The 567527-nt window shown below is 45.8% G+C and overlaps 6 protein-coding genes and 1 long non-coding RNA gene across 29 annotated transcripts; 4 read left to right on the forward strand and 3 right to left on the reverse strand.

The window, feature by feature from the left end:
- The first annotated feature begins 844 nt into the window (after positions 1 to 844).
- Positions 845 to 122201, forward strand: CRACDL (CRACD like). 7 transcript variants are annotated; one of them, XM_033401831.2, is made up of 12 exons: positions 845 to 1140; positions 18069 to 18257; positions 76174 to 76253; positions 82642 to 82810; positions 84193 to 84252; positions 89676 to 89811; positions 90162 to 90326; positions 96068 to 96295; positions 100077 to 101649; positions 118806 to 118978; positions 120012 to 120156; positions 121389 to 122201. In XM_033401831.2, exons 3-12 carry the CDS (start codon positions 76184 to 76186, stop codon positions 121529 to 121531), a joined length of 2862 nt encoding a protein of 953 aa, XP_033257722.1. In that variant the 5' UTR covers positions 845 to 1140; positions 18069 to 18257; positions 76174 to 76183; the 3' UTR covers positions 121532 to 122201. The 7 variants fall into 7 exon arrangements, 6 of the variants coding, with proteins under 6 accessions (XP_033257722.1, XP_049552162.1, XP_033257721.1 ...); XM_049696205.1 differs by lacking the exon at positions 18069 to 18257; XM_033401830.2 differs by lacking the exons at positions 845 to 1140; positions 18069 to 18257 and adding an exon at positions 59986 to 60603.
- A 71600-nt stretch (positions 122202 to 193801) lies between these two features.
- On the forward strand, positions 193802 to 302675 carry MGAT4A (alpha-1,3-mannosyl-glycoprotein 4-beta-N-acetylglucosaminyltransferase A). Of its 2 annotated transcripts, XM_033401848.2 has the most exons (17): positions 193802 to 193935; positions 198118 to 198446; positions 199164 to 199190; positions 242740 to 242907; positions 245025 to 245165; positions 256799 to 256932; positions 273601 to 273647; positions 274432 to 274545; positions 276291 to 276366; positions 281295 to 281409; positions 282517 to 282647; positions 286208 to 286315; positions 286431 to 286624; positions 288503 to 288581; positions 289252 to 289318; positions 296490 to 296602; positions 296732 to 302675. In XM_033401848.2, the coding sequence occupies exons 2-17, from the start codon at positions 198353 to 198355 to the stop codon at positions 296756 to 296758; spliced, it is 1635 nt and encodes a 544-aa protein (XP_033257739.1). In that variant the 5' UTR covers positions 193802 to 193935; positions 198118 to 198352; the 3' UTR covers positions 296759 to 302675. The 2 variants fall into 2 exon arrangements, with proteins under 2 accessions (XP_033257739.1, XP_004277812.1); XM_004277764.3 differs by lacking the exon at positions 199164 to 199190.
- On the reverse strand, positions 297212 to 311824 carry UNC50 (unc-50 inner nuclear membrane RNA binding protein). Of its 3 annotated transcripts, XM_033401852.2 has the most exons (7): positions 311682 to 311824; positions 310334 to 310617; positions 309496 to 309616; positions 305742 to 305881; positions 305552 to 305653; positions 303217 to 303258; positions 297212 to 298252 (listed from the first exon to the last, which is right to left on the reverse strand). In XM_033401852.2, exons 2-7 carry the CDS (start codon positions 310611 to 310613, stop codon positions 298209 to 298211), a joined length of 729 nt encoding a protein of 242 aa, XP_033257743.1. In that variant the 5' UTR covers positions 310614 to 310617; positions 311682 to 311824; the 3' UTR covers positions 297212 to 298208. The 3 variants fall into 3 exon arrangements, with proteins under 3 accessions (XP_033257743.1, XP_004277814.1, XP_033257742.1); XM_004277766.3 differs by lacking the exons at positions 297212 to 298252; positions 303217 to 303258 and adding an exon at positions 303281 to 303626 and having other exon boundaries at positions 311682 to 311820; XM_033401851.2 differs by lacking the exons at positions 297212 to 298252; positions 303217 to 303258; positions 311682 to 311824 and adding exons at positions 303281 to 303626; positions 310709 to 311097.
- An 82-nt stretch (positions 311825 to 311906) lies between these two features.
- On the forward strand, positions 311907 to 320410 carry LOC101285285 (cytochrome c oxidase assembly factor 5). The gene is made up of 3 exons (XM_004277767.3): positions 311907 to 312091; positions 317649 to 317732; positions 319885 to 320410. The coding sequence occupies exons 1-3, from the start codon at positions 311993 to 311995 to the stop codon at positions 319924 to 319926; spliced, it is 225 nt and encodes a 74-aa protein (XP_004277815.1). The 5' UTR covers positions 311907 to 311992; the 3' UTR covers positions 319927 to 320410.
- Positions 320210 to 468235, reverse strand: INPP4A (inositol polyphosphate-4-phosphatase type I A). Of its 13 annotated transcripts, none has more exons than XR_004475663.2 (27): positions 467968 to 468233; positions 393188 to 393258; positions 392050 to 392258; positions 391417 to 391461; positions 384484 to 384602; positions 382347 to 382463; positions 381992 to 382071; positions 379715 to 379826; positions 378880 to 378970; positions 378376 to 378523; positions 375416 to 375546; positions 373455 to 373559; positions 372852 to 372960; positions 370897 to 370914; positions 368340 to 368523; positions 366915 to 367133; positions 365883 to 366126; positions 362326 to 362358; positions 357915 to 358087; positions 356991 to 357114; positions 356128 to 356254; positions 355696 to 355836; positions 353397 to 353494; positions 351025 to 351137; positions 348837 to 348991; positions 333264 to 333418; positions 320210 to 321183 (listed from the first exon to the last, which is right to left on the reverse strand). XR_004475663.2 is itself a non-coding variant. In XM_033401840.2 (26 exons), the coding sequence occupies exons 3-26, from the start codon at positions 392153 to 392155 to the stop codon at positions 340100 to 340102; spliced, it is 2820 nt and encodes a 939-aa protein (XP_033257731.1). In that variant the 5' UTR covers positions 392156 to 392258; positions 393188 to 393258; positions 467968 to 468232; the 3' UTR covers positions 337583 to 340099. The 13 variants fall into 13 exon arrangements, 11 of the variants coding, with proteins under 11 accessions (XP_033257731.1, XP_033257729.1, XP_004277816.1 ...); XR_004475662.2 differs by having other exon boundaries at positions 333260 to 333418; XM_033401840.2 differs by lacking the exons at positions 320210 to 321183; positions 333264 to 333418 and adding an exon at positions 337583 to 340232 and having other exon boundaries at positions 365988 to 366126; positions 467968 to 468232.
- LOC117195823 (uncharacterized) lies at positions 371248 to 373601 on the forward strand. The gene is made up of 2 exons (XR_004475664.2): positions 371248 to 372162; positions 372802 to 373601. It is a non-coding gene; the product is annotated as an uncharacterized LOC117195823 (long non-coding RNA).
- A 35068-nt stretch (positions 468236 to 503303) lies between the features above and the next one.
- CNGA3 (cyclic nucleotide gated channel subunit alpha 3) lies at positions 503304 to 546662 on the reverse strand. Of its 2 annotated transcripts, XM_049695926.1 has the most exons (9): positions 546081 to 546662; positions 531706 to 531845; positions 524369 to 524482; positions 521929 to 522108; positions 518377 to 518430; positions 511834 to 511896; positions 510409 to 510516; positions 509509 to 509615; positions 503304 to 506303 (listed from the first exon to the last, which is right to left on the reverse strand). In XM_049695926.1, the coding sequence occupies exons 2-9, from the start codon at positions 531807 to 531809 to the stop codon at positions 504913 to 504915; spliced, it is 2121 nt and encodes a 706-aa protein (XP_049551883.1). In that variant the 5' UTR covers positions 531810 to 531845; positions 546081 to 546662; the 3' UTR covers positions 503304 to 504912. The 2 variants fall into 2 exon arrangements, with proteins under 2 accessions (XP_049551883.1, XP_049551884.1); XM_049695927.1 differs by lacking the exon at positions 511834 to 511896.
- Positions 546663 to 567527: the final 20865 nt, after the last annotated feature.

Here is a 567527-nt window from a genome sequence, read left to right on the forward strand (position 1 = left end):
GCTGGCATGGAAGTTTCTCAAGGGTCAGCTGTCGTGGTCTCGGTCTCCTGCGGGTCACAGTTCACGTGCGTCTTCCCTCCCTGCCGGGAAAGCTCCCTGCTCTGGGGGCACATGGTTGGAGTGGAGGTGTCCCGGGCTGTGCGCTCCGCAGGCCCAGGCTTAAAGGCCGGCTCTCTAGTTGACTCGCTGAGCGACCACCCGAGGCCACGTTTCCTAAGACGCTCTCCTTACCTGGACCAGCCCGTCTCTAAAAGAAGCAAAGGGGAGCCAGTGAGGCTGGGAAGCTGTCAGCAGCCTTTCTTTCTTCCACCACTTGCAGTGTCACAACCATGATTCAACCCAAGACAGGGCGGCAGCTTCCCTAATTAGCCCGGAGACGCTCCGGACCCAGACGGTTATAAAAAAAAAAACAACTTTTACTTTTATTCAAACGTACAATTCCCATCCACGGCGCCCTCCCTCTGGACCCGGCCGTCGGGCCGCTGACCCCCAGGTGACCCCCGAGGTCGAGGCTGGAGTCGGGGCCGCATCCCTCTCGGATGGGGCGCGCAGGGGCGCGGGGCCAGGGCGCCTCGTCTTCTGGGTCGTCTGGGTCTCTGGCGGACCCCGGCCCCGCTCAGTGGGGGCAGCCAGGCCTGGAGCCCCGACAGCGCCGCCGCACGGGCCGGCCCAGGCGGGGTCGCCGCAGGCTGCTGAGGGGTTCCCGCGGGCAGCCAGGCCCGCACCCGGCGCCCTCCCGGCCTGCGGGGCCCACATCCCCCGCCCCTCCCCGCGAGCTCGCGGCCAGACTCGGCCCGGCGGCGGGAGTGGCGCGCCGCGGGGGAGGTGCGCGCGACTGGCGGGCGAGCGAGCGAGCTGAGCGGCGTCCGCCCCCGCCGCGCCGAGAGCAGCCGAGCCGAGCCGGCGCGCCCGAGGCGGGGAGCGCGCACGAGGCCGGGCGAGCGCCGGCTCCGGAGGGTCGTGCCCCCGCCCGCGTCCGGGTCTCCGGGCCACGACCCGGCGGCGGCGAGGCCGGGCGGCCACCTGCAGTGCCGCGTGCGGAACGGGCGTCCGCGCTCCCGGGGCGGCCGCAGTCCCGCCGCCCCCACTTCGCCGACCGAGCCTCCGGCGCTTCGTGGAGCCACCCGCGCTCCCGTGCAGGTACCGGGGCGGGGGGACCCGAGTGGAGCGGCCGCGGGCGCGCGTGGGCCGGGGACCGCGGCGCGGGGACCCGGGCGGGGACGGCGCGGGCCGGGAGCCGGGCTTGGCCGGCCAGCCAGGGGTCGGGGCGCCGAGGGCTGGGCGCGGGCCTCCAGGTGCCCCTCGGACCGCGGACAGGGCGCCTTGCCCGCGGCCGCCTCTCGGGGCAGCGCTGGCCCAGGGCCGAGTCTAGCCGGACGCGCTCCCGCAAGCGCCCGAAGTTTCCCTTTGCTCACTTTGCCGGACGACTTTGCGTCGTGAGGGGAAGCCTCGCAGTTGATCGTGTTCAGAAAATAGAAAAGAGGGAAGACGGTCTGCAGGGTTGAAGTTGTTAGTAGACGGAAGTATTTGTGCCTCCCGTCGCTAATGGCCACGGCAGGAGAAAATAGTGGACAGAGTCATAAACTATTTTCCTCCTGCTCCAGGTAATGGTTGATTTGTTATACAGGTTTTAGGCTTTGATTACAAGCCGCTAGTACGAGGTTCTGGGTGTGATCTAAGAAATGTTCGAATTTTTAATCAACACATATTTGTTGAACAGAGACTTCATCTCAGGCGGGGCTTTAATATGAGGTGAACAAGTGATCAAAGCATAAGTAGCTACGCCAATGTAGTAGTTACCAACTAAGCTTCGGCTTTTGAAATGCAAAGTGAAAAGGAATGCCACCGTTTGGATTGGACTTGCGTAGGTACAGGCGGCAGCTGGTATCGTGTCACTGCTGAAAACTTAATTTTGAGCCAGAAATCCATCCAGTGGGAGACAAGCAGCTGTGTGATCGAGCCCACCCCACACCTTCCCCAACTGATATCTTAAAATATCCCACCCCGTTATTCAAGCCTGCACGCTTCCTTCATTTACATAACATGTGCACGTGACCATGGAACAGAATCTGTTTAGACCCCGGTCTCCCTGGAGCTCACACCTGCGATGATGGAGCCTCCTGATCACTCCTTACAGCCCTTTGAGGTCATAAAATTGTGAGGAGAAACATATCTAGAGGCAGTGCAGGAGCATCAGGGGTCTCTGCCTTTGGGGGCCGGTGGAGAAGGGTTGAGCTGTGCTGGTTTCTTGGCACTGCCCCAGTGCTGTGCTGAGCCATATTGGAGCCTAAGGCAGAAGGAAAAATCAGTAATACGGATCCTGTCTTTATTTAAAATTGTGATGTTTTGTACAATGCGGATTTTGTGTTAATTTTGATGTTTTAAAACAGTTCATTATAACATTTATCTTCTGGAGTTTTTGGTACCGCCTTACATTTTGTGCCTGGAGCGAGGGCCTCGCTTGCCTCACCCTCGGTCTAGACTTGCCTGTGCGTCAAGTTTCTTAGCCTCTCTGAGCACGTTTCCTCGTTGATAAAATTTTAAAAAGTGGCCCCTCCACGGGTGTTGTGCAGCTCACGTACAGCATGTGGCCGCTGCGTGGGACCAGGCACGTGGGGCACACGAAAGGGTGGCTGTCCTGTTCGTATTGTCACTCAGCTTGGACATCTTGAGCTGGTCACCGAATCTTGCTGAGTGTCAGTTTGACTCAGCAGAATGGGAGTGGTGATCGCCAGCTCACAGGGTTAAGTGAGAAGACTGTGGGTGAAGGTGCCTGGGCCTCTGGGGGGTGAGTTTTCCGCGATGGCTCAGGGGGCCTGGATTGCCTTGGCAAGCTTGCAGTCACCTGCTCTTCCTCTGGAGGTTAGCCATGTGCCTTGTGCACAGACACGCTTTTTTTTTTTAATTAATTTTTTTTTGGCTGTGTTGGGTCTTTGCTGCTGTGTGCGGGCTTTCTCTAGTTGCAGCGAGCGGGGGCTACTCTGGCACACGGGCTTCAATCATTGTGGCCCGCGGGCTCCAGAGCACAGACAGGCTCAGTAGCTGTGGCACATGGGCCCAGTTGCTCCGCAGCATGTGGGATCCTCCTGGGCCAGGGATCGAACCCATGTCCCCTGCATTGGCAGGCGGACTCCCAACCGCTGCACCACCAGGGAAGCCCCCAGACACACTTTTATAAACGCTGTTTGTGTTGCATGGAGACCCTGCGGAAGCATTTGAATCCGAGTAGAGATGTTTCTTGCCCAGCTTTATCGTGGAAGGGTGAAGGTCACCAGCCACCAGTTGTGATGGGCAAAGATTTTTATAGGTGAGCTTAATTTCGCTGCCCTGAATGGACTTTGGTTCCCGTTTGATATATCTAGTCCTAGGTCATGATCGTGATTTTCCTGAGCCTAATTCTAGTGAGTTTCTCTCAGCCGCTATCTAGCTTAAAGCAGCTTAGTCCCTCAGAGTCAGTCTCTGTCTCCCCACGTCACCCTCTGGGGCCCCTTCTCACCACAGGTGGTCTCTGGGCTCCAGGAGAAGGTTGCAGTTACATCGGGGCATGGGGGAGAGTGGCCCCTTGCTGTCCTCTGATGGGTTTCCCACGACTGAGCCTCCTTTTTCTGTTTCCACTGCCTATTGTCCAGCCGGGTGTCACTGGGGTGAGCCACAGCTGGGGACCCGGCTCCTGCATCTGGTCCTGAGGTCCCCACCCCCTTGGGTCTCCACCAGGTCCCTGCTGGGCACCTGGGAACCTGCCCAGTCTGTGTGGAACAGCCCAGGCCCCCATACCTGCTGTATTGAGCAGTCCCTGTGCTACCAGCAGGAGGAAGGACAGACTCCCCCCTGCCTTCTCCATCCCCCTCCACCTCCTGGGGGTTTTTCTTCCCGCACCGCCTCTCCTCCTCCAGGCACGGTGCAAAGGGCCAGGGGGCTCCCAGGCTCCTCTCTCCCGGTACCAGAAGAACTTTTTTCCACCTGCAGGGCAGGAATCTTTCTTAGGTTGTGTCTCCTGTCTTCTGGACATTGTGGCTTAGAGTAAAGCTCTTGATGTGTAAAGGGAATTTCAACATCTTTTTCTCTTAACTCCCCCATCCCTGGAGAAACCAGATGTACTCTGGCAAGGTGGGAAGGAAGCAGGGTGGGGAGCAAGCTGGGGAAATAGACTGGAAACTCCCTCTCCCCCCGCCCCATCTTCTGGGTCGCTGACCTCGGTTATGTGCACTGGGCTTCTTAGTACCTGAAAAAGACTGGAAAGGCTGTAGGGCCTGTTGGAGTTGCCAGTCTGGGGCTGGGAGGAAATGGAGAAAGAGCAGTTTTGAAGCTTTGGTGGTGGGGGGAGAGCAGAGCTGTCTGCCTACACACTACTGAGCCCAGCCCGGTAGACCAGTTTCACATGCATTAGTGTTTTCCGAACAGTCACCCTATTTCTGCCGCTGCTGCTTCATCGTCAGAACGACCCACTGTATGCTTGGCATTTTACTAAAAGCAGCAGGAAAAACACAGAAAAGTCCAAGTCATAATTGATGCTTCAGGGTCCTTGGGAATTGTCTGGAGAATATGATTAGCTCTTATGAAACCTAAAGCTATACACCCAGAGCCCTGGGTTTAGTTCACACTCCATGCGTGGAAGGTTAAGTGGCCAGTGAAGGCTTCTCAGAGGAGGTGGGACTTTAAGTAACATTAAGACTTGGCCACACAGACGTGAGATGAAAGAGAACTTCCCCTGGGAAGGAGCTCTTGAATTCCTAGAGACAGAAGGCTGCCCCAGGAGTGGCCTTTCGGGTCCCACCTGTGACTTGACCCTTCCTGGTGTTGTGCTTATCCGTTTTGTTGTCAAGGGTACCTGTAAACCCTGGTACAGGTAGTGTCATCTGTACAAAGGACAACAGGCACGGTCAGCTTTCTAAATGCCTGGTCTTTTCCCCCAGCTGAATGGAAATCAGAGGAATTCTCATCTAACCCTGTTATTCTTAGTTATCTGCACCTGGAAACTCATTTCAAACTTTCAGCTCAGGTAAATGGACCTTTAAGACACATCGGTGATTCTTAGGAGTTACGGCGGCATCCTTTGTATTGCTTTAACGTGCTATGACCCATAACCCTGAGCTCAGTGGGTCACAAACCAGTAGATGCCATGGGGTGGGGGGGCGGATGCTCAGCAAACTTAGCAGCAGATTGACAAGAAATGATCAGACAGGTGTGGCCACACCACTAGGGATGCCCCCTCACCGGTGTTGGCCACTAGCTCCGTGCAGACACTTGCACTGTTCCTGTGTAGATTCCGGGTAGGAAGGGCTCCCAGTTATTTTTCTTATGGTTAAGCTATCCGTGAAAAGAAATTACAGAAGAGCCTTTTGAAAGGTGAGGAGTAGGAAGTTATTTATTTGCTCAAGTGTCTTCCTAGCCCTGATGTGTGGGACGGGCTTTTGAATGTATGAAGTTTGAGAACTTCTGGAGTACCCACCTTCACCCCTGGGGTCCAAACACCAATCTGACCATTGTTTCTATCCCCAGATTCTCACATCTGTGGGAGACAACAGAAGCATCAGCTGAGGTGTGCAAGTTTCCCAAGAAACTGGTCTCAGAACAGCTGTCCCAAGTGTGGACATGAAAATGTCAGAGGTGTTTTGCTTTCTTAAAGCAGGTTGTCCAGCCAAGGCGGGCAGTCAGGGCTTTGGTTTCCGCTCTGCCACTTAGAGTCCCTGCGACCCCATAGCCTGGGGGTAGGGACACACGTGCTCACACACACACACACACACACACACAAGCATCACTTGAGGTACTGTATCAGCGGAGAAAATGCTTCATAAATTATTTGTGGCTGTTACTCTTCCATTGTCTTTCTTAGAAGGCAAAAGGGTGTTTATTATAGTTCTCAATTAGGAACCCCTAATAAAGTCTCCTAAAGCAATAAAGGGTCCTTCCTCAGCTGAGATCTGATGGCGTTCCAGGGAAATGAGCAAGTGTGCTCTACAGAGCACCCCTGAGCAGGGCTAAGTGGTCGATGTCCTGTGGGAAAGGACCTTGATGCAAGTTAAAGCAAAGAGCCAGGGCAGAAAGACGGGGAAGGTAACACAGGTAGGAGAGGGTGACACAGGTGGGAATTCCTCTGATTTCCATTCAGCAGGTGGGAGAGCCTCCGACCCTGAGTCCTGGGGCGTGCAGGGTTCGCGTGGCCCATCTCCCTCTGCAGTGTCAGCTTTCCCCGCTAACGTGTGCTTACAAGTACTAGCAGCAGGGCCGCAGATGGGAGGTGCCCTGGGCCAGTGACGTGCGCGCGCACACACACACACACGTTCTGCTGGGAGCCGTAGGGACAGTTCTGCCCGGCCACATCTGTGGCCTGCCGGTGAGCCTCATGAACAGCGTGGATCAGAGGACCACAGTCGGTGTCACCAGTGGGTAACCGAATGACAGCCAGTATCAGGTTCCTGTTGTATATTTAGTCTCCTGCCTGTGAATATATTATGAATATTTAGAACCTTTTCAACATTAGTGTATCATGAATATTTACTGCCCAGCTGCCTGGGTATATTTAGCACCTCATGACTATCGGGTGTCTGTCCGTCCTTCCCCACCTCTCTGTGTTGGATGCACACATGCCCTCCTTCCTGAGTTTTTATCTCCACTTAACATATCTTGCGAGCGTCATCCATCCCCTTTGCTGTCCTTTCTGTAGACGCTGCTGCGAGCCTGTGCAAGCTGCTCTCAGCTCTTCGCTCTTGGTCTGCTTGCAGCTCTGGGGCAGGCACAGCCTCAGCACCTCGTGGGTGCAGGGGCAGGTGCGGTGGCCATGAAGGCTCTGACCTGGGTCCCTTGAGTTCTCCTCACGGCTCTGCAGCCCACGTGGGAAATGCAGGGAGCTGCTCCGAAGCAGCGTCTGCACTGGCACCAGCTATTCTAACCTGGGTTTGATACCTAACTCCTAATCCCGAGGTTCCATCAGCTTGCCTGTTAATTATTCATCCTTTCTCCCTGACCTCCTCCGCAAGGAGTGGTAGCAGGAGCTTTCTTATGGGTCCGTCTGCGTGGAAGATTCCTGACTTAGCAGCTGCAGTGCTAACTCTGCTGATGGAAGTGAGGAGAAGGAGGGTGGCGTTTGCTGGGGGGTCGACGTCTGAACCAGGCGGCCACGCCACTCCACCTGGTGGTTCATCCTCCGTGCCCTGGGGTCATTTCCATGGGGATAGACTCGGCCCTGTATATTTGCTAGGTGTCAGCTGCATGGTCCATTGGAAATCAGATCTCTAAATCATGATGTATTAGCATTTCCAGTGTACTTTCAGGGTGTGAATGGGCTCTTAGTGTACGAACACAGAACATCTTGCAGATGTGCGCCACCTGCTTTCCGAGGCTTAGCTGGTATCATCTTGCTGCTGTGTGGCCTTCGCGAGCGAAGACGGGTCTGTGCGTCAAGGGGTTCTGGTAAGCAAGGCTTATCCGGTACCACGTTCTAGAGCTGAAGTCGCTGGGAGCGTTCCATGGGTATCCCGGGGTCTCTAGGTGGCAGAGGGACCATTGCAGACAGGACTTGGCCAGGCCAGCAAGCGGGTAGGGCCTGGAAGGTGGTGAACCCGGCGTGGGACAGGTCGTCCAGCCGCCTGGGGCCCCGACCAGACTTGTGATTCGGCTCCGTCCTGGCAGGCTGCCCCCCTCGGGTGGCCCGAGGCCAGGTGCTGCATAACAGACAGACTCTCCCATCCAGCAAGCCAGGGGGCAGAACACGAGGCAGCTCGGTAACATTTGGGGGCGTATCCTTCCAAACTTTGTCCCTGCTGCTCCGAATACACATACATACGTGTATGCACAAAAGTATATATTAATACAAAGAGGTAATGCCTACACTGTTTTCTGGGCTGCCTTTTCAAAATGAGTAGCTCTTTTCCACGTGGTCGGATACGCTTCCTTAGCACCAGCTGTCATGGCTGCGAGGGATTCCATGGTCCGGGTGGCCCCCACTTACTCACCAAGCCCTCTGTCGGATGGACGTTTCCTTAGGTCATTTTCAGTCTGTCACCGTTTAGCAGCACGACAGTGAAGGTCGCTGTCAGTGCTCTTTTGTACGTTGTCTGGTCGCTTCCTTTGACGTCCTGTCTCATAAGTAGATTTCCTGTCTCTGTCCAAGCCTCCTCCTTTGAGGTGTCCTGCCCAGAGTCTTTTTTTTTTTTTCCACACTAAAGTTTTTTTTCCCCACGAGATTTCATGGGTCTTGGTCGACGGCATCGTCAGCATCTGTGCTATTCAGGATTTGCTCTGGTTAGTTTAAGGAGAAGAGGATTTAATGCAGGAAATTCAGGGATAACAGAATCATTGAAAGTTCAGCCCTGGGCCAGACCCACAGGGGTGACCTCCAGAGCAACACTGCAGAGCTGTCCCGCCGGGAGCTGCCTCCCACCCCAGACCCACCGCGTGGAGGGTCCCACCTGCTGCTCAGCGATTGTCGCGGAGCTGTGGCCAGTGGATCACCTGGGACCCCCATCACCACCCATGGGAGAATCTGATGCCTCCGTGGTGGTGCCTGTTAGCAAAGAGGCACAGGAAACTCCACCTCGTGGGGAGCGTGGCCTGGATGGAGGCCGGGAAGTGTGGTCTTGCTTTTCTAGCTTCTAGCAGGCAGTGAGCAAGCCTGCTGGTGGGCTGAACTGTATCTCAGCCCTTCTCTCTTTCTTCTTAAAAAAATATTTTGTACTTTTTGTGTTCTATTTGATGCAGATGGGTGAAGTTCACAGAGTTTAGCCATGGGTTCTGTGGGCCTGGTCCCTGCCTTGCAGAATCAATCATTTGTCCTCTCCAGAGAAGGTCAAGGTCGTTTCCCTGATAAGGTTTTCATTTCAGTCCCCTTCTCTTCAGACCCCTTTTGACATGACCCCAGCCCCCTTCCTGCTCAGTCTTAGAAACCAGATTGGCAGCCTCTCCAGCCTGAGCTTCAAATAGGTAAAAAAAGAAACACTATATATCTGTCTCTATATATCAGTATCTATCTCAAGGTGAAGCCACATACGAATAGCGCCTGCAGACTTGCCTTCTATACAGACCATGTATTTGAAAATCAGGCCCCCTGAGGCCTGCCTGTGGGAAGCTGTGGGCTGGCTCTTTTCTCTCTGGGGGACCCTGGGTTCTGTTGCCCCTTCACACTGAGCAGCCCTGAGCTGTCAGGCGTGGGTAGGAAGCAGGAGTTAGCTTATGCTAAGTTAATAGCCAATTTTTTTTCATGACCCATAATTGACCAGCAGGTAGTTTATGAACCGTATTTCTCCCTGCCTCTTCCAACGGCCTTTATGTGTAATTAGTGTGAATTCAGGTGTTTGTATAGCTCCAAGCTCCCCCTCTGCGTGGTTTCTGTATTTTCAGTTGTTCCAGGAAAGCATTGCCGAGGAAGGATTCCAGAAAAGACTGTGTCCTTAGCAACCCAGAGCCGTGGTGGTGGGGGGGTGTTTGGGTGACAGCAGGGGGGCAACCCCAGCCTGGGGGTGCATGCTCTCCTGACCCTCAACAGGTTCTCTGGCCCTCATGGTGTGTGCTCCCCCTTTAGAGATGGACTGTTTAAAACAAGCCGGTGCTCCCCAGCTCGAAGCTCTGAGGGGGGTGGTAGGGGTGAGAAGGGGGCTCGGCCCCCTCCATCTCCAGGTGGGCCGACACAGCCCTTGGGACTAGTCCTTGGAGGGTCCAGCAGGTCATGCTTTCAGCGAGGCGCATCAAAGGAACCCATGTCTTTTAAAAAAGAGAAAGTGATCGTGATTTGCTGTATCCCAAGTGATGTGCCTTAGGTTTCCACAACACCTTCTTTCTGTGGTTTATATGTAACAGACATTTGCCTTTCTTTAATTTTAGGGGGTTGTACATTGATTGTATATGATGAAGTAAACTGAAATAATTGTTTTACCAGCAACAGGTGTTTCTTTCCGTTTTTCTAAGCACGTACGATGAGATTCTGAATTTTGTGCATGTGGCATAGATACATTGGATAATCCAGGCTGCCTATTGCATAACCTCCCCCTCCCCGAATCTTGTGCTTTCAAATAGTTACTAAGCTGTGAGTATGTGTGCGATTAGATGAGTCCCTTTCCAGATTAGATGAGTCTCTTTCCAGCGCAGAGAGCAGGTGATGTTGAGGCCACGCATCATTTTGGGTCTTTCATCTTCAGCATCTCATTTTGTCCTTACGATCACCCTGTGCATTTTACAGATAAGGAGACTGAGGCCCAGAGAAGCCAAGTAACTTGGCCAGGGCCCCTCAGCTAGTGAGCAACAGAGCTGTGGACCCACCTCCACCCCCTCGTCTCTCAGGAGAAGATTTCCCCTTGAAAACAGACTGTTTGTTCCTTAGGTAACACGCCAGGTGCTGCCAGGACTGCTTTACCCCCACCCCCATTTTTATTCCCATTTTCTGGAGGAGCAAACTGAGGCACAGAGCGGTTATGAGACTTACCTAGACAGCCAGTCCACGGTGGAGCAGGGAATTGAACCCAGTGTCCTTTCCTTGTTGCCTGTTGAACTCTTCCTTGTCAACCTCTTGAACTGTTAATGTGGAAATGGCCTGGAAGTGTCCTTATAACTGGCCCAGGGTTTCTCTTAGTGGGAGTGAACTTGGCAAGTTACTCCCCAGGGTGTGCACGAGGCCTGGGGCACGGGAGGGGCTCCTTGTTCCAGGCCACTTCCCCCCAGAGCTGCTTCCATGACACCCACGCGGGGCGGGAGTCTCTGGGGACCCTCCTGCTTCCCTCCTGCATCCGCCGCCTGCAGCAGCTTCTGCAGGAAAGCAGAGGAGGGGAGGTGGCAGGTGGGGAGACAGCTGAGGGCACGGGCTGGGGGCTGGGCTGACCCAGTGGGCCTCAGGCTCACTTTCCTCCAGGGTTGTTGGGAGAAGCAAAGGCAGTCGTTTGTGTGGAAGTGGCAGGTATGCTGTAGCCAGTGGACAAGAGTGAGTTAAAAAGGACGTGTTATTATAATTAAGCCTTACTTACCTCTCTCTCTTTTTTAATGTTAGAACATTCCTAGTTAAAATTGAACGAGGCCTCGTGACTGGGAGCTCTGGGTGCAGAGCCTGACTCTCGCATTCTCCAGCCACGTGGCCTCTCAGCGCCTCTGTTTCCCATCTGGAAAATGGGATGGGACGAGCCCCTACCTCTGAGGGTCGTTGTGTGGACCAACTGGGGTACTGTTGCCTGTAACGTGCCATCTGAGAGAATAAAAAGTGTAGTGTCGAGTGAGGGGGACGGGTTGGAGCCCCAGTGGGCTGAACATGGGCTGTGTTCGAGGCACTGTTGGGTGCTTAAGGAATACATGATCCCACTGGTTCTGGCAGCAACCTTAAAGAGTACAAACAATTATCCCTGTTTGGAGGTGAGGAAACGAAAGCTCAGGAGGTGAAAGTGGTGTGTGTGCCTGTCCCCATCCGGGGACACCTAGGTGGGCAGAGAGGGAGGCGGTCACCTGAAGCCCCTGGGGGTGGGGGAGGGGGTCCAGAGCGACCGGTGCTGGGATCCTGCCTTGTCACCAGGTCAGTGGTTGGCTGGCACACCAGGGTGGCTGCATCCTGAGTCTCTCGGGCTCCACGGGGCAATCCCAAGTGAACGGTTCACCATGTGCCGGCAGGATTAGCCAAGGGAGCAGATACTTCCCAAACATCCTCTGTTCTTGTTTCTCCCCAATTCCCAAATAAACACTTCTGCTGTAATATCAAAACGACATTACAGCAGTTCTTTGCTCTTCTCATGGATGTGTAGTCTTTTGTGTGAAGTTGCAGTTTAAGCTCTTCACTGTCAATCAAAGTGGAATTCCCATCTGAATTCAAGACACAACATCCAGGATGGTCTGCCATGGTGTTTGGTTTCTTAAAGGCTGTCAGTTCTCCCCTAAAGCCAGAGTTCCTGGTCTTTCTGAGTAGGAGTGTACCTTTGTAACATTGGACAGTTAGGGAAACCTTCCACATGACAGCAGTTATATTTTTAATATATCAGTATATAAACAAAAAGACAGTATGAATTTTGAGGCTCATCTAGATGACATATTTTATTAATCACATCTACACTTATTTAAAAATAATAACCTACACAGGGAGATCCGCTCGGTGCTTTGTGACCACCTAGAGGGGTGGGATAGGGAGGGTGGGAGGGAGACGCAAGAGGGAGGAGATGTGGGGATATATGTATATGTACAGCTGATTCACTTTGTTATAAAGCAGAAACTAACACACCATTGTAAAGCAATTATACTCTAATAAAGATGTATAAAAAAAGTAAAATAAAAATAATAACCTGCATATGTATGTGACATAATATTGATACCATTTCTATATAATGCTTCTTTATCAGGGATTCACAGGTAAAGAACTAAGGATCTGTGTTTGGAGATTTCATATTTGTAGCCTTTCAAAAAAGTGGATATGCCCTTTTGCAGTTTGCTTTTTCCTCCTGGGTACTTTGCTTGCAATTTCAGTAGGTTCCACCAGGGGGTGCTTCTGCAGTGGATGAAGCTTCACTCCAGCTATGAGACAAAGTGTAGTTTTCTACTCCCGAATGTTTTCTTTTTAGGACAAACATACCTTAATTAAAAGAAAACATATGAATTAAGAAAAAATGGTCTAAAAGAGGTAACCAAACATGAAGACAAATTTAAGAGATGTAATAGGCTGAATAATACCAAAATTCCAAGTATTAATTACTGCTTAGTTTTCTCTATTTCAGGATTTCAGAATTAATTAACTAATTTATTTATTTATTGGTCATGCCACGTGGCTTATGGGAGGGGTCCCCAACCCCCGGTACCACTCTGAGGCCTGTTGGGAACCGGGCCGCACAGCAGGAGGTGAGTGGCAGGCGAGCGAGCGAAACTTCATCTGCCGCTCCCCATCGCTCCCCATCTCTTGCATTACCACCTGAACCATCCTCCCCCACCCCCCATCCGTGGAAAAATTGTTTTCCACGAAACCAGTCCCTGGTGCCAAAAAGGTTGGAGACCGCTGGCTTATGGCATCTTAGTTCCCTGACAAGGGATCGAACCCGAACCCTGGCAGTGAAAGCGCCAAGTCCTAACCACTGGACCTCCAGGAATCCCCAGGATTGATTTTTAAAAAGCAATCCCCAAGCATCAGCCACTGCACTAACTTCCAAAGGGTCTGAAGTGTCACAGCCCAGGAGAGCTTTAGCATTAGAAGTACACAGGATGTCTTAACCACTTAGGGACCATGAGGCACCAGGACCCCACTTTTATACCTGGACCCTAACAGAAGGATCCAGGACTCTAGCAGGCACGTTGTTCCCTCAGCAGCCTGGTCTCACAGGCCACCGTGGCCTCTTATTCACCTGCGAGAGAGAGCTGCATGTCAAGCTAATTTGAATATGAAACACAGAGCCAAGAAAATCAGGCAAAAGTCCTCAAACAAACCTATCGTTTCATCCAGTAGTCCCACTGGTAAAAGTTCCCTGCTGTTTGTTCTTTTCAGTGTGCCTTCAGTACACATTATCAAGGTCCATGGAGCCCACAGTCTAAACAGCACTGAAATATAAGCATAAGTGCAATGAATGTGACAGGTGAGGGCAGCAGATCCTCTGGGGTGGGGTGCCTGGGGCCTGGGTCCTAGAGGCACTGGCCGAGCTTGCGCCAGTTTCCGTGGGGAGCGTCCAGGGAACCCTGTGGGGCTCACGGTGGGGCAGGGCCCACCGGCCCGGTGGACACAGGACGCACAGTGCTGAGCGTCCGTAATAGCTTTAGGGGCCCACAGAAATGTCTTAATTTCTTCTAAAATCAGAAGGAAAACATGAACTTTAGGTTCAAGAAAATGTTTTAGTATACAATAATATATTCATCTTTATACCAATGCAATTGTAAGACCTGGCCTCCAGGCATTGTCAAGCGTTATTTTCTTCTCCTTTGTTGGTCCACCTTGTCATTCAAGGGAGGCCAAGGAGGCGGAGGGTGATTGCCTGGGCTGTACCTTGGCCTGATATCAGCCTGCTTGAGGCTGCCGTCGCCTCACCTACCCTGCTGACTCAGGAGGTCTGGGTGGGACCGTACTTTGTGTTTAACAAGCTTTTGCGGGTGAATCTGCTGCGTGGCCAGGGTTGAGGGCCTTGGCCTTCACCTGAGTGTGTCTGGGCCACGGTTGGGCAGATCTGATTTCCAGGACCCGGGCTCCCACCTTCCTGCAGGAGGGAGGAGCCCAAACAGTTGTTGGGGAAGATTCCAGGTGTGCAGGGTTGGGCTGGCCTGCACCCCATCTGCTCTGAAGAGGCACAAACGCTCCTTTGTCCTCAGCCCCTCGGGCCTCCCGGTCTTCCTGGAATCATTCTTCCTTTTGGCTTCTCCGTACCCAAGGTGCACATTTCCAGCTTCCTTCACCCAGTTTATCAGCACACACTTGCTCCACCCGAGTGCACGGCACTGGGATTGGGGCAGGACAGCTGACTGTGGGCCGGGCCTTCCCAGCATCACCTGACAGGGCACAGACGTGTGAATAGCTTATCAGAAAGTAAACTGGATAAGTAAGGGCTCCTCCACAAGGTGCAAACCCAGTGGGGATTTTTAAAAAAATTCCTAACATTTTATTTTACTTATTTTTGCTATTTTATTTTATTTTTTATTGAGCTATAATTGACATTAGTTTCAAGTGTACAACATAATGATTCAATATTTATATATAATGCAAAATGATCACAATAACTCTGGTTAACATCCGCTACCGTACATATTTACACAATTTTTTGTAATGAGAACTTTTAAGATCTACTCTCTTAGCACCTTTCAAATATGCACTACAGTGTTCTTTTGAGGTGCGGTAGACATAGCAGTGGATGGATCTAGAGGAGTGAAGGTCGTTGCTACAGGGAGCGACACCTCCAGTTGGGAGAAGGGTCTGGTGTGTGTGGGACAGGCTGTATCTGATGGGACAGGGCATGGGCTGTGTAGAGGGCTGTCGAGGGCGGAGGGGTTTAAAAGAGGAGGCTGCCGTGAAACAAACCGAGGAGGAAAGCGCGGGCGCCCCTTAGTGGTCACAGCCCTGGGGGCCTGCAGGGGCGACCACTCACTCAGTGAAGGCTTTGGAACCAGCTGTGCTTGGCTGGGGGATATTGCAGAGACAGCGCCTACGTGTGGAAGTGTTCACAATTCGCCTGTCTGCCCCTAAGATAGTCGGGAAATGTGATGGGGAAGCTTTTCCACCAATGACAGAATCAAAGATGGAATTCCTGGGAAGGGTGCTGATGGGAAATGTACAGAACCTGCATGAAGATGGAGTTAATGCAACTCCCAGCTAGGATCTTGGTGGATAACCTATCAGATATTAAAACATATTATAAATTTATAATGCTTTAAACATTTTGATTTGGGGCTGGTAATTGAAAGTGTATCCATGGAGCAGACTAGAAAGTCTGGGAAATAAGAGTTAATAGATTTAGTTAATATTTAACCACTAGGAAAACCATCAGGTTTCTCACTCATGTCAAACCCCAAAATGTATTCCATGTGGATTGCAATTTTAAATGTAAAAATGAAGTCATTAAATTTACTTCGGTTGAGAACTTAAGAAATGATGGGATGAGGAACATCTTTCTACATGTGATACCAGAGGCAGAAGCCACAAGGTCAAAATGGTTTTGTCTCACCAGGGGGAATCAAAACTTTAGTGTGCTAAAAGGAAAAACCCCCAAAACAAAATAAAAAGTCAGTTGATAAACTGAGAAAGAAAAACTCCTGCAACACGTATAGAAAAATACTCTTACATAAACAACTCTGATAACTGATATGAAGAACTCTTTTTGTGAATGAACTTGCCAATAGGAAAGTGGCTGAACGATGTGAATTCATTCACATAAGGAGAAATAAATGGCAGTAAATCTGAGAAAGTCAGTCGTAAAGTAATAAAATAGGTGCATATTAAAATTAGATACTATTTTTTGCCATCAAATTAGCAAAATTTGGGGTGTGTATCGTTTGTGTTTGTTTTCGTGAATGATGGTACTTGGTGCAAGTGGAGCCGTGTGGAAGATACAAGCTTTCTGTCAAGCAGTTTGGCAGTATGTCCCAAAACCCTTAAAAGAATTCACCCCTTCATCCTGGGGATTCCACTTCTAGGAAATTTTCCCAAGGACACAATTAAATCTGCAGTCAAAAGATTTCTATGCAAGGATGTTCATCACAACATAAGTTACAAAGATGAGAACTTGGAAGCAATTTAAACACCCAATAATAGGGAGTGAGTCATTCATACGCCAAGTGTGGTTGAACCCTTAGGAACATTTCCGAAGGATGCTTAGTCACAAGGGCACTTCGTGATCTAGGGCTAAATGAAGTAGGCGGGAGGGATGGTGGGCCGGGGCTGGAGGGGGAGCCGGGGACCCGTGGGAAAGAGCTGGGGGGCCAAAGTGAAGATGGGAGATGTGTTGGGAGAATAGGCCGGTCTTCACTTTTTTCAGAGCAGATACTGGGTGCAAGGCACTGTCATTTAGGTGTGATTTGGAGAACAGGAAAGTTTGAACCAAAGGAAGGGGTGCTGACACTGGGCAGGCTCTCAGAGTAGTGGACCGGCTTTCTGCCCTGGGGTCTGGGGTCCACCTGGCCCCTCCAGAGGCTTTGCTTCCGGGACTGAACCCCCTTCTGGTTGCACACCCTCCCCCCGCCCCCGAGCTGCTTGTCCCCGGCTCCTGTTCTCAGTGTGCCTGAAGGGTGGAGTTCAAAACTAAACAAAAACTCAGTATATACAGTTTTTTAAAAATCAGAATATAAAAACTTTTAAAAGAGGGATTGTAGTCTATATAAAAACAAGTTTAGGGCTTCCCTGGTGGCGCAGTGGTTGAGAGTCCGCCTGCCGATGCAGGGGCATGGGTTCGTGCCCCGGTCCGGGAAGATCCCACATGCCACGGAGCGGCTGGGCCCGTGAGCCATGGCCGCTGAGCCTGCATGTCCGGAGCCTGTGCTCCGCAATGGGAGAGGCCACAACGGTGAGAAGCCCGCGTCCCCCCAACCAAAAAAAACAAAAACAAAACAAGTTTATATGTTATTTGTGTGTGTGTATAGGGAGAAGATTGAAAGAAAACATTGTTTTGGGTCAGCTCTGATAAAATTATGGGAGATTTAATATTTTTCTGTATTTTTTCTTATAATCAGCATGGATGACTTTTTTTAAACAGCTTTATTGAGATGTAAGTGACGTATAATCTTCTGAACACATTTAAAGTGCACAATTTGATAAGTTTGGACATATTTATGTATCCGTGAAACCAATACCACAGTCGAGACAGTGAACATATCCATCACCCCCAGAAATGCCTCATGCCCTTTCTAATCTCTTCCCTCCATCCCCCTCCCTTCCCACTGGTCCACTCTCTGTCACTGTTACTCAATTTACATTCCCAAGAATTTTATATAAAAGGAATCATGCAGTAGATCCTCTCGTCTGGCCTCGTTCAGCCTGTAATTATTTTGTGATTCATCCATGTAGTTGCGTCAGTGGTTTATTCTTTGTCATTGCTGAGTAGTATCCCATCGTATGGGTACAGCACAGTGTTCTTACAATCCAATGAATTACTGTTATAATTAGAATCCCCATTTTTCTAGGTGTATCCTAACATTGGATGATGTCGTGGGAGTTTGGGCTCCTGCCGTCCGGCCCTCTCTGGAAGTTTGGGGCAGTTTTCCAGGCCAGTGCCCTGGGTGAGCCCGGAAGGGACACCTGCTGTCATTCACCAAACAAAAGGCTCGGCCGCGCCTTTGAACACTTGCACTGTATTCGGTCAGTGTTTTGATTTGGGTTCCAGGGAGACGGAGAGCTGGTTAGTAGACATTAGGAAGATTTGCCTGTGTGCTTCCTCTCGGTCATAGAGTTGGAGGGAACTGTGTCGAAAGAGCTTGACCTCTGGGACTTCCCTGGCGGTCCAATGGTTAAGACTTCGCTTTCCAATGCAGGGGGTGTGGGTTTGATCCTGGTTGAGGAGCTAAGATCCCACATGCCTTGCAGCCAAAAAACCAACATGTAAAACAGAAGCAGTATTGTAACAAATTCAATAAACCTGATGACTGCTGGACAATGCGCCGGACCGGCCCTGGGAGCAGCCTTGGGCTAAGATTCATCCTTCCTGCTCTCTCAGGGGTCTAAATTACAGGGACGAGACTGTCAAGAACGGAACCAGGAGGAAGGGCAAGTGGCTGTGTCCCCCCCGCCCCCCGCAGGAGTGCTGACTGCCGGGCGCGTGCACCCAGGGCAGCCCGCCTCCCCCGCGGACCCTCCAGCTTGAGCAGAGTTGATGAGGGGCCTGTGGTTCCAGGGCCCTGAACTGGTGAGCTCCGGAACCCGATCCCCGGGAGGCGGGAGGCGGAGGAGGGGTCAAGACAGGGCTCCACCTCCACCCCGCGACTCCTGGTTTTTAAAAAATCTCCTTGGAAGCGGACGGTAACCAACAGCAGGTCTGCCTGGACCACGTCCGGCCCGTGTAATCGGAGAGCTACCGTGGGGTGGAGACGGCACCCAGCCTCTGTAACCCGACGTGGGAGGGGTGAGCCCGGAGCAGCCCCGCCGTTTTCTGGAAGCGCCTGCGGGCTCAGCCCCGGACCTTTTCAGTTGCTGTGGTCCCGCAGCGGTGGCGGAGGAGCTGCGTCAGGGCTGGAGTCCGTGAAGCGCCTGGGGACAGGCCGGGGGTGGGGGTGTGTGCCGGTGGGGCTGCCCGTCCTTAGCATCAGGGGTGGGCAGGACCCTGCTGGTTTCTTGGGACCCCCCTCCCTGTGTGCGCCTTTTCTGCGCGTTTTCACTGGTGGCGTCCACGTGCGCGTGGGTGTGATGCCCAGCAGAGAGGGGCGCCGTCCCGCTGGAAACCTGGCTCTCGGACGCTTCCTGCCTGAGGTGGAGGTTCCGAGGCCGCCTTGAGTAAATGTCCGGGCTGCTGTTGGCACTGGCGGGGTTGCTGTGCGGTGCCGGAGGAGGTGGAGGAGGAGAATGACTTCCCAAGTGGAAGATCCGTTGGAAGAATTCCAGGACTGCAGGGCCCCCCTGTTGGTTCTTGCCTCCTCCCATAGCGTATTTAATCCTGAAAACAGCCCTGCAGTAGGGTTTGTTATGTTTATTCTGATTCTCGTGAGGCTCAGAGTGTGTAAGTAACTTGCCCGACCACATACATTGGTTAAGGTCCTTCTTTTTTTCTTTTCTTTTCTAAGAGTCAGACAGATTTCATTTTATTTATTTTTATTTATTTATTTTATTGGCGTATAATTGCTTTACAATGTTGTGTTTCTGCTGTACAATGAAGTGAATCAGCTCTATGTATATATATATATACATCCCCTCTCTCTTGGACCTCCCTCCCACCCCGCCCCCCCATCCCACCCATCTAGGTCATCACAGAGCACCGAGCGGAGTTCCTGTGCTATACAGCAGGTTCCCACTAGCTAGCTATTTTACACATGGTAGTGTATTCATGTCAAATCTAATCTCCCAATTCATCCCACCCTCCCCTTCCCCCCGCTGTGTCCGCACTTCCATTCCCTATGTCTACGTCTCTATTCCTGCCCTGGAACTAGGTTCACCTGTACCATTTTTCTGGCTTCCACATACATGCGTTACTATACGATGTTTGTGTTTTTGCTGCTGCAGAGCGTGCTCTCCATGACTCCTGGATGCCCAGACCTGCCCTCTGATGGGAGGTGTGGTCCTTAGTGACTAAGGGGCCCCCCACATCTGACCAGCATTCCTTGCATCTAAGCATGTCTGATACCTGCCCCTCCCCTCACTGCCCACAGGTTCCAGCCTTGAAACTCCCTGTTCCCCAAACCTCCCCAGAGGCTGCAGGCCTGTGTCCTCACTGCCCGTGGGCTGCCCACAGGTCGCTCTTCCCCCTCCCTCGCCTCCTGCGCAGAAGTAACTGTTCCGTGTTGCTTCCCCTCCGTGCTGTGTCGTACCCCCGCTACAGGTAGGGCGGAAACAGCCGACTCTGAGATTTCTTGATGGTGGAGACTCTGCCTGAGGTCCTGGGGACGTGGAAGAATAACGCAAAATAGGTGTTCAGGAGATGGTTTTGGAATTAGGTTGAGCTGAGCTTTTAGATGTAAATTCTCCCTTCTTTTCTGATCTCTCGTCTTTAAGGTTTGAGAACGTTGGCAATAGTGTGAGAATTTTCCACACTCCAAACGGGTCTCGATGGTAAACAGTAAGACAGGTTTAATTTTTAACTCCAGATTTTAACTCCATGGTTGTGTACCACGAGCATATGGCTGGACGTATCAAGACATCCATCCGTGGAGTTCAAAATCGGGGCTCGTCCCCACCAGTGTCATTTGTGGAAGTGATGAGAGGCCTCCCCGCCAGGCCGAGGACCCCTGGCCCTGAGCTGATGGGGTGCTCGTGGGCGCCTTGTGGCCTGTCTCCTGGCCCCTGCTTCTAGGCGCCTCAGAAATGAGTCAGAACATGTGCGCGTGGGCTTGTGCGGGTGGCAGGGAGCCCAGAATTAGCTCAGTTGCTTCAGCAGGGCTGCCGAGGGGAGGGGGCGGCCGTGCCAGTCGGGGGCAGGAGGCAGGCGGCCCCCAGCCGCCGCGGGGGGGCGGGGGCATCGCTCTCAGGAGCCATCACGGGCCTGGAGCGGGGACAAGCCTGTCTATGCCTGGCACACGCCCCGTTGCAGACGAGCAGTGGGTCGGAGCAGCAGATCTGTGCAAGCACAGCTGGTGTGAGCCCAGCGCCTGAGACAGAGCGGGGGTCAGACGGGCACGGCCAGGTCGCCCCTGAGGAGCAGGTGGCAGACAGGAGTGGGCATCGCCATGCTCGCTGTTGACCTCCAGCCCAGAGCCTTTACCTGCCTGCAGCATACCTGGGCCACGTTGTACCCACCCCGCCCACCGCCTGACAGCACGGCCCCCTCCTCCATTTGTTGTTCTTTTACTCTTTGCAGACTGCCTTTTTGTTCGAAGGAATGAGCAGTTAGCATGGCTATTTCAATCAATTGCAAAACGCTGTGGTCTCCCTTGCCCCTTTCCCGCTCTCCCCAATCCCGGGCACAGGTGTGTCGTCCAGGACGCTGGTGGCTGTCACCAGAGGAAACACTCCCGTCGCCAGTTAGGGCCAAACAAGGGGCGGGGAGGGGCCTGGCACGTGTGACACCACCGCATGAGTCAGCCAGCTGGGACAGTAAAACAGTTAAGCACACGTGTGTCAGTATTGTTCTCGAAAGAACATTTCTCCACTGTCACCTCTGCGGTTTTCCTGTTGCCATGTGAGACGCATGCGAGCAGAGCAATCGGTGTGCTTGGGGTTTCTGTGGGTTTAATCATGTGAACTGACGGTTTGGGGAAGAAAACAAAGCATCCACAGGTTTTCAGGGTGGCCCAGCTTTGAGGCTCAGCAGGTAATTTCTGCCTGGGAGTGCCAGCCTTGCCTTGGGCCCCAGCGCTTGGATTCAGGAGGCCACAGCGGGCCACCGGCACCCTGTCCCGCAGAGGCTCGGCGGCTCCCGTTCCTGCAGGTGCCTCCCCTTCTGGCCCTGGCATCGATCTGGGCATCCTCATGACGTTGAACACACCTGGACCTCGCACACTAAGGGGGCGGATCATCATCTGTGGGAGTCTGAGAGCAGGGACTGCATCCTGTCAGCTTTGGCCATCAGTGCCTGACCTCGTGCTCTGCCCACGGAGGCCCAGGACCCTCAGTCAGTGCTTGTGGGCCGGCACCTGGGGCTGCGGGGTACATCTGTGCAAAGTGTCCCATAGTCTGGAGAAACCTCCCCATCTATAGAGCCGTCTGTTTTTTTTTTTTCAAAGCACAGCTTGCACACAGCAGTCTTATTTGGGCCCACCATTAACTGCGAGGTGGGCAGGGCCAGAATTCACATGCCCCTTTGAGCATTAGGGACGTGCCTGTGTAGGAAGCAGAAGCACAGGCACTGTGGGTCTCCCGCCTCTCAGATAGATACCCGGCCCAGGTGCCTGGCCTGGGGACAAGCCCCCCCTACCCTGCCCCGGCCCCACCCAGAGCTCTGGGTGTAAAGACCCCCTCGGCAAGCCCCGACCTGGGGGGTCTTGGAGCACGAGTAGTTCCAGAGTTTGGACAACTTCTGTATTTTCCAGAACCGGTAGCCGAGAAGAGCGAAGTAGTTTGCAGTAGGCTAAATGTTGGAAAAATTATTTGGGGAAGATTTTTTTTTTTTTTAATCCCAATCCAGGTTTATAATGCCTGGCCAGCAACATCGGTGTGATATTCGTCCCATAGCTGCTCTGTGCGACCACAGCTACTGTGACCCCGGCCTGCCTCAGGCCCGAGGGGTTAGACGTACACTGCTGTATCCTCCACTTCCTGGCAGCCATAGAGGGTTGAAGACAACTTCTCAACCTTTCTTGAAAAATAAACGGTTTCTTAGATTTTTCTGGTTCTTTGTGTCCAGCAAGCTCACTGGAACCTGAGTCCTGAACACCCCTTTTGTCCGAGAGGTAATTGCATGCACCCTCGAGCCGAGCAGTTGACCTGTCTCACCTGATTTAATCTTCCTGTTGATCCCGGGCGTAGGCGCAGTTATCAGCTGCACTTTGCAGAAAATCAAACGTGTGCACTGGGGACAGACCCCTGCTGGGGTCCCCCTGTAAACGGGCCCAGGCCCGATGGCCTCTAAGCCCACACTCTGGCGGGGGGTGGGTGTGGGAGGGAAGCACACCTTAACCCTGACCCGTGTGGCTTCCAGGCTGCTCCTTGTTTGGGGAGAACGGTTGTCATGTGAGCCAGAGCTGACTCTGCTTCTGGGGTGTCCTCGGAGCAGTGGTTTGGGAAGCAAAGAACTACTCAGAATGCATCCTCAGAGAAAAATGCTGCCCTGCGCTGTTCGCAAAAGGTGTGCGGTGTGTCCTGCCTGAGGGTGGTCCTGACCCACAGCCCGTTGGCAAGAGGTCTCTGAAATCTGCTCCAGCAGGTGGAGCAGCTGCAGGAGGGGCTGGAGCCGCAGTGGGAGGTGGTGCCAGGCCGGTGGGCAGGGAACAGCATTCCCCCCTGCCCCCCGTGCGATGCTGGGGAGAAAGGACACGATGACAAGACGAGCTTATTGCTGAAGGGTGTTTTATTAAGCCCGGAGGGTTGAGAACCTGCACGGAATGCAGGCATTTCCTCCTTCAGGATTCAGTTACCCCTTTTGAAAGCCGCCAGAGCCCTGATACCCGTTCATTTTACTGTCGTTGTCCCTCAGCCATATCGCTGCCCCTTCATCATGCCCGCTGATGGGCTTTGGACCTGGGGACAGGTTCTGTGGGTTTGCAGGTGGCCCGGGAACAGGATTCCTCTGACCAAAAGGGAAGCAGGGAAACGAGCAGCTGGCCAGGTGGCTGGGGGCGCCCTAGCAGGTGGAGCGTTCGGTGCCAGGTCCATGCTCCCCCGGGGGAAACCGGCTCAGCCTGGCATCAGATTGCAGTGGGCCTTTGCAGGTCAGAGCAGGAATAAGCGGGAGGGAGGCGGCTTCCTCGTGCACGGCTGCTGTTTGCTCGTGTCACGCAGCCTGGCAGCTCATTTCCTTTGCATCCGCAGATTTCCTGAACAGTGGTTTGATGACAGTTGCCTGGGTCCAAATTGCATGGAAACATTCTGAACCTCCTCTGGGATCCTGTATCTAAGAATCATGACTGCTTTCTCAGACATTTAATAGGAATTCTTCCATACCTGCCCACCTCTTCTTATGAGCGGTAGCTCTTACATCACACAGCTGCTACATGTAAATCAGCAGACAATTGAACCAAATAAAGAAAATAACCTCATGAACAAGAAAGCCCCCCCTGAGAAGCCCAGGGAACCTAATGGGAATATTGTACGGGAAATGTAAGCATTTGCTACTGCCGTCTAGGGCTCTGGAAAATATGAATTTCGTGGCGTGCGCAGAAACCTTACACAGAAATTGCCTGACAGCCCTCCTCCAATCTCTTATGAAACTTTGCCGGAGAGTTCTCACAGGGTCTCTGAGGGAGCAGAGTTTCTGAAATGCTGATTCACTGTGTGAGGCTTAAAATCAGGACGTCTTTGTACAGCCCCTGCTATTAGCATCTGCATTATACTTTTAAAGATAGGGTTAGGGAAGTTTGGGGCAGTGAGCTTCCTCTGTGTAGACCTCTGAACCTTTAGGATTCTTCTGGCTGGTTCTGCAAATAGAGACTCAGTCCAGGCTGAGAGAAGACAGGTGAGGTGTAAATGCCATTCACTTCCGCACACATGGACTTGCAGTGGAAATTGTGATGTTCAGGCCGCTTCTCAAGTGGATTCTGGACGTTGCTGCTCTCCTGCAGCGGTGCCGGGGTGTGGAGGGGCTGGAGGGAAGGTCCTTGGATCTGTGAGCCGCCTGACACCCAAGCCTCGGTCTGTTGTCCGGGGCAAATGGCAGCTTGTCCCAGGGAAGGAAGGGGAGGCTCTTTCACGTATTTATCTGCCTGGTAGACATTCACAGCGATAGGGTGAGTTTGAGTTCGGGTTTTTCTTTGGGCTGATAACATCTTCCTGTTCCCTGACAAGCTGTTAGCGTGACAAGCCGTCCACAGGCTGTGGATGGGAGAAACCGTGGCGTCGTATAGCTGGGTGCTTCCCCTGATCCAGATCCCCATTTGTAGTGAGGGGCGGGCATTTGCTAAGAAAATAACTGTTGTTGGAGGGTTGACTTGGTCCTGCATTTGCGAGAGTAACAGCGTGTGACCTGTTTGCTGCCCCACAGCTGAAGATTTGGAAGTGTCTAAATGAGACCCAATGCTTGAGGGCGACCTCAGAGCTCCCCAGGTCACACACTTGGGTTCCTCTGCCCTTGTGGCTGGTTTCCCAGATGAGATGGCCCGTCAGTCCACTGGTTACAGCTTCGAATGGGAAAGGAGCACTGCCAGCTCCTGCTCTGGCTGTGGCTGAGCTCAACCAGAAGAACTATGGAAGGAGGTCCTTTTATTCCAGCCTTCCAAACTGCAGGTCTCTACTTGGTGTCAGAGATGAGAACCGGCCTCATGTTCCCATGGGTTTATCTGAAAGTACATTTTACTCGTGATGCCTTGCCGGATTTGCACAGGTGTTTAACAGGTGTCAAAGCATTCGCGTTTTCTGCTCCAAGAAAAGCTCCATCATCAATCTTTTTTTATGTGGTCTTAGGGTAGGTAGTTCATTTTGCAGTTTCTTCCATACAGCAGCCAGAGTCAGAATATAATCAGACTTCCAACCCCAGCCACAGTGGGATAGTAATTGCTGGATTTCCTCTTTTTCCAACAATTTTGATACAGGGCAAAATATATGAAGCAACTGTTTTCAGGAATGGAACAATGTTCAGTGGTCTGTGATCCAAATGGAAGCATGTGAGGCACGTTCCACATCCATCCTGGCTTTCTGTGGGGGAGTGCCTTCAAAACCAACACACAGGGCTTCCCTGGTGGCGCAGTGGTTGAGAGTCCACCTGCCGATGCAGGGGACACGGGTTCGTGACCCGGTCTGGGAAGATCCCACATGCCGCAGAGCGGCTGGGCCCGTGAGCCATGGCCGCTGAGCCTGCGTGTCCGGAGCCTGTGCTCCATAATGGGAGAGGTCACAGCAGTGAGAGGCCCGTGTACCGCAAAAAAACAAAACAAAAAAACCAAGACACAGGGGAGCAGAGACCAACAGAGAGATGGGCAGAGGAAACAGAGGTCAGAATTTGGGGGCGCTGAGGCATCCGGAATTTGTGGGGCACAGTGTACTGGAGACGAAGCTTCTGAAATCTTCAAAGTGGTCGCCTAGTCTTGCATAATACTAAGTTGTGTTTACACAGGACAGGGCTCCTTGAGGCTCAGAAAAGAACAACTACTAAGGAGCAAGTAGTGAGCTAAAACAGAGATTCTGGAGGTGACACAGTGCTGAGAGACAGAGCTCTAACCTGCCAGAGTGAGGAGCTCTTACTGAACAACTGAGGCCACAGAAAGGCCACACCTTAGGAATAGGGTTTCTTTAATCTGGAGTAAGGACCACGCTAAACCCACAATAACAAGACCTAAAAACAAGCCTCATCAGGATCAGGATGATATGCCAGTCAACTAACTGTCTGCCAGGATCAAACTCAACACTATTTAAACGAAGTGTTATCTACAATGTCCAGCATACAATAAAAACATCACTAGACACGTAAACAGTGTGACCAGGAACAAAGAGAAAAAGGTCACTAGATACACCCCCATAGAAACATAATGAGCAAGCAGATGGGAATTTCAGTAGGGAAATGGAAATTTAAGAAACAACCAAACAGAAATTCTACAACTGAAAAATACAGTATCTGAAATGAAAAATTCACTAGATGATTCAACAGCAGTTTGGGGACTACAGAAGAAAATATCAGTGAACGTGAAGGTCAATAGAAACCATTCAAGCTGAAGCACAGAGTAAAAAAAAAAAATTGAAAGAAAATGACCAGAGCCTCAATGTCACGTGAGAGATAATATCAAGTAGTCTAACGTCTGTGTAATTGGAGTTCTAGAAGGAGAAAGATGGGGCCAGAAAAACATTTGAGGAAATTTCCTCAAATTTGATGAAAAAAATCTCAACATACAGATGTTAGAATTTCAAGTAACCCAAGCAGGGTAAACCCAGAGAAAACCACACCTAGGCTCGCCGGAATTAGATTGCTGAAAACAAAAGATGAAAAGCAGCCGGAAGAAAAGACATACACAGTTGACCCTTAAACAATGTGAGCTTGAACTGTGTGTGTCCATTTATACACTGATATTTTTAAATAGTAACTACTACGTACGTGGCCCGTGGCTGGTTGAATCCGTGGATACATGGCTATGGAAGGCTGACTCTAAGTTATACACAGATGAACCCCCACGTTGTTCAGGGGTCAACTGTGTTACATATAGGGTGACACAAACAAGGATATAGTTGACTTCTTACCGAAAGCAATGCAAACTAGAAGACGTGGAATGCCATCTTTAAAGTTCTGGAAAAAAAATTATCTTTCAAAAATAAATGTGAAACAAAGACATTTTCAGATTGACAAGAGTTGAGAGAAATTGTTCCCTGCAGACTTACAGTGCAGGAGTCATTAAAGGAAAGTCTTCAGCCTGGAGGGAAATGCCACCAGATGGAATATAGATGCATATAAAGGAATGAAAAGTGCCAGAAATGGGAACTATGTGGTAAATATAAAAGAATTTGTTTTCCCAGTTTAAAATTTCTTTAAAAGACAATTGATGGTTTACTCTATGACATAAATCACAGAAAGATCCTTTTTGACCCGCCTCCTAGACAAACGGAAATAAAAACAAAAATAAACAAATGGGACCTAATGAAACTTCAAAGCTTTTGCATAGCAAAGGAAACCATAAACAAGACGAAAAGACAATGCTCAGAATGGGAGAAAATATTTGCCAATGAAGCAACTGACAAAGGATTAATCTCCAAAATTTACAAGCAGCTCATGCAACTCAATATCAAAAAAACAAACAACCCAATCCAAAAATGGGCAGAAGACCTAAATAGACATTTCTCCAAAGAAGATATACAGATTGCCAACAAACACATGAAAGGATGCTCAACATCTAATTATTAGAGAAATGCAAATCAAAACTACAATGAGGTATCACCACACACCCTTCAGAATGGCCATCATCAAAAAATCTAGAAACAATAAATGCTGGAGAGGGCGTGGAGAAAAGGGAACCGTCTTGCACTGTTGGTGGGAATGTAAATTGATACAGTCACTATGGAGAACAGTATGGAGGTTCCTTAAAAAACTAAAAATAGAACTACCATATGACCTAGCAATCCCACTACTGGGCATATACCCTGAGAAAACCATAATTCAAAAAGAGTCATGTACCACAGTGTTCACTGAAGCTTAATTTACAATAGCCAGGACATGGAAGCAACCTAAGTGTCCATCAACAGATGAAAGGATAAAGAAGATATGGCACATATATACAGTGGAATATTACTCAGTCATAACAAGAAATGAAATTGGGCTTCCCTGGTGGCGCAGTGGTTGAGAGTCCACCTGCCGATGCAAGGGACACGGGTTCGTGCCCCGGTCTGGGAAGACCCCACATGCCGCAGAGCCGCTGGGCCCGTGAGCCATGGCCGCTGAGCCTGCGCGTCCGGAGCCTGTGCTCTGCAACGGGAGAGGCCACAACAGTGAGAGGCCCGCATACCGCAAAAAAAAAAAAAAAAAAAAAAAAAAGAAATGAAATTGAGTTATTTGTAATGAGGTGGATGGACCTAGAGTCTGTCATATAGAGTGAAGTAAGTCAGAAAGAGAAAAACAAACAAATACCGTATGCTAACACATATATATGGAATCTAAGAAAAAAAATGGTTCTGCAGAACCTAGGGGCAGGACAGGAATAAAGACACAGACGTAGAGAATGGACTTGAGGACATGGAGAGGGGGAAGGGTAAGCTGGGACGAAGTGAGAGAGTGGCATGGACATATTTACACTACCAAATGTAAAACAGATAGCTAGTGGGAAGCAGCTGCATAGTACAGGGAGATCAGCTCAGTGCCTTGTGACCACCTAGAGGGGTGGGATAGGGAGGGTGGGAGGGAGACGCAAGAGGAAGGGGATATGGGGATATATGTATATGTATTGCTGATTCACTTTGTTATACGGCAGAAACTAACACAACATTGTAAAGCAATTATACTCCAATAAAGATGTTAAAAAAAAAAAAGACAATTGATGGTTTAAAGCAAAAATAATAGCAGTTTTACGGAGGAGTTTCTAATATGTAACAGTAAAAAGTATCAGAAAAAAGAAGAGGAGGGTAAATGAAAGAATACAGACAAGGAATAGAGAAAAACCAGTAAAAACAAAAGTTGGTTCTATAAAAGATGAGTGAAATTGATAAACTCCTAAGAAGAATATTCAAGAAAAACAAGAGGGAACCAAATTGCCAATATCAGGAATGAAAGAGGGCCTATTACTATACATCTTACAGACATTAAGAGGTTAGTAATGGAGTATTAAGAATTACTTCATGTCAATAAGTTCAGGAAAAAATTAGATGAAATGGACATAAATTCCTTGGAAGACCCAAATTATCAAAATTAACACAAGAAGAAAGTGACAATCTGAATAGCCCTGAATTTTAGTTTTTAAAAGAATAAAATTTGTAATTTAAAACTTGCCCGCAAAGAAAACTCCAGGCCAAATGGCTACAGTGGTGAATTTTAGAAAACACTTAAGGACGAGATAGCACTAGTCTTATACAAATTCTTTCATAGAGGAAGAGGAAAGAGGAAACACTTCCCAAATTTATGAGACCAGCATAACCATGATTTAGAAAAAGGAAAAGAAGTTACAGATCAGTATTTCTCATGAGCATAGGGACACAAAATATAACAAAATACTAGCACATTGAATACAGCAATGTTTAAAAAGAATAACACCTCGTGACCAAATGGGGTTTATCCCAGGAACGCAAGGTTGGTTTAACATGTGAAACTCAAGTGTAATTCACCACATTAACTGAATAAAAAAGAAATATTACCTGTTTATTAGATGCAGAAAAAAAAGCTTTTGACAAGTCTCACAGCCTACTTATCATTAAAAACTCTCAGCAAACTCAGAATAAAAGGAAAATTCCACAGTCTCTTAAAGGACAGCTTCCAGAAACCCACAGCTAAAGTCATTTTAAACTGTGAAGCATGGAATGTTTGCCCCTTGATCAGGAAGAAGCCAAGGGAGCCTGCTTACAACACTGTGCAGCCCAGCCCTGGAAGTCCAGTCAGTGCAAAAGGGCAGCAAGAAGAAATAAAAGGCAAGAAGGTTGGATGGAAAGGAAGAAGTGAAATTATAATAAAAGGCAAGAAGGTTGGATGGAAAGGAAGAAGTGAAATTATCTTTGTTTGCAGAAGGCGTAATTCTCAGTAATCTATGCAAATGCTACTAGAACTAATAAGTGAATTTAGCAAAGTCATAGGATACATGGTGAAGGTGCAAAAACTAATATTTGTGTATACTAGCAAGATTAATTGGAAAATGAAACTTAAATGTATGTCATATTGTGCCAGCCCTCTGCTTGGAACCTGCCGATGGCTTTTTACTTCCCTTAGAATAAAATTCAAAGTCTTGTCCATGTGCTACAAGGCCCTCCTTGCTGTGTCCCCTACTCCCCACCCAGCACCCAGCATGGCTCTGATCTCTCTTGATCTCCCCTTGATCCCTCTGCTTTGAGTTTGCTCCCCCCCCCCCACAGGTGCCTGCAGGCTCTTCCCCTCCACATCCCCATGGCTCACCCCCTCACTTCCTTCAGGTCTCCGCTCAACTGTCAGCTTCTCGGAGAAGGCCTTCCCATCACCTGATATAAAATAGCACTTCCTTTACTGCGCTTTGGGTTTTAAAGCCCTCACCTCCACCGGCATATTGGATACCTGTTTGTTTATTGTCTCTCTCCCCCTTAGAACAAGGACGCAGTCTTTTGTGGTTGTTCACGGCTGAATCTGCAACGCCTACCACAGTGCCTGGAACTTAGCGGTAGTCAGTAAATATTTGTTTTGTGAATGATTGAGAACAAAATGTAGTGCCGACAAGGACAAGGCCTGGGGGGTCGCCATACTGAAATGACAGTGGTTGGTACGGTAGGCCCTTGAGTTCACCTTGATCTTTTTTGAGAACCTGTGTAATTTTACTGTGAAAGCAACATTTCCATTCAAAATTGTGATGTCGTGCGGAGTCCTGAAGCAGGACAGGGCACCTCTTGTTTGCATGGCAACCCCTCATTTGCAGGATGCTTTCCTGGGCATTGCCACACTGGATGACACAGGGCCCGGTGGTATAGTGGATAGCGTGGGGAGATAGATTCACTTACCTGCCTACGGCCGTGCAGACAGACTGAAGCCAGGAGTCTGGATTTCAATCGCACGTTCCTTACCACTGTGTCCCATGATGGGAATCAGGCCCTCTAATGAGAGTTGTCGCGTGGTCATTTGTGGACGAGGCTGCCCCTGGGGTCTGATCTTCACGAGGATACGTGTTCTGCTATTTCAGTTCTGTGCACATGAGGCAGCAGGTGGAGGAAAAGAATTCTCCAGATTTTCGAGGTCTTTTGGAGGCAGGATCTGTGGGAAGAGAGACCAGGGCCGGCCCGACATCAGTCAGGCCTCAGATGTTTTCACTGTATAAAAAGGCACAGAAAGGGCCCTGCTGATCCTGGGGTGGAGTGAGGGTCCCACAGACCCTCCCGAGGGCTCTGGAATGTGGGTTGGCTTCAGCTGCAAAGAGGAGAGGCCTGGAGGGGCCTGTGGATGTGAGCAAGTCCACTGGGGCCCCACTCTTGTCACATATGCCACCTTGAGCTGTGGGAGAGGGGCAGTGGGGAGAAATAAAAGTGGCCTTTTTCTGCTCTGATTGAAATTTGTGTCAGTAAACACGGCAGATGAAAGACTGGGCATCCATGTGCCGTATCCCACTGTATCCTCAAAATGGACCAGAAAAATGCCTTCTCCACCTTCCCAGATGAAGAGGCAGGCAGAAAACGATCTTGTGGGTTTCCCAAGGTTATTCCCATGGTAGGTGGCACGTCTGGGGCAAGGACCCAGGTCTTGGGCTAGAACTCCAAGTGAGGTGCTATCCGGGGGACTTCCCTGGTGGTCTGGCGGTTAAGACTCCGCGCTTCCGCTGCAGGGGGCACAGGTTCCATCCCTGGTCGGGGAGCTAGTAATAATAAAAAAAAAATGCTCTCCGGGAAGGCTCCTACCAAGAGGCCTTGTGTGTTGAACAAATCTCCACGGGGAGTGAGTGGGACAGAGAGCAGTGTATGGCGACTGTAATACTGTAATCACGCAGGGGGTGGCTTCCCGTGGACTGTTCTCAAGAAAAGCATGAATGAGGGGGAACCTAAGTGAGGACAGGGCTAAAATGATCTCCAGCGGGTGCGTGTGAAGGAGTGGGTACGTCAGTTCATCCTCTTTCGCATTTGGTACCTGCCTTCTCGGTGGCCCCTCACTTTGTATAACTCTCTCTCTTGGGGATTGTTTCACTCGTCCTCACTGGGTTTGAGGCTTCGGCTCCACCGCGAAGCTACCGGGAGCTCAGGGTATCGTTGGCAGTGGGATGAGGGTGGCTCCGGGGACTCTGTTTTGCAGATGTCATTCCGGGCACCAGAGATCAGACAAGGCAGCACCCCCTGGACAGAGGGCTGGGAGAGCAGGACTGATGGTTGCAGCAGCATTTCTAATCTCAGGACCACACACCTGTGTGTGTGCGCCTAGGGATAATGCCGGAAGAATGTTTTTTTTTAATTAACTCAGTGACGTATCAGAAATAAAACTTACTACTAAGATCCACTTGCAGAACAATTACAGGGTGAGGCATGTTAAGAAGCCTTAGTTCATTCTCAGCATTCGGAGTTAAAGAGAGTGCAAATGTTTTTCATCATGGTATATCGTTGCTTTAGAAAAAAAAAAACCTGTCCCTTGATTTAAGTGTTCGCAGTGGTTTAAACTTATCTCTTGTCTGGGTGCCTGCAGAGCTGTGGCCTCTTCCCGCAGGTGGAATTGTTTGACACGGTGAAGCCCGAGGACTCCTTTATTTTTTTCCTAGATGGGATTTTTAAAAAATAGGGGGGTGAACAAAAGGGATTTATAATCAGGGAATTCTGAACATGGTGTGGCCCGAGGTGGGCATTTGGCGGGTTCAGGAAAGCTGGTCCCTCAGCTGCCCGATGGTGGCCAGGTGCCCTTGGCCGCAGCACTAACTGCTCCTTTGTCCTGGCACTGGGTCTGCAGGGCCTGGGGTGGGTGAGGCAGGCGTGAGCGCCTCTGCTCCAGGCCACCTGGACTCAGGGTGGATTCAGGGTGCTGGCTCTGCCAGTCTCCATGAGGGCCAGGGGCACAGAGGGAAGGGCGCTCACTTGGCTTCCTAAGGGAGCCCACCGCTAGGCTGTCTCTTGTGTGATTCAGGACTTGAAGTAGAGACAGAAGGAGTCCTTGCAGATTGGGGGCCCTGTGGTCTGATGTGTGGTCCCATCACACAGATGAGCATCCCGGGTGAGATGCTCAGTGGAGGAACATCGGCCTGTGGCCGCCTGCGCCGGGGTGCTGGCGCTATGTCAGGACCCCCAGGCCACCTGTGCTGGTCCCCCTGGGATGTCTGCTGTGCCCCCAGGGCTCTGGGCTCAGGAGAGAGGGAGCCCTGGGGTGGTGCTTTCACCCGTGCCCTCTGTGCCGTATGTATAGGATCAGGGCTCCCCGAGCGTTGGGGATGAGCAGACCTTTGGTGGGAAGGGTACTTCCTGTCGCTTGCGGGAACCCAAACTGGAAATCCTTTTGCATGGTGCTGATGACATTCCCGCTGCAGCAGAGGCTCCGGGGCCTCATGAGACCCAAAACGGTCACTGTTTATTAGCCTTTCCCTGGCCAGGTCCTGTGCCAGCCTAGCTTCATTTAGTTCTCAGCAGCCCTGCAAAGAGGTATGGTCCCATTTCACAGATGAGGGAGTGAAGAGAGGCCACGAGGGGTCACAGGACTTGCCCTAGGTCACCTTGCTCTAAGTAGCGGAGCCCCTTGCTTTGAACACCCTTCCCCCTGCCCTTTACCTCTTTATTTTTTTTTTAATTTTTATTTATTTATTTAGGCCGCACCGGGTCTTAGTTGCGTCATGCGGGATCTTTTTTTTTTTGTTTTTGGAGTTGCAGCATGCGGACTTCTTAGTTAATGCACATGGGATCTAGTTCCCTGACCAGGGATCGAACCTGGGCCCCCTGCATTGGGAGCGTGGAGTCTTACCCACTGGACACACCAGGGAAGTCCCTACCCCCTTTACTTGTTGAATCACTTCCTGTCCTAAGGAAGCGGGGGGTGCTCAGTCTTCCTTTCGGTGGAACTTAATTCATCCTCTGACTGCCACTATCACTGAAGGTGGAGCTGGAGGACCTGATCCTTCTCAGATGAGGAGGTGCTGTGTGGGCAGCCAGCACCGGCCCTGAACCCAGGCCGTCTCTGGTCATTCCCTGTGGCTGGTTTGCTCTGCCCCATGAGGCTCCAGGAAGAGGCTCAGATCTCCCCCTGACTGGGCTCGTGCCCTCACATCATTTTGGGACGCAGATCAGGATGGGATGGCTCTGCGTGGTCCTCTTGGGAGGCCTGCCCTCCTCTGCTTTATGAAACAGCCCACCTTCCCCGCCCTGTACACCTGCGCAGCTGACAGTCCCTGAGCCCCACCAATGCATTTTTTTTTTTTTTTTTTTTGCGGTACGTGGGCCTCTCACTGTTGTGGCCTCTCCCGTTGCGGAGCACAGGCTCGGGACGTGCAGGCTTAGCGGCCATGGCTCACGGGCCCAGCCGCTCCACGGCATGTGGGATCTTCCCAGACCCGGGCACGAACCCGTGTCCCCTGCATCGGCAGGCGGACTCTCAACCACTGCGCCACCAGGGAAGCCCTCACCTCTGCCATTTTTCTCTCCTGCTCCTCAGCCCCCTTTGGAAAGCTGGGAGCGGGTGGGGGGCCACTGGGGGAATCATTGCTGGGCAGGTTTAGTAACCTGGTTCTGGCCGCAGGGGCCACCAGGGCACTCACACGTGGAGCCTCTAGTCCCTCCCCCTCACTTCCATTGGGCCAAGATTTCCCAAACACACATCCGGGGGTCTCGCCCTCAGGCCCTCCATTATCAGGCAGCACCAGCCTTTCAGCCTTTTTCCCCTCATTTCCTCCTTAGCCACGTTTTTCCCTCCAGTCCGTTGGGGCCAGTCTGTCTGCTGATGCCTTGCCTGCGCTCAGGGGCATCCCCTCCTGCAAGGCCACCCGCCCTGTCCCTTCACCTGGACGTCCCCTCCCTCCCTGCCCTGCAGAGCTTGGCTGCGGTCCCCACATCACAGCATCCTCCCCGGGCCTCCAAACCCAGAGTGTTGGCAGCCACTGGACCGTCCATTTGGCACCTGCCCACGTTCTGCCTTAGGGATGTGATTTCCTTCTCGTGTGGACTCGTGTAACTTATCATGTCTGTCCGACTCGCTCGCGAAACTACCAAGGTTATGTGAGGACTCTTGTCCTGTAGATTTTTGTCATTTTTAGGTGCTGATTACATATTTGAAGATTTCTTTAAGTTGAAGTGTAGTTATTTACAATATCGTGTTAGTTTCAGGAGTAGAGCATTCGGCAGAGTGATCCAGCATTTTGCAGATTGTATTCCGTTATGGGTTTTTACAATAGATTGCGTGTAATTCCCTGTGCTATGTAGTAAATCCTTGTTGCTTATGAAATATTTTTCAGTGTGAAAGAAAGGATTAATGGCTTGAGGTTACGTGACCTTGTCTCATCCCTCTGTGTTGCCCGGTGGCCAGTGATGGACCCTCGGCCACTTCTTGCCACTGGACCATCAGGCTGTGTGGGGAAGAGTGGCCAGGTGGCCTTTTGCTAGGACTGGGATCTGGGTGGAGTGGGCTGGCTCCCGTGGCAGCAGGTGACTGTCATGTTCAGGGGCTGCCACCTCTCCTGCCCACAAGGCCCCTCCCGCTGAGCTTGGGGGGGGTCAGAGCGGTGCTTCCAGCATCTTGGCCTTGTGGAGGCCTGGCAGTCGTGAATTGACTGGGGCCTTTGTAGTCACCACAGAGGAGCCTGTTCATCGTGCCTCCTCTCTGGATTTCAGCCTCTGTCTTCCTCTTTTTGGAAAAACACACCCTTTCTGGCAGAAACTGATGCATCCTTCTACTTAAGAAAAAAACAGGTGGTCTCGTGGGAATGGGCCTGGGCTGCCCCCGTGTTACCTGAGCACAGTGGCGGTGTTTCCGTTGCCCTTGGCCTTTTCGGTCCGCCGTGACAGGCTACAAGCCCTCCGTCCACGCATCCTTGAAGGCTCCGTGCTGTGTTGCCCTAGGCCCAGAGTGCACCCGCTCTGGCGGGGTAAGAGGGCTCAAGGTGTGCCCTGCCTGACCGACAGCCGGGACGGCTGGCTGGCCATTCTGGACCCCCCTTTCCTAAACGTGGTGACGTTTGTCACCTGGTCCCACGTCGCCACTCATCAGGTGACGCCATGCTCTGATGCTTGTACTGTGGGCATGTCCTCTCTGCCCCTGACCTTAGGGAAGTGAGGACTCTGATCTCCCTCAGACCCCCACGTTGCCTACCATGTAGACTTGCTCATGGCCCTTTAAATGAGCACTGACTGTTGACTGTTGTTTCTTTTTGGTGTGGAGAAAAAAGCAGTAAAACTCCACATTCCAGCAGAATGACCAGCCGAGAGTTTTCCTTCAGCTGATCCCATAGTCTTTGTATCTGGATCTAAACCCTCAGGCAATCAACTATTGATCAGTTACACGTGGATTCACTGTTCGGGGCTTATAGGTGACAAACAGTAAATTTCACGTCAGCCTCCCCAGCTGCTCAGCAGGCTTTGGGGCCCCCTGACCCACCCCATTGATGATGAAAGCTTGGGGGGCTGTGATTTCAATGGAACCTCAGCAAGCTTCAGTGAGGGAAGAAAGCTGGCTGAAGGAACCCTCACAGTGGGCTCCACAGTTTGGTGATCATCTGGAACTCCTCTCTCCCCTCGAGGGCAGGGCGTTCTCCACCTCTGTTCCCAGTGCTGCGCTGAGCACATACATGCCGGAGTCCACTGATGTTTGCTGGCACAAGGGTGGCACAAAGTTAGTGTGCCGTACTGAGTTGCCTTGTAGCTCAAAAGTCTGTGGCGAGCTGAGCACAGGATTGCTCTGCACCCCTCCTCTCTTATTTTTATGAGAATGGTAAGGAAAAGCAATAGGTGAGGCTTAACTGTATCTCCCAAGTTAGGCTTCTTTTTTTTTTTTTTTTTTGCAGTACGTGGGCCTCTCACTGTTGTGGCCTCTCCCGTTGCGGAGCACAGGCTCCGGATGCACAGACTCAGTGGCCATGGCTCACGGGCCCAGCCACTCCGCGGCATGTGGGATCTTCCCGGACCGGGGCACGAACCCGTGTCCCCTGCATCGGCAGGCGGACTTTCAACCACTACGCCACCAGGGAAGCCCCCAAGTTAGGCTTTTGAAGAATTATAGGTTAATTTTTCTTTTTTTCATTGGGTTACCTGGAGCATCCCTACTTTAGGAGTTAAACATGACTCCCCCCGCAGAGTTATACCAAACGGAACCTTCAGGGCTGTAGTGTTTTCTAATCTATTTCAACAAGAGGCACTGATTGACTGCGTACCCCATATGATGAATTTGGTTTGCTGCTACCAGGGCCCCTGTGACAAAGATGATTTCTTTGGCATCCGTGTAAGAGAAAAGTATCCACGTAGGTGATAAAAGGAGCAAAGCAAATAAATGTTTGCAATGCTGTCAGTGCTTTGTGTTTAATACCAGAAGGCTAAAAGGAACAAACTATGGGTACACGCAGCAGCTTGGATGAATCTGAAAATCATCATGCTTAGCGAAAGAAGCCAGTCTCAAAATGTTACATACTGTGCCATTCCATTTTTGTGACATTCTCGAAAAGACAGGACCACAGTGGCAGAGAACAGATCAGTGGTTGCCAGGAGCTGGGGGAGGGGGAGGGGAGGATAACGGAGAGGCGCTGGGGAGGGTTTGGGGGGCGATGGAACAGTTCTGTGTCCTGGCAGTGGGTGGCTACGTGACTCTAGGCATGGGTCACAACTCATGGGACTGTGCACCGAAAACAAGTCAGATTTACTGGATGAGAATTTAAAAATAGAATAATTCCTGAAGGGTGAGGAGTGCCTGAGTTGTCCAGTCCCTGAGGACAGGTTCAGGTCCCCTCCTCTCCTGAAGTAACAACGTCTGTGCTGAGAGGTTTAGAGAGATCCCCAACCCAGGCTCACTCTCATGTCGCAAGTGTCCTTTGGCTGACGGTTGTCAGGACGCACCCAAGGTGACGATCTGGTTTTCTTTGTTGTATAAAAGGTCATGGAGTTTGCACCTCTGCTCCAGACTTGCCCCTTAGAATATATGTAGGATGCAGGTTTGGGTGATTTTTTTTTTTTTTTTGACCACTCTCAAGATTTCCTTTTGTGTATTTATATGAATGTTTGTATGATTATAAGTGTTTCCATGAAATTGATAAACTTAGAACAGCGATTCCTTTTCAGCTGTTAATTTATTCCCTTGAAGTGGTTTCTCCTCTGGACACGTGTCCGGAACTGCAATGATATTCACTTCTCTCTCAAAGCCGAGTCTCCTGCCTCAGGAATGGACTCCACTGTCCACTCACTTGCCTGAATCTGAACCCAGGTTCCATCCTCGTTCTCTCTCCCCAGCCCTTCTTGAGGCACCGTGTCTTGAAAATCTGTCTCCTAAATAGCTCTCAAATGGGCCCATTTCCTCTCCACCCCGTGCCACCACCGCAGCTCCACCTTTTAGCCAAAGAGCTAATAGAGTCCAAACACTTTGACATGGCTTCATGTCTATCCTTGAACCATCTGGTTTTCCTCTGCCTGTTTCTCTAGCTTAGTCTTCGTACCCACCCCCAATCCGACGCTCAATGTCTTACCGTGCCCTTGCAGAATGCTACTCCCTCTACTTGGAACTGTGCCCCCAACCCCTGACCACACACAGTATTCGTCTGGCAAGTTTTCCGTCCGCCTGTCCATCCTCTACCTACATGCCACTTTCTTCTGGGCTGAGCCTCCCTCCCTCCTGGCCCAAGAGTTGCCTGTTCTTCTGTCCTGGCACCTGACACGCTGTATCATCATTGCCCCCAGATCTCTGCAGACAGCGTCCTCCCTGTGTTGTCACTGTTGTGTCCTGGGCACCGAGCACAGTGCCTCGAGTTAGAAAGTGCTGAGGGAAGATGTTATGATGAAGGGACAGAGTCATCTGTAAAATCCCAGAGCCAGCGGCCAGCAGGAATGTAATGGCCTCAAGGTGCCAGTCCCTGCCTTCTGATTTGCCTACAGTCTGGTCAGGGAAATAATAACCTTTTAAATACGTGAATAGTAATTGCGTTAAACCATGCAACATGGACTCCAAATGCCGCTGAGGAAGAGGACGGGAGCTGGAGCAGTTGAGGCTGTTGGAGAAGCTACACAGCACTCCTTTTGCGTTACGTCACAAATCTGCTGCTTCTTCACATCATGTGGATTTTCTCCCTTCTCACACTATACAGGTTGCTGCCCACTCACCAAAGCTGAGCCACTAGGGCCCACCCCACTCCCTCCATGGGTGACGTCGGGTAGCCCCGAGGGTTTTGTCACATTTCAGGGGAAATCTCACCTACTGCTGCGTCGTGTGGCCACTCTCCTCCACATGACCCTCACGTGATGTGCTGGTGTTGTCCCTTCTCTGCCCTCTTTAACTTTGAAACACGTCCCAATTCGGCCTCTCCCCAGCTGTCCCTCCCCTGCAGCATGGTCCTACGGGCAGACTGTTTCCAGAGGTGGGGGGGGGGTGTCTTCTCCCTCCTCCTCTTTCCAACCCCACTCTGGTTCCAGGGACCAGAACCTGCTGTATAGGACAGGGAACCCCACTCAGTCCCCTAAATGGGAAGGAGATGACCTAAATGGGAAGGAAATCCAAAAAAGAGGGGATATATGTATACGTATAGCTGATTCACTTCACTGTACAGCAGAAGCTAGCACAGCGTTGTAAAGCAACTATACTCCAATTAAAATTAATAATAATAATAAAAAATGATGGCTTTCCACTTGGAAAACAAGGTGTCTTGAGTCCACGTCTGGGCACAGGTGTTGCTGATTGGACCCTAAGATGGGTCTGAAGGCTGTGGGCACGTCCAGCTGTAGCTGGGAGCGCCTGTGTCCTGCTCATGTGCTCAGGCCCTAGACCCAGGGAGCTGGAGGGATGTGGGCTGGGTGACCCTGTGGTCCCCCACCCCCTGCCCCCAGCTAGGCAGGGGAGGACTGTGCCTTGTGCCCAGGGCTGACTCGGCCATCTTTGAAGTCCAGCCAGCCTGGTCTTTGGGACCCTCGGGGACAGTTTGCCCTGCATCCCACAGCCATCCAGACTGCCACGAGGGCCCCAGAGTGCTGACGGGCTCTGCTGGTTCACAGCCCTGCCAGGTCCAAGGGCACCTACCTGTTCTTGTGTGAAGCCTTGTCTGATTTCCTGATTAAAGCAAACCTCCAGCAATGGGGACGTCTCACGGTCTCGGCTTACGGGCACTGCCTGTGTGGCCCGGCCTTTGGTTTGTCCTGGCTTCCCACTGACCAGCAGATGTGGCACAGGGACAGGTTACTGGCTTTTCTGGGTCTGTTTCCTCGTCTCTCTAATGAGGGGTTTGCATGCGGTGATCACTGTGATTCTCTCTGGAACTTTGATTTAATAGAGTTACTATCCTGAGGGTTTGGGCTGGTAGGTGAGGCACACATCCGCTTTCCTCCTTCCCTGGGTCCCAGTGAAATGAGAGACAATGAGGCGAAAAGAAGAAAGTCACAATACCCTCAGCAGACCAGAAATGCAGAGGAATGCCTAGAAGGTAAAAACGGAATGGGTTGACGAGGAAAGCAGAGCAGAGGCCGAAGCAGCCCAAGACCCTGGAGAGACACGTGAGTGAGTTTTTCACGGAGCCGCGGGGAAGCCCCAGTCTCCACATGGTTAAACACGAAGAATGAGAACTTATGTGGAACGAATGCCCCCCGCCACCCCCCGGGAGCCCCCACTGACGCTTACTGCAGATCAGAGTAGCCCAGAGCAGATCTTGCCTCCAGGATAAAGCCAAGAGCGTTCTCTGAAGAAGGTGGGCAGTCTGCCCGGACAGGCTCCTGGCGGTGGTGCTGGGCTCTGACCGAGAATCATTGCACAGCCTGAGGTGACCTGAGACCTCAGAATGGACATGGAGGAGAATAAAAGAGGAGAGATGATGCTCTCCAGGAGTGAAAGACCTCCCACGCTTTGCACCCAGGGTAAAGCTTTCTTATTTTCGGCAGTTGTGAGAGTCCCAGGCTGCCAGCCTGTCCCACTTACCCAGCTTCTCATCCGAAGGAGAAGAAGGCCTGGGGGAAATATATTCTAGCCAAACTTCAGAATTCTAAGGGTAAGAAAAATATTACTAAACTTCTGGAAAGAAAAAGCAGGTTGCCAAAAAGAACAGAAATCAAACTGGCAGCAGACTTCTCGTCAGCACCAGTGCAGTTGTATCTGCCAGGTTTGGTGGAGATGATCTCCAACGTAGAATGCTACTCCCTGCTAAACTATTAGTCAAGCGTGAGGACCGATAGAGGTATTTTTGTGCCTGGAGGGGCTCAGAAATACACCTTTACATCCCATATGGGGGGAAAAAGAAGAAGTCAGTCAAAGGGGTCTTCCAGATAAAGCAAAAAAACCCAACACTCTGTAACAACAAAAACAGGGATTGCTTGGTGTACAAGAAACAGTGGCAGCCGATGATCCAGAAGAAGGGAAGAAAGCTGTAGAAAGTGGAAATGCTTTAACAGACCCTCTGCCTCGTGCAGGTTCTCAGGTCCAGGGGAAAGGTTTCCTCGCCAGTGGGCTGGCCATGCCCTTTGCTGTCCAGTGAGTGGTCCTGCAGCATGATGTCAGCCCTGCCAGTCCTGGCCGTGGGCTCCCACCTCGTCCTCTGCTCACCAGGTGCCGCTGCTTCTACCTCTGCAGTGTTTCCAGCTCCCCTGGGAGGACGAGGTGGTGTTGACACAATGAGGGGAGTGGAGGGGGGGGGCGTGGGAATAGCTGGGCATGGTTTGGGCCCCAGAAAAGGAGCAAGCCCATTGCTGCTTAACCCAGCTGCACTTTGGAGCCACCTGGGGGGCTTTAACACTGCCTGATACCCAGGCCCATTCCTGGCTGATTACATCAGAACCTCTGGGGATGGTGCCCAGGTGACTCCGCTGTGCAGTCCCTGGGAGTTCAGGTGAATTCAGGTGGACGTGAGGATACAGGGCCTTCTGCTGATGGCATGGGGCTTCCTCAGTAAAAGACAAGCTGTTCACACTGAGAAAGTCAGAAATAGACTTGGGAGACTTTTTTCTTTTTAATTATGTTTTCATTTACATGAGTAATTAAAAAAAATCATACACTGCAGTAACATAAAGAGTAAACAGCTGTCATCCCTTCCCCAGAGATAAGCCATTGTGTGTCCCTCCAGATCTCTTCTGTACTTTGACACAGCGGGATGTGGAAGTAGAGCTCCTCTGCACTCTGGACTGAGGACTGTTCTGTGGTGCTTCTGCAGCCCCTGTTTCCACGGTGCAGGGAAGGCAGGGGGCACACAGGCCCCAGCCACCTCCTCGCCTGAGAGCTGGAATCGTAGATGGCGAAAAGTTCTTTGGAGGTGTGATCAGCAAGTCCATTTCCTTCCCTGAACCTAACCCCCTACCCTGTGCACCTGGAGGTTGTAGGAAGCGCCTGGGAAGCACCTCTCTGGATGGGTGGCACTCCTGCCAGGCTACGGCTAGCGTGAGGGCTGCCCAAGTGGGACCTGGCCAAAGGGGTTCCCAGAGAGTATGTGGGCCTGCAGGGGGGAGGTGGGCCCAGACCACCTGGAGGGCCCTGGCCCCACTTGGACGGGGCCTGTCCTTGGGGGCCTTCGTCCAGGTACAGGCCAGGTGATAAGCCGGGCAGGTGTCCACACAGCTTCCCCCACGGGCCTCTGGGCCTCCGTTAGCCAGGGAGTAGAGACACTTTCTTGTGGAAAGGACTCTACCCTCAAGTCCACTGGACTGGACTGGAGTGTTTCGTGCCAAAAGAGATGGGCTATTCATCTACTATTTCAGAAAGGCCCGAAAAGCTATGGCTGACGTGCATGCAGGTGGCGGGAACAGGTCCACAGAGCAAGTTTAGTAAGAATGTGAGGAAGGATGCGGATGGTTTCTGCTTCACTCTAAGGTGTCCAGCTTGGTCTGTAACTGGTTACATTTATTACACATATATATGTAATACATATAAGTTATAGATGAAAATATATAACACACCTTGCATGTATACATACATATACACACATACATGCATATTGGGGTTTACATTTTTTTTTGCAAAAATGAAGTCATACTATGTTTGCATATTTTTCTGCAGATCTTTATTGAAACTTCATAATGTATTTTATAGACACTTCCAAGTCAGTAAATAGATCCACCTCATTTCTTTTAACCACTCTTTATTATCGTGAATAATTGGTTAACCACTCCCATGTCAAGGAGTGTTTATGAGATGACTGAATTTTTAATACAAATCTGGCTTCAGGGAACATATTTGCTCATTTATCTGTATGTGTCTCTGAATATTTCTATAGAACAAATTCCCAGAAGTTAATTGCTGTGTCATAGGATGAATACATTTAAGATTTTGATAGAAACTTCCAAATGGCTGTCCAGAAAAGGTGTACCATTTTTAAACTACCAGCAGCATATGGGCATGCCCATTTCTCACACTCTGCCAAAGATGACTAGTATCTACCTTTTAAAATTTCCAGGAGCCTGATGGTTACATTTGGTTATTAGTGGGGCTGACCATTTTTTATGTGCTTACTGGCTGTTTCCTATCGTTTGAATTGTTTTTCCATATCCTTTGCCCACTTTTCAATGGAATGTTTGCATTTTTCTTATTGCTTTATAAGAGCTCTTTATAAATCAAGGATATATATTCCCATTCTTATGTATATTGCATATATTTTCCCCTAGCATGACTCATGTCTTCAATTTTATTGAAAGCTTTCACAGTATAGAAAAGGAAGAGATGAAATAAGAAGCCACCTACTTTAGGATTGAAAAAAAAAAAAAAAAAAGGAAGGGGCTTATGACTCACAACTTTTCAAATAATGTTTAACTTTACCAATAAGAAAAAAAAAAAGTTCCAGGAATCCCATTGTTATAACTGTACTAGATTCCTTTTGTTTTGCTTCTCCCCCTAATTTTAAAATACTTGAGATATAATTCACATATCCCCAAACGAGGTTGTGAACCACTGACAAAATCTAATTCCAGAACATTTTCATTGCCTCAAAAAGTAACTACAATCCATTAGTAGTCTCCTTGAAACATTTGGTGGAATTCACCAGTGAAGCTGTCTGGGCCTGGGCTTTTCTTTGTGGATGATTTCAAAATTCCTAATTCAGTCTCTTTAGTTGTACTAGGTCAATTAACAATGTCTTCTTGAGTCAGTTTTGGTAGTTTGTATCTTTCTAAGAATACGTCCATTTTGCCTAAGTTATGTAGTTTGTCTGCATCCAGTTGTTCATAGAATTCCTTTATAATCATTTTTACTTCTGTACGGTCAGTAGTGATGGCCCCTCTTTCATTCTTGATTTTAGTAATTTGAGTCTTTTCTCCTTTTCTCTTGGTTAGTTAGTCCAGCTAAAAGTGTGTCAATTTTTTTTTTTTTAAATAACTTTATTTATTTATTTATTTTTAACTTTGGCTGCGTTGGGTCTTCGTTGCTGCGTGCAGGCTCTCTCTAGTTGCAAAGAGTGGGGGCTCCTCTTGTTGCGGAGCACGGGCTCTAGGCGCGCGCGGGCTTTAGTTGTGGCATGTGGGCTCAGTAGCTGTGAGCTTGTGGGCTGCAGAGCGCAGGCTCCATAGCTGTGGCGCCTGGGCTTAGCTGCTCCGCAGCATGTGGGATCTTCCCAGACCAGGGCTCGAACCCGCGTCCCCCGCATTGGCAGGCAGACTCCCAACCACTGTGCCACTAGGGAAGTCCCAAAGTGTGTCAATTTTGTTGATCTTTTCAAAGAACCAGCTTTTGGTTTTGTTGATTTTCTCTGTTATTTTTCTGTTCTCAATTTCATTAATTTCTTCTCTAATCTTTATTATATTTTTCCTTCCGCTTGCTTTTAGTTTAGTTTGCTCCTTTTTAAATATCTTAAGGTGGAATGTTAGGCAAGTGATTTGAGTTTTTCTTCCTTTTTAATATAGGCATTTATAGCTATAAATTTAGCTGCTTTAGCTGCATCCATAAGTTTTTGTTTTTATCGGTTTCTAAATATTTCCTAATGTCTCTTGTGATTTTTTTTCTTTGACCCATTGGTTACTTAGGAGTATGTTATTTAATTTCCACATATTTGTGAATTTCCCAGATTTCTTTCTTATTGATTTCTAATTTAATGCTGTTGTAGTTGGAAAACATACTTAGTATGATTTTAATCTTTTTAAATGTATCAAGGATGTTTTATGGCCTAAGAAATGTTCTGTGTCTGTCAGGTCTAAGTTGGCCTATCATGTTTTTCAAGTCTTCTATTTCCTCATCGATCTTATGGCTAGTTGTTCTACAATTACTGAAATGGAGCACTGGAGACTTCAACTATTACTGCTTGTCTATTTCTTCCTTCAGTTCTGTTAGTTTTGCTGCATGTATTTTGGAGCTCTGTTATTAGGTGCATATATGCATGTAATTGTTAAATCTTCATTGATTGACACTATTATCAATATATAATTTCCCACTTTGTCTCTAGTAATTTTGTTTTGAACTATTTTGTCTGATATGAACATGGCCACTCCAGGTCTGTTTTCGTTTGTTTGCATGGTATATCTTTTCTCCATCCTTTTACTTTCACCCTATTTGTGTCTTTGAATTTAAAGTGTATCTCTTGTAGAGAGCATATAGTTGGATCATTTTTTAATCCATTTCATCAATCTCTCTCTTTTATTTGGAATGTCTAACCCATTTTCATTTAATGTAATTAATAATAAGGTGAGATTTACATTAGCCATTTTGGTCTTCAGTTTCTGTGTGTATTAAGCCTTTTTCGTTTCTCTTTTCCTCCATTACTGCCTCCTTTTGTGTTAAATAGATGCTTTCTAGTGTACCATTTAAATTCCCTTGTCATTTCTTTACCTTTTTGAGGATTTATTTTCTTTGTAGTTGCCCGTGGGGATTACAATTTTAACTTATAACAACCTAGTTCAGATTAATACCAACTTAATTTCAATAGTATACTGAACATTTGCTTTTATAACTCCATTTCCTCACCCCTTTTTAATGCTGTTATTGTCAGACAAATTATATCTTCATACACCATGTGCTCATTAGCACAGAGTTGTAGTTATTGCTTCATACAACTGTCTTTTAAATTAGGTAGAAGGAAAAAGGAGTTACAAACAATAATACACTTATGCTGGTTTTTATGTTTACCTATGTAATTACTGGTGCTCAATTTTTTCGTCTGGTTTTGAGTTACTGTCTAGTAACCTTTAGTATTTCTTGTAGGGCAGGTTCGCTAGTGACAATTTCTCTGTTTTTGTTTATCTGGGAATGTCTTAATCTGTCTTATTTTTTCCTTTGTTTTTTAGCAATTGAGGTGAAATTCATGTAACATAAAATGAACCATTTAAAGTGAAAAATTCAGTGGCATTTAGCACATTCACCACCTGTCTCTAGTTCCAAACATTTTTTTTTCACTCCAAAAGGAAATTCTGTACCTGTTAAGCAGTTGTTCCCCATTGTTTCATTGTTGAAGAACAGTTTGCTGGGTCTAGTGTTCTTCATCCACAGTCTTTTGCTTTTAGCACTTTGAATAGTTCATCCCACTGCTTTCTGGCCTTATGGGTTCTGATGAGAAATCAGCTATTAATCTTACTGGGGGGGGGACTTCCATGGTGGTCCAGTGGTTAAGACTTCGCCTTCCAATGCAGTGGATGCGGGTTCAATCCCTTGTCAGGGAGCTAAGATCCCACATGCCTCGCGGCCAAAAACCAAAACATAAAACAGAAGCAATATTGTAACAAATTCAATAAAGACTTTAAAAATAGTCCACATCAAAAAAAAAAAATACATCTTTTGGGCTTCCCTGGTGGCACAGTGGTTGAGAGTCTGCCTGCTGATGCAGGGGACACGGGTTCGTGCCCCGGTCCGGGAAGATCTCACATGCCACGGAGCGGCTGGGCCCGTGAGCTATGGCTACTGAGCCTGCGCGTCTGGAGCCTGTGCTCCGCAACGGGAGAGGCCACAACAGTGAGAGGCCAGCGTACCGCAAAAAAAAAAAAAATCTTAAAAAAAATCTTATTGGAGATTCCCTTGTAGGGTATGAGTCCTTCCAAGATTTTCTCTTGTCTTTGACAGTTTGATTGTGATGTGTCTCGGTGTGGATCTCTTTGAGTTTATCTTGCTTAGAGTTTGTTGAACTTCTTGGATGTGTAGATTAATGTTCTCAAACTTTGGCAGTGTTCAACTATTAGTTCTTCAAATATTCTTTCCGCACCATTCTCTCCTCTCCTTCTGAAATACCCATTATGTATATGTTGGTGTGCTCAATGATGTTTATTTTTCTTCATAGTATCTCTTTCTGTTTCTCAGGCAGGCTAATCTCAATTGATGGGTCTTCAAGTTCACTGAATCTTTCCATTTAAATCTGCTGTTGAGTCCCTCTAGTGATTTAAAAATTCTTCAGTTATTGTACTTTTCAACTCCAGAATTTCTATTTGGTTCTCTTTTATAATTTCTGTCTCTTTTTTCATGTTATGTATTCGGTGAGACATCATTCTCATACTTTGCTTAATACGTGGTTTCTTGGTTTTTTGAATATATTTAAAATAGCTGATTTGAGTTCTTTGTCAAATAAGTCCAACAGCTGGGCTTCCTGTGTATGGATCACACTTTTTGTTTCTTTGTATGTTGTGTAATTGTCCGTTGAACATTTAAAATATATAATGTGGCAGCTTTGGATATGGGATTCTCCCTGACTCCCCAGCATATGTTGTTTGTTTTGACTTTTCTGAACTAATTCCATAAAGCCTGTATTTTTTTATCATGTGTGGCCACTGAAGTCTCTGCTTTGGTTGGCTTAGTAATCAGCTAGTGATTGGACAGAGACTTTCTTAGACATTTAGAATCAGCCGTCCTCCCAGTCTTTGCTGCGGGACTCTGTGTGCATGTTGAGGCACTCAGACAGGCAGTTGACAGCTCTGTCTAAACCCTCACTTCCTATTTTCACAGAGCTTCAAGGTCAGCCAGAGGTGAGAGGCTAGGGGCTTCTCAGGTCTTTTCCTGAGTATGTGCATAGCCCTACATGTGGTCTTCTAGATTCCCAGGAATATGTTGGGCTTTTCTTTTAAGCATTTTAGCTAGTCTGTCATTTACCCCAACTGTTATCCGCTTGCCTCAGTGAAGTTAAATATTTCCCTTTAGGGGGAAAACGGCTTTTCACACCGAGAGAGCTCTAACTCAGGTCAGACTAGGCTTTTTCCCCTTGCAAGTGAGGTTTTCTGGGGAACCACTAAACAGGTTAAATAATGACGATTCTCTGGAAATGGAGCTTTGAAGACGTTCCAATCCAGTTCTTCCCCATCTGGTGACTGCCGGGCTACTCATTTACACAGTAATTGTGAAGTAATTGGTTTTCAAGGCTCCCAAGGAGCTGGAGAGCCGAGGGTTGGAGTAAGGCAAGTTAAAATGCCACAACATTCACTGATTTTACTGAGATTTAGCCGTGGAATACATGCTCCACGGAGTGCTAAAGCCTTTGGTTAATTTCTAGAGTTCTGACAGAGTTGATTCTAACCTTTTTGGGGGGGGGGCAGTTTTTAAATTGCTTTTATGGAGAAGAGTTTTTCCTTGGAGGTCCTTATTCCACCATTCTTCCTGATGTCATTTGCTTTGGGTTTTATCGTTAAAAGTGTTTGGCATCACGCTCAATGTTTGGCATCATCATATTTGGTTAGCGAAGACAGCTCCGTTTTGCCACTTATTCACTGTGTCCTGGGGCACGTTCAGAATCTGCCAGCCTCAGTTCTGTGGCTTGAAAAATGGTTGGTTGTCAAGCGAAATCTCTAGTTTTTCCACCTCTGAGATTCTGAGCTTCTAAAGGCCACATTTTCATCTGCATTTTCAGTTCTTTCTTATGCAGCTTTACTGAGTTAATTTTTAAAAATTCTAACCACACCTTGTCAGTCATCTTCTTATGATAATTATTTCACTCTGAATTGTAAACGTTCTTCCAATAACATCGTTATGGCTCTTGGCTGTTATTTATTCCTGCGGAGAAACTTTAAAAGTGCAGTTGCTATCTTACCATTAAAAGAGGGGGTTACTCTTCTCTCTGTCGCCCGCCCCCTCCACCTTGGGTTAGCAGCTCCTCGGCATGAAGTAGAAGAAGAGGCCTTTAAACGGGCCCTGGTACAGGAAAGTGGTACCCAGGTCTGGAGGTAAGATGCCATAGCAACCGAGCCACACATCTCACGCCCGTTTACAGTTGCTGATGTACTGACCCCAGCAGCAGATTTCAGCCCTTGTCTCAAATGTATCATCTTCGTCAACCACAGCCTCTGTGTTTGGGCTTCTCCTTCCTTATGATGCTACAGATGCCTAAATGCCGCGGACAGCCACCGCTCCCCACACTCCTGTGCCTTTTGGTGCCAGGCACTCTCTCTCTAACCTCCTTGTGCCCAACTCAGTGGGCACTTGTTTCCAGGGTTGGAGGATGGGGCACAGCATCTGGCACTACTCTCCGGAAAGCCCAGCTCCATCCTCCCATTTCTCAGGTGCCTGCAGGTGGGGACCAGATCGGCATCCGTGCCTCCCTCTTTGCATTGAAGTCTGCCCCCTCGTGCCCCCTGCTGGCCCATGTCTCCAGGTGGATGGGGCACCTGTGGGTCTGTGGCCCCCACCTCCCAGCACTGGCTGCTCCCCAGCCACAAAGCGTCTCCCGTGGGCACACTGTTTCCACATCCCAGGGAGCTGGGGATGGGACAGCCAGAGCAGGCCTTGTGTGGAGGTGGTGTGTGGGCGCCATGTGCTGCATTCCGAGAGATGCCAAAAATAACGGTGAGCCAAGAGCCTTCCCGTTAACTCCATGCGCCTCACACGTTACATCATCTCATCCGGGCCTGCACGGCGGCCTGCACAGCAGGTCCTGTGACAGGTGAGACACTGAGACTGGGCTGGTGAGTGACAACCAGGACTCCCGTGCAGAGAGCCACGCGGGGCTCTTCCTGTTCTACTCAGGCCCGGGTTTATCCCTCTATTTGGCGTAGAATTTTATCGCCTCTGGTTGGCCGCACAAGTTGTGCTTTGTGTTAGTGTACCAACGTGCCCCTTTCATGGTGGTGCGGGGCCTGTGAGAGCAGCGGGCCTGCTGGGAGCCGAGCCCCGGGCCGGACTCCCCACATGCAGGTCTCAGGCCACCAGTGTAGGTGCCCGAGAAACAACTTGCTTTCCCGACAACTCGGCTTCATTTGTGCTCTGAGCCCCCAGAGCACAGGGCCACCCGTCTTAATCTCAGCCGGTGTGGTGTTTCCTCCGGCCCTCAGCACCCAGTGGGTTGCACCTCAGTCCTGGGAGCTGGACTGTGGTGCGTGATGTCTGGGAGGGAGAAATGCTGCTGGCCTCGGTGCCACTGGCCGCTCCATCCTCCCGCCTCTGCACCAGGGGCTCTGGGTTGGCTCGTCTGCCCTTCCTGTGATCCCTCTGAGTTTGGTGCACTGCCCCGCCCAGGCCTCCCCTGAAGCCCAGGAGTCATCCTGCTGCTCTGCTGCTGCTGGGCCTCGGGTTGCCAGTGACACATCTACGTCTGGCTTTCCTGAGCACCCCACAGCCCTTTTCACCCAAGGATCTTGCTCTCACTCCCTGGTTCCACCTGGCTCTGTCTCCCTCCAAAGCCGTAGCCCTTCATCCTTTGACAGATTGTTTTCCACCTACTGGAAGAAGTGATTCCATGAGGGGACACAGGGCACATACAGGGAATGGGACAGAGCTTGGAGCTGGCTTATTCTGCTGATTACTGAGCTGTTCAGAGGTGACTCCGATACCGAGGGGTTGCACCTCCGCCCTGTGTAAATCTGCAATGAACATACTCTTCCTTTACTGATACCTGCCTTTACGTTTGCCCCAGCCTGTCCTGGGTGCAGCTGTCCTGAAAGTATACCAAACCCCTTTGCCCTAAAGATCTAAAAATGGAACCAAACAAATTGTGTCCGGGTGGCTCCGGAGGGTTCAAATGGTTTGACATCACTCACACAGCCCCTGTTTGCTCAGGGAATTAGTTGGGACTTTTTCTTTTACAGATAAGGCTTGCAAAGGTTTGTTTGGTTTTAAAAAAAAAAAAAACAGAGAGATGGACTTTGTAGCTTAGGTAACTGGAAAATCTCTGGTAGCTGGCTTCAGGAACAGCTGGATCCAGGACTCTCAACAGAGTCCCCAGGTGCACTGCTTTTCCCCTTCACCTCTTGGTGTTTCTTTCCTCTCTAAACTCACATCCTCCCAGACCCAACAGAAAAGAAATATTCTGTTTCAACAATTCCATAAAAGCCCTGAGCCTCACTCCCCTTGGCCTGAAATGAGTCACATGCCTGTCCCTGAAACAACCACTCTTGCCAGGGAATGGAACTGCGTGGACCAGCTTGGGCCCGGGCCATGTCTGTAGCTCCTGTCTTGGGCCACATCATGTATTAAGAGTCAAGCCTTGGTACGTTCTTACCGAGTTCCTGGGTGCCTGGGCCTGGATGACTCAGTGACTCAAAGGAAAACCTTTTGTTACAGAAACTGCAGCATTGAAAGCAGAACAGTGTTCTTTAGAGCCATCACCCCTGCTGTACAGACCCTCCCCAGGGGCTGGACAGCATCCCACTCCTTCCCCAGAACTCCAGTTGTCCAGCCCTTCTTTTTTTTTTCTTAATTTGGCTGTGCTGGGTCTTCTTCATTGTGGCACGTGGGCTCTTCATTGCGGGCTTCTCTCTAGTTGCGGCACGTGGGCTCTCTAGTTGTGGTGCGCCGGCTCTAGAGCGCATGGGCTCAGTAGTTGTGGTGTGTGGGCTTCTCTCTAGTTGCGGTGCATGGGTTTAATTGCCCTGTGGCATGTGGGATTTTAGTTCCCCAACCAGGGATTGAACCTGCGTCCCCTGCATTGGAAGGCGGATTCTTAACCACTGGACCACCAGGGAAGTCCCTGTGCAGCCCTTCTGAGTGCAGCCGAGCCGTGATCAGTGGGTGGATCTTCCTAGGCTGCCCCAAGCCTGTATTGTAAGAGGCATCTCTCAGAAGGGGACTGGATCCACGTGACGAGCCCTCTCTCCCCAACCAGTGATGCTGTGGGCCCGGCTCCTGCCACTAGATCACAGACCAGGACACGCTGGTGGCCACGAGCACTTCCACTGCCTGCACGGTGCAGGCAGCAAGCTTGCAGCAGCTCCTTGTCCTTGTGGGTGAGCACTGTGCTTGGACCCCCAGCGAGTGTTCCTGCAGGTGCCCCAGCTGAAGGCTCACCTGCTGACGTGAGGGCCATGCTCAGAGTTGGAGAACTGCTGTCCTCCAGTGTGGCTGCATTGGAAGTCACCCGGAATCCCCTGCCAGTTGGGCTGGGGCGTGACCCGAGGATCCCAAGGTTTTTAAACCTCCCCAGGGGATTCTGATGTGCACCCAGGGTCGAGAACAACTGCTCTAAAGCCATGGTTCTCAAACCTTCACATGCAAAGGGATTACCCGGGGACCCTGATTCGGGGCAGATTCTGAGACATAGGTCTGGATGGAGCCTGAGAGTGTCTGCGCCTCTCACCAGCTCCCAAGTGATGCTGAGGCTGCTGGTCCCCAGGCTGCACTCTGAGTGGCAGGGGAACTGGCGTTCCATCCTTGAGGCCTCGGAACATCCTCTGGCAGGTGGACACATCAGCCCAGGCCTGTGTTTGCCATCAGACGCCATCCCACTGGAGAAAGAGCCGCAGGCTGCTCAGACGCAGTGCCCGCAGTAGCACTGACCGCCGTCCCGAGGGTGGGCTTCTGGGCAGGTGAGGCACAGGTGTCCCAGGGTGGTCATCCTGTCAGCGCCTCAAGCCGTGAAGCAGAACACGCGGCAAGGTTTCTTCTCCGAGGGGGAGAGTCAGTAGGCCAGTTTCCTCTGATACTTTTTGCTCGGCAGTCGGCTTATCAGACTGGGCCACAGGGTCACCTGACACACCTGCTCTAGAGCTCGGAGCCCTTCGCGACTGAGTGTCTATCAGGCACTTAGGGCTGCCCTTCTGGGTCACATCTGGCTGCAGCACCCTTGCCCTAGGGGAGAAATTTGACCGGATGGAGATGGAAGAGGGCCCCCTGGCTGGGCGGCCACCTGACCTCGCTGCCACCACCCCAGGAACAAGGCACCCGGCGGACAGGCGCGCTCAGCAACGGGAGTCCCGCGTCCCCGGGCTCCGCCCTCCACCCCACGCCTGTGCTGGTGCCTCGTGGTGCTGCTGCCGGCTGCCACCTGGTGACGCTCCTTCTCCGATGAACGACTCAGAGTGGCCTGGCTTGGATGAAACGCTCGTAATGTTCAGTTCAGCCAGCATTTAAAGAGTAAATGTATATGAAGTATTTACAGCAGTTCTTGGCACTTGTGAGCTGCTGCCAGCATCATGCCGCGGCTTTACTAGAAGGTAAAGTGTGAGAAATCCTCAGTCGTTCACGGGATCCCGCCTGTCTGCCACAGCCTGCCTTCCTCTGGCCACGTTCCTGTGCATCAGTCAACTTAGGACTTCACGGGTGCTCCCTTACTGACGCTAGTCCCGTGCCCAGTGCTGTGTCCACTGATGGCCCTGGCCAGTCCAGGAGTACATGGTTTATATGTTGCACTGTATGAATCACTGTGCACTTATGAAGCACCTGCTGCATACTCGGCTCCTTGGAATATACAGAAATAATCAAATTTACTGGCATTGTTCTCAAAGACTTTGCAGTCTGATTGAGGAGGCCAGTTATGACCCATTAAGCGCTAACTGGTGTGGGGCATCTATCTACGACGCCCCCCTCCCCATGGCAATATTGAAGAAGATGGGAACTTGGTTGCTTTTCTAAGGTCTTTAAAATACCAAGAGGCTGGGGCTTCCCTGGTGGCGCAGTGGTTGGGACTCCGCCTGCCGATGCAGGGGACGCGGGTTTGTGCCCTGGTCCGGGAAGATCCCACGTGCCACGGAGCGGCTGGGCCCGTGAGCCATGGCCGCTGAGCCTGCGCGTCCGGAGCCTATGCTCCGCAGCGGGAGAGGCTACAACAGTGAGAGGCCCGCAAACCGAAAAAAAAAAAAAAACCAAGAGGCTGGAATAATTTGGAATATTAGATATCCTTGCGTGATGAGCCAAATGTGTGTTCATACTGCTCCATGTCCCCAGTCTCCAAATGTGATGTCTCCGAATTACAAAATAGGAAGATATTTATGTCAAACCCAACCAGCCCACACATCTGAATCACACAGGAGCACTCTGTCAGAGCATCTTACCAAATGGCTCAAACGAAATCAACTATTTGAGGATGTTATTTTCCTTAGGGGAAATGTAATAAAGCAAAAGACGTTATTACAAGTGATTTCTGCCCTTGGATTTTATAAGCGCAGGTGATACGTCTCACTCATTCATAAAATATTTCCCAGCATCTACTGTGTGTAGGTTATCAGGGCTACAGAGATGAAAAGAGCTTGTCTCTGCCCTTAATGAAGCTCAGACTCCAGGAGGGGAAATGTGTACACAATAATGTGGGTGGGCAGGGGCTCAGAGGAAGGATGCAGGGTGCCCAGCAAGTGCAGAGATTTCTCAGGGTCAGGGTGGGGCAAAGACGCTGATGTGTGTGAGCGCGGCTCCCTCGGGAAGCAGGCGTGCAGTGTCAGGTATGGCTGCGTGGCGGAGGCGGGGATGGCAGGAGGTGAGGTGGTGGCCAGCACAGACTGGAGGGACTTTCTGTGATATTGCCATTGCCACTTCGTTTTTTCGGATCACAAACGAGCAGTGTACTGAGAGCTAGATTTTGAAAATATATTTCCAATATATGTTGTTCTCAGCTCAAACATGTCTTGTCCTCTGCTGGCTAACTAAAGCATCTTCACACAAAAAGAAGTTTGGGCCAATTTTACAGACCTTTGTTTTTCTGAAGTACTCTAATAGACTGTCAGATATCAGAGTCCAAATCACTCGTATCATAATTGAGACAGAGGCCCAGAGAGGCAAGTGATTTGTCCCAAGTCACTCAGCTGGTTAGCAGCTAGTTAGTGGTAGGCAAGGCGAGAACCCAATTCTATAGATTTATTGCAATTTCTGCCAACAGTGCTGGCAGGCTTCTAGCCAAGTGCTACTCCAGGCAACTGGCAGTAGCTGTCTGGAGTACTGTGTGGTGGGCAATTCTGAGAATGATGCTGTGGTTGATTACTGATGTCTGCCCAGGGCAGGTAATGGGAGAGTGGCGATACACGTGCCCATTGTTGCCGTTCTGCCTTACCTTTCCTTACCGTGATAAAAATGAAGCAGTAGGGAAAGCTGGTCACCCATGCTGTCAGTGCTGTGAACACAGAGCTGCCTTTTCCACAGACTGGTCCTTCCTCAGCTCACAGTCTCAGGGCAAAAGGCGGGTTTAGCAAGGAATGTCAACGGCTTGCAACAGAATGGAGAAAATGTGAAAAGCAATTTCACAGATCTGTGCTCTGCAGTGCATGTGTATTGTTTGTCTAAACTATTTTTAAGTTAAAGTGAAAACAAAGTTAATACCTCTTTAGTTACTGAACTAGCCAGGCGATTTTAGACCTATTAAGTCATTAAAATGACATTAGCTGTGTTTTTGCTCACTTAAGAAAATAATGGCAAACGAGTCCATACCTAGAATTTGTTTTCAGTAATTTTATAGTTTCCTCAAATCTCGCTAGGTCAGGGAGATCCCTGGAGCACCATGGCTTTTGCTCCCAAGTACAGGAAGCCAGTTTTGGGTGCCTGTGGCCTAACCAGGGTCCAGCTGGCTGATGGGTAATCTGGGAGTTGACCAAGAGGCAAGTGAGTGGGCGGGCAGGCCACATTTCTGTGGTGACACACAGTGTCCTGCAGGCCCAGGAGGCAGATCCTTGGCTGAAGTGCTAGCCCACCATGGGTGAATGTGCAGTTTCATTAGCTGCCTGGCTTCTGTCTTTACTGAGGCCAAGCTCGTACCGCTTGCTGCGTGCCAGGCCACTAAATCGAGAGAGAAGGTGTCGCGGCAAAGAGCAACGACTTTATTCGGAAAGCCAGCAGACCAAGAAGGTGGCGGACCGGTGTCCCAAAGAACCATCTTCCCCGAGTTAGGATTCAGGCTTCTTTTATACTAAAAGGGGAGGGAGTGCAGCTGGTAGTTGCAGACTTCTTGGTGTCAGCATCCTTTGTTCTTGCATCTTTTCACGGAGGTCAGGTCAGGACGTTCCTGTAAACCTTCAACAAGACAAAAGGTATTCTCTGTTCTGCAACTTATTGTCTCTATATGAATGGGAAAGTGCTATACCTTTAAAGGTCAGAGCCTCGAGAATGGGCTGTCCTGTCTATTTCAGGCTATAGGTAACATTCTTGTAGCAAAAGCAATAGAATACAGAGGTTAAAACAAAAGAAACAGATCCAGTATGGAGGCAGCTTTGTTCTTCGCTCTTCCACTGTTTGATTGTTTTATGAATGCAGACACTGGCTCTGTGTGGCACCTTTTATTTCTGTCCTCAGTTGCAGCATGTTACTGCCCAGTGATCCCTGATGCCCCGTGTTGAATCATGTGTGTCTGTGTGTTAGTCCTCAGGCCGCGTGGTTCTCCAGCACAGTTCTGCCTCACTCTCCCAGCTTTACTACCCTCTCTTCTGCTGCCTCCCTGCCAGCTGGGACCTTCCCCTCTTCCCTCCATCACAGACAGCAGGGACCTGCCTTCTCACACCCGGTGACTTCCTTGTATCCCTTGAGTTGGGAGGGTGGCTGGCCCCATGTGGCCAGAGGTGGAGAGACTTCTGCCCAGCAGTATGTGCAGAATTCCTGCTGACTCCCAGCTAGGGGGCTGCCCTTCTGTGTTTTTGTCTTTTTTGTGTTTCCGTAGAGTTGCGTTTAACTGGGAAGAACTGTGAAAAACTGTCAGTGTGGCAGTTTGACCTATGGCTGTTCTTTCCATTTTGGGGGGCGGGGAGGAGGGTTGGTTAAATATCAATATAACTCACGATGGCCGTTGTGCTCTTTATAATGTCTCTTTGGGCTACTAAGCAAGTAAAGGCCACATAGGTGACAGGTGCCACTTGCAAAGGTTAACTCTGAACAACACACAGCAGAGAGAAGACCTAAAGTTGTCTCACTCATTCCTGACCCTTGTAAGTAGCCACTCTAAGTAACTGAAGTGCTCCCTTGGGCTCTGGGGGCCTGGTGGTTTGGTTTGATTGCCTTTGCAGCTGGAAAGAATTCATCGCTAGTGAGCCCATCTCTTCTAGGGCTGTTTAAGCAGATCAGAATGTTACAGGGGGAAAAGCACACCGTGATGTGTTTGAAATCCCAGGAGTGAGCAGGAAGGGCCGCTCGCAGAGGCATGGATGGGCCAAGTGGCATGAGGTGTGGGGTCTCCCCGCCTTGATTCCCGACGGAGACCCTGTTCTGCATCCCTGCTCCACCCAGGCCCTTTCAGCTCAGGGGACCGTTCTGGCCCGGGGCAAGCACAGCGGGCTGGTCCTGTGTGTGTAGGGTGGGGTGTTGGGATGGGGGTGTGAGAGGGTCGTCAGAGGTAGTGGAGCCACGAGGGCATGCTGCGTCCTGGCACCGAAGCCCCCTGTAGGCGGCCGGCGCTGACCCTGGGCAAGTTGCTCGCCTTCCTTGCAGGTCGGTGCTTGTGAAGCTTTACAGCGATCATTCCTCCTCCAGCCTGTAGTCAAAGAAATGGTGTACAGACGAACAGGGAAGCAAATGTGAAAGTACCTTGGAAGAATGACAGAAACTGCTTGTCAAAGACTCAAGCTCTCATTTCCAGCAGTGGAGAGGGCGGGTCCTGACACTGCTGAGATCCTGCCGTGTGGCCGGAGCAGGGCAGAAACTTACACTTGGAATCTGCGCTGGGGCAGCAGCCCAGCCACTCCTCAAGTTTACCAGGTTAGGAAACTGAGCCTTAGAGAGGAACAGGAACTTAAATCCCAAGTTCCTCAGTCCTAAGTCCCAGCCTGTTTACCACATACTGCTTGGTATTTAAAAGAAACTATTGGAGCGTCTCCTAATTATCAGCAAAATACATGTTCCATCAGAAAATTTGCAAAACATAGAAAAGCGCAGAGAAGAAGTTTAAAATACACCTAATTCTGTGATGTAGAAATAACTGTAGATCACATCCTTTTGCGGCCCTTCCTGAATTCCTTTTATGCATTAAGACACTTGTAAAAAAAAGTAACGATGGGTTTCATGCACACGCCATTCATAGCATGGTGATCATCAGAGGAGGGTCTATGGGCGACATCACTGGTGTCATCCAGAAGCTTGTTAGAAATACCAGAATCTCAGGCCCCACCCCAGACTTACTGAGGCAGAATCTGTGTTTAGCAAGCTCTTCAGATTCTGGGGTGCGTATTCCCTTTAGAAGTACTGTTGTAGCCTACTCTTTCCCCTTGCAAGGTATCATGGGCATTCTCCCTTGTCAATCAGTATTTTCATGGAACAGGGTTTTTAGTGACCTCGTGACATGTCCCAACACCATAGCCAGTCTCCCGTTTCTGTCTCCTACCGATGAGCCTTTAGAGTGTTTCCAGGGGGCTGTTCTCAGGGGATACTTGATGACCTCCTGAGGACAACTTCCCAGAGCGCAGTTCCCAGGTCAGCAAGGGTTTTGAAGGCCTTTGATGCTTGCTGGCAGATTCCAGCCCAGAGAATATCTAACTTGACTGGTCACCTGAAATCTTGACCAGGGCTTCTTAGTAGGCAGCTGCCCTCGTGGGGAAGAGCTCACAGCTGGCAAGGTACAGGCCTTGATTTGAGCGTCAGATTTTCCACTTACGCCGGCTCAGTGATCTTGGACCGTTTGCTTAACTTCTCTGATCCTCTGTCTTCTCACCTGCAGAAAGGAGATGTGCCATTTAATTCAGAGCTGGTTGTGAGCACTGAGTGAGAGAGAATATAGACCATCGTGGACCTGGTACCTGCTTCATTCTCTTCCCTCTGAATAAAACGAGACCAAAGGCCTGAGGAGGTCCTATCGCAAAGCCTTTTGATTTTCTTTCAGAAAAGATTTTCTGTTGCAGGTGATAAATTGCATTGTAATAGGAATGCACCAGGGGTGTCACTGGCCTTTTCGTTTGGTTCTCCCATGTCCTGAGGGATGTATGGCTTCGGCACGGCAAAGAAGGGCAAAGAAAGCATCAAAGAGAGGAAATTCCTGAAATTTTTTCATAACATTGAGCAGAGATTTAAGACGTGCGAACGGTGTGCCGTGCCATGGGGAGCACGCTGGGACGTGGTAGAGGGACGGTGAGAAGGCATGTGCGCGTGAGCGGGTGGTGGCAGGGCCGTCCCTGGTCTTCAGGGTCCCTCTCGGTCCCTGGGGCCTTCAGTGTGACCCCAAGATGCGACGCCGCATCCCCTTGTGGTGTTGTGTCAGTCTGAAGGGTGTTGTCTTGAGCTGGGCACCGCCCTGGACTGGCAGGGAGTGCTGACCAGGCCCAGAGCAGAGCCGGCCGTAGCAAGTGGCAGGGTGGCTCCAAGTTCAACGCCGCTGGCTGCTGAGCCGGCCTCTGGTGGGGTGAGTTGCAGCTGTGGGTCTGTTGGCTTTGGCCTCTGGGGAGAGAGGAGTGTTGGCTGGGACCACTCTTTAGAGACATCCGCCCCGAGGCTGAGGCCCGTCCCTGAACCTACAGTGGTCCACTCTGCCTCTGGATCACCTCACGGGAGATGGGAACCCCCTGCCCGCCCGTTGTCTTTCTCCCCGGAGAAGGCTGTTCTGTTAGCAGCATTCAGGCAGCAAATATTTAGACTCTAAAGCATACAAGGGCAAGTGGATGTAGGCTGCCGTCAAAAAGCACTCAGGGGTCATTTTCCAAGTTCGCTAAACTCACTGCTTTCTTTGTTCACCATCAGATACACTGGTTATGCTTTATTATTTAAATTATAAACCATTTGACCAGAACTTTATATATATGGATGCATTTTGGAAAACAGAAGAGGAAGCTAGGACTTTTTCTAAGATGGTTTCTAAGAACCATCTCCAGGAGTCACCCTGGCTGCCTGCTGCTCCTTGGTTTTAGTAATACAGACTCATGCTTGTCATCCAGAGCCTTCTGTCAACCCTCCAGACGTTGCCTGGAAACTGCTGACTGTGCAGGTTAGCAGCCTTTAGACCTTGGACGAACTCAGGTGGAGTTGCGATGCTGGACGGCAGGAGTCTATTATTTTGAAGTGGCAGCTGCCAGTCATCAGGGAGGCGGCTTTTTGTGGGCTGCCCCTGGTGATTTCTCTCCGGCGGGGGGCGTGGTCTGCGCACCTGCCAGGTGTGGTCTCCAGCAGGGAGTGCTGGAACTCTGTCCTTGCCACAGCGAGCTGCTGAGCAGGTGCCTGACTGAAAGGAGGAGCCTTTGGAAGGTCCCAGGAAGGCAGTTCACAAAACACATCCAGGACCCGCGGCAACATGCTGGCCCTTGAAGAAGGAATAAGGAGAAAGCCAGCGCAAGGGAACACACGTGCAGGGGTTGGATGTGCCCCCGGGGCCCTGAGCCCTTGCTCGGCTGCATGGGGCAATCAGTGCCCTTTGCCCGCCTCTGCTGGGAGCGCAGGAAGACGGAGCCCGGGCTTGTCACTTTCCACCCTCAGCAGTTGGGCAGCGACTCCGCTCAGAGGGAGGCGGGTGGCGGCTCCGGCCCCACCCTGGGCGTCCACGTGTTTGGAGGGAAGGAGGAAGTGCGTGTGTGTCTGAGCGTCCACTGCCCTGGCTGCACACCTGCCGGGGGACCCGCGGGGCCGCAGGAGTTGGCCGAAGCCCTCGGGGCCCGGGGGTGCTGCTCCGGAGACGGGGACGAAGCTCTTGATCAGCACCCAGGGGTGTCCCGAGGGCCCCAAGCCCCTTTGGGGAAGACAGGGAAGGCCCTCTGTTCTCCCAGAGGATGAAAGTGCCGGAGGCCCCCTCCACGTTCACGAAGATGGCTGCCTTTTACCAGTGTCTCAAGCCTGAGCCCAGGTGGGCCTCTGAGAGCCGAGAGGTGGTGGTGGTGGGGGGAGGCGGAGGGGCGGAGCGGGGGGAGGCCCGGCCACGACCCCCAGCCCCAGGGGTCCAAGAATTGACTTTCAGCATCTGTTGTCGTGTATGACCTTTTTCCTTACAGACGTCATTATGTATATGATATAGTTCCTTGAATTGTGTGAATTCCGGGACAAAATAATGATTTTCTTTATTTTCTTTGTGACACATGCATATATTGAAAGAGAGGGACACAGGGAGCAGAGGGCTAAGGTGAGAGGGTGGGGAGTGAAAGGAAGGGAGAAGGAGAGGGGCAGAGGGCTGGGAGAGCATTTTCCTCTGAACAGCCCATGCCTGTAAGTTGGATCCACATGGCGCAGTCTGTGTACTTCGGGTGGAGAGTAGACAGCGGAGGACAAAGTGAAAGACCATTAGAATTATTCCTGTAGCTCACTGGGACGAAGTGAGAGAGTGATATATACGCTACCAAATGTAAAATCGATAGCTAGTGGGAAGCAGCCCCATAGCACAGGGAGATCAGCTCCATGCTTTGTGACCACCTAGAGGGGTGGGATAGGGAGGGTGAGAGGGAGACGCAAGAGGGAGGGGATATGGGGATATATGTATATGTACAGCTGATTCACTTTGTTACAAAGCAGAAACTAACACACCATTGTAAAGCAGTTATACTCCAATAAAGATGTTAAAAAAAAAAAGAAAGTAAAGGGAATCAGGATATGTCACCCCAAAATATGCCACTTTGACAGAATAATTATTTTAAGTTGAAGGAATCTGAGAAATGGCAGGTATAGGAAGGGCTCGCTTCCCTTTCTACCCTGTAGCAGGTCATAAGACTCTCATGTGAGAGGTGTCCACCTGATACTTGGAGGAAAGGAGCATCCTTATCTCCAAAGATGGGGGGATACTGAGAGGAACCTGAAAGCACAGGGTTGCTGTTTCACCCAGTTTACTATCCTTAGCTCATATCCTTTATGTCTCCTATCATTTTTTCCCACAACTTTCTACTCTTCATCAAACCTAGAATAAAAACACTCAGGCTTAATCATTTCTTTGGATCTTCACTTCCTTATAAAGGCTCCTGTGCCATGTAAAACATAAATAAATTTGTATGCTTTTCACTGTTAAAAAAAAAAAGAATTACTCCTGTAGCTAAAGATCAGCACCAAAGGGCTTGTTCTTTTAATTTATGTTTTAATTGAAATATAGTTGCTGTACAATATTATAGAAGTTACCGCTGTACAGTATAGTGATTCACAATTTTTCAAGGTTATACTCCATTTATAGTTATTGTAAAATATTGGCTGTATTCCCCGTGTTGTACAGTATATCCTTGTAGCTTGTTTTATACCTAATAGTTTGTACCTCTTACTCCCCTCCCCCTATATTTCCCCTCTGCCTATATTTCCCCTCCCCCTTCCCTCTCCCCACTGGTAACCACTCATTTGTTCTCTATTATCTGTGAGTCTGCTTCTTTTATATTCACTAGTTTGTTGTAGTTTTTAGACTCTACATCTAAGTGATCATACAGCGTTTGTCTTTCTCTCTCTGACGTATTTCACTTCACATAATGCCAAAGGGCTTGTTCTTAACTGACAGATTTGCTGAGGGCAGTGACCTGCCCGAGTTCCTTTGGAGCAGAGGCCAGTGGACCTTCAGAGCCACCACCCCCTGCTGCAGGTGACCTCGTGCTTTGAAAATGTTTGGCCCTCGGTGCATTTTGCTTCAGTCGTGATAGTACAGAGGGAAGTAGACCTATGACGTGGTTGAAATGCATTTGCAAGTATAAGTAAACAAATTGCATGTCTCATATACCAAGTGGAAAGTTCCAGTATGACAGCCTCTGCTGATCCAAGTGGTGGTCACATCTGCCCATCACCTGGGCTGGGTGGACCGTCTTGGGAAACGGATGTTGCACCTTTGGCAGCAGACATCTGGTGGTGTGGGGATGCTGGGGGACCTGGACAGACTGTCCACCCTCCAAGCCTCACTTCCTTCTTTTGCTACCTAGGGACAGGAACCCAACAACCAGAGGAGTCCTCGGGAACATGGGCCTTTGTACTGTGTAAAGCCCTGTGCATGGACGTTCCCATCATTTCTGTGAAAGGTGTCATGAGTCACAGTCTGAGACATGAGCTTTGTTGAGGAGCATTCATGTAGACGTAGGCTGCATACGTGAACACAGGTTCCTGTGTGTGTGTATACATGTATACACGGTATATAGGTATATGCTGCATTGGCCAGCTATATGCATTCCAGCTGAGTAACTTATCAATGTGTCCATTCACAAGGACTCTAACTACCACAAAATCAACTGTTACATAAGTTTCAAAAAGTGGTGTAGTTTATCTTACATAAGATATTATTTATATGCTTATAAACTGTGCCGTTTGTCTTGCGGATGACTAAGTTTGTTTGAATGAAGCTCTGCTGTTTCTCTGCAAAGAAACAGCCCAGCCAGTTGTGGTCCACCGCCTTGTTCTCTTTGGGTGCCCCAACTGTCCCTGCCCAGCTGTGGCCGAAGGGAAGCCGGAGAATGGGAGCAAGGCACCTGGAGCAGAGACGTCCTCTGCATCCATATTCCTTGACTCCCAAAGGCTCTGCATGGTTATAGAGCACCTGATGTCTAAAGGGGGACAATGGACAAGAAGAACTCAGGCTAAAGAAATGTGACATTGTTTAGCTAAGTCATGGATTTAGAAGGACGTCTCTCCTCAAGACATTGGAGTACTATGTGGTCTTGGGAACAGTGATTGGGTAGTTGATGCTGTGTCATTTTTATCAGGAGGTGAATCCTTTCTAACAAGTGTTATAAATGCTTCTGGTTCATTCACTCACTCATTCATTCATTTAACAATCTTTATTAAGGACCTCCTGTGTGGCAGTACCATGCTGGTACATGGTCCCTATTCTCAAGGAGTTAGTCTTCAAGTTTTACATCCTTAGCCAGATAGGGGATGACTGACTTCTCTAGGCCAAGCCACATTTTAGTATTTTAATAAGATAATCAATTATAGGTCGATAGGAAACTGACCGCCCAGTAAGTTCCTTTGTTTCCCTCCTGCTATCCTCCGAGCGCTGTGACTCAGTGTCTGAGTTCTCGGCTTTCAGCCCTTCACTCATCCGATTTCCTTGCTACTTTTTAAAAAATTGAAGTATAGTTGATTTACAATGTTGTGTTAGTTTCTGGTGTACAACAAAGTGATTCAGTTTTTTATATATATATATATGTATATATATATATATATATGTATATACTTTTTCATATTCTTTTCCATTATGATTTATTATAGGATATTGAATATAGTTCCCTGTGTTATACAGTAGGACCTCTTTGTTTATTTTATTTATAGTAGTTTGTATCTGCTAATCCCAAACTCCTAATTTATCCCTCCCCCACCCCCTTTCCCCTTTGGTAACCATAAGTTTGTTTCCTATGTCTGTGAGTCTGTTTCTGTTTCATAAATAAGTTCATCTGCACATATAAGTGATATATGATATTTGTCTTTCTCTTTCTGACTTACTTCACTTAGTATGATAATCTCTGGGCCCATCCATGTTGCTGCAAATGGCATTATTTCATTTTTTATGTCTGAGTAATATTCCATTGTATATATATACACCACATCTTCTTTATTCATTCATCTGTTGGTGGACATTTAGGTTGCTTCCCTGTCGTGGCTATTGTAAAGAGTGCTGCAGTGAACACTGGGGTGCATGTATCTTTTCAAAGTATAGTTTTCTCCAGATTTATGCCCAGGAGTGGGATTGCTGGATCATATGGTAACTCTAATTTTAGGTTTTTAAGGAACCCCCATACTGTTTTCCACAGTGGCTGCACCAATTTACATCCCCACCAGCAGTGCAAGAGGGTTCCCTTTTCTCCACATCCTCTCCAGCATTTGTTATTTGTAGACTTTGTAACGATGGCCGTTCTGACCGGTGTGAGGTGGTACCCCATTGTAGTTCTGATTTGCATTTCTCTAGTAATTAGCGATGCTGAGCATCTTTTCTTGTACTTATTGGCCACCTGTGTGTCTTCTTTGGAGAAATGTCTATTTAGGTCTTCTGCCTATTTTTAGATTGGGTTGTTTTGTTGTTGTTGCTGTTATTGAGTTGTATGAGCTGTTTGTATATTTTAGAACTTACGCCCTTGTTGGTTGCATCATTTGCAAATATTTTATCCCAGTCCGTAGGTTGTCTTTTCGTTTTGTTTATGGTTTCCTTTGCTGTGCAAAAGCTTATAAGTTTGATTAGGTTCCATTTGTTTATCTTTGCTCTTATTTCTGTTGCCTTGGAGACTGACCTAAGAAAACATTGGTACGGTTTATGTCAGAATATTTTGCCTATGTTCTCTTCTAGGAGTTTTATGGTGTCATGTCTTGTATTTAAGTCTTTAAGCCATTTTGAGTTTATTTTTTTGTATGGTGTGAGGGTATGTTCTAACTGCATTGATTTACATGCAGCTGTTCAGCTTTCCCAACACCACTTGCTGAAGAGAGAGACTGTCTTTCCCCCATTGTATATTCTTGCCTCCTTTGTTACAGTTTAATTGACCGTAGGTGTGTGGGTTTATTTCTGGGTGACTTCTTTGCTTTCTTTTCTCCCCTATGTCAGAGTGGATCTACCCTTCCCGACAGGTGGACGGAGCAGGTTTTGCACAGAAACATCGAGGTGTCTACTCTGAAGGGCAGGAGGTCCCCTGGCACCCTCGAGGAGACACGACCGTGGAGAGGTCCACTGCCAATGCCCCTGCCACCTTGGGGTGGGAGCAGAGGTCAAGCCTTCTGCTCTTGAGGATAAAAGTATCTATCATGAGGCAGTAAAGCTGGCACAATTTTCAAGCAGAGATTTCTCACAGGAACTTTGCAAGCCTTACACATTCCGTTGCCTCAGTAATGTGAAACTTATTTTTCTAAAAAAAGGTACAGGCAGATCCTGGTGTGACTCACTAGAGAACAATAGTCAAGTCCCAGTTTATTTTCGTCTTTTTCCCCAAGAAAAGGAAAAGTTAGTTAAAGGTATAGGGAAGGTAAGCAGGCTTAAATCCAGAAAGGGGAACCAGATCACAGAATCGTGCAAACAGAGGTGTGATGAAAACTGGTGAGCGCTCTGAACAAAAGGTTCAGGGCTTCTCACTGTGCATTATGGGAGGTGCAGCCTCCTCAGATCAGACCCCTGGGGTGATGTGGAAGTGAAGCTGGTACCTGAGGGCCGAGTGGGAGTTGATAGAAGGAAGTGGAGTGTAAGAACAGGGAAGAGCATTCAAGCCGAGGGAGCAATGTCTGTAAAGGTCCTGGGCTGGAAGGAAGTGAAGCCTGTGGGTCAGGGAGAGCAGGGCAGGCACATTCCTGCCAGTTGTGTACAGGGCGTCTGGTTGAGATCCAGACAACCTGCTAGTCTCGTCCACGTTTAGGTTTGCTCACATATACTGCCCTCCATTCCTCCAGGCTTCCATCTGAGATCATATCCTCCTTCCCTTAATATCTGCTTTACTGTGGGATTGCTGGCGACACATTGTATCATGTCGTCTTTTCCAAAGGTGTCTTTATTTCACCTTTTTTTTCTGGTCACGCTTTTTTCCAGCAGCTTTATTGGCATATAATTTACCTACCGGAAAGTGTGCAGTCAATAGGTTTTAGTATATTTACAGAGTTGTGCAACTATGAACATAATCTAATTTTAGAACATACTCATCTCCCCCAAAGAAACCTTGTGCCCATTAGCTGTCACTTCCCTTTCTGCCTCCCTCCCCCAGCACTCTCCTCCCCAGTCGTAGGTGAACAGGAATCTGTTCGTCTTTCTCGAGGGACTTGCCTATTCTGGGTGTTTTGTAGGCATGGAATCGTTCAGTGTGTGGCCTTTGTGTCTGGCTTCTTTCACTTAGCATAATGCGTTCAAGGTTCATCCATACTGTAGCACGTATCAGCGCATCATTCCTTTTTACGACCGAATAATATTCCATCCTATGTATGTACCACATTTTAAATGTATCCATCAATTGTTGGGCTATTTCTACTTTCTGATTATTATAAATAATGCTGAACATTGGTGTATACGTTTCTGTGTGCGTTTTTCCCCATTTTTTTATTGTTGTAAAATACACATGACATAAAATGTAACATCTTAACCATTTTAAAGGGTACATAAAATGTAACATCTTAACCATTTTAAAGTTCAGTGGTATTAAGTACCTCCGTCCTGTGCAGCCGTCACCGCCATCCATCTCCAGAACTCTTTTCATCTTGCAGAACAGAAACTCTGTACTCATTAAACGACCCCTCCTTCCACCTTCCCCCAGCCCCTGGCAACCACCATTCTGCTTTCTGTCTCTATGATTTTGACTCCTCTAGACAAGTAGTGGAATCATTCAGCATTTGTCTTTTTGCAACTGGTTTATTTTGCTTAGCATAACGTCCTCAAGGTTCATCCACGTGGTAGCAGAGTACAGAATTTCCTTCCTTTTTACAACTTATAAAGAGAGACTTGCTTCTGTCATTTTGCTATTTGTTTTCTCCATGCCTTATAGATTTTCTATCCTTCATTTCCTGCATTACTGTCCTCTCTTGTGTTTAGTTGATTTTTTTGTAGTGAAACTTTTAAGTTCCTTTCTCGTTTCCTTCTGTGTGTGTTCTACAGCAATCTTCTTTGTGGTTACCATAGGGATTACATTTAACATCCTAAAGTTATAACACTCTAATTTGGATTTATACCAGCTTAGCTTCCATGACACACAGAACCTCTGCTCCTCTACATCTCTGTTCCTCTTGCTTTCAGTTGTTGATGCCACTAAATAACATCTTTAAACATTGTGTGTGCAGAAACATAAATTAATAATTTGAAAAAATACAGTAACCTCTTAAATTAGGTAGCAAATAAAATGTGAAGTCACAAACCAAAGTTACAATCATACTAGCTCTTAGACAACTAATTGCTGCTTTTTTTTTTTTAGCATGGATGGGTACTCCAGTGGCTTTATTAACTCTTTTCCGGGGATGGCAGGACCTTATAGCTGGAGATGAATTGCTTTTTAAAAATGTATTAGTCTCTTAAATTGTGTAGAAAACAAAAAGTGGAGTCACAAACCATTGTTACAGTAATACAGTTGACCCTTGAACAATGTTGGTGTTAGGGACACCAACCCTCCACGCAGTCCAGAATCCGAGTCTAACTTTACACTTGGCCCTTCATATCTGTGGCTCTGCATCCAGGAATCCAACCAGCCATGGATGGTGTAGTACTGTAGTACATACTTATTGAAAAAATTCACATTTAAGTGGACCTGGGCAATTCACACCCATGTTGTTCAAGGGTAACTGTACTAGCTTTTATAATTGCCCATGTATTTACCATGTATATAGTTACCATTTTATAATTGCCATGTATTCACCTTTACTGAGCTCTTTTAAGTTAGTTTTTTTTTTAATTGAAGTATAGTTGATTTTTAGTATTATGTTACAGGTGTACAGTATAGTGGTTCACAATGTTTAAAGTTTATATACTCCATTGATTATAAAATATTGGCTATATTCCCTGTGGTGTACAATATATCCTTGTAGCTTATTTCATATCTAATAGCTTGTACCTCTTAATCCCTTACCCCCATATTGCCCCTCCCCCCTTCTGTACTGGTAACCACTCATTTGTTCTCTGTATCTGTGAGTCTGCTTCTTTTTTGTTACATTCACTAGTTTGTTGTATTTTTAGATTCCACATATAGGTGGTATCACACAATATTTGTCTTTCTCTATCTGACTTATTTCACTAAGCATAATACCCTCCAGGTCCATCCATGTTGCTGCAAATGGCAAAGTTTCATTCTTTTTTATGGCTGAGAAGTATTCCATTCTGTATACATATCACATATCCTTTATCCATTTTTAAAATATGGTGTAAAGTTACTGTCTAGTTCCCTTTCATTCCAACCTGCAGGACTCCCTTGAACATTTCTCACAGGGCAGGTGTAGTGGTAACAAACTCCCTCAGCTTTTATTTATCTGGAAATGTCTTAATTTCTCCCTTACTTTTGAAAGATGGCTTTGCCATGTACAGGGTTCTCGGTTGACTTATTTTGTTTCCTTTTAGCACTTTGAATAGATTGGCCTCCTGCCTTCTACCCTCCAGAGTTTCTGATGAGAAACCTGCTGATAATCTTATTGAGGATTCCTTGTGTGTGATGATTTGCTTCTCTCTTGCTGCTTGCAAGATTCTTTATCTTTGGCTTTCAACAGTTTGATTATAACGTATCTCAATTCATTGAGCTCCTTAGATGTTTACATTCATGTCTTTCATCAAATTTGGGAAGTTTGGGGCCATTAAGTTTTCAAATATTCACTCTGCCCCTCTTTCTCCCCTCTCCTCCTTCTGGGACTCCTACAGTGTATTTTGATCCAACTGATGGTGTCTTACACGTCCCTTATGCTCTGTTCACTTTATCCATGTCCTATCTTCAAGATTTCTGATTTTTTCTTCTACCAGCTGAAATCTGCCTTTGAAACCCTCTAGTGAATCTTTCATTTCAGTTATTATTATTATTTTTAGCTCCAGATTTTTTTTTTGCTTCCTTTTAAGGTTTTCTATCTTTTTATTGATATTTCTATTTGTTCATACATTATTTGCTTCATTTTCTCTGCATCTTTAGTTCTCTGAGCATCTTTAAGAGAGTTGTTTTAAAGTCTTTGTCTAGTAGATTTGCCACCAGATCTTTTTCAGATTCAAAACTGGACATTTGAATCTAATACTGTGGTAACCCTGGAAATCGGATTCTCCCCCTTCCTCTGGGTTTGCTGGGCTTTATGTTTGTGCCAAGGATCAGCCTAAACTGTAATCTTAAGGTCTTCTCAGATCTTTTCTAAGCCTGTGCCTTTCCCTGGGCATATACAGTAACTGTCTCATTTGTCCCATATATACAGTTTGCTTTTGAATGCCCCAGTACTTAATGTCTGGCTCCCAAAAGGGGAAGAGAGAAAACTGAAGTGGGGGAGGAGACATGAAGCACCAGCCCAGGCCTTTAAAGCTCCTGGAAGTTAGTGCAGCTAGAAGGGGAGGGGCTTGCAACAGTAAGGGGAGGTGCAGCAATAGCGGCAGCCCACCTCTTTGTCTGCAACTCTGTGGTCATAAGCATTAATCACAGCACAGATCCCCAGTATTTGGAGAGCAGGGTCCTTTTTGCCCACCATGGTTCCTTCAAGCTGTGTGCAAGCTGCTCCAGGAACAGATTCGTGGCTGCCTGGCAGGGGGGTAGGGCGTGGGGGTGAGTAGATGCTATTGAGCTAAGAGCTGAAATTGACTGAAATTAACTGCAATTTCCATACCAACCTTCCAGGGGAAGTTGCAAGCCTTAAATGGACTCCAAAATAGTTACCTTAAACAGATTCTGCCAGTGTGGTTGTTTTCTAAGTGGGAGGCAGATTCCTGGTGCCTCCTACTCCACTGTTTCCCTAGAATCTTCCATGGACATATGTGTTTATTTCTCTAGGGTAAACACGTAGGAATGGAATTGTCAGACTGTATGGTATCTTTATGTTTTGTGGGGTTTTTTTTTAGGAACTGTTTTCCAAAGTGGCTATAACATTTTGCATTCTCATCAGCAATGAATTAGCGTTCCAATTGCTCCATGTCCTTGCAAACACTTGTGACTGTCTATCTCTCTGATTAGAGCCATTCTAGTGAGTGTGAAGTAGTATCTCACTTTGGTTTGGCTTTGCAGTTTCCTGATGATTAATTATGTTGAACATCTTCTCATATGCTTATTGGCCATTTGTTTGCCTTTCTTGTACAAGTATCTGTTTAAATCCTTCATCTGTTTTAAAATGGATGTCTTTTATTGTTGAGTTATAAGAATTATTTATATATTCTGGGTACAAATCCCTATATTGCAGATATATGATTTGCAAATATTTTTCCCAGTCTGTGAGCTGCCTTTACACTTTCTTGATAGACTAGATTTGAAACAAAAAGTTTATACATTTGATAAAGTCCAGCTTATCTGTCTTCCCTTTTGGTGTTGCATATGAGTAATCATTGCCTAACCCAAGATCACAAATTTATTCCAATGTTTTCTTCAAAGAGTTTTCTAGGTTTAGCGCTTACATTTAAGTCTATGATTCACAGTGAGGTAATTTTTATGTATAGTGTGAGGTAGGAGTACAAATTATGTTTTGGATGTGAATGTCCAGTTGTTCCAGCATTTGTTGAAAAGACTGATTCTTCCCACATTGAATTGTCTTGGCACCCATGTTGAAAATCTTTTGGCCATGAATATATTTTATTTCTGGACCCTGAATTCTGTTAATCTGTATGTATATCTCTGTGCCAGTACCATGCATTCTTTTTTTTTTTTTTTTTTTTTTTTTTGCGGTACGCGGGCCTCTCACTGTTGTGGCCTCTCCTGTTGCAGAGCACAGTCTCCGGACGTGCAGGCTCAGCGGCCATGGCTCACGGGCCCGGCCGCTCCATGGCATGTGGGATCTTCCCGGACTGGGGCACAAACCCGCATCCCCTGCATCGGCAGGCGGACTCTCAGCCACTGCGCCACCAGGGAAGCCCTACCATGCATTCTTGATTGCTGTGGACTTGTAGTCAGTTTTGAAACTGCGAAATGCGAGTCCTCCATCTTCGTTTTTCTCTTTCAAGATTGTTTTGGGCCCTTCGTATTTCCATACGAAATTTCAGATCAACTTGTCAATTTCTGCAAAAAGCCATCTGGGATTTTGATAAGGGAATGCATTGAATCTGTGTATCAATTTGGGGAGTATTGCTGTGTTAAACATATTCAGTTTCTGATCTGTGAACACAGGATAGCTTTTCACTTATTTATGTCTTCTTTAATTTATTTCAACAATGTTTTGTAGTTTTCAGAGTACAAGTATTCTGCCTCCTTGGTTAAATTTATTCCTGAGTAGTTTATTTTTGTATGCTATTGTAAATGGAATTGTTTTCTTAACTTCATTTTTGGATTGTTTACTGCTGGTAAGAGAGCAATGGATGTGACAGGCATAGAAGCTCACAGCCTTGGAAGTGAGGGGAGTGGTCGGCAGACGCCTAACAAGTTGCTGTTGACAGCTGTGGTGAGCATTGTGAAGACAGGTACAGGGGCTGAGACAGAATACCACAGAGATGCAGACAGGGCCTGGAGGGTGGTGTGGAATGAGTGGGTCTGTAGGGGTGGACACTAAGGTTTTTGTATACAATTATGGGCTCAGAGGTATGTAATCAGGATACAGATCTTTTTCTTTGCATTGCGTAAATAAGTGTAATGGATGGGTACCTTTAAAATACCATATTAAAATCTGTTCTCATTCTTCACGTGAATAAACTGTAGAATTTTTCAGTATAAGCTGCAACTAATGATGGAATTCTGCTGGAAGCTGGGGAGAAGCCTCTGGTGAGTTAGGGTTCAGAGAGAGGCGGTGGGGCAGCGCTCACAAGGATCCTTCTTTGGATCCAGAACGCCCCTGAATCCTGTTAGGCGCCCAGATGCACACTGATGAGTGCTGTGCAGAGGGGTCTGGAGGCTCAGCACCCTTTTGAGTTAACTAGAGCCCCTGAAGAGGCCCCCTCAGGTCCAGGTTTAAAGAACCAGTTTTCCTGTACTTGGACTTGAGCTGTCAGAGCAGCGGGGTGGGATGGTGGAGGGCAGAAGCTGGTTGAGGGGACATTGGGGCCACTTGACTTGAACTTTGAGTTACAGCAAGAAGCAGAAGGGGTGCTGGGAGATACTGGTTATTTGCCACATTGCCTTCCTAATTATGGTTCTCCTTCTGGGTTTTTCTTCAATTTTGCTCGGGTTGGGGAATATGTATTCAGCAGGGCAAGTTATTGGGCTCAACAGAGAAGACGTTCCCTTGTAACAGCTGCGGCGTGTTTGCACCTGGAGCATTCGAGTGCAGGGGACGGTCCTCCATCCGCACAGCCCGCAGTCCCAGGTGGAGGGCGCTCCTCCGGGGCCTGGAATATATTTCTGTCAGTTCCTTGGCAACAGTTTCATTCACGGTCCGTCGGGCTGCGGAGCCTTGCGAAGGTCAGGGGTCATCTAGGAGCCCAGGTGTCTTCATCTTTGATACTGGTGGCTCCAAAGTGAGCCGTTTGCCCAAGGAGACTGTGCCTGCGTGAGACAGCATGGCCAGCCCCTAGGGCGTGCCGGTGATGCGTGTTCTTGTCTGCAATCGTGCAGAGGCGTGAGCCCATGGTGAGAAACGAGATGCAGAAAGCGACAGCTCTTCTCAGCGGGTGCTTGTATGTGCTGTGTTCTCAGTCCCATTTCGTTAAAGTGTGACTGCCCCCATTTTGTAAACCAGGAAACAGAGGCTCCGCCCTGGTACGTGGTGGGATGCGGCTTCAGCTCCAGCACTGCCTCCCTTCCAAGTCTTTCCCGTTTCCTCCGCATCATACTGCACTCCTACGAGTAAGAAGCTGTTTGGAACCTCAAGCGTGAGCAGGCTTTCAAACCTCCCACGTGGGGCGAGGCTGACTTGTCGTCCCTTGGTCTGGGGGTGGCTTTTGCCTCTGAGCGCGAGTTCATCAGCAGCCTCGGCCTCTCGTGCTGCTTTCTGCTCCTGGGCCCCCGCCGAGCACGTACCTTCCAGCAAGGTGAGGACCGGGCCATCCTCTGGTGTCTCCCGCTCACCCTCCCACCTGCTCCTGAGCCCTCTGCCCTGTGCACAGGGCTTTATCACAGCCACATGGTTCAATCCAGGGAGAAGCGTTTCTGAGCTCCTGGGTCTACTCCACACTCAGCGGGATGGGCGCCCTCCTGTACACCCACCTCCGAAGCTTGTGCACACGCTCACATACGCTTGCATGTTCTCAGCACTTCCTGGCAAGGAACATTTTGTAAACTGTGCAGAAGTGGACATTTTGAAGGTAACCTCATGGTTTCTTAGAGTGTTAGCTGATAAATCATGGCAGCCTCAACCCACCCCCACCCCCTGCTGACTAAGATGCCCTGTCAGACCCCATGGATGGTCTCCTGGGGCTCCTTCAGCCTCTGAGCCTGGCCTGATGCTGGACAGGGGCTGCTTGGCAGGCAGAGCCATTTCCGTGGGAGATTGGTGTCCTTTGGATTTCCCAGCTTCCCTTAAGCCCCTCTGGGGACAGCTCAGGATGCTCCACTGCACTGGGTCAGCACGTGCAAGAGGCAGGGACCAAGTTGGTCTCATCCATCGCTGTATCCCCAGGCCTCATAAGTGCCTGCCCACCCTGCATATGCAGTCAGTATGGGTATATAGGTTGGTGTCTCTGCCTCACTACTTTGGGCCAGTTAATAAACTTACCTGATACATAATACATGTTCTCATTTCCAGAATGGGAATACTTAGAGTTCTTGGAGATTAAATGAGACAATCAGATGATATGCTGCATGCTTGATAAGTAATTGCAGCTGTTAACTCCAAATTCAAGCGATAGAAACCTCAAGCACTTGACCTTTCTAGCTCAGCGGCAACCATAGAAGATGGTATCCAGGGTAGTAGTTGGTGACTCTTAACCAAATCTGACCACTTTTACTCTCCTTGCTCCTTGCATTGCTCCTTCTCTACTGCCTCTTCCTTCAAATCCTCTGGTAGCCGCCCCATCCCCTATAGTAACATCAAGCGGCAGGATACTGTGGGATCAGGGATTCTGATAAAGATTGCATTAAATCTGTAGATTGCTTTGGGTAGTATGGACGTCATAACAACAAGAAGTCTTTCAATCTATGAACGCGGGATGTCTTTCCATTTATTGGCATTATTTTCAATCTTTCATCAACATTTTCTAGTTTGCAGGATATAAGTCTTTTGTCTCTTTGGTTAAATTTATTCCTTAGTGCTTTATTCTTTTTGATGCTATTGTAAATGGAATTATTTTCTTAATTTCCTTTTGGGATTGTTCATTGTTAGTTTATAGAGACAACTGATGAGTGTGTGTTCATTTTGTGTTCTGCAACTTTGCTGAATTCATTTGTTCTAACAGTTCTGTGTGTGTGTGGTGTGGCAGGGATCTTTAGGATTTTCTACATGTGAGATCATGTCACATGTGAACAGAGATCATTTTACTTCCTCCTTTTCAACTTAGATGCCCTTTATTTATTTTCCTTGCCTATGTGCTCTGGCTAGAACTTCAGTGCTGTGTTGAATAGATGTGGTGAGAGTGTCTTGTTCCTGATCTTAGAGGAAAAACTTTAGGTTTTTCAGTGTTGAGTATGATGTTAGCTGTGGACTTTTTATATATGGCTTTTATTATGCTGAGGTAGTTTTTCTCTATTTCTAGGTTTTTGAGCGCTTTTTTTTTTTTATCACAAAAGGGTGTTGAATTTTGTCAGATGGTTTTTCTGCATCAGTTGAGATGATTTGTGTGTGTGGTGTTTCTCTCCTTCATTCTGTTGATCCAACATTTTTGTAAAGCCAAATTATATCAGAATCAAGAAGCAAGGCTAATGAAGGTTTGTTCCCCTTTTAAGGAATTGGCTGGTCAGGGATGGGGCAGTTTGACATTAATATTAAAGGAGACCTAAATATTAGACCCAGCTCTAGCAAAGACCTGCATCTTCTTTCCTCTGTTAATTTTTTTTTAAATTTTTCCCATCATTTCCCATACGTACTGTGTGCAAGTGGTAAATGTTAATTGGTTAATTAAATATTTTAGCTCCCTTTTAAAGTAAGAGAATTCATAGTAATTGCCAATAAGGAATAGCTTTCCAAGGAAATGAGGAGTTAGTCTGTGTGGGATAGAATGTGCTGTTTAAAAGTCAGTTGTGGAAAGCAGGGACGCAGCTCAATACTCTGTAGCAGGAATACTGACCAGTAATCATTTATTTGATTTCCATGAAGAGTCAGAAATTTTTAATCTGGGGAGAAGGCAAGTCCCTATGGATGAAATGATACTGGTATGTGGAATGATTTGCTTTGAAATAACCTAGTTAGCGGGGAGTGGAGAAGGGGTAAAAATGAACAAGAGTCCCCATGTTTTAAATTCATTATACATTCTCTGTACTTTTATATCTGTTTGAAATTTTTCATAAAAAGTTCAAAAAAGAAACAATATAAATAAGTGATGGTACAGCATAATATCAAAACATTATGTAGCCATTACAATAACATCAAGAATTTTACTGATGTGGGATAAGAAAATCAGGAACTCAGTCTTACTAATAATATAGTGCATGTGTGCTTGTGCACATAAATATTTGCATAAAAGATATTGGAAGGAAATACATTAAAACGTTCCATAGTTAGTCATTCTTGGTTGGTGGGATAATGGGTGATTTTCATTCTATCTTCCAAACTTTCTACAGTGAACAAGAGAAAAACCTAATTTCTGAAAATTTTTTTTTTCAAAGAAAGGAATGAAATCTGCATTGTGTAAATCGGTGAAGCATTTTCCATTAAATGGCTCTGGTCAGTGATTAGATAAATGCTGATGTGGTTACTAATCTTGGACATGTTTTTGGCCTCTACTGACCTGGAATCTGTCTTTGCCAGGGACATGGGCAAAAGGCAGTCACCACCATTTCAGTCACTGATAACTTCTGTTAGACTTGCTCCTCTAACATGACTTTCTATCTGATTTTAGTGAGCTGGACATGATTTCCACGAGGGTGATGGACATTAAGCTTCGGGAGGCCGCGGAAGGCCTTGGGGAGGACAGCACAGGTAAGGCCCTTACTTCCCCTGTGCTGGGCGGAGCCCTTGTTGCGTTGTAGGGCTGAGAGAGGGGCTGCTAGAGCCAGGGCTTTAGGTTCTCTACGTGGAGTGTGGGTTCAGTTCACAGTGTGTTCAGACACATGTGGCTGGAGAGCACGTCCAGACTGTTGGCGGCCACCCGGGGGCAGTGCTCCTTGGCTTCTCTGTCAGACATGGCAGGGGGGGTGGGGGTGGATTACTCATTTTCCTCCTTCCTGGAGGTGAACATGTCCCAAAGTTTGGTTGACTCGAAAGCAAAGGAAGTGAGATGCAATGGAATCATTTATCATCCAGGAACATCCAAAAGTTTCAGCGGGACGTCGGGCAGAGTATTGGATGGTCTAATCATCCAGAAGAAATAATGATATCAAGGGAGAGCCTTTGAGTCCTCTTTTATGGCTTTTATCCTCCTTCAGGAGACCTTTATTGCACTTTCTACTGAGCTAAATTCCAAGCGCATCAATCATCATCTCATAACGCATTCCAAGAGTTACCCAGTTATGCGATTGGTTTACTGTATGTCTTTATAGAGTTGTAAAACTGACATTAGAAAACGTTAATCTCCCCACATGTGCCTTTTCCCGTATCAGCCATTTTTACTCACCTTATTTTGGTGACAGAGTTCTCCGTCTCTCTCTCTTGTTTTAAGTCAAAGTGCTAATAGTGATTGTCTTTGAGGTAGTTCAGGGGAACAGCTTCCAATAATATTAAATCCTAGCGCTTATCTCTTATCTCTTAGCTTCAGATACTAATTTCATTAGAGACTTTATTTCATATATTACAGATAGATTTTCCTTATTATTCCATATTAGGACTACTTTTCCTCTGTCACATTTCAGTAGATGCGCTGGTAATTGTCTTTTCAACAAATGGTGCTAAAGCAATTGGACATTCATATGTAAAAAAGTGAACTTTGAGAGTTCAAAGTTTATTTGAACTCAAATGAGTATAGAAAAATTAATTTAAAATATATCATAGTCATAAATGTAATACTATAAACGCTTTAAAAGAAAATATAGGAGAAAATATTTATGAGCAAGGATTAGATAAGAGTTCATAGATATGACAACTCAGTCCCTAAAAGAAAAAGTCAATAAATTGGACTTTATCAAAATTTAAAACTTTCGCTCTGTAAGAGACACTGTTAAGAAAATGAAAAGTCAAATCACAGACTGGGAGAAAATATTTGCAAATCACATTTGACAAGAACACTCAAAATTCGACAGTAAGAAAACTTAACAACCCAATTAAAAATAGGCAAAAGGTTTTTAAAGATGCTTTACTTAAGAAGATACACAGATGGCAAAAAAGCACATGAAAAAGTGCTCAACACCAATAGTCATTAGTTAATGCAAATTAAAACTACACCGAGATACCGCTATACACCTATTAGAATGGCAGAACAAAAACAGAAACAAATGCTGGTGAGGATGCAGAGCAACTGGAACTCTCATATATGGCTGATGAAAATGCAAATGGTACAGCCACTTTGGAAAGTATTTTAGCAGTTTCTTATAAAATTAAATACACACTTAGTCTATGAGCCACCAATCCCACTCCTAGGTATTTACCTAAGAGAAGTGAAACCTTATGTTTACACAAAAACCTATAACAATTTTCATTTTGTTTACCACTTTGTTTATATCTATACAATGGAACAGTACTCAGCAATAATAAGGAACAAGCTATTGATTGAGGTAACAACATGGATGAATCTCTAATGCATGGTGGTAAGTGAAGAAAAGCCAGAATCAAGAGGATACATACTATCTGAATCACTCTATATGACATTCTGGAAAAGGCAAAACTATAAGAACAGAGAAGATATCAGTGCTCTCCAGGGGTTAAAGGTAGGGGAAGGGTTTGACTACAAAAGACAGCACAATGATGATGTATCTTGATTTTGGTGGTGATCATTCAACTCTGTATACACCAAAAAGAGTCAATTTTACTGATGTAATTTTTAAAACAACTTTTAAATGAGGTACCAGATTTGAAAAACAATCAAGTGGATTTTTTAGAAATAAGTAAAACTATTACAATTAAAAATTAAGTGGATGAGTTTAATAGCAGATTATATCAGCTCGAGAGAGAGCACAAGAAAGTATACAGAATGTATCACAGAGTGGTAAAAAGAAGGAAAATACAGAAAGAGAACAGGAAGCATAGAGATAAGTGAAAGGGTGTAACATGCATTTGAGCACAGTCTCAGGAGAGGAGAGAATAGCTGAGAATTTTCTGGAATTGACTTAGGAAAAAAACACAAAAGACGCCCCAGTCCACAGATTTAAGAAACTGAATGAATCCCAGAAAGGATAAATAAAAGGAAATCCACATCGAATGAAAATGTAGAAAACCAAAGACAAAAATGAAAAAATCTTAAAATTAGTCTGAGGAAAAAAGATTACCTTCGAAGGAACAAAAAACTGACTTCCTGACCACACGACAGAAGCCACAACACAGTGAAATAATGTCTTAATATTACTGAAAGCATAACTTAGAAAAAATAACTGCCAACCTAGAATGTTAAACCTAGGGATACGATATTTTAGGAATGAAGGAGAAATAAGGGCATTTTCAGGTAAACAAAAACTGAGTTTGTCACCAGGAGACCCTCAGATTCTAAAGGAATCTCCCTTCGGGTGGAAGGAAAATCATCCTTGATGGAGGATTTGGACACAGGAAGGAATGATAAGCAAAGACAATGAGAAACAAGCAGACACATCTAAATGAACATGGAATAATATCTTTTGGGTTTTTAAAGATCAGAATGAAAACAATAGGGCATAAACATAGGATTAAAGTATTCTAACTTTCTTGTTTTGTCCCTTAATAGAATGTGGGGTATAATTTCTAGGGTAACCCGTGAAAGAACAGAGGTAAAAGGCAAAGTTTACAAACTAGAAGTGGAAAGATAATGGAATAATTTTTTAAAGTCAGTTAGTCCGGAAGACAGCAAGAAAGGAGATTAAGAAAAACCACAGAGATGGTAGACTTGTTTTTATTAACATATCAGTAATTAGAATAAGGGTCAGTAGCTAGTTACATTAATTGTTCCCGTTAGAAGTTTAAAGCTCAAATTGGCTTTCTAAAACTCTGTATCTCTTAAATATAAGGATTCAGAAAACTTGAAGGTAAAAGGGATAGAAAAAAAGGAACCTTGCAACACTGGGCCAGGGGAAGCTGGCATAGCTGTATCAATAGCAATCAAAATAAAATTTAAGGCAAAAAGCATTCCTAAAAATAAAGAGGGTCATTTCACAGTAGGTTCACTTCCCCAGGAAGATATTAATTTTACCTTTCTATGGCATTTATCAACATAATGTCAAAATTTATGGAGTAGAAATTGACAGTTAAATAACGATAAATCTACAATCAGAGTGGGTTATTTTTAATACACCTAATTGATAGGACAGCTGTATTAAAAATTAAAGACAAAGTACTTGGACAACACAATTAAAAAGAAAAAGGCCTGTCCTAATCGAGGTGTATAGAACATTGAAGAAAATACATTAATTCAAGTGCTCTAGGAACATTTACAAATATACGGTAGGCCATAAAGCAAGTCTCAACAAATTTGAACGGATTCAAATCACGCAGGGTATGTTCTCTGGCCACAGCGCAATTAAGCTAGAACTCAATAACAAAGATAAGAAAATCCCCCAAGTGCTTGGATATTGACATACTTTTCTAAATAACCTATAGGTCCCAAAAGGTATTATAATGAAAATTAGAAAATATTTTCAAGCAAATAGTAAGGAAACTATATATCAAAACATGTAGATGCAGGGACTTCCCTGGGGGTCCAGTGGTTAAGACTCCACACTCCCAATGCAGGGGGCCTGGGTTCGATCCCTGCTCAAGGAACTGGATCCCCCATGCGTGCCGCAACTTAGAATTCCAATAGCCGCAACTAAAAAAAAAAAAAAAAAAAAAGATCCCGCATGCCACAACTAGGAGCCCAGTGTGCTGCAACTAAAAGAGCCCGTGTGGTGCAAGGAAGATCCAGTGTGCCACAACTAAGTCCTGGTACAGCCAAATAAATAAAGAAACAAATATTTTTAAAAAGAAGAAAAAACATGTAGATGCAGCTAAAACAGATTTAGAAGGAAATGCATTGCCTTAAATGTGTGTATTATAAAAACAGAAAGCCTAAAAATTGATTAGCCAAGTATTCATCTCAAGAAGTTTAAAAAGATAGCAAAGTAAACCTGAAGAAAGTAGGAGGAAGGAAGGAAAAACTAGAACAGAAATTAGTCCAATAAAAAAATAAACATTCAGTAGAGAGAATGAACAAAGCCAAACTTTTTTTAAGGCAAAGGAAATTGACAAACCTCTTGTGTAATTGATCCAGGAAAAAAGGAGGGACAGATAATAGCAGGGCTGAGAAAAGGGGGCTTTATTATAGATAGTACAGATGCTAAGATAATAAGAGGATATTAACAGCTATATGCCAGTGCATTTGAAAATGTGGGAAATAAAGACAAATTTCTAGAAAAATGAAACAATAAAACAAATTCAAGAAATAGAAAACCCAAATAGTTCCTATAACCATTAAAGAAATTGAATGAAAAAGGCTAGCAGCCTAACAGATACAACACAAACGGGCCCCCAGTGGATGGCCAACTAATTATAGCAAATCAAACAAGTGTTCAGCGGCTGTACTCTGGGTGTTGGTAGCCACTTGCTTTAATCCTGAAGGAGCCTCTTTGACTGTAAAGGATCGTGAGGCTGCGTGTTTGTGCAGACCTTCAGGGGTGCGTGCCTATTTGTCAACTAGGCAAAGGCCATATGGTGTCCTGGCAGATGCAAAAAACTCTGAAGAGGCTTTCCAAATAATAAGCTCTCTTTGAGACCAATCAGTTAACAACATAAATGTTTTGAGATTATAAAGGTAAGGAAACTTCCACTGTAAGTTAAGAAAACTTGGCTGTAGAACTCATTTCCTTTTGGGCAGGGATCTGCTCCACCTAAGGTCATATAGGTACTCCAACTATAGAGTAATCCTAAGAAATTCTCCACATTAAGGCAAGATCATGTAAACTTCCCAAGGGGGGCATGAACATAAACCAAATGTAAAGATCCTGGTGTTTTAAAAAGGAATTCAGGGACTTCCCTGGTGGCGCAGTGGCTAAGAATCTGCCTACCAATGCAGGGGATACAGGTTCGAGCCCTGGTCCAGGAAGGTCCCACATGCCGTGGAGCAACTAAGCCTGTGCGCCACAACTACTGAGCCCGCATGCCTAGAGCCCGTGCTTTGCAACAAGAGAAGCCACTGCAGTGAGAAGCCCGCGCACCGCAACGGAGAGTAGCCCCTGCTTGCCGCAACTAGAGAAAGCCTGGGCACAGCAATGAAGACCCAACGCAGCCAAAAATAAATAAATAAATAAAAGTAAATTTATAAAAAAAGGAATTCAGCTTACAGAATGATTTCCTTATCAAACAAATCAATTGTTAGCAAATTTTCAGGATATATTAGACAGCAGCCTGGTAACCTGTGATGTTCCATCCTTCTGTTGTTAGTTCTCATATTCAGAAGGAAAGGAATGGACTTTGCTGAGCTGCCGAAATCATGGGCACTTGAGGATTTTTTTAAAAATTTATTTTATTGAAGTATAGTTGATTTACAATGTTGTGTTAGTTTCTGCGGTACAGCAAAGTGATTCAGTTATATATACATATATATATATGTATTAGCACTTGAGGATTATTTTGGAAAATAAGTTGGGTTATCATTTACGGGCTTTACCTCATCAGGAAAATTTGCTTTTGACTATTTTTATTTTAGGGATTAAAATCTGATTTCATTTATACAGTGGAATATTACTTAGCAATTTAGAAAAAGAGGAAGAATGCAAAATGCACACATCACGATGCAAAGTGTCAGAAGCGGTATATGGAGGGAAAGAAGCCACACACAAGAGTATATGCTGTATGATTCTACTCATACAGGATATGCCGTATGAATTCAAGAATGGGCAAAACAAATGTATGGTAATAGAAATAAAAAGCATGGTTGCATCAAAAAAATTAACTCTTTAGGAATAAATTGAACCAAGGAAGTGAAAGATATGTTAAAAAAGTGTTGATTTCAAGTAAGAGGGAAGTTGCTTGTGCCTTGGTTCTGTGATCATGCTCCAAAGCTTTCTAAGCTGTTTTATTCAATGTCCAAAATAGACAGAAATCAAGGTGTTTTCAGGTGTGCAAAAATGGTATGCTGTGTGCTTCACAACCTTCTGTGTGGTAAAAGGACTTTTTCAGGAGCGAATAATTGATGCACGGACAGAAATCTTACTTTCCTTCTCGTGCACATCTCATACATGTCTGGTAAATACTCACATGCATTCTTTTTGCATAGGAAAGAAAAAGTCCAAATTCAAAACGTTTAAGAAGTTCTTTGGGAAGAAGAAGAGAAAGGAATCTCCTTCTTCCACAGGAAGTAGCACCTGGAAACAAAGCCAGGCAAAGAATGAGGTCATTGCCATCGAGTCAGGGCCAGTGGGCTACGACTCAGAGGATGAGCTGGAGTAAGTTGCCTTTTCCATCCTTCAGGCTTGTGTGTTCGAAGGGGCAGGAGGGGTCACAGGAGGACCCCAATACTTGGGCTAGTTGTTGTGGTAACTTGGTGGGTTTCTGAGCTTACTTTCCTCCTAGGTAATTCCACTGGAGGTTCTTCCATAGATATGGTGTTTTCTGTCTTTTCATACTTAGGGATGGAGAAAGTTGGAGCGGGGGGTAGGGGAACATTATCAGGTACCCGCTATGTGCCAGGTGTGTATATTAAAAGTCTAGGGCTTCCCTGGTGGCGCAGTGGTTGAGAGTCCGCCTGCCGATGCAGGGGACACGGGTTCGTGCCCCGGTCCGGGAAAATCCCACATGCCGCGGAGCAGCTGGGTCCGTGAGCCATGGCCGCTGAGCCTGCGCGTCCGCAACCGGAGAGGCCACAACAGTGAGAGGCCTGCGTACAGCAAAAAATAAATAAATAAATAAATAAGTCTACATAACTATGAAAGAGGAGGTAAGAAATACCATTTTATAAATGAACAAACCAAGCTTTAGAGAAATTTCGGAAAATTTGCCCAATGTCCTACAGCTGAAAGTAGCAAGATTAGGAAGTAATCCCTCATTTAAGTTGACTTAAAACTCTTTTGAGGACCTGGATACTATACCAGAAAAATACATCTCTCTAAGCCTGAGTCCTCAGTAACCCAATAAGAAAATTTTCCACTGGAGAGAGAGAGAGGAGTAGGGGGAAGGCTTCTTGCTGTTCAGTCTTAGAAAAATCATCCAAAAATATTGTTAGGAAGAACAGAAACCCATATTTCAATAGGTATGAAATATGGGGAAGTCTAGGGAAGAAATCTGTATTTTTGTAACTTGTACTTCATCAGAATATAGTTATAATACATATGCTTTGGTTATTCCAGCAGTTATTTCTGTGAGTAAAAGGGAAAAAACAAAACCAAAACCAGATCTGTTGCCATGCCAGGTTTTGTTTCTTTTAAACAACATGGGCTCCTTAATTTGAGGATAAGGCATAATGACCCTGGGATTGGAAGACAGACCGTGCTGAGATGGGGTCCTGTCCCCTCCTTCCTCACCAGTCTACCTTGCCTGTTTCTAAAGGAGTAGAAATTACACTGACCGCTTGGTGGCGCCAAACGACTAAAGAGGAGAGATTTGAGCTTTGTCTTTCAGGTTGTTTTTTTTTTCTGGTGCTGGCTGGGAATAGGAGGCACCCACATGTGACCTTGTGAAGAGTGGAGAGGACGGGCTATACACGCATTTTTAAGGCAGCTCCAAACTCTTGGGGAGCAAGACATTATCGTATAGTACTAATCGCTCACTGTTACATGTCTTCACTGGGCCAGCCCCAGGGACAGTATAACACTCGCCTCTACCCGCCCAGTCTCTCGACCAGAACACTCAGCGGCCCCTCCAGCCAAGGAATAAGAACACAGCAGGAGGGGTGAGCTGGGCTGAAATGACCTGTCCACTGGTCCGTCATCTATCACCAGAGCCCATGGAGAGTGGGGACAGTGCCCCTTTCATCTTTATATTCTCAGCACCTGGCAGGGGCGGGTCTTCAGTTACTGGTGAAAGTTTGCTAGAGTGATGCTAGGAGCGGAAGCTTGGGGTGGAGTTCTGATGACACCCGGGAAGTGCAAATAATGTCCTTAGAGAACAGCGCAGAGGTGAGACAAGAGCTTTCTTTCTTTTTTTCCCAGCTTTATTGAGAGATCATTGACATATAATGTTATGGGAGTTTTAAGGCGTACAACGTGTTGATTTTACACGTTTACATGCTGCCACATGATTACCACCATAACATTAGCTAATACCTGCATCATGTCACCTAATTACCGTTTCTTTTTTGTGGTGAGAACATTTAAGATCTACTCTCGTAGCAATTTTCAAGTATATAATACAGTATGATTAACTGTAATCACTGTGCTGTAAGTCCCCAGAACTTACTCATCTTATAGCTGGAAGTTTTTACCCTTTGACCAACATGTCCCCATTTCCTCCACCCCCCAGCCCCTGGTAACCACCTTTCTACTCTGTTTCTATGAGTTCGGCTTTTTTAGATTCCACATGGAAGTGAGGCCATAGAGTATTTTTCGTTCTCTGTCTGATCTCACTCAGCATGATTCCCTCAAGGTCCATCCATGTTGTTGAAAATGGCAGGATGTCCTCCTTTCTCATGACTAAATAATGTGCTGTTGCATATATGTCCCACGTCTTCTTTATCCATCACCCATTGATGGACACTTCTGTTGTTTCCATGTTTTGGCTATTGTGAATCATGCTACGATGAACATGGGACTGCAGATATCTTTTCAACATCCTGTTTTCATTTCCTTCAGATAAATACCCAGAAGCAAGATTGCTGGATCATATGGTAGTTCTATTTTTAATTTGTTTGAGGAACCTCCATACTGTTCTGCATAGCGACGCCCCAACTTACATTCCCACCAACAGTGCAAAAGGGTTCCCTTTTCTCCACATCCTCGATACCACTTATCTCCTGTCATTTTTGTAAAAGCCCTTCTAACAGATCTGAAGCTTTGTCTCCTGTTTTTAATTTGCATTTCTTTGATGATTAGTGGTGTTGAGCTCCTTTTCATGTACCTGTTGGCCGTCTGTTGTCTTCTTTGGAGAAATGTCTATTTAGATCTTCTCATTTTTTAATTGGATTGGGTTTTTGCTGTTGAGTTGTATGAGTCCTTTAAATATTTTGGATATTAACCCCTTACCAGATATAGATTTGCAAATATTTTCTCCCATTCTGTAAATTGCCTTATCATTTTGTTGATGGTTCCCTTTGCTGTGCAGAAGCTTTTTTTTTTATTATTGAAGTATAGTTGATTTACAGTATTGTGCCACAGAAGCTTTTTAATTTGATGTAGTCCCACTTGTTTATTTATTTATTTATTTTTTGCGGTACGCGGGCCTCCCACTGTTGTGGCCTCTCCCGTTGTGGAGCACAGGCTCCGGACACGCAGGCTCAGCGGCCACGGCTCACGGGCCCAGCCGCTCCGCGGCATGTGGGACCCTCCCGGACCGGGGCACGAACCCGCGTCCCCAGCATCGGCAGGTGGACTCTCAACCACTGCGCCACCAGGGAAGCCCCCACTTGTTTATATTTGCTTTTGTTGCCATTGCTTTTGGTGTCAAATCCAAAAAGTCATTGCCAAGAGCAATGTCAAAGAGCTTACTCCCTATGTTTTCTTCTAGGAGTTTTACGGTTTCAGGTCTTATGTTCAAGTCTTTAATCCATTTTGATTTTTGTGTATGGTATGATAGTGGTCCAGTTTCATTCTTTTGCATGGGGCTGTCCAAGTTTTCCCAACACTATTTATTGAAGAGACTGTCCTTTCCCCATGATATATTCTTGGTTCCTGTGTCATAGAGTAATTGACCGTATAAGAGACAAAAATTTAAAGGTACTCTTTAGCCTCTTTGAAGAGTCCGTGAGCCTTCTAGACTCTGTAGCAACTTGTCATCCATCACCACGGGCAGAAATGTCCACTTACCAAGGTACATTAAGGCTGACACACCACATGAAACCCTGTGGGTTTAAAAAGTTGATGCCCATGTACTGTGTCAGTGGGGTTATGCTTCTTGAGTCTCTTGATCTATAACAATTTTCCTTCACCCTTCCTGCTTTGTTTCATGTCACTGATCAAATGGAGAATATCCCACAATCGGGATTTGCTTGCTTTTGGTATGATTGGACTCATGTCTGTATTCTCTGCATTTCTTGTAGAATGATAGCTGGATCTCGATATTTAATTAGATTTAGATTCAAGACGGTCCTGGATACTTACTGTCACATCTCATCACAAGGCACATGCTTTCTGTTTGTCCCACTTCTGGTGATGCTGAGACTGAGCGGTGGGTTCAGGGGGTCTCTCTCAGTGTGGTCCATCCACGAACCTTCACCTGATGGTTTTTACACCTGCTGCTGATCATTACTAGATCCATTATTTCATTGTAAAATGGTGGTTTTTCAAATTCGATCGTTCATTCTGCATATGTGCTAGCTAGCATTCGTCTATGCAGAAGACCTTTCCTTCATCCACTCCTTGGTTGCTCTGAAATACAAGTTGTACAGGAAAAGCAGGGTAATGCTTGGTTCTCTTTTTATCCATCTACCTTCAGAGTAATGACCTGGTACCCTAGCAAACTTCCAAAACTGAGTGATGAGTTTTATTTTTTTCTTTTCTTTTTTTTCTTGAGTATCATTGTGAATGCATGGATTTTTATATATTTGATGTGCCCTAACCCATGACAGTCTCTGTTCATTTTTATGCTCACACTGTCCCATCCTATTCTACTGAGAGTCACTTCAGACTAGCTCCTGGTTCTTTTGACATGACCCCATTTGTCTCTGGAAGATTCTTTGCTTTCTTGCATGATGAGAAATCCCAAGTTTGTTTGTACATTTCCTGCCGTAGACCTGTAATCAGCCATTTCCTTTTAGTGTGAAATGGTTTTTAGCGACCACAGTCTGCCTGCCTGGGCTGATGGTTGTTAGTTGGCTGTCATTGCTTCTAGACCTTTCCAGTAGATGTAGCTAGGAAATATGTTTTTTTAAGAGAAAAATAAATCATTAATTCACTGGTATTTCCAGTTCAAATTTATTTAGACAGACTTGTTGCTTCTTTGATTCTTTGTTTGAATTCACTTTTCTCTTTTACTGGAAATCTTGGTTCCTAATGATACTAACAAAATTATTTATTTTCTTCATCATTTAATGTACTTATAATAATCTCATTTCCCCCCTTCCCACCCGGAGGTTACATACTATAAAGATTGTTCTGCACTGTTTTTTTTAACCAATATTGCTACTAAGACTACCAAGTACAATTTGCTGTCTTTGTGCTTTTTGTTCTTAGAATTTATCCTATTACAGATGTAGAGTCAAAAGTCACTTGGATGTCAAGTGAAAGTCACTTGAAATCATTCTTTTCTCTGTGTTTATGCTGACAACCTGATATAAAATTAGACTTGTTTCCTTCTGTTTGTTTTCTAGTTTTAGAGGCTGATTTCCCTTTTTGTTTGATTTTGTCTTTTAACGATGCAAAATGTTTTCATAGTTTCAAAGACAACATTGTAAGTATAAGTAGAAACCTTGGTACCCTGAGTCTCGTCTTGTTCTATCCTTCCCCTTAAAGGAGACTTTTTTTTTTTTTTCGCGGTATGCGGGCCTCTCACTGTTGTGGCCTCTCCCGTTGCGGAGCACAGGCTCTGGACGTGCAGGCTCAGCGGCCGTGGCTCACGGGCCTAGCCGCTCCGCGGCATGTGGGATCTTCCCGGACCGGGGCACGAACCCGTGTCCCCTGCATCGGCAGGCGGACTCTCAACCACTGCGCCACCAGGGAAGCCCTAAAGGAGGCTATTTTTATTCATTGGTTCCTTATCTTTCTATTTTTTAAAAATATACGCAAACACACATATGTTTGTATGTGTTCATACCCCCTTTCCCACACAGAGCTAACACAGCACTGTCTGCACTCCGTTTTTATTTTTCACTTATTAGAGTCTGGTGCTACCTGCACACAGGGTTGCCCCTCACCCCTTTGGTCAGCTGCAGAGCCTCTAGTATATCACGTCCCATAGTTTGTTCAGGTACCTGCTGAGGGACGTGTGGGCTCTTTCCAGTCTTTTGCATCTATAAATGATGCTGTAGTCAATGGCCTTGAGCATATAGCATTTTGTGTCTTTGCAGCTGTCTTGAATTCTAGTTACACCCAGAGTGGAGGTGTTTGGGCAGTGATTATGGTTTCCAGAGGGTGTGGCCATGGGCTGCCCGCTGTGGGAGGGCAGCCCAGGTGTGCATATGATCTCTGTAACAACAGCTGCCATTAGCAGGAGGCCCTCCTGGTTCTTTCACTCGGCCTCACTCTCTCCCAGAAATATGAGGACATTTGTGAGCTGTGGGTTCCCCACTTGCAAACTTACTCTAGCGGCTGGAAGGAAGCTAGAAAACATCACTAACCGACATGGGGCGGGGTCACACCCAGGAGTCCCTAATGCCTCACAAAGGACAGGATGCCCAGGGCTGGGGTGGGGGAAGGGCTGTTGGTGCAGAAGGTGGCAGCGTCTTCGGACAGGCTTTCCTTCCTTCATCATCGTGTCTCAGTCACCTCCTTCCACCTATTGTTCAGGCCGCCAGCGCCGCTAGGAAAATCTGACGATAACTCCCACATCCTCTTAGCACGTTTTGTGAATGTCCTGTGGGTTCAGTTCCAAATTGGAGCCTTGAGCTCGGGGCTGGGGAAGGGGCTGGGATGGTGATGCCAGAAGGGGCCGCCATCTCCGCCCCAGGACCTTGGCACACAGGCTGGGTTGCACAGATCACATCAGGTAATGAGATGAGGATGTGGCTTTGCACATCGCAATTCTTTTCAAACCCAGCCGTGGACGTGTGTGTTTTGGACCACGTTGTAAGGATGCCTCCGTCTGGCAAGCCCTCAGCCTGCTGTGCAAACACGGTCTCCAGCCCACTGAGGGGCTGCATGTTTGCCCACAAGGAAAGACCTCACCCTCCCTGGGCACCCAGGACAGTCTGCACAGCCTGCCAGCCCGCCCAGGCCCCCTGCCAGCCCTTCCTCTCTGCAGGCCTGCTGTCCTAGACCTCACAGCTCGTCAGACCTTGGTTTTTCCCTTAACGAAAGGAATTCACATAACCTTCAGATCTGTTAGAAAAATCCCCCTCTCTACAAAGCTCCTAATAATTGACCGTGGTATTTGACAGGATGAACCAAAGTCGTAAGCAGTTAAAAAAAAATAAATGCAGCTGAAGGCTTGTTGTAGCATGTGCCCTTAGCCCCATCCCAAGACCCCCGGGACCAGCCGAGGGTCACAGTGCTTCTTTCGTCCTAGGGAGTCAAGGGGCACACTGGGCAGCCGGGCCCTCTCACACGACAGTATTTTCATTCCTGAGTCGGGACAGGACCCTCCTCGGCCGGTGCGGGTCTTTTCCCAAGAAAATGTGTGTGACCGGATTAAAGCTTTGCAGGTAAACTTTTCCCCGTGGCGACACTGGGTACGTATGTCAGGTAGGCATTGGGAAGTCTTAAGATGATTTCTGCTGGGTTTACTTGATCTATTTTAAAGCCCAATTGCATGCACGTCGCAGCTCTCCCAAGACTCACCCAGTTAGTTACAATTGGACCATACCTCATTCTCAGTTATAACCACTCATTTTCAAGATGACAGCGGCAGAGCTGGTGGCAGACTCGCAGTTCAGTTCCCTGCCCCAGGCAAGGGTGCTGAAAATATCTCTTGAATGAATGAATTGCAGTGGGAGCATTTGTTGAGAAAAGTTGCTGACGAAAACAACAGCAAATGTTCTTTATTCCGATCTAGTTAAAAATACAGTGTAATGTGAAAATGGGGCTGCCACCTCCTCCGGGGGGCCTTCCGGCCAGGCGGGGAGATGATGCTGGCATGAGCTCTGAGGACGACGGTCTGCCCAGGAGCCCCCCAGAGATGTCCTTGCTGCACGACATCGGCCCCGGCACCACCATAAAGGCAAGTGTAGCCTGCACCACCTCGACTCCATCCGCGCCTGCCACATAGGGCTGTCGGGGACTCCGGTGGCCCCTGTGTGTGTTCCCCTTAGACTCCCGTGCTGGGTCAGGCTCAGTGCAGCCAGGAGGGATTCTAGCCAGGTCACTGGAACCCGCTGTCAGGCCTTGGACTGTATTTGTTTTCATTCTTTGAGCAGAAATTCAGGTCTCTTTAGGAGATATGGTTTGGGGAACATTTTCCATGGTGGGTAGAGGGCTGATACAATCAACCCTATACCTCGTTTTTCCTGTCTGAGCAGATGACCAGACCGGGCATCTCATCTAAAAGAAGGAAAACGGCTTTGAATCTGTTTTCTGTCATCATGACATTTGGCTGGAGGGAGAAGGGAGTGGTAACATATATGACTTAGTCTAGGCTCCTGCATCTGAGTTTGGGACTCTGAGAACTTGTTAGCTTAGGGGTAGAAATGTGAGGCATGGCGCTGGTAGACAGGGCAGCAGGGAAAGTTTGACAAGCAGGAGAGGTGTCTCTGACCTCAGCAGGGCGGGGAACTGATCCCAGAAGTCCCCCACCCCCTTTGGAATCCAGGAGGAAGAATTGAACTTTTTTGTGTGTATACCAGCGGTCCCCAACCTTTTTGGCACCGGGGACTGGTTTCATGGAAGACAGTTTTTCCACGGACCGGGGCCGAGGAGGGGGATGTGGCGGGGTAGGGGAAGTGGGGGATAGTTCCAGCGGTAGTGTGCGCAATGGGGAACAGCAAATGGGGCTTCACTTGGCCACCCGCTGCCACTCGCCTCCTGCTGTGTGGCCCGGTTCCTAACTGGCCTTGGACCGGTACCGATCCGCGACCGGGTTGGGGTTGGAGACCCCTAGTATAAACAATATAGCTCGTGGTGCTGCCATTTTGAGCCCATACAGTGGGCTCAGTGATAAAATCCGTATCATTTATGTTACATGAGTACATAAGTGATGAAACAGCTGATCATTTCCCCCTTGTAGACAAGCCTTGCTGTGGGGTGGATGGAGTTGGAGTCATCCGTGTTACGACCCATTACGTATATAGCCACACCCCTGCCCTGTGTGTCCTTGGAGGGTCCCTGTGCCCTGGTCGAGGGCCATCCTCAGGCAAGTCCTGCAGGTTCCGTGCTGCTCTGAAATATACTCAGCCGTCACTTCCACTTGGACGTTCAGAAGCCCCCCTGCAAAGGCAGGAGGAGGAGTATTTACCTGACTTGTTTGCCGTTGTGGGTTCCCAGAGCCCCACGGATAAAGGCAGAGGAAGAGCTGTGGTGTAGCTGAGAGTGAACACGCCCAGGGTGCGGGTTTCTGCACAGAAGGCCAGAGAATGCCTCTCTCCAGAATTCTGCCCTAGGGTCAACCTGTCCCTGCTTGCTCTGCGAGCAGGTCAGAGGGCAGTAGGGCACCCACACCTGCTCTCCCACCTCGAGGAGAAAGCAGAGAAGACAAGGAGGAAGATTTGGCCCATTGCCTGGACTCCAAGCCCACCCTGCACCCCTTAGCACCTTAAAATACTGGAGGGGCAAGTGGACAGTCTGATGGCCGTGTTAAGGTGTCATCACCACGTGACACACGCATCTCAGCAGCTCAGTGGCCACAGCCTCAGGAGTGGATGTGACTGAGTGTGCTTCAGGCTGCGTGGTTGGGGGGATGTGTCTGGCGAGCCATTGTTGACTGACTCACCCTCCTTCCACCCCACAGTTCTCTGACTCTCCCGGCGTCGTGGTTCTCTGCGTTTAGCTGGGACAGACGGTACAGGAGAGCGGGTAGCTTCTAAATCTGTTAAGGATTAAAGAGTGAGCCCAGCTCCCAAACCCGCAAAGCACCGTAATGCACAAATTCCACAGTCCGCTGACTGGGAGCCACTCATACTGGGCAGGGCTGACCTTGTCCTTTTCAACACCCCTCCTTTGGTAGTGATGTCATCTTAAAAAAACGTTCTGAGAATTTATCAAGTATTGGGTAGTAGGAACAATCCACTAGCTTCATCGGAAACCAAAATTTGAGCCTTTAAGACTTAAAAACTATCATCTTTATCATCATGGTTTTTGAAGACACAGTGATCATATGTTGTGCCTTGATAGTTTTCTGGGTCCAGGGGGCCGATCGAGAGGGGGAGACAAAGCACCCTTTAAAATGCATTTATGTAACACATGCTATTTGATGTGATGGCACGTTAAACCCCAAAAGGATGGGACTGCAGGCTGTTGGGTTTTTTCCTGTGTGACGCCTTACACGGGCCCACATGCTTGACAGAGAACTTAATGAAGATTATTACGAAGAAAGGTCTTCATTAACAAGTATTTGATGACACTGCCAAGGTGACATTTTCTGATGGGATGAGTTTTTCAGGAAATACACGGAATTATTTTTAAAATCTCATTACCACGTGAGGTAACGACTGAGGAAATCTCTTTAGTGATGTTTAAGGTAGAATTACATCTAAGAGGTCCTAATCTAGGTTTCCGACCATGAAGTAGGAAACAAGGGGTCGAGGTGGCAAACTGGCAGGTCTGATTTGCTCTGGGTGACAAGGAAAGACAACAGGGGAGACGGTACAGCTCTGATGGCAAAAGAAGGCGAGGCCTCCTGCTGTGGGTGAGGCCGCGGGCTGGATCCCTCACCTCTGGGTCTGTGTCCTCGGGGGACCTGGGAGACAATTGAATGGGATCAGGGAGGTCAGTGCCTGCCCTGCTTCCCCCAGCCTGCCCGCCACCCCTGCCCTGTGTCTGGGGCCCATTCCCCATGAGCCACCCTCCCCCAGTGGCAGGGCCTCTCTTTTTGAGGACAAATGTGGTAAAGCAGCTGTCTGTCAGGGTGTCCAGGACCCTGTGTCCAGGGTCACCCCACAGAAGCCTCTGAATTCCAGGCTGCTTCCTCAGGGCTCTTTGAGCCATATTTTCCCCCAACAAAGGGCCACTTTTTAGACTCTTAAATCATCCACTTCCAGAATCATCCAGAAGCACAGACTCCAGGAAACTTGGGGGGCTGGGAGCAAGCAATGCAAACGTGAGCTCCAGATGCCGCCAGCCCGCAGATAAAAATGCAGGTCAGCTCTTCCTCCTCCTCCAGACCCCACCCCACCCCATCAGTGGTTGCTTCACTGATCAGAGACGGAACTTGGTTCTCGATCGGGAAGGTGTTGGTGTTTCCAGGCCCCAAGGACTCTCAGGACGACAGCTCAGAGAGAAGCGAGAGTCTGGTTCCCTATAGGGAAGACCAGCCGTGACGGCCAGTGCAGGGTTGTCTGGGGACAGAGGCCCTTGTCCAGTGTCAGGGACATTCAGCTCCTCCCGAGGCCCCCAGCCTCAGGGTCAGAGTGAACCATCCGCTCAGGCAGTGCAAATGCAGGGGGAGCCAAGTGGAGAGTAGGCAGGGAATGTTTGTCCTTTGGGTTTATAGAGGGGTGACCCAAGGCCCACATTGTCACAGAAGGAGAATTCGTCCTCATTGGTGGAGTCACTGCGTTTGCAAAGCAGCTCATCTTATCTGCTCTCCTGAGTCCCAGGCAGTAAGAAAAATAAAACCCCAAATCTCACCAAGTGTGGATATCCACTGTCCCTCCACACAGGGGTGAAAATGACGATTTTGTATGATTGTGAAATGGACCCATCCTGCTGTGACCTTATAAGGAGGACTCTCTGGGGAAGGTGTCTCCCGTCCAATCGCAGGGGGCCTCCTGAGTCATCAGCTACAGCAGTGAGAGCCAAAGCCACAGGCACGGAGGGAGTCGTGGCCAGGTGTCCTGTGGTTTATTTTCAAAATAATCTTTCCTGTTTTATTCCCGTAAGAACCCCGATCGCTAAAACCACAGAACTAAAAGAGATTATGTTCACTTAGAACCATTTTTCCTCTCATTTTGGTGATTGTCTTCTCCCCATCGACAGGAATAAGCTTTGTACTTGCACTGGAAAATACAAGGGACTTTATGTTAACAGGGAAAATGCGTTCCTCTGCAGCGGGTGGTCCCCGCGTCAGTGGCGCGCTTGCGAACAGCGTCTTCCTTCCGTTTCCTCCTCTAGTTTGGTGGGGGAGGCTGCTGGGCACGTGCTCCTGTGTGGCCCAGGGTTGTGGGAAAGACCCTGAGCGAGATGCACCCGGGCCCCTGGGAGCCCCTCACTCCTGTGTCTTCTTGTCACCGCTTCCTTCCTGAGGAGGGCATTTACTAAATCATCGTGCGGTGCATAAAAGTATGGTCTCAGGTTAAAATGTAAGCAGCGCACCACCTCACACCCATTCCGATGGCTACTGTTAAAAAGAAGAAAAAGAAAACAGAAAATAACAAGTGTTGGAGAGAGAACATGAAGACAGATGTTGGTACCCTGTGCCCTGTTGGTGGGATTGTAAAATGGTGCAGCCACTGTGGAAATCAGTATGCCTCGAAAAATTAAACATAAAATCACCTTATGATCTAGCCATTTCATTTCTGGGTATGGACCCAAAAGAACTGAAAGCAGTTTCTCGCAGAGATATTTGTACACCCACGTTCGTAGCAGCATTACACATAGTAGTTAAAGCGTGAAAGCAGCCCAGGTGTCTTGGGCTGGATGAGTGAACACACAAAGTGTGGTATATACCCACAGTGGAATATTACTCAGCCTTGAAGAGGAAGGAAATTCTGACACAGGCTACAAGACGGATGAACCTCAAAGACATTACGCTAAGTGAACTGAGCCAGGCACGAAAGGACGAGTATTGTACGATTCCACTTATACGAGGTACTTAGTCAAGTTCATAGCGACAGAAAGCAGAAGGGTGGGTGCCGTGGCTTGGGGGAGAGGGATCGGGGACTTAGTGTTTAATGGGCATGGAGCTTTAGTTTTACAAGAGGAAAAGTTCTGGAGGTGGTGGGTGGTGAAGGATGCACAATGACATGAATGTATTTAATACCAATGAACTGTACACTTAAACGTGGTTAAGACGCTTAGTAAAATAAACTGGAAAATAAAACACTTCGGGAAAAAGTGTGAACTTGACCCTAATATTAAGCACCATGCTGGAACAGAAAGCTGTGTTTGTTTGCAGGTGGCAGGGTTGTCACTAAAGCCCCGCCCCTCCCAAGGTCTCCCTCTGCACCTTGCTCCCCCGGGTGCGCGGTGGGTGCCTGTCTGCTACTTTATGCTGATAAGTGTCTTTGCAGGAGAACCCGGTGTTACCATCACTCTTCCACGTGACTCCCCCCAACCCCTTCCTCCCAGGCGACACTTTTGCCCTTTGCTGCCTTTCAGTTACTTCCTGCCGAGGTATGAACTAGTAAAATATTTGAGACTTAACAGGGGTAACTTACAGCCAGATGGTCCCAAGAGAAGGCGTGAAGATACAGAACCCTAGAGTGAGCAATGATGGGATGCTGAGAGCAGGGCTTGGCATGGGCTGTGCCCCAGCCTGTGAAATCACACCCTTGAGCCACCCCCCATGGCTTCCAGAGACAGGGCCAAGCCTGACTCCGCCCTTGGAGGAATTGGGCTGGTCGGTGTCATGGGAGAAAGGAGCACTTGTCTGAAGCACCTGTGCAGCTGCCGTGGGTGGGCGAAGGCAGAGTTACTGGCTACCTAGGACTCGGGTTCTTGGAAATGAGTGATGGGCCTGCAGGGTTTGGCTCGACACTTCAAACCCCCAGCCCAGAGATGAGCCCGGTGAAAGGGGAGGTTGATGTGCCGGCTGTACTGTTTCCTCGGGGAAGCTGACGGCCTGGCCTGTGTGTTCCTTGTGCCCTGAAGGTCTGTGTGGTTTCCTCGTCCCGGCCACAGTCTCCTGACCAGCTCTTCTCCAGGCAAGTGAGCGACACCTCCGTCTCCCCCAGGACCTCGGACGGCACCGTGGCCCCCGTGGCTGATTTCGATTATCCCCCAGAATTCTCCTCCTGCCTGGACAACTCTGCGGCCAAGCACAAGCTCCTGGTCAAACCCCGCAACCAGCGGTGCAGCAAAATGCGGCGTCTGTCCTCGGTAACCGGGCAGGGGCAGGGTGGGCGGGTCCCCCCCCCCGAAGTGCCGAGCTGGTCCAGGGTACCTTCTCAACACCCCACCATCTTGTCTTGAGAGAAGGAGGGAGGGGATGTTGGTCTACGAGCATCTCTTTCTCAGCCCCGTCATTCTCTGTGGCCAGGCGGACCCCACAGCCCGCTTCTCAGCTCCTCTGGGGATGACCACTGGGCAGTGGAGAAGGTGACAACCCTACATGGACCTCGAGCCCCTGGTCCCCTCCCCCCCGCGAGGGCTGTGGGACCATGACCATGCTGCAGGAGCTGGGGGTGCTCATGGTTTCAACCTAACTCAGATATGTCCCTCCCGTCCTAAGCACTCATTCATTCGGTCTTCATTCTGCAATGCTTACCAAGAACCTGCTCTGCGCCTTGCGTCCCCTACCTTCCCACTGTCTTCAGTGTGATGTCCACACTGCAGGCCTGGCGCAGCCGGGCCCTGCCCACCTCCTTCCATTCTCACTCAGCACGCTGTGGCCTCCCTTCTGCTTCTGGCACTCACCGAGCTGCCTCCCACCCCAGGCCTTGGGACCGGCTGTGTCCCCTGCTCAGTCCTTGGGGGATGGGTTCCGAGGCCCTCCCCAAAGGGGCTCCCCAGGAACGTCCTGTGGAAAGCAGCCCACCTGCCCATCACCCCGGGCACTTCCTCCACGGCACTGGCTATACACGGACGTGACCTTTGTAAATGGAGGTGCTCACTTGTTTATTGCCAGTCTTCCGTGAGCAGACTGTACTTCTAGCCCTGGGGTGACACTAGTCACAGAGCTGACATTTCGTGGACGTTAGTGGAATGCGTGAATGGATGAACAAACGCGTGAATGACCAAGGGAGAAGCTGAACAGCTAGAATGGACACTGCCTGGGGCGAGGACCTACTTAGCAGCACAGGGGTGGTGCCCCTGTAAGGACAGACCCTCCTTGGTGTGCTGCCCGGGCAGTCATCAGCTCGTCCCTCTGGGAGCTGAGAACTCGCTCGTGCAGTGCATTGTCTTCACGGGACCAGGGGCTCGAGGTCCATGTAGGGTTGTCACCTTCTCTGCTGCCCAGTGGTACCTGCGATGCCTCATCCCCAGAGGAGCTGAGAAGCGGGCTGTGGGGTCCGCCTGGCTGCAGAGAATGACGGGGCTGAGAAGCAGATGCTCATAGATCCAAAATCCCATCTGGCACAGGAAAACGAGCAAACAGAAAACCTTGGCTGTCAAGATTGTGATACTTATTACAAGTTTGAAAAACCTATTCAGGGCTGCATTTGGCTGGACCCGTCTGCCCCCGCCAAAGCAGGGGTTGGGGAAGAGGAACGCACGGAAGGCCAGCTTAGGTTTTGGTTGTCTCAGCATGTTTGTTACCCTGCTGCTCAGAACCGTGCCCCGTCGTGGCTCTGGCGCAGTAGAAGTGGAACGCCCGTAAATGTTTATACTGACATCTCACCACCCCAGCTGGTCCTCATCCCAACCCAGGCAGTGCCAGGAGAGGGAATGTTATTAACTCTGTTCTGTCGGGAGCAGCGTGATTAGATGACTAGCCCGAGGTCGCCTGGCTGGCAGAGCTGCCAGCAAGTCCCGGGTGTCAGAAACAGATGCTTCCTCTCCACACCGTGGATGGGAGAGGTGCCCATCGTGCCCGTCCTCTGCTCATAGATGATGTGCGTGCTGCCCAGAGACACTTTCTTTCTGGCGAGAGGAGGGTGATGAGCAGGCAGCCATGCTAGAGTCTCCATCTGGGTGCGGGCTGAGCAGTGGGTCCCCTGCTTCCAGTTCCTCGGGAGGGTCCCAGGGGGTGAAGCTGCTCTGAGGGCCCAGAGCGGGAGGCAAGGTGTGGGTGGCGGAGGTGGAGCGGGTATCCGCATCCTTCCTGCTGTCCTGGCCAGAGAGCCCAGGCTCGGGTAGGTGCCGCTTTGTTCCCTGCAGAGCCTCTGCTCAGCATCGGGGTCGGGGGGGCACCCTCTGGAGCGCACGCTCCGTGCCAGCCTTCCTTCTGCCTGGCCTCCCACCGTAACCCCTTGGAGCTGCCAGTGGCTCAAGCTGGATGTGCTCAAGCCAGGCCCGCTCCTCAGCTTTGTGTTGACCTAATGTGGGTTCCAGTAGTTTGAAAACATGAGCCACCGTCCTAAAGGGGTTTCCACATCGAGGATTTCCTGGAGTAACAAAAGGCCAGTCACACCTTAGGAACCTGCAGCTTTTGAAAAGTCTTCTGGGGATTTCACATCTTCCCCTTCTGGAATCCAGGGGAATAGCGTTGTGCATCTTGGCAAAGCTAGCTTAGGTGTCGTCACAAACATCCCAGTTATGTTGTGTTAGCAAGCAGATGCCAGCTGGAAAATGTTAAAACAACAACAACAACAATAACCTATTGCAAACACTTCTCTGGGTGTTTGCTAAAAAGAAGGAAGGAGGGCACTGCCCTTGTGCAGAAGCCTGGGTGACTCTATAAAGTCTAAAGACAGGTCTGAAATCAGGAACTTTTCAAAAACACCAGCCTCAGTGCCCTCAGCCTTTCGGTCATTTTCACATTTGCTTGTGAATGAATCATGACTACCTTGATCTCCTTTCCTTCCTAAGAGAGCAAGAACTGACTTTGTGGATGGTGGGGAGGAAGTGGACCAAATCTAGATTCCAGAGACCTTTCGGAAGAAAAATAGCACGAGGCTGTGACTTACTGCCAAGCCAGGCAAAGCCTCCTGTAGGAGTGGGATCAGAGCTAGCTCTGGGGGTGCTAGTGGAGCCCTGGAGGTGTGGGCTGGAGGGCAGCCGGCCAGTCACTCAGGCCCAGAGTCTGATACGTAAAATGGCAGGGGCTTGGCTTGACCAGAGCAGGGAGTGGGAGAGACCATTTAAAACGGCAGAATAGATTGTCTATTTTATGTATAGTAGTGTGTCTATGTTAATCCCAGCCTCCTAATTTATCCCTCCCCCCACCTGAGAATCTGAAAAAGAATAGATACATGTATAACTAAATCACTTTGCTGTACGCCTGAAACTCACACAACATTGTAAATCAACTATACTCCAGCATAAAATAAAAATTTCAAAAAGACAAAAAAAATAAAATAAAAAACGGCAGAATATAAGACTTCAAATTTAGCTGAAAAGTTTGGGCGTTATCCTGTCAGCTATGGTTTGCTGTTGACCGTGGTGGGATGATAGGAATCATGTTTTAGGCAAACCAGCCTCTGCCTTTGCTATGAGGGTGCATCCCTGCAGAGAGAAGGAATCGGCCGGGGACACTGGCTCTGAGGCAGCACAGGGGGTCAGAGAGGGCAACAGCTTTGCCCTTGGGCCACTTATTAGCTCAGCCTTGGCCAAGGCAGGGACCTCTCTGAGTTCCCAGTTCTCCAGGTGCAAGCAGGAAATAATAATCCTCTCCTCACTGGAGCCAATCAGGGAGTTAGTGAGGTAACCATGTCGAGCACAGAGCATGGCAGACCCGGCCGATGCTAGTCCCCTTCCCTTTGCTTCACTCTGTAGAGCAGTGTCCACTGGTTTCTAGCTTGGCCTCGAGAGCCTCAGGCAACGTTTATTTTAGGGGCATAGCGGCCTCAGTTCTGCTGAAAGCTGAACTTGGGAGGCAAGATTCCAGTAAGGGAGGATTAAGAAAAGACAGCTGTGTGTGAATGTCCACTTGAGTGCCAGCTTTAGAGACATTCTGCTTCCCTTAAACCTAATTAAACCTTGAACACGATGGGGAGGCCATAGGCTTCCTAATACTCGTCCTGATGATGCTGTCTTTTGTCCACTTTATTCCTCTTAGAGAGCACAGTCCGAATCCCTGAGCGATCTGACGTGTACCCCAGAGGAGGAGGAATACGACGAGAAGCCGCTACCCAAAGCCAGCACGGAGGAGAAGCCCAGTTCTGGGCAGCAGGAGGGGGGACAGGACAGAGGCGCTGAGCCTGGGGGGCAGGCGACCATGCTGCCACCTGTGGGGCCCCGTGCGCGGCGGGCGCGCCTGCAGCACTGCCCGGCGTTCACCGCTAGCACCGAGGATGAGAACCCCCCGGGGGAGAACCCCTCCAGCCTTTTGGCCACGCCGGGGGTCATGGAGGTCACAGAGCCCGTGTCGAGCCCACACCCCCGCTCGGAGTCCCCGACTTGCCCAGAAGGCTCCCCGCACCCTCACCCTAATCCCGACAGCGAAAACCCAAGGGAGGAGCTGTCCCTGGAAACCCGGTGTCCCCCCGGCGGGGACACAGCAGACGAGGTGGTTTGTGCTTCGGGAGACGTCGAGGGTCGATTATCTCCCTGCATCCCCGAGGGGGACACGACCCCTCCCGAGCCCGGACCCATAGCCACCTGGGAGACGCCCTCTGGTCCCAATGGGCCAGACCACACCGGTCCGAAGGAGGTGCGACTGACTCTGGACGCTCCGGGTCCCGAGGGCGCAGGGCCAGCAGCCCCGGCCCCCAGCCCGCCGGCCCCCAAGAGCTGCTTGAAGCACAAGGCCTCGGCTGCGACAGCGAACGCGAACCTCGGCGCGGCCCCCTCACCGCCTGCCTCGGAGTCGCCTGCAGAGGCGCCCGCGCCCCGATCCCTGGACCAGGAGGCGGCGCCCCCGGAGCCCCCCAGGGCCGAGCGGGAGGGATCCCCCACGGAGGCGGCGGCGCCGGAGCGCAAGATGGAGCGAGGAGGCCGCGAGGCGCGGGCCGCCAAAAAGTTCTCGGTGTCGTCGGGCCGCGAGTGGCCGCGCGCGGGGGGCCGCCTGCTGGAGCCCCGAGGCCCCGCCGTCCGGCTGCCGCTTCTCAGGAGCGGTCCGGCCTGGAAGAGCGAGGCCGCCCTCGAGGACCTCCCGGCGCCCGCCGAGCCCCAGGGCCTGAAGCCCGGTCCTCGGAAGCCGCCCGCCCCGGCCGAGCGCGGCTCTCCGGACGCGGCCACCGCGGACCCCGGCCCAGCCGCCCGGGAGAGGCCCGCGGGCGGGGACGGAAGCCCCTTCCCGGTCAAGCTCCGCTCCACGTCTCTGTCCTTCAAACACAGAGAAGCGCCCTGCCCGGAGGGGAGGGGAATCAAGAGGTACAGCGCGGAGGTCAGGCTGGAGAAAGGAGGGCTGACCTTGCTCTCCAGGAACGACAAGGGTCCGCCCGGGACGGGCCCCGCCGCCCGAGGCGCCAGGTCTCCCAACGAGCCGGGGAAGGCGAAGACCCGGTCCACCGAGCAGCTCAGCTCCAAGCCGCCCCTGCCCAGGAAGCCGCTACTGCAGACCCTCACCCTCCCCCAGCTGCCCGCGCCCCCCGACGCCAGCCCCCGGGACCCCGAGAAGGTAGGGCCGTCCGCCGACCCCAGGAAGGAGAGCCAGGCGGCGGAGAGGAAGTCGCCCCACAGGGCAGCTGGTAAGAGGCCCGCGTGGAGCAGCCTGGGGAGGGTGTTCGCGAAGGGTCAGGGCTGTGGGGAAATCAGGTCAGTGGACGTCCGGCAAGGTATTGATATATAAATGCATTGGGTAAAAACCTTGCCGGGGAACTGGAGGAAAAGTCAAAATTCCTGTTGGTACCACCAACATGTTTGATCAAGAGTTAGGAATAGAGACTGGGGAAGGGAAACAAATATCAAGGTTTTGTGTAAGTTCTGAGAAGTCAGGAAAATGTGGAAACTCGTTTCGCAGCGTCTTCCGAGAGGAGCTGGGCCTCTCAGTGGATCACTCAGACACTTTTTCCTCCAGAAGGGGTATCCCTCCTGGGTAATGTGTGCTCTCATGGGTGGAGGCCCTCCTGGGGCCTCACCTGGTTCTTGGTTATAAATGAAGCATCTGGCTCCACTGTCACTTAGGTTCATTCTGACCTTTTCCCCAAAGGAAGAATTTCATCCTGTTTAATAATAATCAGGCTTACAGGGCCCAGCCTCACACAGGAAGAGTCCCCTCTATTGGAGTCCTGAGTCTTCGTAAAATCTGAGTTCTTCATCAGGTGGGCCTGAACTGTCCCAAAAGGGAGATGGTGTTAAGATTGGGGCAGAATGTAAGAATCTTGTAAAGCAACTGTCTTTTAAAATGAGCAGAGACAAAATAGATGACCTTTCTCTGTCTTTGACATTTGTCACTCTATATAGTGTTTCAGATGGAATCTGTTGGAAACGGGTATTTTCAGTGGAGCTAAAGAATCTCTCGTTGTTGGTTTCTTTTACTGATGGAAGTCAGTGTACCAAAATGGAACTAGACATGCAAGTCGTGTGGGTGTGGGTGTGGGTGTGGGTGTGGGTGGGTGCGTGTGTGGGTGTGACGGGAGCACTAAGGAGAAATTTTCCATGGCAGATTTTATACAACAACACAACTTTCAGGATATTTTAAGTGGCTGCTCTAAGTTCAGGACTCTGTTTAATCACTGCATTGTGGAACGGAGAGGAAGTAGAACCCAGTTCTCTCAGGGACCCCACACCCTAAAAGGAGGACGAAGCACACACACGAAGACAGGTTTAAAGACGTTCTAGTCTTCTGTGTCTTCTTCCTAGGAAGTTAGTAAAAGTGCAGTGTATAAAGGGCTCTAAATTCTTAAGGCGATACCCAAAGATGCAGGCGATTCCAGGGAGAAGTTTCGGGAAAACGCCCCCAGAAGAGCCTACACGTGCAGCCTTCCTGATCCAGGCCCCTTGGCTCCGCTGCGATTTGCTGTTGCTGCTGCCGCTACATTAGGGTCATCGGTGAGGGAACTTTGGGGGAGGTTCAAGCTGTAGCTGATTATCCACTCTGCAAATTTCCAGGTTATTGAAGCTGTTACAGAGTGATTCAAAACGCCATTGCAATAGCCAGGGCGGAGGAGGGTGCAGATAAAACCCTGACGTCAGCACCGTCCGCCTTCGTGAGCTAGAATTGAAGATGTCTCTCTTGCTGAATGAACAGAACTTAAAGACAGGATACTCAGCTTCACGGTCAGATCTGGAAAAGAAGCTTCAGAGGGCGAAGCTCGACACGTTGATAATTTATAACTTCCTCAGCTTAAGCTGTGAGAGTCAGGCTTTGTTCACTGTCAACTGGCTGGAATGGTCTGTAGTTAGAGAGCTTCTGTTTTTTCTTTTGATTTGTAAAGTACAATATAATATTTATTAATGGCTTTGCTTAAATAGAAGAGAGTTGTGTTGTCCGACTTAGCACTCCCTAAGCCACAGAAGTAACCGACTCAGATGAATTCTGGAGTGGAAGAATCTAGGTTGCTTTAGGGGGCAAGGGTAGTGATTTTCATTTCGATGCAAAGAGAGGAGATAATTCTTACATTCTCTTGGGAAACCGACCCTCCCAGGGTGGATGGTATTTGAGGGCTGCTGTCTGGTGCCCCCTGGGACCGTGGGGTCTGGGGGCTGTCTCCTGCAGGCCAGATCAGAATCTCAGAGCCCCAGGCTCCCAGAGCCCATCAGTGAAGCAGCCTCCACCCCTTCCCCAGACCCTGGGTCTGCTTGTGGTTCAGTTCGTTATTATTTCTGCTCTCACCCTCATGGCTCCCAAATTATAGCAGCTGAAGGCAATTAAATTCGTGTAAAACATACAGATAATAAAACGTTGTAATAACAGTATTACCCAGTTTTCCAGGAAGGCCTAATTACTGCTGTTTATTATCTTGTGGTGGCAGGCGCTTTTAGCCAGAGCTCCCAGATGGGCTGCCATCTCCCCTGCCCCCCTTCCAGGGGTGCGCAGCATACAGTTGGGTTATGGAGGTGTCCCAGATGGGCACAGTTCCATCTCCGGGACTCCATCTAGTTTGTCCCAGCACTCCTGCTTCTTCCCCCACCTGTCCCCTACACCCTGTCTTCCTTCCTTGAAGACGGAGAAACCCCGGGGGTGTGGGATTCAGGGAGGATAAGATGGTTGTTGGCAATAAACAGAGGAGCCCAGCTTGCTGACCGGGCTGAGCCTCACAGGGCACCTTGGGGTGGTCGCTGTGAGCCCAGTATGTTTGTGCTCGTTGATGCAAAGGAGACCAGTCAGTCTGCGCACTTGCCATAGGAGGTGAATGGCCCTGGGTTATCAGCCCTGTTCACGTGTGCAGACGGTCCCCATCCTCCTGTGGGGCCAGTCCGTCCCAGTCTAAATCACCAGTCTGGAAGCAGCTTCCTGCGCTCAGGATTAGAATTGGAACAGGAAAAATGGTGAAATACACAAAACGTACAGAAAAAAGTAGTCGTCCGTAGGTCCACTCTCTGGATGTTATCCCTGTTGGCCTTCCTTCTAGTCTCCTCTGTGTGTGTGTGTGTGTGTGTGTGTGTGTGTTTTATTTTCTAGTGGTAGACACTTAGATATTTTGGAGAGTAGCTAGACAAAGCACTGTTCTCACCAGGGGCCTCATTTGATCACCAGCCCCTGCCTCTAGTCCATGCTCGTTCCCTCCAGACCAGGCTGGTGACAGTGGCACACCAGGTCCTGGAGCCAGTCCTCACTCATTCATGCATATTCGTTCTTCCAACAAACATTCATGTACTCCTGCCATGCACACTGCACTGTGCTGGCCCTAAAAGGTGGTCAGGAAGAGAACGCCAGCCCTGCTGTCCGGGAGCTTAGGGGCCCGGGGAGGCAGGTGGCGGCGACTGTAGGTAGATGCCCATCTTTCTTTGGATGGCAGGGAGATTTTCTGGAGGAAATGAGCTCGAAAAGACTGTCACTGTCTCTAACGACAAAGTTATTTCAGCGTATTCAAGTTCATTTGAGTAGAATACAAGGAGTTTGGTGGGATTTTGTGTTGGTTGGTTGTTTGTTTTTTTTTTTTTGTATATATATACAGGTCTTTTATTCTTAAAGAAAAGCAACTTTGTTCACACCTGCCCTTCTTTTTAGCCTTATCCATACCCTCATGGTCCCTTCCTGGCAAGTGTGGTCCACACCCTGGGCCTCCATTTCCCCGCCTTTCCTGTGCTCCTCAGACTGTGTACCTCCACTCATCCTCGCTTGCCTCCCAGTGCGATCACTCTCCTCAGCTAGGACACCGCCGTAGCAGAGCCCGTAGTGAAGCCACACCCCCTCAACAGTTGTGCTGGTGGTCCTGCAGGTTCCCTTCCCTCGCCACTCTGCCCCTCAGGTGGTCCCGGTCATAAGAGTGCAGAGCAACGCAGAGGCTGAATCCCAGCTTTCTAGCCAGAGAATCTTGGGGTGTGAAAAACCACAGAAGGGAAACACCTGAGAAGGGTCCTTCACAGACAGGTATGAAATCCTGGGCTTGGCCCTGAGATGCACCTGCAGATCAGCACAGAAGAACCTTTGAGAATTTTAACAGGACCAAGTCTCAACATAATACTCAAAATGTCTAGGATACAACCCAAAATTATTCAACCTACAGAGTACCATGAAAACCAAAAGAATTCTCAAAGAAAGAGGCAATCAACAAGCATCAACCCTGAGATGATCCAAAGGTTGGAATTATTAGAAAAAGATGTTAAAGCAACTGTTATACCACGGTTCCAACATGTAAGGGTGAGCACTCTTGAAACAAATGGGAAGATTCTCTGTAAACAAACAGAAGCTATTTTTAAAAGCCAAAGAGAAATTTTAGAACAGGAAAATATAACAGAAATTAAAAATTCACTGGAAGAGTTCACTAGGAGAATGGAGATGATAGAAGAAAGGGTCAGTGAACTTAAAGATGGATCAATAGAAAACATCCTGAACACAAAGAGAAAAAAAGATTTTTAAAAAAGCCTTGGGGGCCGGAGCAACAATATTAAAAAGTCTAACATTCATGTCATAGGAGTCCAAGAGAAGAGGAGAAATAGATTTGAATAGAAAAAAATACCTGAAGAAATAATGACTGAAAACTTCCTACATTTTGGAAAAACAAATTTACAGATCCACGGAGCTCAGGCAAATTACTTTTGCACCCTTGTAAAAAATGTGGCCATATCGTTTGGTTTTACTTCACCTTTTCAACAAATGGTTGTGGAGCATGTGAACATCCATATGCAAAAACGTGAACTTTGACCAAAGTCTCACATCATATACAGAAATTAACTCAAAGGATTCACTGACTTACAAGTAAAATGAGGGGACTTTCCTGGTGGTCCAGTGGCTAAGACTCTGCTTCCAATGCAGGGGGCCCGGGTTCAATCCCTGGTCAGGGAACTAGATCCCACATGCTGCAGCTAAGACCTGGTGCACCCAAATAAATAAATATATATTTTTTTAAAGGTAAAATGAAACTATAAAACTTGTAGGAACTTAGGAAAAAAATGTTTGGAGCATAGGACTAGGCAAAGAGTTCTTAGACTTGACATCAAAGCATAATCCATGAAAGGAAAAATTGATAAATTGGACTTAAGAATTTAAAACTTTTGCTCTGCCAAAGACCCCATTAAGAGGATGAAAAGACAAGCTATGCGTTATGAGAAAATATCTGCAAACCATATATCCAGTGAAGGACTGGTATCTAAAATATATAAAGTATTCTCAAAACTCAACAGTACAAAACCAAAAAATACATTAGAAAATGGGCAAAAGATATGAATAGTTATTTCACCAGAGAGAATATACAGATGGCAGATAAGCACATGAAAGATATTCATCATCATTAACCCTTAGAGAAACACCAATAAAAACCCATAATGAGATACTTTCACATTAGTATCTCATTTTAGCCATGTTAGAATGGCTGAAATTAAAAATGTTGATAATACCATGTGCCCAGGGGGTTGCAGGACAACTGGAATTCTCACTCATTGCTAGTGGAAATGCACAACAGTACAGTCACTTTGTTTTTGTTTTTATTATTATTTATTTATTTATTTGGCTGTGCCAGGTCTTATTGTGGCCAGCAGGCTCCTGAGTTGGGGCATGTGGACTCTTAGTTGCGGCATGCATGTGGGATCTAGTTCCCTAAATGGGGAGCTCCCTAAATGGGGAGCGTGGAGTCTCAGCCACTGGACCACCAGGGAAGTCCCTGGTACAGTCACTTTGGAAATTGGCAGCTTCTTACAAAATTAAAAGTACACTTACCTTATAGCTCACCAATCCCACTTCTAGGTATTTATCCTAGATAAAGGAAAACTTAGGTTAACCAAAAGCCTGAACACAAATGTTTATAGCAGTGTTATTCATAATCACCAAAAACTAGACACGACCCAAATATCCCTCAACTGGCCAGTGGATAAACAACCCACACAATGGAATATTAGTCAGCAGTGAAAAGGAATGAACTGTTGACACACACGATAACGGATGGATCTTAAATGCATATACTAAGTGAAAGTAGCCAGTCTCAAAAGATTATCAAGTGTATTATTCCATTTATATGATGCCTGAAAGAGGCAACAATACAGAGACAGAGCAGATCAGCAGGTGTCAGGGTTTGGGAGTAGAGGGTGGGGTCTGACTACAAAGGGGTAGTACCAGGGAATTTTGTGGGGTGTTGACATTGTTCTGCAGCCCATTTGTGATGGTTGTTAGAAGAATCGAAGCATGTGTTCAAACTCATAGAACTGTACGACAGAAAAGATGCATTTCACTACATGCAAATTTTAAAATAATCTTTTAAATGGCACAAAAAATAGGTAGTAGCCTCCTTTTCACCCACCTCTGAACCTCTCTAATCTCACACACACACACACACACACACACACACACACACACACACACACACAAGGAACCACACTAACAGATTCATCCCAGCTCTTTTCCCATGGCCATTGCAGTCGTAGGTACATCAATGTTGATATATAGGCACAGCAATCCTTTCTTAAAAATCACAAAAACGCATGTTGGCTTGCAATTAGATATTTTCAGTCCACAAGAAAGACTGGGCATCTTTTCTGATCAGAATGAGCCACTTGTCCTCATTCTTTTTAAGGGCTACAGAGTGCATGTACCATATTTTATTTAGCCATTCCCCTACTGAAGGGAGTTCCAATTGTTTTGAGGTTTTTCCCTTTTGCTAACAGTGGTGCAGTCACCCTCCTTGTTCGTTTTAGCTGTGTGTGTTCACACAGTTGTTTCTCCAGGCCAGATGCTTTTTTGTCTTCTTCTTTTTTTTCTTTTTTGACTGCGCTCTGCGGCTTATGGGATCTTAGTTCCCCGATCAGGGATTGCACCCCGGCTCTTGGCAGTGAAAGTGTGGAGTCCCAACCACTGGACGGCCAGGGAATTCCATATCTAGGCTAGATTCTTAAAAGTGGGTTTTCTGGCTCACAGAGCTTGTGAAGTTTTAATTTAATACACAACTTCAGATGACTCTCCGTAAAGGTCGTACCAGTTTACACTTCCAAGAGCAGAGCAGAGACTATTTCTCCGCCCCCTCATCAGCACTAGGTGTTATCAGTCTATTTTTAATTTCTTTTTTTTTTCAATCTGATGGATGAAGAATGTCAGTCATGTTTTACACCTTGGTCAGCAAGTCCTGGTCATCCTAATGTGACATGTCTTTATCCACCTGCACCCAGGCCAGCCCTCAGCAACCTCTAACCTGACACCTGCAGCACCTCCTCCCGCAACTCTCTCCTCACTCTCTCTTCCCAAGTCATGGGTCTAACAGCGGAGCTTTCCTCTTTAAAACGTCCCGATGCCTTCCCATTATATTTAGAATAAAATTCAAAGTCCTGCGTGAGGCATTTAAGGCTTCTTAGATTCTGGCCAAAATCAACATTTCTGCCTTCCCAAGTCCATCTCCCACTCCTTCCCTCCCTCTGATATCTCCAGCCCCACCCCTGCCACCTGGTCCCTGAGAACATCAGGGGCTTTGATCCTCTGCAGTGTCTGTGCCTGGGGGAGGGGCGGGGCTCCTGGCCTGCAGTGGGTGGCCCTCAGCCGTGTGTGTGTGTGTGTGTGTGTGTGTGTGTGTGTGTGTATGTGTGTGTGTGTGTGTGTGCGCGCGCGCGCGCGCGCGCGTGTGTGTGACCAGGTGCTGGGACAAGGCTGGGAAGCAAGCCAGGCAGGTGCTGGGTGGGGAGATTGAAGAGCCTGGGTTTGGAGGCTTGACTCTGAGGTGCACCCCTCAGGGGCTGTGGGATTCGGAGCCAATGAGTTTCTCAACCTCTGTGTCTTAACTTCCTCCTTTGTAAAATGAGGTTAGTAGTAACTCACGGGGCAGCAAGAGCATTTTCACTGCCAACTGTGATACAGTCTCACATGGTACAAGTCGTACTTCCCTAAGGAGGTACCGAAACCTCCTCTGGGCGGCGGAGACCAGCGAGCGGGCGTGGACTCTCCTGTCCCGGTTCTGCTGCAGGCACGGCTGCGTAGACGTGAGACCCCAGAGAGAACGTGTGCAGAATACTGTGGGAGCCACGGGCCACCACCACCGCCCTGAGTGTACACAGGGGTCCTAAGAGGGGAGAGGAAGAGAGAGCGTTTGCAGGGGTCACAGCTGCAGTTCTGTGAGTCCTCAGCTCAACAGGGTGGCACCAGGGGAGCCTCCCTCGTCCCGAGAGGGCCTCCCACGGGACAGGGACAGGGCACAGGGACTCTGGGGACAGGAGCCGGTGTGGGTGGAGGGGAGCTGAGCTAGCCGGGGAGGGTGGGTGGTGGGTGGGAATCTCTCAGAGTCAGTTTGGGACTCTGCCAGACGCACCCAGGACACAGCCCACCTGGACAGTGGCAGGCGCCGGTCACAGGAGAGCTCTGCCTATCCCCCACCCCCTCCTTCCCAGACCCCCAGCCCCTGGGGAAGGACCCGCCCCCCACCCCCAGCTCAGATGTCCTGCATTCGAGGAGGCAGGAGACAACCCTGACTCAGCCCAGAGGTGACGCCGTGTTCTGAAGTGACCGCGGTGAAACTTAGGTCAAAAGACTTGCCCAGAGGCACCTGGCATGTGACCCGGGGGGCTGGGGGGAAGCGGCATTTGGGGCCGTATAGACCATCTTTGCGGCCAGTGTCTTCACTATAATGCTCTGTTGGGGGGTTATCAATGGGGGGTGGCTGTGTGCTCCGGAGGACACGTGGCAGTATCTGGAGACGTGGTCGAATGTCACAACTACAGTGCAAGGAAGGGAGATACCACCAGCATCGAGTGGGAGGAGGCTAAACGTCCTACGATGCACAGGACAGGCCCCCAGCGCCCCCCAGCAGAGAATTATCCAGCCCCAAGCCTCAGTAGTGCCAGGGTGAGTAACAGTTGCTTGTTACTCCATGATAAGCAATGATGGGAAGGCATGACATGTGGGAAAGTTGTGGGGTCATTCCCCTTAATATGATACGGTGTGCGATGTAGTGAATGAAGGTTAGGGATCCAGAGGCCTGTGTCCAGTGCCCCCTTGGTGACACACTGGCCATGTCACCCTGAGCAAGTCCTCTACACAGTGAGACTCTGTGTTTCCGTCTCTGAAACGGGGATTGAAAGTATTCTACGTTGCAAGGCGAGTTGTGAGGGTCATTATGAATGTGATACTGCTCTGAAAACCGAGACCTAGTAACCATTAGCTGTTAACGTTTCTTGAGTGATGAATCGGGGAAAGGTCCCTACCTGTCTGGGGTTGGGAGGGGGAGGTGTAATAGAAGAGGGCAGATCCAAGCTCCGTGGACAAGAGCCGTCCCTCCACTGATTGGCCACCCGGTGGCCACTCGAGACAGAATCCCAGCTGTTCCTGGAGAGCCACCGGGAATCCAAGGTGGGGTGACTGTTTACATTCTGAATTGTAGGAGGATGCCGTGTAATATAATAGTTTCATTACTCTTCCTCCTTTGCTGAGCTCAAAGTTATTTTCGAATTACAGTGCCTTTCCATCCCCATCTGCTTATAAGGTCCCAGTTATATCACCTGGCAGGTAATGGAGACCAGCTGTCTCTGTACTCAGAGAAGGACTTTGGTCATTGCCTTCTGCTTGGAGACGGTCTTAATTGCATACACAGTGGTGCGTGAGCAAATGGACTTTCAATCTAAGCTCCTCCATCACAAGTCTGCACCCTTGGAGCCTGCCGCTGGCTTCCTGGTCGCCACCGTGAGGTGTGGGGTTCAGGCTGGACACTGGGACAAGGTCTGCCAGCCTTCACATGCTGAGGCCCAGGCTTAGCCCCTGAACTCAAGCAAAGAGCTTGGCCAAGTGTCTGACCCTTGGGCCCCACCCCCAGTACACGTGTCTGCCTGTGATCAGATGCCCGGCCCTGCACATGCAAATCAGGTCAATGAGTAGGTCAAGGGAAGGTAGATTTCAGGGGAGCTGGGGTGACGAGATCCCAGCAGTGCCTCCTGACTTAGAAGGAGGGAAAGGGGTAAGGACCGGTTTGCCCTGGTGGCGGAGAAAGAGACTCTCAGATGCAGTGGCTCTCCTCCCTGAGAGCTGCATTTGGCCACTGAGTTTAGAGAGGCAGGTTCTCTGCCCTTGCTGATCTGTGGTCTTATTTAGGAGAGGAAATGGAAGCAGGAAGAGGGATTCAGGGTAAGCCATTGGAGAATGGAAAAGCAACAGTAGGGGGGTGCAGGGCAGCAGTCGAAAAAGCAGGTGGTCCCGGAGGGAAGTGAAGCGGATGGTAGGGGAGCTGGATCCTTCTCCAGGTCACTGTCCAAGCACCGCGTGAGTTGTGATTCTCTTAGAGTGGCTTTTGTGTTTTTGTTCTGGTTTTTTACTTTTGATTGGAGAATGATATACATGCAGAGACGGGCACATGCTGCTCAATGAATTTTCAGACACGGAACACACTCCAGACCAAGAAACAGAATGAGACCAGTGCCCGGAGGCCCCTCGGTGCCCCTTCCAGTGGGCTCTAGAACTCGTTCCCGGACGGTGGCCACGTGTCAGCAGTGGAAGGACCCCTCTATCCCTGGTCGCTCTGGTAGGAGAGCCTGCGTGCCTGCGCTGGAGGGGTGCACTGGGTTAGAGACATCCTTCCTCTCCGTAGACTCAGCATCTCCCACGGGGCCTGTGCTCACCCAGTACAGTTGATTCTCGTTTTTCACGGTAGCTGTGTTCTATAAAGTCGCCGCAGACACTGAATTAGCGAGTCGTGAACCGTCGCTCCAGGGGGAATAAAGGGTTAGGTTCCTGTGAGCGCGCAATCACATTTTTCTCAAGTGATGGATACATAACCTTGTTTTATGTGTGTTTCTGTTTACAGACAGCTTATTTGATGTGTATTGTTGATTCACGAGCATCCAACTCCCAGCCAACAACAGTATAACTCACACCTGAGCGACGCTCGTGTGACACGCGTGTCTTCTCCATAACACACAGCACTGCCTTCTCGTGCTTAGGGGCCCCAGACAGCACTTCAGTAGATATGGGGCTATGTTAGACAGTAAAATCACCAAGAAAAAACACAAAAGTGCAAAAAATGTGACCCTAAGTACACTGTGAAAGGACCCTTGTTTACAGCCTGAGAGCAGAAACATGAAAGAAGCATCCCCTTGTTCCACATCCGCTGGGAACGTGTTCATCCCAGGACTCAAAGTTTTCATCGCTCTGTGCACGTCTGCAAATGACCATGAAGGGTCAGGACTGTTGATCTGGGGGGTTATAAATACGTTTTAGCGAGTAGGCGAATTGTCAAATACAGAATTCCTGGACGAGGGCTGACTGTGTTTGTTGGATGAACAGAGGAAGGAATGGTAAGTTTCCTTCGGAGGTGGAGCGGGGACACAGCCGCGTCGCCATTATTAAAAATGGGGGCTTTCTCTGCCAGAAACCCTTTCTCATTCTTAAAATGCTCGGCGCGGCTTTACAGATGCTCACGTGAGCGTTAAAAGCCCAAGTTCTCTGGTAGCACCGCACGGCCTGCCTCACAGCCAGAACCGATACAGCGCGACAGCAGGCTTTGCCCGCTTGTGTAGATCAGGAGCTGTCCGTGTAAGGTGAGACTGACAGTAGATCCATAAATACTCTTAAAAAAACCTTCAACTTTCATACAGGAAGCCCGCAGTGTGGGTGAGGCCCATGTGTGCCCAGGGTCCCCTTCCCACCCCCAGCAGTCCCCTCAGTGTCTCTCCGGGCACACGGTCACCTCCGTGTAAACCAGGGTCATGGCAGAGGGGCTGGAGGGGAGACAGAAACAGGGGACGGCTCTGGCCTCAGCTCGTTGTCACGAATGCTAGCGATGCTTGCACTTCAGAGCAGAAATCTTAGCAAACTCGGGCCTCTCCGTCCACAGAGGACATTGTGAAGAGCTGGGAATGAGCCGTGGAGATGCATTTTTTAAAAATTTTTTAACATCTTTATTGGGTTATAGTTGCTTTACAATGGTGTGTTAGTTTCTGCTTTATAACAAAGTGAATCAGTTATACATATACATATGTTCCCATATCTCTTCCCTCTTGCGTCTCCCTCCCTCCCACCCTCCCTATCCCACCCCTCCAGCCTGTCACAAAGCACCGAGCCGATATCCCTGTGCCATGCGGCTGCTTCCCACTAGCTATCTACCTTACTACGTTTGTTAGTGTGTATATGTCCATGACTCTCTCTCGCCCTGTCACAGCTCACCCTTCCCCCTCCCCATAACCTCAAGTCCGTTCTCTAGGAGGTCTGCGTCTTTATTCCTGCCTTACCCCTAGGTTCTTCATGACAGTTTTTTTTTCTTAAATTCCATATATATGTGTTAGCATACGGTATTTGTCTTTTTCTTTCTGACTTACTTGCATTTTTAAGATGACAACGTAACAAAAGAGACTTGAAGCTGTGTGCCAGGGTGTTAACACAGCTCTCTTGGGCTGTGTTGATTTATGAAGAACTTTTTTCTCCTCCTTTCTACTTCTGCTTTCTGAATTTGTACATTGTGCATGTGTATTTTTAGGAGCAAGAAAGATATTTTCTGAAAGGAAGAAGGTTCTTTAAAATTGCTGCTCCAGAAGCGGCAGCATCTACCAAATATTTGCGAGGTGTAAGAAGCCTGCCGTCCTACTGTAGGTTAGCTTAGGGCGGAGTGTCTGCTTTATTTTCTTAGCCAGAGGGCAAGAACCGGTGGTGGTTTACGTTGTACAGCTCACTGCCTCTCACTCAGAAGACGGCGTTCTTTTTGTTTTTAAGTTATTTTTTCAAGTATAGTTGATTTACGATGTTGTGTTAATTTCTACTGTACAACAGAGTGATTCAGTTAATACATTTATATACATTCTTTTTAATATTCTTTTCCATTATGGTTTATCACAGGATTTTGAATGCAGTCCCCTTTGCTATACAGTAGGACTTTGTTGTTTATCCATTCTATATATAATAGTTTGCATCTGTTAACCCCAATCTCCCACTCTATCCCTCCACCACCCCTTGGCAACCACAAGTCTGTTCTCTATGTCTGTGAGTCTGTTTCTGTTTTGTTGATAAGTTCATTTGTGTCATATTTTAGATTCCACGTATAAGTAATATCATATGTTATTTGTCTTTCTCTTTCTGACTTACTTCACTTAGTGTGATAACCTCTAGGTCCATCCATATCACTGCAAATGGCATTATTTCATTCTTTTTTATGGCTGAGTAATATTCTGTTGTGTATATACACCACACCTTCTTTATCCGTTCATCTGTCGACGGACACGTAGGTTGTTTCCACGAGGAGACGTTGTTCTTGACGAGTCCCAGCTGTGTCCTGGCTGTCACAGGGGGTGTAGATCCCTGTTAGAGTCCCACCCTCGGGGTCCCCAGCCTCCTCTCCCCACTATCTGTAGGAACGCTGCCTATGCCCTGTTCCATACAACTTTCTCCAGTGCGTTGTAAAATACTCTTTTTGGCTCAAATGGGTCATCCAACTGCATGGCGTAGGAATTCATCAGAGCCGTGTCAGTGCCGTCATGGTCAGAGTGACACCAGTGCCAGGAGCCCGACACTGAGCCCCCCGGGGGCCGGGGAGCCAGCTGGAGCGCTGAGATGCCGGGGCCGCCTTGGCCTCGCACAGCCAGCCACCATTTGCCTCTGATTGAAAGCCCAGGATGGAAATGTTGTCTCCAGTACACTTAGTCTTGACTGAAGCATTAGAATATCTTGTTGACTGAAGTAGTGAGTTTCAAACCCTAGTCGAAGCCCTCTCTCCAGTCTCCCTGTGCTGCAGCAAAGGCCAGCACGTGCTGGGTATTGCTGGGAGGACCGTGTGACCAGACATCTGGGGCCAAAAGAGAGCAGAGGGCACGACCAGCCACTGAGCATGGAGGAAAGATCTAAGAGGAAGTGAAAGGGCCCCTTTAAGAGAAGTCCAGAAAGACAGATTGTGAGGACCCTCTGGAATGAGGGATGGGAAATGCAGACTTTCTGTAAAATACGCAGCCACCCAGCCTGCCTTCTGTGTGCCGGGCAATCACTGGGTTCTCTAGACAAGAAATAAAATGTAAAATTACATTGTAGATAAGCTGATATTAGAACAGCACTTGGTATGTAGTCTGTGGCGTGTGTTTGTTTAGTAAATAAGTTCTAATGACCAGAAGCATATGTCAGGGCTTCCCTGGTGGTGCAGTGGTTAAGAATCTGCCTGCCAATGCAGGGAACACGGATTCGAGCCCTGGTTTGGGAAGATCCCACGTGCTGCGGAGCAACTAAGCCCGTGAGCCACAACTACTGAGCCTGCAAGCCACAACTACTGAAGCCTGCGCGCCTAGAGCCCGGGCACCACAACGAAGAGCAGCCCCCGCTCGCCACAACTAGAGAAAGCCCACGTGCAGCAACGAAGACCCAATGCAGCCAAAAATAAATAAATAAAATAAACAAATTTAAAAAATAATAATAAGGAAAGCATATGTCAGTGGGGTGGACCGTCATCTGGCAGATGTGTCAGGGCAAATGTCTCAATAGAGTTCCAGAGGATTAGGAGGGAGAGTATGTCCAGCTCAGTGACCAGAACAGGCTTCATAGAGGAGATGGCATCCGGGTGCCGACTTGGTGGACGTGAGGGGGTGATCCTGGTGCCAGTGTCCAACTGCAACCGAAAGCGGGGTCTGGCTGCTCTCCTCTCAAAAGCCATTAAAGAGGCCAGGTTGGTGGAAGGGAAAGTTTGCTTTATTTTGGATGCCAGCAACTGGGGTAGGGGGCACCTGTCCAAAGGCCGACTCCCCCCCACTGACAGTCAGGGGGCAAGAGCTGTTATAGACAGAGCACAGGGGCTACACGCAGAAATAGCACAGGCAGCTCTGACGGTCATTGAGAAATTGGTCATCAGTGGTCTGACCAGCGTCATCTTGATTATTTTAGGTACAGTTAATCTTTAGTTTTGGGGTCGGTTTGTTTCCATGTCTTTGAGGCCAGTTCTTGGAATATGGCAGCTTGTGTCATGGAACTTCTTCCACCTGGTGAGGGTTTCAGTATCTATAAGACAGCTCACAGGAGACAGCTCAGAATATTATCTGTAGCCCTTGAGGAGGAGCTATAGGTCCTTGGCTTTGCTTACTGACTCAACTATTACATTTGGTCCCCTTTGACTGCTTTCCTTTGTTTCTGCATTTTCTCACTTCTCAGAGTAAACTTATTCTTTGGCTAAAGGTTTTCCACAGACAAAAGGCAGGCGGAGGACATGGGGGCAAGGACCACAGGGCCCTGATCCAATTCACAGCCTGTCCTGGACCACAGCCTCCCTCCTCGCCCCCCGCCTCCAGCCCGCTGTCCGCCTGCTCAGACTTACTCCTCACGCAGCCTCCAGAGTATACCCAGGGTTTAAAGCCCTGTGGCTCCCCGTTACAGACAAGAAAAAGGCCAAGAAGGCCCCCTCGGTTGGCCTAGCCTGCGTTGCAGCCCCTCTGGGCCGGCGTGCTGGCAGTTCTGTCTTCTGCCCGCTCCACGTGGGAGGCCTTTCCTTACCCCTCTGCTCAGCCTAGAAGGTTCCTTCTCCAGGTGCCAACCACAGACAGCATCCTCAGGTCCTACCCACCGGTGTTACCCTGTGTCTACACAGCACGTTGTGAAGTGTAGCGTTTTCCAGTTTCCACTGAGTGACTTGTTTTTGCTTCGTCTCCTCCACTGGACTTGGAGCTCTTTGAAGAAACAGGTTTTTTATCTTCTTTCTTTTATCTTCTTTATCTTCTTAGCATTTAACACCATCCTGCCCATAGCAGACAGTGAGTGAATGAATGAATGGGAGGGAGGAAGAAAGGAAGGCGGACGGGGAGTAGAAATGCTGGGCTCTGGCTAAGAATAGACGTAGGGCTGGATTACACATTTGGAAGCAATCTGAGCAGACCTGAGTGTTGAAGGTCAGGAGTGGAACAGAGAACATTTGGGGAAGAAGAGAAAAAGGCTGAGGGTTGGGAACAAGGAGAAATTCCAGGTTTAGGAGCAAGAGTCCAGCAGGGACCTGCAGAGGGGATGCCCAAGGTGGACAGGCCTCCAGGATGGGTTATATGGCCACATCCGAGCTTCAGGGGTAAAGGAGCCAGAGGACGGGAGAGTCCTCTGATCTGTGGTCCAGGGGTTGGGCGGACGGAGAGCGTAGCGCTCACGTTGTGTCAGGATCCAGGATGAGCTGAAGAGACACGGGCAGGAGCCATTGGAGTTGAGGGCAGAGGAGGGTCGAGAATGGGGCTCCAAGGGGGTGGCGAGGCTCCTGGAGATGTTTTGTTGTTGTTGTTGTTTTGAGCTGTGGGAGACCCAAGTGTTTTGCAAAGCAACGGGGAAGTGGTCAGAGGCCAGGGAGAGCCTGAGAGGCCGGAGGGGACAAGGGGGTAAGTTGAGGAGATGGAGCAGGGTTTGCAGGGGCCAAGGACAGGTCAGTGCATGTGAAGCCCAAGGTTTTTCTCCACCTGCTGGAAGGCCAAAGCTCGCAGGGCGGTGGCTCTGTCCCTTGCCCTTCCTTGGTGACCAGGGGACTGGCAGAAGAGGACTTCCGTGTTGAACTGGAGGCAGAAGCCAAGCCAAATAGAGTAAAATTCTAAACAAGCCGGAACAAGGGGTGCCATCTGTCAGGCCACAAAGAATGAGGGCGCCGACTCGCCCGGGCCTCCCTTGCGTGTGGCTGTGACCCGGGTGTGGCCTGTACCTGCTGGCGGGGCTGCCCTGTGGACACGGGAAGCAGGAAGGAGCCGGGTGAGGATGGAGGTAACCGTCCACTTGCTTTGTGGGCTGGCTGGCAAGTATTCAGAGAGGGCAGCTCGTGGGGAACCCTTGGATTCAGGGTGCTTTCCAGAGACCTGTGAGAAGCCACTTAGTTAATCATTCCGTTTCCTTGAAATGTTTTGGTTTTAAAGGCATTATTTCTCTTCTCTCCCGAACATCAAGGAAAACAGCCACGGCTTACTTTTGGTGTCAGTCTCCACAAGGGAAGGTTGTGCTTATAATTTCTAAAAGAAAAGAGAAGACGAACGTCCCGAGTCAATCGGGTATTGGGTAGTATGTACTGGTCTAGCGTGACAGGCCTATATTAAAGAAACCTGACCTTATTATGTACTGACTCTTATCTCATTCTCTAAGGTATCCAATAGGAGGAAGGTGACTTTAAAATGTGTGTATAGGAGCAGTTGCATTTGATTCTTTGTGGCTCAGACTGGAGGAGCATAATCTCTTTGATTTGTCTTTAACTGAGAAAACAAAGTCCCTGAAAACAAAGTACTAGTGTCACCAGAGAGGCTCCCAGACCTCCTTCCCTGCCACTGTCTCCCAGAGCCCCTGTGCCGTGCTCTCTGGGTGGGAGAAGCCACAGGGGGGCTGAAGGTGACTAGGATTGTTTTGCATAACCTGTGTCTTTACCCACAGAGAAGGCAGCAGGGCCTGGGACCGACGGCCAGCCCGCGCCGCCCTGGATCACCATCGGGCGACAGAAGCGGCGAGGGGCCCCGGAGCAGCCATCCAGCCAGGAAGACAAGCCTGGGGCCGGAACCTTGAAGTCTGACACAGGAAGGCCAGCCAAGGTGCCCGAGAGAACCCAGGTGCTTAGAGCAAACATTCCCTGTCCCTGTGGATGCAGGGGAGAGCCCCTGGCGGGGCTGGGACCCGGGACCCCACGATGGCCTCATGCCCTGCACGGTCATTACGGGGACCGTCGCCTGTGATGACTGTTGCTGTCTGCCCTGTGCATGTGCTGGGCGGCTAAGGCGTCAGAGAAGCCATGGATCACTCAGGCAGTGGAGACAGCCCTGTGCTCCCGGCCTCCTTGGCAACGTAGCTCAGCATCTGGAGAGATGGACCGGGGTTAAAATAACTTCTCAGTTGGACGCTAGGCGACCATGTCAACAGCTCCATCTCGACTCATTTTGCAATAATGACCGAGTTCTGCTTTTGCTGCTATGCTGGCCACCCGCTGGGGTCCTTATTCCTCACCTAGGACTGCAGGGCTGGAACCTGGGGCTCCCTTTTACACTCCGGACTGAAAACAGTGTTACCAAACCCAAACGACTGCGCCTAGAAGCAGGCTGAGACTCACAGCTTTTGTGTTCCCCCAGTTGCCATGGTAAATCCCAAAGCACATTTCAGCCATGCGGGGAAGTGAGCCCGAGCCTGCAGTAGAACCTGCTTCTCTCCACTTTAACCAAAACCACAATCGTACCCCAGCTTGGAAACCCTCCTGCAGGCTTAGGGAGTTCATAAAACAAATATTCACCAGTGACCCCGGCATCCATGATCATACCAAGTGTCATAAAAGTCTCAAAAACTATTTCCAAACACAGTTCATTTTGCCTTTCCAATGGAACCCTGCTGCCTGACGTCTGGGGTTGAGGCCAGGGCTGGGGACAGGGCAGAAGCCAGGATGCCTGTGTGTGCCCAGGAGGCCTGCACGAGTGGACTCCAGCATCCTGGAGGCCAGATGGCAGCCAGTACCCAAAGCAGAGCTCCTTCGAGAAAGTGCCGGTAGCATGATTCACGTTGGCAGAAAAACCCCGTGGCTCATTGCCTTTGGTTAGGTTGGTCCCCATCTGAATCTCAGGTGACAGGACAGCGTGTGTCTTTCTTACATCCTCGCAGGAGTCCGTGAAGCAAGCCGACTTCGTCCGCAGCAAGTCTTTCCTGATGGCCCCTGCCAAGCCCACTGTGGACCAGAGGCAGGGGACAAAGCTCCACCTCCAAGAGGGGCTGCAAAGAGGGATCTCCTTGTCCCATCAGAACTTGGGTATGAAACCCGAAAATAGTACTGAACACTTTGAAATGCATTTCCGGGTTTGGTCCTGCCATGGTTCTTTTGTTTGTTCGTTTGTTTGTTTGTTTTTTGCGGTACGCGGGCCTCTCACTATTGTGGCCTCTCCCGTGGCGGAGCACAGGCTCCGGACGCGCAGGCTCAGCGGCCATGGCTCATGGGCCCAGCCGCTCCGCGGCATGTGGGATCTTCCCGGACCGGGGCATGAACCCGTGTCCCCTGCATCAGCAGGCGGACTCTCAACCACTGCGCCACCAGGGAAGCCCGGTCCTGCCATGTTCTATTCTATTTTGTTTTTCTGAATTACTTGCCACGTTGATTTTTTTAAAACAGCTTTTATTGACATAATCATTTACATGGCAAAAAACTCACCCATTTTAAGCACACAGTTCAGTGAGTATCTATTTACTGAGTTGTCCAACCATCACAGTCCAATTTTAGAACATTTCCCTCACCCTAAAAAGCTACCTCATGCCCATTTACAGTCATTCACCGTTCCCACCCCCCAGCTCTCTATTTTCTGTCTCTCTATTTGCCTCTTTTGGGACATGTCTTATAAATGGCATCATAAAGTATGTGTTCTTTTGTATCTGCCTTCTTTCACCGAGCATAATGTTTCTAGGTTCATCTTTGTTGTGGCATGTATCAGTATTTTTAGATTTCGTTTTCGTTGTGGTAAAATACACATAACAGAATTCACCATCTTAACGCTTTTTCAAGTGTACAGTTCAGCGGTGTTAAGAATATTCACACACAGAGTTCTGGCGGCTTTTTTTTGTGTGTGTGTGTGTGTTACGCGGGCCTTTCACTTTGTGGCCTCTCCCGTGCTCCGGACGCGCAGGCTCAGCGGCCATGGCCCACGGGCCCAGCCACTCCACAGCATGTGGGATCCTCCCGGACCGGGGCACGAACCCATGTCCCCTGCATCGGCAGGCAGACTCTCAACCACTGCGCCACCAGGGAAGCCCTGGCAGCTTTATTGTGAAAGTTTCTCTCACCTCATTGCATCACTGGAACTGTTTGAGCCTGCTCTGAAGTCTTTTTAGCCCATAAGTTATCCCACGCTGAAACCTTCTTTACAAGTTTACGGGCTTTATGTTTGAGACCACGGTTAAGACCTTGGACCTGTCGTTTAAAGGCGTGCAGGAGGCTTAAGTGCAAATCCAAACTCATTTCTCACGTTTCCGTTTGTTTTGTCTTCTCTCCAGCAGCCCAGTCGGCAGTGATGATGGAGAAAGAATTGCATCAGCTGAAGAGGGCCAGCTATGCCAGCACAGACCAGCCATCCTGGATGGAACTTGCCAGAAAGAAGTCGCAAGCTTGGAGCGACATGCCCCAAATTATAAAATAGGTTAACAGTGTGCTGGTAAAGAATGTCCACTATCTCGACGGGTCACTTTCTTTAAAACTGCCGCTAAATCAAGGCAAACAAACTGTGAAACTTGAGTGATTTTATCATCAGGTTACGGGAGAGCGCGCTCGGGGAAGAGGAAGAAACCAGGCAGACAAGTTGGACGGACACATCGCCAAGGGCCTGGGCCAGAGGTGCCCGAAGACAAGAAAACCATTGAAAAGGGCCAGGAACGAGGTTCTGTGCCCACAGGTATGAATGTGAGTCTTTCAGAATCCCCAGGGTAAAAAAGGCTCGGGCAGGGAAGGAATTGCAAATGAAGCGTGGATGCAGAGCTCGGAGGGCCTTCCGAGAGAACGTGTGTCTGCGCCTCCATCTGAGATCAGCTGTGTCTCTGGCCATTGTCCTGCCTGTGGAGCCCATCTTCTCCTTTCATGTTTACTGTTAGGCATGACATTCATGGTAAAACAGGGATGCCGTTTCCAAGAGCAGCTATAACACGGTCCGTTTTCCTGAAGGCAGCTACTCCAAGAAGGAGTGGAAGGAACACAGCAGGGTTCATCAATTCACAGACTCTTTCCAAAATTAATTTTTAAACTTTTCCACTTGGCATCTGTGTCCCTCACTATTGCACAATGCATTGCCTGTTCAATAAAAGGTTTCAAACCTGCTTCCGTGACACGTGTTATTTCCGTGCTGTTTCTACTCACGTTGAGAGAACGTCCTTCAGCAACTGAGTTAAATGCAATGTGTGGAATTTCATTTAATATAGATCTCATGTCAAATCTCAGTTGGGTTGATCTGGGGGTTTGGGTTGTATGAGATCTTTTTTTTCCCCAGTAAAATTTTGGTCTTTGTTTTTGAAAATCAGAAGCTACTGTAGGCTTTTTGCTCTTTACAACTATTTGGTACAACATATTAAAAATAGAAAATTTCCTTTAAAGTTGCCATTCTTTCACATCTCATTAATCTAACCTGTATGTTTCTGTTAAAAACTAGGTTATCAGTGCATTAACCAGGATGATCCATGAGTGGAGAATGTGGAGAAGCCAGGAGAGTAAGAGCATATATTTGGGATATCAGAATTATGTCTCAATTATATAATACCTCTATTTTTAAAAACCTTTCCGATTTGTTCCTTTGAACAAGCTAATCTCCATGGGAATGTGTATAGCTGGGGACATTTGGCCATCAGAATCAGTAAGACGTCATATATAATTTGATTTTATATACCCTGAGTTCTGCTCCTTTTATTGTATTTTCTAGCTGTTAGAACTATACAACGTGGTCAGGTCTACCTGTATGGAAAAAGTCCTGGGATAGTTGTTTTTTTCCCCAACCAAATTGATCTATTAACTGCATTCACTTAGAGAACATCAACGCCAAATTCCCTGGTGAACGTGCTCTAAACGAGAACTCCCTCCATCCAGCCTTGCTCCAAAAGCTCAGATGTGCATAGTTTTAACTAGGAAAAAATACATGTTGTCTATTATTACTCAACACCATCATTTCTCCTATTAGCAGAACATTTCAGATGAACAGTTTTGAGGCAGTGGATTTCACTGTAAGATCAAAAGTATTTGGTTCCATTTTGTTGAAATAGAGGTTGATATTCTCTGTGTGTTGCAGGACTGGGTTTCATTCTCTCTGGCACCAGGTAAGTTAGGAGGGTATAGAATTTTAGGACACTGGGAGAATTCCCTGCAGGGGGTGGGGGTGGTCCTGCAGCTGCCACCTCTCCCTGTGCCCTGCATGGAGGTTGTGAGCTTCTTCCATAACAAGAAGAGCTGAGACAGAGGCCAAAATTTGGAGATGATGTGGGAAGTCTAGACTGGAAATGGAGATGATAAAAGCCTGCAAGGAATTGTCAGCTTTTTTCAGGTTGTCAGGTTTTTCCTAAGAAGAGAGACAGTAAGCAATTACTGAGTTCTTCCTCTGTCCCGGGCACTGCTCTGAGTGCTTCGTACCTATTATTTGTAATCCTTTCCACAGTCCTTTGGAGATAAGTACCGATCTTTACCTTGCAGATGAGGAAATGGAAGCATTTCATTGAGATTAAGGTCACCTGCCCAAGACCTCATAGCAGAGCACCTGGTAAGTGGCCCCAGACCCCATGCTTTTAAACACTACCCTCAAGTGAATCCCCATTTTTAAAAAGCATTAGTGTGGAGGTGAATCGGTGTCCTCAGAGACGTAACACAGACAAGGGAGCTCTAAACTTGACCTTGAGGGCTCCTGCATGGCTATAGACTGAATTTTTGTGTCTCTCCAAAATTCATATGTTAAACCCTAATGCCCAGTGCAACAGTGTTAGGAGGTGGGGCGTTGGGGAGGTGACTAGGTCATGAGGATGGAGGCTTCATGAATGGGATGAGTGCCCTTATAAAAGAGACCCCAGAGAGCTCCCTTGCCCCTTCTGCCGTGTGAGGATACAGTGAGAAGGTGGCCATCTACAGACCAGGAAGAGGGCTTTCACCAGACACTGGGTCTGCTGGCACCTGGATCTTGGACTTCCTGTCCTCCAGAACTGTGAGAAACAAATTTCTGGTGTTTATAAGCCAACCATTCTGTTAACAGCAGCCCAACCAGACTAAGACATATATCCCGGAGACAAGCGTACCTCGTGATGTTTCCCTGGTGGCCATCTTGATTCCCACCCTAAAGTTCCTTAAAAGGACTGGAGAACGTGTGAGGGTTCTTTTGTACTTTATAATCATGAGCACCTACATGGACTGTGAGGTGTTCCCATTCATTCCTTCACTTCGTTCAGTCAACACCAGAGTGCAGGCGCTCTGCCAGGGCCTGGGGGCACCCTGATGAGCAAATGGGCAACATGCGTTCTATTTAAGTGGGGGCGCACTGAGTAAATAACCGTGAAACCTGAGAAAAACACGGAACAACAGCAGTAAGTGCGATGGTGAGCCTGAAACAGAGGGACTTGGTTGTGGCCAAAAGTCTCCTGAAGATTGGGTGGTTAGGAAAGGGTTTGCTCGAGAGATGACCTAATTATAAAAATGAACCCGCCATGCAGTGATCTGGGGGAGTACACTTGGAGAAGAGGGAACCGCTCAACCAAGTCCCAGACCCTTGAACTTGGCCGGTTCAGGAACAGTGTAGCTGGCATGTGCAGGACAAGGGGAAGAAGCAGGTGCAGACATCAGGAAGCAGGTCATGTGGGGAGACAGATTTTGTTCCGAGTGCTTTGGGAAGTCAGTGTGATCTTGGGTGGCCTCGGCCTGCAGTGGCTTGAAGGAGGATTTCGGTTTCCGGCCAGAGATTGAGGTCACGTAGTGGCAGTGAGAGTGCTGAATTCTAGCCACCAGACCACCAGGGACCAGTGGCCAGTGACAAGGCCCTGGCCTGTCAGCTGTGTAGAAATGAATTTCCACATAGAGATGGAAAGTACTGAAACAAGTAAAGTGTTTATTAGGAGGAAAAGAGTATAGTACGTGTGGATAGACACCCTGGTGGGCTGAGAGAGAGAATCATGCCCTTTTGTAGTAGTTTCAATCACTTTTATGGGACGTTTCTTCCAGGTTTCCTTTGACCAGTCATCTTGCTCTGCCTTGTTCTGAGTCCATATTTGATTTATCTCAGGGTCCTCCCCTGTGTGCGTGTGCATCTCTTAGCCAAGACGGATTCTAGTGAAGAATCTATGGATAGGTTGACATCACTTACTATGAGGTGGCACCCCCTCCCTGTTTGACCTCCAAGGAGCGTTTCTGCACATGTGTAGTCGAGGAGGTCTCCTTGACTTTGAGAATGAGGAATATATGGTCTTTTATCTGGGCAGAGCCCAGCCTCCTCCATCATCCTGCTTTTATGGGGTTTCTCCCATTATGGAGTTTCTGTCCACAGGGGAGAAACTGTTCAGCCTGGGGCCCATCTATCTCCTGCCTCAAGTGAAGGGGAGTGATGGGAGGGGATGGGATTTATATTTTAAGAAGCTGGCTGTAGCTGATGGGTGGGAATGGATTGTGCGGGGACACAGTGGAAGCAGGAGGCTAGAAGGCTGTTGCCGTGGTCTGTGTGGGATCATCATGGTCTAGAGTCATGAGGGAGGTGGAGAGAAGTGGATGGATTCAAAATACTTTTAAAAGGTAGGGTAAAATCCAATATGCTGGTGGGTATGATTTGGAAAAGGAAAGCGTGGCAGTGGAGATGACACCTAGATTTTTGTTTCGAGCTCCTGATGAGTTAAGTATCATTTACAGAAATGGGGACAGGGGAGATATGCCACAGAAGGAGTTCAGTTTTGCACGCCTTCAAGTTGAGATTCCCATTAAACATCTAAGGGGAATATCAAATAAAGCTATAAACTGGGACATCATCAGCTTTAGATGGAGTAGGAATGCAGGGGTCTGAAAGAGGGAGAGAAGGGTCCCTAGACTGAGCTGAGGAGAAAGAGGAGCCAGCAAAGGAGACAGGGAGGGTCTGTGAAGGAGGAGGAGGTGTTGGCAGAAAGAGGGAGGCATCAGATGTGCAGGCGGGGACGTACCAAGACATGGGGTTGAGAGTGACCCCCGGCCCTGGGAACATGGATGTCATAGGAGACCTTTTCGATTTCAGTGGACTGGTGGGGGGCAGAAGCACGGGTAGAGTGGGCCAAGACCAGCCAATGTGTTGACACATCAGCTACACTCAGCTTTCAAGAACTGTTACTGTGGGGGCTTCCCTGGTGGTGCAGTGGTTGAGGATCTGCCTGCTAATGCAGGGGACACGGGTTCGAACCCTGGTCTGGGAGGATCCCACATGCCGCGGAGCAACTAGGCCCGTGAGCCACAACTACTGAGCCTGCACGTCTGGAGCCTGTGCTCCGCAACAAGGGAGTCCACAATAGTGAGAGGCCCGCGCACCGCGATGAAGAGTGGCCCCCGCTTGCCACAACTAGAGAGAGCCCTCGCACAGAAACCAAGACCCAACACAGCAAAAAGGAATAAATTAATAAACTCCTACCCCCAACATCTAAAAAAAAAAAGTCCTTGATATCATACTTATTAAAAACAAACAAACAAACAAAAAAGAACTGTTACTGTGAATGGGAGCTGTGGAAATGGCCGTAGCTAGAGGTGGGAGAGGTGTGTAGCCAACAGAGGGTTTGTGGTTTGTTTTCTTCACAAGGGACATGCAAGAGCGTGTTCATGCGTGGATGGGAGTAAACTTGCAGGGGAGCGGGGAGAATTGATGATCTTTGTGAAGCACACCTCACTTTCCAGGGCTTCCAACAAGGATGAAATGCCTGCGCTTGTGGGCTGTTCTCGTTCCTGGAACCAGGAGCCCCCCGGTTTTGATCCAGCTGCCAGGGGAGGCCCCATGGTGATGGCAACATCCTGGTTACATCCTCCCCGCCTGCCCTGGGTCTTCCGTTCCCACGGCCCCCTTCACGCCTGGACGTGTGCATTTTGGGGGCTTGTTGCTGTCTTTCCCCAGAACTTGGCCCCTGAGCAGTCTGCAGAAGGAGTCCACGCGCACCTGGTGTTCTTTGTCTTGGTCAAGCCTGTTAGATATTTGCGGGTGTGGGGGGGTCTCCTGGAGGGGACGTTGCCTCTCTAGCTTCCTCATCCTATAGCCTGCCCCCGCCAGCGGGGCAGATCGCTCTTGGTTATCTCAAGCGCATCAGGCCTACCTTGACCCCTCCACGCACAACACCACTCCGAGCAGCTTAACAGAATTGCTCCAAAACAAATGGCGGCGTCTTGCTGAGGGGAATTTTGATGAATAAGTTTTTCTCCACTTCAAGCCGATCCAGTTGTTTGAAGAAAGAAGAGAGAATTGACTTCTTCTCACTCCACAGGGAGCAAACCAGGACCAGAAATGAATGTTCAAGAGAAGGACAGATGAAGAAAAGTTTTAACACTCACAGTTGTCTAGCATGGGACAGGATGCCCAGTCAGGGGTGAGCAAGCAGCGGGAGGATGGCCATCCCTCCGGGATGATGTACATACGTCCGCCCCTGGAAAGGACTTTGGACTGGGCGGCCTCCCCAGCCTGGAGCTACTGTGGGTCTGCAACCTGCAGTGGTCCAGGTGGGGCCTTTTACGTTCGTTTTATAATACGGTTACATTACATTGCTCTTAATCTAATTATTACCAAGAAGTGATCATCCAGAAATTCATCCAGGTGGGCTTTCATGCAGAATGTAGTTGTCCAGAGTGCTTTGGAAGCTTTGATTACCCGGAGAAGGAAGCCAGGTGGAACCAGCCAGTCGGAAGATGGTTCTTCCCAGTCCTCTCTAGAGATGTATGTGATGGAGAGAGGGATCCAGATCTGCCCCCCCCACCAAGTACTAAATCTTCTGGTCGGTTCTGTGTAACTCCCATGTGGACAGAGATACTTATTCCTTGGTGGATGAAAATAATCTCTAGCAAATAGGCTTTTCAGGGCCAAAGAGCAGAAGTAATGCAAGCTGAACGCATGTGTTTTGGGTAATAGCACAGGTGTTCAGACAGTGGTTGACATTTGCTTTATCCACGTGCTCTAGCTTCCTTCCTGCCTCCTCCGTAGGGAAGGTATCCTCATTAGCATGGAAATAAGGGAGAGATGTGTTTGTGATGCCCAAAAGATTCTCAAAAACAGCAACAGTCAGGCTGGTTGCAGGGTGTCCTCCAGGAGTTTGCTTATTGACTTCTCCTAAAAGCACCCAGAATTATCTGCAGGGAGGCCAGAGGCCTCCAGACCTGCACAGCCCTGAGCATGAGCAAACCTCCCTGCGGAGAGCCTAGCTTGACAGTTCCTATTACATTTTGAGAAAACAGAAAGTCACCATTTAGCTCACTATCCAATAAAGAACAAGTTGTCCCTGGAAGATTCCCCACAGGGATAAGAATTCTGGTATTGGGCTTCCCTGGTGGCACAGTGGTTAAGAATCCGCCTGCCAATGCAGGGGACACGGGTTCGAGCCCTGGTCCGGGAAGATCCCACATGCCGCGGAGCACCTAAGCCCGTGCGCCACAACTACCGAGCCTACACTTTAGAGCTCTCGAGCCACAACTACTGAGCCCACGCACCACGACTCCTGAAGCCCGCGCACCTAGAGCCCACGCTCCGCAACAAGAGAAGCCACTGCAATGAGAAGCCTGCGCACCACAACAAAGAGCAGACCCCGGTCGCCGCCACTAGAGAAAGCCTGCGCGCAGCAATGAAGACCCAACGCAGCCAAAAATAAATAAATACATAAGTAAATTTATTTTTAAAAAAGAATTCTAGTATCAAACTTAGGAAAATGCAGAATTGCTATCAAGACAAAGGAAACTAGAGGCAAGTCATTAGGGAGTCCTTTAGACAAAATAAACCCAATCCTTCAGAAGCTGAAGCCTTTAAATTGAGATGCTCCATCTTTCTTCCCAAAGGAGGGGGAGGAGGGAGATGAACAGATAATTTCCGCTGTCTACCACTCCCCCCACTTCATCGACCAGCTCATCCGTAAGGCTCAGGCCCTCCCATCAGGTGGCCTTCCCGGGCTCCCACGAGGGCGGAGCAGGGGGCAGAGTCCGGACGCTCACAACCGTGCTGAGTGCAGGGCAGCCCTCAGGAGCCCTCACCTCACATTGCCTTGCCTCTTGGAACTCTGTCCACTGCGGGTGCTGAAATGCTTCGAGCCCCTGGAAAATTTACGAAGGGTGTGGGCCTGGGCACTAGCTTCAAAGGCGCCAAGTTGGAGCCGACTTTCCTGGCAGTGGTTGGAGCCAGACATGTCTTGGGTCAGCCAGGGACCCTGGAAGTCCCAGCCGCTCCTGCCCTGATAGGCTGCCGTTCTGTGCATCCACTGTCCACGTCTGCACAGGCTGCAGCGGGTTTCCAGAGCTCTCTTCTGGTTATGGTCTCTTCCCAGTGGGTGCTGGGCTTCCAAGCTATTATAGGCTTAATTGTATCCCCTAATTCAAATGTTGAAGTCCCAACCCCCCAGTATCTCAGAATGTGACTGTCTTTGGCAATAGGCCTTTAAAGAAGGCCTGTCTTCATGAAGTTGAATGATTTCACTGTGGTGGGCCGTTATACAATACGACTGGTGTCCTAATAAGAAGAGATTAGAGCACAGACGCACACAGAGGGAAGACCGTGTGACCACACAGAGAGAAGGCACCGTCTACAAGCCAGGGGGAGAGAGCTCCGAAAAAACCAATCCTACTGGTACCTTGATCTTGGACTTGTGTCCTCCAGAGTCATGATAAAATAAATTTCTGTTGTTTAAGGCACCTAGTCTGTGGTGCTTTGTTATGACAGCTCAAGCAAACTAATGCACATAACTAGTGGGGTCTACATTTAGAGCTGGGGTTGCCTCTCTGGGTCTGGGCTGGGAGAAGTGACCTCTTGGGTCTCACCCGCTCTAAGCCTTTGTGGTGAGCCACAAACAAGGTCAACTTATTATCTTGAGAAAAAGCTTTGATACTTCTGGCAGGTGATTGTTTGTTTTAAAAAGAGAATAATCCTCAGTTTTTAATTCTTTCTCTCTAATTTCTGATACTTCGGTCTCTGTGCCCCTTACTGGTTCTCAGGACATTCCTTTGGTTCAGTCTGGAAGGTGCAGGTTCCATTTGCAAGGTTCCCATCAGCCCTGGCAGTGCCATCTTTTACTGGTGACTTTGTGCCCTCAGCAGTATCCAGCAGAGTGGTGTACCTGGTGCAGAGTAGATGCTTAGTTAATGTCTGCTGAATGGAGGAATAAACAAGGTATTTAGCAACACGGATGTTTCCGTGCAGGGTCAGTCTATCAGAAAACATCATTCTAGTTACACACACTTCACCTTCATTCATTCCCTGCTTGTCAGAGTCCAGCCCAAAGGTTCTTAGTTGGAGTAGAAGGGCAGGGGGAGATAGGTAAAAGAATCAGAAATTCCAAGGGGAGTTTTTCAGACTACCCAAGGCTGCTCTTCTCTGGTGCCTATCAGACCAAAACTACCCGGTATGTGGAATGCAGCCTTTATGTTGGCATTTGGTGGCCCCAAACACGGTGAATGTTCTTCATCAGTGTTCCATGCGCACGCAGGAAATGCTGTTGTTGGGTGGAATTTTTGTAAATGTCAATTAAGTCAAGTTGGTTGATAGTGTTGTTTGGATCATTTATATCCTTACAATTTTCTGCCTCCTTGTCCTATCATATGCTGAAAGAGGAGGGTTGAACTCCCCAACTCTAATAGCTTATTTGCCTATGTCTTCTTTCAAATCTATTTGTTTTGGCCTTGTGTGTGTGTGTGTGTGTGTGTGTGTGTATATATATATATATATATATTTTTTTTTTTTTTGCGGTACGTGGGCCTCTCACTGTTGTGGCCTCTCCGGTTGCGGAGCACAGGCTCCGGACGTGCAGGCTCAGCGGCCATGGCTCACGGGCCCAGCCGCTCCGCGGCATGTGGGATCTTCCTGGACCGGGGCACGAACCCACGTCCCCTGCATCGGCAGGCGGACTCTCCACCACTGCACCACCAGGGAAGCCCAATGGCCTTGTGTATTTTGAAGCTCTGTTGTTAGAGGCAGACACATATACGATTATTATGTCTTCTTGGATATTTGACTCCTTTATCACTATGTAATATCTCTTTAACCCTAATAATCTTCCTTGCTGTGAAGTTTACTTTAAAATTAATATAGCAACTCCAACTTGCTTTTGGTTGCTGTTTGTATATCTTTCTCCATCCTTTTACTTTTAACCAGTGCATGACTTTATATTTAAAGTGGGTTTATTGTAGATAGCATATAGTTGAGGCATGCTTTTTTTGTTCAATCTCAGTCTTTTAACTGATATGTTTGGACCATTCATATTTTAACTGATTATTGATATGGTTGCATTAAAATTTACCATTTTACTAGCTGTTTTCTATTTGTTCCACTTGTTTTTTGTTCTTTTTTCCTCTTTTACAGTCTTCTCTGGGTTTCAGTATTTTTTTATGGTTCAATTTTATCTCCTCTAGTGACTTCTTATTTCTTTTAAAAAAACAGATTTTTGAATTGATAAAGAGAATGTGATATATATGAAATCTTGACATTTGTGACAATGTGGATGGACCTTGAGGGCATTATGCTGAGTGAAGTAAGTCAGACAGAGAAAGACAAACACTGTGTGACATCACTTATATGTGGGATCTAAAACAAAAACAAAATAAAAGGGAGCTCACAGATACAGAGAACAGACTGGTGATTGCCAGAGGCAGGGTGTAGGGGGGAGTGGAGGAGGATGAAATGGATGAAGGGGGTCAAAGGGTACAAATTTCCAGTTATTTAAAAATAAGTCATGGAGGGCTTCCCTGGTGGCGCAGTGGTTGAGAGTCCGCCTGCCGATGCAGGGGACACGGGTTCGTGCCCCGGTCCGGGAGGATCCCGCATGCCGCGGAGCGGCTGGGCCCGTGAGCCATGGCCGCTGAGGCTGCACGTCCGGAGCCTGTGCTCTGCAATGGGAGAGGCCACAGCAGTGAGAGACCCGTGTACCGCAAAAAAAATAAAAAATAAAAAAATAAGTCATGGGGCTGTAATGTACAGCATGGTGACTATAGTTAATAATACTGTATTGTATACTGAAAGTTGCCAAGAGAATAAATCTTAAAAGTTCTCATCACAAGAAAAAAAATTGTAACTATGTGTGGTGATGAATGTTAACTAGACTTATTGTGGTGGTCATTTTGCAATATATACAAATATTATGTTGTACACCTGAAACAATGTAATATGTCAATTATATCTCAGATTAGAAAAAAACATTTAAAATCATTGCCCTAGAATTTATAATATTCATTTTAAATAATCTGAGTCTTTCTTCAAATAATATACTATTTCACAAGTATTATAAGGATTTTATAACAGCATACTTTCAATTCTTCCCTCCCACCTCTTGTGCCATTGTTGTCATACATTTTACTTTTACATATGTTATAAACACATATTTCACTGTTATATTTGCTTTTAACAGTTATCGTTTGGAGCAAATAAAAATAAAGAAAAATGATTTTACTTTACCTTCATTTATTTATGATGCTCTTTTGACCTTTATCATATTCTTTCTGCCTAAAGAACTTCCTTTAACAGTTATGGCTGGATAGGTTTGCTAGCAATGAATTCCTCAATTTTTCTGTCTGAGAAAGTTTTGATTTTGCATATCTTTCATTTTTTTAAGGCTATTTTAACTGGGTATGTAGGGTTTTGAATTGTGAGATTTTTCTCCCAGAACTTTAAAGATGTTAATACATTGTCTTCTGGCTTGCATGGTTTCTGACAAGTATTTTGTAGTTCTTACCCTTGTTCCAGTGTAGATAATATATTTATTTTCTTGACTGCCTTTAAGACTTTCCCTTTGTCTTTGGTTTTCAGCAGTCTGTATGTGATATATCTAGGTATGTTTGTTTGTGGTATTTATCCTTTTGTTTTTCTCTGATATTCTTGGATCTGTGATTTTGTGTCTGTCACTAATTTTGGACAATTCTCAGCCTTTTTTTCTTTTCAAATATTTCTTCTGCCCATCTTCTCTTTCTTCTCCTTCTGTGATTCAAATTACGCTTATGTCTGATAATGTCCCATGCTTTAGAATGATCTGTTCTTTTTTTTCCCCTTTGGGGCCATTATCTAGTGATGATATATTTCCTCTATTTTTTAATTAATTAATTGATTAATTATTTTGGCTGCACCGGGTCTTAGTTGCAGCACACAGGATCTTTGTTGTGGTATGTGGACTTCTTGCGGCATGCGGACTTCTTGTGGCATGTGGACTCTTAGTTGTGGCATGTGGACTTCTTAGTTGTGGCATGATCTGTTCTTTGTTTTCACTCTTTTTCTCTTTGGTTTCAGTTTGTGTAATTTCTATTAAATTTCTTCAAGTTCATTCTTCACTTAATTCAGTCAATTCTAATGATGAACCCAAAAGCCCTTTTTATTCCCATTACTATGGGTGTTTTTTTAAAAATTTTTAGCATTTTAAAAAATATATTTTATCCATTTATTTTCCTTTTCTTTCTTTCTTTTTTTTTTTTTTTTTTTGCTGCATCGGGTCTTAGTTGTGGCACACAGGATCTTTGTTGAGGCGTGCGGGATCTTTTCGTTATGGTGTGCGGTCTGCTCAGGTTTCTCTCTAGTTGTGGTGTGCGGGCTTCTCTTTAGTTGTGGCACATGGGGCTGAAGGGGTCGTGGGCTCTGTAGTTGTGGCATGCAGTCTCTAGAGCACGTGGGCTCTGTAGTTTGCGGCACGCTGGCTCTCTCGTTGAGGCACACGAGCTCAGTAGTTGTGGTGTGCAGGCTTAGTTGCTCTGTGGCATGTGGGATCTTAGTTCCCCAATCAGAGATCGAACTGCATTGGAAGGCAGATTCTTCACCACTGGATCACCAGGGAAGTCCCTTTTTAGCATTTTAATTTGATTCTTTTTCATGGTTTCTATTCCTCTGCTGAATTTACCTTGCATGGTATCTACTTTTTCTTTTAGGTCTTTTAAAATATTAATCATAGTTAATGTCTGCTAATTCAACGCATGTGAGTCTGGTTCTCATGATTGTTTCATCTCTTCAGACTGTGTTTTCTTGTCTTTTTGTGTGCACATAATTTTTTTATTGGAAGTTGGAAATGCTGAATAGGACAATAGATATTAAGCTAAGTATTTTTTATGTTTCAAGATGGACCTGCCTTTCCTTCTCCTCAGACTTAGGTTGGTGAGTTGTGTTAATCTAGTCAGGAATTGGGCTGGTTTGAAGTTTCTGATGGGTTTAGCCACCTTCACTGCACTAGAGGCTTCAAGTCCCTCTAGCAATCTATATTTATGCTGTGGGCTAATTTGCCAGTGAGTTTTTCTGAATATGTGCTCTCCCTTTGGTTTTGGATCTTCCTGCTACTCCCCAGAGAGACTCGATCTCATATAGTTCTCCCTGATGTATTCCACCATTAGTTTTTATTGGATGCTTGCTAGCATGTATGAGGGAACAGGGTAGGTGGGTCATTCCCTGATATTCTGATTAAGCCTCAGTCTTAGGAAACCCTGTAAACCTGGGTCTCAGAGGTGCAACCTTCACAAGAATTCCTGTCCCTCCCCCAGGAGTAGAGCGTTTTATTTTCTTTTCTTCCCTACCTGCAGCAGGTTTCCACTGGTGACCTTAGGGTACTGTTTTTGTCACCCTTCCCTCCACATATTAAGGCTTTTGTTCTCCAGGGAAGATATGGGATGTGGGTCAGCCAATTTCGTCAGTGGCTCATGTTCGCCTCTCTCAGTCAGTAACACAGGAGAGTTTTCTCAGAAATCTTTTCTAATCCTTTCTACAGTCACCTGGTGGAATTCCTGGGGGGAAATCCTGCAAGAGAAGCCTCTCTTATATTAGCTTCCATTCGGCTGTTAGCAATTTGTTCAGAATTTCTAACTGAATCATCATAGTGACCTGTAAGTGTTCAGTGGCTTCTGTTCTCGGTAAGCAAATGCTTGTGTCCTTTTTCTCCTAGCAAGCATCTGTCTCTCTCCAGATTTCAGGTAAATTGTTTGTCTTGCAACCTCAGTTCTCTAATGCGACCAAGATAAGTCATTAATTTGTAGTGTGCCTTGCTATTTTCTTATTGAAAGTGTGGTAACCACTCTCTTTCAAGCTCTCTACACCTCTGGGCCGAAACTGGAAGTCTGCATTGGCATTTTAATTAACACAATGCCCTGGGAAGAAAACAAACGAATCAGATTTCCAGTTTTTCCTGTCATCTTCATGCATCGAAAGCCAGAACTGGGCTTCCCTGGTGGCGCAGTGGTTAAGAATCCGCCTGCCAATGCAGGGGACATGGGTTCAAGCCCTGGTCTGGGAAGATCCCACATGCTGCGGAGCAACTAAGCTCATGCGCCACAACTACTGAGCCCGCATGCTGCAACTACTGATGCCCGCATGCCTGGAGCCTGTGCTCTGCAACAAGAGAAGCCACTGCAATGAGAAGCCCGCGCACCACAACCAAGAGTAGCCCCTGCTCAGCTCAACTAGAGAAAGCCCACGCACAGCAATGAAGACCCAATGCAGCCAAAAATAAATTAATTAATTAATTTAAAAAAAAACTGGAAAAAAATATTCTGTCAGAGTAAAGGCACCTCCACGTAGAGTTAATGCCTCCAAGACTATAGTTTTTACCTTTATATCTTCATTATGACTTCAGATCATGGTGTAGTAAGTTGTTTTCTCACAGTAAACAAGTGTTAGTCAATAAGTTGTTAATACTGTGGGCTCCTTTCAGCCACACTTGGAAACATTCCTATCCTTATGTCCTTAATCTACTGGGTTCTAGTATTTATTGTCTGGTTTCTGGGGAGTAGAGTCCTACTTACAATCCCTGTTTTCTTTAATTTCTCTCACTTGTACTTCCTTTTATTTAAAAAGACTTTTTACAAAGTTTTCATGAGGAAGAAATCAAAACCTGATTTTCTAAAGACCTGGAAAACTGGGCTTTTTGTTGGAAGAAGAAAATAAGCAAACAACAACCTAATTCCTCTCTGTTTCCACATCTTCTTATGGCTTCCATGGTAAATAATCCATTTCCAAGATCAAATGCATGTGATTAGAGACAATGTAATTTAGGAATAAAAAGAAGATTTTAAAATAACAGTCTTTAACTAAAAATAAAATGGAGATTTTTATGACCTAGAGTTCAAGTTTATAGCAGTTTGGAAATGGGTGTTGAAAACTAGGAAGTTTAGTATTTTCCCCCACTTGTGTTTTCTTTTTTACAACTCAAGCATGCACACAGTTTTAAAAATCAAAACTTATAGCAGAGGTCAGCAAACTTTTCCTGTAAAAGGCCAGATAGCAAGTATTTTAGGCTTGCAGGCCATACAACTTTTGTTACAATGACTCAGCTCTGCCATCATTAACACAAAATCAGCCATAGGTAATACAAATGAGTGTGACTGTGTCCTAGTAAAACTTCATTTATAAAAACAGGCAGCAATCCTGTGGATCACAATTTGTTGACTCTTGAGCTATAGAATAATTTGAAATGAAAACTCAAAGCCTTGCACTCCCAGAGGCCATCCCATTTTCTGTATTCTTTGGGTGGCTAAACCCCTAATTCTAGATAATATGTGTATAACTCTATTTCTTGATTTTTAAATTTTGCGTGGCATCTACTGAGTCCCCCCTGTGAAATACGGGAAAATTGCCTGACTCACATTATGTGTACCCTACATTACTCCCTAAGGCTTCTATCTTATAAACATATATATTTATAATTTTTCTTTTATAATTTTGCTCTTTCTTTTTCCATTAACAGGACACCATTTCTCTTGATCATCCCCTCCCCTATACTCCTCCCCATCCTTTCCTGATCACTGTCAGTTACAATGTTACTTTTACAATACCCTTGTTATAATGTTTACATTCCTTTTGTAAATTAATTTTATCTTTGGTGCTCTGCCAGATTCTAAAAATTACAAACTAAGAAATAGCATTTATAACATTTTAACTATGTAAATATTAATCACTATAGAACCAATTAGTGTGATTGGAGAAGTAAACATAATCCTCTGGGACTAAATCCATCTCTCCACAATGTTCCAAGCATCAAAGCCATGTGGATTGTTTTTTCTTATACTCCAGCAAACACTCTTTTGTGTGTGTTTACCTTGCACGGGCTTTCTCTAGTTGTGGCATGTGGGGGCTACTCTTCATTGCGGTGCACGGGCTTCTCATTGCAGTGGCTTCTCTTGTTGTGGAGCACGGGCTCTAGGCACGCGGGCTTCAGTAGTTGTGGCACGCAGGCTCAGTAGTTTTGGCACTTGAGCTCTAGAGCGCAGGCTCAGTAGTTGGGGTGCATGGGCTTAGTTGCTCCGCGGCATGTGGGATCTTCCTGGAGCAGGGCTTGAACCCGTGTCCCCTGCATTGGCAGGCAGATTCTTAACCACTGTGCCACCAGGGAAGTCCTATCCTTGTAGCTTATTTTATACATAGTAGTTTGTACCTTTTAATCCCCTACCCCTATATTGCTCCTCCCCTCTCCCCTCTCCCCACTGGCAACCACTAGCTTGTTCTCTGTGTCTGTGAGTCTGCTTCTTTTTCATTATATTCACTAGTCTGTTGTATTTTTTAGATTGCACATATAAGTGATATCATACAGTATTTGTCTTTCCCTGTGTGACTTACTTCACTTAGCATAATACCCTCCAAGTCCATCCATGTTGCTACAAAGGACAAATTTTCATTCTTTTTTATGGCTGAGTAGTATTCCATTGTACGTGTGTGTGTGTGTGTGTGTGTGTGTGTGTGTGTCTGTGTGTGTGTGAGTGTGTATCATATATCTTTTGTATCCATTCATCTTTTGATGGACACTCAGGTTGCTTCCATATCTTGGTTATTGTAAATAATGGAGCCATGAACATTGGGATGCATATATCTTTTCAAGTCAGTGTTTTCATTTTCTTCAGATATATACCCAGGAGTGGAATTGCTGGATCATATGGTAGTTCTATTTTTAGTTATTTTTGTTTTCCACAGTGGCCGCACCAATTTACTTCCCACCAACAGTGCACAGCTGTTCCTTTTTCTCCACAGCCTCACCAACATTTGTTATTTGTATCCTTTTTGATGAAAGCCATTGACAGGTGTGAGGTGATAGCTCATTGTGATTTTGATTTGCATTTCCCTGATGATTAGTGATGTTGAGCATCTTTTCATGTTGGCCGTCTGCATTTACTCTTTGGAAAAATGTCTATTCAGTTCTTCTGCCCATTTTTTAATTGGGTTGTTTATGTTTTTGATGTTGAGTTGTATGAGCTGTTTATATATGTTGGATATTAATCCCTTATTGGTCATATCATTTGCAGATATTTTCTCCCATTCAGTAGGTTGCTTTTTCTTTTGTGGATGATTTCCTTTGCTGTGCAAAAGCTTTCAAGTTTAATTAGGTCTCATTTGTTTTTTTAAATTTTATTTCCTTTACTTTAGGAGACAGATGAAAAAATATTGCTGTGATTTATATCAAAGAGTGTTCTGCATATGTTTTCCTCTAGGAGTTTTATGGTTTCTGGTCTTACATTTAGGTCTTTAATCCATTTTAAGTTTATTTTTGTATTGGGTTGACCAAAAGGTTCATTTGATTTTTTTCCATAAGATGGCTCTAGTAGCACTTAGTTGTCTTTAACTTCGTTCAAAACAATTTTGTTAGATTGTATGTAATAGCTGTCAGATCACTGTGCATTTAAAAAAAAAAAGACTTACCAACATTGGTGAATTTTTGTGTGGCCATTTTAATATTGAAGATGGAAGAAAAAGAGCAACATTTTCGGCATATTATGCTTTATTATTTCAAGAAAGGTAGAAATGCAACTGAAACACAAGAAAAGATTTGTGCAGTATATGTAGAAGGAGCTGTGACTGATCAAACACGTGAAAAGTGCTTTGCGAAGTTTCGTGCGGGACATTTCTCGCTGGACAATGCTCCACAGTCGGGTAGACCAGCTGAAGTTGATAGGGATCAAATCGAGACATTAATTGAGAACACTCAACATTATACCATGTGGGAGATAGCGGACATGCTCAAAATATCCAAATCAAGTGTTGAAAATCATTTGCACCTGCTTGGATATTTGAATTACTTTGATGTTTGGGTACCACATAAGTTAAGCAAATAAAACCTTCTTGACCGTATTTCCGCATGCTGTTTTCTACTTAAACGTAATGAAAACGTTCCGTTTTTAAAACAAATTGTGACGGGCAATGAAAAGTGGATACTGTACAACCATGTGGAATGGAAGAGATCGTGAGGCAAGCGAAATGAACCACCACCAACCACAACAAGGGCTGGTCTTCATCCAAAGCAGTTGATGTTGTGTATATGGTGGGATTGGAAGGGAGTCCTGTATTATGAACTCCTTCCGGAAAACCGAACGATTAATTCCAACAAGTACTGCTCCCAAATAGACCAACTGAAAGCAGCACTCCACGAAAAGCGTCTGGAATTAGTCAACAGAAAACGCATAATCTTCCATCAGGATAACGCAAGACCGCACGTTTCTTTGATGACCAGGCAAAAACTGTTACAGGTTGGCCGGGAAGTTCTGATTCATCCGCCGTATTCACCAGACATTGTACCTTTGGATTTCCATTTATTTCCATCTTTACAAAATTCTCTTAGTTGAAAAAATTTCAATTTCCTGGAAGACTGTAAAAGACACCTGGAACAGTTCTTTGCTCAAAAAGATTAAAAGTTTTGGGAAGATCGAATTATGAAGTTGCCTGAAAAATGGCAGAAGGTAGTGGAACAAAAGGGTGAATACGTTGTTCAATAAAGTTCTTGGTGAAAATGAAAAATGTGTCTTTTATTTTTACTTAAAAAACAAAGGCACTTTTTGGCCAACCCAATATATGGTGTTAGAGAATGTTCTAATTTCATTCTTTTACGTGTAGCTGTCCAGTTTTCCCAGCACCACTTATTGGACTGTCTTTTCTCCATTGTATAGTCTTGCCTTCTTTGTCGTAGATTAATTGACCGTAAGTGCATGAGTTTATTTCTGGGCTCTCTGTTCTGTTCCATTGATCTATGTTATGGCTTCCATTTCCTGAATTCTCTCTCCTTCCCCTGGAAACCATCCTCGGTTTACTTATCTTGGTTCTTTTCTTTGAGGCTGTTGCTTTTCCTCAAGGCTATCTTGGTTGTCCATTTGTATTTATGGATGAAAGCCAGACTGGTTGATCTAGGGAGTGTGTTGTGGGTACCTCTGTACTTGGATAACCCTTTTCTCCCCACACTCCCCTTCCAGAACAGATAGACCAACTGGTAGGTCTGGACGTGGAAGTTCAACTGGTAGCTTCCTGGACAGGGAAGTTCCTGGACAGGGAGGTTCAAATGGTAGGTTCAATTTTAGGGTGCACGGGCAGGAAACAGATGTTTAGTCCCTCTCACCTGCAGAAAGCTCAAGTAAGGAGGACTTTCCTCTGGGGTGGGGCACCAACATCCACACTGGGGCCTAACCCTAACCCACCCACTCCACCATGCAGTTCTTAGAGGGCAGCTCTCCTGATTTAGCAGGAATAATATTCAGAGTTGGCACTGTGACGGAACTGCTCAGTGGGGCTGCAGTTCTTCAGAGACCTTTGTAGAATCAGCCTAATTTCACCCCTCTTTCCACCAGTGTGGTTTGTGCCCTGTGAAATCTGAACCTAGAAGTCTTTGGGAGCCAAGATAAGGGCTCGTTTTCTCTTCTGCATCATCTGAGCTGTGGCTCACTCTGCTGTAGGTAATTCAGCAATGTCATCGCATCCACTTTCCACCTTCCAGAAGTATATCAACATCTGATCTGCTGCTGGCACTCCTGCTGTCGGCACTCCTGCTGTCGGCTCACTTGTGGAATTATTCTATTTTCGACTCCATTTTACAGTATTCTCAGGGGAATTGTGGGAAGGAGGCAACCTAGAAAACCTGAAGCTGGAAGGTACATTTCTCCACTGGATGAAATACACAAGGTGGATTTCCCTTTGGCAAAATTTTTTTTTTTTTTTTTAGGGCTGTAAATATGACTTTTAATGAAGTTATGACATGGTTGCCAATAAAAGTCATTTACTCTGCAGTATTACAGTTAATTATACACAGCTGGAGCCATTTATGGCCTGTCCCTTGTTAACTTTGCTTTCCCTGCATGTTAACCCTTTCAGCACAGTTGATCAACCAGGAACCAGGTAGTTTTAAACCTAAAGAAACCATGAAATGTTAATAAATGTCCCATATGACTCAGGATAATTCTCACTAGCTATAGGAGAACACTCATCTGTCCCTCCCCTCAGCATACCCTCCCTTCCAGGAGCACACTGTAAGAGGAACGCAGATAGAAAAAGAAGAAAAAGAGAATTATGGTTGTAATTCTTTTTTTTTTTTTATTTTTTTTAATTTTTTAATTAGGTTTTAATCTGTGTATTTAGAGAAGTTATTTCTGTGTGAATTCCACCCTGATAATTTTTTTTTTTAACATCTTTATTGGGGTATAATTGCTTTACAATGGTGTGTTAGTTTCTGCTTTATAACAAAGTGAATCAGTCATACATAAACATATGTTCCCATATGTCTTCCCTGTTGTGTCTCCCTCCCTCCCACCCTCCCCATCCCACCCCTCCAGGCTGTCACAAAGCACCGAGCCAATATCCCTGTGCCATGCGGCTGCTTCCCACTAGCTATCTACCTTACTGCATTTGTTAGTGTGTATATGCCCTTTGGCAAAATTTTAAGCCAAGTAATTCCTACAAATAATATGGATAATCTCATAAAACAGAAATATTTTTCCATTGCCTGAATAGAAGGAAGAGTACTTCTATAAAAGCGATTTGCTAGTTTGGAAAGGTTTCCAAGGCAGAATTTTAACCTGGGTTTCCCCTTCTCCAAAGAGCAAGTGATTCTTCATTTCCTAGGAGTGTTTGAAAGAATATTATTAGTCCATTAGGCAGAACTGGTTTCTCCTTCCTCCCTGTATATTGTTATCGTTGGTCATTTTATCAGCCTGGAAAGCTACACATGAGGTCAACAGCCTAAGTGGCACTGAGTAAGTGTCCCTTCTAAGGTGCTGAAGGAGTTAATCCCTTGACCTTCTGAGTTGGAGAAAACTGGGTTCAAGGGGCTGAACAGGATGCACAGAAATATAAGATGTGTGAGTCATTAGTTCCGGGAACTTAATGTTCTCAGTGAAAAAACATTCAGAGCAGCCAGATCTAATGAAGCATCTTTAAATTAATTGGATCCCTTCATAAAGTCAAAGGATAAATTAAGTAAACGAATTGGTTGAGGCCAATTGATTTGTAGTTCACATTTCTTCTGGAAAGCCTCGACTACAGACTTCTTTTTTTTTTTTTTAACATCTTTATTGGAGTATAATTGCTTTACAATGGTGTGTTAGTTTCTGCTTTATCACAAAGTGAATCAGTTATACATATGTTCCCATATCTCTTCCCTCTTGCGTCTCCCTCCCTCCCTCCCTATCCCACCCCTCTAGGTGGTCACAAAGCACCGAGCTGATCTCCCTCGACTGCAGACTTCTTACTGCATTTCTGAAGCCACTTGATTTAGTGCTGATGCCTTTTGGGGCCGTTGATAACTGCCATGATGATTGAGGCCTTGGAAGGTATACAAATGTGTTTTTCACAATATTTATTGATACATCCCCTGCCCACGAAACATGAACAGGCTGCTGAGAATGTTACCTAAAATAAGAAAGAAACCAAAGGGCATTTTTTTTCCCATAATGCACCAGTTAAATACCAGCTGCAAACTGTCACTGCTCAGCTTGCACTTTGATGACCCTTTGGGCCGGTGGCATGAAAAGCAGCTCCGGGTACTGCCATAGGGACATGCCAGGCTGGGAAATGGGCTTCGAAAATGCCAAAGCGTGTGCACGTTCACTCGTTTGGATTTCATGATAGTATAAAATGGACACGGCCTAACCTTTATTTCAGCCACTTTGAGGGAGAAAAAACACCATGACGTGTCAGTTTGATTGGATCATGGGATGCCTGGTCACGTGTGGCCATGTCTGTGAAGATGTTTCCGGGAGAGATTCGAATCTGAGTTGGTGGATTAAGTAAAGCAGATGCCCCCCCGCCCCCCGCCACAGTGTGGGCAGCATCCAGTCTGTGGAGGCCTGAACAGGGATAAAATGGCAGAGGGAGGGTTGATTTGGCCTCCCCGCCCCGCTCCTGAGCTGGGATGTGGCTCTGCCGGCCTCGGTGCGCCTGCTCTCAGGCCTTCAGACTCCGATTGGAAGCTACCCCATCGCTCTCCAGTCTTAGGCCTTCCAACTACATGCCAGCCTTTCTGAATCTCTGGTAGACAGCAGACTGTGGGCCTTCTCAGCCTCTGGAATCATGGGAGCCAGTTCCTTTTAATCAATCAATCTGTCACTCAATCAGTCAATCCTATTGGTTTTGTTTCTGTGGAGAAACCCTAATACACCCCCTAACAACGATTTCTAATGGTATATTCCAAGGGCAATAGCTGTCTTGTGCGTCCACACACATTTCATTTTGGAATGATACCTTGAAGGGGTTGCCCAGACGGATAGTTTACAAGCGATCATGCTCCCCACTTCAGAACAGGTTGGTGAAGCCTGGCGGACAAGAAGGTATGTTCCCTGAGGGGTGAGGTCAGCCACGCTTCAGACCTGTGGGTGGAGCCGTGCAGGCCCTGCGAGGACGTGACAGTGACCTCGGCTGTAAAACCAGAGGCCGGAGCAAGGCGGTGTGTTTAATTTGACCTGGGAATTGCCTCTGGTTCGCAGCCAGCTCTGAGAGGGGTAAGTGCTCACCCAGGGCTGTTGGGGGTTTGCCTCCAGCTCAGAGGAGAGGGCTTGGGAGGGGGAGGGAATCAGGACTGGCCCCTTCCCTCCCAACGTGGACAGCCGACCGTCGTTCTCCCAGATTGTATCTCGAGGCCTCTGAAGTGAGCCAAGTCTGTAAAACACACAGGGTCCTGGGCCTTCTCCTGTCCTACACCTTCACTACCACTAGACCACAGCCCTGCGGGGTTGCTCGGAGAGCCAGCCTTCTGGGGCCTAGGCCACGATTGCTTCCTCCTTTGCCAGAGGGCCGCCTGCAGGGGACTGCCCGGGGTGGGCCCAGGGTGGGGCGGGAGGGCCAGCAGGGTACCTGGACCTTCCTGGCCTCTCAAGGCCATTGTCGTCCCAGGGTCCTCTGCAGGCACTTTGACAGTGAGCGAGCAATCCAGCTTGATCAACCACAGGGACTGACATCTCCTATCCGATTTGAATAGCTGATACCTGGTTCTGGGGATGTGACAAGCTCTGTTCTGCTAGGCACTTAGCACGGCCCTACATTGTAAATCTGGAATGAAGGGACGTTCTTTCCTGTCGCCAGGGTTGTAACTCCCCCGAGGGAATCCTTGAGTTACACCAGAAGGCCCCAGGCCAGCAGCTAAATCCCAAAGTCACTTCCCTGCCTCCCTGCCAGAGCAGTTCACAGTCTGAGAGCTACGACACTCTCGTGAAGAGGCGGGTCAGCACTTTGCTGTGTGTCATCAAGCCGTAAACGGATGCACAGTACAAAAATAATACTGAAGTAGAGCCTGTGCTCCAAAGACAGTCCCGGGAGAGTGTCAGCGAGTGTGGGGTGGTGGTGGCTGTGTATTTGCCCAGGGTGGGGCTGGGGAAGTTCTCGCCAAGGGGTCAGGCTTTTGGGACACGTTTGAAATGTGGCCAGAAATGGGGAGGCTGACCCCGCCGAGGGGACAAGCAGGTTCGTGTTCATGGCGTCCCGGGGAGCCTGGCATCTCTGAACGTCCTCACATCTCCCTGAGTTCACAGCATCCAGGAGAGACTGGGACTCCAGGGACCAGACGCTTCCAACACCAGCAACCCTGAGATTTTCTTTTTTTTTAAAATTTTTAATTAATTTATTTATTTTTGGCTGCGTTGGGCCTTCTCTGCTGCACAGGTTTTCTCTAGTGGCGGCGAGTGGGGGCTAGTCTTCGTTGTGGTGCGCGGGCTTCTCATTGTGGTGGCTTCTCTTGTTGCGGAGCACGGGATCTAGGCGCGCGGGCTTCAGTAGTTGTGGCACGTGGGCTGGGTAGTTGTGGCTCGCGGGCTCTAGAGTGCAGGCTCAGTAGTTGTGGCACACAGGCTTAGTTGCTCTGCGGCATGTGGGGTCTTCCCGGGCCAGGGCTCGAACCTGTGTCCCCTGCATTGGCAGGCGGATTCTTAACCACTGCGCCACCAGGGAAGCCCAACACTGGGATTTTCATGCCAAGCCTCAGAAATCTCATTTCCAATGTCTTCTTTTGACAAATATTTACTGATCAACCACCAGGACCTGGGGACCAGATATGCCCCGGGGGACACACAGAGGAGAAAGTCAGGTACCGTGGCAGAGGCAGCGTGGCCTCCTGTGCGGTGACTCAGTATGACAACTGCTCTGAGAGACAGAGGACCCCGGGGGCAGGCAGGAGAGGCTCAGGGGAGGGCAGAGGGAGCGATGCCAGGCCTGTGGTGCCTGCGCTGAGACCCAGGCCCTGAGTGGGAGTGAGCTGGGGGGAGGGGGAGGGGGGCACCGTGGGAGAGGAACTTCACGAATTTAGAGTCGATTCCCAAATCCATGAAAAATCACTGGAGACCTTTTGTTTTAGTCTATGTGACGTGACCATCACCCACACGCGGACAACGTTATCCCTGCATTCCAGACCTCTGCTCGGACCCCATCTGCCTCTCCAGGGTCTCCAGAAGCCCAGTAGACACCTGCAGCTCTAGACAGCATCCCGGCCACAAGTCCGCTCTTCTTCCCATAATCCCTGAAATACTGTGATACAGTAAGAAATACATCTATTTGGTCTCTGTCGTGTTCCTGGCACAGGAGCTGCTAAAACTCTTGCAAGTTCCTGACAGGGGTGAGAGGAGCCGCTTTTGTTATTCATAAGCCCTGGCCCAAAGGTACCTGAGCTCATGCTAATAAAGTGACTTTTGGAGGCTGGGGGCTGGTTGCCACAAGAATGAACCTTGAGATTCAAGACTGGTGCTTTCAGCCGCACCCCTACACTGCCAGGGAGTGGGTGGGGGGTGGAGACTGAGTTCAGTCACCAATAGCACATGATTTAATCAACCACAGACCCTCCATAAAAACCCTAAGAACGGGTTCTGGAGGCTTCTGGGTTGGTGAACACATCAAGGTGTCGGAAGGGTGGGGCTCCCGGAGAAGGCATGGAAGATCTGTGCACCCCTCCCCATACTGCCTCCCACCCCGTGCATCTCTTCCATCTCCTGTTAATGAGTTGCAGCCTTCATGGGAAACTAGAAAACATGAGTAACCTGTTTTCCTGAGTTTGTGAGCCATTCTAGCACAATATTGATCCTGAGGAGGGGGTCGTGGGAAACCCCAACTGACAGCTAGTCAGTCAGAAGCGCAGGAGGCCTGAGACTTGTAACTGGCGTCTGACGTGGAGACAGTCTTGTGGGATTAAGCCCTGAACTTGAGGGCTCTGACTCTAACTCCAGGTAGACAGTGATGGAATCGAATTGAATTTTAGGACACCCAGATGGTGTCCAGAAAGTTAGAGAATAGGTTGATGTGAGGGAAAAACCCGCACATTTGGTGTGAGAAGTGTGGTGAGTAGAAAGCATTCAGAGTCCCTATTTCAGTTAATGGTACCTCTGCACCTGGCTGCCTCAGCCCATCACCTGTGAATCGTCCCTGCCCCCTCCCTTTTCCCGCCTTCCACATCTGTCACTCTAAAGATTCCAGTTCCACAATCGCTTGTGAATGCTTTCAGTTCTGTGCACCTCCACTCTCCCCGGGCTGGTCCCAGCTTGGTCTCACTGGACCACTTCAGAAGCCTCCCTGAAGGGTTCTAAGCAGCGTTTAAAACTTGCGCTTTAGAGAGATGGGTTTCTGGAAGTGGAGGATGGACTGGGGGTCAGTAAGAGTAGAGACAAGGGATTGTCTCAGTGCCATGAGTACATCGAGAGCACCCGCTGTGGGCAGAGGTCCAGGAGAGTGGATTGAAGATGGAGAATATACGTCATTCACACGTACAAGGTGATAGTGGAGCCGTGACAGTGCTGGATCACCCGGACAGGGCCCCAGGGAGAAGAGGCAGAGGCCAGAGCCACTGAGGGATGCACAGAGGAGGGGACCTGGGGAAAGGAGGGTGAGCAGGACCCGGTGGCCAGAGGGCAGGAGGAAGAAGTCCAGGCTTGCAGCGCCATGAAGCTGGAGGAATAGGGGCCCCGAGAACCTGACGCCCCTGGGGACCCAGGAAGGGAAGACGGAAGTCAGCAATGAGGAGGGGAAATGCACCTCTTCCATCTGGCTGTCCCTGAGTTGTATCCTTCATGATAAACTGGTAAAGACAAGTAACAGAGCCAGGCTGTGGTGGTTAGAGAACCAGAAAAGTGAGCAGTGAGAGTGACTGGCAGCAGGAGAGCTGAGTGTTAAATTTTCAGGAATTTTGCAAGCCACAGCCAGTATTAAAAATGGAATTGTGGGGCTTCCCTGGTGGCACAGTGGTTGAGAGTCCGCCTGCCGATGCAGGGGACGCGGGTTCGTGTCCTGGTCCGGGAAGTTCCCACGTGCCGTGGAGTGGCTGGGCCTGTGAGCCACGGCCGCTGAGCCTGTGCGTCCGGAGCCTGTGCTCCGCAACGGGAGAGGCCATAACAGTGAGAGGCCCGCATACCATAAAAAAAAAAAAAAATGGAATTATGGAAACTTACAGTTAAATAGATGATATTAATAAGAAAAGTAATACATGCTCAAAACTCATCCCTTCCTAACTATTGATATTTTAGTACATTTGACTAACAGCTGTTCTCTTGGGGCCGTTTACATTCACTGTATCCACAGGGTGAGAATAACATGGATGATGCACTTCTGTGAATCTCTTCCATCTCTGCGTTTAGAGATAGCGAGTTGGGAGCTTGAAATTGGCCATGATGGGAGTACTGACACCACAGAAATCAGGGAACTCTACACATCAGAGCTTTTTTTTTTTTTTTTGCGGTACGCGGGCCTCTCACTGCTGTGGCCCCTCCTGTTGCGGAGCACAGGCTCCGGACGCGCAGGCTCAGCGGCCATGGCTCACGGGCACAGCCGCTCCACGGCACTTGGGATCCTCCCGGACCGGGGCACGAACCCATGTCCCCTGCACCGGCAGGCGGACTCTCAACCACTGCACCACCAGGGAAGCCCCATCAGAGCTTTTGATACCCCCAGAGAGCCAGTTGTTAGACATTTTCCAGTACACCACGAGTGAGAATAGCACACTTATCAAGAGAGACGTTAATGTTGCGTCTTAGCATACAAGAAGGAGGAAAAGACAGCAAGCGCAGGCGGGTTTGTGGGATTCTTGGTAGGAAAATGAAGCCTTCTTTTCTTGCCGACTTCCATTTTTCTCTGTTCACTGGTGGTGAAGTCAGCGGCTTGTGTGAAGAAGCTGAAGAGGACAGAAGCCCAGCACCACGGATGCAAACCAGCTCGGCTAGAAGGTGAAGCGCGGAGAGGCAGAGAGCAGAGCAGATGGACGCGAGGCCCTCAGGACAGGTGAAATAGGAGCAGCTGAGAAGGCGAGGAAGCCACAATGCCTGGGAGTGGCGGAAGGGGCGGGGAGACGGATTTGAACGGGAGCGTTCAGAGCGGCCCATTTTTAAAGCCTTTGAGAGCTGATTGCGTGCAGGCCCTGAGCGGCAGACAGCAGGCACACAGTGGTGATGGAGACAGACCCGGTTCTCATCCTTCTGCACTCAGCTGAGGAAGACGAGCACCAGAGGAAGAAATGTAACAATTACAGGATCGTGGTGAGCACGCGAGGAAATCAAAGGAGGCCGTGACACCAGGTCATGGGGGTTTCCTTTACACGGGGTGATGGCATCGACAGAACTGAAAGCCGTTCAGATGGCACTCTTGTTTGTTTTGTTACCAACCAGGGTCCTCGGACGCTTTAATCAATGGAAATTGATAAGCGGCCCCACGAGGAATTCAGGCAAGACTTTACTGGGGCTCGTGCTGCAGCACGAGGGAGCGAAAACAAGTAACAGGTGCCCTTGCTCGCTCCCTGAGGCGGGGCAAGCCGGTCCCTTAAGTGGGGTGAGGGTAGGAGCGGATCAGTGGGTCAGGCCAGAGGGGGGGCGCTTAGGTGGCCTGCCCACCCCCTTGGTGGTGCTGTGCACGGGGTGCAGGGGCAGGACCCTGCTTTTGCTCCTGACACCTCAGAAGTGGCAGTTGGTTTGTGGCCTTTTTCTGTCTTATTCATAATTGCTTTGGCTGCCCATGTATGCCGTCATTTTTCGTCTCATAGTTTCTTTGTATTCCGTTGCTTGAGGAGATGAGAGTGTGTCCAGGGGAAAGCACTTCAGTAAAGGGTTCCAGCCTGTCTCAGATTGCAGGTGCACAGGAGTATATAATAAAAAGGAACTGCCCCTCCCATCACCAATGCCAGATCCCTTCTCTCTCCAGAAGCAGCTATGATTTGTTGCATCCGTTTCCAGAGATATTCTAGGAACCAGCCGTTTGAGGAGCCGGGATAAAGATCAGTATGTGGAAAGGCCCTGAGGTGGAAGGAGTTTGTTGTGTTTGTGAGCAGTGCTTCTCAAACTTCAATGTGTAGACAGATCACCTGGGGGCCTTGTAGAGCTCTCGATTCTGATCCAGGACATCTGGAGCGGGGCTTGAGCTTTCTAACCAGCTCCAGGTAACGCCGAGGCTGCAGATCTGGAGAGTTCACTGATAGTAGTCAGGTCCCAGGAAACCAGTAGAGGCTGGTCTGGCCAAAAAGTCCTGAGAGAGGGAAGAAAGTTTCATGCCCCTGATGGGGCTGCTCCGTCAGGGCCCTAGGGTACAATAAGAAGCTTGGGTGTTATTCAGAGGCAGCAGGAAAACCCAGTGAAGGATTTTGTGCAAACTAGGGGTGGAAGTGGCATCCCATGCTCTAATTTTTGTTTCTAAATCACTCCAGCTGCTGGTTGGGTTGGCAAAGTGACAGTGGGGTGACCTATAGGGAGGCTATGGTATAGCTGTCCTCCAGAGATGATGATGACTGGACCCGGGTGGTGACTGAGCAATGGATGAAGTAGGCAGGCTCCAAGGGGATTCTGGAGGTAGAGCTGAAAGAACTCCCAACTAGACTGGATATGCGGGTGAGGAAAGGGAGGAAGCGGGATGCCTCTTGGGGTCTTGTGTTGAACACGTGAGTGGCTGCATCCCCATTTACTGAGATGGAAGGAGGAGCAGAGGAGGGAGGGGATGAGTCTGAGAAGGCTACGCTTTAGGAGGTGGAGATGTCAAGGAGATAGATGTGAGTCTAGAGCTCAGAGAAGGGTCTTGGCTTGAGATACACATTGGCAATTGTCAGCATGGAGATCACTTAAGGCTATGAGAATGGAAGAAACCACCTAGGAGAGGGGTATAGATGGAGAAGAGCAGAAGCCCTAGGACAAACCCTGAGGGTATTTAGGGACTCAGTAGAGAGAATAGCAGCAGAGGTGAGAGACTGCACGTATCTACCAGCACCAGAGCTTCCAAGTAGGAAAGGCTGGGCAGCCCTAAGCACTGAAAGCATTTGCATTTTGGGACTTCCCTGGCAGTCCAGTGGTTAAGACTCTGCCCTCCCAATGCAGGGGAGAAGGGTTTGATCCCTGGGCAGGGAACTAAGATCCCGCATGAGGCGTGGCCACAAAAAAGCATTTGCATTTTACCTTTTTTTCTTCACAGAATTGCTTTAAAAGAAGGGAAGGACAGGAAGGTGTGTGAGGACCATGTGTGGAACACATCTCTCCGGTTTTGGTGAGGCTAGCCCAGCTCTTGCAAATCACAGCTGTCCAATGGACACGTGGTCACATGTCACTGCAGGAGACCGAGCGGGTGCTGGACGCCGGCCCCTTTCCCTTCCTGTCCCGTTCAGATTCTTCGTGTTGACCTATTACTCTAATACTTTATTCATTGTGTACCAGACGATCACTTTCTTATAACTTGTTTACTACTTTTTCTTGATTTACATGATCACATTAGATTTTCACACATGGGAGCCTACAGGGACATCTTTGTTTATTAGTTTATAACTTAAAATGAATATTTTATATATAGAAACATTTAAAACAGAGGCAGAAAAGCTCTTAACCCAGTTTTATCTTAATGCTACAATTTTATTCTCTCGAATTCTCTAGCCTCCGATCACCGTGGAAAAGCAATCCTTGAGGAACAGGTGTTATCAATTATTAACAACTGTTAAACTAGCGTAGAGTTCGGTTCTCCCTTAAGCGTGTTTCATAACTGTGGAACAGCGTTGGGCCTCCTGGGTGTCCTGCTCAGACAAAACTGAACCCAGTGCAGGCACCTGGGCCTCCTGGGGTGGGCCAGCCAATGAGCCCACGGTTGCTACCTTGCTCTGGAGGGCACCCCAGGCCGGGCCCCCCTCTCCAGGCCTAGGACATGGTCTTGGGTGAAATGATGAGCCCACCTCCGTGTGAATTCCTGGCAGGGACCTGTGACCCTGATGCTCTCCACAGGCTTGAGAAAGAGGCTGTTTGGTGTTTGTCCCCCTCACCCTCTGAATTGTAGGCTGAATTATGTCCCCCACCAAAATTCATGTGTTGATGTCCTAACCCCCAGTACCTCAGAATGTGACTGTATTTGGAGGTGGGGTCTGTAAAGAAGTAATTAAGGTTAAATGAGGTCATTGAGGGTGGGCCCTAATCCAATATGATTGGTGTCCTTATAAGAAGAGGAGATTAGGGAACAACACAGACAGAGCCCCTGCTAGCCAAGGAGCGAGGCCTCGGAAGAAAGCAAACCTGCAGACACCTTGATCTTGGACATCTAGCCTCAAGTTTTGTGAGAAAATTAATTTCGGTTGTTTAAGCTGCCCTGTCTGTGGCCTTTGTAATGGCAGCCCGGGCAGACTAACACACTATCTGTGCCCTGTTCCTTCTGCCGTGTTTGGTGTCCTCCTAAGTGTCTACCACCCAACTCTGCTTCTCACCCAGGCTTACCCTTGATCTCTCTCCTTTCTCCCTTTTAAAGCATGATCTGGGCCGCTGTGCTTTGGGGGCTCTTAAAGTGTAAAAACTATGAACAGCTTAATATATTACCTGATTGTGGCAGTGACCCAGCCCAGGGGATGAGAAACAGGTCAAGGACCTCATCAGCTGTCTTTGAGCAGAGACCAGATTGGGGGAAGCACAGGAGCACTTCCGTCCTATTCCCACCCATCCACAGCCATGCCTGGCACCTTGCCCTGTTCCCAGGGCATCCTTACCACAGCGGTCCCCAAACCCAGGTAGACACTTGTCTTCCCCAGAATTGCTTTGAATTTGACCCTTTGATTAAGGAGTCAAATGTCACGCACTGCTGGGTGCTCCTCAGGCCACGCCAGCTGTTTCCTGACCCTGGACCACCGCACCCTAATTAAAGGGGTTGGGGTCTCTTCTTGTAGTGGGGGACCTGGAGATGCCTGCAGTGGATTGGGGGAGAGGGGCTTGAGAACTGCTCCCCAGCCTGGGCTGGAATTGACGGAGGTACTCTCTTCACAAGAGTAAGTATCATGATTTTTTTTTTTAAATATTACATATTTGTGGCAGGAAGGTGCACAGGAAAAGCTCTAACAGTTATGTCCTGTGGGAGTTTCTTCCTGCAGCCAGGAAGGGACAGTTTGCAGGGACATTGAACTCCAACAAACTAAACCCCAGTCTGGAGAAAACACACCTCAGGAAGGTTCTGAATATGATAGTTGGAGTCATCTAGTTGTATCAGCCATGAAAAAGCATTTTAAAATATACTCCACTGGACTCCTCCACCCAAAAGTAAAATCAGTTAAATGCGGTTATCCTTAGGCTATGACAGCCTTGTCAAATGGGCCAGTCCCAGAGGCAGGGAAGGGAGAGTGGGAGGAGCCAGATGGTTTAAGGAGAAGGAGGAAGGTGCAGGGGGCCTGAGCCACGGTTGACTAAATCCAATGATGCAGAACTCATGGACGCAGAGGGTACCGGTACTAACCTACTGCCTGAGTCGTTGGCTGAGGGCACTGGGAACGGTCGGCCGCTGTCCTTCTTAACAAAGAAAATGCACCTGGCCCAGATGCTAGAGGTCTCCAGCATTGAATTAACCAAACAGCAGAGGCAGCAGACCAAGGACTGTTGCTTTCCCCACGCAGAGAGGCCTTGGAGAATAGGAGGCAAAGATCTAAGCAGAGTCCTCACCCTCATCCTTGTAGTCTACATGCAGACCTTTAAGACCAGCCTGGGCTTTCAGGTGCAGAACAGGGAGGCAGGTGAGGCCCCTGATTCTCAGAATCTACCTGTTCCTCTTGAATGCCCAGGGCTTTCCAGAACTTCCTCTCTTCTCTGCTATCAAAACCATGTGAGAAAAAAAAAAAATCCAGGAAATATTAGAAATTCAGCCACCCAGCAGCCTGGCAATGGCTAACAGCTGTTAAGAACCATTTTGACAAACTCAAAACCACAAATAGCCTTCAGCTGAAAAGTGGTTCTCTGTATTCTCAGGTAGGAAGGTTCAGAAGGGCCTGATGTAGCCTCTCAGTGCCCCTCCAGTTACCCCAAAAGAGCCAGCTCCCTGACTGAAGCCGGGCCCTGTCCTTTCCATTTGTCCAGCATCCCATACACTGCTCCTTCTGCAGCCTTTCTTCCTGTTAGGTATGCGGACCACTAGGACCCTCGGCTGTGTTCTTCGTGAACAGCATATACATGGAAGAGACAAGGGCTTTGGAATCAGTTGCTTCTGTTTGTATCCCAGATCTGCAACTTAATATATGTGACCCTGGGTGAGTTAGGTACCCTTTCTGTGCCTCAGTGTCTCATATGTAAAATGGGATAATCATGATAACTACCTCTTTCGGTGTTCCGTGACCAATTTCAATGTGGGAGGGGGTGGAGAGGATGCTCTGACAGCAGCTGGGTGTCCTATAATTCAACTCAATTCTGACACTATCTACCTGGAGATGGCATGAGGTTCCACAGGTTAATGGTTCAATCCTCCTAGACTGCCCCTCCCCCAACTTCAGACATCAGTTGCAAGCCAGGTTGTTGCCTATGTTTCTGACCCATTGGCTACAGATTGGAGGTTCCCACAACCCCCTCCTTGGGTTCAATCAATTTGCTAGAGCAGATCACAGAACTCAGAAACATTTTACTTACTAGTTTAGCAATTTGTTACAAAAGGATATAACAGGAACAGCCAGACGGAAGAGATGCTGTAGGGCAAGGGACGAGGAAGGGGTACAGAGCTCCCGTGCCCTCTCCAGGCATGCCGTTCTCCCCACATCTCCACATGTTCACCAACCCAGAAGCTCTCCAAACCCATCCTTTTGGATTTTTTTAAGACTCATGACATAGGCATGATTGATTAACTCATTGGCCATTGGTAACGGATTCAACCTCCAGGCCCTCTCCCCTCCCAGAAAGTCAGGGGCTGAGACTACAAGTTCCAACCGTATGGTTGGTTCTTCTGCATCCAGCCCATCCTCCCATCCTTAGGTGAGGTCGAAAGTCACCTCATTAACATTACAGAAGACACCTTCTTCACTCTCAACACTTAATTCCAGGGGGTGTGGGAAGCTCTGTGCTCCCAGAGACAAGACCAAGTATATACTTCTTATAAACACAGTATCACACTTCTTCCTAGGGTAGTGAGGATTAGATAAGTTAATACATGACGAGCACATTGTAAGAGTGTTTAGTGGTCTTGTCATAATGATTATCTGTATAGGTCTTGGTTTCCTCATCTGTGACATGGAACTATTGTTATAAGAAGCAAAAGAGATACTGAATGTCAAACACTTGGCACATAGTAAATGCTCAACTAATGTTTATTGCTCTCCCCCTTCTACTGTTCTCTGTGATGACATTTTCCTTAGAACTTGCTGCTCTTCTCTTCCCAGACACACCATTGTCTTCCGAACACTGACTGTGAGTCAGACACTGAGCAAGCCACATTCCTTCCGAGCTTCCTCTCATTAATCCTCAAAATAACACTATGAAGTAGATATTACTCCAGTCTTCCTGATGGGGAAACTGGGGCTTAGAGAGGGTACCGAATTTGTCCAAGATCACAGTGATGGTGTCACAACCCATCATTAAACCCAGGTCTTTCTGACTCCTGAGCCTGGCTTTGAACAACTCTGCAGTTTCCAGAACCAGAGCTGATAGGAAGCAACTGATACCATGGAGCCATCACAGGCAGGCACAGGGACAGGAGGGAGGAGACAGGAGATAGTGCCGGGCAGGATCTCAGGGGCAAAGTATCCTTCAGAGATGAGTAGGAGCTTAGCATGGCCAGCTCCTCCCCCGACTCCCTGTCCATCCTCCCTTCTCATCCTAGTTTAGATGTTGTCTCTTTATGTCCTCAGAACATTGCCAACCTGGTTTTTACGTTTTTATTTTTGGCTTCGTTGGGTCTTCGTTGCTGCATGCCGGCTTTCTCTAGTTGTGGTGAGCGGGGGCTACTCTTCGTTGCGGTGCGCGGGCTTCTCATTGCGGTGGCTTCTCTTGTTGTGGAGCATGGGCTCTAGGCACGTGGGCTTCAGTAGTTGCAGCACGCAAGCTCAGTAGTTGCAGCACACAGGCCCTAGAGCATGCAGGCTTCAGTAGTTGCGGCGCACAGGTTCAGTAGTTGTAGCACACAGGCTTAGTTGCTCCGCGGTATGTGGGATCTTCCCTGACCAGGGATCGCACCTGTGTCCCCTGCACTGGCAGGCGGATTCTTAACCACTGTGCCACCAGGGAAGTCCCACCAACCTGGTTTTTAAACATACAGCTTTATCGAGATACGCTTCACATAACCACACAATTTACCCATTTAAAGTGTACACTTTAAAGCAACGGCTTTTAGTGTATTCCCAGAGTGGTGAATCCATCACCACACTCATTAGAACGTTGTCATTGCCCCCCAAAGAAACCCACACCCCTTAACCATCATGCCCATCGGCCCTCCCGCCCCCGCCCTCTCCCTCCCAGCCCTAGGCAGCCACCAATCTACTTTCTGTCTTTACAGATTTGCCAGTTCTGGGCGTTTCCTATAAATGGAATCATACAGTATGTGCTCCTTTGTGACTGATTTCTTTCACTCAGCATACTGTTTTCAAGATCTGGTTTTAAAGCAAATAAAAAAGGTTTAAATGTCAATGTCCAGTACTTGGCACAAAGTAGAAATGCTCAATAAGTACTCATTGAAATTGGTCATGTATGATTACCCAGAATCATTAAGAAAAAACTGCACTCATTGTATTTCTTGAAGAAAGCAGAAATGTGAATGAATGATACCTTTTTGAAAATTATCCATTGAAAAAAGAAAAAAACATAAAATTAGTGCTTAAAGGGGTCTCAAGGGCTGGAAATTTGGCTTTCTAGAATGGCTCATCCTTGGGGATGTTTCACTCTACTGTGCGTTCACTCAGTATTTGCTTAATTTCTTCTTTATCATCAAAGGAAACGGAAGCTATCAAGCTTCATTCTCTATATATCTGTGACTACTGATTTCTAAGCTTCTTTCTCCTGTCTTAGATGTTCAGTTACAATGTTAGTGGGTTCTAACCCCAGGCTGGGGCATCTCTTTAATTCATTTATTCATGTACCATCTTTTATCATTACTGATGAAAATTTAAGCTATACTGGCCTAAGACCAACCTTTAAAAACACTCTTTGTTTCTAATACTGATATTTTGACCATATTTTTATAGTTTGTTACATGGGACAAGTTCAAACCCTTGTTGAAATTTAAGTCTATCATGTAACCAACAGCACATGATTTACCAAACTTAGAACTAGTAGTTAAAGTTTTACTAATCTGACAGGATTTATGATTCCCCAAACCATACTGAATAGTATTTTATGTTTATTCCACAGGAGGGTAAAGCAGTGAGGGATCTGTGATTTTTAGGTTTAGGTATTTTGTGGCAATTCTAAGAATTGAGTAAACTGATTTTTACCAGTTTCTTATCATTCATTACCTTACTAATTCTCCTGAAGTTACTAAAATCAATAGAAGCTGTTAAGGTACTCAACCTCCAGGGCCTGTGCTTTGTGCATATCTATAGTTTAAAGAAATATAAATTAATTCTTTACTTCCATATTATCTTCGCCGTATTCCCAATTCTAACCTTCATATAACCTAGAGCAGCTGTTGACGGTAGAGGCTGCTGGTCCAGGGCAAACATAGGTGGCGCTGCCCCCAGGGTGCTCCCCACATCCATGACATCCTCCCGACAGTTCCAGGAACCCATAGGAACTGCTCTCATGTGTTCCACTTGAGAACCCTGGCCCTTCTGGAAAGCTTTTTTATTTTTTAATTTTTATTTTATATTGGAGCATACTTGATTAACAATGTTGTGTTAGTTTCAGGTGTACAGCAAAGTGATTCAGTTATTCATATACATGTATCTATTCTTTTTCAAATTCTTTTCCCATTTACGTTATTACAGGATATTGAGCAGTGTTCCCTGTGCTGTACAGTAGGTCCTTGTGTTTATCTGTTTTAAATATATCAGTGTGTATATGTCAATCCCAAACTCCCAATCTATTCCCTCGCCCCACCCTTGCCCCCAGTAACCATGAGTTTGTTTTCTAAGTCTGTGAGTCTGTTTCTATTTTGTAAATAAGTTCATTTATATCATTTTTTTAAGATTTTGCATGTAAGCTATATCACATGATATTTGTCTTTCTCTGTCTGATTTACTTCATTTAGTGTGATAATCTCCAGGTCCATCCATGTTGCTGCAATGGCATTATTTCATTCTTTTTAATGGCTGAGTAATATTCTATTGTATATATGTACCGCATCTTCTTTATTCATTCATCTATCACTGTACATTTAAGTTGCTTCATGTCTTGGCTATTGTAAGCAGTGCTCCAGTGAACATTGGGGTGCATGTATCTTTTTGAATTATAGTTTTGTCTGGGTATTTGCACGGGAGTGGGATTGCCGTGTCATATGTTACCTCTGTTTTAGTTTTTTAAGGTATCTCCGTACTCTTCTCCATAGTAGCTGTACCAATTTACATTCCCACCAACAGTGTAGGAGGGTTCCCTTTTCTCTACACCCTCTCCAGCATTTATTGCTTGTAGATTTTTTGATGATGGCCATCTGACTGGTGTGAGGTGATATCTCATTGTAGTTTTGATTTGCATTTCTCTAATAATTTTATGATGTTGAGCATCTTTTCATGTGCCTCTTGGCCATCTGTATGTCTTCTTTGGAGAAATGCCTGTTTAGGTCTTCTTCCCATTTTTTAGTTGGGTTGTTTGCTTGTTTTGTTTTTTGATATTGAGCTACATGAGCTGTTTGTAAATTTTGGAGACTAACCCCTTGTAGGTCACATCATTTGTAAATATTTTCTCCCCTTCTGTGGGTTGTCTTTTCATTTTGTTTATGGTTTCCTTTGCTGTGAAAAAGGTTTTGAGTTTAATTAGGTCCCATTTGTTTGTTTTTATTTCCATTACTCTAGGAGACAGCTTGGACAAGATATTGCTGCGATTTATGTCAAAGAGTGTTCCACCTATGCTTTCCTCTAAGAGTTTTATAGGATCTGGCCTTACATTTATTTTGAGTTTATTTTTGTGTATGGTGTTAAAGAATGCTCTAATTTCATTTTTCTACATGCAGCTGTCCAGTTTTCCCAGTACCATTTATTAAAGAGACAGTCTTTCCTCCATTGTATAGTCTTGCCTCCTTTGTCATAGATTAATTGACCATAGGTGCATGGGTTTGTTTCTGGGCTTTCTATCCTGTTCCATTGATCTATATTTCTGTTTTTGTGCCAGTACCATACCGTTTTGATGACTGTAGCTTTGTAGTATAGTCTGAAGTCCAGGACCCCAATTCCTCCAGCTCTGTTTTTCTTTCTCAAGACTGCTTTGATTATTGGGGGTCTTTTGTGTCTCCATACAAATTTTACAATTTTTTTGTTTTGTGAAAAATGCCATTGGTAATTTCATAAGGATCGTACTGAAACATTGCCTTGGATAGTATAGTCATTTTCACAATATTGATTCTTCCATTCCAAGAACATGGTATATCTTTCCATCTGCTTGTGTTGTCTTTGATTTCCTTCCTCAGCGTCTTACAGTTTTTGAGGTACAGGTCTTTTGTCTTCTTAGTTAGGTTTATTCCTAGGTATTTGATTCTTTTTGATGCAATGGTAAATGGGATTGTTTCTTTAATTTTTCTTTCTGATATTTTCTTGTTAGTGTATAGAAATGCAACTTTCTGTGCATTAATTTTGTATCCTGCAACTTTACCAGATTCATTGATCAGTTCTAGTAGTTTTCTGGTAGTGTCTTTTGGATTTTGTATGTATAGTATCAAGTCATCTGCAGACAGTGATGTTTTACTTCTTTTCCAATTTGGATTCCTTTTGTTTCTTTTGCTTCTCTGATTGCTGTGGCTCGGGCTTCCAAAACTATGTTGAATAAAAGTGGAAAGCTTGTCATTAGTCTCCAGCAGGCTGTGGGTGTGGCTGCATCTCAGGCCCAGCCCCTCTTTCTCACAGCTTTTCCCACCTCTTGCTCCTCTCCTGGCTCCTCCAGCCCCCATGCTCTTGTCTTCTATTTCCCACCCTGGTTTTCTGTTTCTCCAAGATGCTCTGTTTCTAGGTGATTATAATTGGCAGGCAGCTATAAGTCTCATCTTCCAAGGGCAGAAGTCAAATCTAGAGCAGGTTCCCCTTGCAGACTTTGAACTGACCCAGCATCTTGCCATTTTTATGGACCTTCCTCATTCTTAGTACTTTATTGTGTTTGATCCCAGGGCTGACAAGTGTTTCCCATCTTCAAAGAAGTTCTCTTCTCTGGAAACTATCTGGCCCATTCCCAATTTTCTGTAGCCCTGCATCCCAATTACAAGAAATTGGAAAATCACATAGAGAGCTTCATAGAATAATAGATAGAACTCCCATGTGTAACTACAACCCATCCATTATCAATCTATTACTTTCAAATGTAGTTGATAATTTGGTTCTGAGGCTAGATGGTACAAAAATTATCATTCACAGTGGCAGAGTCATCATTAGTTGTTAAAACCTTTCAGAAGGTTGATTTAGTAATGTGTCAGGGCCACTTAAAAACCCTTAGAATTACTCATTCCAGTCCTAGGAATTTATCCTAGAGACATCAACAAATGTGCACCAAAATTTGTGTGCAAGAGTATTGTGTAGAATTTCTATATTGAAAAACTTGGAAACAGTCTACTTGCCCCCAAATAGGACTAAATAAAATATGGTACATCAAATAGTAAAATATTACATAACCATTAAGTTATTTTTAAAACAGTATTTTTTAAAAATATATTTATTTATTTATTTTGGTCGTGCTGGGTCTTAGTTGTGGCATGTGGGAACTTTTAGTTGTGGCATGTGGACTTCTTAGTTGCGACATGCAGACTTCTTAGTTGTGGCATGTGGGATCGAGTTCCCTGACCAGGGATCGAACCCAGGCCCCCTGCATTGGGAACATGGAGTCTTACCTACTGGACCACAAGGGAAGTCCCTGAACAATATTTTTAAAATAAGAGATATTGCAAAAATTTTGAAGGATCTTTTAAAAATAAAAGCATACAAAGTGAAAATTGGGCTATAACACTTAATGTCATAATATGATCCCAATTATGTAAAAAGAAAGAAAAATGTTTGCGTAGGCATGCTTAGCACAAAACCAAAAATATTAACAGTATTTATCTCTGGGTGGTAGAATTACTGGTCATTTTAAAAATACATGTTTCTGGGCTTCCCTGGTGGCACAGTGGTTGAGAGTCCGCCTGCCGATGCAGGGGACGCGGGTTTGTGCCCCGGTCCGGGAGGATCCCACATGCCGCGGAGCAGCTGGGCCCGTGAGCCATGGCCGCTGAGCCTGCGCATCCGGAGCCTGTGCTCCGCGCCGGGAGAGGCCACAACAGTGAGAGGCCCGTGTACCGCAAAAAAACCCCCAAAAACATGTTTCTGTATTTTCTAAATATTCAACAATCAGTGTATTACTTTCCTAATCCGAGAAATGATTATTGCTTTTTATTAAAAGAAATTAAGCTACAAAAAAGGCAAAAACACTCAAAATCACCAAAAGCCTTTGCCTGTTGTTTTTTTTCGTAACTGTTTTCACCCCATCTATTCTCAGTGATATAGAAAAAAAGGGGATCTGACGTTTATCATTTTAAGAATCTAATTCCATCCCTTATCCCTGGAGGTACATATTTTTCCCATCTTAAATGTAAGGAAACAAAGTCACAGTGAAAAGCACGGAAAAAATCAAGATGTGAGAGCAGGTTGCTTGGTCCAAGGGCAAGTTCTCGTCACTTCTGTGCTGTCTCTTCTTGTGATAATTTTAAATTGCATCTTATTCTATACCTGAGCTTTCTGATTTTATCAGAATAAACTTCCCCTTTGGTTAACAAAGATATTCTGCTTTCCATAAAATTCTCATTCTAGCTGACTTTCTTTAGCTAAGATTTTGCCTAAAGAGTGTCAATTATTTGAATACTTATATTAAAAAGACAGCTTAATTGATCTGAATAAAACTGAAAGACTGTTCAAACAAGCTGCATACAGCATTTTTGCATGTGCCTTGTTTTGGCACAGCAATCATTGTCAACAAATATCAACACACAAATCTTAGAGAAGTTACCAGTGTATAGTGATAAGGTTAAAGAAGGTTGTCATCTCCCCAGTGTCTCATAGAAAATGCTTGTGGCTGGTGGCATTAGGCATCACCCAAAGTCCACATGGTTGTGAAAACTGCCTTTAACAAACCGTGTCACCTGAATTTCAGGTACGACTTGTAATTATGCCACGTAAGTCATTTTGCCGTTTGTCTGCACCTGCAGTTACCTTGCCCCTGTGTCACAGGGACCACTGCGTTCTGCTAATGTGTTATCATAAAACCCAGGAGGGACTGAGCAGACATGCCTGAGAGGAGCAAAGTCCAGCTACTATTCCTCACATTTTATGATAAGGAAACAGAAGACCAGAGCCATTAAGCAATTTGCCCGAGGTCATACAGCTTTTAGTGCATCCCCCTCTCAGGGCTGTACTGTTGAATAAAACCGCATTGTGCTGCTGTGCACGTGGCTTTTGAGCACTTCTCTGTGGCTTTCCACACTGAGGGGTGCCATAAGTGTGAGCTCCATCTTGAACTTTAAAGAGTTAGTCTGAAAAAATAAAGTGAAATATTCCACTCGTAATTTTTCATATTGAGTACATATTTAAATGATTATTTTGGATTTTTGAGTGAAATAAAATATATCATCAAAACTCATTTCACTCTTATTTTTGCCTTTTTTTTTTTTTTTGCGGTACACGGGCCTCTCACTGTTGTGGCCTCTCCCGTTGCGGAGCACAGGCTCCGGACGCGCAGGCTCAGCGGCCATGGCTCACGGGCCCAGCCGCTCCACAGCACGTGGGATCTTCCCGGACCGGGGCACGAACCCGTGTCCCCTGCATCGGCAGGCAGACTCTCAACCACTGCGCCACCAAGGAAGCCCCTATTTTTGCCTTTTTAATATGTGGTTACTGGAAAAAAATTTTAATTTAATTTTTATTTTATATTGGAGTATAGTTGATTTACAATGTTGTGTCAGTTTCATGTGTACAGCAAAGTGATTCATTTATACATATACATTTATCTATTCTTTTTCAGATTCCTTTCCCATATAGGTTATTACAGGATATTGAGTAGAGTTCCCTGTGCTCTACAGTAGGTCCTTGTTGTGAAAAATATTAAGTTGCAAATGTGGTGCACTTTCTATTTCTAGCGGTTCAGGTTTGAAGAACCTGTTTCTTTATCTATGATATGAGCAGCAAGAACACATGTAAAGTGCCCAAGCCAGGGAATGTTCTCGAAATGTTTGCATTCCCCCCCACCACCACCCCCTGCCACTTTTTCTCACCAGAACACCCAAGTCTCCTAATTTCCACATGCACAAATGTCCAGAGACTCTAAAAGGACCACAGTTTCTCTATTTCCATCCAGATTCCTCTTTAGTAGAGGCATTTTTAAAGTCATGTGTTATTAGAAATCTTATGATGTACAGTTTGTAAATAGCAAGTCAGACACTGGAAACTCGGGCTGGGATCCTGAGACTGCCTCTACGAAAGCAAGGGCATTAGAGAGAATGCACCCTTTCATAAGCTCGCCACAGACGTAGGGGAAAAGAGACTGACGTGCAGACAGGAAATGCACACGAGGTAATTCATTGCCACTGAAGCTCACTGAGTGTTGGTCTGGTTGAGATGTGAATTATTCATGGATTCCCCCATGGCATCCTTAAGTTGAAGGTTGATGTCAGGACAGGACCCCTACTCCCTTCTCTGCCCCCGGAGCTGAGCATCTGTGTACAGGGTCGACACCCCATCCTAAAATCCCCTCTCCTCCAAGCGGGCCCAGAGTGCAAGGTCTGCCACTACAATTAGACTTACTTGTCCAAATGCCAGAGAGGGATGAATTCATTCAGCAGCCAGCCCAGTACCCCTGAGTGAAGAGCTTGAGATAATTTATGGAATTGATTGATGCTGCTACTCTTTCCATGAGAATGCATGGAATCCACTTACAACATAAGTGGCCTTTTTTGCATGGATAGAATTGTCCTCTAATCATTCATCTAATGTTTCAGATGTCCCAGTCGGGAATAAAAAATTCATGTGCTATAGGGCCCAGCAGTCACAGTGGTGAACAGTAAGACAATAGGGAGTGGTGGGGACTGTTCCAAAGTGAAGACCACCTGCCCCAGCCGTAGAGGTGGCTCCTGGCAGACCCAGTAGGTTGTTGCCTCGTTAGAATGCACATCTGGGGTTATTGCATCCTCTGAGTTTTCACAAGAAGCCAGATTCCCAGACTTCAATGTGGAAATCTCCCGATTTTTAAATTTGGGTGCTGAATGAACACTTCTAGTGGTCTAGTTCAACTAGGCTGTTTATAATCTCTGATCTTATTTGTTCCCCTATATAAATGGTAGGCTTTCGTGGGAAGGGACATAACATTTCTCCCACATTCCTTTTTGTTCTCTTTACCCCTCACCACTCTTTGCATAGTGCGTAGCGTTTATATCAATTATGACTTTCGACATTAGATGCCAATTCACCACTTTTACATTCGTTCCAGATTCTTCTTTTTCTTCTTTGTTATTGCTTTTTGTGTCTTCTTGTTTCTCAAAGGCCTTCAGACACCGAGAAAGGAAAGGAAGCGTGAACAGGAGTAGTAATGGCTCTTTTCTGACCACATGCCCTCATCTGTAAGACAATGTTTTATCTCTTGCATGGCCAGGGCATTGCCAAGATGGCAGAAGCTTAGGAGAGAAAAAGGAAGGAATTCCAGGGTAAGGCCCAGAGGTCTCTCCTTTCATGTAAGTCAGTGCTAAGCAGTTAAAGGCATGCCCGATCCATCCCCATGCATCCTTCACCCCGTCCTGCTCTCCATGCGCCACCATCTTTGGGAACATTTTCCCTTTACTGGGGCTCGTTCTGTGATGAGGGCCCCCTGCCTCCTCATGTTCTCCCCCATTTAACCGAATACTTTGTGTTTGATGACATGCCCCGAGGGCCTGAAGAAACTGAAGCTGTTTCCGCACAAGTAACCAAAAGCTTTACGTAGAATTCAGAGACGTCACTGGCTCTTCTAACAGGCAATTTATTGGATTATTTTTTGTTTGCTTGTTTCTGTAGTATTGAAAAGTCACAAATCCAGACCATTTCTTTATTGATAAAGTCAACATTTTGAGAACTACAAGCCAACTGTAAAAGATACTAAAGCACTTTTTAAGGAACTGAAAAAAGGCAGCTGTCTTTTCAGGAAATGAATTGAGGAACACTGGGTGAAGCAACGTTAGCTTCTACCCATGTGAAAACCCAGACATTGGGCAGGAAGTCCACTGTGTCTGTGCTCTCAGGGGCCACACATAACCCTGACGATGGCAGGGATGAGACTGGGTTCTGCCACAATGCAGCTACTGGTGAACATACAGGAAGATCAACTACCTGTGAAATACTCCAACTTGGTAGATGAAACGTGATACCAAGGGCAAAGTTTTGCCTCTGTTCACAGAGATCCAGTACATGCACAGAAGCTGTCCTTTAATAGTTTTGTCCACCCAGTCTTGGAGCCCGTGGGACTTAGATTTCGGAAGCTAATAACACCAACACAGACATTTCAAAGTTATCTGTAGGGAACAGGGGAGCAGCGTGGTCTCCACGTTTGAGGGTACCTCATCCAGAGATTTGCTTTATGTTTGCAGGCGTACACTTTCGCCTCCGTGTTTTATTTTGGCCAACACAACGACTTACATTGGGTGTTTGGGGTCTCCCAAGTTGACTGTCCTCAGAGAACCGACTCCGTGCTTTGAGCGTGCTGTGCTCTCATGCTGTAGCAGATTGGGATGTACTTTCGTTGCCCCACCCTTTGTAACTGGGCTTCATCTAGCACTTCCCCAGTTCCCCTTCAGGGCACACTGCATGGTCTACGTGTTCTGACGCCTTGATGCTTGACATTTTGTATTCTTGGCACACACAGCTTCCCAATCCCATGATTTTTTTTTTTTTTTTGGATGTGGACCATTTTTAAAGTCTTCAGTGAATTTGTTACAATATTGCTTCTGTTTTATGTTTTGTTTTTTTGGCCACGAGGCATGTGGGATCTTCGCTCCCCGATCAGGGCTCAAACCCACACCCCCTGCATTGGAAGGTGAAGTCTTAACCACTCGACCGCCAGGAAGTCCCCCAATCCCATGCTCTAAGGTTCAGTATTATAGCTTATGGAGTGTGGCAGTCTACTGTTTTAGGCATCCCAGGCTCTCTGTGGGTACATCTCCACGGGTACGGTGGTTTGAGGCTGTGGCTGATTTTCTTCCAATGCCAGTCCTCTGAGAGGCTACACTGGAGAAAGGGCCCTACAGAACACACAATCCTATAACCTGGCGTTTAATAATAAAGTCTAAATTTCCCTAAAGTGAGTGCTCCATGCGCCAGTCACCAGGGGCTCCATGTCCTTGCCATTGCTTCCCCTTACCTGCCTCCCAGCCACAGACAATTGGACAGCACTGGGCACCTGGCCAGAGCAGGACATCCACCGTGCCTTTGTCAGGCCCCACCCCCAGGCCACAACTGAGTGAGCCATCGGGGGAGTCTTCACCCATGTTGAGCCAATCCCCTTCCCTTTCTGGAATTTTAAAACTGGAAATGAGAAAGAATGAGTGTTTTCCCAGTGGGTGAAATGGTAACCTAGGACTCTGTAGACAGAGGCAGGTGTGCCATTAGCAGGAAGAGGGAGCCACACATGGGGAGATAGATGCAGAGCCAAGGGGAGAGGGCACCCCGGGGGTGTTTGGGTCCAGCTGTCCCTGAGGCTCATCTTCTTTCCTACTCTCGCACAGCTCGTAACCTAGCAATCTTCCCCCAAATCCCCCTTTCTGCTAAATTTTCTTCTAATTGGGTTGTACCACTTGCAATGAAGTTGTCCCAATTATTACCGTGAAGTTAGATCACGTGCTGCCCATAGAAGCAAGTACAACAGCAATTGCATTTTATGTTGGGGATGTGGTCCTAAAGACCTTTTATAATTTATACTGGATGATATTTCCATTTTCCAGCCAAGATAGCTCTGCGATGTATCATTACTATAAACAGGGTGTGCAATTTATTTGGCCCTCCAACTTTGACTTGTGTCAATGGTTGCAGAATTTGTCTTCCTCCCTCCCTCCCTCCCTCCCTCCTTCCTTCCTTCCTTCCTTCCTTCCTTCCTTCCTTCCTTCCTGCCTTCCTTTCATTCTGTCTTTCTTTCTCTCTTTCTCCCTCCCTCCCTCCCTCCCTTCCTTCTTAGTATTTAGAATTTGGGGATGAAGGGGGGGATTTTTGGTGGTTACAGAAGATGTCCAAAAATTCTTTCACATTCCTCCCTTCAAAAGAGTTAAGACTTAGCTTTTTTGGATAATGTCAAACAGTTTTCCAAAGTAATGGCATTAATTACCCTCCCCCCAGCAGTGTGGAGGTTTCCAGTTACTCCATATTTTCAGCAACATATGATACTGTCAGTCTTCCTTATTTTAGTCATTTTACACAGTTATACAGTGGAGAGAGAGTGGTATCATGTTATGGTTTTACTTTGTATTTTCCTAATGACTAAGAAGATGGAGCACCTTTTCATATGTTTATGGCCATTTGGATATTGTATTTCCTGAAGTGCCTGTTCAAGTCTTTTGCCCTTTTTTTTTTTTTGCCCATTTTGCTATTGGGTTGGCTGCCTCTTAATTATTGATGGGTTGAGGTTCATTGTATACTCTGCTTATCAGTCCTTTGTTGGATACCGGTAGTGCAAATATCTTCTCCCACACTTGGCTTTCCTTTTCAATCTCCTAATGTCTTTTGGTGAACAGAAGTTTTTGATTTTAATGAAAATAAAATGAAAAGAGAAGCCCTTTGATTATTTCTTTTATGGTTAGTGCTTTTTATATTTTGTTTAAGAATTCTTTGGGGCTTCCCTGGTGGCGCAGTGGTTGAGAGTCCGCCTGCCGATACAGGGGACACGGGTTCGTGCCCCGGTCCGGGAAGATCCCACATGCCGCAGAGCAGCTGGGCCCGTGAGCCATGGCCGCTGAGCCTGCACGTCCAGAGCCTGTGCTCCGCAACGGGAGAGGCCACAACAGTGAGAGGCCCACATACTGCAAAAAAAAAAAAAAAAAAAAGAAAGCTTTGCCCCAAGATCATGAAGTTATTCCGTGTTTGCTTCTAAAAGTTTTATTGGCCCTGCTTAGCTCCTACGCCTACCGTTTGTTCCAATTCTAGGTAGTGTCTTGTGCGCCCCACATCAACAGCTCCGGATTGTCATTCTAACTAGAAACCCACTGGGAGGCTAAGGGCAGGCAATTCCGCAGTGAAAGAAGCTTGTATCTGTGGGCTATTGAATTTGTAAAGAAAACAAAACAAAAAACCTGGAAAAGCAATGGCTTAAACAAAGTAGGGCAATGGTTCTCAACATTTGCTGCACACTAGAATCATCTGGAAGCTTTTATTGAAAATTTTGTTTAACTGCATGCCGGGGCTACACCCCATATCAATAACATCAGAGGTGAGATATTTTGAGGTGAGATTTTTGAGGTGAGATCCAGGAAGCAATAATTTTTAAATCTCCTCTGATGGGTCCAATGGGCAGTCTAAGCTGGGAACCACTGATTAGGGGGTTATTTTTCTTTTAAATGATAAGAAATCTGAAGTTAGGCAATTCAAGGCAGGTGTGGGATAAAGTACTGGGGACCCAGGCCCCACCTTGCCCTCAGCTCTACTATCCATCTGGGTGAGGCCTTTGTCCTCATAGTCATAAAATAGCTACTAAAGCTCCAGCCATCAGGCTCATGTTCCACACAAGAGGAAGGAGGAGAGTCAAGGGTAAAAGTCTCACCTGACACATTCTGCTTAACTATCAATGGCAGGAAACTCATCATGTTGTCACCCGCATCTGTCAGGGAGACTGGGAAATGTATTTAGTTGGGCATGTTGCCATTCCCAACAACATCAGGATTCTGTTAGTAAAGAAGAATGGAGGACATAGGATAGGCAACTGTCTGTTCCTGCCCCAAGGGTGCTTGTTAAACAAAAACCAACAGATGCCCATTAGAGAGAGTTTCTTCATATCCCTGGGATCCCTTCAGTATATAGTGGGAGAAATCTCTATGCCATACAATCTGATTATCAACATAAACAAATTTCTAAAAATATCGAGACATATTAAGTCTCATTTTTACGTATGTCTTATTGAAAAAGAGGTCTTCAACTTGAAGAGGTATATTTTTGTCATCAAACCTAACTTGGGTCCGTTTGCCTGCCCACAATAAAGCCAGTCTACTGACAGCGGGCTGTGATGAAGGAAAGTGCAGCGTTTATTGCAGGGTGTCAAGTCCAGGCAGAGACACAAACTCCCTGATGGCTTTTAGGGAAAAATTTTTAGAGACGGGATGAGGGAGGCTTGTTGCATGATCAGTTCATGGACATTCTTCTGATTGGTTGGTGGTGAGGTAACTGGTAGTCGACAACATCAATCCTCTGGTTCCAACCAGTCTGGGGTCTACCTGCCTTGTGGGTAGCATACAGTTAACTTCTTCCACCTGGTGGAGGTTTCAGTATTTGCAAAACAGCTCAAGGGACATGGCTCAGGATATTAAATAGAGCCCTTGAGGAGGAACTAAAGGTCCTTGATTTTGTTTAATGGCTAAACTATTATTATTTTGTCTTGCTTGACTGTTTTCCTTTCTTTCTGCATTTTCTCACTTCTCTGATTAAGTTTATTCTTTGGAACTCGGGGAAGGCCTAGGAAGCTAAAGTTTTTCTACAGACAAGAGGCACACAGAGGACCCTGGGGGTGGGGGAGGGCCCTGATCCAAGAAGACCCCATAGGGTCCTGCTTGGTTACATTTCTCTTCTCAGACATTTTTCTTGCATGACTCCTGTTAAATAATAAAAATTCAACTGAATAAATTTAGAGATCAAATCGGCTTTATTAAATAATTCATGAATTGGGCACCTAGCAATAGAAAGGAGTTCTGCCGAGCTGTAGAAGAGGAAAGCTTTTTAAAGGCAGAAAGTGGACAGAATAAGCAAATTATTAGCAAAGAATGCATTGTTTCAGGCAAGGTCTCCCTCCTAAGGGAAACGGAAGGGTGGATTACCTCACCATTGCTGACCAGGTAATTCCAGGTGGACATGGTTAAAGGTTATATTCCTGGGGCGGGGAGTTGACACTGCAATTAGGTAGGTATCAAGTCTTAGCTTGCTGACTTGGGATTGAGCACAGTGACTCTGTTTTGGGCCTGCTGTTTCCTTTCAACAGTTCCCCTCTTTTGTTCATATGCTCAGCTTAGCTGAGAGATGGGATCAAAATTTAAGGCATCAGCGCCATTCTCAGCTGCTGCTCTGTATTTCTCACAGGTTTTGTTGATCCTCCACGTGTATTCACAGATCAGGACTTTTTTTTTTTTTTCTGAATCTCTGTGATATTCACAGGCCATGACTCCAGGTTTACAGTTTTTAAGTTGGTCATTGTATTCATTCATTTTCTGATGTTCCAGTCTTAGGGAGGTCATTGCTTAGTGCTTAGCAGCTGGGAACATGCATTTAAAGCTCCTGAGAGACTACGATGTACCCAGAGATTGCTGTGATTATTATAAGCAGGATAATTTCCAATGTCTGGTGTGCACTTTGGAGCCATGGTCCCCAAGACCCAAACTGATCAAACTCAAGTAAGTCAAAGAAAGCTCCCACTAAAAGAGTCACCTTTAAAATTTTGTTTTTAATTTTTAAATTAAAAAAATTTATTTATGATTATTTTTTGGCTGCATTGGGTCTTTGTTGCTCTGTGCGGGCTTTCTCTAGTTGCGGTAATCAGGGGCTACTCTGTTGCGGTGTGCGGGCTTCTCATTGCAGTGGCTTCTCTTGTTGCAGGGCATGGGCTCTAGGCATGTGGGCTTCAGTAGTTGCAGGATGCGGGCTCATTAGTTGTGACTCGTGGGCTCTAGAGCGCAGGCTCAGTAGCTGTGGTGCACGGGCTTAGTTGCTCCGCGGCATGTGGGATCTTCCCGAACCAGGGCTCAACCCTGTGTCCCCTGCATTGGCAGGTGGATTCTTAACCACTGTGCCACCAGGGAAGTCCTAAAAGAGTCACCTTTTATAGCCAGTGGTCTTGCTCAGTGATCTTATGTAACTGAGTTTCAACCTCCCCAGAAATGTTAATCCTGGTACAGCAGGTGGTGTTGGCCACACACAGACACCTAAATGATAGTCAGGCGCCGTCCTATTATCAAAAGCAGAGAGTCTAAGGATTTTTCCTGGGCAGTTATTGCTTTAGCAGTGGCTTCTGTAATATTTTCAAGAGTTAAGGAGAGGATTCTGATCACATTCTCCTTTACATTTACTCCTAACCAGGGAAGTTAGAACCAGGCTCTGCCAAAGGCAGTTAATCCTGAGTTATAAATGCCTCCTGGTGATTTCTTTCTAATTCAACGATGTAAATCCAGGAGATTCAACCAAGGAGGTGTTTTAATTCATCTGTGGAAAGATGGGGGCACAGTTAGAGAAACTAAGGGACATTGCCCTGCTGTGCACTGGGCATTCATAGGTCCAAGGAGAATGATAACCACCACAGACAAAGATAAATCCTGTTGGGGCACAAACCACTTCCACTAAGGTGGCACTATGATGGATTCGTCTGCAGGGACTGTTGCATTTGCCCATTCAAGCTGGAGGTCAGTTAGGTTTTCTCTGAGTCTGAAATCAAAAGTTGTTCTAGGGCTTCCCTGGTGGCGCAGTGGTTGAGAGTCCGCCTGCCGATGCAGGGGATACGGGTTCGTGCCCCGGTCCGGGAAGATCCCACATGCCGTGGAGCGGCTGGGCCCGTGAGCCATGGCCGCTGAGCCTGCGCGTCCGGAGCCTGTGCTCCGCAACGGGAGAGGCCACAACAGTGAGAGACCCGCGTACCGAAAAAAAAAAAAAAAAAAAAAGTTCTAAATTCCGTTGGTTACCCCCCCATCACTGGCAATACGGATTATGGTGTTATCTTTCTAGGCCGATGCCAGAGTAAAGGGAAGAAAGACAAGAAGAAAGGGTTTCATGTTTAGTTAAAGTGTGAAGTCTTGGTCCGGCATCTTGGGAAGAAGCAGTGTGCGTCACTGCCAGCTGTTTCTCTTCCTCATCAATGTGATTTGCAGGTCTCCAGGGTCGGCACAAGACAGATGTCAGGTGGAGCCTTCTTCGGCTGTAAGATGTGTATCTAGGGTTCAAATCCCTGAAGTTTGGCTGCCATCTGGGGATGAGGCGGACCTGGTATAGTCTCTTCCAAGGAAAGTCAAAGGCCATCTTTGTTCTTACTGATTCCAAATCAGAAGAGTGGGAGAAGATTAGAAAAGTTAGTTTGGAGAGTCCTAGCTAGATATTTGAAGAAAGTATAATTTAGGATCCAGTCCAATGTACAGCTATATAACAAAACTTCAAAGACAATTAACAGGCCTAGAGTCTAATGTAGACAAAGGTGCAAACATAATTTTTCCCTCTACAATTATTCCCATTTCTTTATCAAAGATAATCATGGTAAAACTAATTTGTTTGTTTGCATTAGACTTGGCCTGAGTATTTACATAAGTGTGGCAGGAATAGTTTATTGGCCATATAAGTTCTCTTTATGGCTGCTTTGCTGGAACCTTGTAAGCAACGGATAGGTCGATTTTTCCAAGGCATCCTGTTGGCTCCATAAGGTCAATCTTAGTTCCTTCAAGCTATCTGGTCATATCTATGTGTATTTTTCTCAAATATGACAATGCAGTAGAAGCCTTGGTAATATAGCCAACATTTCCAATTGTGTCCTGTTACAAGGAGAATAATTTTTATTGATTTATGCAAATAACTAACTGTGTTGCCATGAAAAGGATACTTAAGAGCTTCCAAATTCTGAAGGGATCAGGGAGGGAGAAAGGAAAGTGTTTCATCTTTGCTTACAAAGGTATATTTTATCAACTTGTTGTAAGTCATAGACAGCTTGAGAGAAAAAGTTTCCTTAAACATGGAAAAGCAAAACATTAAGGAACCAGCAATGTTTAAAACAAAAGGTCATAAAAGTTATACTCATCCTCCTCAATTCATTCGGTTCCATGTTGTCAGTTTTTGTTCTGCTTGAATCCAGTCTGTCTATTAGTTCCAGAAATTCTTACCCAGTTCAGTTTTATGATCTTAAATTTATGAGAAACCTGTCGTTGTCAAAAGTCCTTTCCATGAATCTCCTTGAAGATGAAGCGCTTTTGCAGGAACACTTTTGCATCAGAGTAAAACAATAGATCTTTGAAAATGACAAAAGACTTTTTAAAAATGACCATTGTTAAAGATTTGATGAACGTTCATTATAATGGAATTGATAAGGAAATTTTGTTATTTCTGTGACACACAACATTTTAAGATAATATCTAGAATTATGACTGATAGCATTATACCAGGACATATCAGAATTTTAGGAGTTTCATATAATTTCTGGAATGCTTATATTAATAACACATATTCACACAGATATAATCTAAGAATGTTCAGCATCACTTATTTGACAGTGCTTCCCATGTAATTTAACAAATAAAATAAGCCTAATCGGTTTAGTATCTTTCTTTTTATAAAAAGAGAGAACAAATCTTTGGAGATGTTCCAGGGTCCATCTGGAAAATCCCAAGATTACCTCCAGGTCAAAAAAGACTTCATTTAGAATTTGAATTTGGGGAGTTTTGTCAAAATTATAAAAACAGATTTGGACTTTTGACTAAATAGGTTCACAGATCATTATGAAACAACACTTAATTAGCTACTTAACCAAAAGACAATAAAAGGTTTCAAAGGCAAATGCAGAAAATTATATAGTTGTGAGCAAAACTTAGCTCTTTTAATATGGAGAAGACTCAGTTTTCTTAATTAATCAAAGACCCGATGAAGACAGTTGGTAAGACACAAAGTCTTTGTTTTCCAAGTAAACTACCTAAAAGGTGAAGAAAAACCTTTCATAATCTCTTATCAAGAGTCGATGAATGGTCCAAGAAACATTTATCGTTTTAGCAAATGAAAGAAAATTAAGTTTTAGCTTTATATAAATACACTACTGATATTAAAGTTTATTTTTAAAACCCTTGTAATAGCAATTCAATTTTTAGACAACTTGACCACGCAGGATTTCCTCTCCACCCCCCACCCTCTCTCTCTTCTCAACTTTCTATGTCCGTAGTTTTTCCTTCATTTTCTTCCTTCCCATTCTGAAATAACCCGCTTTATTTTAGGACAAAATTATTTTCATTTTCCTTAACAAAAACACATCTCCATATTTTATACCTTCTCTTGGCCAAAAACATATTCTACTTTCTTTGCATACAGAGTGTTTCCCTTATTATTTCTAGTAACTTTAACCACATACCTTGGATTTTTTTAAACCCTCAGAAACCTTAATTTCTAGTGAAAATAAAGAAGTAAATACTTGTGAACTTTTACCTTAGCATTCTGTGGCTTGGCAAATTTATAAATACTTTTTATAATTTCTACAAATATGTGTCTCTTCATAGTACAATTTTTATGGAACATGCTTACTAATTAACCCATATGTCTTTAATTCTTCTATAAAAGGAAGCCAAAAATGGATAAACCTGTGTTCAGTAATTAATATTTCATTACTTTATCTTACTTGGAAATAATCTAGGTATTCAATGAATTTCCATCATTTAATTTACCTTAGGAAAACTCTAAGGGTGTAAGTTACCCAAGAGATTTGGGAAACTGTTTAAGTAGACATATAAAATAATTACTGCTAAAGAGTTCTAAAAATTCGTCTAAAAACTTTTATCTTACCTATGCCTATTTATTTGTTCCTAGCAAGCATACTTACTCATGAAAATTTCATGAGACATTAAAGCAGTTAGCCATCATTTCAAGTTATGCATATTTTTTCCTGACAAATTTTATAACAGAGATAACAGGAGCTTATTTGACTTTTAGTAAACCTAGGTAGAATAAAATTATTATACTTAATGCTGATAATTCCAGACATGTCTGTATTAAACTAACAAATTTAAACTAGCTTTTATTTACTGAAAATCATCTTAGATCGTGTGAACTTGAAAAATATTTGGATTTGTTTCTATTATGTTTTTGAAAATTTTTATGAATAGTAGATTTATATAGGTGCTTGTTTGTTTAAGCCAATTAAATAGAGCTCTTTTACAAAGTAATTTTAGTAACACCATTCAGAAGTAGAGGAATACCATATCTAAAACATACATCATAAACATATAAACACAGAGATCTTATAACTCTCGTTCAAAAATTTTAGCCACGAATCAAGTATAACAATAAAAAAATCACTGGCTTATAAATCATAGTTGGAATAAGTTAACTTTATCCACTCAGTTGGCTAATGCGTTTTACTATTTGTGTAGGAGACTTTTAAGATTTGTATTTGCCCTGGATAAGTAATCTTACGGAGGATGTGGTAAGGGAGCCTTTATAGCAGTTTGTATTTTTAAAATGCCTCTTTCCCTTTTTATTTTTCCTTCAGTCTCCGGAGAGAGTGGACTGTGTTTACATTTCAAAGACATGATAAGATTTACAACTTCAAGGAACAGCGAAAGAATGCAAGTCTTTTCCTCAGGGTTTTGGGATATATATGTCTGTTGTCAGAAATCTAGGATAATTATAGTTAACATTTTTTGTCTTTTTCTTAAGTACAGGACAATTTTGTTTCTAATATCCTGATCTTTTATAATATCTACAAGCATTTTGAGGAGAATAGACGAGGTTTGGTGGACTGGGAAAGATAAGTGGGCTGTTAATTGCTTCTGGAGTTGCATTTCTGGTTTTGTAGAGATTTGCAAGATGGTTGCTTCTAATTCCTCAAGGAATTGGACTGTAACTTAAATGACACCATAAATGATCTACCAATCCAATTACATTATCCCCACTATGCTTCTTTGCCTCTGGGTACACTGTTTTATTTTAGCTTAGGGAAAAAGGCCTAAAAACAAAAATCCGTATCAGGCTCTGAGTTCAGTCAAACCAGTGGCCTGCCTCCCATCTTATTTTACTTTTCTTCTTATCTATCCATTCATCCCAGGAAGTAATCCATTTACAAAAACTTTTATGGGTCCTGCCTGGCTTTAAGAAATTTTTTAACTATGGCCCTTGATTTGGCCTTTGACCAAGGAGTAAAAGATGAAGAGATGGTATGTAACTTCAGGTGGTTTTTTTTTTTTTTTGCGGTACGCAGGTCTCTCACTGTTGTGGCCTTTCCCGTTGCGGAGCACAGGCTCCAGACGCGCAGGCTCAGTGGCCATGGCTCACGGGCTCAGCAGCTCCGCGGCATGTGGGATCTTCCCGGACCGGGGCACGAACCCATGTCCCCTGCATCGGCAGGCGGACTCTCAACCACTGCGCCACCGGGGAAGCCCCAGGTGGTATTATTTTAAAGGTAACTGTTTAAACAGTCTCTTTCCAGTGGAAAGGCAGTATAGACCAGTATTACTAGAATGAGTGCTAAACTAAAGGATAGCAGGGAACAATAGGAGTTACTTCAGTCCTAGAGTCTTTCATTTTAGGTACCTCTTTTTTTTTTTTTTTTTTTTTTTTGCGGTACGCGGGCCTCTCACTGTTGTGTCCTCTCCCGTTGCGGAGCACAGGCTCCAGACGCGCAGGCTCAGCGGCCACGGCTCACGGTCTCAGCCGCTCCGCGGCATGTGGGATCCTCCCAGACCGGGGCATGAATCCGTGTCCCCTGCATCGGCAGGCGGACTCTCAACCACTGCGCTACCAGGGAAGCCCTCAAATGCACTTCTTAAATGATCTCACCTAATTGGAACGCTCCTCAGGATGGCCGTTGTACTTCCCCGGAGAGCTGATAGCAGCTTGGTAGGACCCTTAGCCACAAATGGGGTGCAACCCACATTTCTGTCCGGCTATATTTCTGGGCCCCCAACCTGACAGTTACCAAGCCCAGTTCTCAGGACACAAAATTTTAGGTTGTCTTTAGAAAGTTTGGAGCCATTTTTGCAAACTATTTACAGCTCCTGGGGCCATAGTTTTTAGACATAAAATCAGCAGGAGTGCCAGAGGTGGGACGCTGGAGGATCCCGTTAACTAAGTCTTTGGGTTATTCGGAGCCAAACTAATACCTGAAAGGGATGTGCCACTGGCTGGGGGACGGTGTGGTGTTTTACAGTGTGCCTGGGTTTGCACACCCACTTTCTTGAGGTTGGCAAGTGACCTGGTGTCAATCTGAGCTGCTCCGTGACCAGTTTATCCTAACACAGGTGTCTTTGGGTTTGGTGTCAAGCTCCCCAACAGCTTTTAAGTGTTTGATCTGTGCCCACCAATTACTGCAGCTTTTTGGCCTCTGAGATCACTGTTAATAACAGCCTTTATCTACACAAAACAAGACAAACATGTGCACCTTAACACACGAGCAGTAACCATGAGACGTTACTACAGCCTGGCCAAGAGAAGGCCATGCACATCACCAGCAATTCCCAGTGTGGACTAACCCAGTGGACTCCAGTATGTGGGCTAGAACTGGGGAAACGGATTCCAAACACCTGGGGAACTGCAGACTGAACCAAGGCTAGGGACTCGGGTCCCGGATGAGACCCTCTGCCGGCTCCTTCGGACCTGCTAAGCTCCGCACTGGAAAGCCAGTTAGATGGGGAGCTCAGTGCAAAAAGAGCAGAGCTCAGAAGTGAGAGGGAGCTTACCCACGGCCTCAGAAACAGCGAGAGGAGACAGCAAACCCAGAAGCGATGTGTTTCTTGCCTGTGTTTCTCGCTGTCCCCAAAGCTGTGGGAAATCTTCTTTGGTCCCGCTACTGCCACCAAATCTGTTAAAGAACAGTAGTTCAACTGAGTAAATTTAAAGATCAAATTTGATTTATTAAATAATTCATAAATCGGGCAGCATCCCATTCGACAATAGGAAGGAGCTCTGTCAAACTCTGGAAAGGGAAAGGTTTTCAAAGGTAGAAAGGGGGCGGGAGGAAAAAGGAAATCATTATCAAAGAATGCATTGTTTCAGGTAAGGTCTCCCTCCTAAGGGGACCAGAGGGCCTATAGGGGGAATGACCTCACCAGTGCTGACCAGGTAATTCCAGGTGGACTGGTTAAAGGTTACCTTTCACCGGTGGGGGAGGGGTGAGACTGCAGCTAGGTTAGGTAGTAAGTCTCAGTTTGCTGACGTGGGGTTTAGCACAAGGGACTCCATTTTGGGCCTGCTGTCTCTTTTTTAACACACCTTATGATTTAAAATCATATTTTTCTGAATGGTGTGAGGAAGGAGAGGCAGGAATGCTCGTGGTGTTTTTGAGGGAAAGTATCATGAGTTCATGTTGGTAAACAGGAAGCTGCAGACCCGGGGCAGGTTTGAGTGCCAGGCTGAGGAGTTTGAAGCTTATCCTTTATAGCAGATGGTGCGCCCCACGCACCCACCGCTCCCCAGTCCTTCTCTCTGCTAAAGACTAACTTCTTATTGCTGGATGCACCCCGGTTTTTGGTTCTAGTTCTTGGTTTCAATCCCTCACAAAGCCCAGAAGTTATCCCCTTTTTAGGTTTACAGTTGATTGCAGGCGCTTCTGTAACACTTTGTCAGAGGCTGAGGTCAGCAGGGCTGGTCCTAATGAGGAGGCAGGAGAAATGAGATCAAAACGCCTGCACGGTTTATGAAAGGCAGACAGGTCAGGAGTGGGCAGCGGAGTCCAAGTGCAGGGGAGACGGAGCGGAGCAAAGGCTGAGTCTGAGAGTCCAGCCTCAGCTCCTGGGAGCGAGAGCCCAGACAGAGGTGTGGGAGGAGAAGATGTATTTTGGAGAAAGGTGATGAGCTTGGTTTGAGAAGGGAAAAGGACAGGAACCAGTTTGTAACATGTTCTGAGAGCCCACTCTGGGCTCGTTCTGTGCTGGCTGGTCTGCAGTGGGGGGACAGTCAGGTGAAGATGCAGCCAGCGAGCCCGAGTCGGGGGGCCGGCTCACCAAGAGGTCTGCTGGGGGCAGAAGTGGAGATGGAGGGGTGCGCTGGTAGAAAGGGGGAGAACGCACAGGAGGAGGGGGATGGAGGGGCCGAGGGCTGAGGACTGGACCTTGGGTCCCTTGACATGACAGGGCAGGAGGAAGGCATAAAGTCCAAGAGGCAACGAAGAAGGGGCGGCAGGCTCAAAACAAGGAGCGGCACAGAATAGTGACATGCTGTGCAGAGCAGAGCAGAGCAGAGGGAATTTCAGAAAGGGCCTGGCAGAGCTGAATGCTGCTGAGAGGGTCTAGAAATCAGACTGGAAAGACCTGTCAGATTTGGGAGTTTGTGGGTCCTGGGAAAAATTGTCCACTTGGCAAGGACAAAGATAAAAGTAGAACTCTCCCATCCACATTTTGGTATATTCCACACAGGATGGTTTCCTGACTTGCGTACATATATATGCTCTTTCTTTTTACAAAGTTAGAATTGTATTTTCCACATTGACTATAACCTGCTTTTTTTTTTTTTTTTGCGGTACGCGGGCCTCTCACTGTTGTGGCTTCTCCTGTTGCGGAGCACAGGCTCCGGACGCGCAGGCTCAGCGGCCATGGCTCACGGGCCCAGCCACTCCACGGCATGTGGGATCCTCCCGGACCGGGGCACGAACCCGCGTCCCCTGCATCGGCAGGCGGACTCTCAACCACTGCGCTACCAGGGAAGCCCTATAACCTGCTTTTATTACACTGAATGTAGTGTGATCACCACAGCATCTGGATGGGTCTGGACTAGGGCCAACTTCGGGGGTACTGGAGGGCTGCACCTGCTGAGGCTGCAAAGCAGGGGGAGAAGCCACCACCCCCCGCTGGCTGGGCCACTGCCTGCTGAGCTGTGGCTTCCCTAGCCCCTTCCTGCCGCAGCACTTTCTCCTCGCCCTTTGTCCAGTCTTAGAAGTTGAACGCTCCTGGAGAGGAGGCTGTATTACACCAGCATTCACAGAGGCTCAGCTAGTCATGAGAAGAGGAGAGCTGAGGATGAGAAAATGTGTCCAGTTGTCAGCGTTCCTCCTGTGGCTGCTCCAGGCTTGCCCCACGTCTACCCGTCCTCTGATCCCATTCTCCTCCGCCTTCCTCTGGCTTGAAGGACAAGTGTTCTGACAAAATATCAAACCTAGGAAGCCCCAGTGTCAGGTACCTTCCCCCAGAGTATTCAACACAATGGAAAAGAATGTGTGCAATAAATCCATACACATCCCTGCAGGGTGGCCCATGTCCTGTTCAATTTACAGATGTGAAAACTGGGCTTGTAAGAGTTAAGTATAACTGATAACTAGGCGTGGCCTAATTACTAGATTAATATAATATATAACATATATTCTAATATGCAACATGTACATTATTAAAATATATACCACAAATTCATATATAAGACATGTACTGGGGCCCTCCCTGGTGGCGCAGTGGTTAAGGATCTGCCTGCCAATGCAGGAGACACGGGTTCGAGCCCTGGTCCGGTAAGATCTCACGTGCCGTGGAGCAACTAAGTGTGTGTGCCACAACTACTGAGCCTGCGTGCTGCAGCTACTGAAGCCTGCATGCCTAGAGCCTGTGCTCTACAACAAAGAGAAGCCACCGCAGTGAGAAGCCTGTGCACCTCAACGAAGGGTAGCCCCCAAGCGCAGCAACAAAGACCCAACGCAGCCAATAAATAAATAAATTTTAAAAATAAATAAAAATAATCCTTAAAAAAAAAAAAGGCATATACTGAATGGAAACCCTGGGAGTCAAACTAAGTCTAAGAGCCACACCCATTGGTTCACATTAGGACAATGATGGCTAAGGGGGTTTCCCAGAGGTTGGAAGCCAAGGTCCACAAGCCAGATATGGCTAGAAAGTGTGTTGTGTTTGGTTCTCCTGCTATTTTAAAATAGGATAATTAACATGAGAATCAGAATTTCAGTTTCTTGGGAAAAGGTGGGTCTGGGCTTCCGTCACCAGGAGGCAACAACTGGCAGGGAATTGTGCAGTGGCTTCCCCTTCAGACAGCTGTGTGCTCTCCAGTTCGCCCGGACCCCACCGCTCCCTCTGGCCTCCCTGCATCAGCAGCTGAGATCAGCTGTCATTCAAAATTGTGACCGAGCTGGAAATGTTCTCACCCTGGCTCTTGTCACTTGTTTCCATGCCTGTCTGGGTCCACAGGCCTGTGTCAGTCTTGGTGTAATGCAGCCTCCTTGCCAGGATCATTCACTTGAAAAAAAAAATGTATTGAAGGAATAATTGACAGATATAATTATACATATTTAAAATGTATAACATGATGATTTGATATATATATATATATACATTATAGGATGATTACCAAGGTCAAGGTAATCAACAAAGGGAAAATCTTTAAACTAAGTGGTAAGTCATAACAAAGTACTAATGTTTGGGCAGCAGAGAATCACCAAGAAAAGTATTTTTATCTGGGGTCACCCCAGTGTCCATAAAATCAAACCCGTATAAATAAGGGCCTGTTCTGCGTAGTCTCAAATTTAAGCTGGAAATTAGTCACATTTGGTGTGAAAAGTAGGTAGTTTTGTATTTTCCTTAAGTCATTTAATTTAATCATACAAGTAGAGCGGCCTCAAAATGTAACGCATCCCTAAGCTGAATGCAAAAGATGATCTTTGGATAGTAATAACTTCTCCCTCTCCCGCTTATGAGATGTAACACCATCCAAAAAACTGTAACAGTTTTGGGAGAGGCCGTTATTTTGCAAAATGTGCTTTTTTTTCTCGGCCTATGTGTAGGGCCATTTAGGGAACAGCCGTGTTTGCACAGTAAGGTTTTTGGTGGAAAGTTGTTTTTGCAAGAGACACTCATTTAGTGTTTCCATATTACTGCATCCCTGTTGGCAGCAGGATGAAATGCCGTTGGAAGGTGAAAGTTACCATCTGCAGCTCAGACGCTGGGAGCCTCAATGTTGAAAAGAAGTGGACAAATCCTAAAAAGGGCCAGGACCAACACTACATAGTTCAAGTCATGTGTTTTGGTACGACCATGGGTTTTTTTCTGTAGGATCCTAGAGGGTTCTGCTGAGGTTATTTTCTTGCTTCCCTAGTGGATCAAGGGGAGATCCACGGACTATCAGTACTTTTCCTGTGCATGATTCTCCTCTAATTGTTCACTTATATGGATCAATTAACTAATTTTTTATGGAGGTATAGTTGATTTACAATGTTGTGTTAGGTTTTGGTGTACAATACATATACTGTTTTTCATATTCCCTCCCATTATGGTTTATTACAAGATATTGAATATAGTTCCCTGTGCCATACAGTGGGCCCTCGTTATTTATCTGTTTTACGTACAGTAGTGTGTATATGTCAATCCCAAACTCCTAATTTATCGATATCCCCCTTTACCCTTTGGTTACCATCAGTTTGTCTTCTATGTGAGTCTGTTCCTGTTTTGTAAACAAGTTCATTTGTATCATATTTTAGATTCCACATATAAGTGATATCATATGGTATTTATCTTTGTCTGGCTTACTTCACTTCGTATGATAATCTCTAGGTCCATCCACGTTGCTGCAAATGGCATTATTTCATTCTTTTTTTTTTTGCAGTATGCGGGCCTCTCACTGCCGTGGCCTCTCCCATTGCGGAGCACAGACTCTGGATGCGCAGGCCCAGCAGCCATGGCTCACGGGCCCAGCCACTTCGCGGCATGTGGGATCTTCCCGGACCGGGGCGCGAACCCGTGTCCCCTGCATCGGCAGGCGGACTCTCAACCACTGCGCCACCAGGGAAGCCCTATTTCATTCTTTTTTATGGCTGAGTAGTGTTCCGCTATATAAATGTATCCCATCTTCTTTATCCATTCATCAGTCGATGGACACTTAGGTTGCTTCCATGTCTTGGCTACTGGCTACTGTGAATTGTCCTGCTATGAACACAGGGGTGCATGTATGTATCGTAAATTAACTAATTTAAAGACATTCTTTAAACACTCGTGGGCCAGGGGCCTAATCTACACTTGCGTCTGGGCGTAGAGTGTGGGACCCAGTGGTAGGGGGTCGGAGTGGGACTGGGCTGGGGGGTTAGGGAGAGAGAAAGAAAATGAGTCAGACCAAATGGCTGAAAGGATCATGCAAACTCAGAAAAAGGCCTGAGGTGGGCTGCAGCCTGTGGACAGGTCAGTGCCACTCACCCTGACCTTGAGCTGGGTTCTGGGGTGCAGCCTCGCCCTGCTGCTTCCTCCTCTCTCGCCGTACACCTCTCCCCTGTCTCCCTCACTCCAGCGCCTTTGCATGCAGTGGAAATACTCAGAATGTTGAGTCCCATTCTTAGTCGGCCTTTAGCTGGTGATATAACCTTGGCCAAGACGTTTTGTTGCTCTGGCTGGTGGTTTCTTTTTATGTACAAGTAAGCACTTGACCAGAGGGGATAGGGTCCCTCCTAGCTCCAAGAGTCCCCAGTACTGGGCTTATGATATTGGCAGATTTTTCAGCTCGCCTACATAACCGTTTGCCCTGAAACAAGTGATGTGGAACTTAGGCTGTGTCACTCTCTAAAATGAGCCAGTCCACAAATAGAATGAATGTTTGAAAGCTTTCTACGATGGTGTTTAGTTTCTGCAAAATTCCTAGGACTCCTTTAATACCTTTGCAATGGTTGGGGCAGGGCAGCGTCATGATCAAGGGCACAGACACCTGCAGGTTGCCCGGGCTGACTCCTAGCTCAGCTACTTCCTCGTTTTGTGAATTTAGGCAACTTGTTTAATGTTTCTTGCCTCGGTTTCCTCCTGTGTAAAGAGGTAAAATGAGAATCCCAACCTTTTAGTCATTGTTAGGATTAAATTAATATGTATAAATCTCTTCATGGGATGCCTGGCAGAGTGTGAATGTTCTGGGAATGCTAGCTATATTTACTATAATTTCTTTCTTATTTGCAATTATAGAAAAATAGCGGAGGCCTAGGGGATGGTTCAGAATACTAAGCTGGTAAATCCAAAAGGGCATGCTGAGTAGGAGGTGGCCAGTGATGGGGGCGATCCTGATTTATCATTTAGATCTCCTTTTTCTGGCTTTTCAAATATTTCTGATCTTAGAAACAAAACCAGGATGACTTCACGCCACCCTGCAAAGCACAGCCCAAGCTGTCTTCACTTCCTTACCACCCACTCATCCTTGGCAAATGGCCATGGAGCCTTTCCTGATGCTGCTCCTCTGAAATGTCCCTTGTGAAGGCGGCCAGTGACCTAGCTGGGAAACCCAATGGTTTCTACTCACCCCTCATCCCTCTCCGTCTTGCTGGTGTTACCTGATCTTTCTCTTAAATTCTAACGTCCATGTCTCGTTCCTGTGAAAGAGCAACACCTCTGTGTCTCTTAACAGCTCCATTTCAGTAGGGTCAAAGTTGAAGTCATTTTCCTCCTAAACATCTCCTTCCCTGTGATCTCTGCTTTGGTTTGGAAAGCTGCCATCAGCCCCATCAGTGGCCTCAAAATCTCCATGCCTCGGGACCTCCCTGGCGGTCCAGTGGTTAGGACTCTGTGCTTCCACGGCAGGGGGCACGGTTCGATCCCTGGTCGGGGAACTAAGATCCTGTATGCTACGTGGCGTGGCCAAACAAAACAAAAAAACAAAACTCAGTGCCTCTTTTGCCCTCCTTCTCTCACCTGTCCCTGCAGCAACCCTAAATTGGGACTGATTAGCTCTCGCTCGGAGGACCCACCCTCCCTCCGCTACCACCCACTGTACTGGCTGCCACCAGGAGGATCTCCTGACCCTTAGCTCTGAACACCCATTCTCAAAAACATCCGATGACTTCACATTATCTACTGAATAAAGTCCAAACTCCTTATGCTAGTACCAAATCCCCCGGCAACCACTGCCCCTACAGAAAAAAAAAAAACTGATCCCAAACCCCAATCTTTCTGTGCAACCTCATTTCCTGCTATACCCCCTCACTCCAGACAGACTGAAGAGCCGAGTTCAATTGTCTGTGCCACATGGTGTTTGGTGCCAGAGCACGGTAAGCACTCAGCAAATATTTGTCGAACAGGAAAGAAATACGATATGTTGTCAAATAGGAACTATGGCAAATGCTAAAATTCATGAGGAAGAAGCTTCCTAAATATTTGTTCTTCTCTGCAGAGGCCAAGATGATGACTTTTCCCCTAATGCTTGGAATATGAAGAAATTGGGATGTACTTTCACTGCAAGGTTGAAGCTTTCACTTGAAAGGAGAAATTATTTCAGGTTGCTGGGCAGAAGGTACTTTCACAATTACAATAACATTTGAAAGACACTAAAATGTAATGTCCCCTTATAGGAAGGCAATGAAACGATGAATTATAAGGACCATTAGATGATTGGAAGGATTTTTTTCCCCCTCTTTATCAGATTTTTCTAATAAAGACTCAATTCTCATTTGAGGCAAGTTCTTTTGGGGACTTTCCCAATACAATTCCAATTTATTTTTCCATTAGCGGGGAGCGGTTCTTAGATTTTTTTCATTATAAGCCCACAGTGCCACGTCCTGCTAGAAGTGTCAGGGTCCCACTCCCCAATACTTCTGAATATCACCCTCCTTGCCTCTCTGTTGTTGCTGAATGGCAACATAAATGTGGCCAGTGAGATAGGATTCAGGTTGGAAAATTAGAAAACTGTTTAAAAAAAATATATCCCACAGGGAGTTCGAATAAATGCTGAAATACAAGAGGATTTATCTGTGTGATCTTATGTTCTGGGTTTGGGGAAAATGAATGGAATAGAGAAATTATGATCATCATTATTAGAAATAGGTCATTTTTGGGGCTTCCTTGGTGGCGCAGTGGTTGAGAGTCTGCCTGCCGATGCAGGGGACGTGGGTTCGTGCCCCGGTCCGGGAAGATCCCACATGCCGCGGAGCGGTTAGGCCCGTGAGCCATGGCCACTGAGCCTGCGCGTCCAGAGCCTGTGCTCCGCAACGGGAGAGGCCACAACAGTGAGAGGCCCGCGTACCGCAAAAAAAAAAAAAAAAGAAAAAAAAAAGAAATAGGTCATTTTTGTCCTCTCTAAGATGGTTTTAGGATGTGTATATGCGTAAGTCACACATTGATGGAAGCTTTACCTTTTTGGGTCTCCAGCCACCTTGATGAGGTTTGGCTTCTTGTTCTCTCTACCCCTTCAATCCATGCTCAATTGTATTAAATTCAAGTTTTAAACTGAAAATAAGTATAACTACATACTTTTTTCAACTAATGAGTGACAGGGTGTGGAATTATGGAGTGCATAATAAGCGCCGTGGATGGTCTAAAAAGCCTAAAACATTTCAGAATGTTTTAGGTTTCGCATTTGAATGTGCACATGTCATCTTGTAAGAGCTCAGGGTCCTTCACGAAAACAGTCAAGCCCTGGGGACTTCCCTGGTGGTCCAGCAGTAAAGATGACACTTCCACTGCAGGGGGCGTGGGTTCCATCCCTGGTTGGGGAACTAAGATTCCCACATGTCGCAGGGTGTGGCCCAAAAAATTAAAAAACAACAACAATAACAATCAAGTCCTATTTCGGAAGATCTGGCTGCCTTCCCCAAATTCCTGACCCCTCTCCTCTACCCTTTGTGCAGAGTCATGTGATGGGAAGTTTTGAGAAGAAAAGGAACACAAACCCACAGCCTCCTGGACAAGTTCAAGTATTTCTGTCCCTGTCCTGCCAGTAGTAGGCACTGCTATCCTCCCACAGCAGCTCGGCCCCAAAGGCAGCTGCAGCCCCGGCCTCACTCAACTGCTTAGTCTCTGCTCCTCCCCGACCTGCTGCTCTTACCCTTTTGTGGACTCACTTCTCTCTTTTTTTTTTTTTTTTTTTTTTTTTGGTACGCGGGCTTCTCACCGCCGTGGCCTCTCCCGTTGCAGAGCACAGGCTCTGGATGCGCAGGCTCAGCTGCCATGGCTTACGGGCCCAGCCGCTCCGCGGCATGTGGGATCTTTGCGGACCGGGGCACGAACCCACGTCCCCTGCATCGGCAGGCGGACTCTCAACCACTGAGCCACTAGGGAAGCCTCTCACTTCTCTTTACATTCTGTCTTTTGGCTTCTTCTACCTTTTTGCTCAGGGCTTCTGCCTACTCCATCCCCTGTCTTTCTGCTTCTGTCCTGACACTGAAGGAGACTGTATGTCCTTGTTTCAAAGACCTTCAAAGATGAGATATGATGAGTTCCCTTGGTCTCAGTCCTGTTTAAATCACCCCTACAGGGTAGGTCCAAGTGTCAGGGCCCTATATCCTGGGATCGTCTGTAAAACAGCTAGGACATCTCACTGTTGTGAAGAAGAACTTTTGATTTTCTATCTGTCTACCTATGTATCACTTGATTAATAATAGGAAAATGATTACTCAGTACATTTAGCTGGTTTGGTGTGTGAAAGCTTTTTAGATAATATGGTGTCTTTAGGAGAAAAACCAATGAGAACAGGAGGTTCTCAGTGATGAAAGGAGGGGTCAACTATTCAGCTGGTGAAAGAAGTCTACATCTAGGGAAAGGAAGATGGCTCAAGGCTGTGAACCAGGCCTAGGGGTTCCCCAAAAAGGAACAGGAACCCAGCTGGCACAAGACCTGAGTTCCTCTAGAAGGAGGCCTCTGTGTTTGTACTCTACCACGTTCAGGTTTTTTGCAGTTCTTTTAAAATTGTTCTCTTGCCCCCTAGCCTGCGAAGAACTTGCTGACTTCTCCCTTACCTCTGGGATAAGACATGCCTTCCCATGCCAAAACAGAGGCAGGTCACTCTTACAATGTGTCCCCTCAATAAGCACTTTTAAGTTCACAAAGCATATTGCCGTCCAAAAACGTTTTAGAGAATTTTTTTTTTTTTTTTTTTTTTTGCGGTATGCAGGCCTCTCACTGCTGTGGCCTCTCCCGTTGCGGAGCACAGGCTCCGGACGCGCAGGCTCAGCAGCCATGGCTCACGGGCCCAGCCACTCCACGGCATGTGGGATCTTCCCGGACCGGGGCACGAACCCGTGTCCCCTGCATCGGCAGGCGGACTCTCAACCACTGCGCCACCAGGGAAGCCCCCATTTTAGAGAATTTTGACAAAGTTAATTTTACAAAGCATTCTGTGGAGATTGTCTTGGAAGGTTTTACTGACAATTCCGCGCACCAAGATTTTCTGTTCAGAGGATGTTCTTGATTTCTTGTACCATGTCTACCTTCCCAAACGCTTTCCATAGAAGCTGACTTGAGCAAGGCTATTGAATGGAGCGTTCAGAGTTCTGGAAGATTCTTTTCCCTGAAGATTCACCTCAGCTGTCACTCCTGTTCATTTCTGAAGCGATAGGGCATTTTCAGTTGTATCTGAGACACTAATTAGAAGGTCCATTGACGGAAGAGAACTGCCTGCCCTTTACCCTCCTTCATCTTGTCTTAAGCTTTGTGATTTTGATCCTAGGCCAGTGTGAAATTTAAAGTAGGAAGCAAAACCAAAGCAATGAGCAAATATTTACAAAAAGCCTCCAGTGGAGGTGTGTAGACGGGGCATACAGTACCAGCCCCGCAAATATTTGTTGGATGGTCATAAGACACATTGTTTTTTCACTCAGGTAAAAATATCACAGCAACTTTCTAGCAGGAGTCAATGACCTGAGGACACCTCTAGCCTGGAGAATTTTTGTTACAGTGTTGCTTTTTTATCCAGCAGTCTTCAGTGTTTTCCTCTTACCAAAGCCTGAGACCAGGTACAGTTTTCATAACCTGCCTTGTTTCCCATGATGCCTCTGTTTACTCCCCCTGCCCAGGTGCCATGAATGCTGGTGCACTGCGCTCTTTGTGTGTGCACTCCTCCTTCTCTTGTAATGCTTATTTCCTTCCCCCCTACATCTGCCCAAATCCTACACCCGTTCTTCAAGGCTCAGAGAAAGTGTGTCCTCTTCCACAGAGTCCTCCTTCATTCTGTCAAAGAATGCTGGCAGTGGCTCCCATGTGCCTGCCCTACAGTGATGAATAAGGTGGTCCCTGACCTCAAACAGTGTAACAGCTGAACGAATGAGGCAGATAAGTCAGCAGACGATTATATCGGTGCTGCCCAGCTTTTCTTTTCACTAAATAAAACACAGAGAAAACAATATTCATCATGGGCCCCCAGCCGGCTTGTAGCTGGAAGGTTCCAGCTGCCCCAGATCTGACCCAACCACTCCAAAGACTGAGACGCACTGAAGATTGCCCTTCCTCTAACTAACACCAGCTTGGAAACTCAGGGCGATGCTACAGTGTGATAATCCACTGGTAGGAGTAGGAACAGAGTACCACGCGTCCCTCTCCCAGTCTTGCAGGAAAGGGAAGGCTTCCTGGGAGGCGACATCAAGCTGAATCTTGAAGAATGTTAGCCAAAGAGGACGGTGGGGTGGGGCTGGGGAGTGAGTTGCCAGAGGCAACAGGATGTACCATTTGGTGGCTGGCAGGGAACGGTTCAGGATGGCATGTCTTGGCTTGAGGGGCAGAGGCTAGAAGGTGGCTCTAGTGGCAAGCAGGCATGAGATGAGGAGGGTCTTGGGTGTTCCTCCAACCAGATTCTGAGCTCCTTGAGGGTTAAGACCACGTTTTCAATTCTGTGTCTTCTAAACTGCTGATCACCTAAGGGCTCCATACAGCATCAGTGTTTGATAGAAAAGTCTCTCCTTACTAGCGACAGCATCGTGATGGCTGCCACGAGACATGTGAACAAGTCTGTCTTAAGAGTGATGTGAACGAGAAAGGTGTTTTCTACGGTTTGTGTTAGTCCCACTGGAGCAGAGAGATCTGCCAGGCTCCATTCCCTCTCGTTTCCAGGACAAGCTCCAGTTTCTCTTTAAAGAATGCCTGAAGTGGTTTTTTATTCTGACGCTGATTTGGTTACTTAGGCATTGTCTTGAGCCTCCCATGCTGTTGCCTTTCTATCCTCTGCTGTGTGATGCCAGGTCTGGGAGTGAGCTGGCTGCAGTTGCTTGGCTTCCTGGAACTGGCTTTCTGTTAATATCTGCCCTTAGGAGGCAATGGTTGGAGATTAGAAGGCAGAGGAAGGAGAGAAGCTTCCTGCTTCTGGAAGTTGTTGGCAACAGTTGCAAAAACAGTGGGGGGTGGGGTGATTCCTGTCTCCAGATGCCCAGGCTAAGGCAGCATCTTTACAGGGTTCCAGACCAATAGCAACAGTTCTCCAGTAGTGCATCAGCAGATGCAAGCTCCAGGTGTCCACCCAGGGGCACTAGCAGTCTCTGATCCTTGGGTATCCATCCTGCATCCTCTTTGTTCTTCATGCCCCTTCTTTCTTCCTTCAGCCCTTCCAACACCTGTGCAAGCAATCTCCTGTATACTATTCCCTCCATCCAAAATACCTAGCATAGTTTCCTTCCTTCTCTCCCCTTCCCTCCCTCCCCTTTTTCTTTCCTCCCTCCCCCCTTTTTTCTCCCTTTCTTCCTTTCTCTTTCTTCCTTTATTTCTCCCTCCCTTCCTTTCTCTCTCTCCCTTCCTTCCTTCCTCTCTCTCTTTCTTTCTTTCTTTCTTTCTTTCTTTCTTCTTTCTTTCTTTCTTTCTTTCTTTCTTTCTTTCTTTCTTCTTTCTTTCTTTCTTTCTTTCTTTCTTTCTTTCTTCCTCCCTCCCCTCCCTCCCTCCCTCCCTCCCTCTCTCCCTCCCTCCCTCCCTCCCTCTCTCCCTCCCTCCCTCCCTCCCTCCCTCCCCCCCCCTTCCTCTCTTTCTTTCCTTCCTTCCTCCTGGTCTGTGGCTGATACAGACACATACTTGTAGAGTTGTGTTCAGTTGCTATCAAAAAGGGTACAGAAACACTAGGTCTATGAAAAAGATGACAGAGATGATGTTGTCCTGATACCCAGAAGTCCAATGGCCTGATATCTGGCAATCATGGTCCTGGGTATATTATTTGAGTAAAGGTTTTTATCCTGTTTGAAATGTATTGATGGAGTAGCATAGTTGAGCGGCTCAAATTGGTTTCATGCATGGATGGATTTCAGATGCAGGGCTGTTGATCCAGCATCTTTTCCAAGTACCAAAGTCACAGAGGAAGAAAAAGACAAGAAAAAAGTAGCCAAGGCTCTGAAATTCTCCAGCACAAAATTCTCTTCCATCATGCCTTTGGAGTATACATCAAATAGAATAAAACCAGCGAGTCAGCTTTAATGGTGTGGCTAAGGCACTTAGTAGGGCAGAGTCACCCCTCCAAGCCTCCTAAACTTCCTGCCATGTGGCATCGCCGAGGGTGCCTGTTCCCAGTAAGATGGTTGGATTCGCTTGAAAAATTTTTGCAGTATCTTATATACATATATAAACACCACTGGCCACAACACTTCAGTATGGTAAGGGCTTATAATTCCATAATCATGTAGCCACACAGCCTGGCTTTTGTCTGAATAACCTGATAGGTACACCTACCCCGACAGTGTGAATGTGAACGAATAAGAAAGGCATCTTTCAGGGGTTCTTTCACAAAGAGATGGGTGAAGGTGTGGAGAGAAAGTGTAAAAATGAAAAATTAAAATAATTTAGCTCTCTGCTATCCTTCATCGGTATAAACCTTAATGTCTACCTAGAGCTCAATATTAAATGTGGTGGTTGGTTCTATTTGAATTCTCCCATTAATTTCTTGGACCTCATGTGCCCTGTCTGATTATACAACAGAAATACTGTGTACCTGTGTCTGAAACACTCTGTGGTTAACAAAGAGTTAATACGCTCTTACTGCCCACCCTGGTCCAAGTTCCCCTCTAACTTCTAGACTAAAGGGATAGAACACACCATTTATCAAGTGAAATGGGAGGGTAAAAAAAAAAAACAGGAATGTGATGTGATGTGATTCCTCTTGAAGCCTTTACAATAGAAAAAAAGATCCCATTTGAGCCAGTAGCCAAGAAACCAGAATCACGACATTTAACAACACTCATAAATGATGCAAGTTTGATGGTTGGTGCATGGAGCGGACAGGAACAGAAAAGAACTAAAGATCATGTGTTTGATTTCTTAGAAGTTGATTGCTGCAGGCAGTGGTCCCCACCAACAACTACTCCCCATCAGAGTGATAAAAGGAAAAGATTAGCTTCCTGTGTGTACTCTGTTTTTAGGTCAGATGTCACTTCCAGGAAGCCTTCTCCACCCTGAGAATCTGATTGAGGGTCCATCCTATCTTCTGTCCTGGTAGCTTGAGTTTATGGTGCTGTCTGTGGTCTACTTCCTTACCCACCTCTCCCACTAGTTGGTGAGCACCCCTGGGTAGGCACCAGCTGCCTCTGCCCATCTTAGGCACTCCAGAAACATCTGTGGAAAGAACAGCCACCACATCACAGTTTTGTTGGAGACGGAACATAGAGTGGTGAAGTTACAGGCAGAACTTCTAGCCTAAGTCCCTCCCAAGTTTCCACTGACTGTGTGAACTTAAAGGCCAGGATAAGGCAAAAAGAGAAGATGCAGAATAACGGAGCTAGAGAATCATCGCGGAAAAGATAAAAAAGGGAAAAAGAACTAGACTGGACTCAGTGGGGTTAGGAACCCCTTTAATTGTTTATCAAACAAATTCCACAGACATAGTCAGCAAATCCAGGATCGTGTGCTCTGCAAAGTGAGGGTGAATGATCAATCCGTTCTAACCCATACCTTGGCATATATCGCATGCCATTCTGACTTCTTAGGACAACAAACTGAAATCCAGGCTTTCCAGAGCTAAAACGTGATTGGTTTGTGACAAGTTTAACTATATCACCAGATTTCTTCCAAAACCTGTCCTTCTGCTGCCAGATGGAGTAGCAACAAACGATCAAAAAGGCCCCCTAAGGAAGGCAGTTCTGTCTTTCCTGCTTTTTGTCTTCTGCTGTGGGTTCGCCACTAACCCTCTTCCAGGGGGAATTCTGCCATCTATCCTGAATAAGCCCATTGAGTCTGTAGTTGAAGCTTATCCTTTGCAGCTTTCCTTTCTCTCTGACATATGCCTCTGCTTATAGAATGTTTGTGAATGCTTTCATTTCCTTCCCCCACTGAGAGAGAAAACATGGAGAAAGTGGAGAGAAACACATCTTTTTAATATTCATCCACTTAACATTTTGTCAGTTGCTGAAGGTGTAAGCAGAGAGGTACAGGAATGGTGGAGGGGCTCTGGAGTCAAACTGACCTGGGTTTGAATTGTGCTTCCATCATTTACTAGTGCCTACATTACTATTTGTATCAGTTTGTATGGTACTACTGTTTGTACTATTAACCTTTCAGGGCCTCCAGTTTCTTCCTCTGTAGAATGCAGATAGGAGCTACCTGGGCTATTTGGTTTTTTGTCCAGTCTTGTGGATGGGGCTTTGTCAAATGGTAGTGCTTTCTTCATCTGCAAGGAAATTGCTTGCCTGTCATTGAGCATTGTAGAGCAAGGCCTAGGGCTTTCCATTCCCAAGAGATATTTCAGGCAAGGTGTATCAAACAATGTATCAAAGGTTTCATCCGAGAGTGGTTTCAGCCTTTATTACTTACATCTGGTCATGAAATTGTTGCCAGTTTGCTAATAGGAAATGTCTTTGTCATAGATTACAGGAAATCTGGCCCTCAGGCCAGTTACTAACCCAAGTCACGGTACATACAAGATACTAAGAAAAACTGGGGCAGACCACTCGGGCTTTCTATAGATGATTATCTATTTGCTTCCGAAGTTAACCTCCAACTTTATGAAATGGTGATAGATTAGGACATGTGGCTCAGGAGAAAGGGGCAGGACAGCGTGGTGTAGTGGAAAAAAATCAGAGGCTTTAGCACTCAAACGATCTGCATTTAAATCCTAATTTATATTATCTTCTTCCCAGTCGCTTAAGCAAGTCCTTCTCCCTAAGTTCTGGTCTCCTCGTCGGTAAACTGGGGATAACGATGCCTATCGCTGGGGATGTCGCGAGAGCCAGAGACATCGGTGAGGTGCCTGGACGCGCGGGGCCTCAGAAGCTCTTGCTGGATTAGGTCGGGAGCCGCCCCGGGACCTGTCATTGGGAATGCCTCCCTGGCAGGATGGCGGGGACGGGACCCCAGCTGGGGGTAGGGGCTGGGGCCGGGGCACCCCGGGTGGTCGGGTCGCGCCCCAGGCGGAGGCTGGGGGCTCCCCGGGGCCTTTTGTTGGCAGCCTGAGCGGCCTCCGCGCACACGCCCGGGAGGATTAAAGCCAGATGTGGCGGCCGGGCGACACCGAGCGCTCAGAGGCCGGGACCGGAGACCCGGACGCCGCTCCAGACCCCGCGGGGACGGTAAATGAAGCGGGGGAGATCTCACGAGAATGATACAGGCTGCGAGACGGCGCCCCTAAATGACAGCCGGGCGGGCCTCTGGCGGGAGGCTCGGCCGCGCGGGGGCGCCCGGTGGACGGCGCGCAGCACCGGTGGCCAATGGCTGGCGGGGTCGCGGGCGGGGCCGGGCGCGGGGGCCGCAGCGCTCCAGCAGCGGGGCGGAGCCGCGCGGGGAGGCGGGGCGCCCGGCAGCAGCGGCGGCGGCCACAGCAGCCTCCGCGGCGGCCGCGGCAGGACTGGAAGCGCCGGCGGCGGTTGAGGGGCTCGAGGCGGCGGCGGCGGCGCGCGGGCAGCTTCGAGGTGGTGTGCAGGGCGGCTGCGCGGAGGGCGCGGGATTGAGGGGCGGCCCCGGGTCACGGGAGATCCACCTGCTGGTAACGGAGCAGCCTGCGCCGCGGCCCGGCCTGGAGCTCTTGCGCCTCCGGCTGCTGCGGGGCCGGCTCGGGGCGCGGGCGGACCGGGCCTCGGGGCGGGGAGCGGGCCGGGCCGCCCTGGGTTCGCCGTCAGCCCCGCTCCGCCGCCGCCGCAGCCCCGGGGTGCTGCGCGCTCTCGGGGTGACCGGCCGGGCGCCTGGTGCGTTCTCGGCGCTCCTAGGCGCGGCGGGGCTTGTCGCCTTTGGGGCAAAGTGGAGGAAAGTGGGGGTTTGGGGATGCAGAGGGGAGAGAGAGTTGCCCGCAGGACCTGCTGCCCCAGGGCGCACGCCTGTCCCGGAGTCGGCGGCGTCCCGGGGCCGCGGGGCAGGTGCGGCGGGGGCGAGGCGGCCCGGGAGCAGGGTCTGGGGCTGCTGCCGTGTCGGCGAAGCGTACACAGTCCTGGCGAATTTTCCTACAAAGTCAAGACCCGCTGGTCCTCTGTGCAAGCGCACCCCCATCCCCAGGCCTCAGTTCCGCCTTAACGAGGAAGCTGCAAGTGGGACCCTCGGGTTGGGGCCAGGTGATTCCACTGAGTGTACCCGGTGACAGCGGGAAGGCGTGTTTTATGAGCTGGCAGTCAGACCACTCGCGCGCCCGCTTTTTATTTCTCGCAGCGTGTGTTTCTCTGGAGCCCGTTCATTGCTTACAATCCGAATTGCGAAATATAAGCAGGCGCAGTGCATGTTTTCAGTGCTTTCCATATATTTTGCTGTTGTGCTTTTGCTGTCGGACGACTTCTGATAAAATAGAATGACAACGTCGTTCGTTCGAATTTAGAACCTAAATTTAGAAGTGAATAATATGCGTTTAGTGGTTTATGTTTCTTTTTCTGAATGTTTTTTTTAAAAAAGTTCCATTAACAGGTTATCCTAACAAAGGTTTCTTTAGCCCACACGTGTAATTCTGAAAACGCACAGGACGGTGAAATTATGTAAGCTGTATTGACGAAAAATAGAAATCCTTTTATAAACGTAAAACCAATGAATTTTAACATGATTGCGGTGTATAAAGTTGTAGGGCTTACATCACGGATTTCATGATGGTGCCTTTCCTTCAGGCATCTCTGTCCTGTCTGTGGGATGGTAATTAAGCCATATGTTAAGTGTTTTCGGCCATAGAACATATTGACTATTTCAGAGAACACTTTAAAATCCAACAAAGGTTATGTATCTAATAATAACATAAAGGACTGCAGCCCTTAAAGGACTGTTAATAAAACAGATTTTTCAGTGTGAGATCTGGAGTTGAAAGTTCCATACAGCTTTGTCAGGATGGAGAAGATGACCAGTAACTTAAGCCACTGCCTTTTTTGTTGTTAAGAATTCAGATGTGTTAAGTGATAGTCACAGAGAGTGACAAGGTGTTAGATTGAAATTTTTACAGATGTGGACAGTGATGAAAACTATGTGTTACTTCTTCTCTTGCTTTAGGTAGTCAGTCAATCCAAAGGGCTCTTGGCTGTCCAGCCTCACCTCTCCTGTTTTGAGAGCATGGGGATCATTGGTTTTACTCTTGTTCAGTGCAGTTAAACTTCATTAGTGTGGAAACCCTAATTAAAAATGGATGATGGCATTCTTCCGAGTAAAATGCTCTTGTATTTCTCTTGCAGAATTTCAGGTCTTATTTGTTGGCAGAGTTCATTATAAGTATTTTCTTCAAACCAGAGATTAATTACTTCCTGGATCCAATATTTAATATTCCTTATGTTTTTCCCATTACCAATACTATATCTATAGTCTACTTTGATTATAGCGTTCATTCACTTTTACTTGTCTCTCTACCCATTTATACTGAATTTTATGGGATTTATTTGTATTTAATAAAACTATGTTTCAAAATATCCTTTATTTTCTGATTCTCTGCTTCTCTACTTCCCCGTGATTATTGACTGAATGTCTACCCTAATAACCTGTATACTTTTAGTTCTTTTACCAAAGGACAGAATCCTTCTTGAAGTAAGGTAGGGCTAAGGATATAGCAACAGAAAGTTACGTGAATTTTTATATGATGCCGCAACAGGACTAAAATTCCAAGTTACATAATTCACTGAGTTATCCCTTCTCTTTTTATAATCAGAATTCATTATCGAGTGCTTATTGATATAAGACAATATATTAGGCATTTTATGGAAATGAGTTGAAATTCTAGAATTTCACCATGAAGACTGTTGACATGGATATGTTAGAAGGTGAATAACTTTGGTTTTAGAAAATTATCATAACTTGAACGTGAGAATATCTTTGGAGTTCTTTGTTTGCAGAGAGTAAGGAGAGGGGAGTTCAGTGCTTCTAGAATATTATACCACAGAGCTGCTGGCCAAGGAGGATTAACAGGCTGCCTGGGTGTGAGTGTGTGGGGGGGAGGGCCTAGCCCAGGGTACAGGAAGTGAGAAATTCGTTTCAAGTTTTAAGTTGAAACTTTGAAATTTCCTGTGAATTTTGCAGTTTATTCTATAATAGATCCATACTGGTTGTAGAGTATAATTATTTTTTTAAATTCACACTTAATCTGTTGGGTAAAGGTAACACCCCGGGATGATTCTGTGGTGTAACCTGAGACTTGGAATATCCCTGGCGCTTCTAGGGGCCCCAGTGCAGGTGGCCTAGTTTGAGAGGCAAAGGGTGGGAGATGAGGACTTGGACTTTGGAGTCATGCAAATTAGGGTTCTGTCTCTGGGTTCATTTTTTTGTGTGTAAGATAGGGTCAGCAATGCCTGCCTCACGGGAGTTGAAGACTGAAGATTTAGAACGTGTGAGGGACACATAGAAAACCCTCAGTGAGTTGTAGTGTCTATCGTTCTTACTGTTAATCCTGTGCCCTAGTGAAATCTTTTTTCACTAGTGGAGGTTTCTAGCAACATCACTTTTACAAACCAGCTGAGATGTTAGTTTCTGAATTGCCTACAAATGGCCGCTTTAATCAGCTGCCCTCTTCGCCATAGGGAATTGTCCCTTGGGCTTCCCAGGCCTTTTTGGAGGTGCATTAACTCACCCCACTGGAGTGTCACTTAGTGGATTGCCAAGTGCATCTCATGGTCCCCCTGTGGCCAGCAGGAATCAATGCACATCTTGTGGTGCCTGATATGCCCTGAGGGAATGAGACCGGCTGTGCACAGAGCCGCCTGAACCAGTGACTGGCTGCAGGTTTTTGATTTGGTTTTATTTTTTAATACAGTTAACATTTATTGAGAACCTATTAGGTGCTAGGTGACTATGCTTAAGTACTTCTAGGACATGATTGCGTTCTGTTTTCTGAACTTTGCTAGGTGGGAGGTGATCTCCAGATTTTTTTCAGCTTTGCTAGATGGGAGGTGATCTCCAGGTTTCCTGAGTTAAAGCAATGCTAAGTGATTAGTCCTGGGTCCTATGGTATCCTGGTTGGATTGCCGCATTTTCTAAATGCTGAAATAGTCCCAGTTTACACCGGGGAGTAGGTTAATCGTTGGAAAAATGACATTTATTTTACAATGATGATCAATAGCAATCATAACTGTAACTTTTTATTATTTATGAGAACAGGAGGGTCCAGGACAGGTAGTTTTCTCATGTTATGGATGAACCACAAAGCCAAGATAAGTGACATGCCTGAAGTCCCGCAAGCAGTGATGGAGCTGGATCTAGGACCTAGGGCTTTTGACCCTCGTAGGTTGTAGTCTGTCAGTTTTCTTTAAAAAATTTAAAACATTAACTATTATTGTGCAACAGGAGGGTTGCAGAGAGTGAAGATGATGTTACTCAGGAACCATTGTGTGATCATTAGAGTTCTCAGCTTGGAATCTGTGGCTTATTATTCAATGAGCCCCACCACTTCCCCCTTTACATAAGTAACCATAACTCTGTTTCCACAGGCAAAACAAAACCAATGAGGAGGGAGTACAGTTGGAAGCTTTTTTCCCCTGGAGAAGAACCATATCATTCTAGTGTATTAAATGTCATTTGGATATGGGAGTAATCTTTACAGATACAGTTTAGCCCAGCCAAAAATCTGTTTATAACAGTGACTGATAAATGAAGAAACCAATAGTTTGCATCACTGAGCAAGTTTTTCTTTCTCTCTTCCCCCTGAATAGGAAGAAAGAAGCCTGCAGCATCCACCTATGAAGACCGTGCAGACAGTCCTGAATAGTAATTGTGGGTGGCGTGGCTGCCAGGCTGCTTCCGCGCAGCCTCTGAAATGAACATCTCCTATTGATTGTTTTGATTGGCCCAGAGCCAGGAGTCCTGGCTTCACCTGACTTCAGGATAAAAAGAAAACAGTCTTGGTTATCATCCTAAACATATGAACCAGTGTGATGGTGAAATGAGATGAGGCTCCGAAATGGAACTGTAGCCACTGTTTTAGCATTTATCACGTCGTTCCTTACTTTATCTTGGTATACTACGTGGCAAAATGGGAAAGGTAAGGAAAACATCTCCAAAAATGTGCATGGCATGTAGTAGGTGTTTTGCTTTGTCAACGGTGCGTAGATGCTTGAGTTGAATGCCCCTACAAGCTGCATGTTGCATGCTATCTGCTGGCGGCCTGCCAGTTTCTTTCTGACACAAAAATGAGGCAGTATTCTTGGACGGAGGAGACAGACTTTCTCATTTGAATGGGGTTTGTTTTGGTTTTGATTTCTTGTAATTGCACTTGGAGAGACATGCTCATCAGTGGTTTATATTATAAATGGCAGCCAAGTCGAGTAACAAAGACTTCTGTTTGGGCATTTTATTTTTTATTATTAAACATCATAAATGTTTAATAAGCTTCCTTGTACCGGATGTTGTATAAAACGCTTCAAAGGACAATCGGTGCCTTCATGAAATTTACATGCTGATCATAGGACTGATTTGGTGCTGTGTAGTTAATGATTTAACCAGCATGTGTTGACAGATTGCTCTTCAGGCAAGAGTATTTTTGAAGTAAGTGAGGAGAAATTCTGATGTGAAAATTTTAAAAGTTTAAAGATTAATTTTGTTCAGACTGTCAAACTGTGGTTCTAAGGAAGGTTGTCTGTTTAGTGATTGGAAGTATATTCAGGGCTAATGCATTTCTTTGCTTTTTTTGAAGAGGAAATATTTACAGGCAATTCCTACCCCTACTTTTTACCTGTCTCCTTTCCTTATGTTAATCTAGGGAATGTTGATGGCAAGAAGAATGGAGGTGAGTATTGTATTTAGTTTGTGAGAGTCAAGGTAGACTAGTAGTTGTCACCTGGTTATTGGAAGGTGGTGTTGCTGGAATTATTTTATTGACTTGTATGAAAGTAACTGAAAAGATGTGTTCACGACTTAACTTTTCTCTGGTGTGTGTATTGATATGTATATATCTGTGTGAGTATACGTGTATATATGAAATAAGTTGATATAAGTGGGAAAACGTGTTCTGTGCTTTGAGCAAGTATAGTATTGGTATTGTTTTTCTCTTTTTCTCTGAGTTGGACTCTAATTTCGGAAGGAACTGTTTGGGGAAAATGAATGAAATACTTGCTGAAGACCTTTCTTCTTTGCAGACAAATATATACATTTTAGATTTCATTTTTTAATCGTGCCAAAAGGAGAAGACTTACTTAAGAAGAACTTTGAGTAGTTAATCAAACTGTTGCTTGTCCCTGACGTGAACAGAACAGATGACTGGCCTTAAAAGTCTACTTAGGAAATAAGAGAATTGACCCTAAGAAGAGTATATGGATTTTTTTCTTATCAGGAAACTTATCTATTCAGAGAGTTATAGTAACAGAAACTTGACCCTTTTTACTGTGTCTTATTTAAAGGATTAAAACTTTTGGAATCTCCATTCCTTTTATCTTGTTCCATATGTAAAGCTATTATAAGTATTATTTTTTTGTGTGTTAAGTGGTCTTTAGAATCAAAATTAATTTCAAAACATATAACGATCCTTTCACCATGTAGTATTAGAGATACACACAAAAAGCCTCTTCTCTTTGATTATCAGTCTTCGAACAGTCAGTAGTCCTTCTGTGCATACTTTTCTGCTCTGTTTTTTCTGCTTAGTGTTTTGTCCGGACTCTTTCAGGTGTCAGCAGAGGTCTCCCGTCGTGCTTCTGTAAAACCCCCTGTGCTTTAATGCCAGCGTTTATGTAACCACTCTGACCGCTGAGCATTCGGATTCTTTCTAGATCATTCTGGCAGTCAGCCTGGATTTTCCAGAGCCAGCCTCATTTCAGATGTTTAATTCTTATATACTCATAAACCACGTGCTCTGCTTTTTATATTGAAAGCATGGTTTCTGTAATCACCGATGTTTCTGGACTCATAATTTTTATTTTTCACTCATTCATTGGTCCCTTTCATGTACCTGTCCTGTGCCTAGCACTGTGTTATATGCTGTGAATATGAAAAGGAAGAAGACACTTCACACCTTTGGGAAGCTCAAGGACCAGTAGGGGGAAGATGCAAGTAAAAAAATGTGACACCATCAGATAGGCTAAGATAGAAGCGGTAACAGAGTGCTGTGGTTGTGCTGTCATAAGCATATTATGTGTTATATGTTGTCTCATTTAATCCTCAAAATGACCTCGGGAGGTATTATTACCCCCTTTCTATACATGAGGAAACCAAGGCAGAGTGGTAGAGGAACTTGTCAAGATCATACATTAAGGGGAAGAGTGAAGTTTAAACTCAGTAAAGCTGGTTCAGAGATTGTGCTCCTAGCTATTGGTCTACTGCCCAGAAGAGCAGAGACCAGGCAGAACAGGGGACAGTAGGCATGTCAGGTGGAGGAGGCTGCTGTGCATCCATGAACTTGCTGCAAGGGTGTAGAGCCTTCGTGCTTTGGAATTACGAGATGCTCATTGTGATTCCAGGGCTGTCCCAGGGTTTAGCTGGTAATCCCAGTGCAGTTCCTATCATATTTGTTATAGGTCTTCATTTACTACTTGGAAGAATACATGAGCTGGTCCATGGGATTGGCGTACGTTGAGGAGGATGCCAGGAACCCAACCAGGAAAGCTGGAGTTCAGTCCAGGGTACAGGTTTCTGCAGGGTATGCAGGATTCTCACATAAAAATTAGGCAGAATTCCAACTGTGTGGAAAGCACAGGTTGGGAAAGTTGTAAGCAGGTGTGAGAGTGGGACAAGGGTAATTACATGTCTTACTTGTGTGTGGGGGGGGAGTGGGGGGAGGGTTCTCCTAATGGACTTCCTTCCAGGCACAATCCAGAAACTGGGCAACACCAAGCAAGCAATCTTAGATGCCTGTCCTTAGGGACATATAACACTCATGTACGTTTCTGTGTGGACATGTGTTTTCTTTTCTCCTGGTTATTTACCGAGGAGTGGAATTGCCAGGTCATGTGGTAACTCTGTATCTAATCATCTGAGGAGCTGCCAGACCGTTTTCCAAAGTAGCTGGACCATTAGCGTTTCTTCCAGCAGGGTATGAAGGTTACCGTTTCTTTGCATTCTTGATGACACATATTATCTGGCTTTTTGATTCCACTCATCCTGGTAGTAGTGAAGTAGTATATCATTGTGCTTTTTATTTGTATTTCTAATAATGTTTAGCATCTTTTTATGTACTTATTAGCCATTTGTATATCTTCTTTGGAAAAAATGTCTATTTAGGTTCTTTGCCTATTTAAAAAGAATTTTTTAACTATTAAGTTGTAAGAGTTCTTTATATATTCTAAGGCAAAAATACAGTAAGCGTAGTTGGATCAACCACCTATATACCTAGTATGAAGGTTAAAAGACAAAACTAGTAAAATCATATAACTATAAATAAAAATTAATAAATACACATATACACACACAATAATTAAGGGATACACAAAATAAAAATATGTTAAAGATGGCATCAAAAACATAAAATGAGGGGGTGGCATAAAAATGTAGTGCTTTTAGAACGTGCTCAAACTTAAATGACCATCAACTTAAAATAGATAGCTGTATACATATGTTGTTATAGAAGAACCTCATGGTAACTACAAACCAAAACCTGATAATAGACACTAAAAATAAAGAGGAAGGAATACAAACATAATATTGAAGAAAGTAGTCAAATCAGAAGGGAAGAGAGCAAGAGAAGAAGAGAGGAACAGAGAAGACCAATAAAAATAACCAGGGAAAAAAATTAACAAAATGGCAGTAAGTACATACCTGTCAGTAATTTCTTTAAATGTAAATGGACTACACATTTCATCCAAAAGACATAGGGTGGCTGAATAGATACAAAGGCAAGACTCATATATACACTGCCTATTAAGAGACTCACTTTAGATCTAAAGACACACATAGACTGAAAGTGAGGGGATGGAAAAAGGTATTCCATGTAAATGGAAATAGGAAGAAAGCTGGGACAGCTTTTTATTTAAGCATACTTAAATTAAACTTTAAAACAAAGACTGTAACTAGAGCAAAGAAGGACATCACATAATGATAAGGGGATCAATCCAACAAGAAGATATAACACTTGTAAACATGTATGTACCCAACATACGAGCACCTAAATACATAAAGCAAATATTAACAGACATAAAGGGAGAAATTGACAGTAATACAATAGTAGGGAACTTTAACACTCCACTTACATCAATGGATAGATCATCCAGACAGAGAATCAATAAGGAAACACTGGCATTAAATGGCACATTAGACCAGATGGACTGAATAAATATATATAGGACTTTCAACCCCAAAAGAGCAGAACACATATTCTGTTCAAGTGTGCTTGTAATATTCTGCAGGACAGATCCCATGCTAGGCCACAAAAAACGTCTCAGTAAATTTAGGAAGATTGAAATCATATTAAGCATCTTTTCTGACCACTGCATATGAGACTAGAAATCAACTACAAGAAATAAAAACTGGAAAAATAACAAATATGTGGAGTCTAAACAACATGCTGTAAATATTTAATGGGTCATTGAAGAAATAAAAGAGGGAATAAAAGTATACTTTGAGACAAATGAAGATAGAAACGCAGCATTCCAAGATTTATGGGACACAGCCAAGGCACTTCTAAGAGGGAAGTATATAGCAGTACAGGCTTACCTTGAGAAATGATAGAAATCCCAAACAATCTAACCTTACACGTAAAGGAACTAGAAAAAGGGGAACAAAGCCCAAAGTTAGTACAAGTAAGGAAATAATAAGAGTGGAAATAAATGAAGTAGAGATGAAAAAAGCAATGGAAAAGATCAATGAAACTAAGAACTGGACCTTTGAAAAGATAAACAAAATTGTTAAACCTTTAGCCAGACTCATCAAGAATAAGAGAGGGCCCAAATAAATGAAATGAAAAATGAAAGAGAAGTTACAACTGATACTGCAGAAATACAAAATATAAGAGATTACTATGAAAATTTGTATGTCAACAAATTGGACAACCTAGAAATAATGGATAAATTCCTAGAAACATACAGTGTTCCAAGACTGAATCAGGAAGAAATAGAAAATCTGAGCAGACTGATTACCAGTAATGAAATTAAATCAGTAATTTAAAAAAACTCCCAAAGAACAGGACCAGATAGCTTCACAGGTAACAGGAGCCTTTAGCTCCTTGAAGAATGGAGTCTTTTTTTTTTTTTTTTTTTTAGTAAATCCTACAGCTTGGCTTGGGTTGTTATTCTTTTTTTAAATTTATTTGTTTATGACTGTGTTGTGTCTTCATTTCTGTGCGAGGGCTTTCTCTAGTTGCGGCAAGCGGGGGCCACTCTTCATCGCAGTGCGCGGGCCTCTCACTATCGTGGTCTCTCTTGTTGCAGAGCACAGGCTTCAGACGCGCAGGCTCAGCAGTTGTGGCTCACGGGCCTAGTTGCTCCGTGGCATGTGGGATCCTCCCAGACCAGGGCTTGAACCCGTGTCCCCTGCATTAGCAGGCAGATTCTCAACCACTGCGCCACCAGGGAAGCCCAAGAATGGAGTCTTAATGGACTAATTTCTGTGTGGTATCAGCACTTCTTGTCCCTCTCGGTGGACAGTGCAAGGAAGTGTGTGTGTTTATACACACATCTGTTATCTAGTTCTATATCCATCTGTATATATTAAAAAGAAAACCCACCATGAGTTCATACTGGTCCCTCTGATTTTAATCCAGTGCTGTAGTGTTCATTCTAGTCTAGTCTAGACATTTCCCTGTCTCCGTAAAAAACATGGCTGTTAGTATCCCAGTATAGTAATTATTTGCTCAATCTCAGTGTATACGTACATACAGTCTCCTGGTAGAGATATTAACTTAAGCATACTTTATTAGCATCTTCTCATTAGAAGACCACCTAGAGTTTTCTTCCTCTGAAATGTGGGATCTAGTCTAGGACTGTGATCATTTTAGGACAGATCATTCTTTTCTTACTCAGTTTCTTTGTGAGACCATTGTTCTGATCATCGCCCCCTCCCTCCATTCTTGTAATACTTCTTACTTTGTTCGAAAACTCCTGGGCTTACACAGAACTACCCCCCCCATTTCTTGGTATACACAGATATCTACACTTTATAAGGAGACATGCTTATTAGAGGAAACAAACACTCAATTATATTGACAGTCTACTACTTAACTGAAATTAACAAAAAAGTACCCATATACTTTACCTCTTTTTTTTGCATTCCAGCCTTTCTCCGAATATTTTCCTCTTTTTAGTAGTATTTCCAAAATACATTTATATCCACTTAATATAATTTTTTTTCTTCCAGTGTCCACATTGTCACAACTTGTCTACAGGAGGTCCTTTTAAAAAGGCTATTGTCTTTATCTCTTTAGAACTCTCTCTGACACCTTTGGAAGCATCCTTGCTTTCTTAATTCTATTTCCATGCTTGCAGACATGTCCTGATTTTTCCCCCCTATCAGAAGATGTGGAATTAGTTATGCCTTAAGAGTCCTAGTTCCTTTCGGTAGGAATTATATTAGAGACCAAAATTTTGGTGCCTGTGAGACTCCATGATGGACAGGCATTGCTGTTGTTCTTAGGAAATGGTCATTGGTTGGTTTTTCCAATTTAACCCATCATGGTGCTGTACCCTACTTTCCTTTCTTTATGAGGTTTTATTGATCACTAAGACTTTGTCCTGTGTTGATGAGCTCCAGCTCTCTAAAGAGGCATTCCAATATGATTGCAGTTTTGTAGGGCAGCTGGGCAGCCTGGGACTTGTTACTTAAAGGAGAATGTGAAGTGGGATAGGAAAAGTTTGCCTACAGGTTTCTCTCTTTCTTCACATCGTGGCAAATGGCCAGATGTTCCTTGAATTTACCTCTTTGTTAGTACTGGCAGGCTTCAGTGTAGAGAAACTTCTGTTGGCACCTTGATTGCTATTTCAAAGTACTAAAAAAATTTTTTTTAAAAAATTTCTTCACAAATCCTGTGTGTGAGTTATGGAAAAAGGAGATAAATGTTCCAGGAAATGTAATGTTCCTGAACTGGATGTCTGGTGCCTTGCAGCCATGATAGAGTTTTCCCTGGTACCATGTTGTTCTTTCATTAAGTCAGTGGAGGTTAAGTTTAAAAACCTGACCTTCAAGATTTGTGTTGTAAAGGTTTTTTTTTGTTGCCTCTCCTAATTTGAATTTAGCTCAAGTTGTCTCTTCTGTAACTCTGCAGCATTCCTTCGAATCTTTTATCTGTTCCTATTTTTCCCCATTTCACTTTCAGTCAGTGGTAAGGTCCTATTAGTTTACAGACAATTTTTCAGAGAGATAAAAAGACTGGTTAGACCTCTGTTATTACTGTATACTGCTGCTGTTTCAGGAGAAATACGCCTGTAGTTTCAAAGAAGATAAGCATAGGGATGGTAAAGAATACCATTTGATGGTCTCATTCAGTCCTCACAACAGCTCTAGGGAAATAGATGAGTATTAAATCTCTGTTTGAAGACACTAAGGCAATTAGTAAATTGCTTCATCCCACTCTGTTACCTCACTGGAGAACGATAGAGTGCAAGGTCTAAGCCCAGGTGTGTCTGATGCCCAGGTGTGTCTGATGCCCTGGCTTGGACTATCTGAAGCAGACTACCCACTGCAGTAGAAAACAGGGTTTCCATAGAGGGGCTTCTGGAAGTCCCATTTTGTTGGTCACCGAATGTGCCTTCTTCATATACTTTTTCTAAAACAGTATTTTCTTTGATAGTATTTAATCATGTTCTAGCCCTATTCATTTATTTTGCAATTTTTTTTAAGTATGAGGTTTCCTTTTTTTTTTTTTTTTTTTTTGCGGTACGTGGGCCTCTAGCTGTTGTGGCCTCTCCCGTTGCGGAGCAGAGGCTCCGGACGCGCGGGCTCAGCGGCTATGGCTCACGGGCCCAGCCGCTCCGCGGCATGTAGGATCTTCCCGGACCGGGACACGAACCCGTGTCCCCTGCGTCGGCAGGCGGACTCTCAACCACTGCGCCACCAGGGAAGCCCCTGAGGTTTCCATTTTTAAGAAATTTAGAGAAAAAAATCCAGTTCAATTTGATTCTTTTTAGATTAACAAGTCAGTTCACCCTGCCATTAGTTAAAGGATACTTAGGTCGTGCAAATAATCTGTTGCAAAATTCCCTTTAAATTGAAGTGTCTGTGTTATTGGTTGCTGATATTTCTGGAAGAAATGTGTGTTGACGAGAGTGATGATGGTGGGATTTTGTTTTGTCACAGAGTAACAACCGTTAAAGTGTCTTTCTAGCAACATGTTGCCATAGTTTAAGGTGGATATAACCTTTTCTTTTCCCCAGATATAATTACACAGAATCTTAAACTTTCAGAGTTTAGGTTTATTGCTCTGATGCAGAGGAGGACACATAAATCTAGAGGCTTTTGATTAAAATAAAGCACATAATTAATGACTATATCAAATTTAGTATGTTTCCTTTTATTATGGACCTAAAAAGCAGGCTCTTTATTGGCAGTGTGTGAACTCAAAGAACCTTGACATTGAGTAAATCACAGAGGAGGATGTCATAGTCTTGACTTCCATATTTTGGTCTATAACAGAGCTGATTAAGGTCAACCTAAGGCAGCTGGCAAAAAAAATTTATGGGTCGTTAGAAAATATAGGTTTCCAGTGTGGAACTTAAGTTACTTTGGAACCATTTTCAGTGAGTGAGTTATAATGAAGGTCAGGTGTATCATGGAATGTGTGAAATTTTTGACTTCTAACAGATGTTTAAATACTTGGATTAAGTCGTGGAGAAGGTCCAGAAAGAACTCCAGAGACTACACATGACCAGCCTTGCTCTGGCAGAGTTGGACTTGATTCCTTTTTAGAAGTGAAAGGCAAGGTGAATGTAGAGGTTATTAAACTCTTAAGATGCTGTTGATAGTTTTCTTTTCCTGAGGAATAATGGCAGTATTATCATTGGGGGAAAATAAGATCCTAGAGATCTTGGTTCTCTTAGAGCTTGTGCTTGGATTTTGGAAAAGTCACTTTAGCTTTCTGGCTTTGTTTGTTTTGGGTTTGGGTTTTTCGTTTTTGTTTTTCTTTTTGCCTCTCATTTCACTGTTAATGATCATGGAGGAATTTTAAAGATTGGGTGAAGTGCTTGAAGGCAACGTGTAGGCAAACAGTTTTTTTGTTTTGTGTTTTGTTTTTTTCCCCTAAGGACGAAAAGATGGATCTGCAAATTACAGAGCTTGATGTTTGGGGACAGACTTTAGTTGCGTACTTTGAGAGCATGAATATTTATAAAAAGAAGCAGTGATTGCTGGCAGCCAGCAAAAATGAACTAGGATTGAGTCTAGACAATGAGCGTCTTAAAGCACAAAGACCGTGTCCCCACCCTGCCCGACGCCATTTTTTAAAATTTCAAAGTATACAGAAAAATATAATGAATACTATAGAAGTATTCCCCCTAGATTTTCATATTTACTTCCAGTCTTTTCATTTTTAATAAATGAAGCATGGCAGGTTTCCCTAAAATCTTTCACCCATTTTTCATCTCTGTCCCCTACCTTGACTGAGGCACACCATGTCATGTCTGTGTGCTCTTCTAGTCCACTTTTTATACATTGATTTATGTATATAAGTATCCAGAAACTGTATGTATGTACATGTATGTATCATTTTTTGTGTTTTAAAACATTTAAATCATATTGTGCTCCGTTACAACAGTACTATGCAAGTATTCTACATGTATGTAGATGTAACAACATCTTGTCTTTTTAAAAAAATCTTTATTTATTTATTTATTTTTGGCTGCTTTGTGTCTTTGTTACTGCACACAGGCTTTCTCTAGCTGCAGAGAGCGGGGGCCACTTTTTGATGTGGTGCGTGGGCTTCCCATTGCGGTGGCTTCTCTTTGTTGCTGAGCACGAGCTCTAGGTGCACAGGCTTCAGTAGTTGTGGCTCACGAGCTCTAGAGCACAGGCTCAGTAGTTGTGGTGCATGGGCTTAGTTGCTCAGCGGCATCTTCCTGGACCAGAGCTGGAACCTGTGTCCCCTGCATTGGCAGGCGGATTCTTAACCACTGTGCCACCAGGGAAGTCCCTTGTCTTTTTTTTTTTTTAATCACATCATTTCAGTGTTTCTGAGGTCCCTCCACATCCTGGAGGTCCCTACCTCATCATTTTCACAGTTGTCACTCTATGGCCACTTTTTTTTTTTTTTTTTGCGGTATGCGGGCCTCTCACTGCTGCGGCCTCTCCCGTTGCGTAGCACAGGCTCTGGACGCGCAGGCTCAGCGGCCATGGCTCACGGGCCCAGCTGCTCTGCGGCATGTGGGATCTTCCCGGACCGGGGCACGAACCCGTGTCCCCTGCATCAGCAGGCGGACTCTCAACCACTGCGCCACCAGGGAAGCCCTATAGATAATATTTTTAATGGACATCATTTATTTCCTCAACAGTTAGGGTGATCATATATTGTCCAGACTGGGGCACTAGAGAACAATTATTGTTACTAGTAACAGTTAGGCTGGGATAACAGTTGTAAACTGGAACTGTTCCTAAGCAAAGGTAAGTTTGTAGTCAGCCTATTAAAGAAGGGAAGGACAGTGGTAGAAAATGACTGGCCATGTAAGGACAGAACAGGGAAACTGATTTAGTCGTGATGGGAAGTGAAGCTCTCAGCGATCAGAATCATGAGCCTGTGTACCTGAGAGTGTGTGATCCAGGGCACTAATCAAACACCAAGTGGAACCAGCCCATCGCTGCAATGAATTCCTTAAGAAGGAAGTGTAAACAGGGAGGAGGGGGAAATCGTTCCCCAGGCGGTGGCAAGCTTCCGCTGAAGCAGTAATGAAAGGAAGTTACCTTTTAGTGTGTTGATTGTGATCTAGAAGGTTAATCAACCCTCTTCTCAAGGGAAATAAGCATTGCCCTTTCTGACCTGATTGGATGAAAGAGTAAAGATAACTTGGGTTTCCTTATCAGAAAACTAAGAGATAAGGTAGAAATAGGACACTGCGGAAATCCCCCTGTCACCTTCTTTAAGGGAAGTTCCTTCCTGCGTGTGGACTATGCCTCTTGTGTTCTTTTGATAAACTGGCCAGAAGTTAATATGCAAACTATAGGGGAGTATTTGAACAAGGCCAGCCCCGCCCCCCCCCCCCCCCCCCCCCCCCCCCGCCCCGTGAGTCTTAACTGCTTACACTGCTCAGTGATGAATTCTATCTTGAAGGAAATGTACTAACCCCAGTGATAGGATATTGGTGCTTTATTGCCATGGTGCTCTTTGGTTTGTAAGTAGCTTTCTTCAGATTGCTCCTTTTTCTCTCTTCAGCTCAGTTAATTTATTCCTTCACCTTATGCTTATTGAGCATGTACAAGGAACTGTTCCACGAGGCACTGGCAGTATAGTGGTCAACAAGGTAGGCGACATCCTTGCTGTCATAGAGCCTGTTTATCCACATCTTCATTGGGGAGGGAGATTACACAGTAATAGCTGAGCAACTGAACAGCCTAGATGATTTAATGAATATCGACAGTAAAACACACTAATGCGATGGGCAGTGACAGAAGGGGGAATGAGGGCTGTTTAGGTACAGGTAGTCAGAGAAGGCCTCTCGGAGGAGGTGAAGTTGAATGGAGGCCTAAGTGATAAGAAGCCAGAGAAGTAGGGCCAGAAGTAGAAACAGGAAGTACAGAAGTCAAGGGTGAGCTCTTTCAAAAGGCATGTTGAAAGAGCATAAGGAAGAATCAGTGTGGGTGAAGCATAGTGAGAGGAAGGAGGTGTCGGGAGTATGGTAGAGATGGTGTCGTGAGTTCTGTGATAAACATGAGGTGCTCAGGCCAGAGGTAGAAATGTGCATGTTGTTGGCATATTGAGGAAACTGAGAGTCATGGGAATGGACGAGAAGACTCACTTGAGGGAAGTGTTTGCAGACGGAGGAAAGTTGTCAGTTGTACGGAATGACGCTGAGAGGTTGTGTAAGGTGAGGACAGACCGATTTTATGTACAGTTTTTAAGTTTCTCATCCTGACATCTCAGGGGTCTCCAGGATCTAGCTCATCTTCATCTTTTAAGTTATCACCATCCGAATACTTAATATTAACCGAAAATTGTTGGCCATCTTTACTCTTGCGGATGTTCCTCTCCTAATGCTCTTTGCCACAGCTTTATCTGTTCCATAGGTTCTGGCTTAAATGACTCAGCAGTCCGACAATCTCTAGCTGTCCCTTTGACCCTCACGGCACCTCCCTGCCGGTGTGTCAACTCGTGACCTGATCTCAGAACTCAGTACAGAAGTGCCCTCGGCCTCCTAGCAGCGTCTCCCAGGGCGTGGCCTCTTGGTACCTCTTTACTCTCCTCTTCCCAGTGCGCTCAGTTCCCCCTGAATTCCACCATGATGACTCTTTCATGTTTGTTGCTTCTGGTCCCCCTGTGAAGCAGAGTGGATCTTCGAGTTCTGTTTCCTAGGCGCTTCAGTTAAAGCAGTATTACTGCTGTATGTTTATGTGTTGTGTGCTTTTAACTTAAGTAAAAATTTTTATTAAAGTGAAATATGCTCCTAGTTAGAAAAAGTTTTTTGATAACACTGAAAGGTGATACTGAAAGGATAACATCCAGCTTCATCTCTTTGTACTCTCCTAGTCTCCTGTCCCCAAACGAGCTATATTCAGTTCTTTTGGCTGTTCTTTTTGGCATTTCCATATTTATAAATTATATGTGCATATGTATACTACTCTTCCTTGATTTTGTTTTCACTTTTAGACATCATTTATGGACTTCCTCTTTTTTTGTTTTTTTTTTTTCTTCCGGTACGCGGGCCTCTCACCATTGTGGCCTCTCCTGTTGCGGAGCACAGGCTCCGGACGCGCAGGCTCAGCGGCCATGGCTCACGGGTGCAGCCGCTCCGCGGCATGTGGGATCTTCCCGGACGGGGTCACGAACCCGATGTCCCCTGCATTGGCAGGCGGACTCCCAACCACTGCGCCACCAGGGAAGCGCTATGGACTTCCTCTTGTAGATGAAAATTTAGCTCTTATTCCCTCTTTCCTTCTCATTCTTCCAATATAATAGTGACATCACAATTTTTAGCTAAATCATGACTCCATATTTTACATTATTGTGATTGAGTGAATACATCTTACTTCTGAGCCAAGTATTGTACTTGTACCTTTCCTTTATTGTACAACTTTTTGTTTCCCTGGTATTAGCAGTTCTCATTCTGGTATAATTTTCTGCATGCCTGTTTTATTCCAGTTTGTTCTCTATGCCATATGTCTATTAGTAGTTCTCTCCAAATGCTTTCATACACCAGATAACTTATCAGTTTTATTTTCTTCCCAGCTGTTTCCTTCCTGAAGCTCTGTGTCCTTCTCCAGTCTGGACTGGTCACACTCTAGGCCTCTGCAGAGCTGTCTTCTGGGTCTGCAGTTGCCATTACCCCAGGAGTTCCCTTTGTCTCCCTCTTGGGAGTGTTTTCCAGATCCCAAGTTTTTCTCTTTCTTGGCTTTTTTCCTTTGCATGTTCTCCAGCAGCTTCCTGAATAGGTACATGTTTGAATATTTTAAAATCCTAGTTTTGGGACTTCCCTGGAAGTCCAGTGCTTAAGACTTTGCCTTCCAATGTAGGGGCTGCAGGTATGATCGCTGGTCAGAGAGCGAAGACCCCACATGCCTTGTGACCAACAAACCAAAACATAAAACAGAAGCAATATTGTAACAAATTCAATGAGGACTTTAAAATGGTCCACATCCAAAAATCTTCAAAAAAAAACCCCTAGTTTCACACTTCACTAATGGCTGGGTAAAGAATTTTAAGTTGAAAATTATGTTTCCTCTGAATTTTTAAGAAATGCTTTCACTGTCTTCTAGCAGCCAGTGTGGCTATTCAGTTCCATATTCTTGGTATAATACCTGTTCCCTCTACCCCTTTAGAAACCTTTAAAATGTATTTTATCTTCCTCTCTCTCTTTCTCCCTTTCCTCCTCTCCCTTCCTTCCTCCTTTTTCTTTATTGTACTGGCTAGAAACTCCAGTGTAACATCAAATAAAAATGACATGAGTGGACATCCTTGCTTTGTTCCCATTAAGTATATGATGTGAATTGTAGAGCTTTTAAAATCATAAACGAGTTGCATTTTGTCAAATGCTTTTTAATGCATCTATTGAAAATCATGTTTTTTAATCCTTTATTCTATTAATATGGTATATTAATTGATTTATGATGTTGAACCAACCATGCATTCATTACCACCTGTGCCTGGGTTTTTTTCTTTGCGAGGATTTTTTGAAAAGCACTAACTTTTGGCTTTATTGATTTTTTTTTCCCCAATGGTTTAAGTTGGGGAGAACTGACATCATGAAATACCTGTTTAGATCTTCTTTGATTTCTTTCAGCAGAGTTTTGTAGTTTTCTGTATATAGATCTTGGACATATTTTGTTAGGTTTACACCTAAGTATTTTATTTCGGGGAGTGCTAATGTACATGGTATTGTATTCTCAATTTTAAATTCCAGTTGTTGCTGGTATATAAGAAAGCAGTTGGTTTCTGTATATTAACCTTGTATCTTGAAACCTCTCTGTAACCACTTATTAGTTCCAGGAGTTTTTTTATTGACCTTTGGGATTTTCTACATAGACAGTTGTTATTTGCAAACAAAGACAGTTTCCTTTCTTTCTTCTCGATCTGTATATGTAATTTTAATTTCCTTTTCCTGTTTTATTTCAGTATGATGTTGGATAGGAGCGGTGAGAGCAGACATCTTTGCCTTTTTCCTGATCTTAGTGGGAAAGCATCTAGTGTCTCACCGTTAAGTGCAGTGTTAGCTGTAGGTTTTTTGTAGACGTTCTTGATCAAGTTGAGGAAGTTCCCCTCTATTCCTAGTCTGTGGAAAGCCATTGATTTTTTCCACATATTTTCTCTCTCCTCTCCCTCTGGGTGTAGTTGGTGATAGCTTATACTCTAAGGCTCTGTTCCGTTTTCTTCAATCTTTTTTTCTTTCTGTTCTTCAGATAGGATAATTTCTACTCCTCTAACTTCAAGTTCACTGATTCTTTCTTTTGCCACCAGAAATCTGCTGTTCAGCCCTGTGAATTTTTCATTTTAGTTACTGTTCAGCTCTAGACTTTCCATTTTGTTTCATAGTTTATAAATTTATAATTTATATTCATTGCATCAGTTTCATCACAGTGTCCTTTAATTCGTCAAATGTGGTTTTATTTAATTCTTTGATAGTAGCTGTTTTGAAATCTTCATCTCCTAAATCCAACAATTGGGAACGCTCAGAGACATTGCCATTGACTAAATATTTTTCCCCTGGAGTACGGGTCACTTTCTTTTTTCTTCGCATGTCTTGTAAATTTGTGTTGACTACTATATATTTTAGATAGTATAGTGATGCCAACTCTAGATTCTTACTTTTTACCCTTGAAGTTGTGGTGGTGGTTTTGTTGGCTCATTTGTTTGGGAACTTGACTGAATCTCTGGAGTCTGTCTCTCCCACAGTGTGTGACTACTGATGCCCTACACTTTGGTTTGGTTTGTTTTTATTTTTAAGCCTGGTTTCCTCGAGGGGTTGCACCTGTGTCTGCACAGCATCGTGCTCAGCCACAGGTTGTTCAGAGGTTGTAGTTAAGCCCTTGGAGCAGTAACGCTCCCTTCCCTGCTGGTGATGCATGTGGACAGTGGAGCAGTCGTACTTGAGGCTTTCCTCTCCTCTGGCCTCGTTCGGTTCCTCTTTGTGAGGGCTTGGGTTCTGTCGGCCGGGCATCTGTGGGTGGCCTGGGCCCTCTCTGGTCTCTGCTGTGCATGCTCGTAGCTCCCAGTCAACCTGGGAGATGTGAAGAGCCTTTTAAGCCCCTGTAGCTGTCTGAGTCTCTGGAACTCCCTGTTAAGTCTCTGGCTAGTCTGCAATGCCCAAGTCCATTGCTCACCCCAGACAGAACAGCGTCCTCAGGCTCACACAGCTGCCGGCCCTCCCTGTGCGTTTGCCTCGCACTTTGCCCAGCAATGCTCCAAATCAAATGAGCCCCCTCTGAGAATCTGCTGGTGTCAAGGCCTGTCTCTGCCTTGTTGAATGTCTGAAATGGTGGAGCTGGGGAGGCAAGAGGGCACCTACTGGCAAGAAAGTCACAGACTACCCTGTTCTTACCCGAAGTGCAGCTGTTTTCATGAATTACACTTCTCAGTTTGCTGGATGTCTTTGGTTGATTTCCAGAGCACTGAAATGGTGGGGTTTTTTTTTTTCCCCTCTTTTGTCCAGCTTTATAGTTGCTTTTCAGAGAAAGGATTTGTGGGCCTCCTCAAACTTTTAGGCCAGTTGTTAGAAGTTCCCTGAGCAGTTTTAAAATGTTCCCTCAGGTGATTCGGATACTCAGCCGGCGTTGAGAACCAGAACACCTAGGATTCTTCAAGCTCTAAATACATACACACAAAATCATAGCATAGCAAAGTTTTTACCATATTGAATTTCTAAAAGAAAACAGTCTTTAATATCTGAGGTTTTATAAATAAAGGCCTAATTTTAATATAGTACCTAAAGAGGGGCTACGGTATAAACCTATTTTCTGCCAAGTTGGCCAGCAGCCTCTCTCGTTTTATATATTAAAGTTGGTAGATTTGGCCCTTGGACTTGTTCTGGTATTATTTCATGTTCAGCTTGGTTGGCCAGCATCCATTTCCTAAAACAGTTTCCTAATCTAATTTTTCCAGGTTGGAAAGCTTCTTAAGCAGTACATGTGCTCTGCTCAGAGAGTGTCTGGAATCTATGCTTGACGTATTCTTAACTCTGAAAGGGTATTATTCATGGCTGACACATTAGCGGAGACAAAATTGAGAACATTAGCTAACTGAATTTTCTGTGCTGCTTTAGAAATACTGCCAGTCAGATGTTAGGTATATGAGTAATTGTCCAGCCCTAGACTCCATTATTTAATGAAGTACATGGATACAGGTGCACTGGACCCTTTAACCAGTAGTGGAAAAGAATAGCATAAAAGAAAGATGAGTAGATTAGTCGTACTTAATAAAATGTAAATGCATGGAAATCTTAAAGTGCTAATCAATGGCATCTAGCAGTTAGAGCGATGTTAACAGTTTTGGTTATTTTCTTTCATTTTTCTGGACTAGTGGTTCTCAAAGTTTGGTCCGAGGATCCGTGAGGATTCCTGAGACCCTTTTGGGAGCTTCATAAAGTTAAGACTGTTTTTCTAATAATACTGATACGTTACTTGGTTATTTCCCTTTTTCACGCTTGTAAGAAATAACAGAACCAGATTTGAGAATCAGCCGTATTATTAAGCCAGACATTTTACTAAGCCAGCGAACTTCACTCTATTAAATGCTTTGTTTTAGAAAATAAAGTTATTTTTGATAAAATGTGTTTTTTATGTTAACACGTAATGGGTTCTAATTCACATAAATAAAAGGTCTTTAGGGTCCTTCAATTGTGAAGGGGTTCTGAGACCAAAGAGTTTGAGAACAACTGTATTAAATATAAATAAAATGTAATTGACATATTGTGCATGTTGTATAATGTACATTTTCGCTTAATATACCACAGATGTTTCCCATGTCCTGATTTTTAGTGGGTCCATAATATTCCATTGTATAATTAGCATCTTTAGCTTAATCTTAACTAATGCTATGACAAATTTTGTACACATCATTGATCAGTTTCTTATGAGTTTTTTTTTTAATTTAAGAGGATTTGCCTTAGTTCACTGGCATCACTACTAATTACCTGGCATTCTACAAGGCATGGGCAGTTAGAGGAAAATACCTAAAGAGGATTCCTGCTGTAAAGAAGAGTTAACAACAGATCTGAGATTGCTTATCATTAGAAAGGTCTGCTTGCAAGGTTGGCCCTTGGCTGGCTTCTGGGAACTTGGCTGGTAAACACTGACATAAAACTTTCCCCACATGACAGAGGCTTACTGTGCCTAAACTATTTGTACAAGCTATTTGGTCTGGAATTTTGGTATGTGCTAGGCAGAGGCTGTCTGCATGACCAGCTCCCAGTGACATCCGTGGGCACTGAGTCTCTAAGGAGCTTCTCTGGTGACAGCACTTTGCATGTGTTGTCATAGCTCATCGCTGGAGGAATTAGGTGTGTCCTGGACCACTCCACTGGGAGAAGACTTGGAAGTTTGTACCTGGTTTCCTCCAGACTTACACCCATGTGTCTTTTCCCTTTGCTGATAACTGTATACTGAGTCCCCTATATCCTAGTGAATCACTGAGCCTGGGTGTGGTCTCGGGAATTTCTGGCACACCTGCTATCATGGAACTCACACTTTAGAAGGGAAAAGGAGACACGTATGTCGTTATAGTGCAGTGCAGGAGATGCAAAATGGGAGTGTCATTAAGATAAAGTATAAGATAAAGAGGAGACAGGACAGACGTCAGAGAGAGAGAGCTTCAAAGGGAAGACAACCAAAGAGTATTTTGAAGGATGAATGGAATTTTATCAAATGAAGAAAGATAAGGATGACTCTGATAAGCAGACTGCCTGAGCTATGAGGGATGAAACTTCTTAGTGTGTTTGGAGAGCTCCAAGCAGTATGGGAATGTTGAAGCAAGACAGGATCCTGGGCAATATTAAGAGATAACATTGGAGAGTTAAGCAGGGAGCCATTTAAGGGTTTCCAGTTTAGAAAGTAAGCTATGTGATAGTCCAGGGAATAGAGGGGATGCAGGATGGCATGGAGAACAGTTATGTTCTGATCCAGGTGCGGGATTAAAATGAGGGCTTACAGTGGCATCTGTGTGAACAAGAGAGGATAGATGAGCACCAAGGTAAGCAATTAGCTTGTGATGAAATTTTCAGGGTGTATGAACAGCTTCAACATTCAGAAGGGTGTGTGGGTAGGGCCCAAGGATGTGTGTATTTTTCTTAGTAACTGCAGCCTCTGCTGTCTCTATGAGGAGGGCCATCCTCTCCGTCCCCCTTACCTCACCACATAAAGGAGATGTCACATTGGCTTAACTGTGCAGATGACCTTGTAGGAACTATTAGAGTGGACTGAATCATGAGATGTTTGGTGAACTCACTGGTCCTTTCTATCTTATGCAGCATGATTCTGAAGACTAGAACCCCTACCCATTGAGGTTTTCTCTAGATAGTGTGGAAAGGTGAATTGTGGATGGAAGGAAGTGTTCGTTTCCCTAAACTCAGTCTAAAAGCCCTCATTATACCAGGAAAAATAGACATCAGTGTTTACTGTCTGGGTCCAGTGGACGCCTTTTATTTATTTTTATTGTAAGTGATTTTATAAATAATACAGAAATAAGAATAAAGGGACAGTGAAAAACAACTCTATTGTAAATTTTAACAAGAAGTTAAACATAGCAAAGACAAATATTTATCGTCGTATTTCTGGTTTGGTAGGTATATTAACTGAAATGGGCAACGTCCTTTGAATACAACTAACTGTTCACTAACTGTCGTGCGTGAACCTGGGACACGTCCTTCTTGTAAATTCTAATTCCAGATTTCAAATACATGTCTAATGGGTTCTAGTTCATCATTACTTCTAGTTCTTCTGCACCTCTATCATCAAAACGCAAAACTTTTGAAAACGTTTGTAGTTCATAATTTTGTTGAAGAGAGGATGGCCATCTTCTTTGCTCCTTGATTGCAAAACATTTTCATTATTAAATTTAGAATGATCAATCCAATGAAGTTTTATCATTTCTGAATCCTCTCTTTCTAATCACTTTTGTATGCACGCAAGCCTTTATCGTTTGTCTGCTTATGAACCTATCCAGTATATCCTGTTGCACAAATACATCATAGACAAAAGAATATTGTTACCCATCCTTTTAGCAAAACAGGATGTTCTGGGTTCTTATGGTTCATTGTGATGAGGTCCTTCCAGTTAAATGACTAACTTGATGAAAATGCTGTTTCCATTTTGTCTTTAGAAATGATTATTCATTCATTGATTCTTGTTTTGCTTGTTTAAAGAATCATCAGTTCTTTTTTGTTTTGCTTTTTAAAAACTATGTAAAAGAATTATGGAATTATGGGAAGCTGCAAAGATAATACAGAGAGATACAATGTAACTTTCACCCATTTTCCCCCAATGGTTACTTCTTTTTTTTGTTTGTTTGTTTGTTTTGTTTTTTAACATCTTTATTGGAGTATAACTGCTTTACAATGGTGTGTTAGTTTCTGCTTTATAACAGAGTGAATCAGTTATACATATACATATATCCCCGTATCTCTTCCCTCTTGCGTCTCCCTCCCTTCCACCCTCCCTATCCTACCCCTCTAGGTGGTCACAAAGCACGGAGCTGATCTACCTGTGCTATGCAGCTGCTTCCCACTAGCTATCTATTTTACATTTGGTAGTGTATATATGTCCATGCCACTCTCTCACTTTGTCCCAGCTTCCCCTTCCTCCTCCCCATATCCTCAAGTTCATTCTCTATGTCTGTGTCTTTATCCCCGTCTTGCCCCTAGGTTCTTCATGACCTTTTTTTTTTTTAGATTCCATATATATGTGTTAGCATACGGTATTTGTTTTTCTTGTTCTGACTTACTTCACTCTGTATGGCAGACTCTAGATCCATCCACCTCACTACAAATAACTCAATTTCGTTTCTTTTTATGGCTGAGTAATATTCCATTGTATATATGTGCCACATCTTTTTTATCCATTCATCCGATGATGGACACTTAAGTTGTTTCCATCTCCTGGCTATTGTAAATAGAGCTGCAATGAACATTTTGGTACATGACTCTTTTTGAATTATGGTTTTCTCAGGGTATATGCCCAGTAGTGGGATTGCTGGGTCATATGGTAGTTCTATTTGTAGTTTTTTAAGGAACCTCCATACTGTTCTCCACAGTGGCTGTATCAATTTACATTCCCACCAAGAGTGCAAGAGGGTTCCCTTTTCTCCACACCCTCCCCAGCATTTGTTGTTTCTAGATTTTTTGATGATGGCCATTCTGACTGGTGTGAGATAATATCTCATTGTAGTTTTGATTTGCATTTCTCTAATGATTAATGATGTTGAGCATTCTTTCATGTGTTTGTTGGCAATCTGTATATCTTCTTTGGAGAAATGTCTATTTAGGTCTTCTTTTTGTGTTGGGTTGTTTGTTTTTTTGATATTGAGCTGCATGAGCTGCTTGTAAATTTTGGAGATTAATCCTTTGTCAGTTGCTTCATTTGCAAATATTTTCTCCCATTCTGAGGGTTGTCTTTTCGTCTTGTTTATGGTTTCCCTTGCTGTGCAAAAGCTTTGAAGTTTCATTAGGTCCCATTTATTTATTTTTGTTTTTATTTCCATTTCTCTAGGAGGTGGGTCAAAAAGGATCTTGCTGTGATTTATGCCATAGAGTGTTCTGCCTATATTTTCCTCTAAGAGTTTGATAGTGTCTGGCGTTACATTTGGTCTTTAATCCATTCGGAGTTTATTTTTGTGTATGGTGTTAGGAAGTGTTCTAATTTCATTCTTTTACATGCAACTGTCCAGCTTTCCCAGCACCACTTACTGAAGAGGCTGCCTTTTCTCCACTGTATACTCTTGTCCCCTTTAGCAAAAATAAGGTGACCATATGTGCGTGGGGTTCTCTCTGGGCTTTTTATCCTGTTCCCCCAATGGTTACTTGTTGTGATAAGTTATGTATATATAATGTACGATGTTAAAATCAGGAAGTTGACATTGATACCATGGGTGTGTATAATTCTATGCTGTATTATCACACGTGCAGATTCTTGTAACCACCACCCCTAACAAGATGAACAACAATTTTATCACCACAAAGCTCTCCCTTTGTGCCACCCCTTTATTGTCACACCTGCTCTTCCATCCCTCACCATCCCTGTCTCTTGGCAACCACTAATCTGTTACCTATCACTGTAACTTTGTCATTTTTGAACTGTTATATAAATGGAATCATATAGTATGTGACCAGTTGAAACTGACATTTTTCACCCAGCATAATTGAGGTCCATGCAAGTTGTTGGCTGTTTCAATAGTTTGTTCCTTTTTATTGCTGAATAAGATTCCATGCTATGGATGTCAGTCTTGTGGACAGCGTATAATGGGATCATGTATTTTACTCCACTTTACCAATCTCTTTTAATTGATACATTTAGACTATTTACATTTAATGTGATTAATGATGTTAGGTTTAATAAAGTCTGTCGTTTTATTTTTGTTCACTCTATGTTCCCTCTATTTTTTGTTTTTGTCATCTTTTTCCTGACTTCTTATGGGTTACTTGAACATTTTTAAAAATTCCACTATTAAATTCATAGTGTTTTTGAGGTATCCTTTTGTATAGATATTTTAGTGGTTGCTCTAGGTATTATAATACACACACATAACTTATCATAGTCTACTGCCATGGGCATTTTATCATATAGAAACCTTTTCCCTTTTAAAAGCTCTTTTTCCCTCACCAGTTTATAATTGTTTTAACTGTTTCTTCCACATTGAGAACCAAATCAGATGTATTATATGTTTTGGTTCAATCATCAAACATGATTAAGAAAACTCAGAAAAGAGAAGGAATGTCTATTGTGTTTACCCATATTTTTGCTCTTTTAGTTCCTTCTTCCTTCTTGATGTTCCAAGATTCCTTCTTTTATCATTTCCTTTCTGTTTCAAGAACTTCCTCTAGCCATCATGTTAGGGTAGGTTTGCTGATGACAAATTCCACTAGTGTCTGAGAATATCTTGATTTCCCCTTCATTCCTTAAGGATAATTTTGCCAGATATGGAATCTGGGGTTGATATATATTTTTTTCAGTACAGTCCCCAACTTATGATGGTTTTGCCTAATGATGGTTCTACCTAATGACGTTACGATGGTGCAAAAGCTATACACATTCAGTAGAAACCGTGCTTTGAATTTTGAACTTTTCCCGGGCTAGGACTGTGTGGTATAATACCTTCTTGTGATGCTGGGCAGTGGCAGAGCAGTGAGCTGCAGCTCCCAGTCAGCCACGCCATCACGAGCGTAAACAGTCGATACACCTACTACCATGCTGTACCCATACAAACATTCTGTTTTTCACTTTCAGTACAGTATTCAACAAATTACATGAAATACTCAATACTTTATTATAAAATAGGCTTTGTGTTAGATGACTTTGCCCAACTGTAGGCTAATGTAAGTGTTCTGAGCATCCTTAAGGTAGGCTAGACTAAGCTATGATGTTCGGCAGGTGAGGTGTATTAAATACATTTTCTACTTATGATATTTTCAACTTACAATAGATTTATTGGAATGTAATTCCATTAAAAGCCCAGGAAGAGCTGTGCTTGAAAAATGTAGTGCCACTTCCTTCTGACTGTCATGGTTTTTGATGAGAAATCTGCCGTTATCCAAATTATTTTTTTTCCTAATGGGTAATGTGTCGTTTCTCTCTGGCTGCTTTCAAGACTTTTTCTTTGTCTCTAGTTTTTTGACATTTACTTGCGGTGTTTTTTTTTGGCATGGGTTTCTTCGGGTTTATCCTGTTTGGGATTTTCTCAGCTTCTTGAATCTTTATGGAGGTTTATGTCTTTTGCCAAATTTGGGAATTGAAATTCGCCATCATTTCTTCTGCCATCATTTCTTCTAATACTTTTTTCACCCTGCCCTCTCTTTTCTTCTGAGGCTCTGATGACAGGAATGTAAGATTTTAGATCTTTTGATTTAGTTCCAAAGGTTTATGAGGCTCTGTTAATTTTTTTTTTTCCAGTCTGTTTTCTCTTTGTTGTTCAGATTGGGTTATTTTGATTATTTTTCACAAGATTCACTGATATTGGGTCCTCTCCATTCTGCTATTGAGCTCATCCATTAAGTTTTTTGTTTCAACTATTGTATTTTCTGTTGTAAAATTTTCATTTGTTTTTATCATTTATATCTTCTAGTTAATGCTTAGGGTTTCCATTTTTTCCATTTGTTTAGTTTGCCCGTTGAAGCACTTCTATGATGGCTACTTTAAGATCCTTATCAGATAATTCCAACATCTGTGTCATCTTGATGTTGGCATATATTGACTGCCTTTTCTCATTCTACTTGAGATTTTCCTGGTTCTTAGTATAATAAGTGACTTCAGTTGTATCCAGGACATTTTGGGTATTATGAGAATCTGGGTCTTATTTAGTTTGTCTGTCTTAGCTGACCCTTTCTGATACCATCCTGGGAGGGGAAAGGGGAATGTTACCTCGCTACCACCAGGTGAGGATAGAAGTCCAGGCTCCTCACTTGGCCTCTTCTGATACCACTCAGGCTGGCAGTGGGGGAGGTGCCCTGTTACTGCTTTCCATGTAGCCTCCACTGACACCTCACCTTACTGCTCATTACTGCTGCAGTAGTGAAAGTCCTGACCCTCACTCTTCTCTGATACCACCCCAGTGTGTCTGTGTCTGTGTGTGTGTGTGTGTGTGTGTGTGTGTGTGTGTGTGTGTGTGTGTGTGTGTGTGTGTGTGTGTGTGTGTGTGTGTCCTTGTTACAGTTAGGCAGGAGTGGAAGTCTAGACTCCTTGCTTGGCTTTTGCCAATGGGGTGGAAGTGGGACCATGGTTTTTTCCATGGTCTTTGGCTAGAATAGAGCAATTATTGTATAAAATTTTTCTGTCTTGCTAGGTCACCCATCCTTAGTGCTTTGGCTAGACAAAGAGGGCTTTTCTTGGGGCATTTTTGTGTGTTCCTATTGGTGTTTTTAGAATGCTGGCTTCTCTAGTACCCAGTCTGGAATATACGAAGCAAAAAGAAAACTTGGGAAACTCACTGTCTTGTCATTTCTTGGGGCAGGGATTTCTCTGTCTGCCTTCTTCTCTTTACTGTTCAGAGTTTTCTGTATGTTTGGTTAATATGTAACGTCCAGGGTTTTCATTGTACTTAGCACGAAGAATAGGGAGAAGTGTGTCTACTCTGTTTTGTTCTGTAATTGGAAGTCCTGATCTTGAACCTGAGAAAACTCATTTAGGATATTGTCATCTGAAGACTCATAGTCTGAGATTTCACTTTTATGATCAATTTTACCAACATTATTAGAGTTCAGACTGATACTGTCTCTCCACATTCATTTCCTGGTTCGTCTTAATAATTATGAAATATTTTCCTCTCGCAGTTTCCTTTCTTTGCCATTATGGGTACAAGAAGCAAAAATCCTAAATTTTTGATTGTTTTCATTGAAGGTTACAAAAAACTACAAAGTTAGGGTCTCCAGGCAGGTAGACTGTTTACATCAGTCAGAGAATAAAGTCCTCGGTAGGGGCCTCCTTGGTGGTGCAGTTGTTAAGAATTTGCCTGCCAATGCAGGGGACACAGGTTCAAGCCCCGGTCCGGGAAGATGCCACATGCTGTGGAGCAGCTAAGCCTGTGTGCCACAACTACTGAGCCTGCGCTCTAGAGCCCACGTGCCACAAATATTGAAGCCCGCGTGCCTAGGGCCCGTGCTCCACAACAAGAGAAGCCACTGCAGTGAGAGGCCCGCGCACCGCCATGAAGAGTAGCCCCCGCTCGATGCAAATAAAGAAAGCCTGCGTGTAGCAATGAAGACCCAACACAGCCATAAATTAAAAACAAAAGAAAAAAAAGTCCTCGGTAATTTGAAATATAGACAACAGAGAAGATGGGGATATTGTGAGGTGGATGGGGGAGACTGAATATGAAAGAAGGAAAGAAGTGAGAGATGTGAAGCATGTGGTTGAAAATGAAAACTCCAGAACGAAACACAGAAGAAGAATTTGAAAAGGGTTTTGCAGAAGTATATGACAGGAGAAACGTGGAAAATAAGGAAAAGAGGAAAGTGAGGAGAGGGAAGAAGAAATCGCGAAATTAGTCATAAAAGGAGTAACCATGTCCAGCTAGGGAGATACAGTAAGAGGATACCACCTTCATTGGTAGAGCTAGTCCACAGTGTGGAATTGATTAATTACCAGTATCCTTCTTTTTTTTTTTTTTTTGCGGTACACGGGCCTCTCACTGTTGTGGCCTCTCCCGTTGCAGAGCACAGGCTCCAGATGCGCAGGCTCAGCGGCCATGGCTCACGGGCCCAGCTGCTCCGCGGCATGTGGGATCTTCCCGGACCGGGGCACGAACCTGTGTCCCCCGCATCGGCAGGCAGACTCTCAACCACTGCGCCACCAGGGAAGCCCCAGTATCCTTTTTAAGTAAAGATGATTCTAATGAAGAATAAAATGCTCTGTCTTGAGGTATTATTCATAGAAACATAAATACCATTATATCTTTTAGAATACAAATTTTTTTTTTCTTTTGGGAACAAATCAACACCTTTATAGAAAATGTCTGCCAATAAGTTTAAGTACTTAAGGAAAATTAGTTTATAACCATTTGGTGATTTTTACTCCAAGCTCCTTATGGCTTGTTGAATTTCAAAAACCCAGATTGCATAAAATCATAATTTTATATTTTTTAGAAGTAAAAAACTGTTGTTATGGCTAAGTTTACTTTAATGAACATTATCCTAGGTTATGCAAATTATTGTTTTTTCCTCTCATTTCACAATGGTAATAGAATTTGGGACTTAATGATAAAATTACTAAAAATAGATTACCCTGTCTTCAAGGGAAATCAAGGAAAATGATTGCAACTATTTAGATGGAGAAAATATTTCTAAGAAAGTGTGTGTTATAGGTATATGCAGCATCATTTTATATCTTAAGGTTTTGTGCTTTATAAGGTCAGTGGATGGATTTACTTATTAAACCTCTCCCTAGAAGTTTGTTTGGAATGACAGCATTAATGATTATATTACTTATGGGACAACTCAGAGATAGTGATCATGTTCCAGAAAACTTTTCAACCATAGCATATCTGATATTCACTACTTAGGGTCCTGTTTTGTAAGCATAGCGAAAACATGATGTGAAGAAACAAATAGAATTATATTCTTTGTTTTAATGTAAATAAAATATATGATTCTGTATATCTATGAGCCCCATTTTCCCTTTTGAGTTTAGAAGAGTACAGGTCTTTTCATAATCCGTGGGTCCTGACTGAAATACTCCAAAAATAGGGATTGATCTTGTTAATTCCTGTAACTCTTAAAAGACACCTTGGAAATAGGTTTCCACTGGATATTTTGAAACCCTCTCTGCCCCGAGTGTTATCTTGAGGATTATGGACCTGAAATTTTTGATGAACCCCTCCTGTCCCTGGAGTTCTTAACATCTAGTCCAAAGGAGAGCAGAAGAGCATAGATTTCCAGGCTGCTAGAGACCAGACCTACATTGAGGACAGTATACTCCCTTAGAGCTACTCACTCAGTGGCCCAGCATCACCTTGGAGCTTGTTAGAAATTCTCAGGCCCCATGTCAGACCTGTGGAATCAGCATCTTTGGAGATAGGGTCCAGAATTTTGTGTTTTAACAAGCTCTTCCTGGTGGTTCTTATGCACAATAAAGTTAAAGAAACGAGAGACCCAGTCTTGTTTGTCACTTTTAGCTAACCATTTTTAGCTCATTAGAATTGTCTTTTCAAATTCTGGTCTTTTAACCTATTTCATTTGGACTCCTGTCTTTCGGTTTTTCTAGGCTTTAGCTCTCCTAAACTACCTTCTGAATCCAGTTCTTTAATTTTTTCTGTAAGATATTTGTAAGTATTAAATTGTCCATAATTTCACGTTAAGCCTTCTCCTTTCTATTTAAAAATGGTTGTATAAGAATGGTGAATGTGAAATAAAATGTTTTCAGTCAGTGACTTCCGGAAGTATACAACTTGGTAAGTTTTGGAATCTGTTACTCAGGGAGTTTTTCATATTTTTCAAAAAGTTTTATCTGTATGAAGTAGTTCAGGGTAGTACTAAAGAACAGAGGAATGCAGATGACTTGTCAACATTCTTTCCAGTGCCAGAATTTTATGATTTAATAAATATTAAAATTAAATTATTTAAAAGTGGGTTTAATTTTTGTTAATTTTAATTTCAACATAAAAAGCCCATTTTTAAATGTTAGCTCATAGAATTAAGTGGTATCATCCGAGTCTTGCTAATAACAAGGTACTATTTGAAAAATGAACTTTTCTGTTCTGTTTTTATGTATCAGGTTAGTTATTTGTGCATCTTTATGTTAATTTTTCATCTATACTATTTATAGATTTTTAAATTACATTGTTGAATCTAAGACTTATTTAATTTGCTGAACTATCTGAAATTGCTATTTTTGGTCAAAAGTGGTCAAATATAAGCAGTTTCATATGGTTCAACCAGTAATTCTTTGAAAGCCTAAAGGTACCCTTTCACTGGAAAACTGACTTGATTACTTGATTTGAAGGAATTAAAGTGGTTTCTTCAGAAATTTTCTGTTTCAGATTCTTAGGTTCACAGAATGTGATTTGTACTTAGATTTGTCTAATCTGGGTATGTGCTTTTCTACAATTAAAAAAAGTTAGATTCAATCTTCAGTAAAAACAAAATGGTAAACAAAACCAGGGACTTCCAGTAAGATGATAGTGTGAAAGTTTCCTCATGGGTTCCTGCTAGGTTCCTGCACAGAAACTGATTGAAATGATTCAGAGAAATGCAAAAATAAGAATTTTGATACTAATGTTGAAAACAGGAAATTGTCAAACACATATCACTAATTTGAAGGAGGATTTTGTCTATTATGTTACGGTTTGAACTTTTTCTGAGAGCTGGTAAGCCACTCTCCCCAGGAGAGCAAGGTAGTACTATGGGAAATATGAATGGAGAAAATTCTAGAGGTCACTAGTAACGCTATGTTTGTGTGGACTGTGGAGGATACGCTGCAAGGGAGGGTTGTAGAAAGACCATGTGTAACTGCTCTCTGCTTAGAAGAGCCAACAGTGTCCCGTGGAATTCCTAGCAGGACTAGCTGAGAGGTTTACTGCATAGTCTTGGCTTTCTAGGTAGAGTGTGGACTTGCTCTGATGTCATGGAGACAACACTTTTATTTTTTTTATTATGTTTTAAAATGTATTTCATTGAAGTATAGTTGGTTTACAATGTGTTAGTTTCAGGTATCCAGCAAAGTGATTCAGTTTTACACATATATATTACACATATAAATATTCTTTTTTCACATTCTTTTCCATTATGGTTTCTTACAGGACACTGAATAGAGTTCGTGTGCTATACAGTAGGACCTTGTCGTTTATCCATTTTGTATATAATAGTTTGCATCTGCTAACCCCAAACTCCTAGGAGAGAACACTTTTAATACGGAAGGGTGGTGTTAGAAGCAAAGGATGGATGCGAGCGAGATGGGAAGTGACCTCATGCTGAGCCCTTTCACAGCTGTGGGCTATGCAGTAAGAGCACTAGTCACATCTGGACCTGAAAGAAAATACGTGTGACTTTATCCAGCGGTCCGTGGGCCCCAGGGATCTTTTCAAAAGCATGGCCAGTTCACCTCAAAGCAGGGGGGCAGTTTGGAATTTGGAGTGGGAGTATTTGTCCACTGCTACTGGCTACTCTCCTTACTTGGTGAGGCTGGCCTTTGGGAAGATGGTTCCCAAAAGTACCAAGAAAATGCATGTAGGGCAGAGGCTACACCCACATCCATATCCCTCCCACCACTCAAGAGCTGCTAAAAGACTGAACCTGTACGCCATCCCCTCCTCCTGCTTACTTCTTAAAAACTTAATTTTTAAAGAAGTTTCAGATGAAGAAATGCAGAGTTATAAGGACGGTACAAACAACTTCTCTATGCATTTCACATACTGTGAACTTTTTGCCTCTATCATCTTTTTATGTATCTATAGATATTAGTTTCTTTTCAGGACCATTTGAGAGTAAATTACAGAAATTGTGCCTTTTTACTCCTAAATAATTTTATTTCCTAACAACAGGGAATTCTCTTACATTACAACAGTTCAGGTGTCAAATTTAGGAAATGTATCATTGGTACAGTGTTACATACTCTTTGGCATACTCTTTGGCACAACGTTACATACTCTGTCGTCTATCTTCTGTTACTTTGTTCTAATAACATTCTTTATAGCGTTTTTTTCCTTTCTGGTCCAGTATCCCATCCAGGATTGTAGTTTGTATGTAGTTGTCTCGTCCCCTTCAGTCTGTTGTCTGGGGCAGTTCCTAAGTCTCTGTCTTCGATGACCTTGACATTTTTTATAGCAGAAGCTTTTTGTTTTGTGCATTGTTGCTCACTTTGGATGTGTCTGATGTTTCCTTGAGATTAGGTTCAGATGATGCATTTTTGGCAAGAATACCACATAAATGAGGTGTGTCCTCTGTGCATCATGGCAGAGGGTACGTGATGTCTGGTCCGTTACTGCTGATGTGAACTTTGATCATGTGATTAACATGATATCTGCCAGGTTTCTCCAAGATAAAGGTAGCGTTTTTCCTTTTGTAAATGAATGGCTACTTTGTGGGAAGATACTTTGAGATGATACACATATCCTGTTCCTCATTAAACTTTCACCTACCGGTTTTGGCATCCTTTTTTTTTTTGATTAAAAATTTTTAAAAAAATTGACACAATTTTTAAAAGTTACTTCTCATTTACAATTATTATAAAATATTGGCTATATTAGCCATGTTGTACAGTACATTCTGGAATCTATCCTATACCCAGTAGTTTCTGCCTCCCACTCCCCGTCCCCTGTCTGGCTCTTCCCCTCTTCCCTTTCCCCACTGGTAACCACTAGTCTGTTCACTATATGTGTGAGTCTGCTTCTTTTTTGTTATATTCACTAATTTGCTGTATTTTTTAGATTCCACATATAGGTGGAATCTGTACAGCATTTGTCTTCCTCTAGAATCCATTTTTGATTTTTGCCTGACTCAGTTATTGCTTGGACAGTTGCAAAGGGGTGATTTTCTAACATTCGTCCTTCTTTCATCATTTATAAGCTGGCATTCCGCTGTAAGAAACACTTTTCTCTCATCTGTTAGTTGTTATTTATTAATATGGACTCACAGATTCTTACTTTATTTAATAAGTTATAATTCATTACCATCAGTATTTGTTTTGGTACTTAAATTGCAGTGAATTTAGCCAGGGGGAGCACGTCGAGTGGCTTCCTGTGCCCTTATGATATGTCCTATCTTATTATTATTTTTTTTTGACTTCTGTCCTCAAGGAATTTACTTTTATTTATTTATTTATTTTTAACATCTTTATTGGAGTATAATTGCTTTACAGTGGTTTGTTACTTTCTGCTTTATAACAAAGTGAATCAGCTATACATATACCTATATCCCCATATCTCCTCCCTCTTGCGTCTCCCTCCCACCCTCCCTATCCCACCCCTCTAGGTGGTCACAAAGCACTGAGCTGATGTCTCTGTGCTATGTGGCTGCTTCCCACTAGCTATTTTACATTTGGTAGTGTATATAAGTCCATGCCACGCTCTCACTTTGTCCCAGCTAACACTTCCCTCTCCCCATGTCCTCAAGTCCATTCTCTACGTCTGTGTCTTTATTCCTGTCCTGCCCCGAGGTTCTTCAGAACTTTTTTTTTTTTACATTCCATATATATGTGTTAGCATACGGTATTTGTTTTTCTCTTTCTGACTAACTTCACTCTATGACAGACTCTAGGTCCATCCACCTCTCTACAAATAACTCAATTTCATTTCTTTATATGGTTAAGTGATATCCCATTGTATATATTTGCCACATCTTCTTTATCCATTCATCTGTCAATGGACACTTAGGTTGCTTCCATGTCCTGGCTATTGTAAATAGAGCTGCAGTGAACATTGTGGTACATGACCCTTTTTGAATTATGGTTTTCTCACGGTATATGCTCAGTAGTGGGTTTGCTGGGTCATATGGTAGTTCTATTTTTAGTTCTTTAAGGAACCTTCATAGTGTTCTCCATAGTGGCTGTATCAATTTACATTCCCACCAACAGTGCAAGAGGGTTCCCTTTTCTCCACGCCCTCTCCAGCATTTATTGTTTGTAGATTTTTTGACGATGGCCATTCTAACTGGTGTGAGGTGATACCTCTTTGTAGTTTAGATTTGCATTTCTCTAATGATTAGTGATGTTGAGCATCTTTTCATGTGTTTGTTGGCAATCTGTATATCTTCCTTGGAGAAATGTCTATTTAGGTTTTCTGCCCATTTTGGGGTTGGGTTGTTTGTTTTTTTGATATTGAGCTGCATGAGCTGCTTGTATGTTTTGGAGATTAATCCTTTGTCAGTTGCTTCATTTGCAAATCTTTTCTCCCATTTTGAGGGTTGTCTTTTTGTCTTGTTTATGGTTTCCTTTGCTGTGCAAAAGCTTTGAAGTTTCATTAGGTCCCCTTTGTTTATTTTTATTTCCATTTCTCTAGAAGGTGGGTCAAAAAGGATCTTGCTGTGATTTATGTCATAGAGTGTTCTGCCTATGTTTTCCTCTAAGAGTTGATAGTGTCTGGCCTTACATTTGGTCTTTAATCCATTTTGAGTTTATTTTTGGGTATGGTGTTAGGGAGTGTTCTGATTTCATTCTTTTACAAGTAGCTGTCCAATTTTCCCAGCACCACTTATTGAAGAGGCTGTCTTTTCTCTATTGTATACTCTTGCCTCCTTTATCAAAAATAAAGTGACCATATGTACGTGGGTTTATCTCTGGGCTTTTTATCCTGTTCCCTTGATCTATATTTCTGTTTTTGTGCCAGTACCATACTGTCTTGGTTACTGTAGCTCTGTAGTATAGTCAGATCAGGGAGCCTGATTCTTCTAGCTCTGTTTTTCTTTCTCAAGATTGCTTTGGCTATTCGGAGTCTATTGTGTTTCCTTACAAATTGTGAAATTTTTTGTTCTAGTTCTGTGAAAAATGCCATTGGTAGTTTCATAGGGATTGCATTGAATCTGTAGATTGCTTTGGGTAGTATAGTCATTTTCACAGTATTGATTCTTCCAATCCAAGAATATGGTATATCTCTCCATCTGTTTGTATCATCTTTCATTTCTTTCATCAGTGTCTTATAGTTTTCTGCATACAGGTCTTTTGTCTCCCTAGGTAGGCTTATTCCGAGGTATTTTATTCTTTTTGTTGCAATGATAAATGGGAGTGTTTCCTTTCTTTCAGATTTTTCATCATTAATGTATAGCAATGCAAGAGATTTCTATGCATTAATTTTCTTTCCAGCTACTCTGCCAAATTCATTGATTAGCTCTAGTAGTTTTCTGTTAGTGTCTTTAGGATTCTCTATGTACAGTATCATGTCATCTGCAAACAGTGACAGCTTTACTTCTTCTTTTGTGATTTGGATTCCTTTTATTTCTTTTTCTTCTCTGATTGCTGTGGCTAAAACTTCCAAAACTATGTTGAAAAATAGTGGTGAGACTGGGCAACCTTGTCTTGTTCCTGATCTTAGTGGAAATGGTTTCAATTTTTCACCATTGAGAAGGATGTAGGCTCTGGGTTTGTCATATATGCCCTTTATTATGTTGAGAAAAGTTGCCTCTATGCCTACTTTCAGGAGGGTTTTTATCATAAATGGGTGTTGAATTTGTTCAGAAGCTTTTTCTGCATCTATTGAGATGATGATATGGTTTTTATCCTTCAGTTTGTTAATATGGTGTACCACATTGGTTGATTGGCGTATATCGAAGAATCCTTGTATTCCTGGGATAAACCCCATTGATGATGGTGTATGATCCTTTTAATGCGCTGTTGGATTCTGTTTGCTAGTATTTTGTTGAGGTTTTTTTGCATCTATGTTCATCTGTGATATCGGCCTGTAGTTTTCTTTTTTGTGACATCTTTCTCAGGTTTTGGAATCAGGGTGGTGATGGCCTCATAGAATGAGTTTGGGAGTGTTCCTTCCTCTGCTATATTTTGGAAGAGTTTTAGAAGGACAGGTGTTAGCTATTCTCTAGCTGTTTGGTAGAATTCGCCTGTGAAGCTATCTGGTCCTGGGCTTTTGTTTGTTGGAAGATTTTTAATCACAGTCTCAATTTCAGTGTTTATGATTGGTCTGTTTATATTTTCTGTTTCTTCTTGGTTCAGTCTTGGAAGGTTGTGCTTTTCTAAGAATTTGTCCATTTCTTCTAGGTTGTCCATTTTATTGGCATAGAGTTGCTTGTAGTAATCTCTCATGATCCTTTGTATTTCTGCAGTGTCAGTCGTTACTTCTTTTTCATTTCTAATTCTGTTGATTTGAGTCTTCTCCTTTTTTTCTTGATGAGTCTGGCTAATGGTTTATCAAGTTTGTTTATCTTCTCAAAGAAACAGCTTTTAGTTTTATTGATTTTTTCTACTGTTTCCTTCATTTCTTTTTCATTTATTTCTGATCTGATCTTTATGATTTTTTACCTTCTGCTAATTGTGGGGTTTTTTTGTTCTTTGTTCTCTAATTGCTTTAGGTATAAGGTTAGGTTGTTTATTTGATATTTTTCTTGTTTCTTGAGGTAGGATTGTACCGCTATAAACTTCCCTCTTAGAACTGCTTTTGCTGCATCCCATAGGTTTTGGGTCGTCGTGTTTTCATTGTCATTTGTTTCTAGGTATTTTTTGATTTCTTCTTTGATTTCTTCAGTGATCTCTTGGTTATTTAGTAGTGTATTGTTTAGCCTCCATGTGTTTGTATTTTTTACAGATTTTTTCCTGTAATTGATATGTAGTTTCATAGTGTTGTGCTCAGAAAAGATATTTGATATGATTTCAATTTTCTTAAATTTACCAAGGCTTGATTTGTGACCCAATATATGATCTATCCTGGAGAATGTTCCATGAGCACTTGAGAAAAATGTGTATTCTGTTGTTTTTGGATGGAATGTCCTATAAATATCAATTAAGTCCATCTTGTTTAATGTATCATTTAAAACTTGTGTTTCCTTATTTATTTTCATTTTGGATGATCTGTCCATTGGTGAAAGTGGGGTGTTAAAGTCCCCTCCTATGATTGTGTTACTGTAGATTTCCCCTTTTATGCCTGTTAGTATTTGCCTTATGTATTGAGCTGCTCCTTTGTTGGGTGCATAAATATTTAAAATGGTTATATATTTTTCTTGGAATGATACCTTGATTATTATTTAGTGTCCTTCTTTGTCTCTTGTAATAGTCTTTATTTTAATATCTATTTTGTCTGATGTGAGAATTGCTACTCCAGCTTTCTTTTGATTTCCATTTGCATGGAATATCTTTTTCCATCCCCTCACTTTAAGTCTGTACGTGTCTCTAGGTCTGAAGTGGGTCTCTCTTTTTTTTTTTTTTTGCCGTACGCGGGCCTCTCACTGCTGCGGCCTCTCCCACCATGGAGCACAGGCTCCGGACGCGCAGGCCCAGCGGCCATGGCTCATGGTCCCAGCCGCTCCGTGGCATGTGGGATCCTCCCGGACTGGGGCACGAACCCACGTCCCCTGCATCGGCAGGCGGACTCTCAACCACTGCGCCACCAGGGAAGCCGTGAAGTGGGTCTCTTGTATACAGCACATACATGGGTCTTATTTTTGTATCCATTCAGCCAGTCTATGTCTTTTGGTTGGAGCATTTAATCCATTTACATTTAAGGTAAGTATCAATATGTATGTTCCTACTACCATTTTCTTCATTGTTTTGGGTTTGTTTTTGTAGGTCCTTTTCTTCTCTTGTGTTTCCCACTTAGAGAAGTTCCTTTAGCATTTGTTGTAGAGCTGGTTTGGTGGTGGTGAATTCTCTTAGCTTTTGCTTGTCTGTAAAGTTTTAAATTTCTCTGTCAAAGCTGAATGAGATCCTTGCTGGGTAGAGTAATCTTGGTTGTAGGTTCTTCCCTTTCAGCACTTCAAATGTGTCCTGCCCTTCCCTTCTTGCTTGCAGAGTTTCTGCTGAAAGATCAGCTGTTAACCTTATGGGGATTCCCTTGTATGTTATTTGTTGTTTTTCCCTTGCTTCTTTTAATATTTTTTCTTTATTTAATTTTTGATAGTTTGATTAATATGTGTCTTGGCATGTTTCTCCTTAGATTTATCCTGTATGGGACTCTCTGCACTTCCTGGACTTGATTAACTATTTCCTTTCCCATATTAGGGAAGGTTTCACCTATAATGTCTTCAAATATTTTCTCATCCCTTTCTTTTTCTCCTCTTCTTCTGGAACCCCAATTATTCGAATGTTGGTGTGTTTAATATTGTCGCAGAGGTCTCTGAGACTGTTCGCAATTCTTTTCAGTCTTTTTTCTTTATTCTGTTCTGCAGTAGTTATTTCCACTATTTTATCTTCTAGGTCACTTATCCGTTTTTCTGCCTCAGTTATTCTATTGATTCCTTCTAGAGAATATTTAATTTCATATATTGTGTTGTTCATCATTGTTTGTTTGCTCTTTAGTTTTTCTATATCCTTGTTAAACGTTTCTTGTATTTTCTCTATTCTACTTCCAAGATTTTGGATCATCTTTACTATCATTATTCTGAATTCTTTTTCAGGTAGACTGCCTATTTCTTCTTCATTTGTTAGGTCTGGTGGGTTTTTACCTTGCTCCTTCATCTGCTGTGTGTTTCTCTGTCTTCTCATTTTGCTTAACTCACTGTGTTTTGGGTCTCCTTTTCACAGGCTGCACGTTCGTAGTTCCCGTTGTTTTTGTTGTCTGACCCCAGTGTCTAAGGCTGGTTCAGTGGGTTGTGTAGGCTTCCTGGTGTAGGGGACTAGTGCCTGTGTTCTGGTCGATGGGGCTGGATCTTGTCTTTCTGGTGGTCAGGTCCGTGTCCAGTGGTGTGTTTTGGGGTGTCTGTGACCTTATTATGATTTTAGGCAGCCTCTCTGCTAATGCGTGTGGTTGTGTTCCTGTCTTGCTAGTTGTTTGTCATAGGGTGTGCGGCACTGTAGCTTGCTGGTCGTTGAGTGGAGCTGGGTCTTTGCGTTGAGATGGACATCTCTGGGAGAGCTTTTGCTGTTTGATATTATGTGTAGCTGGGAGCTCTCTGGTGGACCAATGCCCTGATCTTGGCTCTCCCACCTCAGAGGCACAGGCCTGACACCTGGCCGGAGCACCAAGACCCTGTCAGCCACACGGCTCAGAAGAAAAGGGAGAAAAAAAGGAAGAAAGAAAGAAAGAAAAAGTAAATTTATTAAAATAAAAAATATTAAAAATGAAATTGAAAATAAAAAAGGAAAAAGAAAAAAGAGAGCAACTAAACCAAAAAACAAATCCACCAATGATTACAAGCACTAAAAAGTATACTAAAAAAAAAAACCAAAAAAAAAAAAAACTGGACAGACAGAACCCTAGGACAAATGGTAATAGCAAAGCTATACAGACAAAATCGCACAAAGAAGCATACAAATACACATTCACAGAAAGAGAAAAAGGAATAAAAAATATATATTGTTGCTCCCAAAGTCCACCGCCTCAATTTTGGGATGATTCGTTGTGTATTCAGGTATTCCACAGATGCAGGGTACATCAAGTTGATTTTGGAGATTTAATCCGCTGCTTCTAAGGCTGCTGGGAGAGATTTCCCTTTCTCTTCTTTGTGCGCACAGCTCCCGGGGTTCAGCTTTGGATTTGGCCTCACCTCTGCGTGTAGGTCTCCTGAGGGCGTCTGTTCCCGTCCAAAGAGGATGGGGTTAAAGTAGCAGCTGATTAGGGGGCTCCGGCTCACTCAGGCTGGGGAGAGGGAGGGGTATGGAATGCTGGGCCAGCCTGCAGCAGCAGAGGTCAGCATGACGTTTCAACAGCCTGAGGTGCGCCGTGTGTTCTGGGAAGTTGTCCCTGGATCACAGGACCCCGGCATTGGCAGGCTGCACAGGCTCCCAGGAGGGGAGGTGTGGATAGGGACCTGTGCTCGCACGCATGCTTCTTGGTGGCTGCAGCAGCAGCCTTAGCATTTCATGCCCGTTTCTGGTGTCTGTGCTGTTAGCCACGGCTCACGCCCGTCTCTGGAGCTCGTTTAGGCGGTGCTCTGAATCCCCTCTCCTCGCACACCCCGAAACAATGGTCTCTTGCCTCTTAGGCAGTTCCAGACTTTTTCCCAGACTCCCTCCCTGATAGCTGTGGCACATTAGCCCGCTTAAGGCTGTGTTCATGCAGCCAGCCCCAGTCCTTTCCCTGGGGATCTGACCTCCGAAGCCCGAGCCTCAGCTCCCAGCCCCCACCTGCCCAGGCGGATGAGCAGACAAGCCTCTCAGGCTGGTGAGTGCTGGTTGGCATCGATCCTCTGTGTGGGAATCTCTCTGTTTTGCCGTCTGCATCCCTGTTGCTGTGCTCTCCTCTGTGGCTCCGAAGCTTCCCCCGCCACCCACTGTCTCCAACAGTGAAGGGGCTTCCTAGGGTGGGGAAATTTTCCTCCTTCAAGCTCCCTCCCAGGGGTGCAGATCCTGTCCCTATTATTTTTTCTGTGTTTTTTTCTTTTTTCTTTGCCCTACCCAGGTACGTGGGGAGTTCCTTGCCTTTAGGGAGGTCTGAGGTCTTCTGCAAGCATTCAGTAGGTGTTCTGTAAGAGTTGTTCCACATGTAGATGTATTTCTGATGTATTTGTGGGGACGAAGGTGATGTCCACGTCTTACTCTTCTGCCATCTTGAACTTCTCCCTTTTATTATTTTTTTAAATTTAATTTTTTAAAATTGCAATTTATGTCCTTTTTTAAAAATAACATTTTCTTAGACTTTAAAATAAAGACTGTTACAAGAGACAAAGAGGGACACTACATAATGATCAAGGGATCAATCCAAGAAGAAGATTTAATAATTATAAATATTTATGCACGCAACATAGGAGCACCTCAGTACATAAGGCAAATCCTAACAACCATAAAAGGAGAAATCGACTGTAACACAATCATAGTAGGGGAGTTTAACACCCCACTTTCACCAATGGACAGATCATCCAAAATGAAAACAAATAAGGAAACACAAGATTTAAATGATACATTAAACAAGATAGACTTAATTTATATTTATAGGACATTCCATCCCAAAACAACAGAATAAACTTTCTTCTCAAGTGCTCATGGAACATTCTACAGGACAGACCATATCTTGGGTCACGAATCAAGCCTTGGTAAATTTAAGAAAATTGAAATCGTATCAAGTATCTTTTCAAACCACAATGCTATAAGGCTAGATATCAATTACAGGGAAAAAAAACCTAGAAAATACAAACACATGGAGGCTAAACAATACGCTACTAAATAACCAAGAGATCACTGAAGAAATCAGAGAAGAAATCAAAAAATACCTAGAAACAAATGACAATGAAAACACGATGACCCAAAACCTATGGGATGCAGCAAAAACAGTTCTAAGAGGGAAGTTTATAGCAATACAGTCCTACCTCAAGAAACAAGAAAAATATCAAATAAACAGCTTAACTTTGCACCTAAAGCAATTACAGAAAGAAGAACAACAAAAAAAACCCCCAAAGTTAGCAGAAGGAAAGAAATCTTAAAGATCAGATCAGAAATAAATGAAAAAGAAATGAAGAAAACAGTAACAAAGATCAATAAAACTAAACGCTGGTTCTTTGAGAAGATAAACACACTTGATAAACCATTAGCCAGACTCCTCAAGGAGAAAAGGGGAGAAGACTCAGATCAAATTACAAATGAATTACAAATGAAAAAGGAGAAGTAACAATTGATACTGCAGAAATATAAAGGATCATGGGAGATTAGTGTAAGCAACTCTATGCCAATAAAATGGACAACCTGGAAGAAATGGACAAATTCTTAGAAAAGCACAGCCTTCCAAGACTGAACCAGGAAGAAATAGAAAATATAAAGAGACCAGTCACAAGCACTGAAACTGAAACTGGGATTAAAAATCTTCCAACAAACAAAAGCCCAGGACTAGATGGCTTCACAGGAGAATTCTATCAAACATTTAGAGAAGAGCTAACACCTACCCTTCTGAAACTCTTCCAAAATATAGCAGAGGGAGTAACACTCCCAAACTCATTCTATGAGGCCATCATCACCCTGATACCAAAACCATACAGAGATGTCACAAAAAAAGAAAACTACAGGCTAACATCATTGATGCACATAGATACAAAAAACCTCAACAAAATACTAGCAAACAGAATCCAACAGCACATTAAAAGGGTCATACACCATGATCAAGTGTGGTTTATCTCAAGAATGCAAGGATTCTTCAATGTATGAAATCAGTCAATTTGCTACACCATATTAACAAATTGAAGGATAAAAACTATATGATAAACTCAATAGATGCAGAAAAAGCTTTCGAGAAAATTCAACACCCATTTATGATAAAAACTCTCCAGAAAGTAGGCATAGAGGGAACCTACCTCAACATAATAAAAGCCATGTATGACAAACCCACAGCCAACGTTGTTCTCAATGGTGAAAAACTGAAAGCATTTCCTCTAAGATAAGGAACAAGACAAGGTTGCCCACTCTCACCACTGTTATTCAACATAGTTTTGGAAGTTTTAGCCACAGGAATCAGGGAAGAAAAAGAAATTAAAGGCATCCAAATCAGAAGAGAAGTAAAACTCTCACTGTTTGCAGATAATATGTTACTATACATAGAGAAGCCTAAAGATGCTACCAGAAAACTACTGCTAGAACTAATCACTGAATTTGGTAGACTAGCAGGATACAAAATTAATGCACAGAAATCTCTTGCATTTCTATACACAAATGATGAAAAATCTGAAAGAGAAATTCAGGAAACACTCCCATTTACCATTGCAGCAAAAAGGATGGAATACCTAGGAATAAACCTACCTAAGGAGACAAAAGTCCTGTATGCAGAAAACTATAAGACACTGATAAAAGAAATTAAAGGTGGTACAAGCAGATGGAGAGATATACCATGTCCTCGGATTGGAAGCATCAACATTGTGAAAATGACTATACTACCCAAAGCAATCTACAGATTGAATGCAATCCCCATCAAACTAGCCCTGGCATTTTTCACAGAACTAGAACCAAAAAAAAATCACAATTTATATGGAAACACAAACGACCCCGATAGCCAAAGCAATCTAAAAAAGAAAAACTGAGCTGGAAGAATCAGGTTCCCAGACTTCAGACTATACTACAAAGCTACAGTAATCAAGACAGTATGGTACTGGCACAAAAACAGAAATATAGATCAATGGAATAGGATAGAAAGCCCAGAGAGAACCCCACGCACATATGGTCACCTTATTTTTGCTAAAGGGGACAAGAGTATACAGCGGAGAAAAGGCAGCCTCTTCAGTAAGTGGTGCTGGGAAAGCTGGACAGTTGCATGTAAAAGAATGAAATTAGAACACTTCCTAACACCATACACAAAAATAAACTCCGAATGGATTAAAGACCAAATGTAACGCCAGACACTATCAAACTCTTAGAGGAAAATACAGGCAGAACACTCTACGACATAAATCACAGCAAGATCCTTTTTGACCCACCTCCTAGAGAAATGGAAATAAAAACAAAAATAAACAAATGGGACCTAATGAAACTTAAAAGCTTTTGCACAGCAAAGGAAACCATAAACAAAATGAAAAGACCACTCTCAGAATGCGAGAAAATATTTGCAAACGAAGCAACTGACAAATGATTAATGTCCGAAATATAGAAGCAGCTCATGCAGCTCAATCTCAAAAAAGCAAACAACCCAATCCAAAAATGGGCAGAAGACTGAAATAGACATTTCTCCAAAGAAGATATACAGACTGCCAACAAACACATGAAAAGATGCTCAACATCACCAATCATTAGAGAAATGCAAATCAAAACTACAGTGAGATATCACCTCACAGCGGTCAGAATGGCCATCATCAGAAAATCTACAAACAGTAAATGCTGGAGAGGGTGTGGAGAAAAGGAACCCTCCTGCACTGCTGGTGGGAATGTAAATTGATACAGCCTCTCTGGAGAACAGTATGGAGGTTCCTTAAAGAACTAAAAGTAGAACTACCATATGACCCAGTAATCCCACTACTGGGCATATACCCTGAGAAAACCATAATTCAAAAAGAGTCATGTACCACAACGTTCATTGCAGCACTATTTACAATAGCCAGGACATGGAAGCAGCCTAACTGTTCATCGACAGGTGAGTGGATAAGGAAGATCATACATACAATGGAATATTAGCCATAAAAAGAAACAAAATTGAGTTATTTGTTGTAAGGTGGATGGGCATAGAGTCTGTCATCCAGAGTGAAGTAAGTCAGAAAGAGAAAAACAAATATTGTATGCTACACATATAGAATCTAAGAAAAAAAGGTTCTGATTAACCTAAGGGCAGGACAGAAATAAAGACAGAGACGTAGAGAATGGACTTAAGGACATGGGGAGGGAGAAGGGTAAGCTGGGATGAAGTGAGAGAGCAGCACTGACATATATACACTACCAGATGTAAGATAGCTAGTGGGAAGCAGCTGCATAGCGCAGGGAGATGAGCTCGGTGCTTTGTGACCACGTAGAGGGGTGGGGTATGGAAGGTGGGAGGGAGACGCAAGAAGGAGGGGATATGGGGATATGTGTATGCATATAGCTGATTCACTTCGTTATCCAGCAGAAACTAACACACCATGGTAAAGCAATTATACTCCAATAAAGATGTTAAAATAAAGTAAAATAAAATAACATTTTCTTATTTGACACAAGAATGCTCCAGGTTCATCTTAAAGTTATTTTTCCAAAGGGTTCTAATTCTTTTTTAGTGACAGAGGTCTAGAATTCACTGTCTTGGCACCATGTGAGTGGTAAGAGGTAAAGGGGGAAGAAATCACAGGACAGTTCACTCATGCTCATTTTGGACACAATCTGCTTGGCGTGATCGGCCCTTGTCCCTACTATTTAGACTTGGCATTTAACATGGTTTTCATTTCTATAGCCTTATATAGTATGTTCTGATTTCAGAGCAAGTTACCTATTATTATTTCTAGATTTTTTTGACCTTTTAAAAACATTCTGTTTTTTACATGAATTTTAGAATCACATGTCAAAATTCAAGTTCCAAAAAATTTTCGTTGATGTTTTAAAAAGTGTTGCATTTATTATTAGTTTAGGGTAGGATTTATCTGGTTTTTTTTGCAAGATTGGGATTAATAAATGACTTCATTTTTTTCTTCCGTTACAGGCTCCAGGAAAAGGCTTATAGTTTTTATCACATAACTCTCGTGTGCCTCTTGTTAAAATTGTTATAGTATAATTGTTTGTAGTTTTGTGTTTGTGAATAGTATCTTTTTTAACATTTCTTCCATTGTCAGTTAACACATATGGAAAAGTGCCTAAACCATGGGTGTATAGTAATGAATTTTATTTAACCAGGAACCAGGTCAATAAATAGAACCTTGTTGGCACCCTGAGGCTCCCCTGTATGCCCTTTCCTAATCACAACCCCCCTCCCTTCCTTTCCTCCTAAAGCCAGCAAATTACGGAAACTAGAGCTGCTTATTAATACATTGTTCAATACAGGGAACTATGACAGTTAAGCAGGGGAGGCTTTCTTCCCTGCCACAGAATTCTTCAGAGGTATTTACTCTGTGGTCCTTTATGTAAGGGCCAAAGAATAATATAATTGCCTATTTTTAAGGCTAGCTTTATAAGACAGGCAGATTTATATTTCTTAATTCTGTTTTGTACAGAATGATTCCATCCTTGATTGAGTAAAGCAGAGATCACAATATAAATTAAAAAGAGTCTTTCCAAGGTTTGTTTTGTTTAGATGTCAGAATAGTAGCCTTAGATTATCTAGCTTGATAGAGAAGCTGAAACGGTTGTTCTGATTTTTCTTAGTTTAATGAGGTTGTGGAAATTGTTCAGACCATTTACCAGCCTCAGCTCCCTTCCGGTGCTTCTGATCAAGATAAATGCATGGTTTCTTTTCTGCGTCTCTTAGATTTTGGTGTCCAGTTCTGTCTTGGGGCCTCTTCTCACTGTGTACTTTGTATCTGAGCTGTCTCATACTGTTGCTTCAGTGCCTACGTTTATCCTCATAAAATCTACTTTTATTTCCCAGACCAGGCTTTCCTGACCTGTGATTCTCTTAAATTCAAATAATTGACTTTTAGGGTCATCTTAACATCTACCTGATTGAGTTGTTAGGGATCAGGAATTTGACCAAAGTCTGGCCTAGGGAAATTTTTGCAGAATAGGAAGTACAGAGGAAACAGCCCATGGAAATGAGTGGTTACGCTATAAAATATGTTATATTCATTATATTATTAGATATATTATCATTAGTTTCCATGCTTCATCTCTATCTTCATACAAATAGGGTCTTTATAGTTCTTTGTACCTTTTGAGAAATGATCTTGGTATTATGCGTGAAGTGTTAATTCCAAAAACCTTGTCTATTTCTCCCTATCTTTAACTTTCTGAAGTGCTAATTAGAAAGCGCCCATATTCTTACAGATATTAATAGCACTAAGTTAGTGGTGGCTTTGCCACCACTTTGTTAGTTGGGGCTCTTTTTTATTTTCAATTCTGTCTCAGTGAATTCGTTAATGAATATCTGTTTCTGAAAAATGCAACTTTAAAATCCCTAATGTTACAATTCTGTTTCGATTATAGTGGGTTTTTTTTTAAAGAAATATACTAATAACTTTTGGTTTTGCTTCTAGAAAAACTGATTGCTTATCAACGAGAATTTCTTGCTTTAAAAGAACGGCTCCGAATAGCTGAACACAGAATCTCTCAGCGGTCTTCCGAACTCAATGCCATTGTACAGCAGTTCAAGCGTGTAGGAGCAGAAACAAACAGAAGTAAGGATGCGGTGAATAAATTTTCAGGTACAGACGATATTTTTGGTTTTATGAAAAGATTACATTTTCAACGGGTCATGTGAAATACTCTCTTTGAAAGTTGTCTAGAGTCGCAACATTTGTTACCCTCTACAGAGAGAAAAATCACCATACAAAACTTTTTCTATTGTGGTTAACTATAAAACAAGTTTATTAATTGCTAAATTTGATTTAAAGAGAGTAATATTAAGTTAAGTTTCAGTTTTATAAATTTCACTGCCAATAGTGAAGAACCAGCGTCTTTTAAAAAAAACATTTAGAATGAGACTAAAATTTAACTTGGTGTTTATGCATATTTCTGTTGTGACTTGTGTGGACTTCAGATGGACTCTGGGGAACCTTTGAGCTATTTGAAGCAATTAGTGCTCTCAGATATGACTTACAAGAAATAAAAAGATATAGTTTTATAATGGGTACTTTTGGGGGTACCTGACCTGTTCCCTCTCTGAGAAATTCTGGTCTGAGTGAAATGAGTATCAACCATCTTCTGTTTCTATCCTATTCTTATTCTAATGACTAAATTGATATATGTATATAATCAGTTGACTCCAAATCTACATAATCTTCCAAGAATAATATCCTTTTTCATTTAGCATTATCTGTTATAATCTTTCACCATTAATTCCTCTCATCTTGAGATTCACTACCTTACCTTATTTTTAGAGATTCATGCCCCTTTCTTCCCCTCCTGATTATAAAATTTGTATTATGGCACAGTAACATTTAAAATTATGGAATGGTTAACATTCTTTGTTTTCTTCTAGTCTTTTTTCCATGCATATTTTTCTTCAAAAGTGTAATTGTGTGTTTTATGACCTTATTTTTGCTCTTGAAATTATGCTATTAGCATTTTACTATGGCATTGAATATTCTTTTAAAATACCATTTTTGATGACATATATATCAGCTAATCATATACTATAATATATTAAATATTTTTCTACAAATAGGCAAATAGGATTTTTCTGGGTTGTTTTTGTCCCCCAATTTATAACTCTGTGAAGAACATCTCTGTATATAAATCAGTTACTTTTATGGTAGGTCTTAGGTTATTTTCATTAGATTATGACTTTCTTAAAAACAGAATCTGTGTTTTGATGAATGTTGATTTCCAACCACATGCGACAGTGGCTGGAACAAAACCGATAATTCACGAAATATTTATTGATTGCATAGAAGTTAAATTCCTAAAAGGGAAATTACTGAATAATAGGGCAGGAATGTTTTAAGGGTTTTGATGCTGTTCTTAATAGCTGAAACATTTATCACATTATCACCACAATTTAATATTACTGTTTAATCTGCTAACTTAATTTGATGGGTAGATATTGTTGTCTTGTAATTTGTAGTTGTTGCTTTTACATGAGGTTAAACTTTAATTTCATGTGTGATAGTTTCGTTTCTTTTGTGAACTTTCGGTTCTGAATATTCAGAGTATTTTAAGGGAATTTTCATATTGCTCTGTATAAAATTGTTATTGAGACTGCAAGTCCTTACTGCTAGCTTCCTTATTTAAAAGGTTAAGTTCTAGTTCAATGGAATTGTAAAACAATATTGATTATCCTATCAAGGTTTTATTTTCTATTATATTAAATGGTTCATTGGTTCCTCTCATAAAAACTGAAAAACGATTTCAAAGTTATGAACTGTACCAAACATTCTCAACTTGTGCTGTTTAAATTAGTGTACTTGAACTAAAAAAAAAATCTTCCATGTGAAATTTTGGTCAAATATAATAGCATAAAAAAGTGAAAGTTACTGGTGGTCGTTGTACTTATTATTATTACATTTTCATGAGTGGATAGCGTGTTTACAGTCTGTCCCCCAGGGCTTGAGTTCTGACACATTATAAAGGTGAGTGGTTCACATTCTATCTTCTCGTGGTACTCTGGCTGACCTTTTTAGCTTCATTCAGACCGTTCTCATCATCATGACTCTGTGAGACTCTGGTTGCCTAAGTGTCCATGGAAATATCATTGACCAAAGTATGAAATTAGGACAGAAAATTCTTTTAGTTCTCATAAATTTTTACCACTATCTTTGTAACATCAGCAACTTCTATAAGTGAGGTATTACCGTGGATTGATTATACTTCTGTATTTCAGATGGTACCCTAAAGCTCTTGAGGGAGTTAACAAGCAAAAAATCTCTTCAAGTGCCAAGTATTTATTATCATTTGCCTCATTTATTACAAAATGAAGGAAGCCTTCAACCTGTTGTGCAGATTGGTAATGGAAGAACGGGAGGTATGTTTGTTTTGTTTCCTATTGTATTTGCACTGCTGGTCTTAATTATGTCTTGGAGTATTATGTTGACCCTTATAAGTCAGGCAAGTCGGGAGTCAAGATGGCGGGCTAGGAGGATGCAGAATTCACATCTCTGCACAACTAGGGCACCTACCAGGCACCAGTGGGGGACCACAGACACCTAAGGGGCGGGAGGAACCCCCCCAGTGATGGGGAAGGACGTGGGGCGTGGGGGGAGTGAAGGGGGAGGAGAAGTGGAGGCGGGACAGGACTGGCGTCCCTGAGGGGTGGCTGGGGGAGGGGAAGGGATCCCATGCCAAAGCGGGAAATTGGGGAACCACTGGGAGAGCAGAGGATCAAAAGGGAGCGTGGCCAGGTTTCCCCTGCCCACTTGGGCCCCTGGGAGCCTGCTGAGATCCCAGGACTGGTCCTCTGCCCGCCAAGGCCCCCTCCAGCCACGCGGGTCCTGAGGGAGTGGGAGGGAGGGAAGGGGAGCAAAAATAAAGGCCGGACCTCTGGGTGGGAGAGGGGAGGAGTTCCTACACCCAGCGGGACCCACCCACGGTTAGGGGTCCAGTGGTGACGGGGGAGACCCTGGGGGAGACGGTGGGGGAGGGGCGTGGAGGAACAAAAGGGACGCGGGCAGCGCTTTCCCTGTCCACTCAGGCACCGGGGAGCCTGTTGGGCTTCTGGGCCTAATCCTCTACCCTTGGAGCCTCCCTCTTGCCATGCCGAGCCCAAGCCCCGACCCTACACCCCCACCTCTACACTCAGAGGACCCCCCTGCATTGCGCTGGGCCTAAACCCCACCCACACACCCTCACTCAGGGCCTTACCTCCAAACTCTGGAACTCTGCACTCCAGAGGCCCTCCTTTAGACATGCTGCCTCTCTCCTTCCATGCAGGTCCTAAGCAGAGGCCCCGCCCCACGCTTGAACGTCACCCTGCCTAGGCCCTGCCCCCAAGGCCTTTTCTGGCTGTGTGTCTTGAGCCTAGGACCCGCCCCATGCTCACCCCCACCTGCCTTGTTCCCCCCCACCCTAAACCCCGCTGCTGCCTAAGTTCCACCCCTGCCTAAACTCCGCCCCCATAGCCAAGGCTTTTTTTTTTTTTTTTTTTTTCCCTTTTTTCCTCTTTTAGATTGGGGTTCTGTTTTACCTTGTTGATTCATTTATATTCTTATTTTTCCTAATCTTTTATTTTTCTAATTTTATTTTATTCCTTATACTTTGTTATAGTTCTCTCCTTTTGTCTTGTTCACCCCCTTTTTTTTCTTTTTTCTGTTGTGGTTTTATTTTACCTTGTTGCAGTTGTTTCAATTATATTTTTATTTTTCCTAATATATTTTTCTAATTTTATTTTGTTTTTTATTCTTTGATATTGTACTGCTCCTTTTTTCTTTCTTTCTTTCTTTTTTCTTTTTTTTTGCCACATCATGCAGCTTGTGGGATCTTGGTTCCCAGGCCAGAGTTCCTGTGGTGGGAGCTCCAATTCCTAACCGCTGGACTAACAGAGAACCTCAGACCCCAGGGAATATTAATCAGAGTGAGGCCTCCTGGAGGTTCTAATCTCAGCACCAAGACCTGGCTCTATCCAACTGCCTGCAAACTCCGGTGCTGGACACCTCAGGCCAAACAACAAGTAAGATAGGAATATAGCCTCACCCATCAAAAAAAAAAAAAAAAAGAAACGAGAAAAAATATGTTACAGATGAAGGAGCAAGGTAAAAACCTACAAGACTAAATAAATGAAGATGAAATACGCAACCTACCTGAAAAAGAATTCAGAATAATGACAGTAAAGATGACCCCAAATCTTGAAAACAGAATGGAGAAAATACAAGAAACATTTAACAAGGATCTAGAAGAACTAAAGAGCAAAGAAACAGTGATGAACAAAATAACTGAAATGAAAAATACTGTAGAAGGAATCAATAGCAGAATAACTGAGGCAGAAGAATGGATAAGTGACCTGGAAGATAAAATGGTGGAAATAACTTCCAGGGAGCAGAATAAAGAAAAAAGACTGAAAAGAATTGAGGACAGTCTCAGAGACCTCTGAGACAACATTAAATGCACCAACATTTGAATTACAGGGGCCCCAGAAGAAGAGAAAAAGAAAGGGTCTGAGAAAATATTTGAAGAGATTATAGTCAAACATGGGAATGGAAATAGTCAATCAAGTCCAGGAAGCACAGAGTCCCATACAGGATAAACCCAAAGAGAAACACACTGAGACACATACTATTCAAACTATCAAAAATTAAATAAAGAAAAAATATTAAAAGAAGCAAGGGAAAAACAACAAATAACATACAAGGGAATCCCCATAAGGTTAACAGCTGATCTTTCAGCAGAAACTCTGCAAGCCAGAAGGGAGTGACAGGACATATTTAAAGTGATGAAAGGGAAAAACCTACAACCAATACCCAGCAAGGATCTCATTCAGCTTTGACAGAGAAATTAAAACCTTTACAGACAAGCAAAAGCTAAGAGAATTCACCACGACCAAACCAGCTCTACAACAAATGCTAAAGGAACTTCTCTAAGTGGGAAACACAAGAGAAGAAAAGGACCTACAAAAACAAACCCAAAACAATGAAGAAAATGGTAGTAGGAACATACATATCGATAATTATCTTAAATGTAAATGGATTAAATGCTCCAGCCAAAAGACATAGATTGGCTGAATGGATACAAAAACAAGACCCATATATGTGCTGTATACAAGAGACCCACTTCAGACCTAGGGACACATACAGACTGAAAGTGAGGGGATGGAAAAAGATATTCCATGCAAATGGAAATCAAAAGAAAGCTGGAGTAGCAATTCTCATATCAGACAAAATAGACTTAAAATAAAGACTGTTACAAGAGACAAAGAAGGACACTAAATAATAATCAAGGGATCAATCCAAGAAAAATATATAACCATTTTAAATATTCATGCACCCAACATAGGAGCACCTCAATACATAAGGCAAATGCTAACAGCCATAAAAGAGGGGATCTACAGGAACACAGTCATAGTAGGGGAGTTTAACACCCCACTTTCACCAATGGACAGATCATCCAAAATGAAAATAAATAAGGAAACATAAGCTTTAAATGACACATTAAACAAGATGGACTTAATTGATATTTATAGAACATTCCATCCCAAAACAAGAGAATACACTTTCTTCTCAAGTGCTCATGGAACATTCTCCAGGATAGACCACATCTTGGGTCACAAGTCAAGCCTTGATAAATTTAAGCAAATTGAAATTGTTATCAAGTATCTTTTCCAACCACAGTTCTATGAGAGTAGATATCAATTAGAGGAAGAAAACTGTAAAGTATACAAACACATGGAGGCTAAACAATACACTACTAAACAACCAAGAGATCACTGAAGAAATCAAAGAAGAAATCAAACAGTACCTAGAAACAAATGACAATGAAAACACGACGACTGAAAACCTGTGGGATGTGACAAGAGCAGTTCTAAGAGGGAAGTTTATAGCAATACAATCCTACCTCAAGAAACAAGAAAAATATCAAATAAACAACCTAACCTTATACCTAAAGCAATTAGAAAAGAAGAACAAAAAACCCCCAAAGTTAGCAGAAGGAAAGAAATCATAAAAATCAGATCAGAAATAAATGAAAAAGAAATGAAGGAAACAATAGTAAAGATCAATAAAGCTAAAAGCTGGTTCTTTGAGAAGATAAACAAAATTGATAAACCATTAGCCAGACTCATCAAGAAAAAAAGGGAGAAGACTCAAACCAACAGAATAAGAAATGAAAAAGTAGAAGTAACAGCTGACACTGCAGAAATACAAAGGATCGTGTGAGATTACTACAAGCAACTCTATGCCAATAAAATAGACAACCTGGGAGAAATGGACAAATTCTTAAAAAAGCACAGCCTTCTGAGACTGAACCAGGAAGAAATAGAAAATATAAAGAGACCAGTCACAAGTCTGAACTGAAACTGAAACTGGGATTAAAAATCTTCCAACAAACAAAAGCCCGGGACCAGATGGCTTCACAGGAGAATTCTATCAAACATTTCTAGGAGAGCTAACATCTATCCTTCTCCAACTCTTCCAAAATACAGCAGAGGGAGTAACACTCCCAAACTCATTCTATGAGGCCATCATCACCCTGATACCAAAAGCATACAGAGATGTCACAAAAAAAGAAAACTACAGGCCAATATCACTGATGAACATAGATGCACAAATCCTCAACAAAATACTAGCAAACAGAATCCAACAGCACACTAAAAGGATCATACACCATGATCAAGTGGGATTTATCCCAGGAATGCAAGGATTCTTCAGTATATGCAAATCAATCCATGTGATACACCATATTAACAAACTGAAGGATAAAAACCATATGATCATCTCAATAGATGTAGAAAAAGCTTCTGACAAAATTCAACACCCATTTATGATAAAAACTCTCTGTAAAGTAGGCACAGAGGGATCTTTCCTCAACATAATAAAGGTCATATATGACAAACCCACAGCCATCATCGTTCTCAATGGTGAAACACTGAAAGCATTTCCTCTAAGATCAGGAACAAGACAAGGTTGCCCAGTCTCACCACTATTTTTCAACATAGTTTTGGAAGTTTTAGCCACAGCAGTCAGGGAAGAAAAAGAAATTAAAGGCATCCAAATTGGAAAAGAAGAAGTAAAACTGTCACTGTTTGCAGATGACATGAGACTATACATAGAGAATCCTAAAGATGCTACCAGAAAACTACTAGAGCTAATCAGTGAACTTGGTAGAGTAGCAGGATACAAAATTAATGCACAGAAATCTCTTGCATTCCTATACACGATTGATGAAAAATCTGAAAGATAAATTAAGGAAATATTCCCATTTACCATTGCAACAAAAAGAATAAAATACCTAGGAATAAATCTACCTAAGGAGACAAAAGACCTGTATGCAGAAAACTATAAGACACTGATGAAAGAAATGAAAAATGGTACAAACAGATGGAGAGATATACCATGTTCTCGGATTGGAAGCATCAGCATTGTGAAAATAACTCTATTAATTACTCTATTACCCAAAGCAATCTACAGATTCAATGCAATCCCTATCAAACTACCAATGGCATTTTTCACAGAACTTGAACAAAAAATTTCACAGTTTGTATGGAAACACAAAAGACCCCAAATAGCCAAAGCAATCTTGAGAAAGAAAAATGGAGCTGGAGGAATCAGGCTCCTGGACTTCAGACTATACTACAAAGCTACAGTAATCAAGACAGTATGGTACTGGCACAAAAACAGAAATATAGATCAATGGAATAGGATAGAAAGCCCAGAGATAAACCCATGCACATATGGTCATCTTATCTTTGATAAAGGAAGCAAGAGAATATGATGGCAAAAAGACAACCTATTCAGTAAGTGGTGCTGGGAAAACTGGACAGTTGCATGTAAAAGAATGAAATTATCACATTTCCTAACACCATACACAAAAATAAACTCAAAATGGATTAAAGACCTAAATGTAAGGCCAGGCACTATCAAACTCTTAGAGGAAAACCTAGGCAGAACCCTCTATGACGTAAATCACAGCAAAATCCTTTTTGACCCACCTCCTAGAGAAATGGAAATAAAAACAAAAATATACAAATGGGACCTAATGAAACTTTTTAAAAGCTTTTGCACAGCAAAGGAAACCATAGACAAGACAGAAAGACAACCCTCAGAATGGGAGAAAATATTTGCAAACAAACCAACTGACAAAGGATTAATCTCCAAAATACACAAGCAGCTCATGCAGCTCAATCTCAGAAAAACAAACAGTCCAATCAAAAATGGGCAGAAAACCTAAATAAACATTTCTCCAAGGAAGATATACAGATTGCCAACAAACACATGAAAAGATGCTCAACATCACTAATCATTAGAGAAAACCATATCAAAACCACAATGAGGTATCAGAATGGCCATCATCAAAAATTCTACAAACAATAAATGCTCACACTGGTCAGAATGGCCATCATCAAAAATTGCTCACACTGGTCAGAATGGCCATCATCAAAAATTCTACAAACAATAAATGCTGAAGAGGGTGTGGAGAAAAGGGAACCGTCTTGCACTGTTGGGGGGGAATGTAAATTGATACAGCCACTATGGAGAACAGTATGGAGGTTCCTTAAAAAACTAAAAATGGAACTACCATATGACCCAGCAATCACACTATTAGGCATATACCCTGAGAAAACCATAATTGAAAAAGAGTCATGAAACACAATGTTCATTGCCGCACTATTTATAATAGCCTGGACGTGGAAGCAACCTAGGTGTCCATTGACAGATGAATGGATAAAGAAGATGTGGCACATATATACAATGGAACATTACTCAGACATAAAAAGAAATGAAATTGAGTTATTTGTAGTGAGGTGGATGGACCTAGAGTCTGTCATACAGAGTGAAGTAAGTCAGAAAGAGAAAAGCAAATACCGTATGCTAACACATATATATGGAATCTAAAAAAAAAAAAAAAAAGCAACGAAAATAAACGGTTCTGATGAACCTAGGGGCAGGAGAGAAATAAAGACGCAGACATAGAAAATGGACTTGAGGAGTCGTGGAGGGGAAAGGGTAAGCTGGGACGAAGTGAGAGAGTAGCATTGACATATATACACAACAAAATGTAAAATAGCTAGCTAGTGGGAAGGAGCTGCATAGTGCAGGGAGATCAGTTTGGTGCTTTGTGACCACCTAGAGGGGTGGGATAGGGAGGGTGGGCGGGAGACGCAAGAGGGAGGGGATATGGGGATATATGTACGCATATAGTTGATTCACTTTGTTATACAGCAGAAACTAACACAACATTGTAAAGCAATTATAGTCCAATAAAGATGTTTAAAATTAATTAATTTAAAAAAAAGGCAGGTTAAAGAATAAAAAGTTCTTGATCTGTGCATAGTAACTTAGGAGTCATTCTAAACTCCATGTTGAAGGGAGTTAGATATTTTTCTCCAAAGACCAGAGTAATAGAGCTGAAAAGGATTATGAGACATGTAGTTCAAGTCCTATCTCCAGGCAAAACAATGTTTAAACTTTTGAAACTTTTCTATTTTAAAAATTTGAGAGGTAAAGAAATAACTTTTTTTCTTGTATCTTATTTCAACATTAATAGCTCTTACAGTCATGTCAAGAAAGTTTTTCATATGTCTGCCCCTACTTTTCTTACAGAAATAGAAGTATATAGTCACTTATGTTTAACCTTTCATGCAGTAATAGAAATAATTTGGTTTGCATCTTTTTCCCAAAATACCTAAAAGATAATCTATGGCATTTTTTTTCTCCTCTTGTTAGAGTCACCAGGGCTTCTTGAGTTTTCCTTGTGGGACTTATATATGATTCTTTTATACTTTTTATTTCTCCACTTTGAACTTTGTTAATCTTTTCTTTGTAGATTTTAGGATGTAGAGACAAATATTATTTTGCTCCTAAGTCTTTAACAAATGACAAAATCATTACTTCTTAGGTATTGAAATGAATCTTTATGATAATGTTTTTAAAAAGCTGATTCAATCTGCATTTGATTCAATAGGATTCTTAGGTATCTTACTGGTTTTCGATATTCTGAGTTTTCACATTCATCATTTTTTAGTTCTGCCATCTTTCTATTTTATGAATCATTTAAAATTATACACTTTTCCTATGGAGATGATACTTCTTAAATTATATTCAGACTAACTCATTCTTCTATGTCTTTATTGATTCAAGAAATATTTTTACGGTACATACTGGACAAAGACTAATAAGATATGTAGTATGTTCTAAATTATGTTCTTTAGAACATTGATCATTAATTATTTCTGAAGTTGATAGTGTGTCTCTTCCTTTAATAATCACTATTTGGGTAAGTTGCCTTTGCCATTTCATGCATTTTTTGGTTTAGACTATTTCCTCATGAATAAGAAGCAAATGAAAAGGAAGTAGAAGTATTTTTAAAGTTATTTAAAACTTCCAAGGTCTCTAGTAAGTTCTTTTATAGTCAGCTCTTCTTATTTTATGAATGTGACATTCTCTTTCTTTTTTGAAGATGCTTATTCTAGCCCATTTGTTTATGACTTTATCCATCATAAATATAATCTTGGTCAACCAGCTTTTCAGTGGTTAACATTCTTATTAAGCTGAAACAGTTTTTTTTTTAAATTTATTTATTTTTTTAATTTTTTTTATTTTTTGCGGTACACGGGCCTCTCACTGTTGTGGCCTCTCCCGTTGCGGAGCACTGGCTCCGGACGCGCAGGCTCAGTGGTCAAGGCTCACGGGCCCAGCCGCTCCGCGGCATGTGGGATCTTCCCGGACGGGGGCATGAACCCGCGTCCCCTGCATCGGCCGGAGGACTCTCAACCATTGCGCCACCAGGGAAGCCCTGTTACTAGTCACATCCCCTCCCCCCAGCTCCGCAACCTGAGGGGACCTTACAACATGCCCAGAAGGCAGGAAAAGCTGTCTTTTTTTGTGGTATTTTGTGCATTACCCCTAGCATGGATACTCTAATTCTGTAGATTTAGCCGAAGTTAGTATTTTCCTTTTTAGTGCTTTTGGAGTCCTTGAGTGCCTTGGTTTAAACGAAAGAATTTAAATTTCAGCTCCAAAACAGTCTATTTGGGAGAAGTGGCTTCTTCTCTAAACATGCCATCTAAACTTAAAACAGAAACAGAACAACTTAAGACTGGTAGGGAAGAGAGAATTTGCATTATTACTTTATGCCATTTTTCTTTGCATAAACTAGAGTCAGCATGGATTTTGCTTTTTCTGTGAACAAAGTTTTTGAACTTCATATGCATTAACATTTCCTAGAAATGCTTCATAGCATAGTTTATACTCTTTTAACGTATATTCTAAATATTTGAAAATTCTGAGGTAGATTAAAGTATATGGAAATTTGCTTCCGGGGTTACTCATCCTGTCTCTAGGCATCTCAGAGTAACATGGTCAAAACAGAAATCTTGATTGGGAGCCCTTTCCCCCTCAGGTGTGTTATTCTCAGTAGAAGGTCCCACGTCCACTTACTCAGGTCATCCTCGACCCTCCCCTTCCCTTATCTCTGCCAGCCATAAGCCCCATTGGTGAGGGTCTCCACAGTGGATCCCAGATCTGCTCACTCATCTCCAACTTCAAACATCCTAATTCAAACCACATCTTTTCCTTAAATTACTGCAGTAACTTCCTAACTGATCTCTCCAAAATACTTTTATACTTTTTAACACTTTTATGTCTATTCTCCATAAAATTTGGTAATCTTTTAAAATTACAGATCGGATGTTGTCACTCCCCTGCTTACAACCTTACAGTGCCTTTCTCTTGCCCTCAGAATTAAAACTAAATTTAAGGGTCTATGTGATCAGATCCCTAACTAATTCCTCTGAATCTAGGCTGCTTTAGAGACATTCTATTCTTGCTGTTGCTTGACTGTTCAGATCATCCTCTCTTCAGCGCCTAGCTGTTTCCTCATCTTCTTTCTCCTCTCTTTCTCATCATTAAGTACCAGCTCAGTTGATATCAGAGAGTCTTTCCATGACTGCACTGTCTGTAGAGGTACTTCCTCTTCCCCCCCCCACTCTTTCTAATATTGCCATGTTTTAATTCATATACTACATATCACCCTCTAAAATTATTTATCTTTTTCCCTCTTGTAGAATGTAAGAAAGGTCCCATGACGGCAGGGACCTTATCTATGCTGTAATATTCCTAACACCTAAAATAATGCCTTGCATTTAATAAGTGTTCAATGCACATGTTCAGAACAAATATAGTAAATCTTTTTTTTGAGCCCTTGGAAACTTTTCATCCCAAAATGGAAGAGAGGAGTGTGGTATGGAAACTTGGGGGACTCCCTTAAGCTATTTGGACCTTAGAACTGCAGAATCATGGTGGTAGAATCATGGATCCATGATCTTTACACTTCCTTCTAACTTTAGAATTCTATGACCTCTAAGTGTTTTGTAGTATCTCCAATAAACTGTTACATAATTAAGGCTTAATTTTAACTTTTGCAAAATACTTCTCTACTGATCTGTAACACATAGGATACTAAGACTTTTTTATTTTATGTTTTTATTTTTTTAATTTTTTGGCCACGCTGCGCAGCATGCGGGATCTTAGTTCCCCGACCAGGGATTGAACCCGTGCCTCGTGCAGTGGAAGCACGGAGTCTCAACCACTGTACCACCAGGGAAGTCCCTAAAACTTTTAAAGATATTACCTTTAAAAACTAACTGAAGTACTCTAATATAACATATGTGTTCCTAAATATTACTGTGCTACGCAAAATTGTGCAATAAAAGGAGAAAAATGGGGTTAAGATCACAACACTCAAAAGCTTTGTCAGTTACACATAAAGAAAAGATAAGCTAATAAAAGCAGTGGCACAATTTTGCACGTATTAAATGATGGAGAAATGCATAAATACAATAAATATGGTATTCTACCTTGAAAAAGACTTGAGGTTTGCTTGTTGAAGTGGGCTTCAGAAGGACGGCAGCTTGGAAGCTTTTTGTGAAGTGGTACAAAGCGGATTGACTGAAATCTGCCAGAAAGTTGTAACACCAGGTGTAGATAGCTGTGGTTTACAGCATGCAGTGAACTGAGGCAGCTGTGCATTTTGGGTATTTCTACATGGCTTGGTTCAGTATTCTGAACTCAGTTCAAATGGGTACCATTTTCTGTGTTCACCTAGTGAGTGTTTGTCCCAGGGGAGAAATGGCATAAAAGCAAATGTGAAATTGACTTCATGCTCAAATTGTTTTCTAATGTATTAATCATGTAGGAACAATTTGCATTTCAAAACAAGCATTATAGTACAACTGACTGTAATTTTAGACTTAAAAAAAGTTGCATGAATAGTACACAGTTTCCATATACCTCACCCAGTTTCCGTAAATGTTCACACCTTATATAGCTATTATACAATGATCAAAACCAAGAAATTAACATTGATGCTATGCTGTTAACCTTAGATCTTAGAGTTTGTCATTTTATTATCATTATTATTTAATCTGTTCCAGGATCTGACTCAGGATCCCATATTTCATGTAATTGTCATGTCCCCTTAGTCTTCTCCAGTTGGGGACAGTTCCTCATCCTTTCTCTGTCTTTCCTGATGTTTGGGGAGTGTCCCCTTAATTTGGATTTGTCTGACATTTCTTCATGGTTAGATTGAGGTTATGAATTTGGGAAGAAAACCACAGAAGTGATGTTGTGTCCTCCTTAAGACATCTTATATATGACATGTGAGACTTTAATTTTTAAGATGTGTTTAATGTTTCTAAGTTTTAGTTGTATAATAAAATCTGTTGTTTATACTTTACCATCGTTCATTCTTAACGTGTGGTTTAATGTCTTTCATCTTTATCAGTTCTTTGACATTATTTCCTTTCTTATGGAGAAGCCATGTGGAAAAGAATTACTGTATAATAGGTGTGCCCCACATTCTTTGATTATTTTTCTTTCTTTCAATGTAGTATATTTTGATCCTCCAATTATTTCTGTCAATTTGAGAGGGTATAATACTTGTAAAACAGTGGTGTTTTTCTGCATTGTCTTTGCAAAATCTTTTAATATAATTACTATCATTATTTTGTTTCAGTTTCAATAGTAATGGGAGTTCCCACAGTGAAGAGAGAAGTTAAATCTTACCTCATAGAAACTCTTCATTCCCTTATTGATAATCTGTATCCTGAAGAGAAGCTGGACTGTGTTATAGTTGTCTTCATAGGAGAGGTAATTATTTAATTGTTGCTCTTTTTTTACCACATATAATCTGTAAGAGTTGAAACCATATTTTGAATAATGCTTTTATAAACCTTTTTTATAAAATGTGATGAGTAAAGCTTAGGTAGTATATTCCATCTGCTAGTTAAATGTAAGTTTAACTTGTGTTTGCCTTAACTTCTCTTGTGCAGTTACAATCCAGGAATGGTAATATCCTGTTAATAGGATAATATTATATTCATAGATCTTTATGAACAGTGAGTCCCCATTTCTGGCTCTAGGACCTGAATTTGGAGATTTGCATTGATGTTCTTTGGGAGTTTTGAAACCTGAGAAAGGTTTAGTGTAGGCTGGGGTTTTATCATCTCTTTATTCTCTCTACCCCTTCTCTGTACTCCCAAGATGCAGCCACATTATAATTTTAAAAGTCAAATATCATGTTAATTATAATTATTATATTGCTTATATTTTAGTCTCCTCAAAAGATATGGGGAAAGAATAAATCTTGAGGAGGTTTTTTTTAATGATGAAAAAGCACCCTAGAGTAAATATTTCCTTAATTATTATATAGAATTTTGGAATGTGAGAAGATTTATAATCTCATCTGGTTCTGGCCCACTGATTCCCAACTTTTCAGTGCTTCCTGTCTTTTTTTTTTAATGAAAATGTTCTTGTGTCTTCTTTAATATAAAAAGTAAACACGTGTATATTGTTCAAAACAATTACAGAAATGCATATTGAAAAATTACCTGTAATTCCTCCATGTAGATATAGCTACTATTGCTATTCTGAAATATATATATTTTAAGAAATTTTTCCTATGGCTGTATACATATATATAAATGGAATTGTTCTGTATATTGCTTAATATCATGGACATTTTCCCATGGTAAAGTGAATAGTTATCACACCATCATTGTTATGGCTATATTACATTCCATTGTATGGTTTTATCATACTTTATTTAATTTCTGATTGACAGACCAATTGAGACTGTTTCCACACTTTTGCTATTCTTTTCAGCATTGTATTGAACATTACTGTAAATAAATGGTTGTGCACTTGTCTGGTTACTGATGCGGGATCAATTCCTAAAAGTGGAATTGCTGGGTAGAGTCCACATACATTAAATGTTCACACCTGGGCAAGACGCTCTGCAGAAGTTGAGCCATTAATATCCTTTTTCCAGCAGTCTGCGAGAGAGCTTGGTTCCCTGTCCCCACGCTCTGCAAGATATATTAGTCTTTAAATTTATTTTGGCCAATTTGATGGGTAAAAATAATACATTGCTTTTGTTTAATTTGGATTTGTTTACTGAATGGGATTAAATGTTGGTTTATATATATTTTGTCCATTTGTATTTATACTTTTATTTAATTTTTTTATTTTTTATTTTATTTTATACTTATTTTTATACTTATTTTTATAGGCTTTGCTCATTTTTTTAATTTGTAATTTTTTATTTGTAAGAAATTTCATATACGAGAGGAATTAACTCTTTGACATTAACTCTTTAATTAACTCTTTGTTCAGTTTGTTTTTTTCATGAACTTTGTTTATGATGTTTTTTGTTTGTTGTAGAAATTTTACATTTTAAGTAATCAGATTTGTCAGTCACATATTGTATGTCAGTAGAAATTGGTACCGCCTCTTTGGAAAGCAGTTTGGCAATAGCTGTTAAAATGTAAGTTTCCTCTGTGACCCAACATTCTCCTTCTAAAAATCGATCCAGTGGAAACATTTGCAAGTATGTAAATATATTCCAGCACATGACACATTTATACAGCTCCTAATGTGCATTGATAAAATAAATAGAGAAAATGGTCTTGTGGAATAGCCTCGAAACTATTCGTAGCAGATACCTTGAGAGTTGAGATTTTGGGGAGATACCATACAGTTTTGTAAAATTACAACTTTTTTGCAATGAGTGTGTATTGATTTTTATAAGAAAAAAAGCCTTAAAATTTAAAAACTACAAAATGGAAAATCCTCCTTATGCACTTGAAAAATAGTATTCAGCCTATAGACAGAGATGAGCTGCGTGAAGATTCGAGACCCTCTTGCTGTATCCGTCTCTCTGATCACTCAGATGTAATAACGCTGGGTTTGGAGTCACAGGACCAGTGTTCAGGGTCTGGATTCTGCCACTTGAGCGGGTCGTTTTCTCTTTCAGCCTCAGTTTGTTCATGTCTAAAAGGAGAATAGTGCCATTGAGCCTTGTGAGCTCAGCACTGCTGCAGGGAGATGCAGTGAGATTGTGCACGGAGAGACGCTGTAAACTGAAAATGTGGCCCAGGGGTCAGCAGTGTTCTGATCTCGGAGAACTCCTCTCCTGAACTGCAGTGTTTGTATATGTGTCTATGTAGAATTTCAATATTTGAAAGAAAATCTATTCTGAACAGAAGAATTAGTTTACAGAATTCATTGCATTGCCTTTAGGCAATCTGAAATTATCACTCACCACATTTGGTTCTACGTTTGATTGGGAGTTTTCACCTAAGTGTCTGGGAGCTTGGGGCTCATTTAACACTAGTCCCAAGTGCCTGTTCTGCGGCTTTGACCGTGATCTACGTGTGGGATGGTTCCTAATCTAGATCTCTAGCCTCTTCCCGAGTCTCTTATTTCTAACTGCCTACTTGATAACATTATTTGAAGTATTTCATGGGCAACTCTTAATCTGTCCATAACTAAATTAGTCTGGTTTCCCCAAACTGCTTCTCTTCCAGGTTTCCCATCTGTTTATTAAAGGCTCTTTACATCATAGTGTTAGTAGGTCTGGGCTGTAGTCATTCTGCTCTCAGCTCATTGAATAGACCTTGGATGTTCTCAGTTCTGTTTGTGTTATTCCTCAGCCCGAAACATTGCCTCTTCCTTTGTCTTTCTTATTCCTCCTTCGGGCCCCAGCTCATCCCTTTTATGAAACTCTCCCCACTCTCCCACTTGAAATTCATCTAGAGTAAATAGGCCAAAGTAATTTATCTTTTGCAAATATTTTCAGCTTTTATAAAAGTATGAATTACCTCAGGTCCACTTTAACATGTGAGGAGAAAATTAAGAATGAAAAAACTGGACAAGAATACACATAGACAGTAAAGGAGGTCATAGTCTCTTCATTCTTGTTTGAGTTTCTGTTCTTTGTATTTTTTTTTTTTTTCTTTGAAGGGAGAACCATAAGATTACCCTCAGGGAGGAGAGGAGAGAGACAGAAAAGTAATTATTTGCTGTGTTTCTAGTTCTTCGCTCCTCTCTGATGACTTTTCCTTTAGGGGTCCACTGGTCTTCTATGATGAGACATTTACAGAACATTCAAGGTTTTCAACATTGGCTGTTGATGCATTATTTAAAGTTCACTGATTGTATTCTGGAATTGCAGGAGGAATGGAGAGGAATGAATTCCACCTGCTCTGCAGGATCCATGAGATAATCCAAGTGTGGTGTTCACATTTTAAGATTGTATCATTCTTGTGTTTACTTTTACTTAGAATATAACGATTATTTTTGTATCCTAATGATCCTTGGTTGTCTGTATGCCTCCTTATTTTTTATGTTATATATTTGATTATTAATTTATAATGTTTCTTCTTATTTTATATAATTATTTCTATTATTTCTGTCATGATCATTTCTGATAGAATGTTTTCCTACAGTGTTCTCTGAATTTTACCAAAAATTGTTTGTTCTGTCCCATTCTTATATCTGGAGAATTCCCCATTTTATGAAGCTTGGTGGGAAGGAGTGTCTTCCTCTCACTATGGAAACTAAAAATGCCAGATATTTGCTCAGCCAGTTTCCAGGCATGTGACCTGGGCTCAGCCATGTGGGTATTCCTTTCCTGGACTTTGAATGGAGCTTCATTGTTTTCAGATGACACAGAAAACCCCCTCTAAAACAGACAGATTGTTAGAAATAATAGGGAAGTTGATCAAGGTGGCTGGATACAGGATCAGTTTATATTTCTGTACGCCAGCAGAAATATATTTTCTAAGGAAGCAGGGGTTGTGGACAGTCCATTCTGGTGATAGTGGTGGTGGTGTCATCTCCAGGGGCCACAGGGGCAGTGTCCAGAGCATCGAGGACTGATGGTGAGGGCTTTGCAGGCTGTGGCATTAGGAGCATTCTCTGATTTTTGGCTGTGGTCCGGGGTTATTTCTGCCACCTTCCTAGCCTGCTTCCTCAGCCTAACTGGAGGTTCTATAAGTTCTAACCAATCATTTTCCAGTAAATTGCTTTTCTGACTCTTCTGCGTGAATCAGTTTCTGTCCGTTGCAACTGAGATCCTGACCGATACAGGCTGTATCTTCAGAAATACCTGAATTGCTAGATAACTGCCACAGGCAATCAACATGGAGGCATAGGGGTAGATGGCTAAATACTATTCGAAGTGAAAGAAAGAGACGAAATGAGTTTTTGAAGTGGTTTCAGTCAGAATTTTGCCTAAACCGTAACACCTAGATTATGTTGATGGGGCTTCCCTGGTGGCGCAGTGGTTGAGAGTCCACCTGCCAATGCAGGGGACGTGGGTTCGTGCCCTGGTTTGAGAAGATCCCACATGCCGCGGAGCGGCTGGGCCCGTGAGCCATGGCTGCTGAGCCTGCGCGTCCGGAGCCTGTGCTCCGCAACGGGAGAGGCCACAACAGTGAGAGGCCCGCGTACCGCAAAAAAAAATTATCTTCTGCCTCTTTATATTTGCTTGGGTATAGAAACCGTCAGTTACATTTCGTTTCCTTTCTTTCTTTCCCCCCCCTTTTTTTTTTCCAGAGGATGGGGGAATGGTATAGTGCTATTGCTGAAGCTAGCCAGATGACCTTCCATCTTTCTTATTTTTTGCTGTAAGAAATCCATATTTTGCTTGGTTGCCCAAAAGATTCTTTTTTTATCTTTAAAGCCTAGTAATTTTGGTATACTATGTCTTGATTTTAACCATTGTAGATCATTTTTCCCTGGTACAGGATATGTTCTTTAGGTATGGAGTCAAGTCTTCTTTAAGTTCAAGAAAGGACTTTTGAATGGTATTTTTTATTATGAAACTTTTAAGACATACAACAAAATCGAAAGAATTTCACAGTAAATACCTTGTTTACATCCTACCTAGATTCTACCAATGTTTTAGTACTTTCATTTATCGCATCTCTATCCATCATTAATCCATTTTATTTTCTATTGTAAAATGTCTTCAAAACTCTGCCCGTTTAAAAAAATTGTGTGGTGGTGGTATTGAGTTTTTCAGAGTTTGTTGTGTATACTGGATACCATTCTTTTGTCAAATACGTGATTTGTGAATATTTTCTCCCAATCTGTAGAAGTCTGTTCATGTTTTTGCCTTGTCTTGGCGAGCAGAAGTTTTTAATTTTGATAAAGTCTAATTTGTCAATATTGCCTTTTATGACTCTTGCTCTCCATGACCTGAGAAACCCTTGCTTACCCCCAAATCATAAAGATTTTCTTCTCTGAAAGCTTCATGTTTTAACTTGTGCATTAGGTCTGTGATCTATCTCAAGTTAATTTTTGGTCGTGTTAAAGTTCACTGTTTTCTATATAGATGTCATTTTCTCCCATAACCAGTTATTGAAACACTTTCCTTTCCCCATTGGATTGCTTTGGTGCTTTTGTTGAAAATCCAGTGACCCTATAAGTGTGGGTCTTTTTTCTGTTCTGTTCCATTAATCTGTGCATTGATCCTTATGCAAATTCCTCACTATCTTGATTACTGTAGCTTTGAAGTATTGAAGACGGGTAGGATTAAGTCCTCCAACTTTGTTCTTTTCAAGATTGCTTTAGATATTTTAGATCTTTTGCATTTCCATGTATATTTTAAAATTATTACAATCATTTCTGCTCTCTGGAATTGCTTCACCACAGCAACTGCTTCAATGGGGTGTTATTTCTTTTCAATTACTGAGGAAATATTTGGTCAAATTTCTCACCTATTTTGTTGCTGTCAAGTGTAGCTTTTGTTGTTTTTGTTCATAGGTTTTGTTGAAGCTCTTCTTTTTTTCTTATGTTTTTCTGTAGTTGCTGTGTTGGTTCCTTTTTTATGAATCATCATTGAAGGAGGGACAGAGTAGTGTTCCAGACTAACTGTGTGTGTGTGTGTATGTGTTTTGTTTTTTTTCCTTGATCAGACCATGTCTTTGTAGCTGCTACAGAGTCGGGCTGCTTCCTGCAACTATAACTGCTCTGCACGGTTCTGCACATTACCTCGGGTTATTGGAACCAAACTGGATTCCTTTTGAGTTTGAGAATTTTGGTTATTAATTTTGGTCTTACTGAAAATGGAGTTTGCAGTTTTGTAACTGTTTCTCATTGGTGATTGTGTGTAATGTCAGTGCTGTGTTCCTGGGTGAACTCTGTATGAGTGGTTTAGTCTTTTCTGGTTAGACCCTTTAGTGGTGCCTTCAGCCAGGGGTTAGTTACCTGAATGCTTTGGAACTTTTTTCCACCCCAAAGCCCCTGAGAAGTACAGTAGCCTCAGAAACAGTCGCCCTCTCTGTACTTATGTTTTCTCAAGCGTTCATACTTACCTTTTTGTCATCTTTCTTAATAGAGGCAAAAGAACAGATTTCATTCTAAGTATTCTTTTACTCGTTGAACTAAAGTGAGGAAGGTACTGAAGGATATTAGAAATCTTTAAAAAATCCATTAGACGGTGGCTCGTGCCCTTAACTTGTAGTCTGGCATTACACAGGAATATTTTTTTCTGTACCCTTGTCTTTCCTTTTGGAAAAAATATTTATTAGCTATATATGCACATGGCTGAGAGTCCAATAGTTCCTCAAGGTTAATTTGCTAGACAGCAGTCTCCTGTCTTCATTCTTCCTACCCCTACCGCCATTTTCCTTTCTTTCTCTTCCCCACTCGCTCCCCCAGTGAGATCTTTTAGGTCTTTCAGCTCCAGCTGGCTGGCCATCAGGTAAAGTAGGAAAACTTCTGGTGATACTATTCAGTTGATTATCATTTTTTTTTGGATCTTGTCAAAGAACCAACTTCTAGGGCTTCCCAGGTGGCACAGTGGTTGAGAGTCCGCCTGCCGATGCAGGGGACATGGGTTTGTGCCCCGGTCCGGGAGGATCCCACGTGCCGCGGAGCGGCTGGGCCCATGAGCCATGGCCGCTGAGCCTGCGCGTCTGGAGCCTGTGCTCCACAACGGGAGGGGCCACGGCAGTGAGAGAGGCCCGCGTACCACAAAAAAAGAAAAAAGAAAAAAAAGAACCAACTTCTAGTTTTATTAACTTTATCATTTCTCTATTTTTCATTATTTATTTAATTTTTTTTATTGAACTGTAGTTGAATTACAATGTGTTAACTACTGCTGTACAGCAAAGTGACTCAGTTATATATATATATATATATATATATATACATTTTTTCATATGTTTTTCCATTATGGTTTATCTGAGAATATTAAATATAGTTTCCTGTGCTATATGGTAGGACCTTGTTTATCATTCCTCTATTTTCCTATGTCATTCATTTCCACTCTTTACTATTTCCTTCCTTTTGCTTGCTCTTAGTTTGGTTTACTTTTCTTTTTCTATATTTTTAAGGTGAACACTCGGATTATTGGTTAGAGAGTTTCTTTTCTTAATATAGGCAGTTTAGAGCTCTAACTCTCCCTTCTGAGTACCAGTTTAGCTGCTTCCCATACATTTTGATATGTCAAGTTTTAATTTTCATTCAGATCAAAATACTTTCTAAATCCCCTTGTAATTACTTCTTTTACTTATGGTTTATTTAGAAATGTGTTGTTTAATTTTTATCTATTTGTGTATTTCCCAAACTTCCTTCTCTTGTTTGATTTCTAATTCAGCTCCATTGTAGTCAGAGAATAAACTTTGCATGATTTCAGACCTTTTAAATTTATAAATACTTACTTATGGACTTGTGTATGGTCTACCCTGATGAGGTTCCGTGTGGTTTAAAAAGAATGGATTCTGCTGTTGTCGAGAGGAGTGTTTTATAGATGCCTGTTAGGTCAAGTTGGTTGGTAGTGTTGTTCAAGTCTTCTGCAGACTTGCTGATGATCTGTCTAGTTATTAGTTGTTTCTATTCTTGATTTTAAATCACAGATGACTGTCTTGGTGCTTCAGTAGTATTTTTGGCCTGTAATTTTTTTAGAAGGTAGATTTTAAGATGTTTACTTATGCATTGGTTATAAATCACAGAAATGCCAGTCAGGAAGAAAGTGTATATATATATACACACATATACACACATATATACGTATATGTATATATAATATCTTATAAAACTTGCTTGTAATTCAACAAATATCTACTGACGCAGCGGTGTTAGCCGTATCATCTAATAAAAGCCTCTACCCCATGAAGCTTACATCGTAGAGAAGGACAGATAAAAAATGTATGATGTGTTAGATGGTAGAGAACGCTGTGGAGAATAAATCAGAGTACGTAAGAAAGGGAGTACAGGGTTGCCAAGGGAGGGTTTATCAGAGTGGTCAGGACACTTGGGCAAAGACCTGAAGGGTGCAAGAGTTGCGCAGTCCAAGCAGACGAACAGCACGTGCCAAGGCCCTCACGTGAGAGCACTGCTGGGCACATTTTGGGAAACAGCAAGGAGACGCCTGTGTGGCTGGAGCAGAAAAGGTGAGGGGCTTAGCAGCAGGAGGTCGCAGAGGAGGAGCAGGTTGGGCCAGATCACTGAGCACACTACAGGCCATCATGAGAACTTCGCTTTTACCCTCAGTCAGGAAACTGGCCAAGTGTTTCTGTAAAGGGCCCCATGACAAATATCTTAGGCTTTGCAGGCCACACAGTCTCTGCTGCAGCTGTTCAACTCTGCTGTAGTAGCCCCGAACACACCGGAAACACCACGTAAATGAAAGGATGGGGTTGTGTTCCAATAAAATTTTACTTTATGAAAACAGGGAGTGGGTCTGTCTTGTGAACTGCTAATCTGGAAAGCCATTTGAGGGTTTCCAGTAGAGAAGACACTCGACTTAACGTTTTTTTTTCTTTGAAGACACTTGAAAAAACTTTATTTTGAAATAACTTAGATTTGCAGAAAAGTTGCAGAAGTAATGCAGAGTATTCCCTTCACTGCTCTAATGTTAACAACTTATGTAGCCAAATAATCAAGACCAGGGAATGAACATTGATATAATACTATTAGCCAAACTGTAGACATTATTCACATTCCACGTTTTTCCACCTAAGGCCGTCTGTTCCAGTGTACAATCCAAAATATCACACCACATTTAGTTGTTCTGATTCCTTAATTTCCTCCTTTTTTAAAAAATATTTATTTATTTAATTTTGGCTGTGTTGGGTCTTCGTTGCTGCGCACGGGCTTTCTCTGGTTGTGGTGAGCGGGGGCTACTCTTTGTTGCGTTGCGCGGGCTTCTCATTGCGGTGGCTTCTCTTGTTGCGGAGCACAGGCTCTAGGCCCGCGGACTTCAGTAGTTGCGGCACGCGGGCTCAGTAGTTGTAGCTCATTGTTGTAGCTCGTGGGCTCTAGAGCGCAGGCTCAGTAGTTGTGGCGCACAGGCTTAGTTCCTCCGCGGCATGTGGGATCTTCCCAGACCAGGGCTCAAACCCGTGTCCCCTGCATTGGCAAGCGGATTCTTAACCGTTGTGCCACCCGGGAAGTCCAATTTCCTCCTGTCTTTGACAGCTCCTCAGTCTTTTCTTGTGTTTCATGAACTCGGAGACTTTTCATAAGTACTAGTCAGTTATTTTGTAGAATGTCTCAATTTAGGTCTGTCTGATGTTTTCTCATGATTAGATTGCAGTTATGCATTTTTGGTATAACCCATCTTTTAAAAGGATCACAGTGGCTGCTTTGGAAAGGGCAGAAGCGAGGAGGCTACTTAGAAAACTTGTAATAATCCAGGCTAGGCTTGGAGGTGGTGAGAAGTCATCAAACTAGGAACATATTTTGAACTGAATGGGTTCTGATCACAAAAGTTTGAGAACTGTTGCTGTAGCATCAGCTGACTGTTAGGAGAAGGAAAGGAAGAAAGGCTATGAGAGATATATTGAAAATGAAGAAGTAGGTTTCTTTATTTCACTTGTGTGTCTTTTTCACTTCCACTTTCTTACTTTTATCTTTGAACAGCTTGACTATTTTAGAAACTACAAGCTAACTGCGGTATTTGTTAGCCTTAGTTGGTACATCTGCACTGAATTTAAAGAACTTAAACCAAGCACTAGGTGTACAGGAATAGCTTTTCCTTGGACCCCTAGGGAAACAAAATTTATTATGAGCTGCCAGCTCCATTCTGGCACAGGCCTGTCATTTTAGTCCTTTGGATTTGTCGTTTGTACACATTCTCTTTCTGGAATTCTCATTGGTTCTTTATTATATAAAAATGACCTCTCGGGCTTCCCTGGTGGCGCAGTGGTTGAGAGTCCGCCTGCTGATGCAGGGGACATGGGTTCGTGCTCCGGTCCGGGAAGATCCCACATGCTGCGGAGCGGCTGGGCCCGTGAGCCATGGCCGCTGAGCCTGTGCATCCGGAGGCTGTGCTCCGCAACGGGAGAGGCCACAACAGTGAGAGGCCCGTGTACCACCAAAAAAAAAAAAAAAAAAAATGACGTCTGCTTCCAGCCATGATGGAGTTAATAAGGACTGGACTTACCTTCGTGCTATAAGCAATTAAAAAGCTAGACAAAATATACCATCTAGTTGTTCTCAGACAGTGGACAGCAGGCTGTGCAGGATGTGATTCCCTGAGAGAGAGAAATGAGCACCACGATTGTCCCAACTTTCTGCCTGGAGATATTTCCAGATCACGTTGCAGGAAGGGGAATCCCAAAGAGAGCAGCTGGAAATTGCAGAACAGAGTTTCAGAACAGAGACGCTGAACAGAAAATGATGGTGCCTTTGAGTCTTTGTTGGGTGGGGACCCACATACACAGGGTGAAGCTCCACAGGTTTGGAAAAAGGATGATCAGGGAGCTGTAACCTGACCATATCCCTTTGCTCATGTAGGATGAGGTTGACCAGCCAGAACGGTAAGCCCCTGGTGATAACCCAGGGCGTTCAGTAGAGACGCCATAGGAAGTGGTCACCCTTGAAGTGGTTATTCTCAACCCATCCCAGCAAAGCTTAGAGGCCTTTAAGGATCAACTGACCCACAAATAACTGTCTGCTGGGATAAAGCTCAGCGCTTTCTAAAAGAAGAAAGCAAAATCAAGACACTCAGCAGTGTCCATTTGTAATGTCCAGTATCAAATAAAAAATTGTTATTGTTAACCAGCATGCCAGGGAGCCCCCAAAAAAGTGACCCATAACTAGAAGAAAATTTAGCCCCTAGGAACAAGGATAGGGAAGACTTGGAACAGAGCTATCAACCGAGTGATATAAAGCCATCAGAGTTTGTTTAGAAGATAACCAGCAAAGGTGGTGGATATCATCATTATTATTACTATTATTATTTGCGGTACGCGGGCCTCTCACTGTTGTGGCCTCTCCCATTGCGGAGCACAGGCTCTGGACGCACAGGCTCAGCGGCCATGGCTCACGGGCCCAGCCGCTCCGCGGCATGTGGGATCTTCCCGGACCGGGGCACAAACCCATGTCCCCTGCATTGGCAGGCGGACTCTCAACCACTGCGCCACCAGGGAAGCCCCATCCTTATTTTTATGGCCTATTTCCAGTGACCACTTGGTGGCCTGTTTGGTTAATTCAACCTTCCTGTCTCACCAGGACTTGTATTTTCCAGTACAGCCGTGCAAGCCCAGCTTTCCTGCTCAGCACCGCATTGAGCAGCAGCCCCCAGTCTGTACATGTGTATAATAACAGCATGTTATACCCTCTAAAATATATACAAAATAGAAAATTTTACGCTATGATCTATTCCAGTGGATTATCTTGCACATACCCTGTCTAAGGGCAGAGGCAAAGCCCTAATTAACGTATCAATTAATTTACAATATTCCTTTTAGTATTTTCTGTTTAGTTTTGTCGATTTGAATAGCAGTATGTATCAGATTTGGGCTCAGATGTCAAATCTTCAGACTTTCTTTGACTATCCTGTTTAAATAGGTTGCTTCCTTTTCTCTATTATTGCATACTAGTTATATAGCACTTAATAAATATTCAGTTATAAATACATATATATATATATAATTTTGGTTTTCTTTATGGACTGCATCTTCCACAAATTTTAAATTTCACAAGGCAGAGATCTTGTCTATTTTATTTGCTAATCTAAACTCAGAGCTTGATGATATGAGTATGATAGGGATGTAAATATCCCCAATTACGGTGTAGACACCAAGTAAATATTTGTGGAATGAAATGATTGGAAAGAAGATAGTAAATTTACATATAAAGGACATTTTTAAAAATCAGTTTTTACCTTCAAGTTATTTAAAATTCAGTCCTCTTAATTTTATGTTCTTTTTTGATCTAGTGCTTAAAATTTCTTCCTTTTTCATCTGGGTAACTGTCTTACAACTGGTAACTGTTTAAAGTTTCTGACATTTGTAACATTTGTTTATCTTTCATAGGAGGTTGCCTCTAACTTTCTGTTTTATTCTTTGGGCCGTTAGAAATAAATTTCTATGATTTATTTCTAAAAATATCTTTTCACTCAGATTTCTATTTCACATATTTGTTCTTTGCAGTATTACTGAACACAACAGCTATAGCATATTCAAAAGTGATGTTATTTTATATATTGATTTTAATTGAAAGTTTCCCTGAAATCATATGACTTTGTTACGGTTTCCTGACTGCCGTGACATTTGGCAAAGAATTATTTCTTTTCCAGTTGGACTTTATAAATTATTGATTTAGAGTAAAGGTTGGAATTTATTACTGTCATTTCATCTAATTTATATACTACTGGTAAAATTGATTCTTAAGCCAAGTGTATGTGTTGAATTGTTACATGTGTATGACTCTATGCTGATGAATTGGTGTCAGTATTAGTGACTTACTTGAACCTGCTTTTATGCTTCTTAAACTTTTCCTTATACATCCCTAAGAGAAGCTGCTTGACCCATAGTTCTGTATGCACAATCTGAAATACTTTTTTTTTTTTTACATTTAACTTTTTTCTATCTCTTAGTTTTTGTTTTCGATTATTTATTTATTTATTTTTTGGAATTCACATAACATACAACTCACCTATTTAAAGCCAGAGTCCTGTAGGCATCATCTTAATCAATTTCTGAAAGATTTTCATCACCTCAAAGAGAAATTTCTGAACCCCTTAGCCATTACCCATTAATACTGCTCTCCCTCCAGCCCTAGACAACCACTAATCTGCTTTCTGTCTCTATAGGTATTTTTAAAATACTGGGCATTTTATATAAGTGCAGTTATAAAATGCGTGGTCCTTTGTGACTGGCTTCTTTCACTTAGCACAGTGTTTTCAAGGTTCATCCATGTTGAAGTTTGTATTAATAAATCCTTTAGTTTTAATTTAAAAAGTTCAATTTTACTTAACCATGAAGAAGACGCTTTCTCCGGGGGTTGGGGGGAATACTCTTTCTTCTTTTGCTGTGTATGTCTACTCTTTTTCCCACCTGTCCCAATCATTATCACTCACATACCCTAAGAATATACGTATCTCATTTATAGATTCACAGATATGTTCTCAGAATTGGAGGACAATATTACCTTTTTTTTTTTTAACATTGTTATTGGAGTATAACTGCTTTACAATGGTGTGTTAGTTTCTGCTTTATAATGAAGTGAATCAGTTATACATATATCCCTATATCTCTTCCCTCTTGCATCTCCCTCCCTCCCACCCTCCCTATCCCACCCCTCTAGGTGGTCACAAAGCACCGAGCTGATCTCCCTGTGCTATGCGGCTGCTTCCCACTAGCTATCTATTTTATATTTGGTAGTGTATATATGACCATGCCACTCTCTCACTTCGTCCCAGCTTACACTTCCCCCTCCCCATGTCCTCAAGTCCATTCTCTATATCTGTGTCTTTATTCCTATCCTGCCCCTAGGTTCTTCAGAACTTTTTTGTTTTTTAGATTCCATATATATATGTTAGCATATGGTATTTGTTTTTCTCTTTCTGACATACTTCACTCTGTATGACAGACTCTAGGTCCATCCACCTCACTACAAATAACTCAATTTCATTTCTTTTTATTGCTGAGTTATATTCCATTGTATGTATGTGTACATCTTCTTTATCCATTCGTCTGTCAGTGTACACTTAGGTTGCTTCCATGTCCTGGCTATTGTAAATAGAGCTGCAGTGAACATTGTGGTACATGACTCTTTTTGAATTATGGTTTTCTCAGGGTATATGCCCAGGAGTGGGATTGCTGGCTCATATGGTAGTTCTATTTGTAGTTTTTTAAGGAACCTCCATACTGTTCTCCACAGTGGCTGTATCAATTTACATTCCCATCAATAGTGCAAGAGCTTCCCTTTTCTCCACACCCTCTCTGACATTGATTGTTTGTAGATTTTTTGATGATGGCCATTCTGACTGGTGTGAGGTGATATCTCATTGTAGTTTTGATTTGCATTTCTCTAATGATTAGTGATGTTGAGCATCCTTTCATGTGTTTGTTGGCAATCTGTATATCTTCTTTGGAGAATTGTCTGTTTAGGTCTTCTGCCCATTTTTGGATTGGGTTGTTTGTTTGTTTTTATATTGAGCTGCATGAGCTGCTTGTATATTTTGGAGATTAATCCTTTGTCAGTTGCTTCATTTGCAAATATTTTCTCCTGAGGGTTGTCTTTTCGTCTTGTTTATGGTTTCCCTTGCTGTGCAAAAGCTTTTAAGTTTCATTAGGTCCCATTTTTTTTATTTTTGTGGTGCTGGGAAAACTGGACAGCTACACGTAAAAGAATGAACTTAGAACACTCCCTAACACCATACACAAAGATAAACTCAAAATGGATTAAAGACCTAAATGTAAGGCCAGACACTATCAAACTCTTAGAGGAAAACATAGGCAGAACACTCTAGGACATAAATCATAGCAAGATCCTTTTTGACCCACCTTCTAGAGAAATGGGAGTAAAAACAAAAATAGTACCTTTTAAAAAGTCTCCACAGACCTTTAAAAGAGATTTCAGGAAAAAGCGTTCTTTTAATTTAAAGTAGTGAAGCCCCCAACATCTCAGAGACTTCCTGTCTTATGGCCAACATTTAAGAGTTGGAGAGAGGCAAGTAGAGGCCTGAATGGGGACGAAAACTGGCCTGGCTGTGTGTTTCCAGGCCAGTTACATGTTTACTTTCTTCAGAGGAGCCCCACAACCACTCCCTTGGCTGATAGCAGGTAGGATCGCTTCTGGTATATAATGGTGACACCAGTTACCATCGCTTAAGTGAATCTTTTGCTAGTTGCGTCAGTTAACATGCAACATAAGGATTATGTGTAGTTTTAGATATGGATCACTTTGCATTTCATAAATTTTATTATACATTACATAATAGATCTATGTTCACATAATTCTTCTTGGCCGCCCTCTTGGATAGCTTACTGGACAGGGAGCTGGACTTGTTCATCTGTATTCTTGTTTCCTTGGCTAGGCAAATCACTGGCTCTCAATAAATGCTTATCAAATTGAATTTCAGGTATTACTAAACTCATTAAAGGTTATATAAACCAGACTTGATTATGTTCTCTAAAATCATAGCCTGATGAATGGTAGGATGTGTTTGGGTTTACGTAGGGGAAGGACGGAGGGTTTTGAGCTGTGTGCTAGCTGTTTCCATAGTTCTTTAAGAGTTTGAAGGATATGGTCTTAATAAGTTGTCTCACTCCTACATCTTTAACAATTAAAATAGAATTACTTTCAATTAACAGAAATTAAAGTTAAAATACTTTTCCAAAAAGCCTCCTCTAAAACAACTTTTTATAATTCAGTAGTTTTGTAATTTCCAGTGTTAAAACAAACCTAAAAGGTAAAGCTTATCTTCCTCAAGTATTAAGTGTTTTCGCAGTCTTTATAACATAGATTGTACTAGAGATATCGTTGATTCTTTCTAACAGTTGAGCATTTTAAGTTGTCACTGTAGTTAAAATTGGTCGGGAGTATTGGCTCTCTACTTGTATATATAATTTAGAAGTTCACAGGTTTGATAAACGTTTTTTTCTGACTGATTAAAGTACTCTTGACTTGGGTTCTCATTATCAGCTTAATAATAAAATAATAACAATAATACAGAATAACACTGCTTTTTATTACATAGCTTTATTATGTAATGTCATAGTGTCTGAGGTATTATTTCCTCCCAAACCTCCCCCCCCACCTTTTTCTTTAAATAGGATAGGAAACTGAGGCTCAGAGAGTGACTTTCTTTAGATTGTACAGGCCAGAAGCTAGAGAGGCAAATCTGGAACCTTGGTTTTATAATTCCAAGTGGAAAAATCTTTCCCTATAGCGTTCTGCATCTGTTATTTATTCACTACTTACAGTTTGGATGTTGCAGAAGAAGTAGAAATAGTTTCTGTGCTCACTTTTTTCTACTGAATTGAACATAGACAATTGAAAACAATAAAAACTTAAGAATCTGCTTATTGTATTGGTTAGTACTCAGCTATATATAGCAGTGCAATACAGTAGAATACAGAAGTGCAAATCCCATAAGTTGTCTGAAAATTTCATGTTTTCAATGAATGTTTTAATCATTTAATTTTGAGTTCAGAATTAAAAGTGAAATAAAATATAAAGGTAAAAATATAAAAACATGAATGTTGGTATAATTGTTTTTTTCTCTCCCAGACAGATATTGATTATGTAAATGGTGTTGTAGCCAACCTGGAGAAAGAGTAAGTTCTTCTTAATTATGGAAATGAAAATATTCTATTTACTATTATCTCTAGGCTTTTTGCTAAAAGAAAACACCTTCTTTTACAGTTCATTTTTTCTGTGGAGTTCAGTGTTCACTGGACCACCTATCATTGGTCTTTTATATTATCATAAAGTATGTGTATATATATCGAGTTATCTGATGGGATACATTGGTGTATTTCATTTTGGAAAAGACTTGAATGTCATATATATGTAACACTACCAAACAACAGTTTTTAATCTTGAAGACAGTGAATAGAGAGTCATATGAGATCACTTAAATCTTTCACCCTCTGTTTAGCAAGAAAAAAAATTTCTGCTGTCAGGACAGCTAGTCAGGTAGCAGTTTCAAACCTCAGTGCTAAACTATGTCTAAAAATCTACAAAGGTTTATTAACAGTTTATTGTGAGTGGGGCGCATAGCAGATAACAGATGGACAGCTTAGTAAGTTGCAGATACCATTAGTTTTTATAATATTGCCTTTGTAGTTTTAAGAGCAGTATCATGAAATTAGTCCTGATATGGGTTTCTTCATTGAAATGTATCTCTTGTTGCCCCCAAAAGACATATCTTTTACTTTAAAAGGAAAGACAAAAGAGAAGCAGGTCCTTGTTTAAGATAATGTGCCTCTACCTTTGTCTATCAATATGCTAAAACCAGAGATTTTTTTTAATGTATTTTTATGTTATACATATAAGTTGATCGTTAAGATATAAAATCCCACAGAACTTAAATAACTCAGCCAACCTTTCTCATGATAGATTTTCTAAAGAAATCAGTTCTGGCTTGGTGGAAATAATATCACCTCCTGAAAGCTATTATCCTGACTTGACAAACTTAAAGGAGACATTTGGAGATTCTAAAGAAAGAATAAGGTAAGCCTGTGCACCCTTGTGAGTATAATAGGTAATAAATGTCATCCTTGTTTATCGAAGCTTAACTCATTTTAGGGTTGAGCTAATTAGTTGAGAGCTAATGACTTTTTGATTATTTTATTGGAAATTCTGTGGAGTTTCTGATGAGAGGTTGAATTTGGTAAACCTAATGAATTTTATGACCGTGCTGCTCTGTGTTGTTATAACTTTTCTTAAGAGTATATTCAGTATAACTCAAAACTTAGTCCAGATAGAAATCTCATGTCTGTATGTAACATAAATGAAAACAGATCCAATAAAAGTGATAAAAACAATAATACTCTTGTGCAGAATTGTATTGCAACAAAATCATTAGTCAATTGAATTTATTTATCTCTGAATCTCTAAAATTGAAAGGAAAACTTTCCTTGTGTTGTTGTTAAAGACAAAGTAAGCTAAGAGATATTGGCATTATTTTGGGATTGCCTATAACCAGAAAAAGGGACAAAAACACTGTGTTGGGAAGAGATTTATTGTATTTCTTGAGTTGTTAATTTGTCACAAAAACAGATTTGTCCCTATAATTGGTTAATTATCTCTCAATAAATATAATGTTATTTTAAAAATTTAGGATCAAATTTGTTTGAAAAAACTCTGGATAGACTCAATAAATTCATATCAGCTTGTAAGGTATTTTCTGGAGAAGTTTACTTAGTGGTTCAAAGCTTTTATTTTATTGTGTGCTTTTTTTTAAAAACTGGCTTTTAGAAAAACCACTTCTCTTTTTCACATTGATCAGTGTGTTTCTGTAGCCTGCCAAGAATTCACCAAAAGGACCTAATATTGTAAATTTTAATATGATGTTTTGGGTTTTTAAAGCATTTTTACCTGTATGTGAAGCACTAGTTCCTAGAGACATTAAGATATTTCTGGAAAAGGGGGCTGTGGTCAAGAAAATTTGGAAAATATTGGATTAAAAACTTTTTTCCAACAAATGTATTTACTGCTGAATGTTTAAATGCCTCTAATATTACTAATACGTCTCTAGAAGAGGAATATGTGTTCTTCCCAAACTTACTTGACATTAGACTCCTTTTTTCCTCAGGACACCTTGAGGATTAGTGTTTTTGAGAATATATTTCGATAGAGACTTCATTAGAGAAGAGTGAATTCTCATTCACTCTCTCCTAAGTGGATATATCCTGTATATGTGATATCCATCCATCTATTTATCTATCTACCTATCTTTCTAATACATAACTATACATTGGGTATATATATCGTGTATACAATGTGTGATGTATATATTGCATATGTATATATTATAAAATATTTTATATATTATAAAATAGTATACATCTAACCTTATTTTGCTAACTTTGAGTCTGATTCCTAACTTATTTTTATTTTTTTTTTGGCTGCGTTGGGTCTTCGTTGCTGCGCACAGACTTTCTCTAGTTGTGGCGAGCGGGGGCTACTCTTCATTGCGGTGCGCGATCTTCTCATTGCACTGGCTTCTCTTGTTGCGGAGCACGGGCTCTAGGCGTGTGGGCCTCAGTAGTTATGGCACGCAGGCTCAGTAGTTGTGGCTCTCGGGCTCTAGAGCGCAGGCTCAGTAGTTGTGGCACACAGGCTTAGTTGCTCAGCTGCATATGGGATCTTCCCGGGCCAAGGATAAAATCCGTGTCCCCTGCATTGGCAGGTGGATTCTTAACCGCTGCGCCACCAGGGAAGTCCCTAACTTTTTTTGAAAATTTTTATTTCAGATGGAGAACAAAGCAAAACCTCGATTATTGTTTTCTAATGATGTATGCTCAGGAAAAGGGCACATATTACATCCAGGTAAGTGTGTGTTTGGTTTTTTTTTTCACACTTTTAAAGGAAAAGTAATATGAAGGGTATATTTTCATTAAAACGAAGTTTTGAAAGCATAAACCCTCTAAAATATATAAGATCATAACAGTATGCCAGAGCAGAAGGGTTGATCACATCACTGAGAACATGGGCTCTGCAGTTCCACTCACTGGTTTAGCTCATAATTATTTTGGTGGTCTTATGGTAAATAGTTGTTTTGTGCACTTCAATACATTTTCATTTGTACTGAAGATAATAAAGTTGACATTTAGTTCTAATGGTGCAACTTTTAGCAGCATGGCTAAAACAGTAAGTCCATCATGATAAGGGTTTTAAGTTAGCCAGGTAGGCAACAACTTAAATAATTCTAGGAAGCTCTTATTTCTTTCAAACCTTTAAGCTTAAATTTCACCACTGGAATTTCACTTCTTTAACCAAACGTCTTTATCCCTTGTTCAAAATGCAAATACCCTTGAGAGGTATATGGCACACGAAGCCTGTCAATTGTTTTTTTTTCCCAGTATAAAAAGTTTATTAGATCCTTTCCTGGGTGGATGTTTGGATGAGAGTGGCAAGAAGCAGCCCTGGTTCCTGAACAGGAAGGACATGATTAAACAGCTGTTGGCAGGGGCTGAGGAGGGAGAGAAGGAAGAAAAGAGGTTGACATCACCTGGGAAGGTGGACTTCTTGAGGGCAGACTTTGTCTCCTTTGACATTGTACCTCGAGCCAGCTGCATTCAAGTGTGCGTGAACCCTTCCTTGGTTCACAGGATGGAAAATGGAAATGATGATAGAGTGCAACATTGTCTATAACAGGATGCAACAGCTGTGCATATAAAAAAACACAATATCCTAGATATAGGTAGTACATTTCCTCTAAATACATTAGAGAAGTTTGATTTTAGTTTTAAGATAATAATTTCATAGCATTTTATTTTAATGTATACCAAATATTATGGTAGTTGAACCTTGCTCTTTGTTCTAGGGCCAGTATATAAATATTTACATTATGGTCAAGAACTTTATAGAGAGAATTTAAAAGTGTAGCCATATCACTTTTAAAATTTGTTTCCAATTTTCCTCCAAGGGAAGAATTAATGGAACCTTAAAGCTTTTGGGGGGAGTGTAGGAAAAGTTAATATTTAAAAATTGAGAAAAGGATGGGGGTTAAGAAAGAGGATGGTAAGGAAAACTTACCCTAAGCAGGGTCAATATATGATGTATTATAACAATAACAGCTGCTATGAACTAACATTTATTGCATACTTACCATGTGTCAGGCATTGTTCTTTAAAATTTATGTTTTTCACATATTAACTCATTTAATACAACCCTTTTTATAACAGGAGTGTACTGTGCATACTGTCTTAAAGCCTGTTTTGCTGTCATTTAACATACTGTAGACACCTTTATATGCCAGTAATTATAGATTGGTATAATTTTTAATTGCTTCTTGAAGTACCATTATTCAGCTATCACGATGATCTTATTGTTGGTCATTAAGATTGCTACCAGCTTTTCAGGTCTTTCACATATGGATCCACTGAACATTCTTAAAATTACCCTATTTGCCCAAAAATTATGCCTCAGAAAAGAGGGAGTTGCTTTACCTTCAGGTCTTTACATAATGTATAGAATTCTCTCAGTGAGTTCATTATGATGTACAAAGTATTGTAATCCAGACTTCATAATTATCCCAGGGACATGACTTCAACATTGCATATGTTGGGGGTGTATCCTACCCAAGACTTTTTTTTTAAATTAATTTATTTAATTTATTTATTTATTTTGGCTGTGTTGGGTCTTTGTTGCTGCGTGCGGGTTTTCTCTAGTTACGGCGAGCAGGGGCTACTCTTCATTGCAGTGCACGGGCTTCTCATTGCAGTGGCTTCTCTTGTCGCGGAGCACAGGCTGTAGGTGCGTGGGCTTCAGTAGTTGTGGCATGAGGGCTCAGTAGTTGTGGCTTGCGGGCTCTAGAGCACAGGCTCAGTAGTTGTGACATGTGGGCTTAGTTGCTGCGCGGCATGTGGGATGTTCCCGGACTAGGGATCGAACCTTTGTCCCCTGTATTGGCAGGCGGATTCCTAACCACTGTGCCAACAGGGAGGTCCCTATATAGCATTCTTGAAATGACAAAATTATGGAGATGGAGAACACTCTTGGTTACCAGAGGCTAGGAAGCGGGGAGAGGAGGGAGGTGGCTGAGGATGTAAAGGGTAGCATGAGAGTCCCTGTGATGGAACTGATCTGTGTCCTAGCTCTACTAGTGCTCTTGCACATGTACACGTGTTAAGATTGCATGGAGCTAAACACACAGACACACAACTACACACAACTGAGTGCATGTAAAACTGGTGAAATTTGAATAATGTGGTTGAATTGTATCAGAGTCAATTTCCTGGTAGTGATATTGTGCTGTAATTATATTGGAGGATATATATTGGGGGTATGTTGGGTCTCTATTATTTTTTATAGCTGCATATGAATCTACAGTTATCTTTAAAAGTTTCTTAAAAAGTGAAGTTGTTTGATGAGGTGTGAGAGTGGAAGAAAGCAATTTTTCTAATTTAATATAAAAAATTTAATATAAAAAATTTGGTGGTAACCAAATTTAGTGCACTAAATTTTAAGTAGGCATTTAATTATTTCACCTATACTTCTGTATATTTAAATCAGTCCCAAGCTTGTTTTTGTTTTTTAAATTGGGGTATAGTTGCTTTACAATGTTGTGTTAATTTCTGCTATACGACGAAGTGAATCAACTATATGTGTACATATATTCCCTCCCTCTTGGACTTCCCTCCCACACTCCCCCATCCCACCCATCTAGGTCACCACGGAGCACCGAACTGAGCTCCCTGCGCTATATAGCAAGTTCCCACTAGCTATCTGTTTTACACATGGTGTATATGTCAATCCCAATCTCCCAATTCATCCCCCCCTCGCTCCCCCACCATGTCCACACGTGTGTTCCCTACGTCTCCATCTCTATTCCAAGCTTGTTTTTTAATCTACTTATTGGAAAAGCTTGGAAGTACCTGGTATTGGGGGTCATCTTTCCTTTGGGTGTCCACGGCCCATGTTTGCGTGTGAGTGTGGGCATCTCTTCTTTGGGAAAGCAAGGTTAGGTGCCAGCGGGGCTTTGTGCTTTGTCTGGTTTTCCCTCTGGCTTCCCTACAAGCTCTGAGGGTGTAAAACTTGTCTTTTCTGTTCACTGGTGGGTTCCCAGGGTTTAGTACTGTGTATGGAACATAATCAAAGCTCAGTAGACATTGGGTGAGTCAAAATCATACCTTTCCAAATATTGCTACTGTTTCTTCACAGATAGGAAGAAAGCTTATAGGACTTAAACACATGAAAAAATCTAAATACTAAAATAAGTGAAAATTACTTGCAGATAACTAGAAATGATAATGTGTCATTAAGAAAAGGAAGGGGCTTCCCTGGTGGTGCAGTGGTTGAGAGTCTGCCAGCCGATGCAGGGGACACGGGTTCGTGCCCGGGTCTGGGAGGATCCCACATGCCGCGGAGCGGCTGGGCCTGTGAGCCGTGGCCGCTGGGCCTGTGTGTCCGGAGACTGTGCTCCGCAGCGGGAGAGGCCACAACAGTGAGAGGCCCGTGTACCGCAAAAAAAAAAAAAAAAAAAAAGGAAGAGTTTTCTTATGATATTAAAATCATCAATGGAAAAGAATATTAAAAAATAATGTATATATGTAAAAAAATCATCTTATGACTTTAAAATTTTATGAAAGGAGATTTGGGGAGGAAGTCTTTGCAGATACTCTTGATCTCTGGTCTCTGTCAACTCCCTGTTGAACTGGTAAACATTCCAGTAACACACGTGGTGATGGCAGAGCACATGGGGTTAACTGGCGCTCTGAGTTGCTACAGCTTCTTAAGTATTTTGAAGATACCTTTTAAAATATAAAAAGAGAACTTTTAGGAACCCATCCTACAGAAATGAATAGCACTGATATGAAGTGTAAGCATTGTTTGCATTGACAAAGAATGAGAAACAACCTGGGTGTCTGCCTGTGAGCAGGTGAATGATTTGTCCATCAATCCCAGGGAATAGTATGAATCTGCTAGAGAGAATGCTTTAAATATATACTCTTTAACCTGGAAAGATATTCATGATATATTAAGAGAAAAAAGCCGGTTTCATAATGTGATCCCTTTTTAATAAAAATGTAAAGGTGGTGGGAACCTTACGGTAGGTATGGGTCTACCTGTGCTGTATGCCCATATTGAAGGTGTCCAGTGGGTGCACACCCAACCTTGAACATTGGTCACTTCTACTAGCAGGGTGGAGGGCAGAGGAGAGCTGCTAGCTTTTTTTTTTTGACTTGTTACATGTATTATGTAAAAAGCAAAAAAAAAAAAAAAAAAAGAAAATATTAAAAGGCCTATAAAATTCTTTTCCTTTGAAAAGAAAACAGGATAGTGTGAAATCATGTTGGGGGCCATAAAAGGACCAAAAGGAGTAATTCATGGAGTGGTTTTGTTATTTCCCGTGGAAAGGGAGTGGTTTTGTTGACTTGCTATGTGCATCTGCCATTTTATTTTCCTTGGTTTCTTTTAATAAAATTTATTTTTATTTTAGTTATTTTTTATAATTTTTCCTTTTTATTTTATCGTCACTATTATTATGTATTTTTTGGCCACACCACGTGGCATGTGGGATCTTCCCTGACCAGGGATGGAACCCGTGCCCCCTGCATTGGGAGCGTGGAGTCTTAACCACTGGACTGCTAGGAAAGTCCTAAAATTTATTTTTATATTTTCATCATTTTTGACCATTGTTTCCTTGATTGTCATTATAAAAGTGTGCTTGAGTTTTTCCATAGTAAAGGATGTTCTCTTTAAATCTTCCTTCTCTTTCTGATTTATTAATATGATTGTTCAACTTTCTTTAGCTTGAAGATGATATTATTGTCAAGCAGAATTACTTTAACACCATAAAAAATTTTGCACTTCAACTTTCTTCTGAGGAATGGATGATACTTGAGTTCTCCCAGCTGGGCTTCATTGGTAAGAAAAGTTTTAGATTTATTTACTTTTCAGAAATAACTGTGACTTAGAACCTTAGACTATTTTTTTTTACCTTAAAGTTGTCTTTTTTCCTCTGGAAATGGATTGCTTTTGAGAAAATTTAATTTCAGTAAACTTCTGTGTATAAAATGTTGAAAGTCAGTATTTGGAGAGTTCTAAGATGGTAATATTTACTCTGGAGTTCTGCAAGGCAGCCCTGCTGGCTTTTCATGTCCACAGAGAGCCAACCACTGTCCTGGGGAGCATGTCTGGTTCCTTCTCGGACACTTCGAGTTCCTGTTTTAAAGCCCAGAGCTTTTGCGAGATTGGGGTTCTTTTAAGAAGAGTCCTGCACTAGTGGTTTTCTAATAGGAATTCCTGGTATTTGACATAGTACATGAAGTTCTTGTTCAGTCATTAGTTTGTATTCATGTGTTGCTTTCAGGGACTAGTAAGGGTACTTATTTTTAAAGTTTTTTTTCATTAAAATTCCTAAAGTATCCAACTAAAGAGAATATGTTTAAAGTTGAAGGTTGAAGGAAATTTATAGGTCTTAAAAAACACCCCAGAGAGTAACATTTCGCTGCCTCTAATGCTTTAAATCTGTAAGTATTAGAGGCTGGGGCTTTGATCTTGTTGATCATCTATCTCAAAACTTAATTTAAGACTCAAAAAACATCTTTATTTGTGAAGGTTTCAGTGAAGACAAAATTCAGGAGTCCTTGTTTTTTGCTTTTATTGATTTAGTTAATTTTTTTTTTTTTTTACTTAAACCTCTTAAGTTCCTTCTTTATGGGAAGAATTTTAATAAGACATGAAGGAAAAATCTCCAGCTTGCTTCTTGAATCCTTTGAGCTAGTAGTTGTATGATAGACTTTGTAATGGAGAAAGTTAGGAGTTCAGTACCTACTTCTGTTTATACTCAGGTGACAACTAAACTTAGCTAAAGCAAGTTTGCTTTTGATAAGACAGGTGGGGAAATTATTGATAACGATTTATAGTTGAAAGCACAAGCTTTAGTGTATTTGTTGTACGGATTTCACTCATTTAAGCTATTTTGTTGCTTGGCTTCTTTATTACAGTTACTGATTGGGAATATCTTTTCAGGTAAAATGTTTCAAGCGCCAGACCTCACTCTGATTGTGGAATTCATATTTATGTTCTATAAGGAGAAACCCATTGATTGGCTCTTGGACCATATTCTGTGGGTGAAAGTCTGCAACCCTGAAAAAGATGCAGTAAGTTAATTTCTTATGCGGGTAGAAGAGGCTTCTTTTATGTTTTTAGTGAAAGTGATGACTCTTAGGGAACCAGATGTTGTAAACGAACAGTTAAATAGGTAGCTGAAAGAAAACAGTGTTTCCACTTACCAGTGTAAGTGCTTGCCTTCTTTCTAGAACTACAAGAAGTTCCTGTTCTGGAGGGACTTTTAAGTCAGTGAAGCACACCTTTCTTTAAATTGCTGAGGAATGTTTATTGTGTCTTGAGGCTCTGGTGTTTCCTTGCTGTTGGCCATATCTGTCCTGTGTCAGGGGGGAGTTGTTTTGGTTTTCTTCACATCCTCTGGCAGCTTTCTTTTTTCAAATACTTTGGGGACAATATCGGACCCCAGCACACCTGGATATAAGGAATAGAATGGAGGTCATATTTTATACCAAAACAATGACAAGTCAAAAGTGTACGTTTTTTGTATTGTGTTACTTGTAAGAAGCCAATGTTCATGCTGATATGCTGACCTTTGGGATGTTGGTGACAGGGTAAGTCAGTAAACAATGATTTTTGCTTGGACTATTCAAATATTAAGTTATCTCCACTGAAATCTTATTGTAGAAAGTAAATTAATATGTTTTTCTTGTCTAATTTGAATTGTATCTCTGGAAAAATTTTTTAAATTATTGGCTGTAAGCATAAATAAAATATGAATACACATTCTTAAAAATGAATGAGTCACTTTGACATGTAATAACAAGGAAATCTTTATTATAAGCATATGTCATTATAGTGTTGACTTATTCTCACAAACAAACATTTAATTTGATTTCATGACCTTATATTCCCTAGAACAGTTTGATCATCCTATCTGCCAGTTAGCTTTTAGGACACCCTCTTCAGGTGTCTGTAAGCTATTGCTTTCTCTCTCTTTTAAAAATAACCACTTTCTTAGAGCAAATCACGGTGTGTAGCGAAATAGCAGAGTACCAGCTTTCCAAAAATGACTGAACATATAAATCGATTCGATCAACTCATTTTTATGATGTAAGCCCTTACCTGTATTTTCTTTGTGATTTGCAGGAATTTTTATTGTAGGACACAGAACAATTCATGTCATCTTTACATTTGTACAACACACTTGCCTTTAATTGGTCCTGTGCAGTTTTATCTAATATGGTGGTTAGGTTCTTAAGTGAGCTTGTGAGGTGAAAATCTCTGAAAGTAAAAATTAAAACCATGAAGATACATTCTTCCACCCTTCTTTCTATGGCCTGTAATTTTTCAGCTGCTTCCACTAGGATGTCACGGAAGCTGTCACCACATACTTGCTGGCTCCAGAATCACATCCCTTTGACAGGGGTCTGGGAGACCCTTCCATTCACACTTACTTCACTGAGCATAATAATACCCTCAAGCTTCATCCATGTTGTTGCAAATGGAAAGATTTCATCTTTTTTATGTTTGAGTAGTATTCCTCTGTGTGTGTGTGTGTGTGTGTGTGTGTGTGTGTGTGTGTGTGTGTACGTGTGTGTGTACGTGTACACAGCACACCTTTATCCATTCATCCGTTGATGGGCACTTAGGTTGTTTCCATATTGTGGCTATTGTAGATAACGTTGTGATGAACATACGGGTGCGTGTGTCTTTTCTGATTAGTGTTCCTTGGATAAATACCCAGAAGTGGGATTGATGGGTCATATGGTACTTCCTAGTTTTTTGAGGAATCTCCATACTGTTTTCCACAGTGGCTGTACCAGTTTACATTCCCACCAATAGTACCAAGCAAAAACAAACACGTAGTTATAAGAACAGAGTAGTGGTTACCAGACGGGACGGGGCAGGGGTTGAGTGGCGGGGTGAAATGGGTAAAGGGGGTCAACTGTATGGTGATGGTTGGAAACTGACTTGGTGGTGAGAACACTGTAGTGTATACAGAAGTAGAAGTATAATGTGTATTTGAAACTTATATAAACCAATGTTACTTTAAAAAAAAAAAAAAGCATTCACACATTCTTCCAAAGGTTTATGGACCTGCTTTGACTCTTCGGGCCCGAATGTGTCATTCGTTGCCTGTGTGTTGAGTGGCGGGCTCGGTCTCAGGCACTGCTGCTTCTCATCCTCTCTCGCCTCCACCATCCCACCTCCCCTCTCCTTGCTCCTCCCCTGTCCTCTCCCTCCCTTACCTTCCCTCTCCTTCCACTTGAGTGTTTTATTTGTGTAAATAAAATATACAATTTCACCTCTACTCTCCTGTTAGCAATAATGCTAATGAAGTAAACCTCTTGAGAAAAATTAGGCATTTTAACACCCAGGAAATAATTGGAGGTCTTTCAAAGTGGAAATGTCTTATACATTTGTCTTTTTCAGTATGTTCTGGGCCCAAAACTTATACAAGTCATTGAAAATGGAAAGGGTTTATAAAAGCATGACAAGGTAGCCATGGCTGTCCTGAAGCACTGAGCTAACGAATGCACGAGAGTCCTGCCAGGGCTGTAGGTCCCACACGCCATGATCACACGAGAGCAGGTTATAATCAAAAATATGCGCCATGGGGCACTTAGAGCTGAAACATAGGTGTCTCCCAACTGTGCTGAGTTGGATTTGTCTGGTTTTTTTTTTTTTGTGGTACGCGGGCCTCTCACCGCTGTGGCCTCTCCCGTTGCGGAGCACAGGCTCCGGACGCGCAGGCTCAGTGGCCATGGCTCACGGGCGCAGCCGCTCCGCGGCATGTGGGATCTTCCCGGACCGGGGCACGAACCCGTGTCCTCTGCATCGGCAGGCGGGCTCCCAACCACTGCGCCACCGGGGAATCCCGATTTGTCTGTTTTGATGTTGTGTCCTTGCTTGTAGTCCACTTGCTGGCTCACATTTTCAGATTGCTTTCATGCAACAAAATGTGCTTTTTCTTATCTGCAAATTCTTCATTATATTATCCAATTAAAGATATTTTGTGTATTTGAACCAAACCTCTAGAGTTTGTGCATTTTAACATTAAAAGTCAAATCTAGGGGCTTCCCTGGTGGCGCAGTGGTTGAGAACCTGCCTGCCAATGCAGGGGACACGGGTTCGTGCCCTGGTCCGGGAGGATCCCACATGCCGCGGGGCAACTAGGCCCGTGAGCCACAACTACTGAGCCTGCGCATCTGGAGCCTGTGCTCCACAACAAGAGAGGCGGCGACAATGAGAGGCCCGCGCACCGCGATGAAGAGTGACCCCCGCTCGCCGCAACTAGAGAAAGCCCTCGCATGGAAACAAAGACCCAACACAGCCAAAAATAAATAAATAAAATTAAAAAAAAAAAAAAAGTCAAATCTATATTGACCTATTTTGAAAGGTAGTTGAAATTAAATCCTTAACTCTTCCCTTGGAAGTGCTTATTTTTAATTTCCGCATCGTGTCTGTTTATCAGGTAGGTAGCAAATCTATTAATGCCTCAAAGGGGACCCTAAAGAAACACGACTTGGAATTATGAGATGAAGCTGGATTTTCTTTTCAATATTTACCCTTCTGAAGGGCTTCTCATCTTTCAGAGGAGGACAAGATTTCACTTTATAATGTAACACTAACTTTCCCGTTTAATATTTAGAAACATTGTGATCGACAGAAAGCAAATCTACGGATTCGCTTCAGACCTTCTCTTTTCCAACATGTTGGTCTGCATTCTTCACTAACAGGAAAAATTCAGAAACTCACGGTTGGTGATCTAATTTTATTTTTCTCATGCACAGACAATTTGTTATCTACTGTATAATCCTTGTTCTTCTGAAGTATAAATGAGCCGTATGTTGTTAATATGTCTTTCCTCCTAGGATAAAGATTACATGAAACCATTACTTCTTAAGATCCATGTAAACCCCCCTGCAGAGGTATCTACTTCTCTGAAGGTCTACCAAGGACATACACTGGAGAAAACTTATATGGGGGAGGATTTCTTCTGGGCTATAACTCCAGTAGCTGGAGACTACATCCTGTTTAAATTTGACAAGCCAGTCAATGTGGAAAGGTAGGTCATTATTGACATATAATTTGGTCTTACAATTCAGACCTCTTATTCATAATGTGATCTATGATGCAATTTTTGGTGTATATCACACATGTGAGCAGTCAATGAGTCCTGAATGTTGGATTATAAAATACATTTTGTGTAACTCAGTGACAGTAGGGGTATGTTGCTTACAGATATAATACCAGCATTTAGTATGTTTGATAAATTCTGTTGGTATTTCTGAATGTATATTTAGTATAGATTTTTAATACTTTTATGGAGAACTCTCCCTCAGAATCCCAAATTAGTTTTCACGTCCTTATCCTAGAATATCCCTTAGGATTTGGCTGCGAGCTAGTGGATGGCCCAGCAATTTGGTTGAAATGATAAATTTGACAGCCTATGACTATTCCTATTCAGTGCTTTTGCAAGTGCTGGAAGTGCAAGTGCCTTTAGTACACCATGGAAGCATTTAAAACCCTTTTATGTGTTTCAGCATTTCTGTTCACTTGACAAAATTTGGGACTTTTTCTCCCCATTTTTTACTTAACAGTCACAATTCCTTCCATCTTTCCTCAGTTTTGGGTATGTTCCCCAGACTGTCTGTGGCATACTTCCATGTAATCCCCAGAATGTGATGTCATGTCTTCTCCTTTGAAGGCCATTTGGTTTTTAGAATCTGCCAAAAGTAATTTGGAGTAATTCTGTTTAAGGTGGTCAAAAACAATGCATAGCTATATGTAATGCTATTAATTTTCTTTTACTCTAAACTGATTCTAAACTGGAATCAGTTTAGATTCCAGTAAACAGTAAACAGTTACTCTAAACTGATTCTAAAGCGGAATTTAAGTGTAAAAACGTTATAACCAATGGGAAGATCACTGGCAAGACATATTAGAATACTTTTGAGTAATATTTTGCACTTATATGAGTATATAATATTGGTTTTGTTGTTATTTAATGTTCATTTTTATACTATGTAGTGGAATTCTGCTCTGTGAGGTATTGTTCACCACACTTGAGTCCTCATAGAATTAGAAATAGCACTCTTCTTTCACCTCAACAAGAATAGCCTCAAACCACATTTATGGGTTTATTTTTAGGAAATAAAAATAATTCCATCAAAGAATCTACTAAAGAGCTCATATATTCGAGATCAAACTTAGTAACAACAAATATATTTACAATAAACCTCTGTAAAATGATATTTATAATGCCCCTACTGAGGGCACTTTTCTAGCAAAACACAATTCTTCTAAAGTGACAGTATATGTGAATTTTCTTGGAGTCCATGCACAGACCCACCCTTCCTAGGACAGAGAAAAGGGATCATTTGATTTTCACCATAACTTATTTGCTGAGAGGGGAAAAAGCAGAAGTTGTATTTATTAATACAGAAGTGAAGTGTTAGGAAAAAAATTCTCTGTGTAACATACATATGTGTTCATTATACAAAAATTTTAAGGTGTGAAGAATGAGGAAAACAATCATAACCCCAAGGATACCATTATGACCATATTGACACTTTTATTTTCTTGGTAACTGTGTGCACTTTCTACTTTGAGATCGTGGTCTACATGTAATTTTATATCATATATTATCCAATATACTCTGTCACAAGTGATTCACAAGCATTTTAATGGCTGCATCAACAGCAACAAAACACTGTCATCTTTTTTTTTTTTGTCAAGTACATTATTGTTATGCAGCAAACATGCCCCTCTGATAGAGGAGCTATTGCATCCCCCTTAGGTTTTAATTTCCCTGCAACTATTCAGGACATATGATGTGCAGTCACTACAGACTTGAGCGTCGTCAACCTTATTCTGAGGTAAGGCCCCCTTCTGAACCTTTGTGGAGGATAGTCTGACTATATTTTTATGTTTGGCTTTTCAGTTATTTGTTCCATAGTGGTAACCAGGAACATCCAGGGGATATTCTGCTCAACACAACTGTAGAAGTTTTGCCTTTGAAGGTATGACTATTTTTTCTCCTAAATTTTCCTCGAGAACTAATATTAATAGACCTGATTTGAGGCTCTTCCTGTTTAAGAAATTCTCATGATGGCAGGACCTTAGTGGTGAGTAATACCAACTTCTTTTGGCAATATGGAACACCTGGTATATTGTCCTGTTTGCCTTCATAGAAAGAGCCTTTATTTTGTTTCCTGTTGGAAAGTAACTTGGACATTTGTACTGGGAAAATAAATGAATCATTATTTTACTTTAATGTTTACTTGCTGTTTGTATTTTGAGTCCCAAAATACCATGCAGTTTTAATGCCTGTTGAATAATGTAGAAAGTTAATTTATTGGTCTCTAAGGAATGCTTAATTTCTTTCAAGGTAACACACAGTTCTTTACTTCTGTATATTTTTAATAGAAAACAGCATTCTATTAAATTGATTTAAACTGGAAATTAATTAAAATTAAAAATTTCTAGCCAACAGTATATTATATACAGATTCAGATGGAGCACTTATACTGATTGATAAACCTTTTAAGGTTCAAGACTGACATGGCATTTTCTCTTTCCAGAGATAGCTGTGCCACAGATGCCACTTTTATATTTATTAAGATATATTAATAACCTAGATTTGTTTTAAATAGAAGTAATTATTTATAAGATGTTTTTGTTCTATTTTAGAGTGAAGGTTTGGAAATCAGCAAAGAAACCAAAGACAAACGATTAGGAGACGGTTATTTCAGAATAGGTAATACCTACTTGAAACTAGTAAAATGTCCTTTACTTTTTTGGACTTAGTCCTGAAGTAATTTTAAGTTCTTTTCAGATATTAAGCAGCTTCAGGATTATAAATACCAGTGTACTCTTTTATTTGCTCTCTGTGTTCTAGTACATACTTTTATTATTATCTTGACCCAACTAGGGTTTCAGATCAAAGGTTCATTTCCTGGTTCCTCTTGCTCTCTGCATCTGCTGCTTCACTGTCGTCACTGGTAGATAATCCGCCTTCAAGCTGCCTCCTGCAGTCTCGTACTGGACGATCTTAGCTGACTGCTCTCATGATCCCAGCAATATCCGTACGCCAGAATCTGAGCCTTTAGCCCTGCCTCCCTCCTGAGCTTTAGATCTGTACTGAGATGCCAGCTGACAAACTACGTGGGGGCCACGTAGCTATCTACCCGGAGCGTCTGTAATATGAACATTTCGTCATTGGTCACCATGGTTTGTGCTGTCACGATTCATCTAGCTGCCTGAGTCTAACCTTGGGAGACACTCTGAAACCCCGCACCCACCTTCACTGTCCATTAGCATAAAATGTCTATTTGTGTCTGAATGTGCATTCACCCTACTGCAGCGATACTCTGCCTCTGTTTCCCAGCCAGTCCACCGAGCCACTGTAGCTCCCTTGCCAAAACCTAAATGCTGTATTAACCTGGCTGAAATACCTTAATGACCTTCTGTGATCAGATTCCTTAGCTCCCACCCACTTTCGTATCTTGTTACTTTCCTCTTATGCTTCATCTCTCCAGTCCTGAGATGTGTTCCTCTAATGCCCTGTGCTCCCAGCCGTGTCTCTGTCCACTTTCCCCACCTGAAACGATGGATTGGTATTTCTCCTCCTGATGAATACGTTCTCATCCTTTATTAACAAGTTCTCCTTGGCTCTTCTTACCACAGTGCATGCACCTCTTCTGTGTAATCACGTTTCGTAGCTCAGTTCTGTGCGCTCACTGTGGAAGGGGGAGGGGGCTTTGTTGCTCAAGCACTCCTGTGATTAACGTAGGACCTGTCCTTTGATGGACATCAACTCAGTGGATGATTATATATTTTCTTTTCACTTAAATTAATACTTTTCCTAGTGGTGGGCAGAAGAGATTATTGGGCAATTAATATTGTAGGTATACAGGACAGAGGCATTCTTATAACTCTCTCAAGCAGTTTTACGTTCAGTGAATGTCATTCAGTGTTTGCTACAAGGCTTGTACAGTCACCCTGACTAATTTCTATATAGCTTAGTGGATAGATGAGTTTAATTATTTTCATATTTGGGTTATATTTTAGCCCACCCTAGAAATGTTCATAAGATTAGCTGTGTATATGAGACATTTATTAACCCTATTACCTATGAGTTATTAAATTTCTGAGAATGTTGTGTTCTAGGTTATGAAAGTAGCATAGGAAATAGAGACATTTATATGATTGCAGTAATTTGAAGATAATGACCATCTAAAACATCAACTCATACATATTTACAACTGGAAGAGAACTGATGGGTGATCAGACCTAGGACCTTGTGTAACAAAAGTGTGCATCAGAAACAAAAGCAGCTGATTTTTTTTCAAGTTCATATAAAAAATTCTGCTCCCTGAAGAAGTATGCTTTAGCTGAATGGTGTGTGAGGGGCTCTGCAGACCTTTTTCTAGTGAGACAACCAAAACTGGTGAAAGGTAGTTTTTTAGAAAAGTACAGCAAATAGAGAAACATTAGCTCGTAAAGTCTGAATCTCAGTAACAGCATTAAGAGTCTGTGGCATTGGAGCCCTGACTCGCTCATTACCCACGCTGGCCAAGCTCAGTGACTCAGAAGCTCTACTCTGCATGTCCAGCCAAAAATACGGACTCCCTCTCCCACCAGCCCCCACTCCAGGGCTGCGGTATCTCACCAGAAAGGGCAGGCCACCAGCGTCTGTCACCTCCCCAGCTCTCTGTTGCAGAAGCTCCGTTCCAGACATGAGCAGCTTAGAAATCTGAGGCTCCTTTCCTCCACCTAACTTCCATTCATCGGGCGAACCTTTGCTGCAGGGATGGCAGGGTGAGAGTCCTTGGCCCTGATCACCTCCCCCAGCCCACTGGTCCCCGCACACTGGGAGAGGTCAGCCAGGACACGAAGGGCTACTGCTACAATCCAGTGCTCTGCTTGTAAAGCAGGGGTGTCACTTTAGCTGGGAGGTGGGCTGCTGTCCCTGCCAGGGGTCCTGAGCAGTGGTGCAGAGATTTTCTCCAGGGGAGAGGCAGGCCATCAGAGAGCTCTGTAGCGCACCCTAAGGGGACTGCCTTACTTGAAACAGAACTTGGGGAAGTTCAAGCCCAAGGGCGCTGTGGAACATGATGGAGATCTTGGTGGTAAACAGTTAGGAGGAGACTGGTAGCTACATTCAAGCTAAACTGTAGCCCATCCAGAAGTTTGACAGAGAGAACCAGAGAAAGAGGTCGCTAATAAGAGCCCTCTTGGGTGGGACAAGCCCCAAAGGCTGGTGCTACAAAGGGGCCTGGGTTCAATAGGATCAGACTGTGCAGCAACTTATGCCCAAAGGCATTGTTGGAAACAGCAGACACCCAGCTGGCAGTTAGCAGAGACCTGATGGGTGAAGGTGGGGTTGGCGGGATGGTAACTAAGGACAGTCCTGTGAAAGAAATACCACATTTATTAGTAGGTTAAAATTATGAGACAGCAGAAGAAGAGCCTTTCACAGAGAAACACTGGAAGAAGGAATGGACCACCGTCTGGGTAGCAGAAGGGCGTCCACGGAGGGCATGACCTTGGAAGTCCCCCCTAATGCCAGGGTTTGGGGATTCCAGTCACTCTTTAGTCATTTCCTCCTTCATTTTCCCCTTCTTTTTTATCTTTTAATGCTTACCTACCAGACCATTGGGTTAAGGACAAAAGTTAAATTTGTTGTTTGGAAAGTTAATACAGGTACATGGTACCAAATACAAATTTAAGAGGGTAAACTTGTCTCCTTCCCTCTTCTTTCCCCTCCTACCCGGTGCTTCCCAGAGGCAATTGCTGTAATGATTTGTATTCTTCTAGAAGTATCTACTCTAAAAATATTGTAGTATATTCTTCGAAAACACACAATCACACATAGATGGTAACATACTCTACAACCTTGTTCTACATCTTGTTTTTTCACTGAACAAAATACATATGTGCGTATGGAAGATGAACATTTTTAAAACATTGTAAATATTTCAGATGCACAAAAAGATACAACTAATAATGTAATGAATATCAGTGTATGCCGCTTAAGATTTGCCAGTTCAGTTGCTCTTCCCTAATTATCTTCTTTCCCCACCCACCCAAGGGTAACTACTATCCTAAATTTTGTGGTTACCATTTCCATATATGCTTTCACTACATATGTGTGATATATCCCTGAATAATGCAGTCTGATTTTGCTTGTTTTGAAATTTGATATGAATGATGACATTCTGTAGCCTACAGTTTGCTTTTTTCTCTCGCCATTGTGACATCCAACCATGTGGATGTGTGTATCTATGGCTTATTCATTTTCATTGCTGTGTTGATCTCCATGGATGAATATATCGCTGTCTGTTCTGTTTGGTCATAAAGTGTGTTTCCATCTTTTTGCTGGCCTGAACACGTAGGCGCACGTATGAGAGTTTCTCTACAATGTATTCTTAGGAATGGAAGTAAGTCACAACTGCATTATCTACAACTTTACTTCATTCTTTCTATTGTTTCTTCAGTCTTTTAGTGGGCTGCCTAATATTCCCTTGTATTAGCATATTGTAATTAAATTAGCCAGTCTCCTAATCATGGGCACTTAGATTGTTCACAGTTTTTGCTGCAGTCTATATATGGTTTTTGCATGTGAGGGTATATCTGCAGCATAAAATTGCTGGGTGAGAGTCTTTTAATGAGGCCAGTTATATAATTTGCTAATTATTTTTCTAATTAAATGAGCTCATCAGGTGATAGATTCAGATACATTATAAGTTAAAATGTTTCAAGTTCCACAGCATTTTTCAGCCCTGAATTCCCTTCCTAACTCAATATTAAATTATACTGTTTTTGTAGCATACATTCCCTACCCCAGTCTAGCACCAAATAAGGACATACTTTTATGAAATAAGTATTAATTTTTAAAATAAAAACATTACTTTGGCAGTTCATAAGTTGAATATTTCCTGTACAAATGAAAATGAACTTTCTCCAGTATGGTTTTTCAATTTGAATGTATCTTATCTTACTATGAGCCTAGTCAATATATTTTAAGACTCTAGAATTGACACATAATTTAATGGTTAGCTAACGACAGCCCATGGGCCAAATGTGGCCCACTGCTTGTTTTCTAATAGCCTGTGAGTGAAGAATGTAGAAATTTTTTTCATTATTTTCAGTTTTAAATGATTGAAAAAATAAAAAGAATAGTAATATATTGTGACATGTAAAAACTAGAAAATATTCAAATTTCAGTGTCCATGAATAGAGTTTCTTTAACACAGCTATGCTCATTTGTTTACGTGTTGTCTGTGTGCTTTTATGCTACAACAGCAGAGATAAGTGAGCAGTTGCAAAAGAGATGGCGGTGGTGCTCTCAGTGCTTTGAATTGCTGCTTAGTGCACTACAAATAGCTTTGATGCATTATAATTTGACAGTGTTTAAAGTGCCACACACATAACTCTACTGTGACATTTAAAAAAAAATTACCAGTGATTACCCTTCATGTCAAAACAGGAAGAGAAAAGTGGACTTTGAATGTTGTGCTTTTTAACACAGTGGAATATGGGTTGTTTTACAAAATGAGATGGTAGGTTATGTGGTTATGATGCAGTGACACAAGAGCTGTGCTAAAGAGTACGTTACCACTACTAAGCGCTCACAACAATATCCCCAACTCACAGGAAAGCAATGGTCAGAAAAATTAGAAGATTTAAAATATGATATCTCATCACTGAGAATTTCTTCACAAAAATAAAAGAGTCAAATGACACTGTAACCAAAGTTTGTTTCAAACTGGCTCATGTGTTAGCCAAGCAAGAAAACCATTTACCAATGATGAGTTAATTAAATCATGTTTAACTACAGCAGATATGTGTGCCCAGAAAATAAACTCATTTCGGACCATCAGGCTTTCAGCAATAACTATTGCTTGAGGAGTTGGGGACTTCGGGAACAATATCAGTAGTCGAAAAGCAATGCAAATTATTTGAGTTTTCCTTGGCTCTTGGTGAGTTGACAGATATTACTGATACTGCCTAGTTGTTATTTGGAGTCAATGCCAGGTTTGAAGTGACTGAAGAATTGGTCTCTGTGAATAGTCTGTAGAGAACAAGTACAGGCAAGAATGTTTTCAAACCAGTTGAGAAAACACAAAGTTCATACAAACTGAAGTGGGATCTGCTAGGATGTTTTACAATGAATGGTGGTGAAAATATGTGTGGAGGAGAAGAAGGCTTAGATGGACAGATTTACAAAGCTTGCAACAATGTAAGGTGTTTAAAGCCTATGGTTATGTTATTATTCATCAGCAGGTGCTTTACAGAGAGTATTTGAGTCTGTCGTGTATCATTAATTTATTGAACCAGTAGTGTTGCCAGTGAACTTTACTTACTCTCATTGACTTCATCAACATCAGTTCTGTGAATTTTTGTCAGAAATAAGAACTGAATATCCTGACTTGCCCTGCCACACAGCAGTTCTGGGGCTTAGCAGTGATAAAATTTTATTGTGGTTTTTTTTTTTTTTGGTTTTGTTTTGTTTTAGCTCTGAAATAAGATTGAAAATTTTCCAAGTGAGAACTGCCCTCAACCACTATTATCTCTTTGAGAATTAGTTTTTGCTTCAGACTTGATAACGTTTCTTAATTCAACCTAAAAGTACAAGACAAAGCAGTGCTTATGTGCAAAACTTATATTGCATTCAGGTCACTTTGATGACTATTAACGTTATTTGAACTGCAAGTAATAATATCAAGCTAATTGAGGAGCTTCCCCCAAACTTTGATTGAAAGTGATTCATCTGCAATGTAATGATGAGGCAGATTATCAAAGAGAAGAATCTAATAGAATTTTATGCAGATACCTTCCAAGTCATGGACATGCTCCATTAAAATCATGTGCTTGTGGATTAATAACAATATTTGCAGTATCTAGGCTGTGTGAAAGGAAGCATTCAGGATAAAATACATCAAATCTCATTATAGATCCACATTAACAGATGAACATTTGCAATCGATTTCGATGATAAGGAACACTAACTTTGAATACCAGTTAATTTAAGTATTATCCCCCCATAAGGAATTACATGCTCCTTAGTATTAGCAGAAAAAAAAAAACTTAGTTGTTATTACATTTTGAATTTCATCAATAAAAATTTTGTGAAAATTAGTTTTCTCTTTTTCTACACAAGTACCTGGATGATATTCTCAGATGCCCTCTTGACCCACAAATCCCCAAATATTTACTATCTGCCCTTTTTAGGAAGTTTGCCTATCCCTGGCTTAGAGCAGTGTGGCTCAGAACAGACCATTTTCCTGTCACTTTTTCAGTAGCATTTTTGTTTTGTTTTCTTGCTGTTTCCTCACAGCAAGAAAAATTGAGTACTGAGCATGTCCTCTTCTATAGAACTTCTTGATCCTTATCCTTACAGGAGAGCTGCTTGAGCTTATTTATAATGGAGTTTTATGTTGGAACTGCCTTGAGGAGGTATCACCTTTTAATTCCATCTAGATGTGACCTCGGAAACTGCTCAAGGCCAACAGTTGTGAGTCTAATTAAAGCACTGAAATTTGTTACTATTGACTTAATCCTCAAAGTGATCAGACTGAAAGATGGTACAGAGTATATTTGGTAAGGTTTGTAAGTCACATTTTGCTAAAAACTTGTGTGTTAGTTGTTGTAAGAACAAATATATATTTTTTTAATTTGCAATAAGAAAATATATAGTTCTGCCTCTTTAAATAGGTTGCTTCTAATGTTTTTAAGCATATACTACTTCATGAAACGTTTAAAAGTTGAATAAAGGTAGAAAGAAGGAAAAATTTCACCCATGCTCTTTGTGTAAAAACATCCACTAGAAATATTTTGGTGTTTTCCTTCCCTGCTTTAAGTCAGTGAAAATTTATGTGTGCTTGTTTCAGTCTACCCAATGAGTGTTGATTTTTACTTTGAAGGGAAATTTGAGAATGGTGTTGCAGAAGGAATGGTGGATCCCAACCTAAACCCCATCTCAGCATTCCGACTTTCAGTTATTCAGAATTCTGCTGTTTGGGCCATTCTTAATGAGGTAAGACAATATATTAAATCAGTGAAACTGCTTAGATTCTACATTTTTTACAGCATTTGGATTTCATAATTAAGACCTTTTTGGAATTGAAAATTGCCATTTCATGCTGTTCACTATCTTGTATTTCAGATTCATATTAAAAAAGTCACAAACTGACTATCTCCTAAGAAACCAACACATTTTTTCCCTGTGAATTTGTTGATTAAAGATGGCTGAGCATGTACCGTTTTTTGGTAACTTGAATTCTACCTCTTGTGAAATCTACTGTAGATAAGATGATTGTCATTTCCACTTGGAAAATGAATCTTCCATGGATAATTGTATTCATTCGAACCTAAGCTGTCCTCCAGTTTTAACTTGACTCAGACATTTTACAGTTATGACAGCCTGTTAATATGACTTGTACTATTTTGGTATTATACTAATACATAAGAGTTGTACATATTGTTACATTCCTTAAAATTTGAGAAAAATTAATGTTAAATACATTTTATGAAGGGGGTACTTTTGAAGTTCATTTATTTTAATATTATAGACCCTCTTTTATAGATTATCAGGGATTATATATATATATATATACACACACACACACACACACACACACAAATATACATAAAATGCTACGGAGTTAATTTATTAGAAACACTTAAGAAGTACATATTTTTGTGCAGTAAATTTTTGAATCAATACTTTTTTTGAAAACCAGTTACCTTGCTTTTTTAAGTTCTTTCTATATTTTTCTTTGGAAATGCAAACATTACAAGTTAATGCCATTTTTCAAATGCACTGCCATTTAAGAATGATTCTAGATTGATTTCCTAACTGAAGTACTTTTATAATCACAGTGATTCTGAACAAAATATTTTCAAAGGCATTTGTCATTCCTTAAAGCCAAGATTTTAAAGACCAATGTCCTTTTTGAGGGTTATTTTACTATACTGTGTATGGTGTGTAGTCACAAAAAATCAGTCTGATAAATTTTAATGTGCAGGGGTGATGCATTCAACCCAAATTATCATAGACTGAAGTCATTACATTTCCTTTGATATGTAAAATGACAGACTCTTCTCTTTTAATCTTTGTCTTTAATCCATGAATTAGAGGCATTTTCTCTTTCCTTGATGCTTTTATATCTGCACTCCGTGAGTTCTGACAAAATGTTTTCTAGGTAATGCTATTGTATGAGTCATAATTGGTTTAATTTTAAAGAAAAACAAAATTGTAATGTTGGTTTTTTGGTGAAAGGTATTGTAACAGTTGTATGTTTTTCCAAAATTATTCTATTGCATTATGAACTTGTAAGTAAATTCACATCTGAAGAGTATTTATTGCTCTTAAACATGCAAATTCCACATGATATCACTACTATAAACAAAAATATTATCAGCCTTAGCAATCGGTGATCTTTACAAAAGTCTTTTACTTTTACAAAATTATGAATTATCAACATCAGTTCGCAACCAGCCTGGTGTCCGCAGGTGGGTTGCAGGCGGTTACAGGTGTGCAGAGCTTGAATCTCTTGAGCTTTCAGAGTAGCCAGTGGCTGAGGCCTCTGGCAGCTGGAGGTTCTAGCTGGTTGCCTTTAGCCTGGAGGAGTGTCACCTGGTTACCCAGCAGGCTGAACAAACAGCTTCCAGACAGCCTTGTTTTCTGTGCAGGGTTATGCAGTGAAAAAGGTTGGGAAACACTGATAGGGTACAATTATTTCCATTACTCCGTATTTGAATAATTCTTAGTTACGTCTCTTGACGTCTCTTGACGTCGCCAACAATGATTTCTTTATGTCCGAGTCCAGTTAAAAATTTTTATTGAGGTTTTTAAATTTTACTTTTTATTTTCTTTAATTTACGTTTTATTTCCTTCCCAAATCTCCTTGGCCCAGCGCCTAACAGGGAAATGTCACTGCAAAAGCATAAACCTTCCATTACAAAATTGTGGCACCAGCTTCACATACTAAATTACTGCTGTAACAAATAAGTATCAGGAGGTAAAAATCTGGAGGAATCCCCTTGTTTCCCTGCTTACCAAGTAGCTAACTCTGATTTGAGGAAGAAAGGCCACGCTCTGAGTCTAGGGAGGTGACAGTAATTGCAGCTCCTGGCCATTGGGTGTCTCAGTCTTGAGACTGAGCCTTACTTACCCAGCCAGCTTTGTCCTGTTTTTGTGCTCAGTCTCCCCTCCCAGGCTTAGCTCATCCCTCCTGTTCCTGAGAAGACTTTCAGCCAAATCTTATCCATCTTTCAAGGACTCTCCTGTGCACTCCTTCCTCCCCATGGATTTGTTACCAGTGCCTCGTTGAGCCCAGAACAGTGCCTGACACGTGGCAGGTGCCCAGGTAGCGTCTGGGGAAGGGGACCAACTGTTCCAGCCCACACTCCTCTTTTTCTTAACTCTCTTTACCTACTGTCCTTGCCACACACACACACTCAGCTGTCTACTTTGCTTGTGGCGAGTGTGTGTGCACATACACGTAATCACTCTGGCCAAATGTCAAGCTCCTGCAGGCAAGCCTGTAAGTCATGCTTCCTAGCTTCCTCTGCTGCACGGGTGCTCACGGACCCTCGTGTTAGCTGCGCTCTCCTTTCCCCCAGTTGCCACTAGACAATTAGAAGCACCCAGCCTTGCCTCAAGCAAGCGATTATAGTGGTTGCCCTTAAGAGTCATGTTAGGGACTAAAGTATTGGGACAGAGATGAGGGGACCTGGAACGAGAGAAGGTACATACTTGACCTTGAGTGGATACTGAACCACTTTTACCCAGAGTGAGTGGGGAAAAGTACAAATGGCGGGACTAATTTTATTTTTACATATGTATATGGCACGATGTCTCTGGAGCTGCACTGTCCTCCACAGTAGCTACTGGACACAGGGTGGCTATTTAAGTTTAAATTAATAAAACATTCAGCTTCTCAGTCACACTAGCTCCCTATGGCTAGTGGCCACTGGGTTAAACAGCACAGATATAGAACATCTCCATCATCACAGAAAATTCTGTAGCACAGCAGTGTGTCAAGAGTGCTAATATGAACATTTTAGAATCCAGAATAATGAATTCCCATCATGAGGCTAAAAGCAGACATGCAGAATATATCGTAGTGCAAATGATGATGAGTATTTCGGGTGAGAAGAGAAGGTTGAGGACCTAATTCCAGGATTCTAAGATCCAGTTTCTAAGTTCTTTAAGTCTCCTGCGTTCTTTACAGCATTCACTGTCCCTACTATGTAGTCCAAAAAGAGTGACAACTTGAGGATGAGGTTCCAAAACTTGTGTGATTGACAAGCTTTGGGAAATGTGAACGCACATGGATTTAGCACACAGCCTATAGACATGTGCGTGAAGGTTAATTCGGCTGCTGGAGATGTCTTTGAACAAGCTTTTTAAGTCAATTGCATTAGTAAATAATTAGAAGATGTTATTTTAAAAACTTCAGCAACGCTATGGAGGCTTCTTTTTAAATCTGTCATAATAATGAAAAAAGTTGTCTTCCAACAGTGCTGTCCTCAAAGACAAGTGTGGTTATATGGAAACAGCATGTTTGGAGAGATTGCTCTAATTAATAGCAGTGAATGTTTGTAGCAGCCAGAATTCCATGGATGACCCCCTTGCCCAATGACTTTGTATATCCTAACCCTTTGAGTATGTGTGGAACCTGTGAGTATGATCCATAATTACGTTGTACAGCAAAAAGGAGATTATCTGGGGACAGCTAATCTAATCAGGCGAGCGCTTTAAAAGCAGAGTTTTCTCAGGCTGTCAGCAGAAGTCAGATTCAAAGCAGGACTTGCGGCACCATGGCTGGTTTAAGGTGGAGGTGGCCGCATGAGAAGGGATGCAGATGGTCTTGAGCTGAGAGGCCCCAGCTGACAGCCAAGAGAATGGAAACTGCAGTCCTGCAGCCACAGGAACTGAACTCAGCCACCAGCCGGAAGGAGTGTGCAGGTGGACTCTCCTCCAGCAGCTAAGAGCTCAGCCACACCAACACCGGATTCCAGCCATGTGAATCTCTAAGCAGAGAGCTCAGTCCTGCCTGCCTGGACTTCTGGCCTACAGAGCTGTGAGATAATAAATGGGTGTTGTTTTACGCTTTTAAATTTGCCGTGATTTTATGCAGCAATAGAAAATGAATACGATTTTAAAAGAGGTGAAGCGGAGAAGCCTTCCTACTTGATCCCCTCTGGTATGTTGGGTATTTCTTGATAAACTTATGAATAAAGTCTTGCACTAGCAGATCATATACACAGGCCTCATCTGGGATTCTCTCCCAGAGACCTCAGTTAATCCTCTTTGGCAGGTTGTTGGCAAAAACTTGCAGCACCTTTGTAGCGTTTCATGAAGGAACCGCTAGCATGAGATTGCAGGAGCAGGATCCAGTGAGTAAGGAATCTTTTTCCTGGAATAGGTGTCACTTTATGTTGATTTAGGCTGCTCTGAGCCTGTCAGTTATTTAAGAATGAGGAACAGTGATATTTTAAGTAAGACATTAAGAGAAAAAAAATATTTATGCTTTTATGTAGAGACCAAATAATCTGTATTGAAGGACTTTTTTTTTTTTTAACCAAAATTTATAGTCTAAGCACAGATCAAATCCTATACGTGCTGACCAAATTTTTGTACTTAGGGAATACTTTTCAAAATGCTTCTCTGCTTCCAAGCCATTAATTGCTAATGAAGTTTAATTTTGGTTTGTCCATTACTTTTTGTGCTTCTTTTACTATATTGCTATAGCCTTGATGTAAGAAAAGTTGAGCTAAAAGAAAGAAAATGAGAGGCTAACATTATCGAAAGGTCAGAAATTTGAGTCATAATCATATCTGAGGTCCTAAGAGAACTTTGACATCTGATCTCTTTAAAGAAAACTTTTCAAAGCTATGTAGCAGTGTTTATAGTGTATGAAATTTAGTCTGATAGTTGTAAATTATTAATCTTAACAGATATATGCCATGATAACTAACATGCTTACTTTTCTTCAATGCATGTGAACCTACAGTGCTGAAGAGACCACTACTACAGTATTACTAAAAAACAACAAAAGATTTGTTATATATATACATATATATACCCATATCATCAATGCTTATATAGAAACTCTTCTCTTCTTACCTGAAACACGTGCTTCACCTGTTTGGGCACTAGCTAGAGCATTTCCAGAGGAACAAACAAGAAAGAGCTGGCACTCCAGTTATGTGTGAGTTGAGAATTTAGATGTCGTTCAAAAACGTGAACTGAATGTTGAATGGGAAACACTTTGTGCAGAAAAATGTTAGGAAGAGTGGTGCTAAAATTGTTCTAAACTAAGGATTGTGTGTTGTGGGGAACATTCAGTACTCTTGGACACTAGGGAAGCTGTTTAATATGTCACTTGCTCCTAGTGGCTTCATGGTGTTAGTAATTAGCAAACTGCCCTGGAATCAAAGGTTTGGTATTTTAGTTTGATTAGCATTCCATTATTTATTTGAAATACGCAGTGTTGGCTGAAATTGGGTGAAAATACCTTTTGAAGACATAGTCTCTGAGCCTTAAAAATGGTGGATATCGACAGTACTGTAAGATGCACTGCCAGCACAGTTGATACTTTTCATTTCAGTGTAGACAGTCACATTTTCTAAGACAGATTTAGAAATCAGCTGATTAAACTGTAACAACTGTTTCATTTATGGAATGAAAAACTGAAGCATTTCTCCTTGAGAACAAACTTTGTTTGGAAAGGCTGTCTTTGTAATTGGGGTGTTTCTGGAAGCACTCCTGGGAGAAGCTGCCTGAGGAACTGCTTTACCAGGTTGAACCAGATGTTTTTTCTCCGTAAATGTATTGTACATATTTTCCTTACAGTGTCTCCATTGGCTGAATGGGTAATCTCTGTAGTAATATTTTAGGTACCTGTTGGATTTTTAAAGGCAGATTATTTATTTTCAAATTTGCTGCTATAACTGAAAACCTGATAACTGGTCCTGTTGACTGTGCCTTTCATCACTGTTTCTCTGTGCCACAACCGTTCATGTGTATTTGAGATAAAGAAGTTTAAAAAGCCATTTTGAATTCAAGACTCCTAATATAAATAAACAGGTAAAAACTTCATGGGTACCAAGCTTTTTTTATTATTAGTTTTGCTTAACACTGATATAATAATAGTTTACTGGTACTGTTTTCAGTTAGAAAACAGGCGTGGATTTGATATGTGGGTTTTGGAAAGTCTTTTAAAAAAGAAAAGCAGACTGGTGTTAAGACTGTGATTATCAGTGTCATGCAGGTGTTCACTCAGACCCTGAGTATGCTACTATACAGTCTCTAGAGTAAGAGTAGCCTCCGGGGACCTCTTCGATCTACTGTATTTTGTTTGTTGGGTAATTTTTTTTTTTTTTTTTTGCATGAACAATGGCTGTTAATGATATTTGGAGCCTGTAGTACAGTGATTTCTATTTGAATTACAAGTAGAGGCTTTTGAAGGTTACACTAGGATCCTGTGACTTATATAAAAGTTTAAAATGCAGCCCATTAGAAATGGGGCTGGACTTTGTACCTTGTCAGTAACAGTGGGGGAGGGGAGAAGGGGAAACATTATTACCATGTTCTCCAAATGGATACTTTCAAAAATAATTCATATTAAAAAGTTTTACCTTTCTCTTTTCCGCATGCCCTTAGTACTTTGCATATATTCTCTGTGCAGAATAAAATACATGCTTTAGTTTAAAAAATATTTATTATAGAAATGTACATTTAATTAGTTTTAAGGAATGTACTAGATAACGGTGTTAGCATATATATTTCTTCAAATTTGCAAACTTTACACCTTTAAGATATCTACAATGATAGTTTATTTACAAGTTTCACAAGAAATCACCACCTCACCAATACTGTTGACGCACCTAAGATGTAAGAGGCTCCCTGTTTCACTTCACTCTGTACTTGTAGAAGGAGCACAGTGTGTGGGTGAAGTTCCAGCCCAGCGCTAGTGACAGTCCATAGAGCAGGATGAGAGGTGCAAACGGGTAAAGAAGAACCACTGTGTTTTTCAGAAACGGCAGTGCTGGAAAAGGAGCAAACCCACATGCGTTGGTGGGAAAAGTAAAGGACTAGTAAATGAGCGTTCTGGAAGACGGCTTCCCCCACAGCACGACGGGCCGAGCAGGCAACACATACTGTGAATCTTACTGAAGCATCTTACTGACGATGCTGTATTGCAGCCAGAGCAATATTACTACTACTCTGTGTTATTTCCTTCTCATTCATGGCTGTGAAGAAACCGAGCAGAGGTTTCTCAGCACAGAGGCTGAATGAGAAGCAAATCCAGGACTGAGGTTAGGAGGGTCAAACATCGCCAATGTTAATGGACGCGGTGGTGAATTTAAACCTGTGATGCTTCAGAAGCCTCCCATCCTAACGTACCAACAGCGATGGAGGATGTTATAGGAGAAAACCCAACTCTCAGCTGTCTGCGACTTCCCAGCGGGGGAAAGCATTACACGTCCACTTTGAGAAGGTGAGATCTCAACTAGTATCCCAGACTTTAGGAAAGAACTGAAACTCTCACATATAAAATCCACCCTCAGATATCCGTGTTTGTTTCTTGCTCATGGCTTGTTAGTGGGTCTCTACCCCATGCATTCTAACCTAAATATTTCTCATACAAGTAGTCCTCAAACTGAAACTGAGCTGTGCTCAAAGAATCTTCTAAATCATAGGGAGTTACCAGGAGAGTGATGCAAAATCCACTTTGAGAAACCATAACGTGGCAGTGTGCTAATGACATTTTAAAACTTTCTCAAAAAACGTGAAAATTCATTAGAAGCCTAAATATAACATGTCACAAACATTTCCCCTGAACTAGAGAAAGGACTCCCAATGCCCCAAACAAGGTATTACAATGTGGGTGGCAGGGGCGTTTCAGCGGTTCCTGGCAAAGCCAAGGGGACAAGCGTGGGAAGCTCTCACCATTGGAGCCAGTCACATGTGAGTACAAGTGGCTTGTATTTACAGTAAGAGCCTGATCATCTAGAGTGACAAGAAAGGAAGGGCTAAGAATATAATGCTAACAAATCATAAGTAAGGTCTCTAGATTTAATCTAACTCTATTTAGTAGTGATTGTTTCTTAACATACATGAAGAATAATGTCAATATGGTTCTCATTCATACTATGAAAAATGAATCGACAGCACGATGTAACGATGAATTCACAAACGTCCTGAGCTCAGCAGAAGCTGGGCCCGATCTTCTGTGATTATCTACAGAACCTCTCATCCCTAAGCTTCCCCACTCCAGCAGGTGGCCTGGCACCTGGCCTTAGGCCCAGACTGCTGAGCAGGCACTGCTGCCGTTGACGCGTAACCACCTCTGCACCCCTGGGCGCTCCCCTGCTCCTGAGCCCCACAATCTCCCTGTGACGGGTGAACTTGGTGTACTGTGGCTGGGGTACAGTATATGAATTGTGAGCAGGGTTCATCTATTTTAAACACAGATGTTTACAAAATAAGGAGTATTTCAAAGCTCCCCCAGCCCACAATCATAAAACAGAAAATGAGGCAAAGGTTTTAAACATGCTCACACCTTGGACCCAACCCTTTCCTCACTCTGACTGCCGGTAACCCAGAACCCAAAAGCCTCGGAGAAAAGGAAGAGGAAACTGAGTGGGTTTCCTGCCAGTAACTTGGACAGCATCAATATGGTTTAACATGGTTCCTTGAAATTATAAAATTTGTTATATACCAGCTATGCCACCTGCTAGCTGCGTGACCATGGGTAAGTTACTTAATCTCTCTGTGCCTGTTTCCTCATTTGAAAAATGGGGACAAGTAAAGCTGTACCATGTATCTGTAAAGATTAAATGGGAGAATTCCTAAAACACCCGGGACAGTGCCTGTAAGAGCTCCATGAAAGTAAGCTAATTGTATTACTGTTGCAACTTTTCCCCTCCCTGTTGTGTTGTCAATCAACCAAAAAACGCAATTACTTACCACTGTATCCTAGGAAAGTTACGTAGATGTAGTAGCCAACTGCAACCAACCATAAGGTATTTCCAACTAAATATCCAATAAATGTGTCCGTTAGGATGACATCTGCGGAAGAGACACATACAATGAATCTCTTTTCAGTGGGTACAATGAAGACTTTTTGATAATATGTTGAGAAGTAACTGCTACTTACGGTTGATGAAAAAAAGCTGGATAAAATGCAGAATGACGAGGAGAGGGTAAAAAGCGTTCAGATGCACATCGAAGGCATAGCCCCACTCCACATCATAGTCTCTGCTCTGCCGTTTCACTAAATACTTGTTAGAGATAAACCTGAAAAGTTAACATTCATTTCATAGTACAATAAAATTAATTATGAATATTTACCAACTACCTTCTATGTCCCAAGCTTTATTCCAGACATTTGGAGATACAGCGGTAAACAAAACAAATTTCTGCCTTCAATCTCGGGGGAGTAGTCTGACAACAATACAAATAGCTGTCAGATGGTCCCATAGAGAAAAACAGCAGTACAGAAAGACAGAGAATACAAAGTTGAAATGTTACATATGATGATGGTCATTAGAGAGCGACATCTGGGTAAAGTCCCAAGGGCAGTGATGGGAATCCCCCGGGGCAGAGCATTCCAGGCAGAGGGGAGTCCAAGCACAGAGGTCGGGGGGGGGGGGGGTACAGGGAGGTGGCAGAGGGCCCCGCAGGCTTGAGGAATGGGGGAGGGGCGCAGAGTGCCTGGGACAAGTGAGAAGATACACAGGAAATGGAATCCGAAAACAAACGGGAGCCGGACCTTACAGAGCCTGTGGCCACTGTCAGACCTTTGGGCTTTTACTCTTGGTGGAATAAGAAGTCACTGTGGAGTTCTAAGAACGTCCGACTTACTGTACTGACAGGGTTCCTCTGGCTGCCGGTCTGAGAACAGACTCTGGGGACAAGAGTGGAAGCAGAGAGGCAGATGGGAGGCTGCTGCGAGCAGATGAACAGGGTGGCAGCAGCGGAGGTGCTGACATGGGGATATATTACCGCTGGAAGGCAGAGCCGATAGGACTAGATGCACTAGGTAGACTAGTGCTAGACTTGAGTGCTAGGGTACAAAAAAAAAAGATCAGTCAAGGACGACTGAGAGATTCTAGCCTTAAACAAACGGAAGACTGAGGTGCGAGGTGGGGATGCCTGTCAGCCTGGAGTAAGAGGTAGAGAAGGTCTAGAGTTTACAGGAGAGGTCCAAACTGCGGATATAACCTCATCAGTGTGTAGATGATATTAAAAGCCACGAACCCAAATGCGATCACCCAAAGAGTGAACACAGAGAACAGGTCCAAGGCCTAGGACCTGGGTCTCCCCCGTGGAAAGGTCAGGGAGTCAGGAGGAACCAGTAAGGAGAGAGGGGCCAACGGTGTCTCCAGCCACAGGAACAATCACTCAGCTGGTGTCTCTGTTCCACAGCGTGGCCTAATCGTTCCGTTAAATGACGAACGAACGAGAAGACAGACATCCAGGTAACAGAAAGACAGATTGTCAAAGGAAAAGAACAATAAAGATCATTGTATTATAAACACAGCTGTGGAAATTCAATGGACTCTTCCACATGTGATTTCATTTTGAGGATACCGTTAAGAAAATGCTATGTTTAGTGGAAATAAAAATAGAAAAAAGAAAGAAACAAGAGGGAGAAGGTGTTACAGTACTAATAAAGCAGTCCTGTACTCAGCTACCTGAAAGCGGCAAGACAACAGTGCTCTGATCGAGCAAACGAGCTCACCAGAACACCTTCCACTCGAGCTGAGAACCTGTGCCATTAAAATGAATGGAATAAGCATCTAGCCCACTACTCAAGTGCCCACGCTGGGGTCCTGCTACTGCCCCTACCTCTCTGCTTAGCCCCTGAATGGCTGCTTTCCAGGCTTCCGGCCTCCTTCCGAGTCTCACCTCTAGAACGTGGACACGCCTTCTGAGAGAGCTCAAAGACAGCTGTCGTGCTCCTCTCCCACCTCCGTATTAATAATGCCAGTCATGTCTTCATCTCGGCCAGACTGTTGCAGCTTCCTAGTCACCTACCCCAGGGGTCAATGAACCTTCACTTCACTATCAACAAGCCTCCTGAACTCAACATGTCCAACATGGAATGCTTCACTTGCACTGGCCACTGACTGCTGAGCCCCAAACTCCCAGGCCATCCCAGAGGCCCCGGGTCCTGCTCTTCCCTCCCCTCATCTACTTCTGTGACACCGCAGCAGCCCGGGCCTCCTCTGCTCCAGTGCAGACCCCACGACTGTATCCAGCCTAGCCACTCTCTCCAGCTCCTCCGTCTCCACTGCCATAGAGAGGATCTTTCCTGAAGTGTGAACCGGATTGCATTTCTGACTTCAAAGCCTCCAAGCTCCCCACCGCTCCCCCTCCCTCCTACTCCCACATGCAGCCTATGAGCTGAAGTCCAGTTCTTTTCTCTAAATTGCATTTAGGGCCAACTTCTCTACTCCCATCTCCTCCGCAGCCATGCAGTGCCCCCTGTGCTCCCATACCTGGCACGCTGTTCCACACCTCTGCCTTCACACTTGGCGCCAGGAATCAGCTACTGCATCTGCCCAAATGCCTCCTCATGCTGGCTTCTGTGGCACCCCTGGCATGACTGGAGTCACGCATGAGTTCTATTTCTGGTTCTTCACACGATTCACAGCACAATGTAGGTTCTCAAAAATATACTCAGTCCTTCTCCAATGAACTCAAACTATGATACAGACTCACACTGAAGGTACTAAACTCCCGGCTTCTGCGACCCTCCAGATCGCAGAATCGCGTGCATTCAAGGCAGAATGCCGGCTACAAACTATTTGTTTGAAAGCCTTATTTATTGAAATTTTTTCACCTAGCATGTTTCCCTTGGATATCTTGATAATGAATATGTGACTTACGTTGGTTAGCAGTATTCTTTTTAGGCCAGATTTTAGAATCTTAGGTTAATGATGCATTGCATTTTCCAACTACCTAGCAGATACAAGACCTATACTGGACTAGTCATAAATTACAAAGCAAAATAACAGGTTGGTATCATCAGAGGTTAGCGTCTCAGAATCTTGCTTAAAATGTTAACAGCTACCATTTATTGAGCACAGACTATATGCCAAGTGCTTTTCATACCACAATCTTTTCAAATACCTCATAAATAGATAATCAACTCCATCTTCCAAAAGAGAAGACTGGAGCTAAGAAGTACACAGTAAATGGCTGAGCTGGCATTTGAACCCAGGTCTCTCTCTGACTCAGGTTCCAGTGTTTTCTCTGACATACGACCACCACCACCACCGGCCCCCTGCTGAGCTCACCCACACATCCACCCCTTCCGCCAGCCCCACAGGAGCACTGATCAGGGAGAAGGCTGAAAAACCAAACACCAGATTTATACTCAGTATACTACTGTTGGTACAGCAAACCCAGACAAAGTCAGACTGAGAACCCAGTCAATAAAACCCATGTGTGTGGCTCAGAAGAAAGACACCAAAACAATCCTTTTTCAGGTGTACTTCATTTCATGTCAAAGATGCAAAGTAAGATTCCATAATATAACCCTCTACATCTTATAACTCTAGAAGTGACCCACTGGCAAAGGCAGAATACTGTGCCGTCATCCAGACAGCTTAAGCAGAATTGGCTAACTGCATAATATTTTTGCAAAATCAAAATTTTTGTTAATACGACACAATCATTACTTCAATTCACTTATTTGCTGTGCTTTGACACAGCAGACCATCCCCTTAGAGTATTTTCTGATGTAGGTACCAACACAGGAGGACAAGGTATATTAATCCTGGCAGCCAAAATCGATGCTTTCAGTTCATCTATCTTGTTTCAATTTCCATCAGCTACTCTCTGAAGCAAGCAAATGGAGGCTCTACCACAGCATCTGAAGAACCAAAGTTAACCGTACTTACCACATTAAGGTTGATATGAGAAGGCCGACGCCTACACAGTCTATGAATACAACCCAAAGGAGCAGCTTTATCGTCTCAAAAAATCCCATGTCCAGCACAAAGCCAAATCCTATAGTGGACACTGAAAGAAAGATTTACAAGATGTATTCAGGCACTCTGCTAGATTCTAGGGGTACAGGGCATGGTCTCTGCCTTTCAGATGCCCACTCTAGTGTGGGAGACAGGTATGTAAACCCCAAAGGTGTGTTAAATGTAATTGATTAAGAAATGCAGACCACCTTGGGAACACAGAACTACCACTGAGATATCTGAAGTTTACTGAGGAGGCCCCCATCCATCTGTGGTTCACCAGGGTAGCCCCAGCATTCAGAACACAGCAGCACTCACACCCTAAAGACGGCTCAGACCCTTTCACTGCCCTATTGAACTAAAAGCAGTTTCTCAAGTTCACATTGGTACTTTCAGAACTCTCATTCTGGATTGGCCTGATGGTGAAATGCAATTTCCAACCTCGGGAGTCCTTTTTCACAGTAAGTTTGCATTTGGGTATCAATTTATTTGTCATGGTAGTTAAAAGACATGGAGTGACTCTGTCCTCTGCTTTTGAAAGTTCTGAGGAAACAGTTGACTCTGGCACCTGCTTGGGACTTTTAAAATCAGGAAGAATACCACCTTCTTCCCTGTGAGGAGATTTCTGAGGCTTCAGAGAGGAAGAAAACAGCTGCAGAGATCCCCAAATTGTGACCCACAACATGCTGATAACAAAAGATTCTCCAAATGACAAGCCCAACCTGAAACGCTCATTTATTCTTCAACTCTCCTGCAGACAGACACTTACCACAGAGCCAGAGACTTAACAGGACCAAGAAAGCAGGGTCATCTCTGGCCCACTGATCCTTTGTCTGCTTCCGGTAATGAAAGTTTCTATAAACTCTCTGTGGGGAAGTGAACAGGTAGAGCATCTGCCAGGCAGCAAACTCAAAGTCCATCTGCCGGAAACGAAAAAGCCTCCTCAGGTATTTGTAGCGTTTTGCTCCAGCTGTGTGTCTGGCCGCATCCCTGGAACTCAATACCCCGTTCCCCTGCACTGGGGAATTCACTGAAGTACTCGGTAACATCTTCCTAGATGGACGAAGAAAAAAAATTCTATTCCAAGTCATCGAAGAAACTGTCAGCTACTAGCACCCCTCTTGTGAGTTATGAGAGAAGTCACCTTACATGTCGGTTCCAATCCCTGCGTAGAGGCAGGGCTCAAAAGCGAATGGAGTTGGTTCTGAGGCTGCAGAAATGATCACTGCACTTCAGGCAAGGGCTACCCCACGCCCTTCTGAACCTTCATAATAACACTTTCATAGGGTCCACGTTTTCCCCACACTTCACTTGACTCAAGCCTCAGCTTCCTCCTTTCCCCCCACTCCCCGGCAGGAGCAGTGATACTGATGGAGCCAAATGTGCACTCAGGCAGTCTGGCTCAAAACTCCACCTGTCATGTGGGCTCTCGACCATCAAGACTTTAAGAGAAAGCCTTTGCTGAAGCCAAACTGAAACGACGTTCCCGACGAGGTAAAATAAATGGCCTATCTCACAGGTCCACCAGCGCATGACCAGCAAGCAACTCGTTCATGACTATGTTATGCAAAAACAAAGCAGAACTCAAATGCAGTGTTTTACTTCCTGACTAGTTCAGCAGCGGAACGACAGCGTGGGAGTTCCGGTCCAACCAGTCTGAAGCCAGGGGAGCGCCGGTCACCGTCCGGCCCCCACACCCCGCCCCGGCAGCCCAGTGTCTGGCTCCACTCCCCAGGCCTCCTCCGGGACGCCGGCGGCGCTTCCCGGGCCCTACGGCTCCCCGCCGGCCCGGGGCCTCGGGTAGGGCGGCCAGATTTTGCATAAAAACACAGGACGTCCAGTTAGAACTGAATCTCAGATACAAGAGTAATTTTTAATATCAGCAGGTTCGAAACACTGCGTGGGACATACGCATACGAAAACATTCTTCGCTGGTATCTGAAATTCAACTGTAACCAGCCCCACTGAATGTGTCTGGCAGCCCCGCCGCAGGCCGAGCACCCGAACCCGGGCGCGGTCACTCCAGGGCCGGGTGACGTGGGGCCGCGAGTTGCCGTTGGAAACGGCCCCCGGGTGAGCCCGAGTCGCGCGCAGACAGGGCGGTCGGCAGGCCTCACCTGGAGCCCCGCGGCGGCCTCCAACGGCTCCAAACTGACCCGCCACCGCCGCACAGCTGCCGAGCCCAGCTGCCGCGGGGCCAACTTCCCTCCCAACAACGTCGTTGGAGCTGGGGGCGCGGCGCGGCGCGTCACGTGACTCACTTCCGCCGCGCGCTCGGCCTCCCGGGCTCCGAGGTCCGCCCCGCGCCCGCCGGAAGTGGTGGCTGCGGCTTCCGGCTCCGCCCGCCGCGGCGTCGCTGGCGTTCAGTCAAGTCGGGGCCGTCGCGGAGTGGAGCGGGTTTGGATAGCAGCTGGCGGAAGGCACAGTCATGCCCCGCTATTACGAGGACAAGCCGGAGGGCGGCGCGTGCGCGGGCTTGAAGGAGGACCTCGGCGCGTGCCTGCTGCAGTCGGACTGCGTGCTCCAGGTAGCGCGGCCGGGCGCTCGGGTGACCGACGCCCGAAGCGGGGAGGCGGGGCCGGTGGAGGGCTCTCGGCCGGCCGCGGCGATAGTCAAGAGAAGTGCCTCGGAGTTCGCCGTCCTCGGTGTCGAACGCAGCTCCAACTTAATGAATTTGGGCGCATCCACTGTCAGAGCCTCGCTTCCCAGGTGGTGTGAAATTGGAGAGAACGGTGCCGCCCCGTTGGGTTTTTGTAAAGGTTAAACCATTTCGGGTCGAGAAACACGGAATGTTGCCACTCTGCTAGGTTCTGGAGGCATAAAGGAGAATAAGAAAGGTTTCTTGAGTCCTAGAAAATAAGAATCAGTAAATTAGCAGGTAATTACATGAACCTGGCACACTATTGCCTAGTAAATTCTCCTTTCTGTGTTCAGTGGTGGCTGAATAGATTCTCTGCCTACCCTGTGTTGGTTTGAACGTGTTGCTGAGTTGAGTTCTGTGCATTCCTGCGTACGTTGTAAATGAGGCAGCTCTTTATTTTCACCACTTTGTATCTTGCTCCCCCTACCGTGGATCTTGTGGTTTTACGTGCTGTGATGGGAGCTATTGCTCTCCTGTTTTTCCCTCACTACAGCCCCAGGTCTTCTCAGGAGCCAGTGTGAATGCAGAGGTTCAAAGTCGACTGGGGAACCTGGGTTCTGGCCTTGAACCCAACCAAAGCACAAGTACCTTTTCCGCTCACCAAGGCCTGATGAGAGGGCAATCCGTTGGGTGCAATTATTTTTGCATTCGGAGATGTAATTTCAGAAAGTTGCCTTTATTTCAAAGAAAAGACAACTACGCGAAAATGGACATCAACCATGAGGCTATATTGGTGTTTCTGCTGATTCATGTTTTACATTTGGTTCACTGTTTTTGGTAAGGGCTGTGTAAGCATTGAGTAAATACTTGTTTTATGAGTAGAGGAGCAAAATGCCTCGGGCACCCAGTGGAGAGCAACTGATTTTGCTTGAGAATTTGGAAACTTCTCACAGGAGGAGGTAACATTTGCTCTGAGTCTTAAAGGATGAGTAGTAGTTTATCAAGTAAAGGAGTGGAGGCTGTAGTGTTTGTGGGGGGAATCTGAAAGAACACGTGCAGAATCATGGAGATGTGGCAGGCCCACGAGAAGCTGGTGCCCTGCTGGGCTGGAGGACGGGGAGTGTGCCGGAAGGTTTGAGAGGACGGTTGCCATGGGTGACGGGTGTCATAGTGAGCAGCTCCGGCACAGAGTAGGACTGAGGAAAGAAACTCTGGAAGTGGAAGAGAATACTGGTGGCAAGGAGAACACCAAATTGGTTTTTTGCAGTGATTGATTGATTTAGCAAACATTTGCGTGCCAGGTCTGATTGAGGGGACATACAGATGAATGGGACACATTGTAGAAATTGGATCTCTGGGAAGCTCGGAAGGTGTAGGCAGACGTAATGACCCGGACACATTGCACGGATGTTGCTTTCCCCCACTGAGTATGTGGCCTTTTTGTTGCTGAATTTGGTCAACTAGGAAAACGTGGTGTTTTCATATAAAGAGTCTCTTAAATAGAAGTGCATTGACAGATTGAGTTAAATTCATCCTGAATGGTCACTTCAACGGGACTATAAAATGGCAATACTGAGGCAAAACATTGAGTTATGCATATCCAGGCGGATATCCTACCTTCTCGGATGGTGTCACTGGCAGCTCTAGCCCACCCCTCCCCACCAGGAACTCAAGACCATGCCTGCTGTGTATGGCCACCTCATTTATGATAAGGTTTTTGATTCCTCAGCTCCTTGAATAAAGAAATTAATCTGATCTTTTGGCAGATGATGCTATAGTCTCTCCTTGCCGATCTTTAACCCACCTGCAAAGCTGCTAGACTTTACTTTAGGGAGGAATTAAACATAAAATACTTAGTTCTGGGGCTGTACTGAGAGATAGCCCCTAAGGAACTGTAGGGGCTCAGAGAAACTCAGGGTAATGGTGAAAAGGATGTAAACTCTGGTGGGGCTGGAGAAGAGAAACAAGGAAAAAGCAGATTCAAAAGGCATCTCTTGGATAAACTTCTTAGGATTCTGACTCCTGGGAGTTGAAACTGTGCCCAAGGAACTCAATTACAAGTTATCTCCCTTGTGTCTATTAACAGCTTCCAGACCTGCTGACTTTTCATCAGAATCACCTGGAGATGGAGGTGGAGAGCTTAAAAGTACAGATTCCACTGCTCTCCCCATCTCCCTTGTAAATTAAAAGTGTCTCAGGTTGATTCTTGGATACAGCCATGTTTGGGAATCACCAGTCTTGACCTCAGAAGGCAAATAAGCTTGGGAGTGTCTTAGTTGGGTTATAGGTTCAGACGAATATTACAGAGACCCAGAATAACAGTGGCTTACAAGAGAGAATTCTCTATCTTGTTTGCCTATAAGTAGGGTCTAGTCTGATCCTCTCTGTCTTCCATGGACCTAAGCACTGTTGATTGGTGGTGTCAGGTGCTGTGATGGGAGTTAGGATGTTACTCTCCCACTCATGGTCCAAGACTGCCTTGCTTCCACATCATCAGGCCTAGTAACGTGGGGGAGGAAAGTGGGGCAAGCCACTTTGCATTACAGACCAACCCAGAAGTTTTACATTTCAGTTCCCTGCATATTCCATTGGCTAGAACTTAGTCACATGACCATACCCAGCTGCAAGGTGGCTGGGAAATCTAGCTCAGCCATATGCCCCACTCAAAAGGAAGAGTGAATATTAAGGGGGCAATTAGCAATCTGCCATTAGGGGTGGAGGTGGAGGAAGATGAAGTAATATTTCTCTCTTAAGTGTAGTATCTAGATGGATCTTCCTGGTAGGCAGTTGGCAGTATGGGTTGAAAGCTTGTGAAAAAGATGGCATCTCAGATACGGTTAGGGGAAGCATCAGTTTATAAATTACAGTCCTTTTTTTTTGAAATTATAGTCCCCTTGTTATTTATTTATTTATTTTTTTTGAGGTACGTGGACCTCTCACTGTTGTGGCCTCTCCCGTTGCGGAGCACAGGTTTCGGACGCGCAGGCTCAGCGGCCATGGCTCACGGGCCCAGCCGCTCCGCGGCATGTGGGATCTTCCCAGACCGGGGCGCACGAACCTGTGTCCCCTGCATCAGCAGGCGGACTCTCAACCACTGCGCCACCAGGGAAGCCCCAGTCTTTTGTATAGTTATAGTCTTTTATCTCTATGTTGTTCATGTGGGCAACCTCATTACAGAGTTTGAGGGAGGAACATTATAGTGCAGAGAAGCTTGCAACTCTGTTCTGGTTCACTTTTGAGATTCACTGATGTAGATGACAATTCAAATCTAAGGTCCAACAGACATAAAGTCTGGAATGTGGCCAGGATTCCTGGGGATCAGGAATGCCATAGATGTGGTACCTGTAGCTTTTTTCACAGTAAAAACTAGGAGTGTGACTGCAACTTGCAAAATAAAGGTTTTGGAGAGTGATTGCAGTGGTGGAGTGGGGGTGTCAAAATCTGCTTGAGGGGAAATCCTTGATAATGAAGAGCAGGTGAAGTTTAAGTTACACCAGAGCTTTCTACTTAAGTAGTACTCTAGCTGACCTCATTAACATCTTTCTGAAATGTTGAGAACCAGCACTAAAGCTGTTCAGACTTTAGGGCACCTAATTGGGGCTGTTTGAGTGTTTAAAGTTAACATGGAACAGGGTCATTTTTACTCTCAGACAAAATTGCTTGATTCATTTTGCATTGGAATTCACTTCGAGTTGGAAGATTTCACGATCTTCCTTTATATCGTGAAGCACTGCATAAAGGTAAAGTTTATGAGCAGTATATGATTTATTTATTATTTCTTTAACAGTAATAAAATGTAAGGCTTTGATTTTTTCCCCTTGAGAATTGCAAGTTAGTTTAATGTCATTAAACCTCAGGTGATTCAGAAAATTCAAGTTCAGTCTCCTTTTTCCAGATGTTGTTTTATGCATTTACAGTCCTGGGAAACAGGAACCCCCCCAGCACCTTTCCCTCCCCCCCCCCTTACCTCTCCCACTTTGTGACTTGCTCACACTGCCAGTGAACATTAGCATGTGTATACCTTCTCCTACCTGCTGTTTGAAGCTCTGTGTAGACAGGAATATCTTGTATTTACTTTTTAACCTCCTGCTAAACTGATGTAGGACAGTTCTGAATTTTTTTTAAATAAATTAGTCCTTGTGAGTGTTTAGTTACTAGATAAATTAGTAGGGTAGGGGGTTCAAAAAGAAATTTTGCAGTGGTTAAATTTTAATCTTCTTTGAGTTGTGAAATACACTTTCTGCAGATGCTTTTGTGTCCAATATATTTAAGTGCCTTTGTGTTCAATTTATGGCAGTAAATTTGTTCAAAATATTTTAAGATAATGAAGATATGATAAGTCATTTCTATCCCATGTTTACCTACTAAAATACTACTAAATTTTAGCTCTTAATCTAGTTTTGCAGTTACTTTGTCAAGTGTGATTTTTAAAGTCTTGTTAAGAGTCAGAAATAAGCACTTCCCTTGTGAATGTGTTCTTGTAGCACTGTCCTGTCTTGATGGCAGAAAGGGAATGGTTTAATCCATTTTTCTTAAGCTCTTATGAGCTTTCACTGCTTAAAGACCAGTTAATTTCACACTGGGCCCAGGCAGATCTTCCCTTCCAAGTATATATAAATTCTGTTAAAATCTCACTCTCCTCTTCAAATTCTTACTCAGTGAGCTTCTCAGGATAGAGAGCTTGACTGTGGCAGTAGGGGGTGGGAAAACACAGACATGTGTTGGAGATAAACTTGCTTGCATTAAAACGATATTGTAATTGGAGACTTTAAAGCCACTTGATACTACCTTCCAGAACAAACCCTCCCATTCACCACTACAGCATTCCTGATCGCTCACGTGCACACCCTCTCACGTGCACACCCTCCCTCCCTCCCCCTCCCTCCCTCCCTCTCTCTCTCCCTCTCTCTCTCCCTCTCTCCCTCTCTCCCGTTCCTCCCCTCTCTCTCCTTCTCCCTCCCTCCCTCTTTCCCCCACTTCCTCCCCCTCTTTCTCTCCCCCTTCCTCCCTCCCTCTCTCTCCCCCTCCCTCCCTCTCTCCCCCTCCCTCTCTCTCCCCCCCTTCCTCCCTCTCTCTCTCTGTGTCACACACACTACTTTCTTCTCTGTCTTTAGGACTTCTTGAGTGTGAAAGTTTTAAAAACCCTGAAGAAACCCTGTTACTACTTTCACCTTTACTCTTTCCCTTTCTTACACATGAGGAGGTGAAGATAACAGTTTCTAGATTTTTATATAAACATTTTAAAGAAAAGTATCCCATGGAAACCAGCGTTTTCAAAAATTCAAGGGCACCCTTAAAGTGCCCCAAAATTATTTTACATATTTTTTCATTCTATCCTTTTTTTCTGAAGTACCAACAGTCAAAATGAATTATGAATTATTTCTTATATTATTGTTTTCTGCTTTTCCTTAACTTTTTAAAAAAGAACTATTTCCAGAAGGACAGTTATTTTGTACTTTGTGAGAAAATTTTTCAGGTATTTATGTTGTTTTATGTGTCATAGGAAGGAAAATCCCCTCGGCAGTGTCTGAAGGAAGGAAACTGCAAAGCTTTGAAATACTCATTTTTTGAGTGTAAAAGATCAGTGGTAAGTAGCTAACAATTTTTAAAAGCTTATGATAGAAATTAGCTCTGCGGAGTTAAATATGTGAGTGACTTAGTAATTATAAATAGGTTGCAGTGATATCACTTGGAAAAAAGGATGTATTTTTTCTTCCCCAGTGAATTAACGTGAGGTGGCATTCATGCACACCCACAGCTGATTGTTCCGTTATTGCTGCTATGCTAACCACAGCAGCTAAACTTCATGGATTTTTGAAAGAGAGAGAGTTCAGTCTTGGCAGGTGTAGATGGGGCACAGTTGATGTTGGTCACTGTGTATGTGGGTCATTTGGCAGCTACACACAGACCCATAATGTGGGGTCTGCGGTGCGTGCACTGTGCCTTACATGTTGGTGTGATTAGGAGAAGGTGTTGGTGTCTGTGTTTGAATTTGTAGAGTGAGGGATTGTGGAAAGACAGCCTAAGAGGACATTACAAATCTCATGGTTTCTACTCTAGTGTTCTTTGATTCCAAAGATCTACAAAGATCTTTGGAATAGAAACCAGGAGCCTTCTCTTTGTGAAAAGAAAATACGAAATCAGAAAAATGGACATCCCTCTAAAGACAGCAGTAACTTGGACTTGAACCTGCTTTTGTTTGTTGAGGGACAGCACTCAGATCCCTTCCCTTTTGTTGATAGGAGAAGCAGAGAGTATAGGATATTATGATCTGGGAGGCCAGACAAGAACTTGAGCATGTTTGCTCATCCTGGGAGGTATAAAGTTAGATTAAATTTAGCCATGCTCTCTTTCTTTTCTCAAGTGACACAGTTCTTTGCCATATTTTCCCGTCATTTAATGTAAGAAAAGAGGATTTCTTGCCTTCTCTCACATAGTTTTGTTACCCATGTAAGATGCAAGCATTTAGATCTTTCAAGAATGTCAGATCATGTTTAAATAATTGAGAAGTTATAAAGAACAGTTACTGTAAGAGGTGATGAGTTGTCCTTTTTAATCGTAATGATTGAATTTGTAATAAACTCCCTGTAATTCGTGGCCTGAACATCAGTCTTTGATCTCCAAAGAACTTTAAGAAATCAGAACATGTAAAAATTTCCCACAATTTATCTACCTTCTGCAGAAATTTGTAACCATCTTGAATAAAAAGTAAACGTGCTTCTGACCATTTCAAATATCAGTACAAGGCAGAGCTTCACTCATACTTTTGGACTCCAGAAAGAGCAGTATAGGGAACTTTTTAGCAGACTTAGAGATTCTTGCAGCCCTTAAGACTGTGACTCACTGTTAGTCCTCCAGCATAGTGGAGTTGCCTCACACTTAACTGATGTAACCTATGCACTCTTGGCAAAAACCTGAAACAAAATAATTTAAATTGTGCTGGTAATTTTGCTTGATATTTCAAACAGTGAGTGTATGACCCAGAGTGAAGGTGAGATGGTGAGTTTGAATCGGCTGTTCCCTCTTAATATAAGCTTCTCATCATCCTGATCATGATTCCCATGTTTGAAGATTATTTATTTTTTGAAAATGTGGCTCTTAGCTACTTTATCTAGTGCTCAGATGAAGAAATAGCAGTCTGTCTCACACTGGCTGTGTTGTCCTCATTAATAGGGTTTAACTCTAAAATAATTCCTTCCTATGGAATTTCTAGGGAGTGGTATTGACTGTCTATGCAATTTTGCCTTCTCTACTGACTAGGACCCTTCACACTACCACACCACCCTTAAGAAGTGGCTGCACTGTGAGGCTTAAGTGAAAGAACATAGAATTGACCTATGAGTAGTAATTTAAGGACTTTTAATACTGAAGTGTCAGTAACATTGTTCAAGGCTCCTTCCTCTTTTCAGTTACTATTTAAAGATTTAAAAAACACTTGAATATTAACCCAAACAAAACCTAATTAGAACGTCAAGTTTGTTTGAAGAACAACATACATTGAGTGTACTTCAGAGAAAAAGATAAATGAAATTTGGACTCAAGAAGAAAATCCTTAATGTGACCTTAAATGGAACTTCCGTTTTTAACGCCATCTTTTTTCCCCCCCTTGGGAGCTGTGACCATTGCCTTTTTGAGTGTGCTGGAAACTGGTTTACTTCTCTCATATAGTGACACCTGTTACCAAATCTGTGTTTAATTATGGTGTCCAGAATATTATTTAATTATATATTTATTTTCAGTTGGATGCCAGATCAAGATTCAGGGGAAGAAAAGGATATTGATACTACTATGTTGAAACCAAGATGAAAACAACAAAGGATTTTCTCTGTCATTAAAACAGAGAAGCCAAAATAAGAAACATACTTTTTGTTACATCTGTTCGGTTGGAGCAGTTTCTTCCTCCATGGAACACTGAAGAAAATGGATGAGTATGTATGAAGTAAATGCTTCTCTTGCTCTAAGTTATTTTTAGAAGAAAAATTTAATTGAATAATTATGAGCTAAGAACATACTAGATGTGTTTTAAGAATTGTTCTGAAGCACAGAGAATGGAAAGATTGTTATTTTCAAACTTGACTTCTCAACCAAATGACACAGTTTGTACATCCTTCGTGAATATTGTGAAGGCCACTAACAGGACTGTTAAAATCAACATGGTGCCTGGTGAGAAAATGTCTATCTTGAAAGTTTAGGATAAAACTTTCTTTTATTCAGTCTGTACTATTTAGTTCTAAAATAAATTGTGTTTGATTCCTTGGAGAAGAATGCTTCCCTTGCACTGAATCACTGAAGTAACAACCTCAAAACATTAATATCACTCATTAGGCATAGCTGGATACAAGGCCTGGGATTATGCTGCCAGGGCTCCTTGCCTCCATCTCTTGACTGTTTTTCTCTGTCTCCTGACCTCGTTTTTAGGCTGGCCCTCTCTACATAATGGGAAAGAGGCCATCAAAAGCAAACATCCTTAAGGTCTGTGACCCAAAAAGAAGAGAGAGAACCTCCTTTTCTAGGGTCCACTAATCAGACCCTACAAAAGGACTCTTCCGTGGAACACCTGCCCCTGAATTAGACCTGTAGTCCCTGTGGAAAAAGGAATGGGACCCCATGATCTTGGCCAGGCCTGGGTCTTATGCAGTGTATTTGGTAACTCATGTCAGAATCTCATTGAATGAATGCTGGGCTTTATCCTAAAAGGAAAGGAGGATTCAGAGCCAGTAGGTATTGACTATAGAAGGCAAGACTGAAAACCATGAAATGCTTGTAAAAGTTGAGAATCATGTAATTTTATTCCAATCACATAATACAGTAGAGCCAGATGTGAATCCAAGTTTCCAGTTTTTTTTTTTTTCAGTATTGAAGAATAATGGAAGGAGCCATAGCTGCTTCATAGACCTGCAGGTCACTGGAGTTAAAGCAATCAAGGTATTCTGTAGCTCATTTGCTTTCTTAAAGGTTCACCTAAAGTTGTGAGAATTCCACATTAGCACTGATCCTTGTTGCAGAAATTCACTGAGGTCTGTTGTATATACTATTCACTGGGAAAGGGAAAAGGATAGATTTTTTCAATACCTCTTGTATACCTGCTTAAGTGCTACAACTTTTATTAAAAGTTAAGTTTGATAAGAAACTCAAAATTATTTTATAGAACCCTATCTTTTTCTTAGTCACAGCTTTATTGAGAGCTTCATTGGAAGAAATTCAAATACCGTAAAATTCACCCTTAAAGTATACAATTTCAGTGTTTTTTTTTTTAATAGTCACAGTCATGAAGCCCAGTCATGAAGCCATCACCACTGTCTAATTCCAGGGCATTTACATCACCCCAAAGAGAAGCCCCATCTCCATTAGCAGTTACTCCCTCCTCCCCCCCACCCCCACCCCCGCCCCCAGCTCTTGGCAACAACTCATACATTTTCTGTGTCTGTAGATTTGCTTATTCTGGACATTTCATAAACATAGACATATGGAATATGTGGCCTTTTGTGACTGGCTTCTTTCACCATGTTTTCAGGTTTCATCTATATGTAGCATCTATCTGTACTTCGTTGCTTTTTATTGCTGAATAATATACCATAGTATAGATATACCACATTTTTTAAATCCATTCATCAGTTGAGGAAATTTTGGGTTATTTGCACTTTGGGGCTATTATGACTAATGATATGAACATTTATTAATGAGTTTTATCCGGACATGTTTCATTTCTTTGGGTTATATACCTAAGAGCGGTATTACTGTGTCGTATGATAACTCCATCTTTAACTGATAAACTGCCAAACTTTTCCACAGTGGCTACATCATTTTACATTCCCACCAGTAATGTATGAGGATTTTAATTTCTCCATATCACCAATAGTTGTTATTTTTCACCTTTTGGGTTTTTTTTATTATAACTTCTTAAAAATTTTATTTTTTAGAATTTTTATTGGAGTATAGTTGATTTACAATGTTGTGTTAGTTTCAGGTGTACAGCAAAGTGAATCAGTTATACATAAACATATACTCACTCTTTTTTAGATTCTTTTCCCATATATGCCATTACAGAGTATTGAGTAGAGTTTCCTGTGCTATACAGTAGGTCCTTCTTAGTTATCTATTTTATATATAGTAGTGGGTATATGTCTATCCCTATCTCCCAATTTATCCCTGCTCCCTCCCTTACCCCCTAGTAACCATAAGCTTGTTTTCTACATCTGTAACTTTATTTCTGTTTTGTAGGTAACTTCTACATCTGTAACTTTATTTCTGTTTTGTAGGTAAGTTCATTTGTACCCTTTTCTTAGATTCCACATATAAGGCATATCATACAATATTTGTCTTTCTCTGTCTGACTTACTTCACTCAGTATGACGGTCTCTAGGATCATCCACCTTGCTGCAGATGGCATTATTTCGTTCTTTTTTATGGCTGAGTAATATTCCATTGTATATATGTACCACACCTTCTTTATCCATTCCTCTGTTGATGGACACTTAGGTTGCTTCCATGTCCTGGCTATTGTAAATAGTGCTGTAACGAATATTGGGGTGCTTGTATCTTTTTGTTTGTTTATTTATGGCTGTGTTGCTTCTTCGTTGCTGTGCACGGGCTTTCTCTAGTTGTGGTGAGCGGGGGCTACTTTTCGTTGTGGTGTGCGGGCTTCTCACTGCAGTGGCTTCTCTTGTTGCAGAGCAGGGCTCTAGGCATGTGGGTTTCAGTAGTTGTGGCTCTAGAGTGCAGACTCAGTAGCTGTGGTGCACGGGCTTAGTTGTTCCATATCATGTGGGATCTTCCCAGACCGTGGCTCAAACCCGTGTCTGCTGCATTGGCAGGCGGATTCTTAACCATTGGGAGGTCCCCATGTATCTTTTTGAATTATGGTTTTCTCCAGATACATGCCCAGGAGTGGGATTGCTGGATCATATAGTAGCTCTATTTTTAATTTATTAAGGAACCTCCATACTGTTCTCCATAGTGGCTGTACCAATTTACCTTCCCACCAACAGTGGTACCTTCTCCATAGCCTCTCCGGCATTTCTCGTTTGTAGATTTTTTGATGATGGCCATTCTGACTGGTGTCAGGTGATACCTCATTGTAGTTTTGATTTGCATTTCTCTAATAATTAGCGACGTTGAGCATCTTTTCATGTGCTTTTTAGCCATCTGTATGTCTTCTTTGGAGAAATGTCTATTTAGATCTTCTGCCTATTTTTTGATTGAGTTGTTTGTTTTTTTGTTATTGAGCTGCATGAGCTGTTTGTATATTTTGGAGATTAATCCCTTGTCGGTTGCTTCGTTTGCTAATATTTTCTCCCATTTTGAAGACTGCCTTTTTGTTTTGTTGATGGTTTCCTTCGCTGTGCAAAAGCTTTTAAGTTTCATTAGGTTCCATTTGTTTGTTTTTTATTTTCATTACTCGAGGAGGTGGATCAAGAAAGATCTTGCTGTGATTTAGGTCAAAGAGTGTTCTGCCTATGTTTTCCTCTAAGAGTTTTATAAGGTCTTTAATCTATTTTGAGTTTGTTTTTGTGTATGGTGTTAGGGAGTGTTTTAATTTCATTCATTTACATGTAGCTGTCCAGTTTTCCCAGCACCACTTATTGAAGAGACTGTTTTTTCTCCATTGTGTATTCTTGCCTCCTTTGTCATAGATTAGGTAACCACAGGTGTGTGGGTTTATCTCTGGGCTTTCTGTCCTGTTCCATTGATCAGTATTTCTGTTTTTGTGCCAATACCGTACTGTTTTGATGACTGTAGTTTTATAGTATACTCTGAAGTCAGGGAGCCTGATTGCTCCAGCTCAGTTTTTCTTTCTCAAGATTGCTTTGGCTACTTGGGGTCTTTTGTGTTTCCATACAAATTGTAAAATTTCTTGTTCTAATTCGGTGAAAAATGCCATTGGTAATTTGATAGGGATTGCATTGAATCCGTGGATTGCTTTGGGTAGTATAGTCATTTTCACAATATTGATGCTTCCAATCCAAGAACATGGTATATCTCTCCATCTGTTTGTGTCATCTTTGATTTCTTTCATCAGTATCTTATAGTTTTCTGAGTACAGGTCTTTTGCCTCCTTAAGTAGGTTTAGCTCTAGGTTATTTTATTCTTTTTGATGAGGTGGTAAATGGGATTGTTTTCTTGATTTCTCTTTCTGATATTTTGTTGTTAATATATAGGAATGCAAGAGATTTCTGTGTATTAATTTTGTATCCTGCAACTTTACCAAATTCATTGATGAGCTTTAGTAGTTTTCTGGTAGCATCTTTAGGATTTTCTACATATAGTATCATATCGTCTGCAAATAGTGACAGTTCTACTTCTTCTTTTCCAATTTGGATTCCTTTTTCTTCTCTGAATGCCGTTGCTAGGACTTCCAAAACTATGTTGAATAAAAGTGGCAAGAGTGGACATCCTTGTCTTGTTCCTGATCTTAGAGGAAGTGCTTTCAGTTTTTCACCATTGAGAATGACGTTCGCTCTGGGTTTGTCATATATGGCCTTTATTATGTTGAGGTAGGTTCCCTCTATGCCCACTTTCTGGAGAGTTTTTATTATAAGTGGGAGTTGAATTTTGTCAAAAGCTTTTTCTGCATCTATTGAGGTGATCATAGGGTTTTTATTCTTCAGTTTGTTGATGTGGTTTATCACACTGATGTGCAGATATTGAAAAATCCTTGCATCCCTGGATGAATCCCACTTGATCATGTTGTGTCATCCTTCAAATGTGTTGTTGGATTTGGTTTGCTAGTATTTTGTTGAGGATTTTTGCATCTTTGTTCATCAGTGATATTGGCCTGTAATTTTCTTTTTTTGTGATAGCTTTGTCTGGTTTTGGTATCAGGGTGATGTTGGCCTCATAGAATGAGCTTGGGAGTGTTTCTTCCTCTGCAATTTTTTGGAAGAGTTTCAGAAGGGTAGGTGTAAACTCTTCTCTAAATGTTTACGAGAATTCACCTGTGAAGCCATAGTCCTGAACTTTTGTTTCTTGGAAGATTTTTAATCACAGTTTCAATTTCAGTACTTGTGATTAGTCTGTTCATATTTTCTGTTTCTTCCAGGTTCAGTCTTGGAAGGTTGTACCTTTCTAAGAATTTGTCTATTTCTTCTAGATTGTCCATTCTATTGGTGTGTAGTTGCTTGTAGTAGTCTCTTACTATCCTTGGTATTTCTGTGGTGTCCACTGTAACTTTTTTCACTTCTAATTTTTATTGATTGGAGTCCTCTCCCTTTTTTTCTTGATGAGTCTGCCTAAAGTTTTATCAATTTTGTTTATCTTCTCAAAGAACCAGCTTTTAGTTTCATTGATCTTTGCTATTGTTTTCTTTGTCTCCATTTCATTTATTTCTGCTCTGATCTTTATGATTTCTTTCCTTCTACTAACTCTGGGTTTTGTTTGTTCTTCTTTCTGTAGTTGCTTCAGGTATAAGGTTAGGTTATTTGAGATTTTTCTTGTTTCTTGAAATAAGATTGTATTGCTGTAAACGTCCTTCTTAGAACTGCTTTAGCTGCATCCCATAGGTTTTGGATCGTCATGTTTACATTGTTGTTTGTAGGTAGTTTTTGATTTCTTCAGTGTTCCATTGGTTATATAGTAACATATTGTTTAGCCTCCATGTGTTTGTGTTTTTTTTTACAGTTTTTTTTTCCTGTAGCTGATTTCTAATCTCATAGCAATGTGATTAGAAAAGATGCTTGATATGATTTCAATTTTTTAAAATTTACCAAGGCTTGATTTGTGACTCAACATGTGATCTATCCAGGAGAATGTTTCCTGTGCACTTGAGAAGAAAGTGTATTCTGCTGCTTTTGGATGGAATGTCCTATAAATATTAATTAAGTCTATCTGGTCTAATGTGTCATTTCAGGCTTATGTTTCCTTATTAATTTTCTGTCTGGATGATCTGTCCATTGGTGTGAGTGGGGTGTTAAAGTCCCCCACTGTTACTTGTTACTGTCAGTTTCCCCTTTTATGTCTGTTAGCATTTACCTTATATATTCATGTGCTCCTGTGTGGGGTGCAAAACAAGACTCATATGTATGCTGTCTACAGGTGACCCACCTCAGACCTAGGGACACATACAGACTGAAAGTGAGGATATGGAAAAATATATTCCATGGAAATGGAAATCAGAAGAAAGCTGGAGTAGCAATACTCATATCAGACAAAGTAGACTTTAAAATAAAGACTGTTACAAGAAACAAGGAAGGACACTACATAATGATCAAGGGATCAGTCCAAGAAAAAGATATAACAATTGTAAATAAATATGCACCCAACATAGGAGCACCTCAATATATTTTTCATCTTTTTGATTGCAGTCATTCTATTTGGTATGAAGTGTTATTGAATTGGGATTTTGATTGGCATTTCCCTAATGGCTAATGATATTGAGCATGTTTTCATGTGCTTATTGGCCATTTGTATATGTGTGTAAAAGTGTCTATTCAGATCCTTTGTCCATTTTTCATTTGAGTTGTCTTTTTATTGTGATTTTTTGTTTTTTATTTTTGTATATTAGGTATACAAGTTCCTTTTAAAGACAAACGATTGGCCTTTGACATGTTTTCTCCCAGTTTGTAGTTTATCTTCACTTTCTTGATGCTGTCTTTTGGAGCAGTTGTTAATTTTGATGAATTCCAATTTTTCCTTTTGGTGTATCTAAAGGAAACCACTGCCTCTTCCAAGCTTATGGAAATTTATTCCTGTTTTCACCTGAGAGTTTAGTTTTAGCTGACATGTAGGTCTATAATCCATTTACAACATAATTTCTGATACCTTTATTAGTGCCTATATTTTTAAGTTTTAGTTGTGATAAAATGTACATAATGAAAAATTTAACATCTTAACCATTTTTAAGTATATAGTTCAATAGTGTTATGTAATTCAGCTTGTTATGCAACCAGTCACCAGAACTCTTCTCATCTTGCAAAACTGAAACTCTCTACCAATTAAACAACTCCCTATTACCCTGTCCTCCCTCCCACCCGCTGGTAACCACCAATTCTACTGATGTTGAGCAGCATTTTATCATTTCAGGTCTTTGTTAACTATTTATAGATCTTCTTTGGAGAAATATCTATTCAAGTTCTTTGCCCATTTTTAAAAAGTGTTGTTTGCTCTTTTGTTAAGTTCTAGATGTTCTTTGTATATTATGATATTAACTCCTTACCACATATGTGATCTGGATATGTTTTCTCCCATTTCTTTTCACTCTGTTGATTGTGTTCTTTTGATGCATAGTTTGCAATTTTGATATAGTCCAGTTTATCTGTTTTTACTTTTGTCGCCTGTGCTTTTGGTGTTGTAGCCAAGAAATCATTGCCCTGTCCAAGAAAGCTCTTCCCCTAAGTTTTCTCCTAGGATCTGTATTGTTTTACTTCTTATGTTTAGGTCTTTGTTCCAATTTGAGTTGATATAAGGTAAGGGTCCAATTTCAGTCTTTTGCATGTGGATATCCAGTTTTCCCAATCCTGCTGAGAAGATCGTCCTTTCCTCATTGAATGGTCTTCTGCGTTGTTTAAAATTATTTGCCCATCTATACCAGGGTTTATTTCTGGCCTTTTTATTCCACTGCACTATGTGTCTGTCTTTAAGCCAGTGCCCCGCTGTTTTGTTTTTGTTTGTTTGTTTGTTTGTTTTTTGCAGTACACGGGCCTCTAACTGTTGTGGCTTTCTCCCGTTGCGGAGCACAGGCTCCAGATGCGCAGGCTCAGCGGCCATGGCTCACGGGCCCAGCTGCTCTGCGGTATGTGGGATCTTCCCGGACCGGGGTACGAACCCGTGTCCACTACATCGGCAGGCGGACTCTCAACCACTGTGCCACCAGGGAAGCCCTGCCACACTGTTTTAATTACTGTCGTTTTCTATTAAGTTTTGAAATCAGGAAGTACTAGACCTCCAACGTTGTTCTTTTTCAAGATTGTTTTGGCTATTCAGAGTCCCTTGAGATTCCATATGAATTTTAGAATGGATTTTTCTATTTCTGCAAAAAACACCAATGGGATTTTGACAGGGAGTATGTTGAATCTGTACACTTTGGATAGTATTGGCATCTTAACAATATAAATTCTTCCAATCCATTCATAGGGGATTTCGTTCCATTTATTGGTGTCTTCTTTAATTTTTTTCAGCAACTTTTTGTAGTTTTCAGTATGTTAGACTTTTGTGTCTGTGGTTAGGTTTATTCCTAATTATCTTATTCTTTTTGACTCTGTTGTAAGTGGAAATGCTTTTTAAATTTTCTTTTCAGAATTTTCATTGAATGATGGATTAACATGTAATTTTTATTGTTAAATATAACAGGAAGGTACATAGGGTATTGTTTTTTTCATTGAGGCATAGTTGATTTACAATGTTAGTTTCAAGTGTACAACACAGTGATTCAAAATTTTTTTAGATTATAATCCATTTAAAGTTATAAAATATTGGCTATATTTTCTGTGCTGTACAATATATTTTTGTAGTTTGTTTTATACATAGTAGTTTGTACTTCTTAATCCTGTACCCATGTCTTGCCCCTCCCCCCTTCCCTCTAGTAACCTGTAGTAACCACTAATTTGTTCTCTGTTATATCTGTGAGTCTGGTTGTTTTGTTATATTCGTTTTATTTTTTAGATTACAGATATAAGTGATAAATAGTTTTTGTCTTTGTCTTATTTCACTAAGCATGATGCCCTCCAGGTCTGTCTACATTGTTGCAAATGGCAAAGTTTCATTCTTTTTTATGGCTGAGTAGTAGTCTAGTGTGTGTGTGTGTGTGTGTACATATATATATATACACACCACATCTTCTTTATCCACATATCTGTTGAGGTTGCTTCCATATGTTGGCTATTGTAAATAATGCTGCTGTGAACATTGGGGCATATTAATCTTTTCAAATTAGTGTTTTCATTTTCTCTGGCTATATACCCAGGAGCAGAATTACTGGCTCATACAGTAGTTCTAGTTTTAGTTTTTTGAGGAATATCCATACTGTTTCCATAGTGACTGCACCAATTTACATTCCCACCAACAGAGTACACAGGCTCCCTTTTTTCCACATCCTCACCAACATTTGTTATTGGTGTTCTTTTTGATGATAGCCATTTTGACAGGTGTGAGGTGATATCTTGTTGTGGTTTTGATTGGCATTTCTCTGATGATTAGTGATATTAGTGATTTTCATATGCCTGTTGGCCATCTGTATGTTGTCTTTGGAAAAATATCTTTTCAGGTTTTCTGCCCATTTTAAAATCAGGGTTTTTTTTTTATATTGAACTGTATGAGCTCTTTATATATTTTGGATATAACCCCTGATTGGTCATATCATTTTCAAATATTTTCTCTCAGTAGGCTGTCTTTTCATTCTGTCAGTGGTTTCCTTTGCTCTACAAAAGCTTTTAAGTTTAATTAGATCCCATTTATTTTTGCTTTTGTTTTCTTTGCCTTAGGAGACAGATCTAAAAAATTGCTACAATTTATCAGTGTTCTATGTTTTCTTCTAGGATTTTTTTTATGGTTTCCAGTCTTACACTTAGGTTTTTAATCCATTTTAAGTTTATTTTTTGTATGTGGTGAGAGAAAATGTTCTGATTTCATTCTTTTACATGTCGCTGTCCAGTTTTCCTAGCACCGCTTATTGAAGAGACTGTCTTTTCCCCATTTGTATATCTTGCCTCCTCTGTCATAGGTTAATTGACCATAAGTGTGTGGGTTTATTTCTGGGCTGTCTATTCTGTTCCACTGTGCTGTGTGTCTGTTTTTGTGCCAGTACCATACTGGTTTGATGACTATAGCTTTGTAGTATAGTCCAAAGTCATGGAGTATGATAACTCCAGCTCTGTTCTTCTTTTTAAAGATTGCTTTGGCTATTTGGGGTCTTTGTGTTTCCATACAAAGTTTAGAATTATTTGTTGTGGTTCTTTGAAAAATGCCATTGGTATTTTGATAAGGATTCCACTGAATCTATAGCTTGCCTTTGGTAGTATGGTCATTTTAACAATACTGATTCTTCCAGTCCATGAACATGGTACAATGTATCGTTCCATCTGTCATCTTCAATTTTTTCATCACTGTCTCACAGTTTTCCGAGTAAAGGTCTTTGATCTCCTTAGTTAGATTTATTGTTAGGTATTTTATTCTTTTTGATGCAGTGGTAAATGGGGTTGTTTTCCCAATTTCTCATTCTGAAAGTTCATTGTTAGTGTATAGAAATGCAACATATTCCTGTATATTAATTTTGTATCCTGCAACTTTACTGAATTCATTGATGAACTCTAGTAGATTTTTGGTGGCGTCTTTAGGATTTTCTTCATATAGTATCATGTCATCTGCAAGCAGGGACAGTTTTATTTCTTCCTTTCCAATTTAATCTCCTTTTATTTCTGTTTCTTGTCTGATTTCTGTGGCTAAGACTTCCAACACTATTTTGAATAAAAGTGTCAAGTGGGCATTCTTGTCTTGTTTCTGATCTTAAAGGAAATGTTTTTAGCTTTTCACTGTTGAGTGTGATGTTAGCTGTGGGCTTATCATATATGGCCTTTATTATGTTGAGGTATGTTCCCTTTATAGCCACTTTCTGGAGAGTTATAAATGGTTGTTGAATTTTGTTAAAAGCTTTTTTGCATGTATTGAGATGATCATATGATTTTTTTGTTGTTTTGTTTTTTGATTATATGATTTTTATTCTTCAGTTTGTTAATGTGGTATATATATCACATTGGTTGATTTGCAGATAATGAACCATCCTTGCCTCCCGGAGATTAACTCCAGTTGATCATGTTGTATGATCTTTTTAATGTATTGTTGAATTCAGTTTTCTAATATTTTGTTGAGGATTTTTATATCTGTGTTCATCAGTGATATTGGCCTGTAATTTTCTTTTTTGTGATATCTTTGTCTGCTTATGGTATCAGGGTGATGCTGGCCTCCTAAAATGAGTTTGGAAACACTCCTTCCTTTACAATATTTTGGAATAGTTTGAGAAGGGTAAGTGTTAACTCTTCTCTAAATGTTTGGTAGAATTTACCTGTGAAGCCATCTACTCCTGGGCTTTTGTTTGTTGGGATTTTTTTATTTTTATTTTTAAGCTGTTGCTATAAACTTCTTAGAACTCCTTTTGCTGGGTCCCATAGATTTTGGATCATTGTGTTTTTCTTTTCATTTGTCTTCAGGTATCTTTTGATTTCCTCTTTGATTTCTTCAGTGATCCACTGGTTGTTTAGTTGCATATTGTTTAGCCTCCACGTTTGTGTTTCTTGTAGTTGATTTCTAGTCTGATAGCATTGTGGTCAAAAAAGATGTTTGATGATTCCAATTTTCTTAAATATGCTGAGGCTTTATTGCCTAGCATGTGATCTATCCTGAAAAATGTTCCATGTGTGCTTGAAAAGAATGCATTCTCCTTTCTCTTGGATGGAATGTTCTATATATATTAAGTCCATCTGGTCTAATTTGTCATTTAAGGCCACAGTGTTTTCTTATTGATTTTCTTTCTGGATGACCTGTCCATTGATGTAGGTGGGGTGTTAAAAGTCCCCTGCTGCTACTGTGTTACTGGTGGTTTGTACCTTTTTATCTGTTAGTATATGCTTTATGTATTTAGGTACTCCTGTGTGGGGTGCATATATATTTACAATTGTTATATCTTGATGGCTTGGTCATTATATAATGTCCTTCTTTGTCTCTTTATATAGTCTTTGTTTTAAAGGTGGGTTTTTGTTTTAAAGGTGGTTTTTTTTTGTTTTTGGTCTAATATTGCTACCCCAACTTTGTTGTGATTTCCATTTGCAGGGAGTACCTTTTTCTATCCCCTTTCTGTCTGTGTGTCTTTAGATCGAAGTAAGTCTGGTAGGCCTCATATATATGGGTCTTGTTTTTCTATCCATTCAGCTACGCTGTGTCTTTTGATTGGAGCATTTAGTTCATTTACATTTAAAGTAATTATTGATAGATATGTACTTATTGCTGTTTTGTTAATTGGGGGTTGTTTTTGTAGTTCTTTTTTGTTCCTTTCTTCTTTTGTTCTCTTCCCTTGTGATTTGATGACTATCTTCAGTTATGTTTGGAGTCCGTTCTCTTTTTTGCATGTGCATCTATTATTGACTTTTGGCTTGTAGTTACCATGAGGTTTATGTATAGCTCTCTATATATACAAACACACATGTATATATAATGATTATTTTAAGTTGCTAATCTTTTAACATGAAATGCATTTTAACAACCCTGCATTTTTGCTCCCCTCCCTCAACACTTACTGGTTTTCATGTCATATTTTACAGCTTTGTGTATCTATTAACTACTTAAAGAAGATGTCGATGACTTTTTTTCTTTTAACCTTCTACTAGCTTTGTACATGGTTAATTTACTACCTTCACTGTATATTTATCTTTAGCAATGAGCTTTTTCCTTTCCTGATTCTCATGTTTCTAGTAATGGCCTTTTCTGCTTAGAGAAGTTCCTTTCATATTTCTTGTAAAGCTGGTTTTTTGGAGCTAACTCTTTTAGCTCTTGTCTGTAAAACTTTTGATCTCTCCATCAATCAGAATGAAAGCTTTGCTGGGTAGATTATTGGTTGTAGGTTTTTCCCTTTTATCACTTTAAATATATTGCGCCACTGCCTTTTGGCCTGCAGAATTTTTATGCCTGCCCACTGGTGTGCATGAGTTTGGTGTTGACATGCTATGTTTGAGACACCAAGACACTCAAGTAGAATGACGACTGAGATATGGTTGGATGTTTAGATGGATCTGGAAATTTGGTAGTCATTAGCAATTGAGTGGTAGTTTATTCTATATGAATGACTAATAAGGTATTTCAGGAAAAGCATATGAAGTACGATAGAAGGAAGTTATGGACAGAAACCTAGGGACCACCACAGTGCTAGTGGTGGATGGAGGACAACAAGCCAGTCAGAGTGAAGAGGCAGAGTGAGAGACCAGGAAGGGAAAACCACAGAAGCCAAGGGCAGGGCGGGCAGCAGGGAGGAAGTGATGAGCTGCCATATGCCTCTACATCCATCTCTAAATGCAGCTGTGTTCTTCCTCGCTCTGGAAACAAGCACACTTCCTGTCCTCTCCAACCTGGCTGTTTTTTGTTAAATGGTACAGCCGAGACTGACAGCACCATAAAGATTTATAATTGAATGCAGACCTGCCTGGACTGGCTGAAAAGGCCCACTGGAAGCCTGGTGCAGGAAGAGTCATTGCAAAGTAGTGCTGAAGCACAAAAGGGGTCTGAGGAGGGATTTGGAGTGCAGATATTCTGTTCCCACCCTCTCAGGAATCTGTGTCAGAGCTTGGGTAGTGATAACTGTAATAAAAAGAAGACAAAGTTAGGGCTTCCCTGGTGGTGCAGCGGTTGGGAGTCTACCTGCTGATGCAGGGAACACGGGTTCGTGCCCCGGTCCAGGAGGATCCCACATGCCGCCGAGCAGCTGGGCCCGTGAGCCATGGACGCTGAGCCTGCGCGTCCGGAGCCTGTGCTCCGCAACGGGAGAGGCCACAACAGTGAGAGGCCCATGTACCGCAAAAAAAAAAAAAAAAGACAAAGTTATTACCCGTTTGCCAAATCTCAGCATAGACTGGGGACGGGCATTCTCCCCTGGGCAGCACAGGATAGAGTTGTAACTTGAGGCTGGGGCAGTTTCCCTGGTGGCCACAGCTGGGGGCGGGGGGCACCTGTGTACGCCCACTCACAGGGCCCCGCTGCAGTTCAGAGCACGGCACAGAACCCACCTGCACCCTCCACCTAAAAGTCAACATTTGGCTTCCAGACACGTTGTAGGCTGACATCTGCTGTGCTGGTGTCACTGCCCACGGTCAGCGTAAACAAGGCGCTGGACTGTCAGTTCTGGCCAGTGCTGTTCTGCTTCCAGAATCCTGTGGGAGCATGGAGTGTGCTAAACAGAAGTTTCCGTCTCTCCTGTCACTTCTCCCCCTGCCAGTGCCTGTGCTGCTTCGTGCTCGTGGGAATGAAAAATCTTTTGGGTTGACATACACCCCTATTTCACTTTCATTTCTATTTTCCTTCCTGTTCTCAAATACTGGATTTTATCCACTGTAAATTACTTTCTACTTTTGGAAAGGGCCTTTGAGAGGAAGGTACATTTAAAAGTGTAAAGGTAATCAGTACCTGTGAGGCAGCTCTGCCCTCCCTCTGGGCAACCCTCATGAGCATGTAGGGCAGGTCAGGCGCCCTGAGCTGTCCCCTTCCAGGGAACCTTTTGTTTCTGGACTAGGGTTTCATACACTGCAGAGCAGCACCTGCACTACAACTTCCTGAAAAGTCAACTCTTCATAGAGGCTTGTAAGGGAAGAGTTTGTCCATCTGCAAGTAGAGAGGTTCACAAGGGCTTGCTCGAAGGTGCTGGTCCTGGAAGGGCCCACGCCCAGAGCACAACAGGATGTCCAGACCTGAGGCCAGGCCCTTCTACTGGCCCAGGCTCCTGGCACTCCCCAGGCCAGAAAAGACGGCAATGCCAGAAGCTCTGTCCTGTGACTAAGGGGTGGCCCTGTGCCCGAAGGTCCACCTTGTGACGGCAGCATAGGAACACATCAGGCTGAGGAGGATCTTGCAAGAAAACTTCAAAACTGGTTCCACCTTGCTGTTTGCTGTTTCAGGAAGGGGCTCAGGGGAATGGAACCCGGCGCTGTGGACACGGTGTGGGGGGTCCCTCAACTAAAAATGGAGTTACCACGTCGTCCAGTAGTCCCACTCCTGGGCGTGTACCTGGAGAAAATACTAATTCAAAAGGACACATGCACCCTAGTGTTCACAGCAGCACTATTCACAATAGCCAGGACATGGAGGCAACCCAAGTGTCCATCGACAGAGGAATGGATAAAGAAGATGTGGCACATGTATACACAAAGGAATACTACTCAGCCATAAAAAAGAACGAACTAATGCCATCTGCAGCAACATGGAGGGACCTAGAGGTTGTCATACTGACTGAAGTAAGTCAGAGAAAGACAAATATATGATATCACTTATGTGTGGAATATACAATATGATACAAGTGAACTTATTTACAAAACAGAAACAGACTCACAGAAAACTCATGGTTATCATAGGGGAAGGGGGGAGAGGGATAAATTAGGAGTTTGGGATTAACATATACACATTACTATATATAAAATAAACAACAAGGTCTTACTGTATGCCACAGTGAACTATATTCAGTAACTTGTAAAAATCTATAATGGAAAAGAATATGTATACATATATATGACTGAATCACTGTGCTGTATACCAGAAACTAACACAACATTGTGAATCAATTATACATCAATAAAAAATTGTTTAAAAAGAGGGGAGACCCGTTAGAACAGCCTGTAAGGAAGTTACAACGTAACGGCCCTTTGAACAGCTGATCATTTTTGTCCTCAGCAAAATTACAAATGGGGAAACTCCAACCGCCAGCCCCCCTTACCTTCTTCCAATCAGAACCTCTGCAGTCACTGCCCCTAGAACCAAGCAGCCAGGTTGAACCAAGTCACCCACTAACAGGCTGGAATGGAAACCCAGGATGGCATCGAGGAGGGGCAGGAGGAAGTGCACGGTGACGGCCAGTGTCCTGAAACGTCTCCCCTTGCTTATATCTTTAAAGGAGCAACATTTGGGCTGGCTTAGAGGAGGGAGCCGTGCTGACCGTAGCAAACACTACAACATGTGCCTTATGCCAAAAATAATTCCCGATGAATTGTTCTAAATGTAAAACAAACCATGTAAGTACTAGAAATAATAAGAACAGGTGAATATTTTTTAAGTAACCTCAGTATCAGCAAAGGCAGGAACCATAAACGGAATTAAACCAAGCATGTGCAAGGTGCCAAGTGCAGTGCTGTCCCTCAGCGAGGGCACAGCATGACACCCTCTCATGGACAAGGATGGGGGGGCCAGCTGTGTCACCTCCAGTGGGGAAGCCAGGACTCAATTTCACAACAAACAGCAAAAAGAAAAAGACAGGTGTATATCACCACATAAGATTTTTTCACTTCTGTAGACCCCCAACCTACCATCAACAAAACGAAAAGACAGCTGACAAGTAGGTTTAAAAAGACCACAAAATGTGACAGAGTGAACAGACTGTGTATTAAAAACACTTAGTCATATGAAAAAGATGTACACTCAAAGTCACAAAAGTAGAAACACAAATATAAGTATAAAAGATGTTCAGTTTCAGAGTAATCAAAGGAATGGAAGTGAAACAAGGTGCCGTCCCAGCTCCGATGAGAAAGGGAAAGGCAGGTGGTGCTCCAGGTGGTAGCTTATGGGAGTACTCTGGTAGTATTAAAAGTTCAAAAATTTCAGAACATTGAAATTATCCTTTAGTTGTACATTTCTACTGCTAGGAATTTATCCAAGGGAGATCCCTAGGCACGTGTGCCGAGCACAAGATGCAACATAATGAAGAGTCAGACCATTCACGGAGTGACATTTCAGCAAGTCACACAACGGGTGGCCAGGCAACCCACAGAGTTGACACCACCCACACTTACGGACGTGGGAGGGTATGAGCAGCAGCGAACACTCAGGAACGTTTGATGCCAATCATCTCACACTGCCCACTGTGTCCACACTTAGCACGCAGATCTCACGAGTGGTTCCTTCTTTCTCCTGCTGGAGGCATAAGGGGATTTTTCTCTGATACTCACTGTGGGTCATGGTCGATGATCTGGAGAGCACAATGACCCTGGATTAAAATTTCCTTGGTTCCTGGGACAAGATGGCAGAGTAGAAGGACCTTGAGCTCACCTCCTCTCGTGAGCACACCAAAAATCACAACTAACTGCTGAACAGCCATCGATAAGAAAAGGTAAGAACCTACCAAAAAAGATATTCTGTAACCAAAGACGTAAAGAAGGAACCACAATGAGACAGTAAGAAGGGCACACTCGCAGTACAGTCAAATCCCATACCCCTGGGAGGGGGTGGGTGACCCCCAAACTGGAGAGTAATTATATGGCAGAGGTTCCCCCACAGGAGTGAGAGTTCTGAGCCCCATGTCAGGCTCCCCAGCCTGGGGGTCTGTATTTGAGAAGAGGAGCTCCCAGAGCATTTGGCTTTGAAGGCTTAACTGCAGCATCTCCACAGGGCTGGGGGAGACAGGAGGAACTTCACTCTTACAGCGTGTACGCAAAATGTGATGTGCACTGGGCCCAAGGGCAAAAGCAGCAACTTCATACTCAGCACATGGAGGGAGGCTCAGAGAGGGCAAGCAAGCTGCTCAAAGTCACCAGCCAGTGAAAGGCAGAACAGGATAGGGATCCGAATCTGTCTGAAGCTGAATCCCACACCTCACTGCCCTCTACTTCCAACTAAGTGAAAACAGGATTATAAAACAGAAATGTCTCATGTTTGCAAACACTGAGCACTCAATGCAATGCCCAGCAGTCCAGCCAGATGGTCCAGCCAGATGCCGGCCACAGAAGCGGTCCTCCTAATGTATCCGAATGAATCAGGCAGACCAGGTTTAATGATCTCGTTAGTTGTTTATTGTCATTCTAAAGACTAGCACATTTACAGCATACATGGCTTTGAATGAGCTAAGAATATATAAAACGGTAACTATATGTTTATATATATTAATACTGTCCAAAACAAATAAATAAAAGTACCTTAATGCACTAAGCCTGGCAAATACAATTGTGTAGGGACAAAACTTATTATACAGTATTCGTACGTTTTTAAAGGAAACCAAAGGCAACTGTGCTGCAGACGCTTTCACAGAATCCACGTCACATCTGAGCTTTCAGTGTCTCAACGTTTCTTTTTAAATGGGTGCCTTATATAAGGAGCACTTGATGGAACCTCTATTTTACGGGAACCTGTACAACTGCCTTCCTTCTCCAACTGAAAACTCAAAGCTCCCGTGTGACCTGGGTACCTGCAGCCACCACGATGGGCAATGTGGCCCCCACTCAACGAGCTTTGTAATCGTGCAGTGCCGCCGTGAGACTGACTACCGCACAGGAGCGGGGGAGTAACGCTCTGGTGGAATACTGAAACCTGAATATTTTCTACGTGATTAGCCAAGTCTTTGACTTTTATGGTGATCCAACATGAAGCCAAAATTAGGAAAATACTCACATAAAGGTGCCACATGCAAAACCGCTAACAGATGACAACATTTGCTATATTCCCTTTTGGTAAATGCAGGTAATGCTCTTCAGACCAAAAAAAAAAAAATCTGAAAGTTGTATGAGTAACATTAAAAATACAAGGGAGTTTTAAAAAATGATGTTAAAATGAGTAAAGATGGAAATATATAGATACTAGAAAATGACAAATTAAATGAAATGGTGGAGGTGAAAGACTAAATCAGCCATACTGGAAGCTGTCTCTGCACATGGATCGACACAGCAGGAGAATCTGACACCACCTGCTGCCACCTGTGCAGTGGGCTTGCGGGACACGTTTCTCCACCTCCGCCCTCCACAGTGAACCCAGCTGTGCAGGGGTTGGTGAGCACCAAGGGTCCCTCACTGACTCACCCACCACACCAGTTCACACTCACCAGTGGGCGTCAGGAGACAGCAGGCTCCAGGTGTGCACTGACTTCTGAGGAGGAAAGGATCTGAAAGGTCACCTGGTTCCACCCTTACCTGATGCCCACCCTCTGTCCCTGCCAAGGGGTGGTCTTGCCTGTGCTTCAGCTCCCCAGGCCCAGGCCTGTTACGTGTTTCCAAGTGGCATTTCTAGAGGAGCCCAAAGAATAGCATTTAGAATTTTAGGTAAAGGAACTTCCTAAGGGTTCACAAGTCATTAGGATCAGTATCATGAATATGTGCCACATACATTTCTTTTACAGCCTTTTAAATAACATGTAAACATAATGATAAAAACAATTGATAAAAACATATAAACTAAGAAAAAACTCTGCTATGTGCAGATGACTCATCATCATCTTATAATAGATGACCAGACATAATTTTCTATGAAATTCCTAAGTTTTATGGTCCATTAATCCCTTTCAAAATCTCATTTTAGGAGATATCTCAACTTTCTCAACAGCCATCTTACATAACAGAATGAGTAGTAACAATTATTGCAGACCTAAAAGACACTTTCATCAGACATTCAAACATGATTGTATTGTCTTCTAGAAGACAAAAAATTGGGAAACCCACCAGAGGACACCAGTTTTGAAAATATTTAGGCTTCCACTGTCTCTATGCAAAATCCCCCATTGTTGACTGAGAGGCATCAGACAATACCACGTCCTGACCTGGGGAAGAAGGGGAGACGTGCCCTGGGGCCGTGGACTACACACGGGGCATAAGGCAACAGGAGCCGGCTGGCCTCATGCCCTCGAGCAGACACCCTGTTCTTTAAGGGACAGGGGTGGCCCCTACTGTGCAGGCGGCTTTGCAGGTATTGTCTTCTAATAAGTCTTACCTCGGGCTGATTTATCAGCCTTTACTTCAACTCCTGGTTCCACCTGTGCTGTTACAGGCAGGCTGATGCACCAGAAGCACTCGCCCTGGCCGCATGAGACAGAGCGAGCGTCTTTCCCCAAAACTTCCCTTAACATTTAACATTTAGTGGTCTGCCCGGGATCCAATCATTTAAACTATTATTTACTGTTTTACATGGAGATTTTTAAAAAGTAGATTGTAAATCAATGCTCAATTTTGAGTTACTCAGTAGAAAAATAAGTTAGGTGAGCATCTGCCTAAGTGGGCGTTTTAGAAAGTCTTAGCATTTCAGACGCACCTGGCTTGATTCATACAGGTAACTGTTGATATCTGTGTGGTTATGGCTGAAGGCTGTTTAAATGGGCAGTTGTTAACTCTCCACACTAGTGGGCCCAACATTACCTGCTATGGATTCCAACGCAAAAAACATGCTCTATAGACTCTTTAGTGAAATAGTTTTAAAAACATAAAAGTAAAAACCAATCCTTCAGGTCTTCTTGAAGAATTCATATATGACACTAGAGGGTACCCACATTTATTACATAACAGCTAATTAGAGGAAACCGTGTGTTCATGTTTCAACTTTTCCGTAAGTCCCTTCAGGAGGCCTGTAATGCTTGGGGAAAGCCTTCAGCTGCAGGGAATTAAACGCATATTTGCGACTTCCAACATTCTTCATTGTATTTTCTCTTCGACAACCCTCACTGGGGAAAAAACAAGCACAAGAAATGACAGCAGTAAAAAAGGAAAAAAGAAAAGACTTAAACTCAGATGAAATGAACTGATTATTTTCATAGCATTAAAAGAAAGGTTGATTAATTTAAATGGATGCCAGACTCATTTACGACAATACACACGTAAGATGGCGCGTTTCTGAACAAGGCAATTAAGAAGCACAGAGATGGACACAGGCTGTATGGGACTGCGAGGTTTGCATTTCCAAAAGCAGCACTGTATCGAAGTGGAGGACAACCTTTTTTTTTTTTAAGGTAATGGTTTCATGTATTTCGTGTCTGGTTATCTGAGGGGTCTATCCTAACTAGTGGTTCAGAGGTTCTGTCACATAGCAATTTAAATGGAAAAAGTGCTACTCTTACCAAAAGCCTTTAAAAAGCTGCATTTTTCTATATTAGCAACAGCTGTTAACCGTCTCCAATTCAAAATGCTGATTTTCCTTGCAGAATTCAACATGTAGCAAAACCATCTGGCTAAGAAGGTGGCTGTCACATGCTGTCTCAGCCTGGGAGACAGCTGTCCCGGGCACACAGCAGTGCCGCGGGCTGTGCGATGGCTACATGGCTCTCAGCGCTGGGGCGTCGTGAAGAAGTGACCCCACCGAGGTCACCTTCTCCAGGTGAGCTGCCCTCGTGGTCACCTCTCTCAGGAGTGCCACTGAGCCAGTGAGAGGCCACAGGGGCCCCTCCCTAGAGAACCTGCCACCAGCCTCTTCCGCTGCTGCATTGATCAAGGGTTGTCATTGGCAACCCAGTGGGCGAAGCAAATGCTCAACAGGAGGATGAGCTGTCAGGCAGGCCTCACATTCCCGAATGGGAGCCTCAGGGGAGCTCTCTGGGAAACGTTCCGATAGACGTGAGATTCACAGGCAAAAGCGATTCTAAATAGGAATGACTTCCTATATAGCACAGTGTAAGTTCATAGTTTTATATTATTCTAAGACTAGCAGTTAAATCAACTGATTATTAAATTTAGTACAAAATCCCCTTTATGAGATGTAAAATTTGCAGTTACCAAGAAACAGTGATTTAAAAAAAATATTTCAAGTTGTCTGAAGTCCATTATGTCATGCATTTTAAAAAAATATCAGTGGCAATTGCTCAAGCCTTTTAAAGTGAAAATGACAATCTCATTATTAAGAACATGAAAAATATTTTTGGTAAGACAGTGATTTTATTCAGAAGATAAACTCGGGTATTTTAGAAAAGTATCCACCTGCTTGTTATATTAAGTAATTTAGTAACTCAGATATGCTTTCTTGTCACGAGAGCCTCAAAGCCCTCAGCTACATGTGTGTCATCCTCACTGAGCGCCTAGGCCATACGAGCAGGGAGCCCTAGAGTAAGTAAAGACCATGTGGGTCTAACATCCAATAATCAGATAAAAATACTCCGTTTAAAGCAGAAGCTATATAGGTGCTTCTTTAATCTTTGGAAGCTCTTACATTATTGGACTATTTCAGATATGGCTTCTCCATTTACAAAGAAAGGTACACACTTTTCAAAAACTACCTATCAGTAGTAAATGTCAAACTGCTTTGAGGAACGAAGAAGAAGAATTTGTGAACTGTGACGTTACCTTTTTATTTACATGTTAAAGAGGCTGATTACTGGTTTAGCTGGCTGAATATATACTACACATGAAATTACAGTCAAGATTACACTTTATTTTTAAATTGTGCTTATTTTCCCTCCAATGTTTGAATTTGGATTGAGTTTACAAAATCTGACTAATGAGGCTGATCACACGCTGACTCTATCACCCAGTGTTAGACAAGCTCCAGCCTGGGGCTGGGGCCTGAGTTGTGGAGAGAGGCAAGCCCGTGCTGTGGTAACTGGTGTTTCCTGCCGCAGGGGCCAGCCTGCGTCCTAAGGCAGAATACTTTGATCCCTCACAACGGCTGCATTATTTTTAGGAGTCTATAGTACACACCGAGGTGGCCTTGGATAGATTTTTAGAAAGAGGGATTTAATTATTTCAAAGCTACATGATTTTTTTTTATTATATCGATAAATTATTTCAAGGACATCTATTTTTTAAAACAAAAAATTAAAATTGAAACCCCAAGTGGCAACTAATTTTAGTGACAGCTCTGTTTTTCCTTTCCGGAGGGGATCTTCCCCTTCAGAACTCATCTGGACACATGAGTGTCTTGGTGATCCTGAACATCTAGTCACCTGCGCTGACACTGCCTCAGCGCTAGCATTAGCTCAAAAGCAACCTGAAAACCTTCACCAAGTATCAGTGACTCCCCTTTCTTGAATCATCTTCCCATCTTTGTTTTATCCTGCCTGTTACTTACTAAAGCAGGAAAGATTTCAAATATATATTTAGCCTGACTTCGTAAGGCCTTGGAGACATGAAAACTCAGCTCAAAGGCACGCTGAGCTTCCTTGCTCAGATATTCTAAAGCACCACCACCACCCCCAGCCTCGTCTGATCTCGTGGTGCGCTGTCTCCATCTCACCTCGTGACTGCAGTTAGAACGTACTACCTCCTGACCCACCCCTGAAGAGAAAACCCAAGAATCTTAGCCCCTCTCCTTCCATCCATTTCTCTCTTATCTTAGCAGCCAAGCCTACAGGAAGGCCTGGTGGGCACCATGACAGCCGGGGGCAGGCAGCTGGGGACAGGCCATGATGTCCGTGAGGCCCCGCGGGGGGTGCCGGTGGGGGGGCGCTTGTCTAGCTGGCCGCGGCCCCCATTTGCTGGGCGGGCGGTGGCACCCGGGAAGAGGAGGGGACACTCTGTGGGGTCAGAAGGGCCTCCCTCATCTGCGCATGGTCTCTGCCAGCCCGGAGGCGGGCACAGCACGTGTCACCCCGGGGGCGGCAGGAGTGCTTTACCCAGAACAGGCTAGGAGCTATGGAACGTGAACCGTAGGCCCTGCCTGCCCTCTTTCCAATAAAGGAACGAGATGGTCTCACAAAGTCGACTTGTACACCTTGATGTGGAGGAGGACAAGTGGTGGACACACCTCTCCACAAGAGTCACAGGCTGGCAGGTCCTCACCTGTGACTAGTGTCATGTTGCTACAACTTAACACCACCAGTCACTTGGCATCTGAAGAGAGACTCCCTCCTGACAGATGTCAGGAGCTGCGCCACAGAGCAGCCACCTCATTCTAGAAAAGACAGAGCGACCACACCGCACTTGGGAGGAGAGTGGACTCAGCTGCCCTAGGCTCCCCCAGTGCTCAGGTCTAGGACACAGCGGGGAGGAGGATGCCCCTTCATCTTAGAATGCACCTGCCCTCTGTCACCCACTGCTTCTGCAGTCGTAACTGCCTCTACAGTTCCCGGAACCCAGACTCAGATCTGAGGCCAAACCAGAGAAACCCCAGAGTCAGTTCTGGAAGTCTGGGGGAAGGAATGGAGAGGCCAGATTTTGTGGTGGACTGGGTTTGCGTGCATGGCTGGGGGTAAAGTTTCTGGAAAAGCCAGCTTCTCTAAATTCACTCCAGTGTTTCTAGAGTGGTGAAAAGAAATCCACTTCCATAAAATGCAATATATGGGAAAGCCAGCTGGAGGCCAAAACAGAAGCACAACATAATCGGAGCTGGAAAACAGAGAAGCCACCGCCCGTTTCTTATGCAGGATCTGTGGGGTTCCCTGTCATCTACTCTGCTGCCTTCAGAGGTGTCTAGCGATAAGAGCGATAAGAACAGAAACCAAAGTGACCTTTTCTCTCTCACACCTCCATCTGGCACAACTGCCCAAAAGTGGACCTTATTTTTTTGTAAATTTTGATTTTTTTTCATAATTAACCATATTTGATTTGTAAGAGAGAAAAGGTATCTGGACTTGAATGTGGAATTAAAGCAGCAGGGTTTTTTTTTTTTTTTTTGATGAAAAATGCTATTTCAAGAAAAATAAATGTATCTAACTTCAACAGCCTTTTGCTACTCTGTGCATTTGTTCCTGGATCAGTTTAATGACAAAGATTTAAAAGAGTAATTCTAAAGTCACATGCAATATGTTATTTTTATGTGCCTGATTTGATACAATGAGCTACCGTCCTCACAGCTTTGTGTCATCCCAACTTGGAAATAGTAACGTAAGCAAGGAAATGTTATAATTCTGCAAACTGTTTGCTACTATAATTTCAGGGACTACGCTTTGAAATGAAAGCAGAAAGTACATGTCCTATTAAATAGGTTTATCTAGATGAGCCAGTTAGAAAGCATCTACACTTTTCATTTCTCTTCAAAAGGAAAGGAAAGGTTAGCAGTACATTTAAAGAATAGTATCAAATATACAAATTCTTTCCTGACAGAATTCCTCTCTCTAGGAAACAGGGCACAAGAGATAATACAGGTAATAAATAGTTTTACATCAGAAGGTAAGAGATTTGGTACAAGTAATTCCAGGCCAGCTAAACAAAGCAGTAACAGAGCTCTGTAAGAACATGTTACAAGCACTGAAAACTCTACAGAATTTAAACGAACACATCCTCTTGGTGAAATAATTTGGCAGGTGTTTACAATTCAGAACAACAAAATGTCAAACTGTAAGGCATGAAATACATCTCGGCGGACCATGCTCTGACACGCTCCTTCTGTCCAGTTGGGTACACGGTGGCTGGACATGTCTGGCACTTTTTTTTGGTGATTTGTTAATTTCTCATAACGATATTCATTTGCAACGCAATTTGGCCACCAGGTATGCTACGCTCAGGAAGAGCCACGCAATCAGTAAATTGGGGCTCAGAGCTAGTAAAGGGACGGAACAGAGGAGGCTGGGGTCTAGTCTTAAGTCTCGGATGGGCACCAGGCCGCTCAAGTTCTTCTGGGTGACTACCTCCCGTGTTCCAATGCTGTGAAAAGGAAGAAGGTTGGGAGAAAGGAAAAGAAAAAGGGAAAGAAAATAAAGGAAAAGGAGAGATACATGCAATGGATTTTCTCAAAAGTGTGGGGAAAAAAGAGGAGAACCAAAAGATAAGATTTAAAAAAACATGGAATGAAGCCACAACACAAAGAAAAAGATGATATGCAGAAAAGGGTGTAAAAGGGATACCAAAACAAAACGAGCAGTTACAAGAAAAACAGGAGAGAAAGAGAAGGGAAAATAAGAAGAAAATACTGTAATCTACTGAAAACAAACACGTGTAGGCCGACTAAATGGTTTTCCATGTTCACACCCTCGGCTGCCAAGCACACGCCATGCTGCCCTGCCATGCTCGCACATGCGGCCAGACGTGGACTCCAAAGAGCAAGCTGAACATGAAGAACCATCGGGGCGTTTGACCTTCTCACAGGTGCCTGAGCGGCAGGTGGTGCAACTTATTTCGCCAAAGCTGCCTCCTGATTAGACACTCACACGATAACCGTTTCCCTTCAGTATCAACTGCAGGCAGAGCCCTCACCAGACTCGCCTTGGCTTTTAGGCTGCACAGCGGCAGGGTGTGAGCTACCATTCGGAGTCACCATTCTGTGAGATGGGGTCTACCAAGAATGGAGTCCAACCCAGCTCACTGGAAACTGGGGGTCTGTCCCCCTTTGGTGCTACCGAAGAAATGTGCTGAGGTGAGGCTCCCGGAGGACCCTGGATGTGCCATTCTCACGGGGGGACGCTTCTCCTGCCACGAGCACTGATCACGGGGTCATGACCCCGGCCAGGGCAGTCTCGGGGGCCACTGGGGCTACTTAGGAAGGCCCACTGTTGTGTTTCGGTCCCTGTACTGGGGACGGAGGGGCACCACCAGCAGGGAGCTGGAATGGGCTCCGACGGCAAAAGCCAAGCGTGCGCATCTCTTCCCAGCTCCCTGGTCCGTGGTGTCGCTCGGCAGCCTGAAACAGGCGCTGGCGGGAGTGTTTATGCCACAGAAATTGGCAAACCAGACAGATCAGGTTTTGTTTTTGTTTTTGGAGAGAGCTGGCTGTCAAGCACTTGCTAGCACCGCACTGGCCAGTGCTCACCCGGGGCCTCCAGGACACATGACAGCTGAGTGTCAGCCCTGCCCCTCCCCCAGCCCACCTGCCCCCAGCCGCCCCACCCCGCTGCCTGCATGCTCTGCTCCTCCGTGGGGCAAGACGCAAGCCAGAAAGCAAGAGAACCACCGCAGGGCATGGCCAAACCGCCTGCTGCCTCCTTAGGGCTCCGGGCTGCCCTGTGGCTCCTGGCCACGCCGCAGCCAGAAACACCAGCTACCAACCAGCCACCTGGGGCCTGCAGCCTATGAGCTGACACGTCTTCCCCACACGGGATAATCCAAAAAGCAGAGAAGTGGGGGCGGGGGGGCGGGTAACAGTGTCACATGGAAACAAATGCATGAGGTCGGGTGGACAAGGGTGGCGAGCACGGCACCCGGGGCTGGTGCTCTGAGGATCCCGAGGGCGGCAGAGGCGAGGTGGCATCGAGCTTTGCTTTGGTTTTGAATAACTTCTTCAACGATTATTAAGGTAACATATGTTCACGGCAGAGGTTTTAGAAAATTCAGAAAAACCTAAATAAACTTTAAAAAGACATCCATGATTGGAGGCAGATGGGGGTTTCAGAGAAGCAGAGGGAGGCCAAGGGAATGATGCCCGTCCCGTGGGAGGAGGGTCCTTCCCTACTCAGGATCCCGGGGTCCCTGCCGTAATGTAGGAAAGCAAGGCCGACTTCCCAGGCTCAGAAGCGCTCAGAGCAGTGGCAGGATGATTACCCAGAGGGTGGGTGGGCAGGCCCCCGGGACACTGGGTACAACTGGTATGGGAACAACCTGTCAATTTGTATTAAAGGCCTTACAAGGGTGTACACTCTTTAACCTAAGGAATCAACAGGGCAGACGTGAGTAGGAGAAAACACAAGGGTATTCACTGCACCCTTATTTAAAGTGCTGGCACACTGTACACAGCTTAAAGATTCAAGGACAGCAAATTGGATAAATTATGGTGTGCTAAACATGATAAGGCCCACATTCATTAACCTGAAAAAAGCTCACAAGACAGTTAAGTGAGAACAGTAGACTAAAACAGTGGGCAGAATTACACATCTAACTGCATCTGTTTGTGCATATGTTTTGTGTACTATTCAGGGACTGGGTAAGTTGACCAATGTGTGGGTTAAGCACACTCACACTCATACGTATGTATCTGAACATGCATCAGGATGTTAGCAGTGTTCCTTGTAGTAGCAGGAATACGGAGAATTGTCCTGTGGGCTATGGGCTGGTGTGGGAGTCACTGGGGTAGGGGCTTATGTGGATTTTCTGATTTTCCTACAAGGAAACCCACGTGATCAAAGTTGTGAGCGTGCCTCGTGTGTTGTAAGCCTCCCAGTTCACCTGTGCACGTGTGGGTAACTGCCCACAGCCCCTTGGCGGGCTGCAGGCCAGCAGATGGGGCCGCCCGTGTGTCTAAGGAGCCACCTGCTCCCTGGTCTCCCCAGACCTTTGTGCTCAGACGCAGTCAGAACAAACACATCGAATGTGTTCACGAAGCCAAGACTGGATAGAGGGGTACCAACTGTACACCTGACGCGCGCCTACGGCACGGACCTCATCCTAGTATCTGCCCCACAGCTAGAGCTGTGTCCCTCCATTTTTCTCGTCTCTCTGCGGCCGGCGGCCTGCGTCTCACCAGCGCGGTCCTCCCCTCCACCTCGCAGCTGACCGCACCAGGGACGCTGAGACCCCACTGCCTCCCTGAGGCCGAGGCAGGGAGAGCGTGAACTTTCTAAAAGTGCATCAACAGGCAGCCCTGAGGTCACGAGGTTTCGGTGAACTTGGAAAGACCAAACAGGAACAAACGGTTCCAGTTCTACAAAACGCTACTGTCAAGAGGCAGGCGCTCAGGCATCGCTTTCGTGTAAGACTGTGAGAAGGTGAAACGGCAGAGACATACAGAAAGGATAAGAGAATTGAATGCTTTGAAGAATTTGGTGAGAGGACAAATGGTACAGAACATTCAGTAGAAGTGACTTGGAAACGAGACTAGAACAGCATTGGCGGCCACATGGAAGAAGACAGGAGGAGCAGGTTTCTTATCCTTTCTTTTGGTATGTGAGGGGAGGTGCTCCCCGGCTGTGCCGGAAACAAGGCATCGCTCGGCAGCGGACAGAGTTTTAGTCCCAGCTTTCATCCTGCAAACACGCCTGCTGCCTCGGAATCAGAACATCATTAGGGCAAGGTGGCCACGGCACAGGGACAGGGGAGGGGCTGCTGCCAGGAAACACTGGACACTGGGCTCGTGAAAGCAAACCCAGCCCACCACTGGGAGAAGCGGAGCCAACCGGCGCAGCCTGCGGACGCTCGGTCTCCCCTCGGTTTGAAAAGAGACAACGCGGGATGGGAACAGCCAGGGCCTGCTGGGATGCCCGGGCTCTGAGTTGCACCCACAGCAAGATGAGTGGCCGGGGCACACCGGGCACCAAAGGGCAGCCACACGGCCGCCTCCGAGCTCACCACCTCCCTCCCCGCTGCCTCGGCTCGCCCGCTTCAGTGCGGTCCCACTCAGACACAGCGCCGGCTCTTTCCCCCCACTGACTCAAAAGAGGACGCTGGATGTGATGGGCCTGGAGTTTGACTCGGCAGACGTGGAGGAATTTTCCAAAGCCAAACTAGAGCGCGGCCGCCGGGCCCGGGGGACTCACCTGCGCATGCACTCCAGGGCCTGCGTGAAGACCTGCGGGGCCATGCCGTGCTCGTGCTGCAGGATCAGGCACTGCTCCAGTGTCACCGACATGGCCGTGCGGTCCTTGGCGCTCTTGCAGCTGGTGAACCGCACCCCATTGAGGCGGCGGCAGATCTGCCAACGGGAAGGCAGGCTTTACTAAGGGGGAGACGGGACAGGTCGCTGCCCCGGGCCACCTCCCAGGGCCTCTCCCACAGGACGCTGCTGCCTCCCGGGGGCCCCGCCGTCTGATCAGCCACATTCCCAGCTCTGCCCGGACCAGCCCTTTGCTGCCTACCCCCTGGGGTAGGTCAGAGAGCTCCCAGGATGCCCAGCCCCCGCCAAGTCTCTAGGCCTTTCTGGAAGTGACAGCACAGACCCACTGGTCTCTACACGCTTCCTCGTCTGCACAGGTGGGAACAGCTCAGCAGATCCACTTCCCTGTGGCCACCTCCTGCCCACCAGGCTTCCCTCCAGCTCGACCCGGGGCCCTGGTACAGGGCCCAGCGCACCTCCCCTCCCAAGTGAGGGGCTCCTGTGGAGAGCAACCCCCCTGCTGAGAAAAGACCACCTCAGGGCACCTCGTCTCCCCATGGAAGGACACCTGGGAGCATTTGCTCTGCATTACTAGGAGCAATCCTAGGCACACAGTCCCCGAATCAAGAAAGACCTAGAACAAAAGATTTTTTCTTTTGGTATAAAGTTTGTGGCAGCCTTGTTTGGCAACATGACCAGCTCTTGAGTGGACATCAAACTATCTACAATTTTTATTTATCCCATTTTGTATACATATTCATACTTTTCAGTAAGACAGTATTCAGGAGTTTGATTCCAGGGTGCTGCCCCAGATCCCCTGGGGATGTGAAATCATCCACGTGCATGTTACACACAGGTGACGTGCACCCTATCACACGCCTAGGTACCCACTGTATACCATATCACCTTTCTGAAACATGGAGCCCTGTGAATTCTAAAACACCTGCCCACGAGAGCTTCAGATAAGGGCCTGTGGACCCGTAGGAGATGCTGCATTGTGAGAACAACGTGGGTATCTCACGAAAAACCATGTGACCTAACGCCAGTGGGCTCCGTGACCTGCTGTTCTCAGAAAAACACCAGAGGCGCTGCAGGCTGCCCTACAGACGGCCCCGTGCCTGCTTCTCGGGCCAAGAGGCCTCAGCTGAGACCACGCAGCCACGGCCAGGGATGCCGCTCTACAGAGGACACCGTGTGGTCCCAAGCGCTGTGTCTGAGGGAGGACAAGACAGAAAGGACCCAAGCAAGTTCAGCCACGACCATCAGGAGGAAGACTGGCATCTTGTGAGAACAGACAACAATTTCTTTTAAAGATTCTAAGCAGCCCCTGAGCTAGGTGAAGAGTGAATTAATAAAATCATAACTGATGAAGTGAACGGGGACGTGCTCACTAAATTCCACAGGCTGGAGAGTTCATGACCCAGACGCGTGGCATAAACCAAACTAAAAATAGGGTCAAAGAAAGTTACACTCATAGATGGTGGATCCAGAGCTCCATGAGGTTCTGGAAGGTGCAGCAGGGTGGCCACAGGTGCATCCCTGCACAAGAGGGAAGCCGGCAGCACCAGGCTCCAGGCTTTGTGGGGGGACTATCAGCCACTTCAGGGTGCTGGCGGGTCTCCCCATGTGTGAATTAGGCCCGACTAATAATATTCCAACTCTGTGTGTGAGTCCCAGTGTGGACAGGTCCCCTCACCAGGGGTGAGTGAATGACGAGCTGTGAAACTGCTCTGATACCCAGGCTCAGAGCAGGAACTCCACAAACAAACTGGTGAGAAAGTATCTGAGGTCTTCAGGGGAAATGAGGAGATCTGAGCAGCAGTGTACTAGAAATATTGTTTAAAGAGATGGCAAAGGTCCCAGAGATCTCCCTTTGGACCTATTAAAAGATGCGGCAGGTCGTGAGCTCTAGCTGGTTATCACTGTGCGGGCTTCGGAAGGGGACAGCTGTCATCAGCCTGGTTATTCCACGTCCGAGGGGGTAGACTCTGTGTCAGGCTTATCAGAATTCAGGCAGCCCTACAGTAAGCAACTCACGAGCAACTCTCGCTGTGTCCTTATGAAGAAACCTGTTCTCTTCACTCCTGGCTGAGGTTTTAATTTGTTGTTGTTATTAACATTTTTTCCCTCACCTCAGCAGCTTGCCAGAGAATGTCAACGTTCTTGTTCTTCCTGGCGTGCACGTTCTGACCCAGGAACCGCAGCAGCTCCGGCAGGCACGTCTGGCTCCGAGATCGAGGTAGGCCTGGAAGAGAGACGGGGTCGTGGAGCTGGGGCCGCCCACGGGGACTTAGCCCACGGCAGCCAGCGCCGCCGGAAACGGCCAAAGGATGAGTCCCAGCCGGAGCCGGAGGTTCAGTGTGATTGAAGCAAGAAGGGAGGCCTGTGTTCAGGGACTGGGCCTGGTGGCCAGCACGGTGAGCACTCCGTTACTTTCACTGCCACCTGCAAAGGGCAACCACCTGGCCTCCTTTCAGTTCTTTCGAGGGGCTGGAGGGGGAGCTCGAATCATCGAGAACGGGAGGGAGTGAGGGAGATCCGTCAGGTCTTCAGAACTGCCGCCAGGGCTAGAGGATGCTTAGGGCCAGGGGTGGCGACACTGAGGGGGCCGCCACCCTTGGGGGAGGTGGGAAGGGCAGCCGCCTCCACCGCGACAGTGTCCAGGCCGCTCCAGGACCCCTCCAGCTGGAAGATCAGTCAGACCACCTCACCTCAGAAGCCTGGGATTTTCAAACACCAGGACCACCAGAGGAGAACAGAAGAGCCTGGAGTCACATCTACGGAAAACAGCCAGGGGGCCTGAATCCGCAAATCACCACCAACTGTGGGATGAAACCATGCACCCGTTTCCACCGCACAACCTCCCCGGTGCACGCAGGATCCCGTGCCAACCACTTCACGCTGCTGCTCGGAGCCCAGCACCACGCTGCTCCGGGGGCCGGGCCAGAGGGCTCAGCGCGTGACGGGGGCTGTGGGAACCCAGAGGCTGTGAACCAGAGCCTCCTGGAGAAGACGCAGGACCTGACCTCTGGCCCAGTTAGCGACACTGGCGCCCGAGCAGAGTTGGGGGCGCTTGCTGGTGGGCCCCATCTCCTCAGCCTCGCGGACGAGCGTAACTACCGGGCTGAGGGCCACGCGGGCTGCGGCCGGCGTCCTGGGCCGTGGGCAGTGCTACCGGCTTTTGATCCCGCAGGCCTCGCCCTTCCCGGGCCTTTACCCCTGGGGCCACGTCTCACTGGAAACTGCCGCCCTCCAAAACGTTGAGCACAAGTCTCCCCCTTCCTGACCACAAGGCTCCTGATCCCCCAGCGTGGCCCTTCCGTCTCAGGGCGCCCTAGCGGGGGGCTGGCCCAGCACACGCTCCCGTCCCCTCAGTCCGCTGGGCAGCCGGCACTGTCCCCGCCTCCAGAGCAGTCGGAAGGTGGGTGTTGGCCACAGGCCACCTGGCCTGACCCAGGTTCCTTGGGGGACCTGCCCTCCATGCCTCAGTGTCACTATATGTCAAATGGAACCAAGCCCGCCTCCCAAGGCTGCCGTGGGATCAGTTAGATAATTCATGGGAAGTGTGTAGAAGGCCTGGCACGTGCAAGGACTTGACAAATCTGTCACTGGTCACTGTGATCACTGTGGAAGAACACGAGGATGACCTGGTATCTGGGGTCCTTCAGCTGAGTCCTCCGAGGAGCATTTTACTGACTCAAACGCCGCCACTTTCGAGCTTGGTTGCAGCACACGGGGATCACCCGGGGAGTTTCTAAACTCCTGAGGCCGAGGCCCCGCCCTCTATACTCTGAGCTGGGCCCCTGGCAAGAGGATTTTCCCAGATTCTCCAGTGAATTCCGATGTGTGGTCAGTGCCAGAGCCTCGACGGCTCCAACAGCACCCGTCCCGAGCCTCCTTCACAGCCGCCAAGCCCAGTGCTGGGCTCACGCCCTCAGTTCATGGGGAGACTGAGGCCTCCCGCCTGAGCTCCCGTGCCCACACCATGTCCCCCCACTCGCTCGCGGGCCCCGACCTGGCCCTGCAGGATCTCCAGTCCTGCCATCCTCTGGCATCTCGCAGGCCTGTTTTTCTAGCCCCTTCGCTCGGGCCTTTAAGACCCTTCCATCCCCCGTGCTCCAGGCGTGTTTCCTGCCTCCCCACGTGCCAGCCCTCAGTCCCTGCCAGCCTCCGGCCACTCGAGGCCGTGCAGCGTGGTCACCCACCCGCGCCACCGCAGCCTCGCCACACGGCGACTGTGAGATGCCCCTCAGACGCCAGCGGGGCCCCTCGGCTCCGCGCCCACCTGGCCCAGCCTCCACGCGAGCCCTCCCCAGGGTCTGCCCTCAGCCCCTTCGTGTCTTGCACGGTGACCCCAGGCATGAAAGCAGCCGACCACATTGGTGACAGGGCGGGAGGCAGGGGGGTGTCAGCATCAGCATCAGAAGGTCGCTAAGCAAACCTCAAACCCCTCGAGGGACGACAAACAGCGGGTGGGGACCTGCCGCGGTGAAGAGATACTTACAATCCTCTGGCAAAACCTCCTTAAACTGCTCGAAGTAGGAATTTAACCGCACCAAGCTCTCCACGTTGATAACTTCTTGTAAAGACGTGTCGCCAAACCTTCAGAGGTCACAGGGGGACACTGTTAGCTGGCTAATGTCGCCGTCTCTAGCGCCATGGTGACCGCGTTAAAGGTAACGATGTCGATTCTCTCGATCCTTATGGCGCACGTCAAGATTCTAAGCCACATTCCTCCCCCCAAGCTTAAGGTCATCTCTCCCGTGTTGGTGACAAGTCTGAATACGTTTCATGAGCAGGAACCCTGCGTGACCTGTGACAGGCATGCTTGCGAGACACCCAGGCCCTTGGGCAGCCCCGCCGCGCGGCCCCGGGTCCCCGTCTTCCAACCCCGGAGGCGCCCGGGAGTGGGGCCGGCAGTGGGGCTCTGGCTGGGGAATCAGGACAGTCCCATCTTCAAATCGGAAGTCGCCCTGCTGCTGGATGACCAGACCCGACCAGCTGTTCCTGCTGGATGGAGTGCAGGGCCCCAGCCCTCCCCTCACCACACAGGGAGCCAGGCCCGCGGGGAGTCGGGAGGGAAGCCACCCGTGAGGAAGGCGCAGGTGTTCATCAAACACGCAGCCCTGGAGTCCCAGGCCTGGACGCACGCCCCCTCCACCACTTCCTGCCCAGCGACCTCCGTGCATGGCAGCCTCTTCACAGTCCCAAAGTCATCCCTCGGGGGGCAGGATGCCCTCCTGTGGGTCCACCACAACCCGACCACCCCTGATGCCCAAAATGCCTTTTTCTCCTCCAGGCACCTGCTCCCTGGGGGTCACCCTGGGACACAGGTGAGCTGACCTTGTTTAGGAGCAGACAAGCAAGCAGAGCACAGACCCTGCCTCCCGTGTCCCCCGTCCACTGCCATGTCCTCCGCCACCTGGCCCTCTGCTCACTCCAATCCGGCCTGGCCTCAACCCTTTGCAGAAACCTTTCCAGAAACACCTTTTTCAGAAACCACTCTTGCAGTCAGGAACAGCGGCTGCCAGATGCAGGGGATGTTACCTCCTCCTGGGGCCCCGACACTGCCTACTCTCCCTCAAGTGGGCACCTCACCTCTGGCCACACCTTCCGGATCTCTGCTTCCTGGGCTGGCGCCCTCAGCCTAAGGCCAGCTCTCCAACTGCCCCCAGCATGACCCCTCTCCCGGTTAGGACCAGCTACTCACCACCCACCTAGAGGCCTGCTCTGTTCCTCTCCTTGTCGCCTCTCACACCTGCCCCGCTGAAGACCACGTCTCGGCTCTCCAGTCTGTCCCTTCCCATCTGCACTGCCCCTGCCTGACCCAGGTCACCGCCTCTGGCCCGGACTCTTCCCGACAACCCCCTCGTCACATCTGGCCCCTCACATCTTTCCAGCACATGGCCGGCAGATGACCTTCTTCAGATGTGACTCTGCTGGTGTCCTGTCCCGCTGAAAGGTCTCCGACCGTGTGGGGAGGACCCTACACCTGGGGATCGATGGACACTGACCACTGGGCTCAGAGGCTCAACAGGAATATGGCATGTCGTCCTGGAGACCACATGTCCTTAACAGCAAGAACTTTCAGATAGCTTTCAGTTCTAAAACACGTAGATCACATGCATGTAATGACGTGACAGGAAAGGTCTTCACGTACCAACAGAAGGTCATTAGAAGCTACACACACCCAATCCCCTCCTCTCCAACACCTGCACACACTCTTGCACATGTGGGCACACGTGACTCTTCCCTGTTGCCTGGCAGGTGACCCTGGAGGAGTTCACGAGGCACAGGCCTTTAGGACCAAGGTGTGGCTCTATGCCTGCCATCCAGGCCTCTCCATCCTCACCCCTGCTCACTGCTGCCTGCCACCTGAGCCTCCGGCCCCACGTGGCTTCTCCCCACCTGCCTCTGTTCAGGCTCCTTGGCCCGGGACGCCAGGTCTCTCCTCCACCTCCTCATATAACCAACTCCTACTTACTCTTTAAAACCCACTTCCAGGAAGCCCTCCCAGACCCCCTGAGACCTCACTAGGGCCCCTACTCCCTGCATTCATCTTAATCCTTGCAGCCACCTCTCTCTGCTACCAGCCCAAGTCTCTCGAGGACACGGACCTCGTCTGGTTCATCTTTGTGTTCCAGCACCAAAGACGAGCCCGGTATGTGGCTGAACTTAAAGGAAGGAGGGATAACAAAGTCCAGGTGGCCCTCGGAGCCCGGAGAGGACTAAGTACACGCTCTCCAGCAGCTCAGCGACCGACGGATGCAGCCCCTGGCCCACAGAGGTGGCCCGGCACGCACCTTTCGGCCAGCGTCTGCTGCTCGTTGATGCCCACGTTGAAGAGCACGGGCTGCACCCGCAGCAGCATCCCGCTCTGGATCTCCCGGGGCAGCGCGTCAAACAGGGGGCCCGGCAGGGGGATCCGCACGTTAAAGCCATCCCTGAAATGCAGAAGAAGAGGAGGGTCAGGCCTGCGACAGGGAGATGCGAGACAGGCAAGTAAGGAGAGGAAGGCCCTGCTGGCCTCAGGACGGGACAGCGGCCTGGCCCAGCTCAGAGACCTCCTAGCTGCCGGTCACCGACCTGTACAGGGCTGTGAAATGAGTGTAGCGGGCTGGGATGAGCGTTTCCAGCTGAATGCAACGGAATAAAGCAAAAATGAAACGTGCATCACATGTGATGAACACAGATGAAAACTGCGCTAGTTCTGAGAATCAGAAAAACATTTCTACCGATTTCCTGTGATGACGGGCAGCATGTCGGTTGATGCATTAGAAGTAGCCTGAGTGACTTTGAAGGTCACATTCCTCAAGTCCATGATCCCAAGACTCATGTCCTCCAGCATGGCCAGCTCCTCCCCTGGAGGCAAGAGAGGGAAAGGGCTGTCAGGCAGAGGGGACCTGCGCTCTCCCCTGGACTCAGCGTGGCCATGAAGGACAGTGATGAGTTCAGGGCAGCAGTGACGAGGCGGTGAGAGTTGGGGGGAGGCTGGCCAAGTGCCTCACTTCTCCATGAGTAAAGCCCACTACTGAAGTCCTATGGCCACGTTAAAAAGCGCAGCTGGTGCAACCACGCCTTGTAGTTCCCAGCCCTTTCCTGGCGAAGGGAGGGGTGGGGGACCTACACGTGGGAACCTCAGAAGGCAAAGCCGGCTCTTTAGGTGTTGTGATCTTTCCGTATTCTTTAGATCTTTTGATATTTCTTCAATGTCTTAGAACTCCAAAGATTAACAGATACTTTAAAAAAATTATCTGTTTTTACCTTCTAAGAAGAAATAAACAGAAAACAAAGGTGAGGAGAAGAGAGCATTTATAAGACAATTTGGAAATACCAACAAATTTTTAAAATACTCCCACTGTGTGACCCAGCAACTTTCCTTCTAATAATTTAGTGGGTGCAAAAATGGGCCACAAGCGGGTGTTTGTGTGTGTGCCTGTGTGTAACTATATAGGGCTTTTTTTAGTTCTTTGTCACCTATCGGGGTGTTTGGATACATTTTCATCAGTACGTGTTACCTGTGTACCAGAAAACCACTCAGGGAGACGAGAGGGGGCCACACACGGAGGCTCTCCCAAGCCCAGCCCAGGCGGCTCACCGTAGGTGCTCAGCAGGCTCTCAAACTGGGCGAGCAGCCCGATGGTGTAGAGCTGCCGCAAGAAGCCGTCGTCGTGCAGGCAGTTCCTCAGCTTGATGACGAAGCCACAGATGAGCGCCGTCAGCTGCAGGGAACAGACACCGCCTCACCTCGCGCCTGGCCCGCCCCAGTTCCTGCACCCGCGTTGCTCTGCCTGCGGCGGCCCCTCGCCCTCGGGGGCTGGGACCAGGAGTGCAGAGGCCACGGGAGGGCTCGCTTCCAAAGGTCCGTCTGGTTTTGGGTCAGCTTCCGACCCGACCTTGGGGTCACTCCTGGGCCAGAACCTTCTGGAAGCCCAGAATGATTTCCCCACAGTGAAAGGAAAGGCCTCTATGCCCGAAGATCCAGAGCAGCGCTGGCTGGAAAGCGGGGTGCTCACGACGAGGGGCAGGAGCGGAGAACAGGGTGCCCCGTGCACAGCCCCGGCCTCGTGGGGACAGGAAGCCACACAGAACCCACCAAGCCTCTGCCAGCGTTCACTCTGCTAATCAGATGACTGCACCTGAACACTGGTGATGCTCATTTAAGCTCTTCCCTCCTCTGAAGGGAAATCGAAATCACCGGAATAGAGCTGTGCCTGAGCGGGCCTAATACCTGCTGCTTTATAAACCAGAAAACAGATTGCGCGTCTTCCCTCAATGAACTCCTCCGCAGGGAAGAACAAAGGTGGCACCAGGGCCGGTGTGACCCCAGGCTCCTTGGGGCAGGTTCCCAGGGAGCAGGTGTGAAGCCGGACTGTCCTGAGCACCTGCGATCCAGCAGCTCCCCTCCCCCTCCCTCCAAGGCCAACACCCAGGCCTCAGGCCACACGGGCAAAGCCACAGGCGGGAGGGCAAAGCGCCACGCTGGTTTCCTCAACCGGCAGAGAGGGACAGGTTCACCTACCGTCTGGCAGAAGACCACGTCGCGGCGGTACTGCAGGCTCAGGAAGGTGGCGATGGTGGGCGCGCTGTCCTGCATGAGCAGGAAGACCATCGCCTTCTTGGCCTTGTCGCTCATCATGGCCACGCAGTCCGTGAGGGTGGTCAGCAGGGGGTACAGGGCCTCGCTCCACTCACCTGGCACGAGGGGCGGTCGGCTCAGAAGGTGGCGCTTCGAAGGCCCCCGGCCCCCAGTCCCGCACCGGCCCGGCCACCCCGCCTGCCCCTCCCGCCTCCGCAGGGCCCAGAAGTGGCGCCAAGTTCAGCCCCGCTCTCTGCCCTCCTAGCCTGAAGCTTCTCCAGCAAACGCACCATCAGCCCTCCTCGGGGACCACCGACACCCCCTCTGGGGACTCTACACACTCACGGCCCCGACTGTTCCTTTCGAGCAAGATGACAGCGAGCTCTGGGAGTCATGACTCAGCAAAAACACACTGTGTCTGCGGAGGCCAGTGCCTCCCGGCACCGCCATCCCTCGCGGGGTACCTGCTGTCTGGCTTCTCTGATCCAGGTGGCGAGGCACAGCCCCGGATCCGGAGCAAGGCCAACCCAGCCTGGCCGAGCCTTTGCGCCGCGGGCGCAGGCCCCACTCACGACTGCGGAAGGACCCTCCCCGCCTACGCAGCCGCAGCCCTCAGCGTCCCCGCCTCCTGCGCTTTCTTCCCCGCCGCCACCTTCCTGCCAGACTCCCCCTATTCCTGGCTTAGTGGGGTTTTTCTGTTTTTGGAATATAAGGAAACTTTGACCCTGTACCAAAACAACTTTTTAAAAATAGAACCTCAGGGGAGAAAAACAGAGTGAAAGGTATTTTTGGCTTTGGCTCTTCTTGGTCCTTCCTATTTGGAAGACATTTAGACGAGAAAAGACATGCCCCCATCAGTTATATTTTTTTAACAGGCCACCAAGCCCAGAAATAGGCACTGGATCATCACCACTGGGTGCGCCCACCCGGAGCGCGGCGAAGGCAGTGGTGTGCAGCCCGGGCAGGACACCCTCATAGGATGGGGTGCGTGCGGGTCACAGGATGCCCATGGCCGTCGCCCCACTCAGGACAGGACCTGGCCTCGTGAGCAGTGCAGCTGCTAGGATGGTCAGCTCCGTCTCAGATAAACAGAATCTTAAAAAGAGAGAAGGGAGCTGTGGTTCTGCTCTCTCCAACTGTGTGCTTCACGCTTTGCTGAGAAACAAATTCAGAGAAACGCCTAAAACCTACAAAAGGACTTCCCTGTACTCAGTGTTTGGTCAACGCAGATTTTCAAGTCTACGTAGCCATTCAAAATTTGGAAATGATCTAAGTGTATATACAGACACACTGTACGCGGACAAGGATTTCTACCTTTAGTGGAAAAAAGCAGGCTTACATTTAGAAAGTCTACAGCAAAAAGGTCCTGGCAAATAACTCACAGTGGAAAAGAACCCTGTGTGGAGGCGTGGAAAATGTGAGTCCCAGGCCCCAGCTGCCACTGAGCAGTGGTGGGTGAGCCGTGGGCAGGTCCCCTGACCCCTCAGCCACAGGGGCCCTTCGCAGTAAAACGGGGTGACTGTTGTGGATAATATCCACGTCTTTCTTCCTCTAAAATTCTCAGAGACCATGTTTTTGTTTCTTTGAAGAACTCTGTTGAATCCATGTCAATTATATTCAACAACTGTCAGAAAAGGCCAATGGGCGTTAAGTTTTAATAGCCAAGTAGTTTGGGGAAAGGTAGGCAGTCGTTAAGACTACGCTTCAGCTCAGAAGTAAAGGCTCTTAGAGCAAGTGTTGCCAATTTTACTTTCTGTTCCACTTAACATGAATATATATATACGTAATCACTATGCAACTCATGATCATTTTAACCTGAAAATGATCAGAATATACAAGTGGTCTTATGTGATTGAGCAAGCCCTCTGCATACAATTTTTTACTCTGCCTACTTCTGTTTAAACGAAATCCACATAAGAATGACTTAGTTTTGCTGCATTAGAGAAAAAACAACAAACCAGACCAAAAAAAAAAAAGACACTGAAAAAAACTGTAGAATTGGAAGAATGGTTAAAAAAAAGCACTCAGGGTTTGTTCCGGAGAAGAGATGTGGCCCTGGGCGGGAGTTGAGCCTGATGTCCGCCTAGAGAAGGGCCCAGCCGTGTCTGGATGGCTCCGGAGTTCAATGAGAGCATCAACCAGCCCTTAAATCAACACCTGTGAGTGCCTCACTCTCTGTTTTCTCACTTAATCCACAGAGAGAGGACTAGTAATAGGGGTAAGGAAAGCCTCAGAAAGGCTAAGTGTCTTCCCAGACACACAAAAAGAATGGCCACTCGTACACACATCTGACTACGCAGCGAAGAGTCGTTGGGGATTAATACATTTTGGGTCAACACGAGGGGAAACCAAACTTCAGAACTTCCAAACAAAATAAATTTCAGGGACAGTGATGAGATTTCTACCAGAACCTAGTTAAGTACAGGTGTCTGCGACGTTAGGGTTGGTGAAGGGGTTTACTCTGCCTCCTACGTGGAGAAGGTCTCGCAATGAACAAAAAACACCAGTGCCTAAGCAGCACCCTTCGTGCTGGAGCCGATGCCCCTTGTGGGACAAGCTCCCGACCTCACTGCTCACCTGCAACATGCACTGACGGGTGGCCAGTCCAGGACTGTGCTACTTTAGGTAGCTTTGCTTTGTGTATTTTTTTTTTTTTTTCTCATTAATAGGGGAGGGAAAGGAGAAAGTAGGGAGAGAGAGAGAGAGAGAGAGAAAATGGCGTGTTCTAACTCAGACTAAATACAGCTCTGTGGGAAAAGCTAAAGGAACCGTTGGCAGGGGGCCTTTTAGTCCATCTGACATCAACTGTGGACAGGCCACCAAAGCTTCTGGAAGTGACAGAGCTCACAGACGACGAGGAGAGCTGTACAAGCCAGGCTGCCCGAGTGCTGCCCGGGAACCCACTAGACCTCCCCTCGGCTCTACGAACTGCAGGGCTCGCAGAGCCGAGGGCCCCGAGCTGCCTCGGGCCAGGGTCATGAGGCCGCCACCCCCTTTCCTGGCCTTAACTGCTGGGGACGGTCACCGCCACGGGGCTCGGGGGAGACAGCGCAGCGAGAAGGCACCGACCTGTCCTGCAGGTAAGCTGGGGGGACTGGGAGTCCAGAGGCAGGTGGGAAGGAGCCAGGCCCGGGCCAGGGGAGGTGCTGGGGAGGGCCCAGGGAACCGGAGCTGGAGACCTGCTCATGACCAAACTAACGTTTCTGGGGAGAGAAACTGAGGGGCTGAAAGCAAACTGGGGGGTTATGAGGCGCCCAATCAGATAACCCGCTGATGAGCAAATGGGGATCTGGAGTCACGGCCGTGAGCGGAGCTGAATTCCCCGGTGCCGTGTGAGCGAGAGGATGCTCTGAGAGCTGACGGGAATAGTGCGGCAAATCCCGCAATCACAGCTGGCTGCACCCTAGACGTAAGGCAGGTGGCCTGCCATGTCATATTTACATGCAGTCAGAGGACGGGATGACTGGGTAGCTGCTTTTTGGAGTGTAAGGGGAAAAAAACCCCACAACATCGTACTTGGGGGTCTCATGCTCCCTCTGGGAAAACCACAAGCCACATCGAGGAAATTCGATACGAACTAGAGCAGGGGTCGGCACAGTTTTTCTGTAAAGGACTAGACAGTCAACACTTTAGGCTTTGAAGGCCACAGGGTCTCTGTCACAACTACTGCACTCCGGCACTGCCCCAAAGCAGCCGTGGACAGTACGTGAACGAATGGGCGTGACTTATTTCCAGGAAAACGGTATTTACAGGAGCAGGCGGTGGACGGGATTCGCTCGGAGCAGTGGTTTGCCGACCCCTGAACTAGAGTCACAAACACTGATTTCTACATGCAAATGCAGTCCAAAAGATGCCATTTCTAGCACTAACTCCACCCGAAGCCCACAGCAGTGCCTGACAGGAAGTCTAAGGCTGCAGCCAGGCTCAGAAGAGAGGAGGCTGTGTGATTACCGTGCCACAGCATCTGGACGGCTACCTCTTATCTGCCTCCCCCTCCATGGGACGCTCGCAAGCTCAGGTGAGATCACAGGAAGCGTCACGTCCCATCAGGTACCTCTCTTAGCCAGGCCACCCACTTCAGGAAGCCTAATGCGCTCGTGGACACTAACTTCTGAAAAGGGTTTAGGACGGGAAAGTGACAAAAACGCATGTGGTAGCCTGCTTCTGGCCACAATACCAGCCCGACCGGCCCCTCGGCAAACCTAAGAAAAGTTGCTACATCCCTCACAATGAGGAAACTCCTAAAATGTTTTCCTGACTCTGGGAGTACAAGGTAACCTTTGACAGTTTAGCTACAAACACGCCCTGAATATTAAGAAGACGTCTGCAGAAGCCTTGAACAGAAACCACGTACCTGGGCTGGACTCTTCAGGAGGGGGACTGCAATCTGCACAGAAATGGAGGGTGACACGGATGATTAAGGAGCGGCACACGGTTCAAACACGAGCAACTCAACGCTTAGCGCAACTGCGGCAGCAGCTGGCAGTAAGCCGGCTAAACTGAGCCTCGGAGAAGAGGCCGGGGGCCTGCCTGCTTCTTCCCCAGGAGTCACACGAAGGTGGTCGGGCTGCCTGGAGCTCCCTGCCCGATCCACCGGTGTCAACATGCATGTTGCTGGTACTTCAACATGACACACTCTTCGGGAAGAGCAGGTTAACGTGTCACAATGAGATAAAGCCCCCACGTCCATCCCATTGCATGTGCTGGAGCCCACGCTGGCTCACGACACCTGGAAGCAAACTTGCAGTGAGAGAGACTGACCGGTAAATCGAGCGTGCAGCTCAGAGCCCACCGCCCTGACTGACTCTAGAGCCCGGGCTAAAGGTCGGCTGCTGAGATCCAAAAGGTTAGGGTCCAGTCATGAAACCCATATACCAGACACATGCATGCCAATCTTTACGATGTTTAAGCCAAATACAAAACGTTTATGACTGAGGGAAGTCTGGAATTGGAACATCCCTCCAGGTCCCTCAAAGAATACCAAGTGTAACTCAAATTTCACCTACACTGAGTCACATCGGGAAGTACTCATTTCAAGTTCTCTTCTCCCTTAAAAACTCTAAAATTCCTGGTTAACTGGGTGTGCCACCTGAAACAAACAAGTTTGAAAAGGGATCGTTTGGGCTAAAAGCGTATTTTATTTTATGTCTAAACTTTTCAGTTCAAAGAACGTTTTAGGATCCTGAAACAGGTGGTTTCAGATCCTCAAGAATAACTGGAACCAGCTGAACGGAGACTTTGACAACCTGGATTGTCCAGAAGGGTGGTGGCAGGGATCTTCTCTCTCATCGTCTTTGGCAATGACTTCTTAAACTGGCCAACAGGACAGAAAATAGAGCAAAATTAAAGGCCTCTGTGTGTTGAAGACTTCAGCGTCTTCACTAGAGTGCAAATATCCTGAGACTGCCTGCTTCACACAGAGGGAAACCACCGTGGCGCGTGTGATGCACAGCGGTGACTGTTCAACATCTGTCTGGCTAAAATCAGAACTACCCCAGGCCTTGGAAAAATACAGACTTCTATCTCCCCATAACCCTTCCTCCAAGATCCCAAGGCTCTATGAGGAGAAGGGTTTAGAAGCCTGTTTTCATGATCTGCAGTGATCCCAAACTGCTGGGCTGGGACCATGTCTGAGAAGGGATCAGGGGTTAAACCCACTGGGTAGACTCGTCTTTCAGTCAAACGGGAGAAAGGGATCTCCTCTTAGATCACAGAGGCCCCTGCGATTTGATGCCCACTGTGGACTGCTCCACACACATGCGGATTTTAGCGCACAATCTCAGGGGTACGTGGACCTGGGGTGCAACCCATAGATCTCAGGTTAAGAGAAACCTGGTCCAGGGTTTGAAGGACTCTTCCGGGATGAGGAGAGCAGGAGAGTGTGTGTGGGGGAGGTAATGGAAGTCACCAAATCCTGACAGTTTGCAGACGGGTCACTTGGGTGGAAAACCAGGAGGAGAGGGAGGCTCACGGAGCCTCTGCGGTCCCTGCTGCGGGCGACTGGTCAGTGGGCCCTGCGGAGCCCTGACCCCAGGCGGGGCTGAGGCAGGGCGACTCCTTGATGAAAGATGAAAACCAAGGACCCAGGACAGGGTAGAGAATTGCAATGAAAAGAGAGAACGCCTTTCAAAGAGGCATGGAGTTGTTCACGGGCAGTAAATACGCTGGTGTGAACACAACCCCGCTCATTAGGCCAAAACAAGTGCCCCAGGAACCTGGAAGGGCATCGGGAGTCACGACAGAGCCCAGCTCTGGTCCCTGAGGACAAGAGATTGAGTAAAACAAATGGCTCACAGTCTGGTTTGTCCAGATCCTCCTGATCATGCCGAGGTCTGGACGGCTTCCCGGCTGTGCTCAGATTTTTAAATTAAGGACCACGTGCAGGTAATTTAGAGGCCTGTGGTTTCATAAGTTTCTTTTGAGCGCTGATCAGAGTCAGACTCTCTCAAACGCTTCCTACTCCCATGAGCACAACAGAGCTGATCTGTACGGCACACACAGGTACAAGTCAAGCCCTAAATATCACAAAGAAATGCTCCTTTAAATAACTTTAAAACTGCGCTTAAATTTGTCTATATATTTGAACAATGGGGACGTGCCTAGAAAAAGAGGACATTTAAGTTATGAATACAACAGTATATCCAGTTAAATGAACTATCTCCTGCATTTAAAAAAATCCAATCAGTAACTTTTTTTAAATATGCAGAAAAATGTTTAAATTGCAAGCAAGACAATATTAAAGAGAAATGAGCAATGAACTTTCAGAAATTTTTTTAAAGAAACACAATTTACATTAAAAAAAAAAAAAAATGACAGCACGAACAAAGACAAAACAGTTCCATGAACCAAACACAGGTTTGGGGAACTGAAAGTCGAACCCCTCACAGATGGCAGCGTGGAGGACGGGGACACCGAGGAAACACAGGCTCAAGTGAGAGCGCACCCTGAGGACAGACTGCAGGCGGACAGGAGGGGGAGGGCGTCTGACAAACCCAAGGAGGATTTACCAAGAGGCTCCGACAGGGGAGCGAGACCCTGCCTTGAATGAAAGCTGCCCGGTTCAGAAATGACAAGTCCCACTGCCAGCGGCCCATCCCTGGCCCAGCTGGGCCTTAACCCGCCCAAAGGGGGGCAAGGAGGCGGCGGTGGCAGCTGGATCTCAGCTGCCTGGCGCACAACCCCACCAGCTCTTCCGGGGAAAGGCCAGAGCTGCAGGGACCAGGGACCCACGGGTTCAGGAGGCACGAGGCCCCCCGCTGTAAGGCGGCAGCGGGGCAGAGCGTCTGGTCATGCCCTGTGTCTCCGCAGGCAGCAGGCTGTTTCTGAAGCGTGCCGCTTCACGCCAGCGTCCCGCCTTCTACCGAGAGCCCCACCTTGGAGGTGGCGCCGAACAGAGGAACCTAACTGGCCCCCCCAGACGTGGGAGCGGGGCCCACCCTCTGACTGGGTTACGAGCAAGGCCCAGGGCAGCAGGCCTCTGCCGGATAAAAGCGCGCCCAGCCAGTGACAACCAGGCTTTCCAGACGAGTCCGCTGGGCCTGCCACCAGCTCTCATCCAGAGAGAGCTGCGCGCCTCACCTTGTCCCTGATGCCTGATGCAATAAGCAATCTCACGAGAAAGGCATCTACCGTTCGGCCTCCTTCGGGTTCCCAGACTGGCTGACAAACCAGCAAAGTCCAGGAGCCCCACCCTCCTGGACGCGGCAGCGTGAGCCCGCGGGGCCCTGAGGACCGGCCTTCGCCTGCAGGCTCACACGCGGGCCCCCCCCCGCCCCCACTGCTCTGGGTGCCGCGACACCCCCTCTGCTGAGAGGCCTCCCTGCAGTCTGCGTGGCGGGCGTGGAGTTAGAGACACACATGAACACACAGACAGCGCTCGAAGTGGAGGTGGGAAGCGGGGTGCGTACGCACGTGTGGTCGGGTGAGGGCGGCATGCGGCGGGGGGGCGTGGCGAGGGGGGCCCGTCGCAGAGGGGGTCCTCCGGTCGGATCCAGTAGGCCTGGCTGCCCCGGTTACCTTTCCTTCCTGCGCAGCTGCCGGTGCCGGGGAGGCTGTGGTCGCAGCCCTCGGCCTGCAGGCGCTCCCGCTGCAGCAGCTTGTCTGCCCGCTGTATGATGCACTCCAGGCTCTTGTCCACGTTCAGCCACACCTTCTCCTGGGGGACCCAAGGGGCGCGGGGTCAGCTCTCCCAGCAGGAGACACAGGGCAGAAAGCAGGGCCCGCCCCCCGCCCCGGGGCGCCATGCCCACTGACGCCCCTCAAGATGCAGAGAGGGCGAGACAATTTGGAATCCCCCATTAAAGCTGCATCTGCTTTTCCAACGACAAGTCGATGTCCCGTGGGCGTCAGTTTCAAAGTTTGGGGGACGTCTGTTAGTCGCTGTCCCAGAGGCCACTGTGGGTACAAGGGCCACGGGAGCACCCTCGTCCCCTCCTCCCTCCCCGCAGACCTCGTACAAACACCGCAGGGGACTGAGGTCTTCTGGATGGAGGCCGTGGATCGCTCAGCATGGGGGACGGGGGCGGGGGGTCCCTGCAGAAACCCAGGCAGCACTCAGGACGCCAGGGCAGGCCTGGGGGAGCGCGCTGCTGCCGCCGGTAATCCGTGCCCCCAGGACAACACCGCCGAAGAACAGTCCCAGCAAATGACAAACACGAGTCCGTGATGTGTCACTCCCTCAAGGGGCAGCCCCTGCTCTCAAAGCCCACCCATCGGAAGCAACATCGTGACGGGATGTCAGGGCGGCGTCTCCCAAATCCTCACCAAGCTGCCCAGCACCTCAGCTCCCACATCTCCAGAAAGACGTGGCCCCGGCAGGGCTGACGGCCAGTGGAGGCCGAGGGGGCAGGGCCCGGGCTGGGCCCCACACCCGCGAGGGAGCGAGGCCTCGCATTTTCCAGGCCGGCTCAGCGGCAGGGTGACGGGCGGGGGCGGCAGACTCACCCACTCCTCCTCGTGCCAGTCCACCTGCAGGGAAGACCGGCTGTTCCTGCCCGACCACCTGGCCATGAGGGTGTCCTGGTCGTTCCTCAGCATCACCTGCTCCTCCTCAGTGGAGGTGGGCGAGGCCTTGGAGGCGATGTAGTCGGGCCGGGCTGCGTTCAGCCCGTGGATGGAGGTGGCCAGCAGCTTGCAGTCGCACACGGTGACCAGCTGCCGGGTCTGCAGGGACACACGCACACCCGGCCTCTCTGAGCACCCAGACCGCCCCCCTCCGCCCTCCCGCACGGTGCCCACACCCCAAGAGCTGCAGCCCTGGGGACGGCCGAGGTTTAAGGCTGCCTGCCGCACGACGGGCCCGGCTGAATCTCGGCAAGAACTTCCCACAGAAGCCCGGAGAACGCAAGGAGGACGACAGGGAGGCCAAGAAGCCTCTGACATTCTTGGACCCCGGCCAGCCTCTGAGCCTGACATGGCTGGAGGAGGGGCCCGGGGTGAGCCCAGTGCCAGGCTTCACTGGCTTCCCGGGCTGTCCCTCCATCCCAGGGCACAGGCCTCACTTCAGTTTAACCGCTGAAGTCTTATGCTTCACATCTAATACCTGAAGCCCCGGGCAGCGGGATTCCTGGCATAGCACTTGCGGTTCTGGGGAATTCTGCACGCAACAGCAGCTCTGTGGCTCAGAATTTGACGTCTGACAGCGTCACCTTTATTTTATGAGTGGATTTAATCCCCGGCTCTCAGTCTTTTTACCGGGCAAACACATGGGAAGGATACAAGACATTCGGACAGGGAAAAGCAGCTCATCCCAGTGAAGCAGGTGTGTGTGGGGAAGTGTGACCAGAATCTGTGCACGTGTGTGTGCCTGTGGGCACGTGTGTGTTTGGCGGAGGCACGTATGTTGAGAGAGACACTGAGTCATGTGAAAAAGCGTCACCCATCAATTTTTAATCAGGATCAGGTGACAGTTAATTAGAAGCTGGTTTGTGGACTATATATAAGCCAGTGAAAATATACTGTTCTTATATTATGTGTGTATAATAATTCAGTTTCTTTTTTCGAACTGTGAGTACAACAGAAATGTGGCCCAAAATGTGCTGGGTAGGCAGTCACTAAGGAAGCAGAGGAACTGTCCCAGCTTCAACAAGACCCCCGTGCGCTCCCTGGAAAGCCAAGGGCATGAAGCCGCAGCTGAGGCTCCTGAGCTCCGGGCTCTGTTGCTGGTCTGCCCCCATCCAGCTCTGTGACCAGGGGCCAGTCACCAAGCCCCGCCCCAGGCCTTTGTGGGAATAGGATCTGAAGTCAGACCTTCAAGGTCATGCCAGTGTCACCATTTGTGTGGACAGCTCTAGGCACACATGAGGTGTCCAGGGGTATTCAGAAACCCAAGGGACCCCCACCCACCTGCAGCAGGGTAGCCTCTCCTACCTTGTCTGCTAAGATGGCGAGTGTTCTTTCGAGGCCGGTGGCAGACCTGTCCTTGGCCGCCCTCGAGAGCCTCTCTGCGTAGTAACTCACTTGGGTTTTCAGGGTGTTGATCTGGGCAATGATCTCCTTGGCTCTGACAATGTCCTGTGGTATGTAGATGATGGACTGGCAGCTGGACGACGTACTAAAAAGGATGAGAACAGCTTCTAAGGGGTTCTCTCGAATCGGTGGGGATAGTAGCACCTCCCCACCCCTGCCCACCACCAACACGAGGTGAAGCCTCTTGTTACTCGGGGCTGTTTCCTAGGCTGGTCTAGTTGTTGGTGGACAAGAGGAAATCTCAGCAGATCCATTCTGTCTGTACAGTAGAGGCTTGAAATGTTAAAATACAATTAAGCCTTTTATCCATGTTTGCATGTATCTGTATTCTTACTGTGTTTCTACCTGTGTGTACAGATGCTGAACCCAGTAGTTGCCTGGATGCTCATAACCTTTCACCTAAGAACCTCTTCTGTCAGTTTTTAAGCAGTACTTGAGTGGAGACCTGCTGACACCAGAGTGGCTCACACCGCAGTGAAGGGAGACTGCAGTAGGGGCTGGACTTTGCCAAAAGAAACCTGTCTTTTCATTTGGCCAATCAGGACTTCAAACTTTCTGCGCACAGACCCACACCCTCCCTCGTGTGTCTACCCCAGCAAGTCCCCAGAACACTGGGCTTCCATCCTCTCTCCCCTGCTCCGGGACTCCCCTGCTCAATGTTCCATTGGATGAAGGGGGCATGGAGAACATGCCGAACTGGAGGCCAGGCCTGGATGCCTCACTGGCTTTGAAAACCAGTCCTTCCCTCGTCCCCCACTCCCTGCCACCGAGCAGCATGTGCATCTTGGGATCTGATGTCAAAGCTACTGTCCGGCACAAACACCAGCCTCTGGGGATCCAACTCCACGTCCCTGGCTTCGTGGGACCTTCTAGATGGGGATGGTAAATTGCATGTCTCTTAGCTAAGATCCCCAATCAACCCAATATTATAAGTTTATTTTTCAGACCACCTGAGGAAGCTGAGGGAAACAGGGAGACGTATAAGGCAGCCATGCTTCATGTAAGGAGGGGCCCTGACTGGTCCCCTCGAAGAGCTGCCCTTTGAGTTCAGGGGAAGAGGGACGACCGCACCCCCCACTGCTGCCCCTGGAGGTGAGGGTCACACGGTAGGACTGAGCCCTTTCCCTGCTGGGCTCTTTCCAGGGTAACCCGAAGCTGGGTCACCAACAGACCGCCCTGCCCATTCCCCTGACGGACTATGGGGTAAACATGCAAAAACAAAAACCCGAAGCACCCCAGAAAAAACAACACCCCAAGCCCAGACACCACAGTGAAAAACGATGGAGCTGCCAGAAGCCCATGCAGCAGGCTGCGGTCAAGCCTGCACAGCACGAGGTGCGCACGCTGCTCTCCAACCTGCAATCGCTGCTGAATGAATAGCTGCCGTCTGGGGCAGCTGCGTCTCGGGGGCGCCACCCCGGGTCTCGGGAGCGCCACCCCGGGACAGGCTGTGAAATTTACTCTTCCCACACGGGAAGGACGTGGCGGAATAGCTACCATCTGGGACAGCTGGGTCTCGGGAGCGCTACCCCGAACAGGCTGTGAAATTTACTCTTCCCACACGGGAAGGACATGGCGGGAGTGAGAAAGGATGCACTTCAAAGAGCTGCTGTTCATGGATGACCGTGAACACACGAGCGTGGGAGCCCAACCACGGGCCTAAACGGGGGGCAGCCGCAGAGCCTCAGCCACCGGGGAGGGTGTCCTCAGCGTGCAGCACCTCCAGGAGTGTGCGCCCTGCCACGGCCCCTGAGCTGCTCCAGCTCTACGACGGTAGCAGTTCTGAGGTCTACGGGTGCCTCACAAGCCCCAGGGCGGAGCCCCTGTTCTGGGCCGGCACAAGCGCCCCGGGCAGGTCTGGGGAGGCCTGGAACGGCAGTGGGGACCCCAGGCAGCAGGCATGGTGGCTTCTGGCTGCCATCTCATTGTTGGTGGAAAAAGTCACTTGGTTGTATTAATTGTTGGTTTGCCCTCCAGGGATAAAACTGGCCCTAGTAATACTGTTTTACAAATCTCCATTAACTATTAAATACCATAAAAATGTAAGCTGGCTTCATTCCTACAAGACGTGAAGGGAAACTGAAAACTGCAAAGCGACAGGTTCTTGTAAAAGAAGCCAGGAAGGGACTCCCAGACGCACCAGTGGGTTGACTTGAAATCCCAGCACCTGGGGACCTGCCCGGCCTGGGCTCCTCATATCCCGGAGGAACAAAACTGGGTCTTCGCTTCGAGTGAGCACAGCAATGAACTGCTACCAGACTGGGAGGGTTTGACACAGCAGACCGGAGATGGGCTATTCATTATCACAGAAGATTGCAGTTGGAAGGAGAATTCTGTCTATGAGGCTACAACTAGGAGCCCACGGGGGCACGGAGGGGGAAGCACCTCAGAGGAGGGGACAGTCTCTCCGCACGAGAGCAAGACCCAAACACACACTCTCCACAGACAGAAAACTCACCAACACTCCTCAAAACTGCTAAAGAAAAGAACCAAAACGAAATATTAGCAGCTGGTTAGCAAACGGCAAATGCAAAACAAAAATTAAAAAAACAAGTTCTCTTTCGTCAAAATTCTGGAGATCATTTGTCGAGGCCCCGACTACAGGGACAATTAAACTCAAGAGCCCAGCATGCTCACTGGTGAGAGCAACGTCTACGCGTGTGCTCGAGCCCCAGGGAGACGTCCCATGCGGGCGAGTAACACCTGCGCCGAAAGGAGAGCTCCCCTGGTGCAAACCATTCCTGCAGGTGGTGTTACGACATCAGTAGGACATTAAATAAAAATGTATATATTAGAAAAATGCTGTAGAAGCGCTTAGGGAGTAAGAGGTACTGAAGTTAACATGCCAGACAGGTATCAACACCCCAGCCTTCCTGGGACAGGGACAGCCCTCTTGAGCGGCTTTCTCCTCCGGGGCCTCCACGCCAGCCTCAGGTCACACGCTCGCACCTCCACGCGGCCACATGCAATGCTGTGACAGACACGCGGCTGGCTGTGCAGAGCACTGTGGCACAGGAAGCTCGCCTTTGTCCTAATTCCCAGAGAAGCACCGCATCGGTGAGTCCTCGGAGGGATCTGGTGGCCTGGCTTGTCTGCCCAGGGAGAAGCCCTTGGTGGGGACGAATCAAGGTCGAGGAGGCTGCCAGGGGCCTCCCAGAGATGCCACCCAGCGCTCAGCTCTGACCCGACTCCCCAGCTGCTCTCCGCCAGCCTGCGGGCCCCTTGGCCCACGACCAGTGCACCTGACCTTTCTTCCCAACCCGTGCAGTCCGAGGTCACCTTGCTCAAGCCCTGTCCTGACTCCCGCCCTGGGGCCTGAGGCTCCGGCCAGGCCAGCGCTAAGCCTCCTCCGACTGCCCCGCGGGTCCTCCTGAGGCTGGCGGGCCTTGGCCTCACCATCCTCAAAGCACTCGGCTCCAGCCCCTCGAGCCCACGTTCCATGCAGACTGCCCCGTCGTGGCCCCAGCTTGTTCCTTCTCTGCAGCCCCACCTTCTTCTCCGGGCCTCGCCGCCCCGTCTCCTCCAGAACCTCGCTCCATCGGTGTCCTCTGCCGTCTCCCCCCACTTGCCTTCATCTCTCCTATCAGCCTGAGCACGGGCTCGTCTCGGTCACCTTCTGCGCACCTGAGGCCTTCACGCTGCTCTTCCACCTCACGGTCCCAGGAGCCCAGGCCTCGGCCACACGCATAGCATCCACTTCCTACACCCGCACGCCCTGGTCAAGGTAAGCCTGGCGCGTGACGCTCGGGAAGATCACCCACGCCTCGCGGCGCCCAGCTCGACAGCTCGGTTTAGCGCTCTCTCCCGTCCCCTCTGATCCACAGCACACCCAGCAGGCTCCGAGCGCTGGTGCTGACTTTGCCCCAGGGCCAGGCCCAGACCCGTCAGCTCTGGTCACCTCCGCGCCGACTGCGCCTGCCCGGCCCCTCCCCTCGGCTCCTGCCCCCAAGGCCCCGCCCCTCACCGCGAGCTCCGCAAGGCCCGCCCCACCCCGCCCACCTCCCAAGTTCCTGCTCCGCGTGGTCAACTCCGCGCAGCCCCTTGAGCCTTTCTGACACCGACGACCTCTCCCGGGCTTCACGCTTTGTGACCTTCAACCGACCGACCAGGGCCTGTAAAGGGCAGCCGAGCCCCAGCGTCCAGGAGGGCCGCCGCCTGGGGCGCTGCTCTCCAGGTGCATTTCTATCCGCTGTCATTTTACAGGGACAGGACCACGGCTCGGGTGCCTCGTCACCCACCCAGCTCAGTCACACACACAGAGCAGCACAGGGCCCGTAAGGCAGCTCCTCCCACCCCGCAAAAGCAGATCGGATGCTGGATGTTTTCTGTGGTCCCGTTTTGACTTTCTTTTTTTTTAACCTAGGAAGCGTCAGACAGCAGTACAAGGACAACAAACACCCTCCAAGAACTTACTGTTTCTTGGTCTCTTCAAATTTGTGCAGCTTTTTGCGGAGACCTCCTGACTTAAAGCCTTGGCAGTGTGCTGCTGGCGCTCCGATGGTGACAATGTCGTAGTTCTGATCTGAATGACAGAAAGCTCTCCTCCATTACTCTGGGCTCAGGCCTGTGGACGAGCCAGCTACAGGGATACGTGCACAACTCTGGGATCCCCCGCCAGCCCACTTCCAAGCAGCCTGTGGTTCCCTCAGTCGCACAGCCCGGGCTGCCCGAGGGCCTCTGGAGCCAAGCACCATCATCTCGGCTACGAGGGTCCTGTCTCAGGGGAGAGTCACACAGGGCAGAGGGCAACTACCCAGCGGCTCAGCTTGCATCCCTCCTTCAGAAGGATGACCTGTGGGCAATTTTCTGCCACAGCAACACAAAGGGAAGCTGGAGGGAGGACAAACGAGGGGAAGGGGTCTGAGCTCTCCACAGAGGCCTTCCGGAGGCCCTTGGGCTGTGCCTTTGCCGAGCGCCCAGCAGCAGCACACACAGGGCAGGCTGGGGCAGATGTGGGGCAGATGTGGGGCAGCTCAGGGAGAAAAGAAGTGAGATGTGATCGAGCGGGACGGTTACCTGATCCTCCATCGTCCTGAACTCTCATCCTCTGTATGTGTAAGTTTGTGGGAACAAACTCTAACTTTTTATCTGCTTTCAAACTGCTTGCCTTGAACGAGGGACCTGAGGAATGGAATGTGAGAAAATAAAGATGGTCAGCCCGTATCCCCCATTCATGAACGGTGGGTGGAGAAGGGACAGTTTGAGGGTACTGCTGCGGGTGTGCAGGTGTGTGTCAGCAGAAACTCTGAGCTGGCCGTGAGCACACTTCCTTCCCAGACGATGGGGGTGGAACATTGAGGGAGAGCAGCTCCCGGCCAGAAGACTGGTTCGGGGTCCTAGGTGGTGAAAGGGGCCTGGTGGATCCACCCTCAGAGGCTCAGGAGCGACGCCGGGCCTTCCCATCAGCAGCTCTCAACCGACAGGTCTGACACAGGGACAGGATTCAGTGCAGCACGATGTCAGCACCACTATAAAAAGCAAGTGGGCCCGTGCCAGGAAGTGCCTGTTCCAACTGTAGAGCCTGCCGGCATCCAAGAGCTAAAAAACTGGTGTGACGGGAGCAACACTTCTCAATTCTGAAAAGTGATGAGAAGGTCTGCTCATCACCCCACGTCTATCAGATGAGCAAACGCTACACAGCCGCGATTCTGGCCTCCGGAAGACAAGCTAACACGTCCCCTTGCACATCCTGGGGTGGGGCTCAGGAGTTTGGACCATGTTTTCTACCAAATATTCACAATCTTATTTCTATAATTAGAAAACTAATTAAGTAAAGAACTACTTGCCTAGAAAAAGAGACTATAAATTACACTAACGATCAGGAGAAATAAACATTCCACCTGGTGAAAAAAGACAAATTTATTTTGCCAGTATGCAAAACGCAGACCAGCCACTGTCCGCCTTGCACTTTGCCACGGGAGATGGTTCTCTAGCTACTGACGGGGTAGCCCATGGACCCCCGGCACTGGCATCCTGGGAGCCTGTTATAAATGCAGAATCCCAGATCTGCTGTTCACGAGACTCTCTGGAGACTTAGAAGCACACTGACATCTCAGAAGCTCTGCTCTAGAAGAATCATGGTGGGGGCGTTTCAGACTTTCCCAGGTAACAAGCATCCGGCTCGGGCAGGTCCCTAAGTCCCTTCAGGCAAACACGGCCATTTGTCTTAGAAATACACTTAGATCTGTTCTTCAGATTCAAACCAAACCCAGGGCACCATCATCTTGTCATCACTCCTGTAAACCTGGCTGCTTCCCAGCCAAGTTTAGGGACGGGTTCCTCTGTGCTGTCCCCACATTAAGGGGTTACGATTTTCTTTAAAAGCTGAAATTCTATTATAAAGAGGGGAAGGAGGGAAGACTCTGAAGAGAATAAAGTAATAGAAAACCAAAAAAGTCACTCCATTTGGAACCAAGAGGGAATGAGTTAAGCATAGTCTTCTAAACCTACCCTGAAAATGTTTTGAAAATCAAGTGGCATCTTTCAAGAAGAAAAGATGTGTCTATATTTCACTTTCGCTTTTGAGGCTTAAAATGGAGAGCTCCACTCAGACAATTCATATGTAAACATAAGGACCGCTAAACAGTTAAACCGGGAAATCCAGAAAACCCTGCCTTGCTTTGTCTCAAGGCAAACGGCCTGCATCCTTTTGGCCATTTCACTGATGCTAGACCAAGATGAAGAAATAAAATGAACCAACAGCCTGTGACTTTGTCTCTCCTGAATTTCATCCTACAGCGGTTGTTTTGGCAGATGACACCATGGAAGGAACTTTCGATGCAATTCACACATTTGTCTTCTCAATTAAGATCTGAAAACTCCATATTTGAGAGAACTCACACCTACATGAGAATCTATTTTTAAAAATCCATTAGAGTGTCTGTCAGTGGGAATATGGAAGTGACCCTAGGTTCCAGATTTCCAGCTGGGAAAATGAGAGCGGGTGAGCCATGGTGGGGTTGAGAGCGGGCACCCACCTTTGTACTGATGGAGGTCGGTCAGGTTCTCCTGGTACGTGAGGATGATGGTCTGGTACTGAGTGACGATCTGGCGCCGGAGGCTCTCCCAGCAAGGGGACAGTTCCCCCAGCTCCTCCAGTTCACACACTCTGCAAGCAAGACACACGCATCAGGCCATGGCGCCGGCTCCCTCCCAGCAGAGGCTCAGGAGTCCTGACCAGCCAGGAGGGCAGATGGATGTGGACGCGTCATGCCCAGGGGAGGCCCTGCGAGTCTGGAGGGGCAGCAGCAGGGCAGGACAGCAGACAGCTCCAAGAGCGGCTGTAAAAAAGGCAGACCACTGACCACGTGGAAACTGCACAGACAGGCTTTTCATAGGAACTCAGTCAAATGTTCAGGGAAAACTAAGTGAAGGAGTGAAGAGGGGAGTGGCTCCACCAGGCACCCTGGCGACCTTGCATGTGTCCAGAGGCCACAGGGGCGTGAAGGCTTGAACTGCAGCCTGAGTCTGACCCTACCGGAGCACAGGAGGATTGGAGCCTGAGGGCAACTGCTACAGGCTCTCCCCACCCCTCCATCCCCCCTACCCGGGGCTGTCACTGCCTCCTGGATTCTGGGAGGCGGGGCTTTCTGCCCTCACCAGAGCAGAGCTGCAGAATATAAAGCTGTCCCGCGAGCCGGGCTGCTCAGCAACGGGGGTCCCATGGCTCCTGCTGTGGCCACCAGGCCCCTTATGTTTCACTGTCATCCTATTCGGGTCCGGGACAAGGACCCTGGGAAGATGGCAGCTTTAGCTATCGTTCCCTTTATTACCTGTGTAAATAATGAACTGTCTAGATCTAAAAGTGCACAGAGAAGAAGACAAGGGAAAAAAAGAATTTGTTATATCCACAAAAATGAAAGCAAAGCTGTTTAAGAACTGAAATATAAACTTCTTAGCTCAGCAGGAAATAAGAGCTACATAATCAGAATAATGAACACAAAAAATGGATTCAAAAAAAAGGATAACCATTTTAGGAAATTTAGGAAACTAGGGGGGAAAGTATAAAAGACCCAAAATCCTCTTCATAGGAAATCAGCAGTTAATCTCTGAAGTTGATTCATCAAGAGAGCACTCTATACATAAATAGAGAAATACAGCAGAAAACACTAAAACGGCTAAAAGTGGTTGTTTCTTGGGAAGGAGATCAGAAAGTTGAGCATCCCAAGACTTACGCTTTTCGTTAAAAACCTTTTTGCGCTCTTTGGCTTTTTATACTACGCACATTTTCCTCTAAGCGGGGGAAAAAGCTAAGTTTATAGAAGTGTTTAGGAATCTACTAAATTTTCTAAAGTTAAAAAAAAATTTTAAAGCCGTGCCATTTTATTATTATTATTATTACTAATCAACGAGGTTAACGTAAAAGAACGCTCGGCGCAGGCAAGGCTGGGTGGGACCCATGTCCCCGTGGGTTGCCGGCTGAGTGGCCCCGCTCGCCTTGGGTCTGCAACCGAGCCTGTCTGCCTCAGCCACTGCGGGCCCTTCTCTCTCCGTGTCTCTGCCCGTGCGTCACGTGGCTCCTCCTTGTGCTTCGGGTGTCAGCTTAGTGTCACCGTCTCTCAGAGGCCTGCCCCGGCCACCCTCCTCCTTCTCACAGCCCCTTTTAAGTTCTGCACACCAGTGACCCGTCTGGGCCCCATGTGGCCCAAGTTCTGTTACTGACTGTCTCCCATGGTCCATCTCACTCATCAAGACCCCCGCCTCCCCACCACAGTGAGCAGAACACTGGCCACGTGGTGGGTGTGGGAAACAACAAAACCCTCCAAACCGACACAATGAATGAATGAACTCTTCCGAGTTATAGTGCACCGAACAGTGGGAAATTATGCGTAACTAAAAATTTAGTGAAACTGAAGATATATAGAAAAGTAGATGGTAGCTATGTAAATATATTACAAATATGGAAAAGCTGAAAGGAAGTTTTAAAAAATTAACTCTATAAAATATACACAGGGCTTCCCTGGTGGCGCAGTGGTTAAGAATCCGCCTGCCAACACAGAGGACACGGGTTCAAGCCCTGGTCCGGGAAGATCCCACGTGCCGCGGAGCAACTAAGCCCGTGTGCCACAACTACTGAGCCTGCGCTCTAGAGCCCACGTGCCACAACTACTGAAGCCCGCACACCTAGAGCCCGTGCTCTGCAACAAGGGAAGCCACCGCAACGAGAAGCCTGCGCACTGCAACGAAAAGAAGTCCCCCACTCGCCGCAACTAGAGAAAGCCCGCACACAGCAACAAAAACCCAACACAGCCAAAAGTAAATAAAATAAATTCATCTAAAAAAATAAAAAATAAATAAAATATACACATATAGGGGGATAAAGCAGCTCATTGCATTATTCTTCCCCTTTTTCTCTAAGTTCAAATTTTTTTTCAAGATAGAAAAATTAAAACAAAATAGCTGTATTAAAACAGTAGGATCTGGCTGCACTGTTTTCCTTCATGCAGCTGCTGTGTTGCATCTACGATCAACACTGCTCGATGGCAAGGAGCAGAGATGACTCTTAGGCGGACGGGAGACGTACTCTGCAGTGCCCGGACCTCCCCGCCTCAGGACCAGTGAAGCAGGCCCCGGGCCGGGAGACACAGAGGATCAGTGTCCTGATGGGTCATCCTTAGCCCTCTGGAGCCCGGACCGTAGGAAACCGTGACCCAGGCAGCCGCAACCAGAGAGGGACCAGCTAGTCTAACTTTCTCAAGGCCGGAGGGGAGGCGAGGGGAGGGGAACCCGTGCTCAGCAGGGGCACAGCTGGCGTGTTGGGCACGCTGTCTCGTGACGTCCTCGCACAGAAACCCCGGGACACAGATGAGCAAACTGAGCCCAGGCTGCGCAGCAGGCAGGCGGCGGACGCCGGGCGTGCGGCCCATCTGAGGCCAGTGCTCACCCACCCCGTCCACGGGCCTTCCAGACGGCAGGGGCAGATGACAGGGGGCCTCACCTGGCCGCGTCCTCCTCCAGCAGGAGCTTCACGAACTGCCGGGGCACATGCAGGGACAGCACGCTCTCTGCCATCTGCTCCAGGATCCGCAGGTGGTTGCCCTCGGTGGTCGGGAACCGGTACATGCGGCAGACGGCACCGCCGAACACTGAGGCGGGAGGGCGACGGGCCGCAGTGAGCAGGCGCAGGCCGCCACGGGGCCCCCTCCCCGCCGGCCCCCGGGTCTCCTTCCTGCTCATCTCCAGGGAGTTAAAATACTTAAACCCACACCCACGGAGTGACCGAGCCCGACACCATCGAGACAGAGCAAAAGGAAGCAGGAGCCTCCTCCCCGGAGGGTCACGAGGTCCCGACACGCTGCCACAAAGGACGGCACGCTGATGTGCAGAGAGAGGTGACGATGGGCGTGCACAGCCGTGACAATCAAAGCGGGTGGGGAAGCAGACCACGAACCCGCGTGGACACTCACGAGTGGCAAGGGTACCGACAGAGGAAGCGGCTTACCCGATTTCAGTAAAGTGTCTTTTCGCAACGAAGCGTATTTGGATCGGATTCCCAAGGCCTCGGTCAAGCTCTCGTCAACAGGCAGAACCATCTAAAAACATGTACAGAAAAGCATGAGAAAACTGTGACTGACTCCAGAGCACATCACGTCATAAAAGAACCCTTGAAACTAACATCCACCAACAACTCTACGAGGAACGCACAGCCAGACAAGTGAGGCCCCCTCCCAGGACGCTGAACATACTCCGCCCACACAGTTTTCTAGAAATGCACAACTTTCGACCAAGTCACTTCCCCTTGTCTTTGAGTGTTCTGACGTGTAGGATGAAAGGGCAGTGGTAGACGAGGCCCACGAGTATTTCCACAGCTGACGTTCAGGTTCATGTGGGGTAAAATGAGAGATCTCTGTATTTTACAATGACTACCAGCGCTTGGGCTCTGAAATTAGAACTGTCGTTTGAGAGTGTCTGGGTGAGCGGCTGTGCATCAGAGAGGGTGACACGGCTGGTGGGGGGGGGGGGCGGGCACAGGTGTGAGACGGGGCCCAGGTGACTGCGAGGCAGAGGAGCGTCTGGGAGAGGAAGACCGTGACCAGCCCTCAGGGTGACCTGGGTCTCACTCCACACCCACGAGCCACCTCTGCCCTCTGCACTCTGGAGGGACGCCGGCGTGGCCTGGGGCAGGGGCAGGGGCCCGCTTCTCTCTACATGGAGAAGTGCCTGGGGGGACTGGCGCGCCCGGCAGAGCCCGGCCTTCCCCTCCCCACAGCTCACTGGCAAAGTGCGTCGGGACAGTCCTCGACTCCTCACGGAGAGGAGCAGAGTGGTGTGCTCACCCTCCCGTTGACGGTGTCCAGAGACCGGGTCACGGGGGGCCGCTGGTCTGACTTCTCCTCCATCTGCCAGCCCATCACGGTGATGTTGCCCACGCGGTCGCTCTCCGCAGACCTGCAACCGGCAACGCGCTTCGGTAAACGGCGCCGGGACAGCGCTTCGTTTTCTGCTTCAACACAAAGCACAGCTTCCTGGACGGTGAAGGGGTCCTGGGGGTGCCAGGATGGGGCCAGCTGGTGGGTCAGGCAGCAGTTACCGTGTGCACACGCTCCGGGGGAGGCAGGCGAGGAGATGGGGGCGCAGAAGAGGGCTGTGTCTGAGAGGAGACGATGCCCCAGAGATGGGTGGCGTGCCCGGTGAAGCGGGGGTCAGGGGTAGCCAATGCCCGCTCGGGAGGCTGGCGCCCATCAGCCCTGGGCTGACCCCGCCCCGGAGAGTGATGCGGACACACCTTGCAATCGGGACTGGAGAGCACCTTCTTCTGGCACTAGACCCCTTTTCTACTCGTTCCCACCCCACCCTCAAGCTCTGATTAGCCTCAAGGCCTAGGCCGGGACCCCAGGTAAGCTGAGGTCACCCAGGATTGCCCAAAGCCTCTGAATCCTTCATGGTATGGCTGACACCACTCTCGCCCTGGTCCGCTTTACTGCTGAGACCCCTCAGGGTGGCTGCTGGCTGCCTGGGCCCATCTGATGCATCCAGGGAAGCCCCAGTGAGTCCTTGATTCATTCAGAGATACCCTGAGGCCTCTGGCTTTTTTATCTAAGCTGTGGGGCTTAGCCAGGTTCTGAATTTTTATGTGGTCACGTGCATCCACTGACCATTTCCTCTGACTCACTCTCACAGTTCTCGTGCCTGGAAAAGTCCCTTCCCAGGCTCTCTGTTCGACGGGCATCTCTAGCTCCTTTTAAAAAGGATGATGGCGCTTCCCTGGTGGCGCAGTGGTTAAGAATCCGCCTGCCAGTGCGGGGGACACAGGTTCGATCCCTGGTCCGGGAAGATCCCACATGCCGCAGAGCAACTGAGCCCGTGCGTTACAACTACTGAGCCTGCGTTCTAGAACCTGCAAGCCACAACTACTGAGCCCACGTGCCACAGCTACTGAAGCCCGAGTGCCTAGAGCCCGTGCTCCGCAACAAGAGAAGCCACCACAATGAGAAGCCCGCTTGCCGCAACTAGAGGAAAGCCCGTGCGCAGCAACGAAGACCCAACGCAGCCAAAAAACTAAAAAATAAGAAGTGCAGGCTCTGGAATCAGACTGCCTGGATTTGTACGTGGGCTCTGATAGTTCTTAGCTGGATAACACTGAGCAAGTTAATTAACCTCTCTGGACCTCAGGTTCCTAATATCTCCTCCTAGGGTTGTAGTATTAGGCGAGGTCATACAGGAGAGCACACAGTAAGAGCTTAATAAATGACTATAAAATGTACATGTATAAAGATTTAAAAATAAATAAATAAATAAATAAAAAGGATGATGCCCACGTCTTACATTTAACCCTAATCCAACTAGAATCATCTCTGGCGTATGATGTACCTGGGTGTTCTTCTCTAACGGCCCCTCCCCCATGCGACCCTGATTTTTCTCCCCGAGACCCCTTCCTCGTCCTGAGTCAAGCTCTCCACATACACAGCAGGGTGAGCCCTGCCCAACGCCTTCAACTCTGTCATCTCCGTATCTTCAAAATGTCACACTGCTAGCAGGGAATTCATCTTCTGTGTCAAAATCTTCTTTGCTATTTGGGACTATTTCCCCAATTTTTACATTATTTTGAAAAAAAAAAAAAAAGAACACTATGTCAGGGTGGGAACTGCCCCTAAAATGAATCTGGGAAGGACCGACACCTTGACCCCAACATAGTGGGGTCCCCCCTCCCCCGCGCCTCCCTCCCCACATTCCTTCCTTCCACAAATATTTATTGAGCAGCAGGCACTGTTCTAGGTCTTGGGATATGAGCAAAACCATGGAACATCCCTGCCCTCTGGGAGATCCTATTAGGGAGGGGACAGATAACAGCAAAGTATGTTTGGTATTATTAGATGTATATCTAGGTTTTCCTTTGGGTCTGCATACTTCCTATGAACACTGCACATTTCCATTCCGTGACAGGCCCTCTGACAGGCTTTTTTTCTCTCTCCTCAATGACAACCAAGTCCCTGCCCAGAGACTGGCCTCTGGGGACACAGTGCTCTCTCAGTACAGGAAGTAGGGCCTTTCCCCATCTGTCCCTGGACCTCATAATTCCAGATCCTTGCAAAGGGACAAAATTTAATACCAACCTTAGTGTTAAATACAACCTATGACGCCTGTCCTGGAGCAGATCTTTGACGACAAATGTTCCAGAGCCCAGCAAGTACATCTGAGGAAGAGGGGGAGACAGCATTAGTGCACCTGCTTTGCCTCTGCTCCAACCGTCAGGCCCTGGGGAGTCCAGCTGGCTGGTTCTCTCAACACATCTGACCTCATCTCAGTAGCCCAATGGGGAAGCTCATAAAGACGTTCCCAAAGACAAGTACATTTGGACATTAATTTGTGAGCCAGAAGTGAAGTCAATCTCGTGTTCACCTCTCAAACGATTACAGAACTTTAAAAAAAAGGGAAGAATATCCCACGAACCACAACATGGTACTTAACTGTTCCCTGAGATCTATCCTTGACATCATACACGGAGAGCTTGATCTGTGTCATCTGATTGATGAGAGAGTCTTGAAAGAAGGCAATACTGCTTAGAAATATAGGATCGTTGGTTCCCTAGAATAGAACAAAAAAAAAAAGAATCAGAATACAGAGTTGGATTTTTTGAACTGGTTACTTCTGAAACACACCAACATTCTCAGAAGGAGAAACTAACGTTCTTACCAACTTGGATCAACACAAATGCGAATGGGGCTTACATGGACGCATATAACCAAAACACTGTTTTCCAAAAAGGACAAAGTTTTCTGGGCCCAGATACAACAAACAGACCACCACACAAGCTGGGCCCATGGGCTCATTCTAAGGGTTCCTCCCTCAGCGGGAAGGATTTTCTAAAACTGAGTTGAATGTCCACATGTATTCTTAGTCTTACAACTTCAGATGAGTTATGTATTTGGAGCTACTACTGTGGGTTATTCCTTTAAGATGTACAAAGGCAGATGGAAGAGGATATGAATGGCCAGAGCTGGTTATTTCCAGAATCCTGGGTTTGGAATAATTACGGTCCGGCTTTCTTAGGGCTATCCTTTTCTGAGGACTAGCTGCTAGTGTCTCGATCGTAGGTAGCTACTTCCTGGTAGCCCGGCCTTGCCCCGCAAAGCGCCATTACATCAGACTCTCTTCCTCAGGCGGTGGTTAGCGATCTCAGCCAGTTAGCGGCTCCTGTCTGTACCTGCAGCTCCAGCTCCAATGTCTCAGCGCCTGCTGGACAGTGCCCGCCCCAGGTGTCCTGCTGGGGCCGCAGCCCCACCCAACCTGTCCCTCCATCCGCTGGTTCGGACCCTCTCTGACTCTCTGGCCAAGGAGGCTGCAGACCCAGGCACCTGCTTTGGTGCCTTCTTCTCCTTTGTTCTCAACCACCCAGCGTCGATGCACCCCCGCCAGTTCCCCCTCCAGAGCCTCCCTCTCGTGCCCCCTTCTTTCCACTCCTCCCTGCTGCCAGCCGGGCCCCACAGCACTGTCACTCCCCCAGCGACCTCCGACTCGGGGCCTCCCTGAAACACACCTGCGGACAAGGCTGCCCCGCCCGGCTAGACCCCCGCTTCCCTGCACTCCTGCTCTGCCTCTGCACACACTGGACAGGATCAAGTTACTCTCCAAACCCACACAACGAGCTGGATGGGACCTCGACCTCCGGGTACCGTCCTCGTCTCTCTGCTCTAACAGAGACCACACTCTGCTCTGTCTGCATGAGCCACGTTCATTTCCGCCTCCTCACCCACAGGATGGTAGACTCCTTGAGGGCAGGGGCGGGGCCTCAAGGGTCTTTGCATCACCCACAGCACCCAGCACTAGGCTTCATACGTAGGCAGTGCTCGACAAATGCCGAGAAAACAGAATTGTTGGCTTGAACTTGGAAATACATTTCTAAGAGAATGAAAAAGTGTCTTGTCTTCCAAAATGTGAAACTGGGAGAGAAGGGGAAATGCAATTTGTTTGGTGGAGAGTGCCAGGGAGGAGATACTTCACACCTAGAGGCTCACGTCACCAACAAAATCCAACAGGAGCTCACACCAGCCAACTCCTACACTTAGTTTCATAACTTACATGATGTGCTCAATTATCTGAAGAAATTTTGTAAACTTCCCCAGGCGAACGCAGATCATTTCATTTAACGTAAAAAGTAAACACATAGCACACATCTCAAAAGAATATAAAAATAAAAACCAATAAAAATAAAGGTATGCCTAGTAAGAGGGTTGGTTAAGGGTTAACGCTCTCCAAACTCTGATTAATGAGCACGACTGTCCACAAGTAGCAGCCAACTGGAGGTGACAAGGAAGAATCGGGTCTTACCTCTTAAAAGGCAATCAACCTTAGGGGACCCACTGTTCAAAAACAGCCTGCCAACGGACAATCAATAATAACTGTAAAGGATATGGCGAATATAAGTGCCACCCGCGTGAGTACGTGTGATGAAAGATACCAATGCGCTGAAAAGCCATGGCAGAACAGTGACGAGCCACAGGAATGCAGCTGCAGCTACAGGTGCTCAGGCCACTGAACAGCCCTCCCACCGGGATCAGGAACACTGTCACGGAGCCGCCGGAGGCCAGGGGCCAGCAGCACCCACCTCAATGATCTCCGTCTGCGCGTGTTTCGTCCAGAACGCCTGGGGTGGGGTGGTCACACTCACTGCTACAAAGCTATTTGGTTTTCGATCTAGCGACGGCGTATGCAGCTCACTGCAAGCTACAGAATTAAAACAACAGAAGTAAAAATAAAATAAAAATAAAATAGAAATGAATCTTTAAAATCAGGCTCCAGTTAGTTCTCTGTTCCAAATGCACCCAAAGAAAGAGAAGTAAATGCACTCAAAGGGATGAGATGATCACAGTGTCAGTTGTCACAGGGAGGTGATTTTTCAGATTAGAAGCAATCCCTTCTCATTCCTCCCCGCCTTCCCCAGCCCCCAGGACAGCAATGCAGGCACTGCCAATGGAAGGCTCTCTACGTCCACGGAATGGATGACATAGGAAGGGTCTCACCCATAAAGTCTGACCTTAATAACTAATTGGAGCTAGGCAGCCACAGAGTTGATGAAATCAAGACCCAGCTACACACACCCGCATCCAGGACTTCCGCAGCCGTAGCTTATGGTGTCCCCAGATCTGTGTGTGATGTATGTTGGAAGCAAATTAAAATTCTATGGCAAAATAAACAAAGCTTTTTTTTTTTTAAGGAAGTCATTGCTTATTTATTCTCCTTATAAGACTTATATCAAATGTAAGATTACTAAACATGTGACTTTTCAGAACAAAAGGTGCCCCGCAGAACTGTTTCAGTTAGAAAATGTACTAAGCATTTTGAAAGACTCAGATAACTCTATCATAGAAGGGACCCACAGGAAAAATGATCATATGTCTTTGAATCTAACATGCTATCTGTTGTAAAATGCATTATAAGAGAAAAAAAAAGGCCCACTGCCATTAGTCTATGATATGACACTGATTGTAAGACACTTTCTGATTAAAGATATACTAAAAGATGAAAAAATACCCACATTGTAACTGATGAAACATATGGTAAATCACCCAACACTCATAAAAAGAACTGGCTTTTCTGGAGGGGCACTGAACATGCCCCACAGTGTTGCAAGCCTTTGGTTAATTCCCAGAGTTCGGAAACAATTGATTTTTTTAAAACAATTTATAATTTTTATACAATTTCTAAAGGTTACTTTCCATTTACACTTATTACAAAATATTGGCTATATTTCCCGTGTTGTACTATACACCCTTGAGCCTATCTTACACCCAGTCGTTTGTACCTTCTACTCCCCCCACCCCTGTATTGCCCCTTCCAGCTCTCCCTACTGGTAACCACCAGTTTGTTCTCTATATCTGTGAGTCTGCTTCTTTTTTGTTATATTCGCTAGTTTGTTGTATTTTTAGATCCCACATATAAGTGATGTCATACGGTGTTTGTCTTTCTCTGCCTGACTTATCTCACTTAGCATAATGCCCTCCAAGTCCATCCATGTTGCTGCAAAAGACAAAATTTTCATCCTTTTTTATGGCTGAGTAATATTCCATTGTATCTGTGTATATACCACATCTTCTTTATCCATTCATCTGTTGATGGGCACTTAGGTTGTTTCAATATCTTGACAATTGAAACAATTGATTTTGACCATTTTTTCACTGTCTTTATGAAGGAGAGGATTTTTAGAGGTCTTTATTCCTGCTCTCATCATTCTCATTGATTTTTAAAATGCTCACTGGTGATTTAAAATTCAGAAACTGATTTTTACTTCTGCAAATTAATTTACTTCTGAAAATTAATCTCTTTGTATTATCTTCTCATACATCTTCATGGATTTTCATTACTTATTGGAATATAATAAAATACAAAGACCTTGGGTTTTCAGTTCAATGAGTTTTGACAATCATATACACCCATGTAACCCTCATCAAAACAAGATACCTTTTCCCATCAGAGAAAGTTCCCCCCATACTTCCCAGTCAATTCCCCTACTTCTGCAACCACCTTCTGATTTTTATCACTTTTGTCCATTCTTGAATTTCACATAAATGGAACATTTTTAAGATCCCTCTGTATTGTTTATATACCAATAATTCATTCTTCTTTTTAAAAATTGATGAATTATATTCCATTGTATGAATGTACCAACATTTACTTATCAGTCCTGCTGTTAATAGACATTCGGGTTGTTTCCAGTTTGGAACTATTATAAATAAAGGTGCTATAAACATTCTTACATCTTTTTGTGAACATGTTTTCTTTCCTTTGCCTAAGTACCTAGGAGTGGAATTTCTAGCTTATAGTAGAGGACACACTTAGTTTTGTAAGAAGCTGACAGTTTTCTAAAGTGGCTGTAACATTTTACAATCCAACCAGCAATTTACATGAGTTCCAGTTGCTCTGCATCTCACCAACAGTTGGTGGGGCTCGTCTTTATTTTAGTTGTTCTAATGGACGTGTTTTAATTTGCACTTCTGTGATGACTCATGATGTTAAGCATCTTTCACCATGTGTTTATTGTTCATTGTTATAACTTCTTTTGTCAACAGTCTGCTCAAGTCTTTTGCTCATTTTTAAATTGAGTTGATTTTTTTTTTTAACTGTCAATTTGTAAGCATTTTATTCTGGAACTGTCCTTTGTCAGGTATATGTGTTGTGAATTTTTTTTTTCCCAGTCTGTGGTTTATTTATTCATTTGTTTAAAGATTTCTACAGTTTTTTTTGATTTTAGATTTTTAATTTTAGAGAACAGCAGGCAGAAAAATGTCCCTCCCCCTAAAAAGTATCCACGTTCTAATCCCGGGAACCTGTGAATATATGATAATAATAGGCAAAAGAAGACTTCATAGATGTGATTAAGGTCATGGAATCTTGACATGAAAAGATTATTCTGGATTATCTGGGTGGGCTTAGTCTAATGACATGAGCTCTTAAAAGTACAAGTGGAAGGTGGAAGGGTGAGTTAGAAAGATGTGACAATAAAAAAAAGAGAGACAGGAGAGATTCTAAGCATGAAAGGCACTCAACCTGTCATTGCTGGCTTCGAAGATGGAGGAAGGGGCCACAGCCACAGAATGTGAGTGGCCCTTATAAGTTGAGAACAGGCCTCAACCCGGTAGCTAGCAAAGAAATGGGGACCTCAGTCCTAAAACCACAAGTAACTCATTCTGCCAACGACTTGAATGAACAAGGAAACACATTCTCCCCTAGAGCCCCCAGAAAGGACCGCATCCATGCTGAAGCTTTCATTTTGGTGTTATAAGATTCTAAGCAGAGACCCAGCTGAGCCCTCTGGGTTTCTGACCTAAGGGAACTGTAAGATAATAAATTTGCGTTGTTTTAAGGTGCTATATTATGGCCATTTGTTATGGCAGCAATAGCAAACTAAAACACAGAGTTAGTACTTTCTGCCAAGAGAGCTCTGCCTACCCTCAAGTTGTGGTTGTGAGTTATTTATTTTCTTCCAGAAGCCTTAAGGTTTTATTATTTTCTAAAAATTCTATTCTCTTTCTTCTCTGTCTGCCGCAACAGAAATCAGGGATTTGACTGTTCCATTTGCTCTCCCTCCTTTAAGCTACCCCCATCGGTGACCCTGGTCTGGTCTCTCTCGGCCTGCCGTCTCATCACGCGAGGTTAGAACATCCGGGTCTCTCAAGCGCGAGTGATGGCAGGTAGGTTGAGACACAGCAGGTGGCCCAAGGCTGGAAAGACTGATCATCAGCTCAAGGGCGGATGGGCCAACTGCCACCGTCAGAACACCCCTCCCCACGGGTGACATTCTCTCCTGGCCTCGTCCCCACCCAGCCTGTCTAAATCTCACGCAAGGTAATTCCTAGCTCAGTTCCACGGCTTCCATGAAGCTTTCTCTCTGCAGCCCACAGTCACGTCTCCTTCCGTTTATCACTTACACGTCACTCCTCTGGCATATTTCCATAGAAACCATTAATCTCTGATATGTGGGTCTTGTCTCTCCAACCAGAGCATCTGTAGTCCCAGCTGAATAAATGCTATTGACGTAAACCGGTAAAACATATTTCGAGTGCATATCATCTGACTCAGCAATTCTATATCCAAGAGTTTATCCTAGGGAAATAATCAGCAAAATATATGAAAGATCCATGTACAAGTACGTTAACTGTGCTGGTGTGTTTGCAATGGCATATTGGAAAGACCTAGATGTCCAGCAACAGGAGACTGGTTAAAATAAATATGGCACAGCCATACAATAGATTATTCTATGTAGGCATCTAAAATGATGAGGTGGCAGATCCACGTTTATTAAAATGAAAAGATGCCAGTGATATTTCGCTACGTGAAAAAAAAATCATGTTAAGAACACTAGGATGACATTTTTGTAAATAATTCCATCACCTCCACAACTAAAAATCACCAAAAATTTCTGTATAGACCTGTGTGGGTGTAAAAAAATATCTGGAAGGATATATACCAAAATGCCAACTGTGATTCTCTCTCTCTGATAGGGTTTACATTTTCTCTATCAAAGGTTTTTAAATGAGTACTTTTTAATTTTAAACTTCTATTTTTAAGATAAAATATTTGACCATTCAATTATCTGACTCCTACTCATCTCTTTTTTTTAATTGTGGCAAAATTCATTTAACATAAAATTCACCCTCACTTTTTTAAGCTGTTTCTTCCTCCATCTGTCTCATTAATATGACTACATTACCGCCCTTGACTTGCCAGATTCAGAAATGTTCTGATTTCTAGATTTCTATTATAGCGGTGAAGATTTTTAACTTAATTACATCAACTCCCATTCTCTCTCTAAACTCAGTTTAGCTCAACTTTTTTGTTACATCCATGTTCTGCATTATTAAAGCTAAGCAAATACTATTCATTACGGGACTTCTTTTACTTCTCTCCTGTGTTGGACTGTGTTTCCTGGATCTTCTTTTTTCTCAGTTTATTCCTTCTTTTCGGTGGAGCACATCCTCCACTAACTTCCAGAGAAAGGATGTGGGTAAAGTAAATTTATTTGAGACTCTGTATCATGAAACAAATGTCTTCCTACCTTCACACTGATCGATAATCTGGTTGAGCAGATAACTGCAGGTTGGAGATATTTCTCCACTCATATTAACGATGTGGCCCCACTGCCTTCAAGCTTCCAATGTCCCCAAGAATCTCCAGGCCAGTTCCATCCCCTGGAGAGGACCAGTTGGTTTTTTCCTCTCTGGAAGTTTTTAGGATCTTCATTTTATTCCCAGAGCTCTGAAGTTTCAGCGTGACGTGCCTTATGTGCTCTGTGGTTCTGAGAGACGCTTGTATTATTTCTTGTTAATTTCCTCCCTTACCTTCTTTCCTATTTTCTCTTCTAAATGTTGAGCCTCCTGAATTTGCTAATTTTCCACTTCCCTCCCATTCTCTAGTTTGCTCTTAAATTTTTACTTTCTGGGATAATTCCTCAAATATCTTCCAACCTTTATTGAATTTTAAAATGCTCTGTTATATTTTAAATTTCTCAGACTGTACATGCTCTTCAGCTGTTGTTTTTCTTCATAGTTTCCTGGGTTTTTTTATGGATACACCATCTTCTCTTGAGGATACACATTATAATTTCTTTGACGTTTTCTTCTTTCTTCAATGTCTCTGTTTCTTCCAAGTTCTACTTTTTTCTGTCTTTCATGTTGTGGGCCTTCCACAAAGGTCTAGTGATCTACGCTTTCATTTTGTTTTAAATCACCTCTGAGGTATAATTTGTATGCAAAACGCACCCATTTTAAGTACAGCACTCAGTGAGTTTTGATCAGCATACACACCCATAGACACACCACCACTGTCCAGACACAGAGCATCTCCATCACCCCAAAGGGCTCCCTGTGCCCCTTTCCAGCCAGTCCTCACTCCCAGATAACCATTAGACTGTTTTCTCTCACTACAGATTCATCCTTCTGAGTTTCACATAAATGGAATTATACAACACACAGCCTCTTATTACGGCTTCTTTCACTTTGCACAGTGCTTTTGAGATGCACCCATGGTGTGTGTGTACCAGTGATAGGTCCTTTTCCCTGCTGAGCAGCTGTCTGTAGTATGCATGTAACATAGTTAATCTTCCTGCTGATGGACGTTGTTACCAGTGCTGGATATTACAAATAAAGCTGCAATCAACATACATGCACCAATCTCTGCGAGCACAAATAAAAGTCCATTTGTTTCTAAGTATGTGGTATCAGGAGGCTGAGGTGTATGGTGGGCTCCGCGGGCTCCGCGACAGTGAATGGGGGGGCTGGCCGGCCTACTGTGGCTGGGTTCCAGGCCAGCATCTCTGTGTCTCTTTGGGGGTGGTGGCGAGTGGGTGGTTTACCTTCTCCAGAGACAGCCTCCATCCCGGAGGAATAAGCCCAACAGAATTAGGACGAGAGGAAGAAGGGTAGGGAGGGTGAGGTGGGCGCGTGCCACTCGGCAGACTTCCACGGACAAGGGGAGAGGGACGCTAAAGAGTGTCGGGCCTTGGAGCAGAACCTTCTGCGATGAGCCACACTGCCCGACCCCGGAGCCAGTACAGCCCACGGCAGTGGTTGGCACACTCTCTCATCTGATGCTCGTGAGAGGGACAGCATCAGGGGTCAGCTCCTCCGTGCGTGGAGCTGGGATCCGAGGGCTAGAGAGCTAAATGCAACCCCACAGGGCCTTGTGGTGGCGGGTGGACAACGCTGGCCCTAAGCCCCGTTTCCTGCCGGGGGTAGGAGAGGGGAGGGGAGGCTGTCTTTGCGGCTCTGGGTGGGCTTACCTCCCGCCCCTCCCCACTGCCAGCCGGCAGGGAGCACTTGATGAGGAGACACGAGCCCCGCAGGCAGGCAGGCAGCCCCCTGAGGTTCCCTCCCACCCACAGGAGGTTCCCAACAGCCTCAGAACTTCACGTCCTCAGAAGCACTTGAGCAGCAGCAGTGGCAGCAGCAAGATCTCCGAGACAGACTCCTGCCAGTCGTGGAGTGTTTGTTTTTGTTTTTAAGCAACGTCTATTTTAAGACAAGAAAGTTTAAAAGACACCTACCTAAGCTGAATTCTAAAATGGGCTCGTCTGGATCCTGTATACTTCCTGGATAAAAAAGAAATGACAGAAAAAAAAATCACCCTTAAGAAACTTTTCCCCGCTTTCAGATTGGATGCAAAAAACTCGACACACTGGTGGCAATCATTTCACAATATGTATAAATTAAACCATCAAGCTGTACATCTTAAACTTACAGTGATATATGTCAATTACTTCTCAATAAAACTGGGAAGAAAAACCCAACGCTCTGCTTTCTTTTCCCTCACAAACTGTTATATGAGATGATTTCTTTGTTTTCTAAACATTTTATTTTGAGATTCCTAAGAAGTCTCTGACCCCGAGACCAAACCCCCTCCCACTTGGGTCTGTACACTCACAACACAAAGGGCTTTTATTATGGTCTGGGCACTTGCCAGACAGGCACTGTGGACATTCCCACGTTATCTATTGGCAAATGAGTCCTGGAGGTGCCCACGCAAACTGGAAAACTGATGGCGGGCAGGTTCCAGTGGAAGCAGTTCCCAGGAAGAGGGCTGACTTCCCTCTATTCCAGTTCAAGCAGAGGGATGCCAGGCCTGGCCCTCCCAGCGCCGCCACAGTATGGGACCCGCGGGCAGGCCCGGTGAGGCTCACCTGCCAGAGAGAGGCCAAGCATGTCGGCTGCCACATCGACGGTAGAAGCCCGCTGCATCGCACGGGCCCTGGTGCCATGGCGAGGGCTGTGCTCTCTTGCTGTCATGATGTCATTGGTGATGATGTGCTTCCTGTTCCTGGGTCAGACCACGCCTGATTCCCCGGGAAGAGCTGTCATCAAGCCCTAGTCCCCTAAGGTGGCAGTAGTCCTAAGAAATAAAAACAAACACGGTTTTTTTTTAAAAAAACAAACAACAACAAAAAACAGGGATGGTGACGAAGAGACACTGTGCTCTCATGGAGAGAGCACGTTGACCTACACGGACAAGATGCAGCAAAGCCAGGGTCCTCTGGCAGTTGGAGAGCCAGGACGGAGAGGCCGATGAGCTAGGCCCCGTCTAGTCACCTCCTCTGTACTCACACACCAGCACGGTCCGTCCGTGGGATCCCGTAAAGAAATCATGTTCTCTTCAACAGAGACATGCCACATTAAATGATGGCTTAGATCTAATCATAAACTATGGCCTTTGATATTTTCTTGTTTGCTTTATTATGTTTTTCCACGGGCAATCCTCAGAGACTCTTCACAATCATAAATCAGCTGACTACCGTCTCTGTTAGAAAGATAAGAGACGCAAGAAGAGGTCTGGTACCCACTGGCCAGGACAGCACAGCAGAACAGTGGAGACCGGAGACATGTCTCCAACCTTGCTCTCTCCCTCCCAGGGGTACAGGAATTTCACGTGTGTCAGACTCAGGCTTTCTTTCCCACAAAACGCGACAATCTACGCCTCAGTGGATAGTGCTGTGCTGTGGATACGGAGGTCTCTGGGCAAAGGGCCACTGCAGGCTGAGCCACACAGATGCTCCGGCCCAGCACAGAACTCACTTTCTGCTCTGAGAAGTGGGTTATCCAGCAAGGAGTGAGTTTCACATATTCTTCTAACCCTATATGCTACAATCCCTGCTGTCTCCGGAAGGAAGCAACCTTTAGGAGTTAAGATAATTAGACTAATAACCCCTCTCAAAGGTCCCCATATATCCAGACGCCCCTGTCTTCTCAAAGTGCATCAATGCCTTTGCACCAGAAGGGCCTGTGTTCCCACTCTTGGGTTAATTCACCCAGCAACTAACTTACTGGGCATGTTCGTTCTTGGACCAGTAGAGACACGTGGCATTTCTTCATAGAAGCACGTCCAAATCCATCATCTAAAAATAGAAAATTATAAACTTAACAAGCCAGTCAAACATGAAGTTCTTGAGAATGCTTATTATAATGTACTGATGTATGTTATAATTTTAATGCCTAGAAATGTGGGGAAGCCAAGAGCTACTACATGTTCCTTTGAGCTTCACACCCCAATCTAACCTTTTGGCTCAAAAACAAAGGTTTTGCACAAAGCCCCAAAGGATGAGAAGCGGAAAGTGCCCATTCCTCTCCCCCGCCCTGGGGTGATCCAGGGGAAGTGGGGACAGGTCTAAAGGGCCTGCTGGGCAGCTGGGATGTGATTCAGGGAAAGGAGGAGATAAAGAGCCCGAGGCCCAGGCCTCCTGCTCAGAAATGTCAGGCCCTGGGAGAACCTGGGTGCCTCTGAGGCTCTGCTCTTTGGTGTCTGAGATGAAGGTGGTTGTACCCACCTCACGGGGCTGCAGTGGGAAGCAAATGCGCGAGAATGGGAGCGGGCTCTGCAAACGCCACCTAGCTCCCAGCCCACCGCTGCTGCCTGGCCCCTGCGCGCCTTCCCGCGGATCCCACCACCCAGGCTCCGACTCGGTCCAGCACTGCTGGGGGCGGTAGGGCAGACCGCAGGGCCCAGAGCGAGAGCATCTGAAACTTCCGGAGTCCGTGGTGGAGACGGCAGGAGGATCAGTGCGCACAGCCCTCAGACAAACCCGACACCCCCTGCAGGCTGTGTTCCTCCCCCTCCCACTGGGGCACCCAGGGGCCTTGGGCACCTCAGCAGAGAGGGCAGTAGCCTGGCTGGGGAGGCCCCGAAGAAGTCACCATGGGGAAGACTCACCAGTCTGCTGACATCAAAAGGCATACAAGTCAAAACTATGCAATGGCAGTGGAACAGACTGGGAAAGTACTTGCAGTACTAATATCCGTATTTTACAATAATGTTTACACAACTTGACAAAAAAAACAACTCACTAAAAATGCAAGTGGCAAAAGGTATGAATTCATAAAAGAGGGATACATGTAGGAAATACTTTGGAAAAGTGACCAAACTCAATCATAATGAGGAAAGCAATGCTAAATACACCTTTCGTTACCTAAAGGAGGGTCTAAAAGAGGTTTGTTTGTTCTTCTAATGAGAATGTGCTTTGCTGGCAGAACTAGGGGAAACTCTGTAGGGCTCTCCTATACTGCTGATAACATTTTAGAGAGGTTCGAGCATTTCAGAAACCAATTGACATTATTTATCAGAATCTGTAAACAATAACAAAATTCTGGCCAGTGGTCCAGAGATGCTACTTGTAGCATTGCTTGTCATGACAAACACTGGAACCAATCTAAATGCCCAGCTACAGATAAGTGCATTCTGGAACATCTATAAGAAACACTACCATATGGATGTTAAAATGATCATAATAAAGGCAACACACATAAGAAGTCCTTCAACCTCATTAGTCATCAGGACAATGCTAATTGTAACCATGAGATACCTCTGCGTACCCACTAGAATAGCTAAAATGAAACAGACAGACAGTACCACGTGCTAGCAAAGATGTGGACAGAATAAATGGGGCCCTGATACACTGCTAGTGGAGTGTAAGATGCTGGAAAACTGGCAGTACCTACCCACACTGAACGTGACCTGGTGTGTAACTCAGAGTGCAATTGCTAACAGAAACGCACACTTAGGGTCACCAAAAAAAAAAAAGCTGCAAAGAACACTTAAAGCTGGGAACTCCCTGGTGGAATTCCAGTGGTTAGGACTTGGTACTTTCACTGCCAGGGCCCGGGTTCAATCTCTGGCTGGGGAACTAAGATCCTGCAAGCCGCACAGTGCGACCAAATAAAAAAATAACTCTAAAAAACAAAAAAAAAACAACACTTAAAGCAGTAACATTTATAATATTCAAAAACTAGAACCAATCCAAGTGTCCATCAACAGTAGAATGGACAAAACAACACAGATGACTCTTAGGGACAATGTCAAGGGGGAAACCCAGACCCACGAGAGCATGTTCTAGGCGATTCCACCTCTATGAGGTTCGGGCACTGGCCAAACGAGTCTGTGGTGTCAGAGTCAGGACAGGGGTGTCTCTGAGGGGCAGGACTGACGGGGGAGGGCGGGAGGAGGCTTGCGGGCTCTGCTGTGTGCTGTCTCCTCGTGCGGGCGCTGCTTCCGTGAGTCACTTCACCGTGGGGAAAGGCACTGAGCTGTATATGAAATGATCTTTATACCCAATAAAAAGGCTGATTCCTTTAACGACTATAATAAAGACAACACAACATGAAAAAGTGTTTATGTCAGTTCTGCATCTTGTGTGTCTTTAATGAAACGTTCTACCTGTTCTCTGGTTAAAGCCGTTTAAAAAGACGGGACAGAGCCAGCAGGAGACCACACCAAGACGATGGCCACGTTTGGGGGCGTGACCACGGGGAAACGTTGTCTTTCTCAGCTTACTGCCATCCTCCCGCGTCACTGAAAGCTGCCGCCACGCCAGAGGTAGAGGTGGCACCCGGAGCATGACCTTTCCCTGCATGTCCCCGGCATCCCCTTGCCCAGCCTGGCTGCCCTGCTCAGCTTGTTAGTGAGCTGCTGTCGCCCCCCTTCACTCGGGACAGTGGAGACATGCCACCTAACAGAGGACAACATCTGTACCCCAACATCCCGCCAGCCCAAGGGAGGCTCCGCACCCGCCTGCCCTTGCAGGGTCCCCACCAGCCCATCCCTTCCCCTGGAGACTCTGGGGACAGAAATGCTTGAAGGGGAACATCTACAGGCTAATTTTACACGTAACAGAATTCACAGACCAGAGAAGCTTTTAGTTCACGAGGACCTTAGAAGGCCCTCGTGGTTATTTGGGGGCATCTAATTAGGATCTGCGATTCAAGTCATCAGGACCCAGGACACGACACTGACTTGCACGGCTGAACTAGACTTCCCTTCATTAGTCTCATTAATTGAGGGTAATTCGCCGAGGATTCAGATATTCCCAAGCTCCCTGGTTTTCCTCCTAGCCCCGTTTGAAGGCCAGAGCTCATTAGCCAGAAAAATGACTTAAAGAGGACAGAGAGGGTGTGGGAGTTGTTGAGGAGACTGGAATTTTTTTCTTCGGGGCAGGAGAGAAGCAGTAACTCATGAAACTAACTGCTTCGGCTCCTGACTCTGTGGGAGACGTGTGACCCCTTCCATCAAATCAGCAGCAAAGCCGATGACGTCCTGCTGCCCAGTGGGGGCAGGGAGATGTGGCCGAGGGAGCACCACCAAGGCCACGGAGAGGACGCTATGACCCACACGGCTTCATGGGGTTCCTGAGGGGCACCAGTGACTGTCGGAAGCTTCTAGAGGAACCGGTCTCGGGAAGGCCTGCCCTCCTCCTCCACAGAACAAGGTGTCTCAGGCCTGACAGGGGTCTGGAGGCCCTTCTGGCTCAGTAACCTCTGCTGAGCAGGAGTTGAGGGGGGAGGCCAGCTCCACTGGTATCTGTCAGAACACTGGGGTCTTCTCAAAATCATCTTAAAAAGGAGTTGCATGGATGAGCATGGAAATCCAGGCAGGGTGACTTCCTCAAGGTCAAGTGAAGGTAAAGGATGAGCTACTGGCATCAACCCAAAGCCAGAAGCCCCCGTACCACTGGCTCTCTCCCTGCCATCCCAGCCCTCCCCACCCTACCGCTGTCACTGCTGTGGGCAGCAAACGGGCCAAGGGCAACCCTTCCCAGTGCTCTGCTCTCCAAGAGGGAAGGTCAGACGAAAGCTGAGTCAGAGCAGCCCTTGAGGAGGCGGCTACTTCACAAGTCAGAAAGAGGAAGCGCTTTCTCTCAAAGCCCCCAATCCAGGACGGCCACGGTCACTGATGGATGAGGTGTCACACTGATCACTGGCACCGAAAATCACTGGTTATAACCCGAGAGAGACAGCTGCCCCTTCCTGCAGGAAGCCTCCCCTCCAGCCAACAGCCCTTCTGCAATGGATCAGGACCCGGTGGGGCCCTGCTGGGTACAAGTCCTTTCCGTGTCCCCTGTTTCTTGTTTGTAGGAAATGGGCTTCATTCAGCCTCCTTGACCTTCCCGGAGCTCCAAAGGGCAGATTCAAACAGCTGCTCATCAGGGAAGGGAAGGACTAGAGACAAGGGAGAAGCAGTCAGGACACAACAGTGCAGCCTTGGGGCAGGGTCCTGGTTCCCCCTCAAGGTATATATATAACAAAATATCTCTGAGTTCTTCTGCAGGAACTAAGACCCCACCCAGGTGGAGGATGGTAACTTCTGGCTGAGCACCAGATTCCTAGAGCACTGCCCTGTCACCTCACCACCAGCCAATCAGAAGAAAGTCTGCACACGGTGGAAGATAAAGAAGACTCTGAGCCCCTCCCCAAATGATTCTTCTTTAAAAACTTTCATGGTCGAGCAGAATCTCTGGAGTTGGTTTCTGGACACAAGTCCCCCATCTCCACAGGTTAGCAGCCTCCTGAACAAAGCAGCCCTTCCGTTCCTGCCAGCACTTGGCTCTCGCGTATTGGCTTACAGACACCACGCAGCCAAACCAGAGTTTGCTAACCTTTCCTCACAGAGGCTTGCTAACCCACCAGGCGGTCTGCACCTCAGGACGATGCACTTCCTGTGTGGCAGCAGGAGAGCCAGCCAGCACCTGTGTCTCGACCTGAAGTCCTTGCTTCCTCCATACCCTCCTGGGCGCCTAGCTCAAGCCTAAACATAGATGAGGGGGCGAACAAGCACCTACCAAGTAACAAACCATCAGGGTCCACGGCAGACCACACCTGCCACCAGGCTCACTGACGGACTGGTCCCTCCAGCGGCGTGCGACCACTGCAGAAGGAGGTACAACCGCTTAGATGCGGACAGTGACGTGGTCATGGGATCCCCTCTTCCCTGGACTCCCTGCTATGTGCAGGGGCCTGCTGGGCGATTCCACGGCCCCAGGGTAAGGTGGGGTCACTCATGGAAGGAAACTAGGTCCCCAGACTGTGGGGCGGGCAGAGCCCCCACCGCACCACTTCCCCACACACGATGAGCTTAACCTGACTAAGAAATAAACCTGTGCTGTGGGAGACTGGGGGGTAGGTGGTTGTTACAGCAGCTAATGAGAGTTACTTTGACTAAAGTCTGGTGCTTTCCAGGCACTCAATAAATGGTTACGATGAAAATAAAAATTACAAGGGCTTCCCTGGTGGTGCAGTGGTTAAGAATCTGCCTGCGAGTGCAGGGAACACGGGTTTGAGCCCTGGTCCGGGAAGATCTCACATGCCGCGGAGCAACTAAGCCCGTGCGCCACTACTACTGAGCCTGCGCTCTAGAGCCCGCGAACCACTAAGTCCACACGCCACAACTACTAAAGCCTGTGCCTAGAGCCGATGCTCCACAACAAGAGAAGCCACCGCAATGAGAAGCCCGCGCACCACAACGAAGAGTGGCCCCCGTTCTCTGCAACTAGAGAAAGCCCACACGCAGCAACAAAGACCCAACACAGACAGAAATAAATATTTTAAAAATAAATAAAATAAAAATTACAACCACAAGTTAAAACTTACTGCACAAAGGGAAGAACAAAAAATAACATACAAGGGAACTCCCAAAAGGTTAACAGCTGATTTCTCAGCAGAAACTCTACAAGCCAGAAGGGAGTGGCATGATATACTTAAAGTGATGAAAGGGAAGAACGCACAACCAGCATTACTCTACCCAGCAAGGATATAATTCAGATTCGATGGAGAAATCAAAAGCTTTATAGACAAGCAAAAGCTAAGAGAATTCAGCACCACCAAACCAGCTCTACAACAAATGCTAAAGGAACTTCTCTAAGTGGGAAACACAAGAGAAGAAAAGGACCTACAAAAACAAACCCAAAACAATTAAGAAAAATGGTCATAGGAACATACATATTGATAATTACCTCTATGCCAATAAAATGGACAATCCATTCACAAACGTGAATGGATTAAATGCTCCAACCAAAAGACACAGGCTTGCTGAATGGATACAAAAACAAGACCCATATATATGCTGTCTACAAGAGACCCACTTCAGACCTAGGGACACATACAGACTGAAACCGAGGGGATGGAAAAAGATATTCCACGCAAATGGAAATCAAAAGAAAGCTGGAGTAGCTATACTCATATCAGATAAAATAGACTTTAAAATAAAGAATGTTACAAGAGACAAAGAAGGACACTACATAATGATCAAGGGATCAATCCAAGAAGAAGAAATAACAATTATAAATATATATACACCCAACATAGGAGCACCTCAATACATAAGGCAATTGCTAACAGCTATAAAAGAGGAAATCGACAGTAACACAATAATAGTGGGGGACTTTAACACCTCACTTACACCAATGGACAGATCACCCAAAATGAAAATAAATAAGGAAACAGAAGCTTTAAATGACACAACAGACCAGATAGATTTGATATTTATAGGACAGTCCATCCAAAAACAGCAGATTACACTTTCTTCTCAAGTGCACACGGAACATTCTCCAGGATAGATCACATCTTGGGTCACAAATCAAGCCTCAGTAAATTTAAGAAAATTGAAATCATATCAAGCATCTTTTCTGACCACAATGTTATGAGATTAGAAATGAATTACAGGGAAAAAAACGTAAAAAACACAGACACATGGAGGCTAAACAATATGTTACTAAACAACCAAGAGATCACTAAAGAAATCAAAGAGGAAATCAAAAAATACCTAGAGACAAATGACAATGAAAACACAATGATCCAAAACTTATGGGATGCAGCAAAAGCAGTTCTAAGAGGGAAGTTTATAGCTATACAAGCCTACCTCAAGAGACAAGAAAAATCTCAAGTAAACAATCTAACTTTATACCTAAAGGAACTAGAGGAAGAAGAACAAACAAAACCCAAAGTTAGCAGAAGGAAAGAAATCATAAAGATCAGAGCAGAAATAAATGAAATAGAAACAAAGAAAACAATAGCAAAGATCAATAAAACTAAAAGCTGGTTCTTTGAGAAGATAAACAAAATTGATAAACCATTAGCCAGACTCATCAAGAAAAAGAGGGAGAGGACTCAAATCAACAAAATTAGAAATGAAAAAGGAGAAGTTACAACAGACACTGAAGAAATACAAAGCATCCTAAGAGACTACTACAAGCAATTCTATGCCAATAAAATGGACAACCTGGAAGAAATGGACAAATTCTTAGAAAGGTATAACCTTCCCAGACTGAACCAGGAAGAAACAGAAAATATGAACAGACCAATCGCAAGTAATGAAATTGAAACTGCGATGAAAAATCTTCCAACAAACAAAAGTCCAGGACCAGATGGCTTCTATCAAACATTTAGAGAAGAGCTAACACCCATCCTTCTCAAACTCTTCCAAAACTTGCAGAGGAAGGAACACTCCCAAACTCATTCTATGAGGCCACCATCACCCTGATACCAAAACCAGACAAAGATACTACAAAAAAAGAAAATTACAGACCAATATCACTGATGAACATAGATGCAAAAATCCTCAACAAAATACTACCAAACAGAATAAACAACACATTAAAAGGATCATACACTATGATCAAGTGGGATTTATCCCCGGGATGCAAGAATTCTTCAATATACGCAAATCAATATATGTGATACACCATATTAACAAATTAAAGGGAAAAAACCATATGATCATCTCAATAGATGCAGAAAAAGCTTTTGACAAAATTTAACACCTATTTATGATAAAAAACTATCCAGAAAGTGGGCATAGAGGGAACCTACCTCAACATAATAAAGGCCATATATGACAAACCCACAGGAAACATCATTCTCAATGGTGAAAAACTGAAAGCATTTCCTCTAAGATCAGGAATGAGACAAGGATGTCCACTCTTACCACTATTATTCAACACAGTTTTGGAAGTCCTAGCCATGGCAATCAGAGAAGAAAAAGAAATAAAAGGAATACAAATTGGAAAAGAAGAAGTAAAATTGTCACTGTTTGCAGATGACACGATACTATACATAGATTATCCTAAAGATCCCACCAGAAAACTACTAGAGCTAATCAATGAATTTGGTAAAGTTGCAGGATACATAATGAATGCACAGAAATCTCTTGCATTCCTATACAGTTATGATGAAAAATCTGAAAGATAAATTAAGGGAACACTCCCATTTACCACTGCAACAAAAAGAATAAATACCTAGGAATAAACCTACCTAGGGAGACAAAAGACCTGTATGCAGAAAACTATAAGACACTGATGAAAGAAATTAAAGATGATACCAACAGATGGAGAGATATACCATGTTCTTGGACTGCAAGAATCAATATTGTGAAAATGACTATACTACCCAAAGCAATCTACAGATTCAATGCAATCCCTATCAAATTACCAATGGCATTTTTTACAGGACTAGAACAAAAAATCTTAAAATGTGTATGGAGACACAAAAGACCCCAAATAGCCAAAGCAGTCTTGAGGGAAAAAACCGGAGCTGGAGGAATCAGACTCCCTGACTTCAGACTATACTACAAAGCTACAGTAATCAAGACAATATGGTACTGGCACAAAAACAGAAACATAGATCAATAGAACAAGATAGAAAGCCCAGAGATAAACCCACAAACCTATGGTCAACTAATCTATGATAAAGGAGGCAAAGATATGCAGTGGAGAAAAGACAGTCTCTTCAATAAGTGGTGCTGGGAAAACTGGACAGCTACATGTAAAAGAATGAAATTAGAACACTCCCTAACACCATACACAAAAATTAACTCAAAATGGATTAAAGACCTAAATGTAAGACCGGACACTATCAAACTCTTAGAAGAAAACATAGGAAGAACACTCTTTGACATAAATCACAGCAAGGTCTTTTTTGATCCACCTCCTAGAGTAATGGAAATAAAACAAAAATAAACAAATGGAACCTAATGAAACTTCAAAGCTTTTGCACAGCAAAGGAAACCATAAACAAGACCAAAAGACAACCCTCAGAATGGGAGAAAATATTTGCAAATGAATCAACAGACAAAGGATTAATCTCCAAAATATATAAACAGCTCATGCAGCTCAATATTAAAGAAACAAACAACCCAATCCAAGAAGACCCAAATAGACATTTCTCCAAAGAAGACATACAGATGGCCAAGAAGCACATGAAAAGCTGCTCAACATCACTAATTATTAGAGAAATGCAAATCAAAACTACAATGAGGTATCACTTCACACCAGTTAGAATGGGTATCATCAGAAAATCTACAAACAACAAATGCTGGAGAGGGTGTGAAGAAAAGGGAACCCTCTTGCACTGTTGGTGGGAATGTAAACTGATAGAGCCACTATGGAGAACAGTATGGAGGTTCCTTAAAAAACTAAAAATAGGGCTTCCCTGGTGGCGCAGTGGTTGAGAGTCCACCTGCTGATGCAGGGGACATGGGTTCGTGCCCTGGTCCGGGAAGATCCCACATGCTGTGGAGCGGCTGGGCCCGTGAGCCATGGCCGCTGAGCCTGCGCGTCCGGAGCCTGCATGTCCGGAGCCTGTGCTCCGCAACGGGAGAGGCCACAACAGTGAGAGGCCCGGGTACCGCAAAAAAACAAAAACAAACAAAAAACTAAAAATAAAATTACCATATGATCCAGCAATCCCACTACTGGGCATATACCCAGAGAAAACCATAATTCAAAAAGACACATGCACCCCAATGTTCACTGCAGCACTATTTACAATAGCCAGGTCATGGAAGCAACCTAAATGCCCATCAAGAGACGAATGGATAAAGAAGTTGTGGTACATATACACAATGGAATATTATGCAGCCATAAAAAGGAATGAAATTGAGTCATTTGTTGAGATGTGGATGGACCTAGAGACTGTCATACAGAGTGAAGTAAGTCAGAAAGAGTAAAACAAATATCGTATATTAATGCATGTATGCTGAACCTAGAAAAATGGTACAGATGAACTGGTTTGCAGGGCAGAAATTGAGACAGAGATGTAGAGAACAGACGTATGGACACCAAGGGGGGAAAACCGTGGTGGGGTGGGGATGGTAGTGTGCTGAATTGGGTGATTGGGATTGACATGTATACACTGATGTGTATAAAACTGATGACTAATAAGAACCTGCAGTATAAAAAAATAAACAAAAATACAACTAATACTAAACTTTCTTTAGGTTACTTGTATGGAAATATGTTAATATAAATGTTTCAGACATTACATGAAATTTCTAAAAATCTTATATGTTCTGGTATAATGTTATAAGTCATAATTCTAGTTATTACTTTAAAATGTATATCTCAGAAATAACTAAATTTCCTTGTCAATTACATTATTATGAACTTTCATCAAATCTTTAACCATGGTCATTTTTAAGTCTTTTGTCACAGACAATTCTGGGTGTACTCTGATGCTTTTGCAGAAATGTTCCTATAAAAGGGTTTCATCTTCAAGGAATTCATGGAAAAGACTGACAAGTACAGGTTTCTGGTAACTGACTATACTGCTGAACTGAATGAATAAGCATTTTCAGAACTCTAATGGAAAACTGATGAATTCATAAAAGTGCTAACAAAAGATCAAGATGAAAAAAATTAATTACATGGGACTGAGTGAACTGATGAGGATGATTATAATTTTTGTGACTTTCTGTTTGAATTAAAAAAAACCAAAAAAACAATCCACAAGGACTCAGAGGCAAAAAATATACAAATCAATTTTCACTGCAAAGTAAAGGAGCTATTACAGTGGAGGATTACTGGGCTGAATGTCAATATTATGACATAGTGTGAGTGTGTTTTGTGTTTGGTAATTGCAATCATTGTTGCTTTTGTTGTGGTCATCCATTTACAATGCTTGGTGTCAGTTTATTTATCTCTTGTAAAAATAAAATACAGTGTGTGTGTGTAGAAAGAGAAAAAAATGGGCAAAGGATCTGAAGAGACATTTTTCCGAAGAAGATATACAAATGGCTAATAAATGATGCTCAGTGGAGACTTCCCTGGTGGTGCAGTGGTTAAGAATCCACCTGCCAATGCAGGGGACATGGGTTCAAGCCCTGGTCCAGGAAGATCCCACATGCCGCAAAGCAGCTAAGTCCATGTGCCACAACTACTGAGCCCGCGCGCCTAGAGCCCATGCTCCGCAATGAGAGAGACCACCGCAATGAAAGGCCTGCACAATGCAACGAAGAGTAGCTCCTGATTGCCGCAACTAGAGAAAGTCCTCGCGTAGCAATGAAGACCCAATGCATCCAAAAATAAAAATTAATTAATTAAAAGAAAAAAGATGCTCAATGTCATTTGTCATCAGGGGAATGTAGATCAAAACCATGATGAGATACTACTTTGCACACTCCAAGATGGCTATGATTAAAAAAAAAAAAAGACAGATGATAACAAGTGCTGGGGAGGATATAGAGAAATTAGAACCTTCATCTATTGCTCATGGACTGTAAAGTGGTGCAGTCACTTTGGAAAAGTCTAGCAGTTGCTCAAAAGGTTAAACATAGAGTTACCATATGACCCAGCAATTCCCCTTGTGAGATTTTAAATACCATAGAAGAAATCATAAAGGAAAAGAGTGAATAGTAAAAAAAGAAGAAGAAAAAAAACAACTTACTGCACAATGCTTGGGAAAGAATGATGTTTTGTGCTCTGGATGAGGTAGCCCAGTTCATGAGAAAAACACCCACATGTGGCAGGAAGAGCTCCAGAAAATGAGAGGAGCACAGAGAAGTAAAAAATCCACTTCAGCAGGTAGTCAGTCAGACAAATCTGTCATTCCCTCCCTAACTCCAGGTCAGGCTTGGGACCCCCTGATTTCTCTCCTGCCCCTCTCCCACCCCAATATCCCCTGGCGAGGCCTGGGCCTCAACACTCCAGACAGACCCTAAGGTGGAGGCTGGTCTTAATATTAGTTGAGAAAGCAAGTTCTTTGAGGTGGCCTCAGAGCTGTTAATCCAACCAAGAGAGAAAAAGGGACCCACCACCGCCACCAAAATCAACCTCTGGTCCCACGGGTTCCCTGGAGTCCACTGGGAATTGAGGCCACCCAGGGCTCCCTGGTCTACTCCCAAGAGGAAACTTGATACACTGGGGACTTCAGGGCCACCAATTCCTTAAAGCCCAGCAAATAAGAGAATGACAACAGCGTGGGTGCAAACTCCATGGCGTGGGTACAAACCTGGGGGCGGGCACACAGTGGCTGGGGGGCAGCTGCCAATGACAAAAATGGAATGGGCAGAGTCATGGCAGCTGGGGGAAGAGGGATGGGCAAGGCCAACACAGAGAAACAGGAGCAGTGTCTCTGCAACGGCCAAGGGCAAGGGTGAGCAGCAAACTGGAGGCTGCACTCCAGGGAGAAGGCGGTGCTGGCCAGAGAGCAGGCTCAGAGCGCCCAGTGTCAAACAGCTCCCGGGCATCTGCCCAGGTCAGCCACCAGCAAAGGAGAAGCCGGCATACGGGCAAGGACCAGGAAGGCCCGGATTGCGAATGTTCCAGAGCAACAGCCAATGGAGCAGAAAATGCCTCTGGCTTATATTTGGAACGGAGGAATGTGTGCTTCTCCGGGAAGACTCAGAAATGTAAGTGCTGTCAATCAAGTTCTGATGCAAGGCAAGTGACGGGACGGCTGTGGTCGGAGAAGCCTGCTGCCAGGGTGAGGGGAACCACACCTTCCCTGAAGCAGAAATCAGGAGCAGGCTGCCGAGGAGGCTTACAGAAGAGACGTTACACTACGGAAACCTCCGCCACCTGATGCAAAGCCCAGACGGGCTGTGGGGTGGGGAGGAACCACCAAAAGCAGAGCACAGGGTGGGTTCCAGGAGGCGGGGCAGGGGGCGGGGCCCTGGGGGTCAGGGCTCCTTTATTCTAATTTGCTCACCTTGGGGACTTCCCTGCCCACTGGATGCTCCACCCCACCCCCACCCCCCACCCCCGTGCCTCTCCCCAGCCTAAAGTGCATGAGAGGGGAAGCTGGGACGAAGTGAGAGAGTGGCATGGACATACGTACACCACCAAACGTAAAATAGATAGCTAGTGGGAAGCAGCCGCATAGCACAGGGAGATCAGCTCGGTGCTTTGTGACCACCTAGAGGGGTGGGAGGGAGATGCAAGAGGGAGGGGATATGGGGATATATGTATAAGTATAGCTGATTCACTTTGTTATACAGCAGAAACTAACACACCATTGTAAAGCAATTATACTCCAATAAAGATGTTAAAAAAAATGCGTAAGAATAGTGGAAGCAAGCAGGGCTTCCTTCTTTTCTGTTTGAAAAAGCCAACTGCCTAGGAAAGATCTTAATTTTGTAAACAAAGTCAAATATGCCTCCTCCCCACAAAAAGCCAGGAATGCTGGCTGTGGCAAAGGCTCAGGTATTAACTGGGCGGGAAAGGCCAGAGGCCCCGGGAACAGAGACCAGGGCGGAGGGCACCTGGGAGGGCTCTGAGGGGGCACACAGGCAGGCCTTGGGCTTGGCCCCCGCCCCATTCTCTGCCACGGTGAGGGCGGGTTCTGGGCACCCCTCTCGTGGCCAAAAAACCATACTTGACACACAGGACCTTGTGCTGCAGGTTGGAGAGTCCGAATCAGGTGAGCTTAAACAGAAAAGCCCGTCTTCATAAAGGTTCTGAGATGACTTACAAAAGCTGGGCAGGAAAATGGCTGAGCTGTCTTGTGCGCCCCCCCGTGTCTCCCACCAGGCCCCAGACACTCTGGTCCACAGTGCTCTCGACACCTGCCCTTCTGGGACCTGGATGCTTGGGTCAACTGGCAGCGGCCCAGAGCTGGTCCGTGAGTCCAAGCACCTGCTCAGTTAATGTCACCTCAGACCCCTCCTCCTGCATGAGTGACAGAGCTACTGAGCTTCTCCCAGCCTCAGTTTCACAATCTGTAAAACAGGAATAACAGCACGACCACCAGGGGATGCCCTGAGGAGCAAGCACGTACACAGAGAAACACATGACAGCCCACACAGGGCCTGGCACCAAAGGCCTCCGTGTGACACGCTGAGTTTCCCTCCTGGGCTTTCCTAACCTCCCACGTGTTGGGTCCACACTACATTCTTCCTGGGGCATCTGCGAGCCGGGAAGGCCTTCATTCCAGCTCAGCCTCTTCCCATGGACAACTCCGCAGCCTCCCTGGGTTCTCCAACCGCAGCTCTTCCCCCAGGTCCATGGCACTTTGCTGTGCTTCAGTTTATAGTCAGCGCATTTTCTAATAACGTCCCTAAAATTTAGGCTTACAGGCTGCTGTTGGGAAGGAATGTGTGAACGGAGGGCCCTTCCCGGAGGCGGTGGGGCTTGGTGAGGGAGCCCGGGCACTGGTGTCAGCCACTGTGAGCCATGTCACCTCCACAGGGCGCCTTCCCTGTGCTGAGGTTTCCTCGCCTGTAAGATGAGGACACGACGGCTGGTGGGAGGAATCCACGGTGCCCCAGTCAGAGGGGAGCGTGGAAGGAGGCCCTGCCCCCACCCCTAGGGCTGTGCCTCGGGCTGGACATCCTTGGGATTCTGTTCTCCAGAGGGTGGCCCCAGGCCCCCCCTGTACTGGAGAAAGCCTGTGGGGAGGCCACTTCCTCCTTCCCCTTGGACCCAGCTCTCTCCCACTTCCTGCTCTAGCCCCTGTGCAAGGAGGGCCTCGGGCCTGGGCTGGGCCTCCAAGAACGAGGCCTAACATGTGAGCGAGCTGCAGAACATCATTTCAGTGTTGCTGGTACCTAACTGCCGGAAAATGATGTGTCTTAGAAAGGCAAGCACAGGATAGTAAGAAATGTGCTGCAGTTGCTGTACAGTCTCATCTGCAGACACAGACAGGCCGACCCAGGGCTGCACTGGGCCTGCGCTCGGCAGGGGACAATCAATCTGTCACCTCCTGCGTCCTCCCGTTCCCCCAAGTCCCGCTCGCTGACAGTGACACTGAACAGGTAGCGTGGCAATGAGTTCACCCGATTTAATTAACTAACCTGCCTCATTAGTTTAATGAATTTAGTGCCTTAACCCAGATTCAGTGCACATCTCTGGACTCCAGTGGGAAGAGTCAGGCACTGGGTGGGCCGTGGATATTCCTCTAAAGCAGGGGTCCCCCACCCCCCAACCTGTACTGGTCCGCAGCCTGTTAGGAGACAGACTCACAGCAGGAGGTGAGCGGCGGGCGGGCGCCAAGCTTCATCGGCCGCTCCCCATTGCCCACGTCACCCTCCCGGACCATCCTCTCCCTGATGCCCAACCCCAAACCCGGGTCCGTGGAAAAACCGTCTTCCAGGAAACCAGTCCCCGGTGCCAAGAAGGTTGGGGACCACTGCTCTAAAGGACAGTGGGGGGGGGGGGGGAACAGCAGGCAGGGCGGTGCCCTGAGCAGGACAAGCCCAGACCGTTCCGGCCGCAGCCCCGATCCCCCGGCCCCTCAGTTCTCCCACCTCAGTCGATGGCAGCTCCATCCTTGCACTGGCTCCGGCCAAGAAACAAGATCGGTGCAAGCGCCTGGACTCCTCTTCCTCTCACACCCACACCCAGTGCATCAGCGACTCGTGCCGGTGGTATCCTCCCCAGAGATCCCTGCAGTCCCCTGTCTGTCCCCACGCAGCACTCGCGAGCCTGTGACCCTTCCCGCCCTGGCCTCCTCGCTCTTGAGACCTCCCCGGCCGGCTGCCCTCTGTGAGGCTGCCCTTCTTTGGACGACAGGGCAGCTCTCTCGCTTCCTGTGTGTCCTTCCTAAAAACCAGCTCCTCCAGGGGGTCTTGGGGACAGCCCGGTCTAGAACTGCAGCTCAGCCCCTGTGACTCGCCTGCAAACCACGAACCCTCAGGGGAATTTCAGCAGGAACTAGTCTGAAGCTAAGGTGCCCTGAATAAACTGCTTCAAAGTGCTTGTGAGAGCACCGCAGGTCTGGGGGCTCACTCCCGGGAGAGGAGACACGTGTTACTGGTACACACGCGCCACGAGCAGCAGCTGTGGTCTCTCTGCCACGACAAGCCTCCCTCCCCCCGCACCCACCCTCCAGCTGCTTTCCGCAGGTGCCTGCCCTCTCTGGCTTTCTTCTCTATCAACCGACCATCTCAGGTCTCTTGTGGACCAGGTCTCAGGGACACAGAGATGGACAAGGAGGCTTGCTTGGGGAACGCATCACAAGAAACAGAGCGGAAACATGAACGGTGGGCCCTCTGAGGGCCATTCTGGTGCTAGTGAGACCTCTTCTGAGGGTGCCTGGGGTGCTGGAACCAGGGATTCTGAAGGCTCTTTCTTGGGATGAATCGACTCAGTGTCCTTTGTGTCACTCCTCACTCCCATGCACCGGGCTTCATCCGTCATCTGATCATCGCATAAGCTCCCCAGGACACCATGAACAAAGATGATGCAGACCCTGAGAGCCACAGTCCATTGTGAGAGCCGCCCGTCAGTGCTGGGGACAATGCCCTCTTCTCTATCCCAGAAGGTCCACAGCTGTGACAAGCCTCACGGCGTGCTCCTCTGTCAACTTGGCCACTCGAAGCCCTCACATAATTAACTGAAAGTTCGCCTGTGTGTTGGTCTCTCAGCCATTCCACAGAAACTTCCACACAGGTGTGCAAAGGATGGAGGAAACCATCCAGTATTTACCGATTCCCACTGTCAATGAAGACATGCAGTTCCCAGGGGACAGAGAGCCAAAGGGGACAGGACAAGGGCTTCCCCGTGACCTGTGGGTCAGCTTAGGTCCGGGTGGGGCTCCATGAAGGCACGTGTCGTCACAGACGCAGAGGTCCCACCCCCAGGCACTCACTCAAAGCTGGACGAGAACTCTGGGTGCCCGGGGCTGGGGGGCGCTCTAAACCCCAGTGCTGGGCTGCGTGTGCCCTGTTCACTGCCTAAGACTCTTTCTCTTCTCTATTTCCACCCAAACCCAAGGCTGTGGGGCCTGGCCTGGTGCCTATCTCTACCTCCCCCTACCCGGAGCTGGCCACCTGGAGGCCGGGCCCTGAGCTCCTCCAGCCACCAGGGCGGAAGCCGCCCCTGACTCTGTGTCTGTCCTCCTCCCTTTTGGGAGAGGTCTGTCCATTCAGCGAAGGGAACGGCCAACACGGGTGTGGCCACAGCTGCTCAAGGCTCCTTAAGCCAAAAGGGGGGCGCCCTCCCGCGGCGGGGGCCCACACCCCAGCTGCAGCAACGCCCTCTACTCTGCTGCCCCTCCCCCCAGCCCTTGGGGCTTCAGCGACGGGGCTGCCACGGTGAGGGCGGGTTCTGGGCACCCCTATCGTGGCCCAAAAACCATACTTGACACACAGGACCTTGTGCTGCAGGTCGGAGAGTCCGATTCAGGTGAGCTTAAACAGAAAAGCCCGTCTTCATAAAGGTTCTGAGCCGACTTACAAAAGCTGGGCAGGAAAATGGCTGAGCTGGCTTGTGCGCCCCGTGTCTGACCTTCTCGGCTCCCTCTGCTTGCCCACGTGATCCCCCCACTCTGCCGACGACCCTGTGCACACAGCAGGGCCGAGAGCCCCAGTTTCAAGTCTCCAGCCAGAGCCGCTGAAGAGGCTGAACGCACGGATCCTCCCCACGTCTCCGGCCCGGCTCTCTTCCGGGGAAGGTGACCCAAGGGCCTCGCTTGGGCCAGGTCCCCCCCTGGCTGGAGGGAGCACACTGTAGCATGGGTGCCACCCGGACACCTGAGTTTGGTGGGGAGAGTTCCCACAGAGAGGGGGGAGGGGGAGGCTGGACAGAATCATCTCAAGTCACAGGTTTTAGCAGCTGAATGGAGAGACCCTATGGCAAGTCCTTCTTAAACTTCAGAAAGTCAAAGAACTCCCAGCGTTTGTTGTTTTCTATGTTATTTAAAATGGATAACGTAAACATAAATTAGGTATAAACTCTTTTCTTGGCGCTCTTAAACTACTAAAACTAAAAGAGATGTACAAAATAACGACAAACAGAACCCTGACACAAATGCACTCGAGTTTACCTTAATTTAACGTGACAGACGGGGCTGCGGAACAGAAACCATCGCCCAGACGTGACGTGGAGCGACTCTCAAAGCTCTCTCGGGGCCACACCTTCCACTCCCTCCCTTGCCTGGCCTGAGGCAGGAATGCCTGCAATGGCCACTGAGCTCTACCCAGCAGCTAGCTGGTCAAAATAACAGCGGCCGGCGGCCACCGCTCCCCAGAAAGGGGGTTGTCGAACCGGGCAGAGGCATGGGGACGTGGCGACACTCCCGGGGCTGTGAGCGGGGACCCAGGGATCCCGGACGGCAGGGCCGCCCCAAGGCACCGCAACATGTTGTTTTGCTCTTTTACATGAAATCAAGAGGCAGCCGTATGTCTTTCCCACGCATCACTCCGGTGTTAGGCTCCCCCTGGACTTTGTATCTGCTGCCGATTCACGGAAAGGATCAAGTTTCTCTTAACGTTTCTGACACGCGCGAGAAGGTCAAGAGAGGAGGAGACCACGAACCACCGAGCCCAGGGCGCCTCCACCCACACCCCGGCCGCTCACCTGCCTCACCTGGTGGTGAGGAAAGAAAACCTCATGGAAAGAAAACCTTCTCAGGTAGAAAACGCCCGTCCAGGTGACCTCGCTCGCTGCTTGGCGGCGTCCAACAGACAGGACCCAGGCTCACAGGGCTAAAGAGGCTTCTCTAAGGTCGTGAGCTGCGGAGGGAAGTCAGGACTGGAAGGTGGGTCTCACTAGTCCAGTCTCTTTCCCAAATGCAACACAGAGCGCTGGGCACAGTAATTCAAGCTACGAACACATGCTCATATCAATAAAAAGCACAATCTTGTCCACTTGTAGAGGTCCTCGATTTTTAAGCACTTTCACAAATACCATTTTAATCTCACAGTGTTTATTGGAACATTACTTTCTTCCCTCCGTCCCTTTTCAGGGCCTCCTGGAAGAACACATTTCAGATTCAAGACACACTAAACAGTATTTCCCTCTCCAACACCAGCCACAATCGTTACAAGTGCCCGCTCTGGCTCCTCAGTCCTGAGCCCATGCCCGGCTTTCACAGTCAGCACCACAGACACGAGAGAGGAAACAGATCTTCCTAGAGAACTTTAGGATGAGAACAGCTTCTTTTTTTGCATCATTTCATGTTTGCTTCCCTTTTCCTAAGCTGAGATTACGCTCCTTGACAAAAATAACCTATTTTTGTCAAAATATTTCAAAGTAAGTTTTTAAAAAACACAAAAATTTGTGAACAGGATAAACAGACAAAACCTAGCCAACAATACCAACTGAAACTGAAGTAAAAAAACATATACATAATGTTCTGCATTTCTGATGGTGGAGATGGGGCTTATAGAATATTGTAGAGACGCGTTATATTTCAATGGGAAAGTAGGATGGGAAACACACTGACCCTCAGACCAGCAAGTCGTCACTCAAGACCTCCTTTTGGTGCCGACACGTTAACACAACTAGCAGGGGCTCCTCTGCTCTTTGCACGGCTACTGTGGCTCTCTCATCATGTCCTTCTCTGTACGGTTCACAGCAGCTTTGATTCACTCACTGTGGAACATCCTGGTTCAGTAAGGGAAGCACGAGTCCAGGAGCCTGGGGAGACGGTCAGCACGCCGTCCCCAGCTCACGCTGGTGGCACACACTCCACAATTCAAGGATAACACACGCGTCCTCCCTCTCCTTACAAAACGCCCACGTCCTCCTTCGGGTCTGTCCAGGGCCGCACCGCAGGGAGAGTGAGCCAGCTTGCCACTCGGGCAGCGGCTGGACACAGAAAAGGAGTGGGCCCGACGCGGGGACACACAGGCCTTGACCAGGGTTAGCCCGCCCAGGAGACACTACGGTCCCAAAGACCTGCCGGTATTTTTCGCAGACCTAGTGGCAAAGTGCACTCCTGGCAGGGAAGCTGGGAGTCCACACCAGCCCCCAGAGGGGTGAGTCAGACCTGGCCCGACGCAGTTACACATGCTGGTTGGCGAGCAGCCAGGACGCCAGGCTTCGGTTCCGTTTACTAGAAAACAGGTTATTAGCGCGGGACTTTAACTTTCCAAACCCCATGCTAACGGAGCTTGGGGAAAACAAAGAAGGATCCAGCTGCCAGGGCTTATCCCATAAGAAGGCCTCAGGCTCACCCTCGAGTTCTGGCGTCTGTGCGCTTCCCATCAGCCAAACCCGCGGGCAGCCCGGTGCCACCGTCCGGCTTCTGCGGGACCCCTCGCTCCAGCGCCTTGTGCGGGATGGTGCGAGGGCCCGACGAGGCACTGGCCGGTCCACGCCACTGTCACCCATGTTTCCTTCTAGACCCTGGTCATCGCCAGAGCAGCCCTGACAGTAACTGGAAAGTTCCACGTGCTTCAGATGACAGGAGGAGGGTGGGTTCAGTTTATTCTTATAATCACTAGGAAAGCTTGTTTTCTAAGCCAGAAGTGTCAAAGTTGGCTTTCTATTCATGAGAGAATATAAAACTTTCTGAGCGGGAATAAAATCCCTTAAAGGGCTATTAACGCGAAGCAACAACCGCAGATCAATGAAATGCCAGGAAGACAAAGTTATTTCTGGAACAAGGCAGTGAGCCAGGACACTGGGGCCTGCCCCAGGCCTCGCAGCGGGGAGCACCCAACCAGGCTGAGTTTAGCTTCTGCACCAACAAACCCAGATCAGGGAGAGATGTCTCGATCTTCTGTGCGCTGTGGAACATAAAGCAGGGTGCTCGTTCTGCCAACTTCAGGACACGTCAATCTCTGGTGAAGTGGTGTATTCGCTGCTACTCTAGCGCTAAAATGGAACACTGTTGGGTGGAAGACACAGAGGAGACGCTGAGAGGACTTCAGCGCCCCGTTTTCTCGTAGGAAAACAAAAGGCAGGCGGTCCTGTGTCACGTGACCTCTCTGGAAAGAGGGGGCTCTGGCTTCGGCTGCGTGGTTGTGATGTGATGGAAGTGAGAAGGGGAAGCGGCCGGAGGTGGGTCTGGCCCACGGGAGGGAGCCCTTTCTGGCCCACATTTCACCCATGCCCCTGCGCCGGGAGGAGGGGGCACGGCCAACAGAGGAGTCAGCATCCCACCCCTCCACTGACCCCGGGCTGCCCTTCCAGGCAGCCTCTCCCAATCCTTCCCTCCCAGAGCTGAGTGGGAGGACGGCACGGGGGGAAGGGTCCCGCGGCTCCCCCACCAGTTGTGTTTGCCCTTCACAGGCCGCCCCTCAAAGGGTGGCCTGGAGTGACTTCCTGACCAGGGCAAAGAGGACCCTCACGGGAGGCCTTCTGGGAGCCTCTCCCATGGCAGCCTGGCCACAGCTCTGAGTGCGAAGCCGATGGTGGCAGGCATGACGGGAACCCAAGAAAAGCAACTTAGAAAGAGAGCTGCAGGCAACGACTGGAGGCCCAGTCGTTTCTCGGGGCAGCACTCAGAGCCGCCCACCCGAGCTTCGGTGGGAGACGTGCCAGCTGGCGCCCAGTTCACACGCAGCGGCAGACCAGCCACGCACCACTGCCAACCTCCAGCGACCATCAGGCCAATGGGGACGGGCCAGAGGCAGGGGGCAGACAGCAGCTCTGCGGGTGTTTCTGCCCTCCGCTGGCAAGCCTGGCCCGGGGGCCTGCGGCCCCCTGAGTGTTCACGGCAGCCTGCAACCGGGAACCAGAGCTGCTCGCTCGTTCATTCAACAGGTGCCGGGCCGGGCACTCCGAGGGGACACACGGCGAGTCAGAAGGGTCCCTGCCTGCAAGGACCCACCAGAGTTACCGGCGGAGTAAGACGTTCAGGCAAGACAACGCCCAGACAAAAGGGAAACGCACGCCCTGGGCCGTGGGGAAGGTGAGGAAGAACCCTTACATCTAGTCTGTGATCGTGCAGATGCAGCGTGGACAGACCTGACTTGGAAGGTCCAGGCTCGCTCAGACACAGTGAGTTCAGGGAACGGGGAAGCCTGGTGCTGCAGGGGACACAGAAGACGGGCTGGAGAGCCAGGACAGGGTCAGTTCGGGGGAGCCACTGATCCCAGACCACAGTGCTGGGCTCCAGCTAGCAGGCAACTCCTGTGCTCTCTGGAACCCTCGTCTCGGGCTTTTGAAAACAAACCTCTCGCTCGCTTGGTACAAACCAGCTCAGGCCTCGTAAGGCTGGGCCAAGGGGGCACCTGCCCTGGAACAGACAGGCAACATCTATGACCAACATGTAAAGGGCAGCTCTCTTGTCCTGGCAGGTCTCCAGGGGGTTCAAAGGCTGTTTTGTCATCAAGACGACTGACGTCGGCACATGCTCACTAGCGCTGAAGGAAGCGCTATTCAATTCTACAAATCAGAAGTGAAACCCAGCAAGGCAACAACCACAAAAGGAACTAAAACCACTTAGTAACTGAAGAGGCCAAGCAATTTCAGGTCTATTAGCAAACACGTTACACAAGAGCCATTTTCGCCTTTGAGAAGCCCTCCCCCAATGAGCTCACCCGTAAACCGCGTGGGGTGAGGCCACTCAAGGAAGTGGCGGGAAGCCCCCTTGTTCCAGAAAGATTCCAGCCCTTGAGCTTTTTGTTTAGAAAAAGAACGCTAACGAGTCAGGACATCTGTGTAATTATAAGTGTCAAGATAAACCTTTTAGGGTTATTTCTTTTTCTCTGAAATTCACAGTTGAGTTCTACAGTGTAGAGAACACACTGAGAACAAAGGCCCCCATGAAGTGTCTCCCTGTCACATATCTTATGTGAAGTTACCATCACCAAGAGCAGTGACAGTGAAAACTAACTAAAATCTCTACTTGTGCTTTCACTTTTTTTTTTTTTTAAAACATTCTTGGCAGTTGGGTAATAAAGAGACCAGGGAAAACGTGCCTTCAAAATGCATTTTTTAGATTTGCTCCCACCTCCCACTAGAAGAAATCTGTAGAAAAACAAAAAACCAGAAGCTGGCAGGGAGCAGGTACACCCTCCAAGCCACCTCAGGTCCTGCCCCCTTGGGAGCAGGCAGGACACTGATGGAGAGCCAGGGAGGCAGGCCTCCACCCGGTGGGATGTTCTCCTCTGGGTGACTGGGCCGGCCCCACACAGACATCACCCGACACCCCCAGGACCATCACGCAGCCCCATCACCAGGTTTCAGTGAGGACCAGCGGGGGAAGGGGCCAGAGGCACACCCGTCGGGTAGGTGTGAACACACATCTGTCCGATACTCGACCAGAAGGGAGCAGGCACCAGCGTATCCAGCTGAAGTCTTGGGTCCCTCAGCTCTGCCCGCACCACTCCGCTGAGCAGCGCACGGTGCATCAGACGCCCGCCAACCACAAACAGGGGCAGAGAAACCCAGGGAAACACAGCTGACACAGAGTCGCGCCCTCAGTCTGCTTCAGGTGCTTCATGCAGCGATCAGATCTCAGGCAAGTCACAAACTCTGGGCACCTGGGTGTCCCCTGCTGGGTGTGGCGCTGTCCTCCCCCATCTACTATCCTGCACCGCTGGGCTGCCCAAAATGGCATCAACTGTGTATATTCTGCTCTGTCATTTTCTCCTCACCACGACGCCCGCCCCAGCGCCAGGGAAATCATTACTCCCTGCCTCAGCGAGGACATCACAGCGCAGAGAAGAGCGGCGCCCTCCCCGCCATCCTGAGACGACCAGCACGGCTGGGCCGCACGACAGGACTCCGGCCTCCATCCTGGTCCCCTGGCAGAGCCAGCACGGCTCATGGAACATCCTGAACAGCAGGCCCTCAGGGGGCATGGCTTCTACCATGACTGCACTCTACTGCTGCGCAGAGATTCTTCTTGAAGTAAATGTTTTAACTTAAATGTGCTACACATAATATCTTGAATTAGTTAAATACTCAAGTGTATGTAGAAATGAATTTAACTCTTCAGATATAAGGCTTGCATCCAGCAGCACACAGGCCCCCTTCAGGAGACAGGGGGCCTGGGGCACGGCATCCCATCTCCATCCCCAACCCCGACCAGCTGTTTGACTGTGGGAAGGCTCTGCTTGGAGCCCATGTCCTCTGTCATCAACTTGGGGAGACATCCCCAACCTTACAGACTCGCTGCAAATCTCAGTTAAGAAAGTGTGTGTGAAGGCTTTGTAGATCCCAAGTTACTCAGTTAAATGTAAGTGACACTAGCTCTTGCTAAGACTCAAATGAGATACAAAGGCAAAAATGCTTTGAAAATGTAGGAGTTAGGATTTGAATCTTTAAATGACACATTCTTTCTGGAGGATGACACAGCCTGGGTTACGAGCAGTGGGGAGGCTTCCCCAGGAATTAGATCTGGGCCTCCCAATGACACCTCCTGCGGCTCCCTTGGGCCCATGGTAGACGTGGTGAGACTCTGCTGAATGCCAGGCCCAAGTTCATTCAAGCTGCAGGCAGAGATGGGTGGTCTGACACTCACCCTGCACCTGATCACTAAAGGTCGTCAATCTAGACAAGAAATATACTACTTCTCTAAAAAGGAGAATCTGTCCCTTCTGTCCTTGAAAAGTTACAACGGCACAAGCAAACAACTTTCTGTGTGGGGACAGGGCATATATGGGAACTCTCTATACTTTCTGCTTCATTTTGCTATGAATCTAAAACTGCTCTAAAAACTGAAATTAATTAAAAAAAAAAAAAAAAAGACCTTCTGACACTAATTCCAAGGGAGTTTTTAGCTAGCCTGCCCTAGATGGCTTAGAAAAAAAGGAGGGAAATAAGTCATAAGAAAACCTACACTCACATCAGTGGCTAAGCCTTTTAAGGCATTAAATTCTAGAGTTCTGTAATCATTAGATTTCTTGGAACAACATTCTGAAAAGCCCTGAAAGTTCAAATAAAGTCAAATAAATATAGCACTCTGTAGACCTTAAACAAGGCTGGATGAGAGGATTAAACCATGTACCCGAGGAAAGGTTTGCACAGAGAAACTGCAAAGCAGAGCTAAAAATACTGTGTGATTATACACCACCACGGTTTTAGGGGGAAAAATAGGGAGGAGATCAAAATGCAAGGCAAACCTGGCATTTCTGGGATAACTGCTGTCAGGCGACCCTGTTCTGGCGCATCACTGTGCACCCCAGACCCACAGCCCTCAGGCAGGCTGACACCAGCACTCAGATGGCTTCTACCACCAGGCTGGTCATTAAGCAGATCTGAAGGAGAACAGAAGAGAAGACAATCTGCAAACCAGCCTTTTCATTTGTGATTATCTTGCATGTCTGTAATTTTGAGTGGGATTGCTTTCCCAGCTCCTCAGTGGGGAAGTGCTGGTGGGTACCAACAAAGAACACTGAGATTCCACAGCAGCTGGGTATTCGTCTGCTCGGGCTGCCATAACACAACACCACAGGCTGGGGGGCTCACCCAACAGAGATCTCTTTTCTCACAGCTCTGGAGACTGGAAGCCCAAGATCAAGGTGCCGGCAGGTTGGGGTTCTCCTGAGGCCTCTCTCCTTGGCGTGCACACGGCCACCTTCTCCCTGTGTCCTCACGTGCACTTTTCTCTGGGCACCCCTCCCTGGTGTCTTGTCCTCTTCTTATAAGGACACCAGTTCTACTCAATTAGGGCCCACACTTATGACCTACTTAACCTTAATTAACTCTTTAGAGATGCTATCTCCAAATACAGTCACGTCGGGGGTTACGACTTCAACATATGAATCTGGTAGGGGCTGGGAGTGGTAGAGACACAATTCAGTCCACGACAGACAGCACCTGGCATCCTCTGACCTAATACACCACCCAAGTCCAGCAGCTGAGCTGGTGGGTGCTCAGGAAGGGGTCCAGGAGCAGAGGTGGTGAAGCAGCCCCCCTTCCCCTTTCTGCTTACAAAGGGTGCGGCTCTCACACTGAGGCAGAGAACCTGAATCCCCTCTCTCCCCTCCCCACGTCTCATCTTCTGGGAAGGGGGATGGGGAATGCTGTGGTCAAATACTTCCCAGTCATCATCTGAGTGCTCGAGGTGACCATTTAACATTTGAAGCCAGGGTCAGAGATGGACAAGTGACCAGTGCAAGGTCACAAGCAGTAGCAGAGCCAGGACACACCAACCCCAGGTTGTAAACTCCAGGTCCAAGCACCTCCCTCATGCCACAGCCACTTCCTTTTATCTTTACAACCTCCTGGTCAGGTGTGTACATGCTCTGAATACATTTAAAATACACCTTTGACAAAAAGCCCCAGAATAAATGGAACACAGATGAGGGCTCTATCCAGAAAAAAGCTAGTAAAATTTTTTTTCATGTAGAATTAAAGAAACACAAACTCTAATATTTAGTTTATACCCTTATAATAAAAACAGTTTGAAGCTGGCAAGGGCATAGAAGTCTCTGCCATTTTTGTTCCTCTCTTCCTCATCTACTGCTTTCCTTTGCATTAAGTGAATATTTTCTAGTGTAACCTTGAATTCCTTTACCCACACAATTACAGTGAGATATGGAAACACTGCTCCTATATAGTTCTATTCCTTTTTCCTCCTTTTGTTCAATTATTATTATAATTATTATATCTATATATATGACAAACCCCAAAATATAGTTATTATTTCTTTATATAATTTTTGTGTTTTTTAAGAAGTGAGAGAAGGAAAGCAAGTATATATTTCCAGGGTTTGTTTCATCTACCTTATTATTCACCGTTTCTGGTTCTCTTCCTATTGTCCTGTGGATTTGGGTTACCTCATTAATGCAGAGTAATTTCATTATTCCAATACAGTTTTGCTCCCGTTTGCTTCCTTTAGCTGTTATTGTCAAATACATTACTTTTCTAAATGTCCTAGGCCCCAAAACGTAATTGTATACATATTATTTTATAAAATTGGGGAGAAATATGCATTTATACTGCCTCATGTAATTACATAATAAGCTTTACTGGCATTCTTTGGCTTCTTACTGGCATTCTTTGGCTTCTCATATGGGTTTGAATAATCAACTGTGGTCACTTGCTTTCAGCCCAAAGACCTTCCTTTATATTTTCTGTAAGGCGGGTCTACTGACCACAGATTCTCTGGGGGGGTTTTTGGCTTATTTTACAATTTGAGAACATCTTTATTTTTACCTTCATTTTTGAGAGACAGCTTTCCTGGATATAAAATCCTTGGTTGACATTTTTTTCTTTTTTTTTTTTTTTCTTTCAGGACTTTGAACACGCCATCCATCCCTCTGCCCTCTGGTCTCCATTGTTTCAAATGAGAAGTCTGTTAATCTTACTGAGATTCTTGGTACAATCTGAGGTATTTTCCTCTTGCTGCTTTTGAGATTTTCTCTTTGTCTTTCAACATGTTTTACTATGATGTGCCTGAGTGTGGACTTCTTTGTGTTCATGCTACTTAGAGTTTATGATGTTTCTTGGATGTGGAGATTGTTTTTCATCAAATTGGGAAGTTTTCAACATTATTTCTTCTAATATTTTTTTCTGTTTCTCTCTCTCCGCTCCTGTGGTACTTGTATTATGTGTACGTTGGTGTGCTTAATGGTGTCCCACATTTCCCTGAGGTTCTTGTTCATTTTCATTTTTTTCCTCCATCATTTGAACTGCATAATCTCCATCACTCTATCTTCAAGTTTACTTATTCTATTTTCTAGTTAACATCTACTGTTTTGGTCTTCCAGTGAATTCCTCATGCCAGTTATTTTACATATCAACTCCAGAATTTCCATTGAGTTCATACTTTTTTTTTTAATTGGTATTCTCTAATTGCTCAAACACTGTCATCAGACCTTTCTTTACTTCTTTGAGCATGATTTCCTTTAGTTCTTTGAATATATTTACAATGGCTGCTTTAAAGTCTTTGTCTGTTAAATCCAACATCTGGGCCCTCTTTCAGGCAGTTTCTGATGCTTAAAAAAAAAAAAGAATCCCATCACACTTACCTGTTTCTTTGCATGTTATCCTTTTGTCTTAAACATTGGACCTTTTAGGTAATATACTGTAGCAGTTCAAATACTGATCCTCTCCCCACAAGGGCTTGTTTCTGTTTTATTTTTTCAGTGAATCAGCTAGACTAGTTTAGTGAAGTCTATCCCCTCAGGACTCCCCACTTTCCCCACAGTGTGCAGCCTCTGATGCTGTTCCTCAGAGGACACTGCCTTGGGTGTGCACAGTCTCCCTGGGGTGACAGTGGTTCTATCAGGGCTCTTTTTCTCTTCCCTGATCTCTCTGGAAAGCTGCCTGCCTCTGACTTTATCACACCCAGCTGTTAGGCTCCATGAATTGCTGGCTGATTGCTCTACTGTTTTGACAATACCCTGGGGCATCAACTGCTGTGCAGCATGATCAATTACATGCTGGCCTTTTTGAGGGAACAATTTTTGATATCAGTGTTTGAGGTTTGTTCTGACCCCAGGAGGGCTCTTCTTAGCTGTCTCTTTCTCTGGTTTTCACTAGCCTAAAGTTTCAACTGTTGCTTTCATGGAGCTACCAGCCTCTTTTTAGCTTCTTACCGCCAAGATCTCCTTGTCTTGTTTCTGACAGCATGCTTAGGTCTCAACTTCCCCATACTCTGTTATAAATAAATTCAGTACTTTTGGAGAGAGCCTCAGAGTTTTCTGTTCTCGTGGCCAACCTCTCCTCCTCCGCAAAGTCTCTGAGTCACTGCTCTGGAGTTGGGGTCAAGGACAGTAGCTCATTTCTCTCGGAGTGACACCCTACACTATGAACAGAGTGCTGGGTGGAGGGGGTAGCCTTTGATCTTTTTTTTTTTTTTTTTGGGCCACACTACACGGCATGCAGGATCTTCTCTGACCAGGGATCGAACCCGTGCCCCCTGCAGTGGAAGTGCGGGAGTCTTAACCACTGGACTGCCAGGGAGGTCTGCCTTTGACCTTCTTAACTCTTCTGGAATTAGACCTCCACCCTACGAGCAAACTGGCATGACAGAGGGTAACTGGGGCCCCAATATCCTCAGTTCGGTGCAGAGCCTCCACCCCACGAGTAGAAGCTGGGTACACTTTCCTGGAATTTCGCCTCTGCAACACGGGAGCTTGAGAGGAGTGAGAAGTGCTGGCAGCTTGCCCCTCCGAGGGAGATACTGTAGCCCTTGATGGAAACTGGGGGGAGCCACATGTTCTTGGCCACACCCAGCCAGAGGGATAACTTCTGTCATACTAAGCTGGGCAGGAAGGAGTTGGCCACAGCTCAAGTGCCACAGACTCTTGACGTGGTTACTGATACACAGTAGATTTTCTTGTATAAATGTTTCTTCAATTGCTGCATACCCTTAGGACCATTTCTGGATATTTTAATCGATTGTTTTCTTAAAAACAGCTTTCACCAATTATTGTTGTTTTGCTGAGGAACAGGTCTATGGAGCTCCTAATACTACCATTCCAGAAGCGGATCCCAATAAAATTTATACTTAATGTCTAACAATCGGCGAAATATTATGCGTAAGTTCCTTTCTGGCTAATACTTCATGTTAGGGAAGCTGGCATTAACCAGCAACATGTGACTTCTACACACTGTAAGGAAACGTCCCCCCAGCAGGAACTAAGCCAGGTCTTCAAAAATATATTATTTTTTGTTAAAAATAAGTCACCCAGATGTATATCCTGATTAGCAAGTCAGCTGAAAATGTGAGGAAACATTACCATGCGTGAGAGGTGTGTGATCACAGATCAGCTCATCAGGTCAGACGAAGTGGACGAGCCACACACACCCCTCATAAATAAATCCCTCTCCAGTAGCCCCCTCTACACAAAAGGAGACCATTTCATGCTGGGCCACTCGGCTGAGAAGGTCAAAAGGGTTCCAATCCACATGCAAATGAAATGTGGTGCTCACCCCTCCCCACGAAAACAACTGGCCTGGGGTAACCAGGCATGGGAGACAGGAGAGCTACCAGCACATTCTTGAAAGTCACCGAGGGTTGCCCACTCTCTAAGGGAAGCAGACGGCATTCTCAGAATTCAAATCAAGGAGGCGGCTGGGAAATGTGAAGACACCAGCCAAGCATCTCCACCCGATAGCAGTGATGGGGGTGAGGATGCAGGGAGGGTGACCCCAGTGCTGGCTCTGTCAGGCAGGAGCTGAGAACTGGACCGGACTTGAGACCCCCTCCAGCCCCAGACTCCCCGTCTATAACGTACGAAACGTACCCAAAGTCAGTACTTAGCAAACTGACGTTATTCTGGACAGGGCCCTCCTGGGCTAGGTTCCCCTACAGGTCCCTCCAGACATTAAACAGATGCCAAAAGGTCCAAGGGTTATGCTTCCTATACAGGCCCCACAGGCACCCTTTCCAGAGAAGCCCCTGCCTCAACCTCCCCTGGAACCTGACGGTGCTCATCCTCATGAACACACCAGACGAGTCATCCCTGAAGGCCCCCTGGCATCACGGGGATCCGGCTCCCTGCCCGCACACCCCTCTGAGATCTCCTCCCAGCCAGCTGAAGACAGGACAGGTTCTAGAAGCATGAAGGGAGACAGTGAGGAAGGACGCAATGTACCGGCCCCCAGGACAGCCTATCAACAGGGCCTGGCCCTTCCCACAAGGAGAGAGATGTTCCAGGAGGGGACCCCTGGCAGCTGCTTCTGGCCAGTGAGAGATCACGTGGGGGGGGCAATGTTTTAAAAGCTACCCACACTAGAAGAAAACTGTTGTAAAACGTATTACACCCTTCCCTGATTTTAAGGACTCTTCTGAACAAGAGACCCATCCCCCAGCTCCGGTCCTGTCCCTGACCTGGGCGCCCTGGGGCTGCCGTCCAGTCTGCAGTGCGGGGAAGAGTATGAACAGCACTCAGCACGTCTGCGACTGGGCACAAAGGGGCCTCCCATCCGGGGTACAGGGCGGCTTATTTCCACGTGAAATGCACCCGGCCCGCTGCTCCTTTTCCAGCTACATCTACTCGTGACGCCGGCTTCGCTCTCTTCATCTGCAGTCAGGTTAAGCAGCTTTCAGTGTTCTTGTTGACTGAAAGTTGCTGCTTCTCCCTGGCCAAGGCGCTTGCAAACCAAACCGTCCAGATGAGATCATGCGTGAGTGTGTGTGAACACTCCAAAGAGAGCATTCCCTGGGTGAGGCCTTAGGGGTCCAGGGCACTTTGGTTTACCTTCTGTTGCCCAGGCCCCGCCTGGCACTGGGTCTGCAGCTGGGGGCTCATGAGACCCTCCCGAATCAGTTGCGAAAGCAGAGGCCTTACCCCGAGTGTAAAAACACCCAGGCTCTGACACATGACTACCCACTGGGTGAAAATCCAGTGGGATACACAAAGCTCACCTCCCACTCCCTTGTGGAAATACAATTTGTTTTTGATGTTTTGTTTTCTCAGCTGCAATTAGATAGGGACAGAACTCATCCTTACTGCTATTGTCTATCTGACAGAGTTTGGGCTTTTGATTTTTTTCTCCATCACCATAAAGAAATGCAACTTCGTTTTATTTTTCCCCACCGTAATTTTTTTTTTAATTAAGAAGTTGGCATTAAAATGCTTCTCTTCTTTGGAAAGTGTTTTATTTTGTTCTAAGTAGAAGGAGTCCACGTACTATAAAACAATAATTTTGGAAAACGAACGCTTCATGGCATGTTCTGACACCCAAAGGACCAAATGTTTCCCCTCGATGTGTTTGGTCTTTGGTTGCTGCAGACACAACCTCTCCACCCCTGACCCTGCTGTCGCCCCCGACAGGGGCAGGAAGTGGGGCGCCCTAGATTCCCACGTCGTCTACTAGGAGGCACTGGTGTCACAGGTTAACGGTGATTCTAGGGCAAGGAGTTGTGGAATCCCAGTTTCAAACAGAATGAGAGGAAGGAAGGCATTCCCACGAGGGCAATAAAGGGGTCGGGACTGAACCAGACCACAAATGCCTCCAGAAGTACCTCATACTAAACCAGTGAAGTTTAGTGAAGTTTGGGCCAAACTGCCTGGCCCGAAACTCAAGTTCTTCCTCCGTATTTAACTGTGACAGTGCAGGCCAGGGGCCTGGGGTACCTCTGTGCGGCCCGACGGAGAAGAGCATTGCGGGACGGGCCCAGACCCTCCCATGCGGGCATCCTCATCCCACATGGGCTCCATCCTCCAGAGCCAAGTACTGCTTCTGAAACCATCTACTTTTTAGAGATTCCCGTGTGATAAGCAGCAAGTCAGAAAAAAGGAAACCAGCCGAATAACCCAGCCCTTTCGGAGGACGTCCTCACCCCTCTGGGGCTGTCCGCGCCGCCCCTGGCTTCCCTGCTTCTCCACCTCTAGCCTTCTCCATCTCAGCATCAGCATCCTCTAGGTGGTTCACGCCCAAAGCATGGCGTCCTCCCCGTTTCCTCTCTCAGTCCCTGCCTCCTCCACACCCAGCCCCCCGACAAGTCCCGGTGATACACCCAGAACAGGAGCACTTCTCCCCATCACCACAGCCCCCGCAGGGACACAGGAATTCTGGGTAAGCTCCATCCCCCGGGGCCTTTCTACACTGTCCACGTCACTCCACGGGCACGTGGATCTCACAAAGATGTTAATTCCACACAGAAGGAGTGGAAACGGCAGTCAGAATTTGGTGGCTGCATGCAGGGATGACGGAAAAACCCTATACAATATACCATGTCTTCCAAGGACAAAAACTCAGACCAAATAGTTAAAGAGTCCCCCACACCATCTCCCTCCCAGAAGCAAGTCCCACCCGTAGTTCGTGGCAGGGGGCAGGGGCGGGGCGCACATTCTCAAACGTCCTCTCAGACTCAGGAAGGAGAGGAGCCGGGCTCACTCCGCCAAGAAGAGAGCTTTAGGGTTAAATTCCCTCAGAATGAGACTGTCAGAGGAGTTCCAGCACAGCAACACAGAAGCCCCAAGATAAAAGACCCTAAGCCGGGACTTCCCTGGTGGCCCAGGGGTTAAGAATCCGCACTTCCAATGCAGGGGACGCAGACTCAATCCCTGGTCAGGGAATTAAGATCCCACATGTCGCAGGGCAACTAAGCCCGTGCGCCGCAACTAGAGAGAAGCCCACGCGCCGCAACAAATAGCCTGCGTGCTGCAACGAAAGACCACACATGCTACAATGAAGATCCCGTGTGCTGCAACTAAGACACGACGCAGCCAAAAAAATAAATACTAAAAAAAAAAAAAAAAAAAAGACCCTAAACCACCCAGTACTGATGGCGTCAGGAGACGGTGTGTAACGGCAGCTCCCACTTGGTGCTTCAGCAACCCCATGCTCGTCGGTCATCTGGCACGAGGGGTAGCTCCCTCTGCCAACAGCCAGGACAACGGCAGGGACAGGGACAGGCTGCAGGCCGGGCCTCGTCCTCGGTGTATGCCTTCATCCTCCTGCACCCTGACTTTTTCAGCCACCGAGCCATCCAGGAGATGATGCCCGGATCCCTCCCCTCGGCCGTAAGGCCTCTCTGGAGGCCGAATCCAGCATTATTAAGTCGATGAGTCACCAGCCCTGGACTCCTGGCACCCGCTGAAACTGGAGCCCATGTCCCCCTTCAGAACTGGCTTCTCCTGCATCCTCTCCCTTTGGGGCCCCCCGTTCTCAGGAGCTCAGACATTCCCAACACGGCTTCCCAACCACCAACCACGCTGGGCAGTCACTGGGTTGTGCTGCCTCTTCCTTTGAGACTTCTGCTTTCATCACCCTCTTCTCTCTGTTCCCACTGGCACCCCACAAGGGGCTAAGGCAACAAGCTCTGATCTGGCCTCCCAGTGTGGCTGAGAGCCAGAGATGACATCACTTACACACACACACACACATACGCATGCACATGCACACACTCTCCTAAAGGTGAGGCTCCAGAGTCTTTAGGGTGGGGTGCAAGGCTTCCACTCGGCCCCCCTGCACTTGTAGCCTCCACAATACAACTCCCACCCACTCCACCTACCGGACCAGCTCCAACCCCATCTCTTAGTTGTCTCCCCGGACCCCAGCCTCAAGCAGCCCCTCTCTCTCTAAGGGGCTCAGTGGGGCTTTCTGTCTACACAGCTCATCATGTGTCTAAAACTTCTCTTCCATCGGGTTCTTTTTTCAATATATTGCTTTTGACCAAGAGCCACTACAGGACTCAAGGTGCAGGAATTAGTTATTCCAAGACCTACTTACTGCATCTCCACCGTGAACGGGTAAGAGTGTGTGCATAAAGGCATCACCACTACAGAGACGATTCCAGAAACAGGACTCAGAACGAGGTGCACATCAGGTTTACAACCGTAAAACTGTGTCTGAGGAGCCTGAGAAGGGGCAGAGCTGGTAATGGAGATTTTCAGTTATTTCTTGCTAGTATCGCTATTTATGTGTTTTGCTTTTATTCCTCAGTTGAGTACACAGACACTGAAATCACAATAACTTTAACCACTCGGTGCCGGGGTCTTGGTTTTTAATGCAATTCTCCAATAAAAGGGGTGAAGGGTAGTTGGAGAAATGGCAGATTCTAGGGCTGGGGCAGGAAATGTACAAGATGAGCCTGGGGCATCTCATAGTGCCAAAAAAAAAAAAAAAAAAAAAACAGTTAGAAAACCCATAATAATGGGGGTATGTCAAAGGGACACAGTAGCCAACCAAAAGAGCTCCCATGGCCAAAGCTGGAACAATTTGAGCAACAAAATAAATAAATAACCTAGTACTAAATTATAACCCCAAGTAGAAAATAAATATCCAAAAGTCCATTCTGTTATAAATAAATGACTGAATAAATAAATGGAGAAGAGACAAATCTCACACACAGAAGAATTCCAAACCATTGACGAAAATAACCCTGTCACCTCGAAGGGGTGGAGCCTAACTCCCACCCCATACCCGTGGGTTGCACGTAGTGACTGCCTTCCAAAGAGAACATTCTAGGGCAGGTGGGGAGTGTAACTTTACAAACACCACCTCAGCCAGGTGATCGAGTCATGCTGACAGTATGGACCCTGCTAGGATGTGACCAGAATGCACTTCATCTCCGTGGTCTTCCTCCCAAAACTGATAACCCCAGTACAATCCTGAGAAAAACATTAGACAAACCCAAAATGAAGGCCATTCTACAAATACCAGAACATCACTACTTAAAACTGTCAAGGTCCTCAAAAACAAAGAAAGTCTGAGGAAGTCTCCCAGCCAAGAGGACCCTAAGGAAATAAGACAATTAAATATAACAGGGCGTCCCGGATAGGATTCTAGGACAGAAAAAGGACATTTGGTTAAAAAATAGTAATAATAAAAACTAGGGAAATCTAAATAAAGTATGGACTTCAGTTAATAATAATGTATCAGTATCGGCTCATTAGTTGTGACTGATGTATCACAATGTACCACAATAAGGTAAGATGTTCACGATATGGGAAACTGGGTGGGAGGGTGAGGGGGGAGTATAGAAGAACTCTCTACTATCTTTGCAACTTTTTGTAAATCTCAAACTATTCTAAAATTTTAAAGCTTATTTCTTTTAAATTACCTTGGGGGCTTCCCTGGTGGCACAGTGGTTGAGAGTCTGCCTGCTAATGCAGGGGACACGGGTTCGAGCCCTGGTCTGGGAAGATCCCACATGCCGCGGAGCAACTGGGCCCGTGAGCCACAACTACTGAGCCTGCACGTCGTCTGGAGCCTGTGCTCTGCAACAAGAGAGGCTGCAATAGTGAGAGGCCCACGCACCGCGATGAAGAGTGGCCCCCACTTGCCACAAGCCCTCGCACAGAAACGAAGACCCAACACAGCAAAAATAAATTAATGAATTAATAAACTCCTACCCCCAACATCTAAAAAAATTAAATAAAATAAAAATAAATAAAATTAATTACCTTGGCTCTGAATCAATTAGCCTTTCCTTTTTTTTATTTTTTAAGTGCAAAGATGGAAAGCTATACTTTATATACTTTCTCTTCCCAGAGGACTCAGCTTCCAGTCTCCCCCTGCCCACCTCCTGCCATTGGCTGAGATCACTGGTGCAGACTCCTCGCAGGAGGAGGCCCTTCAGGCAGAGGCCATCATAGGTAGAGCAAACAGACACCCGAGAAGCAGCTGCCCTGGCCTTCATACAACCCAGCCTTCTAAGAACTGACTTCTATTCCTAGATTCCTCTGACGTAACTCATCCTCAGGAACCCAGTGATCTAAGAGCTCTGTGATCTGGGCCTGCTTCGCCCACCCACACTGCAGGGCCTCTGGGCAACTCCGAGAGCCCTGCCTGCCCTCAGCCGGTCTCTCCTCCTCTGGCTCGCTGGTGGTTCCAATGGTCTCCACACTGTTGTAGGCCTTGAGGGGAGGGATGCACAGGCTGATGAGAAAGGCAGGAGAAGTGGAAGAGTCTCCTCTTTCACAAGATGACCAAGGGCAAGGAAAGGAAGAGAGAAAACAAGAGAACAGAGACTGGCCTGGACACCGAGGAAGATGGGCCATAACTCCTAGACTTTTAGGATCCCAGGAGGACTCACAGCACCTCTGCTGCTTCACAAACATCACAGGGACACGTCTGATTCTTAGACCGTCTTGTACGAGCGCCCGCAATGTGTGTGCATTTCCATTAAACTCAGCCTAATTTACTACTGAGACTTCAGGAAACAACATAAACCCATCAATGCAGTTACGGTACCCCATGAAGATACCCAGAAAGAAAGGAGAAAGGGCTAGAAATTGAGCCTTCCATCGTAGGGAGCAATGAGGAGAAGAGGAGCTGCCTGCCAGGGACTCTGGAAAGCTGCCGTGGTCCGCGGAGCGGGACTATAGCAAACCTCCCCTGAAGGCTGCGATTCAAAACCTCTCAACGGTACTGTTTCTAATTTAACTTTCTCATCAACAGGCCTCCCTCCCCTTGTTTAAATAAGCAGTAACCCTTTCGATAGAACTGAAAATTTTATTAAGAGAAATATTTCATGTAGATGGTTAGCAATCAGCATGTTGTAGTACTTTAGATGAGGTGTTTCCAACAGATTTCTATTTTCTCAGTTACAGATTTACTTCAGGAAAAGAGTATATTCTACTATAACAACAAAACTCTGGATTAAATATTCAAAGGAAGATGAATGAAACAGCTTCCAAATTTCTCACTTAAAAAGCAAGACATTTTCATATTAATAAGATGCTGATACCCTGAAATCAACAAAACAAAGAACCCCGCAGCTGGGCTCCCATCACCAGAAGAGCTACAGCCGTGGTCCCGAAGTGATGGCTGGCCCCAAGCGCAGGGGGACAACCAGACACACACCGCCTACCTAGCAGCCAAGTCACCTTAGGAACCGCCTGGGGGGTTTTCAAGGAATCTGACCCTGTAGTCAGCCAAGGACAGACAGCACAGACGCTTGAAAAAATTATCACCATGGTTCCCCTGCGGCACGTTTGGAAAGTAAAGGGGAAACCCCACCCATAATCACACAACTGAAGTCAGAGTTTTTTTATTTGCATATTTTACACAGATGAGATCAGCAGGTACTAAAGTATAGCATCCTACTTTTTCTCTTGAATGTTAAATTGCAAACATAGTCCCTGCTGTTGCTGGGTGGCAGGACTACCATATTTTCAAGACTGCATCAACTCTTCACACACATTTTTTAAACATTTAACCTAAAATATGTCCTACAAACAAGATAACACGTGGCTATTTTCTCCAGCTCCTAAGTAGGCACAGACTGACTGGCAAAGCAGCTAAGAGCCTTTGGCTAGCAGTGGCCGGAGGGTCTCTGTTAGCAGGAAGGTGAGACCCCTGAGTGGAATGAGGTCACACCCGTATAGGCCTGGCCACCCATCCACAAGACAGATGTGCAGCAGCTGGAGTTTACTCGCCACTGGGGTGGGGGGAGGGGGGCAGTAGGTAGGATGTGTGCTAAGAGGACGCTCACTGCAGCTCGTTACCTGTGCCCTAACGTACCTTACACCATAAACTGCAAGATTTAATAGCAGCCTAAATGTCTATCAGGGAAACAGTAAATTACGGTTCAGTCATATGGTGAGATACCATGCAGGCATTTGAAATGGAAATTACTGAGTTTATAACAACTTGACAAATGAAAACCTAAAACTCTAAGATCTACCAATATAAATACACAGAAGCACACACACACTAAATGGAAGCGATTAGAAGAAAACGTATTAAGACGTTAACATTGGCAGACGGGGTACCGTGATTTTCTCTTTTATCACCTGGACCATGTTTCTCTAAACCCTTTACAATAAGTATGTAAAATTTTAATTACTGGAAAAAAACGAGCCCATGTGAGGTGGTTTAGGACCTCCCCTCCCACCTGGCTCCTGGGGAGGATTCCCTCCCCTCCATCCCTCCAGATTCAGCCAGAGGGGCTCTGCCTCAAATGTCTCACAGCCTCCCCCGTCTCTCATGGTGGGGGGGGGGGGCGGTGCACAACTCCTCCATCCCCAAGTCACAGGAAAACTGTCACACCTCAGACCCCCAGATCTTGGAGCAGTGGCTGCGACCTGGCTATCCCTGTACCGCAGGTCCAGTGGACAAGAAGCTCCCGTGGGCCTGACCGGCGGGGACTAAGTGGGAGCCAACGACGGGCACACACAGGAGGGAGGTGGGCGTTCGGAAGGCTGGGATCTCCGGGAGGGTGCAGTTTCAGGAACGACCACGGCAGAGGAGGCTGAAGGCCGAGGGCTTGGTGACGCCACATGCCCTGCAGACATGGAGTGACAGGACGTCAAAGGCCGCTGCCCAGTCATCTCTGGAGACCGGGGTAACCCGGAGTGATGCCAGAGGGCAGTGACAGGAGGTAGAGAGGATGGCACGTCGTGGGTCAAGGAGGAAGGGACCCCCAAGCCCACCTCGGCTAAGAAATGTAGGCTGTGCAGAGGAAGGAATCCATCCATTGCGAGGCCTCTGGCTCTCATGGGGGAACCAGCCACGTTGCAGTTACTGTGAGGAGACAAAGGGGCGTCTGCAAAGGAGCGGAGGTGGGACAGCAAGTACTTCTTCCTTTTTTTTTTTTTTAAATATTGATTTATTTATTTGGCTGCGCCGGGTCTTAGTTGCGACATGTGGGATCTTTTAGTTGCAGCATACGTGCGGGATCTAGTTCCCTGACCAGGGATCGAACCTGGGCCTCCTGCATTGGGAATGCGGAGTCTTACCTGCTGGACCACCAGGGAAGTCCCTAAGCAAGGGCTTCTTTACAAAAGGAAAGGCTCCAGGCAGAGAGTGGAAAGGAAGAAAAGACTTCACGGACTGTCCATCTGTCGGACACATGTGTTCACCAGGCCTTGTCCGGCGGCACACCATCCCTAGGAGAGGAGCGGCCTATAGGAAGGTGAGAAAAGCCCGGAAAAGGGGGGCACAGAGAACAGGTCCAGGCTGCTATCGTTAGGGCAGGGCTCGTGAGCAATGTTACTGACAAGGTGTTTGGTGCGGAGACCATAGGCATGCTCTGGGGTAGAGAGAGCCTGCCCAGGTGAAGCCAGCTCTGCAGCAGAGGTAGACACAGACCAGCCTGTGCTCTGCACTGGGAACCAGGCTGGGCGCTGCCCACCCCGGCACACAGCCGCAGGGCAGGCAAAAGGATGAGAGAGGGGAGGGAGCATAATGCACAGGCCCCAGCCCCACGCAGGCCCCACCCTGAACTTGACCATTCCCGTACCACCTGCGGCGGCAGGTAGCAACAAGCCTCGTTTCAAGCAACAGCTGTTTCTGACCGTAAGTGTCACAAGACAAACTGAGAAATAACTTGCTTCCCATCTCCCAGCACAAAAATATGTAAAGACTGGGTCACAAAATACAAAGAGTTGAGCGGATGGAAATAATAAAATGCAAACTGAAGCTGACGGTAACCTCAGGGTGAAGGTATGTAGTTTCAACTATACTGGAAATGAAAATGTCTTAAGCTGAGTGGAAATCCACCGTTATCAGCCTTCCTATGCTTTTTCATATAAAGTAGCACCTACTAAATCGTTTTATCACAATAAAACATAATAAAGAATATCAAAAACCACTATCTGCATTCTAGTTTGACTTATCTTTTTATCTTTCTTTTCGAAAAAGCAACATAAGCAAAATAATCTTTTCTACAGCTTAGAGATCATAGGCCACATGTTTCTTTTAAATGGGAGGGTCTGCGCCTGTCATTTTTGATCACATCCCTGGATGTTGCCCACACCTGCCCACTGTCAGCACTGACTAGCTGCTTGCTGGCATCCAGTCCCCATGAAGCCCACTGAGGAGACATCCCCATTCAGGCAGGATGATGAGCGGGGGGAGGGGGGAGGGGGCAGGACCTCACAGCTGCCCACATCCTGCCCTTGCTCCCTTCCAGGAGAGCCGGTTACACCTATCTAGAGGGGCCCACCTCTCATGTTTGCCCCCCACCAGCCCGCCCTCCTTGTAGGGCCCTCACCCCCTGGACCAGGTGTGACTGACTCTTGCCATCCATCAAGTCCCTCCCGTGACTTAACGCTAATGAGGTAAACCACACCTGTCCAGGATGGTCAGTGGAACAATTTAACCTGCGGCCCCGGGGGGATTTTACCCAGACCTCCAAAGGCTTAGCCCCAAAATGTGCTAACATAGTCGTTGCAGGTGTAAAGGCAGAGAGGAAAGGGACCAGAACACAGGCTCCCTCACATCACCTGCTGTGCCACTTCCTTTAACGCTGCTTCAGCTTGTTTAAACTTTGCAAGTTTTTAAAGTTTAGAACATTTAAACACCACGTTGAGCTATTAATCCAGGGAAGGACATCACAGCCTAACTCCAATGTGGCAGACTCCTAATAAAGGGAAAAGGAAAAGCAAGAAGTACTGATGACGAGACCTCTCACCAAAAAACAAAGCGCCCAGCCCAGAGGAGGCGGAGGTGGGCAGGGTGCCCCCTTGGGACCAGCCACCAGATGCTCAGGCCCAGCAAGCAGCACACCTGCGGGCTGAGGCCGCTTCCCTCACCTTCCTGGGACTCTACAAGGCACGGTCCGCTGGGGGAAGAGTCAAATGCTTAGAATCACCCCCATACAGCAGCCTGCTTGCTGACACTGGATCACCTGGAGATACAGCAAAGCCTCCATAAGTGTGTTCTGGAGGCTCAGTGTAATGAGATCGCTTCACACAGAGGACGGCGGCACTACCTCACATGGGAATGGTGTCACTGAATCCTTATACCCAAACCCACGTGAGTCGGGTACAACACAGGCCAACATTCAGCCAAACGCAGCTCCATGAAGAAACCAACACCGTCGCCAGGCCACTGGGTTATCCAGTAGCCACTGGCGATCAGAAGAGACGACTGCAAACAAACAGGTTCTGGCTGACAAGTGGCCGAGCTGGCTCTGATACACAAAACGCTTTGAGGCTCTGGGGAAAGGCATGCAGTTTCCCTCCCTCCTGAACACGTCAGGGGAAGACATCTTCCCCACAACTCAGAGGGTCCCACCAGGTGCCCAGAGGCCCCTCCAACCCCTGCTGTTCACGACCCCTGACCTCTCCGCGGGGCGAGGGCTCACACTGAGCGACACCGAGCAACACCCACAACCTCGCAATGGAAGCACCAGATGCAGGAAAACTCCACTGGCTAAACTCTGTTCTGGGAGGAGCCCCACCTCCAAAGAGTTCTGAAGTTGAAAGGTGACGACCAGACTAGCTAGCAGCAGGCCAGTGGGACCCAGCTAGCCCTAGGTCAATGCCCAGGCTCTCCCTTCCTCTCTCTCTGGGCCTCAGTTTCCTCATCTGCAGCGGGTTGATTAGGGAGCCTCATCAGGTGGCTGGGGAGTCACAAACTGCTCCTTAGAGACACCTGGCACCATGCCCAGCACATGAGCCCACCTCTGGGGGTGAGACAGCGAGAGAGCCGGGACCCCTCCGAGGGGCTCCACCTGGTGCCCTGCAAACACGGGGAGGAGGGTTTTCTGCTGGGGCAGAGCCTGAGTGGCTCGGCGAGGGGCTGCCCCTCAGCCAGAGGGCAGCAGGGCGGGCAGGGGCTAGGAGGGCAGCTCTTCAGCAAGACCCCCTGGGGGCAGCACCCCAGCCCCACTGGGCAGTCTGGGGGCAATTCCTCAGGCCCGCACACTGGGGCCTGGGGGCAGTTTCAGATCCAGATCCAGCCCGAAGAAGACCCTGAGGAAGGGGCCCAGCCCAGGGTCAGGCTGAAGCGCTCCAAAGACCATCTCATGGGAGAAGCTCAAGCCAGGCGGCCAACAAGAAACCCAGGAGGCTGGGCTGGGCGGACGGGAGAACGAGTCTGTCATCCTTTGTCCAAATCCCATTTGCAACGGTTACTCGTTTCAGAGAAGCTGGTGCTTGATGACGTTTTATGTATCAGACAAGGTAAACCAGCGGGGACCTCCTCATCCTCACACGCTCTGTCCACGTGGCGTCCCGCCATCAGCCATACTGCCTGGTCCCAGACACAGTGGGTGACAGGCCTCCTGGAACCCCTGAGAAGATCCTAGTTCATAAACAGCAGGGTCATGGCTCTGGTCCCAGTGGTTGGGACAAGCTGGTTGAGACCAGGGACGAACCAGCTGAGATGCCACCAATCAGACCATTCATCGATCTCTGAGGCTCCGTAAACTAGATCTGGCGTGTAATTCTTACAGCGAAACAGCAGGGCTCCTGGATTTTGACACCTTGCTCAACTCACTGTGGTGGCGTAGTCTTGGGGGGGGTCACACGAGCCACACGCACGAGCTCCTGGCAAGAGCACGGCAGACTCTGTCTCCCCACCCCCATCAGAGCCACTGCCAACTAGAGCGGGCACAAGAAGCCCTCCCCGCACTCCTGGAACTGGAGCTGCTATCAATTAGCACCACAAGAAGTAGCCCAGTTTAGAGAAGGTGATAAAAATAAGCTAATACCTTGAGTGGGGGGTGGAACAGGACCAAGGGCTCCAGGACGGCGTGAAGTACGGTCCACGGACAGGCAGCATCAGCGTCCTCTGGAAGCTTGTAGGAAGCGCCCCACCTATTAAAGCTCCCTGAGGGCGGAGCCTGCAACAGGCCTGCCAGGTGATTCACAGGCACTGAAGTTGTTGCAGAAGCTGCCTCTAGTCTGCTGTCTTAGAAAGAGGCCCTAAGCTTTGCACAGCTGTTTCCAATTAAGTCCTAATGCTCTACGAAAAATCAGACCTCCCTCCCTCTTTATCGAAGAGGCCTCCCTCTTCAAAAAACTGCAAATCAGCTCTGCAGCAAAAAGACAGGATGTGGGCTGTGTCCACGTTCAGTGACAGCAGGACTGAACGCAGAGTGAGTCAGGCAGAGTGGAACAGTCAGCCGCGTCCCCCTCAGCAGTCCCTGCCAGCCTCCCACTCCCACCCAGCTCACCCAGTTCCCCCAGTTCACCCTCCCCTACGGGACCCCGCACCCTCTTCACAGCCACACTGGTGACCATCAGAAAGGCCAAAAGAGAGGTTACCACATCTGGTGCAAGGGTGTGCGTGTGGGGTGTGTGTGCGTGGTGTGGGGTGTGTGTGTGTGTGTGCGCGTGCGGTGTGGGGTGTGTGTACACGCAACACTTGACAACTGCCCACAGTTCACCCAGAATGGGGCTGGGGTCCGCCCGTCCCCGTGTGGACTCACTACAGCCCAGCCCAGCCCAGGGAAACCACTCAGCAGCTGGCCTGCAAGGGAGGCCCTCAGTTGTCTAGACCCCAGACCCCCTCAGGCTCTTGGGCAAATGACCTTGTTCTCGGGTCAGCGGACAAAGAATAGACATTGTCAAAGGCCTCCTGACCTGGAGCAGTCCCGGGTCACGGGCGGGAGGCCTTCACCAGCTGGGTCTGTGGGTTGGCACCCGCCTGGGGCTGTCCTCTCGGGTGGGAGGGAGGACACTATGACACTGTGACTTAAACACGGTGTGCATGACACAGAAAAAGGAAACACCCGCAAGTTAAAAAGTACAGCCTATGTTAGCTTTAAACACACATCCCTCTCACCGACAGCAACGTCCAAAACAGCACATCCTATTTTAGGAAGTTATCAAAGGCAGCTCCTAAATGGGCCACAAAATAGACCCACAGGACTAACAGAGGGTTACAGGAGCTGCAGGGCGTGGAGATGCCGCTTAACCACCTCCTACCGCAGCCCCAGTTCGAGGACCAAGAGACTGAGGCCCAAGAGCTAAAACGGCCGCCTGAGTCTCCCTGACTCGGGCTCTACCCTCTACTTCCAATCCTCCTGCGCTGCTCCCAGCCACTGTGAGGCCCGGCCTCCAAGTCACGGGGCCTCCAGCTGTGGTCTCGGCAGGACGGGCAGTGGGTGGGGAGAGGTGGGCACGGGGGAGAAAGCCCCCACCCGGCAGACGCCGAAGCTTTGGGCTGAAAGGACGGTCCCTAAGGAGGGACTGGTGCTGCCACGGCCTTACTCTCTCACAGAGGGAGGGCAGTTCCCACAAGACGCCAGCGATGTCCTGGAGGTCCCGGCCAGGCACAGCCCACTGAATGGAGGATGTGGTGAATCCTCGCTCGTGGGGCTGTGCTCTGGGAACGCCGGGTTCCAGCGCCGCGGACAGAGAAAGGCCACAGCAAAAATGCCCCTAGAATTTGGAAACAGGGCCTGGAGCAGTCACTCACTGAGAACTGGGACACTGCGGGGCCCCAGCTTCCCCAGTCCAGGCAGGATGACCAGGACGTGCCACCGTACCCGCTCAGGACAGAGGTCAAGGTGGTGTGGGTGCGGGCATCAGGTGCAACTGCACAGCCTGCATCCTGTCCCGGGAAGGGGTCCTGCCTCGTGGTCAGGGGCAGAGCCCGGGGCCAGGCCACCTGTGCTCGAGTCCTGGCTCTGCCTCTCAGAGGGCTACGCATAGCCAGGGGAAACTCATTTCACCTTCTGCTCCTCCGTTTCCCCTGACGTGGGCGTAACCAGCAACCTCCTCCTCGGGCTGTTGCAAGGGCTAGATGATGCCAGCCCCATGAACTGTCCCCAGCAAACATTACCAAGCCCGGCTACCAAGCCCAGCTGACGCCCCCAAGGCCCGGGATCTCCTCTATCCCTTCAGAAACAAGGTCCTGGAAGCACGCAGGCCAAGCCACTGGATCCAGGACAGCAGGGAAGGTGCTCTAAGTACCAGAGAACACGGGAAGTTTACAGCAGGAAATGAGGCCTTGATGAAGGTCAATAAATCTATTCAAAGTCCCCATTAAAAACCTGGCCAGGGACTTCCCTGGTGGCACAGTGGTTAAGAATCCGCCTGCCAATGCAGGGGACACGGGTTCGAGCCCTGGTCCGGGAAGATCCCACATGCCGTGGAGCAACAAAGCCCGTGTGCCACAACTACCGAGCCCGAGTGCCGCCCGCGCGCCTAGAGCCCGTGCTCCGCGACGAGAAGCCACCGCAATGAGAAGCCCGCGCACCGCAACGAAGAGTAGCCCCCACTCGCCGCAACTAGAGAAAGCCCGCGCACAGCAACGAAGACCCAACGCAGCCAAAAATAAATAAATTAAAAAAAAAAAACAAAAACCTGGCCAGGGAAAGAATGGGCCAGAGAAGCCCTATGAGAATTTGTGGACAGCAGGAAGGGAGGGAAGGCGATAGTGACCACGCCCGGGGGATGGTGCACCAGGGAAATGACCTCGGTAACCGGGAACTCGGGGGTGGGTCCCGCTCCCCTCTGAAGAGCCGGAGGCCTCGGGGAACCCCACCCTCTGCAGAGCTCCCGCTTCAGCCTTTCCTCCCCACACACGTACTCAGAGCAGGGCAACAGTGCCACGGTGAGGGCCACCCTGACTCTGGGGCTGGGGACTGGACACCTGTGGGGAGGGGAGGGAAGAGAAGGGGAGGCTTATCCCCAGAGCACAGGATCCAGCCCAGCCGGAGAGGGTCCCTGCTCTGGGGAGCTCCGAGGTGCAGGCAAGCAGGGCCACCTCCACTCAGTGCGGAGCCGCGCAGACCGACTGCGAGTCCAGCCAGGAGCAGGTCACACTGAGCTTAGAGCTCAGTGAGTCAGCACCAGCACATGCGTCCCCGCAAGACCCGACCTGAAACCCAGGTGCTCTCTACCTAACCTAGCTCTGAACAAGCACCAACTCAAGCTCTAGGACCTATCGAAACTCTTAAAGAAGTTTCTACGCCATGAATCCTCGTTATCCTGTGCGCCCATTCTAATTAACGTCTCTGAAAAGTTTCGTGATTAAAAAGATTTCAAGTGGCAAGTCTGACTCATTATATTAAAGAGAGAAACATGGGCAAAGTCTCTTGCAAAGAAGGCTGGTTACCACAACGCTATTTGGAGTTGATTTTAGTAAGATTCTGCCTTCAAATCCTGACCACCTGGGGGTGGATTAAACATTTGTGGATTAGCCTTGGTGTAAACAATGAGAAGACAGTGCACTTGTGGAAAAATAAAAAAAAGTTTTAACTGCACTCCGCACCGTTATCCGGAATTACTGGCAACCAAGGGGGACACACAGGGCCCCCTACAGAGGCCCGTCCTTCCCCACCACGGGGAGCGCTGCTTCCCCGCCCCCCACCTTGGGGAGGGAAAGTTGGGGGGGGGAGGGAGTGCACTGCAGAGCTCCTGCCCCACGCGGCCTGGTCCGCCACAGCCCAGCACAGGCTATCGTGGCCATTTTCAGTCGTGCCGTATAATATTGAGGCTGAGAGTATAAAAACAATATATCTGTAAAAGTTCAACACGCAATTTTAAGCAGCTTAAACTCATTTTGTACTAAGTTTTGACTCCTTCGGTGGTATCGGTGATTTTGCTTTGCCCAAGGCCTAGCCTCGCTCTCCCATCTCATCTGTCATCCCGGACGAACAAGAGTTGAGTTTAAATAAGTCGGGAGAGAGAGATGACTTTGGTACTTGAACCATGGGGTTTTAATGGGCTCTCTGTAACCTGGAAATCTGATGGGCTAAATAACTCCCTGGCTTAAATCCCTTCCTTGGCTTTCTCAGCACAAACAGGATACAGTCCAAGGTCCTTTACCCCGGGGTGGGGGGCCTGCTAGCCCACCTACCTTCCCCAAGCGAGCTGAGGACCACACCTGCAGGCTGTTTCTTTAAGGCTCTCAAATATGCACCCTCCACACCTTTGCTCGGGCTGTCCGTCCCCTGATGCCCTGATTCTTGTCCTGCAGGCAATTCATACTCACGCTTCAGGACCATATTTAAATAGCAATTCCTCTGTGAAGCTTCTCCTGGCCAGAAATAAACACCCTCTGCTCTTTATGACACAGTCCTCTTGAAACCACAAAGAAAAAAACTTTAATACACTGTAGATCCCTGTCTCCCCTGAGCTCCTTAAGGGACTGAGTCATTTTCATCTTTAACGAGCACAAAGCTGACCCGTTGAAGGAGCCCCGAACAGCTTTTCTTAAATGATTAAATGACAGAAAAACTCACATTTTGCATCCCCAGTGCCCCAAGATAAACTCAGTACGTAAGAAAAATTATTTGGAAATGTTTTTTATCAGTGAAACAGATTGCTTAAAAAAATGACTATAAAATAATGAAACTGATTTTCCTGCACTTCACTTAGGCGGATACTGATGGCACAATGTGAAGAGGGGCTGCAAACTGTCGGGGTGACTGCAGCCCGGCTGGGTGTGCAGCCTTCCGGGGCCCTGCAGTATACAAAGGGGCCAGGCCTGGGGTCAGGGGCCTCATTTAGTCTTGGCTGTCACTCACCAGCCAGGAGAGCCTGGGTTGGCCACTGATCCGCCCTGGCCTTCGACATGATGTCTGTGGAGTGCAGGGCCAGGCAGTACCAGTCACAGCTCCCTGCACCCAGGGCTCTTCAGAGGCACTTCGATCTCTGCGGTATTTCCACGTTATAAAGAACACAGCGCTGCACACCTCCAACTCCAGCTCCTTTGGAGGACACCCTTTTGTGTGGGCGACCTGCTTAAAAGTACGCAACCTGCCACAGACCTCAGGCAGCACCTAGAAGGCTGGGAGGCAGCCCTCCCCGCTGCTCCGTGGACACCTAGCAACAGGCTGATCTTGAGTGCAGCCAGGTGATACCAGATTCTACTAACACGAAGAGGGAAGTACTAGGAGGCTGAAATGAAAACCACAAGTGATTTCATAACCCCGTGTACACGGCTTTCCAAACAAGCCTTGGTAAACAAATGCACACTTCAGAAACATACATCTAGATGGGACAGACAGAAACGCCAGGCCTCCAGGGCGGGGAGCAGAGAGGAGCCATGATTTTCCCTCCATACTCCTGTGACGTTTGAATGAGGCCACAGGTTAAGTACTGCCCTCACAGTGTGTAACTGTGCAAAGTATATAACAATCTCAAGAATCAGGGCTCTGGGTGCCGCCACCTGTGTGATGCTCGCGTCCCTGACCTTTCTACTCTGCACAAGCTTCGAGGGACCTGTCGGGAGGTGCTGGGTTCAAGCCCAGCCAGTACCTGGCACCCTCCTCCCTCACCAGGGACCCCACCCGGGGCTCGTGCTCACCACCACCAAGGCCCCCCAGCTCTCCGCCTGTGGAGCCAATGCTGCTGGCCCAGGAGGGGCAGAAATAAGCCTGGCTGGAGGAGAGAAAGAGAAAATGGACTCACACAGGAGATGGAGAAAGGGGCCTTGCTGGAGCTGCCCACAGCCCAGTCGATACTCTCGGTTCCCACACACTCCTTACAGGGCAGGGAAAGAGGAACAAGCCCAGCTGGTCCTCAGATACCAGCTCAGCACCAAGGCCACAGTCAGCGGGAGCCCCCCCTCTCCCACCCCAGGGCTTCCAGAGCCATCCAGGAGATGGCTCCTGCCTCAATCACCCAACCCCGGGCCAGACCCTCAGTCACAGCCTGCCGCATGGGGTGAACCCCAGACCTATAACCTGCTCTCCACGGTAGTCACACTGCGGGTGCCCGGGCGCTTCTGGAGGCCGGGGGCAGATCCATGAACAGGGGCAACATCTTGGGGAGCTTCCACATTTACGGGATACTTTTTCAAAAAGTTTGCGGGCCACTGGGCTAAAGCATTTCAAGGCTACACAGTCCACTTAGCAAACAAACACCTAGCTCTGTCCCTGGTCCCTGAAAGCTCAACCTGAGGCTTTTAGCCTGGGAGAAGCCACAGCACGGGAGGGCTTATGTGCAAAAGAACATCGCCTTCCTCCAGTTTTAACTTCTCAGATGGCCTAACAGAAAGATTCCACACATGACAAGACACCATAGACATCTCAAATGTAAGTTAAAAAAAACACACTCCCACCTATTATAGAATTCCACATTTTCCCCTGATAGCTTAGCGAGATTGCCAAGTTTAAAGGAAAAAAAGGCTTTTCGGACTCAATTATTTTATCCCCACAGGGTCATCCGTTCTTTTCTCCTACACGTAGTGACTGTAGAATAACGAAGCAGTGTTTTCACAGGACTGGGGTCAGGCATCGTTCCTGCTGGCCGTCCAGGAGAAGCTACAGACACACGGGTGAGCACACTCGTGAACACTTGTGAGCACATGTGTAACACCCACGGCCAAAACTGTTCTGAAGTGACCTCAAATCAAAAGTTTGCCCAAATCATCCTGGTCTCTGAGACCACAGAGGGAGTGGATTGTCACAAAAATGAAACCCACACTGAAACCTATTCAAAGGCGGCCCATGAAGGTTCCTCTGGAAACGTCTCCCGGCTCCTCCCGCAGCACAGCCCTGATCCATGCCTGACCAGAGGCAACACCACGGGTGCAGGGGTGAGGCTCTGGGCTCCGGTTCCAACCGTGCCTCCAGATGGAGGGAAGGGAAAGGCCATCCACTCAGGGACACAGACTCACCAGGCGTGCCCTCCGCCCCCTTACCGCTCGGAACCAGTGGCTAGTGAGCCGCACTGCTCCCCTCCTTGCTGTGGGAGGGGCCTGGGGGGGAGGGCGGTGAGGAGGCCAGTAGGCACACGGGGTGGGGCACACCTGTGCCTGGCCAGCCTGCACAGGCCAGCTCTCCATGCCTGTAACACCCAGCCCGGAGCCGGGCTCCTTAAAATCCAGGGACGCGACAAAGGGAAAAGCAGTCCTCTGAAATCTCAAGTGAAAAGTAAAGAGAAAAGAGGAAAGAAAACAAGTTGAGGAAATCTTTGTGGAAGCCACAAATCCTTTGTGCAGCAGTTAGTCTGATACTGACCCTGCCAGATGGGTTAGCACCTCACAGCCTCAGCCTACATGTTACCCCTTTACATGTCTAAGAGGAACAGGATTGTAATCAACAACGTCATTGAGAAGGCTTTGTGGCTATAAATCCTGAGCGCTTAATGAAATATAAAGTAGCCCTCGCTCTCAAGAAGACAGCAGGGCTTCCCCGTAGCTGTCCCCCACCCCCTCCATCACCACACCAGGCACTTGGCGGTGGGGTGCACCCACTCACAGGACGCCTGCTGCCAACGTGGCCACGCCCCGGAAACGCCAGCCTGGGCGGAGGGCCTCGTGCAGGGCCCCTACTGCGCCAACATCACGGTCCTAAGGCGCCCAGGGAGACTGCCCAGGCCACCGGGGCAGAGCCTGCTGGGCAAAGTGGGGGAGGGGTGGAGACCCAATTTTACATACAGCCGTCAGGATGGGCCTTACCAAGAAGGGGACATTTGAGCAAAGGCCCAAAGATGCTATGAGAGAAAGTATGCCATGGAGATGTCTGAGGGAAGAGGCAGAAGGGCAGGCCAGGGCCGTCAGCCTGAGGCTGGCACAGGGACAAGAGGAGGAGAAGGGGGATGCGACGTGCGGCCTCATGACCTCTGCTGTACCCAAGTGAGAAGCCTCTGGAGGGTTCTGAGCAGGGGAGTGAGCTGGTCTGACTTTGCTCAATGAAGCCCCCTCCGGCGGCTCTGCTAGAAACAGTGATGGGGCAAGGGCGGCCGTGGGGAGAGCGGGCACCCTGCAGACGGTGCAGTAATGAAGGCAAAGGTGGGACACACAGAAAGGAGGAGTGACTGTGCTCCGAAGATGCGGCAGGACTTCCTACAGAGCCGATACGGGCAGTGAGGTGTCAGGGACCACACGAGGTTTCACCGACAGAGCAGAAGGTGCGCGCGGGCCTTCATCTCACGGAGGTGGGGAAGGAGGCCCGCGCCCGAGTCTGGTTTTGGACACGTGCAGTCGGAGATGCTTCCTGTCAGGAAGGCAGTGGCTAGAAGGGCCCAGAATCCAGGCGAGACGTGTGGACTGGGTGAGTGTGTTTCGGAGTCACCAGCCTGTAAGTGATGAGTGAAGCACCAGCAAAGCGAGCAGAGAAGAGCAGAGGTCCCGGGACGAGGCCCCGGCAACGCCAGGAGGAGAAATCAGCCCAGGAGGGAGACAGGAGGGCGATCCCGAGGGAGGGGTGCTGGGGACCGAGGGGAGAGGCTTCAAGGACGTGGGGCTGACGCGCTGATGCTGACAGGCGATGGGAGGCTGAGAGGCGATGGGAGGCTGAGAGGCCGGGCGAATGGTGCAGACGCTGGCTGGTGAGTCCACAGGAGGCTGGCTTCCGCAGTAACTTGGAGGCAAGGCCAGCAGCCGCGAGCGGGGTGCGGTGAGGTTGAGGAGAAAGTGTGAAATCATGGTCCAGGGCAGGGATCCACAAACTGCGGCCCCAGGGCCCAGTCCTGCCCACTGTTTGCTTTTGTAAAATAAAGTTTTATTGGAACACGGCCACATCCGTTTGCTTGCCTACTGCCCTTGACCATTTTTGCGCTACAACAGCAGAGTTCAGTGGTGCTGTGACAGGACTGGCATGGCCCGTAAAGCCCCAAATGTTCACTCTCTGGCCCTTCTCAGGAAAAGCTGGCTGACCCCTGGTCTAGGATGGTGGGGAACCAGGTTCTGGGTGCCAAATGGTCCCAGTCACGCTGCGGCCATGAATTCCGAAACCCGCCAACGTGGTCGTGGGTTCTCCAGCCACATCCCACCATGTTGAGAAGCAGCCGTAACCAGGACTGTGGTTTTACCAAGTGACAAGGAGGCCCTCTGCCACCGGCCCTTCCGTATCAGACAACCAGCCACTCCTGCCACGAGCCCCCAGCGCCCAGCAGAGCCCGCCGTGCTCGGCACATCCTCACCTACTTTCGCAGCCTCCGAGAGGTGGGGAGGGCTGGGGCTCAGTGCTGAAGAGGATTCAGCTATGTGGGGATTCAAAACAGACTGGTTCCATTCAAAAGCCCAAGTTCTAAACCTCTGGGGCCCGGCACGCTCCACCCCGGCTGCAACTTAGAATCACCACGTGGAAAAGGTGACAAATGTCAATGCTGGCTGGCTCCACCCCCCACTCCTTTACTGGCCTCCGGCGGAGGTAAGGGGGTGGAAAGCAGGCCTCCCTGCTCCTCAAAAGCCCCCGGTGAGTGTAATATGCGGCCAGGGCGGGGGACCTCCCATCACTGCTCTGCTTCCCTCCCTAACTCCACACCCACCCCAACAGTTCCTCTTCCCAAGAATTCCCACGTCTGTCCTGTCACGAAGGCTCCTTCTCTGCATCCCAGAGAGGCCTCAGGAGGCATCCGCCCAGCCTCCCAGGCGGCGAGTCCCCAGGGACCGGGGTCTGCAGTGATGAGGTCTCCCCGGCCATCGACGCCCAGCCATGAGCTCTGCGTCTGGTCTCAGCTGAACTGTGTCCCCTTGCGAACCCAGGAGACTTCAGTCCTGCACCATCCAGACTGTGGCATTTCACCTTTACAAACTGAAGTCTCGCTGGGTTCAGGACCAAGACCATGAAAAGAGAGACGCCACAGGTCTTCAGAGCAGAGATGTGAGCCGCCGGCCTCTCACTGCACAGAACTGACTCCGGTTTGGGTTTTATTCCCCTTCCTTCCTTCCTTCCTTTTCCCTCCCTGGCAGCACCTTTACATTTTCTGTTTCCTTTACTGAGACATCAAAATTGGGGTTTCTAAGGCTCTCACCTCCTTACTGTCCAGCCTCAAAATTTTACTATTATCTCACTTACTTAAGAGTTACCACGTGTTACATTGGTTCATGGTCTCACTGCATTAGAAAATAAACAAAGCGTTATCCCTGATGAAAAGTTTTAAATCTCAGTTCTAGAATTCCACAAAGGTGAAGGTAAACTTATGGGCAGTTCAACCAACAGGTTGCTTTCCAAAAGCCCATGTATAAGTTACTTGGAACCTAGAGAATATTTCTCTTCATATAAAATCACCATTAAGACGGGACTTAAGATTCCAAGCTAAGCGGCAAATGTCTATTTAACAGGTTTGTTCTTTTGCCAATTTAAAATAAGAAAAATGTTATAATAATACAAGAAAATCAAGTGTGGGTTTACATGTGCATCTAAATGCAAGAAAATCAAATGTGAGTGTATGTGTGGGGATATAGGCAAAAATGCTGTTACTTCAGGAAGAGAAGCTTTACATCAAGTCCACAGAAGTGAGTCCACGGGGCTGAGAAGAGCCTAGAATTCTGCTCACTGCCAAGGGGGGGGACGCTGATGATTCTGGGTCTCCCCTCCAAGCCACCGCCCCACGTGGGACAGCACTGCTGGCAGGTCTCAGGTTTAACCGCTAAAACAGGGAAGGGCAAAGAGAACGGAGCTACACAGGTGGAGAGGCCAAGTTCACAGAGTGGGGAACAGTAAACAGACAAGGGGGGAGGAGGGGTGTACGAGGCATCCGCGGTGAGTATACACAGGGTTGTGAGACAAGGATTAGAGAGAGAGAGATGGGAATAAGACTGTGGGTCCCTATCAGAAAGGATGCAGGAGGACACTGTCACCTGCTGCCACCCCAGTCACCCCGTGAGTTTGGTGGCTGGTCTATCACCGGGCTAGGCCTACCTGGCGTAACTTTGTGAGGGGCTTTGTGGACAGAAAGACCTGTGAGTCCTGCTCTGCCACTGACCACTGGGCAGCCTCATTTCTCTGCGCCCCAGTTCTCTCACCTGCAAAATGGGAGGACAGACGCGTGTGATTCAGGGCGTATGAGAGGAAGCCGTGCACGGCAGCCAGCGCTCGGCAAGGCTCCAGGAGGGCGGGTGGCTCATGAAATCAGTGACAGGGGACGTGCGTCACCCGTCTTGAGCCGACAGGCCCTGGCGCACAGCAAGTGTTCAGTAAGGTCAGCGTAAGAAAGCTAACAACACAAGGTCCCTTCCTGCGCAGCTGGGAGAGGAGGGAAGACTCGGCGAGGTGGGCAGGGGCCGGCCTGGGCCTGGAGCCAGGGAGTCAGAGGGAGACCAGAGCCCGGAGGCCAAGCAGCTGTCCACCTGAGGGCTGGGCAGAGGCCAGGCCTACACCGGGAGGAGAAACCCCAGGCCCAACCCGAGCGGGGGCTCAGTGTAGAGAGGGATAGCAAGCAGGCCCACTCCCTGGGGACGGAGGTAACTGGGTCTAGTCAGTCACCAGGGACCTGAAAGCCATCAAGTGCGGGACTTCGGGGACCCATGACCAGCCACTGAGGGGACTTCAAGGACCTACAACAAGCAACTGAGGGGTCTTGGGGACCCACGGCCAGCCACCAAGGCGGGGGAGAAAAGGAAGATGAGCTGAAGATGCAGATAACTGACTCAATTCTGGTCTCCCTCTGACTCCGTGGCTCCAGGTTCGGGAACAGGGACCGCCATGAATTTATTATTATTTTTTAATTATTTTTTATACAGCAGGCTCTTATTAGTTATCTTTTTATACATATTAGTGTATATGTCAATCCCAATCTTCCAATTCATCCCACCACCACCCCCCTCCCCCTGGACCACCATGAATTTTCATGTTATTTATACTATGTAAGTATAAATAAATATGTAATAGAGGCATATCTATTCATCTTCAAATCAAAGATGACTTCTCTCAGTCCACAATCGGGAAATGACCTTTTAGACGTCTGTCCTCCGGCTCCCCTCCCCCCAGGGCAGGAGTGGTAGGTGTTGTCTGCTATTCTTTCCCTTTCGCCCCCTTGACATCCTGGCACAGGCAGGCATTCAATAAATGTTTGTCACATCAATGAGCCAATTATTTGCACAAATCCCAGTGCACTATTTCTTCCGGGTATTAACACAATCCCTCCTTCATGTCACCTGGCCTTGCTCATGTGACTTCTCCTTGCTGGGACCAGGAACTCACACTGAACAAGGACCCCTCACACAGACCCTTGCTGGGCCATTTCACCCAGGTGATACCATCTGACCCTCAGGCTGTTCTGTCCTCAATTCACAGATGAGGACAACGAGACTGCCCAGGGCCACCTGGCCACAGTGAAACGAACTCACTCATCAACAAACGTGCCCCTAGCGAGGTGCCGCACAGGCCCCTGATCCGAAGCTCTTACTTTTCCAAACCAGTGTAACACAGGAAGACGACTTATCTGTTCATTGAGTGCATGTCCAGCAAATGGCCCTCCTGCAGGTCCAGGAGGAGGACGAACCGTGGCCGCCTAACAGCCTCAGCTGTGCCAAGCCTGGGCTTCCTCACTCTGTCTGCTGTGTCGGGCGGTGCCCTCCTCACCAGGCTGCTGCGCCACGTGGGAGGCCAAATAGTGCCCCCCGCAAAGATGTCCACGTTCTAAGCCCTGCAACCTGTGAGCGTTATTTACATGGCACGGACTTTGCAGATGTGATTAAGTTGAGGATATTGAGGTAAGAAGCTATCCTGAAATATATGGTGGACCCTAAATCCCCATAAATGTCCCGAGAAAAAGGATGCTGAGGAAGATTTCAGACGGAAGAGAAGAAAGCCATGTGACGGAAGCAGAGGGAGGCACAGTCACAGAGAAGCAGCTACACAGCTGGCGCTGGACGGAGGAGGGGGCCGTGAGCCAAGGAAAGCCGGCTACCATCTGGACAAGGCAAGAAATGGATTCTCCTCTGCAGCTACCATGGCCCTGCTGATACCCTAATTCTGGCCCTGTGACGCTAATTTGGACTTCTAGCCTCTGGAACTGTAAGAGAAAGAAATTTCTTTTGTTTTAAGCCGCCAGGCTCGTAAGAATGTGTGACAGCCGTCCTAGGAAACTGATACAGGGGATGAAGTGGGAAGTATGAGCGAAGCCAGCAGAACAGGGCCCGGCACACAGCAGGAGTTCGAGAACCTCAATTCGTGAAGGACGGTTCCTGCCACCTCCCTGGACCATGAGCCAGTCCTTCAAGCTATGCAAAGAGCTACAGCCTTATGCTGCAGTGAGCCTGCTGACATTTAAAAACCTCCTTCACATATACTGTCTCTCTTGATTCTGTCTCAAGAGGGAGTTTCCAAGGCTGCCCAAACTCTTAGCTCATCCTACATAAAAATACAATTTTGCCACAGGCATTTGTCTTAAACACCCAGTACAATAACTCAGCTATTCCACGGGCGGCCTTTGCTGACCTCTCACAGAGGACCTCAGGCATCGTGAGCTGTGATCAGGGCCTCCTAACCTTGGATAAACACAGCAGAAGCGCTCCTCTCAGCCACAGGCCCTGCAGCTGCCAAAGGAGGGGCTGGAGGCGGGTCCCCAATGTGGGTGGGCCCCGAGAGCCCTGCCCTGCGGACCCGGGAGAAGGGCCAGCTGGGCCAGCAAAGGACCGGGTGGTTAACATCTGGCCCTCTGTCCCCTTCTCTCCATCTCCAGCCCTGGCTCCGCGGCCCCGCTCTCGGTTTTCCTTCTTGAGGGGTGGGTCCCAGTGTTGAAACACACGATGTGCAATAATCCCACTTCCTCTGGCGCCGGCAGCTGCCCTCCGGGCTCTGCGCGGATGAGGCCCGGATCCTGGAGGCGCCTCTGCCCTCCCCCTGCCCCCATGCAGGGGCCCGCCACTCTGTCTCCGGCCTGCGTGAGATCTGAAGACCATCCCTCTCTCACAGGCCGCGAGCAGCCTGCCACAAAGGGCTCAAGGCGGAGCCTCGAAATCTCAAGGGTGTCTTAATGAAAAAAATGAACAGAAAGAGGAAGCCCATTGGCTTCCTGAGAGCAGCCCTCTGAGCTGTCTTCTTTGCACCCGTTCTCGTCTGACCTTCTGCACGGGTGCAAGGGCTGGGCTCACTCATGGGAGACATGTGCCCTGGGCTCCTGACAAGACACCACCAGGGCAGACAGGGGACAGCAGCATGTCAGGACCGAGCCAGGGCAGAAGGAGGCGCCCCTCGGCGCTCCTCAGCCTGGCAGACCCCAGGGGCTCAGGCCTAACGTCCGCGCGCCCCTCACTCCCCTCGGAGGGCTCACAGCTCGGCCCTGTCCTGCGAGACCCCACCTGGGTCTTGTGCGCAGCCTCCCAGACACACTCCTGGGACGGCCCTGAGGGGTTATCACCGCGTCCTGCTCCCTGGAGCACCCCTGGGCCGTGCGGCCACGTTCCCCCCTCCTTGTGCCTGAAACCTCGTACGGGAGGGAACGTGAGCAGGCAGGTAGGTGTCAGCAGCCTCCGCCAGCCCACCTCCCGGGCCTGAAGGGGGGCCTCGCAGACGCCCCTGCCCACACGCACCCACTCCAGTGGCGAACTGCCAGGGCCGCCTGGCAGACTCAGAAGCTGACGACGACCACCCAACATGACTCCGAGTCGTCCGCATGTACAGTGCCCGTGTCCGGATCGTTCCCTTCCCTTCCAGACACACAGCGTGATGGTGGGAGTGGCTGACACCCTGGGAGGGCACAGCCAGGACCAGCGTCAGCCCACCACCACAGCTGGAAATCGGCTCGATTCCCCAGGCGCTGTGCAGTCCCGGGCCCGGCTGTCAGAGACGTCCCTCCAGAGCCTCTTGTAGCACCTGCTGCTCAGCCCTGCAGGGCCAGGCAGAGGAGTGCCCCTCAGAGTCACAGTTCTTTTTTTTTTTTTTTTAATTTATTTATTTTTGGCTGAGTTGGGTCTTTGTTACTGCGCGTGGGCTTTCTCTAGTTGTGGCGAGCAGGGGCTACTCTTCGTTGCGGTGTGCGGGCTTCTCATTGCGGTGGCTTCTCTTGTTGCGGAACACAGGCTCTAGGCGCGCGGGCTTCACTAGTCGTGGCTCGCGGGCTCTAGAGCACATCCTCAGTAGCTGTGGCGCACAGGCTTAGTTGCTCCGCGGTATGTGGGATCTTCCCCGACCAGGGCTCGAACCCGCTCCCCTGCGTTGGCAGGTGGATTCTTAACCGCTGCGCCGCCAGGGAAGCCCGGAGAGCCACTGTTCTTGAAGCTGAGGTCCAGGTAGCCTTGACCAGCCTCGTTCAGGATGCTACAGACCCGTTTGAAAAGTCTGTGTGTGACTAGAAGGCGATAATTCTAAAAAGCGTATCTTACAAATAATATCTAAGCAAGAAATAGTTACAGGCCAGGTGAGAATAGGAGGAAATGCAGAGGAATGTTTAAACGTCATCTAAGGCCATGCTCTCCTTCCAGCCAGGGTGATACTCCATCCACCCCTCAGAACAGGGTGGGGCAGTAACCACACTCGTGCCAAGCACGGGCTGGAAAGTGCCCACCACGCATCAAGAGAGATCTGCTTAAAGAATCTACAGTACAGCCTGGCAGGGTGACCCGGTGCAGCTGGGCCAAACAAAGAGAAACTATGTTCCCACGTGCAGAGAGTACCAGGATACAGTCAGGGCATAAGGGGAGGCCCCAGAGAGCATGGAGCGCGACAGCACCGGTGCAATAAAAAGGTAAACGTGAACATATGTACACATAAAACATACACATACTTGGCTGACTTGTACACAGAATACCTAGGGAAGAATACATGAGAAGCACATGGCATTGGTGGCTCCAGGGAAGGGATCTGGGTGGCTGGGGGATGGGGCAGGAGGCAGACTTTATCACATATCCTGCTGAACCTTATAATTTCTGAACCACGGAAGTGAACGCCTATTGGAACACAGAACACAGGATGTCATCCCATTTGTCTAATCGAGCTAAGAGCAGGCAGGTTTCGAGGACTCGCACCAAGTGACATTAGTGCAAGGATGGGGGACTTGAGGGGGCCGTACTCTGGGGCATTGTCACCCCAGCAGGTGGGGGAATGGAGGAGGGGGCCGTGCCGGTTTCTGGCAGTGACCCCCATCACCCCTCTAGCATCAGCACCCCTCGCTCTCTGCCTTCACTTCCCTCCTCCCCAACTGGACGCCTTCGTCCATGTCTTCCACCGACTATGTCACTGCAGTATACGGCACAGGGACACGTATGCTCCGAGTCCCAGAGCCCCAGAATCTTGGAGACCGAGCGTGCCTTAGCGGACGCAAGCCAAGCCCTGTTCCTGTAATCGCTCACTACCAAAGCCCCCTCCCCGGCCTCTGGCCAACGGGCTCGACCATGTTTCATGGCAGCTCCGCGCCCACTGCACAGAGACCCCACGAGATCCTAGGGAGAGCGTGACGGTGGAGAACGGGGGGCCACCAAAGCAGCCGCTTGGCTGTTTCATCGCAGGGAGAGGATCCTGAGACGCTGTATCCACTTCTAGGAACACATATCTCTGGGGCTCTGCATACCCCGGTGCTTCGTCTCTCTCACAGCCCAGTTTTCACAGGCCGTTTAGAATATTCTTCCCTGGTGCTGGTTTCATTTCTGTCATTTCAGAGACACGGCTTCACTGCCACCACTGCAGGATCTGGGGACATCCTGCCTGTGGTTGGGCACTTCGGCCACCCAGCATCAGGCCCCAGGGCTGGGCAGGGCTCAGGGAGCTGTGGTGCCCACGCCTGCTGGCCCAGCCCTGAGCGGAGACCAGGAAGCCAATTTTGGCCCACGAACCTGATTACTGCACAGGGATGGTCAGAAGAACACTGCAATCTAAGGACCTTCTCAGACCATAGAAGACTAGGAGTTGCTTTTGTCATGTAAAATGATAATAATGATTCAATCAATCAATCAATCAACCAACCAACCAATAAGATACAAACAAAACAGGATTTAAAAGTCTGATAAGGGACTTCCCTGGTGGTCCAGTGGTTAAGACTCCACGCTCCCAATGCAGGGGGCCCGGGTTCAATCCCTGGTCAGGGAACTAGATCCCACGTGCATGCCGCAACTAAGAAGTCCATATGCTGCAACTAAAAGATCCTGCGTGCCGCAACTAAAGATCCCACGTGCTACAACGAAGAGCCGGCACAGCCAAAATAAATATTTAAAAAAAACAACTCTGGGGCTTCCCTGGTGGCGCAGTGGTTGAGAGTCCGCCTGCCGATGCAGGGGACATGGGTTCGTGCCCTGGTCCGGGAAGATCCCGCATGCTGCGGAGCGGCTGGGCCCGTGAGCCATGGCCGCTGAGCCTGCGCGTCCGGAGCCTGTGCTCCTCAACGGGAGAGGCCACAACAGTGAGAGGCCCGCATACCGCAAAAAAAAAAAAAAAAAAAGAAAAAAACAACTCTGAAGAAACTCCGGGGTGGGATGAATGATGTCCCGAATCTTGAGCCGGTCCCGCCCCTCCTGAGCCCCCTTCCTGACGTGTTACCCCGTCCTGCCCACACTTCTCTCCTGAGCCCCCCAGCTCGAGACACCACCCCCAGCCTTGACACAAAACTCATCTTTCCGTGAAGCCCTGTGATTCCCCGCGAGGCCCAGGAGAGGAGGAGGTCCCCCCTTCCTGTGCGCCCTATCCTCCCGGCTTCTCTAAAGTCCCTAGGATTCCACTCACAACCCTGTGCGTGTGCAAACAGAATTCCTCTTTTAGGTTCACTAAATTTAGGAAGCAAACATCCAGGCTGACCAAGCCCTGAGGTGTGGCTCCTTCCTCCCAGAGGGGCAGAAGAGCCTTAGGTTCCAGCCAGCAGGGTGAGGGGGCGTGCGCTGAGGACACGTCAGGTGCAGGGGGGCAAGCTGACGGGCTTGGTTTCACCTTGAGAACTTAACTGGGACGACCACGGGCTCTGGGCTCACCTCCCTTTCTTAAGTTAGACTGAACCCCAACTTGATATCCAGGTAACAGGCTATGTTCCCAGGAGAGCCTGAGGCTCTTCTTTCACTTCTGATAACGGCGTAGTAGCTTTTTTCTTTCGTTCATTCAACAAACATTGATTACACACCGATTCTGTGCCAGGCACTGTAGGATGCTCTTGGGAATAGAAAACTGAGCTATTGTCCCTGCCCTGAAGGACACTGATGTCTTAGGACACCCCAGATCTGCTGTGTTCACTGGGCATGTCCCTTGAGAACAATCTTCACACTGGTGAACACCACGTGGGACATGACATCCCCATAAAATGCAGTAAAGCAGAAGTGCACCTCTTAAGCAATTCCTCCAGACCCTTAAGGAGTTACTGTTAAGGAACTACACACCAGGAAGGAGAGGGTGAGGGGACCTCCCGACCATGGGGCTCAGGGGACCCAGCCACTCAGCACTCCCCACACCAGCTCTTCAAGGTGCCCAGAGTAGATTATCTTACTTTGATGCTGTTTTTCCTCTTAGCTGCCCAGCACTCACCCACCTCATCTGAACCACAGTTGCCTACACGCCGTTAAAGTGACCATGCCACCCACCCTCTCTCAGGCCACTCAACCTGGGGGGCAGGGGGTGGCAGAGAGACCCACACCAGGCACTCAGGGTATCTAGTTCCCCAGCATCAAGGGTCAGTCCCTGACCAAGGACCATATCCTGCGCCCCCATGGGTGCTCCCTTCACACTTCAGTGTCTCTGGGCCTGTGCTGTTGCCGTCTGGAACTCAGATGTTCCCCGAGTGCCACTATGTCCCTGGCAAGGGTTACCAGGCCGGGGGCCACACGACCTGTGCTGACAGCCCCCTCCCACAGGCAGCAGTGCTTTCCAGGACTCCGGCCTCCTCCACCCTCCTCTCCCCCAGCCCACCCGGTGACAGCGCCTGCCCCTTCAACAGGGGGAGACGAAACACGTTAATCAGAACCACCTGCCTCCAGCAGGGTCTCACTTTCTGCATTCACACTGCATACTTAGGGTGTCCCAGCAGTCTTTGTTTCCTCTGAAAAACACATGCAGCATCTGGTCACCGGGGCACCTGTGGAACGGGAAGGCAAGTCGCAAATAACACAGGGACGGGCACACCCGTGACGGGAAGGAAAGGTAGTTCGATGAAGTTCGATGGTCACCTCCCGCAAGCAAAATATTTCACCCACAAACATGAAAAAACAAATTATGTTTTTACTGAGAAAGAAGTGGACAGCCAAACAATCTGGGAGACCAGCACCGGCTCAGGCAGCGGAGATGCTGGGGTGAGAGGAAAGATGCCCGGTTCATCCACTGCCTGCGGAGCTGCCCCGGGAGAGGAGACAAGAAAGGGCCTCGGGGCGGTCCTTGCCTTTTTTAAAATGCGAAGTTAAGAAGTCTTCAGAGGCCAGGAAAAGCTGTTATTACACATGAGCAGATTTTCATCATTAGTTTTGGAAACACTAAAAGGAAGTTCCTGATTTTAGGAGCATGAATTCAGGGAGCGTTTCTGGTAAAGATGCTTGAATACGTGCACATCCAGACCCCTAGCCCCCAGGGATTCCACTCAACCGGAAAGCAATGCACGGCGCTTCCAGAAGCTCAACTTCCGGGGGCTGCTGCCTCCTTGCAGGGGGGTGGGGAGGGGGAGGGGCGCGTGGGCACGCACACGCACGCACAGTGAGCGTGTATACACGTGTGCAAGCGGCAGGCGTAAGTGCACGCCTGACTGGCGGGTGAGCACACGAGAGGTGTGAGGCACGTGCTGCACACAGGCGTTGGACTGGGGTGGGGGGAGGGTGACAGGAGCAGCTGGCCTGGCCAGCTTCACCCAGATGTGCAGCAGACACACGCTACGCCCAGCGGCTGGTGGCACAGGGAGGGCCCCAGGCTCCTCTTATTCCTGGGTCTGCCGTCCGACCATCCGAGAGGCTTTGGGTGTAGGCACTGCTCGCACATATATCCTTCTTAAAATGCAAATGCCTCAAAGAGCAGAACACAGTCGATTTCGCTGACACCTAGAGTTATGGGATCCCTTTCATCCGACAGAGAGCGAGGCACTTGGGATCACCCTTCTGAAAGGAAAAGCAGAATGATGAGGGAAAGAGGCAGGAGAGATACAAGCAGACCCAGGCGTCTCTCAACTCAGCTGGCGAGACCGGCCCTCCCCCAGCCCTCTGGGGAGGGGGCATGTCCGTGGCAGGCTCAGGGTGAGGATGGCTCTGGAGAGAGAAGCTCTCTGCCTCTCCCAGGCCCTCCCACTCCAGGCCTCTTCCCACTCAGGGCATCTCGCCCACTGGCCCTCGCCTGGATCTCACACTCTGCCTGAAATCCCCACGCCCAGGCAGCCCTTGCCTTCTGAACACACCCATGGGTCCAGAAACCCCGAGGGAGCTACTGGGGAAAAGCAGTAGCTCCAGTCTGCGGAGCTCAGCGCTGGCCCTGAGAACTCAGATTAGACTGCTACCATTTCTGTTCTTTAAATGAGGAAGTGGAGGCACAAAAGGAACAGTGACGTCTTTCAGGCTCGAGTATGAAGGCCCATGTGGAAGTGAGAAAGGTCTTAGGCCCTTGAGTTTTTAGTTAGATGCCCGCGCCTGGTTTCCCCACAGAAATTTTGCCAACACTTTCCCAACAAGCACAAAAACTCATCTTTCAAAACAGATAACAACTTGCAGGCAAGACACAGCTAGTTGTGCCTCCGATGTCCATTCTTCCCTTCCTCCTTAGAAACAGGCCCAGGACCCTGACTCGGTTGGCATGGGGTTGCGTGCCTCCTTGGCATCTAGGTGTGGCCAGGGGTTCAGCTCTTGCCAACAAGATACAAGGACAGAGCTCGACGAGGAGTTCTCAGGAAGTTTGCCTTCCTGCGGTCTGGTGTCTGGAACGCCCACGAGCTCGGTGTACCTCTAGCCGCCGTCCTGGACGTGAGGCCTGGGCTTAGGGATGGTAGGGCACAAGCTCTGATTGCCCACCTCCAGACCTCAGTAGATAAAGAGAAATAAATGCCTACTTTAACTTAGCCTCTTTTCCTTCCGATTTGTTCTGTTACACACGACCAGATGTTAATCCTAACAACTTTACCATTTCTCACTTATATCCAATGGTGGAGAACGCCACCATCCTGGAATGCTGAGAGCTGGGGATAAGGAAGGATACTATTTTAGATTTAAGTTTGTTAACAGTCCCATCTTCCCCGAAAGAGACCTTCAAACAAAGCATTCTCAAATTTACCCTGGGCTCCAGGCTAGGGTGAGTACATTCTCACAAGACCTTATAAGCATAAGAAGAGTCACTTCGTTATAGAGTTATTTCATAAAACAGTTCCTTCCTAACGCAGTCAACACTTATAATCCTAAAAAAGCTACAACCAATCCTACTTCCAGGCCTGCCCCACTACCAAGCTCAGAAAGACTTAAAACACTGAATTCCTGTTTACTGCCCCAAACATTTAATAGCTTGGCTTGCATATTCAGTCCAGACAAATCTAGGTTATGAGGTAAAAATAGCCCCTTTTTATTCATTACAGTTAGTCCACTAAACTAGGTTCACAGTCTAAGCCATGGGCTGCTGGCTGCCATGACAAACACTGGTACAACCCTTAAGAGTTTATAAAACAGCCAACCTGAGGGTCTCTAACACTGGTCAGATCCTGTCACGTCCAGTTCCTAGGAATGATACAGCGAGTTATGGCCCTGGAATTTGATCATGTCTCATCTAATCCTGTTTGAAATGAGTCACACCCACTACAGCTTAGAACCCTCTTGGCCACAGAAGGGGCTGAGGCTGCGCTGGCTGCTGCGACGAGGAACGAACCTGCACACTAGACGGCATGACCTGGTGCCCTGAGAGCACACGGGGTCACAGCCCGATCGGCAAGTCCCCAGTGCAAAAGGCTTACGTTGTTCCAGGCTAGGAACTGATGGAGACTAATTTTAAAACCCGGAGCTTCTTAACCAAGGTGGCGGTACTACTGTCACGGAAGCATTCTTTCTCTTTGAGCCAGTGAAACAACCCTGCACAAGGCCCCTCACTGCTTCCCAATCCATCTGCTGGCTTTTCTTCTGTCTTTGACCAACGAGGTGAATACCTAGCTTGGTAAAGATATTGGACTAATTAAAGAATGATTAAGTAATTAAGTTGACTCAAAATGCAAAGATCATCCTCCCTCTGCTGAAGTTATTCAAAATATCATAACAGCTCGAAGGCACCTATAATGATAATCACAAAACACGTGTCTTGAGAAATCACACGCAGAACACCAACTATTTCCAAGATTATTTTTGCTATCAAGACAGGTTCCTGTTCTCACGGGCTCAATGGCATTTCAAGGAGACACACAAGGGCTTCCCCGGTGGCGCAGTGGTTGGGAGTCCGCCTGCCGATGCAGGGGACACGGGTTCGTGCCCCGGTCCGGGAAGATCCCACATGCCGTGGAGCGGCTGGGCCCGTGAGCCGTGGCCGCTGAGCCTGCGCGTCCGGAGCCTGTGCTCCGTAACGGGAGAGGCCACAACAGTGAGAGGCCCGCGTACCACAAAAAAAAAAAAAAGGTCAGGGATGGCTAAAAAGAAATAAAATAGGTCAAAAACAGAGTAAAAAGGAGGTCAGAGAGACATAAGTGGAGAAGTCAGGGAAGGATGTCAAGCTGCCAGAGAGAATCCAGAGCTGAACCAGACAATAACTGTGCATAAATTATCAAGGCAAAATATCAGAGAGTAGAGTGGTCTCCATCAGTCCACGGAGAATGACAAGGATCTGGGCTTCAACACAGAGTGCAGTTGTACTGGGGGACTTCCTGCAAAGAGCCTCAGAGTAGGGGTGTGGGGATGGGGCACAGGTGGAGGAGCCAGGGGCGGCACCGGATGCTCTACTTGGACCAGGAAGAGTTTGGTCTGCGTGGTACACAGGGAGCGTCCATCTCCACGGACACGCCCGGGGTCCTCCAGCATCTCTGACATGAAGCTTCTCCATTCTGGAAAGCTGCTGCTGAGTCACTACAGAGCGGAGGGAAAGTGAAAGAGCACGAGGCAGGAGGTGGACTTCCAAGGCCACAGACTCCAGAAGCACTTCCCTAAATAGACTTCATGTATGTCTGTGTCTGAGCCTGAGGCCCACCAAACCAAGCACACACAAGACTTCGCCCGTGCAGCCCTCAGGCACCATCACAGTTCCACTGCGATGCAGGATTGGGGGCCAAGGGGGCACGAATGCAGGGACTGACCTTCACTAGATGAACAAGGAAGGAGAAGGTAACACTCAGGCCCGACTTCCCCAAATCACCTGCAAGCCGGGGGTAAAACCCAAACGCGCCTTCCTCCTCCCCCAGGTGGGCCTGTCGACCAGCAGGGTGTTTCCTCAAGGCCAATCCACTCACCCACCACTCCTCTTCCAAACCAGAGCAGTCACAACGCGTGGAAGATTCTGGGGCACCTTGAGGCTGCTTGGCACACGCTCCACCAATGACTCCATTCTACCGGCCATCTGATCAGCACCCAATTAGGCAATGCGATCATACTGTTTAACGTGTGTTTACGCAGAACACAGTCGAAGCAATGACTAAGAAATGTGAAAATACTTACCGTTCCACTGCACACAATCACAAGTTTCTATGTGCTTTAGAGAAAAAAAAAGTGTCAGTAGAAGACAGCTGGGTCAGTGGCCACCTGACTAAATATCTATGAGCCCAGGCCACTCTCACTTCCCTCTTCCCACTTCTGCCCACATCCTTCTCCTCTGACCTTTGCCGGCAGTCCCCTACCTCTCAAAACCTCCTTCTTCTGCAGCATTTCCCTTTAGAGGTGCCCTGGGAAGGACTGAGAGATGGGATGCACTCTAGCCTTTTGAATACACTTTTTAGAACAGGGGCACAGTAGGAAAAAGGGTAATCGAGACTGCAAAGTCGAGAGGGGAAACGCCGGACCTCCTGCGAGACGGTACCTTCCCTGGACCGGCACTGGTCCAGAGCTGCAGTGCCCAGACCTCTCCTGCTTGTATCAATACTATTTAATCCACACAGCACCCGCCCCCATCCCCGTGAGCCAGGCACCTTCCGCATTTTACACATGAGAAAGCTGACTCAGGTTCTTGTCCAGCACTTTCTCTTCCCACAATCCAACTTGCCCCCCTCAAAAAACAGACACTGACACCCCGAAGCCATTATTGCGTATGCTTTGTGACACAAACCAGACTAACCCCGGCGTGAAACAATGCATATCACCCCGTCCCAACGGCAGCCAGGGCGACGTGGGAGCTGTCCTGTCACTGCTCACAGGCAACAGTGGGGCCAGCCTCCAAACAAGCCAGACGCAGACACCTGTCCACATCTGTCTCCACCTCTATCCCCTTTCCCCGCCCTCCCTCTGTAGGTCACCATATGCTGATCCGCCCTGTTAGAAGGATGGGTCAGGCGTCCAGAGTCACATTTTAAACCTCTGAAAAGTCGACACACTCCCTGCCACGGCCTCCCCAGTCTCAGAGTGGCCAGGCTGAGGACCCCCAACATCTTCAGGAGGATCTGATCCAGGTGGTCAAACACCACAAACAGTAAACCAGAGTGAGACCAGGAAGTTCAGACCCCTCCCTGCTGTCCTTGGGGCTCCAGCTCCACTCCCCCGGCCCACACCGCTAAAAGGCCCTTCTCGTTTCCCATCCGTGGCTCTCCACCTGGAGTAAGCCACGCACCCCCCCCGAGGCCCCCTCCCCGGCAAAAGACCCCGTGTCCGTCCGTACACGTCCAGCGGAGCCCCCTCCTCCCCGTGCTCAACCCTCGGATTTAATACTTTTTGAAAACAACCCACAGGAAGAAAAAATCACACCGTGACAATACCCACACACACACGTGCAAGTCACTACCTGTGGGATCAAAAAATGCTTACCCTCCCTGTAGGAAATATACTTGGATATTTTCTATTTTATTTCAAAAACATTTTTAATGCCGGTTACAATCTCAAATTGATGTCACAAACCACTGCCGTCTGAAGACACTATCCTGGACCCTCCCCAGGCCCCCTCCCCCTGGGCTGCCCTTCCTTCCTGGGCCGTCAGCACCGATGCAGAGGCGCTCAGCGTGAGGCTCCCATACATCACTTTTGTGTATTAGGATGAACCTTGAAAGCCGTGCAAAGTCAAGAAAATCTAGAAATACCTCGGCTCTCTAGTTCCAGGAAAGGTCTGGAACAGTGGGCGAGTCTGATCCCACGAATCACACCATGGAGGCGGCTGTTTTACCCCACCCGAGCGTGAAGGTGAGGCTGTGCCTCCGAAAGGGGACGATAAAGCAGGTCGCACCCCACTGCCATTATAAATAGTCCCTGAGGCTGCCGCCCCTCCAGGCCCGTTCCTTCCGCGTTCCCCAAGCCCCTCCTAACGGCACTGCTCCCTGTTTCTTCCTAATTGAGTGAGAAGTAGCAGCAGGTGCAAACCCCACACACCTGAACACGCTTAGGAAAGTGAGCCAGCAGGGCCCGCGCACCCCATCCCCACTGGGCCAGAGAGAGAAGCTGGGGCCGGCGCTCCCAACGCGGCCCCCTTCAGTGCCGAGTCCTGCAGGGAGGGCATGGGCCCCGCTCAGAGGGGCTGGAGAGACTGCGGGCACGGGAGCTGGGACACTCAGCTGGGCCCATACACTGCGGCAGGGGGCCAAGGAGGGCAAAGCCGCCCACAGGCTCCTTAAACGCTCTGCACGCCCCTCGGCTGACACTGTGGGCTGACCTCCCAACTTTTCCCTCCCGTCCGCCTATTCTGGGAACTGTCCTCTCTGGATTCCGGAAGCACCAGCTCCATATCCAGCTGAGGAGTGGGGGGGTGGTCTTGATTAGACTAAGGGAGCAATTCTCAAACTGGACCCTGCATCAGAATCACCTGGAAGGCTTGTTTCGCAACAGATCGCTGGGCCCCAACCCAGAGTTTCTGAGTCAGTCGGTTGGTTGGGGCCTGAGACTGCGTTTCGGACAAGTCTCAGGTGGTGCTGATGCGGCGGGTCTGGGGGCCACATTCGGAGGAGCGCTCCTAAGTCAGCCGGCCCACAGCCTCCTGTTCTGGGTCCGGGGAGGCCACATGATGCTCACTGCTCCCACAGACCGGAGGGAGGACAGGCAGACCCTGTGGCTGGGGACTGGCTGGCGTGTCTCCTTCACGCAGTCTCGCTGACGCTAAGGACCATCTCATAACCGCGGGGACGCTGACCCTGGGATGAAGCATCTAGGTCCTCGATGAAACTTCAAAACTGCTGCTAGAGTAGGACTCCAGGTCTGTGAGACAGTAAACGTCCTCATTGCTCACTTGGCAGCCAAAAGCACCCCAGCTGACCCACCCCATAATCCATAACCCCAGGGAGACTCCTGAACTGGGCATCCTCATTTCCTAACAGGACCTGTTCTCTCAGAAACACGCACCTGCCTAAATGCATTTCTTTTGCTCTCCCAGAATGTGCACACCAAGGTCATCCGTCTTGAAAGCTCTAATTCATGGGTTAGAGAATGCACCACTTGAAATGCAAGCAACACAGGACAGGGAAGGAAAGGAGTTCCACATCCTGGAGTGAGTGAGTTTTTTCAGGCAGCTACTGTAACAGCCGCTGATGCCAGACATTCAAGGGCACTGGTGGAGGTATGGGGCAGGGGGCAGGGGGCAGGGGGCAGGGAGCAGGGAGGGAGGCCGGGGGTTTCAGGAGACCTCAGAGTCCTGCCTGCAAGCATAAGAGAAGGGGCGCTGCAGGGGCTCGAGGTCAGGAGAAAGAATAGGTGTCTGAGGGACAGGCTCTGAGGAAGGGAGCTGAGGGGAGCTGGTCGCTTGGCCCCTCCAGTGGTCCCCTCCCCTCCTCCTGGAGGCCAGAGGACACCTGTCTGTTCTCCTGACCCCGTTCCAGAAAATGGACACCTCCTCTTTATCCCCAGAGCATGCCCCTCCCCACCAGATACTGCCTGCCTCTGAGACCCTCCCAGGTGACCCCCACTGAGCAGACCGCACACGGAAAGGCCTACAGTGTCTCAGCTGTCCCAGGTCAGCAGCTGTGGGCAGAGAGGAAGGGCCAACTGGGCTAGCTGGCAGGCCCATGACAGGGCACAAACAAGGTCTGCAGAGAGAGGATACAAGCACACAGCACCCAGGGGCCCTGGGTTCCCATTTCCCGGCCGGGTCATGACAAAAGGGATGGTTAAGAGATTAAACCCAACCAGAAGAGGCTGCGCTAGTTCCACGCGGCCTCCCACACGTGCTTTCCATATAGACTCATCCTAAGGTACATCCCCTGGGTTTTCAGCAGGCATCAGGCGCCACTGCACACACCTGACGTGTATTAACTCATTCGAGCCCCCAGCAAAGCCTCTGGGTTTGCTGCTGCCATCAGCCCAGTTTTGCGGGTGAGAAAAACAGGCACAGAAAGATGAAGCCACTCGCCCAAAGTCACACAGCCAGTTGGAGACCTACAGGAAGTTTGACTGCAGAGTCCACAATAGCTCCAGGAATAAAACAGATGGTTTTGAGAGATGTGTATGTTCACCAAGCAGGACTGAGTAAAAAAGCCCTTTACTGAGACAGAAATTGTTGATACTGAGGACTCCAGGTAACTGATTTTCACATCCACGCTGACACATAAAGCATTCATTTCAAAATCCTGTGAAGGAAGCTACGTAATTTCGTGGAGACGGCACTAGATCCAGACAGACCCGGGTCTGAATCCCGGTTCAACCACTTACAATCACTCCCAGGTGGTGCCTTAATCATGCCTCGCCTCAGCCACCCCCTCAACACCACTGGCCTTCTCCCGGGACCTTGCTGAGAACGCATATGGACGCTTGGCCCAGGGCCTGGAACGTAGGGGTGCTCAGATATGTTAGTTTCCTTCTCCTTTAGGATGAAAAATGCATCACCCTTAAAGGAGACATCAAAGGCTGCTGAGAATAAAGTCTGAAGTTATAGTACCTTCCACAACCCAGCAAGATAACCTCATAAGAAAAAATGGTCAAAAGGTATGAACAGGCTATTCACAGAAGCTAAAATATGAACTGGCAAGAAAAGGTTTTCAATATTTTTGGTAATTTGGGAAATGTAATTTAAAAAGTAGTGTCTTCTTTATCCATTAGATTGGCAAAAATTAACAAGATTTATACTCTTCAGTTCAGTGTTGGCCAAATTAAAGGGAAAAAGGCAATTCCACACACTGACGAATGCACAGAGTGATAAAGCTTCTTGGAAGGGGTGAGGGGGCAATGTGGCAAAGCTATCCATTTAATATTACTCTTTAACCCAGAAATTCTACTTCGAGGGATCTAGGAGACTGAAATATTTGTGTTGACAATGATGTGGTTCACAGATTCCCCACCATTTTTAGAGCAGAATATTGGAAACAACCTAAAAGTCCATCAATAAAGGACAGTTAAGGAAATAACAGTACACCCACACTCTGGAATACAGACCAAACTTTTCATGTCAGTGCGTATAGATCCCCAGGACATAGCATTAAATTTAAAAAGTAAAGCAGAGAAAATTTTGTATGACGTGTCTCCACTTATGTTTACAATGAGAACACCTGTCCACTGAAAAGGCCTGGAAGCAGCAAGGAGCACACCTAGCTCCCAGATCTGGGTTTTCCAGTATCATTCTCCACTAAAATGAACTTGGACTCTTTGGAGAAATGGCTGATTCCAGGGCTGGAAAGTACAAGCTGAGTCTTGGAGGTTTTGTGCCAGAAAGTAAAGAAGTCCTCAAAGATGATGAGAACACATCAAAAGGACAGGAGGGCCAGCTGGAAGGGGCTTCTGCAGGCCAAGTCTGGGACAATTTAAGCAGAAAAGTGGGTAATGAGCATAACAAACTATAATCTATTGTATAAAGCAGGAATTCATTCATGAGTGCAGAGACATGGTTAAACCAAAGAGTAAATGAGGGAGAAAGTAAAGTTCTTCCTTTTAGTACAATTCCAACTGATAAGCGTAGAAAGAAACATGGAATTAGAAAATCACCATCTGTCAACTATCGTAACTGATCTGGGTAAGCATCATCAATGGATTCTTAAACTAGTGGGTGAAAGTATGAGGAGTAACAGTATATTTACAGTCTCAAGTGATCTTACTATGAGATACATATTAACAACAAAGGGAAAAACGGTAACTTTCTGTGAGGGAATCTGACAGACAGGATCTTAATGAAGTGATGACAGGACCAGTGAATGGGACTAATCAACAGCATATGCCTCCCACCGTGAGACACACTAAGACGGCTGCAGCACCGCCCCGTGCCACACCTGCCAAAAGTGCATAATATGAATCTAGGCAGGAGGAAACCACGGGCAAACCCAAGGGGAGGGACATTATCCAAAACACAGGCAGTTGTCTTCAAAGATGTCAATGTCAAAGTCATGAAATACAAAGACAGATTCAGGAACTGTTCCAGATTAAAGGAGACTAAAGAGACAGGATGGTTTAAGGCACCACAGAATCTTGGATTTCCTTTTGCTCTAAAGTGGCCTACTGGCGAGATCTGAAAAAGACCTGTAGATTAAATAATAGCGTTGCATCAACATTTAATTTCCTGATTTCTAATAATCATGCTGTTGTTTTGTAAGAGAATGTCCTTGTTTTTATGAAATACACAATAAAGTATTTAGCAGTAAAGGTGTATCAAGTCTGCAACTTAACATTAAACATTTCAGAGAAAAGTAATCACACACACACACAAATATGAGAGAGGATAAACCAAATGTCAACATTCGGAGAATCTGGGTAAAGGATATCTTGGAACCCTTTGGATTATTCTTTCAACTTTTCAGTGAATCTGAAATACTATATTTTTTTTAAAAATTTTTAAGAGAGCAAGGTATGCATATGCATAGAAAAATACAGGTCAATTCCTGGGGATTAAGTTCACAATGGTATTTTCCTTAAAAGCACAGAGAGACAAAATGAAGCAGGCCTACCCTGGTGTTACTACTGGTCTCCCTAGAATATGCTGTCCTCACAGAGCTTCTGTTCCAGGACACTGGAAAAAGCTGTTTTGAAGGATCTCTCAAGACTAGCTCGTTAACCAAGTTCCACAGAAGCAGCAACAACATAATCAAGGCTTCTTCACTGCAAATTTGTGCTATTTTTCCCTCAGTGAAAGCCACAGCATCCTGACACTGTGCGTAGCTGATGATGCTACAGGACCCTTCCTGGAATACATAATCTCTAAAGAAGTTTTTCATAAGAAACCAGGATAAAACAGTCTTGGTCCAAAGTCTCCCCCTCTACTGTGTCTTACTGGATTCTTGAAATGTTAAGCCATGGGATGGGGATCAGTTTGTCCCACACACCCTTTTGCTTCCATTCCTCTGGTGCCCTTGCAGATTTGCTGGCTGAGGAGAATGCTCCCAGGCAGGCAGCTGGCTAACGGGACTTGAACGGTCAATAGTTCTCTCATACACAACCTGTCTCTCTAGAGCTTTACAGCTTACAACCTCTTATGTATATTATTTGATTTCATCCTTCCCTTAAACTGATTTTTTTTTTTTACTTACTAATGGCATTAAGTCTAACAGCAATACAACAAAATATACAGTTTCCAAAAACAATGAGTTATAATGTCTACCCTTGACTTTGCGTCTAGCTGGGAGGCAGGACTTGCACCTGAGCAGACAAACACTCTGAGACAGCATAAGCCTAATGAAAAATAGTTGGATAAGTAAACCGGCTAGTGGAATTAGTACAACTAATTCTACCACTGAGCTCAGTAGAAATACAGCCCTCCTTTCTCTTTGTATTTTTCCAGCATTTATTCCTTTAAGCCCTGTCTTCAGGGCAAACCCTCCTTGTAAATGTAACTCTGGCTTGTTGTTACAGAGGCTTGTTTGCAAGACACCACAGGGAACCAGGCCTTGTGGGCTCCAGTTCGCACGCAACGCCGCCCCCCACCCCCCACCCCCGGACAGCATCGCGGTCTCCTGACACCAGCCCTCCAACACAACAACCACACTGACCTTCCCACACAGGCACCATCATCTCAACTTTCTTCAAAGAAACCAGTGAACTGACTCTTCCAGAAGTAAACATTTCAGCAAAGGACCCCCCAAACAAAGGCCCTAGCCTAAATCCAAAGACAAAATTCCTGTTAAAGAAAACCTGTTTTCAATCAAAGAAAAATTAGGCTTAATTCTAGGACAATCTATAGTTAGCCTATGCGCACTTACCAATGCCAACAGCATCTAGATTCCAAAACAAACTCAGCAAAGTAGGTTCTGTTCTCACCTTCCAGAGATGAGAAAATTGAGAACCAGAGTTAGCAACTGGCAGATTCAAGATTCACATCCAAGTCAGCCTGTTCGCTCTCCAACCCCACTGCCCACAGTCCGCCCCATCCACTGTGAACAGAGATGAATCAGGCAGAATCTCACTGCAACATTCAAACTGCCACCCCGCCTCCTACTCCCTCGGTTTAGATGCCCCTTTAAGGGGCAGGTGGCAAATCAAATTCGACTCTTCGGCAGCCTCTCAACACAAAACCCATTAAGTGGCAAAGCAAAAACACAAGAAGATGGGCTTTACAACCGCCTATACTTTTTTCTTATCCAGAGGAATATTGTTTTATGATCTGGCATTAGGGATGAAGTCGGGGCAGGAGGAATACATGATTATGTAATGTCACAGGGCAGGCAACAAGGGGAGGGAAAGCCGAGCCCATCACCGCTCCCTTCGCCCACAAACACGTAAATTAACCGTTGACGTTTTGAGTGTTTCAATCTCCTGTGGCCTACACATTCATGATTGGCTTTTCAGGAGACAGTCACAAACCCCTGCAGATTTCCCAGGCCTCAATTCATTGACTAGCAAAGCCATAAAGAAAGAAAATATCAAAAGCAAAGATGCCAGAACTGTTGTCGGGGACGGTGGGCCGGCAGAAAAGGGAAGAGTTTGGGAGGATGGGGGCCTACACCGAGGTGTATGTTTATTTTTACCCGGTTCTGTTTACACCCGAAACACCCCGAGGCCTCAGCGTCTGGAGTCACTAGATCCAGCCCTGGAGACGCACCAAGCAGGCGCCGCGACCTGGCCTCGGGGGCGCCACGTCCCGCATCCCGGCTCCCCGCCGCCCGCTACCCTCAGCCCGAGGCGGCCCGGGGCGTCATCCTGCTAGGGCTCGCCGGGGTCTGATCATTCTCCGAAGACGCCACCACCAGGGAACCGCTAGCTGTACGATTTCCATGACAACCGCCGGCGCCTTCCGCGTCCGGCGCGCCGGGTATCGGGATGCGCGCCGCGCCCCGCCGCTCCCCGCTCCGCCTGAGGAGCATCCAGGTCCCCGGTGGCTCCCGGCCGCCGCGTCGTCCCCGGCCCGGCCCGGCCAGGCCCACCTACCTGGCGCGTCCCGGCCCGCGGCGCCCGCGCCCTGCCGTCCCGCCGTCCTCGGTCCCGCCGGGCCGCGCGCCCGAGCCCCGCAGCAGCAACGCCGCCGCTGGGTCGCAAAGTCGTGAGCTGCAGCCGGGCTCCAGGTGCTCGTCCTCTTGTCCGGGTCCGCGGCGCCCACCCCAGCCGCGAACCTGCCGCCAGCGCTGCAGCGCCAAACCCGCCGCCCAGGCTGCTGCTGCTGCTACTGCCGCCGCTGCTGCTGCCGCCGCCGCTCAGGAGGCCACGCCGGCCCCGCCCCGGCCCCGCCCCCTCGCCGCGCATGCGCGCTCCACGAGCCCCGGTCGGGGCCGACCCCACCCGGTCGGGGCCGACCCCACCCGGCCGGTCCTCCTCCGCGGCTGCTCACGCAGACTTCTCTCGGCTTCCTGCAAGACCAGCTCTCAGCTGTGATCGAATCGCCTGCAAGGAGTTCTTGAACTTCTGCACTTTAATTGGACGATGGCATTTTCGCCCTCACAAATACTGAGGCTTGGAGGCCCCGACGCATCCCTGAGGAAGAAGACTCCTGAAGAGTCGCGACCCGGGAACCGCTCCGGCCGTTTGCCCTCCGGTGAGCGCGCTCCCCGGGTGCGGACTACGCAGTCCCCTGGCGAAGTTTAGGAAACTGAACATTCAGCCCAGAAACAAGCAAAAATTAAAATCATACTTTGAAGAAACAGATAAGCAAGAAGACAGAGACTGCTAACATCCTTCCAGATTGTCCTGGCATACTGTATAAATATACATTTACAGACTCTCACCAAATATCAGCTCCTTACACCTCTCTCCCAAAGTTCTATTTTTCCATGGCGGGGGCGCGGGGGGATGTGAAATAGAAGAGTCAGAAGTTTTGGAAGAAAAATCACTTTAATATAACTTTAAACCTTAATATTTCTGCTTGAGCAAGGGTAATACTGGACTGAATATAAACATTAATCTTCATCTTTAAATTTTGTCAGAAAAAAAATTCTTAAAAATTCTTGAATGAAAACTAATTTAATTCAATAAACCAGAACCCTTCTCAGCTGGCCCTCACATCCCTCAGGTATAAAAACAAACATTTATAAATTACTTTAAAAAGAAAAGATTAACCTGTAAGAAATGAAAATTAAACAAAAATTCTCTAATATTTAGAATAAGAGCTGAGCTTCCCCATGTCACAAAAACCAAACGCAGACAACAGTCTGGAATAAAAATAAGTAAATATGAAACTTTTTAAAGTTTAATTTATTTTCTGACTTTTTTATTTCTCTTCTGAAAACTAATTTACTAACAAAAAGCTTTCTATTATTTCTTCAGATAAATGGATAGAAATATTGACAGAAATTTAACCCTAGTGTAAAATTAAATCCAAAATATCAAACAAACTTGTGGAAATGCAAAAATAATTTTATACCTTATTTTCTAAAATTAGGGTGACCAATATACCTGGTTTAGCTGGGACAACCCCAGTTTACATCTTTTACCCAGCAAAATTATTAATAGGTCCCCTTTCATTCTCAAAAGTGTTCTCAAAAGTGTTCAGACAATACATTTTATGGCCATGATAACTTTAATCAAGCCAAGAGAGTTTTTCAATCACTGGCTTTAAAAAAAAGTAACAAATTTAAATTCACAAACATTTAAAAATAGACATCAAAGTTCAACCATTCATTTAGCATAGTAACAAACTGAATGAGAATCAGGCTTCCAATAACATTTGTCACTTGACTGTTGTGTAATTCAGGTTAATCTTATAAAGATCAATTACAATTTCAGTGCAGCAAGGAACGGGGCCCCAATTTCACTGTAGAATGAACATTATCAAGAGAAAAAGGAGCCAGGTTTGTTGGTAAATATGGTACTATGCATTCCCTAAGCATCACAACATGATAGAAGAAAGTATCCTAGAAGTGTGCTTGTGGGAAAATATCCCCATCCTTCAGAAACTCTCAGCATGTGATACCCAAACAACAGCATTGATATCCTCTCAGAACTTGCTAGAAATGCAAGTTCCCAGGCTCCATGCCAGACCTGCTGAATCAGAAACTCTGAAAGTGGGGCCAAGCAATCTGTGTTTTAACAAGCCCTCCAGGGATTCTGATAAACATGTGGACCTAGATTGTCTATATACAATAAGTAAGCTGACTTAGATCATCTATATATGATAATTAAGAGCTAAGCAGTGCTGTTTTGGGGACTAGAAACAACCTACATGAGAATTTCTTTGGGAGCCATTAAACATAATATATTTACATGTGTTTTCACTGGAGAATATATGTAGCCTGGAAAACTAACAGCCCTGCTGCCATAGTAGCTGTGAAAACCAGTGGCCTCGCAAAAAAGGAGGCGCAAAAAAGCATTTGGAGTGCCTCATAACACCCTATCCCCAAGGAGTTTTCACTATGTGACTGGCCTGGCAGCTTAATGGAGAAGCTCCATTCTCAGGGCTTGTCTTTAATTGACCTGACTCAGTGCTTCTTTGGTGCAGTTGGCCCTATCCACAGAGCACCTGGTGAAAGCAATCGGCAGCAATTATTTCACAGGGCAACTGCCTAAGGGGGTGATACCAGGTGGAGCTAGCAAGAGACTCACCAATTAACTTAAAAGGAAAGAATGGGGGAATTTTGGAAAGACCCGACATATTTCTTGGAATCCAAAAGGACACACATGTGTACAACTATGCACATGTCCAGGAAAGACTTAAGAAGGCCATAATTTCTCACTTCTGGCTGACCTTGAGGCTTTGAGCAAGCAAGAAATGAAGGCTCAGGCAGAGTTGTAAATTGCCTGCCCGAACACTGAAGACATGCCTCAACATACACACACAGCCCCTTCATAAAGACATATTGAGGGCTTCCCTGGTGGCGCAGTGGTTAAGAATCTGCCTGCTAATGCAGGGGACATGGGTTCGAGCCCTGGTCCGGGAAGATCCCACATGCCACAGAGCAACTAAGCCTGTGTGCCACAACTACTGAGCCCGTGTGCCTAGAGCCAGTGCTCCACAACAAGAGAAGCCACCGCAACGAGAAGTCCATGCACCGCAACGAAGAGTAGCCCCCGCTCACCGCAACTAGAGAAAGCCCATGTGCAGCAACAAAGACCCAACGCAGCCAAAAGTAAATAAATAAATTTTTTTTAAAAAAGAAGACGTATTGGTCCCAGCATTTGAGACTATCTTTGTATAACAGTTAGCCAATTTACACAAAGAATATCAATAAAAAGATAGGAATTAAGCTAACCAAGCAAGGACTTCAGTGGCTACAAATGACATAGAATACAGGCTTTATAGAATTATCCCAAGAGAGACACGAAACAAACAAAAGGCCCTCTTCTCTTTCCCTGGGGTAGAGGGAAATTTGATTTCCAGAATTGCCACATTATGTAATTTAAAATGTCCAGTTTCAAACAAAAAGTTTAAGCATAAAGAAACAGGAAAGGACAGAGGCTTAAAAGTAGTCAATAGAATGTCCGTGAGAAAACACAAATGTTATACTTACTAGACAAAGACTTTAAATCAGTTATCATAAACATATTCAAAGAACCAAAGGAAACCACGTATCAAAAGCTAAAGGAGGGCTTCCCTGGTGGCACAGTGGTTGAGAATCTGCCTGCCAATGCAGGGGACACGGGTTCGAGCCCTGGTCTGGGAAGATCCCACATGCTGCGGAGCAACTGGGCCCGTGAGCCACAATTACTGAGCCTGCGCGTCTGGAGCCTGTGCTCCGCAGAGAACAAGAGAGGCAGCGATAGTGAGAGGCCCGCGCACCGCGATGAAGAGTGGCCCCCGCTTGCCACAACTAGAGAAAGCCCTTGCACAGAAGCAAAGACCCAACACAGCCATAAATAAATAAATGAAAAAGCTAAAGGAAAGTATGAGAGCAACAAAAAGAGAATATCAAAAAGAGATAGGAATTATAAAAAAAGAACCAAACATAAATCCTATATTTAAAAGGTATAATAACTGAAATGAAAAATCTGTTAGAGGGGTATAACAGCAGGATTGGGCTGGCAGAAGAAAGAATTACATTTGAAAATAGGTCAATTAATATAACCTAGTCTGAGGAACATAAAGAAAAAAGAATAAAGAAACATGAACAGAGGCTCAGAGATCTATGGGACACCATCTACTATATCAACATACACATGATGGAAGTCCCAGATGGAGAGGAGAGAGAAAGGTACAGAAAGAATTTTTTTTTTACATCTTTATTGGAGTATAACTGCTTTACAATGGTGTCAGAAAGAATATTTGAAGAAATAATGGCTAAAAATTTCCCAGTATGATGAAAAACACTAATTTACACATCCAAGAAGTTCAATAAACTCCAACTAGCATAAACTCAAGTAGATTCACCCTAGACACAGCATCATCAAACTATCAAAAGCCAAAGATGGAAAAAAAAAAAAAAAAGCCAAAGATGGAAGGAATCTTGAAAGCACCAAGAGAGAAGCAACTCATAAAGTACAAGGGATCCTCAACAAAATTAACAGCTGTTTTCTCATCAGAAATCATGGTAAGCGACTTCCCTGGTGGCACTGTGGTTAAGAATCTGCCTGCCAATGCAGGGGACACAGGTTCGAGCCCTGGTCCAGGAAGATCCCACATGCTGCAGAGCAACTAAGCCCATGTACCACAACTACTGAGCCCAAGCTCTGAAGCCTGCAAGCCACAACTACTGAAGCCTGTGTGCCTACAGCCCGTGCTCCGCAACAAGAGAAGCCACTGCAATGAGAAGCCTGCGCATTGCAATGAGAAGCCTGCGCACCACAATGAAGAGCAGCCCCTGCTCACCGCAACTAGAGAAAGCCTGAACACAGCAATGAAGACCCAATGCAGCCAAAAATAAATAAATAGATAAATTTATTTTTTAAAAAAAAGAAATCATGGAGGTCAGAAGAAAGTAAAATAACATAATCATAGTGCTGAAAGGAAAAGGCTGTAAACCTAGAGTTCTATATGCAGCAAAACTCTCTTTCAAAAATGAAGGAGAAATAAGATATTCTCAAATAAACAAAAACTGAGAGAATTCACTGCTAGCAGACCCATCCTATAAGAAATAATAAAGGCAATCCTTCAGGCTGAAATGAAAGGACACTAAAGAATAACTCAAATTCACACAAATAAATAAAAACTAAAGGTAAATACAAAGGTAAAAATCAGTTTGAAATGCTTTTCTTCTCTCTGATTTAAAAGATATCTGCATAAAACAATCAATATAAATCTGTGTTGATGGGCTCATAATATAAAAAGGATACAATGTGTATAATAATAATAGCACAAAGGAGTGGGGAGAAAACAGCTTAATTGGGGTGAAGTTTGTATATACCACTGAAATGAAGTTGGTATTAATACAAACTAGGTTGATTTAAGTTAATTAAGATGATAATTTAATTCCCAGGGCAAACACTAACTGCAGATATACACAGATATAGATATAAATATAAACATTAAAAGAAAGAAGGGAATTAAAATATCAGTAGTATACTAAAACATACATATTTACCACAAAAGAAGCAGTAATAGAGGAAGAGAGGAACAAAAAGGACATAAAATATGTGGAAAACAAAGAGCAAAATGGCAGATATAAGTCCTACCTTATCACAAGTTATATTAAATATAAATAAATGAAATGCTCCAATTAAAAGGCAGAGATTGGCAGATGGATTTTTTTTTTAAAAAAAGAAGAACACGACTGAACTATGTGCTGTCTACAGAAACAAACTTAAAATTTAAAGGTCAAATAGGTCAATGGTAAAATGATGGACAAAAGTATACCATAGAAACAGTAAACAACAGAGGGCTACTGTGGTTATACTAATATCAGACAAAACAAACTTTGAAACAAAAAAACTATTACTACAAACAAAGAGGGACATTTTCTAAGAGGGTCAGTTAATCAGGAAGATACAATAAAGACGATGTATCCAAAAAAGAGACCCAAATTACAGGAGACAACACAGACAGAGTTTAAGTAAGAGGTGGACAGTGTAATAGTAATAGTTAAAGATGTCAATACTCTACGTTAAATAATGCATAAAACAATGAGGCAGAAGATCAAGGAAATAGAAGACTTGAACAACACTATAAACCAACTAGACTTAACATATATCCATAGAATACTCCACCCAACAATATCAGAACATACATACATACTGCTCAGTTATTTATAAAACGTTTTCCAGGATAGACTGGTAGGCCATTAAAAAGTCTCAATAAATTAAAAAGGATTGAAATCATATAAAGTATGTTCTCTGACCCCAGTGTTATTAAAATAGAAATCAACAACAAAAGGAAATTACAAGTAGGTAGAAATTAAACAACACAGCCCTCAATAACCAGGGGGTCAAAAAGAACTCAAAAGGGAAGTGAGAAAACATTTTCAGAAAAATTACAGTGAAAACTCAACATACCAAAACTTTCGGAATGAAGCTAAAGCAGTGCTAAGAGGAAAATTTATGGCTGGAAACACCTATATTAAAAAAAAAAAAAAAGACCTAAAATTAGTAACCTAACCTTTCTCCTTAAGAAATTAGAAAAGTAACAATCCTCCCCCCGCAAGAAAAGCAGAAGAAAGGAAATAATAATGATCAGAATTGAAACAAATGAAATACAGAATAGAAAAAATAGAAAGATCAATAAAACCAAAAGTCAGTTATTTGAAAACACTAACAATTTTGACAAACCTTTAACTAGATTGGCCAAGAAAAAAAGGAGAGAGAAGATTCAAATTACTAGAATTAGGAGTGAGAGAGGAGATATCACTACTGACCATGCATCAATAACAAGGATTATAAAGGAAAACTGAAAAACTTTATCTTAACAAGCTACAAAATCTAGATGAAATTGAGAAATTCTTAGAAAGAAGCAAATGAGACAAACTCAAAAGAAGTAGAAAATCTGTATAGACCTATAATAAGAAAACAATTTTTAATTCATAACTTTAAAGCATTCCATTAAAAAAATCCTCAGGCCCAGATGTCTTCACTAATGAATTTTAACAAATATTTTAAAAATTCTTTACAAACTCTTACGGAAATTAGAAGAGGAGGAAGCACTTCCAAACTTTTTCTATGAGGCCTGTATTACTCAAATACCATAAATAGACACAGACATTAGAATAAAGGAAAACTCCAAATCTATATTCCTTATGAATATACACAAAAATCCTCCCCCCAAAATACTAGCATACTGAATCTAGTAACATATGGAAAATGTTATACACCATGACCAAGAGAGATTTATCCCAGGAATATAAATTTAATTTAACATCTGAAAACCAATTAAGGGAATACATCATATTAATAAGTGGCAAAAAACACATGATTTGACAAAATTCAACACCCAAAACTCAACGAACTAGGAATAAAAGAGAACTTCCTCAAACTGACAAAGAACATTTTTGAAAACCCAGAGCTAACATTATATTTGATGAAAGATAGGATGTTTTACTTCTAAGATCAGGAATAAGACAAAGATGTCCCCTCTTCCCACTTACATGCAACATTGTATTGGAGGTTCCACTTGGGGCAAGTAGAAAAGGAGAAAAAAAAAAAGACATGCAGACTGAAGAGGAAGAGGTAAAACTCTCTCTATTTGCAGATAGTGTCATCCTGTATATAAAAAAGCCTAAGGAATCAATTTTTTTAAAAAACAGAATAAACCAGTTCAGCAAGGATGCAGGATATAAGATCAATATTTTTATAAACTAGCAATGAACAATCCAAACATGAAATTAATAAAACTCCACTTATTATAATCTCCATTTATAATAGCACCAAAATAATAAAATACTTAGGAATATATTTAACAAAGTTCAAGACTTGTGTACTGAAAATCCAAAACATTGTTCAAAGAAATTAAAGAAAGGCTAAATAAATAGAAATATACCCCACGTTCATGGATCAGAAGACTTAATATTTATAAGATGGCAATATTCCCCCCGAATGATCTTCAATTCAACATAATCCCTATCAAAATCCCAGCTAGCTTCTTTGCAGAAATTGACAAGCTGATCTAAAAATGTATATGGAAATGGAAAAAACTGAGATAGTCAAAACAATCTTGAAAAAGGAAAACAAAGTTGGAGGACTTATCCTGACTAATTTCAAAACTTACTAAAAAGCTACATAGTGAAGATACCATGGTACTGGCATAAGGATAGACATGAATTGGGAGTCCAGAAATAAACCCTTATGTTTGTGATTTATTGATGCCAAAACAATTTAGCTGGGGAAAGAATAACCTGTTAAACAAATGGTCCTGGGACAACTGGGTATGTACAGGCAAAAAATGACATTGGATTCTTACTTCACACTATAAACGAAAATTAACTCAAAGTGGATCACAGACTTAAAAGTAAAAACTAATACTGTAAAATTATCAGAAGGAAACATAAGAATACGTCTCTTTGGACTTGGACTAGGGAGTGATTCCGTAGATGTGACACCACAAGTACAAGCAACAACAACCGAAAATAGATAATTTGGGCTTTACCAAAATCAAAACCTTTTGTGCTTCAAAGGGTAACATCAAGAAAGTGAAGACAACCCACAGAATGGGAGAAAACATTTCAAAATCATATATATTTAGGGCTTCCCTGGTGGCGCAGTGGTTGAGAGTCCACCTGCCGATGCAGGGGACGCGGGTTCATGCCCCGGTTTGGGAGGATCCCACATGCTGTGGAGCGGCTGGGCCCGTGAGCCATGGCCGCTGAGCCTGTGCGTCTGTGCTCCGCAACGGGAGAGGCCACAACAGTGAGAGGCCCGGGTACCGCAAAGAAAAAAAAAATCATATATATTTAAGGAACTTTTATCCACAATACATAAAGGACATTTACAACTTAGCAATTAAAAGACAAATAACCCAAGTGAAAATGGGCAAAAGATCCAAACAGACATTTCTCCTGAGAAGATATATGAATGGCCAATAAGTATATGGAAAGATGCTCAACCTCATTAGTCATCAGGGAAATGCAAATCAAAACCACCCTGAGGTACCACTTCACAGCCTCTAAGATGACCAAGACTTAAAAAGTCAGATAATAACAAGGGTTGGCGAATATGTGGTAAATTGTAACACTCGTACATCGCTGGTAGTATTGTAAAATGGAGCAGCCACTTTAACAATTTTTGAGTTTTTTTTTTTTTTTTGGTCGCACCACATGGCTTGTGGGATCTTAGTTCCCAGATCAAACCTGGGCCCACAGCAGTGAAAGCGCTAACCACTGGACAGCAAGGGAATTCCCAAAACTGTTAAACATAAAGTTACCATATGACCCATCAATTCCACTCCTAGGTATGTAATGAAGAGAACTGAAAACATATCCATGAAAAAACTTTGACAGGATTGTTCATAGCAGCACTATTCGTAACAGCCAAAAAGCAGAAACAACCCAAAGTTCATCAAATGAATGAATGGATAAATAACATGTGGAATATTGTTTACAATAAAAAGGAATGAAGTATTGATACATGCTATGATGGATAAACCTTAAGAATATGCTAAATGAAATAATCCAGTTACAAAGGGCCACACATTCTATGATTCCATTTATATAGTATTTCCAGAATAGGCAAGTCCATAGAGACAAAGGTAAATATGTAGTTTCCAGGAACTGGGAGGAGGGGAGGATGGGGAGTGTTTGTTAATAGGTAAAGCGGTCTTTTAGGGATGATTAAAATATTCTGGATTTAGATAGTGGTGATGGCCGCACAGTTCTGTGCATATACAAAAACCCATTGACGCGTACACTCCAAAAGGGTAATTTTTATGGTATGTGAATTTGTATCTCAAAAAAAACTGTTATTTAAAAAAGCAAATAGGGTATTATTATGTTGGGGATCTTCAAAAGACTGTCCTGAAATTCAATAATTTGCTAGAAGGACCCACAGGACCCAGAGGTTGTTATACTCAAGGTTACAGTTTATTGCAGTGAAAGGATACAGAACAAAACCAGCAAAGGGAAAAGGCACATGGGACAAAGTCCCGAGGAAATCAGGCACACGTGGACTCTCTCAATGGCGTGGCGCAAGTTGCACTTAATTCCTCCAGCAACGACATGTGTGAAGTGTTGCCAACTTGGAAAGCTCACGTGAGCCTGAATGTCAAGGGTTTATATTGGAGGTCAGTCATGCAGGCATATAGCACCTGCATGACTAGCCTCAGTCACTGAAGTCTAGACCCCTAGACCGAAAGCAAGTATACAGTTTAAATCAAACTGTTGGTATAAAATTTCCCAGAGTAAAGTACATGCAATGAACCTCAGCAATATTCTGTAATGATGACCAGTGCTGGTATGGAATCCTCACCACCTTAAGTGGACATTTAAAGTAAGTGAGATACAGAATAGCATGATTTCTTTAACTTCAACGAACTGTGAAGGGATATAAAAGCTAAGGTACTTCATTATTCTTCAGTACTGAAAAGAAGTTGTTTGTTCTTCTACTGTAATTAGTAATCAGAATAAAAGTAATTACTATCATGTCAAACTTTTTCAAGCATTTCATATTTTTCACTCGTGCTTTCTGTAGTAAAAACCTATTGTTTCTGCTTGCTCTGAATCCCTTTTTCTTTTTGAGGAGAGGTCCATCTCTTGTCCAATGAGACTCTGATGGGTGCTATCAATTACAGTGCAATGAGGACAGGCATATGGCCCAGGCCTGGTTGATCAGGGGACGTCATCCATTTTTCCACAGGAACTGTTCTAATTGGAGGGCAGGTGTTCCGGAGAAGACAAGAGACCTTCTGTGGGACCTGATTAGTGGACCCTAGAAAAGGTTCTCTCTCTTCCTTTTGGATCACAGGCCTTAAGGATGTGTGCTTTTGGCAGACACTGGCCTCTTTCTCATTATGTAGAGAGGGCCAGACTGAAAACGAGGTCAAGAAGCAGAGAAAAACAGTCAAGGGATGGAGGCAAGGGAAGGAGCCCTGGCAGCATAATCCCAGGCTTTGGATCCAGTTATGCCTAATGAGTGATATTAATGTTTTGAGGTTGTTACTTCAGTGATTCAGTGCAAATGAAGCATTTCTTCTCCAAGGAATCAAACACAATTTATTTTAAAATCAGATAGAAAAAAATGAACAAAATGAGTGTTTTAACCTACACTTTCCAGATGGAAATTTTCTCACCAAGCTCTGCATTGTCAGTTACATCCGTCCCCCTGACAGCCATGATAATATTCTCAAAGGGTGTACAAATTGTGTCATTTGGTCAAAAATCAAGCTTGAAAATAACAGTATTTCCAATCTTTGCTTTTAGAACGATTCTCAAAACACAAATTACCTATTTTTCCTTTTGCTGGTGATGCTTTTGGTTTCATATCTGAAAGACCATTGCCTACTAAAAGGTCACAAAAATGTTTGCCTTTGTTTTTTTCTAAGAGTTTTATAGTTTTAATTCTTTCATTGAAGTATTTGACCCATTTTGAGTTCAATTTTTTTTTTCTAGTATGAAGTAGGGGTACAATTTCATTCTTTTTCTTTTCAATAGCCATTTGTCTTGGTACTATTTGTTTAACTGACAATTCTTTCTCCCATTGAATTGCCTTGGCATCCTTGCCCAAAATCAATTGACTTGTAAATGTGATGGCTTATTTCTGGATTCTCAGTTCCATTCCATTGATCTATATGTCTATCCTTATTCTAGTGCCACAATGCCTTGATTTGTAGTAAATCTTGAAATCAGGAAGTGTGGGTCCTGCAATTTTGTTCTTCTTTTTCAAGATTTCATTGGCTCTTCTGGGTCCGCTGTACTTCCAAATGAACTTTAGGATCCACTTATTCATTCCTTCAAAGAATCCAGCTGGAATTTCATTAGGGAATATGTTGAAACTATAGGTAAATTCAAGGAATATTACCCTCTTAAAATATGAAGTCTTTTGATCCATGAACATGGGATATCTTTCCATTTACTTAGGTCTTTTTAAATTTCTTTCAATAATGTTTTCTAGTTTTCAGAGTATGAGGTTTGCACTCTTTGGTTACATTTATTCTTATTTTACTCTTTTTATAATATCATAATAGTTTTCTTCATTTCTGGTTTGTTCATTCCTACTGTATGGAAATAGTAGATTTTTGTATATTCATCTTGTATTCTGCAACACTGCTGAACCCATTTGTTAGTTCTTATAGATTTTTATTAGATCCCTTCGTTTTCTATATATAAGATTACGTTATCTGTCTACAGAGACTTCTTCCTTTCTTTCCAATCTAAATGCCATTTATTTGTTATTTTGTTTGCTTGTTTACTGCCTAATTGTGCTTGCTAGAACCTCCATTATGATGATGAATAGAAATGGAGCACTTGAATATGTTACTCAACTGTCTCCATTATGTATTATGAGGAGGCAGCTGTTAATCTTATTGGGATTTCCTTGCATGTGACAAGTCACGTTCTCCTGCCGCTTTCAAGATTTTCCCTTTGTCTTCTATTTTTAGTATTTTTACTCTGATGTGTTTGTGTTTGGATCTCTTTGGATTTATTCTATTTGGAGTTGGTTAATCTTCTTGAATGTGTAGATCCTTTTTTGCTCCTCTCTCCCTCTCTGGTCCTTCTGTTATTGCCATTAAGTGTATATTAGCGTGTTTAATGGCGTCCCATATTTCTCATGGTGCTGTTTATTTTTCCTCATTCTTTATTCCCTCTGTTCTTTGGACTGCATAATCGCTATTGCTCTATCTTCAAGTTTGCTGATTCTTTCTTCTGCCAGTTTGCATTTACAGTCAAGCCCCTCTAGTGACCCTTTCATGCCAATTACTATACTTTTCAACCCCAGAATTTTCATTTGTGTTTTTAATAATTTGTCTTTTTATTGATATTCTTTTTTAAAAAAAAATTTATCTTTATTTTGGCTGCACTGGGTCTTAGTTGTGGCACTCGGGATCTTCGCTGAGGCATGCAGGATCTTTAGTTGAGGCAGGCGGACTCTTATTTGCAGCATGCATGCGGGATCTAGTTCCCTGACCAGGGATCAAACCCGGGCCCCCTGCATTGGGAGCACGGAATCTTACCCACTGGACCACCAGGGAAATCCCTGATATTATTTATTTCATGAAACATTGTCATAATCCTTTTTCATTTCTTTTTCTTTTCTTTTTTTTTTTTTTAAATTTCAGCCCCAAAGTTTATTCCTGACCACCTAATTCCTGAACCTCTGGACTGATTTGGTAATTTGCCTCAGAGCAATCTGGTTTTCATTTTGTTTTTTGCTCAAGTCTAGGATTTTAATTTTGGTGTTTGTTTGGGGACCCTGAAGATTTCCTTTACTTTCCAAAGGGCCAACACTACATTATAATTATTATTATTATTATTTGGCCATGCTGTGCAGCTTGTGGATCTTAGTTCCCTGACCAGGGATCAAACCTGGGCCCCTGGCAGTGGAAGCATGGAGTCCTAACCACTGGACCACCAGGGAAGTCCCTTTTTTAACTTCTTTAAAACATGGTTTCCATTCTTTGAATATGTTTATAATGATAGCTTTGAAGTCTTTGTCTGTTAAGTACAATCCAGGCTCTCTCCTAGGCAGTTGCTATTGCCTGTTTGTTTGGTTTGTTTTTGTTTTCCTGTGTATGGGCCCCACTTCCCTGTTTCTTTGCATATAGGAACTGAGAGGAACAGCTCCTTAACAGCTCCCTAGATGTAGGACATGCTAGTGTCTTGTTACTTCTTTCAAAACCTGAGGCTGGGAGAACTTTTGGTTTCATTTAGTCTTCCATCTTCAGGATTCTGTGAAGAGAGTGGATTTTGATCATACTTCTCCTTTTTGATACTGGCTCCCTCCTTGGATTGCTTTTCTCCTGGCTAGTACAATTGGATGAGTCTGGGACTGTCTCACCTTGCAGACCCTCAAGGTGGGCCCCTGCTTTAGAAGCACCTTCTCTTCCTAAGTGTGGGCTTCCTCCAGAACCTTCCATTCTTTGCCTCTTCCTATAGCATTGCTTCCCAAATATTTTTACTCCATGGCATACAGAAAACATATTTTCCGGGATCCTGGGGTAATGAAAGAAAGCCTCTTGCAGCTGGAGGTAAACATCTTAGGGATTCTGGCCTCCCAGACCCCATCAGGGAAGTGTCTCCAGCATATCAGTTGAGCATCTCTGCTCTAGGCCAAGATAAAGTGTTAGATGTAGGAAAAAGGGACAGAGAGGCTTCTCAGGCTGATTTTGGTGTCAGCCTTGGGCCAGAAGTCCAGAATGTATCAATTAAGTCTGTAAGCATCTAGGTTCATTTCCCACCCTTCAGGGACTGACCCCTGAAAACTACACCTCCTAGGTTCCTTTGCCAACTGACTTCTGGCTGGGTTTCCCCAATGGCATGCACTGTCAGGAGACAGAGGAGCAGGAGGAAGGGAGAATCTAGGCATCCCCTAGCTCCCTGGACCAGAGTCTGTCATGTGCGCATCATTGGCTGCATCTCCTTGGTCAGCCCAGCTCCCTTTGTACAGTCCTTACTGTGTTTCCAGCTCCCATTAGACAACTCTGGCCCCTGGGTTCTGGTAATTCCACCACCTCCTAACGTCCCTTCAGCTTTTGGGCTCTCTGCTAATCTCTGGGTTGCCTTATGTTTGGATTTTTAGCAACTCTATCATGTAACTAGTTCCTCTATCAAATTCTCTCCATTGAGTATCTGTTGTGGGCTGTTTTACTGACTGCACCCTACTGACAGCTTACATATGGCCTTCCAAATACCCCTAGCTGCTAAAAAGAAAGAACAGGCACTGACTGACCTTCTTCACTGTGCAGGGATCTTCCTCATAAATCTCATAAGCAGCAGTGGGCAGCTGGTCCAGAATTTGGGATCCTGAGTCCTGGCCAAATATCATCTCCCTACGGCTAACAAAGAGAAAGAACGAAGCTTTGGGGCAGCTCCTTCCCTTGTCTGCCTGACAATCCCCTACTCATCCTTTAAGGTCTTAAATATTATCACTTCTTGAGCAGTCATTTTTTTCCTTCCAACTTCCTCAAGACTGAATCCGTTCCTCTCTCATCTGTATTTCCAAAACAAGCATACATAAATGTACTATCCCAACTTTGGGCATTATAGTCACACACAGATCTATTTCCCCTGTTAGTCAGCAAGTTCACGGAGGGCAGGGACCTGGTCTCACTCAACTCTATCTTAGGGCCTCACTCAGCTCACAACGCCTGGTACATAGCATGCATTCAACAATTTTCTTTCTAGAAATTCTTTAACTTGGCTGCATATTAGGATCATCTGGAGACCTTTTAAAAATTGTAGCTGTGCAGGCTCTACCCCAAGACCAAGTAAATCAGAATCGCTGAGGATGGGGCCCAAGCACTGGGATTTTTAAAAGCCTTCCTGGGTGATTTTTTTTTAATTGAAATATAGTCGATTTACAACGTTGTGGCAATCTCTGCTGTACAGCAAAGTGAGTTGGTTATACACATACAGGCGTTCTTGTTTTTATATCCTTTTCTGTTATGGTTTATCACAGGATATGGAATATAGTTCCCTGTGCTATACAGTAGGACCTTGTTGTTTATCCAGCCTATATATAATTGTTTACATCTGCTAATCCAAAATCCCGGTCCTTTCCTCCCCAACCCCCCTCCCCTTTGGCAACCACAAGTCTGTTCTCTATGTCTGTGAGTCTGTTTCTGTTTTGTAGATAGGTTCATTTGTGCCGTATTTTAGACTCCACATATAAGTGATATCATATGGTATTTGTCTCTTTCTGACATACTTCACTTGGTATGATAATCTCTAGTTGCATCCACGTTGCTGACTCCTAAGTGATTTTAATGTGCAGCTAGGGTTGCAAACCACTGGCTTAACTGATTGCTTCACCTTATCACACTTGCTCTTGCTGGTGAGTCCTGCCATAAAATCAGCTTCTCCTGAAATTTAATTCAATTCAGCAAATAGTTTTGAGCACCCATTCTGTGCCAGCCATTGTGGAGACCGACCCTCGCTACGCAAAGTGTGTTTTGTGAACCAGCAGCACTAGAATCATCAGGGAACTTGTTACAAATGCAGAATCTCAGGCTCCATCCCAGACCTATTGACTCAGGATCTGCACTTAACAAGGTCCTCAGGGTGGTTTGCATGCACACTGAGGTCTGAGAAACAGTGCTGTCGATATCACACAATGTCAAAATTCTTGCTCACTGTGAATTGTATTTCACTTCCTATTCACTCTGCTTTGCTTTCCTTTAAAGGAGTATCATATTCTATCCTATTCTCCAGCTAAAACAGAGCATCTCATCCAAGGCAGGTTGAGACTAAGCAGGGGAGAGATGAGCTAGTGGATGGTGGATTCCCTGTGTGAGGGAAGAGGGAAGGTGAGGTTGGCACTTGGAGAGATAGATGGAAGCATTTCTCGGCACACTGAAGATGAGTGTACTGGAGGCCTTGGGGATGGTCTCTTTGGAAGGGATGACTACTGTCTGACATGGTCAATTCATTGAGAACGATCTGGGTGCTCTGGGGGGCTGGAGCAGATCTGGTTGCCAGGGAGCATGCTGACATTGGTGCCTTCATTGGTAGGATAAATAAAGCAGCCTTGTTCACCTTGTACTTTGGGGATCAAAGTATAGCGGGGCTCACAGACATAGAAAACAAACATATGGTTACCAAAGGGGAAAGGCGGGGAGGGATAAACTGGGAGTTTGGGATTAATGGATACACACTTCTGTACATAAAGTAGATAAGCGACAAGGACCTACTGTATAGCAGAGGGAACTATATTTAATATCTTGTAATAATCTATAATGGAAAAGTATCTGAAAGAATAGATGTATGTTTATACATCTAACAGAATCCCTTTCTGTACACATGAAACTAATACAATGTTGTCTAAAACATAAAAGGTATAGTGGGGCATTTCTGAGGGCTGGCCCATGAGGAGTCACAGCTTACCCCCAAATGTAACATTTTCTTTTCCCATTAAACTCACAAACAATTGAGGCCTAATTTTTGTGGTGTTGTCAGACTGTTGACTACAATCTGTAGAAAAAGACTGAATTTTATGTCCCAATCAAACCCATGATATGTGAGTCTGACAAACACAGTTTTCATGGAGCCACACCCCTGTGAATGGGGCCAATGCAGTCTGTTATTTTCTATTATATTCTCTTAAAATCTGTCATTAGATTGATTTCATGACCCAATAATGGATTGCAATCCACAATTTGGAAAAAAAAAATGCTTTTCACAGAATCACAGTAATTTTGCAAGGAAAGCACTGGACATAGTCTGTTTGAACTTGTCAAGCTGACCCCACTCCTGAGGCACAGCTTAGCACAGTGGTTAAAAATGCAGGCTTCCGGAATCCCTGCCTGGCTTCAAAGCCGTATGCTCTGAACAAGTGATTTCATCTTGCTCAGCCTTGGTTCCCCATTCGAAAATGGGAATGATGACAGCTACTTCCTCCCTCCTAGATCTCTCCTAGAAACTGCGCTCACCCTTAGCTGTCCCACAGGTGGCAAAATAAGTGGTGTGTCTCGGGGCCCAAGGCTTTCTGTGCATCCATGGGCAGAATGGCGCTGCAGGGACCCAGGGACGGGGACAGCACCCTTAGGAGCATCACGGATCAGGAGGTAGGGTTGGGAAGGACTTTTATAGAAATATAACACCGACTTTGCTGGCACAGGAAGTAAAATGCTTCCTTCCTTATTCAAAGGCAAATATTATAAAACGTTGCAAATAAACACCAAATGTCACTGGCTTTACACAGTGAAGGCCTATTTCTCACTCATATCACAGTCTGGGGGCTGCAGCAATGGCTTGGAGATGCAGACTCTGCTAATGAGGCCTGCAGGTCACCAAGGCAGAGGAGGAAGAAAGCATGGGGCGGGCACATGTAGACACGCTACTTCCGCTCACACATCTCTGCTCACTGTTGGTTCCCTCATCAGCCAAACTGCGAGGGAGGCAGAGGGGGTCCTCGGTGCCTGTCAGTGAGCCCTCACCGTGGCCTCACCACAGAGACGAGGAAGGAGAGAGGGCGCTTGTGACCATCACCATCATCATCAAAAGCCACCCTCCCACGAGAGGGACGAGCGCCTAGGAGTTTATTTATTATCAGTCATTGGATCTTAAATTCTACAAATGGTGTCAACCACATGCTTGCTTTGGCATCTTGACTTATTTATTGCAGGGTGCTAAAAAGGCCAAACCATACCTTGTTGCCAGCCCTGAAGGCTGATGTTTGCACAGAAAAGAGCTGTTCCCTCCCACTCTTACCTGCTCTGGCTCTGAGGCATGTTCCCTGCTGGGTGGATCCCCTGGGTGGGTGCATGTGCACAGTGCAGCCTAACCTTTCCCTGGAAAACCACTCCACGTACTGGCAGATGTGCCCTCTGGATCCCTCCCTCGCCTGATTATTGACCTAAACTTTGTATACAACAATCACACACACACACGATTTCTCCTCCAATGCACTTAGGAAAGATATGGGCTGTACTTAAACCATGGGAGAGTCCAGCATTGCCAAATCTGTGAACACTGATTTCTATTAACAGCACGCATCTTGCATACCCACCTGAAATATATGGAAGAATGAAGTCATTCTGTCAAAGCCGACTCCGCGTCTGGGTCTAGGGTTAACCACGGCTGCCAGCAGCCATGACAGGCTTGCTTCAGTGGTTCACCAGGCCCCAGGGGAAAATATCACCCCAATGATTCATAACGTGTCATTCGTAACTGTCTAATCTTAGGCAATTTCACTGATAATATAAGGTGCCAATTAACGTACTGACCAAAATTTAATTTTAATATTTGAAAGTATATCTGAAGTTTAAAAAATTTCCAAAGACCATCTTGAGAGTCTCATCTTAAAATGCTTGTCTTAGTAAAACAGAACTCAGATTATTTTGAAAGAGCTATCAAAAGAGTTTTGAAGTTTTCATAACCCATGTGGGCTTTCTCTAGTTGCGGCGAGCAGGGGCTACTCTTTGTTGTGGTGTGCGGGCTTCGCATTGCGGTGGCTTCTCTTGTTGTGAAGCATAGGCTCTAGGAGTGCAGGCTTCCGTATTTGTGGCGCATGGGCTCAGTGGTTGTGGCTCGCGGGCTCTAGAGCACAGGCTCAGTCGTTGTGGCGCACGGGCTTAGCTGCTCCGCGGCATATGGGATCTTCCCGGACCAGGGATCGAACTTGTGTCCCCTGCATTGGCAGGCATATTCTTAACCACTGTGCCACCAGGGAAGCCCCCATTTTTTAAAAAAAAGAAGTTGATCCTCAGCATCTAAAGCATCATTGCTCAAGTTGGGGAGCCAGTTACATGGTTATATTCAAGGTCACTGACACCAGATTCTTCTGGACTGCAGTTGCCACATTGTAGCAATTACTAGATACAAAGCCTGGTTTCTGATATAATTGCCTTGTCTTGGGGACAGGCAACTTCTGAAGTACAATGCCACCCACGGGAATGAGGTTTTTTTCTTCCCCAAAATCTTGCTTTGTTATGGTTCTAGGAAATCTACTCATCGTGAAATTCTTGCATATAGAAAAAAATAATGGTCTATCATTTTAATTTTAATGGTTTCATTCATGTTTACCTGCTTATCTATTCTCTGTACTCATGATGTGGTTTAGCAAATACGACGTTAAAGCGAAGTGTTAAAACAGAAGACTTGGAGAATAAAGAATATTAGACGTGCAGGATCCTCCCTGGCCAACACAGGAATTAGAAGATGAGAGCTGCTTACCAAAGGTTCTGAGGGCCCCTGGCCCAGAGTTCTTCCTCCTTCATGTCTCTTATTTCTTTTTTCATAAATAATAACAAAGGTAATACATGCTTGTGGTTTAAAAAAAATTGGAAGGTACAGTTAAGCAAAGAAGGACAAAATGATCATTCACAATTCTACCAGGAGACAACGGTTAATGATTTACTGCATGTATCTTTCTACCTTTTGCTATCATACCTATCTCTTCCAGAAGGAAAGACTGAATGAAATAGCACAAGAGAACTTGCCAAGGTCACCGATATCCTCTTTGTTACCAAATTCAATGCACACTTTGCAGCTCTTCCCAGAACGTGACATCATCGATCGCACCCTCCTCCTTGAATTTCCATCTCTGACTTTGACCACATCCTGACCACTTACTTGCTTGCCTCAGTTCTCTGTAGGTTTCATGGGTGCATCTTCTTTCTCCTACCCTTTAAAAATGGTGATGCTCTCCAGGCTTTAAAATACTACTAACTACTAGGACTCTTAAATGTTTCTTGACTGTTCAGCCTGCCATCCTCCCTACCTGGGCCAGCGCTAAGGCTTCCCAACTGGTCTCCTTAGGTCTCCAAATCCAACTCACACACACACTGGTTTATTTAGGAGGCAGCTCAGAACCCTCCAGTATCAAAGGATAAGGGCCACCTATAAAACACAAGGGGCACAGTCCCCCTTTCTCCTACTGGTAGGATCAGAGAAGGGCAGAGCTGGAGGGGCCTTGGAAACTGGCTGACCCCACGCCCCCAGCCCTGCCCCAGGGGCAGAGAGACGCAATAGCTGTGACATCACCCTGCTGGCAACAGTATTAACCAAACAGAGCGGCCCCAGAACCCTAGACACAGTAGCCTTTCTCAACAAAACATCTGGAAACATGGTGGAGCTGTAGCATTTGCTCATTTAGCTTCTGCAAATCCAACTGTCTGAGTTTGGGGCTGAGCAGAAGGGAGGGAAGGAGGGAAGCACTCTGAACAGTATGGGAGACTCTGTCTGTCCTTCTGCTGCTGAAGTGAGCAGGGATTCCCAAGAGCATCTCAGAGTGTGAGCAGTTTACCACATAGACATCCTAACATGCCAGAACAAGGCAAACATTTTTTCAGTTAATAGATTTTTTGTTTCCCAGTCTTAACAATTATAACAAACATAAGGCCATTATTAAAAAATCATATGCCTGACCAAGTAGGTGAAAGACATATGCTAAGAACTATAAAACACTGATAACGGAAACTGAAGATAACTCAAAGAAATGGAAAGATAGCCCATGCTATGCATTGGAAGAATTAATATCATTAAAATGGCCATACTACCCAAAGCAATCTACAGATTTAGTGCAATCCCTATCGAATCACCCATGACATTTTTCACAGAACTAGAACAAATAATCACAAAATTATATGGAACCAAAGAAGACCCAGAATTGCCAAAGCAATCCTGAGGAAAAACAACAATGCTGGAAGCATAATCCTCCCAGACTTCAGACAATACTACAAAGCTACAGTAATCAAAGCAGTACGGTATTGGCACAAAAACAGACATATGGATTAATGGAACAGAATAGAGAGCCCAGAAGTAAATCCACACACCTACAGTCAATTAATCTTCAACAACACAGGCAAGAATATACAATGGAGAAAAGACAGTTTCTTCAGCAAGTGGTGCTGGGAAAGCTGGACAGCAGCATGTAAATCAATGAAGTTACAAGACTCCCTCACACCATGCACAAAAATGTCTTAAAGGCTTAAATATGAGACATGACACCATAAAACTCCTAGAAAAGAACATAGGCAAAACATGATCCGACATAAATCACAGCAATATTTTCTTAGGTCAGGCTCCTAAAGCAAAAGAAATACAAGCAAAAATAAACAAATGGGACCTAATCAAACTTATACACTTTTGCAGAGCAGAGGAAACCATGAACAAAACAAAAAGACAACCTATGGAATGGGAGAAAATATTTGCACATGATGCAACCAACAAGGGCTTAATTTCCAAAATATACAAGCAGCTCAATATCAAAAACAAACAAACAACAAACAGAAAACCCCCAACAACAACAAAACAACCCAATCAAAAAAATGGGCAGAATACTTAAACAGACATTTCTCCAAAGAAGACATACAGATGGCCAACAAGCACATGAAAAGATGCTCAACATCACTAATTATTAGAGAAACACAAATCAAAACTACAATGAGGTATCACCTCTCACTGGCAGAATGGCATCATCAAAAAGACTACAAATAATAAATGCAGGAGATGGTGTAGAGAAAAGGGAGCCCTCCTGCACTGTTGGTGGGAAAGTAAAATGGTGCAGCCACTATGTAGAACAGTGTGGAGGTTCCTTAAAAAACTAAAACTAGAGCTACCATATAATCCAGCAATCCCACTTCTGGGCATATATCCGGAGAAAACCATAATTGGAAAGATACATGCACCCCAATGTTCATAGCAGCACTATTTACAATAGCCAAGACATGGAAGCAACCTAAGTGTCCATTGACAGATGAATGGATAAAGATGTGGTAAACACACACAACGGAATACTACTCAGCCATAAAAAAGAATGAAATAATGCCATATGCAGCAACATGGATGGACCTAGAGATTGTCATACTAAATGAAGTAAGTCAGACAGAGAAAGACAAATATCATATGATATCACTTATTTGTGGAATCTAAAAAATGATACAAATGAACTTATTTACAAAACATAAACAGATTCACAGACACAGTAAACAAACGCACGGTTAGCAAAGGGGAAAAGGGGTAGGGGAGGGATAAATTAGGAGTTTGGGATTAGCACATACAAACTACATTGTATAAAATAGATAAATAATAAGGTCCTACTGTATAAAACAGGGAACTATATTCAATATCTTATAATAACCTAAATGGAAAAGAATCTGAAAAATAATACATTTATATTAATATGTATATGAATATATATATTTGAATCACTTTGCTGTACACCAGAACCTAACACAACATTGTAAACTAACTATACTTCAATAAAAAAATACTTCAATAAAAATTATATGAAGCTGGGCTTCCCTGGTGGCGCAGTGGTTGAGAGTCCGCCTGCCGATGTAGGGGACACGGGTTTGTGCCCCGGTCTGGGAAGATCCCACATGCCGCAGAGCGGCTGGGCCCGTGGGCCATGGCCGCTGGGCCTGCTCGTCCGGAGCCTGTGCTCTGCAACGGGAGAGGTGGCAACAGTAAGAGGCCCACGTACCGCAAAAAAAAAAAAAATTGTATGACGCTAAAGATGTAAAATATATATATACAATAAAGACTCATTAATTTAAAAAAATTATATGAAGCTAATTATCAAACATAAAATAGAAATTTTGAATTGTTAATGAGTTGGAAACTCAAAATCACTAAGAAAAATTAATTTGTTATGAAACAGATACACCTATTGCTTTCATGGAAATGAAATGCTTTGCCAGTTTTAATGGTGGTGTGTCCATTATCTCTTTTCTATAGAAATGATCACTGCATTTGCCAGTTCTTCTTGTGGCAGTGTAAACCTTAAGAAGCTACATTTTCTACTGACAACTGGTATTGGCTAACTGATTTTGTATATAAATATATACAAAAGAACTCAGAAATGAATCCAGTAAATCATCACTGCAAGTATGCTCCAACACCCTTGTGGGAGTCAAAAAATGACTCCATTAAGAACTCACGTCTCTCGGTTATACGGAAGGGAAAGATATACAGCTGCCCTGTCCAGACAAGACTCTTTACCTACCCTGTTAGAGAACTGTCATACTATACTTGTCATATTAGAACAAGACCCTCTCTATATATAAAATAGATAACTAAGAAGGACCTACTGTATGGCACAGGGAACTCTACTCAACACTCTGTAAAGACCTATATGGGAAAAGAATCTAAAAGAGAGTCGCTATATGTATATGTATAACTGATTCACTTTGCTGTACACCTGAAACTAACACAACATTGTAAATCAACTATACTCCTATTAAAAAAAAAAAAAAAAGGACCCTCTACTGCCATCTGCTGGAAATATGTCATAAAAAATACAAAAATCTGTGATGCTAACAAGGCAGGATGCCTCTTTAGAAGGGACAGTTTTGAGCTGTACACAACTAGAGCAACCATATGTGGCAGCCCTGAATATAGTCACTAAAAGCAAGCCAATGCCTTCCTCTGGCTCCCAAGCCAAAGAGTGAGCAATCTGCTCCACTGAAAGGAATACAGGCATGTTGGACCTAACACAATCCTAGACTGTACACAGAGGGCAATTTGAAACATTTCCTAGGGTAATTTTGGCTACACTTGATTTTTTCCTTACCCAGCCTTTATGTAAAGGGTGATCCTCTTTCCCTGGCATGTTTAATCATCAGAGAATAGGACTGACTCTATTATATGTATATGAAATACATCAAATTCAAGAGCAAGTATGAGGACATAAAAGGAAGCTGGTGAGCTACATGAATTCTGAAGGATTTTTCTGCTAATTTTAGTTTGCATGGACAACTGTAGGTCTATTAAAAGACTGTGCTCCCTTCCAGAGTGTAGAGTTGTCACCAGGAAGGGGCTGCCTAGTCAAGGACCATAATTTTCACTCCCCTCCCTGTATTCCTGTGTGTCTAGACATGACAAATTTTTGCCAAGAGAAGTGATGTACATCTCTTCTAGGCTGAGGTGATTATGAAAGCAGGGGTGCCTTCCCTATCTCCCTTGCCCCCCATCTGCAGGCTTCAGAGCTTTGAGACCCAAGGGGAGGGCACACCCCCAAAATAGACAGCGCCTGGATCCCAGCCAGCCAGGAGCACCCCCATTGCCCTGTTGCAGAGTAAGAAACTTGTACTGCGTCAAGCTACAAACCTTTGGGAGTTCATTTATCACAGCAGCTAGCATTATCTTAATACGATTTGCTAATGGTTAATGCATTTTGTCTGCTAATAGCACAAATAGTACCGGGGAGCAAAAATTTCAGCCAACTTTAAGGAGGAAAATGAAAAGATAAGGCCATTACTGTTTTCTGTTCATTGGCAAAAGACTGCCCTTTCTAAATTTCAGAGCAAAGTACTAGCATAGCTCACACACACGCTCCATGAGAAAATGGTCGTGAGGATCCCTGAACAGGCTTTCTGGAAGGCTGCTTTCTGCTCACTGCTACAGGAAAACAGCCTGGTGGTGGTGAGTACATGGCAGAAAGCTCTCCTGTACCTACCAGGCCTCCCTCCGATTGTCCTCATCGCTGTAACATTGCTGTTCACACTCACCTGATCCAGGTGTAGAGCTTGAGGCTCTGGAACACCTCCAAGGCCATCTTCTCCGTAAAGACTGTCATAAATCAGGGGCTGAGGTAATAGGGAGGAAGCGCTTTCCTTCCTTTCTTCCTTCTCCCTCCTTACCTCCCTTCTCCTTCCTTTGCTTCCTTCCTTTCACTTTTGGTGAAAACATTTCATAACTGGTGGTGTGTCCTTTTTATTACATAAGTGAGGGGGCCCATAATGCTTGATTCATCCACCTGTAGTGACGTTACAGGGGGTCACTGAGTTCAGATTTGTCAGTCGGATCCACAATAAGTTTCCCCATCAACTTTTCAACTAGCAGTTTTTTTGTTTTGTTTTGTTTTGTTTGCGGTGTGTGGGCCTCTCACGGCTGTGGCCTCTCCCGTTGCGGAGCACAGGCTCCGGACGCGCAGGCTTAGCGGCCATGGCTCATGGGCCCAGCCGCTCCGCAGCAGGTGGGATCTTCCCGGACCGGGGCACGAACCTGTGTCCCCCGCACTGGCAGGCGGACTCTCAACCACTGCGCCACCAGGGAAGCCCTCAACTAGCAGTTTTGACATCCATTTAATATTATTGCCTAGATCCAATATTTCATAAGGTGATTTTTTTAGTTGGAATTCTTCTATAAAGAAGAACTTTCCTTCCTCAACTGTTTAGGCTGCTGAAATACAGTTTGTACAGGAAGACCAGGATAAGTGCTTGATTCTTACCCCTCAACGGTCTTCAGAATGTCGAGCTGCAATGGTGACCAATAGATTACTTTTTAGTATACTTATCAACTCACAGATTAAAAAAATATATATACCTACATATGTATATATATTTGATTTAGTTCAAACCACTGTAGTTGCTTTTCTTTTCAATGCTCAAATCTCCCATCTTTGGCCACTGGAAGTTCATTCAGGCCGGCTCCCGTGTCCTATGGATGTAACCCCAATAAGTAGTCTTTGATAGCTCCCTTGCTTTCTGGCAAAACAAAATGTCCAGGTTCGCTTCGGTTTCTTAAATGTGAAAATGCATTTAAAGACTGCAGTCTGGGTTCTATGGATACTCATACTACCGAATTGTCATTGTTTCTGAGCTTTTTCAATGGACACTCCTTATGCCAATATCTTCCCAATCTTTTGATCTTCAGAAGCTTCTTGTACTTTGGGAGATTACTCAGGAAGGGCTCATTGAAACAGTATTCTCTGAGTTGCTGCATGTTTCTGTTTATCTGTGGCCTTTATACTTCAAGGTCAGTTTGGCTGGATATAAAATTTGTGGCTCATATTTTCTTTCTTTAAATATATTAAATGTGCTACTGCATTGTCTTCTAGCATCAAGTGCTATTTTATAGAAGTCCCCCTTGTTTTTTCCCCCTTACAAGTGATTTTGTCTTTTTGCTTGAGTGCCTAAAATATTTTTTTCTTTTCCTTTAAAGAAAGATCCATAAGATTTGCAAGAATATGTCTCAATGCCAGCTTCTTGGGTCAGTTTGTCAGGATGCAGGATGCTTTTTCAATATACAGTTCAAGCTGACTTATTTTAGGAAAGTTTTCTTAAATTATAAGTTATAGTGTCGGCTCTTTTCCAGAGTTTTGGTTTACTTCTCTGGAAATTTTTGCCAACATGTTAGATCTCTGTTGCTTGTCCTCTGTATCTATCGCTTTCAAATCTTTTCAATTTTTTCATTTACTTTTGAGTTTTAAAGTATTCCTCCTTTCCATCTTTGATATTTCTCTCATCATCTATTGTGTTTATTTGCTTCAGTGTTTCTTCTACTTCAGTCTTTATTTTGAAGTGATTTTTTTCTTTTATTTCCAATACTCTTCTGAGTTCTATGACCTCTCTTTTTGACTCTCCCTTTTCCTCAATCACTTCAATCCTGATTTTGCTTTACATTGTTCTTTAGAGTGTCCATCGTTTTCCTAATCTCTTTGGGCTGATTTTGAAATGTCAGGTCACAGTTTACATCTGTTTTGTGAGCATGTCTTTTTGGTGGATTTCATTATATAGAGAGACCTTATACTCTATCTTATTCTCTCTCTCTCTCTCTCTTTTAATAATGACTTTGCCTGGAATCTGGCTGTGATCCTTTTCTGTTGCTCATATTTTAAGTGAATTGAATGTGTTTTATACTTTTTTTGTACTTTAGAAAGGAGACAGGGAACATGATTTATCTTTTTCTACATGGTCAAATCTTTACATTTTGGCAAGTAGACAGAATAGGCAAAGAAATAACTATTAGAATCCTTAATAAAGGCATCTGTTTGTTTGCTGCCTCCTTTCAGTGGCCTTGAAGTAGAACCATGCGGCTCCCAGCAACAGATTCTTTATTCTTCCCAAAACAGAGTTCCTGGTACTGAGTGATCCTGAAACTCCACAGTGTGGTGGTCAAAGTCTACCAGTGATAACGTAGCTGAACTTTTGAAAGGAGCTTCTCACTTCATGAGCCATCCCATTACTTTGTGAGAAAACATGAGATAAAAACATATCATCCATAGGTATATTTGCCCAACAGAAATGAACGCATACATCCACCACAAGAACGTTCATAGCAACCTTACTCATTATGACCAAGAACAGAAACAGCCCCAAAGCCCGTCACTACCAGCATGGATAAATAAATCATGTTCTATTCACCCAATGAACTAGTGGACAGCAATGAGAATATGGACTACAGCTATATATAACATCATGGATGAATCTTGAAAACTTTATGTTTAACAAAAGGAGTCAGCTACAGAAAGCAAATACGATATGATTCTACAATATGAAGCTTGAGAACAGACAAAACTAATCTCTAGTGATAGAAGTCAAAATGGTTATCTTTCAGGGGGTTCTAGACTGGGAAGGGACACTAGGGGGTCTTTCCTGATGCTGTAACTCTTCTATGCCTGTGAGTTCATGTCCACATTTAACAATGTATCAAGCTCTACATCTACGATTTCCCCGCTTCACTGTGTGTATCTTATCTACATCAAAACCTTTGCTCTGGAACTTTGTGGTCTCAACCTCATTTAACTCCTTTTACCAAAATGAATTCTTTCCAAATAGATAAAGAATTCAGATATATGAAATGAAGCCATAAAATCCTAGAGGCATACATGGGTGGATATTTCTATATCCTGAATGAAAAGGCTTAACTATGACATAAAGGCCAAAACGAATAAAAGATTGATAACTTCAATGACATAAAAATGTAGAAACTTTTGTGGACAAAAACTAAGCAGAGGGGAAATTGTATCACATGTTGACAAAGGAATACCAATTCATTTTCCTAATACGGTCTCACAAATGAATAAGAAAGAGAAGAAAAACAGAAATATAGGAAGAGTTATAAACAAGGGTTTAAAAAGAATGATAAATAACCAATTATTATATAAAAGATCCATTTATAGTTATAGTGAAATAAATCACATTAAAATAAGATAATTTCCCAGCTATCAGCTTGATAAAGAAGAAAAAAATGATAACACACAGTTACCCTTATAAACTGTAAAATGATGTAAACTTTTGGGGGAGCAACTTAATGGGCATCAAAAGCCTTTTTGGAGAATTTCTACACTTTGACTCACTAATTCCACTTCCGGGAATTTACCCTAAGGAGCTTCAATCCTTCAACTTTTCAGCACCTAATTACAGAACACCTATTATTGCACTTGGCCCTTTGCTGGGTAAACTGTGATAAGAAAAAAAAAAAAAAAAAAGACCCGATCTTTGTCAGAATGGAATTTAGCGTAGGAGGTAATCAGATGAAACCTCAATAGAAAAATGAATAAAGAGAATAAAAAAATCATTCACAAAATAAGAAATGAATGGTGGAGATGTGTGATTAAAGACTGACCGCACTCACCACCAGCAAGACTGGGAGAATTTGCTCTTTCAGACAGGGGGTGGGCGTGTACACTGATAGAGCTGTTGCGGGGTGGGGGACTCAGGCAGGATGTATAAAAATGCTAAATGTGGAAGCCTCCTGAATAAGAATGGCATGGTTTCTTGGTTTCTGATGACAAGTCATGTGACTTACAGTGTTTGCCTTTTTACTTTCATTGTTTGGATCCTTGGAGCCCAATTTGATGTTCAACCTTTAACCATTTAAATCTTAGGGCCTAAAATTGCACAGGGACTTCTCTGGTGGCGCAGTGGTTAAGAATCCACCTGCCAGTGCAGGGGACACAGGATTGATTCCCTGGTCCAGGAAGATCCCACATGCCGCGGAGCAACTAAGCCCACGCACCACAACTGCTGAGCCTGCGCTCTAGAGCCTGCGAGCCACAACTACTGAAGCCTGCGCACCTAGCGCCTGTGCTCCACAACAAGAGAAGCCACTGCAATGAGAACCCTGCGCACTGCAACGATGAGGAGCCCCTGCTCACTGCAACTAGAGAAAGCCCGTGTACAACAACGAAGACTCGACATAGCCAAAAATAAATAAATAAATAAATAAATTTATTTTAAAAAACCACAAAAAACTGTCAAAGGAGCAAAAGACCAAAAAAGACTGAGGAGCCAACTGTTCCAGATGAAAGGAGGTTAAGGAGATGTGACAATAAATGCAATTTGGACCTGGATTAGATCCTGGACATGGAAAAAGGAGAGCTTCTTGGGACTCAATGAAATGTGAATACGGATCACGGATCAGATAAAAGTATTAAATCAGGAAGTAGTTAAACTTTCTGCTTTTGAAAACTGCACTGTGGTAAAAGAATGTTCTTGTTCTTTTTCTTATAAAATACATACTGAAGTCTTAGTGGGGATGAGGGTGAGGACAACTGAGCTACAGACTCATCCGATGACTGGCTCAAAGAAAAATTTTAAAATTCAGATAAATTTCTATCTTCTATGCTATGATTATCCTAGTAAATCATTAAGAGAATGTGAAATTCTCATTAGTCCAGGTTTTTGTTGGGCTGTATTTAACTTCATTTTTGTTTAGCAGGCATGCTATCCTGCTAGAAGAAAAATCGTGAATCCAAAATTGGCCACAAAATATATACTAATAAATGTTTATGCTCTGATCACAGATAATGCATATGGGTGAATTCAATGCCAACATTTGGTGCTTTTTTCTCTATCTCAATTGATTTGACACTGGGTGGGACATTTAACTTTTCTGAGTTTTAGTTTCCATGGCTGTAGAATGGGGATTCTACTCCTTGCCTTCAAGGGTTGAATATAAAAGAAATGCAGAGCACCTGATATGGTACCAGACACCAAGCAAGTGCCTTCCACGCGTCAGGGAGTATTACGGCATGTGTCTCCAACTCTCTTCCTATTAGCTTAACTGATTAGAGCCTGGGTCTGGGAAATCCCAGTTCTATGCCGGCCCAAGGCAAATCAGTACTTTCTGGTCATAAGCCAGCCCCCATTCTTGGATTCTAGGTCATCCATCAGCAAATGCAAGATCCTCCTGATGAGCCATCAGGGCCTGACCTAGCCTGGTGTCTCACTTCCCATCACCGTTCACAAAAAGCCACTCAAAGCCATGACCACGGACACGTGGGCCCCATATATCAGGAAAGGTTAGTATAAAACCTTCGTTAGATATTTTTTAAAAACCAGCAATCTCTGATGGAAACAACTCAGAAAGGTGGTCGCCTCTGAGAGTGGAATGGAGGTTGCCTGGGAAGGAGTGTGAGGAACTTTCTGGAGTGTTGTTAATGTTCTACATCTGGATAGGGGTATGTTGCAGGGTATACATTTATCAAAACTCAGAGGACATATGCTTAATATTAGTGTACTTCATAGTTCACACATGCATTTTGCCTCAATAGAAAAAAAATCTGTAAACACAGAACTCTAATGATATGCATGTTGAAGTATTTGGGAGGAATACCGATAGCTGCAATTTACTTTGAATTATATTTTAAAATTAGGTGCATTAATGGATGGATAGAAAAATGGATAGATGGATAGTGATAAAATAAATACAGTAAAATGTAAATGGTAGAATCTAGGTGGTGGGTATATGGTTGTTTAACTGCACAATTATTTCTGTTTTGCTGCACGTTTGAAATTTTTCAAAATACAATGTTGGAGGACGGGAGGAGGAATCAATGCCTAGAGCCCAGGACCTTGAAATGGACTGACATTTAAAATACCTGATTATTTTCAACACTGAATCCACAATTCTCATTGGGTTGGATAAAGAAAGCATGATTATAGCAATGAATAATCAGTTAGCTTTTTTCTATCTTCACCACTGGCTGGTCTAGTGAACCGTAAGATCCTGGACAAATCCAGATCAAAGATGAAGGACCAGTGTCCAAGTGCAGGTTCAAGGTCCAGGTCTAGGTTCATTACCAAAGTACAGGAGAACAGTTCAGCCATGAGCCCTGATGACTTCACGCAGGTCCAAAGTCCAAGTTCAGTATCCACGTCCAGATCTAAGGTCCAGGCCCATGTCTATAAACAAGGTCAGGTCTAGGTCCAAATCTGAGGTTAAACCAAAGGTCCACATTCAAGTTTGTTTGTTTGTTTGTTTGTTTGTTTATATATTTATTTACAGCTGCGTTGGGTCTTCGTTGCTACACACGGGCTTTCTCTAGTTGTGGCAAGCAGGGGCTACTCTTTGTTGCAGTGCATGGGTTTCTCATTGCGGTGGCTTCTCTTGTTGCAGAGCACGGGCTCTAGGTGCGTGGGCTTCAGTAGTTGCAGCATGTGGGTTCAGTAGTTGTGGCACACATGGGCTTAGTTGCTCTGTGGCATGTGGGATCTTCCCAGACCAGGGATCGAACCCCTGTCCCCTGCACTAGCAGGCGGATTCTTAACCACTGCTCCACCAGGGAAGTTCCCACATTCAAGTTTAGAAGTCCAGTTCCAAATTCTAGGTTCTAGGTCCAAATTATAATAATGTCAAGCACATGTTTCATTTCAAATTCATGTCCAAGCTCCAGGTTCAATGTTCAAGGGCAGATCAAGTTTCAGTATGAAGTTCCAGGATGAAGGTCATATCTAGGTCCAGGACTGAGGTCTAGGGTCCAGGTTTGAGGACCATGTATCAAGGTTCAGATCTATAGCTAAAGATCAGATTTAAGGCCAGATTCAAGGTTCAGGACTAATCCAAGTACATGGCTGAGGTCTGCTGTGTGGTTTTCAGGTCCAAGTCCAAAGACAAGGTCAGTAGCCAAGGCCTTTGACCAGGTTGAGATCTGAGGTATAGTCCAAAGATCAGGTCCAAGGTCTAGGGCTAGGTCTGAGTTCCAGGTTCAAAGTTCAGGTGCAAGGTCAAAAGTCTACTTCCAATGTCCAAATCCAGGATTTGGTTCAAGGCCCATGACTATTTTTGAGGTTCAAGTTATATCCAGGCTCACATCCAAGGTTGAGGTACAAAGTGCAGGTCAGATTTGAGAGGATGAGGGGAGAATGACCAAAAAGGCAGAGTAGAAAGACCCTGAGCTCACCTCCCCTCACGAGCACAACAAAATCACAACTATTTGCAGAACAACCATCAATAAAAAAGACCAGAACCTATCAGAAAAGATCTTCTACAGCTAAAGACATAAAGAAGGAACCATGTCAACACAGGTAGGAGGGGCAGACTTGTGATATAATCAAGTCCCATACCCCTGGGTGGGCAACCCACAAACTGGAGAATAATTATATTGTAGAGATTCTCCCACAGGAGTGAGAGTTCTGAGCCCCACTTCAGGCTCCCCAGCCTGGGGGTCCTGTACCAGGAAGATGAGCCCCCAGAAGATTTGGCTTTGAAGACCATCAGGGCTTAATTTCAGGAGTCTTTGGGAAGACTGGGGGATACAGACTTCACTCATAAAGGGTACACACAAAATCTCACGCTCACAGGAACCCAGAGCAAAAGCAGTAATGTGACAGGAACCTGGGCCAGACCTAGCTGCTGGTCTTGGAGAGTGCCCCAGAGAGGCTGGAGGGGGTGGCTGCAGCTCACCTGGGGGACATAGACACTGGTGGCAGCAATATTGGCGAACATTCTAGTGCAGGAACAAGGCTCCTTGGGGCTTCCACCTTGGCTCATTAGGCCAAAGACCGGGCCCCGCCCAACAGCCTACAGGCACCAGTGCTGGGAAGCCTCAGGCCAAACAACTAACTAGGCAGGGACACAGCCCCACCCATTAGCAGACAGGCTGCCTGAAGAGTTCCTGAGCGCACAGCCACCTCTAGATAGGACCCTGTCCACCAGAGGGCCAAGACCCAGCTCCACCCAGCGGTGGAAGCCTGCACCAGCTTCTAGACCAGCCTCACCCACCAGGGGGCAGACACCAGACAGAAGAAAACCACAATCCAGGTGCCGAAAGCCACTCGCTTTTCTTCTCTGCCGAGGAGGCTGCACAGTTGGGAAGCCCAGGGGTGCTCCTTCTGTTCTTTCAGGCTCCCGGGCTTGTACCAGTGCACTCTGCGAACCAGCTGTGCCCCCGCGGTGCAAGGGAGCGCCCACCCTGGGGGCCTGGCAATTGCTTGGCACTTAAAAAAACTTTCTGGAGGGCTCCGGGAGCATTGTAGGGGTTCGGAAGTGGGTCTCGGAGGCTCCCCCAACCTTGACTGCATTTGTGTGCAGCTGAGTGCGAGGCCAGTGTCCAGTGAGGGACAAGGGTTGCTCGTGTGTGATGTCAGAAGAGAGGCTGGACCGAGGGTGCAAAGTGGGAGGGAGAGGAGGAGCCCGTTTAGGACCAAGATCACAGGATGTTTCCGGCTTTAAATTGAAAGGAGAGGGGTGCCCCCCAACCCTTGTAATGACTGTGGGCTGCAAGGGTGTTCTTAGATTCTGGTATTTAGGTTATTTTCTTTTTTGTATTAAAATAACGCTGCAATAAACATTTGTACATGTCTCTGGGTACACGTGTGAAAGCTTACCTGTGAATGGGAGCCAGAAGTGTGGTTGCTATGTTACAGGAATAAGTCTTCAACTTTACTCAACAAAATCACTCCCTGCACTTCAGATAAGCATTTTTCTTCTCCATTTTATTCATTCAGGGTTTGCATTTCACCTCTCCTTCCTCAGGGTATTATTACCAATGGCCCCAGACCCAGAGAAGGAACCTGCCTTGGCTTCCTTCTATTTGATAGAACCCTGGCAGAAGGGTCTGAGAGGGACCAGAGTGTGCTTGATAAAGTTACAGCAGGTCTCTGGTCCTGCTTAATTTTGGGAGTTGGTAGCATCAGATGTCCGAGGGCCAGTATTTCAGGGGGGATGGAGCAGTCTTCTCTCTTACTGAATCAGTTGAGTTACACATTTTTTCAGATGCTCCTTATACTGTTACTGCCAAGATATCCTTTGCCCAGCTCCGTGTGGTTCCTTGAGGCCTGGAAGCTTTGGGACTCTCCAAGCTTGAGGCATTGGACTCTTTACCAGGCTGGTTTCCCCAGAGCCAAAAAGCTCCAGCCCGCTCATCTGAGGTCCTGCCACCTCTCACCTCCCCAGGGTTCTGCCAGGGATCCTGCATCAGTCCATACCTTGAGGGGTGCCCACCAACATTTTCTTTCTTTTTTGTTTCAGAGACTCTCTCTCTTGAGACAGACAGACAGACACACACATACCCACACACAGACCTCAATGAGCTTAGATTCCCACAAAAGGCACAAAGAGAAGCTATCTCCCAGCATGGATCCCCATGGCTGAACCCAGTACAGAGGGAAGAACGGCCTTCAGGGGCAGCACGATGGCTGGGCGACCACAAACCCTGTCTCAGGTTCCAAGACAGTGAACGGCAGTCCTGAAAACAACCCGAGACCCAACCTCCCAACAATCTTGGAACAATCTTTTCATCTTAACTAGATGAAACTGTATTCATTTATTTCTCTAGGACGATAACGTGATTTTTGTGCACCTAAGAAGCTGAACGGGCCATCCCCATTATACTGTGTTATTTTAAAGTTTATTCACAACAACTCTGTGAGGTAGGCAATATGGTTCCCATTTTTCAGGTGGGGAAAGCGAGGCCTAGTGAGGCAAAATAACCTGCCCAAGGGGCAGGGCTGTGACTTGAACGACAGCAGTCCTGATTCCCCAAGGCCCATATTCTAACTTGCCACCCAAACTCCTTAGGCATAAGCACAGGACAAAGCTGGGGAAACGCTTACCTAGCTTCCTGTCCATCCATGCCTTCCTGAACTGCCTGACCAACCCCCCATGGTGACCCGGGACAAGTGATGCCAGGAATCTTAGCATCCTGCTTGGGATACACTTCTTATATATCTGAATTCTTTGAATCACTCACTCTGACAAACGCTGCCGCTTCGGTTGCATTTTCTTACCTGCTTTTGTACTTATCCCCTTCACATCGAGCACGTGCTGTCCCTGTTCACCAGTGCCCGTTCTTTTGGGGAAGCCGGGCTCATTGCCCTAGAAACATACCCCAGGACTGAATCTTCCCTTATAACAAACTATGAAGCAGGAGTCATCCAGTATTTTTAAAATCCAGGTCTCTATTTTTCCTGTGCAAACATGAATGTAGGCAAAATTAATAGTCAAAAGGCTTTTTAAAATATATGCATTTTGATAACACGTTGCTAGTTACATTTTGCTGGTGATATGAGCTTGGATCACACTTTCCTTTAATAGGCCTTTGAAATTCCTTTTAGAAAGTTAAAATGGTGAAATGGTCCATAGTAAAAACCAGAAGAGACCCATGTAAATCCAAAATACATACCTGAAAAGGCAGCACCTTTTGGATGAACTACATTAGGGCCGAGTTATGTGGAATATGGATTATATAAGAGTGGACCACAGAGACTTCAAAGCAAATGGAGCATCTTGTCTGAGAACAAGAGAGAACAGGAAGAAAGAAGAGGAGAAGGAAGAGAAGAGAAAGAAGGAAGAAGAAGGGGACACAGAGACAGAGAGATTGATGGAAAAGAGCATCAGGAAAACCTACATATACAGCTTCTCTGCATCAGGAGAGTGACTCGTCTTTGGGTAATTTACAATGTGTATTAAGCAAAGGATGGACCATTAAGGTAATAATTCACAAACATAGAACCCAAATCTAGAGATACCTTATATAAAATGTTAATGCAATACTATTTACTGGATTAGACAAAAAGAGCTAGGTTCTACACTCTGCACATTTTCAGCTAAGAGCTTTGCCTCAGGATGTAATTCCAAGGGACAGCAAGGCTTCCTCTTCAGGGGTCAAGGAGCAGTTTGCAAAGACATGACCTAAGGGTCGCATCTCCTAAAAGTCCTAGTGGTCAGCTTGTTTGGCTTAGGACCCCATTCCAACCTCCAACCTGGGAGCCTTTCCCCTCCACATAACTCTCCCCACCAAGTCAGAACAGGCTGCCCCAGAACCCTGACTCAGGTACCAAGAGAGAGGTTGTGTTTGAACCCCTCTGGCGGGTTAGCAGATGTCTCTTTCCCTAACGGAGATGCTCTTTTCTATGAAACAGATTCTGGTTTCACAGCAGCTGGACGGCAGGGAGCCTGGATTTGCTTCTCAGACTCGAAGTGACCTCAGCTGGGGAGAGCTGGCTTTATCCCTTGTGCTTGTTGCAGCACCAATGGCCAGGGTTTCTAGGATCCCAAAGAGCACACGAGGATATACCAGAGTCAGAAACAAGCCCCAGACTGTCTCATGTATTGAATTTGAGTTACCACATGTACTTCAGATTCTGTTACATCTCCCTCAGCAGAAGGGGGTGAAGTGAGGGGCAGGAGCGGGTGGGTGACTAAATCATCTTCCACTTATAAAAAAAAAAAATGAAGTTCAAAAGTCTAAAAACTCCCCGTGGATAAATATTAAAAGAGTTTTGTGCTCACACTTTCATCCTCTTGAGCAGGGGACACCTCACACTTTACAAAGCCCTGCTGCACGCAGTGCTTCTTGTGGAGCTCACAGCAACCTGCCACTTAACGGGGGCAGATGTAAAGAGTCCCATTTTCTAGATGAGGACACTGAGGCCATGCAGCTCGCAAAGGGTAAGGAAAGCTGGAATTCAACCCCGGCCAAGTCCCGCGCCATGCAGCATCACACTGACAGCTGGCTCTGGGAAGCGGGAGACAGACCTCTGCGTCTTCACCGTTGTTTGGCCTCTGTTTGTGGAGCATCCCCGTCAGGCGGGAGGCCGAGCTTCACCTGGTTTTCCAGTTGGCTGAGCCGCTGTTTCACTCTCATCTGGGCGGCACTGTACTCAGCCAACAGCCGTGCAAACCTGGTCTGCAGGGTGTCCAGGGAGGACTCCAGATGCTCCACTTTCTCCTCGATGCCCTGGGGGTCCGCCCCGGCCTTGGCCAGCTCCTCGTCGATCAGGTTGTCCTTCATCAGGATCTGCCGCCCCTTCTCCTCCAGCGCCTTCTTGGCCTCAGGGTACTCAGTGAGCGCCTCCATCAGATCGTCCCTGGAGAGGCAGAACAGGTCCGAGTAACCGAGGCTCCTGATGTTGGCCGTCCTGCGGTTCCCCGACTTGCTCCCCTTGATGTTCAAGATGCTGATCTCGCCAAAGTAACTCCCATCGCTGAGGACCACGAACTGGGTGACCCCATCCTCAGCCACCACAGCCAGCTTGCCCTCCTTGATGATGTACATCTCCCTCCCTATGTCCCCCTTCTTGCAGATATAATCCCCAGGGCTGAACACCGCAGGCCGCAGCTTCAGCACCAGCTCCACCAGCAGCCCTGCCTCGCAGTCCTGGAAGATGCGGACCTTCCTCAGGGTGTCCAGGTGCACGCTGATGGCGATCTCGGCCCTCAGCTTGTCGGGGAGGCACTTGAGCACCTCCCTCTCATCCACCGTCTTCTTGTTGGCCCACAGGTAGTCGAACCACCGGATCACCCGTGTCTCCAAGTCCTTGGTCACCTTGCGGAATTGCATGTACTGCTTGACGGAGTCACTCTTGGCCTGGAACTCAGCCTGCGAAGCGTTCATGTGCGAGATCATGGAGCCCACGTTGCCCACAATGGTGGCAAAAATCAGGACACCCACCAGGAAGTCGAGGACCACAAAAAGATACTCCTCATCTTTCACGGGGGGTGGGGTCTCGCCGATGGTGGTCAGGGTCAAGGTAGACCAGTAGAGACTGTAAATGTACTTCCTGGAGAGGCGCCCATACTCTGGGTTGGAGATGTTTGGGTAGACCCAGGAGTCGGTCCCGAAACCAATGAACTTGGAAATGGCAAAGTAGAGGCAGGCGTTCCAGTGGATGATGATGAGGATGTACAAGACCAAGTTCCCAATCCTGAACATGTTGGGGTAGTTGGTCCTCGTCTCCGTGCGGTCAAAGAATTCAAAGAGCCGGGCCAACTTTAGTAGGCGGTTGAACCTCAGTTCTGGGTAGTTCATGCCCAGCTTAAAATAAGCCAGGTCCGTGGGGACCAGGGACAACATGTCCAGCTTGAAGTGCAAGGTCTTTGTGTAGTGCTTCCACAGCCGGTTGGCATCCGTGACCAACAAGCCTTGCTCCAGGAAGCCTGATGAAGAAGACAGATCACGTGGGCATCAAAGAGGCCTTTTTATGACCATGGCCCGCAGAAAGGTATCTCACCTCAAGACCACACAAAACCTGGTTATACATATATAAAAGAAACAACTTCCACAAACCACACATACCATTACTACAGGAAATGCACTCTGGTATTTTCTATTCAACGATCTAATCTATTTTATTCAATTAAAAACATAGATCAGTTAGGTAAATTTGAATGTGGATTGGGTATTTGATGGTAGTAAGGAATGCTTATTAAATTTTCAGAGATAAATGAAAGTTATACTTAAAAAATGGGACCCTGATTAAGGTTAAATGCTAACGTGGTTACTGTCTGATATTTGCCTTAAAAAACTCCATACAAGACCAGGGAGTGGGAGGATAAATGAAAAAAGATGAGCAAAATGTTGATAACATTTGGAGCTGGGTAAGGGTATGTTGGGATTCATAACACTACTGTCTCAGTTTTGTATATGTTTGAAAATATTAACAATAAAAAATTTGAGGGCTTCCCTGGTGGTGCAGTTGTTAAGAATCTGCCTGTCAATGCAAGGGACATGAGTTCGAGCCCTGGTCCGGGAAGATCCCACGTGCCACGGAGCAACTAAGCCCGTGCGCCACAACTACTGAGCCTGCGCCACGACTACTGAGCCTGCGCTCTAGAGCCTGTGAGCCACAACTACTGAAGCCTGCACGCCTAGAGCCCGCAACGTGAGAAGCCACTGCAGTGAGAAGCCCATGCACCGCAACAAAGAGTAGCCCCCACTCGATGCAACTAGACAAAGCCTGCGCATAGCAATGAAGACTGAACGCAGCCAAAAATAAATAAATTTATGAAAAAAAATTGAAAACACTGGTCATGGCCTAGCAAACTGACTTTACAAATCACTGATGGCGTATGACCCGTCTTTTTATTTTTTATTTATTTATATTTATTTATTTTTTAAACTCTATTTATTTATGGCTGCATTGGGTTTTTGCTGCGGTGCGTGGGCTTCTCATTGCGGTGGCTTCTCTTGTTGTGGAGCACGGGCTCTAGGCGCACAGACTTCAGTAGTTGCAGCACGCAGGCTCAGTAGTTGTGGCTCACAGGCTCTGGAGCGCAGGCTCAGTCGTTGTGGCGCATGGGCTTAGTTGCTCCGCGGCATGTGTGATCTTCCCAGACCAGGGCTCGAACCCGTGTCCCCTGCATTGGCAGGCGGATTCTTAACCACTGAGTCACCAGGGACGTCCTGCAACCTATCTTTTTAAAACCTTGCCCAGGAGCACAGTGTTTTTCCTTCCTGGTTGCACATTACTGTCACCCAAGGGGCTCTGAAAACACATGAAGCCTGGGACCCACCCTGGTCTGGAGATGGGCTGGACCTTGGTAGTCGTGAAGCGTTATTACTGGTGAAATCCACCAAATAGGCCATGACCTGCCGTCTCCCTTCGTCCCTCTCTCCCTTCCTTTCTCTCCCTCCCTCTTTCTTCCTTTCTTTCTTTCATTTTCAAACATGCAAAAGAGTGCAGAGACTAATGTAACAAATGCTTCTTAGATCTGGGTGAGCAACAGCAACACACCAAGGGCTCTGTAAGTCACAGAGCTGGACCTGTCCCCAGAGTTTGGTCCCATAGGTCTGGGGCATCTCTAACAACTTTCAGGTGATGCTGCTGGTCCAGGGCCACACTTCGAGGGCTAGACCGAGGTAGGACTGCCCCCTCTGTGAAAAGCAAACATCAAGTTTGTCATCACATATTAGGGACACCTGGCTTCACAGCTCCCCATCCCCTATTTGTTTGGTTACACTCGTGTTTATTGAGTGCCTAGATCATTACATTGCACTCGTGTGCCTTGGGACTCCTCAACACCTCCTTAATAATCTTGTCTCAATTCTGACTATTTTTTCTCCTGGAGTATGATCCATGGCCTCTTGGTGTCTGTGCCTACCTGTCCCCCTCTCTCTCCCAGCCTTCTGCTGAATCTTAGATTGCCAAGGACAATACCAAGCACAAAAAGGGGTGGGGTCGATGTCTGGGTGAGGGCTGCCTGTCCCACCGAAGCCTGATTGATGCAGGGAGTCCCCCCAACCAGTCAGCCACCCACGGGACTCTTGCATCTCCATAGGCTCGTGTAACCATGGAGTGGCAGGCCACCAGGACTGGCCAAGTCACCCAGGCAAGCCTCAAGCTGTGTTCTTGAGATCTTCTAAGTTATGATGCAGGGCACTAATTCTGGAGCAGGGGGGCCACCCATCTGGCCTGCTGGGTGGTGACTGTGGCCTTTAGGCTGGCCACTCAGCATCTCTGGGCCCCAGTTTCTAAAGCAGTAAGATGGAGATAACCATGTCTACACTTCTCGTCTTCTGCAGCAGTTCTCATGAGAAAACAAGACGTGCTTGGAATGCTTTGTACACCATGAAGCCACCCTGAGGTTTTGCTGTGATCCAGTGGTTTTTGCATCCACAACCATGGCACAGTTTTTAGTTTAAAACTCTTGGAAATGACAAGCAGGGCCTCCACCAGCATATGTGATGTCTTTGTGAAAATAAGAAAAAGGAGGCCCAAGGAGGCCCAGCTTGGAGACTGAGGCATGGGTGGGGCTTTAGCCCCCACTCACAACTAGAGGTGATCTTGTTACCGACTGGGGTCCTCGGACTCTTTAATCAACAGAAATTGATAAGAGTCCAGATGAGGAATTCAGGCCTTTATTGGGACTCATGCTGCAGCACAAGGGAGTGAAAACAATAGCAGGTGGCCTTGCTTGCTCCCTGAGGGGTGGGAGCGAGCTTGTCCCTTAAAGGATATGGGGGTGGGTTGGTGGGTTGGGCTGGAGGGGGGGCTTAGGTGGTCTGCACATACATGTAGTTATGTTTAGTCCTTTACAGATTCTTTGTGTCCTGTTGCTAGAGGAGATGTTTGTCTAGCGGCAAGTGCAAGCACTCTGGTAGAGGGTCCCAGGTCCCAGCCTGTCTTAATTGAAGGAAGTCATATCCCTCTAGGCCCTGTTTTAGATTTTAGTTCTGAAACTAATATACTTTTAGTATATTACACCTCATCTAAAAGCCATGGGGTAACATGCCCTGGCTCCTCTGACTGTCCAAGAAGAGAAACTCCAAGGGCTACCATTCTGGATCTCCCTGAACCTGCCCTGTGGCCCCCAGGTGGCCCCTGAATCATGCTGTGGGGTCTGCGGCCCTGGGCCCACTCACCTGTCCGGGCTCGGACTAGCACATCGAAGCCATAGAGGAAGTCGGCTGAGTAGTCCAGGACCAGCCAAAGCATCAGGTGCTCAGACTGAAGCTCATCAAAACAGGCCCTAAAAAAGTGTGAGAAGCGGCAGGTGTGTAGCGGGGAGGGACCAAGGCGGGCAGCAGCTCTGTGCTACAAACCTGGGGTCAGCTCATCCCGCTAACAGCCCAGCCCACAGGGTTGCTCCCCAGCATCAGCGTCCCAGCCCCGATGAGGGGACCCAGGCTCTCAGAAGCTTTTCTGTCTCAAGGTCACCGGGCTCCTAAGAAGAGCTGGGACTGACCCCAAAGAGTGGGCCCCATTGCCTCGCAGCAGTAGCGACAAGACTGCTCCCCTCCCCTGGCCAGGGAGCAGTTTATCCAGGCCTCAGATGAAGGGGCTGAGAACTTGCCCTTTCTGGGGCCTTTAAATGCCAACAAAGATATAACAATTTCTGAGAGATTAACAACAGAACAAGCCACATCCGTCCCCACAGATTAGCAGTTTGGGAGCGCCCCGAGGTCCCGGCCGCCCTCACAAGAGCAGCAGCTCACCCTGCATCCCAACCGGCTCAGAAAACCCAAAGCCCACAGCCAACAGCCTGAAAATGTCGCCTGGCGCCTGCATCCCTGTCCTGCAGGTCAGCCCAGGAGTGACCCAGCCCCTCCCACTTCCCCTCAGAAGAGCAACGGCTCGCCCTTGCATCTTCCTCCTGCAACTCCATCAAGGAGGCTCCAAGGTGCCAGGACCATGGTTTTGATCTCAAAGCCAGGCCTCCACCAGTGCTTCAGGGAACCCAGGAGGAACTGAGGCACATGCAGCTGGACGGTGGCTGCCAGGGACTCAGAGCTCTGTGTTGAGGCCCCGCCCCACGCCCCTACCTGCAAACAAGCAGACACCAGTTGTAGAAGATGGGCACGGCGATGATGGTCAGCCAGTGATAGTACATGTTGTTGGAGGGGTCCACCACGGTGGTGTCCTTCTTCTTTCTGGAAACACCGACACACAAGCAGCACAGTGTGCTGGAAGACCACAGCTTTGGAAAGGCTTAGAGACCCGGCCTAGCTTAGAGACCCCAGGGCAACTGTGGGCTTCAGCTAGAGATGGCTTCCCAGATAGGGTGCGGTCAGTCCCAGGGGGGTCACATGGGTGTCCCTGTATGGGTGCCCCCACCCAGGCTGGGAGCAGGGCAGACTCCGAACGCCTTCTCTCCCAGCTCAGCGCCCCAGGAAGCCACCGGTGACTACAAAATGACAGTGATGACATTCCCGTGTCCTGGGGTATCATCCATAGCCTTCAGGGTGCCGAGGAGGAAACTGGAGCAGTGATGTTGGAACCACCTCGGGGAGCTCTGTGAAAATGCCAGCTCTCAGGCCCAGCCAGACCCCTCCAGGACTGGGGTCTGGAAATGTGCACTTAATCACTGTCCTGGGTGGTTCTGAGACAGCTCCTCTCTGGACTGAACTTGGGAGCTTGGGAGCCCAGAGCTCTCCCTTGGGAATGTGCTCTTTCCACCTCACTAACTGCAATCGTGCAGACGTTCTAAAGACATTTCCTGCCTCTCCACCAAAAACCACCAACCTGGGAATCATCGAGGTATGTCAGCCAACACTGAATGGAAGAAATAGCTTAGGGTGCTTTTGGTGTTTATTTTCAGGATTTTCGGAGGATTGGAATTTATAGGTGGTACTGGAGATCTTTCTTTGGGTCCACGCGTCTCCTCCCCCACCCCATCTGCCCCCCATGCCCGCCTAGGCCTGCAGAGCTGCTCCCGCACCCCAGAGGGGACCCTGAGCTGCCTGTTTTCACCTCAACTCAGCAAGTCCGAGATCAGCAGCTGATTAACTGGGCTTTGGACGTTCCCAACACTCATTGCCACTGGGTTTGGATTAAAGTTTGTGAATATAGTGTTTTCTAGTACCCAGGAAAAGGGCTCCATGTACTCCACTGTGTGGACGGCCACCTTGTGGGCAAACAGAATGCCCAAGGGAAGGGCACCGGAGCAGGCTCCCAGGGAAGCCCCTAACTGCTCACCTGAGGCTGGAGACAAACCTGCCTACCTACAAGCCCCCCTTTGGGCTCCCCGACCTTCCCTGCAGAACGAGACCCTCACGTGATCTCAGCAGGCCTGATCCCTGCCTGAGACCAACTCCTTTTCTGTAGCCCTAAGCAGCCCTCTCTCCAGGGCTGACCCTAAGGCCTGATTGCATCTCTCTCCTCCCCAGGGCCAGGGCCGGGTGGTGTGGAACCAGGCCTGCTGTGACCATGGAACCCCCTCTTTGGGGGCAGTTTCTCCCAGTACTTACTCCTCCTTTTTTGGGTTTTCCTTTTTCTCTTCCTTTTTTTCTTTCTCCTTTTTCGCCTTGTCACTGGATGACACAGGGTGACATTTAGCAATTTTCACATACCAAGGTCATTACCACGGGGAGAGGGTAGGCCACAGTGACACGGGGGAGAGGGCGTGGTGCAGGAAACCAATCTTTCTAGCACACTGGGATGAAATGAGGTTGTTGGTTTCATGAATAATATCATTATTATTATTCCTGAAGGGGGAGGGTACCACCTCCACTGAAGTATCCATTGTATACATTGAAATGTACACAACGGGTCAGTCTAATATTCTACCATTTCTGACCTATTTCCGTGAGTCCCTAGAAAGTCACAGCAGCTTGAGACTGGAAACTTTTGAGGTAATGGGAAATAAACCCAAATCCACACCTTTACGGTGGAAAAGTCACTCAGGGTTTTGGGAGTCACATGGAACGCTCTTTGTTCTGAGGAAAGGGGGTGGCTTTTCCATTGTTCTGGGGTCACATGAAAACCTGGCCCTTGGTGGGAAAGCCAGGGGACAGAAAGGAAGCAAGACCCTTAGGCAGGCACAGGTGTGCTGTGCAGCAGCAAGTCTTCAAGTCGTCTGAGGCAAATGCAGCCGCGCTCAGACGCTTCCAGACTTTGCTGGATGTGGCGCTGCAGGTGGGGTCTCGCCCTCCTGTCTGCATCGGCAGGAAGGGCCTGTAAGGGCAGATGTTTCCTCAACGCACAGCTTTGCTCTGCTTCCCCTTCTTCATTGCACATCCTTCATGGGCTGGACACAGTTACAAGGGTTACCTATTAACGGTTACAGTAGTCCTGCAAGGCACGCGTTATTACCCACTGAACAGCCGAGGAAACAAGGGTGGAGGGTAAAAGACCCTGCCTGCCTCAGGGCACCCCCCGGAATCACCCGCAGGCCCTTCTGATTCCCCTGTTCCTTCCCCTGGAGGAAGGAAGGGCTGAGAAGTAAGTGTCTGCTAATTAAACACTCCTTGAAAAGGACCAATGCACTTTACACAGCACTTCCCCAGGAAATCATCAAAGGTGTGTGCAAACATGCATACAGAAGAATCATCACCACCATTATTTCTAAGTCACAGCACAAACAGTCTGATCATACAACAGAGGAAATTCTTCATCAACCACAGAATTCTATGAGGCCACTTACGACGAGGTTGTGGAAGAATATTCAGTGACAGGGGAAAATGTTCCTCAGATTTCGCTAAGTTAAAAAGTAGACTACAAAAGATTTTCTAATAATAGCTGTACTAGTTTTCTGTTGCTGCCAGAACAAATTATCACAGACTTAGTGGCTTAAAACAGCCCAAATGTATGATCTTGCAGATCTGTAGGTCAGAGACCTGGTAGGGGTCTCATCGAAGTCAAGGTGTCGGCAGGGCCGTAATACTTTCTGAAGACGCTAGGGGAGAAACTGTTTCCTGCTCACTTGGATTGTCTGCAGAATTCAGTTCTTTGCAATTATAGGACCAATATCCTCATTTTCTTGCTGGCTGCAAGCTGAGGACATTCCCAGCTTTTAGGGGCTGCTGCATCCTTGGTTCATGGCGCCCTTCCTCCATCTTCAAAGCCGGCAACAGCGGGTTGAGTCCTTCTCAAGATGCCATCTCTCTGCAGCTGGGAAAGGTTCTCCACTTTTAAGGATGCATGTGATTCGACTGGGTCCACCTTGATAAGCCAGGAAAATCTCCCCATCTCAAGGTCCTTAAACTTCATGACATCTGCAAACTCCCTTTCGCCAAGTAAGGTAACATAGTCACAGGATGTGGGGATTAGCATATGGGCACCTCCGGGCTACCTACTACAGTCTTCACTGGCCCTCAAAGATTTCCTTGCATCCCATGTGCAAAATGACTTCACCCCCATTCCAAGATCCCCCAGCCTCATCCCATTAGAGCATCAACTCAGAGTCCAAAATTATCATCTAAGTCTCATCAGTTCAGAAGTCCCAAATCTCATCATCTAAATCAGGTGTGTGGGAACTCTGGGTGTGAATCATTTGAGACACGAGTCCTCCCTACCTGTGGAACTAAAGAAACGAATCGCCTCCATAAACACAGAAGGCATAGGACACCAGGTGTAGATATTCTAGTTCAGCAAGGGAGAAGATGGGAGGACAAAAGGAGTCAGTGGTTCCAAGTGATTTCGAAATCCAGCAGGGCCATGGGCCAGTATGTCTCAAGGCCTGAGAATAAACCTCTCTAGCTCATGACTCCGCCCTCAGTCATCCTTCCTTTTTCATGAAAGGTAGCACCTGCTTGTAGCTGAGTAGCTTTTTATCAGCCTGCTTTCTGCAACTAGAATTTAGAGGTCTAACAGTTCTCCCTCATTTTATACTGTTTCTATCCTTCAGGTCCAAGCTGGCAGCGTTTCTGCTGCCATAAAATCTTCCAGACCTTAATGGGTCATGTATACCGGAGGGATCCATGCCACTAGACAGAGGCTCGTCCACAGATCTTCCTGAGAAATCTCTTCTCTATTTTTGGCTTCTGGTGAGATGAGCCGTGGTTCACACCCTTGGTCTCTTCAGAGGGTCTTTTATGTGACTGAAGACTCAGCGCTTTTGACCTTCGAGTTATCAGCAAAAGTTCAGCCGCATCCCTGCTTTTTCCTGAAGGCATGCTTTCCTGACAGTGACTTTTTAAAACTTATTCTCTTTTGCCATCTGAGCAGGCTGAGAACTTCCCAAGTCATCAAGTCTTGTTTCCTTTTCATTTATCAGTTCTTCCCTCAATTTCTTTCTTAAGTTTTACCATCAACAGCAAGAATAAACCAGGCTGCACCCTCGGTACCTTAGCTTAGAAATGTCCTCAGCTAAATATTCAAGCTCACTGCATACGAATTCTGCTTCCCCCATACTTGTGGGACATAATCCCGCTCAGCTTTTTGCCACTAAACAACATGAATCCCCTTTCCTTCAGGTTCTGAAAGCCTGCTCCTCACGTCCTTAGGAGCCCTCACCAGCAGCACCCCTAAAGTCCAGGTTTCTACTAATAGTCTGTTTCGACCATTTAGGTATTAAGTATGTAGGCAGCTTAGGTTTTTCTCTGTAATGCTCCCCATTTTTCCTTCTGAACCCTCACTGCTATAGTTTTTTTTCTGATGATTGTTCCCCACTTCTTTATATCTTTATTGGAGTAGAATTGCTTTACAATGGTGTGTTAGTTTCTGCTGTACAACAAAGTGTATCAGCTATATATATATATACATATATCCCCATATCCCCTCCCTCCCACCCTCCCTATTCCACCCCTCTAGGTCACAAAGCATCAGAGCTGATCTCCCTGGGCTACTGGTAGAGTCTTTAACATTCATATTTCTTTTAACAACCTGTTCAAAGCAATCTAGGCTTTTTTAACAAAAAGATGCTCTTTAAAATTCTTCTAGATCCTGCCTAGGGTCAATTCTGAAGCCACTTCCACATTTTAGGTATTTGTTACAGCAGCACTCCACTTCTGGGATCGAAAGCTGTGTTATTGATTTTCTACTGTTGCCATAACAAATTACCACAAGTGTAGTATCTTAGAACAACCCAAATTCATTCTCTTACAGTTCTGGAGATTGGAAGAAGTCGTATAATCTGACTGGATGAAAATCAAGGTGCCCTCAGGCTGTGTTCCTTTTTGGAGGCTCTGGAGAGAATCTGTTTCCTGCTCACTGGGACTGCAGGCAGAATCCAGCTCCTTGAAGCTCAGGACCAAGGTCCCTGTTCTCCTGCTGGCTGTAGGTGGAGGGCTATCCCTGGCTTTTGGAGGCTGCTGCATCCGTGGCTCAGGCCTCCCTCCCAGCTTCCTCCATCTTCCAAGCCAGCAATGGCAGGACAGTCCCACTCACACTAGGAATCTCTCTTCCTTCCGTCTCATATCTCTGACTCACTCTCCTACCTCCCGCTTCTGCTTTTAAGAACTCATGTGATTACATTGGGCCCACCTGGATAATCCAGAATAATCTCTCCATCTGCAGGTCCTTAAATTCAATCACATTTGCAAAGTCTCCTTTGTTATGTAAAATAATCTACTCACAGGTTCCAGGGATTAGGATGGAAACATTTTTGGTGAGGTTGTGGTAGTGAAATTACTCTGCTTCCCACAGTAGTCAATACTGATTGATCATTAACTATGTACCAGGCACTGTTGTAAGCACTTCACATGTATTAGAATAGTTAGTCTTAACAAAACTCTGTAAGATGCCAATTACAATCCCTATTTCACAAGTCGGGAAACTGATGCACAGAGAGGTCAGGTAACTTGCTCAAGGTCACAAAGCTCTTAGGTGGTTGAGTTGGGATGCAAATGCACTTAACCAGGTCATATATTAAACATATTGCATCTGTCTATGTATCTGTGTATCTATGTATCCATGTATCTATCTATTCAACATATGTGCCTAGAGAAAACTTGGAGGGATATTTGCCAACAGGTGAAGAGGGGTTGTCTCTGATAATGGGGTTCAACTGCTAACGTAAAGTGTACTTTTTTATGGGTGTATGCTCGTGGGTGCTCTTCTGTGTTTTCTAAGTTTTTGACAATGAGCATATTAATAAACTAAGAACAAAAGTTGTTAGAATCTTTAAGTGAGAAGAGCAAGGACACTCACCCATCCTGTTTTGAATCTACTAGTCTTTCTGCAGCTGAAGTCTTAATGTCAAGACACCAGCAGAGGGCGCTACTCACAAGCTTATCGGGCACACTTAGCCCTGCTGGGAGTTTAATTACACCAGGCTCTGCCACCCTTGTTCAGGATTTGTGGCCCCAGGTTACAAGCTTTGGACTTTCCTCTGGCTACTAACCTGCTGAGGGCCTAGGGAAGACCCCGTGCCATCCAGCTGTGTCCCGGAATCCACCCAGCACTGCCCCAGGGGACCTACACAGAGCTACACAATGAGGCTGGTTTTGGCTGAGAACAGATTGATCGGGAGAAAGAAACTTTCAGAACCCATGGGACTAAGTGAAAATGCTAGAAATGTGGTGGAAGAATGGGGGAAGGTGTCCACAAAAATTACTTGTGTATCTTTGTACCCAGGTGGCTCCATTTGGGGGCAGCCCCCAATGTTGTCCCTCGGTCCTTGGCTGCAGTGTGCACCCACGATATGAGCCCATTGGAAAAGATTTATAAGAGCCTGAGGTAGCTGACGGCATCCACACCATCCTTGCCCACATCCCAGCCCCAGGATGGAGAAGCCTGGACCCACCCACAAGACCTCTACCTATCAGGTTTCTGGTGCCCTGAGCCTTGCCTGACTGCGGGACTCAACACCAGGTTTCCAAGGGCATCAAACACATATCACAGTAGCTATCATTTTGCAGATTAAATCATTTCATTTTTCTTGACTGTTGGCATTTGGGTCTCTGGATTTGATGTCCCAATTTATGTAAACAAAATGCAACTAAGGGGGAGAGGATGGGGGAGGGATCAACTGGGAGTTTGGGATTAGCAGATGCAAACTATTATATATAGAATGGATAAACAACAAGGCCCTACTGTAGAGCACAGGGAACTATATTCAATATCCTGTGATAAACCATAATGGAAAAGAATCTGAAAAAGAATATACGTATGTGTAACTGAATCACTTTGCTGTATTCCAGAAACTAACACAACATTGTAAACTCACTTCAATTAAAAAAATACATTTAAAAAACAAACAAAAAAGCCCCCAAATGCAACTAAGGTTCACGGAGGGGAATGGAAAGAAGTTCTATCAGAAGAACAAAGGGAAATAACAAGAAGAAGCCTCGGCACAGTTCTCGGTCGGCCGGAAGTCAAGGAATTGGCATTTCTTGGCTGATACGGATGGTTTTCCCCCCTAAGCTCCAGCTGAGACCCCCCTCCGCTACCTACCTCCACGGTGTTCTAAAAAGGAAGGCTGGAGAGCGGGGCACACACACACACACACGTGTTCACACACAAACATGGTCACACACATACGCACACTGTCTGCTTGGGCTCTTGGGTGAGGCTGCCAGAATCACACAGCAAACTGCTCTGCCCGCTCAGCGCCGGGTGGCAGGAAGGAATTACGGTGGGTCACGGTTTCAAGAGGCTAATCTCTGGCACTATTTAAATCTCCTCTTTCCACTGTCCCGATCACGCCCTCCACATTGGCCTGAATTGGCTTGAAGACAAGGGCACTTCACCGGCACACAGGAGCCTGAGGATGCAGAATGGAAAGTGCATTCTCATCATGAAGGAGGTTTAGCCACTGCTCTGTAAAGGGACTCCAGCTTTGCACCTTCAGATACATAGCAACGGAGGTGTTAGCACTGAACATGTTTACCGAGCCAACCCCTTCTCTTTCTAGATGAGAACAATGAGAGACACAGAGATAAAAGGACCTGCCCAAAGAAGTCACACAGACCAGGTCCCTCTCCCCATTTGTCCATGGGGATGGGTTTCCAATGGAAGGAGCAGGACCCTAGAATGGTCTGGTGGGGTTTGGGGGAGGTAGCAGTACAAAGCTGGGGTGTCTACAGGGAGGTGGTTGGCCGCAGGGAGTGGGAGGGAGCAGAGGTACTCACTCCTTCTCTGAGTTGTTGCAGGCATTGGTGTTGCTTCTGGCCAGGGGCCAGTCACTGCGGGGAGGTAAAGAGAGCACAGCATGGGAATCTGAACTCAAGTCCAATTGCTGGGGACCCCTTGCCCCCAGGCGGTTATTCTGGGACTCCCATCCCCTGTCTCACGGGCCTTTCCACACAGCTTGAACAGAGGGAACTGTTATTGTCAGGGACAGACATTGTTTTGTGACAGTTAGTGTTGGTGAAGGGGAGAGGATGAACACCTGGGTAAACTGAGGCTTCTGAATAACTGAGGATTAACTCTTTGAATCCCATCCAGCATCCTAGCCTCGATTCCTCTCAATGTCCTCCAGTTTTAGCACGTGCCAGTCAGTGGGCCAGGCGCTATTGGGGGGGGCACAGAGACCACCCGGCGCGGCGCCTGCCCTTGGGTGCTCCTGGGTGAACAGGCCAAGCTCCTTGGACCAGAATGGACATAGTTAGCAGCAACTTGCTGCCCCCTCTGCAGAGACATGGCTGTCACAGGGCCCTTCCCTTGGAAACCCCATCACAGGGGCCGCTTCCAGCTCTCAGGACAAAAAAATGGACTCTTGGGCTTCCCTGGTGGCGCAGTGGTTGAGAATCTGCCTGCCAATGCAGGGGACACGGGTTCAAGCCCTGGTCTGGGAAGATCCCACATGCCGCAGAGCAACTAGGCCCGTGAGCCACAACTACTGAGCCTGCGCGTCTGGAGCCCGTGCTCCGCAACAAGAGAGGCTGCAATAGTGAGAGGCCCGCGCACCGCGATGAAGAGTGGCCCCCGCTTGCCGCAACTAGAGAAAGCCCACGCGCAGCAACGAAGACCCAACACAGCCAAAAATAAATAAATAAATTAATTAATTAAAAAAAAAGGACTCTGGGCAGAGCTGCCCCAGGTTTCAGCCCATCTTCCCCCTTCCCCTGCCCCACATTCATCTTAGAACTCCAGGGCCTGCCATCCCAGATCTATGTGAGAATCTGGTAGAAGGTGGGGGCTGGTTTCACAACCAAGCACGTTTACTGAAAGCTGGATTGGGCGGTACTTGGTGATGTTCTTTAGGAAAAGGCGTGATCTCCCTGAGCTCACCTGCCAGTTCACATCTTTGACAGCTGGTTTTAGAAAGCCAGCCTGGCCTCACAGGGCTAGAGGGCAGCTTGCCTGTCTGTGGTGACTGCAGACCATTCACAGGACAGGAGACCCCGGGGCCCAGAGCCAGCTGCTGGTGACACTCCAGCCTGACTCTCAGGGCACCTGTTCTATGATGTTGAACATCCAGCCAAATGCCTTTTTGGTACTTCTGCTCATCCCTCCCAAGCCTCCCTCTCCCCATCCAGGATGTGGCTCTAACTGCTTGTTTCAGGATTGGTTCAGATCATCTAAAATTCCCCTGGGGAATCAAAAGTGTGAGATTACGGAGGAAAGTTTAGCTCTCTGGGGTGCAGTTGCCCGTGAGCTGCACCATAATCTGCCATAATCTCATCGGGCCAAACCCACAGGAGAACTAAGACCCATCTCTGCATACACTTTGCTTTGCTAATGGGACTTGGCCTTGAAAATTCAAAGTCTTCTTCCCCCAGGAAGCCTCCCTGATTGATCTGCTCCCATCCTGCCCCTATGCATTCACCTGCCCACTCTGAACCTTCCAGCAAGTGACCAGGCATTGGTGGCATAGTTGGGGCCTGGTTCTGATGGGGTCATCCCTCCATTAATCTGGTCATATAGGGAAATGGGCAGAGTCTAATGTTCATCTCCATGAGTCTAAAGTTGTGGAGAAGAAGTTTGATCAATTAAGCCAAGGAAGCCTTTGCTTGCCTAAAAGGAACTGAACCAGCCTGGCTGGCTTGCTAGCAAACCTCCTTTCCTCCCCCACTCTTTCCTCCTCCTCCACCCTCCCTTCGTCCTTAGCTGCCAGCCCTCCTGTCTTTCTGGCTCAGCAGCGAACAGCATGTGGGCCTCGTGGTCCTGGTACTCCCTCACAGCCTGGGATGCCTGGCCCTGGGAACCTGGGATGGCCCTGCACACATCCAGCCAGCACCCAGGCCCTCCACGGTCCCCTTCCCACAGCCCAGGGAGCCCGAGGGTTTATAGTCCAAGCTCATGGGAAAAGGGAGCCTGAGAACGCCGCTCCACTGGGCCTCCGGCTCTCAGCCAGAGATTCTCACACCTTTCCCCAGCAGAGAAGACTAATGTACATCTCCTAATGTCTCTGGCAAGACATCTCTTTGAACTCTCATAATTTATCTTAAATACGCTTGTACATTTTGCAATGCACTGCATAACCTGTAATAAACATAACCCCCTGCCCCAAATCTGGAAATAAAATCAAAGCTCCAAAAAGATTCATCTGTTTCCCCTGAGGCTTCATGGGCTCTACCCCCCAGGGGCTTTCTTTGCCTTTTCGAGGGGCCCACAACCGAGCCCTTCTGTTCCTTTGACTCCAAACCAGACAGCATTTTCTCTGGCAAATTATACAGGGACTGTCTGTTCTGCAACAATCATGCTTCTTTTCTCACACTTTACGTCTTCTAAACCCTGGCATAACCTAGAGAATTCAGCCAGAAGATCTTTTTCAAGCCCCTTTTTCCTTAAAACAGGTTCTGAGCAAGTGTCCTCCTGTTTGTGAGGCTGAGAGGAGGTCTGCTTCCCCTGAACGTGTTACCTCTTCTCCCCCAACTGCCCCAAGGGTCCTAAAGAGACCCTCTGCTGTTCAGCGACAATGGATTCAACCCACGGTCGCCAGAGGCTGGGGTGACTTCTCAAGAACACGAGAAGAGGGGGAGGGGAGGCAGCAGCTCTGTGCGGGGGTGGGGGCAGGGGGGTTGGGGGTGTCAGTCCAGCCCCTGCAGATTTCTCTACTTGCAGGCACCAGACAGTACCAGCCACAAGCTCCCCACTGGGCAGGGGCCGTGCAAGGTGCTCAGAGCCCTTGTTCTGCAGACCCTTCTGCTACTAAAAAGCAGACACTCTCATCCCCCACCCTACTCCCACCTACTGTGCTCCCCATGGTTCTTAAACCAACCTGGGGTGAGGACGGTTCCCCTTCAAAGTTCTAACCAAACTTTGGACCTTTTCCCCAGAAGAATGTACGTATACCCATCCATAAAATTGTGGGTACCATCTAGGTACTCCCTGAGGTTCGTGGTACAAAAGCCCCAGTTTTTTAGCAAGGTGGGTCACAGTGCAAGGTCAGTAGGATGAGGGTCCTTTAACGGAGAGACTGGTGAGGCTAACGTCCCGGGTGCGATTCTGAGAGCACCAACTCCAGGGGGCGCTAGCGGGAGCTCCGCGGAGGACAGGGTCAGCTGCCCATGAGGCTGGGGCCTCCGGTTAAAGGGTTTCCGCTCCCGCCCGGCTTCTTGGGCTCGTGTGGAGACTCCTAGAGCATGAGTATTCCCCCAGGACAGACCCCTTCTTCAGGGAACAGCTGAGGGACTGGTGCTCCCGGCCACCCGGGGGGCGGCGGGTATCCACGCTGCACGGAAGGGGCAGCAGGTGCTTCCCTCCCCGTTTGGGGCAAGCAGCCCCGCCTCCCTTACCTTCTCCCTCTGTCTGGCGGCTCCTGGCTGCCCGCGTTGTTCTGGACATGGCTTTCGCGGCTGGACACCTCCTTAAGCTCGGCTCCGTGGAAACGCTCCAGGAAAGAGTCAGGCCTCTGGCCCTCGTGGCGTAAGTGACTGGCGGCCCAGGCACGCAGCGAGATGATGAGGCGTGACAACCTGGAAGGGCACAGACCCGCAGCGAGGGCGGTGTGGAAGGAGACGGAAGCCCCCTCCCAGAGGGCTGGGGCAGGGGCAGAGATGCCGGCAGGATGTGGGTCCCAGGGCCGGTCTCAGGTTTGCACGCCACCCCCTGCCCCCACTCGCCAGAGCCTTTTCTTCCCTCCACCTCTACCACCTGGGACGGAGCTTCCTCCATAAGGGACATTTCTTCATTATGGCTTTGTCCCTTTAACACCTGGACTCCATCAAAGGCACGATCCTGCCAATGGGCCATTTAGCAAGCTTTTCTGCTCATCTTTCCTTCTGCCCCATGTAGAGCTCTTTGTTACGACTGGTAAGCATAGGCACAGTAAAAAATACAATTTCCGAATAGTGATAAAATTCAGAGCAAGGTATAAAGGAACAAGCACCCAGATACAACCTAGGTTCTTTCCCCAACCCTTGTCCTATGAATTGCTCTTCATACAAACTCTTGTTTTCTCCCCAGCCCTGTGCAGAAGTTCCTGTGCAATGTGCCCTGACCTCTCTCCTGGAGCGGACACCACCCAGGCCGCAAGCACCTGAGGCCAGGCAGTCCACATGCCCAGAGCTCATCTTAGCTTCAGTTTTCTGTAGAAAAGCTTCCCTCAGCCCTGCCTCTTGCTTCCCCGTCTTGGCCAGGGGGGAACGGAAAGAGAGACTCAACTATTTCTTGGAGTTCAGCTTTCCTGACTGGGTACCCACTGTGCACGCCACTGTCCCCAAGAAATCAGTTCTGAGCAACCTGGCATGGAGTCATGAATTGTCACATACCTTGATCCCCATCACACACTTGTGACCATAGCCTAAGGGAATAAGTTGAAGTGAGGCAACATCCCACGAACAGAGATGCTTACAGCGGCTGCTGCAGATGAATGGCAAGGTGCCTGCCCAGCCCAACCTCTCCTCTCTGACACTCCCCACACCCACGTCCTCCCTCTGCTGAGGGAGGGAAGCAAGGTCATACTCCCCGGAGCTCCAGCCTCAGCCAACAGGCTCGGGGATGGACGACTGACCCACAGAGTCACTCAAGCCTCGGAACTAAAAACCACTCCAAGATGGGGTTGGGTGTTTCAACTCAGGATCATATGGTGAAGGCTGTGTTCAGCCTGTGTCTGCTGAGGTGTGAGCAGAGAAAGCCAGAAACGTAGGAGGCACGCAGGCAAAAAGCACACAGATCATGAAATGCTGCTAGAGAAACGAGAGAGGGAAGGCAGCTGCTTCCCCACGGCCCCTTATGAGCCCCACTGGCTCCGTTTCCACAAGGTGGCCTGGATCTTAGCTTACACCAGCCCCTGCCCCAGCCCTACCCTTTTCATTTGAGCTAGTTGAAGGTGTTCTCTAACTTACGACCAACAGGCCTTTTATTAGTAAGATATTTTATTAGTAAGACAAAAAACACTGGAAATTACTTAAAAGCCCAGCTGTAAGTGGCTAGTGAAATAAATAATCCTCCACAATGAAAAACATGAAGAATAACTAGATAAATTAATTTTTTTTGCAATACTCTTAAGCAAAACCTGTAGAACACGTGACTGTATGAAACTCTGGCTTTGGTAAAAAAAAAAATATCAGTGGAAGGAAATAATGAGCCCAACATTTGTTGAGCGCCCGTCGTAAGGCAGCGCTGGGCTCTGCTGCAGCCCTCATGTTACTGGATGCATCTTTAGATGAGATGTGAAAGGTGAAATGACTTCCTTCAGGTGGTACAGCTACTGAAGCCGGAGGACAGATGTCATCAGAAGGGAGACAGAGCTCGGAGCCTAGTTAATCTTCCAAATACTTTTGCGAGGACATAAGCTATGAAGTCTAGACCCATACGAGTGAGGACCTGCCAGGGGCTATTTCCGACAGAGCCACGATTGCCCTCTGTGTGCCACTGTGATCCACCCAACGGTCTCCCACGGCTGGCTGATCTTTCTTCTGAATTCTTTTCTGAAACTTCTCTGGTTGGCTTTTTTTCCCTTGAATTCTTCCAGAATTGAGCAAGTACCTCAATATCACTTTTTATGAGAGCAATTTCAGATAGAGGCAGTTTTTCTTAGACTTTTCTGAGCTCGGAACACCTGACCCAAGAGGAAATGACTCCCTGATAGATTTCTGACTCCGCTTCTCCTGCCCCTTTCTTCTCCAAATCTGCAACCCTACCCTCAACCACCATTTCTTCCTGAGACTTATCTACCTTCTTTCTGCCTCCGTCTGCCCTTTCCCAAGGTGAGGGCTGAGACCGGTCGGTTACCTGACGGGCCCCTGGCTGGTGAAGGAGCTTCGCTTGGATTCAGCCAGTCCTCTGGTCTCCATGGTGATGCCTTCTTGCAGTTCTGACGGTGTCTCCTCACATGGCAAGTGGGTCCTAGGAAATCAAATATGCAGCAAGCGAAATTGATTTCAAGCTCATCCTTGACATTGATTTCCAACCTCCTGGACACGTTGAGGACTGAGATGGCCAGATGCCCTGCTTAAAGAGGAAAGCTACTGTCACAGATCCTCACCCCAGAGCTCCCCACTTCAGTTCATACTCCAGCAGCAGCCAGCAGGTCCTGGCTTTCAGGAGAAAGTGGCTTTTCCTTTATGACAAGGAGGCTACTGCCCATAGCCCAGGTGAAAAGGGCAAGCCAGCAGCAAATGGTCCTTATTAGAGCACTGGGGGCGGGGTGGGGGGGGGGGAGGTCCCGGGCCTGCATCTGGAGCCACAGCAGCTGTTTCCATGCAAGGATTCCAGAGCAAGGATTTTGGTTCACACACATCTCTGCATACTGAGATCCTATCTCCTAAAGTCGGATCAAGTGCCGTCTCCTTCAGGGGGTCTTCCCTTGCCCCCTGTCGTAGTGTGTGGGTACTGCAGGAGCCCACTGGTTAAGAGGAGGGTCCGGCCATACTGTAAGGAATTGGCCTAGCCCTCCACGTGCATTTGTGTAGTGCTTTCAAATGAAAATCCATTTCTGCTGTGCCCTTTTGCCAAGCCCTAACCTGTGTCCCCTGTAATGCGGAGGGAAGGGGGGCGGGGACCTCACCTGTGCAATTCAGGGCGAAAAGCAACAGCACCCACAGGACAGGTGTCCACAGCTCAGTCTGAGCATCAGCAGAGCCTCGTGTTTGGTGAACTTCCTGGAATAAGACCTCTCTGCTGGGGTGTAATTTTCCTTTTTTCCCTTTCTTTTAAAACTTCCTAGGGCTGAAGTTTGATTAGCCTGATTAAAAGCCATCCAGGCATTGGCCTCCAGGGACTTGCATTTCATTCTATGAGTCTTGGAGAGCCCAGGCAAGACAAATTAACTCGATCACATGACCTATTCCAGCCTAATCAGCCTTAACAAGGTGGCAGCACGGCTGAAGAAGCAAGCAAGAATTAATGTCAGGGCAAAGGCTCTCTCTCTCCCCGGTGAGTGACTCGAAGTCAGAATCCCCTGTCTCAGCCGCCAAGCCACTGCCTCTTCCTTTCTGCAACCTCCCTGCCGTCTCCAGCATGGGGAGCCCACTACCATTCCATGGCTCCTCCAGGTCTTCTCTGCACGGCCCTGATTGCCGGCAGGTTCTTCTCTCCCTCAGCTTCCCCATATCGAGGATCCACTTTTTTGTGTGTTTTTTTTTTGCTGGAACCACATGGAGTCAGGCAACTTCATCTTCTAAAAGACCGCCTTCCATGAAGGGACAGCTCTCACACCTGTGCTGCCTCGTTTTTCCAGGCTAGACGCATCAGCTCACCCAGGCTTTCCTCATCAGGTTCAAGTCTCTTCCCTGTCATGGTCATTCTCCTGTGAGCAGGTTCCTGTATTCTTGCCTGACTGGGCACAGAGACTGAGAACCACCCTGCTGTTACTGGAGCCCAAGACACGCTTTTGTTGCCCCATCACCAGCTACCATCATCCAAAACCCAATGTCTTATAACATGTGCTGCTGCTAAGCCAGAAGGCCTTGTCTTATGCATGTACAACTGATTTGTTGGAAATAAGTATTGGACTCTCCCATTTATCTGAGTCACTTGATGTTTTGGCACCCATGGTATGCAGGGTCCTCCCAACTCCGTCTCATTCACAGATGTGATACCCAAAGTATACGCCATTTATTGACTGCTTGCTGTATGTCAGCCACATACATTTGATCACTTAATCCACATAAAAACTGTATGAGAGGAAACTGAGGTTCAGAGAGGTTAAGTAACTTCCCCAAGGTCACACAGCCAAGCGGCAAAGCTGAGATTTGTATGCCGTTCCATCTCCTTTCAAAGCCTGCTCTCACCTACTCCATGAATCTGCCTTCTGTATTTTCATATATGGCACTGATTAAAGCAAAAGTTGAATAGGACACGGCTGAGAGCTGAGCCCTGTGGCATGCCACTAGAGACATGGCTCTGATTCCCCTGGCTGCACTAATGTGGGCATGACTTTTTTATTTCCAAACCACCTAACTGAATTCTCTATACTCATAAGAGACCACTCACACCTCATCCTTATACATATGAGAGACCCTACCAGAGGCCCTGCTGCAGTTAGGAAGCTACAATACCCTTGCGCTTCTAATATTCTGTGTACTACAAAGGTGGGAATGCATGTTGCAAGGCACCCGGGTCAGTTACAGGAGGAGGAGGCGGCAGGGGGACAAGTGAGTCCATCTCTCCAGTGCCTGGATCCTAGCAGCTGGCATGCTTGGGGGTGGGGAGTTGGGGTGCGGGCAGCAACTAACAGCTGGGCTCTAGCTCTGCCACAGAACGTGTGCCTGGAAGATCTAGAGGCAATCCCAGGACGAGGTGTTCTGTCCCCACCAGCAGCTCCCTCCTCAGGGAGCTCTAGGCACCGAGCAGGCGGCCAAGCACTTCTGCCTAGTCTGGATTCTGTTCATTGCGGGGCGGGGGGGTGGGTGGGTGGGGTGGGGGGGGGTACATCCTGAGACCAGATTTATTTGCATCAGCAGCAAAGGACTCAATGCCCATGACATCAGGGCTTGTGGGTGGGTGAGAAGGGCAGAACTCACCCCAGATTTCAAAGCAGGCCTGCAGCTGGCAGCAGTGAGAGCTACTGCAAGTGCCCTGGACCTTTGACACCTACATGAAGGGGAGGCGGCGTAGTGGGGAGCCCGGAGGCCTGGGTTCGAATTCCTACCCCAGCACCTATTAACTAAGTGTACTGTGGGCTGGTCACTTACCCTCCCTGAGTTTAATTTTCCTGGTCTTCGAAAAGAAAACAAAGGAAAAATTGATTTCATATTGATTTAAGTATTGGTCAAACACCCAAGTCCAGAAAGGCACATTTAGCTGTGAAGAATAGGAAGGGTCTTATACGATGTAAGTTCAAGGGACCCAAGGGGCCTTTTCTTCTTGATGCATCTCCCCACTTGTTTCTTGATGCCCAGAGTTCTACCCTGCTGTCTTTCTCCCAGCTCCACAGTCTCTACCCTCGTTAAATGCCTGGGGGAATTTAAATAGCAAACCCAATTAGTTATTCCTCAGAGAAACTGATTTTACGAGGTAAATGGAAGGGGAGATTGGCTAGGAGGAGAGGAATCAAATGTCTGAGGTGATATTTTGTGTCCCCAAGGACACACAGGTACTGCCAAAAGGGAGAAACTTCTGGCAATCAGTGCAAGATCAGGGATCCAGAACCTCCCAGGGAAATACAGAGGCAGGAGAGAGCACGGGCCAGGTACTGTCCGGCCGGGAGCTGGCTCAGGACTCGACAGGCTTTGGTCTCTGTAAAACAAGCAGATCAGGCCAGGACAACATGAAGTTGCCTTCTACCCGCAGTCTCCGGTTCTCCGTGGTGATGGTGCCTTTGCAGGAAGAAGCCCTGTGAAGTTAGTAACTAGCAAGATCAAGGGCAACTGGTGAAACAAAATGAAGTGACTGTTTTGAAAGACAAGGTCATTTTCAACCTGTAAAGCTCATCTTCTGAGTTTATTTATACAGAGGAATTAATGTCCGCAAGGTGAAGCTTTTTCGTCACTGGGAGGGAGCGGAGGTTCTCATCAGAATGGGAACTGGTGATTAACTTTGTGCTCTGTGGATCTGGTGTCTTCTTTCAGTGACTTTGGGGACATAAGAGGAAACAGAAGTGGCCTTTTGGAACAAGGGTGGAGAAAATGATACCTTATTTTACTTTTCCTGCTCTCAAGCCCTGAGGAACTAGAGTGATGGGCAGGTACTGCCCCGGCCACGTGTGACCAGGGAACTGAAGTCACTGCATTTTTGTCTTGGGTCCTGGGGAAGCAGGTTGAAAATGGTTTTCTTTTGTGGAAATTGCTTTGGGCTCTGTTCAGGGTAAAGCATGAAGAAGTCTCCTTCTCTGTAGGACACAACCCCTTATGCCCAGAAGCTCACCTAAAATAGCTACACTAGGAGACTGATCTGGGGTTTGGGGTGCCCTCGGTCCCAGCTGCAATTCTCTGTGGCAGACTGTGAAGTCTTTCTCGGTTGCAGTATCTGCAAAAATATGCCAGCCAGCTCTCAAATAACTGAGTCAACCAAACAGATCTAAACAGGAAAAGCAAAATTCAAGACATTTTTATTTCTGGTCTTTTCAAGGTGTAAACTTAATTTTTTTGTTCAAAGGAAACATTTTCATCCTTCCTTATGACTCTTCACCAGGAAAATGGGCCCAATGATTTAAAAAGAGAAACAGAAACCTGGGTCTCTAACTTGGTGAAAAACCTGGGAGGCGGGATGTCTCAGGGGTCGGGGAAATGATACTCCCCGCCTTGGGGGGCACTCAGCAAAGGACCACACTAATGCCTATGTTCCCAGCACAGCTGTGTGACATCATTGAGGATAAAGAGTGATTAATATTTAAGGACACACATTCATAATTATTTCTCCCAAAAGTTTTCTAAAAGGATTGGAATTTCAGGCAAAGATCTACGATTTGTTCAAACAGCATTTCCTCCCTGCAAATAGCGATTTGAAACTTTAAAAATTTTATGTGACTGTGCCAGAGTCCTTGGCTGAAATCAATCTTACAGGGAAAACTAGTCTGTGAATTGACAGATGTTGGGCTGCTCTGGGAAGCAGGGGCGGGCTCTGGACCCAGCCTTCCGGCCCAAGGCTGCTCCCCCCAGCCTGAACTCCTGTTCTCAATCTTTGGTGATGCTAAGGAGCCATTCTGGAAACTTCTGTCTGTTAACCCACTCCTGCCTCCATGAGATAATGCTTCTCATAAAGGAAGCATTTTTCCTCTCTCTCCTTTTGAAACCTCTCAAGTGTTTCCACGGGATTCTGTACTAATCTGTCAACAAGCTTTTACCTCGTATGTAGCTGGGCACGGCCCCACGTGGAGCTCACTGAGACTCGGCTAGTGGTCAGGCTGAGACAGCCTGATGTGGGCACAGGCAGGAAATGGCCCGTTCCAGATGTCGGGACAGCTGGGGCCATCTGAGGTCAGAGGAGGTGAAGAAGGCTTCAGCTGGGACACCAGAGAAGGCCAGAGGAGGGGCAGCATCTCCAAGACCCGCCGTGAGCACCGATTAAGCTCTCACTGCGTGGCAGGGGTACCCTGTTTTACCCTCATTTCTGCCCTGAGGTCAGTACTAGTCCATTTTGCAGATGAGGAAACTGAGGCTTGGAGCTGTTGAGCAGCTTTCAAAGCCACTTTTCAAACCCGGCAGTCTGACCCCGAGCCTGTGCTGTTGGTCACCACGCTGGCCTGGGGATACGGGTGGGGGAGGGGAGGGCATTTGCTCACCCGTGAGATGGCAGAGTACTGTCCAAGAGCATCACTTCAGAGCGCTGGCTGTGTGGACAATCTATCCCCGGAGCGTGCAGGGACCCAATGTGAGCCCACAGCGAGGCTCTCGGAAGCCAGAGGCTCTTGAACAGCCCGCAAGCCGGACGGAGCTTGTCGGCCACCGGCCGAGGCAGAGCCAGGGCGAGTCGGGCAAAGCTGGCTCGTGGTGGTGTCGGGTCAAGCAGGCATTCTGGGCAGGAGCCCCAGCCCACTCGCCAGGCCCACCTTCTCACTGGGAGGAGACAGACTGACACTCCAGGGACTCTGGAAGCTCCACGAGATGCTCTGGTTTTGTCCCGCTCAAGGCAAAAGGGAGCAATGGGGAAAAGTTCCATTTGCTTCAAATTCTTCTTGATCCTAACAGCTTCTTCCTTCTCCCATTGGGCCCAAGATCCCAGGAGCCTGATGCTGCCCAGGGAGCCTGACTTCCTGCTGTGCTCCATGCTTGGGACTTTTCTCCCCTCTGCCGCAATCCTCTTTGAAGCCCCTCTTCAGGGGGTTTTATTAGCTCAGGTGTGGGAAAGAAACTATTAACGCACACCAAAGTGTTAATAGCAGATAACTGTCCTAATGGTGTTCCTCTTCCTTTTAAATAAGGGCAATGCCTTAACCTAAAGGAAGGAGTCCTCAGTTGTGGAACACAAGTATTGACAGTCGGCCAGTTAGGAGGGAGAAATTTGAGTAGGGTGAGAATTTCTGATGCCCCTGAGTCTATCAAATTTCCTGGGTCCAAGCACCAACTTAAAAGAGTTGGAGGGAATATCTGTTGCCATGCTTTGAGATTTCCTTCCTTTGCCTGAATCCCAGAAGGTGGAGGTCCAAAGACTACGGAAGTTTGCAAAGATAGGGAAATTGCTGTCTATCACTTATTAGCCGAGTTGCTAAGGAGCTGGGACAAAGCACCTAGACGTAGGAAAAACCAAATGTGCATTTGAGAGAGGAAGTGACATATATAAGTTAGTGAGGAGAAACGATGGAGGAGGGCCTAGTGCCAGGGGTGCGAGGATTGAGGACTGTAATTGCACTTTTGGCCGTCAGATAATATGCAGTTTTCATGGGAGGGAGGTTTTAAGTGTTATATTTGTGAGACAAAAATAACATAAATATTGGAAATAAAGCTTCTTCTTGTTCAACTCACTGAGAATTTAAGAAACATAAGAATGTAAGTCCATTTGCACCAAATAGATACTCTCCCATTTCCCATTTCCCAATGCTGCTCCATTTTGCAGTTGAAGAAACTGAGGCATGGAGGAGTTAGTGAGTTTTCCCAGGTCTACTAGTAAGTTAGGAACAGGGCTAGAAGTAGAACTCAAGGCCCCAGGTTTCCATGTGGCTGCCTGTGTTGGGATGTCACTGATGGGGCCGATGGCTTTGCTGGCAAGGCACGGCCCACTCCCCCCAGGTACATGAGCACGGCTGAGTCCTGGCCTTCTCCTGGAAGTGAGGGACAGTTAATCTGATCTGTACTCCACCCCAGTGCCCAGGGCAGTGGCTGGTGCACAGACAGAGCCCGATAAATATTTGATGCATACAAGGGAAAGTGTGGCTGTTTGGGGACATTTTTACAGTAGAATTTAATCAGCTGCACATGAGTCTTCATTTTCTTGCCTTCTAGAAAAAAAGTTACAAAAGTTATGTAACTTTTGGAGCCTCATTTTCCCACATCTCTAAAATGAGAATAAAAACTACTTCAGTGTGGGTTGTGAGGAGTAAGGGACATGGAAAATGAAGTTAGAAGGAGTGCTGTGAACAGAGCCCGCCCTCCGACCTGCGCTTGCCCACAGGCTAAGGCAGTCTTTCCCCCAGGTCTAGATCAGCTATGGAAATAACCTGTTCCAGGCACGAAGTTAAAAGCCCATCCTACCTGCTGAGGCCGTTCTCAATGCTATCGAGATCTCTGTCCGTGGTCCTTACCACGAGGTGGTGAGTCCTGGAAGGGTGGGAGTATTGGGTGCTAATCTTGGCCATCTTCTTGCTTTGTCACATTCAGCTCCAAAGTGGTTGCTGAAACATGAACACAAAGCAGATATGTCATCAGGATCCCCCAGGAAGTAACTGCAAACCCAGCTGGTATGGGAGGGCTACTCCCCCAGGCAAGCCCTGGCACACGTGCCCTCCTCCATTTCTCTCCCAGTTCCTGCCACACTGTGTTTTAGTTGGATCTCTCCAGGCTAGTTGTCCAAACCAGAAGCACAAACAAGGTCTTTTACTCCTTTGTATATGCTGCATGCTGAGAGCTGCTCAAAGGTTTTTTCTGTTTGTTTGTTTTGTTTTGCTTTTTGCCACACCTCGTGGTTTGCAGGATCTTAGTTCCCCGACCAGGGACTGAACCTGGGCCCCCAGCAGAGGAAGCGCGAAGTCCTAACTACTGGACCGCCAGGGAATTCCCAAGGGCTGCTCAAAGTTAAGCGCTGATTCAGCAAATGAATGAATGAATGGCCAAGTTGGTATCCCATGTAAGAAAGCTAAAACCCTCATGATTCTCTTTAATGATGCAGTGTCCCTCCTAACTCTGGCTTCCTCATTTACCCTATGTTAATCTTATAATTTTGCACATGTTTTAGTAACTCCCCAAAATCTTGTTTTAAAACAAAGTATAAAAAACCTAAGTACTTGACATTTATAAAACCTTTACAATGTGATGTTCAACCCAGTACACACTTCATCTCATTTAATCTTCACAATAATCTCATCAGATATTTACAATTTTTGTCTCCATTTAACGATGACTAAATTGAGGGACCTCTCCAGTGGCACAGTGGTTAGGAATCTACCTGCCAATGCAGGGGACACTGGTTTGAGCCCTGGTCCGGGAAGATCCCACATGCCGTGGAGCAACTAAGCCCGTGCGCCACAACTACTGAGCCTGTGCTCTAGAGCCTGTGAGCCACAACTACTGAGCCCACGTGCCACAACTACTGAAGCCCGCATGCCTAGAGCTGGTGCTCCACAACAAGAGAAGCCACCGCAACGAGAAGGCCACGCACTGCAATGAAGAGTAGGCCCCGCTCACCGCAACTAGAGAAAGCCCACGCGCAGCAACAGAGACCCAATGCAGCCAAATATACATAAATTAATTAATTTAAAGAAAATAAAAAAAATAAAGATGACTAAATTGAGACTCAGTGATGTCAAACAGCTTGTACAAGCAAAGAAATAGATAAAACCTGTCGATGGCATGATCCTTATGCTAGAAATCTGACCGTGAATACTTTCCCTTCAGCAAACATTGGAAGGTGCCCCTCTGACGGATGAGAAAAGAAAACTGATGTGAGTGCACAGCTGGCACGATGGATACGAAGACAGGCCAACTGCATGATTTCTGATCACAGTCTTCCAGAAGGAAGATGAATTCCCGAGGACAGTTTCTCTGAAACAGATGGGCACAGGCTCTCCTGAGCAGCCACATGGCTTAAGTGTGTCAGAAGTCAGGACAGACCACTCCAGAGAAAGATGCTGATTTCCAGAAATAGCCCAGTGACGAATCCCAGGACTAAATTAATTTCATATCCAAAGGAAGGTCAGTGCCAGGAGCCCAGAGCACTGCACTGAAGTACCCAACATGGATGTGGTCCCTGCTCACCACGAGTTACTCAGGGAGGGGCAGCTGGTGGCTCAGATAGTCCTGGTTTATCTCTGATGTTTGATAGTTTAAGTCCACAATTTTATAATTTTCTCAATAGATAAAAAATAGTTTTGATTTTTACAAACTGTATTCATTTATGTAACTTAGTTTCTGGCTGACCACAGGAGATACAAAGGAATATAAGACAATGCCTGTTCTCAAGGATCTTACAAGTCTAGTGGGGCAGAGGATGTATACCAGAGGGTCCTCAAAGTTGAGTCACGGAGCTTGGGCTTTACCTCTGAGCCCATCAGGGATGTGGTCAGATGTGTAAAGGCCTCTCTGGCTACACTGGGGAGGATATATTCAGGGAGCAACTAAGCCTGTGTGCCACAACTACTGATGCCTGCGCGCCTAGAGCCCATGCTCTGCAACAGAGAAGCCACCGCAATGAGAAGCCCGCACACCACAACGAAGAGTAGCCCCCATTCGCTGCAACTAGAGAAAGCCCGCGTGCAGCAATGAAGACCTAACGCAGCCAAAAATAAAAATAAATAAATTTTAAAAACCCCACAACTACCAGATAGATAGAAGCACCGGGACATGGTAATTGATCAAGGATGAGGGGTTACGCTGCCGTGACCGCTGGCATGGGGGTCGATGGTGCTGCCCACTGAGGCAGGGACTGTGGGAGGGGCAGGGTTGAGGCAGAGAATGATTCCAGTTTGAGATGTCTGCAGAAACTTTGAAGCCAACATAGGAACCAAGAGCCTCCCACTAAAAGAAATACACCAAATTTGAAATCATCCATCCAGTGCTTTTTTACTGAGCACTTACTATGTGCCAGGCAGTATGCTAGGAGCTAGGGTTTTATAAGAAAATGATATGCAGCTCTGTCCTCAAGGAGCTTATGGTCCAGTGGGATCTAGAACAATTTTTTTTTTTTTTTCTGCACCATGCAGCATACAGGATCTTAGTTCCCCTACCAGGGATCGAACTGGGGCCCCCTGCATTGGGAGTGCGGAGTCTCAACCACTGCACCACCGGGGAAGTCCCTAGAACAAGTCTTAAAGAAGTTTTGGGACTCTGTGGAAAATCTATTACTCTTCTTTGTGTATTTTCATGAGAATTGTACCAAACAGAGAAAAAGCTCATTGCAGCTAGTCTGTGCCCTTTCCCTCAGCCCCCTCAGCTGTCCCCTCCATCCTGGGCACAAACCCTGACCCCAGATGCCACCTCTGGACCCTTGCAGACCTGCTCCCTGTGGAGAGCTCCCATATGCCAGGCTCAGAGTGGCCGCTCGTGTAATGCTGTCTCCTTCAATCCTCACAACAGCCTTCTTCCCTCCTTTTCCAATGAAGAAATTCAACAGGTGAGCAGTTTCCCTAATGTTGTTGCTTGCAGCCTCAGCCAAGGTTAACAAAGACCTGTCTGACTCCAGAGCCCGATAAAGTCAGTGGGTGGAAAAGAACTGGCATTACTTTTTGGCCTGAGCAGTAGGGGTCCTGCCTGGGGCCCTGTTCTTTAAAGCAGCGGTCCCCAACCTTTTTGCCACCAGGGACCGGTTTCGTGGAAGTCAATTTTTCCATGGACAAGGAGTCAGGCGGGGGGGGATGGACCACTGTAATGCGAGCGATGGGGAGCGATAGGGAGTGGCAGATGAAGCTTCGCTCGCCCGCCCGCCTGCCACTGCGCCACCTGGTTCCTAACAGGCCTCGGACCAGTACCTTTAAAGGCCCCCACTCTGACTCCCCTCCAGCCCTAGCCCATGAGGCCAAGGGAACATGCTCTCCCAGAACCCCATGCTCTGCTCTAGCCTATGCTCTGGGTGCCCGGGACCCCCAAATTCTCTGTGGACGGGCTCCAGAGGCTGCCTGGGCCTCTTCCCAGGTCTGTCTTCCTGAGAACGGTGTCGATGTGCTGCCCCTAGACCTACAGGTGGCCCAGGAGGAGCTATTTGTGAGGGTGAGGTGAATGGAGCTTGGAGGTGTGGGCAGATTGTCCACTCATGTGTGTGAAAGGCCCCCTGTCGCTTGGGGTGGACTCAAGGCTGGGAATAGAAGGGGGCAGGCCATGGATGGGGGACCAGAGATCAAATGACCCCATGCCACTATGTTCTAAGGCCATTCTGACACACGTGCAAACCCAAAGTGCTAGAGAGTTAACGCCCCTTGGGCAACGCTTGACTAACAGAACCTGGAACCATGGGTAAATATTCCCCTTTTCTGTCCCCTCAGGAAGATAATTCAGACATATATTCTACATGGCTCTTTGGAGAAGCCCTAGAAGGATCAAACGACTGGCCCAGAGTGGTGATTAGTTTGATAATGTACACTTGGGGTAGTTTCCCTGCCTCCCTTGTTTTCTCTTCCAAGACCCCTACTTCTCTTCCTTGGAACCACCCCCCAAAAAAGTTGCCTGCCAGCATGCCGTTACCCAAAAAATTCTTTTTTTTTTTTAATGGTGGGAGGAGGGGATTACCTCAGCTAAGAGAATGCTTTTTAGTTATTTAGACATGGTAAGTGGGCCCTGTGCACTCCTGACCCAGGTCCCTCAAGGGTTAGAAGTAACCTAATTTCCTTCTTAATTCCGTGTTCTTTATCCAGGAGAATGAGGTTGGGTAGGACAGGGCAAAATGTACATCATTAAAGGAAAATGTTAGTTTAAGATAAATCATTAAGATCTTTTTTCCCCTAATCGTTTCATAAATGTCATAAGGGTTGTCTTAAAAAATTACTTAAAAGAATCAGGACACAAACAAAGTCTATATATTCTGATTGGTTGATGTATCTCACTGGTATTTTTAAATCTAAAGTTTCTATGCGTTTCTCTTCTTTCTCTTTACGGAAGAAACGTAATTGTTTGTACTATAGAGTTTCCCACAATATGGATTTTTGCCAATTCCAACTCTACGATGTTTGCTGTAAATTAGAAGTTGTACTCAGGGCTTGTTCAAATTTGGGTTCCATATTTTCTTGGGTGATTTTAGCAGCCATTGGTGATCACTGACTGGATCTATTGATTTATTAGGAGTTGCAAATTGGTGATATTCTAGCATTCCACCTTCATCAGTTAGCTGAAGTATTCTTAAAAAAGAAAATCTGACTTAATTTTTGGCTGCTCAGTGGTATGGTTCATACAGGAAAGGCAGAATAAACACTTAATTCTTTCCCTTTATTTACCAGCTTGTAAGCCATGACATCCTAAGTGATTCCCCAACCGCCAGAGTGTTCTCACATCTCCCGGCCCCATAAACTCTAGGAGAACTCACAAATGTGATGATGAAAGTACAATAGATGATCCTGAGGCTCTGCTGGAAATGGAAACTGCCGTCCAGCCCGGGCCCCCTGAGCGTGAGGCGCCTGCATATCCTCATCCATCCTCAGGAGCCCCAAGAGGTAATAGCGAGGCTGATTTCGCAGGTAAGGAAATGCGGGCTAGGGTCTGTCTGACCCTGCAGTCTGTGTTGTGGTTTGCTTTGTTTATCACGCCCGCTGCAGGAGATGAGAAGTGCACAAATATAATTTTAATTTTCAAGCACGGGAAGAAGATGCATCCTGCCAAGTACCAGGGTGACCTTGAAGTGGATCCCAGGCCTGAGCCGTTTGTGAGCATCTCCCAAATAAATGTGTGTTTTCTAGGGCTTGACTGGGAACTAAGGACATACCATTCCAGACAATTCCCATTTTCTTTACAACATCACTAAACCCAACAGATTTTCTTCCCACGGACACACTTATTGACTCCATCAGTGTCCTAGGCATTGCACCTGGTCCTGAGGATTATGATGAAGAAGACAGGTCCCTGTCTTTGAAAGCACAAAATTGCCTGGGAAAACAGGTATGTAAACAGCAGGGGGAGGAAAGAGAGGTGCTGAAATAGAGACAGAGACATGAGGGGGAACAATGTGGATGAGGGGTACTAATTCTGCCTTAGGGACCACTGAGGTCTGAGAAGGCTCCTCACGTGAGGAGCAATCACAATAATTATTTAACATTATTCAACATGCACTATGTGTTAGCCATTGTGCTGTGCACCTTTAAGGATCTGACTGTCTTTTGTGCATATCTTTAACTCTCTCCACTGTTCTCTGCTGGGACACCTAACTAAGTAGGCAGGAATCTAACAAAGCTCGCCTGCATTCCAGACATATTTTTTTCATTCCTTTATTAACTCCAAAAGCCTTGAAGGCAAGAATTGTTTCCTTTTACTTAGAATATTTTATCCTCCAAAATACTCAGCATATACACATGGTAGGTAATAAAAAGTAGGTGGCATAAATGGAGGAGGACCAGGTGAGTAACTGTAATGACGACACTGATAATTACAACAGTATATTTACTAGCATTTACTCTTTGCCTGGTCCTGTTCTGATAACTTAAGTGTGTATTAACTCACTTGATCCTCACAGCACTCCTGTGAATGAGTCACACTGAACATTCCTATCCTATTTAAGAATGGATGGGAATTTATGAGGGAGAGAGCAAGTGAGCAACAAAGGAGGTCAAAACATGGGAAACCTTTCTTCTAAATTGAAGTGTGCTTCTGAAAAAAAATCTCGGTCCCCACTTATGATGACTAACTTTTCATACTAAAAAAATATTGTCCATGTTCTGTCCTCTTTTTTATTATGGCTTAGACATGAGAACCAGTCCTGCTTCAATTTGTGTCATTTGAAACATTGTCATTTTTCAAACCCTGAATGTATCTCATCAATAGAGAGGTGCCTGCAGCCCAACGTGCATGCCCATCTAACCCACTGGAGGTCCTTGCGAGGTATCACTGTCCTGCGTGATGACTCCTATTCAGCCGGGGACTGGCAGGTCCGATTAGTGAGGCCCCAAGTCTAGACACAGAGCCATGCCAAATAAATGGGGACCCCAATCAGAGGCGAGCCCCATAGTCTTGCTGGATGTGCACTCTTGGCCCAGGTCTCTGTCTTCTCCAATGGAGATCGACCACTTTTACCACCTGGGGTCTTTGCTCTTCTCAGAAGTAACCTCTCTCTGGGCTTCATCCATTTCAATCCTCCACAACTCAACTTTCTCATCATTGTTCTAGGCAAAAGCACTCAGCCAGTTCTCAGTAAGTATGAGGTTGGACAGGCTCACTCTGTCAAATTAAACTCCAAAGATAAATCAATAACTCCCACAAGGTCTGCATGCCTTGGAACTTTTGTCTAAAGCACACTTCTAATTGCCTTTCCCTTCTTTCCTATTCCATCTGAGAACTTCAGGGTAGAAGGGAAAACGTCCAATGCTGAGGCACTGAATCACTCTGAGACCTGCAAACCAGCCAGAGAACAAACACAAGGACCAGAACAGACGTCACTACAATAACCCAATGACGAGGGCTGTGTGTTTTCAAGCAGTCCCTTGAGTAATATCTTTTGTTTGAGACAAATGACTTTGGAAAGACAATATAGGCAGTCAAGGGCACTCAACTGAGAGAAAGGAGAGCTGGAGTCTCTTCTCACCTCAGCCTCCAATTTGGGCGAGTGACCCAGCACTTTAGTTTCTTCATCTAATGATGGACATAGACTTATTGCAGATGAAATCTTTCATAGGAACCCAATGCATAAAACATTCACTTGTAGTATTTTATTTAAATGTATTTTGTAATTTTATAAAGACAAGCAGTGGGACATAAGTTAATTTTGACCATGATATCCAATATAGTAAAGTTTCGTATGGAATACATGTCAATCAATGCTGTCTTTATTTATTTGGGCTTTTAAAATACTTAAATATACATTAAAAAAAAAACCCTTAAAATGCATACAGAATACCTTAGGGAACTCTGTGGAACAGAGTTGAAAACCAAGGCCAAGTTGATTATTAAAGGTCCTTCTGTTTCAGAAGTTCCATGATGGGACAAAACTCTACAGTGCAAATATTGTACCCAAGGGTCCTCTCATATTTTCTGTGAGTGTGATCCTATGTGGAGAAAATAAAAATATTCCAGAGCTTCAAAAACAGAAAGGGGAAAAAAACTATATAATGTTAATATTCTCTGGACACGGCACAATACAAGTAGAAACAACTTGAATATCAGAACTTAACGTGAGAGGGCATTTTGCAAACTATATTAATATGCAAAGATCCTCAACAAAATACTAGTGAACCAAATCTAGCAACATATAGGAAGGATTTTACACCATGACCAAGTGATATTTATCCTAGGAATGCAAAGTTGATTTATCATTCAAAGTCAATCAGCATAATACACCATATTAGTAGAATAAAGGGTAAAAACCATGTGATCATCTCAACAGACACAACAAAAGCATTTGACAAAATCCAACATATTTTCAAGTTAAAAACTATCAATAAACTAGGACTAGAAGGAAACGTCCTCAACCTGATTAAGGGCATCTATGACAAAGCCATAGCTAACAACATAATGGTGAAAGACTGAATGCTTTCCCCCTAAGATCAGCAATAAGACAAAGACATCCATTCTCATCACCTCTCTGCAACATGGTATGGCTCGCCAGGGCCATTAGGCAAGAAAAATAAATAAAGGCATCAGATTGGAAAAGAAGAAGTAAAACTATCTCTATTTGCAGATGACATGATCTGGTATATAGAAAATCATAAGGAATCCATTAAAAAACTATTAGAATTAATTGAGTTTAGTAGTATTGCAGGATACACGATCAGCATAGAAAAATCAGTTGTATTTCTATACACTAGCAATAAATAATAAGATGAAATTAAGAAAACAGTCCCATTTTTAGTAGCAGTAAAAAGAATAAAATACTTAGGAATAAATTCAATCAAGGAAATAAAATGTTTGTACGCTGAAAACTATAAAAATTGTTGAAAGAAATTAAAAACATGTAAATAAGTGGAAAGATATCTCCTGCTCACAGATTAGAAAAATTAATAGTTAAGATGGCAATACTTCCCCAATTGACCTACAGATTCAATACAATCCTTATCAAATCCCTTCTGGAATTTTTGCAGGAATTGTCAGGCTGATTCTAAAATTTACATGGAAATTCAAGGGACCCAGAGTAGCCAAAACAAACTTGAAATCCTGATAAAGAAGAACAAAGTTGGAGGACTCACACTTTCTGATTTCAAAACCTATTACAAAGCTACAGTAATCAAGACAGAGTGGTACTGGTGTAAGGATAGATATATAGATCAATGGAATAGAATTGAGAGTACAAAAAATAAACTCATACACCTACGGCCAACTGATTTTCAACAAGGGTGCCAAGATAACTCAATGGGGGAAAGAATAAATAGTCTTTTCAACAAATGTTGCTGGGAAAACTGGATATTCACATGTAAAAGAATATATACCATACATGAAAATTAACTCAAAATAGATCATAGACTTAAATGTAAGGGTTAAAACGATAAAATTCTTAGAAGAAAACATAGGAGTAAATCTTCACAACCTTGGATTAAGCAATGGTTTCTTATATATTACACCAAAAGTATAAGTGACTAAAATAAAAATTAGATTGCACTTCATTAAAACACACACACACACACACACAAAAACCTTTGTGCTTCAAATGATACCACCAAGAAAGTAAAAAGGCAACTCACAGAATGGAAAAAATATTTTAAAATCATATATTGGTAAGAGACTTGTACCCAGAATATATAAAGAACTACTAAAACTCAATAATAAAAAGACAAATAACCCAATTAAATAATGGGCAAAGGATTTGAACAGACATTTCTCTGAAGGAAATTACAAATGTTCAACAAGCACATGAAGAAATGCTTAACATATTTAGTTACGGATAAATGTCAGTCAAAATCATGATGAGATAACCACTCCACACTACCTACGATGGCTATAATTAAAAAAACAGACAATTACAAGTGTTGGTAAGGATGTGAAGAAGTTGGAATCTTCATACACTGCTCGTGGGAATGTAAATGGTGCAGCCACTTTGGAAAACAACGGCGCAGTTCCTCAAAATGCTAAAAATAGTCACAATGTGACCCAGGAGTTCCACTCACAGGCATATACCTAATGAAAACATGTCCACACAACTTGTATTTCAATGTTCACAGCAGCATCATTCATAATAGCCCCCAAATGGAAACAACCTAAATGTCCATCAGCTGATAACTGGATAAACAAAATGTGGTATATCTATATAATGAAATCTTATTCAGATGAAATTTTATTCGGCAATTAAAAAGGGTAAAATACTGATACCTGCTACAACATGGATGAACCTGGAAAACATTATGCTAAGTAAACAAGCCAGACACAAAAGGCCACACATCGTATAATTCCGTTTATATGAAATGTCCAGAACAGGCAAATCCACAGGGATAGAAAATAGATTAGTGACTGCGAGGGGCAAGGATGGGGAGGCGAGTCAGAAAAGAAAATGTCTGATAATGGGTTCAGGGCTTCTTTTGGGAGTGTTGAAAAGTGTTGGGCTGCACCCCGCAGGCCCACAAGGCCTGCGCTTGCCCAGCTTTAAGACCGAACAAAGAGCCTGGAGTCAGCAACACAGACATCAATGGTTTAATGGATGGGGGGACCTTACACGTCTGAAGCAAGGTCCTGGAGCGACACCCCACTGTGTGTGGCTCAGGGCAGACAGGACCTGGTGGCAGTCTTCGCCCCCAAAAGGAAGGGGGGATTACCATTTATAGGAGAATTGACGGCAGGTGGGCTCATTAGTTACCAGGGAAACCAGCAGAGGGGCACGCCCCTCACCACCCCTTCCATAAGAATAATCACTAGCTGGGGGCTGGGGCAAGTAGTAGGAAGGTCAGTCAGGTGTGTAAGATACAGGTGAAGCAGGCATTTGTTGGGCAGGGGATGAACAGAGGGCAAGAGAACAGCAATCTCGAGTGACCTGGCCCTACAAAAAGTTTAAACATTATATCGAGTTAATGGTCGCACAGCTGTGAATATACTAAAAAATAACTGAAATATATACTTTAGAAGACTTTCATCACATGTGAGTTATACCTAAAAAAGAAGTAGTGTTAAATCTAAAATCAAAACACTTTTCAAATGCAAAACTCACAATGTCTGCTACAAGAAACTCACGAAACATAAATATACTAAAGGGGAGAAATGTCGAAATATCATATTAATAAAAATACTGATAATGATCACATTTTTGAGAGTTTACATGATGCTAGGTACTTCTCCCCATGTAACAACTCATTTAATTTTCACAATAACCCTATGAAGTAAGTACAACTATTATCCCTATTTTATAGATGAGCAAACCAAGGTACACAGTTCACACAGCCAGGACTGTAGCAGGCAATCTAACTGTAAAGCCTGAAAGCTTAATCCACTGCCTCTCAAGAAACGAGGCCAATTTCTGGGACCAGTAAGTATCAACATTTCCTCCATCTGCCCAAGGAATGTCCAAAAGGGTAGCTCAGGTCTTAGACCATGAGGATGTGTCCAGTTGTGCTCAGAGCTGAGCTTCCCGGTTGACAAAGGGAAATGGAAGTCAGAATCTCTGTTCTCCCTTTTCTGCAGAGTAGAGGCTAGGCAAACCCAGGAATGTCACTGCACCAAGATAGGAAGAATGAGTCTGAGTTAGGAGACTTGAATTTTGTTTTTCAAGGAAACCTCTGAATGGCTGGGAGGTGGAGTCCTCCCTCTTCTCAACTCTATGCACTTTTATAACACAAGCAAAGGGAAGCCTGCACACACCAGCTGTAGATTTTCAATTCCTGCCTGAGAAGAAAAGCTAACCTTGTTCCCCCAGACAGGAAGAGATTCTGGGTAAAAGAGAGCCCACCGAAATTGTAACAAGGTTATCAATTATGTGACTCAACCACCAGACAGAGGCTTGCCTCATGCCTAGAAAGTGTCTTGGTCTTCTGTAGAGATGACTCAGAACTAATGGGACTCTGGTTTCCTGAGCTTTAAGTGCACTCAGTTTCTAAATGACTATTTTGCAATAGGATTCAGCTGCTCAGGTTGAGATTCCAAGAGGATGAAAGTGCTTTCTAGATGTATCTAGGGCCGGAGAACCCGTATCTCTGTAGCCAGCCCTATAGATGCTCTGCCCAGAATTCCATCTTCTCCTTCCACCTCCCAACACACACACACACAGACACAGACACACACACAGACACACAGACACAGACACACACACAGACACACACACACACACACAGACACAGACACACACACAGACACACACACACACACAGACACACACACACACAGACACACACACAGACACACACAGACACACATACACACATACACACACACACACACACAGAGTCATCAAGCCAGGCAAAGGACCTCCCTTCCTTCCCCAAGGACTATTTCCCCAAGGCTAGCTGCAGACACAGGAGGTAAAGCGTGTTTTTTCCCTTAATTAACTTTTGGGATATGATATAAAAGTAATACATTGTCATTATAGGAAATTATAAGATGGTCATATCCAACTCTGAGCACTTGCCATGCCAGGCACTGTACTAAGAAATTCACACCAATTGCTTCATTTCTTCTCCCAACAACTCAATGAGGCAGATGTTATAACTACTACTACCAACTTCCACATGAAGAAACTGAGACTTGGAATGGTTAACAACTTATTCAAAGTCACCCAGTGGCAGAACTGGGGAACAAAAGCCTGTTTTGTTTTTTAAATCCCTACACTGCATTATTATAGTACAAGACGGAATGTGTGAAGTTCCTCAAAAAGGGGATCAGATGAGGTCCAAGGTGTGGGCCATGTGAGGGAGGATACAGTATATCCAGGAAGTTTTTGTTGGTACAAAACTAAATGTCCTGAATGGCACCGTCCCAACTGCTCCCCCGCCCTTCCTCCCCTGAGTCTTATTCTGGTTAATGCCCCACGAACGACCCGTGGAGCCAACTAATCACCCAGCTAAGCCTCGCATAAGCTTCCACACCTCCCTCTCCCTCACTTCCCCAGATCCACCATCACCAAGTCCTTCAGTTACACCACCAACTGTCTGTCCCCTCTGTTGCCTCCCACTCATCCATTCACTAAGTCAGAAATGCACTGAGCCCTAACCATGTGCCAGGGCTCGAACAAGCCAGAGACAGCTCTTGACCTCCTTGAGTTCTGTTCCCACCTCTGTCCAGGCCCTGTTCCCCCTCCCCAGGATTGCTGAAACAATTCTTTTTGCGCATCTCCCATCTTTAGTTTCACCTCTGCAACTCTTCCAAGGCCTGGCACTCAGGAGGTGCTCAATGAGTGTGGAACGAAAGAATGAATGAATCTTCTACACTAACATCGGGGTCTTTCTACACGATAGTTCTAATCATGTCACTCAGAAACTTTCAGAGGTTGCCTATTTTCTCCAGCATGCAGTCTTAGCCTGACATTCAAGATTTTTTTGTAACCTGGATCATATTAGCCTAAAAGGGATGCTCCATTTAAATGAAATTACTCATCTTTCCCTTAAGAGTGGCATGAATTTTCTCATCCCACCTGGTGGCAGAGACTGCGCACCAAAGCCCACCCTAGTACTGGCTGTATTTCTCAGTCCCCCTTCCAGGCCAGCTGAGGGCTGGGTGGCAGGATCTGGCCAGCAGAGTCCCCACCATGATGCAGGGCCCCCCAATGCCTCGGAACCTCAGACATCGCATAGGCCATGGGCTAAGCCACTGAGACGTTCTGGGTCTGTTACCGAACGCAAGTCCGTGTGCCTGACGCACAGTGAGTCCAAACAATACCAAAATGTCGGAGTTTGCAGCAGAGGAAGGTTTATTGCAGGGCCACGCAAGGAGACGGGTGGCTCATGCTTTAAAAACCCTGAACTCCCTGAAAGTTTTCAGCAAAGCCCTTTTGTAGGAAAGATGAGGGAGGGGCGTGGTTAGTTGTTGCTAACTTCTTGGTGTCTGATCCTTTGTTCTTGAGGTCGGGTCTCGGTCAGGTCATGATGTTCCCCTAAATCTCCACCAAAACAAATGTCTTTCTCTATTCTGACAAGAAAGGACAAGGGCCCAAGGCTCAACTTCCGCCCTCCGAGGTCCAGGTCCTGCCTAAGAGGAGCCTGTGCAGGTCGCTTATCCTGCCCGGGAGTGTTCATCCAGCGCCCAGTCTGGGTCCTGCGGCCAAGGCCCAGGCTCCGCCGCCGAGGAGGCAGATCTCAGCTGGTGGCGCCCTCGGGGCCAGGTCCCCAGACCCCGCCCAGCCGTCATCACTGAGGGAGCCAGGCACGCCGCACCCAGTCGGCCCTCAGCTTTTCATTTAAACTGGAGAGAATCATTTGCAGAGCATCAACAGGAGCACATGGTGTAGCAAATGCCAATCAGGAGAATGCCCAGCTCACCACAGCTGCCCTTCTTTGAGAACAGCCCCACGACAGAGGTGGACCTCTAGTCACGACGTGCAATGCCCTTGCAATTTAACCCTGACCTCTGGCCACCTCCTAGGGGTGGACAACTGATCTAAGCTGGACCAAGTTTAGAAACTTGAACGGACAGACTGAAGCTGGTTGAAGCTGTTACCTTCATGGCTGTGTCCGTATACTCCCGTTGCCGAGGCCTCCAGGGACTGCGACCCAGAGACGGCCGCCGCCATGAAGTCGCGGAGGCGGGGATGGGGGAGGGGTTCGCTGCTGCCTCAAGGCCTGGGCCCGGCCAGTGGGTGGCAGTGAAGAGGACTCTGGAGCTCTGGAGGACATAGCCCTCAGCCTGTCCCCGGTCCCCCCCCCCCCTCCCCAGCTCACCCTCAGGCTCGGAGACCGGAGGGCCTGGAGGGCCCAGGAGAGCAGGCCAAGGCCCGCCTCTCGCCGCACTTTCTGCTACGAGGAACACCACAGCTGTGCTCCTCGGGACAGCCAGACCTCCAACCGCCCGGAGCGCCCCGGCTCTCGTGCACTTCGGGTCTCGCGTGCTCAGGGTCTCGCGATAACTGTCGTGCGCTAAGGGCTGCGCGCGGCTCTGCCCCTATTACGAGTCTATGTGTTTCCACAGCAGGGTCTATCCTCTCCTGAACAAACGCACATCTTGGCTCCTGCTAGTCCCTCTGCCTAGAGACATGTTTTCCCTCTTGCTCAGCAGTTGAAATTCCTTAGTTTCAACTCCATTATGGCCTCCCCTGGGGGGGGGGGTCTGTCACTCCCACTTCTCTCTACTCTGGGACACTGTTATCACCCCTATTGCAGCCCAGAGCAGAGGCCATCTCTACACCATGATGTCCAGAGGCCAGGGGCTGTGTTTGTTTAATTAATTTTGTCTCCCGCAGGGCTTAGTCTTGTCATTTGTACTCAGGAGTAGACAGTGTGCAGCTGACATGAATTAGGTCAGAGGGAAGACCATTTACCCCAGCCTCATTGTAGCAGTTGGGGGATGGAGGTAAAAGCTTGACCCATCCCAACCTGGAGGCCGCAGTGATTGGCAGGGATTAAGAGAGGGTTTCAGGTGAACAGGCGGCTAGACAGTGTGGGTTGGGAGGGAAGAGGGGACCACGGCACCTGATCATTGCCATCCCTCCCTCACAACCACAGGAAACCCGCAGCCTGTGCAAGATCTGGGTGTGTGGGGGGGTAGCTACTGAAGAGCCTCTGTGGCTTCCAACTGTTTACCTCCTGGGTACCATGGCGACGGGAAATTGGTCGCCATGGCAACCCCATTATTAACCAGCCGCAGCAATCGCGGGCAGATAGTGAATGACTATCGAAAAGGCAGAAACACTGGCGCATCAAAGGCAAGAGGCACACGCAGTCCCGGCCAAAGTCCCAGATAAAGTGACTGAGATCTTGTAGGGACCAGTCACCCGGAGAGCAGCCAGTCGCCCTCTCCTGGCATCCCACGCCCGACGAGGGCCCCGTTTATGACAGAACAAAGGCTGAGAAGGAAAAGTGCGTGCGCTCGGGCGTTCTTGCGAAGGGAAGTTCGCGTCTTTCCTGCCACACCCGCTCCCCGCCAAGGGAGTCCCGCTAGCTCAGTGAAATGCTAACTCGCTTCCCTGACCTAGCGGAATTGTCAAGAATCCGGGACTTTGGCGTACAAGGACCTAGCTCAGGGAGTGGCCGTGACAGGGGTCACCTCCCTCCTCCCGGCCCGGCTTTCCATCGCCCCCTCCAGTGATTTCTCATTCAGGGAGTATGTCACCCCATGCCTAGACAACGACGTCGTTGCCCGTTTTTATGAATGAAAGTGTGTGTGTGCGTGTGTGTGCCAGGGAGGGGCTGGTGGACAGGTCCATAGAGACAGGGGTCTGGACTGAACACTCCGGGGTAGAGCCCGAACCCAGGTAGCCAGTCACTGCCCCAGGGTGTGGGGTACCAGGGAAGGCGCCGGCCCCAGCTTCGCCCCTCCGGAACATTTGGTGAGGAGCGCCCACCGTCGAGCCGTCCGGTTTCCGGGAGAGGGGTTGCGCCGGCGGAACCGCTGGCAGGGAGAGCGCTGAGCGAGCGAATTGCGTGTCCCCGGCACCGCGTCTACAGCCACGGGGTCCCAGCCGCGGGCTCCGGGTCCCCTCTGCTCTTGCCCCACTGACCCTTGGCCACATGCCGTGTCTAACTAGAGATATCCACTTCAGAATGACAAATTTTAGTCTCAACAACAGCATAAAGTAGGGCAGCTGTGAACTGGGGAATCACACGGAGAGAAAAATGAATCGGCACTTCCTCCAGTCATCCAGTCCTTGCCCAGGGTTGCCGGAGAGCGAGGGGCTGCTGGCCGCGCCCCCCTCGGGGCGTCGGGGGCGGGGGTGAGGGCTGAGCTGGGAGAAAAGCCGGAGGACGAGGACAGAGGGCCCGTGTGATTATCCGGTTAGAGGTTTGCAAAGGATCTGAGGCCCACCCCACCCCGCCCCTTCTCCTCGCTCCTGAGCACTAAGTCCCTAAGGCCAGAGCAGCCAAGATCGCGGATTATGATTTTGTCGTTAAAAAAAAAAAGAGTGCTTACTCCACCAAAGTATTTTCATTCTTTGCCTCCTCCGCAGCCCACCTGTCTCTTTGTATCCTCACGGCTGAACAGGGCCCAGCGGCGGCAGTCCCCCTACCCCGGCGGGGGTCCCCTTGGCTCCTGCCCCCTCCAAGCCATGGACACAACTTCCCCCCGCGCCGCGCGTACTCGGGGAGACTCTGCGCGGGAGTCGAATCTGGAGCCCGGGGAACGAGGCGGCGCGGCCTCTGGGTACAGGCTCTCTTGGGGAGATGTCTCGGGGGTGGTGTCCATCCTTTTGCTGAAGGAGCCCAGCTTCTTCTGCCTCCTGCCCTGACGGCTCAGCCCGACTTGGCCCAGCGCGTCTGCGGGACGTGAGTAGAAAGGGGTGCGATAGACTTAGGAGGCGCAGGGGACGCCTTCTAGTCCTTTGATCCCTGCTGGAGGGAGTTGTGTGTGTGCCGCGGGTGGGAGCAGATGCCAGAGCAGGCTCTTGCTTCAGCTCCTTCCTTTCCTGCCGAGATGCGGCCCGTTTCAGCACCGGGGGGTGCGGACAGCGCCGCGCCCGCCCTAGGGCTCCGCCACCCCACTGCCCTGGGCGTACTTCTTTAATCCACACGGTGAGTGGAGTCTGCGTCCCCCGCGCACCTCCCAGCGCCCCAAGAACAACCAGCTCAAGGGCCCCTAAAATCCTTACCCCACTTCAAAGTTTGAGCTCTCCGCGGCGCGCCTATGTCTGGCAGAGCGTCTCCTCCCCGCTCTGGGCCGCAGCTCCGGCCTCACTCCCTCCCACACTCTCGGGCCCCAGGACCCTCCTCTTCAGGTGGCGGAAGGAGCCGGTTGCCCGCCTCTCTCTGCGAAAGTCAGGTGAGGCTCTGGAGCCCCAAAGGCGGTCCCCGAAGAGGCAGAAGCCACTCGTTCTCATCACCGTGGCCTCCAAGGGAAGAGGGGCGAGCCAGGAGCAAGAAAGCAGAAAAGTCTGTCTGTCAAATCCGGACCCTCCCCTAACCGCGAACGGCCTCCTTGGACTCCTTCCTGGGATGTTTTACCAGTAGTGTAATCCATGCGGCATGAGGACACAGCAGAGATCTGGGAGTTTGAAGTTTAAAGGTGGGAATGTATATCCCCTTAAACTCATTTACAATCTTAGGGGGAGGGTTTTAGAAACAAATGTCTCTTAGGGATATTGTGTATTCTCCTTGCAGAATGTTGGTTTCCTTCTATCACACCGGACAACACAGATTCCCCGAATCAAAAATTAAAACCCACCAATCCAGCTGGTATTCATTGCCCTCTGTGGAAGAGTTTATGAATTTCTTAAACTCTTTTCAAAGAAAATAACTTTAACAAAACCTCCACATTTCTCCAAACTCATTTTTTCCATAGAAGTCATTTATCTAAGGACATATTCAGGATGAAGACCTAATCTCACCTCCCTTTCACTTAGGTTCTAGATGGAAGGAACAGGTCCCAGGAGCCTTCCTGTCTGGGACAAGAAGCCTCTGGGTTCTAGGTTCCCATGAGTGACACTCTTATAGTGAGAAACTCCGAAGGAGCAGTTCCCCCAGCAGCCTGAAAACCAGAGGTTTCCCTGAGGGCTTCAAGTATGTGGCATTTCCTGAATATACATATCACACTGTCTATTATTCATGGAGCAAACTGTCTTTAGAAGACAAGTTTTCAAGTTCATGCAACACTTCAAGGGAGAGATGAAGTGTATACTATTCACTGGAGAAATAAAGAGTTAGAATGGCACGTGCACACGTACGCACATTCATCTTAGAGAAGGGAAGTAAAGCCTAGCAAAAATTTCCTTGAAAAGTCAGGCTTAATTGTTCAGATTCAAAGGATTCTGGTTATACGAAAGCAAATGAATGGAAGTGGTGAATCAACAAAACAAAGCGGAAGCCACAGAAGTTGGAGGAGAATTCTTGTTTTATCATTTGGGCTCCTGGAAGAAATGTGAAGTGAATTTAACACACGAGAAAACATAATTCATGAGACTATGGCCTCATTAAGACCTTTAGTCTCCTCAATCCAGAGAGTCTCCCACATACATCAGTTACCCTGTGCAATTTTGTTTTCAGCCCTCATTATTGGGAAATGCTGCATTTCCTCTAATCCCTGTAACTTACCATACAAGTTAAAGCTGTTTCCTGTTGCCTTGTCCTCAGGGAAGACAGGAAGCAGGTGGTAATCCTCTGTTGCCCAGAAACATTTCAGAGCCTCTAAAGAATCTTAAATGCTGATTTTGGAGAAAGTAGTAGTTATCATGAGACAGTTTTAAGGCATAAGACTAAAAATGAAAAATCCATTTGGACTTTGTTTTTGAAATGCAGACCATTTCTAAGGTATGAGGGGGAAAGCAAGCCCTTACAAAATTGACTATAAAATGGAGAAGTGCACTGAATCTGATGAAGTAGAGCATCCACTACAGGACGGAGCATGTAATTGCCCTGTAGGAAATTATGTGGGTGGCTAGAGTTATCACTGAAGAACTTTTGGCACCTGAAATGTGGAAACAGGTGAACTGAGACGGGAAATGAGCAGAAAGAGACGGGAGAAGATATATCTGTGAATTTGCCTGGAAAGGCATCCAGCGGCAAGATCCTGGGCCGCCAGGATGGAAGGTCCAGATAGGGCCAAAGGCACACTGAGTGGGGTGGCCTCTGGGGACCTGTCCTATTGCTTAATACGCTTCATCTGAGGTACAAGCAGGTGTGTATGGCACAGTGTGGAAGGGTCAGCGATCCTTTATCAAGATGCAGGACACTGTCAGCACCAGAATCCCAGACAAGTTAGTGGGAGGTCCTAACAGGTCCATGGTGTCCAGACACCCAGCAGAGGGATCTTCAGAAACCCAAAGCCTTGTGCCAGAAGAGGGAGTCCACAGTTTGAAGGATGCTATGGACAAGGTATCACTTCCTCATCCTGATGGGGCAGGTGAGACGGGGAGTGGGGGAGGACTAGGTGAATCCTAGGTTGTTTCAGCCTCAGCCAGGACTCACTAAAGAAATGAGAAGGGGTCTGTGGGGAAAAGGGTGGCACCCAGCCGTCAGGAGCTGAGGAAGGCTGGCCCCAGGGGACCTGGTGAGACCAGTTCTATCCACCTGTGATTTCAATGCCAGAGAAATGAAAGGATAAGTACTCGCCATGCCCAGAAGGATTGAGTCCGAGTATGAGCCTGTATAGGTGTGGCTTAGGGGACTCCCCAGTGATACGTAGTTTTGTTTTAAAATTTAGAAATGGTGGAATTATGGTCTATATAGTGTTCTGGGATTGTTTTTTCAGTCACTATTAAGACTCAGTGATGCTTCTTGTAGCTTTAGGTCTTTCGGTTTTACTCTGTAAATATACAATTTGTTATTTATTCTGGGTGCACATGATGCACTTGGATTTCATAAACTGGGGAGGGGACTCAATTTTTGCTATTCTAATTACGGAAAATCTGCCCAGTACAAACAAATTTCAGATGTCCTGGTGACCTGATAATTACAGGCTAGGGTTGGAAGGCACATAATTTGTGCCCATAGGTGGGCAACAAGGCAGCTACTTCTGCTGGGGGCCATATGGTGTCCATTGTGCTAAAGAACACGCAATCCGATAAGCAGATAAGCCAGACTAGCAGATGAGAAGTAGAAATGCAAACAGATAAGCCCAGTTATCAGTAAGGGGGAGGGTGTGGGCCTACTCTGGCAGATGGTCTAGATCCTTGGTAAATGATAAGGCAATTTGTAGGAATGGCTTTTAGGAAATAAAATATTGATGCAGAGGCAGGCAAGGTTCACAAGAGAAGCAATGATGAATCAATTTCCCCAGCAAAAATTCTCCCATCAGTGCAAAGTCATCTGGGGAGGAAAGTCCCCGAGGTGGGAAGCAGCAGTTGTTTTTAGATTTTAAGGCTCACTTTGCCTGTTTCTTTCTCAGACAGTGATGATGACATGTTTCCCTCACCTACCTGGCAGTTGGAAGAATAGAAGGAAAATTAACTTAAATTAATGAAATGTGAGGAGTTATGAATTCTATCCAAATATCATTAAAAGCCTGAGGAGGACCGTGGTGCTGTAGGGTCTAATCTACCTTGTCCCAGGAGACACCCCATTCAGGCCAGCCTTGCAGGCAGTGGACAGGTAGGGGCTGCCAAAAAGGCCCCCATCTCCTCTCTCTGACCACCAGTGCCTGCAATTCCACCCTCAGAATTTCATCCCTCTATTTTCAAACTTTGATCCCTGTTAAAATGCAGATAGCTCCAGGTGATAGAGTGTGGGTAAAGAATCAAATAAAAAGTTCTGATAAGACTGAGGAGAGCATCTGATGATGCTAGAGACCAGTGAGGGTGGGATGGCGTGGATGCCATGGCAGAGGGGTGGGTGGTATCAGAGGGGTCAAGGGCCCAGGTGACAGACACTGGACACTGAGGGCAAACTTGACCCCCATTACAACCGAACCTGGCCCTGGCCTGGGCACATCACATGAGCTTTCCTCTAAGCCTAAAGCCTTCATTTTCCACCCACAAAAGAGGACAATGACCTCTGCTAATTGTTAGAGCTGGCAAATGTGTACTGGATGCAAGGCTGTTCTAGTGGATGGTAGCATGAATGTCATCACAGGCGCTCATTAATAGATGTGATGTACCCTGGAGCTCAGTACTACTCAGGACCACATTCTCATCAGGGCCTGGGGTAAACATATGGAGTGTTCCTGGACATTTTAATATAGGTATGGCTAACATGCACTCAGGAAATATGGCAAATAAGGGGTGTAAATCGGGATCCAAAATCATCTTGAGCGCTTTCAGCAATGGGCTGAAAATACAGACCAAGAAAAACATGTAACGGGAACAAGTATAAGGTTCTGCATTAGGGTCCTGAAAACTCAGCCACCCCAGTACAGGAAGAGGAGACGTGGCTTAGCAGACCTCATTCAATGTGATGCTAAGCCTCAGGATGATGTGTCTCCACAAAATTGGCAAAAAGTTAAGGAGAAATAAAGCTGACTTAACAGAAATAGATCACATAGAAAAGAGGTGAGAACATAACATTTTATGTGATGTTCTAGATTTTCTTCACATACACATATTCTCTTTCACAGTCGTAATAACATGTAAATACAATTTTGTTATTCTGCTTTTAAATAGCCTATCTTGCTGCATTGGTTTCCAATGCTTTTTAGTCGTGGCCAAATCTTTTATCACTGGCCACGATCATGTTCAAATGAATTATATGATCAATAGAATGATTTACACAATTATTGAACTTTTTATGTACATTTAAATTATTTCCTATTTTTCAATCCTTTAAATGACTGCCAAAAACACATGCATAGAGCCTTTTCCTATTTTTTGTAATTATTTTAGGTTATATGGTAGAATTATTATTTCCTTAGGTTTCCAGAAGTAGGATTACTCCAGAGATATAAACATCTGAATTCAAGAGAAGTTTTAGCAATTTCTATTGCCATCAAAGATTTGCCAGTTCCACCATTTTTTTCCACCAGCATTCTATTTTATGTTTCACATTTCATGCTAAACTGTACCCCACTATAGTTTTAAGTTGCATCTCAATAAGAGGTAGTAAAATTGAACATTTTCTCATGTCTGTTACTTATGTTTCCTCTTGGTGAATCATCTGTTCATGTCCAACTTTACATTAAAGGTGATGTTTTTTGGGCTTCCCTGGTGGCTCAGTGGTTGAGAGTCCGCTTGCCGATGCAGGGGACATGGGTTCGTGCCCCTGTCCGGGAAGATCTCACATGCCGCGGAGCGGCTGGGCCCGTGAGCCATGGCCGCTGAGCCTGCGCGTCCGGAGCCTGTGCTCCGCAACGGGACAGGCCACAGCAGTGAGAGGCCCACGTACCGCAAAAAAAAAAAAAAAAAAAGTTTTTCCTTTCAATTTTCATGAGGTTTTGTGCAATACTGGGAGAGATTCTCTCTGGTTTATTTGATGAAAATATTTTCCCCAGTTGGTTTGCCTTTTTATTTGCGCTATGATAGTATTTACTCTACAGACTTGCAAACATTTCCCACTGAGATTCATTCAATATGTTGAAGGCCTAGAAGCAAAATTCCACTACACATATCACGTCTACTCTTTTTATTTTGATGGTTTTACATGTTTTTATTCTTAATATTAACTCTGTAATACAATTGGATTTATTTTGACATAAAGTCTAGAATTTTACTTAAAATTTCTTAAATTTGAGCAATTAATTTAATGTGGGACTCGGGTTCTTCATCTGTTAAAAAAAAAAAAGCACCTAGTTTTCACTTTTATTCCAAGATGCTCTAACAGAATACTGGGTGGGTCAAATACTTGATTGCCCAGCATACCCCGTTCTTCAACCATACTATGTCAGTTATCAAGTCATTACCTTTTAGTTCCCCAGTATTACCTGCTCCCCGGTATTACTTTAAGCATTTGTTTTGTACAGGGTGCAAGATGTTAAGCTTTCTCAGTAGAGGAAGCAGGAAGGGACTCTTCTGCTTCTGGCGGCTGCACCATCGGTCAGCAATGAGGATGTGAGAATGACCAGTGGTGCTTTCCCCCCGCCCCCCATATGCCTAGAACACACAGTCCTTTGATGATGTCTCAGCCTCAGCCCGAGCTGGTGGTCGCCTTCCTGCAGCTCTCTCAGCATGGACACCGAATGCTGCAGCCCATCCTGCCTGCACTGGTGCTGCAACTCCATCTGCTTCCCTATGCCCCACCCCCCAGGTTTGTCTCCTGGGACTTTTGGCGCCATAACCCTTCTGACACAAGCACCACAGCTCCAGATCTCCATCTTACACTGGTGCCCCCGCTTTCTTTGCACACTGGTGTGGCCACAGCCACTGGTTGTGGCTTACCCCACCTGCATGCTGTGAGTTGCTTATTGCTGGCCCAGCAACTGCAGATCAGCTAAGGCCTGTGCAAACCAGTGAACTTCTCTGCCATCTACTGGGCTGCAATTATGCCAGATCCAAAAAAGTCTAAATGCTAGCCTTGGCGTGGCGCGGGGGTGGGGGGGCTCCCATTCCAAGTTTGTCCTTCCTTGGTTACTCCCTTTCAGCCCTGGGTTAATGGTCTTTTTTTTTTTTTTTTTGCGGTACGCGGGCCTCTGACTGTTGTGGCTTCTCCCGTTGCGGAGCAAAGGCTCCAGACGTGCTGGTTCAGCGGCCATGGCTCACGGGCCCAGCCGCTCCGCTGCATGTGGGATCTTCCCGGACCAGGGCATGAACCTGTGTCCCCTGCATCGGCAGGCAGACTCTCAACCACTGTGCCACCAGGGAAGCCCGAATGGTCTTTATATTAACCTTATCCTGTTTAAATTATTGTGTGGTTTCTGTCTCTTGATTAGATCCAAATTGATAAATGTGATATGAACCAGGGTGTCTTTTATATTTTTCTCTAGAGAAGGGGTCAGAAACTTTTTCTTAAGGGTCTGGATAGTAAATATTCTAGGCTTTCGGGCCAGATGGTCTTTGTCACAAAACTCAACACTCATTCATGTTAAAAAAAAAAAAAAAACAACACAAGAAATGAAAAACCAGAAAAAACTCTCAACTCTCAGCAAATTAGGAATAGAAAGGAACTTCCTCAAGTTGATAAAAGTCATCTTAGAACAGCTTACAGTTAACATCATGCTTAATTTGAAGACAGAGATCAGGAACAAGGCAAGAATGTTCAATTTCAGCCGTTCTATTCACCTCTGTTCTGAAAGTCCTAGCCAGTACAATACAGAAAAAAAGAAAATAAACAAGTGGCATGAAGGTGAGAACATAACTGTCATTACTCAAAGAAAGCATGATTGTGTATGTAGAAAAACCTATTTAATCTATAAAAATATTAGAACTAGTAAGTGAATTTCATAAGATTGCAGAATACAAAGTTAATATACAAACTCAACTGTACTTCTATATATTCTAGCAACAAACAACAGAAAATGAAATTTTAAAAATACCATTTACAGTAGCATCATAGGCATAATTACTTAAGAATAAATCTAAGGCTATGTGCAAGACTTGTAAAACGTTGCTAAGAAAAATTAAAGAAGACCTAAATAAAAGTAAATATATATCATGTCATGGTATATGTTTATGAAATCTCAATCATTTAAAGATTTCCCACAAAATTAGTCTATATATTTCATGCAGTCCCAATCAAAACCCCAATAGGCTTTTTTTTATTTAAAGAAATTGGATTCTAAAATTTTATGGAAATGCAAAGGATCTAGATTAGATAAAATCATCTTGAAAAAAAAGAACAAAGTTGTAGGATTTATGCCACTTGATCTCAAGACTGTAAAGCTACAGTAATTAAAACAGTGTGGTACTGGCCTGAGAACAGGCTAGTGGAACAAAATAGAAACTCCAGTAAAACCCCATGTATATATGGTCAATTGAATTTTGATAAAGGTGCCAAGGCAATTCAGTGCAGAAAGGAAATTCATTTTTAAGAAATGGTAGTGAAACAACTAGGATATGTATGAATAAAACCAAATCTCAACTCCTATCTCACTCCACACAGGAAATTTAATTTGAGATGGATCATAGATAGGCCTAAATATAAAAGCTGCAACCAAAATGCATAGAAACAAAAAACCAGAATATTTTCATGATTTGGGGGTAGGCAAAATTTTCTTAGACAGGACCAAAAGTCATTAACCATAAAAAAAAAAAAAATAGGGGTTTTTTGTGTCTCCATACAAATTTTAGGATTTTTTTGTTCTACTTCTGTAAAAAATGCCATTGGTAATTTGATAGGCATGCATTGAATCTGTGGATTGCTTTGGGTAGTATAGTCATTTTCACAATATTGAGACTTCCAATCCAAGAACACGGTATATCTCTCCATCTCTTTGTGTCATCTTTGATTTCTTTCATCAGTGTCTTATAGTTTTCTGAGTACAGGTCTTTTGTCTCCAGAGGTAGGTTTATTCCTAGGTATTTTGTTCTTTTTGTTCCAATGGTGAATGGGATTGTTTCCTTAATTTCTCTTTCTGATCTTTCATTGTTAGTGGATAGGAATGCAAGAGATTTCTGTGCATTAATTTTGTATCCTGCAACGTTACCAAATTCATTGATTAGCTCTAGTAGTTTTCTGGTGGCATCTTTAGGATTCTCTATGTATAGTATCATGTCATCTGCAAAGAGTGACAGTTTTACTTCTCCTTTTCCAATTTGTATTCTTTTTTTTCTTTTTGTTCTCTGATTGCCATGGCTAGGGCTTCCAAAACTATGTTGAATAATAGCAGTGAGAGTGGACATCCTTGCCTTGCTCCTGATCTTAGAGGAAATGCTTTCAGTTTTTCACCATTGAGAATGATGTTTGCCGTGGGTTTGTCATATATGGCCTTTATTATGTTGAGGTAGGTTCCCTCTATGCCCACTTTCTGGAGAGTTTTTATCATCATAAATGGGTATTGAATTTTGTCAAAAGCTTTTTCTGCATCTATTGAGATGATCATATGGTTTTTATTCTTCAATTTGTTAATATGGTGTATCACACTGATTGATTTCTGTATATTGAAGAATTCTTGCATCCCTGGGATAAATCCCACTTGATCATGGTGTATGATCCTTTTAATGTGTTGTTGGATTCTGTTTGCTAGTATTTTGTTGAGGATTTTTGCATCTATATTCATCAGGGATATTGGTTTTTAATACTCTTTTCTTGTAGTATCGTTGTCTGGTTTTGGTATCAGGGTGATGTTGGCCTCATACAATGAATCTGGGGGTGTTCCTTCCTCTGCAGTTTTTTGGAAGAGTTTGAGAAGGATGGGTGTTAGCTCTTCTCTAAATGTTTGATAGAATTCACCTGTGAAGCCATCTGGTCCAAGACTTTTGTTTGTTGAAAGATTTTTAATCACAGTTGCAATTTCATTACTTGTGATTGGTCTGTTCACATTTTCTATTTCTTCCTGGTTCAGTCTTGGAAGGTTATACCTTTCTAAGAATTTGTCCATTCCTTGCAGGTTGTCCATTTTATTGGCATAGAATTGCTTGTAGTAGTCTCTTATGATGCTCTGTATTTCTGTGGCGTCCACTGTAACTTCTCCTTTTTCACTTCTAATTTTATTGATTTGAGTCCTCTCCCTCTTTTTCTTGATGAGTCTGGCTAAAGTTTTACCAATTTTGTTCATCTTCTCAAAGAACCATCTTTTACTTTTATTGATCTTTGCTATTGTTTTCTTTGTTTCTATTTCATTTATATCTGCTCTGCTCTTTATGATTTTTTTCTTTCTACTAACTTTGGGTTTTGTTCTTCTTTCTCTAGTTCCTTTAGGTGTAAAGTTAGATTGTATATTTGAGATTTTTCTTGTTTCTTGAGGTAGGATTGTATTGCTATAAACTTCCCTCTTAGAATGGTTTTTGCTGCATCCCATAGGTTTTGGATTGTCGTGTTTTCATTGTCATTTGTCTCTAGGTATTTCTCTTTTTTTGTGGTACCCGGGCCTCTCACTGTTGTGGCCTCTCCTGTTGTGGAGCACTGGCTCCGGACGCGCAGGCTCAGCGGCCATGGCTCACGGGCCCAGCCGCTCCGCGGCATATGGGATCTTCCCGGACCAGGGCATGAACCCATGTCCCCTGCATTGGCAGGCGGACTCTCAACCACTGCGCCACCAGGGAAGCCCGTCTCCAGGTATTTCTTGATTTCCTCTTTGATTTCTTCAGTGATCTCTTGGTTATTTAGTAATGTAATGTTTAGCCTCCATGTGTTTGTGTTTTTTACCTTTTTTCCCCCTGTAATTTATTTCTAATCTCACAGCGTTGTGGTCAGAAAAGATGTTTGATGTGATTTCAATTTTCTTAAATTTACCGAGACTTGATTTGTGACCCAAGATGTGATCTATCCTGGAGAATGTTCTGTGTGCCCTTGAGAAGAAAGTGTAATCTGCTCTTTTCGGGGAATGTCCTATAAATATCAATTAAATCTATCTGCTCTATTGCATCATTTAAAGCTGTGTTTCCTTATTAATTTTCTGTCTGGATGATCTGTCCAAGTCCCCCACTATTATTGTGTTACTGTCGATTTCCTCTTTTATAGCTGTTAGCATTTGTCTTATGTATGGAGGTGCTCCTATGTTGGATGCATACATATTTATAATTGTTATATCTTCTTGGATTGATCCCTTGATCATTATGTAGTGTCCTTCTTTGTCTCTTGTAACATTCTTTATTTTAAAGTCTATTTTATGTGATATGAGTATTGGTACTCCAGCTTTCTTTTGACTTCCATTTGCGTGGAACATCTTTTTCCATCTCCTCACTTTCAGTCTGTATGTGTCCCTAGGTCTGAAGTGGCTCTCTTGTAGACAGCATATATACAGGTCTTGTTTTTGTATCCATTCAGTGAGCCTGTGTTTGTTTGGAGCATTTAATCCTTTCACATTTAAGGTAATTATCAATATGTATATCCTACTACCATTTTCTTAATTGTTTTGGGTTTGTTTTTGTAGGTCCTTGTCTTCTCTTGTGTTTACCACTTAGAGAAGTTCCTTTAGCATTTGTTGTAGAGCTGGTTTGGTGGTGCTGAATTCTCTTAGCTTTTGCTTGTCTATAAAGCTTTTGATTTCTTCATCGAATCTGAATTATATCCTTGCTGGTTAGAATAATGCTGGTTGTACGTTCTTCCCTCTCATCACTTTATATCATGCCACTCCATTCTGGCTTGTAGAGTTTCTGCTGAGAAATCAGCTGTTAACCTCATGGGAGTTCCCTTGTATGTTATTTGTCGTTTTTCCCTTGTTGCTTTTAATAAATTTTCTTTGTCTTTAATCTTTGTCAATTTGATTACTATGTGTCTCAGCATGTTTCTCTTTGGGTTTATCCTGCCTGGGACTGTCTGAGCTTCCTGGACTTGGGTGGCAATTTCCTTTCCCATGTTAGGGAAGTTTTTGACTCTAAGCTCTTCAAATATTTTCTCGGGTCCTTTCTCTCTCTCTTCTCCTTCTGGGACCCCTATAATGTGAATGTAGGTGTGTTTAATGTTGTTCCAGAGGTCTCTTAGGGTGTCTTTGTTTCTTTTCATTCTTTTTTCTTTATTCTGTTCTGTGGCAGAGATTTCCACCAATTCTGTCTTCCAGGTCACTTACCTGTTCTTCTGCCTCAGCTATTCTGCTATTGATTCCTTCTAGTGTATTTTTCATTTCAGTTATTGTATGGTTCATCTCTGTTTGTTCTTTAACTCTTCTAGATGTCTGTTAAACATTTCTTGCATCTTCTTGATCTTTGCCTCCATTCTTTTTCCGAGGTCCTGGGTCATCTTCACTATCATTATTCTGAATTCTTTTTCTGGAAGGTTGCCTATCTCCACTTCATTTAGTTGTTTTTCTGGGGTTTTATCTTGTTCCTTCATTGGTACATAGTCCTCTGCCTTTTCATCATGTCTGTCTTTCTGTGAATGTGTTTTTCATTCCATAGGCTGCAGGATTGTAGTTCTTCTTGCTTCTGCTGTCTGCCCTCTGGGGGATGAGGCTATCTAAGAGGCTTGTGCAAGTTTCCTGATGGGAGGGACTGGTGGTGGGTAGAGCTGGGTGTTGCTCTGGTGGGCAGAGCTCTGTAAAACTTTCATCTGCTTGTCTGTTGATGGGTGGGGCTGAGTTTCCTCCCTGTTGGTTGTTTGGCCTGAGAGGACCCAAACCTGGAGCCCACCCTGGCTCTTTGGTGGGGCTAATGGTGGACTCTGGGAGGGCTTATGCCAAGAAGTACTGCCCAGAACTTCTGCTGCCAGTGTCCTTGTCCTCACGGTGAGACACAGCCACCCCCACCTCTGCAGGACACCCTCCAACACTAGCAGGTAGGTCTTGTTCCATCTCCTGTAGGGTCACTGCTCCTTCCCCATGGGTCCTGATGTGCACACTATTTTGTGTGTGCCCTCCAACAGTGGAGTCACTGTTTCCCCCATCCCGTTGAAGTCCTGCAGTCAAATCCCGCTGGTCTTCAAAGTCTGTTTCTCTGGGCATTCCTCCTCCCGTTGCTGGACCCCCAGGTTGGGAAGCCTGACGTGGGGCTCGGAACCTTCACTCCAGCGGGAGGACTTCTGTGGTGTAAGTGTTCTCCAGTTTGTGAGTCACCCACCCGGCAGTTATGGGATGTGATTTTACTGTGATTGTGCCCCTCTTATCGTCTCACTGTGGTTTCTCCTTTGTCTTTGGATGTGGGTTATCTTTTTTGTCACCAAAACAGTTCCAGTGTCCTCCTGTCGATGATTGTTCAGCATTTAGTTGTAATTCTGGTGCTCTCGCAAGAGGGAGTGAGCACACGTCCTTCTACTCTGCCATCTTGAACCAATCTCCCATTATGCTTTTAATGCCTATAGGGTCTCTAGTGATAATTCCTCTTCGTGTTAATTTGTGTTGTTTCTCTTCTGTCTTACTAATTAGAAGTTCATCTCTTTTGTTGATTTCTTTCAAAGGACTAACTTTAGAATTTGCCATTTTACCTTGTAGTTTTCTCTTTGTTCTATCAATTATTCAGAAATGTGTTTAATTTCCAAATATTTTGAGATTTTAATGAATATCTTATTGCCATTTGCTTCTCGTTTAATTTCACTGTGGTCCAAAAACGTGTTCTGTATGATTGTAATTCCTTTAAATTTATTGAGACTTATTTTATGGCCAAGCATATGGGCTATCTTGGTAAATCTACCACGCATGCTGGAAAAGAAAGTTTGCCAGGATTTGGAATTTAAGTTGAGGTGGTTAAGATAATCTTGTTTATTTTATTTTATATTTTATTTTATTTTTATTTTTTAAATTTTATTTTAGTCTACTTAAGTGCCAAAAGAAAAAAGTTACTATCCACACCTATGTAAAATGTAGAAACCTTGCAGTCATGTAAATCCATTTACCACTCTACCAGTTGCCTTTCAAGCCATAGTTGTCATATGTATTATGTCTATATGTATACCATGGAAACTGAGGAAAAATAGTTAACAAATATTTCCTAGATACTTACCATTTCAGAAGCTGTTCATTCCATCTTTAAGATCTGATTTTCTATATTGCATCATTTCTCTTCAGACTGAAGAATTTCCTTTAGCATTTCTTACAGTACAAGTATTCTCATAATAACTTCTCTTCATTTACTTTTATCTGAAAATGCTTTTATTTTTATTTCATTTTTGAAGGATATTTTCAGATGATACAGAATTTTGGGTTGAGAGGTTTTGTTTTCTTTCAACAATTTAATGATGTTTCACTGCCTTCTAGCTTCTATAGTTTCTGATGAGAAGTCTGTGATTTCTAGTTATTGTTCCTTTATGTGATGTGTCGTTTTTCATCTGGAAGCTTTCAAGATTTTCTCTTTATGTTTGGTTCTCAACATTTTACCCACATGGAGTAATTTTCTTCTTATTTATTCTGTTTGGGGTTCACTGAACTTCTTGAATCTATAAGTTTGTATCTTTCAAGAAATTTGTGATATTTTTCAGCCAGTGTATCTCCAAATATCCTTTCCTTCCTCTCTCTCCAGTTACAAAGGGTATTAGATTTTTTGATATTCTCCAAAGCTCCCAAAGTCCATGAAAAAAGTCTTTTATCTCTTTTTCAGACCAAACAATTTCTTTGATCAATCTCAGTTCCATTAACTCTTTCCTTGGTCTATTCTGCTCATAAGTCCAGTCAGTGGTTTTTTTCCTTTAAACTTAAGATATAATTTTTTGTTCTAGAATTTGCATTTTTAACAGTCTTTTTCTCTGCTGGGATTTCCTGTCTTTTCATTAATTATAAGCATGTTTTTCTTTACCTTAATGGACATAGTTATAATAGCTGCTTTAAAGTTCTTGTCTGATAATCCAACATCTGGGTCATATCAGGGTTAGTTTGTTGCCTTTTCTCTTGAAACTGGATCACATGTTTATATATTGAATAACTTAAAATTGTATCTCAGACTTTGTGCATAATAGCTTGTAGAGATGCTGGATTCTGTAACATTCCTCAGAAGCCTAGTTATTTTTGTTTTAACAGACATTAACTTTGTTGAACTTAAATGGAAATCTCTGCCTCTTTGGCGGCAGCTCAAATTTCCATGTAATTTTTTAACCTTGGATGGTGATCCTGTAACCTGATTGTGCATGTGTGGTTAAGATGTCAGTCAGAAATATGGGAAGAGTTTGTATACACAATATTTTTGGTTCCCTGTCTCTGGCTCTCTCCTTGCTGGGATTCTCTCTGCACTTTTCAGAAGCTATAGTTTCTCCAAACTCTGTTTTCTGGTTTTTCAAGACAGAAAGACTATATGTTTTCATTCAGAGATTAAACCTGCCCGTATGGTACTGACCACGTCCTGCCTCAGGTTCCCTCAAGCTAAAAAAATATAACAACAGGAAACTCACTACATCAGAATCTGCCTGTCTTTGGTCACTTTTCAGGATCTCTGGGTAGTTGTTATTTGTATGCTGTCTGTCAGAGGGTTCTGTTAAGAGTTTACGTTTTCAAATGTACTGGAAGTGGAATTTCTCTTGCCTTTATTGTTGAAGGTTAGTTCCACTGAACATACAATTCCTTGTTACATATTTTTGTTATTTTCCTCTTTCTGCACTTTCCTGTCCCGATATCTTCTGGTTGCCATAGTTTTTTTTGAGAGGTCACTGATATTGTGTCATCATTTCCTGGAATGTAACACACTGTTCTTCTCTGGTCACTTTCAAGATTTTCTTGCTATCATTTTTCAGCAGTTTGACTGTGACGTGCCTGGAGTGGTTTTCTTTGTATTTATCATGCTTGGGATTATTTAGGCTTCTAGGATCTACTAATGTTTTCCATCACATTTTGGAAGTTTTCAGTCATTGTCTCTAAATATGTTTTTTCTTTCTCTTTTCCGGTCTCCTTTTCTTCTAGGTCTTCAATTTCACATATTTTGAAACCATCCCACAGGTCTCTGAGGTTCTGTTTACTTTTCTCCAATCCCCTTTCTGTTCTTTTTGTTGAATTGGGAAATTTTTATTAATCTATCTTCAAGTTCAATGATTCTTCCGATCTCTCCTCCTGCCGTTCAGTCCATTTAATATGTTTTGTTGTACTTCTCAGCTCTAGAATTTTCCTTTTGCATTTTTAGTACCTTCATTTATCTATTGAGATTCCCTATACATTTCTTCATTGATTTTCCTTTAATTCTCTGCACATATTTATGATTGTTGCTTTGAAGTTTGTTAAATACAACATCTGGACTCACAAGTTTCTACTGACTGTCTTTTAGCCATTAGAATGGAACACATTTTCCCTTTCCTTTTCATGTCTAAGTTTCTTGATTCAGAAATCAGACACTGTAGGCAGTATATTCTAGCAACGTTGTAGTCTACTGTGTTCTTCAAGGTTTTTGTTTATTTATTTTTGGTCTGTTGTCTGCTTGTTTTTTTTTAATTTTTCCTATTCTAGTAGGAAGTTAACTTGCCTGTATTCAAACTGCAAACTTTTCTCTGCTGTAATATGAAGCAGCTCACATTTTAATTCTGTTTTTATGGTTTGTCATTGCTGCTTTTCAATCCTGGCACCTTGGGTGTTTCCTCTATGGCTACATAATTTGGTGGCAGATTTTGGAGCTCACTCTTTCAGTGATTTCCCTCCTTAACTTTTCAACTGCATTGCCAGCCTTGGAGTCTGTCCCCTGACACTATAATCCCACAGGACTAGATTACTGCTGCCCAAGCTGTACATGACTTGGAAATACATTTCAGTTAACAAGGAGCAAACACACAGACTTTGCTCCATGCAGTTCTATCTCACGAAATTCCTCTGTTTTCTGCCTATTTTGGTTTTGAATAGGGCTCCCTGGGTTCTCCCCTGTACATGCTTAAGTAGTTTAGTGATCAGCCAGGAATAAAAACAGTTTATATTTAGATTTCATGACTCACTCTCACTGTGGTTTCTTGCTGCCAAGATGTTGTCTTTAAATTTTCACTTCTTTTCTACCCTTGAGCTCTTATCTCTGGCACCTTGAGCCAGTCAGGCTGTAGTTTTCTGTGGCCTTGGCCATGAAAACTGGGGAGTGCCCTTAGGCCAGAGTGTCACCACTTCACAATTCTTACCTCTTCCAGTTGCAGTTTTTGGAGACTAAACTCTATGCTTTTGAACATTTTCTTGTGAATTTAAATACTTGTTGACTTTTAAAAACATTTCATCCAGGTCTTAAAATTAAGATTAATTAAGGGATTAGTTAAGGGATTTGGATTACCACTTCACATTGCCACATTTCTGGAAGTTCTCTAAATGTAGTTTTAAATTATATTTCTCTTAACATGAGTGAAGTTAAATATCTTTTCAAACTTTTAGGTTTATATATTTGCAAATAGTTGATGTCCTTTGCCTGTTTTTCTGCCATGTTTTTGGTCATTTTTCTCCCTCAATTTTTAAGAGTTTATGATATACTAAACTCTTTATGATATACTAAATTTCCATTTTTATTTGGGTCTGTTTCTAGACTCTATTCTATCCCATTGGTCTATTTGTCTTTTCTTGTGCTAGCACCATACAATTTTAAGCGTGAAGATATTATAGTGTTTTATGTGTTCTTACAAGTCCCTCCTCATGGCTTTTCTTTTTCAGAATTTTATAGTTACTCTCACATATTTATTTTTCCATATGAACTTTATTATCAACTTTTCAAGCCTTATAAAATATTTGCTGTTATTTTTATTGAGATTGTGTTACATTAATAAATTAGCTCAGGGGCTTCCCTGGTGGCTTAGTGGTTAAGAATCCACCTGCCAATGCAGGGGACACGGGTTCGAGCCCTGGTCCAGGAAGATCACACATGCTGCAGAGCAACTAAACCCATGTGCCACAACTACTGAGCCTGCGCTCTAGAGCCTGTGAGCCACAACTGCTGAAGCCTGCACACCTAGAGCCCGTGCTCCGCAACAAGAGAAGCCACCGCAATGAGAGGCTCACATACCACAACAAAGAGTAGTCCCCGCTCGCCGCAACTAGACAAAGCCCATGCACAGGAACGAAGACCCAACACAGCCAAAAATAAACACATAAAATACATTTATAATAAATAAATAAATGAGCTCAGGGAGAACTCACATCTTCATGATGTTGAGCCATTCTATCTAAAAACAAGGGATATTTATTAAGTCGAATTTTGTGTCTTTCAGGAGTGTTTTAAAGTTTTCCCCATATTGTTTTTGTTTATTGTTAAGTTTATTCAAGCTACAGTTGATCCTCATTATTCATGGATTCCATATTTGTGATTCACCTAGTCACTAAAATGTATTCCTAACTCCAAAATCAATACTCAAAGTATTTTGTAGATATGCATATGCTCAGAGTGGTGAAAATCTGAGTCACCTTTCTGTCTCGTTTCAGCTCTCTTACTGTAAAATAGTGTCCTTTTCATGGCATATTTAGTGCCATGTTTTTCACATTTTTGTGTTTACTACTGGTGATTTCACTGTTTAAAATGAAGTAGTGTTGAAGTGCTGTCTAGTGTTCTTAAGTGCAAGAAGGCTGTGACGTGCCTTACAAAGAAAATACGTGTTAGTTTCCTTCAGGCATGAGTTATAGTGCTGTTGGCCACGAATTCTATGTTAATAATTCAATAATACATATTAAATAAGGTGTCTTTAAACAGAAACACACATAAAAGAAGGTTAGATATTGATCAGCTGGTGGAAATGATGTGACCAGAGGCTCACAGGAACCTAACCCCTAAGGGCCATAATTCAGTATTTGCTCAATTTAGTTTTAGAGATGACTTTATAGAACAGAACTGCCATTTTAAAAATGAGATTTATGAGAATTGACTATATTTAGTTTTCTATGTTTCTATTGTAAATGAGGTTTTCATTACCAATATATCTTCTAACTGATCGTTATCTGTATATATGAAGACTATTGATTTCTGTATATTAAATTTCTATCCTGCCGCCTCACTGAATTATTTTTTTGTTTCAATTCGTATTATTATTTATTCTCTCAGGTTTTTCAGGTATATTCTCTTATCATGTGCAAATATAATTTTACTTCTTTTTCAATTCTATTCCCCTAATTAATTTTTCCTATCTAATTGTGTTTGCTACAACTCCTCCTCCCTTTTATAAGGATGTATTTTCATCTATGTTGAACTGCTCTGAGCTCGTAACGGCCTAGGTTATTGATCCATAGATTCCTGAAGTTGAAAGGAACTTAGAGGTAATGTTGGTGATTCTGCCACTTGATGCATGAATCCTTTTTACATCCTTCAAGTGGTCATCCGGTCTCTTCTTGAACCATCTGTTCCCTTTCTTCTGGTAAGAGCTTATCACCCTGTATGCATTCCACACAGTTCTCTGTGGCTACCCGTCACTTCATCCTGATGCCTC

This window comes from Orcinus orca, chromosome 13 (genome assembly GCF_937001465.1).
Source record: "Orcinus orca chromosome 13, mOrcOrc1.1, whole genome shotgun sequence".
Lineage (NCBI taxonomy): Eukaryota > Metazoa > Chordata > Mammalia > Artiodactyla > Delphinidae > Orcinus > Orcinus orca.

Coding starts and splice junctions, on each gene's coding strand:
- CRACDL (XM_033401830.2), top strand. CDS start 60,530: ATGAAAGTGCCGGAGGCCCCCTCCACGTTCACGAAGATGGCTGCCTTT. Junction 101,650..118,805: donor GTCGCCCCACAGGGCAGCTG/GTAAGAGGCCCG, acceptor CTTTACCCACAG/AGAAGGCAGCAGGGCCTGGG. Junction 118,979..120,011: donor AGGTGCCCGAGAGAACCCAG/GTGCTTAGAGCA, acceptor ACATCCTCGCAG/GAGTCCGTGAAGCAAGCCGA.
- MGAT4A (XM_033401848.2), top strand. CDS start 198,353: ATGAGGCTCCGAAATGGAACTGTAGCCACTGTTTTAGCATTTATCACG. Junction 245,166..256,798: donor TGGTAATGGAAGAACGGGAG/GTATGTTTGTTT, acceptor ATTTTGTTTCAG/TTTCAATAGTAATGGGAGTT. Junction 288,582..289,251: donor TAGAAGTTTTGCCTTTGAAG/GTATGACTATTT, acceptor GTTCTATTTTAG/AGTGAAGGTTTGGAAATCAG.
- UNC50 (XM_004277766.3), bottom strand. CDS start 310,613: ATGTTACCGAGTACTTCAGTGAATTCCCCAGTGCAGGGGAACGGGGTA. Junction 305,882..309,495: donor CTCATATCAACCTTAATGTG/GTAAGTACGGTT, acceptor TTAACTTTTCAG/GTTTATCTCTAACAAGTATT. Junction 305,654..305,741: donor CCAGCTTTTTTTCATCAACC/GTAAGTAGCAGT, acceptor TCTCTTCCGCAG/ATGTCATCCTAACGGACACA.
- LOC101285285 (XM_004277767.3), top strand. CDS start 311,993: ATGCCCCGCTATTACGAGGACAAGCCGGAGGGCGGCGCGTGCGCGGGC. Junction 312,092..317,648: donor AGTCGGACTGCGTGCTCCAG/GTAGCGCGGCCG, acceptor TATGTGTCATAG/GAAGGAAAATCCCCTCGGCA. Junction 317,733..319,884: donor TTGAGTGTAAAAGATCAGTG/GTAAGTAGCTAA, acceptor ATTTATTTTCAG/TTGGATGCCAGATCAAGATT.
- INPP4A (XM_033401835.2), bottom strand. CDS start 392,155: ATGACAGCAAGAGAGCACAGCCCTCGCCATGGCACCAGGGCCCGTGCG. Junction 379,827..381,991: donor AGGTTGTATTTAACACTAAG/GTTGGTATTAAA, acceptor TGCCGGTTGCAG/GTCTGCGGAGAGCGACCGCG. Junction 375,547..378,375: donor CTGGAGGAGGACGCGGCCAG/GTGAGGCCCCCT, acceptor TCTTGCTTGCAG/AGTGTGTGAACTGGAGGAGC.
- CNGA3 (XM_049695926.1), bottom strand. CDS start 531,809: ATGGCCAAGATTAGCACCCAATACTCCCACCCTTCCAGGACTCACCAC. Junction 524,483..531,705: donor ATTGAGAACGGCCTCAGCAG/GTAGGATGGGCT, acceptor TTGATTTCCTAG/GACCCACTTGCCATGTGAGG. Junction 522,109..524,368: donor ACCAGCCAGGGGCCCGTCAG/GTAACCGACCGG, acceptor GTGCCCTTCCAG/GTTGTCACGCCTCATCATCT.